General features: G+C 42.1%; 6 protein-coding genes, 6 long non-coding RNA genes and 2 pseudogenes across 49 annotated transcripts; 8 read left to right on the top strand and 6 right to left on the bottom strand.

Annotated features, from left to right (window-relative positions):
* Positions 1–1057: 1057 nt before the first annotated feature.
* On the bottom strand, positions 1058–180420 carry CNIH3 (cornichon family AMPA receptor auxiliary protein 3). 17 transcript variants are annotated; one of them, XM_086345154.1, is made up of 8 exons: positions 87486–87653; positions 85279–85676; positions 76067–76135; positions 68106–68153; positions 18666–18778; positions 11850–11993; positions 7539–7599; positions 1058–3005 (listed from the first exon to the last, which is right to left on the bottom strand). In XM_086345154.1, exons 2-8 carry the CDS (start codon positions 85450–85452, stop codon positions 2685–2687), a joined length of 930 nt encoding a protein of 309 aa, XP_086201280.1. In that variant the 5' UTR covers positions 85453–85676; positions 87486–87653; the 3' UTR covers positions 1058–2684. The 17 variants fall into 17 exon arrangements, 16 of the variants coding, with proteins under 16 accessions (XP_086201280.1, XP_086201284.1, XP_086201282.1 ...); XR_015143562.1 differs by having other exon boundaries at positions 1686–3005; positions 7539–7667; XM_086345158.1 differs by lacking the exons at positions 85279–85676; positions 87486–87653 and adding an exon at positions 180302–180420.
* On the top strand, positions 60273–62110 carry LOC147356844 (uncharacterized). The gene is made up of 2 exons (XR_015143573.1): positions 60273–60476; positions 61882–62110. It is a non-coding gene; the product is annotated as an uncharacterized LOC147356844 (long non-coding RNA).
* LOC147356845 (uncharacterized) lies at positions 116381–119595 on the bottom strand. Its single transcript, XR_015143575.1, has 2 exons — positions 119503–119595; positions 116381–117606 (listed from the first exon to the last, which is right to left on the bottom strand). It is a non-coding gene; the product is annotated as an uncharacterized LOC147356845 (long non-coding RNA).
* LOC147356846 (uncharacterized) lies at positions 134473–139619 on the top strand. The gene is made up of 2 exons (XR_015143574.1): positions 134473–135182; positions 139471–139619. It is a non-coding gene; the product is annotated as an uncharacterized LOC147356846 (long non-coding RNA).
* Positions 180421–201144: 20724 nt separating the features above from the next.
* LOC147356847 (palmitoyltransferase ZDHHC4 pseudogene) lies at positions 201145–202374 on the top strand (annotated as a pseudogene).
* An 11893-nt stretch (positions 202375–214267) lies between these two features.
* On the bottom strand, positions 214268–280621 carry LOC147356848 (uncharacterized). Of its 9 annotated transcripts, XR_015143566.1 has the most exons (5): positions 280478–280621; positions 255188–255414; positions 246475–246561; positions 239265–239446; positions 214268–215308 (listed from the first exon to the last, which is right to left on the bottom strand). It is a non-coding gene; the product is annotated as an uncharacterized LOC147356848 (long non-coding RNA). The 9 variants fall into 9 exon arrangements; XR_015143567.1 differs by lacking the exon at positions 239265–239446; XR_015143565.1 differs by lacking the exon at positions 255188–255414 and having other exon boundaries at positions 280478–280611.
* Positions 280622–280630: 9 nt separating this feature from the next.
* On the top strand, positions 280631–318306 carry WDR26 (WD repeat domain 26). 3 transcript variants are annotated; one of them, XM_086345150.1, is made up of 14 exons: positions 280631–281664; positions 283567–283666; positions 283767–283871; positions 289358–289494; positions 292230–292327; positions 293744–293900; positions 297582–297720; positions 303591–303731; positions 306845–306964; positions 308865–309010; positions 309296–309374; positions 309646–309775; positions 313279–313464; positions 316265–318306. In XM_086345150.1, exons 1-14 carry the CDS (start codon positions 281240–281242, stop codon positions 316288–316290), a joined length of 1989 nt encoding a protein of 662 aa, XP_086201276.1. In that variant the 5' UTR covers positions 280631–281239; the 3' UTR covers positions 316291–318306. The 3 variants fall into 3 exon arrangements, with proteins under 3 accessions (XP_086201276.1, XP_086201277.1, XP_086201278.1); XM_086345151.1 differs by having other exon boundaries at positions 283767–283823; XM_086345152.1 differs by lacking the exon at positions 280631–281664 and having other exon boundaries at positions 289293–289494.
* An 11481-nt stretch (positions 318307–329787) lies between these two features.
* CNIH4 (cornichon family member 4) lies at positions 329788–344032 on the bottom strand. Of its 5 annotated transcripts, none has more exons than XM_086345175.1 (6): positions 343878–344032; positions 340429–340497; positions 335186–335298; positions 333464–333528; positions 333045–333185; positions 329788–329985 (listed from the first exon to the last, which is right to left on the bottom strand). In XM_086345175.1, the coding sequence occupies exons 2-6, from the start codon at positions 340448–340450 to the stop codon at positions 329958–329960; spliced, it is 369 nt and encodes a 122-aa protein (XP_086201301.1). In that variant the 5' UTR covers positions 340451–340497; positions 343878–344032; the 3' UTR covers positions 329788–329957. The 5 variants fall into 5 exon arrangements, with proteins under 5 accessions (XP_086201301.1, XP_086201302.1, XP_086201297.1 ...); XM_086345176.1 differs by lacking the exon at positions 333464–333528 and adding an exon at positions 338302–338477; XM_086345171.1 differs by lacking the exon at positions 333464–333528.
* LOC147356851 (uncharacterized) lies at positions 343926–350498 on the top strand. The gene is made up of 2 exons (XR_015143572.1): positions 343926–344397; positions 347537–350498. It is a non-coding gene; the product is annotated as an uncharacterized LOC147356851 (long non-coding RNA).
* An 18531-nt stretch (positions 350499–369029) lies between these two features.
* Positions 369030–456444, top strand: NVL (nuclear VCP like). Of its 6 annotated transcripts, XM_086345181.1 has the most exons (24): positions 369030–369123; positions 375573–375646; positions 378150–378202; positions 378285–378384; positions 378465–378565; positions 381752–381806; positions 382365–382637; positions 385525–385657; positions 385878–385954; positions 386514–386648; positions 388104–388205; positions 390346–390463; positions 397023–397167; positions 401616–401880; positions 403131–403349; positions 406158–406262; positions 411359–411421; positions 414057–414176; positions 415774–415873; positions 427318–427424; positions 435193–435269; positions 438270–438358; positions 447202–447272; positions 456126–456444. In XM_086345181.1, the coding sequence occupies exons 5-24, from the start codon at positions 378537–378539 to the stop codon at positions 456168–456170; spliced, it is 2328 nt and encodes a 775-aa protein (XP_086201307.1). In that variant the 5' UTR covers positions 369030–369123; positions 375573–375646; positions 378150–378202; positions 378285–378384; positions 378465–378536; the 3' UTR covers positions 456171–456444. The 6 variants fall into 6 exon arrangements, with proteins under 6 accessions (XP_086201307.1, XP_086201305.1, XP_086201308.1 ...); XM_086345179.1 differs by lacking the exon at positions 378465–378565; XM_086345182.1 differs by lacking the exon at positions 375573–375646.
* An 11074-nt stretch (positions 456445–467518) lies between these two features.
* LOC147356853 (uncharacterized) lies at positions 467519–486493 on the top strand (annotated as a pseudogene).
* Positions 486494–492868: 6375 nt separating this feature from the next.
* On the bottom strand, positions 492869–503121 carry DEGS1 (delta 4-desaturase, sphingolipid 1). Its single transcript, XM_086345188.1, has 3 exons — positions 502937–503121; positions 496209–496951; positions 492869–493356 (listed from the first exon to the last, which is right to left on the bottom strand). The coding sequence occupies exons 1-3, from the start codon at positions 503016–503018 to the stop codon at positions 493210–493212; spliced, it is 972 nt and encodes a 323-aa protein (XP_086201314.1). The 5' UTR covers positions 503019–503121; the 3' UTR covers positions 492869–493209.
* A 38-nt stretch (positions 503122–503159) lies between these two features.
* Positions 503160–530403, top strand: LOC147356855 (uncharacterized). 2 transcript variants are annotated; one of them, XR_015143577.1, is made up of 2 exons: positions 503160–503441; positions 529724–530403. It is a non-coding gene; the product is annotated as an uncharacterized LOC147356855 (long non-coding RNA). The 2 variants fall into 2 exon arrangements; XR_015143576.1 differs by lacking the exon at positions 503160–503441 and adding an exon at positions 522959–523058.
* A 1217-nt stretch (positions 530404–531620) lies between these two features.
* FBXO28 (F-box protein 28) lies at positions 531621–559538 on the bottom strand. Of its 2 annotated transcripts, XM_086345185.1 has the most exons (5): positions 559238–559538; positions 548776–548885; positions 545459–545597; positions 537644–537839; positions 531621–536248 (listed from the first exon to the last, which is right to left on the bottom strand). In XM_086345185.1, the coding sequence occupies exons 1-5, from the start codon at positions 559502–559504 to the stop codon at positions 535854–535856; spliced, it is 1107 nt and encodes a 368-aa protein (XP_086201311.1). In that variant the 5' UTR covers positions 559505–559538; the 3' UTR covers positions 531621–535853. The 2 variants fall into 2 exon arrangements, with proteins under 2 accessions (XP_086201311.1, XP_086201313.1); XM_086345187.1 differs by lacking the exons at positions 531621–536248; positions 537644–537839 and adding an exon at positions 541405–543864.
* Positions 559539–576716: the final 17178 nt, after the last annotated feature.

The raw sequence follows: 576716 nt of genomic DNA on the forward strand, positions 1-576716 counted from the left end.
CTTCACCCTCCTTCCTCCTTTTGGTAATTTCTGTGGGATAAATGACAAGTGACAAAGATACTCAAGAAGGAAAAACTATGTGAGAAGAGGTAGACCTGGGCTTCAGTTCCAGCTGTAGCGATAGACACACCCCTTACTATTAAATAGCTCTGGGTCTCTGCAAGTGATTCATCTTCTGGACATTTTTCATCAATAAAGCAGAGATAATATCGACATCATGGTTTTCTCATGAGGATCAGACAGAAGCACATGAAACTTATAGAATAATGCCCAACTCCTCAATTACTAAGCTATTTCTATTATCTGGCCATTTATTTGTAGCCTTAAGCTCTAGTCCGGCTGTTCATCCAGGAAAGACTCATTTGCCCTGAGCCTCCCTGTTTTCCTGACCTGTAAACTGGGGGTTGAGAACATGCAACCTGCCATGTAGGATCACTGTGAGAGTTGGGAGAGGTCTTGCACAAAGCTCGGCACACAAAATGGCTCCACCAACTGTGTACTTTACTCTGATCTTATCATAATTCTCCCAGGAATTGAAAATTGGCTCAAACTCCCAACAACCACTGGCATTTCTTCCCAGTCACAACTCGTGGGGGAGAAATATTTGGATGTTTCTCTTTCATAAACATAAGAACTGCCCAAGAGACATTTGAAGTTTTTAAAAGCTTTTAGACAACCACCTTAGAGAAGAACTGCCCACAATAAAGCAAGTCTGAGGCTTGCCCATGAAAAAAAAGAAAATCAGGGGCTTCCTCTATAACTCTGTTTTAAGAATCTTCTCCTTCTCTCAGAAAGTTAATGTTAATCAAAACTTAATAGGATCCTAGCTACTTTCCCAGCTCTCAGGTGTGATGAAAAGAAAATGGGGTTTAAGGTCAGACAACCTGGGGGTCAAAGGCAGGTCTGGGACTGTTGTGTGACTACAGGTAAGACAGTTACCCTCTCTGAACCTCAGTCTCCTCACTTAGAAAACGGAAAAAAGAATCATATCAACGTCATAGGAATGTGAGGAAAGTCAAATGAGATGTAAAAACAGTCTGTAAAATGCAAAACACTATGAAAATGTGAATTGTTATTATTTACTGTTAAGAGAAATGATATCATATTTAACGCTCAATCCCAGTAAACAGAGTCCCTCAGGAAGCCCCGTATCTCTGTGTCCTCCTCCTTTTTAAGTTGGAAGTTGCTATTTACATTTTAACAGTCTTTTCACATTGGTATCTGCTATTATGTCATTTCAAATTGCTTTGGAAAGAGGCAAAGTATAAAAACAAACAACAGCTCCCGGACCATTTATCCTCTGCTCTCAGTTGCATTTGCAAGATGGCGGTAGGATCAGATCTGCTGTCTGCAGCCTGGAACCCAGGACTGGTTTCTCTGGTTGAAGGTAGCCGGTTATCTCAGGAATTGAATCAGAAATGATACTAACCAGCCCTAAAGGAAACTCCACCCCAACCACAGTTACTGAGCCAAGGGGAAGCCTGATCCCAAAAATATTGCCTTGAATCCTCTGGTTTCATACCTTCAACCTCAAAGCATAAATCTGCATTTTGTTTTCTGTAGAATTTTTAGAAGCAACGTGTCTTTTTGAAACTTTGCTTTCTCCACCTACCAGTTTACCATCTATATAGAGATGAAGCCAGCCTGTAACGGGTTTAAAATGAGACAGCCAGGTAGGCGAGACACTCAAGCAATCTCAGCGTTTTAAACACAGAATACATGTTACACAAACACCATTCATAAACCTGAGTCACAGACTTCAGATGGAAGCTGGTACATGTATAAATAGCCTGTGTATGTCAAACACAAGAAAAGAAGGGAAGTTGGGGGAATAAGGTCAAAATCATGGTGCCCAATTTAAACATAATAAAAATCTCAGCCTTGTCATTATTTACAACCCCGAGTACAACTCCTACCCAAGAAGGAGAGAATGTCGAATGGAAAATTCTAAATGAACTAATGTCCTCGTGTTGAACCAAACAGCACGAATGATGCAGCAGCATCAATGCAGCTATAGTTACGTTGTCTCACTTCTCAGCAGCCAGATGCCCACAGCACAGAACTGCCACACCAGCTCTTTCTGGCCTCGGGACTGTTTGGGAAGCCTTAAAAGTTAGTAGTTTTGACTAGTGTTGATTAATTGACTCGCCTCCAATGGCCCTGTGATCGTTTGGGATGACAACAAAACAGTACAGTTTGTGGTGGCGAAGAATTAACACTTTGAACATGTTATCAGTATTTTAAAAAATCATTTTTCCTACAATTTCCCCCCTTCCCACTTCCCAGCCCCTACTCCTGATTTTGGCCATAATTCTTTACCAACATACCGCCCCCAAACTCAGTTCCCAACATCACTGGGCTCTTACAAAGCAGAGCAGAAAAATAGACACCCTTGCAGACTCAAGGCTGGTTACAGCCCAAGGCAAGTCTGCACACCTTCCAGGCCCCGCCCATCGAAGTGAAGGGCGTGGCCAGGGCTTGGAAGAAACACAAGAGTCTCAGGTAAGTCCATGATATCCTTGAGATCTTCAATCTGTCCCACAGATGCAGCCTTGACTCTGGGTCACCCGGTTCCTCAGAGGGCACCCTCCAGCCTTCCAGCCATCACACCCACAGACCAGGAACGCAGCATGAACTTCAGGGAGCCTTTCAATAAAGAGGATTCAGGAAGCAGCAATTCTCATTCAGAAGAGGTTTCGTGTTTCATCACCCCACATGCCCCTGCTGCCCAGAAGGGATCTACAGGCCAAGTGTGGGGTGCGAACGCGGAAGACTGGTACACAGGGCGACCACACGTGTGACAGCGGGCTGGCTCGGGCGCTGGCTGCTGCCTGCTTCCGGCTCCCAATTCCGAGTATCTGCCCATCTCTGTCTGTCACATCCCCACACTGGTCCCTGCTCCTGTCACCAGCAGGATGGACTGCACAGCCTCGGGCCTCTCCCATCTCAGTCTCTGTGGATGTGCGTGGTCTTCGAGTTAAGAGCTCACTAAAGTGTAGATCATGCTGGATGCAAAAAGAAGAGGAAAAAAGACGGCATTAGTGGGAGCCTGCAAAGGACTTAGACGGCCCTTAAAAGAGGCACCTTCCAGAAGCCAGACCCCTGGCTTCTTTTTCATTCCTGTCACTAGAGCAACTTATCTGCTCCCCAAACTCTTCCCTCTTCTACTTCCCACCTCGTGTAACCATTGTTACGAGGCCACACTGTGCCCCTTGGATGAGAGATATGACTGCTCTGAGCGTCTCTCATTATTCTCAACAGGATAATGATTATGGCTGCTATTCCTCTTTTCTGCAATTGCAGGACAGGTCCCCAGGGGTCCGGGGTGCCGTGGATTCTTTATGCCACCAGCTGCCACATGCATATGTGATGGCCATGTCCAGGGGCTCCCAGATTATGCTGGTTAATATGTCAGTGCTGGGGAGAAGCTCACCATCATGACTGTAGGGACGTGTGTGTGAACACAGGCCCTCTGGGCTCACAAACTAAATGAATTCGTAGCTGGTTAATTCCCTGGCCCTCTTGTTTTTAACAAAGTCCAGGCATTAAGAGTATGTGTCTTACGGTGGTGTTCTAACACCACTGAGGAGGGGGTCACACATCCCTGTACTCTTAGAAAGGGCTGCAAGCTAATTCTGCAACAAGGAAGAAGGTTTTATACCAAAATATACACTCTATCTGGCAGAAAGAAAAACAACTCTTTTACAATATAGAGAGAAGAAAGGAAAATCTAAGAAACAAAACCAAAGACAATGAAACTGAAGAATTTTGCTTCTAACCTTCTCCAGCTGCAAAGCCCGAACAAGGCCCTTCTGAGAAGCTCAAGTTCTGCCTTTGAGAACGCAGTACGCCTCATGCTCACAGAGCCTCACCGGTCAGGTCTGGAGCTAGAGCGGTCTTATTTGACATGGGGAAATACAGGGGTCTCTGAAAAGTGGATCACTCAAGGTCACACAGCAAGGCGAGGAGCCACGTCCCAAAACCAAAACCAATGCTCCTTCCGTTATAACACTGAGCCTCATAGTATGTGTTCACTCACTTTCCTTCCCGAGTTCATTCAGTATTTATTGAGTGTCTCCTGAGTGCCAGTCCCTATTCTCAGTGCTGGGAAACAATGATGGAGTATGCAGCCCCATCCACTGCACCGAGGGAGGGTGTAGTTAAGCTGTAGCAACAATAAGGATTGAGCAAGCACCTACTATGTGCTGGGCACAACCAGGGCACTGCAGATACAGAGATGAATGAAACAGATGAAGTCTCTGCCATCAAGTACATCATAAATAACATAACCAGAGTGAGAGAAATGAACAGGAGGGGAGGCAGGCACAACCCAGAGCAACTGGTTAGGCGGGTGGTGCTCCTTAGGTATTAGTATCATTCTGGTTTACACCCTTAATTTTAAAAGGCCTTTATGCTGAACAGGCAGAATCCTCACTGGACTAACCAGTTTCTATTGGTTTTGATTTTAATATTAGCATTAGTATTAATATTCAATCAGTTCAGTTGCTCAGTTGTGTCCGACTCTTTGTGACCCCATGAATCGCAGCATGCCAGTCCTCCCTGTCCATTACCAACTCCTGGAGTTCAGCCAAACCCATGTCCATTGAGTCGGTGATGTCATCCAACCATCTCATGCTGTAGCGTCCCCTTCTCCTCCTGCCCTCAATCTTTCCCAGCAGCAGGGTCTTTTCAAATGAGTCAGCTCTTCGCATCAGGTGGTCAAAGTATTGCAGTTTCAGCTTCAGCATCAGTCCTTCCAATGAATATTCAGGACTGATCTCCTTTAGGATGGACTGGTTGGATCTCCTTGCAGTCCAAGGGACTCTCAAGAGTCTTCTCCAACACCACAGTTCAAAAGCATCAATTCTTCATCGCTCAGCTTTCTTTATAGTCCAACTCTCACATCCATACATGACCACTGGAAAAACCATAGCCTTGACTAGAGGGACCTTTGTTGGCAAAGTAGTGTCTCTGCTTTTTAATATGCTGTCTAGGTTGGTCATAACTTTCCTTCCAAGGAGTGCTGCTGCTGCTAAGTCGCTTTAGTCGTGTCCAACTCTGTGCGACCCCATGGACGGCAGCCCACCAGGCTCCCCTGTCCCTGGGATTCTCCAGGCAAGAACACTGGAGTGGATTGCCATTTCCTTCTCCAATGCATGAAAGTGAAAAGTGAAAGTGAAGTCGCTCAGTTGTGTCCGACTCCCAGCGACCCCATGGACTGCAGCCTACCAGGCTCCTCCAGCCATGGGATTTTCCAGGCAAGAGTACTGGAATGGGGTGCCATTGCCTTCTCCACTTCCAAGGAGTAAGTGTCTTTTAATTTCATGGCTGCAATCACTATCTGCAGTGATTTTGGAGCCCAGAATCTATAAGATCTTCTAGAACTAACACCCAAAAGAGATGTCCTTTTCATTATAGGGGACTGGAATGCAAAAGTAGGAAGTCAAGAAACACCTGGAGTAACAGGCAAATTTGGCCTTGGGGTACAGAATGAAGCAGGGAAAAAGCTAATAGAGTTCTGCCAAGAGAACACACTGGTCATAGCAAACACCCTCTTCCAACAACACAAAAGAAGACTCTACACATGGACATCACCAGATGATCGACACCAAAATCAGATTGATTATATGCTTTGCAGCCAAAGATGGAGAAGCTCTATACAGTCAGCAAAAACAAGATCAGGAGCTGACTGTGGCTCAGATCAAGAACTCCTTATTGCCAAATTCAGACTGAAATTGAAGAAAGTGGAGAAAACCACTAGACCATTCAGGTATGACCTAAATCAAATTCCTTACAGTGGAAGTGAGAAATAGATTTAAGGGACTAGATCTGATAGACAGAGTGCCTGATGCACTATGGATGGAGGTTCGTGACATTGTACAGGAGACAGGGATCAAGACCATCCCCAAGAAAAAGAAATGCAAAAAAGCAAAATGGCTGTCTGAGGAGGCTTTACATATAGCTGTGAAAAGAAGGGACGCAAAAAGCAAAGGAGAAAAAAAGTATTAATATTAAATAAGTAGCCCCTATCCGGGGGTTTCCTGGGTGGCACTAGTGGTAAGGAATCCACCTGCCAATGCAGGAGATGAAAGAGACTCTGGTTTGACCCCTGGGTTAGGAAGACCTCCTGGAGGAGGGCATGGCAACCCACTCCAGTATTCCTGCCTGGAGAATCCCATGGACAGAGGGGCCTGGTGGGTTACGGTCCATAGGCTTGCAAAGAATCAGACACGATGGAAGTGACTTAGCACACATGCACAACCCCCATCACATGTAACCTGCAAAGGTCTCCTGCTCCACAAGGCAACCTGAAGAGGGGGTGGCACTGGATGCTGGGGTGGTTCACGTGGCATAGGGGGCAGAGTCCAGGCTCCGGGGTCAACTGCTAACTGTCAGTTAGGACCTTCGACACATTTCTTAATCTCCATGATGTCATTAGGAACCCATCGGGAACCTCAAACTGTAAAATCCAAAGCCCCTCCTTTACAGGGTTCCCAGTGGCTGTCACTCAAGTCCATCATTGTGCTTGACTCAGAAGCAGCTCTCCGTGCACATGGGTCCCCTTCTGTCCCTGTGAGAATGGCCTGGGCTGACAGTCCTGTGCTCACCACAAGCCCTGGATCTAAGGAGCTGGGAGCCCCTGAGATATGAGAAACAGGGTCTGTAAGGAGCTCTGAAGAGCACCAAGAAGTCAGATTCAACAAAGAAGGCAGAACCCTGATTGCCACTCAGGGTCACAGTGAGGTGGGAGAAGCAGTTGTTTCCCCTTTTGTTTTGCAGACAAAGTCATTAACGAATGTACCATAAAGGCAGAGTCAAACTGAACTAAAGGACAGACAATCAGACAGAATGTCTGGAACATGGTCAGTTACAGGATGATCACAGCCATCTAACAGGCAGGAGCCCCAGCACTGCCCCACAGCTCAGCAGACAGACAGCAAAGTCATGAGGACTCCTATGCCTTCTTCCCTCCAGCACCTTACGTTCCAGCAGTTACTGCAACAAAACTGAAATGAGGGAGCTTGATCTGCCATCCAGACTAAAGCGGATCCCCAGTGAACAGGGCAGGACTGGGGGAAAGTTCTCTCCTTGTTCTGCTAGCTTTGAAGAGGGACAACACTGCCTCTGGGGCCAGGCCCCTCGCCTGTGATTCAGCAGCAGGGACTGCCCACAGCCCCACAAGGAAGCTGAGCACACTCCAGCGAGGAAACCTAACCTCTCTGTTAGCCCAAGGTGAGCAAATCGCTAAGCCCATGAAACCTTGAGTCACCTTCTGCAGGCTTCCCAAGATAAAAAGCAGTCTGAGCCAGCTTTCGTTAAGACACTTGGGCCAATCTGCTGGGCACCTTGAAAAGCTCCAGAGAGGCTTCAGAGACCCTTAGGCTCCTTTCAAATTGAAATAGGCAATGGACCAGGACATTCTATCCAGGAAGAGGACAGAAGTGTCACCCTGAGCCTGAACCAACCCTTGACTCCAACAAGACTGTGGTTAAAAAAAAAAAAAAAAAAAAAGAATGTGGTAGAATATTCTGAATCACCTCCAGGGCTGAGTTATTCCAGAAGGAGTTATAGATGCAGCGCTTCTGAGTCTTCTGGACCCTGCGGATGCAGAGACGAGAGGAGGTGGACCAAGCAGCATCTCCAGGATGATGTGTAGCCCTGCAATTCTGAATCAGCAGATCTGAGACCAAGAATCTGCTCTGTTAAAAAGCACACCCTCTTCACCCCCTGATCCTAAGGCAGAAGATCCAAAGACCACATTTCGATAAAGACTTCCTAAAGATTCCCCTAAAGGAAATCAACCCTGAATGTTCACTGGAAGGACTGATGCTAAAGCTCCAATGCTTTGGCCACCTGATGGGAAGAGCCAATTCATTGATAAAGACCCTAATGCTAGGAAAGATTGAGGGAAGGAGGAGAAAAGGGTGACAGAGGATGAGATGGTTGGATGGTATCATTGACTCAATGGACATGAGTATGAGCAAACTCCGGGAGATGGTGAAGGACAGGGAAGCCTGGTGTGCTGCAGTCCATGGGGTCGCAAAGAGTCAAACACAAATAAGCAACTAAACAACAACAAAGATTTTCTAAGAGCTACCAGTTAAGAGCTCAGTCTTTGGGACTGAACTTGAGAGGGACTTCCAGCTTTGTCACTACGAGCTGTGACTGTGGGAAAATGATCTAATGTCTCAGACTCAGTTTTCTCATTGTCAACATGAGGGCAATAATAACATTTAGCTCATACACTAGGCAATATACATCAAGCTCTTAGCTCAAAGCATGGCTTGGCTTTTTTAAAATTTTTAATTGGAGGATAATTGCTTTACAATGTTGTGTTAATTTCTGCCATATATCAACATGAATGAATCAGTCATAGGTATACATACATATGTCCTCTCCCTTTTGAACTCCCCTCCTACCCCATTCCACCTCTTGAGGTTGTCAGAGAGCACTGGGTTTGAGCTCCATGTGTCACATAGCAAATCCCCACTGGCTGTCTATTTTATATATGATAATGTACGTGTTTCCATTTTGCTCTTTCGTCTCTCCCTCTCCTTCCCCCATTGTGCCCACATGTCTAGTCTATGCCTGTGTCCCCACTGCCACCCTGCAAATGTGAACCATCTTTCTAAATTCCACATATATGCATTCATATACAATATTTGTTTTTCTCTTTCTGACCTACTTCACATAGTATAATAGGCTCCAGGTTCGTTCACCTCATCAGAGCTGACTCAAATGCATTCCTTTTCATGGCTGAGTAATATTCCATTGTATATATGTACCACAACTTCTTTATCCATTCATCTGTTGATGGGCATCTAGGTTGCTTCCATGTCCTAGCTACTGTAAATAGTGCTGCAATGAACATTGGGGTACATGAGCCTCTTTCAGTTATGGTTTCCTCAGGGTTCAGTTCAGTTCAGTCGCTCAGTCATGTCCGACTCTTTGCGACCCCATGAATCGCAGCATGCCAGGCCTCCCTCTCCATCACCAATTCCCGGAGTTCACTCAGACTCACGTCCGTCGATCAGTGATGCCATCCAGCCATCTCATCCTCTGTCATCCCCTTCTCCTCCTGCCCCCAATCCCTCACAGCATCAGAGTCTTTTCCAATGGGTCAACTCTTCGCATGAGGTGGCCAAAGTAGTGGAGTTTCAGCTTTAGCATCATTCCTTCCAAAGAAATCCCAGGGCTGATCTCCTTCAGAATGGACTGGTTGGATCTCCTTGCAGTCCAAGGGACTCTCAAGAGTCTTCTCCAACACCACAGTTCAAAAGCATCAATTCTTCGGCGCTCAGCCTTCTTCACAGTCCAACTCTCACATCCATACATGACCACAGGAAAACCCATAGCCTTGACTAGATGAACCTTTGTTGGCAAAGTAATGTCTCTGCTTTTGAATATGCTATCTAGGTTGGTCATAACTTTCCTTCCAAGGAGTAAGCGTCTTTTAACTTCATGGCTGCAGTCATCATCTGCAGTGATTTTGGAGCCAAAAAAAATAACGTCTGACACTGTTTCCACTGTTTCCCCATCTATTTCCCATGAAGTGATGGGACCAGATGCCATGATCTTCGTTTTCTGAATGTTGAGCTTTAAGCCAACTTTTTCACTCCCCACTTTCACTTTCATCAAGAGGCTTTTTAGTTCCTCTTCACTTTCTGCCATAAGGGTGGTATCATCTGGATATCTGAGGTTATTGATATTTCTCCCAGCAATCTTGATTCCAGCTTGTGTTTCTTCCAGTCCAGCGTTTCTCATGATGTACTCTGCATAGAAGTTAAATAAGCAGGGTGACAATATACAGCCCTGACATACTCCTTTTCCTATTTGGAACCAGTCTGTTGTTCTATGTCCAGTTCTAACTGTTGCTTCCTGACCTGCATACAAATTTCTCAAGAGGCAGATCAGGTGGTCTGGTATTCCCATCTCTTTCAGAATTTTCCACAGTTTATTGTGATCCACACAGTCAAAGGCTTTGGCATAGTCAATAAAGCAGAAATAGATGTTTTTCTGGAACTCTATTGCTTTTTCCATGATCCATCGGATGTTGTCAATTTGATCTCTGGTTCCTCTGCCTTTTCTAAAACCAGCTTGAACATCTGGAAGTTCACGGTTCACGTATTGCTGAAGCCTGGCTTGGAGAATTTTGAGCATTACTTTACTAGCGTATGAGATGAGTGCAATTGTGCGGTAGTTTGAGCATTCTTTAGCATTGCCTTTCTTTGGGATTGGAATGAAAACTGACCTTTTCCAGTCCTATGGCCACTGCTGAGTTTTCCAAATTTGCTGGCATATTGAGTGCAGCACTTTCACAGCATCATCTTTCAGGATTTGGAATGGCTCAACTGGAATTCCATCACCTCCACTAGCTTTGTTCATAGTGATGCTTTCTAAGGCCCACTTGACTTCACATTCCAGGATGTCTGGCTCTAGGTCAGTGATCACACCATCGTGATTATCTGGGTCGTGAAGATCTTATTTGTACAGTTCTTCTGTGTATTCTTGCCACCTCTTCTTAATATCTTCTGCTTCTGTTAGGTCCATACCATTTCTGTCCTTTATCGAGCCCATCTTTGCATGAAATGTTCCCTTGGTATCTCTAATTTTCTTGAAGAGATCTCTAGTCTTTCCCATTCTGTTGTTTTCCTCAGGGTATATATGTGCAATAGTGGGATTTTTGGGTCATTTGATAGTTTTATTGCTAGTTTTTTAAGGAATCTCCATGCTGTTCTCCATAGTGGCTATATCAATTTACATTCCCATCAACAATGCAAGAGGGTTCCCTTTTCTCCACACCTTCTCCAGAATTTATTGTTTGTAGATTTTCAATGATGACCATTCTGACCAGTGTGAGGTGACACCTCATCATAGTTTTGATTTGCATTTCTCTAATAATGAGTAATGCTGAGCATCTTTTCATGCGTTTATTAGCCATCTGTATGTTTTCTTTGGAGAAATGTCTGTTTGGGTCTTCTGCCCACTTTTTGTTTGGGTTGTTTAAATACTGGGTAAATGCAGCTGCTTTCTGCCTGCCCCAGCCTAACCCAAACTCCAAGGCAAGGCCCCTCTTCCTCGCCCAGCTACTGCCTACCAGACCACTTTGAGGATAGCTCTGGGTACCTGGAGATATTGTGGCCTGGTGCAGAGAGGGACAGGAGAGCAAAGTGACAGGTGAGACACCTCAGGGATGAGCCCAAAAGGAACAGGAAGGAGGAGAAGACATTTTCAGAAAAGGCACTTCCTGGGGTATCAAACCACAAGACAGTCTGTTTATAGCTATCCACTTCATTAGGATGTTCTACTCAGAAGTGAAGTGAAAAGAGGGGAGACTCTCGAAACAGAATTACAAAGTCAGCATGTTTTATTTAATTAGAGTGGTGTTACATAATATTGGGAGAATTGTGAGTATAAGCATTTAAGGACCCAAAATGCCCATTTGTGAAGCGTGACTGCCCCAGGGGGTCTCTGTTATGGTCCCCAAGAATGCTTTCACATGAAACTGGGGGTCAAGGGGCGATAAGGCTATGCATCCACGGCCACTGGTGAACTGACTGTCTGAGCTGTGGAGCTGCTGGGGGCAGGGAGCCCTATGGAGGAGTAACCAAGTGCACTTTACCAACAATCTCCTAAGAGGGGTTGGCAGAATGTGTTTTCACTGTGTAGCTCAAAGGCTGCACCTGTCAGCTGGCAAGGTAGGACCTTGTGCCCCTCCCTCGCCTTCATACAGAAACTGTTAGATGGCTCCAACCGTCCCTGACAGGCCAGGACTCCAATGCTCAAAGGCCTGATATCCCCTCCACTTGCTACAGGAGTCAAATCCATAAAGAAGAGCAGAAACTCACCAGTAAAGGTAGTAGAAGAAGGAGAGGAGATAGAAGGCCAGCTTACACCACGCCTCCTTCTGACAGTAACTCAAGGTGTCTGCGTTCATGACCACCGGTGGGTCATAGGCGAGCTCGGAGCTGTCTGCTGGACAGTGGAAATACCTGCAGGGAGAGCAGACAGACCGTCATCAGTTCTGAGACCTGGGAGGGACATGGGAAGTCACCCGGGCTGAGTCCTCCTGATGCCTGGCTTCCCTCTGAGGAGTCACTGCCAAGCAGTCATCTGCATTCTGCCAGAATCACTGCCCAAAATACAGCCCAGGAATCACTAACCAGTGGCTCAACCACTATCCTCCAGCAGGTGGTAACACCCGAGTATGCAGATCCACCAGCGTCACATTCGCCCCACAGGTGACAGAAGGAAACCATGTCACTTGGGAGGTACCAGGAAGAGCCTCCTTTCTCCAGGGATGTGGGTGGGTGAAGGGTGGTCTGTGTTGTGGGCAGGTGGGGGGGTGTCTGTTATGTGTACAGATCTGGGCATCACTAGGGGCACAGGTGTGTGTGGACGTCAGTTGCATCTCTGCCTCCCAGTGTTGCTGTACCATAATTTTACCATAAATATTCACTACTTCAGATTAAACATTAATTCCTTTTGGATTATCCTCCTCCCAGACCCTCTTTTAAAATCCCGGATACTCTGGAAGGGACATCACATTCCCACTTGAGTGCGGAGGAGTTTACAGGTAATTTTCTCCTTGAGAGAAGGACGAAAATTATAAAAAGAACATCGGCCATTGCAGGGAGAGAGCTGCTCCAGAGGGAAACGGGGTGAACCCAGAGAGCGCTGGGAGGAGGGGGCAAATGCAGACTTGGTGTCATCTTCAAAACATCGCCTTGGCGCAGCGTGAACCCGCTGTGCTCACAGGAGGGGAGAGACTCCAGCTGTGCTGGGTGAGACCTCGGGAAGTGGTCAGGAGGTGAGTCTTGCCCCTGAGGCTGTCCATCTGTCTGGCCCTTACAAAGACACTGCCCCCAGGGTCTCAGCCAGCACCTCATTCAAAGCCAGAGAACAAAGTGCAGCTGAAATCGCTCTGCAGCTGCTTTTCTGTCAGCCTGGTGAGGGAATCAGGAAGCCGGATGCAAATTAGTGGCTCCTGTGAGGCTCTGGGTCCCGCCGTGGTCCTCGAGGGAAATGGAGGACCAGGCGAGGGGTCTGATGGGCTTAATCACACCGGCTTTGAAGAGCATCCCCGTAACGCAGCAACTCCCGGAGCTGGTATTTCAGTTCCCTCTTCATCCCCTTCAGAGGACTGCGCTGACATTATCTGTCATCCACGCTGTGCCAAGAGGAAATCACAAGCCAGATTCAATGACATCTGCCAGCTCACAGCCCTCCAGGCCACTCACCGCTCCTCTTCCTTGGAGCAGATTTCAAAACCTATTTGCTTTTGCTGTGGCCTTGTTCCCAGGTGACATCATTAAGTGGAGGCAAGGGTGGCAGGGGGGCTGAGTGGCTCAGGGACTGAGCTTCTTCGGGTCAGCCATTAACCTCTCTGAACCCCAACTTTCACATCTGTAAAATGGGACTGAAACTGCTTACTCCAAAGGGCTGCTGTGAAAACTGTGTGAAGTGATGGGTCCAAATAATCTCAAAGAACAGATGCTGAACAAAATTCCTGCTGTTCTACTTGTAATTAAGCGAACTGAGAGCTAAGCAGAGGGGGCTTTAACTGCCCTAGAAACATCGCTGGGCTGGACCTTCGGAGAGGAGAGGTGGGCAGAAAGGAAAGAGAGGGGGGTTCAAGGACTCTGATTTGTAAAGGACACTTCCCTTCCTCAATCCTTTTTCTTTCATTTTCTGGGTACTTACAAACTGCCAGAACTATGCTAGATCTGTCAGGGATTCAAAAACATAAGGCTAACTTCCTACTGGCAAGAAGATTGCAGTCACTTCCTTATACACGGAAATGTTCCAGTGTAACGGCATGGCTGGCTCTCCCTCCCTTCCTTGTGGAGGGGTGAGAGCCCTAAGAATCAGTGCACTAACCAAACTTCGGCAAATAAATCACATTTTTGATACCCTGGATTAACAACGAAGTGTTTGAAGAACTTTGGGATAAATGACTTTTAGAGGGAGAAGAGCCAGCCGTCAGGTGACAAGGACATGACCTGTGTTCCCTACAGAAATGGACCTGCCATGTCCCAGCTGAGTAATGCTGGGTTGTGACTCAACCTTGGTAAGTCTTTGTGACCTGTGTGTACAACCCACCTTTTTGTTGTGGATATTGGAGGAGGCAGACATGAAAAGTCTCTGGGTGGGTACTCAATCCATTTCAACACCATAATGTTTCTATTTGACTTCTCTTTAAATTCAGATTTTAGTAGGTTCCGTTTAGTTCAGTTCAGTCGCTCAGTCGTGTCCGACTCTTTGCAACCCCACGAATCGCAGCACACCAGGCCTCCCTGTCCATCACCAACTCCTAGAGTTCACTGAGACTCACATCCATCGAGTCAGTGATGCCATCCAGCCATCTCATCCTCTGTCGTCCCCTTCTCCTCCTGCCCCCAATCCCTCCCAGCATCAGAGTCTTTTCCAATAAGTCAACTCTTCGCATGAGGTGGCCAAAGTACTGGAGTTTCAGCTTTAGCATCATTCCTTCCAAAGAAATCCCAGGGCTGATCTCCTTCAGAATGGACTGGTTGGATCTCCTTGCAGTCCAAGGGACTCTCAAGAGTCTTCTCCCAACACCACAGTTCAAAAGCATCAATTCTTCGGCGCTCAGCCTTCTTCACAGTCCAACTCTCACATCCATACATGACCACAGGAAAAACCATAGCCTTGACTAGATGAACCTTTGTTGGCAAAGTAATGTCTCTGCTTTTCAATATCCTATCTAGGTTGGTAATAACTTTTCTTCCAAGGAGTAAGCGTCTTTTAATTTCATGGCTGCAATCACCATCTGCAGTGATTTTGGAGCCCAGAAAAATAAAGTCTGACACTGTTTCCACTGTTTCCCCATCTATTTCCCATGAAGTAATGGGACCAGATGCTGTGATCTTCGTTTTCTGAATGTTGAGCTTTAAGCCAACTTTTTCACTCTCCACTTTCACTTTCATCAAGAGGCTTTTTAGTTCCTCTTCACTTTCTGCCATAAGGGTGGTGTCATCTGCATATCTGAGGTTATTGATATTTCTCCCGGCAATCTTGATTCCAGCTTGTGCTTCTTCCAGTCCAGCGTTTCTCATGATGTACTCTGCATAGAAGTTAAATAAGCAGGGTGATAATATATAGCCTTGACGTACTCCTTTTCCTGTTTGGAACCAGTCTGTTGTTCCATGTCCAGTTCTAACTGTTGCTTCCTGACCTGCATACAAATTTCTTAAGAGGCAGGTCAGGTGGTCTGGTATTCCCATCTCTTTCAGAATTTTCCACAGTTTATTGTGATCCACACAGTCAAAGGCTTTGGCATAGTCAATAAAGCAGAAATAGATGTTTTTCTGTAACTCTCTTGCTTTTTTGATGATCCAGCGGATGTTGGCAATTTGGTCTCTGGTTCCTCTGCCTTTTCTAAAACCAGCTTGAACATCTGGAAGTTCATGGTTCACTTATTGCTGAAGCCTGGCTTGGAGAATTTTGAGCATTACTTTACTAGCGTGTGAGACGACTGCAATCCCTGACCTTGGACGTGGGGTAGCTCCTCTTGGCTGCCTCCCCTTGGGCATGGGGTCCTCCCAGCTTCTGCCCCTGACCTCGGACATGGGGTAGCTTTTAGTAGGTTACCTTTACATAAAAGGACTTTCGTATGTAACTGAATCATCTTCATTCCTCCCTAAACCTGCATCCTGCTCTTGGTCACCTCCTAGCAACCCAGCCTTGACATGCCCCCTCTTCTTCACCTCCTGTTTCCAATTATTGGCCAAATTATGTCCAGTTTACCTCTCCAGACCTCTCCCCCTCTTCTCTCTTCATCCCAACTTCCATTACCTGGGACAAGCCTTCATTCTTTCCACCTGGAATTTCACCAGAACCTCCTAATTAGATTTCGTCCTTAAAATTTCACCCTCCTACCCAGCCTTCCCGCTGCTGTCAGGGTCACCATCCTAAAAATTGGATCCGGCAATGTCATTTTCCTCCTGGAAAACTCCTGAGAGAGAGCCATTCCCTACAGAAGAAACGTTTCCAACTTCCTGCCAAGTCATTTCAGACCCTCCACACCTGATCCCCAGCTGCCAACCCCATCTCTGCTCCCTTTCATCTCAGGACCACTCAGCCAACCACACTGAACAACCGCTGCTCCCCAGAACACCAGGAGCTCTCTTACCTCTGAGCCTTTGCACAGGCTAGTCCCCTAACCTCGAATGTGCTTTTCCAGATTTCCCAGTGCTGCCCCTCCATTCCTCTACATTCTATCCATGCTCCTCATACACCTGGTAAGAATATATTTCCCTCCACCACTAGGGTATATATTCCTTGAAGGTAATATTATATTTTACATTCATCTTGGAATCCCCCACAATGTCTGGCCCATAGTATGTCTTCCATATGTTTGCTAAATGAAGGAGTGAATGTTCCAGACGTGACTAAATACAGGCTATACTGTATGGTATGATGACAATGATTAAATGTTTGTGGGGGATCAAAAGTGTGGCTCATTTATCTGTACAACTGCATCTTTTACTACTTTGGTATATGCTTCCCCCACCCCCAACCCACCTTCTATACCCATATGGTGATTCTCTTTTACAAAAAGCCCAAATCATATGATCTGATGCATGGTCTTAGCAGGGAATAGAACATTTAAAATCAGAACTGTCCCAGAAAATGTAGCCCATCTGGTAGGTGGGTTATTTTTATTAAGATATAATTCATATGCCAAAAAATTCACCTTTTAAAAGTATACAATTCAGTGGTTTTTAACATACTCACAGCATTGTACAACATCACCAGTATCTAATTTCAGAACAGTTTCATCAATTTCAAAAGAAAATAGCGTACCCATCAGCAGTCACTCCTCACTCCCACTCCCTTCCAGCCCCTGGCAATCACCACTCCACTTTCCATCTCTATAGATCTGCCTATTTCGGACATTTCTTATAAATGGCTTTTTGTGATTGGCTTCTTTCCTTGTGGCTCAGCTGGTAAAGAATCCACCTGCAATGTGGAAGACCTGGGTTCAATCCCTGGGTTGGGAAGATCCCTTGGAGAAGGGAAAGGTTACCCACTCCAGTATTCTGGCCTGGAGAATTGCATGGGGTCGAAAAGAGTATTCTGGCCTGGAGAATTTCCATGGGGTCACAGAGAGTCAGACATGACTGAGCGACTTTCACTTCACTTCTTTCACTTGTAATATGTTCAGGCTTTGTCCATGGTGTTGCATGTATCAGCACTTTATTGGTTTTTATTGCTCAGTAACACTCCATTGTAAGGATATTTCACATTTCATTTGTTCATTCATCTTTTGATGGACATTTGGGTTGTGTCTTTGTTGTTGTTTTTTAGTCGCTGAGTTGTGTCTAACTCTTTGCGACCCCATGGACTGTAGCCAGCCAGACTCCTCTGTCCATGGGGTCTTCCAGGCAAGAAAACGAGTGGGTTGCCATTTCTTTCTCCAGGGGATCTTCCTGACCCAGGGATCAAACCCACATTTCTTATGTCTCCAGCATTGGCAGGCGGATTCTAGATTGCTGAGCCACCAGGGAAGCCTTGGTTTTGTCTACTTTGTGGCTACTGTGAATAATGCTATCAGATCAGATCAGATCAGTCGCTCAGTCGTGTCTGACTCTTTGCGACCCCATGAATCGCAGCACGCCAGGCCTCCCTGTCCATCACCAACTCCCGGAGTTCACTGAGACTCACGTCCATCGAGTCAGTGATGCCATCCAGCCATCTCATCCTCTGTCGTCCCCTTCTCCTCCTGCCCCCAATCCCTCCCAGCATCAGAGTCTTTTCCAATGAGTCAACTCTTCACATGAGGTGGCCAAAGTACTGGAGTTTCAGCTTTAGCATCATTCCTTCCAAAGAAATCCCAGGGCTGATCTCCTTCAGAATGGACTGGTTGGATCTCCTTGCAGTGCAAGGGACTCTCAAGAGTCTTCTCCAACACCATAGTTCAAAAGCATCAATTCTTCGGTGCTCAGCCTTCTTCACAGTCCAACTCTCACATCCATACATGACCATAGGAAAAACCATAGCCTTGATTAGACGGACCTCTGTTGGCAAAGTAATGTCTCTGCTTTTGAATATGCTATCTAGGTTGGTCATAACTTTCCTTCCAATGGCTGCAGTCACCATCTGCAGTGATTTGGGAGCCCAAAAAAATAGTCTGACACTGTTTCCACTGTTTCCCCATCTATTTCCCATGAAGTGATGGGACTAGATGCCATGATCTTCGTTTTCTGAATGGTGAGCTTTAAGCCAACTTTCTCACTCTCCACTTTCACTTTCATCAAGAGGCTTTTGAGTTCCTCTTCACTTTCTGCCATAAGGGTGGTATCATCTGCATATCTGAGGTTATTGATATTTCTCCCGGCAATCTTGATTCCAGCTTGTGTTTCTTCCAGTCCAGCGTTTCTCATGATGTACTCTGCATATAAGCCTTTAATGCTGATCTGTGAGGGTTGAGGCTGTGGTTAGTGGAATCTATAGGAAGAACCTTCCCTTACTGGACTGCTATCTGAGAGCAACTTGCAGAGAAGGCTTTGGGGTAAGGGTAACCTGGGAAGGGGTGAGAGGAAGGCACAGCTGGCTGGTCCATGTGGGGGATGTCATCTCTACATGGCAGGCTGCCTGAGCAGGAAAGGGAAGGATGGAGCAGTCCCAAGCAGACTTACCTCCAGAAGTGATAGAAGAGTAGAGGGACATTCAGCCCCAGGGTGAGCCACTCCTGAGCACACAGGAACATGATGCAGAAGAGGCTGTGGATGGAATATTCCGGCAGCACCAGCTGAAGAGGAAGCAGAGACACAGGCCTGAGTGAGAAGGAGGAGAAGTCCCACTCCGGCCTCCACAGCATCTGATGTCTGCCTGGATACTGCCTCCAACATGCTGATGACACACAGCCCCTACCCCCACACAGCATCACAGAGTCACTGCCCCCGGCCATTTCTGGTAAGTTCTCCTCTTTATGTGACCAGAGCCATGCTTTATACCTAGCCCTAAATGGACAGAGACCCTCAGCACCCTACATACCAGAACAGGGCACTTGCTTCAGAGGGTCACCCATGGATGACCCCCTGGGAGAAGCAGAAGAGGCCATCCAGCCCCTGTGATGTCTGACCCCGGGCAGGACCCACTGGAAGAACACTGATAGGGTTTTCAGTGATTCAACAACTGCCCTGCTCCTGTTTCACATATAGAGATTTACAAACCTAAAGCAAATATTAATATGTGTGCATGCGTCCTAAGTCACTTCAGTTGTATCCAACTATTTAGTTCAAATAAAGGAGACTTGGGGAAACGGCATTTTGCTTGATGGTGGATGGATCCAGAAGAACCTGAAAGGAACGACATGTAATGATAAAAGAGGGAAACTTTAGCCTCCAGAGGGAAAAGAGTCTGGTCCAGATCAAGAAGGATCAGACGGTAGAAGGTGACCAGCAGGAAGACTAAACCTCCCAACCCCAATCTACCCACACTGGTATAAATGGTAAAAAGAGCTCAACGACTGTGAACCACCCCCTCCTAAGGGTGGTTACATCTTAACAGAAAGTAAAGCTGAAACAGAAATCAAAGTGACTATAAAAGAGAAATCTGGTACCCAAGCAAGTAGCAAGGAAACCCTAAAACAGAGATATAAATGCACCATCTTTCTCACTCATAGAGGAATAAATATTTAATGAATGAGTATTTAATGAATGTATATATCTATGTCGGGACGGGGGGTGGTTAGTCTCTGGGCATTGTTTAGACCATGATGAATGCCTTGATCCAGCTAGCATAGTCTAACCATCCTTCAAGACCTGTCTCAAACACCACTTTCTAATGGAAGCTCTGCCCATCCCACCACACTGTCCCCTCCTCCCTAAAGGTCTCAGCCCCACAGGATGCTTTCTGACCCTCACCCAGGGGATTCTCCAGGTCCGTGATGGAGTCATGACGTTCCTCCCACCTCTCAACACACCTAGATCTCTTCCAGGATCTACTCCACAAGTCTATAAACTGTCCTGGCCAAACTCTATTTTCTATTCTTTTCTCATCTCCATTTGCACAGTGCTTTTTTGCACTTAGTAGAGACTTAGCAAGTATTTGACAAAATCAGTTGAACTGACCATGCGCACATGGCTGGAGCATGGCTGGGTGGCATCAGGTGTGCAGCCTGTGGCCACAAACCAAAATTCCTCTGGATGGGAAACAAACTGCCTCTAACTGTCCCATCTGGGGGAAAGCACACGACCTTGGTCTCTTTCATCTCTCACTTTAGTCAGATTAGCCAACTGCCCCAGATGACAGATATAGTGAGGGACACGCATTTGGAATAAATACATGCAGAGGCACATGTGGAAGAAATGCATTTTGTAAGTGGCATCTTCTTTCTTCTCAAGTCCAGAGAAGAATGAACTGCATTGACCCACATCTTATAATTCTCAGGCAGTAATCCTAGAATCAACTTACAAGAGCCAGCAGTGACCTCAGTGGGGGAACTGGGCACAGCCAGCCCCTGTGAGCCTGGACCATCTGGTAGGAGGGGGTATGTCCCATCATTTCTCCTCCCAGGACCTTGCAGCCATCTTTACCAACCCCATCTGTGCCCAGCCAAGGCTCCTCCTTACCTCCTCCTGCTTAAAGAGAAAACCCCCTCCTCCCTCCTCCAGTTCTCAGCCTGCCAGCTCCAGGGGGCAGTGGCTGTGACCTCTACTACTTACATCTCTTCATTTTTTAATCATCAATTTCAGACACTTATGCCGAGGTAATTAACATGTTAAGAGACAGCCACCACGGGCCTGGATCATCCCCGTCTGCAGCTCCAGTGACAAATCTCCGACTGATTACAGGCCCCCCTATTCATCACCATCACTGCTTCTCTCTTTGGAGCTTGATTTATAGTGGAAGCTGCAACCTTCTGAGCAGGGAGGATTCGTCACTGTCACCACACGGAGGAGAACTGCTTAATGGAGGCCACCTGGGTGCACAGGGGATAAAAGCTGAGAATCCGTGCTGCTCTTGGTGGCTTCTCCCTGCTGCCTCTGCCTAACACTGAGCAGCACCCTTGCAGGTGGGACAGCAAGGGTGCCCTTTATGTCCACGCACTGTTTTTCTCCTGCTTCCCCAGGAGGTCCCTGTTCTGTGGCGGGGACTGTTCCTCCTGGACCCACTGAACCTTGGCCAGGCCACGTGCTCCGGACCTGCACAGTGGGCGTTACTGCTGCCCCCTACCCCCCAACCCCACCCCGGCTCCCCTCCACTCCCACCCCCCTGCCCCCGCCCCTCACACTTCCTGCGTCTGCCCTTGGGATGTCACTGGGTGGGGCTGAAGGGCTGTGAGCAGAATCGGCTGGAGGATTTACCAGCCAAGACAAAGCACTCTGGGGTCTCTTTCTCTCCCCTATGACACAGCAAAACACACTTAGGGTGGGGGGTCCTCCATCATCCTGAAGCCATAAGTGAGGAGAGAGGTGCTGGGGCAGCCAGGGATGGACACCCAGCATGAACAAGAAAGAAATGCAGTTTGGAGGGTTTGGTTTGGTTTGTGTTTTTGTTGGGTGTTTGGTTGTGTTTTTTATGGTTGTTTGGTTTGTTTGTTTGGCCAAGTCATGCAGCATGCAGGATCTTAGTTCCCTGCAGTCTTCCACTGCATTCATTCCAATCCACCTGCAGTCTTAACCACTGCACTGCATTCTATGCTACTGAGATTTGGGAGCTGTTTCTTACCATAGCATCATTTAACCCATCTTGTCTGGTACAGAATGAGTAATCAGTGGGAAGAGCAAAGTGGTGACTCCTCCTGATGAGCAGCCCGCCCTTGCTTTCACCAGCACTGGGTACACTGAGGCAGGGGCTGAATGATCACCAAGTGGGCACAATGCTTATTTTCCGTGTGGGCTGTTTGGACTAGCTGCCCCATCCCAACCCTGCTTATCTCACTCTTCTACACAGACTGTCCCTGAACCTCCTGGGCCAACTACAGGAACACTGAGGGGAGCACTGACTGTCCCCCCACCATCCTGAGTCATCCCCTTCAATGGAAAATACTGTTTCCTTCATAAGACAAGCTGTTGAATGGTGCCAATCTCATTCTTTCATACAACAAACAGAGGAACTGCTTCACACAGGCCCCAGTCTATTGAATTCCTGTCTCATTACGCCTTGCTTTACAGAGTCATAAATACTAAATAAGTGGTCTCAATACAGGTATTGTGAGATTGCTGTAAAGACTGCAATTCACTCCAACCAGGGGGCTCAAGGAAGGTTTCGTCATCAAGGTGGAATCCAGGAAACTTGAAAGGATGAGTAAAACCTAACCACACGAGGAAGCTAGAAGTCAGCCCTCCAGGAACAGGAAATGATGGGACAAAAGAAAGAGGTGACAGTCACCACCTGGGCGGGTTCTTCACAAGCCCACCTAAAAGGCTACTTAGTCACCACTAAGTGGACTAAGGCCAGGCCTGATGCGAGCCAAGTTCCGGGTAAATGTTCATTTTATTCCCCCCCTGCTGGGACCCAGCTTTCTCATCCCCCAGGGCTGCAGCCTTTGTGTGTCGCCATCATAAACTGCAGCATATGGGCTGGTCATGAGAGTACAATGACAGCACAGCCTCCTGCCACTCCACCCTGCCCTGATGCTCGCAGAGGTCAAGTATCAGGTGAAGTTCTTGGAGCACACTAGCAAAGCTCAGACACTTGTCAGTGAAGACCTCAAAGGGTTCACCCCCCCCACCACCACCCCCAGCTTCTTCCATGGCCTCTAAGAGGATGGATAGATGAGGATCACCTATCCTGACTCCCTGCCCAGATTCTAGTCCTCAATTTCCAGTTCTTGGCAGATGCTTCCATCCAGATAGTTTGCAACCACCTGGTGCTGAAAGCTCAATCTCCTCCCAGCACCTGTAAACTTTATCTCCTAAACGTCCAATTTCTGCTAACAATAGCCATCTCTGGCTTCTCTGTCTTATCCATTTCTCACCCCACAGTTTCCAAATCTTGCCATTTCTTCTTCACAGCCACTTGGATTTGCTCTCCCTTTTTAAATTTCCCCTACTGGTCTACTTCCCCTACTGGAGAATGGGCCCCAGCACATTCTCCCAAGGCTGGTGCAAGAACTTTCTAGCAGGTTTCTGTCCCTGGACACTGCTCTGTGCAGCAGAGCAGCTACCTCTTCTTCCTATATGTGCCACACTCAGCTCAGCTCTAAACTTTCATCCACCACCTGTTTTCCCCAGGAATTTTATTTTCTTTCTACTTAAGCATCATCTCATTCATTCATGTATCCATTCATTAGCTGCTTTAGCCCACAGAGATTTCTTTGGAAGGAATGATGCTAAAGCTGTGGCCAGTACTTTGGCCACTTCATGCAAACAGTTGACTCATTGGAAAAGACTCTGATGCTGGGAGGGATTGGGGGCAGGAGGAGAAGGAGACGACAGAGGATGAGAAGGCTGGATGGCATCACTGACTCGATGGACGTGAGTCTGAGTGAACTCCGGGAGTTGGTGATGGAGAGGGAGGCCTGGCATGCTGCGATTCATGGGGTTGCAAAGAGTCGGACATGACTGAGCGACTGAACTGAACTGAATAACCTTTACTCATGATGGGAGAATACTATAATAATGTATCGATGTCTGTCTTATTTCATTGTGGTGGAGAAGGGCCTGGGGGCAGGAAGAGAAGTTCTTCTAACCCCTAAAGGGAGAGAAAAGAGAGAGGGAATGCTTGGAGTTGAAGCAAAGGAATGAAGCTCCCTAGGGAGAGAGTGGATTCCCTAAGACTGGGGAGGAGGAGATGGCGAAGGTGGAGAGGTGGTACGAAGCATCCCTAGCAGTAGGATGCACTCCTGGCTCCCACCAGCATCCCAGTGGGGCAGGATTTCTGAGGGGCTGGGATAAGCCTGGCTAGGGCCAAACACCCTAAGAGCCAAGACACAGAAGCCACGGGGAAGGTCCCAGGGCTGCGTGTAGCTTGAAGGGAGTGTCAGCTATGAGACCACCCATCTTTCAATGAACCCTGTTGACTCAGACAATAAGCTTTTCTGCTGTGATCACATTGAGCTAAAAATATTAGCCCACTATCTCAACGTGTTATATAAATTCTTACCAGTTACATAATGATCGACGGTATGATACTGAGAAAAGCTTATTTCCCTCATCTGTAAATGCCAACATGTGCAACCTACCGACAAAGTTGCTAGAAGGGACTCAGGGTGTCCTGTGACAGTGCTCTCAAGGCGGAAGAAACATCAAAGAAAGAAAGATGTCGTTGTGGAGATGAAAGTGATCATTATCTTTGTTAATGGTCACATGTGAGCTATTTGCCACGCTCAGGCAGGTAACGTGTCAAGTGAAATGTCCCAGAACCCAATTTAGTTTCTTGAGTCTCCATCCGATCTCCTCTGACCTTCCCCCGCTCTGATTAAACCAAGCTTCCAGCTTCACCAAATGGGAAGAAAAACCCACAGCTGTTTAGCAGCCTGCCCCAGTCCTCGCCTGTTTTCAACAACCCAGTTCCCTGTGTGTCTGTCCTGAGGTTTATCTTCCCCAGGAGCCAGTGACTATGAAGAAGAAGAAAAGATAATGTCTCTTTCATTTGATTGCCCAGCCCACACCAGACCGGCCCTAAAACAGAGATGCCCTTCTGGGATGAGCAGGGCGGAGGCAATCTTCTCATAATGTCCAGCATGGGGATCTGTTCTCCAATTGTCCCCATATGAACCATCGTGCACATAATTCACATGAGGAGGAGGAGACTGCAGGATAAGAGGCACAGGATGGCAGCTCAGGAACCTGGGATTTTGCTAAACTGGAAGACTATAAAAAAGCATCCAGGCACTGTCAGGAAACCTTATTCTGTCTTAGTCCCTTTACTCAAAGGAAGGCACTTTCTCTTTAGTTGCTCTGGGTAAAGCTCTCCTGGCATGCTGCAGTCCATGGGGTCACAAAGAGGCGGACAGACTTAGTGACTGAACAACAACAGCAAAGCTGTCCTGGAGAGGGTGCTCCCCCGCAGCAGGGAGGCAAGGGCCTGCACCAGACGGGCCGAGGAGGGCCGCCCAGACTCGCCAGTCAGCCTCCGCAGAGGCAAGGCTTCCCTGCAGCCTCTGCTCCCTCCGGTGGAGGGCTGGCATCCCAACCACAGATGGCACAATTAAGGAGGAACATCCCAACAGCTCGGACTTGGGTTGGGCCAACTGGAGTGTTGCCTATTTGATGATGCTGGCACGTCAAGCTGTTTGACCTCCTGGATTCTGCATCAATGTTTATCCAGGATTTTTATGGGGAAAGCAGATGACTCTGGTACATATGCAACTTGGCCAAATAAAAATGCAATTAGAATTGTAATTTAAAGTCACCATAAAATTGGGGGGTGGGGATGACAAATTAGGAGGTTGAGATTAACAGATATACACTACTATATATAAAATAAACAACAAGGACCGACTGGATAGCACAGGAAACTATATTCGATACCTTGTAATAACATACAATGGAAAAATAATCTGAAAAGAGTATATGTGTTTTATATACATATAACATATATATTACATATATACATCACACAAACACACACTGTGTAATTTGTGTGTGCTGTGCTAAGTCACTTCACTCATGTCTAACTCTTTGTGACTCCATGGACTGTAGTCTGCCAGGCTCCTCTGTCCATGGGATTCTCCAGGCAAGAACACTGGAGTGGGTTGCCATGCCCTCCTCCAGGGGATCTTTCCGACCCACGGATCGAACCTGCATCTCTCACATCTCCTGACTTGGCAGGCAGGTTCTTTACTACTAGCACCCCCTGGGAAACATATATATATTTATAAACTGAATCTATATATAAATATATATATATAGTACCCCTGTGCTATACAAAAAGGATCTTCATGACCCAGATAACCACAATGGTATGATCACTCATCTAGAGCCAGACATCCTGGAATGCAAAGTCAAGTGGGCCTTAGGAAGCATCACTATGAACAAAGACAGTGGAGGACATGGAATTCCAGTTGAGCTTTTTCAAATCCTAAAAGATGATCCTGTGAAAGTGCTACACTCAGTATGCCAGCAAATTTGGAAAACTCAGCAGTGGCCACAGGACTAGAAAAGGTGAGTTTTCAAGGTCACTTTTCATTCCAATACCAAAGAAAAGTAATGCCCCAAAATATTCAAACTACTGCACAATTGCACTCATCTCAAACACTAGCAAAGTAATGCTCAAAATTCTCCAAGCCAGGCTTCAACAATACATGAACCATGAATTTCCAGATGTTCAAGCTGGATTTAGAAAATCCAGAGGAACCAGAGATCAAATTGCCAACATCCATTGGATCATAGAAAAAGCAAGAGAATTCCAGAAAAACATCTACTTCTGCTTTATTGATTATGCCAAAGCCTTTGACTGTGTAGATCACAACAAACTGGAAAACTCTTCAAGAGATGGGAATACCAGACCACCTGACCTGCCTCCTGAGAAATCTGTATGCAGGTCACAAAGCAACAGTTAGAACCAGACATGGAACAACAGACTGGTTCCAACTTTGGAAAGGAGTACGTCAAGGCTGTATATTGTCACCCTGCATATTTAACTTCTATGCAGAGTACATCATGCAAAATGCTGGGCTGGATGAAGCACAAGCTGGAATCAAGATTGCTGGGAGAAATATCAATAACCTCAGATACACAGATGACACCACCCTTATGGCAGAAAGTGAAGAGGAACTAAAGAGCCTCTTGATGAAAGTGAAAGAGGAGACTGAAAAAGCTGGCTTAAAACTGAACATTCAGAAAACTAAGATCATGGCATCCGGTCTGATCAATTCATGCAAATAGATGGGGATACAATGGAAACAGTGAGAGATTTTATCTTCTTGGGCTCCAAAATCACTGCAGATGGTGACTGCAACCATGAAATAAAAAGACGCTTGCTCCTTGGAAGAAAAGCTATGACCAACCTAGACGGCATATTAGAAAGCAGAGACATTACTTTGCTGACAAAAGTCCATCTAGTCAAAGCTGTGGTTTTTCCAGTAGTCATGTAGAGATGTGAGAGTTGGACTATAAAGAAAAGCTGAGAGCTGAAGAATTGATGCTTTTGAACTGTGGTGTTGGAGAAGACTCTTGAGAGTCCCTTGGACTGCAAGGAGACCCAACCAGTCCATTCTAAAGGAGATCAGTCCTGAATATTCATTGGAAGGACTGATGCTGAAGCTGAAACTCCAATACTTTGGCCACCTGATGCAAAAAACTGACTCATTTGAAGACTCTCATGCTGGGAAAGACTGAAGGCAGGAGGAGAAGGGGATGACAGAGGATGAGATGGTTGGATGGCATCACTGATTCAATGGACTTGAGTTTGAACAAGCTCTGGAAGTTGGTGATGGACAGGGAGGCCTGGCATGCCGCAGTCCATGGGGTTGCAAAGAGTCGGACATGACTGAGCGACTGAACTGAACTGAAACTGAATCACTTTGCTGTACACCAAAAACTAATACAACACTGCAAAAAAAGAAAAAGAAAAAGTCACCATAAAATCAATCTGACAGATGCCAACTGTATGCACACCAGGAACTGCAGGCGTGGCTCTGTGCTCTTTGCTGCCAGCATGTCTCCCAAATGCCTGGGCCAAGTATTGCTTTGCCCTTGTCACAGTCAGGATCAGACCCTCACATCCAATCCCAGGAGACAGAGCCAGGCCTCAAGGGAACCAGGCACTGATCATTTCCCCCATGAGCCTGTTCTGCAGGAACACAGGGGAAATAAGGGGAGACAGTAAGATAAGGAGACTCTGCCTGAGTGACCCAGGGCCTGGACACAGCATTTTCCCTCTGGCCTGCAGAGGCCAGGAGGTGAGAGGGCACAGAGGTGGGGAGGGAGTCACAGAGCACTACCTTCTACCACGGCGGGGCTTCCTCTGCAGGGCTCCCACTTTCCAACCCCACAGGGCCCTCTGGCTTCCTCCCATCCTCTCCTTCACCCACCCTTCCTGAGCATCTGTAATCCATACTGGGGAAGTTTCTGCTGCTTTCTTAGCACCCAGGGGCCTTGCTCTGAATGAGGAGAAGGCCACAGAGAGAGGAAAATGCCCACGGAGAGAAGACAGCTCACACCCCACTGTCCCCTGCTCTTGGCCACCTGGAGGGAGAAGCCCCAGTTGACAGCTCGGCCCCGAGGCCTCTCCTGGGACACAGCCATGACAAACCCGTTCCCCCTGGTCACACGTGCTCTACACACCAGCCCTGCCCCTGCACACTGCTCTGGCTTCCCGCTCCCTGCCCTGATTCTTGGGAGCTGCCTGATCCTTTCAGTCCCGAGTGCTCCTGGGGGACCAAGTTCCACCCTGACTCCCATGGGCTCCGGGAAGCCCAGTCCCCCGGCAGTTCCCCACTAACTTTGCCCTGTGCTGGGGACGCAGGAGGAAAGTGGGCATGACCAACACCATGAGGAAGAGGCCACTGCTCTACCGACCCGACACTCCCACCAGCCCCCTCTCCAGCCCATGTCTTCAAGCTTCACCATTATCCAGCAGTGATTCCCAAATGGTATGGTACTTCTGAATCACCTGAGGGTTTTGCTAAAATGCAGATGGCTGAGCCCCACACCTAGCATTTCAGATTCAGTAGGTCTGGGTGAGGCTTAAGAATCTGCCTTTCTAACCAGCTCCCAGGTGAACCGCTGAGAACCTCAGGCCTCAGAGTGTGGTCATAGGACCATCATCAGCACCACCTGGGAGCTTGTTAGAAACACAGAATTTAGGCTGCATCCAGACCGCTGAATAAGAACTTGGTGAAGGCTAACAAGATCCCCAGGGGATCTGTATGCACAGTAAAGTTAGAGAAATGGCTGCTTACCACTAATTCCCAAAAGAGGGCCCTCCAGCCACCTGCAGCAGAACACCTGGGACGCTTGTTTAAAATGCAGATTTCTGAGTTTACACCCATCTACTTGCTAAGGTAAACTCTCCAGCCAAGAATCTGCAATTTTCAGAAGTATCCCAGGTGATGTTCTTAAACACTGGAGCTGAGATTCATAGCCAAGAGTTTGAAGAACACAAAAGGCAGAGGCTTCCATTTTCAAGACCCCGGGTTCCAGTCTCCCAGCAGGGCGGTGACAGTCCAGCGCTCACAGAGTAATGCTCACTAACTACTGCTCATGGACTGAGTCTGGGCAGGTAGTATATGCAGATAAGGGTGGTAGTGTCTGGCTCCCGGCTCTCCAAGCCACTGCCACGTGGGAGAATCCCCATGAGGCTCCCTGAGAAACCAAGGCCATGGTGTCCAACCTTGAAGGGTTAGCCTTGGCATCTTCCAGGGATGGAGGTCACCTCTCGAGCCTCCTCTCCCCTCCAGAACCTCGTGGCCTCTATTTCCCAGTATCTTCTCTCTGTCCCCAGCAGCTGACCCCCAGACCTCTAATGTCACACACAATCTCCTCCTGCCCATCTCTGGCCTTCCTTGTGTCTCAGTGGACTTTCTAGACCTGGGAGATGACTGGTTTGTTTTAGGAACAAACCTTTGGGGTTCCAGTCCTGCCCGGCCCACACCTCCCAGCCTGCCTTTATCACCATTTTCATGCAGCTTCAAGACACACTTGAATTTCAAAAGCCTCTCTTCCAGTTTCCTCACATGCTTGTTAAATTACTAAACTACCTATAAGCCCACTCAAGGAGGAGGTGAGAATAAAAGCACGCTCTCAAATAATGCCATATTTTTAAAGGGACAAAATTCTCCTACAACTAGCTGGCAATTCAAAGACATCTTAAGCTAACACTTGTAGCTACCCACTCCTTCCTTTCTTTCTCTAAGCCAGGGATGAGAAGAGTGGGAATTTTCGTGTTCAGAATACAGGGAGTGATTAGGCAAAAGTTCAGATTGTTTGAGAGGAGAGAGACAAACAGAAGGGAAAGTTCTAGAATGAAAAGGGCAGAGGGATAAGTGATTGACAAGCCTTCCAGAGCTGAAGAGCTCCACTTATGCACTCAGTCAGTAAATATTTATTATAAGCCCTTGGATGCATGGATGCTAAGTCACTTCAGTGGTGTCCAACTCTGTGATCCTATGGACTGTAGCCCATCCGGCTCTTCTGTCCATAGGATTCTCCAGGCAAGAATACTGGAGTGGGTTGCCAAGCCCTCCTCCAGGGGATCTTCCTAACCCAGGGATCAAACCTGCGTCTCTTATGTCTCCTGTACTGGCAGATGGGTTCTTTATGACTAGCGCCACCTGGGAAGCCCATAAGCCCTTACTAGGCAGTGAATGCAAAGCAGTCTCACTGGGGGAGACTGGCGTGTCTCCATGGATTCTCCAGCATGGAAACCACAGATTCTCCAGCACAACAAATGAGAGCTGAGGTATAGAGGCAGCATGAAAGCAGCACGAGGAAGGAAGAAAGGAAAGAAGAAACATCCACTCTGAATGAGGAGTTGAAGGAGGGCTCGTTGGAAGAGGATGGCCTCTGAGTTGAGATTTAGAAGATTAGCTGTATGAGGAAAAGCAGAATACTCAAGCTGGGAGCCAGCTGAGGTGTTAGATGATTAGATGAGAGAAGAGAGGAAAAGATTACTCTCAGAAATCTTCAACAGCTAGGTGATGAAATTTATTGAGATGAGTAGCATTGGAAGAGGAAATGTTTTGCAGGGGGTAAAATAAGGGCTCAGGACTGGCCAGTGTTTGAGAAGTCTGTAGGAGAGTTGAGTGTGGAGGATTGGTCCTCAGAAGAAGGAGTTGGAGATTATAGAAACACTGATGGTAAATGAAATTAGGATTGCCTGGTAGGAGAGTGCAGAGTGAGATGAGATCAAGAACAAAGACCAGGTTAAAGTCCTTAGGTTCACCAATATTCAAGGGGTGAGCAGGCCAAGGAGGCTAATAACAAAGGGCAACCAGACAGGGAGGAGGAGGACCAGAGGGCACAGGGTCGTAAAGCCAGGGGATCTTGGTGGTTGGAGATGGAAGGAGAAATGGGCAGCCAAACACTGCTGGGGGAGATGAACATCATGGGAGGGAAAGATGCCCACTGGATTCGGGGACAGGGAAGCCATTTCATTCACTGTGAAAAAGAGCCTGGTGAAGAGCAATAGCTAGGCGCATGGGGATAAGGGCTTTGTTTTTGTCTGTTTTCAGGAAGGCACATGAGATAAACAAAATTTCCTATGGATATGGACAAGTCCTACAGTAATAGTGATCCCATCCTTCACCATATAAGGTGACATGAATCTCTGGATTAGCCCAAAGACTGAACGGCAGGTGGAAAAGGGTTTGTTTTTTTAATCAAACAATCAACTTTCAGGTGAATTTCTGGAATGCAGACAATCCATTTAAAAGCTGGCGACAGCCCGTGCTTCTTCTGTAGCCCCTGCAGTTCTGAGGAATAATGTTGCCAGGGGTCCTAGAGTAGGTGTTTGATAATAACTCATCCATGAGTGGATGAATGGGGTGATCCTGAGGTCCCTCTAATCACTTCTCTATGGAATTTCAATTGTGGCCAGCTCATTCATTCCATCCACTCATTCAACAGACATTATTCAGGGGCTAGCCTGTATCAGAGCCTGGGCCAGCCAGAACTTATACCACTTCACACAGCGAACGTGCGGGAGGCACAAACAAGTCCTTCAAAACACATCCTGCTGCCACCTGAGAAGTGCAAAGCAGGCAGCTCTCCACACTCCTTGGAAAGTAAGGATCCCCAGCGTGTGTTTACTTCCATGCAAAGAGCAAAGGAAATGGGCCAGTACACGCCTCCTCTTGACTCGTCACTATCTTTCACATTTTCCCTGGTGCCTATAAGAAATCTGTCTTGATAAGATGATTCGCAGTGAGTTTAAGGAATGAGAGGGTCTTAAGAAAGTATATATTTTTGCGAAGCTGTGCTGATAGAGAACTCTGGAAATGTTTGACTAAAACATAAGGGCTGGTGTTATCCTGTCTGTGACTCCCAAGCTGATGTCTGGAGGCTGCTTTAATTTCAGGGAGCCCAGGCCCTGTAGAGACTGCTTAGAACAAACACAACATTAATGCTATGCGTTTCAGACTAACTAAAAATTACACTGAAATGGAAGGATCAAAAGTCAGACCAAAGCACTAAAAAGACAGATTTCATACTGGGTAGAAAATAGCACATACTTTTCTCCTTGCAATAAAGCCAGCTATAAGCATATATGCTGGTTGATATAATAATAACTAATGTTTATTCAACCCTAGGGCTTCCCTGGTAGCTCAGATGGTAAAAAATCTGCCTGCAATGCCGGAGACCCCAGTGCGATTCCTGGGTTGGAAAGTTCCCCTGAAGAAGGGATAGGCTACCCACTCCAGTATTCATGGGCTTCCCTGGTGGCTCAGACAGTAAGGAATCCACCTGCAGTGCAGGAGACCTGGGTTCGATCTCTGGGTTGGGAAGATCTCCTGGAGGAGGGCATGGCAACCCACTCCAGTATTCTTGCCTGGAGAATCCCCATGGACAGAAGAGCCTGGTGGGACAGTCCATGGGAACACTGAGTTGGACACAGCTAAGCAACTAAGCACAGCAAAGTACATTCAGCCCTAACCACTATGTTAAGTGTTTACTGCCTTATCCATTTATTCCTTGCAACAACCTCTGAAGGAGGAGCTCTTACAGAGCAGGAAATTAAAGCTCAGAGAAGTAACTTGATCAGGGCTATATGACCTTGGGCAAGTGGTCATATATGTGGACTGAATGTGGACTCACAGATGTAAATCCCTGGACACACACACATCACATATTGTGGATGAGGCACTAGAGGAGGTCATCAAAAGGACAGGACCACCAGGTGACCTTGAAGCCAGATCTGAGCACCTAAAGGCTTCTCAACCCCTCGCCTGTCCTTGCAAGATACACACAGCCTCCTGTTGCCATAGTGGCAGCTGCACCAAGGATGTAGCCTTGAGAGAGTAAGCTGCTGTTGAGACCATCTGGACTGTATATACGATTGAACCCCTACATAAACTTTAAGATTCCGGTGGGTCGGGTGCAGAGATCTACTCATTTTATAGCCACCTAAGACGAGCCTTATAAATAAATTTTTAAATTTATGTTTTGCTTATTAAACCTGCCATCTATCAATCTAGAGTGATATACCTCTTTCAATACTCTCCTTGCCCTCTGTATGAATACAAAGATTAATTTTCAAACCAAAAACTGGTGAGCCAGCCAGGAGACTAAAGAAATGGGCTTTAGGAAAGAGGCATCTGTGAAGGAAACCCCACACTGGCCATAAAATTCTAAGTGGGGAGGGGTGCCCTATATGTCAGATGATTGTGGACCCCTGCATGAGTATGAGTACACTCTGAAAATGCCACTGCTTTAATGCATCTGCTTGGAACACTATGCAGAGCACACTGTGGCAAAGAGAAGCGAATGGCTGCCCCAGTAAATGGCCGTTACTATGGGTAGGCCAGTGGCCATCGATGCCCAACTACAGGCTAAAGCCTAGGTTAGGGAGTTGAAAGAAGAGCAGAAATTAGAAAAAAAACAAAACAAAACATGCAACTGTCTACTATTTTGCTAGTTTGGGGGCTAGCAGATAAGGTGGGAGAAAAGATTAGTAAATTGGAGACTTTAGTACAAGATTTTGCAAAGCCAGGAGGGCACAAGATGCCACAGATTAATATCTGAGCACGTGTGACAAAGCCTGGTTAGATACTAGAGGTAGAATCCTTGGAGAAGCTGGGATAATGAAGGGGAGGATATTACAGTAATTGACAATAAAACAGACAGAGTGCCCCCACGTAATCCAACTCCTAATACAAAGGAAATTTTAAATAGCAATTACCCTAGACTTCTGATAACAGATAAATACACCCCAAAACTCCTAGGAGCAAACTTGCGCTCTTTCTCCATCCCTTGAAATTGTAAATCTTATCATGTCTTTGAAATGTAAACACCCCAAAGAACAACTAAGTCACTGCCTACAAAGACTGAAGGAAAAAAAGGAGGAGAAAGGTTTTTTAAAATATAGACTGCTGGGCTTTCTTGGCGGTCCAGTGGTAAAGAATTTGCCTTGCAGGACCGGAGACACCAGTTCAATTCCTGGTTGGGGAAGATCTCACAACTAAGAGCAACTAAGAGAGTAACCCCTGTTCCCTGCAACTATCAGCGCAGTCAAACATAAATAAATATTTCTAAAAATAGAGTGATATAGAAGCTCCCTTGCCCAAAATCTAGTTCACAGCCTCCTTGACAGTATTCAGTTCAGTTCAGTTCAGTTCAGTCACTCAGTCGTGTCTGACTCTTTGCAACCCCATGAATTGCAGCACACCAGGCCTCCCTGTCCATCACTAACTCCCAGAGTTCACCCAAACTCATGTGCATCGAGTCAGTGACGCCATCCAACTATTTCATCCTCTGTCGTCCCTTTCTCCTCCTGCCCCCAATCCCTCCCAGCATCAGAGTCTTTTCCAATAAGTCAACTCTTTGCATGAGGTGGCCAAAGTATTGGAGTTTCAGCTTCAGCATCAGTCCTTCCTTCACCCAGGACTGGTCTCCTTTAGGATGGACTGGTTGGATCTCCTTGCAGTCCAAGGGACTCTCAAGAGTCTTCTCCAACACCACAGTTCAAAAGCATCAATTCTTCAGCGCTCAGCCTTCTTCACAGTCCAACTCTCACATCCATACATGACCACTGGAAAAACCATAGCCTTGACTAGACGGACCTTTGTTGTATTACTCAAATATAAATCTTAAAAGTCTTCCTCACAAATATTGGATAAAAAGCTTTAACCATGTGAAGGAGAACTTAATTCATGGCTAAAGTTTTGGAATGAAAGCTATGGGGTCTCTGTATGTTTCGGTATCTGTGCATATATATGTTATGCACATGTGATGTTTTTCTATCTCTGGAAAGTATTATCAAAGTTATTTTATTAAAGAGCTCTATTTAATTGGCTTCAAGAAAAAAATAAGCTTTAATATCAATAATGGACTTATATAAAACTCAAACTCACTTTTTCTTTCATCTGCTAAAAGGAAGAAGGCTTTTTGGACTACTGGCCTGTTTGTGATATGATTAGAAATGCTTTTCTTTACCTTTTAAGTAATCTGCCTATAAAGCAAAGATTCTGTGTTTTATAAAAAATAATTTCCTGTTCTTTATCAGGTCTTGAGAAAGTGAAATCTTCTCTATTAAAAAAGCTAAGCTTATATATATATATATATATATATATATATATATATATATATATAAAACTATGTTACTCTGCATTTGCCTTTGATGTCTTAGTTGTCACTTTGGTTAAATGGATAACTAAGTGTTGTTTCAAAATGAACTCTGACCCTACTTAATCAAGCGTTTTAAACTTTTTGATATTTTTTACAAACTTAAATTTGGGCAAAATCTTTTAAATCCCAAAATCAAATTCTAAATTAAGTCTTATTGACTTCGAAATTACTTTGGGTTTATATTAGGCTTATTCGATATGCTAAGTTACATGGAAAACAATCAAATGAGAAATGACGCTAAACTTTCTTTAGGTTTTTTTATATAAATATGTGTCATTAATATAAATGTTCCTGAAAAGGTTCTTCAAGGAGATTCACAGAGAAACTAAGATCAATTTGCCTTCATACGGTAGAGACAGCAGTGGAGCTTTCAAGCACTCCCATGAGGCACAGCACCATAATACAGGGTTGGCCAAAAAGGCCACTGGGATTTTTCCCATAAGACATTACAGAAAAACCCAAATAATCTTTTTGGCCAACCCAATATACCCGGAATGGTAACCCGAGACCCGGCCTGTTTTTCTTCCCCACATCAGTAAAATGTGCCTATTAGTGCTGACGTAAGGTTAACATAAGAAGACTTGCCTCTGCTGCAGGCCATTCTGCAGGCTGTACTGGAACACCTGTGAGGGAGAAGATTAGAGGTAGACATGTGGAAAATTCAAGGTCCAGGCACTGCCCTAAAGGTTGGGGGAATCATTTGGTTAAAGAAGACGTTTATTGTCCCAGAAGTTGTGATTGATAAGATGCAAGCCTATTAAAACCCCTAAGAGCATGAAAAAGATGCAAGCCTTTGCAAGGATTTGGGATCTGGAGGACTTCTATTCTCCACCTGGCACAGCACTTCCACCCCTGATCTGCCTGGGAAAGAGAAGGCACATGTGGGATTGGGCATCACAGCAAGAAGCCACCTTGAGAAGGCAAAAATTCTAAAGCTCTGGACAACTCCCCAGCAGGGCTACCATTGAGTTAGATATATCTATGACTCTGGAAGGTATGTTTGGGCACTATGGCAGAGACCAGGGAAGGAGCGAGTACCCCAAGGATTTTGCCCCAGCTTTAAAAGGGGGCACAAACTTGATCCACTCCCATAGACCAACAGCTCCTAGCAATGTACATAATACTCCTCCAAGTAGAATGCCTCACATATCATGGTAATAACATCCCTTCCTATCAAGGGATAGATTGGAATATGTTCCACTGACCTACCTCTGCCATGGATCCCACTTTGACTCAATAGCATGCTTATTTGATGCAGCCCACTCTCTCTAAAAATGTAGGTGCTACTAAGCCCTGTAAAATATATATATCCTCCAAATGACCTCTATGCCTATAGCAGCCTCTATGGCCAACAGAGAATAGGTGAGTTTCCTGCTGATGCCTGGTATACAGATGCCTAGAAACAGGAATAAACCACACCACCAATAGGCTGAACTCAGAGCAGTTTGGCTGGTGATCACTCATGAGTCCAGGCTGTTAACAACCCAGGAAGCCAAGGGATGGATGATCATAAATAAACCCTTGTGGGGGCAGGATAACTGGAAAGACATTTGGGTTCATCTGCAAGAGCCTGAGGCATTTCTTAACTGCCCTCCACGCACCTGGCACTGACAGCCATAGCAACCAGGAAGTTGATGCCCTAGCTCGGGTATGAGCCCTAGCAACTGACTCTCCAGTTTATACAGCAGATTGGATACACAGAGAAGCTACCACAGCACACATTACCACACATTACCAAGGATGCAAGGCCACCCTTGAAATGACTAGTTTGATGCAGTAACAGCATGTCCTGTGTATTCAAAACTATGCCCAACTCAAGTGCCAAGGAAGTTGGGGTCATCCACAGAATTCCCAACCATCAAGGGACTAGCACACTGATTATACTGGCCACCCCACTCTGAGACAGCATTCTAAATATGCCTTGGTTTGTGTGGACACTGCATCTGCCTTAACCCAAGCTTTTCCCTATTGTCATGCAAATCAGGCTACCATCGCCAAGGAACTCAAGAAACAGTACCACGTACAGATACCCTCATGGAACAGTGATCAGAAGTCACAGTTCAAAGGTCATGATATGCAAGACTGGACAAAAGAACACAGCATTGAATGGAGGTTTCATCTCCCCTATAACCCACAAACAACGGGATTAACAGAAAGAAAATATAAAACATTAAAGCAGCAGCTAAAATTCCTAACAAGTAAAACTATCTTGGCTGAGTAGACTAAAGTGCTCTTCCAGGATTTAATAGATTTGAATGATCAACCAGTAGAGCCTGTCGCCCCATGTGCCAGACTGGGGACACCTACCAATGCACCCAATACTATAAAGGCATGGAAATTGTAGCAAACAGCCACTGCCCCGACTCTCACCATGGATCAACATGCTATGCTGCTGAGAACACCAAGCCTCATCACACCTAGGAAAGAAGTTACCTACTGGAATTTGCAATGAGATATCCCACTGGGATGGGTAAGGTACTTGGCACCCCCAGGTAAGGGATAACTCTAGTGGGATCCTGTTGTCCTACTGCAAGCTGGATCTGTGAAAACACACTACAGCTGGAACGGAACATGCACCATCGAAAGAGGAGAGAAACTGAGGGTTTTGGTCTGGCATATCCCATTCGTGTCCACCTCCTCACACCTGTCAGTTCTGCCTCCTTCAGCAGACATGTACGGTACATACAACCAGGTCAAGTCCTAAAACTGCCAATCTCTTTCTCCTCAAGGAGGGGACACACTCTGTTTTCCACTGGTATGATCATTTGGCCATCATCTTCGTCCCCTCTATCAGCCTAGAGGACAGTATAAAGTGTCTAGAAGCCTTACAAAATTCTCTGCTGCTGCTGCTAAGTCGCTTCAGTCGTGTCCGACTCTGTGTGATCCCATAGACAGCAACCCACCAGGCTCCACGGTCCCTGGGATTCTCCAGGCAAGAACACTGGAGTGGGTTGCCATTTCCTTCTCCAATGCTTGAAAGTGAAAAGTGAAAGTGAAGTCGCTCAGTCGTGTCCGACCGTCAGCGACCCCATGGACTGCAGCCTTCCAGGCTCCTCCGTCCATGGAATTTTCCAGGCAAGAGTACTGGAGTGGGGTGCCATTGCCTTCTCCGACAAAATTCTCTGAGCAAACCTCAAATGATCTAAGCCAACAAAGTGTTTAAGCCTTCAAATAATTTAAGCCTGCCCTTAAATGAACACTGAAATGTCTACAATGAGAAAAGCTGTCCTCCAAAATAGAATTGCCTTGGACATTATATCATAAGGAGGCACCCATGCCAATATCTAAACAGAAGGTAGTGTGTTCATACCTGATGAGTTCGCCAATACATCATCACTATTAAATCACATAAAGACACAAATGAATGCCCTGAGTGACCTGACCCCAAGCCTAGGAGACTTCATAAATTAGTGATTCAGATCATACAGCTATTGGTGAGGGGGAAATTTCCCTCTCTACCCTTCTCAAGTTCTTGTGGCTGGACTAAAAATTTATACAAGACAGATTAACAGGAGAAAAAGAAATTTTAACTCATGTGCACAGAGGTCTTATAGAAGTGGGATCTAAGACGTGGACAAAGCGGGTAGTTTTTACACTTTTTAGACCAAGAAACAGTAAGTGTGTATTAGTCACTCAGTCACGTCTGACTCTTTATGATCCCATGGACTGTATCTCGCCAGGCTCCTCCATCCACGGGATTCTCCAGGCAAGAATACTGGAGTGGGTTGCCATTTCCTTCTCCAGGGAATCCTCCCTAGAGAAACAATAAATGAGGGAGGAATTGACAGAACAAAGAAATTAAGCTTTGGGTGCTTAATTAGTGAAGAATCTAAATTGTGTGGGCTTGGGGTAGTAAGTGAAAGCAATAACGAGGCATGTTTACCAGGCTTCTCAGCCCTAAATTCCCAGTCTCTGGCGATAATGGTGTCCTTTCACACTCAGGTGCACAGAGCTCACCTCTGACATGAGAGAAATTTCCTGCTTTGCAGGGAAACAGAGAGGGGTGAAATTGTCCCTCTTGTATCAACCATTTCTTAAGTAACTTAATTTCAAAATAATCAATATGCCATTGAGGCATAGTCTGAGCTCCAAAACGGCTCTTGATAACACACACACACACACACACACACACAATGTTATTCAGTTTAGGAATCATTATCTTGATCTGTGTTTTCTCTTGCACTTGTCTAGACTGTGGCATCAGTTTTCAATGCAGCCAGACAGCCTCCCAACAAGCCCCTTCCATGCTGAGGAAAACTCTTGCTGACCACTCAGGGCACATTATGGAAAGGGGGACATACAAGATTGTAAGAGCCGGTTGTGAAGGAGGAAGTGATGGAGGAGATCAACTAGAGGGCGGGACCACCGGCTGACCCTTGAGCTGGCCCGGGGCATCAAGGCTCCTCACCCCCTCCCCTGTCCTCTGCCTGCTGCTCTTGTAGTGGGGCCTGTTCCAAGAGAGAGCAAGGTGTTACTGAGACCCTGTGGACTGAATACATGACTAACCCAGTTAAGGCCTCTATATAAACTTTTAAGATTCTCGGGGTAGGTGTGGAGATCCACTCACACCTTGTCTTCACACAGGACAGCCTTGTAAGTAAGCTCCCTGGCTTATTAGACTTGCCACCTACCAATCTGGAGTGGGCTGCCTTTTTCTTCGCTCCCTCCCTGCCCTCCATATACAGGGGCCAGTGTATGAACCAATGCATACTGAACAATCAACACAAGGCAAGAGCCGTGATGTCCACAAGACTCCTGAGAACTGTGCAGAGACTTTGTCGTGACAATCAAAACCACACATGCCTCTCAGCAGTGACTCTTTTTCCTCCCTTTGACTTTTCAGTAAAACCAGAGATGGGTCTGGAAACCACAGGTACAGTGATGATATTTTAAATAACTGCAGAGGAAGGTCTCCCAGGCAGTGTCTGTTTGACGCATGATTAACTCACTACTGAAGGTCGTATTTCCCTGAAGATCCAGGGTTTAACACCGCTACAGTCGAAAGAGGCATACAGGACAATACTGCTGAGAATGCTGGAAGAGGGGGAGGTGGAAGGAATTTTAGATTTAGCTAAATTAATTAAGGTTATTTAATGTTACTCTTTCAGTCAAAGCAACTGCTAAAAATCAATGTGGCGGCTGGAAAATCTGAGAAGTTTGGAAACTTAGGATAAAGCTTTCCAGAGTTTTCAAGGTGGTTGCCAGAGCAACCTTAGGGACCAGATACTGGAAGAGTTGAAACATTCTATTTTAAAAACAACCAGTTGTTCATCATAAAGCCAGAAATGATACAACCAAATAATAGGATACACACTGGAAAGTCTTATAAAGATGAGCATTTTCTCAAAACTGAAACTAACTCCATCTGTGAGCAATATTTTGACCCTGGAAGCAAAGAGATTTCGAAGTGACTCCTGAGAGTTTGGATGATCATCTGCTTTTTGCACAAAATATTGAAATTTAAAGCTCCTCTCTCCACTTGAACTTTCTTTCAACTCATGTCTGCATTTCAGGTTCCTCTTGCCCATCAAGTCCCATCTCACTGAAGAAGTCTCTCACATGTGCATGCATGCATTCAAACAACACTGGTTGAGCAATTTACTGAACTACTATGAGTGAGATATCCTGCCAGGTGATCCAAAGGTGAGATGACTCAGTGGCATGGTCCCGACTTTGGGGAGAGTCTAGAGGGGCAAGTCAGATAGATACATAAATACAACACAAGGCAGTGTAAGATCTGATCGTGCGACTGTAGGACCCCAAAAGTCAGTGGTTCCCAAAACTGTTGCACATCAGAATCCTATGGTAGAATGTCACAAAAATGCAGATTTCCAACCCCACTTCACAATCTGGATCTGGATATTTTTTATTTCTAAGAGGATTTTTTTAAAAAACTTTTTATTTTATATTGGAGTATAGCCAATTACCTGGCTAGCTCAGTTGGTAGAGTATGGGACTCTTAATCCCAGGGTCATGGGTTCAAGCCCCATGTTATTTTGGGGCTTCTAAGGTGGCTCAGCGGAGAAGGCAATGGCACCCCACTCCAGTACTCTTGCTTGTAAAATCCCATGGATGGAGAAGCCTGTTAGGCTGCAATCCATGGGGTCGCTAAGAGTCGGACATGACTGAGTGACTTCACTTTCACTTTTCACTTTTATGCATTGGAGAAGGAAATGGCAGCCCACTCCAGTGTTCTTGCCTGGAGAATCCCAGGGACGGGGGAGCCTGGTGGGCTGTCATCTATGGGGTCGCACAGAGTCGGACATGACTGAAGTGACTTAGCATAGCATAGCAAGGTGGCTCAGTGGTAAAGAATCAGCCTGCCAATTCAGGAGTTTTGGGTTCAATTCCTGGGTCAGAAAGATCCCCTAGAGAAGGAATCAGCAACCCACTCTAGTATTCTTGCCTGGAAAATCCCAGAGGAGCCTGGCAGGCTACAGTTCATGGGGCCAAAAAGAGTCAGACACAGCTGAGTAACTAAACAACATAACCGATTAACAATGTTCTGATAGTTCTAGGTGGACAGCAAAGGGGCCCAGTCATACATATACTGTATCTATTCTTCCCCAAACTCCCCTCCCATCTAGGCTGCCATATAATATTGAGCAGAGTTCCCTGTGCTATACAGTAGGTCCTTGTCGGTTATCCATTTTAAATATAGTAGTGTATACATGTTGTGGATCTGGGTTTTAAATGCTATGCATCTGACTCTGATGAGCAACCAGGTCTAGAAACAGCTGCTACTGGCGACAGGTGGAAGAATTTACCCTCAGCCAAAATGATAAAGATTTCACAGAAGTGGATGTGCCTTTAGAGTCTAGGGAAGATATGCATCTAAGAGGAGGGGGGTTACCTGGCTGGCCTGGGTTCAAGCTGGGGAGAAGTAGGACAACAGCCTAGAAAAGGCCCCTGAGAGGGCCAAGAAGACCAGGTGAAGGGGTCGGGACTGGAGGCAACAGGCAATGAGAAACAATCAAAGGCCTCCAAGGATGGGAGGGACACACATATGGCAATGTCAGCGGGAAAAATTTGGCTGTTATGACAGACAGATCAGTCAAAGTTGGCATCTGGTTTTAGAGAAATCTCTGATTATTAACAGTAAAGACATTAAAAAAAAAAAAAAACTAAGCTGGTTGCAGTAGGAATGAAAAGAGATGAAGAAACAGTATTTAATGTCAATGTGCTGCTTTATTTCAAAACAGACTTGTTTTTAATGAGTCACGACATATTCATCTCTATAAAGCTATATTTAGTAACACCTAGGATCATGCTTCATTTATTTGTGTTTTTAGACACTTTTCTCTGGGTTTGCTCTATTTCCTACTTTGGAGAAAATGGGATTTTATCAGCCCATCAATAGAGTGCCTCCTGTGTACCAGGACAGCATAGGACCACAGCCAACTCAAGGGTGAAGAAGACGTAGCACTGGCCCCCAGGAAGACTGCGACCAGGAAAGGAGTCAGATGTGTAAATAAGACATCATTATGTAGGAAGACCACTGAAAGAGCCAGTCAGACAGAGAAGGCAGACACTTCTTTAGTGGATTATTAAAGATTTCATGGAAGAGGCCACATTTGAGTTGAAACTGAAAGACAGCATTTTAGCCCACAGAGGACATCCAAGTGATGAAACAGTGTAAGACAAGGCACAAAGAAAGGAAGTCACAGTCTTATCTATCTATGGTACTCAGCACAACCCCCAGAACATAGTAGGTACTCAATAAATGGGGAACAGATAAGTGAAAAGAAGTAGATTTCAATAAGGTTAGAAGAGGGGGTAGGAAATCAAAGAGGGTCTTAAAAGAAATGCTAAGTATTGGTCATTCATTCTCTAAAGTTGGGACCCCAAGAAGACTTTGCTTCCCTGGTGGCTCAGTTGGTAAAGAATCAGCCTGCAATGCAAGAGACTTGGGTTCGATCCCTGGGTTGGGAAGATCCCCTGGAGGGTGGCATGGCAATCCACTCCAGTATTCTTTCCTGGAGAATTCCCAAAGACAGAGGAACTTGGCAGGCTACAGTCCATGGGGTCGCAAAGAGTTGGATATGACTAAACGAAAGCAAGAAGACTTTGGATAAAAAAGTCATATATGGTAAAGATTGGCTTAGATCACTCCAACGATTATGTGCAGAGTGAACTGAGGAGCAGGGCTAGGGAGCAGACCAAAGACCAGAGGGAAAAACCCACCTAGGAGGTTACTGCAATAGTCTAGCAAAAGGAAGGAGAGCCAGAGCTCTCGAGGAAGTGGCCTGGGGAAGGAGAGTTGCAATTCATGAAGCACTTCAGAAATAGAATCCACAGACCAGTAACAGACGTGGTAGTAAACCTGAGTGGCACGAAAGCTAATCTCCCAATTAACCAAGGTGATTAACCAAAAGAGTAGGCTGTAAATCTATAGTAAGCTTATCAATTCAGTCGCTCAGTCGTGTCCAACTCTTTGCGACCCCATAGACTGCAGCACGTTAGGCCCCCCTGTCCATCACCAACTCCCAGAGTTTACTCAAACTCATGTCCATTGAGTCGGTGATGCCATCCAACCACCTCATCCTCTGTTGTCCCCTTCTCCTCCTGCCTTCAATCTTTTCAAATGAGTCAGTTCTTCGAATCAGGTGGCCAAAGTATTGGAGTTTCAGTTTCAACATCAGTCCTTCCAATGAATATTCAGGACTGATTTCCTTTAGGATGGACTGGTTGGATCTCTTTGCAGTCCAGGGGACTCTCAAAAGTCTTCTCCAACACCACAGTTCAAAAGCATCAATTCAAAAAAAAAAAAAAGCATCAATTCTTTGGCGATCAGCTTTCTTTATAGTCCAACTCACACCCACACATGACTACTGGAAAAACCATAGCTTGGACTAGATGGATCATTGTTGGCAAAGTAATGTCTCTGCTTTTTAATATGCTGTCTAGATTGGTCATAACTTTTCTTCCAAGGAGCAAGCATCTTTTAATCTCATGGTGGCAGTCACCATCTGCAGTGATTTTGGAGCCCAAAAACATAAAGTCTGTCACTGTTTCCATTGTTTCCCCATCTATTTGCCATGAACTGATGGGACCAGATGTCATGATCTTAGTTTTCCAAATGTTGAGTTTTAAGCCAACTTTTTCACTCTCCTCTCACTTTCATCAAGAGGCTCTTAGTTTTTCTTTGCTTTCTGCCATAAGGGTGGTGTCATCTGCATATCTGAGGTTATCGATATTTCTCCCGGCAATCTTAATTCCAGCTTGTGCTTCTTCCAGCCAAGCGTTTCTCACGATGCACTCTGCATAGAAGTTAAATAAGCAAGGTGACAATATACAGCTTTGACGTACTCCTTTCTCTATTTGCAACCAGTCTGTTGTTCCATGTCCAGTCCTAACTATTGTTTCCTGACCTGTATACAGATTTCTCAGGAGGCAGGTCAGGTGGTCTGGTATTCTCATCTCTTTAAGAATTTCCCAGAGTTTGCTGTGGTCCACACAGTCAAAGGCTTTGGCATAGTCAATAAAGCAGAAGTAGATGTAAGTTTATGGACAGGTGACAAAAGGGAGAACTCTGAGCCTTTCAATTCCTTTCTCTGCCCCAACCCATAAAATAGGAATTCAACCAACAGTTTCCACATCTTAGGGAAGTATTAGGGAGGAAGCGTGTGGCCTGGCTTCTCTTGCTTTGGGGACTGCCTGTCCCTAAATTTCATTCATTCTTTTCCTCCACTCCTGCAAACTTGTGGTAGGTTTATGTGGCCAAGGTCTAAAGCCTGCTTAAGTGGCAACACAAGCCTTGAGCCCACCCCTCTTTGGTATTCATTACTGAAGGTGATGGAATGCTACCTTGACCATCCATGGAGCTGGATGGATAGGACACTATTTTCATCCTCATCTAGACTCATGTCTGTTCTCAATTGGTTCAACCCACAGAGGTGGACAAGTGTGATTCATTAGCACTCCTTGAGGTACAAGAAGTAGAACCAGGTAAAGATGCTCAATAGATGGCTTCAAATGCTTGCCTGGAATTCAAGAGGAAGACAGAGCAGGAGAAAAATGCACTTCCCATCTGAAGGCATCATCACTACCTCACTTCAGCTGATTGTTGCCTTAAGGGGTATGGTTCCAATACTGCCAGGTCCCTTGCAATTATTTTCCCAAAAGAAGCTGAAAATCCAGATTTTTGTATCAAATTTTCAGATTCTTAAAATATTAAAAGGGTCAACCAAAACAAATTGGCAGGCCATATATGACCCATAGACTGCTGACTGCAATTCCTAGTATAGAACAGGAAGAAAACAAGGTCAAAGGCAGAACATGAAAGAACGTCTGCATTTGGAGAGGGAAGAGGAGTCAAAAAGGAGTTAGAGATGAGTGGACACAAGACAGAAAGAAAATTAAGAGGGTCTTGTGTCAGGAAGTCAAAAAAAAGGAGTGTCTAGTAATGTCACACTATAGAAAAGTCAAGGGAATAGGAATGAAGAAGTCAATCTACTGGATTTGTGACATCATTGGTGACCTTCAGAAAATAAAGATCATGGCATCTGGTCCCATCACTTCATGGGAAATAGATGGGGAAACAGTGAAAACAGTGTCAGACTTTATTTTGGGGGGCTCCCAAATCTCTGCAGATGGTGACTGCAGCCATGAAATTAAAAGACGCTTACTCCTTGGAAGGAAAGTTATGTCCAACCTAGATAACATATTCAAAAGCGGAGACATTACTTTGCCAACAAAGGTCCGTCTAGTCAAGGCTATGGTTTTTCCTGTGGTCATGTATGGATGTGAGAGTTGGACTGTGAAGAAGGCTGAGCGCTGAAGAATTGATGCTTTTGAACCGTGGTGTTGGAGAAGACTCTTGAGAGTCCCTTGGACTGCAAGGAGATACAACCAGTCCATTCTGAAGGAGATCAGCTCTGGGATTTCTTTGGAAGGACTGATGCTAAAGCTTAAACTCCAATACTTTGGCCACCTCATGGGAAGAGTTGACTCATTGGAAAAGACTCTGATGCTGGGAGGGTTTGGGGGCGGGAGGAGAAGGGGACGACAGAGGATGAGATGGCTGGATGGCATCACTGACTCGATGGACATGAGTCTGAGTGAACTCCGGGAGTTGGTGATGGAGAGGGGGGCCTGGCGTGCTGCGATTAATGGGGTCGCAAAGAGTCTGACACGACTTAGCGACTGAACTGACTGACTGGTGACCTTCAAGATATCATTTTCAATTGAATGAAAGAAGCATCTGGCAAATTGCAAGGAATTCAGAGACAAGTAGGAATGAGGAAGTGCAAGCAGGGGTGTTGATGACTTCCCAGAATTTGGCAAGAATTGAAAGCAGAAATGTGTGGGCTGGCAATATGAAGGGTTACCAAGGTCAGTGAAATTGTTTAGAATAAGGCAGACTAGTTAAAGATGGAGGGAAAAAGAGCTGTGAGAGAGAAAGAAGGTACTCCGGAAAGAGGGAACTAGTTTGGATATGCTCCAGATTGAGTCAGAAGGAGACTGAGTCAAGGGAACCCATGGAAGCAGCAGAGAGGGGCCTGGAGGTAGAGAAGGCTCTGAGAGACAAAGATGGAAAGCAGAGCAGGAAAGAGACAGGAATCTGGCGCTGATGGGCTCCATCTACTCACGAGCGAAAGTGGTCACTGTTGAGAAACGGCAGAGCAGTTTGGACGCTGAAGGACAGTGGAGAAAGCCACTTGCACCCAATGAGGCAGTGGTGTAGGGATAAGTCAGGGGCCAGCTGCAAGCAGTGAGGACCCCCTGTAGGGAGAGGCCAGCTGGATAATGAGTCAGCAGAGGGGAACTGACGAGGTGGGACAGGCAAGTCTTTGGGGCAAGGTGTTCACGCCTGCTGCTCCTTCCTTCAGGGCTACATGGCAGGCGCTCAGAGAATACTGAAGAACAGTGTGGCCAGTCAGCTCTGTACCTGACAATCGGGGTCTCAGTTGTGCTGCTCAAAATAATGTGCATCCAGACCCCCTGGAGATCTTGTTAAAACCCAGACCAGGATCCTGTAGATCTGGGTGGGGCCTGGGAGTCTGAATGTACCACAGGCAGCTGTACCACAGCCAGCACTGCTGGACTCCCACTGCTGGTTGGCCAATTGCACAAGGAGAAAGGAGAAAAGAAAAACTGCGTCTGCGAACTTGATGGTGAACTGTCGCTTGTCCACGTCAGTAGAGGGGGTCCCTGTGATGTTCCAAAGAAGCACAGAGCCTTTATTCTAGATTGAGGAGTGGTTTTGTGATTGTTGGTTTTCATCCAACAAATCTACTCTTCTGAGTACATCTGGTTTATACTCGCATTGAAACGGACTTTTCTTTCCCAACGGACTTCTCTTTCCCATGGTCAGAAGGGAGAGATAGCCAACTGGAGTTTAGATACTGAGGTAGACAATAATATGAAGGATTATCCATCTGTGAATGATGGAAAGTCAACAGGACTTGGAAATATGAAGTGAATAAATAACCCAATGAAATAAAGGTGGGTGGAGGGGGAAAGGACTCAGGGTAAAGAGGGGACAGAGTTAGCTTTCACTCTGCCATTTTGGGGACACTGCATCTCTGTCTTTCCGCACTTTCATTTATCTTCAGGGAAGGAGCTGGACCGGAATTCACAAAGGCCCTTCCCAGCTCTAACATTCTAGGATTCTAACCCAGAAGTCTGTGACTACTGGAGTCTCAGAATTGGGTCCAACTTCCATTACCATTCACTCACTGAGCACTGACTCGGCACCCATACAGTGCAGGCACCATGCTGGGGTCTAGGGAGTTCGATCTACAACAGACTCCGTCCCTGTCCTTCAGCAGCTCATGGTCTAGTCGGGGAGAGGGACATGCAATGCTGCCTGGTAAGCCCTAGGGTAGACATCAGCCCAGGGGCTGTGGAACCCTGCAGAAGGGGCAAGACTCCAACAAAGGGAGGAAGCAAAAGGCTTCCCAGAAATGGTGACAAGAGCTGAATTTTAAAGAATGGGTAGGTTCAGCCAAAAAAAAAAAAAAAAAGGAAGAATAAGCAGGAAGAGGGAAAGTGAATGGAGCTTAGTTGGGTGTGGTTAGAGCAGGGAAGCAGGCAGCCTAAGAAGAACCACCCCCTCTGTAGAGACTTCTCCACCACCCGCTGCAGCTGCTGAAGGAGAAATCAGACACACCCCTGCCACACCCACTTCGGTGAGGCTGCATCAAGCAATTAGACCCTGAAAATCCAGCACACAAAACACAGAAAGGGCACAGGAGATGCTAGAAGAGAAAGGAAAGGAGGAGATGAGGATGCTGGGCAACCAGAGAAGGTAGTGATCACAGGGGCTGGTGACTCCAGATCAATTAAAAATAAACATCGTGGGGCAGGGCTGTGCTCTGTGCAGCAGGCTGTAAACAGCAAGCAGGGCAGCCGTCTCTGAGGACTGAGAAGCAGGAAGGGGCAGCCTCCACATAAACCTTCCTGTGGGGAAATCACCTCGCATAGTCCTCTGGTGCAAGGCTCCTCAACCCTCCTGCTGCCCATTGGAAATGTCCAGCGAACTTTAAAAAATTACCCATATTCATAGATGCTTCCAAAAAGTCAGTGTCATTAAAAAAAAAAATGGAGAGTCTCTTTCAGATTAAAGGAGAAAGTGGGAAATATGGCAACTAAATGCTGTGTGTGCTACCTGATTGGGTCCTGGATGTTTTTTAAAAACCATAAAGAACTTCTTGGGAAAAGAGAGGAAATGTGACTACAGACAACTGTTATTAATAGATAACATTATGATGACAATGGCCTTGGGTGTGATCACGGTAGTGTGGTTATGCTGGAGAGAGTATTCAGGGGTAAAATGTCATAACATGTGCAACTAAATGGTCCAGGAAAAAAAAAAAAAAAAGCTACATACCTAGGGGGCGGGGAGAACAGACACAGCAAACATGGTGAGTGATAACTTTTGGTGAAGACTACATTATAGGTATTCATTATACTACTCTTTTGGAGAAGGCAATGGCACCCCACTCCAGTACTCTCGGCTGGAAAATCCCATGGATGGAAGAGCCTGGTAGGCTGCAGTCCATGGGGTCGCTAGGAGTCGGGCACAACTGAGCGACTTCACTTTCACTTTCCACTTTCATGCATTGGAGAAGGAAATGGCAACCCACTCCAGTGTTCTTGCCTGGAGAATCCCAGGGACGGGGGGAGCCTGGTCGGCTGCCATCTATGGGGTCGCACAGAGTCGGACACGACTGAAACGACTTAGCAGCAGCAGCAGCATACTACTCTTTTAAAAAAAGTTTATTGGAGTATAGTTGCTTTACAGTGTTGCATTAGTTTCTACTGAACAGCAAAGTGAATCAGCTATACACATACCTATATCCTCTCCTTTTTGGATTTCCTTCCTGTCTAGGTCACCACAGAGCACTGAGTAGAGTTCCCTGTGCTCTACAGCAGGTCCTCATTAGTTATCTGTTCTACACATAGTATCAATAGTGTATATGTGCCAGTCCCCATCTCCCAATTCATCCCACTCCCCTTTTCCCCCTTACTACCCATATGTTTGTCCTTTACATCTGTCTCTATTTCTGCTTTGTAAATAAGACCATCTATATGAATTTTTCATTATTTTACTCTTGAAACGTTCCCTTCCATTTGACATTTCTCCCTCCCCCAAGAAAAAAAAATGTTTGTAAGTTCCTATGTAGCAAATCTCACCACTATATTGGAAACTCAGAGGGTGGGGCCAGGGCCTCAGCATTTTATGAAACGCTGTGGAGAGGGCCTTGGTTCAGGCAGGCATGAAAAGTGCTGCCCTGTTTCTTCTTGGAGCTGGAAACACCTCTGACCTCTAAAAGCCTACGCATCCCAGCAGCTGAAAGGCTTTGCCGACTGTTGGAGGTGCTAGGAGATTTGGGGGGAGCTAAGGACCAGGTAGGTGTCTGTGCACCCCACCCAGCCCTGCGCTAGGGAGGGGAGGTGCAGGGTCAAGGAGGAAGTCGGCCCCAAGACCCACTGGGCCACAGCAGCCAGGCCACACGGGGCACTTACATGCAGTAGTGAACCTGAATGCTGAACCCTGCCTGGCAAAGAGTCTCAAACTTGACTGCGTATTATAATCACCAGGTGGGGGGGAGATTTTAAAAATCCTGACTCCCAGGATTTATGCCAAACCAATTAAGTCAGAATCTCTGGAGACGGAACCCAGGCATCAAAATTTCTTAAAACTCCCCAAGGATTCCAGTGTGCAGCCAAGTTTGAAAAACAGAGTACTTCGCAAACATTAGATATCACGGTTAATAATTATGTGGGCCTGACAAAGGCGGTGGCCAGCTACAGGACTCTACCAGCCCCAGCATCGGCCATGGGCTGGGTCAGCACCCCGCGGGCATTTCAGCAGAACTAGGTAAGCACCAGGCACACCCACACCCCAGCCCCCTGCCAAACACACACACACCGCTTGTGTATAAAACACCCAAGTCACTGCTGCTCTGAAGCTCCCTACGGCAGCCCATGGGGCATTCTACCCATTCTGACTCAAGGTGAGCAGTGAATGGCAGTGAAGAGCTGTGTGCCAATCAGGCCACGAAAGGCTGAAGTTGGAGAGCCTTGGCTTTTGCCGGTGGTCGAGTGAGGCCTTGGGCTGCTGTTCTGGAGGCAGCCGTGTGGGTTGCGCCGGTACACATACTGCAGGGGATAAGGGGTGGGATGCAGGTGGAAGAACGGAAGGTCTTAGACTGCGGGATGAAAATGACATCACCTACGTAGCAGGAGGGCAGCACATCCTCGCTTTTCTGGCCCTGAAAGAGAAGTGATGCACAGCCCCTTCTCTCCCAGAGACAGCGTTCCAAATCGGCATGAGCTGGAAGGCTCTCAAAGGTCCTGAAGGCTCTCCAGAGGGGACATGCTGCAAGCGCTAACGTCAGCCCTTCCAACCAGTGTGTTTCTGTGGGACCAGGGCAGTGACTAGAAGGAGGCTGCTGGGGGAAGGATATTACCTGCAGCTTCTGGTGAAAACTCCCCTGACCTGTGAGGAGAGGGCCTTGAGGAGAGAGGAAGGGATGAGGGGAGAGACAGGGACGTGAGAGGGAAGAAAGGACCCTGGAGTCTGCAAGGATCGCTCTCAGAAGCCCTCCACCCTGGTGGAACATGAGAAGCCCCTGGGCAGCTCTGGCAAACACCACTGCCCGTGCCCCCTTGGCTAATTAAGTGAGACACTCTTATGGGTGGACCTGGAATTTAAAAGCTCTCCAGGAGACTTCAATGTGCTGCCCAGACTGAGAAGCTCAGGTCTGTGAGAACAACTTCCTGACCACAACCTTTTTGGGAAAGTAATCCAGCAAAATTTTAAGAGTACAAATTCATATCCTTTTTAACCTGATAATCTCACTCCTGCGATATAAACACACAAAGGTGTTTATTGCAGAGTTACTGATATAGGCCAAATCAACAAAACTGAAAAGAGACAGAACGTCCACAAATATGGACATGACTGAACAAACTGGGTGGACTGTGGTAAAGAATCCGCCTGCAATGCAGGAGATCCCAGTTAGATTCCTGGGTCGGGAAGATCCGCTGGAGAAGGGATAGGCTACCCCACGCCAGTATTCTTGGGCTTCCCTTGTGGCTCAGCTGGTAAAGAATCTGCCCACAATGCAGGAGACCTGGGTTCAATTCCTGGGTTGGGAAGATCCCCTGGAGAAGGGAAAGGCTATCCACTCCAGCTGGCCTGGAGAATTCCATGGACTGTATAGTCCATTGGGTTGCAAAGAGTCAGACATGACTAAGTGACTTGCACTTTCACTGTGGAATACTATGAGAGTTTGTGATTATTCTTAAAACAGTTAGATCTATAGACTCTACTGATCTAGAGAGTTGTCCATAATAAAATGGTATGTGGGGGAAAAAGTTACAGAAAAAATCTTTTTCAATTATTGGGGAAAAAAGGCAAAAGGCCAACTCTGAGTGAATGTACACATATGTGTGTGTGTGTGCTTATGTGCTTTTGTCTGTGTTTGTGCATGGACGTAGGAGCAGAGACCCAAGCTTTTAACATTAGTTATGTCAGAGAGTCAGGAATAGAGAGGAGTTGGGAGCTTATTAATATTTACTTCGAATTAACTGAGCATCATTTTCTAGTTAAAACAAGGAGATACGACATCTACAATTAAAATCATCAATGAAGAAAACCCACAGAGTATCTGACTCTTTCAGGATCCTGTAGCCCGCCAGACTCCTCTGTAAGTAAGGTAAGATTACTGGAGTGGGCTGCCATTTCCTTCTCCAGGGCATGTTCTCGACTCAGGGATTGAACTGGAGTCTCCTGCACTGGCAGGTGGATTCTTTACCACTGAGCCCAGGGGAAAGATGACCTAGATTCAAGTCCTGGCTTTGCATGTCCTAGCTTCAGTTCCTTAATCCCTCTGCCCTCAATATGCTCACTGGCAAAAGGGGACCAAAGTGATGCCTACATCAGAATGGCACCCACATCAGAGATGAGCATTAAGTGAGATGACCAGGCAAGCGCTTTGCACGACGACATCTGGCATATTCTAGGCCACATACAGTAATTTAATAAACATTGTTGTCATGGAAAACATTGTCCCTAAGTCACTAAAGACCAATCTTCAAAGTCTAGGTAAGCTCACCTCCTCCAGCAAAGAAAAAACCCAAGCCCCCTTGTCACTCTCTGCTTTGCTTCAACCTTCCCTAGAGCTGTGCATATAGTGACTTTTGTGTGCAGCCTGCACTACGGGTGGGCAGTGTTCTTTATGACTTCCTCCAGCTCTGGAACGGGTCACACTGTCCTGCTACCCAGTGACAGCCTCTGGGCAGGGAAGTGCCTGGGATCTCCTGGGAAAAGATGTCCTACAAACAAAAAATAGCTACAATAATTATAAAACTTCAGCCATCCTCAGTAACTGGCCCTTCTGTAAATGCTCACAGTGCATACATGGATTTGGTCCTGACCCTGGGCCCGCTGAGGAGAAAGGAGCCAAAGCTAATTAGAATGATGAACGACCCCAGCCTTGTCCAGCGTGTGCTGAGTCAACTCTCTACGCTTGGATGACTGGCTCCACACGCACCTCCCTGCAAGGGGTGTGACAGTTCGAAGAGGCCAGGCCCTGTTCTTTCTGTTTGGAGCATCTCTCCTGGACAATGATAGGAGCACTTCTTCACAGGCTTTGCTCAGAACAAGCTTGCTTTTTATTCTGATAAACACCCAATAAAATCCAACAGAAAGAATCAGTCTTGCCCTCTCTTTCCCTGGATAACACTTGTGCGTGATAAGAAAACGCTCCAGAAATCTAAACCCAGGGGCTTACCTTTCACTCTGCTATTTGTCAAGGAGCAGAATTCAAGGGAAGGCCAAACACTGCTCCTAACCAAGGGAATGTCGCTGCCATAAAAACTCTTTCCTGGTACCCATATGGATCCTGTGACAGGTTGAATTGTGTTTCCCCCCAAAATTCGTATGTTAAAGTCCTAACTCCCAGTAATCAGATCAGAATGTGACTGGATTTGGGGAGGTAAGTCTTTAAATCAATGGGTGTGTGTACGTGTGTGTGCTCAGTTGCTCAGTTGTGTCCAACTCTTTGGGATCGCATGGACTGTAGCCTGCCAGGTTCCTCTGTCCATGGAATTTCCCAGGCAAGAATACTGGGGCAGGTTGCCATTTCCTCCTCCAGGGGATCTTCCCTACTCAGGGATTGAACCCACATCTCCTATGTCTCCTGCATTGGAAAGTAGATTCGTTACTACTGAGCCATCCAGGAAGCCATAGTTAAGGTTAAATCAGGTCACAACAGTGGACCCTGTTCCAATATGATTGGTATCCTTACAAGAAGAAGGCATTAGGACATAGACACACAGAGCAATGACCAGGTGGGGACGCAAAAAGAAGTCAAGCCAAGGAGACAGGCCTCAGGAGAAGCCCACCCCGTTAACACCTTTGCCTCTTTCTTGTAGTCAGACTGGAGAAAGGCAGGGCACACACATGCTTGTGGCTGACAGGGGATCGCCTGAACGGATAAATGCCAGTGGTCAGAGGGCGGTATCCAAGTGTGCTCTGCAAATTCCATGCATGGAACTGTCCTGGGAAAGGCAGAGAAACATGCTTTTAATCCCTAGTGCATGGAGACATAAAAACTACTAGAAAGGGCAGGCGTTTGAAAGTAGAGCTGGATTTGAATCCAGACCCAGCACTCTCCACCTGAGTGATGTAAGCCCTCTGGCCTCAGGTCCCCATCGCCACCTCACAGAGTTGTTGAATAAATCCAAGAATAAACCCAAGACTGTGGGTAAAGTACAGAGCATATCCAGCCATTCTGCCAGCAAAGAATTACTGAAAAGGTGCTGTTTTCTAGGTCAGGTGTTAAGCAGGGAACAAGAAACAAGGGCCCCGCCCTCACCAACATTATAGTTGACTAAGGAAAACAAACATTTTACAAAGAATCGTCCTTCTGACTTTGCCCTCCCACACTGCATTCCTTTCACGTTCACAATATTGGGGCTCGAAGTATTTCGTCAATAACTGAATAACTTAAATGTCAAATACTCCAAAACAATCCAATGTCCCTCATTTTTGGTTTTTATTAACAGTTGGCATCAACACTATCAAAAGGCATTTGAAGTAGCACAGTTATACATTTGTGTGATGGTTAATACAAAGAGGATTATACAGACCCTCATAGGAGAGGCGTTGTTGGATATTTCATCAGTCCATCCTGCTGACGTCATCTGAACAGTGTATACATTCCCGAGAGCGGGGATCTTGCTTAAGTGGCCCCCTTATTCAGTCCCTACCAGGACACCAGTGATACCACTTTATGCTGATGCGCTGAGTGGTAAGGGCAGTGATGTCACCATGAGAAAGGCCACAATAGCAGAGCTGTTTTTGCCGTGTGTTGCCCGCCCACCTCCCTGTGCTATAATCGGGGACCACTGTCTTCCAGAATTTCATCACTGCTCGGACCATGTGGCAGACACAGAAAGGGAACACCATGGCTTTTCTGTCCCTTTGTAATAATGGCTCTTTGCATTTGTATAGCACATTTACCGTATTCAGTGCATCTTCTTGTCTATTGGCTGGTCTTATCCTAATGAAACAAAACCCCATGTGTTTTGTAATTGTCTGTGCCGTAGAGACAGCTTACGAATCAGTCAGTGAAATTGTGCTGGAGGAGGCCCGATGCCCCAAATCTCTTAAAGAATAACAAATCCCACAGAAGTTGCGAATGGAGCCAGCATGATAATGCAGCAATACAGCTATTCCGTGGGGAGCAGATGCATCTGGAGCATGGGAATCAATTCAGCACAAGCCGGGGAGCCCAGAGGAGTTCTCTTCTGAGTCTCAGGGCTCTCCCTGTGGGCCCTGCCTGGGCGGAGGCTGGTACCCGGTTCTAACTGTAGGGAGAGACAGAGACTGGACAGCAACCACAGGGAATCAGAGACCCTTAGGATTTGGTAACACTGGCACATTTTGTGGCCCAGAAATGTGACCCAGAAATGTTTATTGCTTTTTCAGCAGTTTGGAAAGGGCAAGAATGAGTATCTGGAAGGGTGAGCATTTCGGGGGCTGAAAACCAGAATTTTCACTTATCGCATTTTGCAAAAGGCAGCAGCTAGAAGCAAAGCTCACACGGAGAAATGCCTGTTACTTGCAAGGCATCTCCCACTGGGTTGAGCATCTCCCAGGAAGCAGGAAGTTAGGCCCTCACTCCTTTAGTCCACCTGGGCACCTGCTGGTAAATTATTGCTTTTACTCTGGTACCATTTAGAAAATTACGGCTCTCTAAATCATACTCTGGGGGACCAAGCAAGAGAAAATGCCTCCTCACCTGCATTGCTGAAGCCTGGTCTACCCTTCAACTCAGTGAGCTGCAGCCTTGCTACACATTAGAATCACCTAGGGAGCTTTTTCAACACCCCCTCCACCCCTGCCAATGCCCAGGCTGCATTCCAGAACACTGAAACAGAAACGCTGAGGGTGGGATCCAGGAACAGTACTTTTTAAGCTCCCCAGGTGATTCCAGCGTGCAGCCAAGGTTGAGAACCAGCCCGCTAATCATCAGGTTGGCCAATAAGTTCATTTGGGTTTCCTAGCCAATATAATGGAAAAACCTGAACAAACTTTTTGGCCAACCCAAAACATCCATTGTTGTGCTCAGTGGGATGCTCTGACAAGACAAAGCCTGTCACACCTGCCACAGACCTTCCTTTGGTCTCCTTCACTTGCCTTAATCCCGTGCTCAGCAGTGATAATTCTACTGCATACATTAAGAAAATAATAATCCAAGCCATTGTGTGGTTGCTGGGCTCATGCTCACTAATCCATTTAGCTAATTAACATGAATCAGACACCATGCTAGGCAACGCAGCAGACACAAAAATTAGGAGGACATGATCCCTGCCTTCAAGAATCAACCGTGGAAGACAAGGTGTATGAGTGACTGTAATGCGAGGCATTGTGAGATCAGAGGTTTCAGACTCAGGCAGGAAATCAGAGAAAAATTGAGCTGGACTGATGTCTTCACAAGCGACACATCTCACAGATACACACATGTACAAACACTCATCAGCACATAACACAGGACTCCGTACGCAGCAGGTCTAAATGAATTCCTTGAATGAATGAAGAAATTCAGATTGCTCTCACTGGCGCTCATCAAGGCCAATACCCAGGACTCCCTGGCTCCTTTCTCTACCCCCACCATGTCCAGGCTCCTCTAGGTACCACCAGACGTCACCTCAACCTCTAATGCTGAGTCTCTCTGCCCCCGTCCCCAGTCCCCACCTCACACTGCCCTTGGAGTTCCAGGGTGCCGGACACTGGCTGAGTGCCCTGCACTGGCCACTCTGCTGACTGAATTTCTCCCAGAGACCAAGGCAGCTATCCTCCAGCATCCGTTCCCCCTGCTCTCTGAAATAAAATCCCTGATCTGGAGCTAAGCATATAGCCCGCCCCCAACCTGTTAGAAAAGACCAGATACGGCCATTTGCCTGCGACCTGGCTGGTGAATTCAGTGGAAGTGATGTGCACAGCTTCCAGGTCATGCCCTTCTCTGAAGCGGCCCTTTTCCTGTTACCCACCCACACTGCTGCTTGAAATGACATCATGGTGTGATGCCCTCGTGAACCACATGGACAAGACAATGCCCTAGTGATGGCAGAGCTCCGAAGGCAGGAGGAGCCTGGGTCCCCAGACACCTCTGTGAGGCACGGTCCTCTCCCATCCCACCCTCAGCCCAGACGAGCTCCTCTCAGACAGAGCGGGCTCCCTTGTATCTTTTACTCACAGTCAGACCTGTAAACTGCTTACCTGCCTCCATCACATCCTAAAGTACCTGGAGTTTCTTTGTATATTAAACAAAGGAGAAGGTGTGGCAGAAAACCAAATGACCTCTATCAGTACGGTCAATGACTTGTGACTTCTCATAGCAGAACTACTGAGAATCCATAAGTCTGCTTAGGTCAGCCTTCGAGAATCTGCTTTGCGGATGAATTAAAGAAGTTGACTAACCTCTTTTTTCTGGTCTACGTGGCCCATGGAGACTACAGGGGAAACTAAGTGATGGTCATTCTTGGTGAGTGACTCATAGAGACTGATTCCTGGGGTCAACAGAAGCTCTGTAAAAGGTGAGCAAGGTTACCAGCTCCCATAGACCAAGACAGCAAAATGCAAAGGGAGTGGAACCATGGGCTCTGGAACCAGACCCGTGAGCTAGCTGACCTTGCCATCAATCTACCATATTTCTGAAGGGAAGGAATAAGATATCACTTTACCTGTTAGAATGACTAGCATCAAAAAAGATGAGATAGCAAATGTTAGAGGATGTGGAGAAAAGGGAACCCTTGTGCACTGTTGGTGGGATTGTCAACTGGCGCATCTACAATGAAAAACAGTCTGGAGGTTTCTCAAAAAGTTAAAAATGCAGCTATCACATAAATGAGCTCCAGCAATTCTACTTCTGGGTATGTATCCAAAAGGAAATAAAAACACTATGTTAAAGAGATACCTGCACCCCCATGTTCAGCATTTTTAACAATAGCCAAGACATGGAAACAACCAGAATGTCCACTGACAGATGAACAGATAAAGCACTTGCAGTATATATGTTTATATGTCTAGTCGCTCAGTCATGTCTGACTCTTTGCAACCCCATGGACTCTAGCCCACCAGGCTCCTCTGTCCATGCGGATTTTCCAGGCAAGAATATTGGAAAGGGATGCCATGCCCTCCTCCAGGATATATGTTTATAATGGAATATTCAGTTCAATTCAGTTCAGTCACTCACTCGTGTCTGATTCTTTGTGACCCCATGGACTGCAGCACACCAGGCCTCCCTGTCCATCACCAACTCCCAGAGTTTACCCAAACGTCTGTCCATTGAGTTGGTGATGCCATCCAGCCATCTCATCCTCTGTCATCCCCTTCTCCTTCTGCCCTCAATCTTTCCCAGCATCAGAGTCTTTTCAAATGAGTCAGCTCTTTGCATAAGGTGGCCAAAGTATTGGAGTTTCAGCTTCAACATCAGTCCTTCCAGTGAACACCCAGGACTGATCTCCTTTAGGATGCACTGGGTGGATCTCCTTGCAGTCCAAGAGACTCTCAAGAGTCTATTCCAACAACACATTTATTCAACCACAAAAAGAAGGAAATTCTGCCACTTGTGACAACATGATGGAACTTGAGGGCATTGTGCTAAGTGAAATAAGTCAAACAGAGAAAGATAAATACTGTATGATCTCATTTTCATGTGTAATCGAAAAACAAACAGTAAGAACAACAACAAAAAACTAATAAAAAGAGATCAGATTTTTGATTATCAGAAGAATGAGAGTGACTTTGATAAAAGTGATCAAAAAAGTATAAACTTCCAGTTTATAAGATAATTAAGTAGTAGGGATGTGATCGGAGAAGGCAATGGCACCCCACTCCAGTACTCTTGCCTGGAAAATTCCATGGACGGAGGAGCCTGGTAGGCTGCAGTCCATGGGGTCGCTAAGAGTCTGACACGACTGAGCGACTTCACTTTCACTTTTCACTTTCATGCATTGGAGAAGGAAATAGCAACCCACTCCAGTGTTCTTGCCTGGAGAATCCCAGGGATGAGAGAACCTGGTGGGCTGCTGTCTATGGGGTCACACAGAGTCGGACATGACTGAAGCGACTTAGCAGCAGCAGCAGCAAGGACGTGATGGCATTTATGGCACCATTTGGGCTTCCCTGGTGGCACAGACAGTAAAAAATCTGCCTGCAATGCGAGAGATCCAGTTCCACCCCTGAGTTGGTAAGATTCCCTGGAGGAGGGAATAGCTACCTACTCCAGTATTGGAGAATTCCATGGACAGAGGAGCCTGGTGAGCTACAGTCCATAAGGTTACAACGAGGTCAACATGATTGACTGACTAACACTTTTCACTGTCATGGTACCAATTAATGGCCTCCCTGGATCCACGCTCATTGCCTTGGAACTCTGTAGTCCCTTCCACTGTGACCCTGGGCTTGGACATGTGACTTGCTTTAGCCAATAATAAGACACTAGAAGATTTGATGCGGGCTTCCCAGGTGGCTCAGAGGTAAATAATCCACCTGCCAATGCAGGAGACACAGGAGACATGGGTTTGATTCCTGGGGTCAGGAAGATCCCTTGGAAAAGGAAATGGCAACCTGCTCTAGTGTTCTTGCCTGGAAAATCCCATGGGCAGAGGAGCCTAGCAGACTACAGTCCATGCAGTCAAAAGAGTTGAACACAACTGAGCACAGGATTTGATGAAAACCAAAGCTTGAAAAAACACTTGTGTGTTTCCACTTCTCTTGCTTCTCTATGACACCACAAGAATAAGTCTGGAATAGTCTCTGGAAAATGAGATGGGCCACCCCAGCTGAGGGCATCCTAGATTAGCTTACAGCCTGCTGACTGCAGGCAGATATATGAATGAGGCCCAGCCAAGACCAGAAGAATACCTTCTTCTCTCCACAAGCCCAGCCAAGATCAGTGGAACTACCAGATCACTCAAGGACTTACAAAAAATATAAATCATGGTTGACATGAGCAGCTATCATCGTGGCAATGGAGACCTAATAAGGACAGGGCCAACCAGCTCCCCCAGATTAAAGTGAGAAGCCAGGGCCCGTGTGGGAAGCCTGGTGTGCTGCAGTCCATGAGGTTGCAAAGAGGCAGACACAACTTAGCAACTGAACAACAACAAGAGTGTGTAAGGCAGCTGTCGTGAAGTCCTTGGTTTCTCCAGCTGCGGGCTTGGGAGTGGAGTGAAATGAGGACAGAGCTCTTCCTCCAGCTTCTGGTTCAGCAACCCTGTGACAGCACCATTATCTACACAGTGAGTAAAATGTCCCCCCTTTCCCTTTGACTAACAAGGAGTCTGCCACAGAAGGCATCTGAAAATAAATTATACATGAGACACAGTTTCTGAACTAGTTGCAAGTTCTGTTCCAGGATATTTTTACTTTTCTTCAAACATTCCCTCCAGGGGTGAACAATCCCACCAAGAAATTAAATAGAATTAGAAAAGAGCCTTAAAGAGATCCGCTTGGCCCCATCACGGTGAACTAAGCATATGATAGGGTCCCTGAGGCCCTCTGGAGCTTTGGTATTTGTATCTTCCCTTTAAAATAGCTGAGCAGTATTGCTGTAGTGGTGGTCCTTAAGGAGTGTGTTTCAAAGAGAACTGACAATTCCTCCTTCAGTGTGGAGACTGAAACTGTGGACTGTGTCCAAACAGACTTGCCTTCAAATCCCAGTTCTACCAACTTATGACCTAAAACACTCCAGGAAACATGTACTGAAACTCTCTGAGCCTGATTTTCTCACCTGTTAACTGGGGCTGTTAATCGTGGCTACTTCATAGAATTGTTGTGAGGATTAAGAGAGTCAATCCTTTTAAAGGCACACAGTAGTCATTCAAGAAAGGTAAGCAGTATTGTCACATCTTGGACATTCCCCAAGCCACAGAGAATTCTCATCTGGAAAACTTCTGAGCCAAGGATGGTCTCTCCAAGGCAATCCACTCAACTGCCTCTGAGTTTCTGCATCCCTTTTCTCAGTAGTATGTCTCTCCATGAAAATACACCATTCCCTCCAGAGCCCTGCAGGAAGAAATACATTAACAGCTAAAAAGACTGGAAATCAAGCGAATCCCTTTGGCAGGGAGTGCCAGTGATTACAGAAAAGGCATCACCTTTGCCCTTCTTCCACATAGTTAATGAATGACAAATTTTGTGCTCCAAAGTGACATGAGTCTTTCTCCAAGTTCTGGTATATAAACGCATTTAGTAGCCTCCTCTTAGGTCAAAGAAATTGGGACAGAGTTTGAAAGTGTCTATTTATAAATTTGTAGAGTCAGCAAATGGCTGATCTCTGCCACAGAATGAAATCTCTTAAAAAATAAAAAGATTCCCCACCACCACCTTATAAAAATGGGAGATGCTTATAGTAGTATCAGCTAGGTATTGTCATAATAATGCTGCATAACAAATCACTCCAAAATTCAGTGGCTTAAAACAACATTTATATTTGTTCATGTATCTAGAGGTTGACTGGGTGTCACGTCACCTAGTTGGTTTGGCTCTGGGCTACAGGTAGGCTCAGGGCTGTATCTCATGCCTCCCATGCTCCTTGCACCAGTGGGCTGGCCTTGGTGATGTCAGAAGTGCAAGAAAGGAAGAAGAAATGTCCAGTTACTCTTAATGTCTCAGTACACACTCACAAGTCCTCTCTCATTCCAGTGAACACATCCTGTCACATGGCTGAACCCCACATCAGCAGGGAGGGGAAATCTACTCTGCTTCCAGCAGGAAGAACTGCAAAATCATCTGCAAAGGACGCAGGCAGGGCCAGCTTCAGGACGTGCCACCCATGCAGATGCACCTGGGCCCTACCCTCAGGAGGGCCCCACCTTTGGCTGAACGCTCTGCTGTCAGCTGTGTAAGATTACTAATAAATTTTTGTCATGGATCCCTAAATTTTCATTTTTCCTGGGCCCTGCCAATTATAGAGCCAGACTTGAATATGGGGGAGGATAAAGAATTTGGAACAATAATGGAATCTTCCTACTTAACAAACTGACTTTGGACTACAGAAGTGTCATATTAATTTCCCAACTCCTCCAAGATCCTGCATTCAGCACCACGTGGAAGAATTTCTGCAGTGAACCCAGGTTCACACCATTCGGCTTCAGGTCACACCATGATGCCCTCCCTAAGACAGAGGTGTGGTTCTGACAAGCATGGAACAGGGAGGGGCCCAAGTGGTCATCAGTTGTTACACTTGGGGCCTTACCACCACTTGTTCTTTCCAGAATTAAACTTGGAGCACCTGGCCCCCTGCACCAGACTGGTTATACTTCCCCAGTGAACTGAACCGGAGAAGGCAATGGCACCCCACTCCAGTACTCTTGCCTGGAAAATCCCATGGACAGAGGAGCCTGGTAGGCTCCAGTCCATGGGGTCGCTAAGAGTCGGGCATGACTGAGCGACTTCACTTTCACTTTTCACTTTCATGCATTGGAGAAGGAAATGGCAACCCACTCTAGTATTCTTGCCTGGAATCCCAGGGACAGAGAAGCCTAGTGGGCTGCCGTCTATGGGGTCGCACAGAGTCAGACACGACTGAAGTGACTTAGCAGCAGCAGTAGCAGCAGTGAACTCAACACCCCCACCTACTCCCAACCCCCCTGCCCCACTTATCCTCTTTTTTCACATCCCACTGTGACTGCTCAATGGAAAGAGTAAAATTATCCATCTGTGAGAGCTTTTCACATCCACCACAGTCAGAAAACCTGCAGAGAGACTAGACACAGTCTTGGGGAAATCAGGGGTGTGAAACGGAGAATCAAAGGTTTGTCAAACCAAAGGGACATCCCAAAGCCTCTCAGGCAGGTTCAGTCTAACTCAAAACCATCCCAGACATCAGGCTAACTTCATCTGAGGGAGGTGAACATTTCTTAGTCCCTGAGATGAACAACCCCAAGGTTAGATGACAGCTGCTTATGAACGAAGTTTCTCTTCATTCTATGCCACTCTCAGGCTCTCATTTAAGTTCATTTCCTCTAACCAGTCCCTGAACTTGGAGATGCAACAGGAGGCCCCTAGTCAACCTCCCCCACACGAGAACCCTTCCTGAGAAGAGCCGTCTAACCAATCTCTGCTCTCCATATTCCACCCGGCTCTCTACACTTGACAGTGACCCTCAGAGGGACTACACGCCTGGTGGGGAGGGCAAGTGGCTCTTGGCACGAGAAGATGAATCATAAGCACAAATTGACACAAGAATCCTGCAGTTCAGACAATTACCCAAAGAACACAGTTTCTGATAATTATAGAGCTAAAAATGGATCCACTCTGAAAATTCCTTCCTTTCTCCCGAGAAAGCTGAGGAGGTGGTTTAACAACAATCAACTGCTGAGATACATCACAGTCCGGGGTACTTAAGAGACGAGTTCCAAGAAATTTCTTGGAAGGTACAGTTCCCAGAAGGTGGTGGTGCTAAAGAAACCCATTCACCCTCCCCACCTCCCCCAGCACGTCCTCACAGCTGGGGAATCTGAACTTGGAAGCCCATTCAGAATAGGAGGGAGGAGGCAGGCCTTCTTGCCCCGTGACTCCGCTTAAATGGCAAGTGACCCTCACCCCTACAAAATGTGAGGGGCTGTGGCCAGTCCCGGGTTACTTCAGCACCGTGGGTATGCTTGGGGATGTTATAAGAAGTTTTAGGCAGCAGCTAAGGGTCAGGATAATAAGAGTAACATTTAGTATGTGCTGAGTATTTATGAGCTAGACGCACATGTATCATCTCATTTAATTCTCACAACTCCATGAGGAGGGTGATGAACTTATCACCCCCACTTCAGAGTCACACTGGGGGTGACACAGAGAATCCAGGTACAGGCGGGAAGTATCAGAAGCCTGCACACTTTGCCACCGCCCTACATCATGTGCCCAGTGCCTGTCCAGAACAGGTAGAGAGAATTTATTTGTAAGGTTAAATATAGACTACAAAGAGGGGAGAGGACAGAAATACAGAGGAAAGGAAGGGGATAGAACTTGGAGCTTAGAGACCTTCTGTGTCAATAATGAATACAGTAAAGAGTTAAATTCGATTTTAAAATACAAACCTGATGTAAGTAGCAAATGTGGTAAGATTTAAGTTTTGTGCTCTGTCATGGACACTGCTGAAACGAAGAAATGAAAAGACTATTACAGGATCTAAACAAGCTTCAGAGCTTTTGCACAGCAAAGGAAACCAGCAACAAAATGAAAAGACGACCTATGGAATGGGAGGAAATATGGGCAAATGATATGAACTACAAGGGATTAATGTCCAGAATATACAAACAGCTCACACTACGCAGTAGCAAAAAAAAAAAGTTTAAAAATGGGCAGAAGACCGAAATAGGCATTCTTCCAAAGAAGACATACAGATAGCCAACAGGAACATGAAAAAGTGTTCAACATCACTAATTATTAGAGAAATGCAATCAAAGACACAATGAGATATCACCTTGCATCTGTCAGGTTAACCATCATCAAAAACAGAAATTTCCTACCCTGTTTGGTGGGAATGTAAATTGGTATAGTCACTATGGAGAACAGTAAGGAAGTTCCTTACAAAACTAAAAATAGAGTTACCATATGATCCAGCAATCCCACCCTTGGGCATATCTCTGGAGAAAACCATACTTTGAAAAGATACATGCACCCCAATGCTCTCTGCAGCACTATTTACAATGACCGAGACATGGAAGCAACCTAAACGCCCACTGACAGAGGAAAGGATATACAAAGAAGGGGTGTGTGTGTGTGTGTGTGTGTGTGTGTATATACACACCATGGAATATTACTCAGCCATAAAAAAGGATGAAATAATGTTATTTGCAGCACATGGATGGACCTAGAGATTATCATACTAAGTGAAGGAACTCAGAGAGATAAAGACAAATATCATATGATATAATTTATACGTGGAATCTAAAAAAATGATACAAATGAACTTTCTAAGTCTCAGAAAACAGATTTAGAAAACAAATTTATGGTTACCAAAGGGGAAAGGGGGAAGGAATAAATTAGGAGCTTGGGATTAACATATATATGCTACAGTATTTAAAATAGATAACCAACAAGGGCCTACTATATAGCACAGGGAACTCTACTCAATATTCCGTAATAATCTAAATGGGAAAATAGCTTGAAAAAGAATAGATACATGTATATTCAGTACATTCAGTTATATATATATATAACTGAATCACTCTGTTGTATACCAGAAACTAATACATTATAAATCAACTGTTTACTGAGCATGCCTGCTCAGTCGTGCCTGACTGTTTGTGACACTATGGACTGTAGCCCACCAGGCTCCTCTGTCCATGGGATTTCCCGGGCAAGAATACTGGAGTAGATTGCCATTTCCTCCTCCAGGGAATCTTTCCAACTCAAGGTCTGAACCCACGTCTCCTGCATCTTCTGCACTGGCAGGTGGATTCTTTACCACTGAGCTACCTGGGAAGCCCCCCAAATCAATTACATGCCAATATAAACTATTTTTAAATACAATTTCTCTAAAAGAAGCCACAATGAGTTATCACCGCATACCTGTTAGAAAAGTTATCATTAAAAAGTCTATAAGTAATAAATGCTGGAGATGGTAAAAGGAAGAAAAGGGAATCTTCCTACACTGTTGGTGGGAATATGTAAATTGGTGCAGCCACAATGGACAACAGTATGGAGGTTCCTTAAAAAACTAAAAATAGAGCTATCATGTGATCCAGCAACCCAACTCCTAGGTATATAACCAGGAAAAATGAAAACTCGAATTCAAAATGATACAGGTACCCTAATGTTCACAGCACTATTTATAATAGCCAAGACATGGAGGCAACCTAAGTGCCTATCGATAAACAACTGGCTTAGGAAGATATGGTGTATATACATGTATACAATGGAATATTAATTGGTCATAAAAAATGAAATATTGCCATTTGCAGCAACATGGATAGACCTAGAAAATATTATACTTTGGTTGAGTAAGTCAGACAGAGAAAGAAAAATACTGTATGATATGGCTTCTACATAGAATCTAAAAAATAAGACAAATGAACCTATATACAAAACAGAAACAGATTCACAAACATGGAAAACAAATGTATGGTTTCCCAAGGAGAGAGGAAGGAGGGGAAGGACAAATTAGGTGCATGGGATTAACAGATACAAACAACCAAGCATGAAATAGGTGAGTAACGGTTGGCTGTAGAGCACAGGGCCGGAAGATAGGACCTTGGCAGAGGCAGCCACAGGCTACTGCATGCTGTCTGGCTAGAGTCAACGGTCAAGCAACACAAAAAAGTGAGCAAGGCTCAAATGTGACTGATTGAGGTTACTGCTCTGCCAGAGAATTCAGGATGGTACATTTTAAAAGGGTGGGCGGGGGGGGGGGGACTTGGAGTTGAAAGACCTTGGGTATCAGCCTTAAAAAATAAACTGGAGACTATGGAAGTGACAGCTGGAGAGGATTATTGGTGTCTAAGACATTCTCTGTGAAAATAATCTACAAATTCATGAATCACCCTTAAAACCAAATGCATGCATGTGTGCTCAGTCGTGTCCAATTCTTTGGACCCTTTGGACTGTAGTCAGCCAGCCTCCTCTGTCCATGGGATTTTTTAGGCAAGAGTACTGGAGTGGGTTGCCATTTCCTCCTCCAGGGGATCTTCCCAAGCCAAGGATCAAATCCATATCTCCTGTGTCTCCTGCATTGACAGGTGGATTCTTTACCCTCTGAGCCATCGGGGAAGCCTCTTAACACCAAATGTCATATGTTATTTTCTTAATCATTCTTTATTCCTTGGATCACTAGTATTTTCATTATCTGAGCTTACTTCCCTGCTCTGTCATAGCAGATGCAGAACCCTGACATACTGAGTTTCTTGAAAAACAGTAAAGGACAAGTAATTAGCTAGAAAAATAACTGACTTCTTGATTAAGCTCTCTCTCCCAATGAAAGGCATCATTATTGAAATATAGGGAAAAAAATCAACAGCTTGCAAAATTGTTTCCCTTCCATCAATGTTGGCATGGCATTTGATTTCTCTCCTATTCACATAAAGCTCAAAAACTCCTTTTGGGTGGACGGGTGGCTTTCCTACAGCCTGTAGCCCATCCACTCTGAATAGAGATCAGGGATGTCCCTTGGCTCAAGGTAATGGACACTTAGTTTTACATGCAAGTTGCTATTCTCCACACTTTGCTACAAAAAGTACATGCTTTCCTTACTGGAGAGTGGTAGACTGATCTCTCTGTCACAGGGGTCTCCCAGCTACATCATAGAGCCCTGCTAAATACTAAGCTTAAGCTGTACATGCATACATGAATATGCGTGCACACGTGTGCTTTCTGAATGCGCTGAGGGCAGCTGTGACCTACTGACCATTCATTCAGAGAAACTCTCTGAATGTCTGGCTCCCCCTTTAATAATATCTCCCATCCCACCCCTCCAACACTCCTGATGATGCTGTCAATCAAACTGCAAAGCTGAGTGGCAGGTTGAAACCTCAAATGAAACCCAACAACCAGTTAAAAACTTGGCTGAGCCAGGCGGGAGCATCTCTGAGCCTAGCATCAGACAGGAACAAAGGCTGTGAAGCAGTTATCAGCTGTAAAGGCCATCCATCATCAAGCAAAGATAAAGAACCTCAAAATCCAACCAGAGGGCACTTGCAAATATCCAGTGCTGTCCTGACACTTTGATTGATGGCCACCCCTTTTAATTAGTGCCTCTTGTCTCTGGAGGTTTCCAAAGAACTCACTTGCTCCCATCTCCTTCTCCCCCACCATCATTTGCCTTCGTGGGGAGACAGGGACCGAAGCAGGCGTTCAGCCTCACCAGTCCCTTTCACTGTGTGACCACCCGTGACCATGTGATCATCCACCCTTTGGCATGGGGCACTTGCACTGACCTTTCGCAGAAGGAAGCATATTCGCTCAATGTTCCTCAGCCGTTCCCTCTATCAGGAGGCACAAGAAAGAAAAGAGAGGGGAGGTTAGGTCTTCTGCTGGAAAAACACGAGAAACCCCTCATTCAGCCCCTAGTGGAGGAGGCAGACTCCACTACAGACCCTTCCCAGCCGTGACCTTCAAGCTCCGACCTTTTGCTAAGAAGAATTTCAGCTCATATAATTCAAGAGCAAAAAAAAACAAAAACACACAAATAAACCAATTAAAAATGGGCAGAGGATCTGAACAGTTTTCCAAAGACATACAGATGGCCACCAGGCACATGAAAAGGTGCTCAATCTCACTAATCACCAGGAAAATCCAAATTAAAACCAAAATGAGATATCACCTCACATCCGTTAGAATGACTAGCATCAAAAAGACAAGTGATACCAAGTGCTGGTGAGGCTGTGAGGAAAAAAATGAACCCTCCTACACTGTTGGTGGGAGTGTAAATTGGTACAGTCACTATGGAAAACAGTATGGAGGTTCCTCAAAAAATTAAAAATAGAAGTACCACATGATCCAGCATTCCACTTCTGGATATATCCAAAGGAAACAAAATTACTATACTGAAGAAATATCTGCACCATTATGTTCATAACAGCTTTTTTAGAGTAGCCAAGACATAGAAATAACCTAAGTGTCCACTGACAGATGAATGGATAAATCAGTTGTATATACATAAATAATGGGATATTATTCGGCCATAAAAAGGAAACCTTGCCATTTGTGACAACATAGACAGACCTCAAGGGCACTATGCTAAATGAAATATCAGAGAAAGACAAATACTGTGTGGTCTCATTTATTTGTGTAATCCAAAAACAAAACAATAAGAACAAGACAAACTCACAGAAAAAGAGATCAGATTTGCAGTTACCAGAGGTAGAGAGGGAATTTGACGGTGATCAAAAGTTAAAATCTTCCAGTTATAAGGCAAATAATGGGATGTAATGTATAACATAACAAGTATAGCTAAGATGCTATGTGGCATATTTGAAAGTTGCTAAGTGAATAAATCCCCAAAATTTCATCACAAGGAAAATATTTTTCTTTCACGTCTATACGACATGATAGATGCTAACCATTTATTTTGCAATGTTAACCAATTATTTTGCAACATTTGCAAGTCAAGTCATTATGCCATACACCTGAAACTAAATATACTGCTATTGCCCATTATATCTTAATAAAACTGAAAGAAATAAGAGTTTCAAGCTTTTCTCTACTGATCTTGTCACAGTTATTTGCTCTTAACCCAACTTCCCCAGCAAACAGCATGGGGTTCAGCTTTCTTTTCAGCCCAGCACAGGTTTCTTTATTTTTTTTTCCTACAACCTCCATGTCCCTGTAAGACAATCAAACTAAAGAATAGGGACCACGTGCTCATGAATGTCCTGAAGCCTGGAGTCAGACCCCCTGGAGGGCTTCCCATTCAAGTCTCCAAGAGCATATGTGCCTGATTAGTGTATAAGATGGGGAAGCTCTCTGCCCTTGACTTTATTTTTCTAAAGTGACTGTATTTAGAGGAAGCAATCTTCCCACTCATTAGACACCAGCAGTGCCCCCGGGCTAAGAATTTTCAAGATGGCCGTCTCTAGAGTTTGGCTCACTGCCATGGAAAAATGCCCCAGGGGTGGGCAGGTGATGATGCTAGGCTCACACACTGAACGTTGCCTCCCCTTTCCTGCAGTGACTTTCGCGATCTCTGAAACCACCCTGAACACAGCTGTGGCATCTCCTGGTGCTTCATTACCAAGGCAATTTGGTTGCGGTAGACATGATGATAATGAGGCTCCTCCTGGATCTCGAGAAGACAGGTGGCTGGGCCACTTCAATTTCTCTAATTAAATCACAAATATAGCAATTCCTGTGCATCCTTTAAGCCCAGAGGAAAGAGCCCACATCAGGACAAATTAGCGTCCACAGGGCTAGGAAGACAGACCACATCCTCCTCAAAATACATGTGTGCTTGCTCGTGTACAAGCAAATGCACACACACACAGCTGGGCATCGAGGCTGCCTAAATGGAGAACATGTGAAAAGACGTGAGATCCCAAGGATGAAAGGGGTGGGTAGTTCAGGACACACGCGAGCTCTTTCTCCAGCAAGCCAGATCCTCTGAAGGACAACATTTCTCCTTACTTTACAGTGATATTAAATGTCCCGCTGATAAAAGGAAAGGGAAAGGGTTACCATGAGAAACTCAGAGTAGAAACAAAGCATTCCTCCTCTTCTCACTGGCTGGAAGCGGGGACTGGTGGTCAACCAAAGGGTCCCACAGTATTTAGAGCTTAAATCTAAAGAACCAGTGGACCTCATGTGTGTTCATTTAGAAATACTCCACACCAGTCAGCAGCTGTTTGCACAAATTTGTCCAGGACTACAGTTAGCAACCAGTGAAGCAGCTTTGTCAAGCCACCTGAGCCTGAGATGCTGCTGCAGAGGCTCTATGGGGGCCCAGAGAGCTTAAGGATGAGTTAAATTAGGCATCCAAAGTTTAAGTTCCTGCCAGGGAGTAACATCATAAAATCCAGGGGGAATGTGCCTAATACTCTTGCATTAGGGCTTTAAAAAGTATCAGACAGGAGTCCTTTACAAAGCTAAGGGCTTTAGTTTGTCTATAAGATGTCTGGCCTTTGAGACCCAGACTCCTTAATTAATTCATTGACTGATTAGATGTGTGGCTTTATTTTTTTAAACTTTTATTGGAGTATAGTTGATTTACAATGCTATGTCAGCTTCAGGTGTACAATAAAGGGAATCAGTTACATACATACATATATCCAGTCTTTTTAAGATTCTTTTCCCACATTACTACAAATATTGAGTCCCCTGTGCTATACAGTAGGTCCTAATAGTTATCTTTTATATATGAACGTGAAAGTCGCTCAGTCGTGTCCGACTCTTTGTGACCCCATGGACTATATAGTCCATGGAATTCTCCAGGCCAGAATATTGGAATGGGTAGCCTTTCCCTTTTCCAGGGGATCTTCCCAACCCAGGAATCGAACTGGGGTCTCCTGCATTGCAGGTGGATTCTTTACCAACTGAGCTATCAGGGAAGCCTATTTTATACACAGTAGTGTATATATGTTGATCCCAACCTCCTAATTTATCCCCCCTCTTTCCCACTCCTGGTAAGCATAAATTTGTTTTCTATATCTGTGAACAAGTGTGGCTTTCATCATAGGAATAAAAAGTTGAGGTTCAGCTTCTCTGCTATGCAACCTCACCCTTTAACAGTCATTCATTCTTTCAGCAACAAAGTTATTAAGCACCTACTGTGTGCAGGTTCTGTCCTTGCACTGACCTTGTGCAGAAGCTTCCCATTGGACATACACTGGTCCTAATTTTCTTTGTTCTGCCCGAACTAAGAAAACTGTCAAGGTAAGATGGAAACGGGCATCACGAACCTGTCTCCTGGTTTCATCAACCCTCTTGCACCTTGGTGTTGAATTCACATGATTGGATTTGAGGGGCAGGACACAAGGAACTCTGGGTATTCTAAGTGAGCCACTTTCTCATTTGAGCCCAAGCCACCAGAAGGAAGCAAAACAGGCTCTTGACTCCCTGACATTCCAAACAGAAGCACCCTCTCAGCCTAGAGCAGCTCTGTGCACCTGGTCGATATTGACAGGCCAGGTGTGCGATGCTGGTGCCAACCACAAAAACATCCAGAGTGAAAGGAGGCCCGAGGTGCAACCCTTTCAGGTCTGGAGGAGCCAAGTTACCCCTGGCGGGTGGTGAGGCTGGCAGATGGAAACAAAATGAATTTTAAATAATGACAAGTTTCACAAGACAGGTCAGTTTTAAAGTAGATCTTAGGGATTCTTCCAACTTGCCACAAAACTCTGCTTCACACGGTTGACTTAGAAAGGGTAGGCTCTGTTTCACAGACTCAAGGGATTATAAAAACAGGTGTTTAAAGAATCAGATCTATCTCTTTTTCTACAATATAGAGTAAGTGGTAAGAACACAAGCAGACCTGGGTTCCAATTCTGACTTCACTGCGCATGAACTTTGAGTCCTTGGATAAAAGTCTAAATTGGGCAAATGAGGCCTGTCTCACAGAGTTATGAGAATTTTAGGTTTTATGTGTGTGTGTGTGTGTGTGTGTGTGTGTGTCTATATGGGGCTTCCCTGGTGGCTCAGCAGTAAGGAATCTGCCTGCAATGTAGGAAACACAAGAATAATCCTTGGAGAAGGAAATGGCAACCTACTCCAGTATTCTTGCCTGGAGAATCCCATGGACAGAAGAGCCTGGTGGGCCCGAGTCCATGGGGTCACAAGAGTTGGACATGACTTAGCAACTAAATCACCACTGAATATATATATATGTATATATATATATAGTTTCTTCAGTTCGGTTCAGTTCAGTTGCTCAGTCATGTCAGAATCTGCGACCCCATGGACTGCAGCACACCAGGCCTCGCTGTGCATCACCAACTCCCGGAGTTTACTCAAACTCGTGTCCATTGAGTCAGTGATGCCATCCAACTATCTCATCTTCTGTCATCCCCTTCTCCTCTCGCCTTCAATCTTTCCCAGCATCAGGGTCTTTTCAGATGAGTCAGTTCTTTGCATCAGGTGGCCCAAGTATTGGAGTTTCAGCTTCAGCTTCAGCATGAGTCCTTCCAATGAATATTCAGGACTGATTTCCTTTAGGATGGACTGGTTGGATCTCCTTGCAGTCCAAGGGACTCTCAAGAATCTTCTCCAACACCACAGTTCAAAAGCATCAATTCCTCGGCGCTGAGCTTTCTTTATAGTCCAACTCTCACATCCATACATGACTACTGGAGAAACCATAACTTGGCCTAGATGGACCTTTGTTGGCAAATTAATGTCTCTGCTTTTTAATATACTGTCTAGGTTGGTCATAACTCTTCATCCAAAGAGCAAGCATGTTTTAATCATGGCTGCAGTCACCATCTGCAGTGATTTTGGAGCCCAAAAGGGGAAAGTCTGTCACTGTTTCCACTGTTTCCCCATCTATTTGCCATGAAATGATGGGACCAGATGCCATGATCTTAGTTTTCTGAATGTTGAGTTTTTTCCCCAGCTTTTTCACTCTCCTCTTTCACTTTCATCAAGAGGCTCTTTAGTTCTTCACTTTCTGCCGTAAGGGTGGTGTTATCTGCATATCTGAGGTTATTGATATTTCACCCTGCAATCTTGTGCTTGTGATCTGGAATCTTGTGATTTCAGCTTGTGCTTCATCTAGTCCAGTATTTCTCATGATGTACTCTGCATATAAGTTAAATAAGCAGGGTGACAATATACAGCCTTGACGTATTCCTTTCCCAATTTGGAACCAGTCTGTCGTTCCAAGTCCAGTTCTAACTGTTGCTTCTTGACCTGCATACAGATTTATCAGGAGGCAGGGAAGGTGGCCTGGTATTCCCATCTCTTGAAGAATTTTCCACAGTTTGTTGTGATCCACACAGTCAAAGGCTTTGGCGTAGTCAATAAAGCAGAAGTAGATGTTTTTCTGGAACTTTCTTGCTTTTCGAAGATCCCACTGATGTTGGCAATTTGATCTCTGGTTCCTCTGGATTTTCTAAATCCAGCTTGAACATCTGAAAGTTCATGGTTCACATACTGCTGAAGCCTGGCTTGGAGAATTTTGAGCATTATTTTGCTAGCGTGTGAGATGAATGCAATTGTGCAGTAGTTTGAACATTCTTTGGCATTGCCTTTCTTTGGGATTGGAATGAAAACTGACCTTTGCCAGTCCTATGGCTACTGCTGAGTTTTTCAAATTTGCTAGCCTATTGAGTGCAGCACTTTCACAGCATCATCTTTTAGGATTTGAAATAGCTCAACTGGAATTCCATCACCTCCACTAGCTTAGTTCATAGTGATGCTTCCTAAGGCCCACTTGACCTCACATTCCAGGATGTCTGGCTCTAGGTGAGCGATCACACCATTGTGATTATCTGGGTCACAAAGATCTTTTTTGTATAATTCATCTGTGTCTTCTTGCCACCTCTTCTTAATATCTTCTGCTTCTGTTAGGTTCACACATTTTCTGTCCTTTATTGTGCCTATCTTTGCATGAAATGTTCCCTTGGTATCTCTAATTTTCTTGAAGAGATCTCTAGTCTTTCCCATTCTATGGTTTTCCTCTATTTCTTTGCATGGATCACTGAGGAAGGCTTTCTTATCTCTCCTTGCTCTTCTTTGGAACTCTGCATTCAGATGGGTATATCTTTCCTTTTCTCCTTTGCCTTTTGCTTCTCTTCTTTTCAAAGCTATTTGTAAGACCTCCTCAGACAACTATTTTGCCTTTTTGCATTTCTTTTTCTTGGGGATGGTCTTAATCATTGCCTCCTGTACAATGTCACAAACCTCCATCCATAGTTCTTTAGGCACTCTGTCTATCAGGTTTAATCCCTTGAATCTATTTCTCACTTCCACTGTATAATCGTAAGGAATTTTATTTAGGTCATATCTGAATGGTCTAGTGGTTTTCCCTACTTTCTTCAATTTAAGTCTGAATTTGGCAATAAGGAGTTCATGATCTAAGCCACAGTCAGCTCCGGGTCTTGTTTCTGCTGACTGTATAGAGCTTCTCCATCATTGGCTGCAAAGAATATAATCAATCTGATTTCAGTATTGGCCATCTGGTGATGTCCATATGTAGAGTCTTCTCTTGTATTGTTGGAATGTAATAAAACCCACCCAAAATTTAACAGTAATAACTGTTAAATAATAATCCAATAATAACCCTGTACTTTACAAGTGGACACCAAAGCCTGTTCCCTTGGTCTTTTAGTACCTCCCGAAGAATACAACTCTCTTCAGGGGGCCCACAGCTAAGGAGAACAGACCTCTTTGTCCCTATCACTAGAGAATTATGTCACTAAATGATGCCACTAAAGCCTTCCAGGTTAATACTAATATTCACACAGATATATACTATATATGTGTGTGTGTGTGTGTGTGTGTATATGTATAGTCACACTAGTAAATCCTGGCATTCACTCTACAACTTTTAACTGAAACTATCAATAGAACTATTCAAACAAAAACTTGCCTTAGTCCTGGAAACCAGGGCCTGGAGGGAAGTTCAACACAATGCAGGCTCACTGAGCTTATTAGACTGAGAGACAGACCTGCATGAACTATGAGCTCCATCCTTTGAGTTCTGGTCCAGAAGAGTCTGGAAAAGGCTCTGTACAGGCCTGGCTGGTGCCTGGCTCTGGGACGTGGGCTGCACTGAGCCAAGGAGTGGATAGCCAGCATCCACCCGACTCTGCAGACACGAGGTCCTTTTCCTCTGCTCGTGTCGAGGCTTCTTCCTACATCCATTCCAGGCACGTGGAAGCAGTGGTCATGGCCTGACAAGCCAGACAGAGCAGCAGGACTCAGGGAGCAGCAGGGGCAGGGGGTTTCTCATATTCTGAACCGGGCCAGACAACTGGACTACATCAGGTTCCCAGGGGAAGGCGAACCGACCTCAAACCCAGACAGCCTCCCAAGATGAATGCTCCCTGGGTGATGGATACAGTGAAATGAGCTGTGCATGTTAACCCCCTGCAAGTTTCCCTCTGAGAAACCTGGCAAAGTACAGAGTGGGGATGACCACAGTGATGCTCCCACATCCACCAATGTGATGGACAGCCTGGAGCCGCTCTCCCTGCTCAAGACCCACTAACACGGGGCCACGAGGAATCCACAGCCACGGCACACAGAGCTTTCCCACCCAGGTACTGGGACTGCTATACTTGACTTTTCAGGATAAGTTGAGACCTCTGCAGCCTCAGGGATTACCACCCTGAACCAGACATGGAGGTGCAGCCAGGGCCAAGTATGTGCTTCACTCACCCTACTCATCAAAACCTTACCCTTCTTCACAGGCCCTGGGTGGCCTGGAGTGACACCACCCTTCCAGTCACCAGCACCCACTACTCACCGCGTGAAGAGGGTTGCACTGGTCGATGGGGCTCTTAAAATCCGTTCTTAACTCATCAAAGGCAATTATCTGAAATGGAAAACACAGAGTCAAGATGTTAGTGCAAAGATGAGTCAGTTCACCAAGTGGAAAGCTTCCTATAGATGTGGTCCAAAATAACTCAGGAGGCAAGAGAGGGGTGCCAGTGACACGACACTGGCCAGGAATCACTGTCAAAGCTGGTGAGGGGCACTTGGGGTTGACTGTACTCTCCTGTCTACATTGTATATGCCTGAAAATCCCCTACATGGGGAATGAGAAGGATGTTGTTTAAGGGTACATATTTAAAATAGCAGATAAATAAGTCCTGGAGACCTAATACACTGTACAGTGGTAACAGAAAACAAAACTGTATTATAAACATTATACTTGCTAAGAGACTAGATCTTAATTGTTTCAAGTACTAGAAAAAATGGTAACTGTGATGGGCTAGAGGTGTTAGTTAAGGTGAAAGGGGCAAGCATATTGTAACATAAATATACCAAATCTATACACTGTACACCTTAGATGTACTCAATGTTGTATGTCAACTATCTGAATTTTTTAAATCCCCCAAATAAAGGTTTTTTTAAGTTTCCTGTGCTTCATAAAAATGTAGAGAAAACTTTGTTACAGTGAGAGCAGGCTGGGCTTTGGATAAAGGTACACACACACACAAAGTTAAAACTTGAAACCAGCACTTTCCATTTTCTCCTGAAGGAAAAAGTTGTTTATTTTTTACTTTTGTTTATTCTGGCAGAGATGCTGATTAGAAGTTCAATGGATAGAAGTCAGGCAAAAGGGAGAAGAGAAAATTAAGAAAGCAGAGTTGACAATACTAGGAACAATTGAATCTTTAGTCATCAAAAGGCTGGACGATCAGCTCCTGGACAATCAAGGTGTCAAGCTTACTCCATTGGACTTGAGTTCTCAAGGTCATTCTGGACAGAAACTCAGAGGTCCCCAGAAAGCAATGGTTTCCCTATCTGTCTGAAGGGGAAAATATTAGAGGTGCCCTTCTCCAGTCACAGAATGAGGCATGACCCAGCCACAGAAAGAACTAGCTAGAAGTCCTAACCCCCACCACGTTGTCCCCCAGGTGTCGCCAGGGACTCAATAACAGAACAAAGGTGTGTACAGCCAGTAGGGTGTCCTCTCCTAGGGTGCGAAGGTCTCAGGATCTGTCCTGGGCTGCACACAAATGGACAAACCAACTCCCCCAGGAAGGCATATCCCAGGGGTCCCTGAACACTCGGGAGAATTGCTGAAACGATGAAGCTAGTAGTGCCCCTGTCCAAAACAGTCCCTGTTCCAGCAGCAGGGGTTGAGAGCAAGTACCGAGTGAGGGAAAATGACTTGTTTCCCTTAAAAAAGCAGGTATGATTTTAGCTCAGTCACATGTCACTCTGATTTTAATACTCCTACAGAATTAGGGGAGAATTCTAGTGTAAGTAATATTAGAGAGACACATTTCTGTATCATCCCTTGCCAGATAGTTCATTATCCAGCTGATACCTGAAGCTTTAGTAACAAGAAACTCACCAGTTACTGAAGATGTTCCTTCTATCCCTGGCTACCTCTAATTAATCATTATCTTCCTTAACTGAACTCACATATAACTCCCTAAGGTTTCCACCCGCATGCTAAGCCAGTGTGAGCAAACCACAGCCCACAGGTCAAATCTAGCTGGCCACTCATTTCTGCACAACCTGTGTGCTAAGAATGGTTTTTACATATTTAGAATAACAGAAAAAATTAAAAGAATAATATTTTGTGACACATTAAAATTAGATCATTTCAAATTTCAGTGTCCATCGATAACGTTTCATTGGAACATAGACACATGCATTCTTTTATACATGGTCTATTTTCTTGCACTACAGTGGCTGAGTTGAGTAGCTGCAACAGAAAACATATGGGCAGCAAAGCTCAAAATAGTTACTATCTTGCTCTTTAATGAAAAAAACTTGCTAACCTCTGTTCTATTTTTATTTCTCCTCTGAGCTGCATGTTGTCCAATATGGTAGCCACATTTGGCTATTTTAATTTTAATTAGTTAAAATTAAATTTAAAATTCAGTTCCCACATTCTAATTGCTTAAAATCACATCTTTCTAGTAGCTATTAAACAGCATAGATATAACACATTTCCATCATCACAGAAGGTTCTATTATAATGCACTGCTTTAGAGACACAGAGGATCACTGAATCCCTCTTCCACAAGGAATTCCTATCAGTATTGACAGCTATGGTGAACCCAGCAAATCCTTCTTCAGGCTAAATCTCTCCAACCATTATATATATATATATATTATATATATATATATATATATTTTTTTTTTTTTTTTTTTTTTTAAGTCGCTCAGTCATGTCTGATTCTTTGTGACCCCATGGGCTATACAGTCCATGGAATTCTTCAGGCTAGGATACTGGAGTGGGCAGCCGTTATATTAACTGGCACTAAATTATCTCACCCTTCTGATTGTCCTTCAGTCACATTACAGTTGTAAATGTCTTTACTAAAACATGACTGTCAGAACTAAACACCATACTCAAGGTGAGGTCAGTTGGCTCAGAGAGTAAAAGCACCACTCACCTCCTCTGTTCTGTAAACTGTACCTCTGTTAACGTGACCTGATAGCATTAGCCTTTTTGTAGACACATCATATGCCTGGTTTCATACTGAACTTGCGTTACATAACAGCCCAGGTCTTTTTTATGTGCTTCAGTTAAACTAAACCCATTTCATTCCACACACCCATTATTGGATTATTGGTCGCTAAAAGCGGTAACTGACATTTATCCCTTTTAACTCCTCCCTATTGGTCCAATGTGTTGAGATATGTCTCCAAACTACAAATGTTAATGAACATAATGTGCTCAACATCTACATCTATATCCCCAGATATAAATGCAAACTGAGCAGAACCAAGGGCAGAGCCTGAAGATCGCCCTCCTAGATCCCAGCAGGCTGACATAAGCAAGCATTCCACTCATTATGTACCTAATTATAAAGACAATTCATCAGATTTCATCTAGTCAACTAAAAATCTCTGGATGGCGTTAGAACCCCATTACTGTTGATACAACATATATAAGCTCCCCAAAGAGGCTGGTAGTCCATTCAGAAAAGGGATCAAGCCCCCCACATCACTGCTGTAACTGAAGACACAAACCCGCGTGATTCCCGCCTCCAGCCCGCTCCCTATCTAAGTAAAGGGATGTGAGTCTGGGCTGAAGGGAACAAAGGCAGCTGATGCTTGAAGCAGCTTGACAGGAGCCCCAGGGGGTTTCAAGCTGCTGAGTTGAGTCTGACAGCAGGCAACCACAGCCCATCTCAGGACCCGACTTGAAGGAAGGTGTGAAAAAAGGAAGGCCAGAGTGAAGCTTATGCCTTCAAGCTCCATGAGATAACAATTACTTCATGGGCTTTCTGATAATGGTGATGGTAATGGACAGAAAGGCTTTCAGTATCCCCTCCCTGGCATGCATGCATGCTAAGTCGCTTCAGTCGTGTCTGACTCTGTGCGACCCCATAGACAGCAGCCCACCAGGCTCCGCCGTCCCTGGGATTCTCCAGGCAAGAACAGTGGAGTGGGTTGCCATTTCCTTCTCCAATGCATGGAAGTGAAAAGTGAAAGTGAAGTCGCTCAGTCCTGTCCGATCCTCAGCGACCCCGTGGACTGCAGCCTTCCAGGCTCCTCTGTCCATGGGATTTTCCAGGCAAGAGTACTGGAGTGGGGTGCCATTGCCTTCCGCTAACTACTAACTAAACAATCCATCCATTCACTTGACATTCAGTGAGCACTTTTTACCCACAGGCACTGGGCTAGCCCCTGCAGGTACAAAAATCAACAAAATACAGCTCCTGTCCTCAACAAGTCTAGAAAAGAAGACAAGCATGTAAACAGATCATCATGCTATAATGTGATAAGTACTATTAACAAGACAACTATAATAATATCTACCATTTAGTGCATGCTTACATGTTGGGCTCTAGGCTTCACACTAAACATGCTTTTTATCATTTAAGTCTTCAGCCACCCCGTAAGATAAGTACTAGTTTTGTCCCTATTTCAGAAATTAAAAAACTGAGACCAGAAGCGATTAAATTACTTGTCCAAGATCACTGCTTTGGGGCCAGGATTTAAACCAAAGCCTCTCCGACACTAAAACCTATACAGTTACCATTAAGTCACCCTACCTCCAGTACACACAGAGAGAAGGAAACACAGTCCAAGGACAGGTGGGATGAGCACCTATCTCTGTGGAACAAAAACAAAGCTTCCCAGAAGCTGTGAGGTTTGGGTTACACTCTGGGGGGAGCCTGGTGGGCTGCCGTCTATGGGGTCGCACAGAGTTGGACACGACTGAAGCGACTTAGCAGCAGCAGCAGCAGCTTCTTAGCACTAGTTCCTAGTTTCCCACTCCCAGACTCCTGGCCAGTATCTGAGAACAGAACACTCAGTACAGGATAGTGGAGCCCTTTGGTGCCACAGATTTCTATCTGGAGCCATGCCATTAGCATCAGTGATGGACTGTGAGAAAAGCATGATGACGATGCCATGATCAAAGGATGACCGGTTTAATTCAGCTGTATCCAAAGGCCAGCTTATCTGAGCCTCTGCTCCCCCGTGCAACCTAGCTACATCATTAGCTTGCTCCTTTTTGTTGCTGAGTAGTATTCCACTAGAGATGACCAAAGTTTGTTTACTCATTCACCTGTTAAAGAACACGTGGTGGACTTCCCTGGTGGTACAATGGCTAAGACTCCAAACTCTCATACAGGGGGCTTGGGTTCGATCCCTGGTCAAGGAACTAGACCCCACGTGCCGCAACTAAGAACTGGAATGCCACAACCAAAGATCCCGAATGCCTCAACAAAGACTGAAGATCCCACGTGCTGCAACTAAGACCCACCACAGCCAAATAAATAACTTCTTTAAAAAAAAAAGAGAGAACATGTGGGTTTTTCCAGTTTTTTTACAGTTATGAATAAAGCTGCTAGAAACATCTGCGTAACAGTTTTCATGCAAATGTGTTTTCAATTTTCTTGAGTAAATAGGACATGTATTGCTGGTTCATGTGGTAACTAACTGTATGTTTATATAAGAAATGGAGAAACTGTTTTCCAAAGTGGCTGTACCATTTTGTATTCCCACTAGTAACATAAAAGAGTTCCAATCACTCTACATCCTCATCAAAACTTAGTATTGTCAGTTTGGGTTTCTTTTATTTTAGCCATGACAATAGAAGTGTAGAGATATCTCATATCTCCAATAATTAATGATGTTGAGCAATTTTTTGTGGGCTTAATGGTCATATGTATGTCTTTTTTGGTGATGTGTGAAGTGTGTTCAAATCACTTGCCCAACTTTTTAAAAATTGATCTCTTTGTTTTCTTATTGATGGTTTTTGAGAGTTCTCTGTATATTCTGGATACAAATCTTTGTCAGTTATGCAAATTGAAATTTTCAAAAAATTTTAATCGATGTGTAGTTGATTTACTCTTGCCTGGAGAATCCCATGGATGGAGGAGCCTGGTGGGCTGCAGTCCATGGGGTTGCAAAGAGTCGGACATGACTGAGCAACTTCACTTTCACTTTTCACTTTCGTGCATTGGAGAAGGAAATGGCAACCCACTCTAGTGTTCTTGCCTGGAGAATCCCAGGAACGGGGGAGCCTGGTGGGCTGCCATCTATGGGGTCGCACAGAGTCAGACAACTGAAGCGACTTAGCAGTAGCAACAGCAGTTGATTTACAATGTTGTTAGTTTCTGGTTTAAGTGATTCAGGTATACATATATAGATATATGCTTTTCCATATTTCTTTCCATTATGGTTTGTTACAAGATATTGAAAATAGTTCCCTATGCTTTACAGGTAGGACATTATTGTTTATCTATTTTATATATAGTAGTTTGCATCTGCTAATCCCAAATTGCTAATGTATCCTCTCCCCACTTCCCCTTTGGTAACCATAAATTTGTTTTCTATGAGTCTGTCTCTGTTTTGTAAATAAGTTCATTTGTATCATATGCAAATATTTTCTTCTTTTCTGTATCATGTCTTTTCATTCTTAACTGGATGTTTCTCAGAGCAAAAGTTTTTCATTTTAATATTTATCAGTTTATCCAATTTATCAGTTTTTCTTTTATTGATTGTATTTTTGGTGCTGGATCTGAGAACTCCTAAGGCCACAAAGATTTTCTCTTAGGTTTTTTCCTAAAATCTAGAGTTTTCATAAGGGAAAGTTTACACTAAAAATTCAGTTTCTTTAATAGATTTAGGACTATCAGGTTATTTCTTATTACATGAGCTTGGATAGTGTGTGACTTATAACTAGCCAGTTTCATCACAGTTGTCAAACTTATAGGTTGAATTAATATCAGAGCCACCTTCACTGCTTATTTCACTTTCTTGTATAGGGAATCTTCCTTCCTTGTTCTCTTGACAAATTTTTGAGATGGAGCTTTGAGTGAACACAGAAAAGACTAGACAAGGCAGCAGCAGGACAGTGGAGACACAGCAAGACAAGCAGCTCTTCCACCAGCTGCATGACAAACATTTTAGCCAATCAGGTTGCCTACAATCCTGCCTGGGACTGCGCTGTGCAGGGGACGCTGCTCAAGAGGGACAGAAAGTCAGATGCCAGCACCTAGCTGTGTGCAGAGTGGAGGCTCCAGGAGATGCAGGGCCAGGGGCCCAAGGAGTCCAGAAAGGGAGGGAGGTCCAAGCAGAGAAACACTCTGGATGTGAAGCTATCTCTGTGAACCTAGAGCTCTGTCCTTGCCACCACTAGGCTTAAGCTAACTCATTCCCAAAGGTCCTGACCCAAACCCTCTGGCTCTTCCCAGCACCATCAGGGCCCAGGATAATGACTCAACAATTCACAGACCTTTGGAAGAATTAATATTGTTAAAATGGCCATACTACCCAAAGCAATCTACTGATTTAATGTGATCCCTATCAAACAACCCATGACATTTTTCAGAGAACTACAACAAATAATCCTAAAATTTATGGAAGCACTAAAGACCCAGAATTGTCAAAGCAATCTTGAGGAAAAAGAACAAAGCTAGAAGCATAACTCACCCAGGCTTCAGATAATACTACAAAGCTACAGTCATCAAAACAGCATGGTACTGGCACAAAAACAGACACATGGGTCCATGGAACAGAATAGAGAGCTCAGAAATGAATCCTCACGCCTATGGTCAATCACATAAGACCTGCCACCATAAAATTCCCAGAAAAGAACATACACAAAACATTCTCTGAAATAAACCATAGCAATGTTTTCTTAGAATAGTCTCCTAAGGCAAAAGAAATTTTAAAGAAAGAGAGAGAGAGAGACCTAATCAAATCAAACTTAAAAGCTTTAGCACAGCAAAGGAAACCACCAACAAAATGAAAAGACAACCCACTGATTGAGAGAAAATATTTGCAAATGATGCAACCAGCAAGGGATTAATTTCCAAAATATACAAAGAGCTGATACAGCTCAACACAAAAAAAAAATCAAAAAATGGGCAGAAGACCCAAACAGACATTTCTCCAAAGAAGATATACAGATGGTGAACAGACACATGAAAAGATGCTCAACATCACTAATTACTAGGGAAATGCAAATAAAAATCATAACTCATACCAGTCAGAATGGCCATCATTAAAAAGTCTTTAACTGCTGGAGAGGATGTGAAGAAAAGGGAACCCTCCTACACTGTGGGTGTGAATGTAAATTGGTGCAGCCACTATGGAAAACAGTATGGAATTTCCTTCAAAAAGGAAAAATAGAACTACCATATGATCCTGCAATCCCACTACTGGACATATATCTGGGAAAGACAAAAACTCCCATTTGAAAAGATACATGAGCTCCAATGTTCATAGCAGCACTATTTATAGTAGCCAAGACAATAAAGCAACCTTAATGTCCATCAACAGATGAATGGATAAATAAAATGTAGCGTGTGTGTGTGTGTAAGAACTGATGATTTCAAGTTGCGGTGCAAGAGAAGACTCTTGAGAGTCCCTTGAGCAGCAAGGAGATCAAACCAGTCAATCTAAAAGGAAACCAACTCTAAATATTCACTGGAAGAACTGATGCTGAAGCTGGAGCTCCAATACTTTGGCCACCTGATGCAAAGAGCCAACCCTTTGGGAAAGACACTAAAGCTGGGAAAGATTGAGGGCAGAAGAGGGTGACAGAGGATGAGATGGTTGGATGGCATCACCAACTCAATGGACATGAGTTTGAGCAAAATCCAGGTGGTGGTGAAGAATAGGGAAGCCTGGCGTGCTGCAGTTCATGGGGTAGCAAACAGTTGGACACGACTGAGCTACTGAACAACAATAAAACTGAAATAGACTCACATAGAAACAAATTTATGGTTACTAAAGGGGAAGAGGGAGGATAAATTAGGAGTTTGGGATTAATATATATACACACTACTATATGTAAAATAGATAAAGAGCCTACTGTATAGCACAGAGAATTAAATTCAATATCTTTTAATAATCTATACTGGAAAATAATCTGAAAAAGTAAATATATATAAAATCACTTTGCTGCATACCAATACCAGAAACTAACATAACATTGTAAATCAACTATGCTTCAGAAAATTCAAAAGTTCACTCTGTGAGGGGCCTCACTATGGACTAGAGCCCCTCCTGTAGCCAGGCATGGGTTGGCCCTAACTCTAGATAGCCTCCATTCCATCAGTCCACATCCCCACGTGGGGTGAAGCCTGGCCCCACCTCAAGGGGCTGTTGTCATTGTTCAGTCACTAAGTCATGTCCAACTCTTCAGTGACCCTATGGACTGTAGCCCACCAGGCTCCTCTGTCCATGGAAATTTCCAGGCAAGAATACTGGAGTGGGTTGCCATGTCCTTCTCCAGGGGATCTTCCCAACCCAGGGATTGAACTCACAACTCCTGAATGGGCAGGCAGATTCTTTACTGCTGAGCCACCTGGGAAGCCACCTCAAGGGACAGGAAATTACAAAGTCCTCTACTAAGCCTCTCAGGAAGCCTTCTTTCTTTAGGCCCACAGCATTTATAATTAGGAGATTAAAAGTTACCTTGCTTGTCTGAAACAGTTATTTTGCTAAAAATAACTGTACTCTACTATGGCAGAAACCTTCCTGGAAGAGTAATAATGAGAGAAAATTCCACCCCCATTAGCTTACAAGTCCCCAGGGCTGCCCCGTCAGAGAGTTTCGCGTTTGGAGAAGCCTCTTTTCTATGGAACATTCTCTCCTCTGTGTTCCTTCCACGGTGTCCTCTGGCTTCTGAAAGATCTTCGCGGGCTGAAGCCTCACAGTCGCACATTTATGTCCCATTATTTCCCGGCACCATTTCATCTGCACAAAGACTCCATGCACTGGATGGGGATGTGCCCCTAGTGTAGAGTTGGGGAAACCAAGCCCCAGGCAGAGCGTCTGAATGAAGTGCTGGCCACAGCAGAGTGGGCTAGCCACAGCCCACACCAGGACCCAGTTTCTGAATCCTGATCAGCTGATGCTCCACGTAGCACCATGCAGTTGTCTACATACTCCATGTGGTTGTCTCTCTGTGACTTGAAATCCTAAAAAGAAAGTATTGAGTTACTGAAGATGCCCCAAAGACTCTTCACTAAGCACCCACGATGTCCCTGACACTGGTCTTGGCTCTAGGATATAGCAGTGAACCAGAAGACAAGGTCTCTGTCATTACAGACAAGGGCAGAAGACAGAATCAACAAATAAACAAACAAACAAACAAAAATCTGAAAATGCCAGGCTGTGTGAAGAAAGAACAAGGTGATATGGAGACATAAAACTGGGGGGGTGGGGGTGGTCAAGGAAGGCCTCTCGGAGGAGGTACCACCTCAGCTGAGAGACTGAGTGATCAGGAACCAGACACAGAAAGTTTCAAAAGAAGGAAGTTATTATGCTGCAGAGGCCCCAGGGGGGAACAAGGTCATCATGGGTGAGGGGCAGAAAGGCCACAGCAGGTAAAGCCCAGTGACTGAGAGAGACAGCGGGAGGGGATGGGGCCCAGAGCAGGACTGACCAAGAATCCTACCTGTGTGGGACTCAAATAACCCACTCCTCAAAGCAGACCTGAGAGGAGAGACCCCGTTCAGCCCAACTGCTCCTTTGGTGACGTGGCCTCTACGTGACTCTCAGAACTAAGTGCCTTGGCCGCTTGTGGTTCACAATCCAACGAAGGGGTGTGACCAAGAGGGACGATATGAGACAGGTCAGTGTGGGAAAGCAGTGCCGTGTGTGCACACTGGGGAGCAGGTGGCAAGCTGATGATCTTCTGGTCCTTCCTGCGAGGCCGTTAAATCACTCAAATGTAAAGTCAGTGCTCAGAGGCAGTATGAGGAAAGACCAGGAATCCTGGCTAGTCAGACCCAGAAAGCCAGAGGGTGACTTTGGGTTAACCCAACCCAGAGAATGACTGGACACGAGAAGAGCTGTTCAAAGTTTTCTAATGGGAGGGCACATGGCCTGAGACCCCCAGAAGTTCTGTCTACTGACCATCTATCAACAGGGACAGTTCTTTCACCCAGATATGTGTTCAGACTCTTGTCTGCAGTAGGGCCACCTGGGCAGACCTTCTTTTTTGATTTCTCCATGTTGTGGGCTGAACCTCAGAATGTGGCCTTATTTCGTTTTTGTTTGTGTTTTTTTAATTTTGGTCAGGCTGCGTCCCTGCTGTGGCCTGCGGGCTTCTGTAGCTGCAGCACATGGGCTCAGTAGTTGTGGCGTTCGGGCTTAGTTGCCCCGTGGCATGCGGGATCTTAGTTCCCCAACCAGGGATCGAACCCACGTTCCCTGCATTGGAAGACATTTTCTTAACCACTGGACCATCAGGGAAGTCCCCGTGGCCTTATTTGAAAATAGAATTGCTGCAGAAATAATCAGTTAAAATGAGGTCATACTAGATTAGAGGCCCTAAACCCAGTGACAGCATCCTTATAAGACACAGAAAAGGCCACACAGAAATGGCGGGTGGGGATGATGCAGCTACAAACCAAGGAGCACGAGGGATGATCAGGAGCCGGCAGAAGTTGGAAGTCACAGGGAAGGAGCTTGCCTAGAGCTGTCAGAGGGAGCAGGGACATGCCCTGACTTTAGACTTTCAGACTCCTGAACTGTGAAAAAATAAATTCCTACTGAGTCACCGGGTTTGTAGCAATTAGTTAAGGCAGCCCTGGGAAACCAATACACTCTACTTGCAAAATATCTGAAATTGTTGCTGCTGTGACCTAAGATGTTTACCAGAAGAGAAGGGCATGGGGTGCTATCAGTGAAAGTTGGTTAGTGTGAAAGAAGCCAACAGAAGCATTTCCAACCCAAAATATATACCTTCCCTGGGGAAACAGGCATTTACACTCACCACATACCTTGTAAGTTCCCTAAAGTCATGCTTAGAATATACTTCTAATTTAGAAAGAAGTCAGTTGTTTTTTTTTTTTTTTTTTAACTTCTTCTCCATGTCTTGTCCCAACAGGAGTAATTCCTTCAAACCACTGCCCAAGCCTTGGGGCCATTTTTGAGAGTCAGGAGTTCAACTGGATGGGAGAGAGAAGGGGGATGGGAACAGCTTTACTGGTTGTAACACAGATGGCTTCAGTTTAGTGTTGGTTTTATGTCTGACGCTGGAGCAGCTGAAGCATCCTAAAGGTTCTATTCACGGATTCTAAATGGCTATGGGCAACAGTTTGCTAAGCCACACCTGAACCCCCAGGAAGAAAGCAGCATCAGCTCCACACTCATGGGTACCACTTCTGCCGGCCCCACAGCCCCCTCTGCACCATCGCTAAGTGAGCCACCATCAACTCCACGCCTCCTGCTGTCTCTTTAGAGGCAAGAAGCCCACACCTGGAGGAGGGCTCGGTGGGGTCTTAACCCTGCAAAGACTAGCTGTGTGACCTTGGGAAAATCTCACTTCACTTCTCCAGACTGTGGTTTCCTTATTCAGAAAATGGAAATAATAACCATCCCTACCTCTACACGGCACCATGAGTGTGAAATGAGGTGCCACAGATCACAGCATCAGAGCAGGAGAGATAAAGATGGGGCTGGATGAGGAGTGAACTGCCGTTACAGAGAAGGCGCCACATGGTAGAATGGTTAAGCCTATGCCTGTGAGTCAGAAAGTCTCAGTTCAAATCGAAACTCCACCTCATCTATTTGTGAGACGGCAGGCAAACTGTTTAACCTTTCCAACCACAGTGTCCTCAAATATAAAGACGGGACAGTAATGGTTCCCACTTCCTATTGTGGCTGTGAGGACTAATGGAAATAATGTCCATAAAAGCACTGGGTACAATGCCTAGTGGCAAGAGTAAATATTGTTATTTTTATTACTGTAGTTATTACCAGCATGCAGATGCTAGGACTCCACTTCCCTGGCCTTGAGCACAGTTATTAACATCACAGTCTGGATCCAGAAAAACCCAGCCACTTTAGGGGAGGAGGATGTAGGTAGGTGTGGAACCATTCTGAGGCTACACATGGATGAGAAAGTGGCAGGGCCCATCCTGTCCCCGGTGGGAGACTGAGCACTGGTATACTGGGAAGGAGGCTGGGATCAGCACATCAGCTGCGAAAGCAGACATCAGCCCCCAGACCAACCCCTGGACCCAAATGACGAGTACACTTGGGGACACAAGGACACAGCCTATTTGCCACTGCCTGTGCCAGTGCAGACACAGTCAGTTTTGACATTGTTTCCCCGGTGCTCATCTAATTAACAAAAAACAAAGACGCCCCAGAGCCAGGTATGTCTGGCATGGGAGCCAAGAGAACAGGAGACCAGGCAGGCACAGCTTCAGCCAGGGGACATTCCAGAAGGGAGGAGGTCAGGAGAAGGCCCCCACGTTCTGCTAACTTGGGGTGGGCGAGGCAGCCCACACGCAGTGAGGGAAGGGTGGGAGTGGAACAGGGAAGAACAAATCCCACTCCATTCTGAATGTTTCTCTTACTTTAATCTCTGTATTCCACTCTGCTTTCACTACAAGAATGCCGCACGTAGCCTGGGATGTACAGGACAGCCCATCCTCAAGGCTCCGACCTTTAGAGGCATAACCCTTTTTCATTCACACAGAGATAAAAAGTTGCAGAACAGAGAATATCATTTGTCTTGTTGGAGGTTTACCGGAAAGTCATGATCTTTAAACACCTACAGGGACAGTTTCAAGAACAAAAGATTCTTACACAAAGAAGTCTGCAATAACCAGCCATACCCCGTCCTCCACTAGTATAAAAGAAAGCCTGGATTTTAACTTGGGTAAGATGATTCTTTGGGGGACTTCCCTGGTGGTCTATTGGTTAAGACTTCACCTTCGATGCAGGGGCTGTGGGTTCAATCCCTGGTTGGGGAGCTAAGATCCCATATGCCTTGTGGCCAGAAAAACCAAAACATAAAATGGAAACAATATTGTAATAAATTCAATAAAGACTTTTAAAATGGTCCACATCAAAAACAAATCTAAGGGAAAAAAAAGATGATTCTTTGGGACACTAGTCCAACATCTTCTCCGTCTGCTGGCTTTTCAAATAAAGTCGCTATCCCTTTTCCCAAAGACTTGTCTTTGAATTTACTGGCCTGTCACACAGCAAGCAGTACAAGCTCTTCGGTAACAGGAGGGCAGCAGCGGGCAGCATTCTGAGGTCTTCCTGGTCTCACTCAGGCAGGCCACAGGCCCCTGTTCCACTCAGCCCCTAACCCAGCCAGCACCCACAGTACCATAACCTGCTATGTGATGCAAGTTGGGAACCACAGAGTCTAAGTGACTGTTGGCAGCCTCAGGTTCCCCCTTTCTCCTACCACACTTGCACTTGCTCTGCCATCCTTGGTTCTCAAACTTGAGATTTCAGGAGCAATTTCTGGCTTGAAGGGTTTGGTGACCTTCCAGACACCTTTCTGGGTCTTGGCCATCAGCTTCCCACACAGCTCTTGGAATTGCTCCTCCCTTCTGGTTCCAATGTCCTCTGTTTCTTAGGGCAAGCAAGTGCCCCCTCCAGCCCCCAGGCCTGCAGTGCCCCACAGCCAGTGCGCCCAGTTCTGGGGGAGCACATGTCCAAGGGTAAGTGTGAACATGCATCAGGGAGGCTCTAACACCCCGGAGAATCTTCCAGGAAGATCCATCCTTATCACAGCTGTTGTTGTTTAGTAGCTAAATCGTATCCAACTCACTGCAACCCCATGGACTGCAGCCCACCAGGCTCCTCTGTCCATGGGATTCTCCAGGCAAGAATACTGGAGTGGGTTGCCACTTCCTTCTCCAGGGGATCTTCCCAACCCAAGGATGGAACCTGCATCTCCTGCATTGGCAGGCAGATTCTTCACCACCCAGCCCGCAGGGAATCCATCACTCTTCTTCCTTATAAATACTTACTAGGATCTACCATTTGCCAGGCACCATGGTAGGAGTTGGAGATGCCATAAAAGGGAAGGCAGACAAGGCACAGGGCTCTCCCAGTGACCAAGGTCACTTGACCAAGGTCTCCTGAGTCCTCTTCTCAGCCAGGCTTCAGTCCTGGGCTCTGCGTCTATCCTTACCAAGTCTAGTTTTGCTAAGTTGGTTGAGAGAATCCCTACTCTAGATATCTGATCACCCTGGCCTGTCTTCAGTAAGAATGCTAGTAAGTCAGTTTAGTAAACCTCTCCACCCACCCATAAGGTCTCATCTTAGTGATTTTTCATCACCAACCCCTTTACCATGCTTATTGGCTACAAATCCCCATTGTCAGGGATTTCCCTGATGGTCCAGGCCTTAAGAATTTGCCTTGCCTGATTCATGCTGACATTTGGCAGAAACCAACACAATGCTGTAAAGCAATTATCCTTCAATTAAAAATCAATGAATTTAATTAGTTTTTTAAAAAAGAATTCACCTTGCAAAACAGGGGATGTGGGTTCCACCCCTGCTCAGGGAACTAAGATCTCACCTGCCATGGGGTATCTAAGTCTGCACCACAACTACCAAGCCTGTGAGCCACAACTAGAGAGAAACTCACCCACCACAATAAAAGATCCCATGTGCCACAACTAAAGCCCAACACAGCCAAAACTAAAATAAATATTTTTAAAAATCTCTGTTGTCCTTGTATTCATAATTGAGCCCACTCTATCTCCCTTATTGCGAGAGCCCTGATTAAGCCTCCCTTACCACTTTAACAAGTGCCAGAATAATTTTCTCTTTAGCACTAAATTTATTCATTCTCATGTTAACTTCGAAAAAGCAACAGCCTCAGGGCACAACAGCCTATTAAGCAAAACATTGACTTTTCCAAATGTGAGTGTGAACTCTTTAATCAAATTAAAGGTGGGATATATATAAAGGGATGCAAGACCCCAAGCTATAGGACAGAACTTAAATTTTTCTAAGTTGGTGGTGGTGGGTTGCTTCTTTTGGCTTGAGATCCTCAGAAGCAGAGGGTGAATTAACCACACTCCTTGGTTCATAACACACTGTCATCATGGATCTGAGCAAGGCCCTCTCTTACTTTACTAATTTATCTATTCGTTTCCTTTTCTCCCATTAGCCTTTCCTTCCATTAGAGGTGGTTATCAGTTTATGTTTAATGGGTATCTTTCTCTTTGTTATATTCTTACAAAATGTGCATATGTTTGTGTACATGTGTGTGTGTGTGTTTGCATGTGTGCTGGGTCTTCACTGCTGCACAGGATTTTCTCTAGTTGTTGTGAGCTGGGTCTACTCTTCATTGTGATACAAGGGCTTCTCATTGCAGTGGCTTCTCTTGTGGAGCATGGGCTCTAGGCACTCGGGCTTCAGTAGTCACACTGGCTAAGTTGCTGCAATTTCCAGGCTCCAGAGCTTGGCTCAGTAGTTGTGGTGCATGGGCTTATTGCTTCACAGCACGTGGGATCTTCCTGGGCCAGAAATCGATCGAACCTACATCTCTTACAGTGGCACGAGACTCTCATCCACTGTGCCAACAGGGAAGTCCCCTGTGTGTGCACATTTTTAATGTACCTAACTGTATCGCATTCTCTTGCTTACCTCTTGCACTTAGCAAAGTAGCTACAGGGCTCCACAGGTATAGCCTCTACCATTTGTCTATCTGTGCTCCCAGGGAGAGACACAGACTAATGACCTTTGCACATCGAATAATGCTCCAAAATCCCCATGCATGTTCCCTTAGGGATTGGTCTGACATTTCCTCTAGCTTTATACCTAGGAATGGGACCTCTGGGCCATGAGGTTTATGGCTTTTTTTAATAGAACTAAGTACTAAGGGGCTGCAGTCCACAGGATCGCAAAAAGTCGCCCACCAATGAAGCAACTAAGCACGCACGCACTCCGCCACCACCCTCCTAAGGGGCTGCACCCCGCTGTGGGGTGCTAAGGACTCTTCATCCTACCTGCCTGCCAACACCTAGCAGCATCCAGCTTCCCCCCTTTTGAAGTCTAATAGGTTTTAAGTGATCTTTTTGTTGTTTTAACTTGCTTTCTCCAGATAGAGCCTCTCTCCATATAATGGAGACCTTTTATATTTCTTTTCTGTAAATTGCCTGCTTAGCTGCTAGGCCCATTTTTCTATGTGGTTGTTGCTATTTTTCTTTTTGATTCGAACTTGTTGCTACTGTGCTGTAGATGTGAATCTTCTTTCAGTTTTAGACATATTGAATACCTCCTCTCATCCATCACCTATTAACTGTAGTATCCTTCATTGAGTGGAAATCAAATTTTCCCTTTATGTTTTATATTTTTTGAAGCTTTTTAAAAAAGGAGTTCTTCCTTGTCCCCAAGACACACAGATAGACTCTTATGTTATTTTCCATTTTCTTTATGAGATTTTAGTTCTCTAGTTAGTCCTTTCCTGTCCTCCAACACCAGTGACTTCACTTGTTGTTAAGTCACATCTGACTCTTTGTGACCCTATGGACTGTAGCCTACCAGGCTCCTCTGTCCATGGGATTTCCCAGGCAAGAATACTGGAGCAGGTTGCCATTTCCATCTCCAGGGGATCTTCCCGACTCAGGGATCAAACCCACATCTCCTTCATTGTCAGGCGAATTCTTTACCACTGAGCTACCAGGAAAGCCCAGTGACTAGGCTATGGAGAGTCAACTAAAAGGGATCAGAGTTATTAATTCATTCACTGAATATTTAATGAGCCCCTACTCTGTGAGGCATTATGCTTGGAGCTGCAGACAGAAGAAAAAACATTGTCCCTGGAGCAGCAGATAGACAATAGGACATTGTCCTTGGACTCAATGACAGGAGTGGAATAGCAACTCCATGTGACATAATAGGAGATGAGAGAAATCCAGGAAGGGCAACCCTAACTTGAAGAGATTAAATTTCAACTTGCAAACTGCCTGGATGAGACTTGTCTCAGAAGGCATGTGTAAATCATATGCAAGTCAGATGAAAATGACTATGCAAATATTTGTATATCCCAAGAATAGCCCAGAGAGGAACATCCTTGGGACTTTAGAATTCCTTTCCCAGTCTAATGTAAATCAGTGCAGCCACCAATGGAGAACAGTATGGAGGTTCCTTAAAAAACTGAAAATAGAGCTATCATGTGATCCTGCAATCCCACTCCTGGGCATATATCCAGAGAAAACCATAATTTGAAAAGATACATGCATCCCATTGTTCACTGCAGCACTAACTACCATAGCCAAAATGTGGAATCAACCTAAATAAATGTCCATTGACTGATGAATAAAGATGTGGTATATAGATAGATAGATACACACACACATACATATGTATATATTAAGAAGGGCATGGTAACCCACTCCAGTATTCTTCCCTGTAGAATCCCACAGACAGGGGAGCCTGGTGGGCTGAAGTCCATGGGGATACAAAGAGATACAACTGAAGTGACTGAGCAGCCACAAATGCGCATGTGCGTGCACACACACACACATTATAATATATATATAAATAATACAGAATAGTACTCATCCATTAAAAAGAGAATGAAACAGTGTCATTTGTAGCAACATAGATGGACCTAGAAATTGTCCTACTAAGTAAAGTAAGCCAAAAACAAATACCATATGATATTGTTTATATACGGAATCTAAAAAAAAATACAAATGAATTTATACACAAAACATAAATAGACCCATAGACATAGAAAATAAACTTATGGTTACCAAAGAGGAAAGGAGGTGGGAGGGATAAAATTGGAGTTTGGGACTATCATATACACACTACTATGTATAAAATAGATAACCAACAAGGATCTACTGTGTAGCACAGGATACTTACACTCAGTATTTTGTAATAATCTATAAGGAAAAAGAATATATGTACTCTTTTATATATATACATAAAACTATATATATATATATATATATAACTGAATCACTTTGCTATACACCTGAAACTAACACAATATTGTAAGTCAGTGATACCTCAATAAAAAAAAACAAAGGCAGAATTCCTTCCCCAATCTAGAAGGATTTGTACCAGGACTAGAATGTTAGGCTTTAACAATCAAGTCTTCAAAACCAAACGTGGAATCAATCATGAAGAAAAAATTGATCAAATGCCCTCAACTCAGCCTCCGTAGTGCACCTAATGGGCAGACTCTTTCCTTGGAAAGCCTTTTTCTGGGAGTCATTTCCTCCATAACTACACACACCCATGAATGAGTTCAGCGAAGGAAGGCTTAGCCATAACTCTCTGTGGAAACCTCCAAGGGCTTGCAACAACACTTCAGGTAGCAAATGCCTGCTGGAATGATCTTCTCCTGCAGAGAGACTTCCCCACCAGAGGAATACCTAAACACTTTATTTATTAAGGCTTTCAAAGCAGCACCATCTGCCTTGAGAAGTCTTAAGAGCCAGGCACTATACATTTAATAATTGAAATAATTCAGTGGAAGAATAGCAACTACAGTATCAAGTGGGAATGAAACCAAAATGCCCAGGCCATGCCTCTGCTGGCAGTCCTTCCAGAGCAGGGGAGAAAGCGGGTGGATAACCTCACAGCAAGCGTGCATCAATAGCCCACCTCCCCACCCTCAGTACCTGCAGGCACATACAAGGTAAACAGCCCAAGCTCAGGGAAAGGGTATCTTCCTGTGTGGGACTCAGGAACTTGAGTTTGGGTCCGGGCTTTGCTCTTGACTATGATGTTGGGTAATCTCTTTGCCTGATCGTGCCTCAGTTTCCTTGTATGCCAAACCAGCACATGGGGGCAGATAGCATTTCTGAACACTGGATAGGAACAGTAAGCATGTCGGCTTTTTATAGGGACATTGTCAAAACACAAGCCCTGCCCTTGATCTGCCAAGTCAAAATGAGGATAGCATGGCCAGAACCACTTGAAAACTACCTTTCTCTCTGCTCTAATGTGCTATGTGAGACTTGGAAAATGTTATCACATCATGTACCTGCAGCATCCCTTGTACAAGAAAAGCCCAGCATATTAGCCTCCTCAGGAACTACAGACATAGTCCTCAACTTTATCACTGTCTTTAACTCTTACCTGTAGATACCATTCCATGGTGTTGAGAGAATGGGAAAAAACCTATAAATCTCTTTGTGAATGTGTGTGTGTGTGTGCTAAGTTGCTTCAGTCATGTCCAACTCTTTGCAACCCTATGGACTGTAGCCCGCCAGGCTCCTCTGGCCATGGGATTCTCCAGGCAAGAATACTGAAGTGGGCTGCCAAGCCCTTCTCCAGGGGATCTTCCCGACACAGGGATCAAACCCAGGTCTCCTATTTACAGGATCGAACCTGTGTCTCTCATGTCTCCTGCACTGGCAGGCAGATTCTTTACCACTAGCATCACTTAGGATGGGAAGCCCCTCTTTGTGGATACAAACAACCTTAACAAAGTTATTTATTTTTAATCTTGGTTTCTTTTAAATTTATTCTATGTTTTGGCCACACCAAGCGGCATGTGAGACCTTAGTTCCCCGACTAAGGATTGAACCCTAACCTCTTGTAAGGGAAGCACAAAGTCTTAATCACTGGACTGCCAGCGAAGTTACCTTTAACAGTAGTTTAGATCTATAAACCCTAATTTGAAGACATAGCTTTGATTTCAACAGTGAGCCTCCACACATCCCCCATACAGAAAGAATTCATGCAAAGAACCCCATTGGTTATGAGTGCCTCTGGGATTTCAGGATGAACTGCTCTGTGAGAAGAGATGCTGTTCTGTTCATCATTGCTGTGAGATAATAGAAAGTAAATATATTGGTCTCTGCCCCTGTTCCTGGCACAGAGCTCCTAAAACTCTTATAAATTCCAAAGTGACTGGGAGCAACTTTCATTCTATTGAGGAAATTCTGGGTTGTCTCCTGGATGGGGACTGGCCACCAGAAAGACCAGGTCATGATTAGAAGCTTGGAACTTTCAGCTTCTCATTCTGCAGAGAGGAGTGAGGGGCTGGGAATGAGTAAATGATTAATGATGCCTATGTGAGGAAGCTTCCATAAGATCCGAAGAGTACAGGGTTTGGAGAGCTCACAGATTAGTGAAGACATCCACACTGGGAAAGTGATGCACCCCAACTCCACACGGACAGAAGCACCTGTGCTCGGGGCCCTCCCAGAGCCTGACTTTTGTTATCTTTTTATCTGGCTGTTCATCTATATCCTTTATCATGTTCTTTAATAACCTGGTAAATAAAAGAAGTGTTTCCCTGAGTTCTGTGAGCCGCTGGGGCAAATTAATCAAACCTGAGGGGGACGGGGTCATGGGAACCTCCAGTTTGTAGCCAAGTAGGAGGTAATTTACATATAAACTGGGGACCACTACTTGCAGTTGGCATCTGAAATGGCAACCGTCTTGTGGGTTGTTGTTTGGTCGCTAAGTCACCGTGTCTGACTCTTTGCAACTCCATGGACTGTAGCCTGCCAGACTCCTCTGTCCATGGGATTTCTCAGGCAAGGATACTGGAGAGGGTTGCCATTTCCTTCTCCAGGGGATCTTCCCAACCCAGGGATCAAATCCACATCTCCTGCATCTCCTGCATTGGCAGGCAGATTCTTTACCATCTGAGCCACCAGGGAACCTCATCTTGAGGGACTGAGCCTTGAACCTGTGGAATCTGATACTATTCCAGGCAGTCAGTGCTAGAACTGAGTTAAACTGTAGGACACCCAGTTGATTTCTGCAGAGAATTACGTGGGATGTGTGTGGCAGGGGGCTTCCACACACTTGGTGACCAGAAATGAAGTTGTAAAGGAAACACAACAGAAGGAAAAATCTCAGTTTTTCCTTATACAGCTGCCTTCCCATCATTTGGATTAGGGCCAACACAATAGATGTTCAACAAATCTCTACCGAAAGGATAAATGAACAAGTTTACCCATCTTTGTATCCATGGCCCAGTGCTTGCAATAAATGTTAAATGAGCACATGGACAAATAGGAAGCATTTTAAACTTCTCAAGATACCTACATAAATACTTCATTAATTGAGCACAACCACCCCTGGTGGCTCAGATGGTAAAGCGTCTGCCTACAATGCAGGAGACCCGGGTTCAATCCCTGGGTCGGGAAGATCTCCTGGAGAAGGAAATGGCAACCCACTCCAGTATTCTTGCCTGGAAAACCCCACGGACTGAAGAGCCTGGTAGGCTACAGCCCATGGGGTCGCAAAGAGTCCGGACACAACTGAGCGACTTCACTTTCTTTCACTTTCACCCACCCAATGCTTCTTGCAGACAAAGTGAGGGACATCCTTCTCCTACCCTCACATACACTTAAGGAAATATTATCTCTGCACCAAAGATGGAGCCCTAGGGAACTCCAGCATTCAAGAGGTCAGTTTCCTGAGGGCAATCACATGTCCATCCATCATGAGGCAGGTCCCAGGATTCGGAACCTCCGTCTAGACCATTCTCCTCCAGACTCCCTAAGTGATTAACTGAATTTACCCATATTCAAAATGTGATAGAATACTCTACCTTATAGGAAGTTATTTCAGATAGCTTATCAGAACTACCTAAAATAGTTTTAAAAAATGAGAATAAAAGTTAGATCCAGGAAAAAATTCAAATCTGAATGAAAGGTAAAAGTTGAGAGAAGGAAACACACACACACATGTGCACGCACACACACAAACATACACAAACTCTAGGACCCAAAGGAAGCCAAATTAGGGGGCTTGAAAATTTGGATCTAGGCTTCCCCGAAATTAAGATAGGAAGAGAAATCAGCTACGCAGTTCTCAATGTCCAGAAAGAAAAAGGGTTCTTCAGGGGAACCAAACTATCCCCAAGACTCACACCTAAGTTATTTATCGCACATATTTTAAGTCACAGTAGAGGGCATACACAGCAATAGGTAGACTGGCATTAGAGCCACACTCAGTGATGGCTGAGAACTCAACATGAAGTGTGACTCAGTAAAAACAAGTCATACTGTCCAGATTTTGCATGTTCTGCAAATAGTCTTCCATGAATCTATCTCCCACTGAGGCATCTGAACAGATGGAGAACACATAAGAAGAGGCTGGTTTTCCCAGTAGGGACCCCCACTGCAGGTATCCTGTGGTTCTCCTACTACATGGAGCTCCAGTGGCCACCAGCAACACTGACAATGATTTGTGAAAACCAAGGATTCTAGCCAGGTTCCTCTCTCCTGCCCGGATGTCCATTTTCCTTCCACCTGAAGGTGAGCTGTGCTGAAAAGTCTCCATCTACCCCTCTAGATCCCACTCAGCTCTCCTCCACCCTATGCTCAGTCACTAAGAAATGTACCACCTGGCTCTCCTTGCCCTCTGGCTTCTTATTACTTCAGGCCAATAGGAGGCACTGGCAGGGTACTTATTCCCCGGGTCCCTTCCTGCTGGACCTGCGTTAGGCAGTGTTTCTGCCCCTCCACCTGAGGCCACAGGCCCCTCAGGAGGCACCCTCACCTCCACAATTCTCATGAAGTTCTGGCAACTGCACCCCACTTGCCCCTCCAGACTGGAAGTGGTAAGTTTCCCCTTCTGATTGACCCTGGTGCTTCACTATCCATGTTGGTTTCTTAACCCAACTCCTCTTCTGTAAATTTTAAACCATCCTTAATCACCTCCTCTGAATGTGTCATCTGTCTTCTACTGCAATCCTGACCAATATAGAGCCAACAAGAGACCTGAGGGTTAGGCCAGGTCTAACGTGGTAAAGAATCCGTCTGCAATGCAGGAGATGCAGAAGATTCAGATTGGATCTCTGAGCTGGGAAGATCCCCTGGAGAAGGAAATGGCAACCCACTCCAGTATTCTTGCCTCGAAAATTTCATGGACAGAGAAGCCTGGTGGGCTGCAGTCCATAGGGCTGCAAAGAGTCAAACATGGCTGAGCAACTAAATGCACACGCATACTTCTAAAAATGAAACAAGGAAACACTCTAGTACCAAAACATCTACTTAAACTCTTTCCTCAGTACCATTCCTTCAAATAAAGTAATTTGGCACCAAAACAAACAAATAAATATTCTAGATACATTCCAGCATGTGAATCGATGGTTAATCAAGTTCTCAACATTCTGTATGTCATACAGAATAGAATCATTTTGGCCTAGATAAATTTCAAAGCCAGTACTACTAGTTAACTAATTGCTCAGCAGAGGAATTTGTTTGTTTGCTTGTTTGTTTTTTAAATCTCAGTAACACGCCTGTGAAATAGCAGCCTTTGAATAAAACATCTTTCTAATGAATTCTCCAGGATGAGTTATTTGCAAAGTGTGCCCAAAGTAACTAAAGGAAGTGACCTGCTCTATGGCGCTATTGAATGTAACCAATTAAATTTTACAGGACATCTGCTGATGCTGGTTTTAGAACTAGGTTTCACACAATGACTAAAATAAGTGCCTATTGAGGCCACTGTTAGCTTATGACCAAAGTTAAAAAAAGAAAAAACTGTATCATCAGCATACAGAAAATCCTATTGAAAAAAAAAAAAAAAAGACAAGCTCCATACCAAGGAGACATGCACCTAGATTATCCAAAAGCAACTTCAAATCTTTGAGCTTAGGTTAAAAAGGAAGAGGGGCTGGAACACAGCTGCCTTACTCTGTTCAAAACAAATATATGACCTAGTAGAAGCCTCTGGGTTCACACTGACTTGCAATAGCGTTAAAAGACAACAGTAACTGAGAGTTTATGTTGAGTTCATACAATTTCACCATCCACAGAGCAAAAGCCTTAGACAGTTTATATTTTCTTTACCAGCTGCCTTCCTGAGAGAAGTGTTAAAAGTGATCAATAAAAAGATAGAAATATCTGAAACCCAGTTGCTCCCCATGTAAAATACTGGTTTAAGAAATGCAAACCCACAACTTAAGGAAGAAAAACATAAAATGTAAATGAAATGTCTAATAAACTCAGTCACTTCAAATGATGAGGTCTTCCCGGTTTGAAACATGATTAGCCAAAAAATGATTTTGAAGGGAAATGTAACCTAATTAATAATTTACTTTAGCTACAGAAATGTGGCCAGTCACTCAACTGGGTAGGCACGAAATGTTTTCCCTTCCTCATGTTCCTTTCCTCGCCATGAGCAAAGGAAATTTCCAGTGATTCCTGCTTCTGCGTCATTTCCATCACTTCTGTCCTCTCCACCCCTGCACAGCCAGAGCTGCTAAGACCTGCCCAGATAGGTTTGAGTGGAGAACAGAAGCTCAGGTCCTCCTAAGCAATCCTCACCAGGGTCATGAAGCACATCAGCAGCCCCAGCCACATCAGCTGCTGCAACCTGGACTAAGTTTTGCTTCCCTGGGTTTGGTTTCTAAAGGAAGTCCAGAGCTGACTGTGTGGTGCAGCTCTGATGTCTTTCCTGTTCTTTCTTTGGGGACATGGTGTGTACAACAAGGATCCTTCCTCAGCCACCCTGCCCAGTATAGGACTTGCTTGCTGTAACAGGAGCGTGCTTGCCAAGGCCCCAGCACTGCTTAGCCCTTGTCTCCCCCCTCCTAGGGGCTTTAATTCTGTTTCCTTACCCCACACCCTTTCCTCCTATACCAAGCAACTGGCTAGAGTCCAGCTGACTGCAAAAGGACTGATTACCTGGAATGGACACTTGCTCCAACCTCACTTTCAGCAACCTGCCTACAGCTGCTGAACTCATCAAACCTGTTGACTCTTGTGCAGCAGACCCTTGAGGACTGGAGCCACATTATTCCCGATCCCCTGATGTCGAGTCCAGTCCAGGCATTGACCCCAGTCTCCCTTGTTGATCTGCTTCAACACAGACATCATCTGCATGCTCCTATCTGATCAAGCCTCTTGATCAGGGAAGAAAGGTCTGGGTGAGGTCACACACCAGTTTTTCCCCAACCCTACAAAACCCGAAAATTAAAGGTCAAAATTCCATGCAATACTTCTTTGCAGAAATAGCCAACAGGGGCTTCCCTGGTCGTTCAGTGGTAAAAGAATCCACATGCAATGTGGGAGACACGGGTTCGATCTCTGATCTGGGAGGTTCCCACATGCCAGGGAGCAACTAAGCCTGTGCTCTAGAACCCATGATCGACAACAAGAGAAGTCACTTCAGTGAGAAGGCTGCACACCACAACTAGAGAAAAGCCCACGCAGCAACAAAGACCCAGGACAGCCAAAAATAAATAGATAAATTTTTTTTAATAAAAGCATTCATTAAAAAAAAATCAATACAATATTGTAATTAGCCTCTAATTAAAATAAATAAATTTAATTTTTTTAAAAATGAAGACGAAATAGCCGACAAGTCAATAGCATTAAAAAAGTTTTTCAACCTCACTGATAAGCAAAGGAATGCAAATGAAGGTAACAGTGAGATATTATTTGACCCCTATCAAACTGAAAAAGAAATTTAACTATGATAAGTAAACTGCTGTTGGGGAAGCAGAGAAAAAGGAACCCCCACCCACTACTGGTGAAAATGTGAACTGACACAGCCTTTGGAAAGCAATCTGATAACATCTACTGTTAATGAAAACAAACACCCCCTTCACCCAGCAATTCTCCTTCTGGGGCTCTAGCTTCTTGAAATCAAGGCACCACTAGGTAAGACTAGATGTCCAAGCACTGTCTGAGATGGCAAAAAAACTGGAAACACAGTGAATGCTTATCAGTAAGAGAATGGCTGCCTAAGCAGTGATGGGTCCAATTCATGGCTTTTGATGCCACCCCAAGCTGGAGCTACACAGATGAACTGAGAACGGCTTCCTTGAGCTGTTACTCAGCAGGAAAAGCAGGATGCAGAAAAACTTCAAACCAAATCCAAGACACTCCCTTAAGGAGTATTTGTGTTTGTATGTGATTACATGACCATGAAGAAATATATGGCAGATGCCCACCAGGCTGCCAACACCAGTGACCTTGAGTATGGGAGGTGACAGTGGTGGGAAGGGAAGGCAAGTGCCCACGGGTGGACAGAACAGTAGAACAAGAACAGAGGCGAAAAATAGAACTTTCTAAAGTGGAGATGAAAAAAATAGAATATATGATGTAATTTCATATAATTCCTTTTATGTAAAATTATGCTATGTGTGTCCATAAAAAGATACATGAAAGTATAGTCACCAGAACGCTAATACAGGTTATCACTGTGCGGTGGCCTTATACCATGCCTGCATCATCTGCATTTTTATTAAGTATGAATTATTCATATAGTCAGAAAAAATACCCTTCAAAGCTATTTTATGTTAATTTTTTTATTCCCCTGCTTTTCTAATTCTACCATCATGCCACACTCCCTACCTCCAACCAAGTAAACCACATCATAGAGGATCTGCATTGGATTCAATGTTGACCTGCATGTGTGAGAAGAGGGAGAAAGAGAAAGTGTTCTCTCTCTGACTTGGGCCAGAAGACCCCATCACGTTAGTGTCTACACTGAACACAGGCAGGTGGGTCCATATCTACCTAGTCACCTTTGCAGGAAAAGGGAGCCCAGATCTTAAACAAGGCTTGGGGGAGACTTGCCCGAATTCTAGCACCAACAAAGAGCCTCCTCTTCAATCACCATCCCAGGAGTGGGGTTCTAGCAAATCTCCTAACCTCTTACTTCCAAGAAGAGAGTTTATGAGGCCTCTGGGACTTCCCTGGTGGTCCAGTGGTTAAGAATCTGCCTGCCAATCCAGGGGACACAGGTTCAATCTCTGGTCCAGGAAGATCCCACATGCAGTGGGGCAACTTAGCCCCACTCAGTAGCACCACAACTACTGAGCCCAGGCTCTAGAACCCATGTTCTGCAACAAGAAGAGCCACCGCAACCAGAGAAAGCCCAAGTGCAGCAATGAAGTCCCAGCACAGCCTAAAATAAGTCAAATAAATAAGTGAAAATTCTAAGGCCTCTGGAACCTCATGTGAATAGAAAGTTTTTAGGAACAGCATGCCAAGGCTCTAAAAGAATTGTTTTTGTCGTGGCTGTGGGAACAGTCCTTCCCTCCACCACCCACATTTTGCCAACATTACAGTCTAGAGTCCCAGAGCCAAAAACAGGGCTACACACAGGGGCAGCAGGGTCAGGGGCCTCTGTCCAGAGCGAGGCGGCTGGGCCAGGTCATGTGGCTCTGGTGCTTATTTGCAAAAATTTACACGTGGATCTCAAGAGGCCTAATTCTAAGTTTTTAAAATCAAATTGCATAGTTTGTGCAACTTTTTGGAAGTGTGTGTTCAATGAACCGCCCTGCTTGGTCTGGATCCAGGGACACAGCAAGCCTGTTGAAAAGCACTACTTAAGCAGGGAGTGCCTCTTCTACACTCCAGAAAGTCCTCCGGGGGGAGGTTCTCCCACCCTTCCCAGCTCCCCACCTTATCCACCCAGATCCCCTACCCTGAGCCCAACCCAGAAGAGCTCCTTGGCCTCAGAAGCTGGTTGAGGGTGTGGACAGCATGGCCCCAGGCCCTGTGTTGGAGGCTTCACCTTTTTCAGGACACTTAGGTTCTGTGCAAAGCAGAACTTCAGCCGCCACCCAGACACAAGAGCACTTCTGTAGATCATTCCGAGCATCAGCTGCTGGCCTGTGTGAGCATCTTGAGTGCAGGAAGCACATCTGTTCAACAAGCCCTTACCCACTGCTCCTATCTCCTGAGCCAAATGCCCATCTGACTCCACTCACCGCTATACCTCGCTCACTAAATTCCTGCCAATTCCCAGACAACTAAGATTCTGTTAAGCACAACATTCGCGTGTAGCTATCACTCCACCTGGCTTTCTGAACTCATGGAAATCTCCTGGATTTGGATTTGCAGTGAAGAGGGTGTGGAAGCAGTGAAGGGCAAGACAGAGCCAAGGCAATTGAACAGCCCTCTCAGGACTGCTCCGCTGGGTGGCCCAGATTAGAGAACGGATCCAAGGGGATGACAGAGGATGAGATGGTTGGATGGCATCACCGACTCGATGGACATGAGTCTGAGCAAGCTCCAGGATTCAGTGATGGACAGGGAAGCATGGTGTGCTGCAGTTCAAGGGGTCCCAAAGAGTTGGACACAACTGAGCAACTGAACTGAACTGAACCTGGGGATTTCCTTGCTTGGGCAGTTTCCCCCAAGTCTCTACCCACCCAAATGAAGCAAATAGAATGGGGTGGGGGTGTGGAATGGAAACAGTGACAGACTTTATTTTCTTGAGCTCTAAAATCTCTGTGCATGGTGACTTCAGCCATGAAATTAAAAGACACTTGATTCTTAGAAGGAAAGCTATGACACACTTAGTGTATTAAAAAGCAGAGACATCATTCTGCCAACAAAGGTCGGTATAGTCAAAGCTATGGTTTTTCCAGTAGTTGTTGTACGGTTGTGAGAGCTGGACTGTAAAGAAGGCTGAGCACCAAAAAAAATGATACTTTCGAACTGTGGTGCTGGAGAAGGCTCTTGAGAGTCCCTTGGACTGCAAGGAGATCAAACCAGTCAGTCCTAAAGGGAATCAACCCTGAATACTCATTGGAAGAACTGATGTTGAAGCTGAAGTTCCAATCCTTTGGCCGTCTGATGTGAAGAGCTGACTCACTGGAAAAGACCCTGATGCTGGGAAAGATTGAGGGCAGGAGGAGAAGGGGACGACAGAGGATGAGACAGTTGATGTCATCACCGACTCAATGGACATGAGTTTGAGCAAGCTCGAGGAGATGGTGAAGGACAGGGAAGCCTGGCATGCTGCAGTCCACGGGGTCGTAAAGAGTCAGACACGACTGAGCAACTGAACTACAGCAGAACAATAGATTTGAGAAAACACCATTGAGAACCATAGCTTGGGGCTTAAAGTATTCATCCAATAAACTGAGCACCTATGTAGGTATATATTGGAAATTAGGTGCATGCTGGTATATTCATTTCCTATAGCTGCTGTATCAAATGACCACAAGTTTAGTGGCTTAAACAACAAATATGTATTATTTCACAGTCCTGAGGACTGGAATTCTAAAATGGGTCACAAAGAGGCTAAAATCAAGTGCTGAGAGTCCTGCAGGCTCTAGCGAAGAATCTGCTTCCTTCTCTCTCCCAGTGTCGAGCCGCCTGCAATCCCCAGCCGTGGGCTTCAGCCAGCCATGGCATCCCTCTGAACTCTGCTTCTCTCATCACTTCTCCTGTTCTGACTCTGGTCCTCCTGTCTCTTCTTAAAAGGGACCTTGTGATTACACTGGGCCCACCTGGACAGTCCCCTCATCTCTGCATCCTTAATTTAATCACATCTGTGGAAGTCCCTTCTGCTACGTGAGGTAACACAGTCACAGGTCACAGGGAGGGAGCATGGACATCTTTGGGGCCTCTTTCTACCACAATCTGTGAGCACAATAAATATGGAAAGCCCTACCACTTACACACTGGCTAAGAAGGTGAGAGATTCTGTCTGCCTGCCAGTGCAGGGGACACGGGTTTGATCCCTGGTCCGGGAAGATCCCACATGCTGCAGGGCAACTAAGCCTGTGTGCCACAACCACTGAAGCCAGAGCACCCTTGAGCCCATCAAGAGAAGGCACAACAATAAGAAGCCCATGCGCTGCAACCAGAGGCACCAGTGCAGCCCAAAATTAATTAATTTAAAAAAAGAAAAGGAAGACGTTCAGGGATTCTGAAAGGAAGAAACTCAAGAAACAACGAACAGTGGCTTGTTCACAACTCAGAACAAATCAGTTCTGAGCCTGTTACTTCCCACATTTCGTAGTGGTGGTTGGAGCTCACACTGTAGAACGGCTGAGGGCTTTCTTGCTCCTCCTGCCGAGGAAGGAACAATTACCAACTGACTGCAGAACGTGAGCAGGCCCTGCTTCCTGGCAGGCCAGGTCACTGGGCACTGAAAGCTCAACAAGCCCTCACAGGACGTTCCTCTCTCCGGAGCCGAACGCCCCGCTGTCTTACTCAGTTCTCCATCACACCCTGTGGGTGCGGACGCACACTGGTGATCAAAGTTGGATTTGAGCTAAGAGGAGGCAGAGATTCCCAATTCAGTGATAAACCGCGAGGTGTGGGCCCCCACACAGCTGTGCTGGAGCTCTCTGCACCGGGAGCCCTGAGCACAGGCCTGAGTCCTCATAAAGTGAATCCTCGTTCCCCGGTGCGCTTTACTGTTCCTCATATCCACATCCCAGGGAGAAGTGATGAAAAGTTCAGATACTCCCCCATCACTAGCTCCAACATCACCTCAATAAGGCAAATTTCTCCTCAAGCCCAAAAAGTGCTCTTAGCTTCTAGAGGACTCTGAAGAATGAGGATTGCCTATTACAATTCCTGGTGCTACACAAACATCCAGTGAATGAATAAAGGAACGGAAAACATCCTGTCTTCATGCTCTTTCCCTTTGGTGATCTCATCTCTTCCCACAAATTCCACTACCATTCTAGACTGATAACTCCTAGCTGGACATCTTCACTCTCTCCCCAGCTCCAGACTCAAAGTTTCCTTCCCAGGATCCTTCAAAACCTCAAACCTAACACGCCCAGAAAAGAACTCATCAGCACACCTCTCTGAAATCTCCTCCTACCTTTGAATTCATAGCCCTCAGAGGGGCTCCAAGACTTAAACTACTTCTAACTCTTCTCTATTTCACCTGCCACTGGTCCTTTAAGCCAGCCTGACCCACCCAGACCCTGTCTGTACCTGCTCATTACACTGGTCGTCTGACCATCTTCCAAGATGTTTCCTCCTCTCTCCATCACCCCACTTGGTTCCAAACTTCTTTCTTTGATCACTCTGCTACCAAGCCATAAACTTCTGGCTCTGGGGGAGTCTCACCCCATCCCAGCCTGTGTCTTCTCCAGAATTGAGGTTAACACATATTCCCCCAGATTGTTTAAGACTTTGTTGTTTAAGAATAGCTTAAGGTTCTTGGCAAAATTGAGTGGACAGCACAGAGGTTTCCCCGCTGTCCCTACATATGCACAGCTTCCGCCACTAATAACATCCCCCAGCAGAGTGGTCCACTTGACACATTATAAGCACCCAAAGTCCACAGTTACACTAAGGTGCATGCTTGGCGTTGTACGTTCTATGGGTTTGGACAAATGTACAATGGCATGGGTCCACATTAGAGTATCAAACAGAGAGTTTCTCTGCTCTAAAAACCCTCTGTGCTCTGCCTATTCATCCCTCCCCACCTGCAACCCCTGGCAACCAATGATGATTTTATGTCTCCATGGTTTTGCCTTTCCTGGAATGTCAGAGTTAGAATCGTACAGTATGTAGCCTTTTCGTATTGGCTTCTTCCACACAGTAATACGCATTAGTCTCCTTCAAGCCTTGAGACTTCCCTGGTGGTCCAGTGGTGAAGACTCCATGTTTCCAATGCTGGGGGCACAGGTTCATCCCTGGTCAGGGAAATATGATCCCACATGCTGCACAGTCTGGTCAAAAAAAAAAAAGTTTCCTTCAAGTGTTTACATGGCTTGATAGTGCATTTCGTATAGGGTCTCCCAAGTTTTTCAGCTTCACTTTCTTCTAGGGGTTCTGACCCAGCTCACCACTTTGGTTCTTGCCATTAGTTCAGTCTTAGGTGAGAACTTCCTGCCACAGGCTTGGCCACACAGAACCAAGTTTCTGCCAGCAAATGCTTAGCCAGTTTCTGCCTCTTCCAAATCCTCAGGCCCAGGCACTGCTGTTTCACCTCAGCGACTTTGCTTTGATCCCCAGCTGCCTTATCTTCGACTCCAAGATCCCTGAGGATGGGGCCTTAATCTTACATGTTATGTCTCCTGTAAGTTCAAACACAGTGACAGATACACAAGTGCTCAACATAACTATGAATAGAATTAAATAAAACTGGTTTCCCTAAAGGGTTGCCCAGCTCAGGGCTGAAAACATCCTGCACATTGCCAAGGGCAAGAGATTATCTGGTCCATGAATTAAACGCGGTCCATTCTTTCCTCACATCTCCCCCACTGCTTTCTGTTCACTGGTCTTTTCAGTCCTTATTAACTCCTTCAGGGAAGGATGACTGGGGGAAAAAAATAAATATACATGCGCTACAACATAAACGCTTCCATTTGGGGATAGGGGCAGTGGGGGGGGGGGGCGGGGTGGAAATAATTGAACTTCGGATGTTTGTTCATGGCTCAAAGTGGTGAGGCAGCCACTGCCACCCCCGTGGCTACTGCCCACACAAGTTCTCTAACATGTTCCCATTTCCCTTAGCTGCACAGAGACCTCAGCTACCGCCACACAGGGGCTATTGACACAGGAGCCCCCGCCGTCCCACTGCGCCTCCAGCTCAGATGTGTAGGCGTTTGGCTGCTTAAACATCTATTGCTCATTTGAGTTTTCAGAACTGGCCTTTGCCTTGTTGTTGTTGTTCAGCCGCTCAGTCGTGTCTGACTCTCCGTGACCCCATGGACTGCAGCACGCCAGGCTTCCCTGTCCTTCACCCAGAACTTGCTCAAACTCATGCGCATTGAATCAGTGATGCCATACATCTCATCCTCTGTCATCCCCGTCCCCTCCTGTCTTCTATCTTTCCCATCTTTCCCAACATCAGGGTCTTTGCCCACGGTCCAGATTTCCCAGTAGGCAAACCTTTGAACTGAAGGCTGCTCTGGAAAAACCTCAGCCCTCTAGTGGCAGTGGATAGGCATTACAGCATTTCAGAGAAAAAACATGGGTTTCAAATTGAAGGCAAGGCTGTTTTGAACAGTCAGGTGTCTTCAGGGTAAAGGATAGTCATCCACCTGCAGCAGCCAGGAGAAATTTAATGAAAAATGGATGAGAACAATGATAAGTGGGGAAGGGTTATGTGGATGCTTTTTTTCTTCCAGAAACTGTAGAATTTGTTTCAACAGACACATGCTGCTGTGTGCCAGGCAGCATGTTGGAGTCAAGAGGTCCCCTAGACATCATTTGGTCCAACCCCACTCTCTCTGATATGCTGTAATCCATCTCCATAGCTGCCACGCTGGATGTGAAATTATCCAGTAGAGATATTTATAGTCTCTTCTACACATTCAGTCACCAAGCACATGTTGAGAGCCTGCAAGGCAGAATCGGCCCCATATTCATGAAGAAAGTCCAGTCAAAGAGGCCCCCAGAGTCACTCAGCCTCTAACCCAGACCAAAGGCCCCAGCAGCATTCACCAGGGTTGCACCAGTACCCACCTTCCAGCTACAGAAACCCTGGAGCTGCTAATCTGGGCTGGATTCTCATCCCAGGTGCCCCCAACATTGGGGGTCACAGAAGGGAGGCCGCCTGGCCTCCTGCCTCACCTGGTCCTGCCTCCTGGACTCACTGTCCTGCCTGGATCACTCCTGGCAAGCTGATGGGCCTGCAGGGCCCAAGGCAGGCCCAGTGTGGTTATATTTAACATCTTTCTGCATCTTCTCCAGTTTCCTTAAGTGTGAATGAGCTCCATGTAGATGTGGCTGGAACCAGTGTCCCAGAGACACTGCAAATAAGATTCCCTGTGGAGGCAGCAACCAGCGCCCTGGAGTGCTACTGTTCCTATTATGTATGTCTTCTCCAAGAGACTGCTACCTCCTTCAGGGCAGGCTGTATTTTCTTCCTCCCTATATTCCTGAGGCCCAGGACCCTTGGTAGGTACTTGATGATTGTGGAAGGACTATATGCATTTAAGGAAAGGAATATAAAAGCTAAAACCAAAATGCACACTCTCCAAACGCCAGCCTTACAGCCACCAAGACCACAAAAGGCCTACAGACTGGTCCAAGCTGCCAGCTGGCAGCTGGCTGACACTGGCAAAAATAGGAACCCTTTGGGGGCCCTGCATCTTGACTTTTATGTCCAGCTGTATTGACAAGAGCTCTCGAGAGAGAGCGCAGAGTAGAATCTGCTCACACTGTCCTGACTACTCCTTCTGCCCACCTCTAACCTCATAGGCTCAGGCTTTTCTTTTCTTTTTTTAATTGGATTATAGTTGATTTACAATGTGTTAGTTTCAAGTGTACAACAAAGTAAATCAGCTACACATATGCATACACATCTACTTTTTTTAGATTCTCTTCCCACATAGGTCATTACAGAGTACTGAGTAGGGCTCAGGCTTTCTATCTCAAGACGGATAACCTAACCACCTCTGCATTTTCTTTCATCAGAGATACTCACACGTACATACAGTTCTAGGACTATGCTGTTGTTGTATAGTTGCTATGTCACGTCTGAGTCTTTTGCTAGAACAGGACATGTAGCCCACCAGGCTCCCCTGTCCATGAGATTTCCCAGGTAAAAATACTGGAGCAGGTTGCCATTTCCTTCTCCAGGGGATCTTCCTCAGAAATACCAATCATTTTCTTTTTTAAAAAAAAAAATCTCTCCCTACAGAACACAGAGAGTTTGGCATAGTTACCCAAAAGGTACAGCAGAGAGGTGGGGTAGCACATGAGAAGGAGCCATATTCCGGGGTCAGACTGCCTGGAATTCCTACTGGCTTGGCATATTACCTGTGTGACCACAGGCAAGGTTTTTGTGCCTCCATTTCCTCATCTAAAAATAGAACTAACAACAGGATCTGCACAAGAGGACCCTGTGGGGATTAAATGAGTCGCTACAGTTAGGATGCTGCCTGGTGGACTAAGTACTTAATCAATATTAGCTCATCATCACAGCGAATATCCTCCCATCCTCGCAGAGAACAGCAATCCAGGTAAAAGCTCATTTTCTAGCAAATCCTTATACCCAAACTGAGCATGATCAGTCCTCCCACCCAAACCAGAATCCCCAAAGGCAGGAATTAATCTGAACTTCATGAACATTTCCTGGTGACTCACATGCACACTCAAATTTGAGAATATAAGAATATGAGTAAGTCACCTACATATAAACAAGTTCTGTTTCGAGAACAGTCAGGTTTGTTCATAAGTCCAACAAAGCTAGCCTAGGTAGCCAACTAACACAATCAACTACATACTACTGTACTGTAACAGGTTTATAATACTTTTCACACAAACATCAAAAACAAACAAAAAATAAAACATTTTAATCTTACAGTACAGTACAGTACCTTGAAGTACCTTGAAGGCAGGAAGAGAAGGGGACGACAGAGGGTGAGACAGTTGGATGGCATCACTGACTCTATGGACATGAGTTTGAGCAGCTCCAGGAGTTGGTGATGGACAGGGAGGCCTGGCGTCCTGCAGCCCATGGGGTCACAAAGAGTCAGACACGACTGAGCGACTGAACTGAACAGTACCTCGAAAAGTCCAGTAGTACAGTACATTAGCTGGCATACAGGGGCTGACATCAAGTGAACAGGCAAAAAGAGTTACTGACTTGAGGAGGGAGAAGAGGTGGGAGCTGGTAGAGCTGAAGGATCGTCAGCAACAGGAGACCAAGGGCAAGCTGTTAATTTCACCCATGCCTGATGTTGATGGCACAGGTTCTGGTTCCTTCCTGGAACCAAATGCATGTTCACATCATTGAAAGTTTGCAACTTGAAGGTTCATATGTAAGGGACTTACTCTGCCTATAAGGGAGACCCCACATGGAATGACTACAAGATGCTGGAGAAATGGAACCTATAGCTTTCATCAGTTTTACAAAGACAACTCAGTGTTCCATTCTCATCAAGTAACCATCATCAGAGAAGGAGACAGAGCAGGGGAAAGAGAGCAGACTAGACCAGGGGGCTCACGGTCCTAATCTCAGGTGATGTGAAGGGGAGTTAGCTGTCACCATGAATCTCACGAATGCAATCCATTTATCTTCCATTAACTACTGGTGGGAAAGAAAAGTGGGGGCGTGGCAGCTTCGAATTTGGAGGTGGGACAGGCCAATACCCCCTCCTGTGAGAAAGATGCTGGAACATAAGAGAAGTGACAGAGGGAAAAGGAGACGTGCTTCGGGGAGAGCCCCATGGCCTCTGACAGCTGGCTGCCCTTCATCTGAGAAATGTGCCACTGCAGAGACCAGCCCAGAGGCCACGGCTGTGGAAACCGTGCTCTCAGCAACGTTCTACTCAGATGTCACGATGCTGATTAGTCACGGGGCTGGTGATCCAAACTGGGGTCCTGGGCTGGTGGCTGGAAGAGGAAGCAAAGGCTGGGAGGTATCGGAAGGGCTTGCTTCTCTGTACACAGGCTTGGGGGATGGAGAGGCAAGGAGGAGCTCTCCCAGCGTACCTGGGAAGAAGACAGCATCACTAAATAAAAGCAGGACTCCAGAGCCCAGCTGGGGACGATGGAGGGGGATTCCCCCTTGGATGGTACATGGTCGTGTTGGGCACAGCCCTGAGAAATGACTGGTGAGCAGGGAGGCATGCTCCCCGGGAAGGGAATCTTCTCTGTCTTCCTTTCAAAAGTGCTGCAGGCCTACCCTACAGGCGGGGCTAAACCACTTTCGATGTAGCAGGTACCAGGCAGCCTCTGGGTGGTACCTGGGTCTGCAGAAGAGGCTGAGCCCAGGCTGCCCCCTTCAGTGACTCTGCCACCACCACACTGTTCCCCCAAAGACTCTAATTGCAGCATCTTCATATCCCAACTGCACTGAAGGTAAGTCTCGGAGGCCCTAGGGAACTGCACTTGCCTGATCAAGGAAGCAAATATAGCACATGCAAAGTACAACAATTCAGTGTAATCTTCCCAGAATGTCAACTATTTCTTGGGAAACGTGACACCTCCAACTCCTCTTCACAATCGAGTGTTCCTTCTCCCTTCACCTTTGGATCTGCTGCTTAGGAAATAGCAAGCAGCAGCCTCCAGCCCACCCCTAACAGCCCTGCCCCTTAACGACCACTCAGGGTCCCTGAGCATCCCAGCAGATGGTGGAGGAGGTCCTCCATCGTCACCCAAACCTCCTGTCCCTGGGCCCAGTGCTGCCCCCACTCCACCAATTCATCCTCATTTCCCTGGCTCCTCCGGCCCCTGCCCGCTCAGGGCACAGACACTAATGAGCAGAGAAGAGCTGGAAAAGGCAGTGGGGATGCTAAGGGGTAAATAAATTATTCAGAGGATCACAGGAACCAAGAGACACAAAGGTTCTCCAGGAGTCTGAATCACCAGAGTGCACATGTGGCTTCCCCAGACAGACTTGACACCAACATCCTTTGCAAAGAAAGGCCTTTTCTAAGCAGCTCTCATCAATCGCTTCTGCAGGCACCTGTTGTTAAGGGCGCCGAACAGTGAGTGGGGCTCACTCTCTTAAGAGCTGAAAGGGGCTTCAGCTGTCATCGTGCCCACTGCCTCACTTTACTGATGGGAAAAACCACAGCCCAGAGAGGTGGGCTGAGGCTGGGGAGGTAGGTCACTGTCACAAAGCAGAGGTGTTCAGCCTGCACTCAACACACGTGGAGAGCGAAAAGAAACTGCAGGCCTCTCAGTGGATAAGAATCTGCGTGTCAATGCAGGAGACACGGGTTCCATCCCTGATCCCAGAAGATCCCACATGCCACAGAGCAACTAAGCCCGTGTGCCACAACTACTGAGCCCCACGCGATAGAGGCTAGGAGCCGCAACTACTGAGCTCATGTGCTGCAAGTACTGAAGCCTGAGCACCTGAGAGCCTGTGCTCCACGAGAGACGCCACTGTAACGAGAAGCCTGCACAGTGCAACGAAGAGGAGCCCCTACTCGGTGAAACCAGAGAAAAGTCCAAGCAGCAATGAAGACCCACCACAGCCAAAAATTAATAAATAAATTATTTTTTAAAAAAGGAGAAGAAACTGTAGGCCACAAAGCAGGCAGCCAATGTCACTCCTTTTCCTATTGAAGCCACTTGGGCCTGGGGCTACTGGGTAGGGGTGGGGACAGGTGGACCCCACCAATGTCTGACTCACAAAAGTGTCAGATAAGGGGGCTTGTTGTATTTGAAAGTCCACTTCAAGAAGAGAACAGAGCAGTGCTGTTAATGTCCCATAAAAGACAGAGGTCAAGGATCAATAGTGATGATCAGGCCCCTTGCCGAGAGGGGAGAACAGTCAGGAGTTCACTCTGTTACAGGGGAAAGAAAATTCACAGACCAAACAACTGAGAGAACACATCTCCTCATCAAAACAGTCAAGGCTGGGGCTTCCCTGGCAGCCCAGCGGTTAAGACTCTGCACTTTCAATGCAGGGAATCCCCAGTAGGAGAACTAAGGTCCCACCTGCCACACGGCACTGCTGAAAAATAAATAAACATACAAAAAACAACAACCCCAAAAAGTCATAAAAAATAAATAAGGGGCAGAAAATGCAAGTAGATCCTTAAACATAAAGCAAAAACAAAACAGAAAAAGCTGTTTTCTGTTGTGAAACAAGATACACCACCTGGAGGGCCTAGGGAGAACCTGAGTCAAAACAGAAACCAGCATGTAAGAAGCAAATTCTGGGAAACTTCCTGGAGAAGGGAAAAAATGGAGCTATAGAAAACATTAACAGAACTGCAAATAGAAAGATTACATGCTATGTGTAAAACAGATAGCTAATGGGAAGCTGGTACACAGCACAGTGAGCTCAGCTCAGTGCTCTGTGGTGACCTAGAGGAGTAGAATGGGGGTGTGGGGAGGGAGACGCAAGAGGCAGAATATATATGTATACACAGAGCTGATTCTCACTGCTGCACAGCAGAAACTAACACAATTTATAAAGCAATTATCCTCAAAAAACAAAAAAGATTACATGCTAGAAGTGTACATGTGGGACCAAACTGAGAATAAAGGAATGACAAGGTGATTAACTTTATTTAACACGGTGCTCTGGAAAGGAATCTTTCTAGAATAAGACTCAAAAGAGCCATGGGCCATCAGGGAGATCCCATCCAGTGCCTGCTGCAGCTTCCTAATGCTGCCTGAAAGTCCAAGTCACCTGGGAGCTTTCCGAGTCCTGGCCCCTCGCTGCTGAGAATAACACCCCAGGGTCAGGCATCTGTAGGCACCACTAACCCAGGCACCTCCTTTCACAGAGTCGGAAAGTGAGGCCCAGAGCAGTGAGACGAGGCTGGTGAAGTCAGGAAAGGCAAAGAGGAGGCAAGTTCTGAAGCCCAGATTCAGAAGGTCAGGCCTGACATGACACAGGGAAGAAGGGTCTGCAACAGGTGGAGGGAATCCCCCTGACTGTTGGGATGAGCACCCTGGTAGGCAGAGCACAGTTAGGGGTGGGGGGTGGAGCCTACCGGGTTTGCCACAGAAGGCTGACCCCTTCCTCCCTGTCCAGCCGGGAGGCAGGGGCCAGGTTGAAGCCCCGTCACCATCCTCTGCCCCTTCAGCATCTCCCTGCGCCTTTCAACTGTTCAATATCCTCTGCAGGCACCGCCCTTCCTCTTCCAGGTGGTTCAGCATCACCCAGACTGACTGTAAAGCCTCATGAAGCAGAGCCTACACTCATGAGTCCTGGGTCTAAGATGGAGATCAGGCCCTCCTCATCCATCATCATGTTGGCACCCCCTCCCCAGACATGGCTGCAAAGCAGTCTCCCCATCTCACTCTGAAAACAGGGTTTCTATCTTGGAGACACTATGAAGTGAAGTGAAAGTCACACAGTCATGTCTGATTCTTTGTGACCCCATGGACTGTAGCCCACCAGGCTCCTCTGTCATGGAAATCTCCAGGCAAGAATACTGGAGTGGGTTGCCATTCCCTTCTCCATGGGACCTTCCCAACCCAGGGATCAAACTCGGGACTCGCGCATTACAGGTGGATTCTTGTAGCTGATTGCAGGTAGCTGAGCTACCAGGGAAGCCCAGAGACATAACACTAAACAGGAAATACCACTTGCTTTGTATGTCCTTCTTATTCATCCATTTGAAAAGCACTGATAATCACAAGCAATCCAATTTGTCCTCTGAAAGGCAGGGGTCACACGTGCTGCTGACCAAAGGGATCAACTGAAAATCTAGGACAGCAAAGGGTCTCAGAGGGCCCACCCTCACCCCAAAACACACCACCACAGCGTTGTCCACACCCAGCTGGGAGGGTGGTGGTCACACAGTCACAGTGTGACCAGCAAGCCAGCCGTCACCGTGCTCAGGACTTTGTGTCCTTTAATACTGTCCTTTAATTTAATACTGACTCAGAGGAAGGGAGGAAGGGTGTGGCTTCACTGATGGTTTACAAAGACCTTCTCAAGGCAAGGGAGGGACGGGAGCTAAACAAAACCCTGAGAATGTATGACCAAGATGTCTTGCATGAAAGCTGGAGAAAAAGTGATCCCAACTCACGACACCACGAAGAAGAAAAGACTCCCCTGTGTGATGACTAAAGAGACTACAACGCAAAGAGAGATGAACTGACATGTCAGGTGGCTTGGGGAGAGGCACCAGGCACAGCACACATTATGAATCAGATGCTAAATCAGGATGACACGTGCGGCTGGGCCTTGTTCAGTTCAGTTCAGTTCAGTTCAGTCACTCAGTTGTGTCTGACTCATTGAGACCCCATGGACTGCAGCACACCAGGCTTCCCTGTCCACCATCAACTCCCGGAGCTTACTCAAACTCACTTCCACTGAGTCAGTGATTCCATCCAACCATCTCATCCTCTGTCATTCCTTTCTCCTGCCTTCAGTCTTTCCCAGCACCAGGGTCTTTTCCAATGAGTCAGCTTTTTGCATGAGGTGGCCAAAGTATTGGAGTTTCAGCTTCAGCATCAGTCCTTCCAATGAATATTCAGGACTGATTTCCTTTAGATTGGACTGATTGGATCTCCTTGCTGTCCAAGGGGCTCTCAAGAGTCTTCTCCAGCACCACCAACTGATGCTTCAAAAGCATCAATTCTTCAGTGCTCAGCTTTCTTTATAGTCCAACTCTCACACCCATACATGACTACTGGAAAAACCAAAGTTTTGACTAGACAGACCTTTGTTGGCAAAGTAATGTCTCTGCTTTTCAATATGCTGTCTAGGTTGGTCATAGCTTTTCCTCCAGGGAGCAAGTGTCTTTTAATTTCATGGCTGCAGTCACCATCTGCAGTGATTTTGGAGCCCAAAAATTAAAGTCTGTCACTGTTTCCATTGTTTCCCCATCTATTTGCCATGAAGTGATGGGACCAGATGCCATGATCTTAGTTTTCTGAATGTTGAATTTTAAACCAACTTTTTCACTCTTCTCTTTCACTTTCATCAAGAGGCTCTTTAGTTCTTCTTCGCTTCCTGCCACAAGGGTGGTGTCAACTGCATATCTTGTTATTGATGTTTCTCCTGTCAATCTTGATTCCAGCTTGTGCTTCATCCAGTCCAGCATTTCTCATGATGTACTCTGCATATAAGTTAAATAAACAGGATGACAATATATATGAGGCTGGGCCTCATAGACAGAAATAAGCCTCTGGCCACAAGGGGAAAAGACACCTCTTAACATAGTTTTTTAAATATTTTTTTAATTTTTATTTTATTTAAAAAATATGTCTGATTCTTCACAACCCCATGGACTATAGCTTCCAGGCTTCTCTGTCCATGGATTTCTCCAGGCAAGAAAACTGGAGTGGGTAGTCATTCCCTTCTCCAGGAGATCCTCCCGACCCAGGGATTGCAGGCAGATTCTTAACCATCTGAGTCACTGGGGAAGCCCCAGAGTATTTCATTTTCTTTCTTAATTATTTATTCACTTATTCATTTGCCTGTGTTGGGTCTTGGTTGTGCATGTGAGGTCGTCCATCTTTGCTGCAGAGCGTGAGATATTTTAGATGTGGGATCTAGTTCCCAGACCAGGGATGGAACCCCGGCTCCCTGCATTAGGAGCACAGAGTCTTAGCCACTGGACCACTTGGGAAGTCCCTAAAGTAATTTTAGTAAATTAAAAAATTTAAAACAACCCTCTAACTCACATCTTCCCAGAGCTACGCAATATCTTAAATATGGGGACTGACAAAATATCACATGTCCCTCTTTTCTTAATTCAGTTACCAGTGTTCTCTTTAGCCCACCTAGAAAACAACCAAACATCATAAAATCTGATAATGAGTTGTGGGGGAAGTATGAAGATTTAGTCTGCACAGCTGTGAAGGTCAAGGCTGCTGCTGCTAAGTCGCTTCAGTCGTGTCCAACTCTATGCGACCCCGTGGACTGCAGCCCACCAGGCTCCTCCGTCCATGGGATTTTACAGGGAAGAGTACTAGAGTGGGGTGCCACTGCCTTCTCTGGAAGGTCAAGGAGACACACTGTTATTCTCTATTTCAGTTGTGATAAAAACAGGACAGGTTTGCATGATCAAATCCCCCTGGACTGGAGGAAGAACTGGCTGGGGAACTGGGAAATCTAGAGGTATGCTTTGGGCTTGGCCATGACCTCACCTCTTCACATTAAAGCACCTCATTCCAAACGTACAGACAGACCAGATGATCTTAGGTGCCTTTAGGTGTGGGGATTCCAGGCCTGTCCGAGTATGTGGCTCCATCCCTTGTCATCAATGTAAGTCAAATAGAAAACAAACCAGCAAACTGTAAACGAAACCAAACCTACTCTGCCTCATTTCCAGACAAAGCAAGGTAGAGGGCAGCGAGGGCCAATGCATAGCAATTGACTCTTCCTAACAACTGGCTGCGGAGAAGGCAATGGCACCCCACTCCAGTACTCTTGCCTGGAAAATCCCATGGATGGAGGAGCCTGGTGGGCTGCAGTCCATGGGGTCGCTAAGAGTGGGACATGACTGAAGTGACTTAGCAGCAGCAGCAGCAGCAACAACTGGCTGAGCCTGGACTCCAGACTCTTTACTGGCTCAGGTTTCCACTTTTTTTTTTTTTCTTAAATAAGATATTCTCCTTGAGGGACGTCCCTGGCAGTCCAGTAGTTAAGACCTCACCTTCCAATGCAGCAGGGGTGGGTTAGATCCCCGACTGGGAAGCAAAGATTCCACATGCCTTGCAGCCAAAAAACCAAAACAGAAATGAGACTGTAACAAATTTACAAATGACTTTTAAAATGGTCCACATCGGAAAAAAAAATCTTCAAGAAAAGCATTTTAACAAAAAGATATTTCACTCGGAGTTTTGATATAACAAAGGAAAAACTGAAAAATTAAGGGAAAACATGGACTAAAAAGCAGCTCCAGCAATCAAATTCTCCGTGTGGTCCTGCCAGTGTCTCCTCTCCAAGGTCAATGTCCCCGCCCCAGGCCCAGCACTTCACTTGCCTCCCACAGCTCAGTGGGACTGACCTCTTGAAAACACCATGCTGGTCCTAGAATCATTTCTCCCTTGGCTTTAATAATCCTGCCACATCAAACTTCATCGGTTCCTTCACGACAACCCTGAAACAGCGGAGCAGCTAATTTTAACAGAGGTGCCAGCACACAACTCAGCTCTGAGCCATAATATCACCTCTCCCCTCGGGAGACAACTGATGCTGCCTCTCATTTACAGAGCAAAATAACTTACTCTGTAGAGTGGTGGAAGTTGCCAACTTTGCTAATTGTAAGGGAGGGACTCCTGGTAGGAATGCAGAGGGGGGCATATTAAGTGGTTCACACAGGGCTTGGGAGGGGGTCCTGTCCTGGCTCTGTATGGAGCAGGGAACGGTAATTGAACACATCTGCTCAGCCCAGTCTAGATAGGGGGCCGTGGGGGGCTTTCAGAAAGAGGAAGGCATTTGAGGGGAAGGGTTTGCTTTCCCAAGAGGAAAAGGAATAGCTGGGTTTCACTCTACCACGTATGCTCTAGAATTTGGGGCTAAACAGCCTGGAAGACACCAAACTGGCAAGACATCACTTTTGTTTTTATTTTTTTATTATTATGTTTCTGTTCGGCTGAGTTGGGTCTTAGTTGAGGCACTTGGGATCCTCATTGCAGAGTGCAGGCTTCTCTTCGGCCATGGCACGCAGGCTCCAGAGCTCATGGACTCTTTATTTTGCAGCATTTGGGCTCTCTAGCTAAGACACGAGGGCTTAGTTGCCCCGCAGCAAGTGGGACCTTGGTTCCCCAAGCAAGAATCGGCCCTGCGTCCCCTGCACTGGAAGGTGGATTCTCAACCACTGGACCACCAGGGAAGTCTTCCTTCACACAGTTGCTGTTCCTCCTTCTAGAGCATGTGCTTTGTTAAATGCCTGCTAAGTCCTCATCCAAATGGTCTCTGTGAAAGCTGCAGGCTCCATCACCTTGCCTCCAATGTTTTAACAGTGAGACAATGGAGACTTTATTAAGAGGCAGTGGGTGGTCATTACCCAAGTCAGGGAAACACACTCAGGACCACAAGTCTAGTAAGTCCATCCTCCTGGCCAGCGCACAGCAGCTCCTCATCAGGCTGGAATGAAGATAAATAAGATCTTTTTCAGCAGCTCACTTAGGATAACATATCACAGGGCCTATGGCAACAAGTTAACCCTTACTTTAGAGAAAATGTTGCTTTCTCTGATTACAGGGGAGGTGACAGTTAAACTGAAGGGCTCAAGTAGTGAACATCAGTCACTTCTTTGGTCACTCAACATTCATACCCCCTTTTCTACACCAGTCTGATTTCCTCTGGAGAATTACCTCTCTCTTTGATGCAGAGCCCTGATGGCTCAGAGGTAAAGAATCTGCATGCAATGTAGAAGACCCAGGTTTAATCCCTGGGTCAGGAAAACCCCTAGAGAAGGGAATGGCAACCCACTCCGGTATTCTTGCCTAGTAAATTCCATGGACAAAGGAACCTGTCGGGCTACAGTCCATGAGGTCACAAAGAGTTGGACATGACAGAGCGACTAAAACACACACACACCTTTTGCAGAGTCCAGGTGGGAGGGTAAACCCAGGTGCCTGTCCTTCTACTGGGGAGGCTGGGAGATCCCTGTGTTACTTCTACTCACCACTACAGCCCACAGGGGCACCGACCCAGACTCAGTCTATAACCCTCTCCATCCTTGGGAGTATCGGGGACAGAAAAAAGATGGGCAGTGATCAAAATCGAAGTTATCTTATTGCTTCAAATCTAGTTTTGAAGGCTTTCTGTCCATCCTACGAGAATTCCAATTCCATTTCCATAAATTATTTCTTTGATTAAGGGGGACTGCCCTGATATCTCAGAGAAGGCAATGGCAACCCACTCCAGTATTCTTGCCTGGAAAATCCCATGGACGGAGGAGCCTGGTGGGCTGCCCTCTATGGGGTCGCACAGAGTCGGACACGACTGAAGTGACTTAGCAGCAGCAGCAGCCCTGATATCTAAGAAGCTTAACTAATTATTCCCTCCATAGAAATCTGACACTGAATGCCCAGGAAGGCCACCGGAAAAGAAAAACCATGACAAGAGAAAAAGAAGAGAAATACAAGATGCACGTGGCAAGTATGTGCTTGCTCAGACGAGATGGGATGCATGAATCAGGCAATGGAAGAACCACAGAATTCTGGAGCTGGATAGGAGGCTAGACAGAGATCACTTTACTCAGCATCTTCATTTTACACACAGAAAAACAAGAGGCCTGGGGAGATGCGGGGACTTTTCTAAAGCCCAGAGCAGCTTGCTGAGAGCTCCACTCAGCAGCAGCTTCAGCCCCATTAGCCACCAGCCCCTTTCTAGGGCAGGCTTTACGGTTCTAAAACTGCCAACCAGTGAGAGAAAAGGATGTCAAGCCCAGACACATTTTTCTCCAGTCATTTTTCTCCAGTCAGCACATATGCTTGGTTGGCTTCAGTTCAATTTCCTCATCACTCTCCAGAACCTCCAAGAAAAATTATCCCAAAGAAGTCACGGTCTGCTAATGATGAAGTGGCTTTAGGTTCCTCGGCATCTGGCCCCGGTTCCCAACTCCAGACAGCAACTCCACGTGCAGTAAGAGGCCGGCCCTCCTCAGCCACCACCCCTCACACACTCCCACTCACTGACGGTTACAGATGCCCTCCCCCCACCCCTCATCCTCCAAGGTAGCCTTGACGCCACCACAGTTCAGAATGCCTCTCAAAGATCTCCAAGCCCCACCCGATGGCCTGCTTAGGATATCCGATAAGAATAAAACTTCCATAGAGATCTCAGGCCCAGGACTTCACTGGAGGTCCAGTGGTTAATTAAGACTCTGCCTTCAGATGCAGGGGTACAGCTTCAATCCTTGGTTGGGGAGCTAAGTTTCCATATCCTCAGGGGCAAGAAACCAAAACATAAACAACAGAAGCAATACTGGAACAGATTCAATAAATACTTATAAGAAAAAAATATTTCAGGCAGGCCTAGGGGATTCACTGGGCCTATGGAACAAGAGAAGCATCATTTGTGTATCCAGTCCACGTAGAATTTAGAGACAGTTGGAGCATACTTGTTCTCTTTGGCCCTGGTCTGCCTACAGCTGCTCTGAAGCCTCCCAGGTGGGAGGTGGACATAAATCCGGACGTGCAGCTCCAAGTCCACACACACATGATCAGATCGGATCCCTCTCCCCCGACAAACCCGAGGGTGGGCTACCTCAGGCCGACAGCCAGAGCAGTGCCATGCCCTCAAACCCATCTTCCCCCACTGAGTCTCCATATCTGAGCCTTCCACTTCCCAGTTCCCATTCCTTAATCTCTGCATTCTGGAAAACTAGAATCATTTGGCTAGTTTCATACCCACAATACCTGAATGCAGTTGCTGCTAATTCCTTTTCTCAGTAAGATTTGCAGAACACATTTCAATATATTTTTTTTATCCAGGATACAAATGCCTCTATTATATAGGGGACCATCTGGGCTGCTATTGCTAGCTGGCTATGTTGTTATCAACTCTTTTTTTAGGGTTCCTGAATCAGTTACCAATAAGGAAAAAAAAGAAAAGGAAGTCAGCTCCAAGACTCTGCTCTCCTCCCCTGCATTTTTCCCCAGCAGGAGAGCTATATCCCATCGTCAAAATGGACCATGTGAACACAAAAACAGAAAAGATACCTAAAGCTAATGTTCTGGAAATATCAGCCCACAGTTCTAGATGCCCTGGGGGAGGGAGGTGGTGTCAGCTAACATCCCAGCACTCAGGCCTTCCAGCTGAGCTAAGAAATACTGTGCGGGCTCTGGCAGAGTAAGATCTATGCAAAGGAAAAGGAATAGAAGGAAGCTGCAGAGAAAGGGAAGAAGGAAGGAGGGAGACAGAGCCATCAAGGCCTGGATCCCTAATGCCAGGGACTCGCCAACCACCACAGGCTCCAGCCAGCCCAGAGCAACCCGGGCAGTCGAGGGGCTGAGCTCCAAGTGCCAGGCCAGGGAGGGTGAAAGTGAAAGTGTCAGTCACTCAGTCACATCCAAGTCTTTGTGACCCCATGGACTATAGCCCACCAGGCTCCTTTGTCCATGGAATTCTCCAGGCAAGAATACTGGAGTGAGTTGCCATTCCCTTCACAGGGGATTCCAACCCAGGGATTGAATCCAGGTCTCCTGCACTGCAGGCAGATTCTTTACGGTCTGAACCACCAATATAAATGGGAAGCCAAAACCTGAAAAGGATGTGAATGGGGAAGCTGAGGAATGAGGGTGGGCGAGGGGTGAACCCTGGACTCATAGTTGCCTGGCCTGCAGTGTCTCCCTCTCCAGGAGGAAAGAAGGAAGGAAATGGAAGTCCAGAGGAAGGAAGTGGGTGTGTCATTCAGGTGGAAACATGTCCAGAGTACCTGTCTATGGTATTTACAGACACTGAAAAGGGCCAGAGGTCATGGCTCCAGCCAGCCAGATGGCATCACAGAAGTTGGACCTCACCCCACAGGCAGTCCCAGGTGCTGTACGTACTCAAGAGCAGACCATGCAAACAGGCATGGGGGCCTTTGATCCCGAGCCTCTGGGTGGTAAACAGCAGTCACCAGTTGTGTGTGGATGTGTGGTTAACAGCTCCCACTAAGGCATTCCACCCCAACTGTGGGGACTGCAAGTGGACACACAAGGATGCCCACCACCCGCAGCCACCCTTACCCCCAGAGAGACAGAGGAAAGCAAATTCCATCCTCCCCAAATTTATGGCCAAGAAAAGGTGGGATCTGCATTGCTGTGGAGAGTTTTTGTTGTGGTGGTAACTCTATGCACATGCGCACAAGTGGGTGTGTGTCTGTGTATTACATTTTTATAAGTCTGGTTTGCTTTTTAAAACCACTTCTGTGACCCAAGACAACTTAAAGAAACTAGGAAATTGAGTCATCCCCCAAACTGTCTTCCAGTGAGCTAAAACCTCTTCATTTCCATGACCCAGCAGTCCCCAGTTTAGGGGTAAAATTGAACTTGAGTCTTCGGCCCAGGTAAAGTTGCCTGGTTCCCCTCCCTGGCAGCCACCAAAAGAAGTGCTGGGCCTTTGGGCTTCCCATAGATTTATGAGCAGAAATGCAAAGGTTTAAATGAACAACAAAAAATTTTTGCACAAGATCCCTTTGTTCTCAACATCAGGTACATTTCTCAGTCCTCACACATCTAGGCTGAAAGTCTCAGAACACACTGCTAGCTCTTCCTGATGAAATCCTTTGGAAGAAATGGCTGTGGTCATGGGGCGACAGCAAAACCCAAGATCCGGTAAAATCTGTTTAAGGAGCATTTACGACTTCTCAATAAGGTTCAACTAGGACTCCATGCTAAGGCTTGAAGAAAGATTCTGCAACTATTTTATTCACCTAGAAGACTTGAGGATTCCAGAGTAATGTAGCAAAACAGACCAGATTTTTAAGCAAGCAAATAAACCCAGGATGTTTGGGGCACTGCTGTTGGTCCATCCTAGAGCAAGGAGGACAGCAGCAACAGACAGGGGCCAGAGAGTCAAGAAAAGGCAGAACTGGTGCCGAAAAGACTGAGGACCGGAAGTTCCTGGTTGAAAAAGTTCCTGCATTTCCTCTTGTGGGTTATTGTTCAGTCACCCAGTTGTGTCCAATTCTGCAACCCCATGGACTGCAGCATGCCAGGCCTCCCTGTCCCTCACCATCTCCCAGAGTTTGCCTAAGTTCGTGTCTATTGCATCAGTGATACCATCCAGCTGTTTCATCCTCTGACACCCTCTCCTCCTGCCTTCAATCTTTCCCAGCATCAGGGTCTTTTCCAATGAGTCAGCATTTCTCATCAGGTGACCAAAATACTGGAGCTTCAACTTCAGCATCAGTCCTTCCAAATGAATATTCAGGGTCGATTTCCTTTAAGATTGATTGGCTTGATCTCCTCGCTGTCGAAGGGACTCTCAGGAGTCTTCCCCAGCACCACAGTTTGAAGGCATCAATTCCTTGGCACTCTGCCTTCTTTACGGTCCAACTCTCACAACTGCATGTTGACCACTGGGAAGACCTTAACCTTGATTATATGGACCTCTGATCACAGAGTAATGTCTCTGCTTTTAAACACACTTGTGGGATCAGTTCAGTTCAGTCGCTCAGTCATGTCCAACTCTTTGCAACCCCATGAACCGCAGCACGCTAGGCCTCCCTGTCCATCACCAACTCCCTGAGTCCACCCAAACCCATGTCTATTGAGTCGGTGATGCCATCCAACCATTTTATCCTGTCATCCCCTTCTCCTCCTGCCCTCAATCTATCTTTCCCAGCATCAGGGTCTTTTCAAATGAGTCAGCTCTTTGCATTAGGTGGCCAAAGTACTGGAGTTTCAGCTTCAATATCAGTCCTTCCAATGAACACCCAGTGTCAGGAAGCATTTAACAGGAGGCTTCCTGTGTGCTGTTTTGGATCTGAATTGGATCTGAATATTTGGATCTGAATATTCAGGAATTAAGAGGAGAGGCAAGCCTCTCCCAGGACTGAGGAATCCAGGCATTTCCTTCGTTAGTTTTTCTATACAGTGATAAGTACCCTCTTCCTTTTTATGAACCATATGGTAAAAGTGGTTATTTACAACTCTCTCTTTCATATGGATGACCTCATGTTTTCTTGATAACTTGTAAGTTTTGATTTTATCTATTCTAAAAATAGCTATCTTGTAAGACAGTATAAATATCTACACAATGTTGAATAAAACACCTTTGCTCCATCAGAGCTCTGGTCCCTGTGTCTTTCTTTCTCTTTCTTTCTCTTTCTTTCTCTCTCTCTCTCTCTCAGGCTATTTCTTTGGAGCGCAGAGGCCCTCTGAGTTCACTTTCCTGCCCAGGCTTCTAAGACCCTCTTGAGAAGGCGCTCTGCACCTTTACCCCATTGAGAGGGCGCCGTGAACAGAGCAAGCCCCGTACCAGGGGCTTCATTGGCTTTCTGCATAAACCAAGGAATATCAGCCTCTTTCTCTCCTTTACTGTCTTATCGTTGACTCCAGACCACCAGGTTCCAGTCCATTAAAGGACCTCAACAACCCAGGACTGATCTCCTTTAGGATGGACTGGTTGGTTCTCCTTGCAGTCCAAGGGACTCTCATGAGTCTTCTCCAACACCACAGTTCAAAAGCATCAATTCTTCTACGCTCAGCTTTCTTCACAGTCCAACTCTCACATTAATACATGACCACTGAAAAAACCATAGCCTTGACTAGACAGACCTTTTTTGACAAAGTAATGTCTCTGCTTTTTAATATGCTGTCTAGGTTGGTCATAACTTTCCTTCCAGGGAGTAACCATATTTTAATTTCATGGCTACAATCACCATCTGCAGTGATTTTGGAGCCCAAAAAAATAAAGTCAGCCACTGTTTATACTGTTTCCCCATCTATTTGCCAGGAAATGATGGGACCAGATGCCATGATCTTCGTTTTCTGAATGTTGAGCTTTAAGCCAACTTTTTCACTTTCCTCCTTCATTTTCATCAAGAGGCTTTTTAGTTCTTCTTCACTTTCTGCCATAAGGGTGGTGTCATCCATATCTGAGGTTATTGATATTCTTCCTGGCAATCTTGATTTCAGCTTGTGCTTCCTCTAGCCCAGCATATCTCATGATGTACTCTGCATATAAGTTAAATAAGCAGGGTGACAATATACAGCCTTGATGTACTCCTTTTCCTATTTGGAACCAGTCTGTTGTTCCATGTCCAGTTCTAACTGTTGCTTCCTGACCTGCATACAGATTTCTCAAGAGGCAGGTCAGGTGGTCTGGTATTCCCATCTCTTTCAGAATTTTCCAGTTTATTGTGATCCACACAGTCAAAGGCTTTGGCATAGTCAATAAAGCATACACCAAAAATGAAAAACAGGGTATCAAAGAGATATTTGCACACCCATGTTCACAGCAACACTATTCACAATAACAGCCAAAAGGTGGAACCAACAGATGAATGTATATACAAAATGTGGTATACACATACACTGGAATATCTTCCACCTTAAAAAGTAATTAATTAAAAAAAAAAAAAGAATTAAAAAAAAAAAAAGTAATGAATTGCAGTCACCTTCTTCAACATGGATGAACATTGAGGATGTTACATTAAGTGAAATAAGCCGACACAGAAGGACAAATACTATGTGACTCCACTTATATAAGGTACATGTGCTAAGCCGCTTCAGTCAGAGCTGACTCTTTGCAACCCTATGGACCATATTCCACCAGGCTCCTCTGTCCATGGGATTATGCAGGCAAGAATACTGGGGTGGGTTGCCATGCCCTCCTCCAAGGGATCTTCCTGACGCAGGGATCAAACCCGCATCTCCTACATTACAGGCAGATTCTTTACTGTCTGAGCCATCAGGAAAGCCCCATATAAGGTGCATAGAATAGTCAAATTCCTAAAGACAGAAAGTGAAATGGTGGTTGTCAGGGGCTGAGGGGACGGGGGAATGGGAAGTTACTGTTTAACGGGTATGGAGTTTCAGTGTGGAATGATGGGAAATTCTGGAGATGGATAGTGGTGACAGTTGTACAATCACATGAAGAGACTTAATGCAACTGAACTGTAAACTTAAAAATGATTTTTAAATGGCCAATTTATCTTACCACAATAAAAAAATTTAATCAGTTTGAAAAATGAGAGGAGCCAGAGAGAGTCCAAAGTAGAAACTGCAGGGTTAGGTGTAATCCCGTTTTCTCTCTCAGGTAACCAGGGAAACACAGAGAAGACTGAGCAAAAGGTAGCAACAGGACAGAACTAGAGAAAACAGCTTGACCAGGCAGCCTGAGTCTAAAGCTGGGTTGGTATAACTAAATGATGGAGACTGGACAGAAATCTCCAATCCAATTCAACACACACTTAATCAGTGTCTACACAAGCTCAGGTAAGAGAGAAGATAGTCCCTGCCCTCTATCTGCCTGTGTGTAACTGAGGCCCTTACAAGCCCTGCAGCTAGAGTGATGGAATTGTTTATTTGTGACGATGGCCTCAGGGTCAGGTGGTGATGGTTCTGTTCTCAGCGCCCCAACACAGACAGGAGTGCCGAGCCTGCAGTAAGAGGCCAGCCCCTCAAGGATGAAGCCAACCTCTGTGACAGCGGTACCTGGCTGGTGCATCCCTTCCAGGTCAAGTCTCGGAGCAAATAGAAGGAGCAGCTGCCAGCTCACCAGCACTCACAGCACCCAGCCAGAGCACCACCCGGTTGTGGCCCAGGCCCTGCTCTCAAGGCCGGCCACCACAGTCACCAGAGCCACAGGCTTTCTCTTTTCTTCAAAGGGTAAGATCTTTTTTTTTAATTGGGGTACAGTTGCTTTATAATGTTGTGTTAGTTTCTGCTGTACAATAAAGTGAATCAGCCACACGTATATAAATATATATATCCCCTCCCTCCTGGACCTCCCTCCCACCTGCCATCCACCTAGGTCATCACAGAGGACCGTGCTAAGCTCCTTGTGCTATCACTACCTACCTATTTTACACGTGGTAGTGTATATATGTCAATCCCAATCTCCCAATTCATCCCCACCCCCCACCCTGTCCACACATCCATTCTCTACATCTGCATCTCTATTCCTGCCCTGCAAATAGGTTCATCTGTACCATTTTCCCACATATGAGTTAATACACGATATTCGTTTTCCTCTTTTTGACTTACTTCACTCTGTATGACAGTCTCTAGGTCCATCCATGTTTCTGCAAATGACCTGACTTCGTTCCTTTTTATGGTTGAGTAATATTCCATAATATATATGTACCACATCTCAAAGGGTGAACTCTTGAGTCAATGAGCCAAACGAGGCTACCAAAGAGGTGATTTTCATTCCTCCTTTCATGGCCAATCTGAAGATCACCCACTGCCAGCCACATGATCCCCATGTGGTCACCGTATCCTCCTAAGTTCTGTGAATGCATGACATGAACAGATAAGGACCCTCCCGACTAACAGTGCCTACTGTACTTAGAGAGTTCGGGACACACACGTGAAAGTGTCCTACACACACATGAGAAAGTGAGCTACATGAGCTTTCTTAGAAGCCTATGGTAGGCTGGAGTGAGTAGAGTTGACAAGGTGAGATTTGAACGAGACAGTGAAAAAATATGCAGAATTTAGACCTAAGAGGGTAGAAGTCTTTCCTTGTGGAAAGAGGAATAAAATGCACGTTTCTGGGAGGCAACAGAGTCTACCTGTGGAGTTGGGGCCATGAGATGGGAAGAGTCGGAGGCCAACTGCAGGCAGGCAGACACTACCATGCGGCAGGCCCCCAGCACCAAACTGCTGTGGACACTGTCCCAAGAGCTCTCCTGAGATCCCAGCCTCAGTCTGCAATCCCGTGCCCTGTAGCAGGGCATGTCCCAACCAAGATTCTCTAAGGCTCTCAATGCCTCTGACGCTGTGCACAGAAACACTGGTGGCTCCATTAGAGTCTAAGAGCTTAGTCTCAGTTTAGAGATCTTTTTTAGAGTTTTATAGTTTATATTTTGGCTGTATTTTAGTATATAACATCTTCAGGACTTCCCTGGCAGTCCACTGGTTGAATCTTCACACTTTCGTCACTAGGGGCACAGGTTCGGTCCCTGGTCCAGAACTAGGATCCCACACAGCCAAAACGTTTAAAAAAAAAAAAAAAAAAAGTCTTCTATTTGCCTTTCTACACCAAATTAAAAATATTTGCCAGCCTCATCATTAAGCTATATGAGGATTTACTGAGCCCCTTCTACATGGCAGGCACTGTTCCAGGCTCCAGAGAAACCATGATAAGCAGTAAGGGTCCCCTGCTCTTACGGAGCGTCGTCCTGTTAGCTGTGAGGCAGTGGAGGAAGAACACCGTGGGGGATGAGAGAGGAGGGGAGTGGGGGAAGAAGGATGTGCGAACATCACATCTACGAGTGACATACCGCAGGAGATGGGGATGCCTCAAACACTCCAGACAGTGGAGACCAGTAAGGCAGAGCGAAGAGGGCAGCACCCCCATCTGGACAGATCAAAGCAGGATCCTCAAGGGACAAGCCCAGGCATCCAACCATATCACGTAAACCCATTATTTTCATTTCCAGATGGATAATCTGAGAAACTGAGAGGTCTGCTCAGTTCCCTGTGACACAGGCTGGAACTGGCTGAAGGCTCAATCATAAAGATATTTCACCTAGAAAAACTGCCCCTCAGTCAGCATTATTTGTTATCCTCTGTTGGGGCCTGTTAAAACTCTCCAATGGCAAATGCTGCTGTGAATCCAAAGAAATATCATTGGAAATTAATTTTAGTTGTATGCCGCAAAACTCGGTTTTTAAAAGTGACTCTAGATATTTAAAAAACATTTTTTTTAACTAAAAATCTGAAATAACTGGTATGAATCTTCGATCTTTTCAAAGAATGGTTTCATCTGTGTTTATATAAATGAGACAGTCTGCAAACAGGCTCAACCAAGCTGGAGCTGAGAGGGCTCTTGCGAGTAACATTGTTCATTTTATATTGGCTGGAAACAGACATCACTTCGCATCTGAAACCCTTTAGAACACTTTTTCCCCTTCTAAACACCCAACTGCATTTTTAAAAATACACACACACAATGTTTGGAAGAAGAGACATCCAAACCTCTTCTGGATGATGACATTAGCAGTGATTTTGGTCCATGACTATGTACCTGTCCTTTCAAAATTCGGGGCAATGAACTTGTATAAACAGAAAAAATATATTTTTTTTTCAAAAAATGAAATAGAATTTTCTCTTTTTAAAAAGGATATACAGTATGTTTGGTGTCGTCTTCCTGTTGTTGTGACTCTAATCAGAAATTCCAACTCCAAATACTTCATCTATACATAAAAAGATAATTCTTTGGATAGGAATATTATTCACTATTATCAAAGCTAAACAATCCAAAGACAGTGACGAGAGTTAGAAAAGGGACATGGGCATAAGAGCCTGAGACTCAGCTAAACACTCTAATGCTCTAATGCATACCAGCTGTGCAACCTTAGGCAAGTTTCATAACCTCTTCATATAGTCTTTTCATCTGTAAAATGTCAGTTGCAAGGACAAAAAGGCTGCCTGGGCAATAAGGGACCATGTATCTGATGGTATGCAAAGCCACACAGACAAAAAAATCCTCAGTTTTATTCTGCATCTTCTAAATGTAACAAATATACTCAAAGACGGTGGCTCGTATAGCATAAATTAATCAGTAATGTGAAATCTTTCCATTTGAAAACAAATGCAGATAAATTTTCAAAGTAAAAAGCAAAACTTGAAAGTTTTAAAAATTCTGGCTTTAAAATTTTCTTTTAAAAATACCTAGAGTCACTTTTAAAAACTGAGTTGTGCTATGACTGGCCACATCCATCCTTGCTTCCAGACTTCCTGTCTGCAAGAGGAGACAGGTAAGCAATTGAAGATACACCTGAGGAGTCCTCTGTAAGTCCCTAAGACTGGCCTACAACAAACACTCAGCAAACAGCAACTACTCTTACTGTCCCTAAGTATGTACAATTAGGTAAGAAGAACCATCTTCTTTTCTTCAGCCCAGACATGGCAGGGGGACAGGTCTTTTAACTGCTGTAAATTGTTAAGTGCCCAAGTCATTATTTAGGATGTCAATATGTAGTAAGCAATCAATATGGCTTGTCAGATCAAGAAATGTATAAGGAACATAAGACGCTGGAAAAAAAGAAAACACAGTATAACACAGGCTAACTAAATTTTGGTTGAAATAATCATCACCATATAACCAACACCCCCACACACACAATGGGTACACAGATTGTGTAGATGTGTCTCAGATTTCCCCTTTCAGTGTTCAGGAACTAAAGCAATGCAGTTGTGGCTTTGGATTGTTTTCTTTGCAGAGAGGGTGACAGAAAAGACTAGGAAAGGAAAAGGGGCTGAGACTTGGGAGTTGTTACTGTAATTTGAATTCAAAGAGCACAAACTCTTTTCATCATCAGAAACTGGAATCTTGCCAGGTCAGGAAGGAGGTCCGGACCTGACCCAGACTTTGAACCTGACCATGTCCAGCTACCCCTCGACAGGGGGCTGAGCACTGGAAACCAGAAGAGTAGAGGCCAACATGGGATTGCAATAATGCTCGGTTTTGAGTCAAATGTCTATCAGTCAACCAGCTGCTTAGACCATCCATTTAATTAACCTACTCCTGAATTATTTATTATCTTCCCGAGTGAGAGAAAATTATTCTTTCTGGTTACCTGCTTTGCTTCAGGGGCTAATTCAAAGCTCTCTAAGCCTGATGAAGTTTGATGAAGCTCTCTGGTACCTGCCACCCCCTGGCCAAGGCAAAAATGTAAAGAAACAGCGAATGAAGTATTTCTTAAAAAGAGGGGTAGTTAGTCTTCTAGAATGCAAACAACTCCCTTGATCTCAAGAAGTACAGCAAGCTCCTTTAAAGCACATTAGGAAAGGTCTGTTGCATGTTTGAGCATGATCTGTTCTGCACCCCTTTTTAACCTAAGTTTTGTTTGCCCTTAATGAGTGCCAGCAACTTCAAGGCTCCATTCTGCACTGTATGATAGAGCCAGCCTTCCCCACAGAGGAAGAGATGATGCAAAATCCCATCACTTCTCACTCGCAGGATTTTTGATCAGCCCCGAAATTCCCACGTATGAATTTCTTCTCTCTCATCCCTAGATTAATAGGTCAACTGATGCACACACTTAAACCCTCTTAGACCTAAGGGGAAGCTTGGAGATCATCCAGGTCAACTTTCTCACTTTTGAGATGCCTTTCCTAAGCATCTTCCCTAGGATGACACAGTCAGAAGTCTTCCCCCTCCTGGGGTTCCTGCTCCTCCCTGTCAGAGAGCCTTGTAACAGAGGCTGCTCTAGCTACTTAGTTCTATTTTCAAAGAAATCCTCTCACTCTGGAAACCATTTGTACAAAACATCTTCATCCCACCCACCACGAAATTCTCTCCTGGTCTTCAATCCACCAGATGCATGTTCTCTGAGGCTCACGGGAACCATGCCTCCAAGAACTCATCTCAGCATCCTTCCCTGGCACCTGACTTGCTGGGCAGCACCGGGGTGTTCCTAAAATGTGTGACGTTAGCTATTCTTCCCAACAAGTCTCTGATGGTGAGGGCGGGGAGCTTAAACAACCTCAGAGAAGGAAGCTCTGAGAGTAACTAGCCATGTCCCATGTTGTGCATCTCTGTAAGAGAACCAGCGTTCCTCACTTCTCTCTCCCTCCTATTCAGAAGCACTCTGTCCCCTATTCCCAAGCCACACCTGCAGAGTCGGGACTCATTATGACTGCCCTCAACCTGATGCAGCCCCAGGAAGGGCAGCAGGCAAGTGTGTGCCCACTGGGGATGCCGGAGATCTCGCCAAAAGGAGGTGTGCCATCGCAAAGCCTTTCAGGAGTTGACTGGCTCAGACCCCAGGAGGGCGATGGAGGAAACTCTCCCCTCCACCTGTCTCTGCGAGACTTTCCTCCACAGCCTCATTCATGCGTGTCTTTCTCCGGTCTCCCTCCCTGGTCCTCGCTTTTCTCTCTCATCCTCACTGGCCCACCCCCTTCTTTGTCCACCTGCATCACCTGGTTTCCCTCCACTTCCCTTCCTGGCCCGGCCTCTCCCTACTTCCTCTTACAAGGCGCTCCCGTCGTGTTTCCACTTTGTCTCCAGTTATGCGGAAACGCAACCCACCACAGATGCTGACATTTTAAATGTTTAGTTGTTATAGTTACTTGACTAACTGCCGGGCCCATGGTGGCGCTTCTCCTTCGCCTCCCCGCGGGCAGGAGAGGAGGGGGCACGGGAAGTGGGGGGAAGGTTGCTCATCCCGGGGCCTGGGACACAAGGCCAAGCCCTGGCGAGGATGCCCTGCCCCGCGGCCCGGAGGTCCCTCCGCCTGCCGCCAGTAGGAGGGCACCGAAGGCGCGCCGGCCTCGGGATGCTCTGAACCATCTCCCGCCCGGGACAACCAGGCGGCGGCAGAGGGTCTAACCGCGGGTGCGCAGCGGCCGGCCGCCTCTCAGCCCACACTCGCGATGTGGAGAAAGTGAGGCGGCATTCCAGAGGACCTGGGGAAAGAGGCGGCCAGGGGCGCAAGAAAAGAGTTAGAAGCCGCTGCCGGTTACTCACGTGCCAGATGGCGAAGAAGATGAGGGCAGCGCACAGCACCAGCGAGAGCATGTAGCAGAAAGCAGCGAAAGTGAAGGCCATGGCCGGCCGGCGGGGGGCCGCGCGCACCCCAACACCAACACACCAAGCAGCGCCTAGGAGGCCGAAGTCCCTCTGGAGGACCGCACTCCCTCAAAAGGCGGGGGACAGCAAGGAGCCAGGTCTGCACCCTCCGCTCGAGGCCAGTGGCTAGGAAGGAGGCACGCCAGCGGAGAGCCGTGCGGGGCTGGGATAGGGGCAGAATTTCCGCAGGCTCCGGCGACCTGAGACGCCAGCTCCTCCGCGAAGACAGGTGCGTCGCGCGTCGTTGGCGGGAACTGTCCCCAAATCGAAGAAGAAACCAAATCAATAGCGAACTTCTGCAGTTAGTGCCAACCAGCCAGCTTTTCGAGACAACACGACGCGGGGGTGCGAGGACTCCTCGGAGGACCACGCGAGCCACGGAATCCCAGGGAAGAGCCCCCTCTGCTTCCCGCGTCTGAGCGGCACAGGAGAGCCGAGAGCGCCGCTCAGGACCCTGCCGCGCCACCTGGGCGCCAACCGAGAGCGTCCAGCGAGGTGCCCGGGAAGGGGGCGGGGGAGGGGGGCGACCCCGAGCTCCTCCCAAATCCCAGATCCAGCAGAGGCTCTTTCCCGGGGAAACAGGTCTTTAGGTAGCCGAGAAGAGCGAGGTTTCCTTGGCCCTGCGCCCCGGATGCGGTTTCCAGAGCTGCCGTGCGCTCCTAGGCGCGCCAGGCTCCGGCGGCCCCCGGGCCCACCAACCTTGGTAATCCAAGTTCCCCGGAAACTAGGGGTGGGACTCTAGTGTCTCCTGTGTCTAAGTGGCACAGGAGCCCGGCCACACAGGCTCCAGCCCAGCAGGCCCGCTGGAGTGGATCTCAGGCCAAGAGCTGCTCACCGCGAAGCTCGCTCCACCTGCTGCTGCTGCCTGTGCCGCTAAGAGCACTGAAGCTGCGCGGCCGGGGTCCCCTCCCTCTTGGGGCCCCACCCTCGGCTCCGGCTCCGCCGAGCACGCCCTCCCCGGCGGGCGGAGACTGCGGCGGCGACGGGGCCGGGGAAAGGTGGGCGGCCAAGCGCTGCTGGGCGCTCGGTCGCCGAGGCTGCCTCACTTGTGCGCGCCGGCCTCTCCGAGGAAACTTGAGGCCAGCAGCGCGGGGGGGGCGGGGCGGGACGGGACGGCCGTGCCGAGGTGGGGCGGGGTGGGGAGGAGCAGGGACTCTTTAAACACGTGCGTCTGGAGGAGGTGGGAAGCTGCGGAAGGGTATGTGTGTACCTCGCACCTAAAGGCTGCGGCTTCTCCCGGATCTCGCAGTTACTCTGGAGTGGGCATTGTAGGGGCTGAGGATGCTGATGTTGTGTTGGTTGGGGAGACAGGAAAATCTTTTGGACCCCAGGGTTGTCCAGTGGATTTTCCCAGCTATGGATTTCATAATGCTTCAGGTTGCGCTTGCAGCGCATCCCTGCAAATTCTCTGTGAGCATCTTTCCTTCGCATCCTTCACCCTCCCCCGCCGTCTGACCTTGGGATTGAGGAAGCTAGACTTTGAGGACTATTGTGGGCTGGAGATGCGGCAGCAATGGTTCGGTGTATATTGGCGTTGGTCTAGTGGATCTGTCAAAAGCTTGTGCTTTTGCAGTCAAACCCCATTCTAACTGCACCCTTCCTAGCCTCTGTAAATCTCGGTCTTCTTATCTGCTTAAGGGTCAACATTTAATTGCCTCTGGGTCTACATACTTTGCACTGCCAAGTGCAAAATGCAAATATGGGGCTTCTTATTTAAATATATATGGGGGATGGGGATCTTCCCTGGTAGCTCAGCTGGTAAAGAATCCGCGTGCAATGCAGGAGACCTGGATTCGATTCCTGGGTTGGGAAAAAACCCTGGACGAGGGCATGGCAATCCACTCCGGTGTTCTTGCCTGGAGAATCCCCATGTATAGAGGTGCCTGACGGGCTGCGGTCCATGGGGTCCCAAACAGTCGGACACGACTGAGAGACTAAGCACAGCACAGAGAGAGACTTTCAACATAGGAACAGCAGATTATTAAACCAAGGTTGAGGCCCGTCTGAGTACAGGACACCCTCCCCCAAGCCCTGCAACTGTAGAAGTTGCACACCTGTGACTTCAGCCCTGCCCTGTGTTATATTTTTTGCCACTTTATCTTTCACCTAAATATGTCTCTGAGTATAAAGTTTCTTTAAGAAAATTTGGAAATACAGAGATGGAAAAAAATGAAGCAAACGCTATTTGCCACTCTCAGACGCCACTAACACAAAAGTGGTGTATTTCTTTCTAGCTCTGTTTTTTGCTGTTTATTTTATATCAGTTATTTCTTTTCATTGTTGTGATTATGCTTCATAAATTTTTGCAACACCAGAACAATACAACAATCTCAAAGGGAAATTTGATCATTCAAATACTTCGAGACCCTTAAGGCTGATCTGGAGAAGGAAATGGCAACCCACTCCAGTGTTCTTGCCTGGAGAATCCCAGAGACAGGGCAGCCTGATGGGCTGCCGTCTATGGGGTCGCACAGAGTCGGACACGACTGAAGCGACTTAGTAGTAGTAGTAGTAGTAGTAGTAGTAAGGCTAATCTATTATCTTTTGTTTCTACTGGTTCCTTCTTATGGAATCCTAGCATCTCATCTCTCTAGTAATTTTATATTGTATGTCAAACTTTGTTTTGAGATGTTCTTTGTGGAAATTTGAGGTTTCTAAGATGATGTTATCCTTCTCCAACGAAAATTTTATACTTCTTTTGCCAAGTGTCTGGGGGAAATGAGCACTCTAAAATTACCTGGATCCAGTTTCAGAGACTGAGATTTTGTGGACCAACCTACTAACTATGGTCTGCGTGAAGGATGTCTTTATTTCTGGTTCAGTCTTATTCAAGTGGAGCAATCGCTTTAGATCCCAAGCCAAAGCAAGTGGGTTATCAAGTTTTAAACCATGGTGGTCCTTGGAATCTGACTTTTGCCCCTACCCTGGAAAGCACTAAAAGCACAACCCAGCCTGTCAGCCACCTCCTCTAGGTTAGCAAATGTCTCTAGAGAAAACTGGCCCAAGTGCTAGTCTGGCCTCTCTGGGTTCCCGACCACTCAGAACTTGGCCTCAGTAATTCCTTACTCCTTTGTTGAGTTTGGTGCTTTTAAAAATATATAAATATATATATATATACACATATTTCATTCAGCTTTTAAAATTGTGTTCAGTAGGAAGATTGGTCCGGAGAAGGCAATGGCACCCCACTCCAGTACTCTTGCCTGGAAAATCCCATGGACGGAGGAACCTTGTAGGCTGCAGTCCACGAGGTCGCTAGGAGTCAGACATGACTGAGCGATTTCACTTTCACTTTTCACTTTCATGCATTGGAGAAGGAAATGGCAACCCACTCCAGCGTTCTTGCCTGGAGAATCCCAGGGACGGGGAAGCCTGGTGGGCTACCGTCTATGGGGTCACACAGAGTCGGACATGACTGAAGCGACTTAGCAGCAGCAGCAGCAGGAAGATTGGTCTGAATTATCTAACCCAGCATTACCAGAATCAGAAGCCTGTACATGAAAGGAAAATTTAATTATCCTACCACTCTGACTTTCAAGTATCCATCCATATCACAGGCTCTATTTTTCTTGCCCATTCCTCAGCCGTGCTGTATCTCATTTTATCAGTTATAAAGTGGTATCTTAGTAAAGGTGACTACAGTGGTAGAATTTCAGAAAATAAGATCCCAGGCAGTTACTGTTATTCAACAACTATCTAGTCCCCATGTCTTGTGGGCATTCCTAAGGACCCATAAAGTTCCCAGGCTGATTGCTGAAGTAGTACATAACTCCTCCACAAGCCAATGTCTTTAAAAAAATAAAATAAATGTGCATGTGACACAGTACAGGAAGGCAAGGAATAAAGTGATTAGGAATGGGTGTTGAGTGACCAACTAAAGTGTTCTGTACCCAATTCCAATGTGAGGGGTCTTCCCATATCACCAAGCAATCCTCAGAAACCACCTGGGCATCCTACAATTCAACTCAAATCTTAATAGCATCAGATTCCACAAGTTAAGGGCTCAGTTTCACAAGCCAGTCTCCAGTTCAGATGCCAATCACACGATCACCTCTGCTTCTGCCAACTGGCAACTGATTGGAGGTTCCAATGATCCCTTCCTTGGATTTGATTAATTTGCTAGAGCAGTTCACAGTACTCAGGAATCCAGTTTACTTACTAGATTACCAGTTTATTACAAAGGATATTCAAGGATATGAATGAACAGCCAGATCAAGAGATATATAGAACAAGATCTGGAAGGCTCTTGAACTTAAGAGCATCTGTCACCATGGAGTTTGGGATGCACCACCCACAGTGATGTGTTCTGGTTTAGCAACCTGGAAGCTCTTGGCCATTTTTGACAAACTCAACCTCCATCCCCTCTCCCCTTGCCAGAAATCAGGGAGTAGGACCAATCCCACTGTCAGAAACTAATCATAGTTGATTCCCCACTCGACTAGCCCCCTTTCTTAGGAGTGTTCCAAAAGTCACATCATTAACATAAACCAGTTATTGTAGAAAGGAGCTTGTTATGGATAGCAAGACACCATTTCACCTTTCTAGCTCTGAAGTGAGTTCAGGAACTGAGGACAAGAGACCAAATATTATAACAAAAGATGCTCACACTGCTCTTATCTCTCAGGATATTTTAAGGGTTTTTGGAGCAGTGAGTCAGGACAGTGGACATTTGAATGACCAAATATATATATTTCTTATAAATCATAATATCCTGCCAACCTATATTGTTTCAGCTGCTGTAGATATTTGAAAAGCCAATTACTTGATTTTTTTTTTTCCCCAGCCTCTGTACAGGTAAGAGTGACCGTTGTGACGCAGCTTGAACCTCTAAGATATAGACTTCTTTTTGCCTGGAATGCAAACCTGATGCCTAGAAATACACCAGCAGTCTCATGATCATAAGAAGGAAATCATCTCATTAAGAATGGAAAAGCTAAAGAGACAGAGGAAGCAAGTACCATTGACAACATAGCTGGGCCTCCTGAAACAGAAGAAAGTGGGCAGGACACATCCTATAAATGAATGACATAGCCCTTGAGGATATGATATAAACTGGTTAGAACCAACTAGGTCCAAGATGGCAGAAGCTTTGACTTCCAATGGACCTTGAACCTCTTTATACAGGTTAGGTTAGCCTCCTAACCTCTTCCCAAGCTTATGTATATAGGTTAGTTTTGGTTTTCTTCCTTCTCTTATGAACAGTAACATTTCAGTTTCTCAAGAGTGAAGGCATATAACATGTCCCCACATGACTGAAGACTTGGTTCATCATGAAGCTTCTTCCAACCCTCAGCCCTATCCTGCTTCTTCCTCCCCTGACCCTCCCTCTCCACCTGACCCATAAGCATCAGTCAGAGAAGCAGTCAAAGTTTAAAGAAGTATGTCTTTGAATCCATGGGAAGCTCAGTTAAGTGGGCTGTGAGCCCCTTCTATCCCATTACCAACCCCATTCCACTCATAGGAAAATCTGACCAGACTTCATTTAGCACAGAATTCAAGAGTATATCCTGGGACTTCCCTAGTGGTGCAGTGACTAAGACTCGGTGCTCCCAATGCAGGGAGTCCAGATTCAATCCCTCGTCAGGGAATTAGATCCGACATGCCACAACTAAATATCCCTCAATAAAGGTCAAAGTTCCCCTGGGTCGCAACCAAGACCCAGCCCAGACAAACAAATAAAATTTTTTGAAAGTATCTCTTTACTGGGGCTTCCCAGGTAGCACCAGTGGTAAAGAATATGCCTGCCAGTGCAGCAGATATGAGACACAGTTTCAATCCCTGGGTCAGAAAGATCCCCAACGGGAAGGCATGGCAACCCACTCCCATATTCTTGCCTGGAGAATCCCATGGACAGAGGAGCCTGGCGGACTACAGTCCGTGGGGTCGCACAGAGTAGGACACAACTGAGTGACTCAGCACAGCACAGGACATGTCCTCACTGCTTCACATAAATGAACTCTGCACCTTTCAGGGCTGGTGTGGTTACTCCAGTTACTCCTTTGCTTCCCAGCCAAACTGTCAGAATCCCAGAAAGCTTTGCCCATCCTCCTTTGTAAACCCCACTCACCAGCTTTTCCCCCAGCCACTATGCAAATACTCCTCAAATCCCTACCAGACAGAGGATATGCCCACTTAATCCACCTCACCAAGACTCTCTGTTTCTCTCTCTTTGGTGAATTTGGTTATTGGAATGCCCTGAGAATTTGGATTTTTTAATGGCTTTTATTATATAATTTGGGGTTTCCCTGTTGGCTCAGTGGTAAAGAATCTGCCTGCCAATGCAGGAGACTCGGGTTCAATCCCTGGGTCAGGGGAAGGAAATAGCTATCCACTCTAGTATTCTTGCCTGGGAAATCCCGTGAACAGAGGAGCCTGGTGGGCTACAGTCCATGGGGTCACAAGAGTCAGACACGACTAAGCAACTAAACAACAGCAACAACAAATTACAAAATTTTCAAACATATAGAACAGCAAAGAAAAGAGAAGCTTGAATATTCAACTATGTATCACCTGGATTCAACAACTGTTAATGTCTTGCTGTATGTGCTTCTAATTGTCCCCAAATTGTATTTTATAGCTGGTTTGTTCAAACAGCGATCTAAAGATTTTCCCTTCACCCCTCATCTCTCAAAGCATTATAACCTTTTGCTTGCATATAGTTTATTCACCAATCCTTTTTTTTTTTTTTTAAGTTGAATGCCTGCTATTAACAGCTCTGGGCTGAGCATGGTGACTTTGTTCACTGGTTTCCAATGTTTGCTGCTCTGCATGCCCTCAAAAATCTAAGTTAGCATTATCTAGCCTAGGAATTTGTCTACTTAATTTGCTTGGCACACATTCACACATGTGGAGAAGCTGGCTATCAATTGTAGACTCGTGACTGGTAGATGAATCACTTCTTCGTTTTCCTTAAAATAATTTAAATCCAATTGGACTTCCTGTCTAGCTTGTAGGACTAGTAGGAAATTCACCATCAGCCTTCAGTGGGGTTCCCCCACGAGTTTGGATAGAGCTTCTTCGGGGCTTACGTAGCATCAAAGCACCGGGCTTTGGTCATCAGTCCAACTGGTTCCTGCTGAGACATCCTAACTGAACTGGTCATGGGTTCTTTCACCTCTGGCCTTCTGTTCTTCCTAGGTGGTGTGTCTGGGAGCTCCTCTGCTTGGCTTTTCCAGCCTCCCTGGGCACCACACTGCCATGTCTCTAAGGTCCCGCCGCTTCCGTGAGTTGCTGGCATGAGCACTGTGTGGGTCTCCTCTCCTCCAGAACACGCACTTCTGCCTCTTCACTGTCTGCAGGACATTGCTTCCTGCTTCCTTCTTGCTACTGCCAAAGCCGTTCTCTCTCCTCTCTCATCTTTTCTCCTCAGGGACATCTCGCAGAATCTCTCCCAAATCAGGAAGAACCCTTGACTTGACTTCAAAGACCTTCTACTTTCCACTTTGCAACTTATTCGGCCAATATTCACTGGTATAACTGTAGTGATTGTGATACTCTTGAAAGATTTCTGTTCCAGTTGGTAAGTACAATGACAGTTACTGCAGCAAACAGTAAAATTAATAAATAATTAAAGATTCTAAATTAAACTCATTCATTTGGGTCAATTGTCATAGGATGTCACAAGGACCACTGATAAACAGGACTCTCAGATGCTTATTTATCACAAAGCACACCATGCAGGTGACATCCCTGTTTATCACTATACTGGAATCATGTGGTTGCCACAGATTCTAATTAGTTGCTACTTCAGTCATATTTGTGCATAGTAATGTTTGTGTAAGTGGTAAATGTAGTGTTTCAATATTTATAAACTCAAGAATTTATCAATAAATATCTTTTAAAACTCTCAGAACAAAAAAGAGGACCAAGAATGGATACATTCATTAATGTTCCATTTAAATATCATACAACTCAATCTTCTGAGTCTGCAAAGAATAAACAATATTAATAAAGAAATGTAGCCTAGAATACCTACTGTGTAGATTTCAAAATGACCTGAACATTTTTATACTGTGCAAGAATTGGTACAAGTTCACATAATACTTTTTATTTCTTTAATGCAAAATAGATTGTTTCAAAATATGAGTGTCTCATCAGTGCTAGGAAAATAAATATAGGATGCAAATGGTGCTCTGAGTTGACTGTTAAAAGATTTAGATATTCAAAAGAGTGGCAATCACGTTTTGCCAAAGCTTGAGGTTCAATAAAAAGAATTGTAATTATCAATGAAATAATCAAAAGATCAGTTTCACGCTATAACATATTTGAAAGAACAGTATCTTCAAAATTAAAATATTGATTAAATGATTTAAAATATTCAGGAAGTACCTTTTAAAAGATTAACTAGGGACTTCCCTGGTGGTCCAGTGGTTAAGAATCTGCCTTGCAGTACAGGGGATAGGGGTCTAATCCCTGGTCAGGAAACTAAGATCCCACATGCCACGGAGGAGCTAAACCTGCACGCCGCAACTTCTGAGCCTCCACACTCTGGAGCCTGTGTGCCACAACTAGAGTCTGTGAGGCAACGAAAGATCCCACAGGACGCAGCCAAGTAAACACATAAATATACATATTTTAAAAAAAGATTAACACTAGCTAGCATGTGCTTGAGCATAATCAAGCATTTCCCAGCATGAAATATTCAACAGTCATTTTAAAAAGAACAGTATCTATATAAGAATACATTACATTCTAGATTTATGTTCCCACTTATTGGAAAACATATACCGACTGAAATGAGAAAACAGCTTATTTTAAAAGTTATAAATCAAAAAAGTAAAACATGCACTTTCTATGAACCTTCAACTGTTTCATATAAAAGCATATCAAAATTTATTTTAAAACAAGAAATTTTAAATTTTGTTGATCTTGTGGAGTTAGAATAATATTTAAAATAATAACCAAACTTTATTGCCGATGTTTAAGAAAAACAGTGTCAATAAGACATAGTTTCATGGAAACATTTTGTTCAGACAGTACTAGTGCCTGTAGGTTAGGGGAAAGTCCCTATTTTAGTCAAACTTTTAGAAATATTTCTAAATGTTTTTAATCTGACACTAAGTCATTGTATTCAATTACCCCTGGATGATGTAATGAAGGATGTAAAGTACTTAGTACTGATTTATCCTTACTACTTATTTATCTTATAAATGGAAGTTTGTACTTCTTGACCACCTAATCTCTATTTCATTTTTTTCCGTTCTGATCTTTATTATTTCCTTCTTTCTACTAACTGTGGGCTTTGTTTGATTACCTTTTTCTAGTTCCTTTAGGTATAGGGATAATTTTCTTGAGATTTTTTGTTTGTTTCCTAAGTTCGACCTGTACCACTATAACCTTACATCTTAGAACTGCTTTTGCTGCATCTCAGACTTTGGAACATTGTGTTGGAAAACTCTTCTATATGTAGTTGTAGTTTTGCTGTGTCCATGGGAGGAAACAAGCTTAGGATCTTTCTACTCTGCCATCTTGATCCCACCCCCACAGAATTTAAAATTTTTATATTCATTTGATGTATCTTGTAAAAGGAAAGTAAACATGTAGAAAAAATTAGAGAATTAGCCTTAATAAACCATATTCTAATAGTGATAGTCACACTTTCCATGACTTTATAAGAAATGTGTTTCTGTTAAATCGATTTTATTCTATAATTAATAAAAGTAATAAAGCCTATAAGGATAAATAAAGGAAGCTTTAGAGAAACAAAGAAATATCATATACCACTTGAAACAAAACAAATTATAAATTCTAAGAAGGCTGTTCAAACATCTAGGTAAATTATGTAAAGTGAGGGATGACAAGAGTCAGCAGTGTAATGAATTTTTAAGTTGTTTCTATTTATTAAATGCTGTCATTCTGCCAAATGATGTTTGCAAAGCTCCATGGATTGAAAGTAATAAAAAATCAATCTGAATTATTAAGTATATTATTTCATGGTAACAGAGAGGCCTAGCCAGTCCCCACTTCTCCCCATACTTTTGGGGAGGCCAACTTGACTCTTCCAACCCCAGACCTATGGGTTAACTGCATCCAGCACCACATACAGCAGAGACAACACCCAGCTGAGCCTAGCCCAGGGCTGAGCCATGAGCAAAGAAAGAGTGGTTATTGTTTTAAGTAACTAAGTTTGGGGGTTGTTTGTTTTGTAGTGATAGACCATTGCAAATGTCCCTTTATCCACTAAGTGGCCTTTTTAATTTGGTGTCCACTGTGGATAGAACTCATGGCTTCTAGAAAGAAGTGTGTAATGAAGCAAACTCCCTTATAGCTTAGGTAACATACACCTCCAGATCTTATACCTGCATTTGCTCTGATTCCCACAGCCACCCAAGCCCCATTCCACAAGCAGAGACACAAAGACTCTGAGGTCTGGGCCAGGCTTGGGCTCCAGGGGTCAGTTGTCCTCAGACATCAGAATACTTACCACCCTGTTTGTGTAAAGGATGTTGTTGTTTTTAAAACATATATAAGATCCACCACTTTAACCATCTTTCAGCATTTGGTTCTGTGATACTGAGTACATTCACATTGTATACAACCATCACCACTATTCATCTCCAGAAATTGTTTTAACTTCCCACACTGAAACTCCACCCCCAGTGAACAGTAAGACCCCATTCTCCTTGCCCCAGCCCTGACAACCACCATTCTACTTTCTGTCTCTATAAATCTGATTAGTCTAGATACTTCATATAAGTACAATTTGGAAAACTCAGCAGTGGCCACAGGACTGGAAAAGGTCAGTTCTCATTCCAATCCCAAAGAAAGGCAATGCCAAAGAATGTTCAAACTACAGCACAATTGCACTCATCTCACACGCTAGCAAAGTGATGCTCAAAATTCTCTAAGTCAGGCTTCAACAGTACATGAACCTTGAACTTCCAGACATTCAAGCTGGTTTTAGAAAAGGCAGAGGAACCAGAGATGAAATTGTCAACATCCGTTGGATCATAGAAAAAGCAAGAGGGTTCCAGAAAAACATCTACTTCTGCTTTATTGACTATGCCAAAGCCTTTGACTGTGTGGATCACAACAAACTGGAAAATTCTTCAAGAGATGGGAATACCAGACCACCTAACCCGCCTCCTGAGAAATCTGTATGCAGTTCAAGAAGCAACAGTTAGAACTGGACATGGAACAACAGACTGGTTCCAAATTGGGAAAGGAGTACGTCAAGGCTGTATATTGTCACCCTGCTTTTTTAACTTCTATGCAGCATACATCATGCAAAATGCTTGGCTGGATGAAGCACAAGCTGGAATCAAGATTGCTGGGAGAAATATCAATAACCACAGATATGCAGATGAAACCACACTTATGGCAGAAAGCAAAGAAGAACTAAATAGCCTCTTGATGAAAGTGAAAGAGGAGAATGAAAACGTAGGCTTAAAACTCAACATTCAGAAAACTAAGATCATGGCATCTGGTTCCATCACTTCATGGCAAATAGATGGAAAAATAATGGAAACAGTGATAGACTTTATTGGGCTCCAAAATCACTGCAGATGGTGACTGCAGCCATGAAATTAAAAGATGCTTGCTCCTTGGAAGAAAAGTTATGACCAACCTTGACAGCATATTAAAAAGCAGAGACATTACTTTGCCAACAAAGGTCCATCTAGTCAAAGCTATGGTTTTTCCAGTAGTCGTGTATGAATGTGAGAGTTGGACTATAAAGAAGGCTGAATGCATAAGAATTGATGCTTTTGAACCATGGTGTTAGAGAAGATGCTTGAGAGTCCCTTGGACAGCAAGGAGATCCAACTAGTCCATCCTAAAGGAAATCAGTGCCAAATATTCATTGGAAGGACTGATGCTGAAACTCCAATACTTTGGCCACCTGATGTGAAGAACTGACTCATTTGAAAAGACCCTGATGCTGGGAAAGATTGAAGGCAGGAGGAGAAGGGGATGACAGAGGATGAGATGGATGGATGGCATCACTGACTCAATGGACATGAGTTTGAGTAAACTCTGGAAGTTGGTGATGAGCAGGGAAGCCTGGCATGCTGCAGTCCATGGAGTCACAAACAGTCAGACATGACTGAGCAACTGAGCTGAACTGAACTGAACCACACTGTCTTATAATTCAATTTTTAAAATTTTATTTTATTGAAGTATAATTTATTGACAATGTCACATTAGTTTCTGCTGTACAGCAAAGGGATTGAGTTACATATATATTGTTATATAATAATATATATGAGTTATATATATATATGAGTTTTAGGGGCTTCTCTGGTGGCTCAGTGGTAAAGAATCGCCTGCAATGCAAGAGACCTGGGTTTGATCCAGGGTCAGGAAGATCCCCTGCAGAAGGGAATGGCAAACTACTCCAGTATTCTTGCCCAGAAAAGTCCATGGAGCCTCGTGGGCTACAGTCCATGGTGTCACAAAGAGTTGGACACAACTGAGTGACTAACACATACATATGAGTTATATATATATATATATATGTATATATATTGTTTAATTCAACTCTTTACATGTTGAATATCTATCTCCCTCTATAAACTGGGACATCTTTGCCATAAAGATTTTCTCTATGTCAAAGATTCACAGACTTTCTTCTTTGAATCACCATTATCCCTCCCAGTGTCTGGTGTATAATAGATGTCTAGTAAGGATTCAAGAAAGGGATGTGTATGTGTGTGGATGGATAGATGGGTGGATGGACTGATGCAAGTACCACTGTCACGAGTCGAGTAGTTGACTTAAGTCTGCCCACTGATGACATGCAGATGGATCGAGTCTATTTCCTACTTATTTACCTAAGAGCACTTACCAGTCCAATTGTCCCCCAAAACATTGCACAATCCATGCCCGTAAGAATCTAACAGAGACGAACAGAGCCATCTATGACTTTGATAAGAACCCTAACAGAGAACTGCAAATACTTATAGAGACACCTAGCACGAGGCTTCGGACATAGAACATGTTCAACAGGAGTATTTTTCACTGAGTTGAATCAGACAACAAACTAGCCAGGAAGCTTTGAGCTTCAATTTCCACTTTGAAGCTATGTGACTTTAGGCAATTAATTTATCTCATCACGCCCTGCAGATGTGTTTCAATTCTAACAAGAACGCCAGGTATAAGCCAGCTTCGCCTGTGCAGACAGGAGCCAGCCTTTCACAGAAGCCACATTTTCGCCAAAATGGTGGGGAGAAGGACAGAGGGGGACCAGGGAGGACCAGGGGGACTGGGAAACCACAGAACTGGTTCCAGAGAGTCCTTGGGTTAGGGAGGGAGAGGAATGGGAAGCAGCTTCCAGCTCATGTTCTGAACTCACCGAAATGTCATCTTCCTGCCAACGCGGCCTTCTGTGGAAATTGTGATTTTGCTATTATTAGCTCTGTTAAACAGGCACTGTAAACAGATTGCAAACAATGAGCCTTTGTCAGAAACACCCCATTCTGTTCTTGGCCCTGGCTCCTTTCACACCTGGAGATACAACATCTATTTTAACAATACTGCTTAAGAGGCAGCTGTGGTGTCAGGGGAAATTGTCTTACTCAGAAACTGAAGGCATTTCAGGAGGCGGTTAATGGTACATGCTGGAGTCTGCCTTTATCCTCATAAAGCACAAAAGTGGATGCCTCCAGACAGGGCCAGCGTTACTACTAACATGGAAACTATGTGTTGCCATTCCTGTTTTTCCATTTGCTAATTCAGATAGATTTGAGGGCCTGAGTGTTTCCGTCAGATGTGAAATATCTTCCCATGCTTCCCACCTGCTGTGAGCGGGTGTGCTGTCTTTAATAACAATTTCAGGCGTTCTGCAGAAAATCTGAGGCTACTAAGTTTAGCCCCACAGCTAATGAGTCTGTAACTCACAAGATTAATGTTAGACCTAATTTTATGAAGTCTGAATATCACTGTCATGATTTCCTTTCTTCAATGTGCTCTGAGAGTCCCGTCTCTTCTCCTTGAAACTTTCCACACCTCTGTGCTCTACTGGCACTTTCATTTTTATTGATTAAAGCTGTGAGTCACTTATTCCATTTTGTTGATTCCTATAAAGGATATCTGAAACCATTACAAAGATCAGAGTGTTTGTAAACATACATGCACACACCGTCATGCACATACTCAAAACAAGTCCTTGAAGTGTCATCTGAATGAGCACCACATGTGACAATGACCCCACCAGATAACAATAGCAACTGTTATGTGTTCTGTGAAAGTACTGATATTCTTTGAAAATATTCTGATATCTGATATTCTGTGAATGTATTGATAAATAGTGGTTATTAATAATCAATGCTGGAGGAGTGGGATGAATTGGGAGATGGGGATTGACATATATACACCAGTCCTGGGTGTTCTTTGGAAGGAATGATGCTAAAGCTGAAACTCCAGGACTTTGGCCACCTTATGCAAAGAGTTGACACATTGGAAAAGACTCTGATGCCGGGAGGGACTGGGGGCAGGAGGAGAAGGGGACGACAGAGGATGAGATGGCTGGATGGCATCACTGACTCAATGGACGTGAGTCTGAGTGAACTCCGGGAGATGGTGATGGACAGGGAGGCCTGGCGTGCTGCAATTCATGGGGTCACAACTGAGCGACTGAACTGAACTGAACTGATGCACAAAATAGATAACTAATGAGAACCTACTGTATAGTACAGGGAGCTCAGTGCTCTGTGGTGACTAAAAGGGAAGGAAATTCAAAAAAGAGGGGTGCCAGATCCTGAGCAAGTACTTGCCATGCACTCTCTCCTCTCATTCCCACACTCTGTGATGTGGGTATTTATCATCTCCATGTTATCAATGAGAAAACTGAGCCTCACAGAGGTCAGGCCCTTACCTAAGGTCACACAGCAGACAGCAGGGTCTGCTAGGATCCATGTCCAGCTCTGACTCTAAATCCCACTCACTAAGCCTCAGAGGTAGAGGCCGAGGGATGTGGACCTCCTGGATAGAGATTGAGGAAACCTGGCAGCTCAGCCTCTGAGAGTGAAAATGGGCTGTTGTACAGTTCAGGGCCAGGGAGCCTCACAAACAGAAGGGCTCCAGCTGGGACTGTGCCAACCTTCACGTCCTGGTGTGCAGGGCAGGGAGCAGATGCCAAGACAGTTAGACCTGATTAGCCTATGGTCTCTGCTGATCCTCTGGAACAGGCCTCGAAGAAACCCATCTGCCCCAGTGAGACCAATCTCCTCCCATATGCCATCTGGAAGGCCCAGAGGTACAGAGAAGTTAAGTAACTTTACTAACAACACGCAGCTAGTAAGTGGAGGAGCTGGGATTCAAACCCAGGCAACCTGAGCACAGAGCTGGTTTTCAAACCTTGCATTTCAAAAAAAGGCCTGGACTAACTGCCTCAGATTAGTGCAGGTCCTAAATGACTTCACAGCTCAGAGAGGGCGGTGGCTGGAGAGGGGAAGCTAGGTGGAGAGTTGATCCTTTAGCCACACCTGGAAGAGCAGGGAGGCGGGATTTATGGAGGTGATGGAGGGGAGGGTGCCAACCTGCGTGCTATTTCATCAGTCACTGAGCAGATCAGCTTGGCTGTGAGTTTATTAATAGAGGGTTTAGGGGGGAAGCCTAATTAGAAAAGTAGGTTTGGTGGCCTTGAGTGTCAAGCTGGATGAAATAAAAACAAGTTCAAGAGAAGTTAGAGTCTACCTTTTCCAAGTGCCTCCCACATCATGTTTCTGTACAAACAACTCTAGAAGAGGTGCTGTTTCTGCACAAGACCCCTGTAAATGTTACGGGGAAATGTAAGGCATAAATGAAGCCTCAGAAGTCCCCAGAGGCTCTGAAAACTGCCATCACAAATTCAGCCAGTACCTACCACCTGTGAGGAGAGATGGAAGGGAAGAGCCAAAGCCATGGAAAGGAAGACTCTGTGGCATAAGTACACCCTCACGTTGAAGATTAAAATGGACAGGACTCCCCTGATGGTCCAGTGGTTAAGACTTTGCACTTCCAATGCAGCGGGCAACAGGTTCAATCCCTAGTCAGACAACTAAGATCCTATATGCCATTTGGTGCAGCCAAAAGATAAAAAAAAATTTTTTTAATTGTTTAAAAGATGTAAGCAGTTACCTGGAGAGGGGAGGAAGTTATAGAGGTAAAACAACCCCAAAGAACAGGTAACCTCAAAATCTTTCAAATGGCCAATTGTAGTATTTAGGCTTTCATTATTTTCCCATTTGTTTAACAAACATTTATTCATGGTCTACCGTCTGCCAAGTACTGTGTTGGCATTTAAAAGCAAATATGCTGATATACTGGTAATTCTCAAACCTCCAAGCAAAAGAATAAGATTCCACTGGCAAGCCTCCATTTGGAGTTGCCTGAAACCACTCCTCAACTCCTGTCCACCCCCGTGCCACACTGAGGTGTGGAGGTGAGATGGGAAGAGACTCAAAGAAATACCCCATGGAGCTCCCTGCAGGGGTTAATAATCAGCCACCTGTTGCTTTGGCTAAGCCGTGAAAAAACACACCATGGGAAAAGAATAAAAGCAAAATACACCAATACAGTATAATCTAAACAAAAGTACATCGGGTTGATTAGTTGGGGTCATTGTGCCCTGCTAAGCTAAGGAAAAACAGTGTGGACCTTGGAATGCCGGATCAGCGCAAGTTCAGAAAGCTGCTTGTGCACACACCAAGATGTTTTCCCAAAGCATATGCGGGTCTATGACCTCTAACTGGGTGATACCCCTTGAGCAAGAAAATAACAATGATAGTTCAAAGTAACCAATAAAATGGGAGACATGACCAGGGACACAGGAGGCTGATTTTATCATAGCACAGCAGATGCACTTTCTGCATGCCAAGACACTAAGTAAAAGTCATGTGGCTCCGAGGAACAGGGCTCTTGATCCAAGAGGTCTTGAGTCGCCCGGTCCCATCTTTAAAACTTTAATTCTGTCTCTAGTTTCTTGTTCCCAAACTGTGTCTTGACCGCTTTCAATCCCTACCTGCTGCTCTGGCCTCAGCAGCTCTCTAACGCAGGCCAAGGAGTTCTTCCCTGGGGCTGGGCAGCTGTGTGTGTATTCTGGGTTAAAAATCTTCTCTCCTCCCTGAGATAACTTGAGTTAGGTGTAGAAATATCACTTTAAGCTATAGAGCAGCCATCAGAGATATGTGTCCAACTGTTGGCAAAAAAAAAAAAAAAATCCAAAAAGCAATCCTGGCCAAACCCTCCAAGAGTCAGCTTCGAAAAGGGGGCAGCTTGCAGTTTATGGGACAAAAATCACTTTTGCCTGCACATTGAAAGGTATATAACTCGTTTTCATTTAACCCCATCTCCTCTAAGGAGACTAAACCGTTATTTTGATTCAGAATGTAGACTTATAATAACGAGATCTGTTATACCTTCAAAGTGCTCCTGAACAAGATGTGAGCACAGAGATGCTAGGAATTCAGCGACCCTCTGTGGCAGAGCCTGTGGAGAGCAATGCACTGAGTTTCCGTCCCTGAGAATTATTCCATTGTTCTAATGTCCAGGCAAAGGTGAGGCAAAAGCAGATCCAAACTCAGAAAAGGAAGTTTGGGCATTTTCAAGGTTTCTGAACAGCAATGATTGTGCTCACTCAGCCACTTTGATCACCAGAGCTCAGCCTTTTTAATCAATTCTCACAGAGATCTGGAAAACTGATACACAGAATGATCCCATGTAAAATGCCCCCCCTCCCCACCGCGCAAAAAAAAAAAAAAAAGAATCAGGAAGAAGCTAGTGGCTTGGCCCAGGGCTTAATGCTAAACCAGCTTCAGAATCGAGAACAGAAGTTTCTAGAATCAGCCTTTACTCTCACAGTAAGTTCCACAACCTGAGAATCTGGCCAATAAAATTCAAAATCTTTCAACACTCAGAATCAGCAGCATCGAGTCAGAGCTAAGAAATAAGTAAGTGTTGCCTCGTGCTGCCAGCAAAATAAAGAATGTGTAAAAATCTAGTTAATTACTCAGGACATGTTGGCAGACACCTCTGCTTGTCAAATTCCTGGTTGTCTGTATGGTTGTTTACATCTGCATTAATTTGCACTTGTGGAAGTTTTAAATACTTCTTAAGTAGCAGCAAAGATATTACCAGAAACTGTGCTGTTTTAGAAAAATTCCTCTTCTCCATTCCTGATTTATTCACAGGTATAGGACACGTTGCCATAGAGCCATGACTCTTGAGCGTGGAGAGATCTTAAATGGATCTCACACTCAGACATCACAGCTAAAGCCACTGCCATCCTTCTGGCTCTGCCTGGACCATGAACTTGATCCCCAGACTTCTACGCTTGCAGTGCACAGTTCCAATGCAAAGGCTCTAAGAAAATCTAGACACTCATTAAACTTGAAAAAAAAAATGGGTGACGGTGATCAGGGGTTAAAGCTTACAGTCGTAAGACAAATCTGTTCTGGTGATGCAGTGTACAGCATGGTGACCATAATTAACAATACTGCATATACAAAATTTGCCAATATATACGTTAAAAGTTTTCATCATAATAAAAAACTGTATAACAATGTGAAGTGAAAGTGAAGTCACTCAGTCGTGTCCGACTCTTTGTGACCCCATGGACTGTAGCCCACCAAGCTCCTCCATCCGTGGGATTCTCCAGGCAAGAATACTGGAGTGGGTTGCCATTTCCTTCTCCAATAACAATGTGAGGTTGACTGATATTAACTAGATTTACTGTGGTGATCATTTCATAGCATATACAAATATCAAATCGTGATGGTATACATCTAGAACTAATACAATGTCAATTACATCTCCATAAAACTAGAAAAATAATTAAAAACTAAAACTGACAAAAACATATTGAGGAAAAAATTTTTTAAATATCATTTAATCATTTTGAATTTTTTCATTCATTCAACAAATGTTTCCTGAGGACATATTTTGTGTCATATTGTACCATTAGGTCTTGGGGACACGTATTCAAAGATTTATCACATCACCTCTGCCTACAAGGAGTTCACAGTTCAGGGAAGGAAACAAACACGGGGAGAAAAACACAGTGGAGTAGGTGTGTACGGTGGAGTGGGAGTGAAGTTGACATTTACACACTAAAACTCAAATATGCAGAAACTAGAAATATACTTTCTATAAGTAGTCTTAGCTTACGCTCAATTCCCGGTGACAATACACATACACAAATCTTAAATTTTTCAGGAAGAGATAACTCAGGCCCAGGGCTTCCCTGGTCGTCCAGGGTTAAGACTCCATGCTTCTGCTGCAGGGGCCTTGGGTTCAGTCCCTGGTTGGGGAATGAAGATCGCGCATGCTGCATAGTGCAATCAAAAAATAACAACAACAACAACAAAAAAAAACCTCAGGTTCTTCTAGGTTAAAAACATTACTTTCAGGTAAAGATTCACTCACTTTCCAAGTTCAAATTCCCTTTCAGTTCTCTTCCCCTTTAAAAAGGAGCTCTAGTTTAGCCACATACCCAATTCCTTCTCAATATGGCACCAGGTGCAGCAGGAAACTTCCTAACCTGTTGGTGTCCTCTACTGAGGTCTTTCTGGTCTCCTCTGGACACTTATTTCTTACCCCAGTGTCCACTGCTGTGACTGACCTCTCTTAGTGCTCTGGGTTGCAGTGCTCCCTGCTAGGGCTGAAGTCCTGAGTATCTGGCCCTCCTCTCCAGCCTCCTTTATCCCATCCCTGACTCTTCTCTATCTTTGGCTCCTTCAGCCTGTCTATATTCTCACTCAGGCCCATGTAAATGCCAAGTCTCACAAGCCACTCACCTTGGTTGCTCTCATAAGCCACACTGCTCCACAGCTCTACATGGTAGTCATTTTCTAGGACTGCCAGAAATCTGGAATCAAGGCCATGGCCCTTCGAAGTCCCTGCAGGAGGAGTCTTCCATGCCCCTTCCAGTTTCTAGTAGATCTCAGTGTCCCTTGGCTTTCAGCAGCAACACTCCAATCTCTGCCTTGACCTTCACATGGCCTTCTTCCCTGTGTTTTTCTCTGTTTTCTCTTCTTATAAAAACACCAGTTATCAGATACAGGGCTCCTAAGAGATTTGCAGTCTCCCAGGGAAGCAGACAGAGTGTTTGCTCTAATGTTCCCAGAGTCCCCAGATCACCTGGTAATTACTCAATTCCCTTTAGAGGTTTGAGGTCCAGATCTTGAGCCCACTTGGGAGAACCAGATCATTCCCATGTAAACTTCCCTCTCTGCCTACTGTTTTCATATACATTGTACACTATACTCTGAATGCTACTGCCGCTTCTGATCACCAAATGCAAGGTCAGGGATAGGGAGGGTGGGAGGATTTCCACATATTAAGCAGTTCTGCAGAATACTGCCAAATGCTTTTTCTGCAGCTGTTAAGATGATCGTTATGAGTTTTAAGCCTTCATTTCATTCTTCTGCAGACACTAGCTGGGTGTCCTATAATTCAAGTCAATTCTGACACTATTTACCTGAAGATAGTGTCAGATTCCACATGTTGAAGGCTCAGTCCCACAAGCCTTCCCCATTTCAGATGGGGAAGTCTAGATGCAAGTCTAAATTGTTACCTGTGCTTCTGATCAATAGGCTATAAATCGGAGGTTCCCATTACCCTCTCCTTGGGTTCAATTAATTGTCTAGAGAGAAGGCAATGGCACCCCACTCCAGTATTCTTGCCTGGAAAATCCCATGGCTGGAGGAGCCTGGTAGGCTGCAGTCCATGGGGTCGCTAGGAGTCAGACACGACTGAGTAGGACACGACTGAGTGACTTCACTTTCACTTTTCACTTTCCTGCATTGGAGAAGGAAATGGCAACCCACTCCAGTGTTCTTGCCTGGAGAATCCCAGGGACCGGGGAGCCTGGTGGGCTGCTGTCTATGGGGTCACACAGAGTCAGACACAACTGAAGCGACTTAGCAGAGTGGCTCACAGAACCCAGGAAGTCAGTTAACTTCCTAGATTACCGGTTTGCTACAAAGGATTCTAAAGGGTATGAATGAACAGATGAAGAGATACATAGAGTGAATCTGGAAGGATCCCAAACACAGGAGCTTCTGTCTCCACAGTGTGGGGTGCACGCAAATGTGTTCTGGTTCACCAACTTGGAAGTTTTCGATGTTTGTGGAGGCATAGTTCATAGGCATGGTTAATTAAATCAGTAGCCACTGATGATCAAAGTCAATCTCCAGCCTCTCTGCCCTCCCCAAGGTAGGTGGTGGGATTGGAAGTTCTAACCCTCTAATCACATGGTTAGCTCCCTGCCAACCAGCCCTTACCCCTAGATTACCAGAGGGCTTTCCAAAAGTCACCCTGTTAATCTAAACTCAGCTGTGGTTCAAAGGAGCTTGTAGAGACTCCCTGATGATCCGGTGGCTAAGACTCCACACTCTCAATGCGGGGGGCTGGGTTTCAATGCCTGGTCAGGGAACTAGATCCCACATGCTGCAATTAAAGATGTTCCATGCTGCAACCAAGACCCAGGGCAGCCAAATAAATAAATACTTTTTAAATAAATAAAGGAGCTTGTAATGAATAAAAAGACATTTATTTCATCCTTATATCTCTGAAGCCATTTCAGGAACTGAGGGCAAAATATGCATATATGTATGTGTGTATATATTGTAACATAAAATGTTCTCATTGCTTGTATTGCTTAGAAAATTTCAAGTGTTTGAGGAGCTATGAGCCAGAAAATGTGGACAAAGGCAAGATACATGTCTTTTATTATAAGTTATAATATCAGCTGCCCCATTTCTCCCCTCTCCCCCCTCCCCAGGCACTGGGGAGCAGGGTGGGGGAGAGGGGAGTTTCCTTTTTTCTATGAGGTGAGGATTTCCTTACCTCTTATCCTGAGCTCCATCTGTATTCATAGTAAAAAAGTCCACGATCTGCAGAGGTTCAGACTGGCTCCCTCCTATTAAGCAAGGGCCAAATGTGAGTCTTTAGCCCTTTCAGCAAAGTTTAGCCTTCAAGACTACTGCCTGGTTATAGATTCAAAAACTCTAATATGAAATTTAGAACTGAACCATGATCCTCTGTCATAGGCTATCCCCTTCCCACCCCCACCCCCACACCCCCCCACAGCCTCTCTTGAGATGTTGATTCAGTGTTTGTATAGCTACAGGACAGCTGTAGCTGCACAGAAACTGTACAGAAGCTCAGGATATTTAGTCATGAAAGAACTGCCTTTTAATTGAATATCATTCATATACTACCCAGCACATCTACTGTATGGGCTATGGCAGCACATATATGATCCCTTGAAGGAACTGTGTCTTATCCATCTTTGTTCACAACATCAGCATCATGCCTGCCACATGGTAGATGCTCATTATGTATGTGTTGAATGACTATGGGGATCTGGAAGGCTTCATGATAGAGGCAACACTGAGTCAGGCCTTGAAAAATAGCTGAGTAGGATTTTGACCAAGGGACATGGGCAGGAATGACATGACAAAGGGCAAAAGAACAGAGGCATAAAAGAGAGTGGATCTTCAGGAATGGTGAGGAGTCTGGCATGACTGGTGGGTGGTGGCAGGTGAGGCTGGAAAGCTCAGTTGAAGCAAATTCTAAAGGACTTGAGTGATATGCCACCCACTGAGTTGAGATTTTAGTGGGAAGGAAATGGTGTTGCAGACTGAGAGTAGAGGGTGCTGCAATATTGTTCGTGTGAATTGTCAACCGAAAAAATGTACAACGTGAGGGCCGTGAGTTAAGATTTATTTAAGGCCTAATGAAGACTATAGCCTGGGAGACAGACTGTCAGATGGCTCTAAGAAACTGCCCCAATGAGGTAGGAGGAGGTCAGTATATATGTGATTTTGGTGACGGGAGTTGCATGCAGTCAAGCACACATTTTGGCAGAAGGTTGATGCTAGCCACAAGGAGCAGATGTCTCCATTAATTGTTTTAGTGCTTTTCTAGATATGAGGAGATGCAAGAATTTGGGTCCATAAAATCTTCTCCTGAAAATATAACTATCTGGAGTCCTATTCTGCCAGTTTTTCGTAGAGCACAGACTGCCTCATTTCTGATCCACACTCTGAACTCCTTTCAGTGGGTGTTGAAGGTCAACAGCTGCAGTGCCTAGCGACTTCATTCTTGTGGAACCAGGTGGAGAGTTTGACAATTTTTTATCGGCAGAATTAATGCTTTGCTGGTCTGTGAAGAAGGCTGAGGGCCGAAGAATTGATGCTTTTGAACTGTGGTGTTGGAGAAGACTCTTGAGAGTCCCTTGGACTGCAAGGAGATCCAACCAGTCCATTCTGAAGGAGATGAGCCCTGGGATTTCTTTGGAAGGAATGATGCTAAAGCTGAAAGTCCAGTACTGTGGCCACCTCATGCGAAGAGTTGACTCATTGGAAAAGACCCCAATGCTGGGAGGGATTGGGGGCAGGAGGAGAAGGGGACGACAGAGGATGAGATGGCTGGATGGCATCACTGACTCGATGGACGTGAGTCTGAGTGAACTCTGGGAGTTGGTGATGGACAGGGAGGCCTGGCGTGCTGCAATTCATGGGGTCGCAAAGAGTCGGACATGACTGAGCGACTGAACTGACTGAACTGAACTGAACAGATTACAGGAGACGCCAGCAGGCCTGGGGGTTCTTCCCTGACCCACTGAGACTGATGTTAGCAGATGCAGCTGTGTTGTTCCCACTCCTAATTAAGTCCCATGGTCTTATCATCATAGACTTAGTGCTGGGTCAATCCACACTGACATTCTGAGGTTCCCATAAGGCTGAAGGAAACACCATGCCAGCAACTAGACCACAAACTAGAAATATTTCAAAGAAACACATTCAACCACAAAAGAATGCTTCGCTTTTTTCAAAAGAGTCAGTGCAAATCAAACTGCTGAATCATGTAGCCAGATATATACATATATATCTCAAATGATAGATACTATTCATCAAATTCAAGTGCTGCAGTCCTGTTGACTACAATGTGAATATTTTTACCAGTCTTTGTTCTATGACCAAAAGGATCAGCTTCCCAAAAAGGAAGGATCTACATCAGCACTTTTTCTCTGCCTTTTAATGAAACATTGTTTGCTCTGACATGAAGGATTTGTGATAAAAACCAGTGGTTTTTTCCTCTAGTCCCCAAACAAGACTTAAATTCAATTTGTTTAAGATCAAGAAGTACCTTACTATCTTAAATATCACCAGGCATAACATTATCTCTGAATTTCCCATTATTCTAAGGATGTCCAAGGACAAATAATCATACAGCATTTATGGGGATTGTGAGCCTCTATACAAAGTAAACTTGAGATTTTTTTTCCTTAATGTCTTTTCTCTGTATATTTTAACTCTTTTAAAGAAGACAATAGGACAAAAAAAGAAGCTGGAAATTATTATAATAAAATGTTTTTGAAACCTTGAGTGATGCAAGCAATAATAGTGTACAAAAAAAAAATCCTTTTTAAAAGTTGCCCACAAAGATCTCAAAGAACTAAGGATTCAGTGGATTTATTTCCCAAGAAAGGGTAATAAGTGAGGCTAAGGCACTTGCAAGTGATTTGGAAAAACTAACGTGTTCTAATTTGAAAAATATATAAATAAATAGTGATGTTGATGAAAAAAGTAACCTGTCAATCTAAGAAAGAAATGGAAAATTTGAAAACAAACTTATGGTTACCAGGGGGAAAGGGTAGCAGGGGATAAATTGGGAGGCTGAGATTGACATACACACACTGCTGCTGCTGCTGCTAAGTCGCTTCAGTCGTGTCTGACCCTGTGCAATCCCATAGACTGCAGCCCACCAGGCTCCCCCGTCCCTGGGATTCTCCAGGCAAGAACACTGGAGTGGGTTGCCATTTCCTTCTCCAATGCATAAAATAGATAACTACTAAGGATCTACTGCATAACACACAGAACTCTACTCAATACTCTGTAATGACCCGCAGGCAAAAAGAATCTTAAAAAGAGTGGATATATGTATATGTATAACTGAATCACTTTGCTGTACAGAAGAAAGTAACACAACATTGTAAATCAACTATACTCTAATTTTAAAAGATGTTTTTTAAAGTAGGGTATTGCAATTGTAGGGCTTCTCAGGTGGTGCAGTAGTAAAGAATCTGCCTGCCAATGCAGGAGACCTGAGTTCAGTCCCTGGGTTGGGAAGATCTCCTGGAGTAGGGAATGGGTGCCCACCCTAGTATTCTTGCCTGGAGAATGCCACGGACAGAGGAGCCTGACAGGCTAAGTCCATGGGGTTACAAAGAGTTAGACACAACTGAGCAACTTTCAGATTCAAACAATCTGATCTCTGAATTCACCCTCCACCTTTGCATAGCATCTCTCAGTTAACCTGTCTAGAGCATCTCTTTAATAATGTTCCAAATCTTTAGAAATTCCCAGTGGTGAACAGGAAAATTGATATTTACTTGGCTCCCATCCACTGATCTCATACTCAGTTCTGATCTTTTCTCTCACTCTTTCACAGTCTGGCCAAACTGGTCTACTCCCTGGCTGGCATTTCAACCATTGAGCTGGGAATACTGCCTCCCCTCACCTAGCATGTCCCCACCCACCCCAACACCCACTCACCAACTGTTCCCTAACAAACATTCCTAGTTATTTGAGACTCACCTCAAATTCTGCTTTGATAAAGACTTCTCTGGTCATGAAACTGAATGAGGCCCTGTGGAGCTCCCAGGCAAGGAGATCTTTTTATCTCCCCGTCTTCACCCCACCATTTCCTGTAGGCAAAACTCCAGCCTCCAGGACCTTCCTGAGTTCCAAAGCGCAAATTCAAGTTATTGTTAATCAAAGAAGGAGCAGCCAAGAAAGCACCTGAAGCAGGATCAAGGGGACCAGAGATTAAAGGAACCATTAAGATTACCTAAGGGACTTCTCTGGCCGGACCAGTGGTTAAGACTCTGTGCTCCCAGTGCCGGAGCATGGTTTGATCCCAGGTAGGGGAACTTAGCCAGAATAAAAAAAGCGTTACCTGCTACTACTAACACACACCCTAATCTTATCAGCAACCCCACCCTTGAACTGTTGCTATAAAGTGAAAGTCACTCAGTCCTGTCCTAGTCTTTGCAACCCCATGGACTGTTGCCTGCCAGGCTCTTCTGCCTATAGAATTCTCCAGGCAAGAATACTGGAGTGGGTAGCCATTTCCTTCTCCAGGGGATCTTCCCAACCCAGGGATCAAGCCTGGGTTGCCATAAAACCCCTCATCAAATCCTCTCAGGGTTGAGACACATAGTTTTTCAAGACAGAAGCCCACTGTGTCCCCCTTTGCCGGGCAATGCAGTAAAGCTATCCTTTCCTCAGTTCAGTTCAGTCACTCAGTCATGTCCGACTCTTTGTGACCCCAGGGACTGCAGCACGCCAGGCCCCCCCACCCCCGTCCATCACCAACTCCAGTTTACTCAGACTCATGTCCATTGAGTCAGTGATGCCATCCTATCATCTCATCCTCTGTCATTCCCTTCTCCTCCCACCTTCAATCTTTCCCAGCATCAGGGTCTTTTCAAATGAATCAGTTCTTCCCATCAGGTGGCCAAAGTATTGGAGCTTCAGCTTCATCATCAGTTCTTACAATGAATATTTAGGACTGATTCCTGATTGGATCTTCTTGCAGTCCAAGAGACTCTCAAGAGTCTTCTCCAACACCATGCTTCAAAAGCATCAATTCTTTGGTGCTCAGCTTTCTTTATAGTCCAACTCTCACATCCATACATGACTACTGAAAAACCATAGCTTTGACTAGATGGACCTTTGCTGGCAAAGTAATGTCTCTGCTTTTTAATATGCTGTCTAGATTGGTCATAACTTTTCTTCCAAGGAGCAAGCATCTTTTAATTTCATGGCTGCAGTCACCATCTGCAGTGATTTTGGAGCCCCCAAAAATAAAGTCAGCCACTGTTTCCACTGTTTCCCCATCTATTTACCATGGAGTGATGACATGGGACCAGATGCCATGATCTTACTTTATTGAATGTTGAGTTTTAAGCCAACTTTTTCACTCTCCTTTTTAACTTTCAATGGGCTCTTCAGTTCTTCTTCACTTTTCTGCCATAAGAGTGGTGTCATCTGCATATCTGAGGTTATTGATATTTCTCCCTGCAATCTTAATTCCAGCTTGTGCTTCATCCAGCCCAGAGTTCTCATGAGGTACTCTGCATATAAGTTAAACAAGCAGGGTGACAATCTATAGCCTTGATGTACTCCTTTTCCTGTTTGGAACCAGTCTGTTGTTCCATGTCCAGTTCTAACTGTTGCTTCCTGACCTGCATACAGGTTTCTCAGCAGGCAAGTCAGGTGGTCTGGTATTCCCATCTCAGAATTTTCCACAGTTTGTGGTGATCCACACAGTCAAAGGCTTTGGCATAGTCAATAAAGCAGAAATAGATGTTTTTCTGGAACTCTCTTGCTGTTTTGATGATCCAACAAATGTTGGCAATTTGATCTCTGGTTCCTCTGCCTTTTCTAAAACCAGCTTGAACATCTGGAAGTTCACAGTTCACGTACTGTTGAAGGCTGGCTAGGAGAATTTTGAGCATTATTTTACTAGCATGTGAGAGAGTGCAATTGTGCAGTAGTTTGAGCATTCTTTGGCATTGCCTTTCTTTGGGATTGGAATGAAAACTGACCTTTTCCAGTCCTGTGGCCACTGCTGAGTTTTCCACATTTGCTGGCATATTGAGTGCAACACTTTCATGGCATCATCTTTTAGGATTTGAAATAGCTCAACTGGAATTCCACCACCTCCACTAGCTTTGTTCTTAGTGATGCTTCCTAAGGCCCACTTGACTTTGCATTCCAGGATGTCTGGTTCTTGGTGAGTGATCACACCATCGTGATTATCTAGTTTGTGAAGATTTTTTTTGTATAGTTCTTCTGTGTATTCTTGCCACCTCTTCTCAATATCTTCTGCTTCTGTTAGGTCCATACCATTTCTGTCCTTTATTGAGCCCATCTTTGCATGAAATGTTCCCTTGGTATCTATCTCTAATTTTCTTGAAGAGAGCTCTAGTCTCTCCCATTCTATTGTTTTGCTCTATTTCTTCACACTAATTACTGAGGAAGGCTTTCTTATCTCTCCTTGCTATTCTTTGGAACTCTGCATTCAAACAGGTATACTTTCCTTTTCTCTTTTGCCTTTTGCTTCTCTTCTTTTCACAGCTATTTGGAAGGCCTCCACAGACAGCCATTTTGCTTTTTTGCATTTCTTTTTCTTGGGGATGGTCTTGATCCCTGTCTCCTGTACAATGTCACAAATCTCCATCCATAGTTCACCAGACACTCTGTGTATCAGATATAGTCCCTTAAATCTATTTCTCACTTCCACTGTATAATCGTAAGGGATTTGATTTAGGTCATACCTGAATGGTCTAGTGGATTTCCCTACTTTCTTCAATTTAAGTCTGATTTTGACAATAAGGAGTTCATGATCTGAGCTACAGTCAGCTCCCGGTCCTATTTTTGCTGATGGTATATATCTTCTCCATCTTTGGCTTCAAAGAATATAATCAGTCTGATTTCAGTGTTGACCATCTGGTGATGTCCATGTGTAGAATCTTCTCTTGTGTTGTTGGAAGAGGGTGTTTGCTATAACCAGTGCATTCTCTGGGCAGAACTCTATTAGCCTTTTCCCTGCTTCATTCTGTACTCCAAGGACAAATTTGCCTGTTACTCCAGGTGTTTCTTGACTTCCTTCTTTTGCATTCCAGTCCCCTATAATGAAAAGGACATCGTTTTGGGGTGTTAATTCTAGAAGGTTTTTTAGTTCTTCGTAGAACAGTTCAACTTCAGCTTCTTCAGCATTACTGGTCAGGGCACAGACTTGGATTACCTTGATAATGAATGGTTTGGCTTGGAAACAAACAGAGATCATTCTATCGTTTTTGAGATTGCATCCAAGTACTGCATTTTAGACTCTTATTGATTATGATGGCTACTCCATTTCTTCTAAGGGATTCTTGCCCACAGTAGTAGATATAATGGTCATCTGAGTTAAATTCACCCATTCCAGTACATTTTAGTTTGCTGATTCCTAGAATGTCAGTGTTCACTCTTGCCATCTCCTGTTTGACCACTTGCAATTTTCATGGACCTAACATTCCAAGTTTCTATGCAATATTGCTCTTTACAGCATTGGACCTTGCTTCTATCACCAGTCACATCCACAACTGGGTGATGTTTTTGCTTTGGCTCCATCTTTTCATTCTTTCTGGAGTTATTTCTCCACTGATCTCCAGTAGCATATTGGGCACCTACCGACCTGGGGAGTTCATCTTTCAGTGTCTTGTCTTTTTGCCTTTTCACACTGTTCATGGAGTTCTCAAGGCAAGAATACTGAAGTGGTTTGCCATTCCCTTCACCAGTGGACCACATATTGTCAGAACTCTCCACCATGACCCGTCCATCTTGGGTGGGCCTACATGGCATGGCTCATAGTTTCATTGAGTTAGACAAGGCTGTGGTCCATGTGATCAGATTGGTTAGTTTTCTGTGATGGTGGTTTTCAGTCTGTGTGTCCTCTGATGGAGAAGGACAAGAAGCTTATGGAAGCTTCCTGATGGGAAAGACTGACTGAGGGGGAAACTGGGTCTTGTTCTGATGGGCGGGGCCATGCTCAGTAAATCTTTAATCCCATTTCCTCTTTCCTACTTCACCTAAAACTCTGTCTCTGAGATTTGACTTGACCAGTGCAGAGAAGCTGAGCTTTTGGCATCAGTCACTCTGCAGTGTGTCCACTACCAGAAATGTTCTCTGTTCTCTGCATTCTCAGAGCACTTCGTGTGTGCTTAGGGAAGGTAAGTACCTAATGTGATGAAGGTGGAAGTGTCTAGGTGCCCAGACTCAAGGGACCCAGAGCAATTTCTTTAAAGTTTAATGTTTTTTAAAATGTATGTGAGTTTTGAATTCTCTGTAGTCTATTTATGGAGACCACCAATCTCTCAGGCAGATGTGCTACATTTTTTCTGAGGCCTCTGTTACACTGGGCACATGCTGTATACCCAGCAATACATGAGTTGAAGTCACACATCTGAGTTACAAAGAGAGGAAGGACTCAATAAAAAATGTCTGAATTAATAAACAGATAAATGAAAACTGTATTAAAGTCCAGTTTTTCTCCCTTCTATGGTTAAGAATAGCTCTTAATCTCTAACTTTCAGCTTGACCATCCCAATATTCAGAAAAAGAATGCCCTCTTATTAGCAGGACTCAGCCTCCTTAGAAAGCATTTGAAATATCTTTTGATTCCTGAAAGGCCATTTGGGGTCCACTACCCTGACCTCAACAGGCTTCTCAAAATATTTCTTCTAAAGACATATGCCTTCATACCAAAAGGAATTTGGGTGAATAAAGTTTCATTTCATTACATATATATGTAAGGAGAAAAGTTTGTGGTGATTCACTCAGGTCTGTTGCATAAAGGACATCACCCCAGATGTTTCAATACCCATCACCACTATTTCAGATTAAAACTAACCAGTTGCATGACTTCTCCATGGTCTAGTGGTTAAGACTCCATGCTTACACAGTAGGGGGCATGGGTTCAATTCCTGGTTGGGGAACTAAGATCCCACATGCTGCACATGGCAAAAAAAAAGTATATCAAGAGATTAGATTTTTTTTTTTTTTAAGTAGTTAGTAGCTACATCAGGGAGAAAAAAAATTATGTTTTTTTTTTCTATTTTTATGTAATATACTTAACACAGCCAAACCTATGAAAGAAAAGCCTGGCCACACCTATCTCTATCATAATAAGAAAATGCTTGCCTCTAAAACTTTATGTCAGTACATTAACACATTTTAAGACCTGTCCACCTGTGGCTATCTATCAACTATAAAAAGCAGTTAAATAAACTCAGGCACAGCTGGAGTAAGTGCAGAGAGAGGGTAAAGAAAACCCCAGAACCTCAGGATATCAGGATAACCAGATAGAAAGCTAACTTTATGAATGAAAATGCAAAGATCTTCTGAAGAAGAACCAGCTCCTCCCATCCTCCCACATCTCTTTGCCCAATTCACCTTAATCAATTTTCATTCCCTTTTTATATACGCCTACCCTATCTTCTGTATGGATAAATGTTTAATGTTACATCCTGGCAAGTTTCATCTGATTCCAGAGATGTGAAAAGGCATCTAGGACATGCAGCTCCAGTTCCCTCCTCTCGAGGCTTCCCAGAGTCCTTGTTATCCCATTGTGATTTGGATATGAACAGTCTGTCTCAAACTCCAGGCTTAGAATGACTCAAATGTTATCCCTAAAGATCCTTAGCAAAGTAGATTAGCTAAATATGACCTTAAATCATCCTTCAAGAAAAGAAAAATGATGCATGTCACCTTTAAAAAGCCATCTATTCAATAACAAACTAGTGGGTTCGTAAGAGTGATAATTATGTTTCCCCATGATGCAAACCCTATACAGTAGCACGGCCTCAAAAGAGAAGTATGATTTACTTCTCTTCCATCCCCACATTAGGAGGTAATCAAATGCTCTGGGTTCTTCATATCATGGTCTCAAGAGCAATGAGTAATTTATGTGTCTCATTATTATTTGTACCAGTCAATTAGTCAAAATCTATAGTCAGATTAACTAGCAGATGGTAGAGACCTATGAAAGTGGGACACAAAAGTAAAAGTTTATTTTTTATTTTTTATTTGGCTTTGCCACATCTTAGTTGCTGCATGTTGAGCCTAGTTTTCCAACCAGGAATCAATTCCCAGGCCCCCTGCTTTGGGAGCACAAAGTCCTAGCCACTGAGCCACTCAAGAAATCCCAGTTAAAGGCTTTTAAGTAAGAGATAGTATGGAGTACCTTAATGTCCCTTTCACTTTTCACTTTCATGCATTGGAGAAGGAAATGGCAACCCACTCCAGTGTTCTTGCCTGGAGAATCCCAGGGACGGGGAAGCCTGGTGGGCTTCCGTCTATGGGGTCGCACAGAGTCGGACACGACTAAAGTGACTTAGCAGCAGCAGCAGCAGTATGGAGTAAAAGAACTGGAGCAATGATTTACATTTTACCCTATGATCATGTCTTTTTTATTTCAAGAAATTTTAGGATCCTGGTTAAGACAGCAGACACAAAAGAAAGACAAAGGAAATTTCTGAGATGATGGTGAAAAAAGTCATCAAGATAGTGGCTGTTCAGTACACATAGGGCATAAGTAATCTAGTCTAGAGAAGGCCAGAGGCTCTAGAATCATCAAAAAGAGGAAACTGAAAAAGTTACCTCATGTAGTTACATGGTAAGAGTAGCTTCATACACTGGGAGCAAGTAGGGAGAATGAATTAATGTTAAGTACAAAGAATGTTAACCAGCCCAACAAGGCAAAAAGTTTTACAGCAAAGAAAAAGTAATCATAGCATACTACATGGCTCAGTTGTGAATTGTCGTTGTTTTTTAGTCCATAAGTTGTGTCCAACTCTTTTGTGACCCCATGGACTGTACACCATGAGCCTCCTCTATTCATGGGATTTCCCAGGCAAAAATACCAGAGTGGGTTGCCATTTCCTTCTCCATGGGATCTTCCCGACCCAGGGATCAAACCCATGTACCTGCATTGACAGGTGGATTCTTTACCACTGAGCCACCAGGTTAGGGTTATGGAATACTTAGACACACACACACAGGAATACTATTCAGTCACAAAAAAGAATGAAATTATCTGATATACTATTTTGAAAATGCTCATTTATTCACTGAAATAGTCACAGCAGGATTTCTATTTGCAATAACTTGCAAATACTTTCTAATTATTTCACTAAAAAAAGAAGAAGAAAATTTTTCCATTTGCAACATGGATGGGTTTGGACTTGGAGGGTATTATGCTTGATGCAAAAAGTCAGAAAAAGAAAGACAAATACTGTATGTTATCACTTATATGTGGAATCTAAAAAGAAACAGATTCACAAAGAGAACAAACTAGTGGTTGCCAGAAGGGAGAGGTAAGTGGGGAGGGGCAAAATAGGGGCAGGGGATTAGGAGATACAAGCTACTGTGTACGAAATAAATAAACTACAAAGACATACTGTACAACTCAGGGGAAATAGCTGATATTTTAAATAACTATAAACAGAATATAACCTTAAAAATTGTGAATCACTATGTTATATGCCCGAAACTTACATACTATTGTAAATCAACTATAGTTCAACTTTAAAAAAAAAATCAATTCCAGATAAACTGAAGACTTTAACATGAAAGGCCAAACTATGAAACATTTAGAAGATAATACAGCCCATATGTTCATAACCTCAACTGAACAGAAATGGCACCAAAAGCTAAACCATATAAGGGAAAGTTTGGTAAATGTACTAAGCTAAAATTATGATGCCTGTTCACCAAAAAACATGTAAAGAGAGTGAAAAGAGAAGCTACTTGTTGCAACATATAGTTGGGCTATTGTCTCACTCCATTCAGGCTGTGTGACAAAATACCACAGTTTGAATGGTTTACGAACAACAGAAATTAATTTCTCACCATTTTTGAGACTGTGAAGTCCAAGAGTGAAGTGGCTATAGACTCTGCCTGGTCAGAACTCACTTCCTAGTCCTAGTCAGTCATGCTCTCCCTGCGTCCTCACACGATGGAAGGGACCAGGGCTCTCTCCTGGATATCTTTTTCATCCCATTCAGGAGGGTTCCATCTTCATGACCTAATCACCTCCCAAAAGCCCTACCTCAATCATCATCACACTGTGGATTAGGCTTCAACATCTGAATTTTAAAGGGACACAAATATTCAATCTGGGTTTCTCAGGTGACTCAGCGGTAAAGAATCCACTGGCCAAAGCAGGAGAGATGGGTTCGATTCCTGGGTCAGGAAGATCCCCTGAAGTAGGAAATGGCAACCCACTCCAGTATTCTTGCCTGGGAAATCCCATGGACAGAGGAGCCTGGCGAGCTACAGTACAAAAGGTCCCAAAGAGTTGGACACGACTGAGTGACTGAGCATGAGCAAACACTCAGTCTATAGCCCGTAGTATCTAAAATACACAAAGAATTCCCACAAATCTATTACAAAAAGATACAGATCCCAATAGAAAAAGATTGGCAAAAGACCTGCTCTTTGCAGAAAAAGAAATACAAATAGCCATAGCCAAAGGAAAATGTGCTCACGTCATTCATAATGAGGGAAAAGAAAAATTAAAACCACAACAGGATACCATCTCACACCTCCCAGACTGGCAGAAGCTGAAAGAAAAATGACTACATCTGAAGAAGCAGGATGCTGCCAGGGGAGGCACACAGGGGATTTCAAAAGTAAAGCTGAACACAGGTGTCCACTATTATAGTTCTCTACACATCACATATATTTTATGAATACTCTTTGAAGCTCAGTTCAGTCGCTCAGTCATGTCCAACTCTTTGCGACCCCATGAATTGCAGCACGCCAGGCCTCCCTGTCCATCACCAACTCCTGGAGTTCACTCAGACTCACGTCCATCGAGTCAGTGATGCCATCCAGCCATCTCATCCTCTGTCGTCCCCTTCTCCTCTTGCCCCCAATCCCTCCCAGCATCAGAGTCTTTTCCAATGAGTCAACTCTTCTCATGAGGTGGCCACAGTACTGGACTTTCAGCTTTAGCATCATTCCTTCCAAAGAAATCCCAGGGCTGATCTCCTTCAGAATGGACTGGTTGGATCTCCTTGCAGTCCAAGAGACTCTCAAGAGTCTTCTCCAACACCACAGTTCAAAAGCATCAATTCTTCCCTGCTTATTTAACTTATATGCAGAGTACATCATGAGAAACGCTGGACTGGAAGAAACACAAGCTGGAATCAAGATTGCCGGGAGAAATATCAATAACCTCAGATATGCAAATGACACCACCCTTATGGCAGAAAGTGAAGAGGAACTCAAAAGCCTCTTGATGAAAGTGAAAGTGGAGAGTGAAAAAGTTGGCTTAAAGTTCAACATTCGGAAAACAAAGATCATGGCATCCAGTCCCATCACTTCATGGGAAATAGATGGGGAAACAGTGGAAACAATGTCAGACTTTATTTTTTTGGGCTCCAAAATCACTGCAGATGGTGACTGCAGCCATGAAATTAAAAGACACTTACTCCTTGGAAGGAAAGTTATGACCAACCTAGATAGCATATTCAAAAGCAGAGACACTTTGCCAACTCTTTGAAGCTACTCAATATTTAATCAAAACAATTAAATGAGATGATGACCCAGTAAAATACACAGCACAGTGGTTGGCAGATGCTAGGTGCCCATTCTTCTTCTACTTCTTGTTTCACTATAAATATTTTAGAAAAAAATTGAGCAAAACTAAATAGTGGCTCTCTCGTAACTCCAATACTACTTGGTAGATGGAAGACTATAGGATCAGATTCCAGATCTATTCAAAGACAGAGACAAACAAGTCTTTTCGCTCCCAGTCCCCAATCTTACAATCTAGTTATTTATGCCAATTTTACTAAAAATAAGTATCCAGAAGTGTTTCATTCTCTCTCGTATCTTGATTTCTACCTCTTTAGTTCTCTTTTCAACTGGAAAATGGTACTTTGGTGAAACCATTATGAGAGAAGCCACAGCTGAATGGTGAAAGGAATAAAAATCAAGGCTCAAGGGATGCCTGCAAGCCAGCACACTGTCTCAGCCTGGTCCTCCACAGCATTACACGGTACACAACAGGCAAGAAAGGAGGAAAGCCAATGGCTTGCTCCATGCCTGCTCTTGGATTGTACTGTGGCCCACATGCTGCTGCTGCTGCCGCCGCTGCTGTGTCCCTTCAGTCGTGTCCGACTCTGTGGGACCCCACAGACGGCAGCCCACCAGGCTCCCCCGTCCCTGGGATTCTCCAGGCAAGAACACTGGAGTGGGTTGCCATTGCCTTCTCCAATGCATGAAAGTGGAAAGTGAAAGTGAAGTCGCTCAGTCGTATCCAACTCTTAGCGACCCCATGGACTGGCAGCCCACCAGGCTCCTCCGTCCATGGGATTTCCCAGGCAAGAGTACTGGAATGGGGTGCCATTGCCCACATGCTAGAAGTCCCTAAATCAGTTTGAAAACATCTGTCATATGAAGAGCCCCAGACAAGATACAAGGGAGGGAGGAAGGAGAGGATGGGACAAATTGAGAGAATAGCATTGACATATCTGCACTGTCATGTGTAAAACGGGGCTTCCCTGGTGGCTCAGATGATAAAGACTCTGCCTGCCATGCGGGAGACCCGAGTTTGATCCCTGGGTCGGGAAGACCCCATGGAGAAGGGAATGGCAACCCACTCGGTCCTCTTGCCTGGAGAATCCCATGGACAGAGAAGCCTGGTGAGCTCAGTCCAGGGGATCACAGAGAGGTGGACACAACTGAGCACCTGGGCACACAAAGAGGAGAAGCAGGGCGGCCATGAGAGCACAGGCCCCAGGCCGGCTGACTCAGCCTTCCTAGAGGGTTCAATACTAACCTCCGGTTCTAATGAGGAGTAGGAGTTAACCCGATGTGGTGGCATCATTGCAGGAAGGGGGATCCCTTCCAGGGTCCCAAATTGGGCTTTGTCTAACACTCAGAAGTGAATTGTCTGAAGGGACACATATGTTGACAAAGCAAGAGGTTTTAATGGGAAAGGGGCACCCAGGCAGAGAGCAGGAGGGTAAGGGAAGCCAGGAGAACTGCTCTGCCACGTGGCTCAAAGTTTCGGGTTTTATGGCGATGGTGTTAGTTTCCAGGCTGTTTCTGGCCAATCATTCTGACTGAGTCCTTCCTAGTGGCGCACACATTGCTCAGCCAAGACAGATGTCAGCGAGAAGGATTCTGGGAGGTAGTCAAACAGTGGTGTCGCCTTTTGACCTTTCCCAAACTCTTCTGGTTGGTGGTGGCATATTAGTTCCATGTTCCTTACGAGGACCTCCTGTCATAAAATAACTCACGCAAATGGTCACCAAGGTGCCTGGCCAAGGTAGGTGGTTTCAGTCAGTGTGCTTCCCCTAACCGAGTGGGTATAAGAAGCAAGGAGAGAAAGCCCCAAGTTGGGGAATTGCAGGTGTGGAGGCTCTGGAGCGAGCCAAGTTTCCTTCTGGATACTAGATGGATCGGAGGGCCTGGAGCAAAGAATGCAAGAAGGGTGGAGCTGCGTTCATGCTCTCCTTAGGATCATGCCTACCAGACAAGCCCAGAAAATGTCCAGCCTTAGTCCTGGAGAGCAGAGGGCATAATCCATCCACCGCCCTCTCCTGCGCTTGGCTGCAAGGATGATGCCAGCTGGGAGGTCTGGTTGGGACCTGACAGTGATTCAAGGAATGCAGCTGGACAGTACAAACTGAAATTACAAGTAAAGACTGGTTTAAAATTTTTGCAAGAGAAAAACTATTGCAGCGTGGCCCCTCCCATACACTCAGGTCTTCAACTCCTAGAAACTCCCCTGCTGTACAGAGAGAGGTGCTTGCCTTGTGGCTCAGTGGGTAAAGAATCCTCCAGCAATGCTGGAGACACAGGAGTCACAGGTTCAATCCCTGGGTTGGGAAGATCCCATAGAGGAGGGCATGGCAATCCACTCCAGTATTCTTGCCTGGAGAATCCCATGGACAGAAGAGTCTGGCGGGCTATAGTCCACAGGGTCACAAAGAGTTGGACACGACTGAAGCGACTGAGCATGCACACACGTATATGAAGAGGAGTCTCCAGCATTGCAAAGAATATATCCGGGAATGGTCACCAGCTTGACAGCCTGACTATTGGTGATGAGAATACCTCTTTTGAGAGCTACCCTGGTAGCTCAGCTGGTAACAAATCCGCCTGCAATGCGGGAGACCTGGGTTTGATCCCTGGGTTGGGAAGATCCCCCGGAGGAGGGAGGGCATGGAAACCCACTCCAGTATTCTTGCCTGGGGAATCCATGGACAGAGGAGCCTGGCGAACTACAATCTGTGGGGTCAAAAAGAATCAAGACATGACTCAGCAACAAAGCACAGCACAGCATACCTCTACTGAATGGAAGAAATTACTTTTTTCATTTCCAGACCTGCCCACACACAGACTTAGGGGCATCTGTAAGAGGAGACAAAAGAGTCTACCCATCACGTGCTTAGTCCTACACTATCCTACCCACTCACCCCTCTGCTCCCCACTTGCTCTTCTAGAACTGCAACTGCTTCAGGCTCTCTTAGCCAGAGACCTGTCAGGAGTCAATTGAGCTGTATCCATCCAGGTATTGCCATGCATTTGTTTCAACTATAATTATTCCTCCCAGCAGATAAAGGCATCCTGGTGTGAGACACAGCAGGCCAGCACCATGCAGGCACATGGGCCAGGCAGCAGGCAGAGTGCAGTGAGGTGGCTCTGCCATCTGGTGCTTAGAAGGACGGGCTTGAGACTCACGTCTCCACCCCCAGCCCCCAAACTCCAGACTTCCCCCAGCAAACCACGTGGTAACAGCTCCGTTCAATTCTTTTCAGCATCTCTGGCCCCATGGGCCCATTTTGTAACTTCTCATGGACAGAGGAGCCTGGCGGGTTACAGTCCATGGGGTCGTAAAGAATCAGTCATGACTGAAGCAATTAAGCATCCATGCATCCTCTTCTAGTTAGCCCTTGAATTCATTTTGACCTGCTCTCACCAGGTCCAAAATGCTGGGTTGTCAAGGCCAGGGTATGGAAAGCAGAGAAAGTTAACTGCGTAATTAACATTAAGTTCTCTACAAAGGTTCGTCTAGTCAAGGCTATGGTTTTTCCTGTGGTCATGTATGGATGTGAGAGTTGGACTGTGAAGAAGGCTGAGCGCCGAAGAATTGATGCTTTTGAACTGTGGTGTTGGAGAAGACTCTTGAGAGTCCCTTGGACTGCAAGGAGATCCAACCAGTCCATTCTGAAGGAGATCAGCCCTGGGATTTCTTTGGAAGGAATGATGCTGAAGCTGAAACTCCAGTACTTTGGCCACCTCATGTGAAGAGTTGACTCATTGGAAAAGACTCTGATGCTGGGAGGGATTGGGGGCAAGAGGAGAAGGGGACGACAGAGGATGAGATGGCTGGATGGCATCACTGACTCGATGGACGTGAGTCTGAGTGAACTCCAGGAGTTGGTGATGGACAAGGAGGCCTGGCGTGCTGTGATTCATGGGGTCGCAAAGAGTCGGACATGACAGAGCGACTGATTTGATCTGATCTGATCTGATCTCTACAAGCCCCCTTGATGGCTCCCCAGGTGGCACAGTGGTAAAGAATCTGCCTGCCAATGCAGGAAATATTGGGAAGATTCCCTGGAGAAGGCAATGGCAACCCACTGCAGCATTCTTCCCTGGAAAATTCTATGGACAGAGGAGCCTGGTGGGCTACAGCCCATGGGATTGCAAAGAGTCAGACACGACGAAGCAACTTTCACTTTCATCTCTACAAGCCCTGGTGACAACTTTACCTCTTCTATCCAGATGTGGTACTGATGGAGATAATAATGAATTCTTTTCCTGAAAATAATTATTGTTACGGTCAAAGCTAAATTGTTCTCTAGTTTTGTCATCTTTTCTAACAAATGATATGGTACAATCTGGTGTGACATTGTACATATGGTACAATGGTGTACAATCTCTGATGGGACTCTTCTGCCTCTTTGTGCCACCACTGCCTTGCTCATAGCAGGCACTTATAAATGTTTATTGATGCTAGATGATGAATAATTAGCACCAAGCCTGCATAGGCATGAACTCCCCATACAGGGCACACTTCAACATGTGACTGCTCAAGGGAGCCCACTCTATCAAATCAATATCAATGTGATTCATGTCACATGGATCCTTTCAACATGGAGACCTATTCCTCCCCAGGATTCCACCTATGGATCCCCTAGTGGAAAAATATACATTCACCTTCCAGATTTTATTGGAGATTCTGTCCTCTCTCTGGGAAGATATTTGGAGACACCACTCAGCAGGAGAGATTTTGGAGGGACCAGATGGCTGGTAAATGAGAGGCTATTCTCAATCCAGGGCCAACAGGAAAGCAGAAAGCCAGAGCTCAAATTTAGACTGAAACCTGGTACCCAACTGTATAAACTTAGAAACTCCCTTGAACCATATGGCTCTTTTAAATAAATACCTGTCTGTCCAATCCTAGAATGGAAAGGAACTTCAAAGTCTAGCTTTCTTCCCAGACACAGCATCTGTAGAGCCTAGCAGCTACGGGAGATGCTTGAGATGGACCAGCTGACTGAGCCTACATTAATGGCTGTCAGTCTCAAGGATCTTAAAGTTCGTTGGAATCTTTCTAATTCCAAACATCTTTCACACTTCTCTTCTCTCCATCTAATTCTTTTTTTCATTACCGTACCCGAGGTTAGAATATATGTATACACACACACATGCATACTCCATGCAACCCTGTTTAAACATTTTAATACATTACTGTCCCTCTGCTGGCCCACTTATAATGGTCTTTCCCTCTCATTGACACTTTCCACTTTCCTTCATGTCTCTCTCCATTTCTTGACAATGACCCCTAAAAATCAGCATTTTAGCTCCCCGTGTGAAGTCACCATCCCTAAGTATTCTGAAATATGGTGTCTTCCAACCAAATCAACATAGATCCCAGACCCTCCTCCCCTCTCCAACCATCACATTGTCTTAAGACCTCTCCCACCATACACAGGCTTGCCATGAGCTAACACTACCTTGACCAAAAGGTAGCGACTACACTACCTTGACTAGAAATGGCCTTACCTGATCAATTCCTTCAATTGAATCTTCAGCCCTTGGAAAAAGAAGTGAGAGGGGTGGCAGTAAAGACCACACGAAAAGAAAGACAAATAGGACCTCCCTTACATGTTTCCCCCTCCTCCCCTATTGTTAAAAAGGGAGATAAAGTACAAAGGCACTCAGTAAACTGTTAGATCCAATACAAATGTAATTTAACATTGCTATTAATTTTTTATCACAAAATAATCCCTTAATTAGCATAGAACTAGTGTCATTGAGTGAAAGCAAAGGTCACTCAGTCGTGTCTGACTCTTTGAGATCCCATGGATTATACAATCTCCAGGCCAGAATACTGGAGTGGGTAGCCTTTTCCTTCTCCAGGGGATCTTCCCGACCCAGGGACCAAACCCAGGTCTCCCGCATTGCAGGAAGATTTTTTACCAGCTGAGCTATGAGGGAAGTGTCATTGATGGTTCTCTGGAATGAGCTCCACCTCCATGAGGCAATGAGCCCAAGAATACGGGAGTGGGTAGCCTATCCCTTCTCCAGTGTATCTTCCCGATCCAGGAATCGAACTGGGGTCTCCTGCATTGCAGACAGATTCCTTATCAACTGAGCTATGAGGGAAGTGTCGTTGCTGGTTCCCTGGAATGAGCTCCACCTCCATGACGCAATGATTTAGTATCAGTCTTAGTCACCTTCAACTCCACCCCCTCCCTTGCCCTTCACATTGTCAAGCACAGTTTCCATTCACTCTATTTTCAGAAAGTCCTTCAATTCATTCTCCTCATCCAGTCTCTTTTGCCCTGAACTCAGCCCAGTTTTTTGTCATCTTGACACTGAATTATGACTGTCTCTTACTCGAAGATCTTCCCACTCTGTATCAGTTCAGGTCCTCCAAGGAACCAAGCCAAGATGGGATTAGATTTGCAAGATGTTGACTGGGGTGGGGGGAGGGCAATGGTAGGGAGAGGGACAGCATATGAAGGATAAAGAGAGAAGGAGGGAGTGGCAGAAGGTGGAGAGAGCCTCTGGACCCCCTGTAGGTCTGACACCTGTGAGGGGTGGAAGGAAGCCTGGGTACGAAGAGCCTCTGACCACAGTGGAGTCCTGAGAAAGTCTCAGTAGGCCGATGAGTAGTCTCCAAGCAAATACCCCCATTAGAGGTATCCCACATGGACAGAAATGAGGCTTTAGTACCCTTTGTGCTCAGGCGCTGATAGGCAATAGCCTGGGAGAACTGTGACCTCAGCATAAATATCAGAGTTATGGGGGAAAGACAGTCTTCTCAATAAAGGGACTAGATCAATTGGACATAAAGGAAAAAAAAAAACTTTATTTCCTCTCATACCATTCACTAAGATTAGTTCTGGGTGAACTGTAGATCTAAATATGAAAAGAAAAAGGCAAAAAAGTTTAAACTTTTAAAAATAATACAAGAGGGGACTTCCCTGGTGGTCCAGAGGTTGGGAATCTGCCTGCCAATGTAGGGGACATGGGTTCAACCCCTGGTCCGAGAAGATTCCACACACCCTGGGCAACAAGCCCTTAAGCCACATCTACTGAGTCCATATGTTGCAACAACTAAAGCCCATGCACCTAGAGCCTGTGATCAGCAACAAGAGAAGCCCACTCACACAACTAGAGGAAGTAAGTAGAGGAAGCCCACGTGCAGCAACAAAGACCCAATGCCGCCAAAAATAAATTTATTTTTAAAAATAACAATAATAATATAAGAGAATCCATTTACAACCAAGAAAGGAAACCTACAAACTACACAAGAAAAGAAGGATTCATTGGAATACATTGCAATTAAGAACTTCTATTTATCAAAATTCAGAACTTCTGTTTTGGAAGGCAGAAGAGAGTGAAAAGACAAACCAGGGTGAGAGAAGGTAGCTTCAATACATTTGACTGATAAAGGGATCATAACCAGACTATAAATAAAACTACTAAAAGTCAATTAAAAATTTAAAAAAAAACAACAAAGAACTGAGTAGAAAAAAAGGGCAAAAGACTTGAAAAGATGTTCCACCAAAGAGGATTCCCTAGTGGCCAATAAACTTATGAAAAGGTGCCTAATATCATTAATCAAGACAGGAATATACACTAAAGTCACAACAAGATATCACTAAGCTCTCACTTGGATGGTTAAATCTAAAAAAATCTGGTAACACCAAGTGCTGGAGAAAACATGGAACAACAGAAGGTCCCTGATGTTACTGAAGAGTGTGCAAAATGGTTCAGTCACTTTGGAAAACCGTTTGCAATCTTGACTACTAATAGGCTCAGCCTGTAACCCAAAAATTTCGTCGTAGGTTTGGAATTACCTAGAAATAGAATCACATATGCATAAGATGCACACCAAAAGACACGTACAAGAAAGAATGTTCACAGCAGCATCATTGTCATGAGGCAAATGTCCACCAAGAGTAAAAATGGATAAATAAATTGTGGTTGAGTTCTTCCATGATGTACCATAGTAAAAATTAATACATCAATGCTACACCTGACAATATGGATGAATTTTGCAAGTACAGTGCTGAGTGAAACCTACTCCAGGATTATACAAAGTTCAAAAACAAGTGGAACTAAAATTTGGTGTTTAGGGATTCACACTTAAGTGGCAAAACTACTGGGGAAAAATAAGCAAAGACATGATAACCATCAAAGTCAAGATGATGGTTACATTCAGGGAGATAGAAAATTAGAAAGAGATAAGCATGAGGTTTCGATATGCTAGCAACAGTCTACTTTTGACCTGAGTATTTGCCATATAATAACTTTTTAAATCTTCTTTTAACTTTCATGCATTTTTCTTAATTGTGTTATATTTCACAGCTTTTAAAATGTTTCTTTAAAATAAAAAATGAGAAAATCTTATAAAAGAGGAGCAATCTAGATAGACCTAATTCCTGCTCCTGAGAGCCTACACTTGATTATCTAATAGGGACTGTGTGAAAACCCTGGCAAAATGTAAAGAATAGAAGACCAAGCACAGAGAAGTTAATTTCATGATATGACAAAGCATTGCCATCTCTTTTTCAACTTTTCTTTCTCTTATTTATTTATTTTTGGCTATGATGGGCCTTCATCAGGCTTCCCTGGTGTCTCAGTCAATAAAGAATCCTCCTGTAATGCAGGACACTTCCTGCAATGCAGGAGACCTGGGTTTGATCCCTGCATCGGGAAGATCCTAGGAGAAGGAAATGGCAACCCACTCCAGTATTCTTGCCTTGGAAATCTCCTGGACAGAGGAGGGTCTTTGTTTCCGCATGTGGGCTTTTTTCTAGCTGTGGTACACAGGCTTCTTGCAGTGGCTTCTCTTGTTGCAGAGCACAGGCTCTACAGCACGGGCTCAGCAGTTGTGGTACACAGGCTTAATTGCCCCACGGTATGTGGGATTTTCCGAAACCAGGGATCAAACCTGCGTCCCCTGCATTGGCAGGCAGATTCTTAAGCACTGGACCACCAGGGAAGACCCTATCACTTCCTTTTATGATAAAAAAGTAGAAATCAGAAGGTATTATTAACAGAAACATCCATGGAAGTAAAACTGCATAGAGCCCCAATTGTCTGCTACCACCCCAACTATATAGAGAATTGAGATGACTGTTCTCCTCTTATCAGGGTTAGCACCCCCTCTCATAACCTGGCTGGCAGTTTGAACTCCAAAGAAAGACATCACTGTGACTCATACAAGCAAAAAGTGATTGACAGCTCATTTTCCCAGGGTACTTTGGGAACCACCTTGCAAAGGGTACTTTCAGTACTCTGGTAATTAATGTATAAGCTGGCAGGCACTTTTTCATTTAAAGACATTTATTTCTTAATTAAAATGACATGCAAATGTTAACATTTATTAATTATTTTACTAGCTCACAGCAGTGTAATTAGCTGACTTGAAAAGCTGAAAATGATACCTCCATCTTTCAGAAATTGCAGCACAGGGTTGAAATGATAATATGAAGTAAGAAAAGTGGTTCCTGGGTGCTCCTCATCTCCTTTCACAGTCTCCACCCCACATTCTACCTCTGCGACCGTTCACCAAGTGGGCTGTGAGGATTAGGATGTCTGATTTCCAAAGCCACCTTGCAACCACTGTGCTGTTCCAGATGACCTGGCAGAGGACACAGTAAAGCAGAGAGGAGCCATTACAAAGACAAGGGTGAGCGATGCAAAAAGACTGGAAAACCCAGCGACAGGTGGGGCAGTTTCTCCTTGGCGTGATTCACGGAAAGAAAGCGAATGCCTCAAGACTGCAGGCAATGGATTGGAAGAACTGAATGAGGGAGCACATCGTGATAAAATCAACACGCTGGGTCTGCTGTAAGTTATAGCCACTCTTCCTCATCAGTCGTAGCTGAGTCCCTGTAAAACTTCACCAGCTGCCAGTGAGCAACACATCTGGAGTAGGAGGGGCCTTACAGAGAGTCACCTGGGGTGGAGGGGCAGTTATTCTGCCTACTTATGATCAGCTGCGAGGAGCAAGCAGACATGGAGTATGGCCAGGAACATGAATGATTCAAAATATTCATTAGGTCTCACAGCCACAGTGTTGGGTCTACAAGTCCATTCAAGGGCAAGAGAAAAGTTTAGGATTATTTTTTAAAAGTGTATGTATGTGTATATACACACATATATATATATATATATATATATAAACTATGAAAAGAATACTACAACACCACAATCAATAAATACTTAACTACATGCCTACAAAATGTAATATTATGTCAGCCTCATTTGTTAAATTAATATTCATAAAATTTTCATTATGCTTAGAAACAATCTGCAGTTTAGGCTTTCTTTCTTCACAAAAATTCCAAGTGTAAATGAGAAACTACAACCAATAGTGAATTAAGTAAATTGTTCATAGCTTGATTGCTTTGAAAGCAAAATTATTTCTTACAGGTCTTCCAAGTGTTTACAGCCAAAAAAATTACATTTCCTGTAACATTTTATTTTTTTAAATGATGTAGGATGGAGCCTCCAAAGGAAGTGTTCCTAGATCTTTAAAACAGCACTGGCCAGCTTTGTCCTGAATCTGCAAAAAAGGACCATTAAAGGCCTTACCGAATCCAAGTTCTTCCCACAGTGACTGAAATGTTGTCTTCATTAAACTGTAATTACATCTGGAGGCAACACTTTCCACACTATGAGCACAGGATCTGGAGTCAGACTGCTCATGTTCAGATCTTTTCTCCATAATTCACTGTGCATCCTGAGGGAAGTGGCTCAACCTCTCTGAGCCTCATTTTCCTCATCTGTAAAATAAGGAGCATGATAGAATCCACTGTAAAAGGTTGGGAGGATTAACTGAGTTAATACATGTAAAGCATTTATAACTATGCCTGGCACAGAGTAAATATTGAATAAATGTTATTCATTCACAGAAACGTGGATCTGCCCTAAGAACCCTATCCAACTGTTTGATCATTTTTACATCTTTCCAAGGTGAATGTGCACAAAGGCAGGCAGAGACGCTTCTTCAGTCAGGTTTCGCCCAGGCAAGGTCAGGCCGTGCTTCCAGGCAGAACAGTAGAGGGTGTTCAGGGCCAGGGAACAGATAGGAATTGAGCAGAGAACAAGAAATCCAGGGCATAAACAGCATGTTCACAACGGAGACTCTTGCCCTTTGGTCTCTGAAATGCTTTTCTACCCCTCCCCCCAAGGTGGATTATTTGTGCCTATGGAGAGAAAAGAGAGAAACTTTGGAAAACTACACGGTTAATTAATCCTCAACAAACTGCATAGTTGACCTGCAGCAAATGGATGCTTCCTACAGAGGTGACAATTATTTGAATGCAAATTAAGTAGTTTATATGCCCTTAGCAGAGGGAGATAATTCCTTATAAACATCCATTTTGTTAGGAGGGAAAGGAAGGGAGAGAGAGAGGAAGGAAGGAGGGGAGAGAGGGAAGGAAGGAGGGGAGAGAGGGAAGGAAATAAGTGGAGGAAGAAAGGAAATAAAAGAAGGAAGAAAGACCCTAGAACCAAAGAATCTGTAGTATGACCTCATTTGTAAAAAGAAGAAAAAACAGAATTTGAACTCCACTTTTGATGTTCCATGTGTAAATGCATAGAAAAAAGACTGAAAGAATATACACCCAATTTTAGGGAGCACTACCTCGGAGAGGAGCACAGATTTTTAGTAGGGGGCGCTATGGTAGGAGAACAGTGGGAGTGGAGAGATGCCCGCAGTCTAAAGAGAGCAAATCCTGGTGAATGAGCTGGGTCCCCCAAACCTCAAACTAACTCACAACATGGCCACCCCCCACTGGAGGCCTCCCAGCCAGATCTGGGTATGGGAGTGAAACAGCAAGGAATTCTTGCCAGGGGAGAAGAAAACCAATCTGCATCTTACAGGCTAAGCAGCACCACTAGGCAAAGATGGCAGGAAACAAGCCAACTGGTGAGAAGTCCACGTGTCCAGAAGAGCCAAATAAGCTCCTGAGAGCCCCCGTAAAGCAAGCACACTTTCACATCTCTCTCCAACCGAGTATCTACGATGGTAAAAATCCCAGGGTAGTCTGCATTCAACTTACCTGTGCCTAGAGTTCCAGATGTGTAATATTTGTAGGCTGGAGAAAGCCTTAGCATCTCTGTCATCAAGGATGTGCCTGTCCTATAACAGCCAGGTGAGCGAGCATCTCAAAGTCACCCCATCTTCCTGTAATCCTCATGGTCTTCCTACAGGTACATCTTGAACACTCATCACCACCACAGTGTGCTAAGCATTTGTACAGTCAGGCCAATCAAGATGGCAGTTCTCAGGGCTTCCCTGGTGACTCAGTGGTAAAGAAACCACCTGCCAATGCAGGAGACACAGGTTTGATCCCTGATCCCAGAAGCTTCTACATGCCTCGGAGCAACTAAGTCCATGCATCACAACCTTGCTGTAGAGCCCAAGAGCCACAACTACTGAGCCCACGTGCCACAACTACTGAAGCCTGTGTGCCCTAGAGCCAGTGCTCCGCAGCAAGAGAAGCCACAGCAATCAGAAGTCCAAACACTGCAACTGCAGAGTAGCCCCACTTGCTACAATGAGAGAAAGCTCACACAGCACACAGCAATAAAGACCCAACACAGCCATAAATAAATAAGTTGGTGGCTCTCTTGCTCTCTGTGCATCCCCTTCCCAACCAGTCTCTGCTTCACCTGCACCCTAGTCAAACGACTGACCTTCCCTCCTAATCAGTACCTGCCTGCATACTTGCCCTCTGGCCCCAGCCACGGGTTGTCCTCATCAATCACTGTTCAGATCAGAACAGCGCCACTACGATAGTTTATCAAAGGGAAAACATTGGCCCAGGTGATTAACCGGAGGGGCTATGAGGGATGTGCCGCTCTGCTGGTTTCCCTGATAACTGGTGAGCCAACCTGATGTCAGTTCCCACTATAGACTCCTTCTCCTCCACCAGAGCAGCAAAGACTGCTGCTGTGTCCTGTCTGCTGTCTGCCTTACACGGTCACCCCAGGACCTTGCTTCAGAAGTTTAAACATTCCCTATCCAATAGATCACTGAGGTCTCAGTTGCCATCTCTAGGCTCTTCCTTTGGTTGTGTGGCTGGGCAGTGACAAGGGTTTCAGGCCTGTGGGGTGCAGCCCAACAGCATTTTATTCAGAGATGAAGAAGACACAGTCCTACCCCTGAGAGAGACAATGAAGTAAATGGGCAGTTACGGTTCAGTGGTTTTAGGGCTACAGTCTCAGGAAGCACGGGGTAGTATGGAAACATAGCGTGGTGTGGGAATGTACAACAAGTACACCTACCCCAGCACACCTGGAGTGGAAGACGTGGGTCAGGAGGTGATTGACCCTGGGCAGAGCCTTGGAAAGGGGGGAACAAGGGGAAGGCCAGAGCTGATGTGAATGAATGGGGATGCATGTCCACGTTCCTACATCCCCTTCTGCCAGCTTTCCTGACCTCACTGATGGCCAGTGAAACTGCAGTCTCTTTGCCACACACAGTGGGCATTACCTTACTATTCATTGTCACTGAAACCCATTGAGTTTCATCTGAACACAGTTTCATACAGGAACGTGGGCAGAACTGATTAGCCCCTATTAGAAGCCTGTCACTTCACTCCACCTCTAAACTGTAGCTGAAATAATTGGGTTCTGTTGTCAGGGAGGCTGCTTTTAGGGTGGGCAAGACTAAGTAATGCTGCTCTGATAGACTCTGAACCATCGATATAATGACTTTATTTGAAAAACTTAAACTTTTATGCTCAATATAGTAATACCTGTCTTGGCATTTTCATTTGTATTTTCCTTCTTGAACTAGTAGTTCCCTTCCTTCCCATTCACCCACGTCTGCCTTCTCCTATGACTTGAGTCACTCATGCCTTATAACATTGCTTTTTGCTGTTTTAGTTGCTAAGCCATGTCCAACTCTTTGTAACCCCATGGACTGTAGCCCACCAGGCTCCTCTGTCCATGGATTTCCCAGGCAAGAATATTGGAGCGTGTTGCCATTTTCTCCTCCAGGGGATCTTCTAGACCCAGGGATCGAACCCGTGTCTCCTGCATTGGCAGGCAGATTCTTTGCCTCTGAGCCATCCAGGAAACCCACCTTGTAATATCAAGTGGACTCAAATAGGTTTCCAAATCTCCTTTTTAAAAAACACATAGGGCATCAGTCTACATCTGGGCATTAAGATGGCAAAGAACAGAAGGAGATCAAGAAATCTATCTTTTTATTCCAATTGACAAATACCTATTAAATACTTTCTCTGTATAAGATGCTGTACTAAATATTAAGCAGAATGCAAATACATATAGGACATGTCTCAAGATCCTGACAGTTGGGAACAATAAGACCATTATTTAAAAAGAAACAAGCAGAATAAGGTGGGAACAAGTCGCAAATAACAGGTAGGCATTCCAAGAAAGGAGATCATTGTCTGAGAGGCAACTGCAAAGTTCCCCCAAAACTGAAAGTGTAAAACTAACACTCAAGTCTTAATGAGATTCAGCATGTTTTAAAAAATACCTTAAAGATAAAATATTGCTAGGAACAAACACTGGATAAATAAGGAAATTCTTTCAGTATTGTTACAGATCCAAAGTTGAAGCAATTAAATTGGTATATACATGGAAGGCATTAAATTAGCAATGAAACAGACTAAACAAATGTCAGAGGCAACTGTGGGGACCTACCCAAGATACGCAGGAAAGCAGACACCTTGGCCCACAGATTCTGGGTGCACATAGTGGGGACATCTCTCCAGTAGAGACTGGTGCTCTGAACCTGATATCCTTAACTATTTTAAAAGTGCAGCTCACCCCCACAACTACTTTGCTGTGATTACAGAATAACCTAGAAGCTTTGGAAAAAATTTGACCTTCTGAGTATACTTTCCTATTGAGACACAACACACTGACCAGAGAATGTACCTTGGTCCCAAAAGGACTTAAATTTTTCATTATAAATGAACAAAATATCATACTAGATTCCTTTTGAATCGCTCATGAAATTGGTCAATATGAGTCTATCCAGAGAGACGGATCCATTCTAGGTGTGCTTAGCCTAAAAGCTAATAATAGAAACCAATGCAAATTCACTGATGTAAATGGCACAAGCTGCCTTCAACAGTGGATTTTGCAATCAAAATAATGAACTTATGCAGGAAGAAGCCAAAGTAGCTTTTTTTCCTAAATAAAAAACTAGGATGATCTGAATTCAGTTAAACATAGAAATGAATCTTAACTGGTAACTAGAGTTACAACACATTATGAGATCATTATAAATATCTTGGAAGAAGAGTTACACAGTTTTAAAATAATAAGCTTTTGATGATAATACATTAGAGGAAAAATTTCAGAATGTGCCAAAAACAGGAGATCCAAGGGGGAGGTACTATCAGAGTGCAAATGTTTTTGAATTTCTTAGGAAGAGTTAAGACACTGATTCATTTTTGGAGTTGATAGACTAGGAAATGTAAATCTAAATATACTACTTAAAGATAAAAAGATAACTGTAGACTATTTGACTTCCAGTTGCAGCTAAAATGGAGTAAAGGGGACCAGATTTATCTGCTGCATGAACCTACCAAGAAAGCTAGACAAAATCTATAAAACAAAGGCTTTCCTTGTAGCCCAGTGGTTAAGAATTCACCTGCCAATGCAGGAAACATGGGTCCGAACCCTAGTCCAGGAAGATCCCACATGCCGAGAGGCAAGTAAGCCCATAAACCACAGCTACTGAAGCCCTCAGGCCTAGCACCTGTGCTCCACAGCAAGAGAAACCACCTCAGTGAGACAGCCGTGCACCACAACTAAAGAGTAAGCCCTGGTGCCACAACTAGAGGAAGCTTGCACCCAGCACTGAAGACCCAGTGCAGTCAAAAGTAAAATAAATATTAAAATATATATGGTGCGTGGTGGTTTAGTCACTACATCGTATCCGATTCTTGCAACCTCATGGACTGTAGCCCACTAGGCTCCACTGTTGATGCTGGGAGGGATTGGGGGCAGGAGGAGAAGGGGACGACAGAGGATGAGATGGCTGGATGGCATCACCGACTCGATGGATGTGAGTTTGAGTGAACTCCGGGAGTTGGTGATGGACAGGGAGGCCTGGCGTGCTGCAATTCATGGGGTAGCAAAGAGTCTGAACTGAGGCTCCACTGTCCATGGGATTTCCCAGACAAGAATACTGGAGTGAGTTGGCATTCCCTTCTCCAAAGGATCTTCCCAACCTGGGGATCAAACCTGGGTCTCCTGAATTCCAGGCACATTCTTTACCATCTAAGTTATGAGGGAAGCTCCATTAAAAAAAAAAGTATGTGTGGTGTGTGTATATATATATATATATACACACACATATAAGTTCAGTTCAGTTCAGTCACACAGTCATGTCTGACTCTTTGTGTAAGGTCACTCCTCCTCATTTCCCTGACCCAGCTCTGGTTCAGCCATCATCCCCCAGAATGGTCTTTCATGCAGTCTCTCTCAAGTTCATGCTCACTGACAGCAGCTGAGAGGTGTGCCGGAGGGACGGGGTATAGCGTTTTACTGTGTCCTATTGCAAACCACTTCAGTTCTCCCTGAAGCCCTCTGGAAACTGGCAACATGGGAGATACAGGTTAGTATATTGTGATTCCAGTTTGAGAAAAACTTCCATAATAGAGATAAACAAATATGCAAGAAGGAAGCCAAGTTTGCAGTGTTATAGGCTGAATCATTGCAGAAGGCAATGGCACCCAACTCCAGTACTCTTGCCTGGAAAATCCCATGGACGGAGGAGCCTGGTAGGCTGCAGTCCATGGGGTCGCTAAGAGTCGAACACAACTGAGCGACTTCACTTTGACTTTTCACTTTTATGCATTGGAAGAGGAAACGGCAACCCACTCCATTGTTCTTGCCTGGAGAATCCCATGGACAGAGGAGCCTGGTGGGCTGCAGTCCATGGGGTCGCACAGAGTCGGACACGACTGAAGCGACTTAGCAGCAGCAGCAGCAGGCTGAATCATGCCCCTCAAATTCACATGTTGAAATCCTAACCTCCAGTACTTCAGAATGTGACCGAATCTGGAGGGAGTGTCTTTACAGAGGTAATTAAGTTAAAGTGAGGTCATACAAGTGAACTATAATCCAGTGTGACTGCTGTCCTTATCAGAAGAGGAAATCTGGACAGAGATATATGCACACACGGACCAAGGGGCATCCATGAGGGGACACAGTGAAAAGGGGCTGCAAGCCAAGAACAGAGGCCTCAGAAGAAACCAACCCTGCTGACACCTTGATCTTTGACTTCAGCCTCTAGAATAGTAAGAAAATAAATTTCTATTGTTTAAGCCACTCAGTCTATGGTACTTTATTATGGCAGACTTCACAGACTCATATATGTTGTGAAAGTGAAAGTTGCCCAGTCGTGTCCAGCTCTTTGGGACCCCATGTACTATAGGCCGTAATACTGGAGTGGGTAGCCTTTCCCTTCTCCAGGGGATCTTCCCAACCTAGGGATTGAACCCAGGTCTCCCGCACTGCAGGTGGATTCTTTACCAGCTGAGCCACAAGGGAAGCCAAATACATGTTGCAGAAGCCAAATATTAGCCTCGTGTGCTGCTAAGTCTCTTCAGTCATGCCCAGCTCTTTGCAACCCTATGGAAGATAGCCCGCCAGGCTCCTCTGTCCATGGATTCTCCAGGCAAGAATACTGGAGTGGATTGTGCTCTCCTCCAGAAGATCTTCCCAACTCTGGGATCGAATCCACGTCTCTTATGTCTCCTGCATTGTCAAGCAGGTTCTTTACCACTAGCACCACCTGGGAAGCCCAATATTAGCTTTACAGAGACCCTATGTTCAAGCTGACTCAGATGAAATTGCTTCCTGCCTCCCTCCTTCCTTCAATGCCAGAGGGCCCTTTGACTCCTCTGTGCTCCTCACTCCTCAGCCTGGCACTTTCTGATGTTTGTTCTTACATCTATTTTTGTTATGCCCTTCTTGAAAGCACCTTGTTGCCCAGTCAGGCCCCTAAACTTAAAACCACATGAGATCTTCGAGGCCCGATGCTGGAACTTCCAACACAAACTTGAAAGTTATCCTGAGTGGCAGGGAATCTGGAGGGGCTGAAATGCTCTGGGGTTTCACACTGTTGTTGAATGTGCACGTTTTTTAAAAGGTGATAAGAACCTTTCTAAACAACAAACTTTCTTACTAAAAGTCTCACAGTTCTTTGTGGGATTTGAAATATTATGATAGATGGAACTGAATTAAGACTAAAGGAGAGAAAATGATGAAGCATGAGCAGTAAGGTGTGGGTGTTTGGAGCTCTTCACTTATTCCACAAACGTTTATGAGTGTCTATTACATGTAGGCACTGCAGACCCTGGAAAGCAAAATCTGTATAGGCCCTGCCTTCCAGAAGCATCTAGCAGGGAAAACATAAACTGACACAAATGTATAAATATATGAAATATGCATATACATCTACGTACATGTGTAATATAATATACAATAACAATCCATACAAAGTTCTGTGAGGACTAAGTCCAGGGAGGTTTTTATGTTTTTTTTTTTATTACGGTAAAAGTTCCATAATGTACAACATACTATTTTAACCATGAAGTGAAGTGAAGTGAAAGTTGCTCAGTCGTGTCCGACTCTTTATGACCCCATGGACTACACAGTCCATGGAATTCTCCAGACCAGAATACTGGAGTATGTAGCCTTTTCCTTCTCCAAGGGATCTTCCCAACCCAGGGATCAAACCCAGGTCTCCCACGTTGCAGGAGGATTCTCTGACAGCTGAGTCACAAGGGAAGCCCAAGAATACTGCAGTGGGTAGCCTATTCCTTCTACAGTTGATCTTCCTGACCCAGAAATAGAACCAGCATTTCCTACATTGCAGGCAGATTCTTTTCCAGCTGAGCTACCAGGGAAGCCCATTTTAACCAGAGCTAACTGAACTGAGTTCAGTGGCACTAAGTACACTCACACTATTGTGCAAATCTCTCCATCATCTACCTTCCGAATTTTTCATCTTCCTAAACTGAAATTCTATTCATATTAAACACTAAGTCCTCATTCCCCCTCCTCAACCCCCATTCCAGGCCCCTGGGATCTACCAAAGTACTTTCTGACTCTATGAATTTGACTATTCCAGGTTATCTCGTATAAATGGAATTAAACAATACTTGTCTGCAGTTAATGCATATTGGAAAGAAAGTGAAAATGTTAGTCATTCAGTCATATCCGACTCTTTGAAAACCCAATGGACTGTAGCCCGCCAGGCTCCTTTGTCAATGGAATGCTCCAGGCAAGAATACTGGAGTGGGTAGCCATTCCTCTCCAGGGGATCTTCCCAACCAAGGGATCGAACCCGGGTCTCCTGCATTGCAGGCAGATTCTTTATCATCTGAGCTATCAGAGAAGCCCCAATGTATATTCAAATGTGTTTTTAAGGTTATCTTGATATATGTCCTACAAACAAGTTGCACCTTCTTCCCCCTCCCCACACGGTGCTATACTGTAGGTTCTCGTTAGTTATATATTTTACACATAGTAATGTATAGTTTTGAGAGTGAGCATAGCTTGTCTGCTCTAGTCTGGGTGGGCAAGGAAGGTTTGCCTGGGAGTGACCTTTGAGCTCATGCCATGTAGAAGCTGTGGCCTCTCAGCTAACACTCCCCCTACTTCACTTCCTCTCCAGCACCAGGACCGGAAGCCTGAGGCTGCATTTTGCACACTCCCTGCCAGTGGGAGGCACTGGGAGGAGACTGAAAAGTGGATGAAAGGGAGAAGTGATCCTTTTTCCTGATTCCGGTGGCAGCGTCGGCAAGAGCAACAGAGGCAGTGACGAAAGCAGCAGTGGCGGTAGCGGTGGTGGTGGCGGCAGCAGCAGGAGCAAGGGAGGGCTCGGGGTTCCTGCTCCGGAGGCCGGGTCAGCACAGCCGCACAGCGGTGCACTCTGGTAAGGCATGTTCACTTTGTGCAGCCTCCTTAGAGGTGGATGGCCAGCGGCCTCCTCAAACGATCAGTTTTTGCTGTTCCACTGTCCCGAGACCTTCGTTACCAATTTCCTGGGTTAAATTCCCTCTGTTTAAAAAACCAAGAGTAGTTTTTGTTTCTCCAACCAAACTCATGCTCAGCTTCTAAAACAGCCCCAGGAAACTGACTCAAAAATAGGTATCTGGATTGGTCATCTGAGCGATCTTGGATTGAATGCAGTGATTACCTCAATGCCAGTGAGAAATTGGGATGCTGGTTTCCATGGTACACAGCAGCAAATGGTGACTTAAATTTTCACCGTTGGCCGCTTGGGAGGAAGTGCTTATGGGAGGTGAGGCTTGAGGAGACCAAGTGGTGGCTGTAAGTCACCATTTCGGTAGGAACAATGATTAGAAAGGCTCTGGATGAGCTGACTGCTTTCTGAACACACTGGTGAGTTAGATTGAAAAAAAAAAAAAGACCAGTTCAGGGCTTTACTATCTTAGCTAATGTCAGGATTGAAAAGTGAAAGTGTTAACCACTCAGTCATGTCCAGCTCTTTGCGGACCCTATGGACTGTAACCTACCAGGCTCCTCTATCCAGTATTCTCCAGGCAAGAATACTGGAGTGGGTAACCATCCCCTTCCTTCTCCAGGGGATCTTTCTGACCCAGGGATCAAACCTGGGTCTCCTGCATTGCAGGAGGATTCTTTACCATCTGAGCTAACAAGGAAGCCCTAATGTCAGGGTTAGAGAACCATAAAGTTTCTATTACAGCAAAAGAGAACCTTTTGTCTTATAGCCATGGAGCCAATCGAGCTAAAACATCAGAGCTCAAATTCAATCCTGTCGGCTGCAGAATTACAATGAATAGATTCACCACGTCTCTAGTGTGACCTCTGAGTCTATAATCAACCAATAAAGCCATGGCTCTAGGTCTTGGATACAGAGGTGAACAAGACCAACAGCACTTTCACCCTCAGAGAAGTCTGGGCAAAGATCTGGAGGAAAGGCCTTCTAGGGAGATGGAACAGCAAGTGCAAGGACCTGAAATGAAGCCAGCTTGGTTTGTACGAGAGACAGAAAAAAAGGCCATCGTGGCTGGAGTGAAGTGAATGTGGAGGGAAAGTAGTGGGAGAGGCAACAGGGGTCAGGTCTGGCAAGGCCATGGTGAAGATTTGTGTTATTCTGGTTTAATAAAAGTTAATGGAAGTTCAAGGAGGTGGAATATGGCAATACAATTTTGATACCAAGCCCCTGGGTCAGCAGAGATCCCACAGCCCCCAAGAAGACAGTCATTACTTCATATGTCAGCTGCAAGTTCAAGGGTTCTGAGGCCACCCACACTTCTGAACAACTGGCTAAAAATTCAGGAGGTTCTATGACTCCCTCGGGTTCAATTTTACCAGAGCAACTGACAGAACTCAGGCAAGCGCTAGACCTACACTTGCAGTTTTATTATAAAAGATACAAATCAGGACCAGTCAAATGAAGAGACACATAGGGTGTGGACTAGGAGCATCCCAAGGAATCAGGATGAGTCACCCTCCCAGCACATGGATGTGCTTACCAACCACTGATGCTCATCTAAGCCTCGGGGTCCAGAGCTTCCAGGTCCAATGACTCCCATCCAGAGCATTAGCATAAATGATCAAGACCCACCATGAATAACAATAGCATTTTTATCACCTGGGAAATTCTAAGGTGTTTTAGAAGCACCAAGCCAGGAACCTGGGACAAAGACCAAAGAAATTCTTTCTTATCCAACCACAGGAGAGTGGCATAATCTGAGTTAAATTTTAGAAGGAGCATTGCAGCTGCTATATGGTCCTATACAAGTCAACACAAGACATGGAGCTTACAGTGACCTTCTAACCAGATAGTCTCTGGTCAGACACCTTGGCTGTCCCTGACTGCCTAGTCTCCCTTGGTCCCTGTCCATTTTCCAAACCTGGCTTTCCAGCTTCCCCATTGATTCTAAGAGCTACGTAAGACCTTGAAATACATAGTCTGCTTAAACAAACCAGAGTTGGTTTCTGTTATTTTCTACCGAGCACCCTAAGCACTGCATGCTCTCTTTCTATCATTAGGTTTCCATAGTCTCTTCCACAAAGGAAAATGTGGTTGATCCTCAGCTCCTAAGTTCACATGTTCCACATCTGAACACTCAGACTGCTTTCAGTTTCATTTCCAAGTTCCTGGGAAAAGAGTCTGATTGTTTCATTTGGGTCAGATATACTCTCTTAGTCCAATCATACGTAGCTTAAAAGGCTGGGTTATGTAGCACAAACATCACCAGGGGGTGGCTAAAATTATTACAAATAGACTAGATCTCCAAACATTGTTTCCTACATATAGGTGGAATTTAGATAGCTGGGGAGAAAAAGTATGAATTGCAAGGAGAACATGAGCTGACGATGCATAGAAGCTGGAATGGTTGTGGCATTTTCAAAGAACAGGAAAGATTCTGGCCAAATCACAGAAGAGGGATCTGATGAGACGTGGAGGAGGCATGGGCTTGGCTATGAAGGGGGAGGTCCTATTATGGAGAATCTAGACACTTGGCAGAAAAGTTTCTACTTGTGAAGAAAATGGGAAGCCACGCAGGTTTTCTTGGCTGAAGAAAGGTCTTATAAAAGTATTACCTCAATAGTAGCAGCAAGTTGGATGGGAGATGATGGTGATAGAGATACAAGTTTTTAAAAAACAGAATACACTCATTTACTCCATATGGAAAAATGAGAGAAATAAATCACAATTATAAAATCCAAAGTTGTTAATGAGAGAGAGCAGTAAATCTCAAACTTAGAAACAACTGATAGATGAATGCCCCATAAAAAAGAACAGCCAGTGGCACTGTGTGTGCTTTCTGCGCTTGATCCTGTGATGGTCCCTGCCTCTCAGGAGGTAATAGCATGACAGAGAACCACCAAATCTAATGACCAGCTCCTTTCTTTTTTAAAAGGCGGGGTGGGGTGGGGGCGGGGGTGGAATCTTGCATTTTTGCTGACTCAGCTCCATTCACCACTAGGGGAAATTTATTCTTCATATGCACACAGAGCCTTGTTAAGAGCCTCTTCTCCCTCTTTCCTCTCATGTAATTTTTGTTCAGTTACCTCAGGAAAAGGTCTCTTGTGTCCCCTTTTTTTCTATTTGTGAGTCAAAGAAAAATGACCGTAATCATGAATGATAAGTTTAAAGCAGTACTAGTGATATATCCATGTGAGGAAAAAGGAAGGCCCTGCATTTGGGAGTGAAATGTAATGTCATCAAGAACCAATAGTAGCAAATTAGAAGGCCTGGGAAAGAGCCCAAATTTCCCTTCAGACTCTCCACTATAGTACCAATCTATATTTTCATTCTCCTTTAATGAAATCTATTTTTCCACAGGCATTATCATTTAGTAAGAATGAAAGCCTTTCTTCATCAATTTTAAGGATGAGAGATTAAATTACTTACATAAATGTTAATATTGCAGTGCAAACATTTTTTTAAACTCATTTTCCTTGCAAATATATGATATGGCATCAATGTTATAAGCGTAAATGGCATTACTGGGCCAGCCCGGGTACCTAGTTGCATTTATAATGACATTTTAGGAGAAAAATACATTATATCTTAAAACAAACAGGCTCTCTTTGATTTCTGGAAATCTAAATTTTGAAAGTTTAACACTGTTTAACTCAACAAAAGATTCTAACGGGAAATACAAAGTTATACAATTATTTTATGTAGAGTAATGGAGAATTCCAACATGCATGTTTGATGCACGTGACTTTCCTTTCTCACCACTTTATGTTTTGGTATTTGTTGTTTATTTGTTTATTGTCTTTATTTGTTGTTCTGAAGTTGTCATGATGAGTTCAGCTAGCTCACAGAGTGAAAAAAAAAAGATGAGCTGGAGGTATGAGTTTTGTTGCATGAGTTTTCTAAATATATTTATTGGTACTCCTTAAATTAGGCTCGAAGCTGGTTGTCTCTCAATTTAGAGCATCTTCCCACTTGCTTTAGCACCATCACGATCTCACTTTTATTGTCTGTATAACCAGATGCAGCTGCATTTATTTACATTTTTTAAATGAATGAAACTCTTAACTTGTTGACATATTGGAGAGTCTAAAAATGTCCCATTTAAAGTCATCCTCAACTACATCCGCATGGATGGCAGTTGAATTAGCCCCACTTTGTAGCAGAGTTGATTTTCAAGAGAAATGTTTACATGGAAATAAAGGATTTCGAAAGCCTTATTATTGGATGACACAGAAGAAACTATTTTTGTTGCATTTCAAGTTTCCAACTGAAATTTCAAGTCAAGGCCATGAGACAAAATCTACAGGAACAAAATGAAATGGGAGTACAGCTGCGCTCCTGTTTCAGACTTCCCATAGGCTACTTCTCCACCAACTAAATCACCTCCTTTTGAACTTCTGGCTCTGGTGAAAAAAGATCAAGAATTCTTTTTTTCTTTTTAGCTGTGTTGGGTCTTAGTTGCAACATGTAGAGTCTAGTTCCCTGACCAGGAATCAAACCTGGACCCCCTGCATTGGGGGTGCAGAGTCTTAGCTGCTAGACCACCAGGAAAGTTCTAGATCAGGAATTCTGAAGCTATAATATATACTTCAACACCAGCCTCTCAGTGATCCACACTGTAGGATTTGCTTAGTATTCATTCATTTGCTAATATTTGCAGAGAACCCACTATGTATAGTCAACACTATGGTTTTTCCAGTAGTCAGGTATGGAGAGTTGGACCATAAACAAGGCTGAGCACCGAAGAATTGATGCTTTAGAACTGTGGTGTTGGAGAAGACTCTTGAGAGTCCTTTGGACTACAATGAGATCAAACCAGTGAATCCTAAAGGAAATCGATCCTGAATATTCATTGGAAGGACTGATGCTGAAGTTGAAGCTCCAATACTTTGGCCACCTGATGGGAAGAACTGACTCACTGGAAAAGACCCTGATGCTGGGAATGATTGAAGGCAGGAGAAGGGGATGACAGAGGATGAGATGGTTGCATGGCATCACCGACTTGATGGACATGAGTTTGGGAGTTGGGAGTTGGTGGGAGGGAGAGGGAAGCTCTGGGAGTTGGTGATGGATGGGGAAGCCTAGCATACTGCAGTCCATAGGGTTGCAAAGAGTCGGACATGACTGAACTAACTGACTAACACTATGTATGAAGGTGGCTCAGTGGTAAAGAATCCCCCTGCCAATTCAGGAGATGGAGGAGACTGTGGGTCCCATTCTGGGGTTCTATCCCTGGAGGAGGAAATGGCAACCCAGTCCAGTGTTCTTGCCTGGGAAATCCCATGGATAGAGGAGCCTGGCAGGTTACAGTCCACAGAGTTTCGAGAGTCAAACACGACTTAGTGACTGAGCATGTACACACACTACATGTGAAGCTCTAAGGGATGGACACAGAAAGGAATAAGATTCAATGGCTGCCCTTGAGAAGCATACAATCTGGACAGAAGGCAACTAGCTATAATATAAAGCAATGTAAAAATAAGAACTATAGGAGAGGAGTAAGAAAAATACTATGGAAAGATGAAGTCAGGAATAATTGATTCCAATTAGGTGGCCCAAGAAAGGCTATATGGAGATCTAGATTTGAATGGAAGCTAGGAAGATTCTACAGACAGTATAAAAACAGAGATTTTCATGACTCCTCTGGTGGTCTGGTAGTTAAGCTTCCATGCTCCTAAGGCAGGGGGCATGGGTTCAATCCCTGGGTGGGGAACTAAGATCCCACATGCCTTATGGTGTGGTCAAAAGAAAAAGCATAGAGGTTTGAATGGCAAATTCAGGGAAGGGTGAGGAGTGCAGTGTGACATGTGCAGGGCCAGAGATGGGCATAGTGGGTGAGGAAGCTCAAAAGACAGATAAGGGCTCAATCCTGGAGGGCCTTAAAGCTACAGATAGGAACTGAGCCAGATACTTTGGCCAAGAAAGAGCCACTGAAGATATTGAGGGGGTAGAACTGTCTGACCTGTTTATAGGAAAATAACTCATCTGACAATTAAGAAAATGGACTGGAAATTTAATATGTCAAAAACCTACTGAAATAATTCAGAGAAGAGTTAAGTACTTAAATTAGAGCAGAACCAAGGTAATGGAGAATTCCAAGGTAATGGAGAATTCCAACATTGAGTTGGCATCACCAACTCAATGTCCATGAGTTTGAGTAAACTCTGGGATTTGGTGATGGACAGGGAGGCCTGGCATGCTGAGGTCTGTGGGGTCACAAAGCATCAGACACGATTGAGCGACTGGACTGAAGGTAATGGGTGGATGAATCACAAGCTAAAATTAAGATTGTGGGAAGAAATATCAACAACCTCGAGATATACAGATGATACCACCCTGATGGCAGAAAGCAAAGAGGAACTAAAGAGTCTCTTAATGATGGTGCAAGAGGAGAGTGAAAAAGTTGGCTTATAACTCAACATTCAGAAAACTAAGATCATGGCATCCAGTCCCATCACTTCACAACAAATAGATTGGGAAACAATGGAAACAGTGACAGATTTTATTTTCTTGGGCTCCAAAATCACTGCAGTCGGTGACTGCAGCCATGAAATTAAAAGATGCTTTCTCCCTGGAAGAAAAGATATGACCAACTTAGATACTATATTAAAAAGCAAAGACATTACTTTGCTGACAAAGGTCCATCTAGTCAAAGCTATAGTTTTTCCAGTAGTCATGTATGGATGTGAGAGTTAGACCACAAAGAAAGCTGAGCCAAAGAATTGATACGTTTGAACTGTGGTGTTGGAGAAGACTGTTGAGAGTCCCTTGGACTTCAAGGAGATCAAACCAGTCAATCCTAAAAGAAATCGATCCTGAATATTCATTGGAAGGACTGATGCTGTAGCTGAAGCTCCAATACTTTGGCCACCTGATGGGAAAAGCTGACTCATTAGAAAAGACCCTAATGCTAGGAAGGATTGAAGGCAGGAGGAGAAGGCGATGACAGAGGATGAGATGGTTGGATGGCATCACCAACTCAATGGACATAAATTTGACCAAGCTCGGGGAGATAGTGAAGGACAGGGAAGCCTGGTATACTGTAGTCTATAGGGTCGCAAAGAGTCAAACACAACTGAGCAACTAAACAGCAACACAGATACAGATATGAGCGTTGGACCATAAAGAAGGCTGAGAGCCAACGATTTGATGCTCTCGAATTGTGGTGCTGGAGAAGACTCTTGAGAATCCCTTGGATTGCAAGGAGATCATACCAGTCAATCCTAAAGAAAATCAACCCAAATATTCATTGGAAGGACTGATGCTGAAACTGAAACTCCAATACTTCAGCCACCTGATGCAAAAAACTAACTATTGGATAAGACCCTGATGCTTGGAAAGACTGAAGGCAGGAGGGGAAGGGGATGACAAAGGATGAGATGGCTGGATGGCATCACTGACTCAATGGACATGAGTTTGAGCAAATTCCGGGAGATGGTAAGGAACATGGAGGCCTCGCGTGCTACAGTCCATGGGGTTACAAAGTGCTGAACATGACTTAGTGGTTGAACAACAACAACAATCAAAAGTTCTTAGAGATTCCTACTTACTGTTATTACGACCACATCAAAAAAACTGAACATCGTCTCCCCTTAGTAATGGAAGTATGGTCCTAGCTTTCCTCCATACACTTGCTCAGAAGAAATTCAGAAACATCTACTGGCCAGTCAGTTAGGTACTGAAACCTACCAAGTCCTTGAGACTTTCATGGGGTGAATTAAGAAGGGAACAAATGCAGGAGTTTGGCAAAGCAGAAGTTTCAGACTTTTCCCTCTCAATTATCTGACTTCTGTTCTTAGATCTACCCTACTTTAGTTGATGAAATGAAGTCCCTATTGCTTATCGTGGGTGAAAATGATGACTAGCCATACACAATCCATCAGGGTAGCTGAAATTGCTCAGGCATCTCCTTGTACCCCCAACTAGATGGCTGTTATATAGTGACTGCTGTTATACACTTTTAATGTATACAGTGCTTCATAGCTAAGGAGCACTCTTCCTTACACTGACTCATCTCCTTCTCACCACATTCTGGTAAGAAAGATACAATTTCATTCTCCCTGATTCTCACAGACAGAAATCTCTTGAAGATTTCTCTCAGGATTGCATTCGGGTCATCTTTTCATGTCCTTCTCTAGCTCATTTTCTCTATTAACTGGAATCTAGCTCACCTTCTTCCCCTTAGCACAGGATTTTTTTTTTTTTTTCCTTTCTAACCTCATCCCTGGTCAGTATTCTCCTTCTGGCAATCCTTTCCTCCGAGCTAACAATCCACCATTATCTGTCCCATTTTTGTTAGGTTTCTCTCCCTCTGCCTCTGCCCCCATCGCCCTTGAGCTTTAAAAGCAACTGCATTAGAACTTAGCATTCAGAGACAGCTATTTCTCACATAAAAATAGGTGCCACCAAAATGCAAATAGGATCAAAATGGGGACTTTTATACCAGGCATATCCTTGGACAAGCAAATCGAAGCTGAGGGAAGGGTAGGCTCCTGAGAACTGACTCCCTGCCCCCATCTGGCATGATCTCTGCACAGTCTCAGCCCCCATCTCTTCTTGAGAACCCACTCTCTAAACTGCTTCATGCTTCTTTGTAGCCCAGGAAAGCTGACCTTTATAGGCTCCATGCCAGCTGCCCTCCAGCTTCTGGTTGGGTGAAGCAAACAGGTATCAGAGGATGGAAGAGGAGAATGAGCAGATGTGTATCCCCTGGTTCCCTCCCTGCGATGCAGATCCTCTTAGACATTCACCTCCTATAGCCACAGCTACTGCCGTCCCTGGCTCCGGGGAGTGTCCCTCCCTGACTCATTTAGGTTAAGGGGTGGTAATGGCACCTTCCATTACGAACTGCAGTTGGTAGGAGTCATCCTTCATCATCCTTGTTAGTTTCCTTGCCCCTGTCCACCTTTGTGTTTCCCTTCATTAAAGTCTCCCTAGTCAGCACATCTGAGGGTGACCTGCCACACAGGGTCCCTTCACAGAGCACATGGTGCTCAGCAACTCCCCACGCACCCCCCACAATGATAGCAACAACTGCAAATACCTTAGCAATAAACAATTAGCTAAGTTAACCCAACAGGGTGCAATGACCTAGAGAAATGTATCTTAAGGCAGATAAACACTGGGGAAAGAAAAAATGTTTTCATTTCCTAGGGCTGCCATGACAAAGGACTACAAACTAGGTAGTTTAAACCAATAGCAATTCATTCTCTCACAGTTCTGGAAGCTAGAAGTCCGAAATCAAGGTGTCAGCAGGGCCATGCTTCCTTAAAAGGAAGGGGAGAACCCTTCCTTGCCTCTTCCAGGTTCAGGAATTGTTGAGGATCCTTGGTTTTCCTTGGCTTGAGCTGGAGCCCTTCAGTTTCTGCATCTGTTATCACATGACCTGCTCCCTGTATGTCTCCACCTTCATGTGGCCTTTTCCTCATTTAGTCCCGGTCCAAATTCCCCTCTTCCATAAGGACATCAGTCAAGTTGAACTATGGCCCACCATAATGGCTTCATTTTAACTTGATTACATCTACAAAGATCTGATATCCAAATAAGGTCCCATTCTGAGGTCCTAGGGGTTAAGATTTCAACATGTCTTTTTAGGGGACACAATTCAACCCATAGAAGATGGGTTCAGAAGTATAGGCTGCTAGATGTCTGTGACTGCTTCACGTTTCTAAAGAGACCAAAGCGGCAAGGCATGCTGTCTACAGCTGATTAGTACCTGCCAACACAGCACCTGTGCCTGCCTACAGGGCTCAGCGTGGGGGATTTAAGAAGACACCAGCCGCCTGGACTTGTTCGCTGCAAATTCAGTACGACTTGTGAGCCAAAATATCAGCTCCTCTAATGAAGCTGTGAAAAGGTGAGAAATGTAATAGGTCGTGTTTGTGAAAGACTTGAGGAAGCTCCGGGGGAATCCGCTGTCTATGGTGATGACCTATAATCATAGGGGCTATATTTAGACTCTTCCGTTACAGAAAATGATACCACGTTTGCACTGGTCTTAACATGTTTATTTTCCTCAACATGTTTTTGAGTCCATTACTGCTTCTTTCAAAGACACGAACTCGAGAAAAAGAATCTCTGTTCTGAGTCCACAGACTTGCTACTTGGGTGTTCCAAGCTGGCAACTGGTATTTTTAACAGGTTTTTTTTTTTTTTTAATAGAATCAAGGGACAAAAGTCTGGTGATATCTTTAGATAGACTGAAAATCTAGAATTCTTAAATCCCAAGCTATAAGCTACAATTCTCCCTTGCTTGACCCTATAAAATCAACTCAGTGTTTCTCAACAAGCTTTACCACCCTAGAGCATTGCCCGAACTCCTCTACCCAGCGTTTCAGATCCACAGTAGTCTCAAAAAACCACATGCACATCTTATATCCAATCATGTCATTCCTTTTACTTATTTCGTCAGCAAATACTTTAGTCACCTACTGTTTGCTTAGCAGGCATTGCAAACAGCAGGTTCAACTGTGTCTCCCAAAAAGATACACTGAAGTTCCAACTGAACCAGGACCTGTAAGGGAACCATGCTGTTTAGTCGCTCAGTCGTGTCTGACTCTTTTAGGGACTCCATGGACTGTAGCCCTCCAGGCTCCTTTGTCCATGGGATTTCCCAGGCAAGAATACTAGAGCAGGGGGCCATTTCTTTCTCCTGGGGATCTTTCTGACCCAAGGATCAAACACAGATCTCTTGCATTGGCAGACGGATTCTTTACCACTGAGCCACCTGAGAAGCCCAAAGGGAACTGTACCCAGTACCTGAAAATGTGATCTTATTAGGAAATAGGATCTTTGCAGGTACAATAGAGCTAAGATGACGTCATACTCTCACATACATCAAAAATAAACATATGGTTACCAAAGGGGAAGGTGGGAGGAGGGATAAATTGGAAATTTGGAATTAACAGATACACAGTACTATATATAAAATAAACAACAAGGACCTACTGTACAGCACAGGGAACTATATTCAATATCTTGTAATAACCTATAATGGAAAAAAATCTGAAAAAGAATATGTGATTCACTTTGCTATATACCTCAAACATTGTAAATCAACTTTGTTCAGTCGCTCAGTTGTGTCCGACTCTTTGCGACCCCATGGACTGCAGCCTACCAGGCACCTATGTCCATGGAACTTTCCAGGCAAGAGTACTGGATTGAGTTGCCATTTCCTTCTCCAGGGGATCTTCCCGACCCAGGGGTCAAACTCAGGTCTCCCACATTAGAGGCAGACGCTTTACCATCTGAGCCACCAGGGAAGCCCAGTTATATATGAGGGAGGGAGTAAATGGGTGAAAGTCACTCAGTCGTGTCCGATTCTTTGTGATCCCATGCACTGTAGCCCACCAGTCTCCTCTGTCCATAGAATTCTCCAGGCAAGAATACTGGAGTGGGTCTGGGGACATGCCCTGGAGGTGCCGGCCCGAGGCAGCTGGTTGTTGACAGATCCCGGCGCCAGATCCAGCCCCCTAGGGGAACCATGTCTCCTGTAGCTTTGGGTGCTACCAGTTGTGCCAGGCGCACGGCGCTGTGCAAGAGGAGACGCCGTTTGAGTTCTCTGTGAACGTTTGGAGGAGGAATGCCAGAGCTGCTGGCTGAAAGCTATCCAGACAAAAGAAATATCCCCAGGATGGACTCTCTGGTTCTCTTCTTGCTCTACCTGGCTTTGGTGCTGGTTGGTTTTGTGATGATCTGCATCGGCTCAAAAACCCATTACTTGCAAGGCCTAATCAGCAGAGGAGCACAGATATCTTCATATATAATTCCCAAATGTCTTCAGAGAGCCATGCTAAGAGTGCTTCATCACCTCTTCCATACAAGAAACTACACCTTCGTTATCCTGCATCTCACCTTGCAAGGGATGGTTTATACCAAATATACCTGGGAGATATTCGGCCTCTGTCAAGAGCTGGAGTTTTTGTATTACATTTTTCTGCCTTATCTACTGCTGATTGTAAACCTGTTTTGTTTTTTTTTTTGCCCTTAGTTGTGTAACCAACCCTGGTACCATAACAAAAGCAAACAAATTACTGTTCCTTTAAGTTTATGCATTCGATGAAATGATGTTCCCAAAGAACAGGAGGTGCCCTACTTGTGATTTAAGGAAACCAGCGCAGTCCAAGCACCAAGTGTGTAACTTGTGTGTGTACCAGTTTGACCATCACTGTGTGTGAGTGAAAAACTGCATCGGGGCCTGGAACGCCTGGTATTTCCTCTCCTACCTCTTGATGCTGACAGTCTCAGCCACCACCATGGCCGTGGTGAGCACCATGTTCCTCGTCCAGCCGGTGGTGATGTCAGACTTGTACCTAGAGACTTACACTGATGACCTCGGACACTTGTAGGTTGTTGACCCTGTCTTCCTTATTCAGTACCTGTTCCTGACCTTCCCAAGGATCCTCTTCCTGGTAGGCTTTGTCGTGGTGCTGAGCTTCCTCTTGGGGGGCTACCTATGCTTCTGTCTGTACCTGGCTGCCACCAACCAGACCACTAACAAGCGGTACAAAGACGACCGAGCCTGGTGCCAGCACTGCCGCCATATGGCCAGGCCCCCATCAGCAGAGTCCCAGGCTTACCAGCACATCCACTCCCATGGGCACTGCAGCAACCTGCGAGAGATCTTTCTACCTGCCGCTGCACATTATGAGAGAAAGAAGAAATAGGGATGGGAAGAGTGGTGCTGGCTTTTAAATACAGTATACATTTATTTATACATATGGATACTTTCTAAAAAAAAAGAATACTGGAGTGGGTAGCCATTCCCTTCTCCAGGGGATCTCTTTACTGTCTGAGCCACTATATATATATATATATATATGTATGTGTATATATATACACACATTCTTTTTCAGATTCTTTTCCCTTACAAGTTATTACAAAATATTGAGTATAGTTCCTGTGCTAAACACTAGGACCTTGTTGGATCTATGTGTGTGTGTGTGTGTATTTTAATTCATCCTAATTTATTCCTCCCCTGCTTTCCCCTTTGGTAACCATAAGTTTGTTTTCTATGTCTGTGGGTCTATTTCTATTTTGTAAATAAGCTTATTTAAAGATATGAAATTCTTTTTTTTCTTAAGTTTAAACCTTTCAATTTGTATCAGGACAGAGGAGCCTGGTAGGCTGCAGTCCATGGGTTGCTAAGAGTCAGATATGACTGAGCAACTTCACTTTTACTTTTCACTTTCATGCATTGGATAAGGAAATGGCAACCCACTCCAGTGTTCTTGCCTGGAGAATCCCAGGGACGGGGGAGCCTGGTGGGCTGCCCGTCTATGGGGTCACACAGAGTCGGACACGACTGAAGTGACTTAGCATAGCATAGCCTGAAGAAACAAAATTCTTAATAGAAAATGCAGGAGAGGTAACTGTCAAATGAATCTGCTGTGCCTCCCCTCGGACCTCTGACAGTAGCCCTGAGCAACACGAACGCCATCCCCTGGGACATGGCCAGCCTGCCCAGTGTCTCCTCGGAGAAGCCCTCCCTCCTGTCTTTTCAGTCTTGCTGGCTCCTGACTCTTGTTCTCTGCTTCCCGGCTCCTAATTCTGATACCTCTTCTACTTGGCCTTTGGCTCCTTCCACTCACTGCCCTGGGAGCCCTCATTCCTTAGTCTCACTGTTTATCCCTTGTGCATTAGCCCACAGATCCCTAACCTTGAGCGTTAGTCTTGCCATGTCTCATGTCATCCTAGGTTTCATGGTCATGGCTGGCAAACCTACACCCCCAACCCCCCCAACATGTGTGGAACACGCTGCTGTCACACATGCATGTGTGGGGCAGAACATGCCACCATCACTGTGACAAGCATGCCCCGATGGACTGTCTCAGCTGAAGTTCAGGATGGGGACCTGGACTGTGGGGGGCCGGATGTCATTCACCTGGGAGGAGGGGAGAAGGGCGGTTCATAGTACCAAGCAGTATGCCAGTGACACGCTGACATGAAAGTCCTCTCAGGCCTTGGATGCCAAACCAAAGAAACAGAGGAACATATTCAACTAGGTCTTCCCTTTACTGCATTAATTCCTGAAAGATAGTTGTTTCAGTTAAAGTCACTCTCCTCCCTTTCAGTTAACAAAGGGTGCAGAGCACCAAACAAACCCAAAGCACACCCCACTCCAGTACTCTTGCCTGGAAAATCCCATGGACAGAGGAGCCTGGTAGGCTGCAGTCCATGGGGTCGCTAAGAATCAGACACGACTGAGCGACTTCACTTTCTCTTTTCACTTTCATGCATTGGAGAAGGAAATGGCAACCTACTCCAGTGTTCTTGCCTGGACAATCCCAGGAACGGGGAAGCCTGGTGGGCTGCCGTCTATGGGGTCACACAGAGTCAGACACGACTGAAGTGACTTAGCATAGCATAGCATATGCATTTCCCATAGCTGATTGTAACTACAGGATTTTCAGTTGCAAGTTTCAGAAACTGAATCACACGGTCGCAGGCAAAGTATCTCATATTTGTGGCTCATACAGTGAAAAAGTACAGGAGAGTAACTGTCATCAGAGCTTGATTGAGGACATCAAACTTGGCCTCTCTCCATCTCCTGCCCTGGTTTCATCTCTACTGGCTACATTTAGGCAGACACTCCTCATGCAATGCAGAACAGTCCTCCGATGGCTCCAAGCTCACATCCTATCACTGTAACACCACCAGTGCAAAGGAAGCTTCTTTCTCCCAGGAGATTCTCAAAAGTTCAGAAATTGAATCTCATGGCTGGGCCCTGACCTCAGTCATGGGGCTATCTCTGAATCAACCACTGTGGTCAAGAGAAAAGGATAAACCACATAGTCTGAGAACTGAGAAGAGGGCAGTTCTTCAAAAGAAAATCAGCGCGCTATTACCTAGGAAGAGGAAATTGATTCCTAGGAAGGCAAAAATAACAAATGTATTCTACAATGCATCCCTACCCTCTTATTATTCCTATACAACCTTCTTTCCATTTGTACAATTTCTATAATCCATTTTCTATATAATATAATCTATATCCCTAACATAGTATAACCAAACCACACGCATCTAAAAATTAAATCACACCCTCTCCAGTCATAAACAATCCAAATTATGCCATTTTTATACCCAGGTCCAAGACCAGGCTCTCTTAAGTTATGTGGGTTCCTCTGAATGAGGTCTGGATATAGCACGTAGAGTTTGACATCCTTCAGACTAAATGACAGACATAAATACTCCCAACGTATACAGCAGTGTTCTTGTAAACAACAGTGAAAAGAAAATAGGATAATACAATAAATGTCTCATTTGGAAATGAGAAGGGGAAACAGGCCCTGATAAGCAGCCTTTACTGTGTTCTGCTGGACAAAAACAGTAAGGACTCGTGGGCTAGCAGTGAGTGGGGTCCTTGCCAGACCATCTGACAACCCCGGTTCTGCTCTGAGAGAATCCCCTCTGCCCGTTGTCCCCCATTCCCATCTGAGGAGAGACACTGGGGAGGACTCACTTCCAGATGGCGCAGGTTGCAGAATTTGGGCTTGCCTCAGGGCTGAGCAATCACAAGCCCCCTTGGCCATGCTGAGATTTCTCCAGCAAAATAAATCCCTCAGAAGCTCACTACTTACTACTCTTTCAATTTGCATTTGGTCATTTCATGGAATATTAACCAAAGCAAGAGATATTGTCCTTAATCTAAACTCTGGCTTGGGAGTTTGGTTTCTTAGCAGCAGCTTGAGGGCTCTTCCCTCCTTCTCAGCTTAATGGCCTCCACTTTCTCATCTGCATCAGTAAAATTCCAAACCGGAGCCTGGAAAGGGAAGATTCAGCGAAGCTGCCTCTCAACCGCAGCCAGGGGATAATTATTATTTTAATGAATCATTGATTTGTACTCTCACAACCATCTCTCTTCTTCCATAGCCTATGATTAGAAGATTTTTTTTTAATGTTATTGACAGAGAAATGCTGAAATCACACATGAATGATCACAAAGTGAGCACACCAGTGTAACCAGTGCCAGGTCAAGAAATAGGACATCAGGGCTCTCAGAAGCCCCTTGTGTGCCATCCCAATCAGACCTCCTCCCATTTTCCCAGGGTCTCCATTCGCCTCATTTCTAACGCCGTAGGTTGTTTTTGCTTATTTCAAAGCTTACATAAATGGAACCCTACAGGATGTGTTATGTCAAGCTTCTTCACTCAAAATTATATCTACCAGATTTAGTCCTCCTGGTGACGCTGGCAATAGTGTGATCGTGTTCATTGGACTATAGAGTTCATTGCAATTATTTACCCATTCGCTGTTGATAGGCGTTGAAAGTTTTCCACTTTGGGACTGTTACAAACAATGCTGCTAAGAATATTGTTGCACCTTTTGGTATATATGCACTCATATATCTAGGAGTGGAACTGTTTGGTAATAGGATACGCACACATTCAATTCTAATGGATAATACCATGTTTTTCCAAACCACCTATTTACATTCCTACCAGAAGTGTCTGTGGGCTCCAACAGTTCCTCAACAACATGGGTATGATCTGTCTTCTTTATTGTAGCTGTTCCGGCAGAACCTATAGTGGGATCTCCTATTTGTTTTCATTGCATTTCTCTCATGACAGATGAGGTTGAGCATTTTCTCATGTTTATTTGGATAGTCCCTTTTGTGAAGGCCTGTTGATCAGTCCTGCCCACTTTTCTATTGGTTTGTCTCTTATTTGCTTATTTGCTCCAGATATGGGCTCTTTGTCAGTTATATATGCTGTAGTATCTTCTCCCACCCCGTGGCTCGTATTTTCACTCCACCATGATGTCTTTTGATGACCATGAGGATGAGCTGCAATCAAGCTCAGGCTGCTTCCTGGTTTTAGTCTTCTGTTCTGTTCTGTTTCTAGTCTTCCTGCTTTTGCTGGGACAAACTTCATCATAAGGCAGAGAACTCACCTCTTCCACCCTTACAAGGTATAACTTCACCTGGCTCTCAGTTATGAAAGGCAGAAAAGACCTTTTTTATCGACATTTTTTTCCTCTTTTTCTACTTCTAGATGGACCAACTTTGAAAGAAGCTTGTCTCTTTCTCATAAAAAACTCACTGAGCACTTTAAGAAGCAGCCAACACATTCCACAGGCTAAGACGTTCTACAAGGACTTTAATGATTCCAGTCTCAAATGGCACACGCTCTGTGTTCCAAGAAAGAATGGGCAGCAATTTAACTAGATGCCTTGTTAGAGCATAACAAAGATAGCTAACTTCTCAGCTAGGGGTAGTCAGATCCCGCCTGACCTTCCATTCTACCTTAGATGGTACTAATTTTAAAGTCTATCACTTGGGCACTTCCCTGGCAGTCCAGCGGTTAAGACTTAGCTTTTCAAAGTGAGTGGTACACGTTCAATCCCTGGTGAGGAAACTAAGATCCCACATGCCTGACAGCTAAAAACTCAAAACATAAAAACAAATAAATAATAAAGTCTATCACTTGTAACACTTCATGGCTAGAGACTGACACCTAGCTGGAATCTTTCACAATTCAAATTAGCTCCTGTGAAAAAAATGACCGGGGGAGTGGCAGCGGGGGTGGGGGGGCGGGGGTAGGTGACAGATTTATTAGGTCACATAACTGAGTAGTCTCAGTATAAATCAGTCATAACTGCATGCTGCCACTGCTACTACTAAGTCGCTTCAGTCGTGTCCGACTCTGTGCGACTGCATACAGGGGCTCAATTCCATTTGGACCAAGCTTCTCACTGTCTTTCCATTTTTCTTTCCTCTGTGTTAGCACTGTGTGCCATTCATGGGAATCTTCTGGCAGTCCAATAGTTAGGACACTATACTTTCACTACTAAGGGTGTGGGTCCAGCCCCGGTCAGGGAACTAAGATCCCGCAAGTCATGCACTGCAATCAAAAAAAAAAAAAGTAGTCAAGTGGCATTCATTGTGTTAGCACGTGTATCATTCATGCATTCAGGCAGGCAGGCAAATTCACCACCAACAGTTTTAACTGGCATGCTATCTTCTCAGACTCCAGGGTAAGTAGAACATGTCTTTTCCTAACAGTTCAAACAGAAGTCCTGAAATTTATCCTCAGATCATGTTCCCACTTGCAGAATTTTGGGAAAGGGTCCCTTCCCCCTCCCTCCACAGCCGGAGGAAAACCAGTGAGTGCCACTGAAGGAGGCCCAGTGGATATCCAGCAGGTGAAAATAAAAGATGTTCTCAACAGTCATTTACCAACGGAAAGCATCTTGATAACTTGGAGGAAACAGTATGACTTATCCACCCATGGTCCATTTTCTCTATTCCTTCTTCCTGGCTGACGGAGTCTCAATTTAGCTTGCTTGGAAATACGCCCAGTTTCAGGCCATGAATCATAACTGGTTTAAACTAAGATTAATAAACACACTTCCCTTTTCCAGATTATTTAATGAGTGGATTCATAACAAACTCTGGTGGCTAAGACGAAGAGAAAATCTGCTGGGGAGGTGTATTTCTGGGAAAGATTTTGCTCCCTGAAGGGAAAAGAGGTCCAGGCAGAGAGTTCACTCGCTGTCCTGCCCACCCCTGAGCCCACTCTCGGTTCCTGCCTTTGGACATCATTTCACAGGGATGTGATGCCTGGAGCTGCTGCAGCCATCCAGTAAACCGGAAGGAGAAGGCCAGCAGAATAAGCAGAGACTCCAGCTCAGAGCCCTTGAGGTCATGGAACTGCTCATCCAGCTCTAGAGCTACCACATCCAGGCTGCTTGTTAGGAAAACAGTATCTATGAAGCTGGGTTTTCTGTTTCTTACCACTAATACATTCTAACTCTTCCATGACTATTCACTACGAACACACATAAGCCTCTCTTTATGCAGCAGCAGCAGGCAAGGAAGAAGCAGGCTTTCAGCCAACCACCCATTGCCAAGTTAAAACTACCTGTATTATCGCCAACCCATAACGAAAAAAGGAACACAAGCCACAGATGCCCATTCTGCCCTTGACTCTCCACCACTCTTTCCCTTGACTTAGGTTGAACCCCATGAAATTGATATTTAGCCCTTTCTGACCTACAAGAAAAAAAAGCTATTTCATATGGTTCAATCTAATATAATCTCTTTACCAGTAGGGATGTTCTTTTATACCCCTATACAAGGCTGTCTCTATGTTAACAAGTATTGTTGTTGCTGTTCAGTTGCTAACTCGTGTCCAACTCTTTGCGACCCCATGGCACTGCAGCATGCCAGGCTTCCCTGTCCTTCACTGTCTCCCGGAGTTTACTCAAACCCATGTCCATTGATTCAGTGATGCCATCCAACCATCTTATTCTCGGATGCCCCCTATTCCTCCTGCCTTCAATCTTTCCAACTATAGAACCTGAGAAATCATTTCCCAGCCATAGTGAATCTTTGAGCAACATTTGGAAAAAATAATAATAGTAAACAGTGCTAGAGGAGATGTGACAGGGGCAGCTGTTGTTGAGTCACCCTAGGGAATAGGCTTCCTGCTCATCGACTGGGTTCCCAACCGTGGTCTCTGGACACTCTAGACTAGCACTAGCCAACAGAACTTTCTACAGTAAAGGAAACATTCTGCTCTGTGCTGTCCAATACGGTAGTCACTAGCCACATATGGCTGCTCAGGTCACTTGAGCATGTGAGATGGGGCCTAGTATGACTGAGAAACTGAATTTTAGTGGCATTTAATTTGCATTAATTTCAACTTCAATAACCACATGCTGGCTGGTGCTGACCACACTGGACAGTGTAGCTCTAGATTCTTAATGACTGTTTCCAAGGCCTCGTTTCAATGGCAGAGACTGACCTTGGTCCTGCTCCATCATTTCCAGTAAAGTTAACTCTTATGGTAAATATGACCTAAACAGCAGATTGCAGAAAAAGCAATAACCAGCCTGAATCCTGAGCTAAGTCTGGTTGGAGAAGGTCAAGGCTGTGTGCTGTGCCCCAGTCACTCGATAGGACGGATGCTCGCTGCAGAGCAGGATATAATACACAAAGGCTGAAAAACCAGCAAGTGTTCTGGTTCACTTCTCCCCAGAAATTAAGCCTGAGGAAACCTCAGGCACTAATATCATCTCTTCAGTTTGGGTCTTTATTTAAGGGTGGTGAGGAATGTTGGTGACAGTTCAGTATTGTCCACAAGTTTCTCAGTCTCAATTGGGGTAAAACCAAACCTGTCGCAAGAAATGAAAGTGTCTGTGAATGTCTATGGTCCTCTTTCCCAACTCAGAATTCTGCTTGTTGCAGCAGGGGTCTAAAACCAAGCTAAAAGAACTTCATCTCCATTCATTTATCTATCAGTTTAGTATACAGAATGTCTCCTATGGGCCAAGAATCTCTGTATGGTCTGAAGATACAGAGATGAGCAGAACAAAGCCCCTGTATGCAAGTAGTTTACTTTCAAGTGGCTCATTCTAAAAAGGCTTTTTGAAAATTATACCTGGAATGATCCTGCAGACAACACATATTCTTAAACAAGGTACCCTAGCAGTTTTCCTATTGAAAATGAGGTTCCTTTGGAGAAGAGCTTAGTATCCTAAGCAATTTGCAAACATTCTACTCATTTGCACCCCTTTCAATGTCAGAATCTCTCCCAGGCTATGAGAGCAGGCTTCTAGTTTGGGGTTTCAAAGAAATTTTGAGACGTGTTGCATATATCATGGTAAGGAAGGTGATGACTGCCTTAACACATGTTCCATGCAGGACCTAGGAACAGCTTGATTCCTCAGAACAACCAAGGAAGTGAATAAATACCTCAAAGGCTCTGTGTGGTGAGCAGCTCAAGACATCAGCATTCTCTTCTGATCTCTCCAGAGTTTTAAACAACCTAATATTTTTAAACTCTGATTAGAAGATTCCAGGACTAGATATCTCTACAACATATTGAAGCCTGCGGGCTCATCCTGAGAATAGTCCAAAAAAAAAAAGACACCATCAGTATAGATCTAAGGGTACAACTGTAGGAAAACTTAGCTTGCAAATTGACTGCAGTGACTTCTTGGTCGATCTATGTGTAGTTTTGTTACCAAATTGGCCAACTGGACCTGTGTAGAGGTCCTAGCCTGGCCAGAGAGGGAGGCTGTTTTTCCAATAGGATTCAAGTAGCCAATAACAAAACAGATGCTGAGACTGGAACAGCACAAGCTTTATTCAATGGCCAAAAAAATGGAGAAGTGGGAACTTTGTTCACAAATCAACTTCTCAACCCAGTTCGTATGGAGACATCACATATGTAGGAGGATTGAAGTAAAAGGAAAGGATTTGTGGGAGGAATAGTCATGAGTTATCCAAGAACAGGGGTGTGGTTTGGACCCGGAATTGATGCAACTCTCCTTTTCAGTCCTTGTATGGGCTTTTCCAGTTGTTGTCATGGCAACTGTCAATGAGCATGGTGCTGGTGGGTGTGTCATAACATGCTAACGTATTACAATGAGCATATAATAAGGCTCAAGTGGAAGTCAAATCTTCCACCATCTTGGACCCAGTTGGCTCTAACCAGTTCTTGTTTTTTTTCTCTTTGCAGCTTCCTCCTAAAACTTAGATAAGAGTAACTGGTTTCTGTTCAAGGGAGGGGCAGGAGTGTGATTCTGGGGCAAGCCTCGATAACAGTTTCATTCATTCACTCACTGAACAAATATTGATTTCATGCAGACATGCCCAGAAATGTAATAAGTGCAGGAATCTCAAAGATTTAAAAATATATGGTATCTGATCTGAGGAAATTATAAATAAATTTAACTAATTTATTTATTAAATAAACTATAATAGAAGGGAGATAAGTACCAAGAACAAGACACACAGAGAGATTCGGTACCTCTGAGAGCAGAGAGGAAAAGCTCTGAGCTGAGGTTTGTGAGGAGCGGGTGTCAGAAAAAGCTTCTCAGGGGAAGCCAGACTGAGCTGAGTCTTGGAGAATTATCTGAAAATGATTATGATTAGAAGTGATTCTTAACTGTCACAGTGCATCAGAACCAGCTGGGAAAGAATCAAAGCCTGAGCCCATTCCAGGCCAATTAAATAAGCATTTTTGGAGGGAAGGCCCAGGCACAGGTGTTGTCCAAAGCTCTCAGGTGATTTTCATGTGCTGCTAGGGTTGAAAACCACTAATCTTGGAACTAGAGTGATAAGCAAGGGACGCTTCCTCTCTGTTGACCTTCTCGGGTCAGAAAAGTATTAAGTAGTCAGTGTAGGGTTAAGGCCTCGCTTTCTTCTTTTAAAAATACCATTCAAATTTCCACCTATTTTCTTACACAAGCGTCTCACTTCATTAAACTATAACCATACTCGTTGTTCCAGTTTTCCTGGCATTCAGAGGAATGCCTCCCTGGCCTGGAGGCCATACAACACTCAAACCCAAGACAAGACAATCAGTAACTGCTGTCCAACTCATCAAGAAAGAAAACACTAGGTGAGCCATCAACACTAAGATATGCATCTGGTCCTTAAACAATGGCCTGAGGTCACAGAAAAGGTCGGGGGATGGAGACTCAATGTCTTAGGAAAACTCAAGGACTGAGAGATCAAAAAAGGCCACAAAATTGACAAACTATGCATGATGACTTTTAAACCCACCGGTCAGGGATTGCATACATCCGGACCCCTAAACCAACCAAAAATGAACAGGTCAGTGTTGGCAAAGATATAAACTGTTGTGATTCTCACTGTTTTGGGACAATTTTCCCCCTCTCAGTCTCCATGCTGAGAGCTTTGTACCTTTACTCTCTGAAATAAAACTTTGCCTGTGCAAGTGTCTGCATGTCCATGGATTCTATTCTTTGGTTTAGTGAACAAGAGCTTGGATTCACGTTTCAGGGTTAGCGTGGAACCAACACAGGATTAAAACTAGACAAAACTCTACTTCATCATCATTGCAATGAACTAGCACAGCAGAAACAAATGACTGCTTCACACCCCACAACAGGCACTTGCATTAGCAAGACCAAGACATGAGAACAATTCAGCAATGGATGGTTTATGCGGAGAAAAATATGGCTGAAATTAAATGGTTCCAGAAAAATTTGAACCCTTAGTCTGGAGCAAATGTTTTATGGCTTAAATATACTTCCAACTTAACCTTGATTTAAGCCTTAAAATTAAAGCAGCACAAAACCGGGGAAAGAAACAGAAGTCCTGGCCTATTTATATACACCCCAAGCCCCACATCCTCTGTCCCCATGAGAAAAATTACACATAAATACGACTAAGCTAAACACCTAGAGTTGGAAAGAAGGAACATAGCGGGTAAAATGAAAAGAAGGATATAAAGTACAATAAGAGGTTCGATTTTTTCTAAAAGATTTTGCATGTAACTCAGCATATCCCTCTTTCTAGTTTGTATCACGTACCTTTATAAAAATAGAATTTACCAGCAGGGATCAATCAGCCCATGTATTATGTTGATTGAAATCATGGTTCCTGCAGCAAGGGCCCAAGGTGAGAGGCCAAAAAAATAAGAGACAATTCGATGGGGATGAGCTGTGCAGGCAGCAGGAAGAGCTAGTCCCTCCCTGACCCCCTGGCCAAGCAGGTAACCAATGCCCTGCTCTTTCCCAGGCAGGGCGTCAGTCATCCCCTTGGTCAATCCCCATATAAAGGTGCTAATGGGTTTCCTCACATTCCTTGGGTCTGTTTAAAGTACAGCTTTATGGCACTTCTCTGGCAGTCCAGTGGTTAAAATTTCACCTTCCAATGCAGGGGGTGTGGGTTCAGTCTCCAGTTGGGGAACTAAGATCCCACATGCCTCAAGGCCCCAAAAAAACAGAACCTAAAAAAACAACAGAAGCAATATGGTAACAAACTCAATAAAGATCTTAAAAATGGTCCACATCAGGTTCCTGTTGATGTATGGCAGAAACCAACACAATATTGTAAAGCACTTGAACATGAAAGTCGCTCAGTTCTGTCTGACTCTTTGCGGCGCCATGGACTATACAGTCCATGGAATTCTCCAGGCCAGAATACTGGAGTGGGTAGCCTTTCCCTTCTCCAGGGGATCTTCCCAACCCAGGGATCGAACCCAGGTCTCCCACATTGCAGGCAGATTCTTTACCAGCTGAGCCACAAGGGAAGCCCAAGAATACTGGAGTGGGTAGCCTATCCTTTCTCCAGGGGATCTTCCCGACCCAGGGATTGAACCAGGGCCTCCGGCATTGCAGGTGTATTCTTTACCAACTGAGCTACCAGGGAAACCCAGAATTTGAGTTCTTTGCCAAGAGGAGGTGATCAGTCTCCAATCCTCATCTCAGGCTGAGGCCCTTTGACCTGATTCCTGCGTCCAGAACTAGGGGATTAGGAAAAAAGGGGAAGGTTAGGAAGTGTTAAGGAGAGGAAAGAGAGAGGGAAGGGGAGAGAGGTCAAAAAAAGTCTCTTGTTCCTTACCCAGTTGGGGCACTCTGGCCAGTTGTCCATGTCAGGAGGAGACCATAGACAAAAGGGTCCCAGTTGCAGCCACTGGGTCTGGTCCATTGGCAGGCAAGCTGGCCCCTGAGTACCCCGAGTGGTCAGGATGTCAGTCGCAGCAAAGAAGAGTCCCCGCCAGAGTCGCCATTTGTTGCAGGAAGGGGGACCCCTTCCAGGGCCCAACACTGGGCTCTTGTCTAACACTCGGAAATGAATTGTTCGAGACAACACATGTGCTGAAAAAGCAAGAGATTTTATTGGAAAAGGGCACCCAGGTGGAGAGCAGTAGGGTAAGGGAACCCACTTGTCCTTCAATTAAAAATAAAATTTTTTAAATGTCTTAAATAAAGTATGCTGCTGCTGCTAAGTCACTTCAGTCGTGTCTGATTCTGTGCAACCCCACAGATGGCAGCCCACCAGGCTCCCCCGTCCCTGGGATTCTCCAGGCAAGAATACTGGAGTGGGTTGCCATTTCCTTCTCCAATGCATGAAAGTGAAAAGTCAAAGTGAAGTCGCTCAGTTGTGTCCGACTCTTAGCGACCTCATGGACTGCAGCCTACCAGGCTCCTCCATCCATGGGATTTTCCAGGAAAGAGTACTGGAGTGGAGTGCCATTGCCTTCTCCGTAAATAAAGTATAGCCTTAATATTTACACCATGATTTTCTTTCTGTATCTGCCTCAAAATCACTACAGTCAATTAAGAATACCTGTCTTCAGGATGTTAATTTGATAACTTGCCTTCTTTGTGAGAATCCTTGGTTATTAAGAACATGTTTCCCTATTGTAAATCCTGCACTAGGGCTCCTCAATGTTTTTGTTGTTAACTTTACCTTCCTAGGGTTTATCATCTGCCTCACAAGGTTCTTTCCCCAAGACAGGAGTAAAGAGAGGCCCACTTCCTACCAGAGTATAAAGATGACTGACAGAAAAAATGTCACATGAGTGACAGAAGTTCAGAATCAAAGACCCCTGAACAAAAACATTAGATAAAGCTAATCTGGTCCTTATGAACTTCAGTGTTCTTCTCCCTGAGAGGTACAGGTGATACTTGGTGATGGTTTAGTTGCTAAGTAGGGTCCAATTCTCTGTGACCCCATGGACTGTAGCCCACCAGGCTCCTCTGATCCTGGGATTTCCCAGGCAAGAATACTGGGGTGGGTTTCCATTTGCTTCTTCAGGGGATCTTTGCAACCCAGAGATGGAATCCAGGGGTCCTGCGTTGGCAAGTAGATTCTTTACCACTGTGACACCAGGGAAGCCCACGGGTGATACCTAGGGAAAGTGTAATAAGAATAATAACACCAATTAGTAGTAGTAGTAAAGCTGTTATCATCATTGTCATAATCAGGAATAACACTAATACTAATTAGAAGGCTGCTTTGCTTCCCTCACATAAATCGCAGTCAACAAAGAAAGTCATCAACTTTAGTAAACAGGCACATCCTGTGAGTTTTGAAGGGTTTCAGTGACGTGGGTGTTGAATGCTGGACAATTGTTTGATGGTACAGTATAGTCTCCTGGGCTCACCCCTAGTATCTCCAAACCCAGAGTCAGCCAAGTCTCACAATAATAATCATAGTAATATGCTGTGTGCTTAGTCGTTCAGTTGTGTCTGACTCTGCGACCCCATGGACTGTAGTCCGCCAGGCTCCTCTAACCATGGAATTCTCCAGGCCAGAATACTGGAGAGGGTCGCCATTCCATTCTCCAGGGGATCTTCCCAACCCAGGGATGGAACCCAGGTCTCCTGCACTGCAGGCAGATTCTTTACTATCTGAGCCACCAGGGAAGCCCAATCATAGTAATAACTGCTACTTATTAAGTGCTTACTATATTCAAATGTTGAGCTGAACGGTTACAAACCTTATCTCATTGGCAAAATAACCCAAGGGGGTAGGTATTACTATTAACTCCTTTTATAAATGATGGAACTGAGGCTGAAAGGGTTAAAATAACTGACCATCACACATGACCCAGCGATTCGACCCTGATCTGCCATGCATGGATCTCGAGAGACACGGATGTGAAAAGCGTAGGTTGGACTGAATTTTGACCCTGAAGGCTAGCTTCTAGCCCTGCCCAGGCTGCTTTGTATCTCCAAACCTCAGTTTCCTTGTGGTAAAATGAGGCCAGGCCTCCCGCCCGGCCTGTGTCACAGTTACTGTAGTGACCGAATGAAAAAGGTGATACCTGAGGGCAGGTATCACCTCTGTCTTGCATCTCTGGCGTTTTGCATTCAATAAATGTTTACGGAAGTAACAACGCATCCAAAGGTGCTTGGGAAGCTGTAGGATATCATCAAGTCCAAACTCATGAGACTCCTAAAGCGCTAGAGTCCGCAGCCCGCTTTGGTGAGGGCTCGCTCTGCTCCCCAGAGTGCTTGTGGATTCATGGCCCAACCTCAGGCCTCCAAACCTGGCGGTCCAGTGGTTAGGACTCCGTGCTTTCCCTGCCGAGGGTCAGTTCAATCCCTGGTTGGGGAACTAAGATCTTGAAAGCCTTGGGGTACATCCAGAAAAGAACACATTTCTCCTCAAAGAGAATCACTCTAGAAGCTGAGGTATCAATGCCTATTCAGGGAAGTACTTCAGCCCTCCTAAGGCTGAGATAAGCCCGGCCCCGAACCTGACAAAAACAGTGAGAGTTTACGCATCTTGGTTTATGGGATAAATCAGCTAAATATGTTCCTGGCCTGCCATTTCTGCACACTTCACAGGCTAATGCCCTGAGGACAAGGCTCCCTCTGAGGTCTGTTCAGCATCATGGGAACTCAAGTCGGCAGGGTTCATAGGGGTCACCTTCACCCCACCAGCCCCCATCATTACAGGAAAACTGAGAGGGTCAGGGGGACACACAAGAGATGAAGTAGCACACAAAATCCAAAGATATCCCATTGCCAGAACACTCATATTTGCCCACTACAACACATGGGGTGCCCCAGCTCCAGGATCCAGGTAAAATTCTGCCCCTACTTCCACTCTTAAAATAGCTTATCACTTCCCAGGCCCTGAAACAGAAGCTGGGTTGGGAGAGTGGGTGGAGCCATCTGGCTTTCTACCTCAGTCTCCTAAAATACCCCAGGAGGCCCAGAAAGGCCTCAAAGGGGAGAGGGTGTCACCATAGCGCTGCCTGGGGACAGATCATCTAGTAGGGATGATGCCAGGAAGGCAGAGGCTAAGAAAATATGCTGCAAGGTCTGCAGGCTGCCCCCTCTGTTCAGCGCTGTTCTGTCCACAGGCACCAAATGGCCCATCAGCTCCTGCCAGGCCAGCCAGAGCCAGGGCCCAGGCTCCTGGAGCAGTCTATGGAGACCTCTCCCAGGAGAACCAGGCCCCACAGTCTGGGGTGTGCAAAGGGTTCTTGCAGGCCCAGCCCAAAAGGCCAGAAGCCCACGACCCTTCATGATAGCATTTTTGCTTTGAAAACCAAGAATCTGCTGTCTGTGGCCTGTGGCATGAGCTGTGCTTTGAAAATACAAGGATGACTAGGACTCCCACCATCAAAGTTCACATTCTCGTGGAAAAGCCACAGATGGGGCCAAATAGTACAGTTGTCACTGCATATGAACTGAGGCCGCACCATGACGGGCTTCGTGTGCCATGCTGGAGCATATGGATTATATGTCTGCACTTGCGATCTCTAGATTTTGTGGGCTGCAAAAGATGACCCAGAGGGTGAAGGAAGAAAATATTAAATCATCCACCTATTTATTTTTATATAAATAAACACAAAAATAAGATCTATTAATATTCATATAAGCAACGACTTTCACACCTTCACCAGGTCCGCTCATTAGTGATGATTACACATCACTGAGGGTCTCCAGGGATCCTGGGAGCATGTAGACATTGGTGGGACAGTGGCAATTTCATTTGTGGCAGCACCACGTGACCTACTCCATACAAACCTAAGTCAGTGGAATTACACAACAGATCTAATTTTTAACTAACCACCCCAAAAAGGGGATAGTGAAAGTTGCTCAGTCGTGTCCGACTCTTTGTAACAGTGAAAGTTGCTCAGTCGTGTCCGACTCTTTGTAACCCCATACTATACAGTCCATGGAATTCTTCTGGCTAGAATACTGGAGTGGGTAGCCTGTCCCTTCTCCAGGGGATCTTCCCAACCCGGGGATCGAACCCAGGTCTCCTGCATTGCAGGCGGATTCTTTACCAGCTGAGCCATGAGGGAAGCCATTTTTTTTAATCTAAAAAGAAAATATGGGTTGATGTAATAATGCAAGACCAAGAATATGAATACCAAGAAAAAGGCAACCCTGACACATTGTTAGCAACAACAATATAATCAGATCTCACACATCAGCCAGAAAGTTTTTAAATTACCCAGAAGACAATTTGAAATGTAGCTTTACATTTACTGTTGGTAATGAACCTAATCATAAGCGTAAATGGTGCCTGAGATATTAGCGAATGATAGTAGAGAAACCATAGCAATTAACAAAGCATTTTAAAATATTGCTTGCATTATCTTTAATATGTCTTTTCTGAATTTTTATGCATGATGTGTTGGTACTGTAATGCACGTACAAAATTACAAATAAATGAGTGTGCATCTGCTGGGAGTGCACACGCAACACATTTCACTGCCAACAGTGGGCATTCAAAACGCCTTGGAAGTGACTGCCTTAAAAGATGCCATCCAGAGATAGCCTACACCCCCATCCCAACCCCGCTCCTTCCCGAGGCCTTCTTTGGCTTTTGCACTTGGCAACAGAAGGAAAAGTGTTAAGAAGCAAAGCTAGGCATTGCCATGTTCACAACTTTGTCAAAGACCGTCCCAAAGCATAAGACCTCCCGCTTTAACCAGACTGTTCCTTTCCGCCATGGCCACGTGCCAGAGAGGAAACAGATCCAGCTAAATTCAGCTCTGCCACTCGTAGAGATTTAGGGCAATTCACAACACTTCCACGCATGCAAAGTAAAGTTGCTGTACTAGGTGCTTTTATTTTTATGCTAATTTTTTTTTTTTTAATGTGGACCATTTTTTAAAGTCTTTATTGAATTTGTTACAATGTTTCTTCTGTTTCATGTTTCAGTTTTTTGGCTGTGAGGCATGTGGGATTTTAGCTCCCCACCAGGGATTGAAACTGTACCCCCTGCATGGGAAGGCAAAGTCTTAACCACTGGGCCACCAGGGAACTCCCTTGCTGTTCTTTATCTTAATATGTACTTGAGGAATATTAATTTTCCTTTTATGGCCACGGTTTTCTTATAAAAATCAATTCATGCTTATATGAGTGTTTATATGACTGCTAAAATATTAAGCAAGTCATTTAGCTGAAGTGCAGACTCATATGTCAAAAATTAGAGAGATGGAATGGATGGACGAGGAAACACCAGACTAGATAACCTCTATACGGTACCCAGGTCTGAAACTCAAATATGGTAAAGCTCTTACAGCAAATAATAGGACCTAGATAAGCATGTTTCAGTTTAGATTTCCCCATGTCTTAATTCATTCAGGCTACTATAACAAAAGTAGCACAGACTGAGTGGCTTAAACAACAAACATTTATTTCTCAGTTTTGGAGGCTGGGACCTCCAGGATCAAGGTGAAGGTTTTCAGGTTCTTCTGGCTGAGTCTTCACTTGGTGGAAGGGGCTGGAGCCTCTTTCATATGGGCACTAATTCCATTCATGAGGGCTCCACCCTCATGATCTAATCACCTCCCAAAAGCCCCATCTCCTAAAACCACACTGGGGATTGCAGTTCAACATACAGATTTCAGGGACACAAACATTCATTCCATCGCACTTGGACACAAAGGACTCTGGCTCTTGATTAAGATGAACAAATGCAAACCGAAGGATGATGACTGACACGGCCTCTGTGGTGAGAGCTTCTTTGAGGCAGGGACCCTGATCTCTGAGCCCAAGACCTTCACAGGACCCTCTGGGAAATCCTAGTATCTCTGGGCAGCTTTTTGTTTCTTTTTCCAGAAAAACGGAACAGGCAATTTGGTTGTTCTTTGAACAAAGAACAGTCTCTGCTATTCTGCTGTGAAATCTCTTATGGGAAGAAGTGACCAAATCCCAGGAAAGAAGACAGCAAACAGACTAATAAAAATGTGAGCTGGAGGCCCTGCCACTCATCCAGGCGCCATCTCCCAGCAGAACCGTGCGGGTTTGGTGCCCCCTACTGTCCCCTTCCTGCCTGTGTCTGTGTCTCGCGTTCTCTGGGTTCTGTGTCCCGTGTCCGGCGTCCTGTGTATCCCATGTTCTGCCAGAGACAGACATCCCCAACTGTGGTGGGCGGGAAGAGTCACTGCAAAATGAGCATGTAACAGTGGAATGAGGGCACAGTCTTGTAAAACTGCATCTGAAACATCAATGATAAAATCCATGACTGTTAAGAAAATCAAGGGCAGGGATGGTCCAGTAATTAAGACTCCTTGTCTCAATGCAGGGGGGCTTGGGTTTGATCCCTGGTCAGGGAACGAGATCTCACATATTACCACTGGCAGAGCCAAATAAAGAATTAATTAGTTAATAAATTTTAAAAGATCAAGTGCAGTGAAGTGGCTCTGCATCCCTGTCCCTCACCACTATAGTGAACTGCTGTGTGATCTGAGATGACAGCAGAACCTGCTAAGTGTCCTCAGCTAGACTGTCCCAGTGTCACCTGGATACACTGAGAACACAATTCCTGTATGCCAGCCCCTGTGTGCCTCTGAACTGAGGCTGGGAGCAGGCCTGAGGCAGTTCCAAGATTTCTTCAAGAAATTAATAAACTTCTATACTGAGTTAGGAGGCGCTGGAAATAATCCAAAAGGTATTTAGTATAGACTAGGAGCAGGGGCCCTGCTTTCAAAGGTTTTCCATCCAGGGGGAAAAAAAAGAGATAAAAACATAAATGGCTAAATAATACTAATCACCATTTATTGCCAGCCATTTATCATTATGCCCCATGTCAACAATACTGTGAACAGATCATCACCAGGTTACAGATGGGAAAAAGGGTTCAAAAAGGCCAAAGGACACCAGCCAGATGTGGTAGAGGCAGGTCTCAATCCCTGGTCTGCCTGGTCTGACTCCAAACTCCATGCTCTGCACCCCACATCCTCTATGCCTTGATCCTGTCACTCATGGGGGGAGCCGCAGCCACCCACGCTGGAGCAACTGGGCACACACTCGTGGACAGGATGGGTGCATATCCACCACAGGGTCCCCTCAAGGGTCAGAGGAAGGTCAATGGGTAGGATGGGAGATATACAAACATTTATTTCTTTTCTTTTAAAAAACAAACATGGTTTAAAACCATGACACAGTGTATCATTGGAGAAAAATAGCTTTAAATGCTAATAAAACTGTTAATTGTAAAAAATGTTTATTTGGTTAGTGGGTACAGGGCTACTCATGATATCTGTACAGTTCTATATTTTTAAAGAATTTTCCTAGATAATAGTTTTCAAGAAGAAGGAAAGACACTAGAAGCGAGTATGAATCCTCCAAGAATCAGAATATGAAATCATGAAAATCAGCAATCACATCTCAGAGAAGGCAACGGCACCCCACTCCAGTACTCTTGCCTGGAAAATCCCATGGACGGAGGAGCCTGGTAGGCTGCAGTCCATGGGGTCGCTAAGAGTCGGACACGACTGAGCATCTTCACTTTCACTTTTCACTTTCATGCACTGGAGAAGGAAATGGCAACCCACTCCAGTGTTCTTGCCTGGAGAATCCCAGGGACGGGGGAGCCTGGTGGGCTGCCGTCTATGGGGTTGCACAGAATCGGACACGACTGAAGTGACTTAGCAGCAGCAGCAGCAATCACATCTGAGCTTGACCGTGAAACCACAGGTTCCATCCTGGTGGAGAAAGTTCTCTCTATTTCACAGCAGCTTCCATCTGGGGGCCTCTGAGCACTTCCCAAACACAAATTAATTGCATCTCCTGTCACTTTTGAAAAGATGGAAGAATATTTTACAGATAGTTAAAGAGAGTCTATGGGAAATGAAGTGCCTTGTCTAACATCACACCATGAGATGTACACTGCACTGAGACTAGAGACTTGGAAATTTGACAGGCAGCCCTCTGGCCTCACCACAACTGTGATGGGTCTCCCCGATAAAGATGAACAGGCCACCGCGTCGGCGGCTCCCTCAGAACTGACATAGCGTAATGCACCATGCTTTGAAGGAACAGCCCTGACAGAGAGGTCAGCCTCCCTTTATTCACATGAAGCCTCATCTGAAAATATCCTTCCACACATAAATAGACATCTTTTTCAGGGACAACCCAAACCACATCCTCAGGCTTTTATTTTACATGTCCAGCCCAGCTTTTTTAAGTGCAGGGCCTCTGGTGGAATGAGGCAGCTCACCTCCTGTCCCGTGACCCCTTCTCTCGGCAGGCAGGACGTGGCAGGAACAGGGAAGGCCATTGGCCTCGGGCGTCCACCACCAGAAGAGGCCTCGTCCGAGCAGACCCAGTACGGAGACCACTGGCTCCGGAATCCCCTGTGGAGTCATAGGAAACATCTCTGATGGCTGATCCTGGAACTCATCTCCTCTTATGGCTCTTCTTCCCTGCCTACCTGATCCCCACAGCATCAAGGGCAAGCGATTGGCCGGGACACTGATAAGGTTCTGGTCCCTACCATCTCAATTGCCTCAATTCTTAGCCTCCTAACTGGCCTCTGTGGCTCCAGACCACTGAATGCAATAGTCCTGAAGCACAAATCTGACCATGTTGGGCCCCCACTGAAAACGTAAGGCCTCCCCACCTGTGGAGGATGGAATCTACACTCCTTCGCACGGGGCAGGGAGTGCCTGGCTCCCACCGAGGCCTCCAGCCTCACCTGCCTCTGCCCCCCCTTCCCAGAAGCAGAGCCACCCTGGAGAAATTCCCCATAGAGCATCCAGACATGCCATCCATGGGTCAGTGAGGAAGGATGAGTCCAGGGTTCAGGGATCAAGCTTAAGCTAAGCAGGATGAAGAGGGTGGGCCAGCAGCAAAAAGCCAAGAAAGTGCCAAGCTGCGACACCACCACTTTTCTCAGGTCTCCTGCCCCACGGCTCCAGGGAGACACTGACCCAGTCCACTGAAGCTCTGAGGGTGCAACGAGGCCTCAGGACACTCTTTAGCTCTAGTTGCCACCCCGACAGGCCAGACTTAGGCATTGCCGTGACTCCAGCACTCACACTCCTGGGTGAGGGAAACACAGAGGCACCCAGAGCCTGAGCACCTGTCTCATTACCTGGGCACCTCACACCACAGCTTTGGAATCACCTGATGGCCAAGGAGCCACAGAGGAGTCTCTCCTGGGGCGGTGACACGATCAGATTGGGGGTATGCAGAAAGACCACTCTGACAGTTGTATGGAGGTGGGGAGACAACTTGGGAGATGGTGACAAGAGTCTGGGGGGAGATGGCAAGAGCCTGAACTGTGCAGGGGCCCTGGACTCAGGGAGAAGGGTGCCGAGTCTCCAGGGCGGGGTGGTGATATCCGAGGTGGGGGAAGCATGGAGCCAGAACAGACAGAGGGAACCAAGAAGAATACTCATGGCCAATATACCAGCAGTGAAGGGGGTTTTACTTACCCTGATCTTCGCCCAGGAGCAGACACTAAGAGCTACTCTTCCTTTTAGTATCTGACACATTTTACCTCCAGTTTTTGCTCAAATGCCTAGTTCCACTACTAAACTGTAAGTTGGCTGGGTGCTCGGTCGCTCAGTCATGTCCAACTCTCTGCAACACCACGGACTGTAACCCGCCAGGCTCCTCTGTCCATGGGATTTTCCAGGCAAGAATACTGGATCAGGTTGCCATTTCCTCCTCTAGGGAATCTTCCCAGCCCAGGGATCAAAACCATGTGTCCTGCACTTCCTGCATTGGCAGGCTCACTCTTTACCACTGAGCCACCTGGGAAGCCCCAAACTATAAGTTACTTTATGATAAAAAAAAATCTAATTGTCGGGGATTCTCTGGTGGTCCAGTGGTTAGGTCTTGGTGCTTTCATTGCTAGGAGGCTAGGTTTCAATCCCTGGTCGGGGAACTAAGCTTCCAAAAGCCACATAGTGCAGCCAAAATAAAATAACTTCTATTTTTAAAAAAATCTTACTGTATTTATCTTTGAACCCCAGAGTCTAACACTGTACGTCACATAGAATAAATGTTTAATAAATAAAGTCAATAAGGTTTCACCAGCATGCAGATTCTTTACCATTTGAGCCACCAGGGAAGCACCAAAAGTGTTTGTCACTCAGTCATGTCTTCCCCCATAAGCCTTCCCCCATAAGGCTCTTCTGTCCATGGAATCTTCCAAGTAAGTGGGTAGCCATTCCCTTCTCCAGGGGATCTTCTTGACCCAGGGATCAAACCCAAGTCTCCCACATTGCAGGCAGATTCTTTACCATCTGAGCCACCAGGGAAGATCATGAGAACATATACATACAGAATTAGTGGGAGAAGTTGGAAGGTAGAGCTAAGCCATATTTCTAAGGATGCTGAATTAAGTGGATAGTTGTCTATTTGATACTGTAAGTAATGGGGAGTCATAGAAGTTTTATGAGAAGGACAGTAATTTGATCAGAGCTATGAAAATCCCATGAACAGAAGAGCCAGCTGGCTATAGTCCATAGGGTCACAAAGAGTCAGACATGACTGAGTGACTAACACAATGCTTAGGAAAACCAAACAGGCCAAGATATGTTTAAGAGATTAGAGCAGGGAAGAACTAGAAGTAAGATCAGTCAGAAAGCTGTAGCAATATTTTAGCATGAAGAACTCCCGCCGAGAGTTTCACTCATGGCCTATGGCCCCATTCTATAGAATGCGAGCTAACTCACTGCTCATTAAATTGGAAATTGCATCCCAGGAATTCCAATTAAGACAGAAGCAAATACAGTATGGAGTCCAACTGTGTTAGTTCGCATATTTGTCTTTGTTGGGAAAGCCCACTCCTTCAAATGCCAAAGGCATTTACAACTCTTCCAAGTTTCAGCCTGTACCATCTTGGGAGTCTGAAGAGGCCCACATCTGGCTTTAATGACCACTGTCAAAAAAGAAACATGGCTAGAGAGTTAGAAAGGAGGGAAAAGCTTGCATCTGGGGGTAAATGGGGAGGGATAGGTTTTATCTCAAACCATCTAGCTTCTCTTTTTTAAGAGAAGCTTCCCCATCACCAAAAGCACACAGGCCTGGATTCTCACAACGCTTACAAATAACAGAAAATAGGGGCTAAATTGGAAACCTGTCTCATTTGTTACTTGGCTATGGCAGATGGCCTGCTCCTGACATTCAAGGAAATGGACTTTGCTTTCAGAGAGAAGAGCCTATAAACAATGAAGAGCTGTCCAGGATGGGCAGAAATGCTTACCCCTTAGGCACAGATGTCAAACGTGTAAGTGAACTATAAACAACATTCATGGTCTAGTCGGGACCAAGCCTCCATGTACAGGCAGATAGCAGACACTTTCAAATGTGACTGTATATATAACCAGTTGAAGGAGCAGTCTTGACACAAGGTATAAACTTAAACTGGTCCCTCGCACTGATAAGCCTATGAGGTTTCTGCATTCAGTAAGACTCTGATTGGGAAGCAAGATGCCAGGTACCTGCTTTTTGCAGACACCTTTGATAAAAGAGCAAGGATGGGGTTAATTTGGGGTTCAGGCTGTGTTATAGTCAAAGCCAGGGGTCCCCAAACTCTGGGCCACAGACCAGTACCAATCTATGGCCTGTTAGGAACCAGGCCGCATAGTAGGAGGTGAGCAGCAGGCAAGCGAGTGAAGTTTCATCCATATTGACAGCCGCTTCCCACTGTCCTCCCATTGCCCGCAGATGGGACCGTCTAGTTGCACGAAAACAAGCTCAGGCCTCCCACTGATGCTACATTATGGTGAGTTATGTAATTATTTCATTACATATTACAATGTAATAATAATAGAAAAGGTTTCCCAGGTGGCTCAGTGGTAAAGAATACGACTGACAATGCAGGAAATGCAGGAGACAGGGGTTCAATCCCTGGGTTAGGAAGATCCTCTGGAGGAGGAAATGGCAACCCACTCCAGTATTCTTGCCTGGAGAATCCCACAGATGAGGAGTCTGGCAGGCTGCAGTTCATGGGGTCACAAAGAGTCTGACACAACTGAGAGACTGAGCACACACACACAATAATAATAAAGTATAAGTAAGTGTAATATGCTTGAATCATCCCCTAACCATCTCCCCACCACCAGTACATGGAAAAACTGTCTTCCAGGAAACTGGTCTCTGGTACCAAAATGGTTGGGGACCGATGCTCAAAACCTTTTGATTTAACCGTGGACCCTAGTTAACAAATCAGGCTGCAGTCTCTAACATCATGGAGGTCTGAGATATATCAAATATACATGTATTTCTCTAACATCATGGGGGTCTGAGATATACCAAATATACATGTATTTGACAAACACTTATACAGACTTTATTATATGCCCAGCATTATTTTTAATCACTTTAAAAATATTCCTTTAATTTAATGCTCATAATAAACCCAGAAGACAGGCACTGTTATTACCTTCATTTACTGATGAGAAAACTGAGACACAGAGCGGATACTAAGCCTGCCCGGGTGCCAGTGCTACTAGGTGACAGAGTCAAGATTTGAAACCAAATTCTGTGTCTTAACGCTAACTCCTGGTCTTGTACACACCTCTTTTCTGGGTTGATTAAAACATGATCATTTCCTCTCTAGTCCAATTTTGGGCATAGTCTGATGGCTAAATACATGTAAAATTCCACTACAGAAAAGGGTCTAATGTAAAAACAACTAATTCCATTTCTCAAGGATGGCTGAAGGCAGGAAAGATTGAAGGCAGGAGAAGTGGATGACAGAAGATGAGATGGTTGGATGGCATCACCGACTCGATGGACGTGAGTTTGAGCAAACTCCAGGAGATGGTGAAGGACAGGGAAGCCTGGCGTGCTTCAGTCTATGGTGTCGCAAAGAGTCAGACACGACTGAGCGATTGAACAACAAAGGATGGCTGCTGGACATGGTGACTTATTGCTCCCCTTCTGATCTCACACTGTTCCCCTAAAAGGGCTAGGTCAGGTTTACTGTCAGGGAAGGCCTCAGAGGTAGGGATGAGACAAACCCCATTCTGACTCATCCTCTGCCATGCAAATGCCCCCAGGAGTAACTAACACACACACTAAAACTCAGTCCACTGAGCAGTGGAGTCCGTGACTGCCAGCAGATCTGTTACTACTAGGGCTGGGAGGAGGCAGGAGGGTGTTACAGAGCAGAGCACCGATGCCTGGCAAAACACAGGCCAAGCCTGAAGGGAAGGAGCAGAGACAGTCGAGACGGAATGTGCTCGCTTCAGAACTTTGCCCGCAGTGTTTCACATTCCTCGGTTGTGTGTGCAGAGGATGAGAATGCAGCCCCTGTCCTGGTGACTCACACCGACACCACTTCGCTGTGGAGTTGTTTGTGTTTAACACCCAGCTGCCTTTGTCACAAAGGAATTCCTTCCCAAGAGATTCACTTGTCCCAAAAGATTCATTCCCAAAGAATCATTATAAGTCAAAATTCTATGATCCAAGATTCCTAAAAATAAAGAAGCTTCCCTCCTTGGGCACCAAAATCTTTCTGACTGGGGGCTGGAGAGACAGTGCATTTTCAAAGTGGCAAACAATATTAAGCTTAATTTAAGCCAATCACTTCAAGAGAAATAACCAAACTTTTAGTGCCATAAGTCACAGGGATTAAAGTACTACTTCCAGTTAAGGCTTCAACCTGTTCAAGGCACTTTGCATCTGCAGATTTTTTTGGTCATCGATTGAGAGTTCAATTTCGCCCAACACCAAGAGTTGGTATGGTGTCAGTATAAGCAGTAAATGAAATTAAAGTTCAGAATATGTTCTGCAAAGACAGTGTGACTAAAAGGCACAAACAGTAAGATAAAACGAAATAAGACCTTAAAGTCAAACGGACCTGCACTGGATTCTCAATCCTGGCAGCTGTGTAATCTTGGTCAACTGAATTTCCTTGAGCCTGTGTTCCACAAAAAAAGAAGCCACTGCAATGAGAAGCCCACACACTACAAGGAAGAGTAGCCCCCATTGGCTGCAATCAGAGAAAGCCCACACACAGGAATAGAGACCCAGGGCAACCCAAAATAAATAAATAAATAATCAGCCTTCTGGCTTATTTTTTAAATGGGAGGAAAATGTATCCAAGGTATTTATTGATTATCCAACACATGTACACCACAATTCATGATATGATGGGAAAACAGAAGATATGCCTGCTTTTAAAGAGCTTAAACTCAAGACAAGTTTACAAAAATGTTGACATTAGGCAATTAGCAACATAAAAGTCATAATGAACCTCAACTGAGCACTTACAATGTGGTGAACACATGCAGACTTCAGGAACAGGGTCTCCCCTGATCCACTTAACAACCCAATGAAGTCGTTACCCATTCACCATTTTCCAGATGAGGAAACTGGGGCTTGGCAAGATTTAGTTACTTACCCAAGGCCACAGAGCTCAAATACCAGCTTTGAATTCCAGCAATCTAAATCTACAGACATGACTTAGATACAACTGAGTCTTGTAAATTAAGGGGGAGTTAGACTAGTGACTCAGCAGTGGCCACAGGACTGGAAAAGGTCAGTTTTCTTTCCAATCCCAAAGAAGGGCAATGCCAAAGAATGTTCAAACTACAGCACAATTCACTCATCTTCCACGCTAGCAAATTCTCCAAGCCAGGCTTCAACAATACGTGAATTGTGAACTTCCAGATGTTCAAGCTGGTTTTAGAAAAGGCAGAGGAACCAGAGATCATATTGCCAAAATCCACCAGATCATCGAAAAAGCAAAAGAGTTCCAGAAAAACATCTCCTTCTGCTTTATTGATTATTCCAAAGCCTTTGACTGTGTGGATCACAACAAACTGTGAAAAATTCTTCAAGAGATGGGAATACCAGACCACCTGACCTGCCTCTGGAGAAACCTATATGCAGGTCAGGAAGCAACAGTTAGAACCGGACATGGAACAACAGACTGGTTCCAAATTGGGAAAGAAGTACGCAATGCTGTATACTGTCACCCTGCTTATTTAACTTATATGCAGAGTACATCATGGAGAAGGCAATGGCACCCCACTCCAGTGTTCTTGCCTGGAGAATCCCAGGGACAGGGGAGCCTGGTGGGCTGCCATCTATGGGGTCGCACAGAGTAGGACACGACTGAAGCGACTTAGCAGCAGCAGCAGAGCACATCATGAGAAATGCTGGGCTGCATGAAGCACAAGCTGGAATCAAGATTGCTGGGAGAAATATCAATAACCTCAGATATGCAGATGACACCACCCTTATGGCAGAAAGCGAAGAAGAACTAAAGAGCCTCTTGATGAAAGAGAAAGAGGAGAGTGAAAAACCTGGCTTAAAACTCAACATTCAAAACACTAAGATCATCCAGTCCCATCACTCCATGGCAAATAGATGGAGAAACAATGGAAACAGTGACAGATTTTCTTGGGCTCCAAAATCACTGCAGATGGTGACCGCAGCCATGAAATTAAAAGATGCTTGCTCCTTGGAAGAAAAGCTATGACCAACCTAGACAGCATACGAAAAAACAGACACATAACTTTGCCAACAAAGGTCCATCTAGTCAAAGCTATGGTTTTTCCAGTAGTCATGTATGGATGTGAGAGTTGGACTATAAAGAAAGCTCAGGGCCGAGGAATTGATGCTTTTGAACTGTGGTGTTGGAGAAGACTCTTGAGAGTCCCTTGGACTGCAAGGAGATCAAACCAGTCAATCCTAAAGGAAATCAGTCCTGAATATTCATTGGAAGGACTGATGTTGAAGCTGAAACTCCAATACTTTGGCCACCTGATATGAAGAACTGACTCATTTGAAAAGACTCTGATGCTGGGAAAGATAGAAGGCAGGAGGAGAAGGGGATGACAGAGGATGAGATGGTTGAAGAGCATCACCAACTGGATCGACATAAGTTTGAGCAAGCTCTGGGAGTTGGTGATGGACAAGGAAGTCTGGTGTGCTACAGTCCATGAGGTCACAAAGAGTTGGACACAACTGAGCGACTGAACTGAAGACTGAAGATTAGTGACTCAAGACTTCTTGGAGGAGGTGAGTTGGGCCCCAGAGGAGAGTGGGATTTGGACCAGCAGAAGACGCAGAGTGAGCAAATCACAGGAAAAGCCTCCCACTGAAGACTCCAAAGGACCACAGAAAGAAAGGGGAAACTTTCTTAAGGGGAAAAGAAACCAGAAAGAGAATTCCTTTACAAAATACTGCTTAGAACCCAGAATTTCAGCTGGCCTCACATGTAAGAATAATGTCCCACATTTTAAACAATGCACCAGAGTTTACAAAATGCTTACACAAAATCTTTGCATTTGATGATGACAAGAGGCAACATTTATTGAGCAACTTACAATAAACTATGGCTTCCCTGGTGGCTCAGATGGTAAAGAATACACCTGCAATGTGGGAGACCAGGGTGTAGTCCCTGAGTTGGGAAGATCCCCTGGAGAAGGGAATGGCTACCCATTCCAGTATTCTTGCCTGGAGAATTCCATGGATAGAGGAGCATGGTGGGCTATATAGTCCATGGGGTCACAAAGAGTCTGAGATGACTGAGTGAGTAACAGTACAGTTTTATAATAAACCAAGCACTGTACTAAGCTCATTCCAGCCTCACCAGCCCAAATGAGGCAGGTTCTATTACTGTCCTTCCCAGATGAGAAAATAGATGTTTAGGTCAGTTAACACATGGCAACAGTAGGGTATGAGCCCAGATCTTAACTCTGGAAGACATCATTCAACCACGTGATTCTCAGAACAGCCCATTTAGTAAGCAGGGCAAGTATTGTTGTCATCTTTCAGAGGAAGAAAGTGAGTCTCAAAGAGAGCAAGTAACTTGAGTGAGCTTACTCCATTAGAACGAAACCAGGTTGGCAGCACCTACCCCTTGCTTACCCCTCCACCACCCAGGACAGGCCTCCCCAGTCCCCTTCCTCCGACCAGGTGTAAGATGGGACTCCCTTAAAGAAGGGAGCGCCTGTTTGCCTTCCCGGGACTGAGGGGTCTCCAGCTCCCGCCCTCCTGGAAACCGGTTGCCTGGCTACCGCCAGGACCGCATGTTTGCGCCTCTGGGCTGGGCCTGTTATTTCACAGGAGCTGGCACTCCCGCCGAGGCCTCTGCCAGAGGGCTGGGTCGGCTTTCCTGTCTATCTCCTCTGCAACAGCTGTGTTTTCAATAGGGAGAGTCTCCTGCTCGCCTCTCCTCGTGGGAGGACCGCACTCCAACTCCCCTTATTAAATACCAGGCTCCCGTGCGCGGTCGCGGCAGGGTTGTGCGAGGATAAGATTAGGAGGGGGCCCCGCCCCTGTGCCGTGGGTGGGCACCGACGAGGCGCCGGACTTGGCTGGGCCTGGACAACCTCGGACACAGGCCTTCCCTGGGCCACCGCCTGTGAGGCCCTGGGGGTTGGGAGGCCCGGGACGTCAATTTCAGCACCCGGAGCCCCCGGAAGGCATCGCCTTCCCTCAGCAGGGAACCCCGGGGTTTTGCCCATGCCAGGAGGAAGGAAATGAAGAGGGGGAGCAAGACAGAGACAAAGCTAATGAAGAAAAGCCAGGGAGGAGAAGACAGGAATTACGGGCCAGAAGACTAACACTGGAGAAAGAGGCTACTACGTGTGCTGCCAGCCTAGCTTTCAATCAAGCCTGAGGCCGGTGTCTCAGACTCTGCTTAACAAATAGAAATTTTAACTGAACAAAGTTAAGTTTTACCCCAAATTTACTAAGTTGTGGACTAAACTGCAGACTGGCCCTTAATACAAAATAAAGACCATCCTCCTTCACAGCCTCCTCCCAAAAGGATGGTGACTTCATCCTTGCGGAAGTCTCCCAGGCTTCCCAGGCGGGGTTCTCTCCCCCAGAGGGCCATGTGCTTTAGAACAGACTCCTCCCGAGGCTGGCACCGCCTTCCTGCCCTCTTCCCCTCTCTCCCTCCCTAGGACCTATCCCCCCACCTTTGCCCTCCTCCACTCTACCCCGTCAGCTCACACATTTTCATCATCTGTCTCACCCTCCCCTCCACCTTTTCTGTCTCTCTGGCTCTGTTCCTTGCAATTCATATGGTTTTTAAATCCACCGCTTCCTTTCAGTGGTTACAGAAGGGATAAAAGCTTTCCTTTATGTTTGCCAGTGTTTAAATTGCTTTTGAAAACACCCAGTGGTAAAGCCTATGAAAAGGGGACAGTCTTTTTCAACTGATTGTTTATGAAGAACTTAGCAGGAAAAACAGGCAGGGGGGTGCTCAGTAATTGCTAGGCTCCATCCACCTGGCCCCCATCCTGTGGGGGGCCCTAACTCTTCTTGGAGGAATAGCAAATCACCTCCCCAGGACTGGCTAGTGCAAGGCCACCTCCAGAGGGGCAAAGGCTTTGCCCTGTGCTCTCCCAAGCCAGGGGGCCCTGGAGCAGGCAATGTGGGCTCAGTTATGAAGGAAGGAGTGAGCCTCCAGATGACAGGTTTTCAGCTCCTGCTGCACTGCTGCCACCTTTCAGGAGACCTGGGCTTTCTGCTCCCAGAGAGGTCCCTCGTCTCCTCCCTCAAAGTCATCAGCATGGAGTTTCTACAGGGAGAAGCCCTCTGCTGCCCGGGTGCTTTCTCACAGGTAATATCTGGACACAGTCTCACCACTTCTTTTTTTTTTTTTTTAATTAATTTACTTGATTGCACCTGGTCTTAATTGCAGCACGTGGGATCTAGTTCCCTGCACAGGGACGGAACCCAGGCCCCCTGCGTTGGGAGCGTGGAGTCTTAGCCACTGGCCCACCAGTGAAGTTTCACCACTTCTTTTATCTTAGCAGTCACTTGGGTTTCTCATTTCCAGTTCATCAAGCCAGTCAAATGATTTGATTCCCTCATTTGTGAGGACTCCAAGCAAACAGGAGTCTAGGTCAGGGTACCATACTCAGCAGCACTTCCGATTCTGCCTATTAGCGGTACCAGAAAGGAAGACTCTTCTCTGGCAAACCATCCTGAACAAAGCCCATAACTTCCTCTACTCGCCTGATCCCTACCCCACACTCCTCCATACCATCCCTTCAGTTTCTCAGGGAGCCTCAACCTCCTTGCCCTCCTCTACCTTCTCCACTCAGAGTCACCTCTACAGGGACTTATCTTCTAGGAAAGTATCTCTTTGCAAATTTCTGCATAAACATGATAAACGCTTAAGAACATGAACTCTGGAGTAGGAGAAATCTATGTTCAAGTCTCTACTGCTGCTGACTGTGTTGCCAACACTAAATGAGACTAAATAAAATTCTCTGGGAAGCGTTTTTTAAAAAGTGACTTTTGCACAGAAAGCTCTCAGTGATGATATTATTATTACTCATGACCATTCAACACTACAATGAGCTGAGTAGGACTCCCCCTACTTCAAGGGTCTTCCTGTTAACTGGAGGAGTCAGACAAATTAACAATCAGATATAATGCTATAAAGTAGTAAGATATAGATAGGTGTCCCTGTCTCTGGTTTCTCATATCTAGTCTTTGACCTTCATTCCTGACACAAGAGCTCCTAAAACCCTTGGAACTTTCTAGGAGCATCTTTTGTTCTAAGGACATGAATCTTGGTGGGCTCCTGGATGGGGAGTTGGTCATCAGAAAGACTAAGCCATGATTAGAAGCTTGGAACTTTCAGCCCTACCTGGGTAGGGAAAAGGAACAGCAAAAAGAGTTCCCAACCGATCATACCTATGTGATGAAGCCTCCACAAAAAGCCTTGAAGTACAGAATTCTGAGAGCTTCCAGGCTGGTAAACGCATCCATGTGCCAGGAGGATGGTGTACCCCATCTCCACAGGGACAGAAGCTCCTGAACACTCAGCATCCTTCCAGACCTCGCCCCATGTACCTATTCATATGACTGTTCATCTGTATCCTCTGTCGTATCCTTTATAATGAGCTAGTAAACACAAATGTTTTCTTGAATTCTGTGAGTCATTTTAGCATATTATCCAACCTAAATAGGAGGTCATGGGAACCACAACTGATAGCCAGTTGATCAGAAGTACAAGTGACAGCCTGGGACTAGCAATTAGCATCTGAAGTGGGACAGTCTGTGGGACTGAGCCCTTAAATTTATAGGCAGAAAATAGTGTCAGAACTGAATTGAACTCTAGGACACCCAGCTGGTGTCAGAGAATGGGTTGGTGTGGGCAAAAACCACACATCTGGCCTCAAAAGTCCTGAGTGTGAGGGTACAGGAAAACAGCATATTTTGCCCCAGACAAATGCCAAAGAGAATTACATATGAGCTAGAATAAATGCATTTACATATGAGCTACAAGTATGGTGTATCCTGGGGGAGGTGGGGGAGAGAAGGATTAATTTTACCAGGAGAACAGAAGAGACATAGCAGTGGCACTTGAGCAAGGTTTTAAAGCATGTATAGGACTGGCGTGCTGCGATTCATGGGGTCGCAAAGAGTCGGACACGACTGAGCGACTGAACTGAACTGATAGGACTGTGATCAGTGGAAGCCAATGGAAGCATCGGGGGAGGTACAGAAATGAGAAGGTGCAGAGTGTATGGAGTGAACAACGCTGGATGCTTCCTTAGGTTCTAGCCTGTCTTCCTTCTTCCCAACAGTTCCCAATGTCCATTTAAGGGTCCATTCAGTTCTGGGAAAAAGTTCTGATGTAAGGAGGAACTTTGTAGCTGCATCTCACATTGACCGCTGGGTTTGGAGCAGGAGTAAAAAGATGGCATAAACAAAGTCTAAGCAGACTGGGCTTCCCTGGTGGCCCGATGGTAAAGAATCTGCCTGCCAATGCAGGAGTCACATGAGACACAGATTCCATCCCTGGGTTGGGAAGATCCCTTGGAGGAAGAAACAGCAACCCACTCCAGTATTCTTGCCAGGATAATCCCATGGATAGAAAAGCCTGGCTGGCTACAGTTCAGGAGGTCACAAAAAGTCTGAAGAGACTAAGCAACAATCAGATTGAAGATGGATTAGGAATGCTGGGGCAAAGACATTCTGTTTTTCTTTAGAGACATGAACAAAGAAGCACAAAGCCCAAGAGTTGCTGGCAATCATCTTGAGACCATGAGAATCAGTTGAAAATGAATTGAGTCCTTGGGGAAATTGTTGAGCTGCTGGATCAAGCCCTGCCTGCAGCTCAGACAGATAATGTCCTTTTTTTTTAAAACCCAGAAGCAAATAAATCCCTGGATTGTATAAGCCAAGATTTTCATGTCTTGATGTTCAAGAGATGACCTCAAAAGTATGTATAGCAAGAATTTGGGGGGTGGTGGGGGAACATGGAGGACTGTAAAAGACATTGACACTTGAAAGGAATTAGAGGGTTAAATCATGAGGGGCTTTCCTTGACCCACACTAAGGTATTGGACTTCACCTGTAGGCAGTGGGGAGACCCACGCTGAAAACTGTTGAGGAAGGGAGGTGACACAATACACTGGCTTAAGGAAACTAACTCTGATGGCAGGACGAGTGATAGACTGCAGGGAAGAGCGATTAGAAGCCAGAAAATGTGATTAGTAATGAGTCTGGAAATTTTATCAAGTACCCCCCAGAGGTCAACACTGCCTGGAGTGGGGAGCGGTAAGCAAGCAAAAATACTCCTGTGGTTACCCCTCTTATCAGTACCAAAGGCCTTCCCTTTGCCCTCAGAGGCATCCAGTATACAGCTGAGAACCCAAATCCTAGTAGTGTGATACCTTAGCAGGCTATCTAGTTGTCTTAGAAGTTTCAAATAACAGGAATTTAAAAAATTTTTTAATCTAAAACAAAGTGCATTTCAATTGACTTAAACGTTTGAACTAACAATACTTTTAAAAGGTAGGAAAAAGAATACACCCCAGAACAACAAGCCAAAACAAAATGTCTCCATTCCCCAAGTGTGTGAATCACTGATAAATCATGGTGCTGCCAGCTCCCTTCCTGATGGGAGCATACACTACAGCTTGGGTTCCCAGCCCCCTTGGCAGCTCTCAGTTTGTTAGGGCCTTCTAGAACCTGTGCACAGAAGGGGCCTCCAGCACTCATGTGGCTCCATCCTTTATATCCACGAGAACATAGAACTCTCTCCTGGAGAGATGTAAGCATCTTCATTTTCTCACACTGCACGTAGACAGCCCTTGCTCCCTGCTGCCCTGGGCTGCCCCACCGTTCCAGCAGTGCCTTGGGCTGACAACGCCAGGGGAGTGATGGACCAAACCCCCACCTCTTGCCGCCCTGCCTCGTAGCTTCCTCGCCAGTGCCCTAACAGCACTTGATAACCTGGCTGCTCCCATCTGGCCTCATTCTCCAGTCTTCCCCACAGGCAGACTGCCACCTGCATTCCGCAGCAACTGTTTGATTTACATAATTCCAATAGCACTCATTGCCAGCTTCCTGTTTTTGTAAACTCCTGGACAATTTTTTCGTTTCATAAGAAACAAAAGCCTGGACTCACAATCAACCTTCTACCAACCCAGTCCCTCCGCATCAAAGGAGACAGGGAAGCTTCTCTCTGATGGCTTCCCTTCTTATTTTAGAAAAGAAGCTTAAAAAGCACCCCGTGGTTTCCAATCCAGAGTTTCATACAAGCTTTTGACTTCACTGGTTACTGGCTTCCTGTTAACAGAAAGAAGTTTCAAGCTGAGTCAGAGAAGAGAGCCAGGCCCAGCCGTGATTCATTAGTGTTGTAATGACACCCTGCCACCACCAACAACCGCCATCAACCCTGCTTCTGCCCAAGCTGCTGTGGCCCATAGCCTGACCCTAGGAGAGCAAGAAACTGAAGCAGTTTTCCTGATCCTCTCTTCCAGATGGCGGAGCAGTGGCAGTAGTCAGCACAGGCCAAGCAAGGCTGGCCTTGGGATAAGGAGACCAGGTGGGCCCTGAAGCAGGTGACTTCAGGGATGCCCAGGAAGGCACCACAGCTTCAAAATAACTTCTGCTTCTCCTACCCTGCCTTTTCTGCAGGGCCTGATGATTCCTCCCTCTGAGCTTTATTGGTCTTCTTTTAAGATACAAAGACAACTTAAACAGGCCACTCACACCCTAATATGATTAATATGATGAGCTCACTTTGGAAAACATGAATCACTTGAGAAAGCACATGGAAGAGACGCAGAAATGATAACCCAAAAGACAACCAGGCCGGGAAAGTGACACAGATGTCGATTACTTCACAGTGTTGCCCAGGACCAGGCTTGGCTGCAGGGTTGGCAGTTGGGAAAACACTCACTCCTTTGCCATGACTCTAGTTTGGGGATTTCTCTGGATTCCAAGGTCGTCTCAAAGAGGCTCAGCAGAGAGCAGTTCACTTAGAAGCTGCTTTATAAATGCAGGAATAAAATGAGGGGGGTTCTACTCCTACACTGTTGGTGAGAATGTACGTTGGTACAGCCACTAGGGAGAACAGTTTGGAGTGTCTTTTAAAAACTAAAAATAAGATTGCCGTATGATCCAGTAATCCCACTGCCGGGCATACCTCTGAAGAAAACTATAATTTGAAAAGATGCATGCATCCCTATGTTCATAGCAGCACTGTTTACAACAGCCAGGACATGGAAGCAAGGTAAAAAAAGCCCATCAACAGATGAATGGATAAAGAAGATGTGGTAGATATATATAATGCGATAAAGAAGATGTGGTAGATATATATAATGCAATACTGTTTAGCCACAAAAAAAGAATGAAATAATGCCACTTGCAGCAACATGAATGGACCTAGAGATTATCATACTAAGTCAGAAAGAGACAAATATCATATAATATCACTTATATGTGGAATTTAAACTATGACCCAAATGAACTTATCTATGAAACAGAAACAGACTCACAGACATAGAGAACAGACTTGTGGTTGCCAAGGGGGACAAGGGGTGGAGAAAGAAGGATTCAGAGTTTGGGATTAGCAGATGCAAACTATTAGATACAGGATGGATAAACAACAAGGTCCTGCTGTATAGCACAGGGAAATACATTCAATGTATAGTCAATATCCTGTGATAAACCATAATGGGGAAGGATACAAAAAGGATATTCTGCTACTGCTATTCAATTGCTTCAGTTGTGTCCCACTTTTTGCGATCCCATGGACTGGAGCCTGCCAGGCTCCTCTGTCCATGGAATTTTCCAGACAAGAATACTGGAATGGGTTGCCATTTCCTCCTCCAGGGGATCTGACCCAGGGATCAAACCTGTGGCTGCTGCATCTCCTGCATTGCAGGGGGATTCTCTACCGATGAGCCTGAAAAGGATATACAGATGAAAGGTTGTTGCTGAACCACACAAAGACGCCGGGATTCTTGGCCTCTGGAGGAGAAGAATTCAATCCGGGGCCAGAGACGAGGCTTGATCGTTCAGAGCTTTTGTGTAATAAAGTCTTATTAAAGTATAAAGGAGATAGAGAAAGCTTCTGACATAGACATCAGAAGGGGGTAGAAAGAGTATTCGCTTGCTTAGTGTTAGCAATGGAGTTATATACTCTCCAATGAATCCAAAGAATGTCTGGAGGTTGTAAAGACCTCACCAGACCTACTCCCATAATTTAGATTTTAAGATAACAGGACTAGCCAGAAGGTTTAATCCAGAGACTGTCCTCAGGCAGGATACATTACTGTTATATAATCCTAAAGATTGTAGAGGGAAAAAAAGTTTGTCCTTTCTTCCTCCTTGAGAATTCCAGACCACTCTCCCCTTGGGGACCCTTAGACTTCTTATCAACCTGCCTAGGAAATGACTCTCTCATATATATGTATGTAACTGAATTACTTTGCTATACAGAAGAAATCAACACAACATTGCAAATAAACTATATTTCAATTAAATAAATAAAGGGGTTCCAAATCATGCCATAACCATAATAATAAAGAACGCTCCCAGGTCTTTTACAGATAGCCAAGTCTATCGCAAGCATTATCCTGTCTAATATTCATAGCCATCTAGGAAATATAGCTTCTCCTGATTCTAGAAGTGGAGGGTAAGGATGACTCCACAAGAAAATCTGACCCAGGTTTTCTGACTCAAAGCATCACAATACATGACAGTATAATTGATCAATTCCTACATTTATTACAAATCAAGTTAAAATTCACACACCATTTGAAAGTATACCACTGGGTGGGGCTTTGTAGATTCACTGCTGCATGACCACCACCACTGACTCATTCCATGTGCTAGCAGATGGGAGATGTGAAAGTCCTTCCCCAGACCCACCTGTGGCCACATGGGCCAGTCAGCTCTTCTTCTTCAGGCGGATGGCAGTCGGCAGACTCCAGAAGACACAAGAGAGAAACAACAGCAGACATCCCGAGGAAGCACAAGTTAGGTACCCAGGAGAAGGGAAGGGCGTTGCTGGGTAACCACGGTGTCACTGCAGACCAGAGATGAACAAACTCCTGCAGCCAGAAGGACGAGGGCTGACTCTCTGGAATTACATGAGCTCTCCAGTAATTTTTCATCTCCCAGATGATGTCCACTCCACATGAAAAGAGCACATCCTACTGCTTAGCTGGTCTCTCTCTCCCCATGGATATCTCATAAACAACTTCAACTTAACTAAACACAAATTCTCCATGTTTCTCCTCAAAGTCGGCTCCCTTCCTCCACCCCCTCCCACTCCACTCTTGTCCTCCAGACTCGCTGGCCTCCTTTCATCTCCTTTGCCTCACCTGGTTCCTCTTGCACCACAGAATCTGCAAGGAGGCTCCCTCAGAGCAGTAGTGTCTCTTCTAGGCTCCCTAGAGCACAGCTGCTCTAGACACAGCTTCTTTGTGACAGTACACGCAGACTGTGATGACTTCACTCATGTCTACGGCCAGCTGAACTAAAAACTCCACTAGAGCAGAGACCCTCTCTATTAGCCTCAGCTCTGTACCCCAGCACATAGCACAAAGCCTGACACTCATCAGGGCAATAAATATTTGCTGAACAAATGAATTCAATTGGAGGAGGGAGGTACTATCTATCTATTTCAGTTGGGTTCAGTCACTCAGTCGTGTCCGACTCTTTGCAACCCCATGAATCGCAGCATTCCAGGCCTCCCTGTCCATCACCAACTCCTGGAGTTCACCCAAACATTGTCCACCAAGTCGGTGATGCCATCCAGCCATCTCATCCTCTGTCGTCCCCTTCTCCTCCTGCCCCCAATCCCTCCCAGCATCAGAGTCTTTTCCAATGAGTCAACTCTTCACATGAGGTGGCCAAAGTATCGGAGTTTCAGCTTTAGCATCAGTCCTTCCAAAGAACACCCAGGACTGATCTCCTTTAGAATGGACTAGTTGGATCTCCTTGCAGTCCAAGGGACTCTCAAGAGTCTTCTGCAACACCACAGTTCAAAAGCATCAATTCTTCGGTGCTCAGTTTTCTTCACAGTCCAAATTTCACATCCATACATGACTACTGGAAAAACCATAGCCTTGACTAGACGGACCTTTGTTGGCAAAGTAATGTCTCTGCTTTTCAATATGCTATCTAGGTTGGTCATAACTTTCCTTCCAAGGAGTAAGGGCCTTTTAATTTCATGGCTGCAGTCACCATCTGCGGTGATTTTGGAGCCCCAAACAATAAAGTCTGACAGTTTCCCCATCTATTTCCCATGAAGTGATGGGACCGGATGCCATGATCTTCGTTTTCTGAATGTTGAGCTTTAAGCCAACTTTTTGACTCTCCTCTTTCACTTTCCTCAACAGGCTTTTTAGTTCCTCTTCACTTTCTGCCATAAGGGTGGTGTCATCTGCATATCTGAGGTTATTAATATTTCTCCCGGCAATCTTGATTCCAGCTTGTGCTTCTTCCAGCCCAGCATATCTCATGATGTATTCTGCATGTAAGTTAAATAAACAGGGTGACAATATACAGCCTTGACATATTCCTTTTCCTATTTGGAATCAGTCTGTTGTTCCATGTCCAGTTCTAACTGTTGCTTCCTGACCTGCATATAGGTTTCTCAAGAGGCAGGTCAGGTGGTCTGGTATTCCCATCTCTTTCAGAATTTTCCAGTTTATTGTGATCCACACAGTCAAAGTCTTGGGCATAGTCAATAAAGCAGAAATAGATGTTTTTCTGGAACTCTCTTGCTTTTTCGATGATCCAGCGGATGTTAGCAATTTGATCTCTGGTTCCTCTGCCTTTTCTAAAACCAGCTTGAACTTCCTGGAAGTTCATGGTTCATGTATTGCTGAAGCCTGGCTTGGAGAATTTTGAGCATTACTTTACTAGAGTGTGAGATGAGTGCAATTGTGTGGTAGTTTGAGCATTCTTTGGCATTGCCTTTCTTTGGGATTGGAATGAAAACTGACCTTTTCCAGTCCTGTGGCCACTGCTGCGTTTTCCAGATTTGCTGGCATATTGAGTGCAGCACTTTCACAGCATCATCTTCCAGGATTTGAAATAGCTCGACTGGAATTCCATCACCTCCACTAGCTTTGTTCGTAGTGATGCTTTCTAAGGCCCACTTGACTTCACATTCCAGGATGTCTGGCTCTAGGTCAGTGATCACACCATCGTGATTATCTGGGTCATGAAGATCTTTTTTGTACAGTTCTTCTGTGTATTCTTGCCACCTCTTCTTAATATTTACTGAGGTATAATTGGCATTTAACATTATGTTAGTTTCACGTGTACAACATAATGATTCGATTACGATCACCACCGTAAGTCCAGTTAACCTGTGTCATCATTTGTTGTTCAGTCGCTCAGTTGTGTCTGACTCTTCGAAATCCCAAGGACTATAGCTGCCAGGCTCCTCTGTCCATGGGATTCTTCAGGCAAGAGTCCTGGAGTAGGTTGCCATTCCCTTCTCCAGGGGCTCTTCCCGACCCAGGGATTGAACCCAGGTCTCCTGAAATTGCAGCTGGATTCTTTACTGTCTGAGCCACCAGAGAAGCCTGGAAAGATGGCTGCTAGATGGCAGGTGTTCTTCTCCTTCCTGAGTTCCCTCAGGGCTCACTGGCTCACATCTGTTGCTGTTGTTCAGCCACTCAGTCGTGTCTGACTCTTTGCCTGTGGACTGCAGCACGCCAGGCTTCCCTGTCCTTCACTATTTCCCAGTGTTTGCTCAAACTTATGTCTGTTGAGTCAATGACGACATTCAACCATCTCATCCTCTGTCCCCCTCCTTCTCCTCCTGCCCTCATTGTTTCCCAGCATCATCTTTTCCCGTGAGTTGGCTCTTCACATCAGGTAGCTAAAGCATTGAAGCTTCAACTTTCAGCATCAATCCTTCCAAGGAATATTCAGGGTTAATTTCCTTTACAATTGACTGGTTTGATCTCCCTGTTAACAAAAAAAATAAGGTTTCTTCTCCTGTGATGATTAGGACTGAAACCCTAATAGCTCTCTAGAAGACAGTAGCTGCAAAAAGAACCTCAAAAGAGCCATAGGAGTTAAGCTATCAAGTCATCAAGCTAGTGAGTGCATTGCTTGAACCCATTCCTATGGGTTTAAGAAAAAGGATTGTCGGGCAGTGTGTTGATCAGCGACTGCTTTCTGCTTTCAAAATGTAGGTTGAAGGAGGATCTGAATATGTGACACTGGCTACTCTCAGACTTATATTCTCTCAGCCTAGTGGTCTGAGAGCACTGGAAGGACACAGGGATAAATTAGGAGGACTTAGAGTGCTAAGGAAATATGTGTTGAATTCATTCATTCTAATCACTCGAACTACATAGCATGTCAAGGGGCTTGGTGATTTTTGAAATTCGGTATGAAAATGACATGAGATCTAATTTTTCAAGTCCTTTTAGTCAATTTTATCAATAAAAGATGTGAAATACCAATTCTGCTGGTAAAATAGAAATTACATGACCACGGCTTTCGAATCAACATCTGTGGTAAGACATCCAAAAATCGACCCTGGTGACTTCTAAGACTAAAATCTGAAGGGCACAGTTACTGGTTTTACATTGTCCTTTCTCATTCAATGTGTTCAAATTTATTGTCTATTAAAATACTGCAGTAACAACAGATAATTTACATGGCATTTTGTTTCTGGGGTAGTGACAAGCACAAAGTAGAGTTACTGAAGGAATTCTGACCTGTCCTTTGCAGAATGGAGAGGAAGTATATGAGACTCCATAACTCGGGGGGCCAGAGGAGAAAGGAACTGCATTCTGTCCTTCCTCCCTCTCCTGGTCTCCAACCCCCACATACAGCTTTAGTCCTACTGAGCTCCCAAAACTACTGGGGAGGGCCAGGAGTGAGAGTGACCTGAATTAACTCCCATGCATGATGAAAGCAAATCATTCACAAATTATACTATAACATTAACAATCACTTGTGATACACCTTGTAACTCATCTGGACACCTGGTTGAGAAACTTAATATGGAGTTGACTGCCTTCCTGAGGGGAAAAAAGAAAAAAAGATACACTGGCTTACCAGTCCACATTTACACATTACCACTCCCTGCTAACAAAGGGAGTAATTTAGCTTCCTTTCAACCTCTTTGTAGTTCTATCTCACTTAACACAATAACTATGTTCCTGGAAACCTGTGTGCATTTCTTGTCTTGTAAATGGTACGGCACTTGAAAGGCACTAAGGGAGCTTCCTATTTAAAGGGATTCCAGGGACTTTCCTGGTGGCTCGGTGGCTAAGACTCTGAGTTCCCAAAGCAGGGGGCCCAGGTCCAATCCCTGGTCAGGGAACCAGATCCCACATGCTGCAACTAGGGATCCCGAGTGCCACAACTAAGACCTGGTGCAGCCAAATTAGTTAATTAATTAATTAACAAAAAAATTAAAGGAATTCCACATTAAGAAAATACCAGAACTAGGGCTACCAAGACTTTGTGGCAACATGAAGAATGCTTATGACCCAGTGTTGAGAGGAAAAAAGTAATCAAAATTGTGTGCATACTATGACTGCAATTTTTAAATAACATAGATGTACATATGATAAAATTTTGGAATGAAACTTACCAAAAATGATAATAGTTACATTAGGAGATGGAATATGAGTTATTTGTGTCTCATTCTGCTTTCCAAACTTTCTGGAGTGATGTTTTTAAAACTACAAGTGTAAAGTAAAAGAAATATATGCTGAATCTTATTGATAGAGTTGAATAATTATTCAGTCATGCTCTCTATCTGGATCTTTCTATGGCGAACTTCACTTAAGTTCAGGAAAATCTGTATTTCAAACGTTTTAAAACCATTAATATTTCCCATTAAAATAAATCTTAGGGCTTTCTAGGTAGCTCAGTGGTAAAGAATCCTCCTGCCAAGCAGGAGACATGGGTTCAATCCCTGGGTAGGGAAGATCCCCTGGAGAAGGAAAGGGCAACCCACTCCAGTATTCTTGCCTGAGAAATCCCATGGACCGAGGAGACTGGCAGGTTACAGTCCATGGGGTCACAAAGAGTTGGACACAATTTAGTGACTAAACAACAGCAACAACAACAACCACATTAACTGACAACAAAAGTAATTTAACAAAATCCAATATCCATTTAACCAGCAAGTTAGGAATTGAGAGGAGCTACCTCAACCTGATAGAACATCTGCAAAAAAAAGGAATTTTAAATTTAACAATTAGAACAACCCTAAAGTCAATCAAAACTAAGGTGTGAAGAAGAAAATTATTGGTAAACTAGAAGAGGACTGTTTCTCAATGTGCAACTCCTTAAGCAGTTTTAGTGCACAGACAGGCAAAAACAGGACTCTCTCATCTTTGTGCTTTGTTCTATATGGGGAACCATCTGCTCCCCTCTCCACCTCCTACCCCAGTGTTTACTTTTCATTATTTTTGCTAATAGCAGTCATATCCCTTCATTGAGCCCTTGGGGCACACTGAAACTACATTCAGAGAAGCGTCCCAGTTCTGTCCAGCCACCACCAAATATGTGCATAAACATACACACACACTCTCAATGTCAAACCTCAGGTAGGTTTGCTAAGGACAATTTTAAGAACCATAAAGTGGCTTGTAAACTGTGGGGTCACGCGGAGTCGGACACGACTGAAGTGACTTAGCATAGCACACTTCCTTTATGCTCTAGAAATATAAAATTTCCACATGTCTATTACATAAATCAGCCACCTACCCAACAACCTCTTTATTACCCACCATATTAAGTTGATATACATAAATTAACCAAATAACTTTCAACAAATTAATCCCTTTAAACAAAATAAATAAATAGAAGAAAGATTTTACTAGTAGGCTTAAGATGCTCTTGTCAACTAGTAACAAACAAAACACATTTTGTAGGTTGAATTAAAGGCCCTTGGATGAATGCCCTCACTATCCACAGAAATCATTGACTAAATCCTTGTAAACTGATTAGACGGCTCACTCTCCTCCATTCTGATATTATTCGATGTTATAATAAAACAGTCTAAGTCATTCAGGCTTGTCATAAACAAGATGGTCTCTGCCTTTCCCTCATATCTGCCTAAAGGCCTCTGCCATAAACTCAGAAGAAAAATTGAAGTTTTTGATAGTAACCTCAAAAACAGATTCAATAAAAACTGCAGCAGGTACTTTATTGATAGTACAATAAACAGACTCAAAAGTGCAGGCTTGCCCCCTGGAGCTGACATCCACAGAAACATGCCCTGTCTGTATCAAGGATTTCTTGCTTTCTAGCTTGGAAAAAGATGATCCCGTGAAAGTAGCCTACTTATCCTGAGATTGTGTAAAAAAAAAAAGAAGAAGAATTTTCTGGGATTAAGTGAACTGATTTAACTGTAGTTAATGTTCTATTTTTGAGTAGATATATGAGAAAAAAATCCTTTTCTTTCTCTTTTATCTCTATCAGTTTAAGGTAGAGATACTTACATACTGCTGCTGCTGCTGCTGCTAAGTTGCTTCAGTCGTGTCTGACTGTGCAACCCCATAGACGGCAGCCCACCAGGCTCCGCCATCCCTGGGATTCTCCAGGCAAGAACACTGGAGTGGGTTGCCCTTTCCTTCTCCAATGCGTGAAAGTGAAAAGTGAAAGTGAAGTCGCTCAGTCATTACATACTACATACTTTCATAAACTGGAAGGAAACATTCTTTAAGTGGTGTATTATTCCAACATCCCTCAGAATTCATGGGAAAAAATTTTTTATGAAAATTCTCAGTATATATTTTCAACGTAAAAAAACCTAGAGAAACTTAAAAAGAGCTTCTATAGACTATATTAATAGGCCTTATCAATAGTACCCAAAACAACAGTAACAATGGTTGGATATTATTCAAAATGCTTTTACCAAATTCCTCTATTTTTTTATAATCATGTAGTTATTTACTCAGGCTTAGTAAAAATTCATTCTCTTTCCTATAAGGTTTGACTGGATAAATCAAATTTGCAACAGTAAGACTCAAATGTCATTTAATTACATAGGACAAGCTACCAGGACCAAGGACTGCACTTTACAGGTTGAAGGCAAATGCATGCAAACAGTAACATGCTAGTAAATATTTAACATCCAGCTCACCAAAGGGAAAAAAAAGCATTTGCCGGTGTCTGTGGTGTAAACACTTCCATCATGGCCAATTTTAACACGACATCACTAAACACGGACCTGGGAAGAGACATGCAATAACATACCATTATATAGTATTTTAACCACAGATGAATGGAAAAAGAAGTTGTGGTACATGTTCAATATCTTATAATAAACTATAATGGAAAAGAATATGAAAAAGATTATACATATATCACTATGTTTGTATAACTGAATCACTTTTCTGTATACCAGAAACTAACAGAACATTACAAATCAACTATATTTCAATTTTTAAAAATAGCTTTTAAAAAGGTCATACAATAATTAGGAAGTGATAAGTTTTGAGTATTTATTATCACTGATTTAAATACAACCCATTTAATTATAAGTTACAAAGTTTAATGTCTGATAATGGCCATGTTTAATAAGCAGCTCCCAAAATTCCTATAAATTTAGCAATGAGCTCTCATGAGCCAGTATGAATCAATTCCAGTATACCACTCTCAGGAAACTGTCCTGGAACTGATTCTATGGTTTAAAGAATATGAGCTTTTTAGGTAATAAAGAATTTCCTAGCAGGTCAGGAATTTGACAAACCCGAGTGTTGCAGACAGACAGAGACGCTTACAGGCTACTAAATAGGTAAACCTCATAGAAACAAATTGGAAGGTCCTTATTCCTTAGCTCAATAGACGAGCTGATAAAGGCAATAAAATAATTCTGATACCTAAAAGTAAATTATATCTGTAGAGGAGTGACAAGTTAATTCTTAAACCAGAACTGCTCCAGTTTTATTAATATATAACAAGGATGTCTTTGTATATTAACATCTCTTATACACTACATAAATAAACCCAGTTAAATAAAACAAATCAAATGAGTTACACTGAATCAGATAATCTCGAAAAAATTTATGAGGTCAAATCTGTATGTGAGTGAGACTTGACCATAAAGAATCCCAGAAACAAAATACACACACACACACACACACACACACACACACACAAACACACATACACACACACACACACAAAACATGGTCACTGTATACACTTCTAGTCCTCAAAATATGAAATCTTGAATATTTCCTATGGGTTACTGCCTACCTAACAAAAATGTCTCTATACCTAACTTTTCTAATATCAATCTGAAGATATTTCTTATCCTTTGTAAATATTAAAGTCATGCAAGAAAACTACTATTTTTCTACCATAAACACACTGACAGTAAACTCTGTGATTTGGTAATTTTTTTCCCTTTAAACATCTGCTATATATTTTTTTTTTGCTTGATAGACCTATTTTTCTAAAGCCTAGTGTGCTCATTTGTTCAGCTGTGTCCAACTCTTTGTGACCCCATGAACTATAGCCCACCAGGCTCCTCTGCCCATGGATTTTCCAGGCAAAAATACTGGAGCGAGTTGCCATTTTCTTCTCCAAGGGATCTTCCAGACCCAGAGATCAAACCTGCATCTCTTGCGTCTCCTACATCAGCAGGTGAATTCTTTACCACTGTGCCACCTGGGAAGCCCCTCTAAAGCTTAGAGTCCCTTGCAAACCTCTTCTTAAGTAAAGTTCTTTTCTTTCCTAAATGCTTTTGTCTCTGAGTCTTTGTTTGACAATAACTTGCTTATTTGTCCCTATGTTTTTTGGTCCTACATGTCTATCTAGTCACGGCCATGTGGCTCCTATCAGACCAAACTTCTCATGGAAAACAAATATAAACTCTGAGCTAAATATACAAGCAACTATCTGAAGATATTGAAGAGCAACTAAGAACATGTAGATACTGAAAGGGAGTCAACATTTGGATGAAGAGAAAAGCACTGATGAGTTTCCATTTTTTGTGATTTTTTCCCTGAGAGAAGGCCTCAAATTGCACTATGCAATGCAGCTATTAGAAATAAAAGAAAAACTCAAAATCTTACTAGCTTGTAAAACCAGAGTCTGAGGGAAACACAGCTGCTGGAAAGCAAAGGGAGAAATCCTAAAAAGTAGCAAGCCAGGAAAGAGGAGACCTGAATCATGTGTATAAACTCTAGCCAGATCTCTGGCTGAGGTTGAAACTGTACATGTGTCAGGCCAATTTCAAGCAGAAGACTGAAAGAACCGAGCAGAAATTTGAGCCACCATTCACAGCAAGGAAGATAAAGTTTACAGTTTGAATTCAGCCAAGTTAACTGATTACTATTAAAAAAAGAAAAAATACTCTTCAGGGGGACATAGCAGAATTCAGAATCTCTATAACATATCATTCACAACATCCAGGACACAGTTCAGAATTACTTAACAGTCAGAGAAAATAGGAAGACATTACCTATTCTCAGGAAAAAAGCAGAATCAATGAAAGTCAATCCTGAAATGATTCACGTATTGAAATTAGCAGATAAGAGTTATAAAACAATTATCATATCTTAAGTTCAAGGACACAGAGGAAAATATGCTCGTAATGAAAGAAAAACTAAGAAGTATCAACAGGTTACTGGAAGCCATAAAAAAGGACTAATTAGAAATGCTAGAATTTAAAAATATACATTTGAAATGTTAAAAAATTACCCATTGGTGGAGAAGGAAATGGCAATTTCCCAGTATTCTTGCCTGGGAAATCTCATGGACAGAGAAGCCTGGTGGACTATAGTCCTTGGAGTTGCAAAAGAGTCGGACATGACTTAGCAACTAAATAACAATAATAATAACATATCATACTTACAAGTAAATGCCAGATGGATTGAAAATTTTAATGTAAAAAGTAAAGGTATAATATCAGACTAAACTAAAAAATTACTGAATGGGCTTAACAGCAGAATAAAAATAACAATAAAGAGCCAGTGAACTTGAAGAAAGATTAATAGATTAACTATCTATTAATAATCTGATGCATAGAAGAAAAAAATAATTGAAATAATTAAAAGAACTTCAGGAATCTGTGGGACATTATCAAAAGATTTGTCATATACAACTAGAGTCCCATAAGGAGAAGAATAAAATAAAGCAGACAAAATACTAGAGGAAATAATAACCAAACATTTCCCATAATTGTTATATCCCCAGCTAGACCATAAGCTCAATGAAAGCAAGGAATTCTGAGTTGTACCTCTTTATTAATCCACATAGCACTAACAAAGGCTGCATAGTGGGTTCTCAGTTAATACATATTTATACTTTCAGCATCAAGAATGATTATTTATTGAGTGCCTGCCGTGTGTAAAGCACCATGAAAGGTGCTACAGACACAAAGATGCTTTAGTTACAGCCCCTGTGCTTAATGAAGACAATTTTGAAAAAGATAAAAGAGAGAAGCCTCAATTGTTTTGAAGAAGGAAAGCATTTCCAATGGCTCTTGTTTTTCATTTTTCCCTAGGCAATTCATTATGATTTTATCTAACTTGCTTACTGTAATCCCTGCTAAAAGGAGAATCAGTTCAGTTCAGTCGCTCAGTCCTGTCCAACTCTTTGCAACCCCATGAATCACAGCATTCCAGGCCTCCCTGTCCATCACCAACTCCCGGAGTTCACTCAGACTCATGTCCATCAAGTCGGTGATGCCATCCAGCCATCTCATCCTCTGTCGTCCCCTTCTCCTTCTGCCCCCAATCCCTCCCAGCATCAGAGTCTTTTCCAATGAGTCAACTTTTCGCATGAGGTGGCCAAAGTACCGGAGTTTCAGCTTCAGCATCAGTCCTTCCAATGAACACCCAGGACTGATCTCCTGGAGATCAAAAGGAGAATATAACAGTGTAAATCCAGAGTGAGAGGGGTTCTTGCATCAGAGGCCATGGTTATAGGTATTACATTCCAGAGCCTGTTCAAACAGTCCTATTCTCCCCAACTTGGTTCAATTAGGACAAACAGGGGAGACACTTCTGAACAATTTTCACTATTTTTTTTTTTACATTTGCCTCTAGCTTTCAGACAGAACTTATGTCCTCTAGACACTTGATCAGTAAGGACGTATTTTTATACCTCAGCAAAATATGGGAGGAAACAGCTGAGAAAGAAAATTTCTACACTTTGGGAAGAATACACAGAAATGTGCATACCTCTCCAGAACCTGGAGTGTGTAAGATCAAAAGAATTATGTGTGTATATGTGTGTGAGAGAGAGAGAGAAACAGAGACAGAGAGATAGTGAAACAGAGAGAGAGAGAGACAGAACACTGAGAGAGACAAAGCAGGACTCAACATTCCTTTCTCTGTGTGAAAGCTTGAAGCACTTCACTCAGTTTGTTTAAAAACTATCCACTAACAGTCTGTGATTCTGAGAGCCAGTCTGTCCACAAATAAACTCCGCAAAACACCACAACAGAGATGGACTGGTCTGATATGCTCATTTCAAGTATGACCATGTATGTAAGGACATGGTTTGGGGCACAAAGCCCAAACCTAGATGCCTGGAACCGTGAATTTAGTAAATCCCCTTGAAATGAGCTGCTGGAAATGTCTTGTTTCTGTTAAAAAATAGAACTCACTCATAAAGATATAAGCAGAAATTAGATTTTGGTATGTTTGCAGGAGCCTCTGAGTCCAGGAAGTGGCATTTATGACTTTGGTTATGAATCTGTCTGTGACTTTAGTCAGTATTTTAGTCTCTCTGGTGCCTCTTTAGTCAGTCGATTGGGGATAATACTCTTTGCTATCCATTTCACAGCACTGCTACATCTGTCATGATCATAATAGCTGTCATTTGTCGAGTTACTACTATGCATCAGACACTGGGATAAGCACTCTGCTTGCGTTATTTGCAATCCTGACAGTAATCCTGAAGATGGGTGTTATTCAATTTACAGATGATGATGCTGACTCTCCAAGAGGTTTAGCAACTTTGGAAAAGTCATACCAACTGGTAAGTAGTGGCATCAGGATTCTCTCAGATACCTTTCACTACCTTACACTTGTTTGCTTTTATTCCTTAAGCATAGTTGAAATATAAAGAACACTCGAGGTATACATATATACATATGGGGGAAAAAGGGAAGAAACTTAGGAAATGTATTCCAGGAGTGTAAACCTAGACTGAATATAAGACATGGCCTAAATCAACCAGAGGTTAGAAACAAATCACAGAGCAAAGGCTACAGGCTGAGCTTAAGGACTGTGCATAGAACATAAAGGAAAAGGGTAACTGAGATGCTTGCGGTTATCGCCTGGAACTCACTGGAGGCTCTTAGTTTTCATGTTGCATGCATCCTAACTGGGATAAAAACCAAGAGTCCTACACACACACACACACACACACCCCCCACAAGACAAAACGGGTTATGCGTCTCCCTACTACATGATATCTAATGTAACTTGAAAATAAGTCTCTAATGTTTGTAAATCAGAAGCATTAGAAAAATTAAGTTTCTACATCAACTATACCCCAATTTTAGTAAGAAAAAAAAACTTTTTTTTTTTTAAAGAAAAATACAATTTCACAAGTTAATGATTGTCGATTGGTATGTGGAAATACCCATTGTATCAGTCTCGCTGTATTTTTGCAGGCTTAAAGTTTTCCATAATTAAAGTTTTAAAAGAAAGAAAGGTGGGAAATGAAGGGAAAGGAAGAAAAGAGGAAAAGAAAGAATAGCCATCTTCTTGAGATGGAAGAAGAGTGATGTGTGAAAACCAAGAAACTCTGATTTAAAAATGACTTAAGAAAGAACTTCTTTCCCCCAGTTCAACAATAGTTCTAGGATTTCAAGAGGACAAAACTCAGGAAAGAAAGGAAAAGATCCTCCTGTTAAAACCTGAGAGTGTTTTTACAAAAAATGTAGGACTCTAAATCACCAAGAAAAGCCAGTATCTTGGAAAATACACCAGAGTGACCCAATACAGAGGAGCTGAGGAGGAATACACAAGGAGTTCATGAGAAAAGGGCAAGTTTTGAACAGAGAACTGTTCCCAATGAACATAGGCATCTAAGAACAAAGTCCAAAATATTAAAATATATTAATATATTTGTATATATATCAAAAATATATCTATAGTGATGTCTCAGGGAACCAGTCTGTTTAAGCCCTTATCAGGGCTTCTACATAGTCATTCATTTTGCCTTGGTTGATCCTGTTGTTTGCTGCATTGGCATGAGACGGTCAACTGTGGCTGTTACCTCCTTTCATCCAATCCTAGCTTATAAACCAGTGATTCCCAAACTTCAAGTTAAGACAGATTGTTTATTCGATTTGGTGGAACTTCTTCTTTTTTTCTCCCTAAAGTAAAAAAGCTGTATGATGTTTAAAAAAAAAAAAAAAAACTAAGCCAAAATAACCGTTCTGATAATTATTTAAAATATCTTTCAATATTAATAAGAATACAAAAATACTCAGCACTCAAAATGGTGAAACTAACAATGTCTAGCATTCAGTCAAAGATTACCAGACACAGAAAGAAACAGAAAAAACTTACTCTTAAAGAGAATGATAAGTCAAAATAAGCTGAACCAGAACTGACCCAGAGGTTTTGTGTCCAAAGATGTAAAAATAATGATGATGGTTGTATTATACATGTTCAGAATTTTAGTTAACACATAAAAGATATTTTTAAAGACTCTTAGCTAACTTCTAGACACCCATAAATCAATGGAACAGAATAAACAGCCTAGAAATAAAACCATGCATATTTCATCAATTAATTTATGACAAAAGAGCAAAAATGCAAAATGGAGGGAGAATAGTCTCTTCAGTAAGTGGTAATGAGAAAACTGGGTAGCTACACAAAAAGAATGACTGGACCACTGTCTTACATCATACACAAAAATCAACTCAAAATGAATTGAAGACGTAAATGTAAGACCTGAAACCATAAAATTTCTGGAAGAAAACATGGGACGTAAGCTCTTTGACATCACTCTTGGCAATGACCTTTTGGATTTGGTGCCAAAAGCAAAAGCAAAAGTAAAAATGGAACTACATCAAACTAAAAAGTTCCTACACAGGAAAAGAAACAATCAACAAAAGTAAAAGGTAACCTACAGAATGGGAGAAAGTAACAGCATAAAATATACATGACTCCTCGTGCACTGTCAGTGGGAATGTAAATTGGTGCACCCATTATGGGACACAGTATGGAAACTCCATAAAACTTAAAAATAAATTTTAAATTTTTAAAAATAGAAAAAATTAAAAATAGAACTACTATGCTCTATCAATTCCACTCTGGGTATATGTTGTTGTTGTTGTTCAGTTGCTAAGTCCTATCCAATTCTTTGTGACCCCATCGACTACAGCAGGCCAGGCTCCCCTGTCCTTTACTATCTCCCGGAGTTTGCTCAGATTCATGACCAATGAGTCGGTGATGCTATCTAACATCTCATCCTCTGCTGCCCCCTTCTCTTTTTGCCTTCAATCTTTCCCAGCATCAGGGTCTTTTCCAATGAATCGGTTCTTCACATCAGGTGGCCAAAGTATTGGATCTTCAGCTTCAGCATCAGCTTATTCAAGGTTGACTTCCCTTAGGATTGACTAGTTTGATCTTCTTGCTGTCCAAGAGACTCTCTAGAGTCTTCTCCAGCACCACGGTTCAAAAGCATCAATTCTTCACTGCTCAACCTTCTTTATGATCCAACTTTTACATCTGTACATGACTACTGGAAAAACCATAGCTTTGACTATACGGACTTTTATGTGTCCAAGTGGCCCTAGTGAAAAAGAACCCACCTGCCAATGCAGAAGACTTAAGAGATGTGGGTTTGATCCCTAGGTTGGGAAGATCCCCTGGAGGAGGAAATGGCAACCAGCTCCAGTATTCTTGCCTGGAGAATCCCATGGACAGAGGAGCCTGGTGGGCTACAGTCCATTGGGTTGCAAAGAGTTGGACATGACTGAGGCGACTTAGCAGGCAAGCATACAGACATTTGTTGGCAAAGTGATATGCTTTTTGATATGCTGTCTAGGTTTGTCATAGTTTTTCTGATAAAATAGATAACTAATGAGGACCTATTGTATAGCACAGAGAACTCCACTCAATGCTCAATGGTGACCTAAAAAAAGAGGGGATATATCTATATATATAGCTGATTCGTTTCGCCGTACAGCAGAAATGAACACAACATTGTACATCAACTATACTCCCAAAAAATCAATAAAAAAATAGATGTAGTTTATTGTATGTCAATTATACCTTGATAAACTGACTTTTAAGATGACTCAGAGATCAAAAAATACATGGTTCATTTGATACTAACAAGCTCACCATGCTGGTGGGCAGGGGAACTGAACCAAGGGCCTCAACCCAGCTTTCTCTGAGCTCAGTACCAGGGCTTTTCACGAGCTCCAAATGTGTTTTGGTTTTGTTTGTTTTGTTGCCACGCTGGGTAGCTTGCAGGACGTTAGGTCTCTGACCACGGACTGAACCCAGGCCACAGCAGTGAAAGTGTCAGGTCCTAGACACTGAACCACCAGGGAATTCCCCATTCATCCATTTTACAAAGGCAATGCCTGGTTTTCCCCTCTGTGTCCTTAGGAGCCTCCCTCACCACTATCCACATATTTAAACTGAAGCTAAGGCAACCAAATACATGCTTCTGAAACTCCACTCCACTGTGAGGAACACTTAAAATCAGTAATTTAAGAATAACAGCCCAACCAGATCTCTATTACTATGTGCACAGAGTCCTACCAGAGGAACAACCCCTAACCCCAGAGATTCAATCTGTGTTATTTCTATTCTTTATTAAGAACTATTTGTCCCATGCCATAGTATAGATGAGAAACAAGGAAACACCTGGTTATCACAGAGGGTCGCTATTATCTGTTCCCATGAAGTTTGGCTTCACATATGAAAGTCCAGTCGTTCACACAGGTGGGTTTCTTTTCTCACTTTATTGAGAGTAAAGCAGTCAAACTGTTTTGGCAGCTCCATGAAGTCACCGGGTCTCAGCCTTCTTCTGTGTCCCCAAGCATGTGTTTTCCACCCTCAAGGTCACATGGTGTTGGCTGGAGAGCTTTGATCTGAGCAGGAGGAGGAAGGAAGGAGGAAATGAGAGGTACCTTGGTTTTCCAGGAAGGTAGAAGCGGGGACTACCTGGAGGAAGGAGAGGTGGATCACCAAGAGTGATCCAGGAATGCCTGACTTTGGAAGTCAAAAGATGGTGGACACTGGGGCCAATCCTGAGAAGGCACTTGTGCTGTCTTGCACCTTAAGGGACTCCCAAAAGAGTTCATCACTAGACCATCCACTGCTTAAGATTCAAGCTCCCAATGCAGGGGACATGGATTCGATCCCTGATGAGGAAACTAAGATCCTGCATGCCACACGGTGGGGCAAAAAAAAAAAAGAGTTAATCACTGGAGCTGAAACATGTTCTCTGGGTATAAAGACCAATAATCGAGTGCAGTGCTGAGATTTTCTTTCCCTGAAGAGCTGCTTTGAAAGAACTCCACTCCTGTGTCCTGGTCCTGATTCCACCCTCAGGGACCACATGACAAGTGCAGGCAGGAACTCTCTCCTCCCTGGAGATCAGACCTGGCCCTGGGAGACTTCCCTGGGGCTGTGCCCTGAACACCTTGCATCTTCCTCTGTGGTCACTCAGTCACCCAGTGTTTCTGGGCTGCTGGCTGGTGAGCTGGGTGAATGGGCACAGTCATGCGAGAGGAGTGTTTGCTGTCCAGAGCACAGACTTGGAAAGTGGCTACGTGCAACACACACACACTCATAAAGGCACGTTATCATGAGGGGGAGTAGTGGGAAAGCGGTGGGAGGTGTGTTCAAGAGTAGAAGACAATGCTGGTGTTGCACAGTAAGAGGCACAGAGAAGCTAGTCAAAGGGTGACGGCTTTTGTCAGACCGGGCACGCCTGCCAGCCAGCCCCAGGCCACATCTGCCCCCAGCCCACTTCTCTGGGGTTAAAATCTGGGGAGCTTTTGCCCCGCACCTCAAGGGGCCTTACCTCACACACCTTGTGAAACTTGGCTCCGGGCGCCTCACACCTGTGAGGCGTCAGAAACTCAAATGAGTGGCTGACTCTCCAACCAGAGCCCCACTGCTGAGCACGACCTCGGGAAGTGGGCAGCCCACACCTGACAGGATGGCTGCTTCCTTCACTACTGTGACCACCAACGCGCGTGCCTCCTCAGTCACTTCAGTCATGTTGGACTCTTTGTGACCCTATGGACTGTACCCCACCAGGTTCCTCCGTCCATGCGATTTTCCAAGCAAGAATACTGGAGTGGGTTGCTGAGTCCTCCTCCAAGGAACCTTCCCGACCCAGGGATCAAACACGCATCTCTTATGTCACCTGCCTTGGCGGGCAGGTTCTTTACCACTTGCGCCACCTGGGAAGCCCATGACCGTCAAGGGAGAGGGGAATTTTTCCCAGCTTCAGCACTCCGGCCATTCGGCTCCCCAGGACCAGCCTCTACTCAGCTGCTGGGCTCCTCCACCACCATCAGTGAACAAGATCAGAGGGAGACCAGCCATCCTCCACGCCCTCCACACACATGAAAGCACTACAGGTCCCTGGACACAAAACCAGGAGAGGGTAGGCGCCTTGAGGGGAATAGCCTGGACTTCTGGGCCTCCTGCCCAAGTGTCCTCCAGCCACACTCAAAGTAACACTTCCTTCCTGTTTAAAATCTATTTCAGACATAACTAGTGGGTGTAAAGTAAATAAGTTCCCCCTCCCCTCCAAACCTAGCTTCACTCCAAGGACTGTAACATGCAGTTTGGGGTATGTCTTTACAGAAATGTTTTATACAAGTGTATGGCAACCCACTCCAGTGTTCTTGCCTGGAGAATCCCAGGGACGAGGGAGCCTGCTGGGCTGCCGTCTATGGGGTCGCACAGAGTCGGACACGACTGAAGCGACTTAGCAGCAGCAGCAGCAGCATTCTGTTAAATGCATTCTCAAGAATTTTACTTATAAATAATTCAATTAGTAAGAATAACTAAGGTATAAAGTATATCTTATTTACATTGAAATTGGAACCGGAAAAACAAAAACTTAAAAGTGATCAGAGGACTGTCCATCCTCCCAGAGTGCAGTTTTTGAAGTGACCACCAGGTGTCAGAGTTATCAATAATATTCCCCGAATTACAACTGGAAAGTTACAGGATGGGGAAAGTGCCTGGCTGGAAAATGAGATGGTGAGATTCCCCAAACAAGATTATTTGGCCCTTTAGCCCAATATTTTGTCTATTTAGGGTTCCGTAGGGAGAGAGTAAAGGGAGCTGCAGGAAAGAAATCTTACGTTCTCTCCCGACAGACTGCCACTCAGTTGGGCACGCTTGGATCTTCAGAGCTCTGACTGGTGGTGAATTTCACATGGGAAATGTGAAAATGGCTGGGCGGAGTTGGGCCTCCTACCTTTGCAAGGCTACTTTTGGAATCCAGAGCCATCTCCCCTCTCCTCAGTAGGAGACCAGAGGATGGTGATCACCAGAGGAGGACACACGCGAGGCCACATCAGCTGTGGCCATCTTCATTTTAAAAGGGAAAACCCACTTCTGTGTCAGGAGCTCTTCCTATCTAACCTTGAACATCATGGTCTCTTACTCACTTCCAGTTTGGCCTCCTCACATATATTTCCTTTACCAGAACTGATGGCAGAGCCTGTTGGCTGTTGTCTAGAGCTGCTAGACATGTGTACCCGCCCATGCTTGAGCGCACAGGGCGGGGCATCTACCACCAAAGTCTTCAGGCTATTGCCCAGGGTTAGTTACACGCTTCCTCTAGGGGCCCAGCCACCTCGCTGGCACCACCCAGCCGGCTCTAGTGGAGCCAACATCCTGTGGAGGACTCCAGGTGATGCTCATGGCAAGCTTTACCCTTCTCGGATTCACCAACATCCAACTCAGCCAAAAGGGGATGCTGAGGCAGTTACAACACAGACTTGTAGGAGGAGGGGATGATGGCCAAGGCTCCTCTTCCCTGGGAGACCACAGCTGAAGAGTGTCAGAAAGCAAGGAGAGCCCTTGCCACGTGGCCCTGTTGGCGCTCGTCTAGGTTGTTCCCTGGACCACATCCCATTTCTGGCCGTGGATCCAGGCAAGGGTTCAGACCCACTACACACTGGGGCTTGTCATGGGTGGAACTTTACTGTGAACAGCGATGCCAAGCTTGTGGGAGGGGTAGGAGGTGGTGTAAGGAGAGGGGAGAAGGTAAGAAGGTGTCAGCATTTCATGGACAATGTTATTGGTATGTAAATACTTCTCCAGACTTATGATTTCTATGAATTCAGACAGGCAGATTAAGGGGACTATTTTTGGGGTGGGCGGAGGGGTACCAGCACATGCAGGATCCTAGTTCCCGAACCAGGGACTGAATCCAGTCCCCTGCAGTGAGAGCGCAGAGTTAGCCACTGGACCACCAGCGAATTCTAAGGGGACTTTTCATGTGATTTGAATGACATCATCTGCTAAATTGGTACATCCTATGTAGGCCACATGAAGCAACAGTAATTATATAAGTCACTATACACCTTAAATGCTATATACATAATTTAAAATGATACACCTGTGGTGCCACAGACATAATAAAAATGCCAGTTATTATTAAAACATAGGTAGTATCCATATTCAAATATGACCATGCATTATGTTTGATGTTTCAAACAGAATATACAAGCCAAATGCTTCTTTTAAAAACAAAAAGGGATAAAGCAGTGTTTATATTGGGATTCATGTTAATTTGCCATGACAAGTATATTAACTGTTGCTTTGATGTGGCAACATTGGGATGGCAATTGAAGGTTTTTTTTTTCCCCCCATTATCCTATTACATATGCTATAAGAGGGATGGAACAAAAAGAATCTCTCATAATGCTAACCACAGCCTGACTGTTTCAAAGGCAAGACTCTCCAGACTAAGCCAAGGGAAGGGACCACGGAGCTCCACCCTAATCTGCTCAGGGTTTATCAACCTCAGGAGGCCCCACTCACTGTGGCTCCTGGACCCACTACATTCCCGTAAGTCAAAGAGCCTCCCCTAGCTGTGAAAAGTCTGGCTATCCATCACATGTTCTACTTGTGACGGATACTTGAGCGACAAGGCTGTCACAAGCCCAGAAGAGACTGCACAGTCAAGGCATATCTTGAGATCCCCAGACTTCAAGGTTCTCTGGAAAAGGCACAACCAATGGTGCCCCCTCAACTAGGAAAAAAAAGGACTCAGGCCCTTGCCTCTCCAATGCCTGCTCACCACCTGCCCGCTCCAGGGTAATCATGCTTTGTGTAGGTAGTCAGAGAGGAGGTGGGCGGTCGTGTGTGGATATTCTGATGACAGTGACTCCTCCCTTGACTTAATCCCTCTTCCAAGCCCTGCAACTCAGCCAGGCAAGAGGCCTGATTCAGAATCTCCTCACCAGTAGGCAAGGCTGTTTCCCTTCGATAAACCGAGCAAGGAAATCGTTGATGTGGACACACAAAAATAGACTTCCTGAATCAGATGTGAATTTGGGTGCAGAGTAAGGCCAAGCTAAAGGCTCAAACTCACTGACCATAATTATCCCTCCCATAGGGCAGCAGCCTTCCTTACCTGCAGCCAAGCAGCTTCTGAGGCAGTGACGAACAGCCAAACCTGTCGAAACCTCAGAGGAAACATTCCTCACCAGGCCTCCCAGCCCAAACTTCAGAGGACAGGGCACCAGAAAAGTAAACAGACTAAGCCAATAGCAACAAGAGAGAACTGGTTCTCCTGCTCTCAAGATGGTTCATGACACTTCAATTAAGTTCAACACAATATAGTTGAATTATTTTTAACCTTTTATGGAGCCTCTTGGCTTCACAAACAAAATGTTTGTTGGTAAAGTTGAAGGATAGCTAGAAGCAGAGACCAGAAAAAAAGAAAGAAATCACAAGAAGAAATGAGCCTTTTATTTAAGAAATCATAAGTGTGGTACACTTTGGGTGTTGCTTATTTGTCATTTATTTCTCAGAATAATATAGCACATTTCCTTTAAGCAATTTCACGGTTATTCCAGCAAATGGGAAAGGAACCCTCGGTTCTGACTTTCTCAGTATCTCTGTTGCCTTGATAATCAGCTCACAGCTGAACAGTTCAAGATATTCCTGCCTAAAGTTAATATGAAGAGTTCTTAATGCACAGCCTTTTGGACAACTTGACTCACTCACTGTCTAAGCAGACTAATCTCACATTTAATAGCTCTGCTATGGGGCAAAGGGAGAGAAGGGTCCCTTTTCCTTTCTCTGTTCTGCTTTTCTTCTTGGCTCCATGCTACAAAAATCTCTTTTCAAAACTTGTCAAGGGTATACTGTAACCTCACTGAAAAAATGTATCCAAAGTTTTTCTGATATGCTATCAGAGTTTAGCACAAGAATTGCAACTTCCAATGCCTTATAGGTGCCAAACAGATTTGTTTCATAACATCTTGAGCTGTATTCTTTGGCCTTGAAACACTTTGCTTTTTAAAATATCCATTCTGGAACTTCCCTGGCGGTCCAGTGGTTAAGACTTTGCTTGCCAATGCAGGGTGTGATTCCTGGTTTGGGAATGAGGGTCCCACATGCTATGGGGTGTGGCAAAAAAAAAATTTTTTTAATCCATTCTTCTTGAAATATGGCCCACTTTTAATAGATAGGTGGGCATGAGAAATAGCTCTCTTTCCTCTTAACTCTACTATCAGAAATACAGCAGTTCACAGTTGACCATAAATGGCAGCTGACAGTCAATTTCAGTGTTTGAGAGATAATAAGGACACGTGCAGACTGTAGTAAACTGCAGAGCACATGACCTGTGTAAAGGAAGAAGCCACTGTTGCTACCAACAGCCAGTCCTGCAGGAAGATGAACTCAAGTCTTTCTAGAGAAACCAGAAATCCAGATTCTGATGTGTAATCTCCCCGTTTTTAAATATGAACTGCCAGTTTAAAAACACTCTTCAGTTCACCAGTTTGCTATCTCCCTTCAGTGATTAAAGGCAGTATGACTGGGAACAGAAAAGCCACCATGGAAGCCAGGAACCCAAGATTGTCAGACCTAGTTCTGATACCAACCCACCGTCTATCCCTGGGCAAGACACCTAACACCTCAGTGACCTTGTCTGAAAGGTTTAGAGGTCCAAGAATCCTTTTTTTTTTTTTAATATTTATTTATTTCTTCATTTGACTGTACCAGGTCTTAGTTGCAGCATGTGGGATCTAGTTCCCAGACCAGGGATTGAACTTGGGGCCCCTGAATTGGGAGCCTGGAGTCTTAGCCACTGGACCACCAGGAAAGTCCCACAAGAATCCTTTTAATCCTAAATTATTACACTGTATATTTAAGTAAGTTTTCTAGATGGTCAATTCCACAAAGAACAACCAGAAACATAATTAAAGGGGGGGGGGGGACATACACACACACACACACACACAAAAACAGATCATTGTGCCATGGCAGGGTCTATTACGCTGTCTAGACATGGCCTTGATGTGGCCAAGCCACTTGGTTAATAAAACCACGAAGAATGTGAACACTTCTATCAGGCCTGATCTCCTCTATCATAGCCACCCACCCACTGGGAAGATGAAAATTGTGTATCACCATTTCTGTGGCAGGGAGCACCTGTCCATAAAACAGAACTCTCTTGGCCCTTTTGAACCCAAACCCAGGGTTTTCAAGGGACATTTTGAGCTGGAAAATAAAGCTGGCCAGCAGGCTGCCCTGAGCCACGACTCCTGATTTTCAAGTTCATGCTCAGCCTACCTGCGATGAAATCTGGAGTTGCCACATCAGGGCTTTCGGCATGAGCCAACTGTACTCAGAACAGCTCTTGTTATATAACCTTCGGCCACGGCCCACATGTGTACATGAGCACATGCTCACCCTGTACAAAAGCACACAGATCTTCAGATACAGCTTTTTTTGTTTCAGTTACAGGAAGGGAGTAACAAACATTAAGCTGGAAAATAATGAGGGATGGGTAAAGGAAAAGCCCTTTCCCACTGGAAAGATTAAAAAATAAGCACATTTCAGAGCAGATAGAAGTCCACATTCTTGTGGCTATATTAACTGTGTGGCTTAGGCAAACCGAAGGCTCAAAGAAAAGAAAGCCAAGTGGATTACAACTGGGCAGTTTCTTCACACAGGCCATCTTGACATAGATAGCTTGGCTTCCAATGAAGTGGACAGGCACCTACATTCCTAAGTGCTTCTGTGCATCAGGTGTGAACAGCAGGGCCTTTTTATTTTGCTATTTGTAGCTGCCAATAAGTATCTAGTATGATTTAAAGAACCTTTGACTCCTAAACCAGCTATGACCTATGGCTTCAGTTCTGCCTGCTGCAGACACTTTCCTCACTGTGCCCTGATGTTGCCCTGGCTTTAGGTAACCAGTGTTTGTTCTAAGTCAGCTTGTTCTTACCCTAAGGCCTTTGTATTATCGGTTCCCTCTTCTTGGAATGCTCTTTACCCTCATATCCACAAGGTAGTTCATTCAGGCCTCAGCCTCCAGGCTGTCACTCGGAGAGGACCTCTCTGGCCATCCACAGAATCCACCCATGCATTCTGTGTCATGTGACCCTACTTTACTTCTCTGCCTACACTTCCTACCATCTGATTCAGTTCCTGTTTCTTTCTTTATTGCCTGTCTTCTCTCACTGGTATATAAACTCCATGGAAATAAGGATTTTGTGTCTTTTTCACCATGTGTTTCCAGCAGCTAGAGTGCTTTGCATATGGCAATTGCTCAATAAATATTAGTCGAAAGAACAATGGACAGTTGGATGAATGGAAGAAAGCATCCAGCAAATATCAGTGAAGCATCTATGGTAACCTGGGAAGAGACGAAGAATGAAATCCTCTTTCAAGGACTCCACGATCTACCAGGGATGACAGACATTTAAGCGGAACAACATGGTGAGGGAACTGCTTATAGAAGAATACCATGGGGCTTCCCTGGTGGTCCAGGGGCTAAGACTCCCAAAGCAGGGGTCCTAGGTTCGGTTGTTGGTCGGGGAACTAGATCCCACATGCTGCAACTAAAGATCAAAGATCCTGCGTGCTGTAACTAAAACCTGGTACAACCAAATTAATAATAAATAAATAAACATTTTCTAAAAAGAAGACGCGTACCATGCCTTCCACCCAAGGTGAGTAGGAGGACAATCTCTAAGGAAAGTTAAGAGTTGGCCAAAAGGGCAAAGATGAGAAGAAGGGTGGCAGGGAAGGCAGCCTGTTGAGAAACACTCCAAGAAAGGCATGATATGTGAAAGCAAACTATGGGTTCCAGAAGCCCCAGGATGACTGGGATGGTTGGTCCCCCAAGTGACAAAATGAGAGACATGGGGCCTCAAAAAGAGAGACCAGGGCTAGTTTTTAAGGAGCCTCACAGACCAGCCTCTGGATGTAAAGATTTTCATTCTGTGATCTGTGGGAGGCACTGAGATGTTTTTAAGCAGGGAAGTGATATGATGGTTTTATGTTTTATAAAGATAATGCTGATGGCAGTGAAGGAACTAGTTAGAGGAAAAAAAGCATTCAGGAGGTTATTGTCCAATCCAGGTGAACAAATGTCAAGGATCCCAATTAGTGGCAGCAGAAAAGGAAAAGAGCAGACAGATATGAAAGCTATTTAAAGGGTATAATCAATAGAGCTTAGTGATACATGAAATGCGGGAGGTAAAAGAAAGGATGGGGTTAAAGAAAATCCCAGGCTGTGGTTAGTGTCATCAAAATGAATGGTGCTCCTGCTTCAGGAGGAGCCTAGACTCAGAGCCTAGATTCACTCTGTTTGTGATGTGGCTGAATCTGAGTCTGCTCACTAACGTGAGCTCATGGACCCTTGCCCAGGTGGCTCTCTGTGATCCTAGCACAAAGGTTCCTTTCTCTGCTTATCAAGTAAATTTCTATAGACGTCCCTCTGAAGTGTGTGCATCAAATCTACAACGTCGATGATTTATCAGTTCACAAAGACACACAGCATTATTTCGATGCTCGGCCATTTTTGGAGGCACACACTGATCCATCACCACAGGACCATGACTATTGGTCTAAATATAGATGTGCCTGTCACCTCAGAGAAAGAACAGACCAGAAGTCATGATTCCATTTACTCCAAGGAAATTTTAAGGTGATAAAATTGTAAAACAAATCGATATCACGTTTCTTAAGTCTATAAATCTGATCTAAAGAGAAAATTATGATTACCTCACTTGTGTTTCACATTCTCTTGATATTAATTGCTAATTTAGCCCTCAGATCCCTCTAAAGCAGCCCTCATCCCAACCCCAAGATACTGCTTCCAGTCCTCATGGGCTAGCTACCCAACGGGTGACAAAAAGCAAGCAGAGTGGGCTCTCTGGCCAGAGGCCCTTCAGGGATCCCCGGCTTATTCCTTTTCTCCTACTTTAGCCCCATCTGCTGCTGCCACCCGAGAGCCTATATATTGTTAAGAGATAGGGGGCACTGGTGCTTGAAACCTGGCTTTACCATTTATAAGCTGTGTGATCTCAGGCAAGTTATCTAGCCTCTCTGTGCCTCAGTTTCCACCCTTGTAAAATAAGGACACTTTTATCTAATTTACTTCATGGGGTAGCTGTGATTATTAAATAAGTTAATAAAGTACTTAAAACAGTACCTAGCACAGTAACAAGTAACAAGCACTCAATAAATGTAAGCTACTGGGGGCTTCCCTGGCGGTCCGGCGGTTAAGACACTGCCTTCCAGTGCAGGGGTACGGGTTTGATTCCGGGCGGAGGAGCTAAGATTCCACATGCTCCACAGTCAAAGAACCAGAACATAAACAACAGAAGCGATATTGTAACGAATTCAACAAAAGACTTTTTAAATAGTCCACATCTAAATAAATAAATAAATGGAAGCTCTTAATACTACTTCTACTACCACTGCTCTTAATGGCACTGGGGGAGCCTCTGGTAGGTTCTGAAAGACAGCACCAAAGCAAAAGGAGTTCTAAGGTGAGGGACAACGTCCTGCTTTTGCAGCATATCAAAGGGGCCACAAAGCGGTACGGTGCATGCTCAATGTTTTCTAAAATTACCAGTAAAAGAGTTCTTTGCATTTTTCAGGGGCAGCCCTCCCTCCCCACACCAAGGACTGAGACATGAGTCCACGGGGACCACGGCTGGAAGACACATGAGTGGCAGACAGCACACAGTCTCCCTCCATCGGGGCAGGGCTCCATCACAGGGCCAAGTGGGTCCAGCCTGGCTCCTACTCCCTTAGGACGAGTTCTTCCCCAGAGAATCGCTCATTCCTCACCTAAATAGCCTCCTGGAGCCACCCACTTCTCAATCCCTCCAAAGGAAGCATTTAAATCTGATACTTTACAAGGGTAAAAGACCCACTATATCGTTAAATTATTTGTAAGTAGAAAGTAAATATAAATTGCAAAAACAAACTGAATTCAAGACTAAAGGCTAGTTCTGATACGGACTTTTAATTTATCTGTAATGACAAACTACCTGTCAATAGTCTTAACATTAGCACAGGCAGAGGAAAATTAAATGTTAAACACGATACCACTTATATTAGCATAAAAAAATTCAATACACAGAACAGAATTGAAAGCCCAGAAATAAACCCACACATATAAGAACAATTAGTAATTTACAATAAAGTAGCAAAGAACGTACAACAGAGCTGGAAATAAATATAATTGGGAAATCTGGATGGCCACATGCAAAAGAATGAAACCAGACCATTATACCATACACAAGAATTAACTCAAAATGCTTTAACACTTCAATGTAAGACCTGATACCAGTGGCTCAGCAGTAAAGAATTCGCCTGCAATACAGGAGATGCAGGTTCGATCCTTAGATTGGGAAGATCCCCTAGAGGTGGAAATGACAACCCACTCCCATATTCTGGCCTTGGAAATCCCATGGACAGAGGAGCCTGGACCCCTACAGTCTGTGGGGTCACAGAGTCGAACACAACTTAGCGACTGAACAACAACAACATGCTCTTTGATGTCAGCCCTAGCCCCTAGCAGTGTTTATTTGGATCTGTCTCCTCAAACAAGGACAACAAAAACAAAAATTAACAAATTGGAGCTAATCAAACTAAAAAAAAAACACACAAAAAAAGAAAGAAAAGGCAACCTACTAAATAGAAGAAAATATTTACAAATGATATGTCCAACATGTGGTTAACATCCAAAATATATAAAGAATTCACAGAACTCAACAGCAAAAATAAACCATCCAATTAAAAATGAGCAGACAGGGACTTCCCTGGTGGTCCAGCGGTTAAGAATCCTCCTGCCATCGCTTCTCGGCCTTTTGGCTAAGATCAAGTGTAAGAATCCTCCTGCCAGCACAGGGGACACAGGTCCAATCCCTGGTCTGAGAGGATCCCACGTGCCTCAGAGCAACTAAGCCCGCGTGACACAACTGCTGGGGCCCAGGCACTCGAGCCTGTGCCCCCCAACAAGAGGAGCCACTGGAATGAGAAGCCTGGGTACCACAAGCAAGAGTCGCTCCCGCTTGCCGCACCTAGAGAAAGCCAGCGCACAGCAATGAACACCCAGTGCAACCAAAAACAGGTAAGTACATAAATTTTTAGAAAAACTTTAAATGGGCAAACTATTTACAGTAGCCAAGATATGGAACCAACCTAAATGTCTATTGACAGATGAATGGATAATGAAGATGCGGTGTATATATAATATATACAATAGACTACTACTCAGCTGTAAAAAAAGAATGAAATGATGTTATTTGCACCAACATGGATGGACCCAGAGATTATCATATTAAGTGAAGTAAGTCAGACAGAAAAAGACAAATATTATATGATATCACTTATATGTGGAACCAAAAAAAATTATATAAATGAACTTATTTCTAAAACAGAAATAGACTCATATAAAAAATGAACTTATGGTTACCAAAGGGGAAAGCGGGTGGGGAGGGCTGAATTAGGAGTTTGGGATTAGCAGATACAAGCTACTATATATAAAACAGACAAGGGAATTCCCTGCCAGCCCAGTGGTGGAGTTCAAGAACCAAAATCCCACAAGCTCCACTGCGTGGCCAAAAAGAAAAAATAGACAGGCAACAAGGTCCTATTGTATAGCACAGGAGCCATATTTGATATCCTGTAATAAACCATAATGGAAAAGAATATGAGAAGAATATATATATAATATGCATGTATAACTGAATCACTTTTCTGTGTACCAGAAACTAATATAATATTGTAAATCAATTATACTTCAACTAAAAAAATGAGCAGACACTGAATTGATCTTTTTCCAAAGAAGATATATACATGGCCAACAGACACATGAAAAGATGCTCACATCACTAATCATCGGAGAGATGCAAATCAAAACCACAGTGAGATATCAGCTCACATCTGTAAGAATGGCTGTTATCAAAAAGACAAGTAACAGGTGCTGGCAAGACTCTGGAGAAAAGGGAACCCTTGCGCACTCTTGGTGGGAATGTAAATTGGTGCAGCCACCATGGAGGATAGGATGGAGGTTCCTCAAAAAACTAAAAATAGAATACCGTGTGACCCAGCAATTTCACTTCTGGGTACATATCTGAAGAGAACAAAAACACTAATTTGAAAAGATACATGTACCCCAATGTTCATATCAGCATTGTTTATAATAGCCCAAGTATGAAAGCAACCTAAGTGTCCATCAACAGATGCCCCATTCCGACTACAGAAAAATCTGAGCAGCCAGCTAGTTCCCCTCTTGTTCGCCCTCCCTCAATTTTGTTTTCATGTAAAAGACAAATAAATGACTTGACTCCCCCCCCAAAAAAAAATGTATAAATAAAATATACGTGTATGTGTGTGTGTGTTAGTCAGTCGTTAGTCAGTTAGTCAGTCGTATCCGACTCTTTGCAACCCTGTGGACTGCACCTCACCAGGCTCTTCTGTCCATGGAATTCTCCAGGCAAGAATACTGGAGTGGGTTGCCATTCCGTTCTCCAGTGGATCTTCCTGACCCAGAGATCGAACCTGGATCTCCTGCATTGCAGGCAGATTCTTTACCATCAAATATTGGCTATATTCCCTTGTAGCTTATTTATTTTATACATAGTAGTTTGTACCTCTTAATCCCTTACCTCTCTTTTACCCCTCCCCTCTTTCCCTTTCCTCACTGGTAGCCACTAGTTTGTTCTGCATATATATGAGTCTGTTTCTTTTCTGTGATATTCCCTAATTTATTTTATTTTTTAGATTCCACATGTAAGTGGTAACATAAGTATTTGTCTTTCTCTATGTGACTTATGGGCTTCCCAGATGGCATTAGTGGTAAAGAACCCACTGCCAATGCAGGAGACATAAGAGATACCTACAGTCCATGGGATTGCAAAGAGTCAAACACGACTGAAGTGACTTAGAACACACGTGTGACTTATTTCAACAGGCATAATACCCTTGCAAATGGTAAAATTTCATTTTTTTATGGCTGAGTAGCTTCCCAGGTGGTGCTAGTGGTAAAGAACCTGCCTGCAGATGCAGAGACGTAAGAGACGCGGGTTCCATCCCTGGGTTGGGAAGATCCCTGGAGACAGGCGTGTCAACCCACTCCAGTATTCTTGCCTGGGGAATCCCACTGACAGAGGAGCCTTGCAGGCTACAGTCCATGGGGTCCAAAGAGTTGGACAAAACTGAGCACACAGGAAGGCAGGCAGTATTCCATTGTGTGTGTGTGTATATACGTGTGTGTGTATACATGTGTATATATGTATATACAGATGTATATCTATAAATATACACACACATGTATACATGTGTGTGTATATATGATCAGATCAGATCAGATCAGTCGCTCAGTCGTGTCTGACTCTTTGCGACCCCATGAATCACAGCACGCCAGGCCCCCCTGTCCATCACCAACTCCAGGAGTTCACTCAGACTCATGTCCATCGAGTCAGTGATGCCATCCAGCCATCTCATCCTCTGTCGTCCCCTTCTCCTCCTGCCCCCAATCCCTCCCAGCATCAGAGTCTTTTCCAATGAGTCAACCCTTCGCATGAGGTGGCCAAAGTACTGGAGTTTCAGCTTTAGCATCATTCCTTCCAAAGAAATCCCAGGGCTGATCTCCTTCAGAATGGACTGGTTGGATCTCCTTGCAGTCCAAGGGACTCTCAAGAGTCTTCTCCAACACCACAGTTCAAAAGCATCAATTCTTCGGCACTCAGCCTTCTTCACAGTCCAACTCTCACATCCATACATGACCACAGGAAAAACCATAGCCTTGACTAGACAGACCTTTGTAGGCAAAGTAATGTCTCTGCTTTTGAATATGCTATCTAGGTTGGTCATAACTTTCCTTCCAAGGAGTAAGCATCTTTTAATTTCATGGCTGCAGTCACCATCTGCAGTGACTTTGGAGCCCAGAAAAATAAAGTCTGACATACACACACAATTTTGTCTATAATGTGAATAGCCGACTCATTGGAAAAGACCCTGATGCTGGGAAAGATTGAAGGCAGAAGAAGAGAGTGACAAAGGATGAAATGGTTGGATGGCATCACCGATACAATGGACATGAACTTGGGCAAACTCCGGGAGATGGTGAGGGACGGGGAAGGCTGGCGTGCTGTAGTCCATGGGTTCACAGAGTCGGACATGACTTGGTGACTGAACAACAATGTGTGTGTGTGTGTGTGTGTATATAGGTATAGATATGTGCATACACACACACACACACACACATAATGGAATACTACTCAGCCATAAAAGATGAAATCTTGCCATATTATAAAGATATTTGTTCTCACAAATCAATGTACAGATTTTATTTAATTCCAGTCAAAATCTCGGCAGTTATTTTGTGTAAATTGACAAGATGATTCTATTTTCCTATGGCATGTAAAGGGCCAAGAACAGCCAAGAAAATCTTGAAGAAGAAAAACAGCTGATAGATTTACATAACCACATGGAAAAACTTATTATAAAATGATAGCAATTGAGTCAGCATGGTATTAGCACAAACTTTTGTCAACTGAAACACACCAAACAAACAGACCAATAGAACAGACAGGGCTGAGGAACAGACCCGCCCAGGTACAGTCCTCTAATGTAGGATACTGATACCACTACAGGACAGAGGGGGAAGGATGGTCTTTTCAAAACGGTGTTAGGTCAGGAATTTCCTGCTGTCTAGTGATTAGGACTCTGTGCTCTCACTGCCAAGGGCCTGGGTTCAATCCCCGGTCAGGGAACTAAGAACCCACATGCTACATGGTGAGGCCAAATAAACAAACAAGTAAACAACAAAAATGGTATCAGATATCTGGATGTTCACGTGGAAAAACAAGTTAATGTTGACCCCTGTCTCATACCTGTCACAAAACTAAATACTAGGAGTGTAGACAATTTTAAAAAACAAAACGCTGAAACTTCCAGAGGGTAACTTAGGCGAACATCATCATGCCCTTGAGGCCAAGGATTGAATTCTAAAGTAGGACAAGAAAAGCACAAACCATAAAGGGAAGAATTGATGAATTGAACTTCATTAAGAAATTCTGCTCATTAAGATACCATTAAGAGAGTGAGGGCAAGCCACACAGTGGGAGAAGACATTTGCAGCACATACATTCAACAAAGGCCTCGTATTCAGAATATATAAAGAATTCCACAAATCAATAAGGAGGAAACACACTTTTAAAAGGGAGAGACAAGAGCACAAGAACTTTTCTAGGCACTTCATAGAAGAGAATATAGAAATGGCTCCAAAAAATATATTTTAAAATGACTTAACAGCATCAGTCATCAGAGAAATGCAAATTAAAACTACAATAAGGTACTATGGGATCCTGGTAAAGCTCTATTTCATGACACATGGGTGGTGGTTTCATGGAAAAATATTCACTGAGTTGTACACCAGGAGGTGTGCACTCCTCTCTAGATATTACACTTAAATAAAAATGCTTCCTTAAACAGTGAGACTTTAGAAATATATCAACCAAAAGCAATGTGTGGATCTTATGTGGATCTTGCTTCACACAAGCCAACTATTTAAAAAGAATATGTATGTGAGACAGTTGGGGGAATTTGAACACTAACTGCATATTTGACGGTAATTAAGGGATTATTCAGCTTTTTCGGTATGATGATAGCTTTGTGGCAATGTTTTCAAAAAGGGTTGTTATTTTAGACCTACATACTGAAATACAAATACATATATTATAAAATATCTTGGATTTACTTCAAAATAAGCAGAAGAGGGAGAATGGATGAATTGATGGCTACTGTAACTGGACAGAGGGCACATGGGAGTCTCTGGACTATTCTACCTTTGTGTATGCTTAAAATCTTGCATAAGTCTTAAAAAAAAAAAAAAAAAAACCTATGGCATAGCCAAAGTTTTATGCTTTGGGGCTATTTAAGATTCCTTTCTTCTAACCCCACAACCCAATCAAGTAATACTATGTAGTGGCAACAGAAACCAGATACACTGAACCCTTAGGCTATAGGGACCTCAAGAAGTCACCTAGGGCATGATCTTATTTGCAAAAGAGAGAGAGAGACACAGACACAGAGAACAAATGTATGGACACTAAGGTGGGAAAGGGGAGGTGGGATGAATTGGGAGATTGAGATTGACATATATATACACATATACTGACATATTTGGGCTTTCCTGGTGACTCAGAGGGTAAAGAATCCGCCTGCAATGTGGGAGACCTGGGTTTGATCCCTGGGTTAGGAAAATCCCCTGGAGAAGGGAACAGCTAGCCACTCCAGTATTCTGGCCTGGAGAATTCCACGGACAGAGGAGCCTGGCAGGCTACAGTCCATGGGATCGCAAAGACTTGGACACGACTGAGCAGCGACTTTCACTATTGACATATTTATATATGTCTAAAATAGGTAACTAATGAGAACCTACTGTATAGCCCAGGGAATTCTACCCAGTGCTCTGTGGTGACCTAAATGGGAAGGAAAACCAAAAAAGAGGGGTTATACGTATACGTATAGCTGATTCACTTTGCTATACGATAGAAATACAACATTGTAAAGCAACTATATGCCAACAAAAATTAATTTAAAAAAAAACAAAATTAAAAAATAACAATAAAAAAAGAAGTCATCTAGGCCACTTTCTTGTTATCAAGTAGAGTATCTGAAAGAGAAGAGAACCTACACCCCAACTACTCAATGATGGGCACAGGAGACATAGTGTGCTTACCCTCAGAGAAGCCGCTAAAAGAGAAACTTGACTAGGGCACCTGCATAAGACAGAGCAATCATTTACCCACATTTTTCGGGGCACATGCCATTGTAAGGGCTCTAAGCAGCCTGGCTGCCCTCCCTCGCAGTAGACTCTCAACAGAAGCTCCTGTAGTCTCCCTGAGCTGGCCCTTCCTGTCCTGCCCCTGGATACTAAGCATCTGCTGTCTGGCCTCATCTTAGTTAGACATCTATCTTCCTTTGCCAGTTGACCTGGCTGGAGCCACTAATGGAGTAAAGCAATCAAGTACGAATTCTTGTATAAATCAAGGCTGGTTCTTTCTTTTCCCAGGATCCTAGACAAGTACAGGCTTACACGGTTGAGAAACTCGCACTAGAGAGAGACACAAGCAGTTGCAAAACAACCCGGCTGAGGCCTCCTGACTTAATGTGTCTCTCAAGAAGCCCTCTAGGTTTGGAGCTCTCCCAGTTCGAAAGGAAATTAAGTTCATTCATTCCTTCTGGCCCTCCTTCACTATTTTAAGATGAAGTTCACTAAATGGATAAACAAATCTCCAGGTTATACCTAGCCTAGTGTGCTATCTATCCCTTCTAGGCAAGACGCTGCATTTCAACCAGGACTTTTTTGAAGAAATGAACTGTATGTTTGACGAGGAGCTTTCGGGCACTCCCCCAGGTAGCTTCCGGAAGAAAGAAAACCTTTTACTAGCGCTCACAAAGTCATTTATCTACCACTAAATGGGCCGATGAAAGGGAAAGCCTCTTGATGAAAGTGAAAGAGGAGAGTGAGAAAGTTGGCTTAGAGCTCAACATTCAGAAAATGAAGATCATGGCATCTGGTCCCATCACTTCATGGGAAATAGATGGGGAAACAGTGGAAACGGTGTCAGACTTTATTTTTTGGGGCTCCAAAATCACTGCAGATGGTGACTGCAGCCATGAAATTAAAAGATGCTTACTCCTTGGAAGGAAAATTATGACCAACCTAGATAGCATATTCGAAAGCAGAGACATTACTTTGCCTACAAAGGTCTGTCTAGTCAAGGCTATGGTTTTTCCAGTGGTCACATATGGATGTGAGAGTTGGACTATAACGAAAGCTGAGAGCCGAAGAATTGATGCTTTTGAACTGTGGTGTTGGAGAAGACTCTTGAGAGTCCCTTGGACTGCAAGGAGATCCAACCAGTCCATTCTGAAGGAGATCAGCCCTGGGATTTCTTTGGAAGGAATGATGCTAAAGCTGAAACTCCAGTACTTTGGCCACCTCATGCGAAGGGTTGACTCATTGGAAAAGACTCTGATGCTGGGAGGGATTGGGGGCAGGAGGAGAAGGGGACACAGAGGATGAGATGGCTGGATGGCATTACCGACTCGACGGATGTGAGTCTGAGTGAACTCCGGGAGTTGGTGATGGACAGGGAGGCCTGGAGTGCTGCAATTCATGGGGTCGCAAAGAGTCAGAACCGACTGAGCGACTGAACTGAACTGAAATGGGCTGACGCAGAGAGTCGGACAAGACTGAGCGACTTGACTTTCACTTTCAAATGGGCCGATGAGACAACAGGGGTTTCAAAGGTGAGGGACCAAAATTTTATGTGCACCAAAAGGGCAAAGTCAAAAAATTAATTCAGGGACCTCCTTGGCAGTCAGTGTTTAGGACTTTGCTTTCCAATGCTGGGGACACAGGTTTGATCCCTGGGCAGGGAGCTAAGACCCCACACACCAAAAAACCAAAAATAAAAATGTAAGCAATACTGTAACAAATTAAATTCTTTAAAAGCGGTCCACGTTAAAAAAAAAATTCTTTAAAAGAATTAACTTATAGGACTTGCTCTATTTCTTCTTTTTGGCCCCTTTAAACAATGAGTACTTTTCCGAGTCATACCAGCCATCTCTGAAAAGCAGTGGAGTGCAGAGCACACAGTTGTGAAGCCTGTGCATCCGGCTCTCCCACACACCAGCTACGTGACCTCAAGTTTTCTGTGCGTCAGTTTATCACCCATAAAATGGGGGTAATATTGATAATACTGTATACCATCAATAATATTACATAGCTCATAAGGTTGATGGGAAGGTTAAAATAGTACAGTGAATGTAAAGACTTAAAACAAGGCGTGGTAGGTATTAGCTCTTCCTATTTTTTTATTATTACTGTAAACCTGGCATTGGACATGTCCCATCATAGGAAAGAAAGGATAAGAATGGGAAGGATGGACACTGGGAAACAAAAGGAAAAGACCAGTGTTGTTGAAACTCTTGACTGAACCTTACAAACACACCTATTTCTATTTTCATAATATTTGTCAATAATTTAGGGATAGAGAAAAAGCTACTCTGAGAAAGGCTCAGAGGTATAGTTACAAAGTGGACATTCTTGTATTTCACAGATGTACACAGAAAGGTCACTCTTATGAAAAGACACAAACCCCATCGGTATTAAAGGACCAGCAAGTCCTAAAACCCTCCCGGTCCTGACTTAGCCAAAGACTGCTCCACAAGCCATTAAAAAAAAAAGAAAGCTAGCTAAGAACTACTGTTTTGCACTTTTGTTGTTAATGACTGGCATTCATTAATTCCTTCAGCTTTTTAAATTTAGGCTACCATCCTGTGCCACATTAGCCTACACATTTAGTATTATTAAGTAAACAGCACATTTTTGAGATAAAATTAAAGGAAGAAATGCAGGGACTCTTTCAACAGTTTTTTTAAACTTCACGAATAATCACCTACTAAAACCTTTAAAATGTTTAGGCATTAGACCATTACTTCTATCTGGGCTGTGTATAATCTAATCAGAAAACATATTTTCTCATCCTAATTAGAATTTGTTGGTTACCAATAATTGTGTTTTTCCACTGATTATTATTTACAGTTATCACAGTGCCAGAGAGATGAACCACATACAGGAACCTGAGAAGAAGAAAGATTGCCCAAAGGGCCTGCTGTCCAGTGTCCATGGACTCCAGGGGCTATTAATTATTTATCTACTTTTCAAAGTTAATAAATAGGAATGTCTTTTTGCCCTTTATTCCCCAGATGAATTTAACCAAATGAGAGATGGGTGTGTGTGTGTGTGTGTGTGTGTGCAGAGTCAGCAGTCTGAGAACATGGGAAGTGGAGGTAATGGGAAAGAAAGAGACGTTTACAAAGCAAATATATTTAATGTCATCAATTATACACAACACTGCTTCATCTGGCATCTTTTATTATGATTAATGATCATGAATATTTTGATTGGTTTTGAGTGTGCTTTTAAAACTGTGAAAAAATTTTTAAAATTAAAATAAAAATAGAAACTTGAGTACTTTAAAAACATGGCACTTATTAATACACAAAAAAGCAAAATCCAAATAACCTCTATTGACACTTTAAAAAAATACTTATATTTAGTTAGAAAATGCAAACACTGCAGAAAAGTATCAAATGGAAAAATCGGACCCTCCCTCCTCAACCACCCCAGTCCTTCCACTCAAAGATAAATCACTGCTTTATGCTCTTCTATCCTACTAGAAAAAAATAATGCATACATATCTATTCATTTATTTATTAGGTGAGTCATATTAGGCACACTGTTTTGTTACAGGCATTTTTTACTCAATATATCTTGGTCCTATTTCCATATCAGCACAAGGTGATGACCCCACTCTTTTTGCTCCTACCAACGATGCTTCAGTGCATATCTCTGCACACACATCTTCGTGTTACATGCATTTTGTGACAGAGCAGCAAGAACCAGCTACTCCAAGCAGTCTAACCCAGCTGTGTGGTGGGAAAAGAACAATCTAGTTTTCTTGGCAAAAAGGACAGTATTCAGCTGAGAGGAAAAAGAATACTTCCACATGTTCCCTTCTAAGTATAAGGCTCCTGTCTTTGCACTTGGATCCACCCAGCGTGCCACCCCTTCCCCCCCTTAGAGGAGGATACTGGATGCTGGTGGCAAGAGTGGAATGTTGGTAGGAGGGGAGGACAAGCAAGTGCTGGAGAGACACGCACAGAGCAGTAACTGCCGGGTTACCGTGCCCTTCACTCTACAACACAGGTACTGGAAACTCCCCGTTCATGGAAGACCAATTGGAAGCACAGTATTGAGAGCTGTCAGGCTAGGGGTGCACAGGAACCCAGTGGAGCGGCAGTGTTGGGATTAACAAATGACTACAGAGTCCACAGCTCAAAAACACGAGCAGTTATTAAATTCTACCTTTGAACTTCATTGCCTCAAATCTTTTTTAAAATGATGGAAGACTTAAGTTATGTTTTAAAACCTTTCAAGATAGTCTTTTTCCAACTATCTGTTATACTTGATATCTTCTTTGACCCCCAGATCAAGTCTCTGAGGCAGGTAGGCCGGTGCCATTATCCACACTCCATTTGTGAAATGAGGGCAGGGCAGAGAAGTCAAACTACTTGCCGAAAGTCAACTGGCTGATCAAATGTGCTCTCACTCCAAGAACAGTGCTCTTTCCTGAATTCTCCCAAGTCCAACAAGTCCAGCTTGCCAATATTAGAACCCTGAACAAAGAAAAGCTAGGAATGATACAGGCAGATTCTTTACCATCTGAGTCATCAGAGAAGCCCCAGAAATGATGCTAGAAATGTAAATACAAATATATCCCTCTCCAAGGACACCTGAGAACTACCTTTTCCAGTAGAAATTTAATAAACTGAATAATAGTAATGTTGCTAACACTAAATTTAAAACTTCACAGAAGAGTAAACAGTCTCTTCTAGTTTTTTTTTTTAGAAAGTCTTTTATGAAAATTTGGTTTTATGTTTTATTATGAACACCCATACTATCTAAGTAGCTTTTAATTTTTTAATCTAGTAGCTTTTAATTTTTATGGCTAAGACACTGCTCTGGACAGAACTTGTCTAACACTGATTTCCTGAGTTGCCTTTTGTCAGTCTAGACCGTCCGAGATGAGTGTTTTGCAAACTTTTATGAGAATGGCCTACAGAAGAAATGCATTTTGCTTTGTAAAGCTGAGAGATATGTCTGTCATTAAAGCAGAACTTTAACAAAATAATAATGACCTTTCCTACTAGTGACTGACTTGGATGTTTTCTACTCTTTTCCATTTTTCCATTTCATTTTTAAAAATTGTAATCACAACCAATACACTGATTTTATGACTCACAGGTCAGGGTCCAAAATCTGAAAAACATTGGCTTAAACGAACAATACACAGATCCTACCTCAAAGAATTTATACACTAGTTAAGAGACACATTATGTACATAACTCATAGACATTTTGTAGTTGGAAAGTCCTCACACATAAATTAGCTCAACTATCTTTTACATCCCTGTAAGTCTTTGCTTCAGTATCTCTAGGATAAAAGTTGCCTCTTATTTGGAACCTGGCACAGGGTTGGTCATATAAAGATCTGTTAAAATAGCACAGGAAATGAAAATAAATGAATCAAATACCTGAATATACAATTTTTTTTTTCCTAAAAGACATCTTGGACCTTTACTCATAAATCTATCTCAGTCTTTTCCAGGAGGAGGGTGACAAGGGGAAGAATCAGGGGGACTGAATCAGTCCTCTCTGAAGACTTGAAGAAGGGATTTTAGTTAAATATTGCAAGCAGGAGGGTAAGCAGGCTGGAAGTCAGGAAAAACTCCCCCAAGGAGGTGAGAAAGGAGCCAAGTCTTGAATCAGAAGGGTAGAGAAAAAGGTGGGAGGGAGCATGTGATCAGACTCAGAAGATGAGGCCAGCACATTTGGGGGAGTGAAGGGTTCATAAAGGGAGCAGTAAATAACAAAGTCAAAGAGAAACTGGAGAACAATCTGTGGAGAGCAAGATAAACTCTGGATTGCATCCTGCAGGTAATATGTTGTTACTGAAGATTTCTAAGTGTGTACAGAGTGGTATTTCAGAATTATTCATCTGTACATGGGCTTGAAACCTGGCTCTAAAAACATTCAAAGTTCAGACAACAGGGTCTCCAGCTGTATTTTAGTTTAGAGAAAAATGTGTGCCCACATGGACTTCATAAATTCAAAATTCTAGTAATTCACCTTAGTCACATGAAACATACAAAAACTGGGGTATATATATGAGTTTAGACACCAACTGGGACCAGTTTCTTTTGCCTTTCATCCTTTACTTTTGTTCATGAAGTGTAAGCCTTGTCTGTGGCTACCACTAAGTAATTGTTTCCTTCAGGAAAGCTACAGACTTTATTCAGAAGCTTGTCCTCGGTACTGCTATGGGCCTCATAAATTATTATAAATGACTTTGCAAAATTTAATTTTGTATAAACAATAACAACACTTTTAATAATAAGGCTGTCTAAAGTTAGCATACAACCAGGACTCTCTGAAGTGTTAACTGTCTAGTAATTCAGGCTCTGCTGGATACAGTGGCAGTGCCCTGTGAACCTCAGGTAGAACTCAGGTCTGTCTCAGGTGAGTAAGAATACTGAATGTGAGTCATCTTGAAATTACACCGCCACCTGGAAGCATATTTAAGAGATGAGACTAAAAGCTAAATCTTTGTCAGATCTTGCATTGGTCTTCTTCCTGCCTTAAGTTTGAGGATCAACAGAGCTCAGGATTCTTTAATACTTTCTCTAAGAATTATTTTTTGTGGTGGTTTAGTCGCACAGAGTCGGACACGACTCTTATGACACCATGGACTGTAGCCCACCAGGCCTCTCTGTCCATGGGATTCTCCAGGCAAGAATACTGGAGTGGGTTGCCATTTCCTGCTCCAGGGGATCTTCCCAGCCCAGGAATCGAATCCGGGTCTCTTGCATTGCAGGTAGATTCTTTACCAACTGAGCAACGAATTCTTCTAACTTTAGAAACCTAACCAAAAGTCTCAAAGTTATTTTGCGCTATAAACTTTTGAGATTTCTGAGCTGTAATATACTCTATTGTTGAGTGTGTTTTTCCACATGGAAACTACTTCAGAATAAGATTGTTAAATGTCTGAGAAAATCTCTGTACATGTCAGGTGTATATGCTATCGACCACATATACGTAAATAATCGGGGTAATAGAGAGAGACTATTCACCAATGATCAAGACTCAGCCTAGCTCTTGGTTTCTACAGCCACATAAATGGGTTAAGTTACGGCATCGCTGAAGCCTCGCAGTTCACCTAAACATTTAAGCCTGGATCTCAAATTGAGTCTGAATTCTCCCTGAGATGCATGTTTTGGATGAAGCTGTTTGGTCTCCACTACTGCTGCCTAAAGTGGGCAGTGACTCAAGAGGCAACTGGAAGGGAGAAGGAGATACTGGGCAAAAGCTAAGTGAAAGCCCCTCAGCAAAGTCCCTCCCCGCCTCTCTATACCCACAGCCTTTTTCTGACTCCTTGTCCCCATCAGATATTGCTCTTCACCGTCTTATTCCATCTTCCCCGGGTGGCACACAGAGTCTCCCAGGCTCATCATCTCAAACCTCCAGGGATGGCCCAGGCACGACAACTGTGTGTGGCACCTGGCTGTGGAAATTCGAATTTTCCACACTCAAACCAAGAGCTGGCCAGTCCTGGTTACCATTGAGCGAGTCGACAGGGCCTACCACAGCCCTGTGCCTGTTCTTTCTCGTGACAAAAACCTCGCCACCTGCTCGACCCCGTCCTCGGCCAGGGATGGAGAAATCTGCAGTCCCTCCGCACCCCTGGCGTTTTTAGGTCACCCCGGGGTCCACACGCACACTTCTCGCGCACACGATCGAGATCGCCGCCCTCCTGTGCACGCCCAGCCTCAGAGGGCGGTTACAAACTTACTCCTCGCCGAGGCAGCCCTGCCAGGGGCGCTGGGGGCGAGGCCCAGCCGGCCAGGCCCAGGCTCCGGGGCGGATCTGGTCGGGTCGGGTCGGGTCGGGGTCGGGGTCGGGGTCGGCCCCCCGCCGGCCCGCCGGCCTTCCTCCCCGCCCGCCCGGCCGGCCCCCGGCGCACGTGCCGGGTGACAGGCCCCCCTATAGGTTCCATACCTGCCACCGGAAGTGAGTGAGGAGGGCAGTATAGGCATTTCCTGTGACGCGAGCGCCTGGACTCCATTAGGCAGCAGCTGGGGGAAGAATCAACACACCAGGGAGCAGAGCGGAGCGGACCCGAGGACAGAGGCGGCAGCTGCCTCCGCTGCCGCCCGCCGCCGCCGCCGCCACCACCGCCGGGGCTTAGCCCAGCGGCGGGCCCCGAGCCCCCCGCAGCCGCCCCGCGGCGCCCCCCCCGGCCCGACCCCCGGGCCGCGCACCCCGAGCTGCCTCCGGGAGGGGGGGGGGGAAAGGGCCCGGATCCTCCTTCTCCCCCTCCTCCTCTCCCTCCTCCTCCCCCTCCTCTCACCCCTTACCCTGACCCCCCTCCCCGCCTCCCCAGCCCCCCCTCACCCCGACCCTGTCCCCGGCCCCTGCCTCCCCTCCCCCGCCTCGCCCCACCGGCTTCCCACCACGGCCTCTCTCGGCGAGGAAACTCTGGCCTCCGCTTCCTCCTCCTCCGACTCGGACACCGGCGGAGCCTCCCCGCCCCCGCGGAAGAAACCCCGAGCCTCGGCGGCGGAGGGAGCAGGAGAGCCCGGGGCTTCGGCAGGCAGAGCAGGCCTCTCCCCTCCGTCCTCGTCGTCGTCGTCGTCGTCCTCCTCCTCCTCCTCCGTGGTGGTAGTGGTGGGACTCCCCCCGGCTGCTGCCCCTTCCGCCGCCGCCGCCGCTGCCGTCCCCCACCGAAGTAGCGGCCACAGCCTGGTCAGCGGCAGCATCATGCAGGCCAACGGGGCAGGAGGAGGAGGAGGCGGCGGCGGCGGCGGCGGCGGAGGAGGAGGAGGGGGCGGCGGGGGCCAGGGACAGACCCAGGAACTCGCCTGCCTGTCGGCCCAGAACGGGGAGTCGTCCCCCTCGTCCTCGTCGTCCGCGGGGGACCTGGCCCACGCCAATGGGCTCCTGCCTTCCGCCCCTTCCGCCGCCAGCAACAATAGCAACAGCCTGAATGTCAATAACGGGGTCCCCGGCGGGGCCGCCGCCGCTGCCTCCGCCACCGTCGCCGCTGCCTCTGCCACCACCGCCGCCTCTTCTTCCTTGGCCACCCCCGAACTGGGCAGCAGCCTCAAGAAGAAGAAGCGGCTCTCCCAGTCAGATGAGGATGTCATTAGGCTAATAGGACAGCACTTGAATGGCTTAGGGCTCAAGTAAGTATCCCTTACAGGCAAGCTGGTGTGGACGGACCGAGGGGACCGAAGCTGGCGGGGAGGCGAGGGGAGCGGGGCGCGCTGGAAAGAGCTCAGAGAATTACTGCTGGGCCCAGGACACGGGAGGACGCGGCCCAGACAGGCTGACCAGGGAGGAGGAGCTGACCTGAAGGGAAATAAGGGAAAATCAATCTGTCGGACAAATTGTGAGAGGAGACAGGCGGTTGGGAGGGTAGGCGGAGAGGGGGCGTAGGAGCCCAAAGATTCACCCCTCTCTACACACCTTCAGAGCTTAATTGTCTGTCAATAAAGACAGATGCGGGAGTGTGTCTCTGTATGTGTTGGGGGAGGGGTGGATTAGAGCTGGTGGAAATAATGAACCTTGGAGGATTTGTTTTTCAAGTGTATCTCAGAGGCATCTTTGTGGGACACCTCCCCACCCCCAACCATGACAGACGACCCAGGCAAACTACCAATCAGGAAAGACAATCAGTTACAAGTGTTTATGGGAACTGAGGGGCTGGGATCATTCGGAAGGAGGCTGCTAAATAAATCTGATGGGAATAATGAAGTAAGATACCATGTTGATGTCATGTAAAGGCCCTTGTGTGTGTGCAAGAGGCCTACCAGTAACTTATCTGAAATCCCAATGTAATACCAAGAAAGCGGTTGCCTCTGAAAAAGGGACATCGGATCTGGTGAATCATTTATTTTCAGATACAATTTAGATGGCCTTGTGTACCTAAAGTAGGGTGAAGGTAGACGACCTTGGCCCCAACCCCCCCCACCCCCGTTTTGTATACACACAAAGAAAAAAAGCGGGGTGGGGGTGGGGGTGGATGGTAGGATTGGTGGGAGTACCGAGGAGCCTGATGGAGGAACCAGACAGAATAAGACTAGGAAACAACATGCAACAGTCAGTTTCCAGCTTCAAAGCATAGATTAAATAAAATAAGTTCTTAGACCTAGCCTACACTTAGTATTTTCGGATTTATAGATTTGTTCTGGGTAGAAGGTGAAAGAGCATTTTTAAGAATGACATAAGTATTCTGATTCTCAGGCAGATTATTGCACTGTTTTTGCTGAAAAATGGAGCTGAATAAGAAAGCATTGAAACATAAGTATGTAAGATGGATAAAGATTCTTAGAGATATCAAAATATCTGATGGAAGAAACCACATGTGGTGAATCCTTTAAGCTCTGAAAGAAATGTATCGAAGGAAGATTTCACTTTGTTCCCTAAGGAAAAGGATTAGTGTGAAAACAGATTTTTGTAAATGCTAACAGAACCTATTACTGAGACAAGAAGCAAGCTGACAGCAGCAGGAGGAAATAACTCGTGACTGTTTGGAACCTACACCATAGTAAATTTGCTATTTTTAGTATAGAGAGAAAGGGAATGATTTTTTGATGCTGGATTTATTTTAATTTTAGAGATTGACTTGTTAGAATTTCTTTGCAGACATAATACCTGGATGTAAGGCTCTTACCTAATACAGGTCATTTCCATCACCTTGTATGGAACTAACTTTTTTTTTTTTAATCTTTCAAACTGTAGTAATGTGGCTAGTATGTAAATTATGGTTTTTCATGTTTCTTAACCGGTTGGTTACAACACATTTTTAGAAATTTTATACTTCATTAAAGGCATAAAATGGAAAAGAAGAAAGAATTTTATTTTGATTCTGGTTTCAAGAAGGTTTTTGACTTTAGATGAAAACATAGATGGCAGTTTAAAAATCAAGTTTGTTTAGCCAAGCACATCAAAGCTGTTTATTTCTTTTTCCTTCATCATGAGGTTAGCTTAAGAACTTTTGAAACTGTTTTCATAGAGAGTAGTTTATTTGGAAGAGTAAACCCTAAAGTTGGTCAGGTCTTTTTTACACTGTATCTCTCCTGCAGCCAGACTGTTGATCTCCTCATGCAAGAGTCAGGATGTCGTTTAGAACATCCTTCTGCTACCAAATTCCGAAATCATGTCATGGAAGGAGACTGGGATAAGGTAAAGTAGGGCATATAGAGCTGTGTAACTGCTGCTAAAATTATATATTTGATGTGCATTTTGTGACATTTCTGTTTTTCTCTTATACCAATTTTTGCAGGCAGAAAATGACCTGAATGAACTAAAGCCTTTAGTGCATTCTCCTCATGCTATTGTGGTAAGAGGCGCACTTGAAATCTCTCAAACGTTGTTGGGAATAATTGTGGTAAATACACTTTTGTTCTTAGTTTCACATTTATGCTTATGTTAGTAGGTTATTGATAAGTCTAGGCTTCTGCCTCTTATAAAAGATAAGGCCGTAATTTTCGTATCATTACATTTGTAAACTAAGATGAATGTTGATGGTGTTTTTAAAGTTTGAGCTTTATATTTTTAAAATCGTATTTAATAAATATGTCCTTTGAACCTAGTTTATAAATTTTCTACTAAGTTATATTGAAAGATCTTTACACTCTCAATACTATTAATAGGAGTTTTATATTTATAGGATCAAGGATAAATTATCCTTTTATTCTTTAAAATACTGAATGTGCTGGTAAAGAAAACATTTTGGGATGTATGTATATCTGTATAACCTTAAGTAGCTGACCACATTAAGTATCTTTAAAAAAAAAAATCTTTGGGAATTATAATTAATTCAAACCAGCTCCGTTGGTGTGCTCACCATTTTCCATTCCTGCATTCCAGTTGTGTGAATTGACAGTGTCAAAGTTTGTATGATATAAATCACTCTGGTGGAGGACTCAGACGCAAATTTGACCATTGGGCTCTGCTTATTGCCCTTATTTCCCGACAAGATCAGTGTCGAAATTTAACCTGTTAGCCTCTTTCATAAATCTTAATGAATCTTTTATACTAATAGGCTTTAATTCTTCAGTAGATGTTGGTGAGGGAAAGGAGGGGATCAGTTTTTTTTCCTAAGTCCTTGTGATTGGAAACCATGAAGAATCAGCTGCTGGCTTTTTAACTTCTAGCTGATTCATTTGTTGTCAAAAGCAGTTTCCTGTCTGGTGGGGGAGGGAAAGAAGGCGAATAGGAAGTGAAGTAGGGAAACCAGCTGTTTGTTGACTGTCACATTTTGATTTTTTTTAATTGGGTCAAACATTAATCTTTCTACCTTTGTCTATAAACCTAATAGACCCTCCTGTTCTGTTTTCTGGGTTTTTTTTTTTTTTTTTTTAAGAAAATCTTAATTACGAGGGTTTTCAAATTCTTGATCTTTTATAAAAATACAATCCTAGAGCATGGACTTCAGGTGAAATAAAAGAGGAGCCATATGAACAAATATGGATTCATTTAAATTGATCTAGTGTTTTGTGGGGTTTTTCCCCATAAACACTTAAAATACTAAAATATTTAAGTTACTATTGAATCAGATGCCTGATAATAAATTAACTCATGGAATAATCAACTCTGTGGTAAATTTTTAAAATGGAAACACAGAAGTTCAACATCTATATTCAGAAAGATTGTAGATTTTCTAGCAAGTAAATTTTCCCCAATCAGTATGTTTGGGGGTTGCTTTTTTTTAAGTGATACCTAAATAAATTTTGATTGGGGAGTTTTTTAATAAATTGTTAGCCGTAACAGAATGGAGGTGACCCTAATATAAAGACAATTAAAAGGCCAAAATAAGAGTTGGGGTTCCTTTCCCTTTGGACATTAGCACTACTTGTATGGTGACAGTAGAGAACTTGCCCATGGACTATTTTAAAATAAATGTGTGATTTCTTGGAGGATTGTTTTCCTTTTTTAAGCTTCATCCAAATTGTATCTGTAACTTCGTAGTAAAAATTATTAATAGGCTCACTTCTTTTTTTCTTATTTATTTGTAGTAGTTTGAGACTTCTGTATTGGATTTTGATTATAAATATCTCATTAGAAATCTGCATTAGAAGCAACATGTAAACTGATGAGAGGTAGTTGTAGATAATAAGGAGGAATCCTTTCTTTTTACAGCCTGTTCAGTCTATAGAACATTCTAGGATCTAATAAGAGATGAAGATAAAATCTCTGGCTGAGCCTCACACCATCAAACTGTTTAGGTATTTATAAAAGAAAGGGGTTCCAACTGTATCTCACTTTAAACATTAATGAATCAATTGCTTTTAAAGATTTAGGTCAGCATTTTTTCACCTAATTATGTTTAGATATACTCCTTTCCTCCACTCCATCGCTAAAAGATAATCTAATGTAAGCATAAATTTGTAATAATACCTTAGAAGACAACTATTTGGGTTTTTTTAAAAAACATAATTATTTTAATTGTATACCCAGACACATTTGATGACTTAGTCTAGACTAAAATTGTATTTTCTTTTTAAACCTGAATGTTTCTGTTGACCCAGTCCACTCTCCCTCTCAGCCCCCATATTTTTAAATTGTTCCTAGTCAAGTGATTCTATGAACAGCAGAATTTTTTTCTGGAGTTACTGGAAGCTGAGCCTGTGAATCAACATATTTTAGTTTGGGTTCAGATATGCTTAGCCGTATCTAGATAATTTCAGTAAATATTTGAGATCAGTAACAGAAAACTTTATATGTCTAGAAATGTTTGATTCTTAATATAATAGAAACATGCTTAACAAAAGTGTTCAAATATTAACTTGATGTACAAAAATTTACTAGTGTAGTCATATAGGAGACATTTTGAAAGCCATGGTTTAAATATAATTCATTTCCCCTGTCTCTGAGTCATGATTTAATTGATAAAACTTGGTTATAACCTTGATTCAGAGTTAGTCAGAATCACTACTAAGTTAGCTAGGAGTCTGCCCTTAATAACCAGACTTTCTGTATATCATAAGTTCTGAGTTTCAGAACTTCACATTGAGTTCAGTTTATTGGAGAAAATGATAAATCCAAACAATGGATGGGGGGGGTGGGGGCGGACAACCTAAATCCTTAAGATTTACCACATACACTGTATTTCAAACTATCCTACCTAGTCACTTACCGATTTCAAGTTTTTATTAGATAATAAAAGAGAAAGAATTACTGCTAGGACCGAAGATGCTGAAAAATTATTAAGAATAATCTCTTACAGAGGTCTAGTTAGGAGGTGGGGAAAGATACAAGCAGAGTTTATTTTCTCAACCTGTTTCCTTTTTTCCTTCATTTAAGAAGCATGTGATCTTTTAAAACAACATAGTAAAACCATATCCCTACCTCAGCAAGGTTTAATTTTGCCTAATTCTTTAAATTTTTTCAGTAAATAGTTAACATCTTTTGTGAAAGACATTCATTTTCTTGAAATTGTATTTATACTTTTGTGCTGTAAATTTTGGAAAGTAAAATAATGGCTTACTTTCTCTCTTTATCATATGTGTCAAATACTGAAATTGATTCTTAGCAGAATAAACAGTTTCTCAACCAAAACTCTAGCAGTTCTTGGCCAGTAACATTAGTTGCCATGCACACTACCAGAAATCGGTATCTGTTTGAGGATATTCTGTGTCTTAATCTGGATAAAATGACTCATAGAGAAATGTTCTTGCACTGCTTTTATAGCATTCCCTGTACATGCAGAAATGTGTGTTTATATTGGCTTCTCTCAAAGTTTTACTCTGCCTTTCTCTTCTCTCCTGCCCTGCCTCTGCCCTTTAGACAGAGAGGAACATGTAGTAGGATATTGATGGGAAAGTAAGGGGGAAATAGGAAATAGCTCTTGGGGCACTGTCCCTACACAGATTGGAATGGGCAAGGAGGCGTACATAGGACCTAAATGATTTATACCCCACAAATTAAGATGTGCCCTTTGAATTAAAACAAAATTTTCCCCCAAATTCTCAATTACTAAGAAAATTTAGTCAAATTAAATACACATGCCACCAATGTCATTTAAATGAAAAAATTCTGCAAGTAAAAAATATTCGAATTTGATTGAAAAACACTGTAAAATTAAACTCTTTAACAGTTTGTTGATAAATGGAAATATATGAATGCTTCATTTTCATAAAGAGTTGATGTTCTTTCCAGAAGATAAAATGGTGAGAATACCCATAATAACTTTAAAATCTTTTGATTTTTAGATTTTTTTATTTAGACTTTTGGTTTTTGTCACCGGGTGGACTTTACATATTTTATTTGCCATCTAGAGATTAACATTAGGTTATATATTTCAAGACATCTTGGTAACCTATTTCTGAAACATTCATTAGTCTATCTAGGTTTATGTGTAAAATTTGGTAAATGTAATTTTTCTAGAGTTACAGGAGCTTATCTCATAGTTTAAAATTTTTTCTGTTCTTTAACTCTCAGTTTAAGAGTAGATTATTATCAAATATAAGCAATGTATATTGTAAAAGATGTATTTAAATGTATGCCTAAGTTACATGGGAGGGTATGTTTTGTTTAGTTTCTCTAGAAACCATTTTTATAAACTTTTAGGTTAAGCTTTCCTTTCTAAATACTCCCTAAAAGAAAATCCTATAGAGCATTTCATTATACTGTTAATTTTTAAGTAAAAGATAATTTCTCCACACCCTTTGACAGCAGTACCTTATTTTTTAAAGTAAGCGTCTTATTGAAGAAGAAAAGTCATTTGGGGTTTTCTTTTAAATGGATTTGAGATCTTTACTGCTATATTCCTTGGCATCTCTGAGTATGACTAACATTTCCTGTCAACTTTTCTATCTGCATCATTTGGCTTGCTTAAGCACCACAAGCAGCAAATACGATAGATGAAACCCTAACCCTCCAAGCAGTGGTCTTTAATTAGGTTTAAGGTTTATAAGAAATTCTAAACTTAATGTTAGTAAAAACTTTTGTCTGGCAGAAAGCTGCTAAATGAGTGATTATCACTTTCAAGTTAAAAGTAAAGTAACAGAGTAAAGGAACATTAAAAGTATTAAACATGTATCAGAAAAAAACTAAATGTGAAAGGGCTTCACCATAAGCTGGAAATGGTTTGTCTTTTGTGGGGAAGAAAGTGTTGATAGTAGTGCTTCATAGTGAAATGCATCAGGATGAGATGTTACCAACACACAAAGACCTTCAAGATTAACCTTCAGTTGTAGGCATCCCTTTATTGCCACCTGGAAAGAGTGAGTCCATCAAGCTCGTGCTTGTCCACTTTACTCATAAGAAACCCAGTACTTTGCACGCCAACCTCTAGTCCAGTTGCTGATTGACTCCTCTTACCTTTGATAAGCCAAAATCTGACACTTTGTAGCTTCGACCCAGTGGCTCCAGTTCTGCTTTTGGTCTACTTAGTCCTTCTTTCACATTGTGGGTTTTGAATAATTCCTTCATTTAACTGGTTTTTCTGCCATCTTTTTTAAACTTGTTGCATGAAACCCCCCAATACCCATTAGAGAAGTCAGGCTTATTTAAAAGCAAATTTAGAATATTTGAAATAGTTCTAAATTTTCACAGAAGTAAAATTCTAGGTGAATGTTTTGAGGACAGAATAAGTTTTCTCCAACATTGATGCCTTGGTCACCAATGATCTTTTCTAATTTGAGATTATTTGTTCAAAGAGTTTTATTAAGATGTGAAATTGAGCAATAGAGTCACATTTCATCTGTTGTGACCCTATTAAATAAAGATATTTTGAGTCATTTTAAAGCTTTATAAAAATTATTTTCAAAGGGCATAGTAGAATGGTTTCTACTGTTCTGTTTAGGCACAAACATTTTCTGAAACCTCCATCAACTTTTTTCCCCTGACTGCTGCTTTCTGTCATGTCAGAGGATGAAGTTTTTGCTGCTGCAGCAGAAGTACCTGGAATACCTGGAGGATGGCAAGGTCCTGGAGGCACTTCAAGTTCTACGCTGTGAATTGACGCCACTGAAATACAATACAGAGCGCATTCATGTTCTTAGTGGGTAAGGAAGCTCAGTTCTAGACTTCAGGTTGAGGAAGAAGCTATTTTTTTTAGGTTACCATTCCAGAGTTGCATTTCTTTTAACATTTTCCCAAGATCTGAGTATTGCTAAATTCTTGGGTAATACTTGTTGGGTAGTTTCACTTATGTGTGTTCAAACTATTTTTGTCATCCTAGGAAGTTTTCCATATTAGAATAGAGGTATTTAAGTGAATGAAAAGGAGAAATATGTATCTACAGTGAAATACCATTTCACGATCTTCTGTAAAAGTCCTATGGCATAATGTTCTATAGATAAAATAAGCAGTGACGTTTTCTAGTGTTGTTGCATACATTTTTTTTAAAACATATACTTGTCATGTACCAGGTCCTTGCTAAGCATTTTATATACATAGTCTCATTTTATCCTCACATCAGTGCCCAAAACCTTGGTTCTGGACCTCCCTCTGTTCTGTCTACACACACTTCGTAGGTGATCTCCTACGCCATGGCTTCACATACCATCTATATGCCAGTAGCTCATAAAATTACCCTCATCTGAACTCCCAATGTATATATCGAATAGCCTGCTTGATAGTGTCCATGTGTAATAGGTATCGCAAAGTTACGTGTTCAGAATAAAAATTCTTGATTCCCGTGATCCCTCCACCTACCCCCACAAACCTGTTCTTCCTCTAGTTCTCCTCATCTCAGTAAATGGTAATATCTTCTACCCACTTCTTCCAACAAAAAACTTAAACTTCATCCTTGGATTTTAATCTTTTAACTGTATTGTTCGTATAAGGAAATAGCTCATAGAAGGCAGGTATCAAATTTGACATGTTTTTTTCTCTTATTTCAGTGTCCTTTGAGTTATATACTATGTGACCCCCATAAACAGACACGCATTTGAAACGTTAAAGTATAATGTATATTTTCAAAAGGAAGCAGAAGTAATCATGGATAACTTGGAAATTTTTTTAAAGAAAACAGTTTTTCATAAAATTGTTAATAAATTTTCCTCCAAAAAAGTTATTTTAGAAACCAAATTTTTGTAGTGTCCAACTTCTTTCATAGGGTTTTTTGAGTCTAATTACTTACACTATTAAAAAATAAATTCTCATCAGCTAAGGCATGTGTGCATGCTAAATCGCTTCAGTCATGTTTGACTCGTTGCGACCCTATGGACTATAGCTCGCCAGGCTCTTCTGTCCATGGGGATTCTCTAGGCAATAATACTGGAGTGGGTTGCCATACTCGGCTCCAGGGGATCTTCCCCACCCAGGAATCGAACCCACATCAAGTCCCCTGCATTGGCAGGCAGGTTCTTTACCACTAGCGCCACCTGGGAAGCTCCAGTCAAGGCATATTATATAGCAAATAGCAGGAGAACAAGTAGTCCTGCTATTGGGTAAGAGGCTATTAAATTCTTTAACTGCTAAATGCAATTTGCCAAATGCAGTATGCAGTTTAAGAAAAGAAGGTGATGATACGTGTCATGTAAACTGATATATTTCTGTATACCAGATAGTAGACCAAGTACTTCATGTATTCCATCTTATTTAATTCTCACTACTTCTCTTCTTAATATCCTTTTTACAAATAAGAACAGACTGGTCTGAGACCAGAGTATGAGGCACAATAGGAGGAGAGTTACTTGCCAGGTCTAATCTCCATGTTTGATTAATGCCTTCACTTCTTTTACTTGTAAAGCCAGTTCTTCTGAGAAGAGGCAGAACCAGGTTAGAGTCACACTTCCAGCAGGGGGCCCTCATGTATTCTCCAGAATCCATGAATTTAGCACTTATACCTCCTTTGGCATATATAGTGAGTAATAAAATAGTACCCAAATGTTCTTCTTTGGGATCCCATAACTTTGATAAGATCACACAAGGATGATTATCCAGTTATACCATTTCTTGAGTGGCATTTATGATAAACTCTTGAAGATATGTTGTTTTTGTTTATTTAACTTAGTATGAATATCTTTGAAAGTTTTTTGTTGGGGGTTTTTTGTTTTGTTTTGTCTTAACTATTGAGGAGCAATTAAGTTAGCATAGTGATTAAGAGCAAGTTCTACAGCTACAATGCGTGGATTTATTTTCCTACTTTGCCTCTCCTAAGCCAGTTCCTTAAGCTTTCTGTGCCTTAGTTTCCTCATTTATAAAAATAGAATAATAGTGTTTACTTCATAGAGGATCGTTATGAACATAAAATGAACCAATATATGTTGAGTGCTTAGTGAAGAATAGATCCTGGCACACCATAAGAGCTACATATGTATAATGATATGTAATAGTAAACCTAAGGATGGTGGTGGTTGTTTAGTCACTAAGTCGTGTCCGACTCTTGTGAGCCCATGGAGTATAGCCCACCAGGCCCCTCTGTCCATGGAATTCTCCAGGCAAGAATACTGGAGTGGGTTGCCATTTCCTGCTCCAGGGGATCTTCCCAACCCAGGAATTGAACCCAGGTCTCCTTCATTGCAGTCAAATTCTTTACCAGCTGAGCTATGAGGAAAGTACCAAATCTAAGGATACATTCTATTATTGATAGCAAATGATAATGTCTGTTATGCTGTAACTCTTAATTCAGGTGCCAGATTGTATTAATGAATTGGGTCCACTGTAGAAATTTCTTCTTGATATATATTTCTTATAAGAACTAGATCTCCGGAGTATAATCAGTATTTATCAATTATGTTTAATCCAAAGAAAAGGGTTTGATATTTGGTGCTCTCTTTGTCATATTTTTTAGGTATCTGATGTGTAGCCATGCAGAAGACCTACGTGCAAAAGCAGAATGGGAAGGCAAAGGAACAGCTTCCCGATCCAAACTGCTGGACAAACTTCAGAGTAAGCATCTTCATTTTTGATGTTTCTGTATGTTCTCTTAGAAAGGATACTATGAATCCGTTAGGAAGACTTATATCTAGACATACTCTTATCAAGTGGTTATATAGGAGGCATGAGCGGGGAGATCCATTAGGACGCCCTTTAAACCAGAGGCTTCAAAATCCACCCTGGAGTCAAAGAATCTAAACCTCAGGAGTCAGTGAGTAGGATGCTGGTCCCAGAGCATGTCTCCTTCCATTTCTTTTATGTAGTGATGCTCCCCTTAAGATTTTGTTTGGGGGAGAAGTACTGTGGTTAGAGAAAAAACATGGAAACCACAGCTTTAAGCCACAAGTGTTTTAGATAGAAGCAGACCTCATTGTGCTTCACAGATACTACATTTTTTTATAGATTGAAGGTTTGTGGCAACATTGAGTTGTCAAATTATGGTTAGCAGTTTTAGTAATAAAGTTTTTTAATTAAAGCTTGTACAGTTTTTTAGACATAATGCTGTTGCACACTTAATACACTACAGTGTAGTATAACCACAACTTTTATATGCCCTGGGAAACCAAAAAAGTTTCTGTAGCTCACTTTATCGTGATGTGTGCTTTATTTCAGTGATCTAGAACCGAACCCTCAGTACCTCTGAGGTGTACCTATTTTTATGTTGATTTCAAGCGTAAAGCACCAATTTCCTTTGGTAAATTGTTTTACCCTCCGTCTAGATATTTTTATATAACTTCCAAGTTACAGTAGACATTTCCTTTTTGCCACACCTTTATAATAAAAGACTGTCTTTCCCTCTTTAGTTAAACCATATCCTATGTTTTCATACTGAAGTGAGAGTGGAGATACTTCAGAATCAGAAAACCATGTTGTGGAGGGCTAAGGCATTAAAGGATTGAAATAAATTGGTATCGATAATAAAAACACCAGTTATTCCCTGCATTTTCACAGTGCCTTGGCATTAGACACAATTTGATGAAAACTGGAACTTGATTTCTTCCTACATTTTGGTTTGCTCCTTGTCAGTAGAGATTTTTCTTACACTTTTAGTGATGCTTCATCTACCTATGGGACACAAATATCTTTAGATTTTATTTTCATCATCACTACCTTTTCATTTTCTATCGAATTCTTGTTTTTGTTAGGTTTTTGTTGTTGTTTTAGGAAATTCACTTGCAAATTAAAACTCTCCTACCCAAATATATTCATTCTAGTGACAGCATAGCTGTAGTTGCTGACAAATACTCATAAAGCTTACATGTTACATCATTTCACCCAGAACTGCTCTATTTAAAGGTCAGGACATCACTCAGGTAGGGGCAAGTGCAAGAGAAGATGAGTTGAATGTCCTAAATAAAAGTGAACTGTTCTGTTTTGGTTTTTAATTTTAATTTTTGTTTCTCTTTTTAAAAATATCTTCTATTAAAGCCTATTTACCACCATCAGTGATGCTTCCCCCACGGCGTTTACAGACTCTTCTGCGGCAAGCGGTGGAACTCCAAAGGGATCGGTGCCTCTATCACAACACCAAACTTGATAGTAATCTAGACTCTGTGTCTCTGCTTATAGATCATGTTTGTAGTAGGTAAGAGGAAAATATTTTCTATTTTAAAGTGGGCTAACATTTTACAAGCTCACTTATGAAATGTATTAAAATGTTAGGATTTTGTTTTAGACTTTTATCCTGTCACCATAAAGCAATTCATGTTTGCTTTAGCATTTACAAATACAGCTAGAACCACTGAAGTTGATGCGAGAAATTTGTGTATGTTTGTATAGGAAATTACTCCTTGAGAACTGAAGCTGGTTAGCCTGTTTGTTCCTTTACTTGTCTGTGGGTTTGGTTGGTCATTTCTGTATCTGGCCGCTTTTTTTTTTTTTTTTTTAAGAAATTATAAGTGATCCTGTGTGAGAATGCCAGTGATCCAAGCCTGTGTTGTCTTTGGATGCCATAGACCACTTAGTTATTCCCCTCCCCAATCCCCACCCCCACCCCCCCACATGCCCCAGCCCCATCCACCCCCTCCCAGACATTATGACTACTTTAACTGTGGCCCAAATTATTTTCTGCTCATGAAGATCATGGAAGTACTTTTCATAATGGAAGCTCTGCTTTTTAGTTGAAGCTAACCTTTTGACTAGAAATACTTACAATAACAGGTATTAATTTTCTGGTTTGGGTTTTGTTGTCATAACCAATGCATCTGCATAGTTTAACTTACAAGAATTCAGGCTTCACTTTTGATGTTAGAAGTATTTTGAGTATAAAAATCCCTACCATTTTAATAATTATCTCCAAAATTTCAACAGAGCTTTCATTTTTAAGATACTGAAAAACAAAATGTGAAATCTTTCAAACTCCAGAAGAAAATTATTTGGGTCTGGTGAACCAAACATGACAGCTGCAATGCATATGCTCTATTTCTTTTGTCAAAGATCCTTGGAGAACTATTGAAAATAACATGAATAGGAAGAATAAGAGTGTATATGTGTGAGCGCTTCAAGAAAATGAGGAATTTCTGATAACCATAAAACATATATATGTGTGCCCATATACGCTATGATTTAAGATAATCTTTATTTGCGCATAAACCACTTTCACGTATAGTTGAATTCTCACTTCACCCTCCCCCATTGAAATTTAAAAAATAGTAATAATTGAACTATTGTAAAGTATTGGATAATTACTTGGTGCACTTAAAGAAAGTGATTAGAGATCCTTTTCATTTATCCCTTATTACTCCTTAACATTGCTTTTTTATTTGCTTATGAGAATTTTTAAGTCTTTTCATTTAAGTTGAACAGAGGTAGGAGGAGAAAATAGATTAAAAGATTATATGGTTTTGTATTTTATAGCTCCTTTGAAAATTTGAGATCAGTGTGAAAATTAAGGCAGTTGTGAACCCAGGTTTTTTTTTGGTTTGTGAATTTATTGCTGGTGGTATACATTGAAAGGTATAATATATGGTAGACTTCATGATTCAAGAGGTATCAGTAAGTTTAGAGCTTGCCTTCCTGTTTGGAAACAGATGTATGAGAACATGACCTCCATTTTTCTTAAGTTCTTTCATTTCTATGTCAGTATCTGTGAGAGTAAATGATGGACAATATTTATTTACTCTGACTTTTCCCAACCCTCAGATCAGGGATCAGGCTCCTCCAAACCTGCATAGAAAGCACCCTATTTACATAGGAATGAAAGAGTTCTTGCTCCTCAGAAATAACCTTTGATGATTGGAGGTCTTCCTAGTTACGACTCCCCCCCGCCCCGCTACCCCAGTCCCCGTCCCCCTCCACAGTACCTCCACTTTAAAGCCAGCTTCTTAAAGTAGTTACCTACTATACATTTCACAGTATCTTCCTTACCACTTCTTCACTCTTCACATTTCTGTAGTAATAGGATTTATGCAGTCAGCACAACACCAGAATTTCTTTCCTCCTCATCTGCACTGAAGAGATTTTATTAGATTATATATATTATTTATATTTTTTGCAATTAGTGCATATATATATTTTTCATTAAATTTGATCAGTAAAGGATGGGATTTTTTTTTTTTTAATCTGTAGAAGTTTTTTTCTTTTTTTGTGGTTTTTTCCCCCCACCAACAATCAGTGGAAGGATGTTTCCACAGATAGCTTTTTATTTTTATAAGTATTAGTTTTTAGTAAAGGTTCATAAAATATTTATAGAATGTTAAGATTTATAAAATGTTAAGGTGTTTAGCTTAATTAAAATGCTACTTTTTTCAGTTTGAAGGAAGGCCCTTATATTTTTAACAAATTTTACATTTATTTGAAATCAAAGATAGACTATCATTTTACTACCCTAAAGTTAGCCTTTTAATAAACTAAGGGCTTAATTACTAGTCTTTTTAGAAGATTACTTAAGTAATAATAAAATAGTGACTATTTGAGTGCCACTCTGGTGTTCCCATACAAGGGGGGCTTTCCTGGTGGCTTAGTGATGAAGAATCCACCTGCCAGTGCAGGAGATGGAAGTTCAATCCCTGGGTCAGGAAGATCTCCTGCAGAAAAAAATGGCAACCTATGCCAGTATTCTTGCTTGGGAAATCCCATGGACAGAAGAGCCTGGCAGGCTACAATCCATGGGGTCATAAGAGAGTCAGACAGGAGTTAGCAACATAAAACAACATTTTTAAAAATAGACTTAAGAGTTTACCCATTAATGTTTAAGTAACTTTTACAATACAGATCTGTATTGTCCCAACAGTAGCCACTGATTACATGTAACCATTTAAATTTAAATGAAAACTAATTCAAGTTAAATGAAAAAATCTAAGTTCTGCAAGTATGCTAGCCACTTTCAAGTGCTCAGTAAACACACAGAGCTAGGGTATCAGATTGCACAGTGCAGGTATATAAGGTTGGAATTATCACAGGACGCTCTATTGAATGGTCCTGATAAACTGGAAAAGGATAGAATGGTTTTTAAAAGTGAATACTTAATGAGAATAGTCAGTCTTAGCTTTTTCCTCTTTAACTTAAAGGTAATCATAGAATTCTTTGTCTTTAATATATAATAACTGCAACTTTATAAAGTACTAGCTAAACATCAGAGCCAGTCTAAATGCTTTACATTCATTGTCTCATCCTTTTTATTTCATCCTTATATAAGGAATTCTATAAAGTACTCTTGTCTTTAGGTTATGGTTGGATATATTGAGATTTAGAGAGATTAGGCTTCTCAGAATCACAGCTGGTAAGTAGCCAGGATATGAACCTGAGTCTCTCAGATTCTACTGCCCCCATTCTTAAGACTTTACTTTTGACCACTACGGCCTCTACCATATATTGCACTTCTCTTGTGCTGTCCCCAAAGTAATACTAGCAGTCCACTTTTGAATGGCTGTTGCATTCCAGGAATTTTAGATGTATTTCTCATCCTTACAGGAACCCTAAGAACCTTGGTAGATTCATCTCGTTTTATAGATGAGAGAGCTGAGACTCAGGAGTTAAATGGTTTGGCAAAGATACTAAAGCTTGTAACCCCAAATTCTCTACAGTGCCTATTCTGTTTGTCACACCAAGTTGCTTTTATATCAGTGAACATGTACATTATTTCTTCTAGAACAACCTGATCCCAGCCACTTGACACAGACAAACATGAAGACCTGGTTAATTGTTATTTATATGAATTGACTTAATCCGAGCAAAAAATGTTTCATCTTTTTTTTTTTAACATTTTTCATTATTATTACTCTTAATCGATTTTAAGAGTAATTATTTGTGGATTTATTTGTTTTAGGAGGCAGTTCCCATGTTATACTCAGCAGATACTTACGGAGCATTGTAATGAAGTATGGTTCTGTAAATTCTCTAACGATGGCACTAAATTAGCAACAGGATCAAAAGATACGACAGTTATCATATGGCAAGTTGATCCGGTATGTACTCTAAATATGAATGTTTAGATTACAAAAAAAGGTAATTTTTCATCTAATTAAGTACATAATTTTAAAGTATTCGTATATAAATAGCATTCTTTTCCAAGAGCATTTTTTGTCATCTTTGTCATGTCTTACCTCTTTCTGTGTTGTTTAAATAATACATAGAGATTAATATGATCAGAATTGTTGAGTGTTACATGCTAGGATTGTGCTTAGTCTGTGTATATTTTGTAATTTCATCCTTTGATTAACTCTCTTGAGATACTAATATCTCCTGTTTTCAGATGAGGAAACCAAGGTAAAAGTTGAACACCTAGGCTCTCACAGCTTGTAAATGGCAGAGTTAGACTTAAATCCAGGGATATTTTTACTCTGGACCTACTGCTCTTCAATATCTCTGCCAATCAGCTATCTTTGTTAGTATTTGATTTACAGATTAATGCAGTAACCATTCTGACACACGTTAGAAAAGACTCATTTACCATTTTGCCTTCCCAAACCCTTCATTATCTTCTGTAATTTGTGGAACTTCTGTTAAACATTCCCCCACACACACATTTCTTTCCCCCCAGTGATACATATGAAAAGTATTGTATTCTGGATTTAAAATTTTCAGTGCAGTTCAGTCGCTCAGTCGTATCCAAGTCTTTGTGACCCCATGAACTGCAGCACGCCAGGCCTCCCTGTCCATCATCAACTCCCGGAGTTTGGATTTCACCCAAACCCATGTCCATCGAGTCGGTGATGCTATCCAACCAGATCATCCTCTGTCATCCCTTTCTCCTCCTGCCCTCAATCTTTCCCAGCATCAAGGTCTTTTCAAATGAGTCAGCTCTTTGTATCAGGTGGCCAAAGTATTGGACTTTCAGCTTCAACATCAGTCCTTCCAGTGAACACCCAGGATTGATCTCATTTAGGATGGACTAGTTGGATCTCCTTGCAGTCCAAGGGACTCTCAAGGGTCTTCTCCAAAACCACAGTTCAGAAGCATCAATTCTTCAGTGCTCAGCTTTCTTTATAGTCCAACTCTCACATCCACACGTGACCACTGGAAAAACCATAGCCTTGACTAGACGGACTTTTGTTGGCAATGTGATGTCTCTGCTTTTTAATATGCTGTCTAGGTTGGTCATAACTTTCCTTAAAATCACCATCTGCAGTGATTTTGGAGCCCAGAAAAATAAAGTCAGCCACTGTTTCCCCAACTATTTGCCATGAAGTGATGGGACTGGATGCCATGATCTTAGTTTTCTGAATGTTGAGCTTTAAGCCAACTTTTACACACTCCTCTTTCACTTTCATCAAGAGGCTCTTTAGTTCTTCTTCACTTTCTGCCAAAAGGGTGGTGTCATCTGCATATCTGTCTGAGGTTATTGATATTTCTCCCGGCAATCTTGATTCCAGCTTGTGCTTCCTCCAGCCCAGCGTTTCTCATGATGTACTCTGCATAGAAGTTAAATAAACAGGGTGACAATATACAGCCTTGACATACTTCTTTTCCTATTTGGAACCAGTCTGTTGTTCGATGTCCAGTTCTAACTGTTGCTTCCTGACCTGCATACAGGTTTCTCAAGGGCAGGTCGGGTGGTCTGGTATTCCCATCTCTTTCAGAATTTTTCACAGTTTATTGTGATCCACACAGTCAAAGGCTTTGGCATAGTCAATAAAGCATAAGTAGATGTTTTTCTGGAACTCTCTTGCTTTTTCGATGATCCAACAGATGTTGGCAATTTGATGTCTGGTTCCCCTGCCTTTTCTAAAACCAGCTTGAACATCTTAAAGTTCACAGTTCATGTATTGCTGAATCCTGGCTTGGAGAATTTTAAGCATTACTTTACTAGCATGTGAGATGAGTGCAATTGTGTGGTAGTTTGAGCATTCTTTGGCATTAAGTTCCCTCAAAAATCAAAATTGTCTTTCTTTATAACCAGGTAACCTACAGATTTGTAGAGAGGAGTATTTCCATTTCTTTCAGCCAAGCAATTAAGGAAGTACATGACTCCAAATAGGTTAAGATGTATTTGGTTTAGGAGTCATTCACCTAAAATCAGAAAGTATAAATAATCTTATTGAGAAAGGGGGCCATGGAAGGAAATATTTTAAAAAGAGTAGAGTCCGTTTGAGAGCATACATCAGTTCTTGTGTACCTGCAATATGCTATGAATGAAGAAAGATGAACAAGATCTACTCTGCCTTAAAGCAGGCATTTTTTTCCTTTTATTGTACCATGTATTCCTCTGGCAGTCTGAACCCTATGGAACCCCTCCTCAGAATAATGTTTTTAAACGCATAATCCAAAGCACTTAGGAAGCCCAAGTATATATCATAAAGGTAAACCCAATTATACTGAAATATAATTATCAAAACAGTACAAAAACAGATACAGTATAGTAATATGCCACTTTTTTATAAGCTTAGTAACAGATTCTAGTAGCAGATCCGATAACTTCAAGAATTTTGAAGTAGTGACAAGCATAAAATTTTGAGATATCCAAAGCTATAATATGTGAAAATAGTTGAAATTTCCATTATTAATAGTCACCTAATACCACCCAATGCTGCCTTGTTAATTGCCTGTATTCAGGATTGAAGGAAATATGAATATCAGTGTGTGGTTAGTGAAAATAAAGAAGTGCATTTTCAAGTATAAGAACTGCTATTTAGTAAGCGAATAGGATGAGTAAGGCAAAGCATGGGAAATGTGACTAGAAAAAGAGGTTGGGATCCATCATAACCTTATCATTGGAAGGACTGATGTTGAAGCTGAAACTCCAATATTTTGGCCACCTGATGCGAAGAGCTGACTCATTTGAAAAGACCCTAATGTTGGGAAAGATTGAAGGCAGGAGGAGAAGGGGATGACAAAGGATGAGATGGTTAGATGGCATCACCGACTCGATGGACATGAGTTTTGGTAAACTCCGGGAGTTGGTGATGGACAGGGAGGCCTGGCGTGCTGCGGGTCATGGAGTCAGAAAGAGTCAGACATGACTGAGTGACTGAACTGAACTATTATAAGAAGTATTTTCATTCAGTAGTTATTTATAACATGTCCGAAAAGAAAGCAACCATATCAAAACTTCTTTATTATATATTTTCTTCTAGCAGCAGTGTATGAGTCCCTTTTGTTTAGTAAGTATTTATTGAGCACCTGCTGTGTGCTTGACCTTTTGATAGAAGTCAGACTGGGCTCCTGATATACATGTAATTATTCTTTAGTGAATGCTACAGGAACTCAAAAAAGAGATCCTACTGGAATTGGAAAGCAAGGAAAAGTATGAGAGTGAGATGAAGGAGAAGTAAATTAGGCAAAACGTTACAGCTGGCCCTCAGGTGAGAGAGAACGTGACTGGGCAGTTTGGGTGAAGACTGTAGAGTAGGAGATGAGGTTCATGAAGTCAGTAGCACCCAGATCAAGGAGGATCTTCTATACTTTGCTAAAGAGTTCAGGCTTTTATGCCAGTGTTTCCCAAAGTGTTTTTACGAGAATACTGGTTATGTAAAATGTTAACAGTGGTTCCATGTAAAGGGCTTTTGTGTCCAGATTAGCTTGGGAAATGCAGAATCAGTGCTTACATTTAAATCTGAGATACAGTGGGTTTTAGAGTTTGATATCATGATATTTTTCTATGTCAAATACTATTTGAAAAACTTGTTAAGAAAATCAGTTCTGTTTTTGAATGTGTATTTTTAGTGGATAGAAAGAATATAGAGAGAGAACCTTAATATTTGAAGATGTTATCCAGTGGTTAGTTTCCTTTAACAGGTTTTTTTTACCTTTTTTCCCAATAAAGAACTTTACCCATTCCCCTCCTCAGAATCCAAGCAGAATTAAGTGGATTGCATGAATGTGATAAGACCATTTGGAATAGGTTACTCTTTATAAAGGCATTGTACTTCTGAAGATACAATATTAGTATTCTCATTTGTTTTCAACTTTTCCTTTCACGGCTATTTTTTAATTGCATGAAACTATTAGTTTTTTAGTTAAATATTTCTGTAGTAGCTTGTCATTAGTTTAGAAGCACATCTTTGTGTAAATTTAAAACACCACTATGAATGAAAATTTGTTCCTAGAAGATACTGGGCTAGTCCAAAAGACTTGACATGCTTATTAAATTATGCAAGCTACTTTGACCTAATGATACTATGATCTAATAGCCCAGGCCTATTATCATCTTCCCAAAGAAGAATCAGAAGTAATGGCATTGTAAACTATTGAATTTTCAAAACAAATTCCCAATCTAGTTTTATCAGACTAGTTCCAGACCCATTTCTAACTGCTATAGGTCATCAGCATTGGAATTAGCCAAAACTGGTCCCCATTAGTCTAGTCTTCCCAAATTCTGCTTCCTTCACACCATTTACGTTCATCCTTATTCCCTAAAACAGAAATTTAGAGATAGTCTTTGAACATTTTTTGTCTCATTCTGTCATGTCAGTTTTATGTTCCACAACCTATTTCAGTCCTGACCATGTTAGTTTAAGGCCCATTTCTTGTCTTAACTACGTGACTGTTGTGCTGGCTCATTAGGAGTGTCCTTATTCTGCATCTCTCTCTGTTCTGATTCTTCTTCCACCCTGTTAATCAGTTCTCTTCCTAAAGCCAAGTATGTTATATATTCCCAAGCTTAAAAATCGTTCTTCACTTACAGGATAAAAATTTAACCCTTTAGTCTAAAATAAAGATGTCAATTTTCCAGTCTTTCATTTGCCACTCATGTTTGCAGTTTATATATTTCATCCTATATAGCTTTAGAGTCACGCACCTCAGGTTCAAATCCCTGGTAATACTATCAATAAAGGCAAGTTGTTTCTAACCTTTCTCAGTCTTCATGTCCTTTCCTATAATATGGGGGAGGAAAATAATTCTTAACCTTTTAGATTTATGAGGTTTAAATGAGATTGATTGTGAATAGTGCTAATACTGATTAGCACTAAATAAGTGGTAGCTCTCCTGGTGGGAGTGTAAAATGGTTTAAACACTTACGAAACAGTTTGGCAGCTCCTCACATTGTTAAGCGCAGAATTGGCATATGACCAGCAATTCTACTCCCACACATACACCCAAGAGAAATAAAGACATGGGTCTGCACAAAAACTCTTACATAGTTGTAGCAGCATTATTCATAATAGCCAAAAAGTGGAAACAATCCAGATGTTGCTTAATATGGTATAGGCATAAAATGGAATACTATTCAACAATTAAAAGGAATAAAATACTGATATATTCCACAACAGGGATGAACTGGGAAAACATTATGCTAAGTGAAAGAAGCCAGTTACAAAAAACTGGACATGTTGTATAATTTCATTTATAGGAAATGTCCATAACAGACAAATACATGGAGAAAGTAGCAGTTGCCAGTGCTGGAGAAAGGGAGAATAGGGGATAACTGCCACTTAGTATGGAGATTCTTTTTGGGGTGATGAAAATGTTCTCAGTAATGGTTGCACAATCTCTGAATATACTAAAAGCCACTGAATCAAATACTTTAAAAGGGATGAATTTTATGCTAAGATACATCTCATTAAAACTTTTTAAGAGGAGGGGGTAGCTTTTATTATACTTGTTTTAAGTTTCCTTGAAAGTCTCGTAAGTACAAAGTCTGTGTCATCTTTATTTCCATCTAGCATTCAGTGCCCTTGTGTGTAGTTGATGCTTAACGGATGTTGCAGCATGAATGAGTCTTCATGAAGCAAGTTAGAGGTTCTCTTAGGGGCAGGGAATTGGCAAAATCTGTGAAAATGTCCTCATATTAAACTATATTATCAAAGTGCATCTCTGTAGCTATTTAAGTTCTTACGCCCAAAAAACAGTGACTTTAGAAATGAGAGTTAACTAAGTTGTGTATTTTCCCTCCTAGGATACACACCTGCTAAAACTGCTTAAAACATTAGAAGGACATGCTTACGGCGTTTCTTATATTGCATGGAGTCCTGACGACAACTATCTTGTTGCTTGTGGCCCAGATGACTGCTCTGAGCTTTGGCTTTGGAATGTACAAGTGAGCAAATTTTATCCTTGGTTTAGTCTTTATAATCATACTGCACATCTTCATTATAACTTTATTCATGATCTGTAGAACCAAATCATTCAACCTAAATTCCCATGATATATTTCTTATAAAAGATAATTAATTCATCAAATGGAACCCAGGTGTCCAGATTTATAAATTTAAATATTTTGTTGAGCATAATAGCATTTTTGAAAGAATGATCAGTAGGTATTTTTAGGGATGTGGTACTTTATAGTGTGTAATATGTTCTATTTTACTGTGATACTTTGTACCTCAGTAAAGATTTCACAGTTGTTTTGAGGTTCCACAGTTCTATATAAAACTTACTTTTCAAGTGTGGAAACATGGACATGACACCACATTTTCCATTCCAGTGGCAATTGCACCATTTCCTTACCTATATTTAATGTTACAGTCTCGTTTAGTAGATTTAAATGATGTTTACAGTACTTACTATCAAGAGTTTTATTGTAGTTTCTAAATGAACTTAACACTTTATCTAGGGTTCCATTTTAGAAGAACTCAGCACTGAGTTCACCCTGTCATCTATTGGCTCTATTAAGTTCTTCCATAAGCTGACTGGTTAAATGATTTTTTTTTTTAACTTCTTGGCAGGGGTATAGTTCAGGCTACAGTTTGGGTGTAAAAGTATAAGCTGATGGGATATGGTTTTGAGTTTGGGGACCCATGTGTAAGTTGATTTTTATCAAGAGTAAAGATAAAAGCTCCATAGAAATGACTCAATAAGACAGTATAGAAGACAGATAAATACTAAAATGTACCTGTGCCATAAATCTAATTCTACAGTAAGATTTATATTTCACCCCAGTTTTTTATTAAGAAAATTTTGAAATACTGAGAAAGGTTGAAATATGAATATAGTGATGACCTGTATCCGTGCCACCGTAGATTCAGCAGATGTTATTAACATTTTGTTACATTTTGTGTGTATATACCCACATGCATACAAACATACATATTTATATATCCATACCTAAAACATCTGGAAGTAAATTAAGATAATATTTTACCACTATTTAAACATGTATTTCCTTAACAGTAATATTCTCCTACATACTCAAATGCCATTATCTTACCTATAATTCTCTAATATTTGTTTCATAATTTAAAAATCCCCAGTTGTTCTCAAAATCAGACTAGTGTTGAATCAGTGTTGTATTTGTGATTGGGCTCAAGGTGGCCAAGCACAGAGTAGATCACATGGCTTCTCAAACAAGCTTAAGATGAATCTGACCTAAAAGACAATTTCTGCCCCCTCAAAGAGAGGAGGCGGAAATTGTCTTTTATATGGTCATAGTCCCACAACAGACAGTCAGCCTGTGTAGTCTTCTTTAAATTCAATTTTGAATTTCTGGACAGTTAGACTGTTATAGCTTAACTGTTTTACTGTGTCTTATGTTACAGACTTGTTCTAAAAGGGTGGTCCTTTTAAGTCAGTTTTCAAAATTGCTCCTTTGAGATTTTATGTAGATTACTAATTACAGGTTTCCCCTGCTATCTGAAAGTAATTATTCCTGTGAAATTTTTCATAAGCTAAAATGGCATAAAGAAGCAGTTACCTTAGGACACATCTTACTAAAGGATGCACAAAATAAATCAAGATAAAGCACAGGTGCTCACATAGCTCAACGCCATGGCAGCTTGATGCCGAGATGCTGAGTGTAGTTCCTGGGAAGGAGCCCTCTCACTCTTCAGAGTGTATGCTGCCTCTGTAACAACTCCCTGCGAAACACTGTTTTCACTTTCCACAGACATTTTTCGTAAAAGCAAAAATCCTCTTCAGATGTCTTTTGCTTGGCAAAAACAAGTGCTAATGTAGATCTTTGTAAAAGCCAAGTGGTACAAAGCAAACTTTAAAAATTCTGGGGATACCTGTAATGTCCTCATACTCAAACAGTCCTGAGCATAACAGAGGAAAAGACCATTTCTGCCTTCAGAACTTACTGTAAATAGAAAATGCTGAAGATTCAGCTGTTGCATATGTATTTGTGTTTCTAAATTTTTTTTTTACCCATTTATATTGCACAATCTCAAAAGACCGTGACTTGAGAATAGTTAACAATATGGGGGAAGGGTTTAAGATTGCTGAATTTTTTTTTCTTTTTCAGTGTAAGGAAGACATTCTGGTTTTTGTGCCCTCTTTGCTTTTATTACTTGGCCCCATTTCATGATCATGCACCCTTTTTTTTTTTCTTTTTTTTTTTTTAATTTGATTACCCATTTCTCACAGGAAAATTATGCCCATGTACTTTTTATTATCCCAAGGGCAGCTCTTATCTCTCAGATCCTGTTTCTAATCCATGAACAAAATGGAATCAAGACTAGATTAAATGGTATGTGTCTACCTTCTAAGTTGAATAACTTAGAAAAAATAACAGGAGGATATCTGAGGGTTGTAACCAACTAAATAGTCTTACTTAGTTGGAAATGCTTTAAAATGACTATGCTAAACAGTACCAATGTCCTTCACTCTTTTCTGTTACTTTTAATTGAAATAAAGTTGTATATCAGAAAAATAATTTTTATTTTCCCATTCTCCCTTCTACATTTTGAGCATATTGGATATGAAATTAATGTAATTTAGACTGCCTACACTCTTGGCCTAGAGTAAGGGCATAGTTTTTCTGCCTATTAATCATGTTCTTAAGGAGTTGCTAATTGCATGAACTACAATTTTAGAATAAAATAAAGAACTGTGAACTAAGGAGAAGTGAGAACTCAGAAGCAATAGGTATGTTGTGCTGGGCTTTTCATCATTGTACTTGGGGAAAATTACTTGTTTTAATTTATGCATGTAATTGATTTAAGACAAGAGTTCTGTTTGAAGTTTATCTCATAGCTATTCTTTGAATCACCTATGCCAGGCTTTGTTTGACTCCTGAGTTTTTTTCAAGTATTTAATTTCTCTTCTGAATGCTATAGTCTTGTTCTATAAGGCCAATTTAAACAGTTTACTTTACTAATTAGGAATGTTAAACTAACCAGATATCCCAGTTACTATCCTTTTTCTGTTTTTTCTTTATACGTTCCCTTTAGAGGAATATCTTGAAGATCTCATCCACAGTTTTATTTCCTTGTAGACGGGAGAGCTAAGGACAAAAATGAGCCAATCTCATGAAGACAGTTTAACAAGTGTGGCTTGGAATCCAGATGGGAAACGCTTTGTGACTGGAGGTCAGCGTGGGCAGTTCTATCAGTGTGTGAGTATTTAGTGCCCTATTTCAGATGCCTACAAATTTACTTAAAAGCAAATTCAGTTTTGTAAAAATAAAGAATTCACTTGACTTGATAACTTTTATAAAATATATGAAAACCCACTTGACTGTCTAAGATAAACACTGTCCAATAGAACTTTGTGTGGAATCTTTTTCTTTTTTAAAAACACATTTCAAGTGCTTATACAAAGTATAGGCTTTGAATTTAGTGAAACATTAAAAAAAAGATTGTCCTACTAAACATTTTGTTCTTATAAATAAATAAGTTTCTTATGTATAGGGACAAAAAGTTTTAGTATTTAATTCTTTGGTGGGGAGGTCTTTGGCCCTTTGGATTTTTTGTATCTCTCTCGGCTTCCCTCCCCTCACCTGCCCCCCTCCCCGAAAAATGCTGTATTTCATGAGGAGACTGACTTTTAAATATTTGAGGAATAAAAGTGATGATGAATGTTGCCAGGAAACTTTCCAGTCTTTATTTGAGGTGTCTTCTGATCATTACCTGCCCTATTAATCTTGGAGTGTTGGGATAATAAAAGTAAGTAATAGGTAAAACATCTTATGACAAAGTAGATGATGATACAAATGCCATGTCATTACTCTCTATTATCTAGATTTCATGTCTCATATCACTGCCTACCATGGTTCCAGTAGATCCTTCTAGATTTATTTATTTAAGACTAAAGTTAAATATCATAACCCCATCAAATCATTCAGTGTGGGTCATTTATCATAAAAACTTTTATGTCGCCATTACAAATTAGCAGTTTCATTAAGCTGACTGCAAGACTCATGGAATCTAGTGTGCTATTATCTCAGCATGGTTGTAAGTCATTTAATTTTTCCTCAGTTGTCCCAATACAGTTTATTGATACACCCCTGATTTTCTTTTAAGTGGTCAGTACCATTATAATATACTAATTTAAGCATTTTATGTCTGGACTTTCTCTCCATGGGCTAATGCTGTACTTTCATTGATTGATTGATATAATTGACATATATTGTTACATTAGTTTCAGATGTATGACATAATACGATCCAGTATTTGTATGCATTACAGAATGAGTTCCACAATAAATCTTGTTAACAAACATCACCATACATAGTTACAAAATTTTTTTCTTATGATGAGGATTTTTAAGATTTACTTTATTAGCAACTTTCACATATGCAATACAATATTATTAACTATAGTCACCATTTTGGCATTTAAGCCATTAGTTCTTAATTCCCTGGATTCAAGGTGGCCTTGTGTGTTTCTGCTGACTTTGCCGTCCCTTACAGTGCTTAAGCCTTCAGGGTACATGACTTGGTAGTTCCCTAACCTGTAAAAATAGGATTGGCACTCAGAGCTTTGAATGTTCAGGAAGATAATGATCCTAAGAGCTTTGCTCAGTAGAGCATGTTACAAACTTCATGACTTTTTTTAAAACATCATAACAGATTCCTTAGTTCTGTACAGCTATAATTCATGTTAGTTATCTTTTTCCATATCACAACTTCTGAATATTATAGTACAAATCCCAGTATAGTGTATTTTAAAGGGATGTTTAAATTATTTTCCAAAAGTTGTGAGCCCTTGAAACTTAAGGAGTCTTTTCTTTCTTTGTATTTATTGTATTTATTTATGCTTGATAGAAGGGAAGATAGATTTGCTAAGATTCTCCCCCTCCTCTTAGGTATTGTAATGAAATTTGACTTATATAAATTTTGATAATTGAAAACACTTAAGGAACAACTAGGTTGCGATCAGTCTCAGGAAAAGATAGATATTACAAAAAGATATATTAAGAGATTCTTTTGGGGGGAAAAAAAAAGATTCTTTTGGTTCTTTGTTTGCTTTCTGAGTGCTGTTCTGTAATGAAGTTAATAGTAATTTTCTCCTCAGGATTTAGATGGTAATCTCCTTGACTCTTGGGAAGGAGTGAGAGTGCAATGTCTTTGGTGCTTGAGTGACGGGAAGACTGTTCTGGCATCAGATACACACCAGCGAATTCGGGGATATAACTTCGAGGACCTTACAGATAGAAACATGTAAATATACTTTATATCCATTAAACAACAGTTATCTGATTTGTATTAAAAGTGTAGTAGAACTTGCTTCTTCAAAAGAAGAGTTGTTATTTTTATTATGTTTTTGGTTTGATTGGTAATTTGGGTGGATAGTCTAGTGGTGCTTAGTAATTATTAACTCAGATTCTTTTTCTTGATTGAAATATAGTATGTAATAGTGATTACAGACTTATGTGTTGTATTTAAATAATTTGAATGTCTTGATTCTTCGTATGTTGGTTTTGACAAATTGTTTTTTGGTTACAGAGTACAAGAAGATCATCCCATTATGTCTTTTACTATTTCAAAGAATGGCCGATTAGCTTTGTTAAATGTAGCAACTCAGGTAAGTTTATTAACATAATTCTCAGGAAAATTTAGCTTAGTTAAAATTTGTGGGTTTTAGTATATATAAACAAATATTTTTATGAATTCTTAAATTTTAATTTGTGTGTTTGATCCATAAGTTTATAGAGTCAGTTGGAAATTTTTCAGGACATTGGCATTTTGCATAAACAGAAAATGGAAATGTTCATCAGGCAAATACATAGTCACAGATTACTCTTTAAAATTCTTTTATGTTAAGAATAAATACCTATATTCTCCTTTGCTTACAGGGAGTTCATTTATGGGACTTGCAAGACAGAGTTTTAGTAAGAAAGTATCAAGGTGTTACACAAGGGTTTTATACAATTCATTCATGTTTTGGAGGCCATAATGAAGACTTCATCGCAAGTGGCAGTGAAGGTAAATTGTGTCTCTGTTGATTCACAGATATATATAGATGGACTGAAAGTTCTATAATTCTCTGAATTTGTAAAGGTAGTTACGTCTCCAAACAAATTCAAGATGTTAAATCAGAAATCGTGTGAGTCATTTATCCAGTACACTGTTGATTCCCCTTTTCCTGAACTGATTTGAGTCCCTCCCTACTGCCACAGATCCACAGTGCCTGTTGTGGCTGTGTGGAAGTGTGTTTGGTGCATGTGTCAAATCAAGATTCAGTTAAATCATTACTCTTTTGTAGGTATTTTTCTTTTCGTGAGATTTAACGGTTTTCAGATGTTAATAGTATCTTAAAAATCAAGGTTAATTATGTTTTACTTGATCTTGGACAAAATTGACTGTAATTAGATCTTCAGTGGTTCTTTAATGACCGAAGAAAATAATTTAGATTTTCTTTGAGACCATGGGATTCTTATCATCTCAGAAAAGCTCAAATTATGGAATTAACTACTACCTTTTTTAATGACTTACTCTGGTCTAATAACATCAGTATATCAGGCAGGCACGTGCCTCAAGTAGTCTAATTTAAAACATTGTTTAAAATATGCGAGCACAAATAAGTGAGGCAATATTAAAAGTTGCTGTACATTTTAAGTAATAGAAACAAATAATGGCAGATTATTGAAAATTTTCTTTCAACACATTTTCTCGAGTACCCACTTCGCTGTTCTAGTACTGTAGCAGCAAATTACTTAAGTCATTTTTTAAAAACTGAATCTAGTTTTCCAAGATAGACCAAGGAACTGGATTATGTTGGTGAACACTTGGTGATGTTCGGTTACTGTGTGAGATGTTTCTATTTTCCCTTTCTTGAAAAAAAAAAACTGATCTCAGTAGAGAAGAGGATCACAAGGTGACACATGAGTTTTTCCTTTGTGTATAAGGTGTATTTAAGGATTGGGACAAAGAGACATTTAGAGATTTAGATTTTTCACATGAAGCATATGACTTCATTCTTTCTTTCCCCTAAAAATGTCATTCAGATAAGATTAAGAAAAGAGAAGAGTGGCTTGCTAGGTAACAATTGGGAGTTCATTTCTTTCCCATCAAAAAATCTTTTTTATCTGTTAATGTTATTTTCTTCTAGATTTTCCATTGGTTTCTATTTGATATGATTTAAATATCTTAAGCCTTCTATATGCTTTTTAGCTCCTCCTACTCGAAGATCCTTCCCCATGCTCTATTTAATCCTTCTCCTGATGGGGTTTTTTACCCCTCTTAATTATGCCTCACAATCGTGTGTGTGTGTGTGTCCAACTCTTTGTGACCCCATGGACCATAGCATAGGTTGCCATTTCCTCCTCCAGAGGATCTTCCTGGCTCAGGGATAGAACCCACATCTATTATGTCTCCTGAATTGGCAGGTGGATTCTTTACCAACTGTGACAATCCCCTATACTCTTTCTAAAAATAATACATAGCCTTGAAGTACTTTTAAAAAACATGTATTGCCACTATTATCCCTAGTGATGTCAATCTTTTTTTTTTCCGGCCCAAACTAACTTTAGAACTAAGCCTGATGAATAATGTAATTAAGCCACATTATATTCCATTTAGGGCTAAAAATGAAACATAACTGTGAAGGAAAGAGATTAGGATTCTCATGACTCAGGTGGTTTAGAATGGCTCTAAAAATGTTTTCAACACCAAGTGGTTATAGCAAATATGCTATCTCCCAAGATGTCCACAGTAATCCATTCGTTGTTTATTTGTAAGAAATACATTCCAAGAACCTTCCAAACCCCCCAAATCATGAATGTCAATATAAGATAGAGCAATAGGAAGCATTTCCCCCTAAAAGTTACGCCATTACTCCAGCCTTTTCATTGTGCTGATAATAAAGAGAAAAACTTATTTTTTCCTCTGCATTGGCACTGGATTCCTTAAACTGATAAAAGTAAGCAGAACTTGATCACAAGGCCTGTCATTGTGACCTTGACTGCTCAGATCTTTCTTAATTTTTGCTGCATATTCAATAAATATCCTCCTTGGATATGTGTTCACAAAAGCATTTTTCATCCAGATTTCAGTAGGCAGATTTCGGTTGGATTCTCACTTTTCAGGAAAGCCTGTAGTCTTTCTTTGTGGACTTGCTCTGTCCAAGGGGAAGCATAGCTAGTCTGGGCATTTTTTTTTTACTTTTGTTAGTTTTATTTTATTCAAGGAAAATTATTTTTAAAAATGACTGAACAACGAATACCTTCTAGGAAAGATAAATTCAGTACTTCAGTGAGTTCCTTTTAGCTTTCGCTTTCCATACACAAAAAAATGTTCAACAGTGGTTCCAACTTTTTATCTTTGTAAGTTTTGAAACCAGGGTATGTTCTTTTACCACAAGTTGATTACCTGTTCACCACTCTCTGGCAGCACATCTGCTGAAAGTTCCCACATTGATCATGTATGTAACTGAGTGACAGCTCTTCAGATGCGACACTTTTCTAACTCACCCTGGGGTTCTGCCCTCTGTTCAAGAACCATCACTTACATTTAGTTAACTCTTTATGGTAATACATGGTGTTCACTGTGTATTGGACTCTGTTCAAAACATTTCTTCATATACAGACTTACTTTATCCTCATAATATGATGAGGTAAGTATGACTCCCCATTTAAAGAAGAAAAGTTGCAGGGGGTGGGAAATGTGCCCAGAGTTACACAGCTGGTCAGGAACACAGGGAGGATGTGGACCAAGTAGTCTGACTCTACAGCCCTTACTCTGAACCACTACTCTGTACTAGACAGTTGTTTCATTTTGTTTTTGAAGATTAGTTTATCCAAAGAAACAAAGTTGTTGGGGTTTTTGGTTTTTATGGGCACTTAATGAGAGTGTAAATAGACTACACACAGTCATATCATGATACAGCTGTAGGACAGCCGGCTAGCCTCTCAAGTAAACACGTGAGCAGGACGTCCCGGATTTCAATCCCAGGTTCACCGTTTACCAGCTGTTAACCATGAGGAGATTGCTTACACTTGCAGTTCATCAGTCACCATCCATAAAAGGGATAAGCACCACCTCCTGATGGTGGTGAAAATTAAATAATATAGTTATTTAGCACCTAAAACATTGTAAGCACTCAATATTTAGCTGTCATCTTAATTGCCATATTTGAATTTGGATACATTGCTTCTCTGTCACTTCTCATTTCCATAGAATTTATCTTCATCCTAGATTTCTTTATATTCAAAGGTCTTGACTGTGATTATACATTATGTATTACAGAATATTGCAGATTCTATGATGACTTGCAAGCTGGTTTGTCATTTTTAACGGGGAAAATGTGTATTTTATTAAAATTTAAATGGATTTTTCAAAAAATAATATGTTAAATTATTCACATTGTTTTTGTTGTCCTTTCAAGTCTGATACGTTAAATGTTCTGTAATGAGCAGTAAACTTAAAATCAGTCAATTTTGTTAATCTATTATACTTTCCCAACTTTTTTCTGAATTACTGTTATTCAGATCACAAGGTTTACATCTGGCACAAACGTAGTGAACTGCCAATTGCGGAGCTGACAGGGCACACACGTACAGTCAACTGCGTGAGCTGGAACCCACAGATTCCATCCATGATGGCCAGCGCCTCAGATGACGGCACTGTTAGGATATGGGGACCAGCACCTTTTATAGACCACCAGAATATTGAAGGTAACCGTCATACAGTATTGTGTTTTTTTCCAAATGAAACCTTGCCTTAATTTATCATTAAGTTGTAGCACTTTTGGGCGGTACTTTAAAGTGTAGGATATAATAGATTTTCTCCCTCATTTAAAGATTGTACACTATATCTCACTGCACAGGAGTTTAATTAATCTAATATGCAACAGTATTTTTTTGTTTGTTTTAATGATGACAGTGGTGAGAATACGCAGGAATATGCCACCTCATTTACAGGCAAGTTAGTATTGCCACTTTCAAAATCTTCGTAAAAATCTTCCTTCATTGACAAGAAGTATTTTATACTTCTGTGCTCGTGAAAACTAGCTAGTATATGAAATTTGAACAACTGAGAATGATCTTGCTTATGGTTTTATCCTTACAGATGAGTATCTGTTAATACCATGTAGCACACTAGCATGAACTGTGCATGATGGACAGAGAAAGAGAATGGAACTAGAATTCATCATGTACCTATGTGCCTAGTAACCTGCTAGGCCCTTTATAGACACTGTCTTGCAGAACATCTTTATAGCCCTGTAAGAGAAATGGAGAAGTGTGTTTGTCCTCATTTCTGGAGTGTGAAAACTGAAGCGTGGCAAGACTAGTTAACTTGTAGAGTGCTACCAGGTCTTCAAATCTTAAGTCTGAAAGGTGTTTTCCATTACTTTCAGATACCAGAAAAAAGCCCAAAGCCAGAAAGCTAACAGTTAAGGACATAGCTTAATTGAGCAAGATATGCTAGAAAGAAGAGATAATGAGAAATTTTATGTAAATGACTTACCTGTTCTTTTTTTAGAGCAAAAATATTTAGTTTGCTTAAAAGGGAATAATTTACCTAGAAACAGATAAACAGATTTTTTTGTTCACAGTGTGTCCCACCTAAGTGTTTTTAGTAAGAAAGATGACCAGCTGCTCTCAGTTATGCTCAGAGGAGGAGGGTTGTCAGGGTAGCACGAATGGCTTAAAAGCATGTTTTCTGTGCTTTTATCTGTATGGTACGAACTGTACCAGATCTCACTGGTAGGTGAGGATGTACAGCCAAAGACAAGGGTAAAAAGCATGTAGAGTACACAGCTCAAGAAGTTGGAAAACTACTCTTGAGTTATTCAGAAGCTTCTAGGGCATTTTTGTATTTGTAGATCACTACATGACATGATTTCACTAACATACCTCTGAAATTAGCTAAAAACAAAAATCTTGTATTGATTTCCTATTGTGTGTGTGTGTTGTCCCTTTTTAGGTTTCAAGGCCTACTCATAGATACTTTAGAGATCTATAACTGAGATTATATGTGATTTTCAAATTTAATTAGTCATTTTGGAAATTATTTCTTCAAATAAACATTTGATACAAAGAACTAGGAAAAATACTAGGTATATAGTAACAGATTTACCTTGTAAGTAGATTTATTTTAGACGTAGCTTTAAGGATATGTTTGTGCCTCCACTACAGTGGAATAAGAGTTGCAGTGCTATTTGTAATTTAATTATTGTGGATACTCATGGTGGATGAGACAAACTTAGTCCAGTTGTAAGAACTGGGTCAAATTAAGCAATTTTCAGTTGTGCTTTGCAAATAGGTATAGCACTAAAAGATTTTCATTTATACCTACAATGGGAAGACAACTGCTTTGTAACCAGATACTTGGTTCCATGCTTTTTATTAAGGTATCCTCTGAGTTCTTTTTCCCCTGCTCGAAAACATGTTTTCTAATTAATATCTGTTTGGAATAGACATTTGGGAAAAATGTAGATGAAGCTAAGGAAATGGCATTCCAAAACCATATGTATCCTAAGATACTATAAGTCATTTAACTAAAAATACTTAAGTTCCAAAAAAAAGAATCACTGACCTTTTATTATAAGTAGCAATCCATACTACATTTTTTTTTTTTGAGGACTGTATAAAATGGAATAGAATCAAGTACTCATACATGCTACAACATGGATGAACTTTAAAAACAATATGCTATGAAAGAAGCCAGACAAAAAAGAGTACCTACTAGGTTCCATTTATATGAAAGTGTCCCAAATAGGCTAATCTATAGAGAAAGCAGACTAGTAATTGCTTAGGATTGTTGATCGACTTCTAATGGTGATGAAAATGTTTTAAAATTGATTGCCTTGATGGTTGTACAATCCTATGTGAATATGCTAATAAATACTGAATTGTCCAGTTTAAATGGGTGCATTGTAGAGTATGTGAATTATATCAGTAGAGCTGTTAACACATTGTCCTTCCCCCCTCCCCCCGCCACACACACACACACAGAGTAGGGTAATATTGCAAAGTTTCAAACTGAACCACTAAAAGAATTCAATATTGGATTGGACAAAAAAGTTTATTTGGATTTTTCTGTAAAATTGGGAAACTGAACAAACTTTTTGGCCAACCCAGTACATAGTTACAATGCAGTTCTACCTTGGACTGCCAGATGTTCTTTCTTCTCTTCTATTGAAAACTACCATAAAAATGTTTCCACTCTGAGTAACTATTTCAAGATTTCTTTTTAAAGTATAAGATTCCAATATGATTATTCACTTGGGTTCTCCAGTATTCAAAATAATCATGGGTTTAGACTGTAATATGTAGCCTAAGATGTGATAACACAGTTTTAATGATCATGATGAAAATACCAAGAATTTGCCTTGATGTGATTGTTTTTTAATGTTAAGATATTTTGTGATGTCTTGATGCTAATTTCAAAACTTTCTAACTGATAACTTTTTTCTCCCCCTCCCCTCTTCTTCTTTTCCCCCAATACACATTTCATCTTGTCTTCATTCAGAGGAATGCAGTAGCATGGATAGTTGATGGCGAATTTGGAGCAGACGACTTCTGTTTAACTTAAAATTAGTCGTATTTTAATGGCTTGGGATTTGGTGCAAACAAACATGATTGATAGCTGGACTGACATGCTCGTCATGAAAAAAGAACCATTTCTGAAGCCCGATTGGGGCCAAACATTTACACCTTGCTTCATAGTAACCAGTTGAGATGAAGCACGTCGTTAGAACGTTGTTGGACACCATGTTGAATTATCCCCCCATCGGTTGTGAAGAACTGTGCTACATTCAGGCTTACCCATTGAACTCAGTATATATATTTTTTTCCCTCCTGCCTTTTGTCTGGCAGGATACCATTCTTGTTGCTCTTCTGTGTAATGAAGTTTAAATGCTTGTTTGGAAAACTTTATTTAACAGTTTAGAAGGCTTGATAGAAAGAGTGCATTAGTCTGAAGAGTATACATTGGATAGGAAAGAATTTCCTTCTTTTGTTTCTCCAAATCTTTCCGCCTTATTTAGCTTGAGATCTTTGCAGCTTGGTTCATGGATTCTAGCCTTGCCCGTTGCGCAGTATATACTGATCCAGATGATAAACCAGTGAACTATGTCAAAAGCACTCTCAATATTACATTTGACAAAAAGTTTTGTACTTTTCACATAGCTTGTTGCCCCGTAAAAGGGTTAACAGCACAATTTTTTAAAAATAAATTAAGAAGTATTTATAGGATTAAAGTGACTTCATTTGTATACATTTGGAATCTAAACCAGCTAAAAAAGAGTTTCCTTTATGACTTAGATATGCAGTATAACTGATGCTCTTCTGGAATACCACATGAGACATGGTCAGAAACAGTACTTGGAAGGACATTATACAGAAAATTCAGAGTAGTGCTTTGAAGATTTTCCCCCTTTTGTTTTATTCCCGAAGGAACATCAGTACCTGATCTTGAAGAAATTTAAGATTCAAAAAGAGAATTTTTAATTTGTACCAATATGAGAGATCAGTAGTCCGTATAAGTTTTCAACAAAGCTTGTTCCAAGTTGTTCTCAATTTGGGGAATCATTTTGGTGTCATCTAGCAAGAGAGTAGAAATCAGCAGATATAACCACTTGGAAGTTTATAGTATAACTGAGCTTGTTAGAAGAATTCAGCAGGTTACAAACATACTTAAACTGGGTTTAAAACCTCATAATCATTTCTCTAATTGCCCTTAATATTTTGACATAGGGATACATAAATTTAAAGACTATTTCTCCTTAGTTTTTCAGATATTGCCATACTGAACCTCATTCTAAACTGGTGCTGTGGGTAGTGTCCCTCTCCCCTCCCTGTTTAGTTTAAGGAAAGGTTTCCTTCATGGAAAAGCACTTTTGAGAATTTCACATTTAAAATACGCCAAAAGCCTGATGTTCACATTGTGCTTTTAAAATCCCGTAACAGCTGAGTACAACATACTTAGTCTCCTTTGAAATTCCCTCCCCTTTTCAGTAGAGGATGAATGTGGTGACCATAGCTGTTACATTGAGAAGAGTGGGAATATCTCCAAAATAAGATTCTGGTGAAGAAAAAGTCTTAACGCTGTTTGCTTTTGACCCAGCCAAATCTATATTATTTACCATGAGCAGACTTCTTCAGGATCCACAGAGAAGAGAAGAAAGGCTTGGATGTCAGGAGTTCTTCCTTGGTGGGTGGGATGGGGGTGGGGGGCCTTTAACAGGAGGGTAGCAGGGAGAAATGGTCAAGTCAGGGAAGGGGAGAAGAAAGAATAACACAAATTGGCCTTAAAATAGCTCGGATTCTCCCAGAAGCTCATAGTAAGAGGAGATGACAGATCGTGGTCAGCAGATTATTTTATCAAATTGGTAATGTAAAAGATTTCTTTAAGCTCCATTTTGCAGAGACCACCACTTAGAGAATCAAGAATTCCTGTTTTGATATTTCTAAGTTAAAATAACTATGTTACAGTTTATCTGGTACTTCATTTTTCCTAACTAAAATTACTTTTTACTTTAAGCTTGAATAAAATCTTCATTGGTAACTGTATATAATTAAGTGGCAACTTCTGTTTACCTCAGTACAGTTAAATCCATTCATATTTTAAGTGATTCGTGTATACCCTGAAGCCATTAATTACCCCAATCTCTATGGTAACATCACTAACAAAATGTGGGCATAGAAACTCCACAGCTGTTTACAAATTGCATTACAGTGTGCCATGGTACCTTTGTAACATTCACTGGGATTTGTGCCCGTTCAGGGGCAATTTGGCACTCAGAGTCTACTGTCCTTCACCCAACCACCCCTAGATCTGAGTTTTCAGAGTGCTTCTGAAATACAGTTTAAGAACACTTTAAAAAAGTGGAGGCAAAGTGAGGCACATTTTACAAGAACATAACTCCAATAAAACGGAGTAACAACTATGCAAAGGTTTCTGTAGCAGCTAGGTGAGTTTGTGTTCCAAGTCTGTCTTAATTGGCAGCTTCCTACATATACTGGTACTTGGTGGTGCCAACTTGCTGTAAACGTCTATTTCATGCATGTGCCGTGCAGTGACTGCTAGAAAGGTGAAATAAATGAAGAAACCTAAGACTTTGTGGTACAAAGAACCTGATGACAGGATGGTCCAACTCATAGCTGTCAAGTGAAACCTCTGACTGTGCTGTAGTCTCTCTAGGCTTGAGGTGAGAGTATTTTCAAGCCAGCTGCAAGATACTAACAAATGTATAAACTGAAAAGTACCAATACTTTTTGCACATAGATCAAAATAGAGTGGAGAATTTTGGCTCCAAAAATCAGGTTAGTAGGCTCATTTCCATGTGCTTGAAAATGTTTTTGTTGTTAACCGTTAATCAAGGGCTAGAGCATGTATGAAATTAAATGTCTTTTTCCTCCAAATAACTGGTTATTAATAGTACAGTGTTGGATTTGGGGTTCCTAAAATGGGTGTGTGGGTGGTGAATTAAGAGTAGGGAATTAGCTGGGAGGGAAGACGCCCTCAGTTTTTATTTCTGTATTTTATTAGTGTTCATGCTAGCTACACTTCTGTTACTGGCCAGGTAAATGTTCTATTTAACCAGGTAAGTAGTTTAAACAGAGGAAATTGTGTTTGCAAATGCCCCTACTAATTGGCCCATTTTAGTGGGTGGGAGAACAAAAAGGGATTACCTAACTTTTAACTAAAATAACTTGTCAATATGTTATGAATCTGAAATCACCCTAGCAGTAATTTGGTGATTTTTATTATTAGGAGTGTTGTCCCTGTAGAGTGGCGTTCCATGACATTAATAGAAAACCCTTTTTCCCCACCCCTCCCCATCTTGAAATTCTCTTTTTTAGGTTCCTGCACACAAGAACTGACCCTAACACCTCTGCTCACACTGGTAAATATATCTTAACATCTCTTGAAAGGGAAATATCCATATCAGTTTCTTTCACAGCAGAAGAATGACTACTTTTGAATGGGGAGGAAAGAAGACATTTTTCTTAATATCCTTTTTGTCCCATATCTAAAATGTTTATCTTGATTTTGTTTTACTTTCTCATTTAAATTTTAGCAACGTTTTTGGGGTTGTTCCCGAAAACATTACTTCCATTTCAAAAACCATACCTGATTTAATATAAACTGCTAATTTTAAGAGAAGAGGTGAATTTGCATTTACACTTAGACACTTTCTAAAAACAGGGTGAACTTAATTGAAAATTTTCAGTGTTGTTAAGCTATTGTTATAGTAGCTGCCCTATAGTTGCAAAAACAAAACCCATCACATCCTTTATCTGCTTAATCCAGATAGCCTGGATTTAATGAAACTAATAATATAAAAATGTGTGTGTGTGTGTTGTATCTGTATGAAAGAGAGAGAGTACTTAATAAGTCCTAGAAGCAGCTGTTCTGGGTTCTTAGCAATTTTACTGAAAGTCTCGTGCACATGTGAAGTGCCCTCTCTGAATTAAGGTTTGGTTAATATTGGTATATTTTTATAAGACTGAAATTGTGTCCCCATCTTTAACTTAAAACCTTTTCATCATCAGGGTCAATGTGCTAAAACTGAATCGGAACATTTTTAGGCACAGGTGGAAAAAATTTTATTGGCTCCTTGAAAATGTGTGTGTGTGGCGAGGGGAATAGATCCACAAAAGCATGTGTGTATTTATAAACCAAGCTGTAGAGATCAAGAAGAGAACTTAAGTGTTGATCTCAAGATTTCCTAAATTGTCAAGATTTACATGGCATTGTGGTGGAACTAGTTAACACTTAGAGCTTTTGGTATGTAATAATTATTTGCTATGGACTGATTAAATGTTTCAAAGGATTGTGTTCTTAAATTTGGGGGGGTTGTTTTTTGTTTTTAACTGCCTCTCAGATTATATTTAGTAGTTTAAATTTTTTTGCTTTATTATTTCATTAAAGCGTAAAAAACTTCAGGTCTCTGGTATATTTATTTTCACTTGTTCTACTAATTATTTACAAAACACCCTTTGTTAACTTTTATTTTATAAATGTGTAGTATATTAAATGTCTTTAAATTTTTGTTCAACTGAAATATGTTAACTTTGATTTGCTTTCCTGGGTTTTTTTTTTAAAAATACACCTTTTCCATGTCAGTGCATAGCACTTAACCAATTGTTTGTACTCCCTTTTAATTCAATAAACAGAATGAATAATTAAGTAATTGTAGCTGTGTTAAATCAAATAGCCACTAATCTGAGTGTTTAAATAGTACTTTTTACCTAGAACAATCAGTTTGCTGAATTTGACATCCATAGATTCACCTGGAGTTTTTTAAGTGTCTAACAAAGCCCTCTTAGCCAGTTATCTTTTAAAAGAGCTATTGTATGTAACTATGGATTAATTTAGAAAATCTACAGGAACATTTGCATTTTAAAGGAATCATATGCCATATGTTCAAAAATGTTGTTCAGTCACCCAGTCGTGTCCGACTCTCTGCACCCCATGGACTCCAGTGCGCCAGGCCTCCCTGTCACTCATCATCTCCTGAAGTTTGTCCAAGCTCATGTCCATTGCATCAGTGATACCAACCAGCTAACTCATCCTCTGATGCCCTCTTCTCCTTCTGCTCTTAATCTTTCCCAGCATCAGGGACTTTTCCAATAATTCGGCTGTTCACAGCAGATAACCAAAATATTGGAGCTTCCGCTTGCATCAGTCCTTCCAGTGAGTATTCAGGGTTGATTTTCCTTAAGATTGAATGGTTTGATCTCCTTGCTGTCCAAGGGACATTGAGGATTCTTCTCTAGCACCACACTTAAAAGGTATCAATTCTTTGGCAGTCTGCCTTGACCTGGGTTCGATCCCTGGGTTGGGAAGATCCCCTGGAAAAGGGAAAGGCTGCCCACTCCAGTATTCTGGCCTGGAGAATTCCATGGACTGTATGAATTCCATGGACTGTATATAATCCATGGGGTCACAGAGTTGGACACGACTGAGCGACTTTGACTTCATTTCACTTCTTTACAGTCCAGCTCTTGCAGTGAGGGTAACAAATAGATTCAAGAGATTAGATCAAGTTTACCTGAAGAACTACGGGCGGAGGTCCATAATATTATACAGGAGGCAGCGAATAAAACCATCCCAAAGGAAAAGGCAAGAAGGCAAAGTGGTTATCTGAGGAGGCTTTACAAAGAGCTGAACAAAGAAGAGACGCAAAAACAAGGGAAAAAGGGAAAGGTATATCCAACTAAACACAGGTTTCCAAAGAACAGCACAGAGACAGGAAGGCCTTCTTCAATGAACAGTGTCTAAAACTAGAAGAAAACAACAGAAAGGGGTAGAGATCTCTTCAGGAAAATTGGGAGATACCAATGGAACATTTCACTCAAAGAGGGGCACAATAAAGGACAGAAATGGTGGAGACCTAGTGGATGCTGAAGAGCTGGAAAGAACACACAGAAGAACTGTACCAAAAAGATCTTAATGAACTGGATTGCTACGATGGTGTGGTCAGTCACACAGTCAGACATTTTGTGCAGCGAAGTCAAGTGGGCCTTAGGAAGCACTGCTGTTAATAAAGCTAGTGGATGCGATGGAGTCCCTAAAGGATGATGCCATCAAGGTGTTGCATTCAATATGTCCACAAATCTGGAAGACCCAGCAGTAGCCACAGGACTGGAAGAGTTTCAAAAATACTACTACATCTGAAATTATGCAGTTAGGCAGTGGAAATGCTGACAAGGGGTGAAAATACATTTCCAATTTGAAATTAAAATTTATTTCGTAACAGATATATAGTTCTTTAAAGATCTCCTTGGAGAACACGTTCAATATATACAAACCTATGCAGTACACTTGTATTTATGAAAATGAAAACAAAGTGCCCATCAGTGAATTACTACAGAAGTAGGCTTTATGATTTTTACTGCTAAGAATGACGTTCTGCACAGTAGAAGGAAGTTCAAATGTGGAAAATCTGTATTTGGCAGGCAGTGAGTGGAGAGTCAGCTTAGGATAGCAGACCCACTGGTGAGGCAGAGAGAGTAGTGCTTCCACACGCTGCTCCCCTCTTCAAAGGTATGGTTGCCACTTGCTCTGATCAACAGGCAAGAGGAACTTTTTCTACTTGAGTCTTTAAATATACAGCTACACTTGGTGGATTTAGCTTAGTCAGATTATTCCTCTTTATTTTTTTTTATTTATATATATTTTTATCTCTCTTTAAAGCTTCATGCCAGATCCCAGCAGGTATAGAAAACTTCCCAACCTTAATAAATCTGACAGTAGAGTTGTATTTTAAAAACACAATTCTCTTCCACTTAAGCAAGAGAAAAGTTGGTCTTTAGTTACATCATTTCATGACTTGACATTTTTTCCAGAAAGACTTAAACCTGTAAACATTCAACAAAATCACCCCGTCATCCTGTCAACTCAGGCTCATGCTGAGTCATATTTGGCTCTTTTGCAACTCCATGGACTGCAAGCCCACCAGGTTCCTCTGTCCATGGGATTTCCTGAGCAAGAATACTCGAGTAGTCAATCAGTACTTCCAACAATTCTAGGTGCCTACCACTGGTTTTACGGCAGTGGGCTCTTCTCCCTCAAACTTGATGAATGTGCTTACCATGAGCATTTCCTTTTCTGATGTGAAGATGAGTGGCTTCTTTGGTCACTGTATTAAATGGATGTAATGAGTCCAAGCCTTTTTTCTTTTATAGCCTCAGGGAAAACATCTTATTTAAGATATAATTAGCCATGGTGATAGACTATCTACAATTCAAATAAATATATTAATGTTCTTCATGTAAGTCCTGTGCGGCTTCCTTTTTAATATAATACTAAAATGCAGCTACATATTGAATTGAGAATTGTGTACCAAATAGTTTCCAAATACTAACCTTCCCTCATCCCCCAAATGGAAAAATACCAGTCTGCAGCCTGTGAATTCAGAAAAGGGGTCTTGATTTTATTATCAATGAAAAATTTGTTCTAAAAGTTCTTTCACGCTATGTTTAAACATGAAGACCTTTTCAGTAAGATTTTGTTTCCTTGTCCAGAAAGAACTGATTGATAAATCAACTGGTTTGGTTTTAATTTCCTTTTCCTTTGTATAGTTTCTCCTAATGTTTGTGTATATAATTGGGAGTTCTTATTGGATACCAGGTACTTTATATACATTATTTAAAGTTCTATCTCTGTAAGCAAGTATTGCTCACTTTTTTTTCAGTGATAAACTCAGGCTTAAGAAACTAATACAGTTAATAGGCGGTAGCATTGGGATTTGCAAACTCATTTTGATTCCAAAGCCTGTGGTTTTAACTCCTAAATCCAGGTGCACGTGGGACTCACCTGAAGGCGTTTTTAACTTTTAGATTTCTAAGCCATCTTCAGATCATGAGTCAGATTTGGTAACACATGAGGTAACTTGTCAGCTGGCACTTACTGGTGGTTTTTGAAAACTGGGACTGTGCTACATTACTTTAGCAGTGAGACCAAGAATTAAAAGTAGGAGCAAGAATGGTATTGACAGGGGCCAACCACAGCACTTAAGCTTCCCTGGTAGCTCATCCACCTGCAATGCAGGAGACCCCCTCAGCTCCTGGGTTGCAGAAGGGAACAGCTACCCACTCCAGTAGAATTGCCTGGAGAATTCCATAGACTATAGATAGAGTCCATGGGGTTGCAAAGAGTCAGACAATGGCTCAACCACAAAGCTATACACTAGTTGGTTAAGTAACACGATTACAGAACAGGTATTCCTTTGGGCTAATGTATTTGGTGCTTACTTTAGGCCAGTCACTGTGGATGAGCCACTCATTTCATTCTCATTTCATTCTTCTTCTCAAGGTAGCCTCATGGGGCAAATACTAATTTCCATTTTACAAATGAGGGAAGTAGGTTTAAATAACTGGTATGAAGGAACTGGGATTCAAAGCCAGGTGCCCCTGAGCTTATGCTTTTAGCCACTATGTCATACAAACCTTACTTGGTCTGTAGATGGCCACTTAACCCTGGATTAAAAATTGACTTAAAACTTGTCAAAGATAGGCAACATTTAAGGGCACACGACTGATTCTAATTAACTGTGTAGTTCATAGAAGAATATGACACCTTTGAAATTCTAGATATTTCTCCATATAATAAAACAGGCTCATGAAGTTTTATAGAAGAAAACCTCCACAGTAAATATGAATATCTCAATTACTTTATAAAGTAGTGGTTAGAAGTAGTGGTTTTGGAATCATCAGACTTGAATACAAATCCTGTAACTTGCATGTCGCTTTAGGCAAGTACTTAAGTTAGTTCCCTTACCTAACTTAGAAAGGATCTAACAGTATCTTATCAGACAGCATTGTGATGGGTGAGAATGTACACAGTAAAATCACAAACTTTTTTTTTAAGAGTTTATGGCAGAGGATGCAGTCAGCAAAAGCCAGAATACTACAAGTTCTACACAACAAATGACTTGATTGCTATGTCAAATGAAACCATTTCTTCAATAAATTGCAAAGGAAAAAAGAGGGAATTTAGTAGATTAAGAGTCTTAAAAGAGACTACTCAAGTGAATGTACAGATCTTTGGTGGATCCTGATGTGAACAAATTGTAAAACTTGAGCCAGTGGGGCAAATCAGAGCACCATTTGGCTATTTAGTACTAAGTAGTTACCAATTTATGTATGATATTGGGACTGTGTGTGTGTTTTAAGAACCTTATCTTATAGAAATATTACATATGTAATGTGTAGTACTGGCTTCAAAATAGGTGAGGGAGGGAAGGTAGTAGGTTGTGGATAAAACAAGAATGCCCTTATGTTTGATTACTGTAGCTGGTAAAATAGAAAATTACCAATTAACATGGACTAGTCCTATTACTGTCTTCCCAAAAGTTAGTATTTTATATAGACTTACACCAGAAGACTAGCCTTGCCCTGCAGGTCTCTTAGAGATTAGATGCAGTGGCAGCCAAACTTGCTTTTAATTGGGCTGTTGAGTTCAGCCCTCACCTGGTTTGCATCCAGTCTGTGAAACAGGCTGCTGATCAGATCAAATGATAAGATCAGACTCTAGAACTTGATTTCCTGTTATATCCTCTCCTTCAGAGTTATCCATTTGAATGAACTGAGCTGTGAAAACACATGAAGGATGCAAGCTCCTTCCTTGTTCAAGTGCCAGTCTCTTACCTAAGAGTATATGGTACTTAAAATATCATATTTAAGATTAACTATGTCCCCTGGGTCAGTAACAAAGTGGGGACTGATAAAACACAGCGTGTTTAAAAGTGAACCAAGAACACAAGAGATGGCTGGAGAGGATGATGTAGTAGGGTGTAGCTTGGCACCTTCCTAGTCCTCTCAACCTCTATACACAAGGTGCTCTGCTGGAGAACAGCAAATTCAGTTTTTGTTAAGCTGACTCACTTTTTGACTAGGCACTAATGTTGAATGGGAACTAATACAGATGAAACCAAGATTGCTCCGTAAATGGAAGCAGCAAACCAAATACACAGCAGGGAAGCCACAGTCAAACCTCTGAACTCTGAGCTAGCTGATCTGGACTGCCCACCCACTCACTCTTCCTCACCCAGCTTCAGAGGGAAGCAATTGAAAGCAAAAACAGCTTTTATCAAAGAATTTATTCTGAAGAGAATTTGAGCTCAGTACCAACTTAGTGATCAATCCCTTTAACATCTATGTCCTAAAGGTAATTACTGTGGTTACTGAAGTTCACAATGCTAACCCCTAAGGCTTTGAATGCCCCTCAGTCCTCAGACTATATTTAGAGCAAAACAGTTTGGCTACTATCTTAGAATTTTCATGGTAAATATGGCTTAAAACCAAAAGGCTTCACTGACAAGTTCTCACAAAGGCATAACAGCCCATTCTCTGAATGGCCTTATTCACTGTAGTGTCACTACACCAAGAATATCTCAAGCTTTGTTACACTACATTGCAAAATGGTAAATCTGGCCTAAAGTACATACATTCAGGTGGCACCAATCTAGATAATAAGCATAGAATTTCAGATTTCCTCTGTCTTGCTGCCTGTTCCATATATTAGAACAATTTTACTTACATTTGAGAATAATTATACCTAGTACATAATAACTCTTACCACAATTACTGACAAAATATTACTTGTGAGTAAAGTTCACAAGTCTCAAGTGCACCAAATACAGCTGTTTCCTTTCCTAACCTAGCATGTCTTAGAACATTCCATAATGTGACTGCCTCGAAAACAGACGGTAGACTGATTATGTTGCTCCATTACTTCTGACTTCTCTGACGTAAAGGACATCAGTTAAGACTTCAAGCTGAAAGAGCAATAGAACAACACAATCAGATTTACTTTTTTTTTTCCTATTAGTATCATCTTTAATTTGCACATGAGGAAACTTGAGGCTTGAGAAGGTTAATAACTTTAACTGGAAGATGCAGGGCTTGAAAATCTGAACCCAGAACTGTCTACTTCCTAAGTCCATCCCCCTTCTTCTATGTCAGATTTATTCATTCATTCAACAATCATTTATTGTTTCTGTGTGCAAGGCACTGTATTAGGTGCCAGGAGCAACAGGAAGAAGATACAAACATGAATAAGAATATACTCTGCCCTCCAGGAGTGTACAGTCTAGTAGGAGAGATGAATTGCATACAAATGACCATAATACCAGATAGAAAGTGGTGAGAGCACAGGAGAAAAAGTTCCATTGGGGAGCTTTCTTATCTCTCAAAGTTCAGGTATGGGGAAGCAGATTTGGACAGTATTACTCCTTTGTCATCTGTGTGGCATGAAAAGGTGGCTGTCAGGCTTTGAAAAACCAAGCTGTACCTTAGATCTTTCTTCTTCAGCTCTCTTAGCTGAGAGTCCCATGATCAGTAAGGGCACCTGCTACCACTGAAGGGAGGGAAGGAAAAGGATAGAACACACAGATAAAAGTATTTTGCACCCAGGAGCACGCCATTGCAGCCTTCACTGGCTGGGCGCTGGGTACTGTCTTCACAGACAGGGAAGAGGAATGACAGGAGAGAGAGAACACTAACCTAACCATCAGGATTCCAGATGCAGTCCCCGGGGCTCTGCTCTCTACCGCTAAGATGAACTTAGACCAAAGGATTTCTAAAGGCCTCTGCAACTCTCCAGTCACATAAAAGCATAGAAAAGTAATCTTTAGCATCTTAACCACAGCTCTTTAAAGTCACTGCTCTTTTCCTCTTTTCATCATTTGTAGAAGAGCCCCTAAAACAAAGAACTAGAGTCACCCCCTTTCCTGGCTTTGATACAGACAAGCAATAGAAGAAAGGTGGTTTTGCTTTTAACCACAGTTAATGTTTCAGAAGTAAAGAGCTCCTGTCTTACTGTAAACAAGGCAACTTTCTGATCTGCTCAGCCTCTGCTCTGTGCCCGACGACATGCAAACTGACAGCCAGATGCTCTCAACTACATGGAGTTTCTATTTTGGTTACTGGGAATACTTGATATATTCAATACCTTGTAATAAACTATAATGGAATAAAATAAAAATGGAATCACTGCTATAGATATGAAACTAACAACATTGTGAATATTGGCATTTTTTAAAAAAGAATATTTGAATGAGAAGGTAAAACATTTTGTTCAACAGTCCTCCACTACCTTTGAGCTTCCTGAAGTAGCTTATTTATCTCTCAGTTCTAAAATTTTCCAACACCTTCACTGCTTTAAAAGCTTGAGCAGAACATTTAGAGGCACTGGAAGTTAGGGATACAGCCAGTTAAGTGACAGTTTTTTTTAAACAGGAAGGTGCCTAAGAAAGAAAAGGTAAGAGGGATGCAAACAAACTAACTTCTGTGTTACAGCTCCTTGGCTCTTTGCCTGGAAGAAATACAAGATAACCCCAACGAGCAAATTCTGAGACTTGAAGACCAAAAGAACCAAGTTTACTTTGCTACCATTCACCCTTCCTTTCACGTGTGGACAGGGCATACCACCATCCTCAAAATGTGGGTCTGTCCATAAAGAGAGTTTTGCTTAGTGGCTCTCTGGCTTCTGCCAAGCCTAGTCCAAGGCTGGAAAGACATGCAACATTTGATATTTGGTGACCATACAACTTATCTGGCTAACCAATTCTGCCTCCACAGACTGAAGAATCTCTTTGGACTCTGTTGTAAAACACAGCTATGTTTCGCCTAAATACCAGCGCCTAAGAGACATTAAAACACAAAGAACTGAGAATAAAATGCAAGGTTCACTTCACCTGGCAAACAGAACCTAAGAGGTTAACTTCTCTCAACAACTGCAAGAATTGACAAATACTCCAAGGAACCGAGTTTGGTTAGATATTGCTATGTCATGACATGGACAAAGCGGTCAGTGCAGCAGGACAGAAGTATCAGTCAGGCACCAAGCAGACTGGCGACAGGATCAATTTCACTGACAGTGAATGACCAGCTACTCCTGCATCTAACCTGATGAGCATCTTCTACCAAATCACCTCTCCAAACCCATTAAAAGACATATCAGAGAGATCAAATATAATTAGATCAATTAGAATACAAAACCAAGATCCAGCAAGAGCCAGTGAGAGTGTATGTGTTCGAGGGTGATTGTGGAGGCAGTGGCTTTTAAATGAAAGCTCTTGATAAAATTTGTTTTGGCTTATTTTCCTTTCTATAGGCAGGAATTACATTGTACCTGTAATGGCTTATAAGGCTTCACAAATTCAGCAAAGAAATATATTTTTTTGAAATGTCATTTTTAACATTCTTATGAAAAGATATTTGGCTTACAGTCTCATAAATCTGTAAACCATGTGAAATACAGGAAGCTGCCACAATATAGGCAAAAGGGTAGTTTAGTTTCTTTCCTCCTTTGCCCAGACTAACAACAGTATGGTTTTGCACTCTTGACCTGAAGAGCCACCTTGCTCATCTATTACACTTTCCGTTTACAGCATGTCCTTTACTCCTTGGCATGCAAGGCTGGAATGAGTCCTCTTCCTGCATACAAATAACTGTCTTCTATATACAGATGATGAAACACACCTTCACATGTTGGGGGTTCAGGCTAAAGTTGAGAACCAGAAAGCTACAAAAACTCAATTCATGTTTTTTAAATACTTTATATGGTAAAAATACAGCAAAAATATTTTTTGTTCAAAGAGGAAAAAATATACTGCTATGGTCACGGTTCTAAGGATGATTTAAGTAGTCTCTGGCTCCTCAACTGTGCACTGTAGTGTAGGCTGACTTCAACCACGGCTGCTCCAGCTTCAGTCATTTATCAAAGCTAAAATCATACTGTGGAGAGAAGAAAGTCATGTTACTAACGTTTCCTTAGGAATGTTCCTACAGAGTCTGTTCTGTACAGACCTGCAGCCCTAAGGCTCACCAGGTGACACTCATTTGGGCAAAAAGCAATACCTAAAGGGAAGAAGATCTATTTTGGGGCACCAAGAGGCTCTTATGTTTCAAGAAAGAAGGAAGGAAAGAAAGAAACCTGGGGTAGAGGCGAGGGTGGGGAGTATAACCTAAAACCAACGTTGGACTATAGTTGAGGAAAAACAGGCTATATCCAGGGAACAAACTTCAATTCTCTATGGAGGTCTCTGCACATGTTGTTCCTACTCCTGGGACCCCTCCTCTCACACCCTACATTACTCTCAGGCTTCATGACCCCCAGCTTTGGCACCTCCTCTGAGAAGCCGGCCTCTCAGCCCCCAGCAGTGGCCAGGCCTCCTTCCAGAGCTCTATCGCCTCTGCATGCCTCAGCTCCTGTCCACTTTCATCTTCCAGGTGACACCCACATACTGCCATCAGCAGGGTCCCAACTCCAACACAGGGATTCTGTGCTGCTCCTTTGTATCAAATGCAGTGTCTGACATGTGGTGATCACTCAATAAATACTCCATTAAAACCATCACATTTAACAAGAGTAACAAGACTATCATTTTTAACAGGAATCAGCCTTGCTCTGAGATCAAATGACTAAAAAACACAGAAATACCCTTACATTACTACTGCTAAAAGTGATTAGTTGTCCAAATTTAACAAAACTAAGAGTAAGCACTGCATAGCACAAATTAATGGTAATAACTAATATTTTTTAATGTGTTTTTTAGAGTTTACTAGAGATCAGCAAAAACCAAAGTGCTTTATATGCATTATCTCATTTAATCTGTATCATAATCCCATGAGGCAGATACTATTATTATCTCATTTTCAGATGAAGAAACTGAGGCACAGAGAGGGTAAGAAACTTGCCCTGGGTCACACCATGAGGAAGTAGTAGCTTCCACCAGATTAGTACCCAACAAACTCCAAAGGCATAGATTCCGCCAATCTCTATAGAAGATGGGCATTTTTTCCCTTTAATTCTATCTAACAAACCCCAAGTGTCCACAAGGTGCCCTGGTGCAACGCACCATGCAAGTGGTGGCAGGTGATCCAGAAGGAGCAGCATAAATCCCTACATTAGAAATTGGTGATTCAGAATTATACACACTTTTTAAAGACAACAACCAAAAGCTAAGAGAAAATTACTCTTCCATCCTGAATCCCTGGGCTACAGGGAAATGCCAAGGAATAAGGCAATAGCACCATGGCTAAAAATGATAAGCTAAGAAGGGAAGGGGAAAGGAAGGGGAAAGAAAGAAAAAGGACGCATTCACTGAAGAATGCAGCTCCTCAGTCAAACCAGTTTTATAGGTTGCCTATCTTTTATTTCATTGTAAAGGACCCTTCCTTAAACCTGCCCTCAACTGCTTTCTGATTCTTCCAATCCCCAGTCTTCAGTACATCTTCCCATCTCTTTAAATTCAATAGCTAAGAACTAAGAAAGTCTTGTCAATTTTAAAATCCTAAGACTTTTCTACTAAGCAAGATACTGTTCCCTAATCCTGTTTACACCCGGAAGTGTAACTACACTGGCTGTGCCCCTAGATGTCTCCAGAAGCTCATGTTATCAAGACTCAGGAGGCATCCACTCTAGTTTACTCTCCAAAAACATAAAACCTGGAGGGGAGAGGAGGATGAAGAAAGGATAACCACCTTGCTTTTTGCCTCTGACAAACAGAAGGGAACATATATGATAGTAATGATACCTTCATATGGTTTGACTTTAATAAAAATGAGAATAGATGTATCATTGTATTCTTAGTATTAAACTTCTTTGCTCTTTATGCTTTATGCTAGGATCTTTGCATCTTTAATGCTAGGATTAAAAATTAAACACATGAGCAATAAGTTAGGGTATGAGAACCAGAAACTGATACTACTGTGCTTTTTTGGTCCTATTTTTTAAAATATAGGAAAGCAAATAAAATAGTAAAAAGGAAACCATCTGAACTCTAATTTCAACCTAATTTATGCTAGTGGGTGGAATCAGCACAGCAAAAGAATTTTAGGAAGCCTGCTTTTTCAGGCAGAGGCTAAAATGGCTCTGACTTCTAAGCTATTTCAGAAAATAGCAATTTTTAGAAATTCTTATCTATGTACAATTTCTAATTATTAGGACTCTCTTGAGTGACAGTTTAATTCAGTACAAGTTTTTTCCCACTAGTCTTATACCCATGTGAAAATTAAAATTTACCTCAGGAAAACAAATATGATATAATTATGCTTGGATACAAAAGTTAAGCCTTGACTTCTAGCCTCTTAAAGGCTTAACCAAATCATACACACACATGACAATTTTTTTTTCTATTCTTTGGTCTATCCTATGGATCTATAATGGGTAAGGAAAGAAGTGGCATATTATCTCTAAAACTTTAGGTAATAAATTTAATTTTAAAACAGGATAGCATAAGGCTTGCAGTGTCTGACAGCTAATCCTTCATATTAATTCTTACTTCCAATCTAACTGGAAGACTGATGCTATCTTACCAGAACAGATCACTTGCATCTTGGAGAGAAGGCCATCACATCTAAATTCCCGAACACCAAGAAAGATCAGCCCAGTATGGATAAAAGTTGTTGAGAACTGCTGTCAGTGGTCTGACTCCCAGAAGACCCATGAGTGGGAAAGTCTCTGGGAGTACATTTAGAAATGCTTAAAACAGGCAGTAAGACCTCATAACTGGACACTAGGGCAGGGAAAGAAGAGCAAAGACAGTTTTAAGCCTGTGGACAGCCTCCACAGCTAAGGAGTAACTAATAACATGGAGTAACTCTACTGCAGGTCAGACAGAATGCTGATTCAATGACATGACATATAAAAAAAATCTACCTAAGTCACAAGAAACTCACATAACTCCCAAAAGTTTTGCAATGTCCAAATAAAATCTCACAGAATAGTAATATCTCACCCATCAAAAGCAGGCATGGCATCCGGGGAAATGCCAAGAGGACTGTAAACTCACCTGTAGAGATACATGAAGAAACAGAGCAGGTGGAAGCCAAGTTTGATCATGGCTTCTTTCATGTGTGACTTCAGCTGCCCTCGGTTGTGTATTTCTGTTGGATCAAATACTCCCATGTTACCACTTGGCACCATAATGTACCTGATAAATTAAAGGACGTACATACATTAGAAAGAAAATCAAACCATCAGCATATACACTGAAAAATAAGTAACCAGTAATAATCAAACTTTAAAAATGAATCAGTCATATTCAGACCATATACTGACAGGGTATTACAATGATATCACAGGTCATGACTTAAGTTTTCCTTTGAAAGATACAATACTATTAATTTTTGGTATAATTTCTGCTCTCTGAAACAAATCCACTAATATTCTAGAGAAGGATATTTTATGTACTAAGACCCTTTTACTCACTTTTTGTAGAAAACTACTGAATCAGTAATATCTATAGCCATCTTCCTTGAGACAAGTGAAAGGAGCTGCAAAGACCAAACCAACTTGATCAAGTTCTTAGCAACTTCTTCATCTACAAAGTTCTAAATTAATTAATGCAATTCCCTTCACCTTCACAACGTGTTTATAAGAAGAGTAGTGTCAAACATTATTCCCATTTCACAGATGACACTAAAGAGAGATTCTACATCCAGAACGTATGCTAAGCCACTTCAGTCATGACCAACTCTTTGTGACCCTATGGACTAGCCCACCAGGCTCCTCTATCCATGGGATTCTCCAGGTAAGAATACTACAGTGGGTTGCCATTTCCTATTCCAGGGAATCTTTCTGACCCAGGGATAGAACCCACATCTCTTACATCTCCTGCACAGGCAGATTCTTTACCACTAATGCAACCTGGGAAACCCAGAATAGAACACTCATATTTGATGCTCCTGCTGATCAATAGATGTGTCCCAATCTGAAAGGTAAATAAACAATACTTACCATAAAAGACCAATTTCAAGAAGACATAATTATTTAGAATAAATGCTACTGTGGTAAAATAAAACTCTTCTTCAGTGAAGACTATAAATGGATAGTTCAGACACAAACGGAGTACCTAACATTACATGACTCAAAAAAAGATTAGATTTAATTAAAATATAAATTTTATTTAGATTTAATTTACATCTAAATATTAAATTAAATACTGTTTTGACAAATAAGAACTGTACTTTTTATAGTGATGGAGGTATGACCACAGTGGGGGGAGAATAGGGCTACAAAGTCGGTACAGAAGATAAAGGCCATGGAAAGCATACACCTAGTCCCCAAACCAGACCAATTCAATTCAGTGTTCCCACAGACCCAGACTCAAAACATCTTGAAGACACTGCATTTAACATACTGTGAAGTCTATGGGGCTCCTGATAACATATAACACTTCGTATTTATGGAATACCGCTATGTACACAGTATTACAAATGATAATCTTCCTCAATGATTCCTTTTACAAGTAAGAAAACTGGGTAATTTTGAGAGCATCAGTGAGTTTAAGCATCTGAGCTTCAGCATTCACACTGTACCATCTGCACAACATGCATGTCCTAACCTAGTACCGTTCATGACCTCTTCCTTCTCTCATGTCCAAGCCTCTTCTAGTCCAACCTTGGGTTTCTCACCATTAGGTTTCTCAATTATGGCTTCTGAGAAATGCAAATGGCTCTCTGAGGTCCACAAATCTTAAATTCTCCCTCAAATCCTAGTAGCCCAAGTGAATATCTGGATAACATTTTTACATTATTTAGCATGCAAGATTTAAAATGAAATTTTCTTCAGAGCATGTCATGTACACTATAATTAAAAACTGCAGATATAAATAATAAAGACCTTATATTCTCAGGTTTTTCATTATTCATAAAGAAAAAAGGTAGATAAGGAAAAAACAACTCACAAGTCTTTAGACATTGCAACATTAAATATTTTTTTAACTTACACATGTAAATTTGTGTTTTTACTACAAGACTGAGCCATGCAAATTGCTACTTGCCCAATATACCAAAGTGAATAAAAATGTATGCTGATTTAATGACGTGTTCTGCTCTCATTTATGAGTAGCATATGTTTTATTGGAGAAAAGAAAGCTGTCAAATCTTAAATTTTTTTCTCTAAACAAAACAATAAACAGAACGTACTCACCGATATATATTCCAGGCAGCAACAGGCAAGTTGAGAAGGAAGATGAACCAGTGCAATGAGATGAGCATTAGTACAGTGACAAGAGTATGGCCAACCAATTCTGGAATCACCCACTGCAAGGGAAGAACATAGTTATCACATCTCATGCTGTGTTCTTCCTAAATGTACATGTTGCTGCTGCTGCTGCTAAGGCGCTTCAGTCGTGTCCGACTCTGTGCGACCCCATAGACGGCAGCCCACCAGGCTCCCCCGTCCCTGAGATTCTCCAGGCAAGAGTACTGGAGTGGGTTGCCATTTCCTTCTCCAATGCATGAAAGTGAAAAGAGAAAGTGAAGTCGCTCAGTCGTGTCCGACTCTTAGTGACCCCGTGGACTGCAGCCTACCAGGCTCCTCCGTCCATGGGATTTTCCAGGCAAGAGTACTGGAGTGGGGTGCCATTGCCTTCTCCGAATGTACATGTTACTTGAAGCTAAATCAAAGGAGTACATCTTCCAAGCTAGTATTTCAAGATTATTTTTAGACTCAGATGTCCCAGATTTGCATACTGCTATCACTGCTTACCTCTTGCAAATATATCAGGACACAGCTTAAAAATAATGCACTTAAACTTTAATTACATTTTATCCTAAGCATAGGTTCAGATTCATTCACTAAGCAGGTATGAATGACAACTAGAGAAAAAACAGAATATTATTTACTCTCTTTTCCAATATCTGTGCTAAAATCTCTAATTTGGGATGGTTTATATCCACATTCATGCTGCCTTTCAAGTCAGAGTATCTATCTATACATTTCCAAGCTCCAGAACCCTGGGGAAAATAATCTCACATTTACCAAAAAAAAAAAGTACTTTAACAGCTTACAATATCAGTTCAAAGTTGAACAAATATGATAAAGGACCAGGATAAAAGAATCCCAGACTATTGCTTCTATAGCACCCAATGCCCTTATCCATGCTCTTTATTGTGTAATATTCTAGTTCTCATGTATCAAGAGCTACTGTGGCAGGCTCTCAATTCACCAATAGTCTTCCCCTCCTATGAGTAGAAAATGTTTCTTCTTTTCTTTTGTTTTTTTTTAAAGACTTTTCTTTTCATGGAAGTTAACACCTAGTATTTATGGAGCCAGAAACTGGCACTCCCAACTTGCAGAAAGGAGGAAAATAAAGCTCAAGAGAGATGAGGTAACTTGCCCAAGGTCACACAGCTACACAGTGGCAGGCACTGATGTAACAGAGGCTCAGGCTCACTGGCCCCAGGTCTCCGGCATTTAGATTTCAGATGCATTTGGGGGTGGGGGTTGGGGGCCACTGCTGGGAGGGTTGTGGAATCTTAGTTGTACAACCAGGGATTAAACTCTCACCTTCGCAGTGAAAAGTGCAGAGTCCTAACCACTGGACCACCAGGGAATTTATTCCCTCAGATAGTATTTTTTGGCTACTTTTTTTTTTTTTTAATAAACAAGAAGGGATTTTCTGGGCCTTAAACCTAATTTGCAATCAACAAGGAAATTTAATATGTAAATTATTTTTAAAGTGTAACCAATTTAACATAATGCTATAATGGCAACCAACTCCAGTGTTCTTACCTGCAGAATTCCATGGACAGAAGAGCCTGGAGAACTACAGTCCATGGGTCTCAAAGAGTGGAACAAGACTGAGCTACTAACACATACACACAGTATGTGTAACCTGCAAAGTCAAATAAACCTGGAGCAAAACCCATGCTCTATCCTATTAGCTGTGCAACCTTAAGAAGCTACCTACCCTCTCTAAATCATGATTTCCTCATCTGTAAAATGGAGATAATAATACTTACATCTCAAGAGGTTGTTATTGAGAATTAGACCAAATAACATACATAAGCCACATGCAAAGCAAGCACTCAATAAATGTTAGCTGATGGTACTATTCCTCCCCTCCATGTTATCAGACCCACGCAGCAGTAGCTTTCAAACTGAACTTCTTACTATGGGCTGCACTTTGTTTTACATAAACACAAACCTAAAACAAAAGTTTCAGGAAGTGACACTTGACCTTATTATACTGGTATATTGGTTTACTGACTTTCAGCCAAGTCCTGTGTTCTCTTCCCTCATTAACAATGTGTTCTTCCCCTAACTTGTTCTCAGAATGCTAGCTCAAGGTTTGTTATCACCCAGGCAAGAGTTTGGAGGATCCTTCTCTGGAGTGCCTTAATGGCACAATAGAAAACACCTAAAAAAATTGCCATTTCAGGTACCCCCAAAAAAGGCAGAAACCAATCACCCTCAGTGAAGTCCACCTATCAGTCAATAGCCTGGACCACCCAATGAGCTTCCAATGAGTATTTTAGCATTTTATGATAAAGTATGACCAGAAAGCCACATATCAGAAACTGAGGAAAGCCCTCAGTATGAAATAAGGGGGAAAAAGAAAGAGAAAGGAACTTGGAAAAAACAGATATAATGTAGGAAGTAGAAGGAAATTTCAAAAACTACTATAATCAATATCCCAGAGAGATAAAGAGTCAAGTATGAACCAAGAGAACAAAAAGCTCTTAGAAATTAAAAGTTCAACATAAACTGTATACACACTAGAAAATTCAGAAGATAAAACAGCAAATCTTACAAGAAGGTAGAAAAAAAACTACAGGGACAAGAATAAGAAAAAAGAATTGGCAGATCAACCCAGCAGAAAAACATCCAGCAAATCCAAGTTGCTGAAAGAGAAGAGAGAAAATAGAGAGGGACGACATTATCAGAGAAAGAAGAAAATTTACCAGACTAAAGGAACCTCTCAGAAGCCTGCAAAATTCCCAAACACTGAGGATTACCATAAATAAATAAATAAAAAACACCAAGGGTAAAGAAAAGATTCTAAAGCTTCTGGAAAGGATGGAGGTGGGGGTGGGGGGAAAGGGGAGAGAAAGATCCCATCCAAAGGACAAGAAATCAAAATGCACCAGATTTCCCAACTTCATCAACACTGGAAGTTAAAAGACATTGATCAAGCAAACTCTGAAAAAAAAGAAGTCTTTTCTAACCTAGAATTCTATACTCAGAGAAACTGTCAATCAAGGGAAACGATTAGACATTTTCAAACATGCAAGGTCTCAAAAAATTTAATTCCCATGTACCGAATCTCAAGAAGCTACTCCAGCAAAATGAGGTAGTAAGCCAAGAGAAAAGAAGACATGATTTCCAAGAATCGGGAGATCCAACCAGGAGTCCCAAGATGGAAGCTGTGAAAAGGTCTAAGAGCAACTGCTCCAGACTATAGCAAGAGGATGGAGGTCTTGAGGAGAAATGTCACCTGGAAAAAAACAACTGATAGGTTATTTTATGTTTGAGCCATGTAGAAAATAGTACTGAAAGACTTTAAAGATGTTATCTGAAAAGACAAGCTATCCAAAAAAAAAAAAAATTAGAAAGAAAAATATGATCACTGTCTGCCATAAGGCTCAGCAATAAAAAACATAATAGTACATCATGATATAAACATTAAATATGAACTTACCTGCAAACAAAAATAGAAAAACAGGAGTGATGTTTAGAAGTTGGTACCTAAGAACAAAATCTACCATATTGACTCAGAAATCGATAGATAATGTGTAAAATTGATAAATCAAGAAGTAGTGGGAGTTCCCTGGCAGCCTAGTGGTTAGGATTCTGGGCTTTCACTGCCTGAGTTCAGTTCCTGGTAGGGGAAGTGAGATTCTGCAACCCATGCAGTAGAGTAAAAAAAAGAAAGAAAGAAAGAAATAGCATTGTATGCACATAGAGAAATATGAATGTAAATATCAGAAAAAAATTAACAGTTCAAGTGTTGAAATCAGTTGCCCCTCAAAGGCAAAACAGATATGATTTTAAAGGGTCAGGTAGGGTCTGCTGTTTTCACTGTGAGCTTTCTAATACTCTAACTTTAGTTGTGTGCAAGTATAACTTTCACAAAAACAAACATTAAAAAAAAAAAACTACTTCAAATTGAAGGACTTACTGTCTCAATAGAAGAACACAGGTAATCTTTTCTTTGTATTTAAATTTTTATTTTTGTAAAAGAAAGCCCACAAAATATCCACTGAAAATACTGAGTAAGCAAGAAATATGAAACACACATACACATATACATATATGAGATGGATTTATCTCTCAGTAAAAAATTATTCTTCTAAAGATGAGAAGGCCTATTCAACCATACTTCAATTTTTTAAAAAGGGGGAAGACCCTGCCTGGCACACAGGAGGACTTTAATTTTTTTTAATTAATTAATTTAAATTTAAATTCTAAAAAAATTAAAAATAAAGATGAGGAGGACTGAAACTAATGAATGTTATATTTCAATTATATCTTGAGGAAAAACAAGAACTCTGAAAGCATACCAGATAAACAATCTTTTATTTAAATCTATCATTGTATTAAACCATATTCTGGAAAATTGGAAGGAAAGAAGGAAGGGAAGGACAGGAGAGGAGGAATATAGTTTGCCAGAAATTGTAACTTTTCAAGTATAACTCTATTTCCCTCATGGGTCAGAGAAACTAAGTAGGCTAAAGATGTGAAAAGACCCAAGAGAATTTTTAGGTCAAGCCAAAACGTGTTTCTCAATATTGTATTTTTTTTCAGCACTGTATTTTTATATACAATAAAAGTATTTTATTGAATATATAAATATTTTATGAAGTTTTTCTTTGGCCGCACTGCACAGCACAGTTTTAACCACTGGACCGCCAGGGAAATCCCCTTTACATGAACTTTTATACCCAAAAAACTTTTGCCTACTCATCTCATAAAATGAATCAGGACCAACTGGTTTCCTCATACTTAGAGAAGCTGGAAAATTCAAAGTTTTATTGCCAATATAAAATTTTGATTATATACTAAAGATAAAACAGTCTGAAAACAAATCAACTAATTCAATTTCTCATCCAGCCACAAAAAGGTCATCTTTCATTTAAAAAAAGATAGACTGAGCTCTTTCCCATGAGTAGGAAGGAGAGGGTTTCCACACAGAAGGCAAAAACAATTACCTGATAACGAACCTTTACTAGTCTGAGTAATGGACAAAGGGACAAGGAAAAAGAGTAAAGAAACAAAATTTCAAGTTAAGTATGCTTTCATGATCTAAAAATATTCCAAAGCACAGGAGCTCCACCAACATCTCGGTGTATACCAAAGACACACATGCTGACTATATATAATAATCTCTAGCACAGAAAATGGAGAACTGTCTTCAAGGTCAAAAAACGAGGAAAGACATGTCTTACCTTGTTTAATTTTGAGCAACATGATCTAGCATTAATGTAATCACATTCTAAATCAGACAATGTAATTATCTGACGATCAAGATAAGGAATTATTAGGTTTCTTTTATAATAACTATGTAAGTTTCAGAAAGCAACCCCAGTTGCAAGGCAGATTTGGATTTGACTTGAAAAGATTAAGTTCTTTCCTTAAAGCTCATTTATTAGACACCTAAATTTTCTCATTTATGTTCTTTCAACAAGTTATTTTTCACAAAATAATCCTCTTATTATGTGCAATTCTAATGTGATCCATATCAGAACATTCCACCAGGATTCCTCAAGTGTCGAACAGTGGCTACAAGAAATGGAAAATATGACCCATATAAACAGTTTAAATGTTATAAACCTTAATTCCCAACAGTAGAAAAAGTGTTTATTTATGATATATCCATAAAATATCTGAAAACTAAGATATGAAAAAAATAGGACACAAAACTATAAATTCAGCATGGTCGTAAGTCAGCAGTGTTTATGCTTTGAAAGCTGGATTACAGATAGTTTGTTTTCCCAGTACTTTTCCCTATCACCAAACTTTCCACAGTAAACATATATAAGTCCACTGGACTTACAGAAAAAATGGGTCTTAACACAAAATATAGACACACAAATAAAAATCTGAGGGACAGAAAGACAAAAAAGGAAAAGTCTTCCACTGAATGTGTATTTACTTTAAAATGCTCCCACAGCCTCCTCACAACAGTTGGGAGAAAAATGAGAAAGAAATCGCAAAATGTTGAAAAATCACTGAAATAACAGAAACATGGGATCTATTACACGACTTTTATGTTTGAAAGTGTCCAATAAAATAGGTAAAAAGAAATGCTCTCAAGTAAATTCTACACATTTCCATATGGATAGTCCCCCCTATTACCTCAACACAGCTAAAATCAAAATCATCACTTTCTCCCCAAACTGTTCCACCTCCAATTTGTTTTATTTCTCTCAATGACGTAAGCATTATTTGTCCAGGCTCAAAATATGGAAAGCTGTTTCTGGACTGTTTCATTATCTCAGAATCAACTGCTACCAGGTTCTGTCAATCATTTCTTTATAATGCCACTCACATTAATCCCTCCTTTCACCTGCCCACAATTAGCCCACAATTAGCACCCCACTCAGATCCAAATGAACCTGTTCTCCAGTGGTTTCTTACCTTCCAGTCTTTCCTGTTTCCAACCTACTCTGCAGACTTATCTTCATAACACACCACTTTGTTTACGTCAAAAAATTGTCAATGGCTCACTATTGCCTAGAGGATAAAAGTGAAAGCCTTTCTCCTTAACAGTCAAACCCTCCCAAACTGAATCTAATCCAGCCTTTCCAAACCGGACCTTCGGCTGCCACCAAAAATCAACCTTTTGCTCCAGATGGCCTATTCCTCCATCACCCAGAAATGCCATGAACACATCTGTCTCTGCACCTTTGCTCTCGACTGTCTAATTTTGAATATCCACCCCTTTCCTTCTCTGCATGTTTTCTTCTAGGTTCAAAGTCCAGGAAAACTCTCATTCCTACAAAATGTATACTCTGGTGATTTTCTACCTCTCGGCTCTACTATTAAGCTTGTACAACTATTCAAAAATACAATATGCTGAATTTCATCAAAACACATCCTGAATATACCTTAATGTTTAAGTCTAAAACTCCACCTAATATGTTTCTATATACATAAATTTGTGTAAGCCAAGGCTTTTTTTTTTTTTTTTGGTTATGCTGCCTGGCTTGCAGGATCAGGGCTAGAACCCAGGTCCCCAGCAGTGAGAGCACTAAGTTCTAACCACTGAACTGCCAGGGAATTCCCTAGACAAGGTTATTTTAAATTATTAAGACTAGTTTTCCAAACTGCAAAAAAAGAAATCCAAGTTTCATTTCTCTGAACTTAAGCTCCAGTTTCTTATGCCACGGGAGAGGTAGATCACCAAAAACTTCCTAAGGGATGCTGCACTTTCAAGTTCCCCAAGCCTAATAAAAAGTCAGGGTTCTCCTCATCAGAAACCATCAGTTAAAGCAAAAACTGCTGTTCAGTGAGAGGTGAGGCGGGAAGGCAGAGCAACATTTACTAAGCATTGGCTATCGGGCACGCATTGTGCTGCTAGACGCCTAGCACACCTCTACCGTGCACACATCTATCTCTCTAGAAAGTAAACATTTCCCATTAAAAAAAACAACTACTGAGGCTTAGAGAGGTGAAACAATGTGCATAGCAAATAACTAGCTAAGCAAGGAGTCTTGATTCCAAGTTTTGTCTCATCCCACTTTGACAGGTTGCCAGTCCATAATAAATTATAAAGCCACACTGAAAAATACTCTGTACAACCGTCCTAATGCCAGAATGCTCTGGCAAACAGTTTAATTCTGCCAGAAAGAGACGCATATAATTTCCAAGGGGAAAAAATAAAATGAAGAGTTTCTCATGCTTTTTCTTAGTTTACATTTAATTACTTAAAATTTGATTGTGCATTACATCACTGGGTGACAACTAAGACTAGAAGCTTCCTCAAGAGCAAAGTGGTAGCCCTACACGCTTTCTAGAGTTCAACGACCATTTATTAGCCTGGAAAATACAGTTTGAATACTATAGCGCGAACGGCTATACAAAATACGGAAGTTTTAAACACGCACCGACAGAGAAAACTTAAAGTTGAGAAACGAGGAGAATTAAATCACGTGTATAGATACTGAAATTTACAGATATGCAACCAACAAGGGCAACGAAATAATCAGCTGTAGCTGGTTTTTTAAAACAAACCGTTCCCAGCACTCCCTACAAAACCGCATCGTGAAAGAAACACTTCACTCGCTTTTGAAATGAGTCAACTTGGGGATGTGAAAGGTTCCCTACAAGTTCTAAAACCCGCGAGAACAAAGGGGCAGGCAGCGGGGGAGTTGCCCAAAGAATGACAAGAGGCGCCAAATCGTCTCCGCCTAGCTCAGCGCGGGACCGTCCACGAGAGACCGCCCCCGGGACGTGGGCCCTCGCTCTCCGGACCCCGGACATCAGGCGAAGGGCCCGGGCACAGGGCAGCTGCAAGACAAACCGTGATCCTTCTCTCTCGAGGGCCAAAAAAGAAGTAAACCGCGACCCTCTCCCCCGAGGGCCATAAGGAAAAGCCAAGTGCCAGTGTTGGCGCATGGCAGAGCGGGTCTGGGCGTCGCGGGGAGCAGAAGCGGCGGGCAGGCCGGGCCCGGGCGCTTCGAGAATAAGGCCCGCTCGGACCCCCAGGTGAGGGGCGGAGTTGGGCCACCGAGCTCGCCTCCAGCAGTGCCAGCACCCAGGGTACCCGCGCCCGACGCCGGCCACCTCCCTCGTTCCCTCGACCCTGCCCTGGCCCCTACACGGGCCCAACCCCAGCCCGGTCCCTCGGACGGAGGGCCCCAGGCCGGCCTCCGCCCGTCTCAGGCAAGGATACGAAGTACACCGAAAGGAAGATGAGCGCGCAACAGTCGAGGAGAGAGAAGACAAACACCACCGCCTCCATCCTCCTCCGCCGCCGCCGCCGCCGCCGCCGCCGCCGCAGCCACCGCTGCCGCGCCGCTTCTTCCGTCAAACCGGCTCAAGAGACCCGACCAGCCCCGCCCCGCCCCGCCTCCGGATAGTCTTTGCCCTGGCTTGTCGGGTCGTGTAGTCCGCTCCGCCAGGCCGCGGCATGCCGGGAGTTGTAGTCCATTTAAAAAAACTTTACCTCCCTAAGTCTGATGCATGCTGGGAAATGTGATTCAGAAGTACGAATACCTATCAAAACGGTGGACCAAGTCTCTGTCCTAAATCTGATTATTTCCAGAGATGTGACGAGCAATTAGTCAACAAGTGTTTACTGATCGCTTGTAATCTTCTGGATATCCAGTAGAACTTCTTTGCCATGTGCTAAATTCTTTAGATTCTGCACTGGACCCACAGGACCCCCTCACTTGGGAATGGACTTGGGAATGGTAAGAGAATTTAATCTTAAAGTACATATCTAACCTCAGTACTCCTGGCTTGATGGTTGAGACTTGCCCTTCCTGATCTCAGTTTCTCCGGAGATTTCACAGTCTCTTGCTTATTCTTCGTTACAGCCATGTTTCTCTCCACTCTAGATTTTAAGATCTTTGAAAATTGAATATACTGCTTATCCATTCATTTACAACAGACTTACCAACTCCACTTCTCTATATGCCAAGAACTTCTGTAGACTCCAGAGATACAGAAATGAGTTAAGGCAGACAAGATGCTGCCCTTACCAGGGTGTGTGGGAGGAACCCACAATAAATAAGCAGCTAACCAAGAAAAAGATAACTTCAAAGGGTTATAGGATCTAGGAACATACCTTATGAAAGTCATACATTCATTCAACCAGTATTTTATGAGTAGCTAGCATATGCCAATACTGGACCTTAAAGATACAGAATGAATAAAAGAGAAAAATATCCCCTGTATTTTTTACACTTGTAAAAAATGGTTTACAATTTTTTAAATTATTATTAGGCAATGGCACCCCACTCCAGTACTCTTGCCTGGAAAATCCCATGGATGCAGGAGCCTGGTAGGCTGCAGTCCATGGGGTCGCTAAGAGTCAGACACAACCCAGCGACTTCACTTTCACTTTTCACTTTCATGCACTGGAGAAGGAAATGGCAACCCACTCCAGTGTTCTTGCCTGGAGAATCCCAGGGACGGTGGAGCCTAGTGGGCTGCCGTCTATGGGATTGCACAGAGTCGGACAAGACTGAAGCGACTTAGCAGCAGCAGCAGCATAATATTATTTTTATATTTTTAAAATATAAGAACATCCTTTATATTTTAAGCTATATATTTTTTATATAGCTTACTTTACAGTCGGGGAGACAGACACATCCATACATGCACACATACATATATAAGTAAATATCCATGACAAGCAGTTTTCAGATTGGAGACTAACTAGTCAGAGACGGCCAAGCTGAGAAACTGACATATAAGTTGGAATCTGAACAATAGCTATGTAAAGATTTGCGGGCAAAGTTTCAGACACTGAGAAGAGAGATCCCAGAGGCCTAATTGCTCATACGAACTTCCTATGTTTAAAGATCAGGGGAAAAAAGCTAGTGTAGCTGAAGTACAATGAATAAGGGTGAGAAAGTTTTGAGAAAGGATGTCAGAGGCGGGTAGGGCAAGGTCACCTGGGCCTTGTAGACCCCTAGCAAAGAGTTTTTAACTTTTATTCTCTTAAGATGATAAGCTGTTGGAGAGTTTTAAGTATAAAAGTACCTTGATCTGGTTTACATTTTTTACTCTGATTTACATTTTAAAAATATCCTTCTTGTTGGTACACTGAATGTATGAAAAGGTGATAAGTTTGTCTGCAAGGTAACCACTTAGGAGAAAAGAGGATGAATAGGAAAATTAGTATGAAAGCAAAACCAGTTGGATTTGCCTGACACAGCCTAGGTTCATAGGATCATAAAGGGTTCATAGGCTAAAGCTAGATGAACTGCTAAAAGATTATTTATAAACCAGCTATCATTACACTCCTACTGCACCTTGAACGTACCTGTATCAGAGCATTTATTACATTAACTGTCTTCCTTACATGCCTCGCCCACCATGCCTTAAATTTACAATGAAAGTAACATATTGTATTAGTTTTTGTACCACCAGTATCTTCTATCCTGCAAATAACTGGTGTTTGATAAGTGTTTGCCAAATGAATGATCCATACTGATTATATAGAAGAGATATTATTAAAATTAGTCCAGATTTTATTTAAAACATAAACTTCATCTCCCATCTATTTTCCTCCAGTTCAAACAGAAAACACAGTCTATCTTATGTTCTCTATCAGCTGTTTTATCTTGAGTTAATTTTTAAAAAGGTGGCGCCATAATCCAGGATTAGAAATATCAGTTCTAATTAAGATACTTTGTCTAATCTATGTGAAAAGTTAAAACATGGTTGCAATATCAAAACTATGGGGAATGCAAAATTTTAAAGGGGAAATAATCAGGATTAAAAAGCAATAAGTAGGGTGTGTGTATGTGTGTGTTGTGAGAGAGTTATCAGGACTTATGGTTTAAAATACATGCTATAGTGGGAATTCCCTGGCAGTCCAGAGGTTAGGACTCTCAGCTTTCACTGCCAAGGGCCCAGGGTGTGTGTGTGTGTGCGTGTGTGTGTGTGTATTAAAATGCATGTTATATGTTTAAAGTACAAATTGAATTGTTTTAGTTTCCAGTCTGACACATGAGGAGCTTAGAAGTTATCAGTAGGTCCTAACATCAAATAAAAAGCCAAAGAAACTGAAAAATCAAGTCTTCTTAGGTCTGTCAGAGAAGTGAGGCGGATAGAATCACAATTTGCCAGAGCAGGAAAAAAATAAAACAAAACCTCTAGTAGAAACCTCCGTGGAACCAGTACTGGAATAGGAAAACATGAACTGTACCTGAGGAGAGTATGGAGGCTTAGCATGGACAGGCCTGAATATAAAAACTCGGTGCAGGGAAGGAAGAAGGAAGGTAGGGGCTTACTTTTGTGAGTCTTATGCCCTATAGTTCTGCCAGATTTTCTTAGTGAAGATCAAAAAAATCTTCTGTCATGTCTGACTCTGCAACCTCATGGATTATAACCCGCCAGGCTCCTCTGTCCATTAGATTCTTCAGGCAATAATACTGGAGTGAGTTGCCATGCCCTTCTCCAGGGGATCTTCCCCACCGAGGGACTGAAGCCCCGTCTCTTGTGTCTCCTGCATTGGCAGGCAGTTCTTTACCACTAGCGCCACCAGGGAGGCCTGGTGATTCCTATGGGAGAAGGCAAAAAGAGGCCACTCAAAAAATACCAGAGCATTCTGCTCTTAACAAGTCCTGCCCTCAGGAGAAACTATATTACATGAGCCTAATCTACTGGGGTTTTATCAGAGTCCAAATGACCTGAGAGAAGGGAAGTACTCAACTCCAGTCCCTTTAAGTCATCAGTAGCCACTTAAGGAGATAGTGGGGGGAGCATTGAGAGGCACTTGTGAAGTTTACAGCTCAGGGGTAAAGAGTCACTAAAAAACTAAGACTTAGTTATAGGACTATATTTTTTGTTTCTAAACATTTTCTTTTTATCTTCCAGCTGTGCTGTGTGGAATGTGGATCTTATTCCCTGATCAGGGATCAAATACGTACTCCTAAGTCTGGAAGCAAGTAGAGTCTTCACTACTGGACCATCAGAGAAGTCCCCTAGTCATGTGACTGTGCTATCTATCCGTCCATATCTTACTACTCTGTCACTAAAGGTGCCTTATGTATTGGAGTTTCTTTCATCCAATATATTTTGTCCAGCTTTCAACAACAACAACAAAATTACAAGCTATAATAAAAGGCAAAAAAAAAAAAAAAGAGAGAGACACAGTCACTTGAAGAGACAGCAAGCATGCGATTCAGACTCATGTGCCAGGGATCTTAGAATTATCGGACCATGCATTTAAAATGACTGTGATTAATATGCTAAGGGCACTACGGAAAAAGTAGGTAATGTGCAAGAACGGATGGATAATGTAACCAAAATATAGACATTCTAAGAAAGACTCACATAGAAATGCTAGAGATCAGAAACATTGCAACAGAAATGAAGAATGTCTCTCATAAGTTCATTAGTAGACTGGACATCACTAAGGAAAGACTGTCTGAGCTTGAGAATATGTCCATAGAAATGTCCAACAGTGAAAAGCAAAGGAAAAAAAAGACTGGAAAATGACAAAATATTCAAAATTATGGGGCAATTAGAAAAGATATAACATGCTATATGGGAATACCAGAAGGAAAAGAAAGAGAGAAACACACAGAAGAAATATTTGAAAAAGTCATGACTGAGAATTTCTTCCAAATAAATATTAGACAAAACACAAATCCAGGAAACTTGGAGAATATAAAGCAGGATAAATGCCAAAAAACTAGGTATGTCATATTCAAATTTCAGAAAATCAAAGGTAAGTTTTAGAAATTGTTGAAAGAAGCCAGAAGAAAACAACAACTTACCTACAGAGAAGCAAAAATAAAAATTACATCCAACTTCTTCTCAGAAGAAGAGAGTGAAATGAAATAGTATGGAGAGAAAAATACCACCAACTTGGAATTCTGTATCCCGTAAAATTATCCTTCAAAAGTGAAGGAGAAAGAAACATTTTCTTAGACAAAAAGAAACAGAGAATTTGTTGTCAGTTGACCTGCCTTGCAAGAAATTTTAAAATAAGTTCTTTAAAGAGAAGGAAACTGGTTTAAGTCAGAAATTCAGATCTAAATAAAGATCTTTACAGAAGGAATAAGTGAAAATAAATAAAAACTTTTATTTTTCTTATTCTTGATTGATCTAACATAAAAATTTGTTCAAAATAATAATAGCAGCAATATATTCAAATATATACATATATATATACATGCGTGCTTAGTATAAGTGAAATGAATAACAGGAATGATACAACTGAAGAGAGAAATTGTTTAATCACTAAGCCATGTCTGACTCTTTTGTGACCCTAAGGACTGTAGCCCTCCAGGCTCCTCTGTCCATGGAATTTCCAAGCAAAAGTACTAAATTGGGTTGCCATTTCCTTCTCCAGGGGATCTTCCTGATCCAGGGATCTAACCCATGTCTCCTGCACTGCAAGCAGATTGTTTTACCACTGAGCCACCTGGTAAGCCCCAAGGAATATTTTATTATAAGGTACTTGCATTATCCACAAAATGGTATAGTGTTATTTAAAAGTGGAGTTGGATTAATTGTAAATGTATATTGCAAACCCTAAGGCAACCACTAAAAAAAAAAGTTAAAACTAAAAAAAAAGTTAAAAACAAAATAAAACTGACACGCTAAGAAAGAAGAGAAAATGGAATTATTTAAAATACTCAATTAAAACCCCAAATGGAAGGAAAAGAGTGGAAGACAAAAATAGCAACAAAGGAGAAGGCAACAAATGAAAACAGTAACAAACATGAATCCAATATCGTATTGGTCCAGCGGTATATATCAATACATCACTTTTTATTTATTTATATTTTTGGCTGTGCTGCACAGTTGGCAGGATTCTAGTTCCCTGACCAGGGGTTGAACCCATGCCTGAAGCAATGGAAATGCAGGGTCCAAACCACTCTGCCAGGGGATGTCTAAGAAATACAACCTAACTCTATATTGTCTACAAGAAACCCACTTTAAATATAAAAACACATAAAGATTGAAAGTAAAGGGATGGTTGCTATGACATTAGAGCTTTAATGTTTTCACTGTAATAACAAAATGGTAATTATGTGAAGCAAAGGACATGTTCACTAACTTTATTGTGGTAAATATTTTGTAGCAGTATATGTGCATCAATCTGTAAACCTAAAATTTACAGAATGTTATAAAGAAAGCTGAGCACCGAAGAATTGATACTTTTGAACTGTGGTGCTGGAGAAGACTCTTGAGAGTCCCTTGGACTGCAAGGAAATCAAACCAGTCAATCCTAAAAGAAATCAATCCTGAATATTCATTGGAAGGACTGATGCAAAAGCTGAAGCTTCAGTACTTTGGCCACCTGATGCAAAGAACTGACTCACTGGAAAAGACCCTGATGCTGGCAAAGATTGAAGGCAGGAGGAGAAGGGAATGACAGAGGATGAGATGGTTGGATGGCATCACCGACTCGATGGACATGAGTTTGAGCAAGCTCCAGGAGTTGGTGATGGACAGAGAAGCCTGGCATGCTGCAGTCCATGGGGTCGCAGAGTCAGACACGAGTGAGCCACTGAACTGACTGAAAATGACTTATGTCTCATAAAATTGGAGGAAGAAGTAGCAAGGGGCTAGGGATGGAGAAAGATGTACTATGCTAACACTAATCAAAAGAAAGCAGGAGAAGCTATATTAATTTCAGACAGAGCCGTCTTCAGAACAAGAAAAGTTATCAGAGATAAGGGAGAGCACCACCTGGTGATAAAAGTTCAATTCTCCAGGAAGACACAACCATCTTTAATGTGTATGCACCTAGCAACAGAGCATCAAAATACGTGAGTCAAAGTTGACAGAAATGCAAGGAGAAATAAATGAATTTACTATTATAGTTGGTGTACTCAGTCGCATTCTCCTCTTTGCGATTCCGTGAACAATAGCCCACCAGACTCCTCTGCCTGTGGAATCTTCCTGGCAAGAATACTGGAGTGGGTTGACATGCCCTCCTCCGGGTGATCTTCCTGACCCAGGGATCGAACCCATGTTTCCTGCATCTCCTGCACTGCAGGCAGATTCTTTACACTGAGCTGCCAAAGACCTCAACAACTCTCTAACAGAAATAGCTTCAGCAGGCAGAAAATCAGTAAGGACATAGCTGCGTTCAACAATACCATCAACCAAGTATATGTAATTGATATCTAAGGTGATTTCATCTGAGAGCAGAAGACACATTTTCTTCTCAAATTGAACTGTTCCCTTACTTTCAGGGGGCTTCCCTGATAGCTCAGTTGGTAAAGAATCTGCCTGCAATGCAGGAGATACCAGTTGGATACCTGGGTCAGGAAGATCCACTGGAGAAGGGATAGGCTACCCACTCCAGTATTCTTGGGCTTCTCTTGTGGCTCAGCTGGTAAAGAATACGTCTGCAATGTGGGAGAACTGGGTTTGATCCTTGGGTTGGGAAGATCCCATGGAGAAGGGAAGCGCTACCTGTTGTAGAAACCAGTACTCCAGAAACCAAGCACCACACTCAGAGAGCTGGAGAACTCAGGTTTATTATGCCAGCGGGCCCAGAGGAGTTAACACTCCAAGCTCTGAGCCCCAAACAAAGGGGTTACAGAGTTTTTATACATGGACAGGCGTGATTAAGTGGGTTTGCGGGTTTGTAGGGGCTAGGGCGGTTGCACAGAGCAGGACAAGGGTGAGTGATATAAGCTCCAGTTCCTAGTGTTATGAGTCCCCACTTTCTGAGACCTACGTGATCCAGACTTTGCAAGGAACAGGCTGAGTTACAGAGGCAGAAGGAGCAGGAGGTTATGTAAAAAATTTAACTTTTCCTCTTCACTCCCCACTCTTGATGCTTCTATCACTCATTGTAGAAAGCATCATCTCATGTTTTGGTAAGACATTCAGAGATCCCCTCAATATAGGGGGCTATATTGAGCTATTACCATTTGTAACTTTACGGACTCAATTTGAGAGGTTATGAACTGGGTGATAGCTTTGAGAATACAAGGGCCAGACGAGTGCTGCAAAGAACATGAAGAGAGGATCAGTTAAAGGGAGAAGCCACAATGCCCAGCTCCAGATATTGTTCCAATTACCCCAGGAATTTGCTAGTTCTTCTCTCCTCTTCATGATTCATTCCCTTAGCTGTTGGGCCATGTCCCTGACTAATTCTGATTGGTTTACATAAAAGCAGTATTCTTCATTTAAGAAGAGGCAGAGTCCTCCCTTTTCAGCTGGCAGTAGGTCTGCTGCTGCTGCTAAGTCACTTCAGTCGTGTCCGACTCTGTGTGACCCCATAGACTGCAGCCCACCAGGCTCCCCCATCCCTGGGATTCTCCAGGCAAGAACACTGTAGTGGGTTGCCATTTCCTTCTCCAATGCATGAAAGTGAAAAGTGAAAGTGAAGTCGCTCAGTCATGTCTGACCCTTAGCAACCTCATGGACTGCAGCCTACCAGGCTCCTCCGTCCATGGGATTTTCCAGGCAAAAGTACAGGAGTGGGGTGCCATTGTCTTCTCCGAGAATCGATCATAAGAAACATCTAATAAGAATGAGGCTTCCCCACTACAGTGAGGTAACAGACAGCTAACCGGGGCTCAGTGTCTTTTGTGGGCGAAGACCATTGTTTTTGGAACCAGACCTTGAGGGGATTTTCAGGTTCCTGAACTGTTTTCCAGTTGTCCTCATTACAGGAGGCCACTGCCTTCTTGACTCTGGTGTGGTGGATCCAAGGGATGACGCCTGTAACTGTAACAGCAGTAGAGGTTGTCAGGACGACTGTGAGAAGGCCTGTCCAAACTGGCTGAAGTGGTTCTTTTTTCCAATGTTTTAACTCATACCTCATCTCCTGGCTTATAGGGATGAACCCAATTTCCCAAAGGAATGGGTGTCCTTTTTAAGGTTTCTCGGGACAAATGGTGGAAAACTTTTCCCAGGGCCTGGAGATGTTGAGATATCTCCAGGTCAGCTAGTTGTTGGTGGTCTCCCTTGAGCTTTTCTATCACTGGGAGTGGTCTCCCGTATAAGATCTCAAAGGGAGACTAGCCTGAGGACCTCGGGGTGCCTTTACGGAGGGCGGTAAGAGTCCACAGAATGATAAGGCAGCTTGTTCTAGCGCTGTCTGGGTGTTGGCCGGGGGGTATTCTTGTCGTACAACTACTTGGAGAAACAAATTTAACAAGAAAGTTAAAGATACATGGCCCAAAGATGAATAGAAGTAGGAAAGCTGCTGAGGGGCTAGCCAGGAGAACCAGATCCAGACATTGATTTGTGACATTGGTGTTTCTCTAGGTTTGGAAGATGCAAGAATTTGGACTCACAAAAATCTTCACCTGAAAACATCTGACAATCTGAAGGCCTGTTTGTTTGTTTTTTTTTCCAGAGCACTGAGTGCCTTATTTTTTGTCTCCATCCTGAACTCCTTTCAAGGGGGTGTTGAAGGTCAGCATCTTGTATTGGTCATGATTTAGTCTTTGTAGAGGCAGCTGGCAAGGGCAAACTTCCAGTCGGCAGGGCCCCTTCATAGCCACATATGTGACTGTGTCTTGTGGGTTTTCATGGTCATTGTGTCCCGTGGTGCTGGGAGGGCTCATTTCCGGTCTAACAAAGATTCTATTGATAGGCCACTCAAATGTGTTGTCACTAGGCCAGGCCTTGTAGGTAGCAAAAATCTCTGGACCATACCTGTCTTACTAGCCTCTTGGTCCAGGAAAATATTTCCTCTTGTTGCTTCTTCCCCTGTCTAGAGTTACATTATTACAATTATTGATCTCATATGGAACTGCATATCAGCATTTTATCACAGGCTCATCACACATTTGGTAACATAAGAAATAATCTTTTGAAACAATCTACATAGAAAATAATATAGCTAGCAGTTATTAGTAAAGTCATAAGCAAGAATTTAAGTCAAAAACTCTCATTGGATATAGCCTGGTATTCCCCAGGTCAATTGACTCAGTTAAATGATTATGCTGCTGCTACTGCTTGCTAAGTCACTTCAGTTGTGTCTGACTCTGTGCAACCCCATAGACAGCAGCCTACTAGGCTCCTCTGTCCCTGGGATTCTCCAGGCAAGAACACTGGAGTGGGTTGCCATTTCCTTCTCCAATGCATGAAAGTGAAAAATGAAAGTGAAGTCGCTCAGTCGTGCCCAACTCTTAGCGACCCCATGGACTGCAGCCTACCAGGCTCCTCTGTCCATGGGATTTTCCAGGCAAGAGTACTGGAGTGGGTTGCCATTGCTTTCTCCGTAAATGATTACAGCTAAGTGTTAATCTCCTGGTTGTATATCATGGAGCATCTGACCTTTATCCAAAGACTGGTTACTGACATAAGCTTTAGAAATAATCTTAGAGTGTCCTTTTTAATAACTTAATTAAACCTTTTAGCAATATAATATAACAAGGAACTATTTCAGAAGTGCCTTAGTAAGCACAGACCTTAATTAGCAAAACTAGAACTTAATATTCAATGAAACATAATTTTTTCTTTTCTTTTTTTTTGAAGAACTCATTGTAAAGGCATTAACACTGTAGCCAGGGAAGGCTTTAACCCATCAAATAAAAATGAGGTCTGTCAGGGAGCCAGAAAAAGCCAAGCTACTGTCTTGGATTTCCCATAGCCCTGGCTCTTTGATTTTTAGCTGTTGTTTATCCATTTTTAATTTCCTGATTTAGGAGCAGACTATTACCATGTTTTAAGAACATCAAGATAGCAAAAGTCCAACCGTGAGGGATTATTTTTTTATAGAAGCAGAATGAGCTTTGTCTACATGTACCATAATCTTAAATAATGTTTATTTACTTTACCAAAGTAACAAAAAGATTTTAAAAACAAATAAAATCACTTAAAGGCAAAGAAATTCATAATCTGTTATCAAAAGCTGCATTCTAAGAAAACTTCATTCTCTAAACAGAAAGAAGACCAAATTCCAGTCTGGTACCAGCTTACTGTTAATAACAAAATTTGTTTATCTGCTTAATCTTAGAAAGTCTTTTCATATATTTTGAAAAACTAGTAGTATTCTTCTAAAGGCATGAGAGTAAAACCATAGGAGGCATGTTTAAAATCTGGTTCTATTGCAACTGATAAAGAAACCTGGTCATAACACTTTAATATGATAACTAGAATTATATTTGTATTTTATCATGGCATATCAGATCTATATGAATTTCACATAATTTTAGGGTATCTATATTGTAACATCAACCATACAGTATAACCTGAAAAGATTTATCACCCCTTCAACAGTACTTCTCATGTAATTTAACATGTCCAATGAACCCAGGTAGCTTAATAGCTCTTTGGGATGTTTCAGGGGCCCTCTGGAAGCATCCCAAAGCTAGCTGGAAGTCAAGTTATTTGGAAGTTTTGTTGATAAATATCAAAAGAGTTTATAACACTTAGTCAGGTAGGATCATATAAGTTACTGTGAAATAATAGTTATTCACTTAGCCAAAGTTAACAAAAGATTTCAAAGGTAAATATAGAACAGATCAATTAAGAGGTAAAGAAACTTAAATCTATTATTAAAAGCAGTTCAGCATCTGAAGAAAGTATGTCCTCTTAACAGAGAGAAAGGCCAAATTCAAGTTTTTGTGCCAGCTTACTTTAAACTCATTTAGGTAAACTTAATTAAATTTATTTTAAACTCAGTCCTAACCATGCGTAAAACTTTTTTTCAGGGTCCACTTTCCACAAACCTTTTAATTACTTTCTGTAACAGCTACCTGTAAGTCAGACCTACTTTATTTTCCCTTTATAAAATGTAATTTTATTCTTATATCTTCTTTAGCAAAAGCATACATCCTACTTCCTTATTAGATTAACAAACAAACATTAATACTAGATATTTAATATTGAATATTTCCAAGTTTATGTGAATCTGAAATTTATTTAGGTTAATTTTTCTTGTATTTAGAATTGTTTGATTTGTAAGTACTTACTTTTCTTTAGGCCAATTAAATTAGAACCCATTTACAACGTAAACAATATTATCAGAAAAAAACAAAAGACATACACTGAGACATACATAAATCCAGACAGACAGACTGACAGAGATCTTATAGTTTTTTTGTTTGAGATTTAAAATATCTCTTTGACCCCTTTTTTTCTTTGCTTGAAGTTCTAATTTGCCCAAGGCTGAGGTTTCAGGCAAAGTTGGCTGTGTATTTCAAGGACATGGAAAGGGTTAACTTCAAGCTTTTTCCTAGGCAGGCCTTTTAACAAGCTGCTGCTGCTGCTGCTGCTAAGTCGATTCAGTAGTGTCCGACTCTGTGCGACCCCATAGACAGCAGCCCATCGTTGTTTTTAATTGCATATGCAAAAAGAATTGGTTTTGCAGTTTCCAAGAAGAAAAATTTCTCTCACTCTGTTCAATCAGCAATCACACACTCACAATCATTCAGAGGCTATCACAATGCCTCCTTTCTCCCGAGTCTTCAGGTTTCCTTAACTGTTGCTCCCTTCCTGGGAGCTCCAGGGAGGTTATTAGTCACAATACCTCTCTTCTCCCGGGTCCCCAGTTCTCGCTATCTGATGTTCCCTTCCTGGGAGCCCAAGGAGGTGATCAGTCTCCTCTTTTGCCCGTTGGGGTAGGTCCTCACTGGGGACTGGCCCCGGAGCTTTACCTTATCCTGTGGCCATTCCTGGTGAGTTGGTCCATCCCTCCAGTGAGTCCATTCGGGGCTTGGCCATCCGGAGAGTCGGAACACGGGTCCAAAAGAGAACCCGGAATACCGTCAGGTGGTGTGCCTCCTCCTTCTTCTCAGGGTTCCTTCACTCCAGCCCGGCTGAGCCACCAGTCCAGTGACTCAAGGGGCCGGCGTGGTTGGAATCTTGCTGGGGCCTCCAGAAATGTTGTAGAAACCAAGCATCACACTCAGAGAGTTGGAGAACTCAGATTTACTATGCTGGCGGGCCCAGAGGAGTTAACACTCCAAGCTCTGAGCCCCAGACAAAGGGGTTACAGAGTTTTTATACACGGACAGGCATGATTAAGCGGGTTTGCGGTTTTGTAGGGGCTAGGGCAATTGCAAAGAGCAGGACAAGGGTAAGTGAGATAAGCTCCAGTTCCTAGTATTGTGAGTCCCCACTTTCTGAGACCTACGTGATTCAGACTTTGCAAGGAGCAAGCTGAGTTACAGAGACATAAGGGGCAGGAGGTTATGTAAAAATTTTAACTTTTCCTCTTCATACCCCTCCAGTATTCTGGCCTGGAGAATTCCATGGACAGTCCATGGGGTCACAAAGAGTCAGACACAACTGAGCAACTTTCACTTCGCTTTCTCACTTGCTGGATGGCTCCCTTCAGTAGATTCCAGCGTAAGGATGTGCGTGCACTCTAAGTTGCTTCAGTCGTGTCCGACTCTTTGCAACCCTATGGACTGCAGCCCACCAGGCAACTCTGTCTGTGGGATTCTCCAGGAAAAATTACTGGAGTGGGTTGCCATTTCCTATTCCAGGGGATCTTCCCAACCCAGGGATCAAATCCACGTCTCTTGTGTCTCCTGCATTGGCAGGCAGGTTCTTTACTACTAGTGCTATCTGGGAAGCCCCCAGAGAAAGGATATATGAATGTAAGGCTACATGGAAACTTAGTATATCTAGCTTTTTACTAACTATAGCTATTAAGACTAGCGTTTTACTCCTACCTTGATTGATACTTTGAATTAGTACAGAATTATAGGTTGAAATTATTTTCCAGAATAATTTTGACAGCACTGTATTACTGCACACATTGAAAATTTTCTGCCATTCTAAAATTTTTGACACTCTGGATGCATCTTGTCTGTTCTCCCTGAAAGATGTAGGATCTTCTCTTAGCCTAGACGTTCTGAAATGTCATAATAACATGCCTTCTTCATTGTTCAAGGCATTCAGTAGGCTCATTGAATTTAAATACCCATGCCTTCCAGTTCTGATCATTTTAAGGGTTGCTTCTTTGATTATTACTTTTTACTTCTGCTTTCTCCCTTCTAGGTTCATAAAACTCCTTTTAGTTATACACTGGGACCTCCTAGATTGAGGAATATTTCCTCTCCTCTCTTCATCCCTGTGTATTTTTTGTTTTACTTTCTATAAGAATTTCTCCACTTTACGTTATAAACATTCTAATGAAGTCTATAATATTATATTTTTACTTATGAGATTCTTTTTGTCCTCCGATTGCTCTGTTTTATAGCACCCTCTTCTTATTTCAGTGATACAGTATCTTCCCCTTTCTGTGTGCATGCCAAGTCACTTCAGTCGTGCCCAACTCTTTGCGACCCCATGGACTGTAGCCCACCAGGCTCCTCTGACCATGGGATTCTCCAGGCAAGAACACTGGAGTGGGTTGCCATGCCCTCCTCCAGGGGATCTTCCCGACCCAGGGATTGAGCCCGTGTCACCTGCAGCTCCTGCATTGCAGGCAGATTCTTTACCTGCAGTGACCACTAGGGAAGCCCCTTCCCATTTTTACAAGAGTATAAGTTTTGATGTACTTCAAATACTTCGCTCTGTGCTTTGCCTTTGTTTCCTCTATTCTTTTCACCATTACTTTGTTTTGATCTGTAATTCACAGTGCAAGCAAGCTTTGATTCTTGACAGTCTTTTCATATGTTAAATTAAAAAAAAATAAACAATAAAAGGTAGTTGGAGAAATTCCCTGGCTCTTCAACGGTTGGAAGTCTACATTTTCACTGCCGATGGCCCAGATTCGATCCCTGGTCAGGGAACTAAGATCCCACAAGCCACACAGTATGGCCAAAAAAACAAAACAAAAGAAAAAAGAAGGTAGTGGGAAGCTCAGTGTGGATGAGCAGGACTGGTTGGTTAATGGTTTCATTGTGTGTTGCTCAGTGGTGACCCAGTTGATCAGTAGTTGACCCTCACCTCCTCAAATATGGATCTTTTCCAGAAGGCCCTTCAGTTACTCCAGAAAAAAGCCCAAGTTCTTACCTACGGGAGTACAAGCCAGGCTGCCAGTGTTCTGAAAAACAAATGGGGAAATGGAACTGTGGTTTCGTATTCAAAGACTTTCTCTTAATCTTGTTTTCAGTGTTGGCCCTTCTGTTCTCTGCTATGACTAGTCAGTACAAGAAGGGAAGAAAAAATACTTATGGGCTAAAAAGGAGGGTATTGATTTTGTCTATATCAATTGTCTTATTAACAAGATTGGAAGACACAAAGTCAATACACAAGAACCAATTGCATTTTTATATACTACTGGGGCTTCCCAGGTGGCACTAGTGGTAAAGAATCTGGCTGCCAATGCAGACGACAAAAAAGACGTTAAGATCCCTGGGTCAAGAAGATCCCCTGGAACATGGAAGCAACCTGGATGTCCATCAGCAGACGAATGGATAAGAAAGCTGTGATATATATACACAATGGACTATTACTCAGCCATTAAAAAGAATACATTTGAATCAGTTCTAATGAGGTGGATGAAACTGGGGCCTATTATACAGAGTGAAGTAAGCCAGAAAGAAAAACACCAATACAGTATACTAACGCATATATATGGAATTTAGAAAGATGGTAACGATAACCCTGTATGTGAGACAGCAAAAGAGACACTGATGTATAGAACAGTCTTTTGGATTCTGTGGGAGAGGGAGAGAGTGGGGTGATTTGGGAGAATGGCATTGAAGCATATATAATATCATATATGAAATGAATCGCCAGTCTAATTTCGATGCAGGATACAGGATGCTTGGGTCTGGTGCACTGGGATGACCCAGAGGGATGGTATGGGGAGGGAAGTGGACTGGGGGGTTCAGGATGGGGAACACGTGTACACCTGTGGCAGATTCATGTTGTATGGCAAAACCAATACAATATTGTAAAGTAAAGAAAATAAATCCTAAAAAAAGAAAAGAAGATCCCCTGGAATCAGAATTGGCAACCATTTCATTATTCTTGCCTGGAAAACTCCATGGACAGAGGAGTCTAGTGGGCTATAGTCCATGGGACTGGAAAGAATTCGACACAATTAAGCACATACTACCAATTAACAGTTAGAAATGAAAATTTTAAAACAGTACCACTTACACTATCACCAAAAATGTGTGAGATATTAGGGATAAAGCTACTAAGTTATCTTCAGGACCTTTTTTTCAAAAAGATCATGAAATACGTCAAACACTTAAATGAATAGAGAGAGAAACAATGTGGATGGATCAGAACATTCAAAATGCTTAAAATGTCAGTTCCTCCAAAAATGATCTATAGGTTCAATGCAATTCTAATCAAAACCATAGTAGGATTTCTTTTATAGAAATATCAAGCTTATTCTAAAATTTATGTAAAAAGGCAAAGGAAATATAATACTTTATATTATAATATAAATATCATTTCAAGATGATTTTGAAAAACAGAAACAAAGTTGAAGGATTCACATCAGCTGATTTCAAGATATACTAAATCTACAGCCATCAAGACATTGTGATATTAATGAGAGTTGAGACACAGTCAGCTTCCCAGGGGGCACAGTGGTAAAGAATCCACCTGTCAATGCAGGAGACTTGGGTTCGATCCTTGGGTTGGGATGATTCCCTGGAAGAGGAAATGGCAGCCCACTTCAGTGTTCTTGCCTGAAAAATTCCATGGACCAAGGGGCATGACAGGCTATACTCTACGGGGTTGCAAAGAGTCAATCATGACTGAGCTACTGAGTGTGCGCGCGCGCGCACACACACACACACACACAGGTAAGTGGAACAAAATAGAACATTCATAAGAAGACACATATTTATATGGTCAATATATGAGGCTATGGAGAAACTGGAACCATTTTGTACTGATAATGAGAATGTAAAATTGTGCAACCACTATAAAAAAGTAGGATGGAAGTGTCTTTAAAATTTCAGAATAGAATTACCATATGATCCAGCAATCTCATTTCTGGGTATATATATACAAAAGAATTGAAAGCAAAATCTTAAAGAGAGATTTGCACACCCATGTTTATTGCAGTATTATTGAAAATAGCAAAGAGGTCCAAACAACCCAAATGTTCCTTGACAGATCAATGGATAAAGAAAATGTGATATATAAATGCAACAGAATATTATTCAGCCTTTCATGAATAATATTCATGTGACATGCTATGATGTGGATAAACCTTTAGGATATTATGCTACATTGAAATAAGCCAGCCACAAAAAGACAAATATTGAATGATTCCATTTATATAAGATACCCTAGTAGTAAATCTCACAGAAACAAAGCGTAGAATGGTGGTTTCCAGGGGCTGAGTTGAGGAGGAAATGTGGACTTTTTAGTCAATGCATACAGGGTTTCAGTTCTTCAAAATGAAAAAGTTGTGGAGATCTGTTGCCCAACAACGTTAATGTGGTTGACACTACTGAAATATACACTTAGAAATGGTTAAGATGGTGAACTGTTACATATTTTTGAAAATTTGCTTACATATTTTAAAATGTTTTTTTAGCTTTTTTGTGTGTGTTGGGGTATAGCCGTTTAACAATGTTGTGATAGTTTCAGGTGAACAGTGAAGGGACTCGGTCATACATAAACAAATATCCATTCTCCCCCCAACTCCCCTCCCCATCCAACCTGCCACAGAACATTGATCAGAGTTCCATGTGCTATACAGTAGGTCCTTGTTGGTTACCCACTTTAAATATAGCACTGTATCCATGTCCATCCCAAACTCCCTAATTATCCCTTTCCCATACTTTCCCCTCTAAAATGTTTTTAAATGAAGGAGAAATGAAAACATTCTCAGGTAAACAAAGACAGAGACCCACTACTAAAAAGATAAAGAGTATCAGTCCTCATGCGAAGAGTTGACTCATTGGAAAAGACTGATGCTGGGAGGGATTGGGGGCAGGAGGAGAAAGGGACGACAGAGGATGAGATGGCTGGATGGCATCACTGACTCGATGGACATGAGTCTCAGTGAACTCCGGCAGTTGGTGATGGACAGGGAGGCCTGGCGTGCTGCGATTCATGGGGTCACAAAGAGTAGGACACGACTGAGCGACTGATCTGATCTGATCTGATCTGATCAGTCCTTTAGGCTGAAATAAAGGACACTAATTTGAAACCATGTGAGGAAATAAAGAATTCTGGTAAAAGTAACAACTTAAGTAAATATAAAAGTTAATGTTAATTTAATTTTGGTTTGTAATTCTTTCTTTCCTATATGATTTAAAATACAATTACATAAAACTATAATTACAAATCTACTGATGGGCACACAATGTATAAATATGTAATGAGAATGACAAAGCTATATATATATATATATATGTGTGTGTGTGTGTGTGTGTGTGTGTGTGTGTGTGTGTGTGTATGCCAATATGCCAGCTTTTTCACTCTCCTCTTTCACTTCCATCAAGAGGTTCTTTAACTCCTCTTCACTTTCTGCCATAAGGGTGGTGTCATCTGCATATCTGAGGTCACTGTATTTATCCCAGCAATCTTGATTTCAGCTAGTGCTTTATCCAGCCCGGCATTTCACATGATGTACTCTGCATAGAAGTTAAAAAAGCAGGGTGATAATATACAGCCTTGACCTACTCCTTTCCCAATTTGGAACCAGTCCATTGTTCCATGTCTGGTTCTGTTGCTTCTTGACCTGCATACCAGTTTCTCAGGAGGCAGGCAAATGAGTGAGTGAAAGTTGCTCAGTCATGTCTGACTCTTTGCAACCCCATGTATTATACAGTCCATGAATTCTCCAGGCCAGAATACTGGAGTGAGTAGCCTTTCCCTTCTCCAGGAGACCTTCCCGACCCAGGGATCAAACCCAGGTCTCCTGCACTGCAGGCAGATTCTTTACCAGCTAAGCCACAAGGAAAGCCCGGAGGCAGGTAAAGTGGTCTGGTATTCCCATCTCTGGAAGAATTTTCCAGTTTATTGTGATTCATAAGTCAAAGGCTATGGCGTAGTCAGTAAAGCAGAAGTAGGTGTTTTTCTGGAACTCTGTTGCTTTTTCTATGATCCAACAGATGTTGGCAATTTGATCTCTGGTTCCTCTGCCTTTTCTAAATCCAGCTTGAACATCTGGAAGTTCTTGGCTCACATACTGTTGAAGCCTGGCTTGGAGAATTTTGAGCGTTACTTTGCTATATATATGTGTGTATATATATATATATATATGTATGTATATATATAGTAGTAGCAAAGTTTTCATATGCTGTTGAAATATATTAATTCAAAATAGATTGTTATAAATTAAGGTATTTAATTGTACATCCCAGGGCAACCATTAAGAAATAAACTTTAGGGAAATGCAAATCAAAAACAATGGGATATCATTTCACACCTATTAGGATAACTGAAATTAAAAAACAAAATGACAGAAAATAAGTCTTGGAGAGGATATGGAGAAATTGGAACCTTCATACGCTGCTGGTGGGAAGGTAAAATACTGCAGCTGCTGTGGACAGTGGTTTGGTTGTTCTTCAAAAAGATAAATATTGAATTCCCACATGACCTAGCAATCCCAATCTTAGCTGTATACCCAAGAGAACTGAAACCATGTATTCATAGAACAATTTGTATACAAATGTTCAAAGCAGCATTATTCTTATAAGCTGAAAAGATGAAATAATCCTAATGTCAAACAACTATGAACTGATAAGTAAAATGTGACATATCTATACAATGGAACACAACCACAAAATGAATGAAATGCCAATACATGCTACAACCTGGATAAATCTTGGAAACAAACTATGCTCAGTGAAAGAAGCCAGACACAAAAAGTCACATATTGTATGGTTTCATGCATATGAAATGTCCATAATAGGCAAATCCAAAGAGATAGACAGTAGAGAATCCACCTGCAATGCAGGAAACATGGATTCGATCCTTGGGTTGGGAAGATCCCCCTGCAGAAGGGAATGGCTAGCACTCCAGTATTCTTGCCTGGAGAATCCCATGGACAGAGGAGCCTGGAGGGCTATAGTCCACGAGGTTGCAAAGAGTGTGAAATGACTAAGTGACTAACACTTTCAGTTTCACTTTCATAGATCCAAAAAGTGGCTTAGAATGCTTTCCAGGGGCTGAGGAAAGGGAGGAATTGGGAGTGATTGCTTAAAGGGCACGGGCTTTCTTTTGGAACTGATGAAAATATTCTTGAACTACGTATTCATGACACTGGCCCAACACTGTAAATATACTAAAAGTCACAAAATATCATCTGTATTATATTTAAAATGGTGAATTTTATGTTAATTTTACCTCAATTAAAATATTGAATTATACACTTAAGATGAATACATTTTATTATAGATACAAGATACATCAATAAAGTTTTTTAAAAAAGAGTATTGATATTTAAATTCTCATTCAACAATCTTTTGCTCTTCTTGGCCATTTGTTCTTTCACATTAATCTTAGGCTCAACTTTTGAAATTTGTCATTATTGCAATTATATGTTTGTTTATGTATTTATTTTGGCTGCATCAGGTCTTAGTTGCAGCATGCATGGCATGTGGGATCTTAGTTCTCCAATCAGGGATCAAACCCATGTCTCCTGCACTGCAAGGTGGATTCGTAACCACTGGACCACCAGGGAAGTTCCATGTGTTTATTATTTAGCCAGCCCACTGTTTGACCCTCTCACTAGAATATAAGTTCCAAGACCATATCTGTGATCATCACTGTGTCCTCTGACTTTAGCATAGCAACTGCCATATAGTAGACAATAAACATTTGTAGATATAATGAAAAAATGACAGCTCAGAATATTACTTGTATTCTCTTAGGATTAGGGACGTGAATACGGCATTCATTTCAAAGGAGGACAAACTTGATTAGAAATCAGAATTATTGGCCTTCACAAAATAAACCAAATCAAAGGTTTTTTTCCTCATCTCAGAAAACATGGATACAGCCTCAGCCTCAAGCTCACAGCAAGCAGGCAACCTCCCTTTTGAACCTTGGTAAGGAATCTCAGCTATGCACACTCTCACAGTTTTTCTCCATATTCCTATCATACATTGATGACTATATAATTCATTGTCTAAACTGGAACCCTTATGAGACATAAAGGTGAGAAACTGGGTATTCAAATGAACAATGGCCAGACGCTGTAAAACAAAACAGAAAAACTATGCTCTGATTTATAATCTGCAGCAACCAGCCCAGGAAACCAACCTGCTATCTACAAGTTAGACTTATAGGAAGTGAGAACAATATCTCTAGCAAACAGTCCCAGAAGCCAAACCATAAACCCTGTAGCATTGGTCCTGAATGTCTAGGACTCCACTGACAGGACTCACCAGAAAAATCAAATATGCTCCCCTAAGTAGTCACCTGGGCTTCCCAGGTGGCACAGTGGTAAAGAATCCGCCTGCCAATGCAGGAGACACAAGAGATGCAGATTAGATTTCTGGATCAGGAAGATCCCCGGGAGTAGGAAATGGCAACCCTTCTAGTATTATGGTGGGCTATAGTCTATGGGGTCACAAAGAGTCAAACACAACCGAGGGACTGAGCACACACAACTAGTCACAGAGATGCCCTGCTCTTTAGTTAGCCCTTCCACAGCTTCTCCATGCCAACAGCCTTTAGTCAGCACACATCTGAAACCTTCCCTTCTCTCAGCTATGGCGCTTTCCCAGTCCTTTACCTGCCTTTGAGTCTCTGCCAAAATGCACGTGATTTTTGCAATCTTTGAATAGTCCTTGCCTATTCTCATTTGGGTGACTTTCACTCATTTCCATGAAAGGAATACTCTTAATAACTGTGCCAAGGACTTCCCTGGCAGTCCAGTGGTTAAGATGTCATCTTCCAGTGCAGGGGGTGCAAGTTTGATCCATATTTGGGGAACTAAAATCCCACATGCCACAGAGTGTGGCCAAAAACTAAAATAAAATAACTTGTGCTGGGACTTCCCTGGTGGTCCAGTGTTTAAGACTCCATGCTCCCATTGCAGGGGACAGGGGTCCAATCCCTGGTCAGGGACGATCCCACATGCTGCAAGGCATGGACAAAATAATGATTGTGATGGGTCAAGAGGCAAAAATTGGGACTATTTTGAGTAAATCAGAACACATATCACCTTAATTAAGAAGCACAATTAGACAAGAGGCTATTTACTAGTGAGGTACAAGGTTTGGGAGGGCAAAGATGTGAAAAATAGATAGTAAAATGTGTGACTACCACTAGGTGGGATTGTGCCATCAAAGAATGGAGGACAATTAACTTATAGGAAGTTCTTGAGATGTACATGCACTCAGGTTACTGTTCAGCAATCTTTTTGGTTTATCTGTATGGTACTGTAAAATCTGAATACTGGAATTGATGTAAAATTATCTTCAGGGCAATAATTAATGGAAATAACTCCAAAGGAAAATGTTATAGCATACCATTATTGATGCTGAGCATTAACTTACTTTGAATTATTGCCTACTGCACCTGATGCAATAAATGGGTGAAAAATACTCCTTGCCCTTAACAGGTTTGCATTCTAGAGTACTTAAGGTCCAAATAAGTTATATAATTTTCAGGGCCCTGTACAAAATTAAAATAAGGGGCCTCTTGTTCAAACTGTATTAAGAATTTCAGGATAGCAATTGTGGAGCATTAACCCGGTGTTGAGCCCTTTCTGAGCACAAAGCTCTTTGCAACTGCACAGGTCACACACCCATGAAGCTCACCCCAAATATAGGGTAGTACTCTCAAACAAATTATGGTCTAATCAACTATGCTGCTTGGTATATGTTGTAATGCTGCTGGGCCTGTTTTATTCTATGTAGTACATTTGGTACTCAGTCCCTCAGTTGAGTCCGACTCTTTGTGACCCATAGACCGTAGCCCGACAAGCTCCTCTGTCCATGGGATTTCCCAGGCAAGAATAATGAAGTGGGTTGCCATTTCCCCAGTTCATGGGTCTCAAAGAGTCTGACTTGACTGAGTGACTAACACTTAGTGGGCTTCCCAAGTGGCGATAGTGGTAAGAATCTGCCTGCTGATGCAGGAGACATAAAAGACATGGGTTCAATTCCTGGATCAAGTGGAGGATCTCCTCAAGCAGGAAATTGCAGCCTGCTCTAGTAGTCCTCTCAGGGTGCACCATTAGGGGCAGGATATGGCTGATGGCATTATGGCCACAACATTCTTTGTTTACTAAAATGGCAGGCAACATTCTTTATCCACACTGTCAACATTTCACCACCTTCTCTTAATTCCATCTCCTCTCCACACCTCAATGCACTACTTCAGTTCAGTTCAGTTCACTTGCTCCGTCTTTTCTGACGCTTTGCGACCCCATGAACTGCAGCACTCCAGGCCTCCCTGTCCATCACCAACCCCCTGAGCCTACCCAAATTCATGTCCATTGAGTCGGTGATGCCATCCAACCGTCTCATCCTCTGTCGTCCCCTTCTCCACCTGCCTTCAATCTTTCCCAGAATCAGGGTCTTTTCAAATAAGTCAGTTCTTTGCATCTGGTGGCCAAAGTATTGGAGTTTCAGCTTCAACATCAGTCCTTCCAATGAATACCCAGGACTCATCTCCTTTAGGATGGATTGGTTGGATCTCCTTGCAGTCCAAGGGACTCTCAAGAGTCTTCTCCAACACCACAATTCAAAAGCATCAATTCTTCAGTGCTCAGCTTTCTTTATAGTCCAACTCTCACATCCATACATGACTATTGGAAAAACCATAGCCTTGACTAGATGGACCTTTGTTGGCAAAGTAATGTCTCTGCTTTTTAATGTGCTGTCTAGGCTGGTCATAACTTTCCTTCCAAGGAGTAAGTGTCTTTTAATTTCACGGCTGCAGTCACCATCTGCAGTGATTTTGGAGCCCCCCAAAATAAAGTCAGCCACTGTTGCCACTGTTTCCCCATCTATTTGCCATGAAGTGATGGGACCAGATGCCATGATCTTAGTTTTTCTGAATGTTGAGCTTTAAGCCAATTTTTTCACTCTCCTTTTCCATTTTCATCAAGAGGCTCTTTAGTTCTTCTTCACTTTCTGCCATAAGGGTGGTGTCATCTGCATATCTGAGGTTATTGATATTTCTCCCAGAAAACTTGATTACAGCCTGTGCTTCATCCAGCCCACCGTTTCTCATGATGTACTCATGATGTTTCTCATATAAATTAAATAAGCAGGATGACAATATACAGCCTTGAGGTACTCCTTTTCCTATTTGGAACCAGTCTGTTGTTCCATGTCCAGTTCTAACTGTTGCTTCCTGACCTGCATATAGGTTTCTCAAGAGGCAGCTCAGGTGGTCTGGTATTCCCATCTCTTTCAGAATTTTCCAGTTTATTGTGATCCACACAGTCAAAGGCTTTGGCATAGTCAGTAAAGCAGAAGTAGATGTTTTTCTGGAACTCTCTTGCTTTTTTGATGATCCAGTGGATGTTGGCAATTTGATCTCTGGTTCCTCTGCCTTTTCTAAAACCAGCTTGAACATCTGGAAGTTTACAGTTCATGTATTGCTGAAGCCTGGCTTGGAGAATTTTGAGCATTACTTTACTAGCATGTGAGATGAGTGCAATTGTGCGGTAGTTTGAGCATTTTTTGGCATTGCCTTTCTTTGGGATTGGAACGAAAACTGACCTTTTCCAGTCCTGTGGCCACTGCTGAGATTTCCAAATTTTCTGACATATAGGCTGCACTTAATAGTCTCATAAGCCAAGTAAGACCTCAAATAAGAATATTGAGAACACAATTGAAACAAACAAACAGGTAGAAACTAAAGACAGTAAATTTTTTGAAAATTGATTCTTTATTTGTATCTTCTGAGATGCAAGATAAACTTCTTTGCGGGCAAATACATAGTTAAGAAAATCCCGGGCAGTTTCTAGCCCAAGATGGAGTCTGCCAGTGGATGTGCTCAAGGAATTATCTGCCGAAAATACCGTAAGACCAAGCGATTCCCAAATGTAACAGATGGTTTAGTTTTCTGGTTAAGCTAATTTTTTTTTTTTTTGGACACCAAGCCCCTTTGTCGGGACTCACTAACGTGGGTCACTGTGTGCGAAAATAAGCAGGAGGGTGGCGGTGTGTTTTTACCCTGATCTAATCATCACAATTACCCAGCTTCGGTTTTAAGATTCCGGGTCAAGATTAACTAAATTCGCAAACTGTGCGCCTCGACAGGCTAGAAACCTGTTACAGAGGTGGGTGGCCACGCCCCCGCAGGAACCTCCCAGCTCCCGCCGCTGCGCGTGTCCGCAGAGTCGGGAACAATAAAGTTGAGCGTGTTCAAATGGGTCCTTGTATTCCAGGGCCTCTTGGACAAGCCTGTAAAATAAGACTCTGAAAAACTCCCTTCTCTCAAATCTTCATCTTGTTCTTGGTGATTTTTTCCCCGTTTACTCGCGGTACAAAAGTCTTGAAGGGAACGGCGTGGGCTAGGGCGGGTGGGGCGCATTTCCTTGGGCAGCTGGCTCGGCAATCGCCGTGGACAGCCTCGGGGAGGCCCCCGGTTCACGTGAAGTCCGTGCAGCAACAGTAGAGGCAGCTGCGATGAAGCCCAGGCCCGCGAGGTTCGTGGATAATAAACTGAAGCAGCGCGTTATCCAGGTGTGTATCCTGCACGGCCAGCTCTCAGAGTGGTCCGCGTTCGCTGCTCAGGAGCCCCAGAGGCCCTTTCTCGCCGCAGCTGGGAGAAGGGGGGAGGTTTCTAGATCGGACTGACTTGCCGCCAGCGCCAGTCTGGATTCCAGCGTGGGGCTGTTGACGACTCCACTTCTTCGCGGGTGGTTCAAGCCCCTTCCTCCTCATTTTGCGGCCGAGTTTCAAGGCGCAGCCCGAGACCCTGAGAGGCAGCAGCTTGATGAGGGCCTGCCCGGATCTGCCTGACCTCTGTGCAGATCCGTAAAGAGAGTGGAGATGGCGTTTGAGTTTAAAACTTCCTGTCTTGTGTAGTTGGGAAGGAAATGTTCCTCGAAACCTTGTAGGGAAGAATTGCTTTCGGGGTCATAAAGAATACGTTAACTTCCTTTCTTAGGAAACTTGGAGTCAGGTTCGGACACCAGTAAAGACAAGTACTCTGAATCTTACTTCATAACGGGCACTTTACCTGCCTTTTTTTTTTTTTTTGTATTCATAATCGTCAGTGGAATGCATTGTGTGGTAAATGCCTTGGACATTTAGATTACTAAGCACTCAGTTAGAAGGAGGGAGGGACACTTTAAGAGCTATATTCTCACCTTGTTTTTCTTTTACCCTTCCAGCTCCTGTATCGTCAGTTTTTTGAATCTGTTTCTTCCTTTCACCTTTAAATGTTGGAAGTGCCTTGAGCACCTGTGCTCTTACCTTCTCTTTATATTCTATCTATCTGTGCATACTTCTAGGTGATCTCATCCAGTCTAGTACCTTTAAATATTATACATCCATTCATGACTTCAAAATTTATATTATAATCCAGTGCTGATTTTATCTTGAGTTCCAGATTGATATATCCAGCTGCATACTCAACATCTTCTCATGAGTATCTTATAGGATTTCAGCTTAGAGTATTGATCTCCAAACTGTTCTTTTCTTTGTGTTGTTTTATTTCAGTAAATGACATCGCACCATCTATCCATTTGTTAAGGCCCAGAACCTTAAGAATCATTCTGACTCTTGACTTCCTGTAACCAATTAATCAGTGACCTATTTGGCTTTACCTTCGAAATATACTTCAAACCTAATCACTTGGGCTTCCCTGATAACTCAGTTGGTAAAGAATCCAACTGCAATGCAGGAGACCCCGGTTTGATTCCTGGGTCGGGGAGATCCCCTGGAGAAGGGAGAGGCTACCCACTTCAGTATTCTGGCCTGGAGAATTCCGTGGACTACAGTCCATGGGATCGCAAAGAGTTGGACAGGACTTAGAGACTGTCACTTTCTTTCTAACATCCTAGTTCAAACCACACTCCCTTTAGACCGTTGAAATACCTCCTAACTGATCTCACTGTTACTGGTTTTACTTAGTCTGTTCTACACTAAGAGCACCCAGGGAGATCATTTTAAAGGGAAGATTGGAGTGTGCCAGGGTCCTACTCAAAACCCTTCTGTGGACTTTCAGACATCAAGAGTAATCCATCCTAAATAGCCCTTTGTATTTTGGCCCCATCTACCTTTTTGTCCATTGCTTTTTTCCCCCTTTTGTAATCTCCCTTGATTGCACGGTCCTATCCACATGGACCTTCTTAAACTTCTTGGGCACAGGACTTCTGTTTTTGCAGTTTACTCACTTTATTGCTCTTTCTCTGAATGTTCGCACAATTTGCTGCTTCAGTTTATTCAGATCTCTGAGCAGTAACTCCTAATGGCTAAATCCAGTGGCCTCTTCTCAGTTTTTGCCACACTTGACTGCTCTGCAGCGTTTGACATTAGCAGTTTTCCTCTCTTTTTACTTTGGTTCATTATAAAAGTAATAGGGGGACTTCCCTGGTGGTCTGGTGGTTGAGACTCCATGCTCCCAATGCAGAAAACCTGGGTTTGAACACTGGTCAGGGAGCTGGAACCCACATGCCGCATCGAAAACCAGGAATACTGTATGTCACAACTAAGACCTGGCACAGTCAAATAAATAGTAATTTAAAAAATAAGAGTAATAGGTTCTTATGGTTTAAAATAAAGGGAAAGAAAGTGAAGTTGCTTAGTCATGTCCGACTCTTTGCGACCCCGTGGACTGTAGCCCTCCAGGCTCCTCTGTCCCTGGGATTCTCCAGGCAAGAATACTGGCATGGGTTGCCATTTTCTTCTCCAAAAAAAGGGAACTGGAGGGTATAAAATGAGAAGAAAGAATTCTTTTCATCTCCACTCCACTTCTGCATGAGTAATCATGGAGAGTTTCTGTTGTACTTGTCTTAAAATTTTGTATGCATATATGCACTTATAGATTTTTTTTTTTAAATCACACAGGCTCATCTGCATTTCTTCTGCTGCTTGTTTGTTTCATGTAGCAATACGTTTTAGACATCTTTCAAGCAGTACACTTGCCTCCTTTTAACTAGCACATTAATCTATTGCTATATAACAGATTACTCTAAAACTTAGCAGGTTAAAGTGGTTGTAGTCCTGTTGTTTTTTGATTTGAAGTGGGTTTGAGATATATATGTGCAATTCAAGATTGACTGTGGTAAATGACAGCAATCTATAGGAGTCCAGAAAAGGGGACAATTAACTGAAACTGCAGCTTTGGACACCTAGTCTCTTGCCATTGGGGGCATTTATGCAGAGGCAGTTCTCATGTATTAGGGATCCTTGAGAAGAAATTGCTGTATAAAGTGGGGAACCTAAACTAGATAATTAGCAAACATTGAAACTTGTGAGTTGATCACTAAACATTCTAGGTTTGAAATCTGGCCCTGTAACCTACGGGCTGGTAAGCAAGTAAGTGATGCTTTCTAAGGCCCACTTGACTTCACATTCCAGAATGTCTGGCTCTAGGTCAGTGATCACACCATCGTGATTATCTGGGTCGTGAAGATCTTTTTTGTACAGTTCTTCTGTGTATTCTTGCCATCTCTTCTTAATATCTTCTGCTTCTGTTAAGTCCATACCATTTCTGTCCTTTATCGAGCCCATCTTTGCATGAAATGTTCCTTTGGTATCTCTGATTTTTTTGAAGAGATCTCTAGTCTTTCCCATTCTGTTGTTTTCCTCTATCTCTTTGCACTGATGGCTAAAGAAGGCTTTCTTATCTCTTCTTGCTATTCTTTGGAACTCTGCATTCAGATGTTTATATCTTTCCTTTTCTCCTTTGCTTTTCGCTTCTCTTCTTTTCACAGCTGTTTGTAAGGCCTCCCCAGACAGCCATTTTGCTTTTTTGCATTTCTTTTTCATGGGGATGGTCTTGATCCCTGTCTCCTGTACAATGTCACGAACCTCATTCCATAGTTCATCAGGCACTCTATCAGATCTAGGCCCTTAAATCTATTTCTCACTTCCACTGTATAATCGTAAAGCATCACTGTGAACAAAGCTAGTGGAGGTGATAGAATTCCAGTTGAGCTATTCCAAATCCTGAAAGATAATGCTGTGAAAGTGCTGCACTCAATATGCCAGAAAATTTGGAAAACTCAGCAGTGGCCACCGGACTGGGAAAGGTCAGTTTTCATTCCAATCCCAAAGAAAGGCAGTGCCAAAGAATGTTCAAACTACCGCACAATTGCACTCATCTCACACGCTAGTAAAGTAATGCTCAAAATTCTCCAAGCCAGGCTTCAGCAATATGTGAACCGTGAACTGCCTGATGTTCAAGCTGGTTTTAGAAAAGGCAGAGGAACCAGAGATCAAATTGCCAACATCCGCTGGATCATGGAAAAAAGCAAGAGAGTTCCAGAAAAACATCTATTTCTGCTTTATTGACTATAAAAAAATATTTGCTCTATTGACCAAAGCCTTGGACTTTGGTCAGTGTCACAGTCACAATCACAATCACAATCAACTGTGGAAAAATCTGAAAGAGATGGGAATACCAGACCACCTGATCTGCCTCTGGAGAAACCTGTCTGCAGGTCAGGAAGCAACAGTTAGAACTGGACATGGAACAACAGACTGGTTCCAAATAGGAAAAGGAGTATGTCAAGGCTGTATATTGTCACCCTGTTTATTTAACTTATATGCAGAGTACATCATGAGAAACGCTGGGCTGGAAGAAGCACAAGCTGGAATCAAGATTGCCGGGAGAAATATCAATAACCTCAGATATGCAGATGACACCACCCTTATGGCAGAAAGTGAAGAGGAACTCAAAAGCCTCTTGATGAAAGTGAAAGTGGAGAGTGAAAAAGTTGGCTTAAAGCTCAGCATTCAGAAAACGAAGATCATGGCATCCGGTCCCATCACTTCATGGGAAATAGATGGGGAAACAGTGTCAGACTTTATTTTTCTGGGCTCCAAAATCACTGCAGATGGTGACTGCAGCCATGAAATTAAAAGACGCTTACTCCTTGGAAGGAAAGTTATGACCAACCTAGAAAAGGTTGAAAAATTGAAATATTGAAATATCAATATTGAAAAGCAGAGACATTACTTTGCCAACAAAGGTTTTTCTCGTCAAGGCTATGGTTTTTCCTGTGGTCATGTATGGATATGAGAGTTGGACTGTGGAGAAGGCTGAGCACCGAAGAATTGATGCTTTTGAACTGTGGTATTGGAGAAGACTCTTGAGAGTCCCTTGGACTGCAAGGGGATCTAACCAGTCCATTCTAAAGGAGATCAGCCCTGGGATTTCTTTGGAAGGATGATGCTAAAGCTGAAACTCCAGTACTTTGGCCACCTCATGCGAAGAGGTGGCTCATTGGAAAAGTCTCTGATGCTGGGAGGGATTGGGGGCAGGAGGAGAAGGGGACGACAGAGGATGAGATGGCTGGATGGCATCACTGACTCAATGGACGTGAGTCTGGGTGAACTCCGGGAGTTGGTGATGGACAGGGAGGCCTGGCGTGCTGTGATTCATGGGGTTGCAAAGAGTCGGACACGACTGAGCGAATGATCTGATCTGATCTGTTCTGAAGCAAGTAAGTAAGCTTTTAAAGCTTCAAATCAGAGCAGAGTGCTTCCCTTGTTACTCACTGGTAAAGAATCTGCCTGCCAATACAGGAGACATGGTTCCATCCCTGATCCTGGAAGAGCCTACATGCCCCAGAATAACTAAGCCCACGTACCACAACTACTGAGGCTGTGCTCTAGAGCCTGGAGCTGCGCATACTGAAGATTTTGCATCCTATAGCCCCTGTTCTGCAGCAAGAGAAGCCACTGCAGTGAGAAGCCTGTGCAGCAACGAAGACCTAGCACAGCCAATAAATAAATAATTTTTAAAAAATAAATAAAATAGGGGGAGAGTAACATCTACCTCATAGCATTGTGAGCACTAAAAGAGAATGTGTAAAAGGCCCCTAGAACAGCTTTACCAGGCAGCTTTACCAGGCTCTTGTTTCTAGGTCCCAAAGTCAGTCAGTGAAAGTCACTCAGTCGTGTCCGACTCTTTATGACCCTGTGGACTATACAGTCCATGAAATTCTCCAGGCCAGAATACTGGAGTGGGTAGCCTTTTCCTTCTCCAGGGGGTCTTCTCAACCCAGGGATCAAACCCAGGTCTCCCACATTGCAGGTGAATTCTTTTACCAGCTGAACCACCGGGGAAGCCCAGGCCCCAGTATGTTTGTATTGGGTTGGCCAAAAAGTCCATTCAGGTTTTTTACTTTGGCTGACCCAATATTTCATTCTTAAATAACCACAGTTATTTACTGGTGAAATTTGTATGCCTTTTGGGCACTGCACAACTTCTCATACTTTGAGATCAGATTGACACTGCTATTCATTTCCTGTTCCACCTTGATTTTTATTACAAGAAACGCTGGAAACCCAGTTTTGCAAAGATGTGACATCGTCAGAAGGTGCTTTAATATTGAAACCATGAATTGTCTCAGGCTAGTACAATTGACCCTTGAACAATATGAGGGTTGGGATGCCAACATCCCCTTCTCCCCCCAGCCCCATTCATTTGAAAATCTGTGTATAGCTACAGTTGGCTTTTTATATTTGTGGTTCTATATTGGCATATTCAACCAGCCCTGGATCATGTAGTACTGTAAAATGTACTTATCGAAAAAATCTGCTGTAAGTGGACTAGTGCAGTTCAAACCCATGTTGTTTGAGGGTCATATGTAGTTCCTGCAGATGGACAGATCAAATACTGTGTTCCTTCAAATTTAAAATATCCCTTAGTGCTCTTCCGAGTTCAGTGCTTTGTTGTGGTATGTCTGGGAATCTGGGATATAATAAGCTCTCACCTACTGCCTTATAGCCATTCTGGTTATTTTTATTGCATTTCATAGTGATTAATAATGTTAATTAAATTCTTTTATTCTGACTTGGCAATTGTCTGGTGATTTTTGTTTATGTTTCTAGCATGCTTTATTAATGAGTTTGCATTAAAGTATAACATGTTCGAATAGCTCAGTTGCTTAGTCGTTGATTACAGTCACTGAGTGTGAACTACTGTGCTGTATTTGTCATGTTTTCTGTTTCAGTACCTCACCAGTAACAGATGTGGCAAATATGTGGACACTGGAATCTTAGCATGTGATTTACAAAGAATGTACAGGTAAAGAAATGTAGTCTCCAAATTTTTGCTTTTCTTTCCTACCTTTCTTTAAAAACAGATTTATTTGTTTATTTATTTGTGTGACTGTGCTGGGTCTTCGTGCTGCGAGGGCTTTCCTCTAGTGGCCATCAGGAACTACTCTCCAGTTATGGTACTTGGGCTTCTCGTTGTGGAGGCTCCTCTTGTTGCAGAGCATATGCTGAAGAGCATTTGGGCTCAGTATTTGTGGCTCCTGGGCTCTAGAGCACAGGCTCAGCAGTTGAGGCGCATGGGCTTAGTTGTCCTGCAGCGTGTGGGATCTTCCTGGGCCAGGGTTCAAACCCATGTCACCTGCATTGGCAGGGGATTCTTTACCACTGCGCCACCATGGAAGTCCCTTTCCAACCATTTTTTAAATCTCCATCCTACCTAAATTTCCAGTTGGTATTTATAGCTGCATTTCCAGTTGATATTTATAGCTGCTAGCTTTAGTTCACCAATCCACAGGTTTAGAACTCAGTTCATTTATATAAGCATTTATCAAGCACCAGTTATATGGAAGGAGCTGCCCTTGTTATTAATGAAAATGGCTACTTCTTAGATTTCAGCATCTTACTCACTCGTCAGTGGTAGTATTCTCTTCACTAAAAAATGAAAACCATCAGGCATGATCTCCTTCAGCTTCCTGACTATCTAAAAATGTGTCATTCCTGCAGTCTTTGCACTACAAATTAAATCCTTCTTTTGTGCCTCGGTTCCAGGTCTTCTGATATCTTTCCTCATTAATTATCCCTGCTTTGTGTATTGGTGTCTCTGTTTTTTTCTCTCCCTTTGTCTGTATATTAATTTGCTAAGGCTGCCATCAAAAAGCATCATAGACTAGGTGGCTTAAACAACAGAAATTGTATTCCTTAATGTGGAGGCTACAGCTTCACGATCTAGGAGTTGTCAGGATTGCTTTCTTTTTGAGGTTTCTTCCTGACTTGCAGATGGCTACCTTCTCCCTGTGTCTCTACTTGCTCTTCCTTCTGTGTGCATCTGTATCCTGATCTCTTATTCTTAAGAAGACACTGGTCATATTAGATTAGGGCCCACCCATATGACTTCATTTTACCTTAGTTACCTCTTTTTATATTTTGGCCAATACTGCGTGCCATGTGGCATCTTATTCCCTGACCAGGGATCGAACCTATGCCCCCGGCATTGGCAGTGCAGGGTCTTAACCACTGGACCTCCAGGGAAGTCCCTTTAGTTACATCTTTTTTTTTTTAATGTGTCTATTTATTTAAATTAATTTTAATTGGAGGATAATTAGTTTACAATATTGTGATGGTTTTTTGCCATACATCAGCATGAATCCACCACAGGTATGCATGTATCCCTCCCATCCTGAACGCCTCTCCTCCCTCCCTCCCTTTAGTTGCCTCTTTAAAGCCATATCTCCAAAAACAGGTATATCCTGAGATACTGAGGATTAGGACTTAAACATTATGAATTTTAGAGGGACACAGTTAAGCTCCTAACACTGCCCTTTTGCCCCCCCAATTCATGCCTTCATTGTTTGCAAATATACTCTGTCCATCCCAGCCACCCCAGAAGTTCTTAACCAATTTCAGCATCAACTCTGAATCCAAAATCTCATCTGAATATCATTTAACTCAAGTACAAGTGTGACTTGGAGAAGGAGATGGCAACTCACTCCAGTATTCTTGCCTGGAGAATTCCATGGACAGAGGAACCTGGTGGGTTACAGTCCATGGGGTCACAAAGAGTTGGACATGACTGAGTGACTAACATGCATGCATGAGTGTGACCAGAGGTATAGTTCCTCCTGAGGTAGAATTCCTGTCCGGCTGTGAACTTGTGAAGTCAGACAACAACTTAACCTGTTTCCTAAATATGATGGGATAGGCATAGGATAAACATTCTCATTCCAAAAGGAGAAATTGGGAAGAGGAAAGGTGTCCTGGTCTTAAGCAAGTCCAAAACCTGGCAAGGCAGATTCACTAGACTTTAAGAGTAATTGTTTTTGGCTCAGTGCTCTGTCCTCTGGACTCAATAGAATGACTGCCCTGCTCTTTGGGACCAAGCGAGAGACAGTGCCTCTGTCTGGGCCTGTGCGCCCTGGGTGCATGGTGTGAGTGGCAGCCCTGCCAACTTGGAGCTTCCCTTGGAGCTGCCTTTCCTTTTTTTGAAAGGTAACATATGTTCACAGCTGCATTGTTCTTTTGGCTTGTCTTGTGGGATCCAAGAAATCCAGTAGCCTGCCTTCATTTCATCCCTCCTCTGTCTTCTTCAGTACAAGGTGGCAACTTTGCTGCGGCTATAACCCTATTTCTAGTCAAGGAAAATTAGAGTAGTAAAAATATAAACATAGAATTTGTTTGAAAATGGGCTTATGGTTAATGTAAGTATAGTGACATAATTATATATACATGTAAGGTTAAGTTCTCAATTTAGATTGAGCTTAATGGGAAAATATTGGTGGAGACCCTGGTACTAAAGTTCTTGTTATGTTTTTCAGTATAGACTATGGTCGAAGGAAAAGAAATGCCTTTAGGATTCAGGTGGAAAAAGGTAAGTCTTTTAGTGTTAGAGCCGAATTATTAATGAAGTCATAGAATTGTTTCAGCTCATGGCATTTTTCTTTTTGTTTCAGTTTTTAGCATAATTAGTAGTGAGAAAGAACATAAGGATCTAGCAGAATTAGAAGATGAACATCTGGCCAAAAGAGCAAGACACGGTGAAGAGGATAATGAGTAAGGATTATGGAGTGGAGGGTTTTTCTAAAACATTAACCTGATCATGTTACATTCCTACTTGTAAAACTTCCAAACAGGATAACTTGGCTCTTCATTGCCGATAAGTTCCTGCAGAATACTTACCTAACCTCTCCAGACTTACTTCAGACATGCGGAATACTCGCTGTTTCTCAGAGAGGTTAGATTCTTTCTTTGTGCCTTTGTGTGGGTGGTTTTCTGTAGCTGGAGTGTTCATTTCCCCTTCATGAACTTTCACTCAGCCTTCAAGAGTCAGCCTTCAAAAGGTTATTTTCTTGCCTTTCAAGCCTTTTTGGACTCCTTTCTCAGCTTTTCCTTAACTCAAAGGTAATTTAGTATAGTGTTTCTGTCATCTGGTATATGAGATTATTTGTGTTACTTACAGAACTTTCTCGTTAGCTTTGTTTTTCTCTGTCCTAATACAATGCCAGGTATGTAAAAAGGTGTCAATTAATTTTTTGTTTAAGAAGTAATATTGTTGACACTTTTATGACTGTATTGCAGTATAATTGACGTACAATTAGTAGTACATTTTTTTAAATGTACAGTGTATTGATTTTTGACATATCTATATACTCATTAAACCATTACCCTAAGCAAGATACGAAGCATATCCATCAACTTCACAAATTTTCCTGCACCCATTTGCAGTTTATTTTTCCTTCCATTCCTATTCTGAGGTAGCCTTTGATTTACTTTCTGTCACTATATATTTATATTTTCTAGAATTTTGTATATATGGAATTGCAGAGTATGCATTAATACTTTAAAAATTTAGATTCTTTCATTCAGGATAATAAGTTTGAGATTTATCAGTGTTGTGTGTATCAAAATTCCATTGCTTTTTATTGCCCTGTATGTATGTATGTATGTATGTATATACCACTATTTTTTTTAATCTGCTTACATATTAGTTTTGGATTGTTTTCGTTTTTTGGTTTTTACAAATAAAGCTACTATGATCACTTATGTACTGGCATTTTTGTGGAGAGTGTTTTCATTTCTTAATACTGGAACCGGAATAGCTGAGTCATATGGTAACTGCATATTTAACTTTATAAGAGACTGCCAGACTCTTTTTCAGAATGTTTGTATCATTTTACCTTTGCATCAGCAGTATGTGAGACTTCCTCTGTTACCATGTGAGAGTTCTACATATTACCAACATTTGGTATGATCAGGCTTTAACTTTAGATAGCCTGTAAAGGAAATGGCAACCCACTCCAGTATTGTTGCCTGGGGAATCCCAAGGACAGAGGAGCCTGGTGGGCTACTGTCCACCGAGTCGCAAAGAGTTGAACACGACTTTGTGACTAAGTAACAAAATGTATGTTAGCTGTAGGTTTTTTTAAAAGGTGTTCTTTATCAGATTGAGAAAGCTTCCTAATATTCCTAGTTTGCTGAAAGTTTTCATCGTGAATAGGTATAACATTCGTCAAATGCTTTTTATGTGGATATTTAAGGGTTTTATTATTGGCTTTTTCCCTTTATTCTATGAATCTGGTGAATTTTATTGATTTTTGAGTGGTAAACCAATCTTGCATTCCTGCCACAAACCCTACTTGGTCCTAAAACATTATCTTTGTAATATATTTTAAAACTCTATTTGCTAATCTTTTTCTGGAGATGTTTACATCTGTTTTCACACTGATCTGAATTTTTTCTTTCTTTTTTTCCTCTTTGTCAGGTTTTGGTATGAGTTCTAGCAGAATACTTATCTAACCTCTTCAGACTTTTGTTATAGTGGTCTTATAATATTAGTTGGAAAGCGTGTGGGTTTTTTGGTCTCTAGTTTATGTTTGTATAATGTTACTGTTATTTTGTTCTGGAAAATTTCATAGAATTCATCCAGGATTCATCTGGGCCTGGAGTCTTTTTTGTGGCTAGGAGTTTGATAACATTTAATTTTGGTAGACATAGGTCTCGTCCCCCTTTTTTTCCCTTACATCAACATTGGTAAATTGTACTTTTAAAAAAATTTGTTCATTTCACCTATTTTGGCATTTTGGCATTGAAAATTTGTGGCATTTATTGGCATAAAACTTTTCCAGATACTCTTTTGTTTTCCTTTTAATAACTGTAGGATCTATGGATGATAACTCCTTTTTGTTCTTTATAGCTGCTCTTTTTTTATTTGGCTTTACCATAGTTCTTATAATTAGTTTCACATTTGGGGGCTTATAATTGTTACCATTTTTGCACTATTGTATATGTAATAAATAATCCTTTAGTATATATATCTTTGTACAGATTTCTTTTTTATGTTGAAGTCCTGAAGCGGTATTTCTAGGATCAAAAAGATTTATATTTTTGAAATTTCTGGTACATATGCAGTTGCCATCCAAAAAAGTTGCCTTTGGTTTATATTCCCAACAGTTTTGTATAAAGAGTGCATTTCTCAACATGCTTGCAGTTCTAGTTATATTTGTTATTTAATCTTTGCCAGTTTTATAGGCAAAAAGTTGATTGTGTTATTTTCACTCGTAATATTTTGATAACTAATTTTGTGTTTCCTTTGTGAATTGCTTATTTATGGATTTTGTTTTTCATTTGAGATCTATTTGGACTTTCCTTATTGTCAGAGCTCTTTGTGTAAAATAATATCTCTTTTTATATGTGTTACAAATGCTTGTCACAGTTTGCCGTTTGCATTTTATTTTTGTTTATAGTGACTTTTAATTGAAAAATTATACGTCTTTACCTAGTCATATCTTTCAATCTGTTCTTTTATGATTTATGCTAATACACTTAGACCTCTGTCACAAGAGTATGTAGAATAATTACCTATACTTTTTTCTTATATCTGTGGTATTTCATTTAACTCTTGATAATTTTGTAGAGCATGAATTGTAGGGCAAAACAATTTTTTTAAAGCTTTTATTTAATCCTCTGATAAGCCAGTGTGTGCGTGCTCAGTCATGTCTGACTCTTTGCAACCCCATGGACTGTAGCCCGCCAGGCTCCTCTGTCCATGGGATTTCCCAGGCAAGAATACTGGAATGGGTTGCCATGCCCTCCTCCAGGGGATCTTCCCAAGCCAGGAGTCAAACCTGTGTCTCTTGTACGTCCTGCATTGGCAGGCAGATTCTTTACCACTGTGCCATCTGGAAATACGATAAGCCAGTGAGATAGATAAGGAAGCTGAGGCTCAGGTTACAAAGCTAGTATCTGGTGAAGATGAATTTTTTTTTTAAGCTGTATTTTGAATCCACACTTCTCTGATTCCAAAGCCTGGATTCTTTACCACCATAGTATTTTGCCTCAGTTTATTTTCTTGTTTTGAGTAGTATTTTTTTTTAGGATGTGGGAGAAAATCATTTACATTTCTTTTCTTCTTTTTACTGAGGTATACTGAAAGCTATTCTGATGATTCAAGTATGGAAGATTACCCAGACCCACAGGTAAGCCAGATATTTAATGAACCAACTTTGATTTTTAGAAAATCATTTTGAATCCTCCTCAGAAAAGACCAGTAAGGAATAGAGTTAGAGACTTTGAACATCTTCATTAGTAAATAATTGAATATTTCTGTGTGGAGCATTGAACTCATGGATTGGCCATCCTTCCAGTATTTGTGTGTATAGCCTGTTACACAGGGAAAAAGAAGGGAAGAGAATGGCCAGAAAAGTCATGATGATATTGTTATATTTGATCTAGTTGAATTGATAGGATAATAATTGCCTACCAGCTCATTTTCATACTTCGATGTTTTAGAAACAACCTTTCTTATTTGGTTTTATTTGCCAAGTATAAATTTGTACATTAACCTGGAATGGAGGGGGTACATCTTTTTGAATAGTAAATGTTTGTGAAGTATTGTATTGTGAGCACATGTATTTTCTGACTGTAATTGTTTTGGGAAAAGGTATTGAGAAGAAAATATAGAAAACTTAATACATGTAATCAAATTTTCATGAGTGCCTATTGAGTAATTTATGCTAAAATCATGTTTCCACCAGTCAGCAAATCATATGAACAGTTCGCTGCTCTCCTTGTATCGGAAAGGAAATCCGGATTCTGTTTCAAGTACTCCTGAGATGGAACAAAAAGAATCCATTACTTCACCACCACGGATAACTTCCAGAACAGGCTCCATTCCTTCAAAGGCCCCTGCTGAAGGTTCTGAAGGAGGATGGTTTATTGACAAAACCCCGGGTAGAAAGAAGGACAGTTTTTTCTCGGATCTATCAGATGAGAAGTGTAATGATAAGAAGCCGATCTCTGAGACAGAGGTATTTTTTATGCTGGCATTTTAGCCTCTTGTAGTTGGAATACATTACACCCTTTTCATTGAATGTAACACCATGTAGATTCTTGTGTTTTATAAAAGGCTTACAAACTTGAGATAGAATTTGCTCACTTCCCACTATGGTCATCATTTTCATCTTGGTCCAAGCTTCTACTCTTTCTTCCCTTAACTTTTGAAATAACCTTCAATTGCTTCTGTGTTTGATCCCCTAGTTTATTCTACGCACAGAGATCATTTTTTTACGAGTTAAGTCTGATGATTGTCCTTTTATTAAAAACCCTCCAGTGGCTTCATTCAGTCTTCAGTCAGAGATCTTGCAGTTGGCAGCCCTGCCTGACTTGGCTCCATGCTGTCTGTTTAATCTTATCTCCTGCTCCCCTCCTCTCCCACCTCCCAAGTTTGGCCTCAGCCACAACTGGGCTTCTTGCTGTTTCTGAATATGCTGACCCTTCTCTCATTTGGGACAGTCACACTTGTACTTTCTGTTTGGAACATCTTTCCCGAGATTCCTGTGGCTTACTCTCTCATTTCTTCTTTTAATTTTTATATTGATTCTTATTCTTGGCTGCACCGTGCAGCATGTGGGATCTTAGTTCCCCCACCAGGGATCAATCAAACTGTGCCCCTTTGTTGGGAGTTCGGACTCTTCACTACTGGACCACCAGGGAAGTCCCACCATCATTTCTTCACATCTTGTTTCACTTGTGATCTTCCCGGAGGCCTTCCCAGACATGTAAAATAGCGCATCGTTGGATATTCTGTTTCCTAACCCTACTTTTTTCAAGTAATTAAAAAAATCACTATATTTTAAGTATTTAAAATGACTGTTTGTATAATTGTTTTGGGGTTGTTGTATAAGAATGGCAACTCCAAGAGAGGAGGGGCTTTGTTTAATAATGTGTCCCTGGCTAAAATATGTCTAGCGTGAAGTTGTTAGTTTGTGAATTAGTGCCTGATAAACTTCCCGAGTTGTTTTTATTAGTGAAAGTTAAGGAGTAACTACCTCTGGTGTGCATCACAGAAAATTGATGATTGTAGACAGAAGGGAGGGTAGCTGCTAAAATATCTGTGTGGTTTATTTTCAGTTTAGGATGATACTTTGAGGGATCCAACATAAATAGATATACTATGAAAATGGATAAAATAAATAGATACTTAAAATAATTTTCTTTTAATTAATTAAAAAAATATTTATTTAGCTGCTCTGGGTCTTAGTTGCAGCATGCAAATTCTTAGTTGTGGCATGTGGGATCTAGTTTTCTGATCAGGGATCAAACCCAAGCCTCCTTTGTTGGGAGCAAGGAGTCTCAGCCACTGAATGACCACGGAAGTCCCTTTTTTTAATCTTTTTAAATTGGAATATACCATATATAAAAAAAGTAAAGCTTGATGGACTGTTACAGAGTGAGCACATCGGACATCATTCTTACTTGATTCTTTTAATGCCTGGCAGAGAGGGGGTTTCAGGTAATCTGTCTCCCAGTAGAGTGGCTGCTTGGGCTCTGGGTCTTGCTGTCTGGTATGGGAAATGTTAGCTGCCTGTGTCTGTTGAGCTGTTGAAATGGAGCTAGTGCTAATGAGGAATTGAATTTTTAATTTAAATGTAAAAACTATCAGTCAGTTTAGTTATTAGGAAACTTCTGCGTATATTTTAAATAACTTGGGTATGTGAATATACTTTTTCAGCTGTAGATTTTATAAAATATAAACACATCAAGTATTTCTCGTGAAAATTTTTTGTCTGAATTAAGATGTGCAGTAGATATAAAGTATCCACTGGACTTTGACAGCTTATTGTAAAAACAATGTAAAACATTTTATTAATAATTCTTAAACTGACTATATGTTGATACTGTTTTGAATATATTTGGTTAAATAAAATAGATTATTATTTTCTTAAAAAATACTTCCACTTATTTTTTCCCTTTTTAAATGTGGCTGCTAGAATATTTGGGCTTCCCTGGTGGTGCAGTGGTTAAGAATATGTCTTCCAGTTCAGGGGACATGTGTTCAGTCCCTTGGTCGGGAAGATCCCCTGGAGTAGGAAATGACAACACACTCCAGTATTCTTGCCTAGGAAATCCCACGGACAGAGGAGCCTGGTGGGCTATAGCCCACAGGGTCGTAAAAGAGTCAGACATGACTTAGCAACTAAACAATGACAACTAGAATATTTAAAATCTCATGTGTAGGTGGTATTATGTTCTCTCGGGTGATGCCATTCTAAGTGGTTTTCAAGCACCAAGCTCTTTGATTTGGCGAAGCCTCTCCCCTCTGCTTTTGAATTATTAATAGGCCTTTTCCACATCTATTTACTTTGTCTTTAAAGAACATTATTATTGTTGGCAAGGTCAAGGACAAAGCTCGACTTTTATGTTAAATTATATGGCTGTCAGAGCAGCTTTCTCGTCATATTTAATTTAGTGATTGATTAGACATCAGGTGAGTACCAACTACGTAAAAGGCTCAGTGAGGAATAAAAGATGAATGCTGTTATCTGAACTCCAGAAGCACACAACTCAGTGAGGAAGAAATAACATAGACAGGTGAGCCACTCATTTACAAGCAGATTGTATAGGCTCTGCCACAGTTGCAAATTCAGTGTTCTGAGAGTGTGAAGAAGAGATTAATTCTATCTAGAAGATTCTGGAAAGGTTTTTCAGGTTTTAGGAAGTAAACTGAGCATTAAGGTTGTGGAAAAGGACATCCCCAGCAGAGGTCACCCTTAAGCTAAAATGTTGGGAATAGCTAATGGGTGAAAGTACCAGGGTTGAAATGTATTTTTATTTATTTATTTTTTAGTAATTGCCCCCCCCCCCCTTTTAAATGGCCTAGTTCCAAGCATGACACGTTTAATTTTTTTTCCGCAGAATTCAAAAAATTCTTCTCTTCTGGAGAGTAACAAAAAAAGAAAAGGCAAGCTAAACAGCAAAGGAGGCAAAAAGAAGAAAGAAGATCTTCAGAAAGTAGATGGGGAAATAGAAGCTGTCCTGCAGAAGAGAGGTGAGATGGAAGTCTTGTGGGTGGCGGCGGCTGTGTTTGCTTTGAGCGAGACATTGTGATTCCAAGCTCTTTGGCCTGGGGAACCTCCTACGTGTGGAGACATTTACTAGAAAATATTTCAGTGTCTAATGGACCTTTGTTTATGTAAAGATTATTCAGTATAGTTCTGAGTCGCTACTGAATCACTAATCTTTTCACCTCCTCCTTTTTTGTTTACCAGCTAAAGCCAAGGGGCTAGAATTACAGATCTCCAGTGTGAAGTTCGAAGACGTCGGTGGCAATGATACAACATTAAAAGTTAGTTCAGATTCAGAATTTCTACCTCAAATGGGTATATTGCCAATCAAATAAGGCCTTCAAATAAGGTATTCAATAAGGTATTCAAATAACGCCTTCCTCTTTGTATCTAATAGGAACTGAGTCTAGAAAAGGAGGCCAGGAAAGTGAGAAGGGCAAGCCTGACTTGTCCCCTTCAGGGTCATGCGGGATACAAGAAACATATCTTCGGTTTTTTCACCATTTTAGCTACAGTGTGCATAAGATACTTGCTTTATCAGGAGTAGCACTTTAACAGTTGTAATGGTTAGTGTTTTTTTGTGTTTACTCTGTTTCAGTTACTATGCTAGTTACTATTCATTCTTTCTGCAAGGTAGGTATTATTACCCTTTGGAAATGGAAGCTCACAGAGGGGTTATTGCTAATGCCTCATGACAGTTACCAGAACAGGATTCAAACTCAGGTGTAAGTCTAAAACCTGTCTACTGCATGTTGCTGCTCCAAAGAACAGGTCCTTTCATTCCACATTGGTTCATTCCCTTTGGGGCTGTGAAGGACATGGTTCTGTTTATTCCTACAGGAGGTCTGCAAGATGCTCATACACATGCGTCACCCAGAGGTGTACCACCACCTGGGCGTCATACCCCCACGTGGAGTTCTTCTTCATGGACCACCAGGCTGTGGGAAGACATTACTTGCACACGCGATTGCTGGGGTGAGGTTTACTGACGTTTGTTTGCTTTTGTTCTTTTGTTGTTATTTGTTTCTATTTTTTCTCATTGGTCAACTTGAGCCAGACTTGGCGTATTTTCAGGAGGACTGATCCCTTCATTCTTTTCATGCTGCTCTTTGTGAGATGTTTGTTTTTTTTTTTGTTGTTGTTAATGTATCCAATTATATGGCAAGGGTCGGGTGGGAAGCCAAATAATATACTTATAAACAACCCATTTTTTTAACCCATAGTTCTTGTTTTAGTTTTAGTTCTTACCCGTTGTTTTAGTTCTTGTTTTTAGTCACTGTTCTTTCCATTTAAGCTAGTGGTTTTCAAGAGCAATAAAATTAAACTGGAGGATCATATTTTACATAGAACCAAATTTATTCAGAATTTGCATCCAGAGTCATGTTTTTATCCTTTTTAGTGTAAAAATGTCCTTTCTTAAATGGTGATAATAGATACTCAGTTGGCAAAATAAAAAGTTAGCAATTTTCATTTTAGCCCCATCAGGTTTCTTGGAAACTGTAAAATGCAAAATGTCCAAGTAAGTTTAGTTTGAAGAGGAGCACACTGTCAGTCGTTAATAGATAGTGTGCTTTGAAAGAAAATTGTTTTTCTAGGAGAAATTGATAGATTTGCCTCATTTATTCATTTGTTAAATAAATCTTTTGTGTGACTATTGCGTGCCAGACATTGAGATATAGTGATAAGTACAAGAAACTCAGTTTTTATCCAAAAGGGGTTTTTTGATCTAATACACGAGACGCGTTAAACTGTCTTTCACACAAATAAATGTTGCTTCATGGTTACAATTACACTGAGTGGGAGACAGAAGCAGTGCAGAATGCCATGTGGTGTGTTGTTGGTATGCTGCCTTTACCCACGTTAAGAATTAGGGTTAAAGAGAATATCATTGAGGAAGTGAAATTTAAAGATAGTCAGAAGAATAGTAGGGTTTAGGATGGGTTGTTGCCAGTTATATTGGTGGGACAGTGGTAGTTTCTCTTCCTTTAAGAATCTGCCTCCTCAGACTTGTTACTGGCTATTTCTCTGGGTTTCTTTGGTGGAGAAATGCCAGTAGGGTGTGTGGGAAATGACTGTGTCACAACTCCCTGCTGTTTCATATCCAGCAGATAAATAACAGATTTGTTTTGGCTCAGCTCTAAGTAAGGCAAATATATTTCTTAAGATTCAAGACCCTTTATTCAGAAGAGATAATAACAGTTTTATGATATCTGTAAAGTAAAAATAAGTCGAAAGTATCCAGTCAATGTGTTTGGATAAAATTTCAGATTTTTAAGTAATGTTTTTCATTGGAACAGTACAAAAAGATACGACGTTCCTCAGAAAATTGGTCATTTAAAAAATGTAATTTTGAGAGAGGGACTGAGTAAAGAAAAAGTAGGTAAGTGAAACTTTGAAAATTTAGTCATTTTTTAATATGTTTGTGCATAGGAACTTGATCTTCCAATTCTCAAAGTAGCTGCTACAGAGATTGTATCTGGAGTGTCTGGAGAATCCGAACAGAAGCTAAGAGAACTATTTGAACAAGCTGTGGTGAGTCAGCTAATGACTGTAATGTCAGGTTGTCAGATTGTATAAGGCTATATGGAAGTTCTTGTTTTCTTTAAGGTTGGTATTTGTTAACATGTTCACTGGCTATTCTTTTCTAAACGTAGTAATTTGTTCCTCATGATGGCTAAATGTTTAAAGTAGATTAATTGATAGATTGTTGGGTAAAATAATCTGTTGAATCTGAAAATAACATAATTGGTGAGAAGTTCTGACTGTCATACCTGATAGCGATATGCTAAAAATAGATTATCCTTGTGATATTTTTTTTTTATTCTGATTATAACTCATTAAAATTTGGCTGCTTAAGAACTTCTGAGGAAGATGACATTTGTATTCCATTGAAGTTTTATTTTCAGTATAGTGTTATGGTTAAATGTACTTTCAAGTTAGAAACAGAGGTTCAAGTCCTTAGGCCACTGCATACTAATTGTGTAATCTTGGGCAAGAGATTTAACCACTCTTAACCCTGAGTTTCCTTACTAGCAAATAATACTGATCAAATCTCATGGGTTGTTGATTGTATTAAAGGGTTTATGTAAATTTTTAATGTAGTGTCTAACACATAGCAAAAGCCATGTAAATACTGGCTATGACATCATGCTCCTTTGACCAGTCACTAGTCATCACTGTGGTTAAGAAGTTAAAAATACTGATAAGTTTAATTTTACATTGTCATCATATGCGTCCCAAATACATTGGGACTGGTGAATATGGCCAGTGCGTCTGAAATGCAAAGCTGAGAAGATAAAGTATATTTTACCAGTACTTGAAAATGTTTTTTTAAATAGTAAGAAAGTAGCAAAATTTGTTACCTAGTCCAAGCTCTGTATTGCTTGCTGTGGCAGGTCAATAAATTAACAAGTAGTTGGGGCTGCTGCTGCTGCTGCTGCTAAGTCGCTTCAGTCGGTCCGACTCTGTGCGACCCCATAGACAGCAGCCTACCAGGCTCCCCGTTCCTGGGATTCTCCAGACAAGAACACTGGAGTGGGTTGCCATTTCCTTCTCCAATGCATGAAAGTGAAAAGTGAGAGTGAAGTCACTCAGTCGTGTCTGACTCTTTATCGACCCCATGGACTTCAGCCCACCAGGCTCCTCTGTCCATGGGATTTTCCAGGCAAGAGTACTGGAGTGGGGTGCCATTGCCTTCTCCAGAAGATAGACTGCTGCTGCTGCTGCTAAGTCGCTTCAGTCATGTCCGACTCTGTGTGACCCCATAGACAGCAACCCACCAGGCTCCCCCGTCCCTGAGATTCTCCAGGCAAGAACACTGGAGTGGGTTACCATTTCCTTCTCCAGTGCATGAAAGTGAAAAGTTAAAGTGAAGTCGCTCAGTTGTGTCCGACTCCTAGCGACCCCATGGACTACAGCCCACCAGGCTCCTCCGTCCATGGGATTTTCCAGGCAAGAGTACTAGAGTGAGGTGCCATTGCCTTCTCCGGAAAATAGACTAGTGTCCCCCACACCATCCTCCCTGGGTTAGAATATAGGTTTTTTTAATTCCAAAAAGGAGAAGGGCTAAAGTCCTTGTTCCAGTCAGACTCCAGAGGGAATGTGTTCATTTCTTCCTTCCTGTAGTCATTCACAGGTGGGCCTGGTCAGGATGTTTCCTGTGAGCCAAACATAGACTGGCATTAGAAAAGCTGTGGGCATGTACAGAAGGTGCAGTGGAGGGTGGGAAGGATACTATGCAGAGCACAGCTACATTCTTTAAGGCGTTACCTGTTTTCCAAAATGAGCTTGATTTGTTTGTTAACTGGCGTACAACAGAAAGACAGGTAACCACATATGTGTTTATGGTGAAGACAATGATGAATGAGGATACAAGTGACAAAGGGAAAAATTAGTTATTAGTTCTGTGCTTATCTAGCTCTGAACCAGTGCTATGCTGGTACGATGCCTAACAGCCGGTACTTAATAAACATATGGTCTAGTACCCCTCTTTTCCAGTCTCCCCATTTCCTGGTGAAAGTCGGTACAGTAAGACATGTGTAAACTGCTTTCTTTAGGGTAGTTCTTTTGGTGAATGGTCTCTGAACTTTAAGATTGAAAAAAACATATATACTTAACCACACCAGTATAGGGGATACATTTACATTTATGATTTTTTTTCTTATTTCTCTAGTCAAGTGCACCATGTATCCTCTTTATTGATGAAATTGATGCTATTACCCCCAAAAGAGAAATTGCTTCAAAAGATATGGAGCGAAGAATTGTAGCCCAGCTCCTAACCTGCATGGACGGTGAGTTTGAAACAGTGAATTCACTTTAAGATAATGTTTTTTTTTTTTAAATATTGTAAGATGTGAAGATATGAAATATTTAAGTAGCATAAAACTTAGAGTACAAAGCAGAAATCTTTTTCTTTTCATAAAAAATTATATCATTAATTTTTGGAGTATGTCTTATTATTTATTTTTAACACATTTACACACATATATAAATACACTAAAATCTTGTGTTGCTTTTTCCAATACTGTGTACCACACACACTGTTCTATACTCTTTGTATCTTAATAATATCTTGGAAATGTTGCCATTTAAAAAAAAAATTCATTTTTAATTGATGATTGGTTTACAACATTGGTTTGATTTCTGTCATACATCATCATGAATTAACCATAGGTGTACATATGTCCCCTCCTTCCTACCTTCTGCCCAAATGTTGCCATTTTAATCCATTTATATCTAACCTCTTTTTAATTGCTGCTTGGTATCCTTTAGAATAAATTCATTATATTGTACTTAAATATTTCCATTTTGATGGATATTCAAGTTGTTTTGATTTTTGCTTTACAGTGAACTGTAAGGGATATCCTTAAATGGGCCTTTTTGGTACACATAAATTTTTCTAAGATGAAGTAATGGTTAAAGATTACACATTTAAAATTGTTATAAGAAATGGCAAATTGCTTTCCAAAAAGACTTTTCCATTTACGTCTTTACCAGTACTATTCGAGAGTCACCCTTCCTCCAGATTTTTCCCAACACTAAATTGTTTTAGTTTATGACACTCTGAGGGATGAAAAGTGGCATGTTTGTTGTTATTTGCATTTCCGTGATTACTGTTGATGTAGATCATCTTGCCATAGTTTTTGGCTTTTCATATTCTTTCCAAAATCCCTTTTTTTATCTTTTTCCCATTGATTGAATTTTTAAAAATTTGAGTGAATACTATATTTTAATATATTATAGAAACAAATCCTTTGTTAAATGTAGTACAATTCCTTCCTATCTGTAGCTTGTTTTTCAGTTTTGTTTAATGGTTTTTGGATACAAATTTGGAAGAAAGAAATCAGCACAAGTAGAACTTCTGGAACTAGATCTTACCTGCTGGAAAATAGCATATGTTTTGTGTACATAAGAAAATTTGAAATAATATGTAATTTGCATTTCTTGTGATAGTAGGTTGTAGGTTGTTTATTCTGCTGTTTTATTCTTATGTAAAATTTTCTTGGAATGTCTTAAGGCCTATGTTCTGAATTACCATCTATTTAAATTTATTTTTTAATTGAAGGATAATTGCTTTACGGAATTTTGTTGTTTTCTGTCAGACCTCAATGAATTACCATAGTTCATTGAAGCTAATATGTTATCATAAGATGCACCATCATTTTATGTACATCTGAGAAGGAAAAAGACATAACACCAATCAGAATATGACATAAAGCTTATTACATTGATAGCATAAGCATTCTGATTTCAGAGATATTAAAATGTGGAAAAATGACTAAGTATAGGGATTAAGCAGACTGCTTATTACTAGAACATTACTGAAAGCTCTGTTAGTTGAGGTTTTTGGTGTGTCTCTGTGTGTGTGTTAAGGTTTCCTTTTTTAAAACAGAATAGGGAAAACAGTAAACAATTCCATTTACATAGTCAGCCTGTTACTGAACTGAACTTGGATCCAGTTGCATGATGCCCAGCAAAGCCAATTTACTGATGCTGGGTTGTGGTGAAAGAAAGTACGGTGTTTATTGCACGGTACCAGGCAAGAGGAGTAGGTAGCGAATGCTTGAAAGACCCAAATGCCTGATGCTATCAGGCAAGGGTTTTTAAAGGCAGCGTTAGAGGTGAGGGTTTCAGGGTGCGTGAAATCAGCTCTTGGGACATTTTTCTGATTGGTTGGTGGCATGGTGATGTTTCGGGAATCTTAATCATCAGCCAGTCTGGGGTCTCTCTGCTTGTGGTCGGCATGTAGTCACTGTGCTCCACTGGGTAGAGGGTCTTACTTTCTATAGAACAACTCAAAGATCCCTACAGATTGTTATCTATATATCCCTTCCTGTGACTCCCTTGTTCTAATTATTAGCTGCTTGAGTTCACTTTTTAGAACTCTGGGAGGACCAGACAAGAAGCAGAGGACATGGAGGGGCTTGTACCCAGGAAAGCCCAGCAGGATCTTGCTTGGTTTCAGCCCTGCCTTTTCTTTGATACTTCTCAGTGCTGAGGGGGAACAAGAGTGAGACAAAACAGGAAATAAAGTGTTGGATAGAGGTGTCAATCATAAATTCTGCAGAGGAACTTGATTTTGGGGGGCTTGTTTCTTTCTCCCCAAATAACCTGTGACTTGTAGTCATTTTTCTTCCTACAGTTTGAGAATTTTGTAAAAACATTATTAATTCAGAGTTTATAAATCTGAAATTGTAGTAAGTTAAAACTCTTAAGTAAGTTAATATGTAACAAGATAATTAAGACCACTTTAAAAAAAATTCTAATTTTAATAACGAAACTCAGATGTAATTCTAATTACTAAGACATGTGAAGGATGTTAAAAATACCATTTGTTTATGAGAAAACTGATACACAGCTGAAGGCCAGATGCAAACTGAGTCATTGGCAAAGTATCAGCTAGAATCCGGATATTTATTTACACATACAATTAATGACCTACTCACGAATGCTTTATTTATGAGAGCTGTTACCCAAGAAACGTGTTAACTAGTTTTTTTTATTAACTCTGTAAAAAGAACTGAAGCTTCATTTTTTTAAATACTCAGAAATTCATTCTTTTGGCTAATGTAACTTCAGTTTAAAAGATCAAGTCCTCTAGAAGAGGGAGAAAAGGAATGAAGTTTGTCTTATAGTGGATGGCCAATCCTAGCTGAGGTCTGATTTTTATCTTTCTAGAAGCTTTTGAAGCAACCTTTATGTTGCTAAGTATTGATTTCCTGGGGAAGGATTTTTTTCATTACTGAAGATTTAACAGATTTCCATGATTGTTCTTTTTGAATTCTGTTACTAACCCTTGCTGTGTTCAGAACTCATCACCAAGACTATATTGTCTGAGCAACATGAACTAGGAAAAGGAAGCTGACTGCTACCCTTGGTCATTGTTTCTAGCTCTGAGAATGAAAGCACCCCTGAATTAGCAGGGGAATAGCTTTGGCTCTGTGCCAGCATTAGTGCAGGAAGGGTTCAGTTATGAGAACATCTTGCTGTGACTGCAAGTTTGTAACTCATGGTGCTACCTCAATTAAGGGGTGTCACCTTGTTACCTTTGAAATATAGGTCTCTTTGTTCACGGATCTCCTTTTGTAGCATATGAGTCTCTTTTTTTTAGCTGATTCCCTTTCTTCAGTTTTCAAAAAGTGTTAAAGAGCTTTCCTGTCTCACTTAAAGACACACCTTATGCATATTTTCTTTATTCAAAGAGTAATTACTTCTTTATTCAAAGAGTAATTACTGCCAACTAAATGCTTCTAATTTGGTTCTGTTTTGTAACCCCACCCATGTAATTGTCTCTCTGCCTCTGCCATTCACTGAAACTAATCCCAGAAAGGTCATTGACAATTACCACTGGCCACATCTTTGGGCGTGCTTTTAGCCCTCACCCCTCTGAACCCACCTCTTAAAGTTAACTGGTGGAAGGGACTCTACCGAGTAGTGCTGGCCCAGGGCAAGCACCCAGTGAGTGTTAGCAGTGGGTCTGGGAGCATCTGATACTGTTGTTACCTTGTCCTTACAGGTGTCAGCACACTTGACTTGAGTAACACACTGTCCTTCTCCTGTTCTCTGATAGCTCTCTAACACTTTCTCTTACTTGCCTCCTTTTCCCCATCCTTTAAAGAAAGATATTCCATACGGTTTCACACTTGATCTTCTTTTCTTCTTGCCCTCTCCCTACTTCCAGCTATCTCCTGTTCAGCTCATCTTTGGAAAACTTTGAAATTACATCTCTAACCTTCATTTCTGATAAACTTCCAACCCATGTTCACCGCTGCCTGCTAGATACTTGCAGGTAAGTGTCCCACGTCCCCTCATACTCAGTGGGTCCACTGGCTTCGCCTGTGGCCCTTCCTGCTGTCTGACCCGCCTTCTGTATTCCATATTTAAGGTAACAGCTTCCAGACTGAGTTGTCTTTGTCTCTTCCTTCTCCTCCTCCTCCACATTGAATCATTTGTGTAGTGCTTTTGATGTCATCTACAACTTGGACCTTGAATTGGGGTTTTCTTTTTTATTTCCTTTGTGCCTGCCTTCACTCATCTGTTACCTGATTATTGTATTCAAATCACAGCAAACTCTTGTATTTATTCCTTTTTATTCCATTCAAAATTATTATCAGAGTTATCTTTCCAAAACACACATCTTAACAGAAAAACATTTCGTGGCTTCTGTTGGCAAAAGAATGTTCTATAAACTTCCCATGACTTGACTGTTAGAGGACTTCGTTAGCCATTACCTGTGTGTGGGGCAGGGGGCGGCGTGGTTGGTGTGTAAACCTCAGTCTCTCCGCTAGTCCACTCTGGTTCAGTTGTGAGAAATAATGCTTGTGGAAGGCACACTTTAGACCCTGTATTCTGTCCATGAATAAAAATCTGTGACTAGATTAGTTGCCAGAGCAACTGGAGGCTATGTTGTATTCCCCCGTCTCAGTGCCACGAGTGTGTTTGAGATACTTACTACTGTGTCTTGCCCAGACTTCCTGATGGTGGACCACTCTCCCTGTCTAAACATGGTACAGCTGTTTGTACCTCTGTGCTTTCACTCATTCTCTTTCTTCCATGTACGATTTCATTAGCCTATGTCTCCTTGTTAATAGCCTATCCACCCTTTAAGCCTTTTTGGAATGTTACCTGCTCCCTAAGTTCTTCCTGATTCCTCAGTCTGAATTCATAATATCTTCCATTGTATCACTGCAGTGCTTTGTTTATACTTCAGTTCAGTTCAGTCGCTCAGTTGTGTCCAACTCTTTGCAACCCCGTGAATCACAGCACGCCAGGCCTGCCTGTCCATCACCAACTCCCGGAGTTCACTCAAACTCAGGTCCATCGAGTCAGTGATGCCATGCAGCCATGTCATCCTCTGTCATCCCCTTCATCTCCTGCCCCCAGTCCCTCCCAGCATCAGGGTCTTTTCCAATGAGTCAACTCTGCACATGAGGTGGCCAAAGTATTAGAGTTTCAGCTTCAGCATCAGTCCTTCCAATGAACACCCAGGACTGATCTCCTTTAGGATGGACTGGTTTGATCTCCTTGCAGTCCAAGGGACTCTCAAGAGTCTTCTCCAACACCACAGTTCAAAAGCATCAATTCTTCAGCACTCAGCTTTCTTTATAGTCCAACTCTCACATCCATACATGACCACTGGAAAAACCATTAAGTGAAGTGAAGTCACTTAGTCGTGTCCGACTCTTTGCGACCTCATGGACTGTAGCCTATCAGGCTCTTCCGTCCGTGGGATTTTCCAGGCAAGAGTACTGGAGTGGATTGCCATTTCCTTCTTCAAGAAAAACCATAGCCTTGACTAAGTGGACCTTGGTTGGCAAAGTAATATCTCTGCTTTTCAATATACTATCTAGGTTGGTCATAACTTTCCTTCCAAGGTGTAAGCGTCTTTTAATTTCATTGCTGCAATCACCATCTGCAGTGATTTTGGAGCCTCAAAAAATAGTCTGACACTGTTTCCACCGTTTCCCCATCTATTTCCCAGGAAGTGATGGGACCGGATGCCATGATCTTCGTTTTCTGAACATTGAGCTTTAAGCCCACTTTTTCACTCTCCTCTTTCACTTTCATCAAGAGGCTTTTTAGTTCCTCTTCACTTTCTGCCATAAGGGTGGTGTCATCTGCATATCTGAGGTTATTGATGTTTCTCCCAGCAGTCTTGATTCCAGCTTGTGCTTCTTCCAGCCCAGCGTTTCTCATGATGTACTCTGCATAGAAGTTAAACAAGCAGGGTGACAATATACAGCCTTGACGTACTCCTTTTCCTATTTGGAACCAGTCTGTTGTTCCATGTCCAGTTCTAACTGTTGATTCCTGACCTGCATGTATACTTACTGTGCTTCAAATAGATTGAGTTGCTTGAGGACAAAGTTTGTATTTTCCTCACATCTTTCACGTATTGCTGCTGCTGCTGCTAAGTTGCTTCAGTCGTGTCCGACTCTGTGGAACCCCATAGACGGCAGCCCACCAGGCTCCCCCGTCCCTGGGATTCTCCAGGCAAGAACACTGGAGTGGGTTGCCATTTCCTTCTCCAATGCATGAAAGTGAAAAGTGAAAGTGAAGTTGCTCAGTCGTGTCCAACTCTTAGTGACCCCATGGACTGCAGCCCACCAGGCTCCTCCATGCATGGGATTTTCCAGGCAAGAGTACTGGAGTGGGGTGCCATTGCCTTCTCCGTTTCACATATTAGGCATTTAATAAATGTTAAATGTTAAATGTTATGTTTTATATTTGTATATATAATATATAATTGTCATTGTGTAATACTTTAACCACTTAATAACTTGGATAACATTAGTACCCTTAGTGTCAAGTGTCTTGTTCACCACTCATCCTCTGTCTGGTTCTTACTAGATCTGAATAATGTGGCTGCTACAGCTCGGGTCCTAGTCATTGGAGCTACCAACCGACCAGACTCCTTAGACCCTGCTTTGAGACGTGCAGGAAGGTTTGACCGAGAAATATGCCTAGGTATCCCAGATGAAGCGTCCAGAGAAAGGTATACTCTTAGAGAATGAAATTTGTATGCCACTATGTCATCTGAACTGCGTGTTTTGAAAATGAGGGGTGAGAAATGCCATGAAGCCTTCTTTCTCTCTTATCTCTTTCTTTATGTGCCAATGAAATTGATTTGGAAAGGAAGAAGCCCACGTTAAATTAATGCTTAAGAAAACAATTTACTCACTAATACGGCAGTGGTTTCAGGCTGCTTTTCCAGTAGTGATAATGGACTTCTGTCCACACTCATTTGTCTGATCTTATTAACAATGTCTTTTGTTTTTTAGGTGGCTGTCAGCCTAGGGAGAGTGTTTAGAGCTATGGAGTAGTGCTCATTGGTTCACATGTGGGTTAAATCTGAGTACCGTATTTTAACCTGTTGCACTAATCTGCCTAAAACTATAAGCTCCCTGACAGATAATTAAGGGGCAGCCAGAGAGTTGGGAACTGTCTGTCTGCTGTAAGACCACCCTTTCCTAGTGATTGGGTTTGAATGTCCACAGAGCAGAGAGGTGTCCACCAGCATCTCAATAACAAAAATATCTGGGGAGGCACTGTTCAGGCAGTGGAGTAAAGGAAATCTAGTAAAGAAGTGTTCTGAAATACTGTATTTATAATGACTTTCAGCTTAAGTTCATGACACTAAATTGCTGCACACGCTTACTAGCAGCTTTTAGGGAAAGTGGTATATAGTGAAAGGATAGGCATGGGGACAGGGAAGACGGGTAGAGATGAACAGGAGACTTCATGAGTGCTGAACACAAAACTGACCAGAAGACACTGGGCAGGAGAAAGTATTAGGAAGAAGAGGTCATCCTTCCCTTCTTGCTAATACTTAATGTGGCTTCAGCTTTTGACTGATTGGCAGTTGCTTCCTCAGCTGTTGTATTCAGCGTCATCTATAGGTATGCTCATTGTGTTCTCACGTGTATTAATATAACCTTTAAACGGTTACTCAACTATTCAAGTTAAGTTGTTTGTATTTACTTAGGAAACGTGTATTAAGCATATAGTATATGTATACTAGTGGGATAGGTAATGTAAGGAATATAAAGAATTCTAAACCCTTGCTTTTAGGATGTTTACGGTACTGAAAGAAAAATAAGTCCTGTATCCTTTATCAAATCTTTTTTTTGGTTAAGTGTCAAACTTCATCATAATAGAGACATAGACACAGTAAAGCCCACCATCCCTACTAGATAAAATTGTTCCTTGATCCACTCACTATTCCATCATCAGTCGAGTCCTTAAAGGGCTTTCCTAGGTAGTCATATTTTGAAAATATTTAAGCCTACAGAAAAGTTGAAAGAATAATACAATAAATATATGTATGTTTAGCTGAATTTACCACTTGTTAACATTTTGCTATGTTTGATTTCCCTCTTTATGTAAAAACATCATGTGTGTATGGGTGTGCGCATGTGTATATATCTTTATTTTTTGCCAGCCCACATGAAGGATAGTTGAAGAAATTATGATACTTTAGCTGTAAATACTTCTGTGTAACTATACCATTTTCCACAGTAAATAAACTTAACACTGATAATAATATTACTCAGTACAATCTATTCTGATTTTCCCAGTTGCCCCCAAATGTCCATTGTTCTTTTAATCTTTCATTTTTTTTAAAACCTAGAATAAAGGAACAAACCTGCCATGTAGTTGGCATGTCCCTTTAATCTCCTTTAAAAAGTCTTTAGTCATTAGATACGGACATATTTATAGTTGACATGACATAATGCCTGGGATTTGCATTAAAACACTCCAGAGGGAAAAAAAAGTAGGGGATAAATAAGACTGTGAAAATGTTGATAATTATTGAAACTGAGTGATTAAAAACATGAGGGTTCATTATTGTGACAGTTTTAAAGCATATATTTGTAAATTCTCGGTCCTCCTCTTAGTGGGAGGTGGGTCTGTGTCTCCTCTTCTTGAATCTGGGCTGAGTGACCCATCAGTCAATACAGAATAGGGGAACTGATGCTACGGGACTTTTCTTCCAGGGCTAGCTGATATGCTGTAGACAGTGTAGAGCTCAGTTTCTGAGTCCAGGCCACCTGCTCCAGCCTCTTTACTCAATTGTCTTAAAACTGGAAATCTCTTAATGGTAGTTTTCTCCTCCTTTGGAGTTTCCATGTCAGTGTTAGTCTCTCAGTTGTGTCTGACTCTTTGCGACGCCATGGACTATAGCCCACGAAGCTCCTCTGTCAGTGGGGATTCTCCAGGCAAGAATACTGGTGTGGATTGCCATTCCCATCTCCAGGGGATCTTCCCAACCCAGGGATTGAACCCTGGTCTCCTGCAAGCAGATTCTTTACCATCTGAGGAGTTTCCATAGTATGATGACCAAAGTTAACATTTTTTTAGGAGTAGACTGTTAATGAAAAAAGGATGATATTTATTTTATGTTAGCTATTTTTTCTTTAACATTCTAAATTTCTTAGTATTCTTATGCATAGTAGCAAATCAGATCTGTGTTTTGAGGAAGTAGTTCTTTTTTTTAAAATTTATTTATTTTTGGCTGTGCTGGGCTTCGTTGCTGCTCAGGCTTTTCTCTACTTGTGGTGTGCAGGCTTCTCGTTGCTGTGGACTTTTTTGTTGTGGAGCAGGGGCTCTAGGTTGTGGGCTTCAGTAGTTGCAGCCCATGTGCTGAGTAATTGCAGCTCCTGGGCTCTAGAGCACAGGCTCAGTGTTTTTGGCACATGAGCTTAGTTGCTCCACAGCATGTGGAATCTTCCCAGATCAGGGATCCAACCTGTGTCTCCTGCATTGGCAAGCAGATTCTTTACCACCAAGCCACCAGGGAACCCCAGGAAGTAGTAGTTTTTTTTTTTTTTTTTTTTTAGGAAGTAGTTCTATAATGAACTTTTTCTTCACTCCTACTATTTACAGTATCTAAGTGAAAATTTTCATTTATAAGTAATGTTCATCTGCTTCTCTTCTGTTCACTTACATGATCCCAAAGGGTGTTTCTATAACTTATTGTCCAGTAGCTTGACATATTAAACTATTTGTTTCTCTTACACATTTGGAAATTTCACAACATGTTATTTTGTCCAGGTTAATGTATAATATCACAATATCTAAATAATAATAATCAACATTTATTGGGAACTTACTATGCATCAGCCAGTGTTCTGGCACCTTTGCATATATTCACCTAACATCCCATGATTAAGTGCTATTATAATTATACTTAACAGATGAGAAAACTAAAGCACAGAAATGAAGTAACACAGAGTGGCAGAGCTGACTTCAAACTGAGGTGGTCTGGTATCAGACCTTTTGTCCAGAATATCTTTGCTATTTTTAAATTTTATTCAGTATTGCCAGAAATTATTTTAAGTATTCCTTTAGTGGTAATAGACTTCCCTGCTGGCTTAGACGGTAAAGCATCTGTGTGCAATGTGGGAGACCCAGGTTTGATCCCTGGGTCTGGAAGATCCCCTGGAGAAGGAAATGGCACCCCACTCCAGTACTCTTGCCTGGAAAATTCCATGGACTGAGGAGCCTGGTAGACTACAGTCCATGGGGTCACAAAGAGTCGGACACGACTGAGTGACTTCACTTTTTCACTTTTAGTGATAATAATTATCCAGAAGTCCACATTTCATTGACACATACCATGTTGCCAGTTGAGTTCAGCAAAGTTTCTCACACATGAAATACAGGGGATCAGCAGTAAATAAAGATGAAATTGGAGAAATAACTGTCCTAATATAGGATTGGGTATTAAAGTTTGTATCAGCATAACTTTTCGTGATGAATAAAGCTAATGGTTTGAGTTTAGAGGCTTTTTTTATTTTTGGCAGATGTCTGTTTAATTTACTCTAAAAGAATTTACCTTACATTCTTATAAATCATTTATCTTATTTCTTCTGTAATACTGTCAAACTCTTATAGGCAGAATATTTTTTAAAAACCTATTTTTTTATTCTATTGTCTAATACAGCAGAAATTTATAACTTAATCCCTAATAGAATAAGGTGGGATATATATTAGAGAGTTAGCATTTGTTAAATAAGTGAACTATTTGATCTTACATTATGTCTGTTAAGTGAACTGTTTGATCTTAAGTTGTGTCCGTTATAATACCATTGACAGAGAAGAAAGACTTCCATAAACATATATAGTTTTTAATATTTGGCTGTGTCGAGTCCTAGTTGCAGCACTCAGTATCTTCGTTGTGTCACATGAGATCTTTATTGTTTTGGTGCGTGGACTCTCTCTAGTTGTGGCCAGGGGCTCAGTAGTCACGGCGTGGGGACTTAGTTGCTCCGTGGCATGTGGGATGTTCGTTCCCCGACCAGGGATCAAATCCATGTCCCTTGCATTGCGAGGCAGATTTTACCGTCTGAACCACCAGGGGAGTCCCCATAAATATATTTGGTGACTTATTTTTACTAGTAGGTTAGGAATCTCAATTTCTTTTCCTTGTCTTTTCCACAGAATACTTCAAACTTTGTGCAGAAAACTAAGACTTCCTGAAACTTTTCATTTTCGTCACTTAGCACACCTCACGCCGGGCTTCGTTGGTGCTGACCTGATGGCACTCTGCCGAGAGGCAGCCATGTGTGCAGTCAACAGGGTCTTAATGGAGCTGCAGGGGCAGTACAAGAAAAATCCTGAGATTGAAGCTTCGCCCTCTGAAGGAGACCAGGAAGAAAGGACTGGGGCTGAACCCACTTCTAAAACACAGGTGCTTCCTATCCAGGTACCTTAAATGACCTTAAACTTTCCATTTGAATGTTTCTAATTTGTGTTAACCTTAAAAGCAGGCAGGTGTCAGTGTAGTTGAAGTTTGCGATTTTCTGTTTCCCTGGAACTGTGTCTTTAAAATAATTGTTATACCCAGTATATGTAAAATTTCCGAAGTACAAGTTTTACTTTTTTCAGTTGATTCCAAATAAATTCCCTTTGTAATAATGATTATGAGGTCTAGAGCAGGAGTTGATACACTGTGGCACGCTGTGGCCCACCTGCTTACCTCCTGTTTTTGTAAATTAAAATTCTGTTGAAGCATAGGCGTGCTCATTTATTGATGTAGACTCTTGTTCTGTTTTCGTACATGACAGCAGGATTCTCATAGGTGTCTGTACAGCAGAGAGTGCACGACTCACAAAGTCTCTGGTGTTTACTCTCTCTTTCCAGAAAATTTGTCAACTCCTGTGATAACATTGACATTTGGTTATAATTCCAGGTTATCTTTTGTTAGGCAGACTAAAATAGTCTGCTGACATAACCATATCCTTGGCCCTACTTCAACTAGGGGACAGTGCTGGGAATGTGAGGGGGATGTTTATCATCTAAGATCTGTTAAAATTTTGAGTCTTGTGAGTCATGAAAACTCAATATAACATTTATATAGCATTTTATAGCTTGAACAGGGGGATTTTATATAATTTGATCCATATAACTTTATCAAATAAATACCATTCCTGTCCCCATTTTATAGTCAAAGAAATGAAGCTTAAGAGATGGTGACTTGCCTGAGGCCACGTGGCCTCTAATTTCCAGAGCAGGGGCTTAGATCCAGGTCTTTGGTTTTCAAATCATTTGTTTCTTTCTTACTCGTTTGGAACCAAAAGGATATCTGTCAATAATAATAATAGACTTATTCCTTTTATAATAGTGCATGTAAGCTAGGATTTTTATCAAAATTCACCTGTTTCTTGAATATGTAAAAAGTGAAAATTGGAAATATGTGGTTGTTGAAATGAATATTTACCAATTGCTCATGCCTTAGTATAGTATATAAAGATTATTTTTCTTATCTTTGTTAATAGTTGATATATCTTTTCTTGACTAAATCAGAGCAAAAGAAATGACCTATATCAATGAGGAAAATTATTAAAATGTATAGAGGTTTATATACCTTACAGAAATGTTACACTAAGTGTAAACAGTAACTTTTTCAACAAGCTTTGTGGTTTTTCAGTTTTTCCCTCATTTGTTTCCTTTAAGGAAGAATTACAAAGGCTGCTGGGGTTGCTAAGGAACCAAGATCCCCTCTCAGAGGAGCAGCTTAAAGGACTGTGCATTGAGTTGAATGATTTCATTGTTGCTCTGTCGTCTGTCCAACCCTCTGCCAAAAGGGAGGGCTTTGCCACTGTCCCTAATGTGACATGGGCAGATATTGGTGCCCTGGAAGACATTAGAGAAGAGCTCACCATGGCGATATTGGTAGGTGTTTCTGCCACTAAATGTTGTCGGTGTGTGTGATGCCTAAACAGCCATGCATGTGTACTGGGTTATATATCTAAATTGGCATGATGATATACTTTCTGTGATAGGTTCTCTTGTAATATTATTATTACATAATAATATATCAATTATAATAATATAATTATTATTGTATGATAATACGATAATAATCATTATTGTATAACAACACAATGGTATTATTGTGACACCCCAATGATGGCTTTTCATTCTTCTGAGATTTGTTTTATATTTACTCTTTTGGTTGTGTTTGAATTCTATGGCACTGAGGTTTAAAGAGAAAAAGATTTAGGATTCAATGAAGAATAAATTGTTTGAGAAATACTTTCTGAGCTCAGTCACACTCATTGGGATCAACAGTTTTAGTGCCCATGAAACTTTCGGTTAATTTTCATTTACTCTTTTCCACTTTCATGCTCCTTCATGGTTCCTTAATGATTTCCAATCCATTTCAGTTCAGTTCAGTCGCTCAGTCGTGTCCGACACTTTGCAACCCCATGGACTGCAGCATGCCAGGGCTCCCTGTCTATCACCAACTCCCAGTTTGCTCAAACTCATGTGCATTGAGCCAGTGATGCTATCCAACCATCTCATCCTCTGTCATCCCCTTCTCCTTTTGCCTTCAGTCTTTCCCAGCTCAGGTGGCCAAAGTATTGGAGTTTCAGCTTCAGCAACAGTCCTTCCAATGAATATTCAGAACTGATTTCCTTTAGGATGAACTGGTTGGATCTCCTTGCAGTCCACGGGACGCTCAAGAGTTTTCTCCAACACCACAGGGCAAAAGCATAGATTTTTCAGTGCTCATCTTTCTTTATAGTCCAAGCTCACATCCATGCATGACTACTGGAAAAACCATAGCTTTGACTAGACGGACCTTTGTTGGCAAAGTAATGTCTCTGCTTTTTAATATGCTGTCTAACTTTTCTTCCAGAGAGCAAGCATCTTTTAATTTCATGGCTGCACTCACCATCTGCAGTGATTTTGGAGCCCCCAAAATAAAATCTGTCACTGTTTCCATTGTTTCCCCATCTATTTGCCATGAAGTGATGGGACTAGATGCCATGATCTTCGTTTTCTGAATTTTGAGTTTCATGCCAGCTTTTTCACTCTCCTCTTTCACTTTCATCAAGAGGCTCTTTAGTTCTTCTTCACTTTCTGCCGTAACGGTGGTGTCATCTGTATATCTGAGGTTATTGATATTTTTCCTGACAATCTTGGTTCCAGCTTGTGTTTCATCCAGTCCAGCGTTTCTCATGATGTACTCTGCATTTAAGTTAAATAAGCAGGGTGACAATATATAGCCTTGACATACTCCTTTCCCAATTTGGACCAGTCTGTTTTTCCATGTCCAGTTCTAACTGTTGCTTCTTTACCTGCATACAGATTTCTCAGGAGGCAGGTCAGGTGGTTTGGTATGCCCATCTCTTTCAGAATTCTCCACAGTTTGTTGTGATCCACACAGTCAAAGGCTTTGGCATAGTCAATAAAGCAGACGTTTTTCTGGAACCTCTTGCTTTTTTGATGATCCACCAGATGTTGGCAATATGATCTCTGGTTCCTCTGCCTTTTCTGAATACAGTTTGAACATTTGGAAGTTCATGGTTCACGTACTTTTGAAGCCTGGCTTGGAGAATTTTGAGTATTACTTTGCTAGTGTGTGAGATGAGTGCAATTGGGCGGTAGTTTGAGCATTCTTTGGCATTTCCTTTCTTTGGGATTGGAATGAAAACTGACCTTTCCCAGTCCTGTGGCCACTGCTGAGTTTTCCAAATTGGTGGCATATTGAGTGCAGCATTTCCACAGCATCATCTTTTAGGATTTGAAATAGCTCCACTGGAATTCTATCACCTCTGCTTTGGAGAAGACAATGGCACTCCACTCCAGTACTCTTGCGGGGAAAATCCCATGGACGGAGGAGCCTGGTAGGCTGCAGTCCATGGGGTCGCTAAGAGTCGGACACAACTGAGCAACTACCCTTTCACTTTTCACTTTCACTCATTGGAGAAGGAAATGGCACCCACTCCAGCGTTCTTGTCTGGAGAATCCCAGGGACGGGGGAGCCTGGTGGCCTTCCATCTGTGGGGTCGCACAGAGTCGGACACGACTGAAGTGACTTAGCAGCAGCAGCAGCTTTGTTTGTAGTGATGATTCTTAAGGCCCACTTGACTTTGCATTCAGGATGTCTTGCTCTAGGTGAGTAATCATACCACCGTGATTATCTGGGTTGTGAAGATCTTTTTTGTATATTTCTTCTGTGTATTCTTGCCGCCTCCTCTTAATCGCTTCTGCTTCTGTTAGGTCCGTACCATTTCTGTCCTTTATTGTGCCCGTCTTTGCATGAACTTTTCCCTTAGAGGTGTGTAAATATTAAAAGAAAATACATGGAGATGATAGTGAACAGGTATCTCCTGCTGTTGACTACATGGAGTACTTCTGCTTCTGATTTCTTAAAGGGGAGCAGTGCCTAAAATTTTTATAGCCTAGAAATCTAGAGACATTTTCTAAAAATTTCCGAGTTTAAAATGTTGAAATATTGTATCTAAAATGTTCCCAGAACTTACATTTAAGTATAAATTTTTTAAGAGCAAAGATTTTAAATTTATCACCCTTTACCTCATGCTGGGAACAGAGGGAAGCACTCTATGCTAAGCCCTGTTCTTATCTTCAGGCCTCACAATCAGTGTTGAAAATAGGCATCTAGAGATAATTTGAATATGCAGTATAGAGTGGACATTTGTAACAGGTCGATGTTGGGATTGTGTTTTCCAGGCACCAGTACGTAACCCAGATCAGTTCAGAGCTCTTGGCTTGGTGACTCCAGCTGGAGTCCTCCTGGCTGGTCCTCCTGGCTGTGGGAAAACTCTGCTCGCAAAGGTATGGCATAAATCAGTGGCATGTGTTTTGTTTCTTACTATCAGGGTAATATGAATTCAACTTTAAATGTTACAGTGGGATAATTTTGCATAGTTTCTATTAGAAGTTCATTTTGGAAAGACTAGCAAATTTTCTTCATGAAAGTTTCCCACTTTTATTTGAATTACAAAAGATAATATCATTGAAAATTTAGAAAAGAAAAATTTTAATACATCAAAACCCCATCGATTTTAACAGAAATTGTATATTCTATGTATTATATTGATTTTAATGAGCATTATCACATAGTTGTAGTTTGTAGCTAAGATTGTTTCCTGCCTTGGTATAGTTATTTATAAGTGAAGTATTTTTTTCTGCATTCCTTATTGCAGTTGTTATTTTGAAAACTTCGTTTTTTACCGTATTAACAGAAAAAATAGATAAGCAAAAGGGGAAAGCATTACTTATAATCCCCTCTTTCTTCCCTGCTAATAATTTCATTTTGTTGTTAGTCCTTCCAGATGTTATTCTCCACTTACATATCAAGATAACATACATAACTTTTACACATATATGTACAACTCTAAGATTTTTAAACATGGATTTCTCACTCAGCGATACTTCTTGAACATCTTCCCATGTCAGTATACATAGATAAACATTAGTGTTCTTAATACCTGCAGAGTATTCTGCTATAAAGATGCTCTATAGTTCATGAAATGATCCCCTGTTTAAACAACACTGCATGAAACAGTCCTGTGCTGACATTTTTGTACTTTGATGGGTAATTTTAGTAGAGTGCACTCCTGAATATTTCTTTAGTGAAAAGAATGCATGCATTCAAAGGTTTTGATCCATTACCACTCCATCAAAATACTTTGTTACCCAGGTGCATTGGATCCTTTACCAAAGTGTCTCCTAAGAAGTTTGTGCCAGTTTCTCCCCTTTCAGTAGAATATGAGTATCTGTTTCCCCAGCACCCTGAATTAGCAGTAGCCGTTGACACTGTTTTTAATATTTGACAGTCTTATAGGTAAACATGGTTATCTTCCAGGTTTTAAGTTATGTTTTAAAAATATGGCACCCCACTCCAGTACTCTTGCCTGGAAAATCCCATGGACGGAGGAACCTGGTGGGCTGCAGTCCATGGGGTCGCTGAGAGTCGGACACGACCGAGCGACTTCACTTTCACTTATCACTTTCATGCACTGGAAAAGGAAATGGCAACCCACTCCAGTGTTCTTGCCTGGAGAATCCCAGGGATGGCGGAGCCTGGTGGGCTGCTGTCTATGGGGTCGAATAGAGTCGGACAGGACTGAAGCGACTTAGCAGCAGCAGCAGCAGTGTGTTTTTAAAAATAATGTGTTTTATTGGCTTTTTTCTTGATGAATTGTTTGTTCATATCCTTTGTTTTCCTACTGACATGCATGTGATTTTCTTTTAATCACTCTTCATATAGTAAGATCTGTTATATTTGTAGTTTATCAGTATTTTGGGCCTTCTTATTTTGTTAATCATATTTTTGACACTTTTTAAGTTTTGTGGCTTTCCCTCCTGCCCCCAGTAATCATCTGGGCAGTTTTCTCAGTCTTTTGTGATTCCTACCTTCCCTTTGGAATCAAGCTTACTAGAGTCATTTTTGTTATTTGTAACTTACATTAGTCATGGTTTTTAGTGTCTGTATAATATTCCATCTATAATGTACTTAATCCTTATCACCTTTTAAAGACATTTGGATTACTTGTAAACAAATTAAAATTGATGCCAAAAATAAATTAATTGATTAAAAATAAAATTATAGAATCAAAAAGTAAAACCAATGGCATTTTTAGTAAGTTTCACAGCAGCCAAATAATTTGTGGCTCCTCAGTAAATACCAAATATCCACAGTGCCATTTGCTCATGTGTGTGTGTATACATGTAAAATTTTTTAAACTTATTTTTACTTATGTCATTAAATTTTCTTGCTTAATGCTTCTAGTACTCTTATACAGCATTGCTGTAAAGGAGTTTGGGAGCGGATGAGAATAAAGGAGGGGGTTGTTGGTCTGCATTTTTTCACAACAGTTTTAGAAAACTTTAGCCAGAAGGAAGGTCCTGCAAGCTAATATGTGGATTCACTGGGTTGATGCAGTTCCCTGGTCTGGGTGCCTTGTCATGTTTGTTTGTTTTTGAATTGGTTATATTTGCACCTCAGGTTCTTATTAGTTACCCATTTTATGTATGATACTGTGTGCATGTCAGTTGCAATCTCCCAGTTTATCCCTCCCCTCTTATTTACATTTTTAAGAATTCTTGACAGTTAAGTGGAAAATGGACTGGAGGAAGACAAGAGGGAAAGGAAGGTAGTCAGGGTTTTGGGGGTTTGATTTGATCTGGGTTTTTTGCCTGTTCAGACAATAGGACATGATATGGATGAAGGTGATGGTATAGTGGACAAATAGGAAGTGACAGACTCACCTACGTTTTAGCATTAGAGCCAGTAGAACTTCCATATGGGTTCACTGATCTAACAGGAGATCAAGCGGAGACACTGTGGCTTTGGCTTAGAAAATATATTTACTGGGATGAGGAGGAAAAGAGTTTGGGGTGTGGGGTTTGGAGTGTTAGGGGAGATTCAGGAGTCCTGCTTTGGAAATGACAGACTTGAAATTCCTATAAGATCCAAATGGAAAAGTTCCAAGTGGAGATGCTGAGGAGTGTGTTGAACACAGATCTTGAACTCAGATATCAAGTTTTAAACATAGAAAGGAGCTTTATTCCTTGATCGTTTTGAAGTTTTGAGTGATTTTATTTAGATTTCATCTCTGCATTCACAGTATAGTTTTTGGATTCTTCTAAATGTATCACCATATATTTCTCCTTATTTGCTGTCAGTGGCTTTAAACCATACAGCTTAATCTTTATTAAAAAAATAATCTGTAAGTACCATAAAGGACAGAAAAGGTATGGACCTAACAGAAGCAGAAGAGATTAAGAAGAGGTGGCAAGAATACACAGAAGAACTATACAAAAAAGATCATGATCTAGATAATCACGATGGTGTGATCACTCACCTAGAGCAAGACATCCTGGAATGTAAAGTCAAGTGGACCTTAGGAAGCATCACCATGAACAAAGCTAGTGGAGGTGATGGAATTCCAGTGGAGCTATTTCAAATCCTAAAAGATGATGTTGTGAAAGTGCTACACTCAATATGCCAGCAAATTTGGAAGACTCAGCAGTGGCCACAGGACTGGAAAAGGTCAGTTTGCATTCCAGTCCCAAAGAAAGGCAATGCCAAAGAATGCTCAAAGTACCACACAATTGCACTCATCTCACACACTAGCAAAGTAATGCTTTAAATTCTCCAAACCAGGCTTCAACAGTACGTGAACCATGAACTTCCAGATGTTCAAGCTGGATTTAGAAAAGGCAGAGGAACCAGAGATCATATTGCCAACATCCGTTGGATCATCGAAAAAGCAAGAGAGTTCCAGAAAAACATCTGCTTTATTGACTGTGTCAAAGCTTTTGCAGAGAAGGCAATGGCACCCCACTCCAGTACTCTTGGCTGGAAAATCCCGTGGACGGAGGAGCCTGGAAGGCTGTGGTCCATGGGGTCACTGAGGGTTGGACACGACTGAAGTGACTTGGCAGCAGCAGTAGCAAAGCCTTTGACTGTGTGGATCACAACAAACTATGGAAAATTCTTCAAGAGATGGGAATACAGGCCACCTGACCTGCCTCCTGAGAAATCTGTATGCAGGTCAAGAAGCAACAGATAGAACTGGACATGGAACAACAGACTGGTTCCAAATTGGGAAAGGAGTATATCAAGGCTGTATATTGTCACCCTGCTTATTTAACTTATATGCAGAGTACATCATGAGAAATGCTGGGCTGGATGAAGCACAAGCTGGAATCAAGATTGCCAGGAGAAATATCAGTAACCTCAGATATGCAGATGACACCACCCTTATGGCAGAAGGCAAAGAAGAACTAAAGATCCTCTTGATGAGAGTGAAAGAGGAGAGTGAAAAAGTTGGCTTAAAAGTCAGAATTCAGAAAACAAAGATCATGGCATCTGGTCCCATCACTTCATGGCAAATAGATGGGAAAACAGTGAGAGACTTTGTTTTCTTGGGCTCCAAAATCACTGCAGGTGGTGAGTGCAGCCATGAAATTAAAAGACGCTTGCTCCTTGGAAGAAAAGTTATGACTAACCTAGACAGCATATTAAAAAGCAGGGACATTAATTTGCCAACAAAGGTCCATCTGGTTAAAGCTATGGTTTTTCCAGTAGTCATGTATGGATGTGAGAGTTGGACTATAAAGAAAGCTGAGCGCCGAAGAATTGATGCTTTTGAATTGTGTTGGAGAAGGCTCTTGAGCATCCCATGGACTGCAAGGAAATGCAACCAGTCCATCCTAAACGAAATCAGTCCTGAGTATTCATTGGAGGGACTAATTTGAACTCCAATACTTGGGCCACCTGTTGCAAAGAACTGAGTCATTGGAAAAGAGCCTGATGCTGGGAAAGATTGATGGTAGGAGGAGAAGTGGGCGACAAAGGATGAGATGGTTGGATGGCATCACCGACTCAATGGACATGAGTTTGAGTAAACTCCGGGAGTTGGTGATGGACAGGGATGCCTGGCGTGCTGCAGTCCATGGGGTCGCAAAGAGTAGGACACAACTGAGCAACTGAACTGACTAAAGTACCATAAAGACTAATATTGATGCTTTTGAATTTTGGATTATAGATGAATGAATGACTGATTGCTTTCATTGGGCAGGGCATTTGTGCCCAGTGAGATTATGATTTTACTAGGATTCTAAACTCAGGCTTCAAATATGCTTACATATACCACATTTATGCAAACAAAAGATTTACATAAATGTTTCTGGTCATTTTCATCTAAGTTTTGTCTGAGTAATTTGTGAAAAGTATTGAGTTTCTTTTTATTCCCATTTGTCTATTGTCCTTCTAATGAGAAAGAGGCAGCTATGAAAAGGGGGAAATAGAGATAAACAGCAAAAATTCCTTGTATTAAAAAAAAAATTCCTTGTATTATCACACATTTTTAGTATTTTATTGTATCCTTGTCTTATTTATGTCTTTTTTCTCTTACTAGGCTGTTGCAAATGAGTCGGGGTTAAATTTTATATCTGTCAAGGGCCCTGAATTACTAAACATGGTAAGTTGCTGTGGCATTAGCTATTATTTTTTATTAGGAAAAGTAATGGTCAGAGTACAGGGTCCTCAGATTGTTGAAATAGTCATGGTATTTTGGTAAAATCACTGCATTAGGAGTGAAGAGATTGAGCTTTGCTTTGCTATACTGTTCACTGTGTATAAATGCTTTCTTAATTAAGTCTGTTAACATCTGAGCCTAAATTTTTTCACCAGCAAAATGGAAATAATCAAAATAGTCAACATTTTAAAGTGTTAACTCTGAATTTGTCAAGCACTTTACATGTATTATTCTTCAACAACCCTGTGAGGTACATATTATTGTTGCCCTGATTCACAGATGAGGAAACTTAAGTTTTGAGGAGTTGTATAACTTGGCCAGTGCCCAATAGCTTGGAGTTAGTGGAGCTGACATTTGAATCTTTGTCGTCAGACTCCTAACCTGCTTTCCTTCAGATGAGCTAAGGATTAATAAATAAAAATACTTAGAGGGAAAGAAATCAAAGTATTTACTATATAATAACTTCTTTCTGCATTTAAGCAATTTGTATCTCAAGTTTGAGACTTTGAATTTCTTATTTCCTGTTTATGCCTATGAAAAGTAAAAATGCCATTCTATAATATTCAAAGAAAGAAGAAATGAAAATGGTATCATTTGTTTAAAAAGCCTTTTTCAATTCATTCAGTGCACTTTTTACATTTACTATATATTTTATATTTATCCCTATATTAAGAAAATAACTTTTAAGTGTGGTAGTCATGTAGTTAATGTTAAAACTACTATCTTTTAGGGGTAGTAAAATATTTATAAATAAAGTTATGATGTCTGGGCTTTCCATCAAAATAACAAGAAGAAAGAAAGTGGACAGGGTTTAGATGAAATAAAACTGATCATGAATTGTGTTGATAATTATGAAGCTGGGTGATGGAGGTATTTGGGATTCATTACATTATTATGTCTACTTTCATTATATGTTTGGAACTATAAAAACAAAGCCACTTTTTATAAATGTTATGTGTTCTTTTATAACTTGATTTTGTTATTTTTGTTAAACATTATAATATTTTCCTTGTTGATATATTGCCTCTAGTTATTAGTTTTATGTGTAGTAGTCTATTGAATGACTTATAACCACAGTTTTAAAAACTTTGTTACAACCTAGAGGGATGCATGGATTGGGAGATAGGAGGAAGGTTCAAGAGGGAGGGGAAATATGTATACCTATGGCTGATTCATGTTGATGTATGGCAGAAACCAACATAGTATTGTAAAGCAATTATTATCCTTCAATTAGAAATTTGAAAAAAATAAAAACTCAGTTTTTTTTCTGGATAGATGTTTAAGTTGAGCATTATATACAAGTCAAAGTGCAGCAACAAAGACCCAGTGCAGCCAAAATCAATTAGTTTAAAATGATAATAATTTTAAAATACCTACTGAATGTTTCAGTTCAGCATTCCAAATTTAATTTTTGTTAATTTAGATTTTTTCAGGAAACTAAATTGGTCTGCTGTATTTGTACACTGTGCAGGATGTTATGGTCACAGAAAAATTAGAAATGGTCATGGCTTCTGCTTTCCAAGGACTTATGTTGTAATATGGTGAAGGTATTGTAGAATAGCTCAGAAATTACAACAGTAGGAGGTGCTATAAGAGATGAGAGAGCGATGGGAAGAAAGATCAATGATCGTTTAGACTGCAAGAACTGTGTTGAGGTAGGTTGGAAAAGCAGGTCCTGTGAGAGAAGCAGAGTAAGGCAAAGTACAATGAAAGCTATAGGACAGATCTGAAGAAAAGGAGATCTCCTCAGATAGAAAACAGAAGTGCTTTAATCGCTGTCATCTCTGATGTCTTCTGTGCCTTACTTTCATATGGCCATGTAGTCATACAGTAATATAAAAGATACTTTAGATATAATTGGTGTTGTAAAGATGTTTTCAGATTCTGTCTTATTTAGCAATATTAGAAAAAAAGCTTTTCTTAGTTAACTAGGTTGAAATTTTACACAAATAATTTTTTGTGCCTAGCTAAAAGTGAAACTATTTTACATATAACTTTTTATTTTAGTTAGTTCTAATGTTATAGCTGCCTGTGAATTGCTTTGTATTTTGATTTTACCATACAGTATGCATTTATGAAACCTGGTAGATATCTAGCTGGCTTGATTTGCCTCCTCTGATGCTATATTATGATCATGAGTTCTTCCTTTAGCAAGATGACCTATATAGAAACAACAGTAGGACAGTAAGTTGTCCTCTTTGCATTTAAAATACTGTTGAATTAATGAAAATATATGCTGGGTGTTTTATATGCATAAAGCTTTGATCAGTTCTAAAATGCCATAGAATTGTGGAATTTTTCTTGACCTAGAAGAGACCTTATATTCTATTTAGTCTTCGTTTTATAAATGAGGAAATTTATAATAAGTTTAAATAAGACTTAATTTTACGAAGTCGAACCAAATAAAACTATTTTTGTAGGTCAAAATGGTTAAATGTCAGCTGTTGTCTGTGGTTTGACCTAATGCTTTTTGAACTCTGATATATACATGTCATTTAAAACTAGTATTACTATAATTTGGCCCAAACTCCAAAGTTGAATTGTTTCTACATTTTATTTCCATTCTGTGTATGGTCAGTATGTTGGTGAGAGTGAGCGTGCTGTGCGACAGGTTTTTCAACGAGCCAAGAACTCAGCACCCTGTGTGATATTCTTTGATGAAGTGGATGCCTTATGCCCTCGAAGATCAGCCCGGGAGGTAGGTATCATAGTTTAGTGATTACAGATTTTTTTGAAGCACCAAACCTTTTTTAACTTCTTGTAAAGTTATGTAGAGTTCAAATAGTTGTTTTATAAAGTCATTCCTTGAGAACGCTGAGACTGTTTAAGTGAAGAAAGCTAGTAATTTGAAAACGGCCTAAGGATAACAGTTTTATTTTTATTAGTCTCTGTATTCATTTTGTTTTCCTGTGTATTATTTTGGTTTGTCATACCTGTTTGACACAAGTGTGTTGTTGGGAATGGAATGTTAGTTCTGGATAGCTTACCTTGTAATCTGATTATTCTTTTCAAGGTTCCTGAAACAGTAGAAAATATAATTTCAGACATCATGTGCTCTAAGTAGGGTCAGATAATACGCTTTAAGATTCAGCACCATTTCTATCTGGGGAAGATATGAATTGATCTGCATTAAATACCACTTGCATTACTACTGTGAGTCACGGTTCTTAGAAATTTCAGTACAATGAGTGCTCAGAAATAGGTCTCAGGAATACTGTTATAAAGAGCTGGAAGAGTAGTGAAGCATAGTATAAAAAAACACATAACCTTTCTCTTGGATGTTGCCCTGAGCTTTGTATTACATGCTTCACGGAAAAGAGAAAAGGCCTCAGCGTCCCAGCTGATAGCTCTGGATATCCAGTGTCCTGGGGAGTCTGATCTGGCATCCAAACACTGAGTCTTGGGACTTCCCTGGCAGTCCAGTGGTTAAAACTTCACATACCAATACAAGGGGTGCACGCTTCATCCTTGGTCAGGGATCTAAGCTCCCACATGCCTTGTAGCCAAGAAACCAAACCTAAAACAAAAAATATTGTAATAAATTCAATAAAAACTTTAAAGATGGTCCACATCAAAAAAATCTTTAAATACCTTAAAAACGAGAGCTGAGTCTAGATTTGCCTAAAGGGAAATTCACTGTAGCTGTTAGATCTTTTTAAAAAATTTATTTTATTGATGTATAATTGATTTACAGTGTTGTATTAATTTGTATTAAAGCTAACTGATGGTATTAATTATACTAATATTGATATTTAGTGCATTAATATTTATGTTATTTGTTATATTAATATTTAATATTAATGCAATTAATATATATATAATATTAATTGTATTAAAGCAAATTGATTCAGTTATACACATGTACATTTCTTTTCATATTCTTTTCCATTATGGTTTATCACAGGATTTTGAATTCTCAGCTGTTCACAGGATTTTGAATTCTCAGCTGTTGCTTCTTCAACTGACTCAGAAGCGTAAAACTTTGGGACTAGCTGAGCCTGAGACTGAATTTCATTTCTATCTTTATCTAGCTTTGAGACCTTGGACGAAGAGCCTCTCTCAGCCTTGGTTTCCTCATCTGAATTGTGGATAGTAGCAGGATTGCGGGGGAAGCACTCTGACAAGAACATGTTTTGCACAGTGATCAGATACAGTGACTTCTGGAAATGATATTATATCTTTTGACAGAAACTTTCATTCAAGTTAGCAATTACAATGTTTTGTATGAAAAAAAAATAGCAGTGTGTTGTTCTTTTTATTAGGAACTGATGGAGCTATATTTATTAATGTTTTAGACAGGGGCAAGTGTCCGAGTGGTGAATCAGCTGCTTACAGAGATGGATGGTCTGGAAACACGTCAGCAAGTTTTTATTATGGCAGCCACTAACAGACCAGGTAAGAAAGAAGATTATAAAACAGCTTAGTTGTAAAACGGACAACTGAGCGTAGTCGTCTACTGAGCTTAGCCAGTGAATGGAGGCTGAATCATCACGTGGCCCCTGTGTTTTGTTCTTTCCAGCATCCTTGAGTATTGTCTTCCTCTCTACTGTACCTCACCCATCACTTCCTCCCGATTACATTGAGGAGCCACATAAACTTAAAAACAGATGTTCTGGGTCTCTCTGCTTGTATTGATGCTTGTTTAGCAGTTCTGTCCCATTGTATTCTATCCTGTGACATTCTGTGTGGTTGTTTATAACTTCTTTCCTGGTTAGCTTTAAGAAATCCGCTCTTGCCTAATGTACTGGTCAGCTATTGCTGCGTGACAAACTGCTACCATACTTAGTGTCTTAAAATCACCATTTTTGCATTGTTCCTCATTTTGTAGGTCAGGAATTCAGGGAGGGCTTGTCCAGGGGGTTCATCTGTGATCCACATGCCACCAGCAGGCATGGCTGGGCCAGAGAATCCCTTCCGAGGTGACTTCTCTACTCGTGTCTGGTGCCTTGGTGCTCCTTGGCATTATGCCTCCCCTTTCCCTCAGCAGTTGTCCTCTTCCAAGGCCTCGCCATGTGGCTTGACTTCTGTTAGCATGGCTCTCTGAGTACTCCCCTTCTTAGACAACAGCTGGATTCCAAAGAGATAAAGGCAGAAGTTGCCATTCCTCTTTAAGGTAAGGCCCAGGTTAGACAAATTCTCTTTGTCAGGACAGTGACAGGAAGAGCCAGATTCAAAGGGGGAGAATTCGGAATGTAAAAACATGTAGTTATCTTTAATCCTTGTTATGTAAATTTTTCTCTCATCATATTCTTTGTGTTATGGTGCAAGTTATACATTCAGCCTTACGGTTTGGTGTTGTATATGGATCAGTTATATCAGTATAGTTTTCTTTAATCTCAGAAGATTTACTTTTTCACTCATTTCTACAGAATTTTTATTATATGCCTGGTCCTACTGAGCTTTGGGAATTCAAAGGTTAACAATTCAGAAAAACTTATTTGCCTGCATATGTTCTGATTTGGGGCTGAACAGGGAATAAGTAATAGGCAGTCCAATAAAACAGGGTAAGAGGATGGAGAATGTCTATTTTGGGGAAAGGAATGCTAACTTAGATATGATGGTCCAGGAAGCCTTCTTCAGAAGAAGTGACATATGAGCAGGAAACCAAATAATGTGAAGAATTGAGCCATACAATAATGTGAGAGAAGGCGTTCCAGGTAGGAAACAGTAAGTGTAAAGGCCCTGAGGTGAGAACAAGTTTGGAGAACCAGCTCGGCTAGTGTGTCTCAAGTGAGAAGACCTGCGGGGGGCGGGGGAGTCAGTAATGGAGAGGAGCAAGGGGCCTTTCAGGCCACAGTATGGGGTCTGGGTTTTATTCTGCCGTGAAGATTTTTTGAATGGGAATGATGTGATCTAGTTTTCTTTTTATAAAATACATGACTTTTTTTATTAATAACTTTGTATTTTGAAACATTTATAAACTCACAGGAAATCATAAAAAATAATGCATAGACATTCCATTTACCCAGTTGTTACATTTTACATAACTATGGTACAAAATCAAAACCAGGAAATAGACATTTGTGTAATTTTGTCTATTTCTGTGCTGTTTTAGCACATGTGTAGATTCATGTAATCCAATTGCAGTCAACACAAGAACTGTTCCATCACCACACAGACCTCCTTCCTGCTGTCCCTTTATGGAAATAACCACCTCTCTCCCCCCATCTCTAACTCAGGGCAACTGCTAGTCTGGTCTCCATTTCTATAACTGTATCACTTTAAGAATTTTGTATGAAAGTAATCATACAAATTGTGACCTGTAGGTTGACTTTATTCACCTATTCTAATGCCCATGTTGTTCAGTTGCTAAGTCGTGTCTGACTCTTTGCAGCCCAGTGGACTGCAGCACACCAGGCTTCCCTGTCCTTCACCATCTCCCAGAATTTGCTCAAACTCATGTCCATTGAGTCGGTGATGCCATCCAACCATCTCATCTTCTGTGTTCCTCTTTTCTTCCTGCCTTCGATCTTTCCCAGCATTAGAATTCTTTTCCAATGAGTCAACTCTTCACATCAGGTGGCAAAATATGAGACTGATTGAAATTCTTGTATGTATCAATAGGCTGTTCCTTTTCAGTACTGAGTAATATTCTATGGTGTGGAGGTAGGTCCTGGTTTGCTTAACCATTCTCTTCTTGGGGGCATTATGTTCATTTCCAATTTTTGAGTGCTTCATGTAAAGCTGCCCTGAACACCTACATACAGGTTCTTGTGTGGACATAATTTGTTTCTTTGAAATAGATGCCTGGGAGCATGGTTGCTGGGTCATATGATAAATATATGTTCATTTTTAAAGAGGTTGTCAGACTTTGCTTGAGTAACTGTGATTTCTATCAATAAGGCTAAGAGAGATTCAGTTTTTCTTGCATCTTTGTCCCAGTCTATAGCTTGTCTTTTCATCATCTTATTTCCTTTTATACATTACTTTCTGAGGACCATGTCTAAAATCTGTTTTTCAAAACTATGTTGCAAAGATTGTCTCCAGTGTTTTCTTTCAAAGTGTTGTGGTTATGTTTCACACTTAAACTGTGATCTGTTGTTAGGTCACTTATGTGAGGCACAAAGTTTAGGTCAAAGGTTTTTTTTTCCCCCTGTGGTATCTAGTTGTTCTACCATCATTCATTGAAAAGACTCCTTCCTCCACTGAGTCACTTTTACACCTTTTTCAAAAATAAGTTGGTCAGTGCTGGCAATGAATAATTGGAGTTTGAAATTGAAAATACAATACCATTTACATCAGCACCAAAAAGAAAGAAAAACAGGGACTTAGGTATAAGTTAATAAAATATGTACAAGATCTGTATGAAGCAAACTATGAAACTCTGATGGAAAAAAGTCAAAGATCTGAATAAATAGATATCTCTTGTGTCTGATAGGAAGACTCAGTGCTGTCAAGATGTTGGTCTTCCCAGTTTGGTCTATAGATTCAAAACAATCCTAGCAAGTTTTTTTTAAAGAACATTTGTTTCTAAAGTTGATATTGAAGGGCAAAGTTTATATTCTAAAGTTTATATGGAAGTGCAAGTTTATTCTAAAGTTTATATGGAAAGGCTAAAGTTTATTTGGAAACGCAAAAGACTCAGAAGAGCAAGCACAGTATTAAAGGAGAGAACAGGGACTTCCCTGATGGTCCACTGGTTAAGAATTCACTTGCCAGGGCAGGGGATTCGGGTTCAATCCCTGGTCCAGGAAGATTCCACAGGCCTCTGGCATTGAGGCCCGTGAACCACAACTGCTGAAACCTGCATGCTATAGAGCCTGTGCTCTGAAACAGGAGAGGTCATGGCAGTTGAGAAGCCTGTGCACCACCATTGGAGGGTAGCCCCTGCTTACCACAACTAAAAGCCTGTGTTCAGCAACAAAGACCCAGCGCAGCCAAAATATAAAAAGTAAATAAAAATTTAAATAAACAAAAAAGAATAAAATTGGAGGACTGGCACTACCCAGCTTCAATATTTATTATAAAGCTGTGATAATCAAGACAGTGTAGTACTGACGAAAGGATAAGATAAATCAATGGAACCGAACAGAAGCCAGAAATAGACCCACACAGATATAGGCGACTGATCTTTGACAAAGGAACAAAGACAGTATCCTAACAGAAAGGATAGTCTTTTCAACAAATGGTGCTGTAACAGGTGTACACTCACATGCAAAAAAAAAAAAAAAAACTAGACGTAGATCTTACGCCTTTCACAAAAATTAACTTAAAATGATATTCTTAACCTTGGGGATCTGTAGCTAGAATTTAAGGGATCTAGACTTCACTTTCACTTCTCACTTTCATGCATTGGAGAAGGAAGTGGCAACCCACTCCATTGTTTTTGCCTGGAGAATCCCAGGGACTGGGGAGCCTGGTGGGCTGCCGTCTGTGGGGTCGCACAGAGTCGGACACGACTGAAGCTACTTAGCAGCAGCAGGACCCTACATGGGGCTTCCCAGGTGGTGCTAGTGGTAAAGAACCCATCTGCCAGGAGATGCAGGTTCAGTCCCTGGGTGGAAAGATCCCTGGAGGAGGGCATGGCAGCCCACTCCAGTATTCTTACTTGGAGAATCCCATGGACAGAGGAGCCTGGCTAGCCACAGTCCATAGAGTCACAAAGAGTCAGACACGACTGCGTGACTTAGCACGCATGCACACGCATGCAGACATGAGCCTAAATGTGACAAACTTTTAATTTCACCAACGTCTAACTGAATTTTAGCATTTCCCTAAATTATGAACGTTGGTGACAAGACAGAGTATACCTGGAACTGTGAACTTGTAGCTATTTCTCTGTCACCTTACAGTCTTTGCAGATATCACACAATACTGTTAATATCTATACTACTCCACAATTAGTTTAATCAGACTTGCTGTTTAAGATATTATTAAGGAAGTACATGTATTATTAGAAACTTCCCTGGTGGCTCAGACGGTAAAGCGTCTGCCTACAATGTGGGAGACCCAGGTTCGATCCCTGGATTGGGAAGATCCCTTGGAGAAGGAAATGGCAACCCACTCCAATACTCTTGCCTAGAAAATCCTATGGACGGAGGAGCTTGTTAGGCTACCGTCCACAGGGTCGCAAAGAGTCAGACACGACTGAGCGACTTCACTTCATATGTGTTATTCAAAATTTTGTTTTCCTAACAGTTTGATAACTTTTAATACCATTGATTTCTTTGTAATCCTGTGCATTTTGCATTATGCATTAAAGCAAGTTTTTGACAAGGAGTCCATACATTTCACTGTAGTCCCAAAGGAGTTCTTAACATAGAGGAGCATCTGAGTTAGAAGATCCATGGTCCAGGGCAGAATTGGTGTGAGTGTGGTGGGAGAATTAAGAAGTGATCAGTGGGAGCTGATCCCACTTTGGGATATATTTTGAAGGTTAAACCAATAGAAAGTACTGTAATTAGATGTGGATGTGAGACAGAGAATAAACAAAGGTTACTATTAGATTTTTTTACCTAAAAGCTAGGTAAAAAGTTTGCTACTTGTTGAAATGGAGAGCACTTGGAGAGAAGTAAGTAGGTTTCTATTTTATATCAGTTTCTTTTGCTATTATCATACCTAAGCAATCATTGCCTATCCTGAGGTCACAGAGATTAACTCCTACGTTTTCTCTTAAGAGTTTTATACTTTTAGTGCTCATATTTAGGTCTTTGATCCATTTTGAGTTAATTTTTCCTGTTGTGAGAAAGGTGTTCATCCTTTTTCAGGCTATTCATGTGTCTCAGGATCCTTTGTTGCAAAGACTAATCTTTTCCCCATAGAATTGTCTTGGCAGCATTGTTGAAAATTGAAGGTCCATCGGTAACAAGTTATTTTCTGTAAGTTGAAAGTTGCTACTGTTAGCTCTTAAATTTTAGCTTTTTTTGAGTACTTAATAGGATAGCTAAAAAGCCTCTTGATGAAAGTGAAAGTGGAGAGTAAAAAAGTTGGCTTAAAGCTCAACATTCAGAAAATGAAGATCATGGCATGTGGTCCCATCACTTCATGGGAAGTAGATGGGGAATCAGTGGAAACAATGTCAGACTTTGTTTTGGGGGACTCCAAAATCACTGCAGATGGTGACTGCAGCCATGAAATTAAAAGACGCTTACTCCTTGGAAGAAAAGTTATGACTAACCTAGATAGCACATTGAGAAGCAGAGACATTACTTTGCCAACAAAGGTCCGTCTAGTCAAGGCTATGTTTTTCCTGTGGTCATGTATGGATGTGAGAGTTGGACTGTGAAGAAAGCTGAGCGCCACAGAATTGATGCTTTTGAACTGTGGTGTTGGAGAAGACTCTTGAGAGGCCCTTGGACTGCAAGGAGATCCAACCAGTCCATTCTGAAGGAGATCAGCCCTGGGATTTCTTTGGAAGGAATGATGCTAAAGCTGAAACTCCAGTACTTTGGCAAGACTCTGATGCTGGGAGGGATCAGGGGCAGGAGGAGAAGGGGACGACAGAGGATGAGATGGCTGGATGGCATCACTGACTCGATGGACGTGAGTCTCAGTGAACTCCGGGAGTTGGTGATGGACAGGGAGGCCTGGCGTGCTGTGATTCATGGGGTCGCAAAGAGTCAGACACGCCTGAGTGACTGAACTGAACTGAACTGTATAGGATAGCAGTTGCTTTTTGATCAATAGCTGAGGAAGAGTTTCTCCTGTTCTGCATCTGTCTGATTTGTAAGCGAATGGATTTTGTCCTTAAATCTTTAGAATTGTTGATGACTTCTTCATTGCAAAGATAAGAATTGTTCTGTTAGAAACCGAAGAGGGTAAGAATTATTATCTTGAGTCTTCAACTTAAAGTTCTGACACAATTAGGTAAGGAACCATTTAGGAAACTGTAAAAATAATCCAAGTAGAAGATGATAGTTTGAATCAGGTAATATCTGGGGGTAGAAAGAATCTGAATATGTTGTATCATAGAGTTGACAGGATTTGCTAATGGCTTGAATATAGATGTGGAAGAATGGAATCCAGTATGACTCCCAAATTTCAGGCCTGAAAAACTGGAAGGATCTGTTGGCCTTAACCAGGGTGGGAACTGATGGAGAAAGATCGGAATCTCAGTCATCATTAAGATGCCTGTAGTGAAACAGAATTGTTGAGTATGAACCAGCTTTTCTTTGAGAAATGATGTAATACATGAAAATTTATAAGAGCTTTTGTTGGAGCATTGTTCAAGTCATCTAACCCCCCCCCCACCCACCCTAGCATGCACACTTTATGGCATGTAAGGTTCTCAGGATGCTTTTTACTGTAAATAAAGTAAGTAAATAATTTCTTAAAATAATAAACTCTAAAATACTAAATGTGATGTTTGTCAGTAAGAGAGTTTAAATTATTATTAAAGTCCTAAACTAAGAATCCTTTCTAAATACAATAGGGATTGTTTATATCAAGCTTTATTTTGAGACATGCCGATCTGGCTTTAAGACCTACATTTGTGGACTTCCCTGGTGGTCCAGAGCTGTGCTCCCAGTGCATGAGGCGCAGGTTCAGGCCCTGGTCAGGGAACTAGAACCCACCTGCCTCAACTGAGAGTTTACATGCCATAACAGACCTGGTGCAGCCAGATAAATAAAACTAAATAAATAAAAATTTAAAAAAAAAATCTGCATTTTTATGTTTAAAATAAAAGATGTTTTCACAGCATGGTATTGGCATAGACATAGACATATAGATCATTGGATTATAGAATCAAAACAATGTTTCTACAAATATGTGGACAGTTGACTTTTTTTTTTTAATAAAGCACAAAGGCACTGGTGGGAAAAGGATGACCTTTTCAGTAGTGATGGGACAATTGAATATCCATATGCAAGAAGAGTAAACTTTGATCCATACCTTTTATGATGTGTAAAAATGAACTCAAATGATCAAAGACCAATGAAAATCCAAAGCTACAAGACTGCTAGAAGAAAACATAGGGTAAAATTTTTTCTACCTTGGATCAAGCAAAAGATCTCATAGATGTGATATCAAAAGTGCAGTCTTTCAAGCAAGTGGTTTAATTGAAATGGTCTTCAGAGGATGCCACTAAGAGAATAAAAAGACCACAGACTGAGAGAAAATTTGCAAAGCATGTTATTTGATAAAGGATATTTCATCAACTCAACAACATAACTAAAAACTCAACAGCAACAAAAGGTATTAAAAATAGGCAAAAGATTTGTCTATAATCCAATAATCCAATGATTATTATATCCATCTATATAATCCATCTATAATCCAATGATCTATATGTCTATGTCTATGCCAATACCATGCTGTGAAAACATCTTTTATTTTAAACATAAAAATGTACAGACACCTCATCACAGAAAGTATACAGGTGACAGATGAAAAGGTGCTCAGTGTCATTAGTCATCAAGGAAACGCAGATTAAAGCTGCAGTGAGATATCACTGCCAACCTTAGGATGACTAAAATGAAAGAGACTAATTATAGGGCCTTTCATGGATGCCGAGTCTGTGAGAGTATACGTGAGTGCCAGGCGGGAGGGCACCAGGAAGACCCAGCTGAAGGTGTACGGATTTGAGCCTCGATATTTCTAAGCCAGGATTTAGAAATGCATTGTGATTCCTGTCCATTAGACTGTGAAGTTATGTAGGTAATCTTGGAAACTATGATGACGGCTGAATTGGAATGACCTTTAGGCTATTTTGGACCACTCCAAAGAATGTGGGTTGCCAGAAACCCTCCCAGCTTTGCTTTTGTTGAATTGGAAGATCCCTGAGATGCAGGGCTAGATGGGAGAACACTATGTGGGCATCTAGATGAGAGGTTTGAGAGTTCCACCGTTGGTGTTCGCACTGGACAAGAGGTTTTCCAGTTGGTGTGGAATCCTAGAAATTTCAAAAAAGTTAGTTTGCCTTTGCTTTGGGTCAGAAGTTCTGTATGTGATTTCCTGGTGGTGGGCTTCCCTATTGGCTCAGAGGGTTAAAGCATTTGCCTGCAATGCGGGAGACCTGGGCTTAATCCCTGAGTCAGGAAGATCCCCTGGAGAAGGAAGTGGCACCCCACTCCAGTATTCTTGCCTGGAAAATGCCATGGACGGAGGAGCCTGGTAAGTTACAGTCCATGGGGTTGCAAAGAGTTGGACGTGACTGAGCAACTTCACTTCATCAGTATCTCATGACTTCCTACTTTTGCATTCCAGTCCCCTATAATGCAAAGGACATCTTTTAGGGTGTTAGTTCTAGAAGATCTTGTAGGTCTTCATGGAACCGTTCAGTTTTAGCTTCTTAAGCATTACTGGTTGGGGCATAGACTTGGATTACTGTGATATTGAATGGTTTGCCTTGGAAATGAGCAGAGATGATTCTGTTGTTTTTGAAATTTCGCCCAAGTACTGCATTTTGGACTCTTGTTGACTCTGATGGCTACTCCATTTCTTCTAAGGGATTCTTGCCCACAGTAGTAGATATAATGGTCATCTGAGTTAAATTCCCCCGTTCCCATCCATTTTAGTTCCTGATTCCTAAAATGTTGATATTCACTCTTTGCATCTCCTGTTTGAATCAGTTTGTCCTGATTCATGGACCTAACCCAACAGTCCAGGTTCCTGTGCAATGTTAATGTTGTTCTTTACAGCACGGGACCTCACTCCCATCACCAGTCACATCCACAGTTGGGTGTTCTTTTCACTTTGGCTCCGTCTCTTCATTCTTTCTGGTGGTATTTCTCCACTCTTTCCAAGTAGCATATTGAGCACCTACCGATCTGGGGAGTTCATCTTTCAGTGTCATGTCTTTTGCCTTTTCATACTGTTCATGGGGTTCTAAAGGCGAGAATACTGGAGTGGTTTGCCATGCCTCCTCCAGTGGACCATGTTTTGTCAGAATTTTTCACCATGATGCATCTGTCTCGGGTGGCCTTACACGGCATGGTTCATAGTTTCACTGAGTTAAGGTAAGTTGGTTCGTAGTTTCACTGAGTTATGTATATGAATACATAGCTCTTTGTAACATTCTTTATTTGGAAATTTGAGACTATTCAAGATAACTGTGGCCTCCAGTTTAAGGGTACATTATAGAGCTGAACTTTGAGATACTGTGTAAGAATTTTTTTCCATACTGTCATTTGTCATATATTTTGTGAGAATTCTTGGGATTAAAGTTTTGGTTACAAATTGTTGTTTTAACCTGAAAGCCTGTTTTTTCCTTAAAGAACTAAAATATTGTGTAATAGTTTAATCCACTATTACCATAGTACTTGTCCCATAGAAGGCAGTTGATTACACAAATCTTATTTTGTAAAGAAACACAATTGAGGGTTTTGAATTGAAGGAAGACTTTGGTTGTCTTACCTTAGTGATGGTACACTTTTAGGAGTAGAAACCAGTTCAAAGTTCATGATACTCAGTGACCAACATTTTAAAATACAGTTACATGATACATTAAAATTCAGTTTCCCTAAAAAAAGAAAAACTTTTATCATTAGTACGAAAACTTCCCACAAAGCTTTAAAAATTGCTTCCATTTTATGTAATTTGAGATATTACGTGGTAATTCTACATTGATCCATCATGACGTAAAACGCACTTTATGACTCAGAGGTAACTGCAGAATTGAATATGGAGGCACACATATCCTTCCACTTAGAAATGGAGAGGAGTTGTAATTTCAAGGTTTTGTACAATTAGATTAAATCATAATGCAACAACAACAAAAGATTAACTGTACTAAGAACTGACAAGGATACAGAGTATATGAATGTATTACTGTTGGCAGTGTAAGATGGTACAGCTTGTATGGAAAGCAGCTTGTTGATTTTTAAAAGTTAAATGTACACCTGCAGTGTGTTATTGCCATACTGCTTTGCATCCCATACACAGGTATTTACTGAAGAGAAACAAAAGCATATACAAAGACTAGTACTTGAGTGGTCACAGCATCTCTGTTTATAGTAGTCCAAAACTGGAAATGAACCAAATGTTTGTCAACAGAAGAATTAAAAAACAAATGTGATATAGCCACACAATGGAATGCCGCTCAGCAATAAAAAACAGTTAAGTACTGATACATATGACAACTTAGGTGAATCTCGAAATAATTATGTTGAGTAAAAGAAAGCAGACAGTATATGCTGTATGATTCCACTTACATAAAATTCAAGAAAATGCAAACTAATCCATCGTGATAAAACGGATCAGTGGCTGCCTAGGATAAGGGAATTTAGGGAAGGACAAGAGAGAGAGGAAATCATCAGTAAAGTGGAATCATCAGTAGAAAGGAATCATCAGTAAAAAGGAATCATCAGTAAAGTGTACTCCATTTTTAAAGTGCAGTGGTTTCCTAAGACCACAATGTTTACGAACCTTTGCCCTGTAGAGTCAGGTAACCCCTAGGCTTGTCAGACACGTGGTGGTGAAAGTGTCAGGCTTCATTCTGCAGGGTGGAGCTGGATTTGAGAGAACTGAATATGTATTTTAGGAAGATAACTCTGGCAGCATTGTAAGGGGTCCCAGGGAGGGGAAATTTAGAAAAGAACCAGTTAAGGGGACATTACATTTGGCCTTGACTGAGGTTCGAGGTAATTGGAAGCAGACTTGATAAAATTGATAGAATGTGTCACCAATTAGAAGGAAGGGAGAAACCTGCCTGGTATTTGGGGGACAGGCAGGGGTCATCATATAAGTTTGAGAATCCTGAAGGAAAACAGGTTTGGGGCAGGAGGTGGATAGATAGACTTCACTTTTTTAAGGACAAGGAGAATCTTTTATTTCTAAAACTACTGTAATTTATCAGTTTTTTTCTCTTAAAAATGTACTCTTCCTGTCTCTCATGTTAATTATATTTTGTAAAAGATTTTATTTTATTTATTTAAGGCTTTTCCTCCCTTTGTCTCTAGATATCATTGACCCTGCAATCCTGCGCCCAGGCCGCCTGGACAAAACACTCTTTGTGGGTTTACCACCCCCAGCAGATCGTCTCGCCATCTTAAAAACTATCACAAAAGTGAGTAAAGGAAATGGTATATTTTTGTATATGTTTCTGACATTTTAAATATAGATAGGTTTAAATATTGCCCAACCTATATCTCCCAAGGGAGAAGGTGAACTATTATTTATAATTTTTTAATTAATTTTTATTGGATTGTAGTTGCTTTACAGTGTTGTGTTTCTACTGTACAGAAAAGTGAATCAGCTATATGTATACATATATCCCCTCTTTTGGGGATTTCCTTCCCATTTAGGTCGACACAGCACTGGAGTTCCCTGTGCTATATAATAGGTTCTCCTTAGTTACCTATTTTATACATATATGTTACCTAGTGTATACATACATGTCAGTCCCAGTCTCCCATTTCCTCCCACCACCCCTCTTTCCTCCTTGGCACCCATACATGTGTTCTCTACTACTTTTGCTTTGCAAATAAGATCATCTTTACCATTTTTCTAGATTCCACATATATGCATTAATATACAATATTTGTTTTTCTCTGACTTACTTCACTCTGTATGGCAGTTTTTAGGTTCATCCATTTCTCTACAAATGACCCAATTTCATTCCTTTTTATGGCTGAGGAATATCCCATTGTATGTATGTATGTCCACATCTTCTTTATCCGTTTCTCTATTGATGGACATTTAGGTCATTTCCGTGTCCTGGCTTGTGTAAATAGTGCTGCAGTGAATACGGGGGTGCTTGTGTGTTCTTGAATTATGGTTTTCTCCAGATATATGCGCAGTAATAAGGTTGCTGGGTCATTTGGTAGCTTTGAGAAACCTCATACTGTTCTGCATAGTGGCTATTATCAGTTTACATTCCCACCAGTGGTACACGAGGGTCACATGTCTTCATACCCTCTCCAGCATTGATTGTAGACTTTGATGATGGCCATTCTGACTGGTATGAGGTGATACCTCATAGTTTTGATTTGCATTTCTCTTGTAAAAGTGGCAAGAATACACAGAACTATATTTAAAAAGTCTTAATGACCCAGATAACCACAATGGTGTGGTCACTCACCTAGAGCCAGACATCCAGGAGTGTAAAGTCAGGTGGGCCTGAGGAAGCATTACTATGAACAAAGCTAGTGGAGGTAATGGAATTCCAGCTGAGCTATTTCAGATCGTGAAAGACGTGCTGTTAAAATGCTACACTCAATATGTCTGCAGTTTTTGAAAACTCAGCAGTGGCCACAGGACTGGAAAAGGTCAGTTTTCATTCCAATCCCAAAGAAGGGCGATGCCAAAGAATGTTCAAACTACATACAGTTGCACTTGTTTCACAAGCTAATAAGGTTATGCTCAAAATCCTTCAAGCTAAGCTTCAGCAGTATGTGAACTGAGAAATTCCAGATGTATGAGCTGGTTTTAAAAAAGGCAGAGGAACCAGAGATCAAATTGCCAACATCCGTTGGATCATAAAGAAGGCAAGAGAATTCCAGAAAAATATCTACTCTGCTTCATTGACTATGCTAAAGCCTTTTACTGTGTGGATCACAACAAACTGTGGAAAATTCTTAAAGAGATGGGAATACCAGACCACCTTACCTGTTGTCTCCTGAGAAACCTGTATGTACGTCAAGAAGCAGCACTTAGAACTGGACATGGAACAACAGACTGGTTCAGAATTGGAAAAGGAGTACGACAAAGCTATATATTGTCACCTGGCTTATTTAACTTATGTGCAGAATGCGAAATGCTGGACTGGATGAAGCATAAGCTGGAATCAAGATTACCAGATGAAATATCAGCAACCTTAGAAATGAAGATGATATCACTAAGGGCAGAAAATGAAGAGGAACTAAAGAGTTTCTTGATGAAGGTAAAAGAAGAGAGTAAAAAAGCTGACTTGAAACTCAACATTCAAAAAACTAAGATCATGGCTTCTGGTCCCATTACTTCATGGCAAATAGAAGGGGAAGAAGTAGAACCTGTGACAGATTTCATTTTCTTGGGCTCTAAAATCACTGCAGATGGTGGCTGCAGCTATGAAATTAAAAGACACTTGCTCCTTGGAAGAAAAGCTATGACCAGCCTAGACAGCATATTAAAAAGCAGAGACCTCACTTTGCTGACAAAGGTCTGTGTAGTCAAAGCTATGATTTTCCAGGAATCATGTATGATGTGAGAGTTTGACCACAAAGAAGACTGAGCACCGAAGAGTTGATGCTTTTGAACTGTGGTGCTGAAGAAGACTCTTGAGAGTCCCTTGGACTCCAAAGAGATAAAACTAGTCAATCCTAAAAGAAATCAACCCTGAATATTCATTGGAAGGACTGATGCTGAATCTGAAGCTCCAGTACTTCGGCCACTTGATACAGAGAACTGACTCACTAGAATAGACCATGATGCTGGGAAAGATTGAAGGCAAAAGGAAAAGATGGAAGCAGAGGATGAGATGGTTGGATAGCATCACTAGACTCAGTGGACGTGAATGAGCAAACTCCAGGGGATAGTGAAAGACGAGAGCCTGCTGAAGAGTTGGACACGACTTAGTGACTGAACAGCACCACAGTGAGGCCCCAGAAGGCTCCCTCCCTGCTTTCATCGTTTGATATTATAGCAAAAGGAAAGTCTGTGAACCAGAAAGTGGCCTTCACCAGACACCAAACCTACTGGCATGGCTTAGAGTCGGACAAAGAGTCGGACATGACTTAGTGACTGAAAAACAACAGACGTGATTATCCAGGAATCTTGTTTTTCTGTCGATCCATCCTGGTCAGGAATGGGCTTGTTTGATGTTGATGTTCTATAAAAAAAAAAGTGTTTATGTTCAACAGAAGAGCACCACTGCCTAGCTGTGAGCCCAGTCAACTCATAGCAATGCCATGGGCCACTTGCTGGATGTCAGGGCCTGCTTTTCTCTGTCTTGGTGGCTTTATATTTCCAGATTTTTCTATCATGAACATATAGCTGTATATTAGGGGGAGGGGTATGGAGAATTTTTTCCCAAACAAAAACATAAATGTTGAGGTTAAAAGGGAAGGGCCTAGAATTAGCTAGAAAGGCTTTTTGGGCAGCTTCCCTGCACAAAGTTGTGACTGTTGAAAGAAAAGAAAAAGCAAAAGACTGATAAAAATCTGTACAGCTTCGAAAGGAACTTTTGTGGGCTTGTGGTTTAGACCGTTAAATTGTCAGTTCTCAACATCTGTCTATGCTAAAGGCTAAGGAGGGCTCTGGGCCACTTTTTCTTTGACTTTGTTTTTGTAGCAGTTTCGAGTGTGTCGTGTTCTCAGACCCATTCCACAGGAAGGGACCCGCTCGGGCCTGGGCAGCCAGGCACATTTTGTTGCCCTCTGAGGAGAGCTCCTTGCACTGCATTTCACGTCCTTACCTCACTTTTCCCCTCCAGAGGCCTGAAATGTTTAAACATCTTTGTCGATGGCTAAAGCTGAAGCAGGGTAGAGGGAGGGGAAGCAGAATCTCTAACTTCAGGGCAGAGTCCACAAGGCAGACCTCCTGCCCACAGGTTGTCTTTGTAAAGACTCAGCCAAAAGTGAGGAAAATTGGCATTTTTAATGTTTAGTAAGCCCTTGTATTTCAAAGTTTGCTAGCTTTTTACTTAATGTCCCCAGATGGTTTTTATACTCTTTCCTCTTTTTCCAATTAATACTTGGAATATTATGGGGAGATTAGAATAAAATTCTTTAGTCTTGGTCTGAAAAGTATAGGTCAGAGCAACTTTTCAGTATCTCTTGGAGCCTAAGTTTCTTAAGAGAACAGTGAGCAATGACATACTGTTTATACTTTGTATTTGGTGATTCTGGTAATCATGTGATAATGAGAGGCTTATCACTAAAAACCCCCTTGGACAAGTGGAATTTTTTTCTTTCGTAATTTCCATTTCTTTCCTATAAGTGTTATTAAAACTTACCCTTTTCTCAGAAAGCCAGAAAGGTTGTTTGATGTCTGCCAATGCTTTGAGATAATAATATGCAATCTTTAAAATGGTGATAAAAATCCTACTGAAAGACCCAAGATTCTCAGTGTTTATAAAATGTGCTCCAGAAGACTAAAATGTATAAAACATCTCACCTAGAAGTATAACTGTTAAGTTTTCATGAGCTAAGATAAAAACATCTGATAGAATGATAAGTGATACTTATTAAACACTCTGTTCTAGGTACTTTGCATATATGAATATGCTTAATCCTTGCAACTGCTTTTTGAACTCTAATATTTAAATATTCACATGAATATTATTTCCATTTTACTGATGAACTAACTCTCTCAACAACAAGATACAGAGATGTGTGTTTCTTTTTATTTTTTATTTTATTGAAGCATAGTTGAAGAGTCCATCTCCAAAACTCTTCATTTTGCAGCCTAAAAATCTATCCCCATTAAACTCCCCATTCCACCCTCCTCCCACCCCTTGGCAACCACCTACTTTCTGTCTCTATGAATTTGAATACTCTTTCAGCTTCTCTGGTGGCTCAGGTCACCTGCAATGCAGGAGACCAAAGTTCATTCCCTGGGTTGGGAAGATCCCCTGGAGAAGGAGATGGCAACCCACTCCAGTATGCTTGGAGAACCCCATGGACAGAGGAGCCTAGGGGTACAGTCCATGGGGTCGCAAAAGTCAGATTCTTAAGAGACTATTTTTCTCTAACAGTTCCTTTGACTCAGCTTTCTCTAGTCATGAAATTATTGAGACTTCCATTAGAGTTTTATTAAGAGGGGCTTCCCTGGTAGCTCATATGGTAAAGGAATTTGCCTGCAATGCAGGAGACCTGGATTTGACCCTTGGGTTGGGAGGAGAAGGGAATGGCAACCCACTCAAGAGTACTTGGGAAATCCCATGGACAGAGGAGCCTGGTAGACTTTAGAGTCCATGAGGTTGCAGAGTCGGACACGACTGAGCATCTAGCACTTTGGCACTTTCAAGAGGTGATAAATCAGTAGTGAAGAAGACCAGTATAAAAAGTTTTAAATATTTTCAAACACATGTAAGTATCATTTTAATAAATGAGTCTCTATAGTATTTACATATTTGGTTTTATAAGCTTACTAATATTCCACTTAAACTTGTTCTAATTGCTCCCACTTGACAGTAAATAGAATTGACCTTTCATTTTACTTCTTACTGAAGGTCAGAAACATTTCCACATTTCAGTTAGGAATAATTAGATTTTAATGATCCCAAGATTCCTTAGCCCACATTTCTACACATTGGAAAGTAATGTTGTTACTGAAACTTTTGTAAGTATCTTATGTTGACCACACCACTGCTGCTACTGCTGCTAAGTCGCTTCAGTCGTGTCTGACTCTGTGCAACCCCATAGACAGCAGCCCACCATGCTCCCCCGTCCCTGGGATTCTCCAGGCAAGAACACTGAAGTGGGTTGCCATTTCCTTCTCCAGTGCATGAAAGTGAAAAGTCAAAGTGAAGTCGCTCAGTGGTGTCCGACTCTTAGCGACCCCATGGACTGCAGCCTACCGGGCTCCTCCATCCATGGGATTTTTCCAGTGCCTTCTCCATGACCACACCACACACACCCCCAAAAAAGGACAATTTGTTACTTTTTTCCAATTGATAATATATTGGGAGTTAATTTTTCTAAAATATTGCTCTTAGATAAGCATTTGTTTATTGTGTTCCTTTATATATTGAGCTTTCTCAAAATATTTAAAAGAGTGCCCTGAATATAGGAAGTTGGCGATTGCTCCCAGTATGTAGTTGTGAGAAAAGTTTCTCCTCTAGGGTGTCATAAAGAAAGCACTCAGATGTGATAGATGTTTTTGATAATATTCCTGTCAAATAATAGCACAATAATAACACAATAAACACAATATAAGCTTTTCAGTACTGAAGCTGGTGGTTGTCCTGGTGTAAGTTGAGGACATAACTAAAAACCGGCTCATTAAAAACAACTTGATGAAAGGTCAAAGACATGCATTCGGAGATGTGTGGGCCTCTGTGAAAGTCCAGCTTGACCCAAGAATAGAATTTAGATATTGAGAAATATAAAAGAAGTATCCTCAGGTATTCCTCCATGAATTGATTTCTTATGATTGAGTTTTTGATCAAAACAGACAATAGATAGTTTGAAGTAAAATTCTCTAGCAGCGCAGGGAACGTCCATATACTGGGTGACAGTCAGGGTAAGGTTGATAGTTTCTCAGGAACATTAAAGAGACTCATAAGGGCTCAGGCCTAATGAGGAAGCCTCTCGTCCCACCCCGTGCCTCCTCCTACAGTGGACTGGGACTCAACAAGGCAGTATTCTCAGCCTTTCCCACTGCAGACGTAGCTTGGAAAGTCCAAACATTTTTCTCCATCATAATAAGTCCTTATTACATGTTCATCATCACTATTTAAACAAGACTTCCCCTCCCTCTCTTAAATATAGCACCAAATTATCTCTATTTATCTGGTAATAAGATCTTGGGTTTTTGGAGGGGATTCCCTGGTGACCCAGTGGTAAGAACTTGGTAAGAACTTGGTGCTACCATGGACTTGGGGCCAGTCCCTCATCTGGGAACCTAGATCCTGCCTCCTTGAATCCCTGCCCACCTCTGCCCCCTGACAAAATTGAAAACATTGATATTAAAAGGAACCATAGGGGTCACTTAGTCTGTCTAGTTTTATATACAACCGGAGAGAGAAAGGAAAAAAGCACCAAAATTGTCTGCTGAGGTCACCCAGAGAGTTTACTTTCCCATGTTTATTTCACAGGTCAGAGTGGATTGAATGGGAAACATAACTTTCTTGAATTTGTGATAGATGAACATTTGCATTTTATCATATAATAGCAGCTAGCATATGTACAGTTTGTGAAATTGTTAAACATGCCCAGCTGCAGGGACACCTGCTGAGCATGTGCTAGAGGAAGGTGATGGCTCAAGTGCCAGGTCGTCTGACCCTCTGCTGAGAGCACCTGCTGAGCTAATATTTACACTTGAGGCTTAATGACATATGTTTATTTGCTGTTTTCCTATATATATATTTCTTCTTAAACTGTGTCCATGTAATATCTGCTACAAAGGAAAGACAGTATGCAGTGTAGATATAAGTTATGAATCAGAATAATAAAGCACATATAAGCCTACCATCTAACATCGTAAACTTTGTCACTAAAATCTGTTTTATTTGCCTCTGCAGTGTAAGTCGCTAAAAATGTTATTAAATATGTACTGTATGCATGCAAAGTACCATGTTAAGTGTTGTTGAAATTTTGAGACTGTTCTGATACTTGTCCTTTCTAGCATCTCTTGGTATGAGCTGGAGGGGAGTTGGCATCAGAGTGAGGGTTAAGTTTTAGATAAAGGGTTGGAAAAGAAGACATTGAGCACAGAGGGCTTTAGGCTTTTGTTGTAGAGCTGTTTGCTGATTGTTCTTTCCTGGCCACGGTCAGTGTTATTTCTCCCTTCCGAGCCAACCTCACACTAAAACTAAGCTAACATATACACATCAAAACTAATTACTGCTTGTGTATTTGCCATATTGAATCAGGCAAAGGAAATGTGAGTCTTCACCTTGGAAAGATGGAGGGTGTGGGTTTCGTTCTCGGTGTTTTGTTTTTGGCTGTGGTGCTTGCACGTTTGTCATACTTCACCAGCATGAACTGTTTGCCTTTGGCTTTCCCAAGTTTGGGATCTGCTTCTTAACCTTGTTTCTCAAAACTGAAATTTGTAAAAATCTGTAACACTAGTCTGGGAGTCAGTTACATTCATTCAGTCAAGCAGCCGTTACTGTCTGTTTAGAACCTATTATGTGGGGAAATACTGGTCTTTAAAGTCTCGACTAAAGTGGATGTTTCTCTCTCACTTAGAATGGTACAAAACCCCCACTGGACGCAGATGTAAACTTGGAAGCAATTGCTGGTGACCTTCGCTGTGATTGTTACACGTAAGTATGTCGGTCTCAGATCACTTAACTCTCTGAGGTCCCATTTCCTCATGTGTAAAATAAAGGAGAGTGATAGCAAAAGGATTAAGTTAGGAGTCCTGTAAAGCACTAGGGTCTGGCTCTTCCTCCTTCTTAGAGACAGGACCACCCATTTTGAGGCCCTGAGGAGTTCTCAGGAATAGGCGAGTCCTCTCGTGTGTCAGCTGCTGGTGTTCAGCCATCCTGACCGCCATCACTGCCCTTCACAGCTTGTCTCTCTGTCCTTCCAGAATATTGCAGGAGACATCTCATTACCAGCTGCCAAATTATCTAGGTGCTTCAGCATTTAAAAGAAAATAATCTACAAGCTTTTCAAGCCTCAGAATGCATTTTTCATAGCACACCTATTAATATCCACACAATCTATGAAAACAGGAGGTCAGATATTTCTACTTCATAGTTTATGGTTGTTACGAGTTTTTGTTGTTTTCTTCATTATCATAAAACTTCATTATAGTAACTTTCCCAATTTTGGGTCACAGGGAAGAAAATGAAATTCACATTTAACAGGGCACATCTCTCCCTCCGTTTGGGGTTTTTTTTTTTTTTTTAATGAGGTGGTGAATCTCAAAGCATGTGGGATCTTACTTCCCCAAGCAGGGATTGAACCCATGCTCCCTGCCATCGAAACATGGAGTTTTAACCACTAGACCACCAGGGAGTTCTCCTCTGGCTTATCCCTGTTGATTGTCCACAATATACTTGGTGTTCATGATATTCCTATAGCTGAAAGCCAAATAAATGTGCTTTCTGAAGCTAAGTCAGTCAAGGAAGGTAGTGTTTTAATCTTCGAGGTCTTCTAGAGTCTGTTGTTCACAGTGTAAATTTATATCCGAAGAACATAACTACCGGTACTGATACAGGCACCCAGTTCTTTCCAGTTCTGGTTGAAGATTTTCACAAAACTGTCTCATGAGATGATTACACTTGAAACCATGCTACTCACTTTTAGGGAGTGTGGCCAGGATCCAGGGTCTAATTTCCAGTTTTTTCATACATAAACATCTTAGGGATCTGAGTCTTGATCTTTGTTCTGCTACCGCTCCCCTAGTGCTCCTGAGAGATTTGCTGCACTCCAGTTGGGACTCTTGTCTCACTTAAAAAAGCGGTGACTGTCTCAGTGGAGGGGAAATGGTCAGTCCCAGGCCATGGTGTTGAAGGGCCTGTGTAAAAGCCCTGCATTACCTTTAAGGAGAATGTACCTTTTTCCCTCGTTGGGAATCAAATGCGTGCCAGTCTGTAGTTAACGAACTTACTGCTAAAGAAAATAGGACTTAAGTGAGTAGTTTATGTATTTGAGTGCTAAAATCTGAAAAGATTTTCAGTTGATAATAGAGGCAGTTTTGATGCAGAACTGACCCTGGGCCAATCTTTTGGATTATACCACATAGGAGGTCATTTATTAAATGGGTCAGGGTTAAACTTGAATGGTATATGTTTTGGGTTTTAATACCACTGTCATCACAGGGACTGTATAAGACTGCAGCCTTCAGCTACTTGTTACATTAGTTAATGGTGTCTCTGCACCAGTGTTGATTTAACATTTGGGGTTTCCCCCATGTCTCAGACAGTAAAGAATCTCTGTGAATGCAAGAGACCTGGGTTTGAGCCCTGGATCGGAAAGATGCCCTGGAGAAGGGAATGGCAACCCACTCTGGTATTCTTGTCTGAAGAATTTTATGGGCAGAGGAGCCTGGTGGGCTACAATCCATGGTGTCACATAGAGTTGGACATGACTGAGTGACTAACACTTTCACGCTTTTCACAAAGAAATGAATACCCTGGCATGTATGTACCCACTCCAGTGTTCTTGCCTGGAGGATCCCAGGGACGGGGAAGCCTGGTGGGCTGCCGTCTATGGGGTCGCACAGAGTCAGACACGACTGAAGCGGCTTAGCAGCAGCAGCAGCAAGAGCATATGTATGATTGTTAAATAATATTACAAACCTAACACCTAACCAGCAGAAACATTGAGTTCAGTTAATAATTTAAACTAAATTTAATAATCTTAGGTATGTGGATTATCAGCATTATATATTAAATTAGTTTGTCTAGAGATGAGGATTTTAATTTTAAAGATGAGGTTTTTATCTCCCAGTTGAAACTCTTTCTCAAAGAATCCTGTTAAAGATGTAATGTATTGAAACACCAGTCAACCCCAACATCTTTCATTGAACGCAAGAACCATGCTGATTCAGCATGTTATTACACAGACCAATTAAATGAAGGCTTGTTAGTTCTTGTCATATTTTAAGTAATTTATGATGTGTCAATTCAGCTTGAGCTTGAATCAAATGCATCAAACTCTTTAGCCTTTGTATTTTCCTTTTTTGAACTAGGGGTCCTAAATGACTTTTTATATAAGCTTAGTTTAGACTTTAGGTAATATATTAATGGTATATACTTGTAATGGGCCAGTTTGTACTTTAGCATGAGCCTTGTGAATAAAATTTTACAGTAAATAATGTGTAGGTTGCTTTCTTCTGACTGTTTGAGACTTTTTATATTAACATTACTATCTATAGTGATTAGCGTGAGAATATTTGACTCACTGCATGTTTCCTTCATAATTTCCTTTCTTCTAAAACTTAGAAGTATTTTGAGTAAAAACTAAAAGCTCTTTCCTAGTGACCATGATTGGTTTATCCCACCTTTATTGGTCAGTTTCTTTCCTAAACGTTTAATATGTGACTTAAAAGAAAATTACAGGACTTCCCTGGTGATCCAGTCCAGACTTTGCCTTCCAATGCAGGGCACACAGATTCGATCCCTGATCGAGCAGCCAAGATCCCACATGCTTCTTGGCCAAAAAACCAAAACATAAAACAAGCAATATTATCACAAATTCACTGCTTTCAAAAAATACATTTAAAGAAAAAAGGAAATTGCTTTCAGACTTTTTTCTGGGCTTTTGCACAGTGTCTAAGAATAAATGAGTTAAGAGCTCTTCTCTTATTTCAGGGGTGCAGATCTCTCTGCTTTGGTACGGGAGGCTTCTATCTGTGCCTTGAAGCAGGAAATGGCAAGACAGAAGAGTGGAAGTGAAAAAGGTACAGTTCTCGCCAGAATCTCTCAGTCCTAGTTAATTATCACTCTGGGTACATAATGCCACTGTTAACCTGGAAAATGACCATTTCCTAGCATTTATCATCTGTGATATTAAAACTGACACTTTTCTGATGAGACCTTTAGCAGCTGTTCTGGAATATTATATAACCTCTGTAGCTGACAACTATAATAATAGCAGTTACTTGGTGCCTTATACAATGTATTCTGTCTTTGCTTATCATCATACATATACTGTTTGCATCATGAGTTTGGTCTGTTTATCAGTCCTGGAAAACCTCCTCATTCTTTTTGTTAGGGCAGTGCTGCTGCTGCTAAGTCACTTCAGTGGTGTCCGACTCTGTGTGACCCCAAAGATGGCAGCCCACCAGGCTCCGCCACCCCTGGGATTCTCCAGGCAAGAACACTGGAGTGGGTTGCCATTTCCTCCTCCAATGCATGAAAGTGAAAAGTGAAAGTGAAGTCGCTCAGTCGTGTCTGACTCTCAGCGACCCCATGGACTGCAGCCTACCAGGCTCCTCCGTCCATGGGATTTTCCAGGCAAGAGTACTGGAGTGGGGTGCCATTGCCTTCTCCGTGTTAGGGCAATACCTATGGTTAAAATGTAACCTAACCTGTAGAACTTAGAAAACACATAAGAAATGAAAATTGAAATGACTTTCCATATACCTACACTTTCTTTTGGGACATCTCAACAGCTTTACCCTGTTCTTCATATTTGACAGTGTGTTTGAGAATACCATTTGGGTGTGTAGTACTCTTGCCTGGAAAATTCCATGGACGGAGGAGCCTAGTGGGCTGCAGTCTATGGGGTCGCAAAGAGTCAGACACTACTGAAGCGACCTAGCAGCAGTGTGTAGATGAAAATGCTTTATTTGTGACCTGCAGTCTGACTGTCAAGTAGAGAAATAGCCTCTGCTTTGCTTGGTTTCTGGGAGGATTGTTTGATCGGTTGCAGTATGTGGCCGTCTTTGAACATATACATTTAGTACTGTCGAATACTTTCTTCAGAAAGACCTACCTTTTCCTCAAAACCTGTACTTTGATCTCAAGTTCAAACCTGTATTGATCTCCTTTTATTCATTAGATTTCCCAGAAGATGTTTCTTTATTTGTGTTTATTTCATTTATTCTTTTCCCTTTTTTCTTTGGCTACCAGGAATCTTGGAGCTAACTTTTGTTTACAGTTACAGCAGCATATGCTTAGCTTAGATTTATCAACACACATATCTCCTTTTTTTTTTTTAATTATTTAGGCTTTACTTTTTAAAAATTGATTTATTTTTAATTGAAGGATAATTGCTTTATAATATTGTGTTGATTTCTAGCATACATCATCATGAATCAGCCATCAGTATACATATATCCCTTCTCTCTTGAACCTTCTTCTTACCTCCTAACTCATCCCACCCCTCCAGGTTGTCACAGAGCCTTGGTTTGAGTTCCCTCAGTCATACAGCAAATTCCCACTGGCTACCTATTTTACATATGGTAGTATATATGTTTCTATGTTACTCTTTCCATTTGTCCCATCCTCTCCTTCCCCCACCCCCTTTTTTTATGTTTAACAAACATTTATAAGGGGGGAAAATGCTCCAGACTAAGAAGTGAACCACTGTTATGTATACAAACATTTATTAAGGCAAAATGTACCCTATAGGACCAGGAAAATCTAACCTGCCATAGAAATCAGACAGATGAAATACAGTATAATAGAAACAAAGATGTTATCTTTTCTATAAAACCAAGTTGAGGGATGCTGCTGCTGCTGCTGCTAAGTCGCTTCAGTCGTGTACGACTCTGCGCGACCCCATAGACAGCAGCCCACCAGGCTCCACCGTCCTTGGGATTCTCCAGGCAAGAACACTGGAGTGGGTTGCCATTTCCTTCTCCAATGCATGAAAGTGAAAAGTGAAAGTGAAGTCTCTCAGTCATGTCCGACTCTTCGTGACCCCATGGACTGCAGCATACCAGGCTCCTCTGTCCATGGAATTTTCCAGGCAAAGAGTACTGGAGTGGGTTGCCAGTAAACTTACATGCATATATAGAGGCTCCCAAACCAATCTGCTGTCTAAATGCCTTCCAAAGTACCATTTCAGAGACAAGAAGGAGGGATTTAGAGGGGACAGTCTTTGAATCACCATTTTGCCTTCAATTCTTTGCTCCACTGACATCTGAGAGTTTGGCATATTGGGGGTCTTCAAATTTAAAAGAAATGCCAAAGCTTGACTAATGCAATCTAAGAAAAATGGTATAAACTCCAAATGCCTGTGCAGTTTTCTATAATTTCCAACATTATGCCTTGAAAATTTATCAGATTTAAAACTTAAGCCACTTCCCGTAGATGGTATAATTTTAGGAAAAAGCATTATCCAAAAATTAAGGTAACACTAAAATTGTATACCCCAAATTCAAGTCTAATGCCATTTTGTTGTTCTGGGTTACTTAGTGTATAGGAGGATGTATGCAGATATTAACTTTGTTTTTGAAAAAACTTGAAAATTTTGCAGTGATTCTGTCTTACAGTTTCCTCAGTATATGTTCAGGAATCTCCCTCTTTGAGGTTGAATTCTACTGACCACCAACATGGTCCTCTTAAAAATAGGTCTCCGTCCATCATCCCCGTCCACCATGGTCTAAAACATGTTCCATCTTCCATAGTTTGGGGCCTGATACAGCCAGAGCTGAAAATAAGTATACTTCACCTTTGCTGATTTCCATATTTCAGCTTAATACAAATAGGAGTCATGGCATTGACTGACCTCTTCTCTGTACAGCACTACTTTTGCAGTTATTCTGCTGTATTACTTTTGTAGTTATTCCACTACTATTCTTTTTTCCTCAGAAATAATAAGATTTATGTGCTTAAATATCTGAATGCTATGCATAAGAGCAAGACTTTCAGTAAGAAGTATTAAGTTGGAAAAAAAAATAAACCTGAAAAACAAGATGTTATCTTGTTTTTAAAGAAAGAGGGCTGAATTCCCTGGTTTCAGAATTAAAATTTGACTCTAGTTTAAAAGGTAAAAAGAAGGACCATTGATGTACTTCTTTGTGTCAAATTTCACTTAAACTTTAAAGTATCAGTGCAGAATAGAAAGAACTGGAAAGAAAGGATAGAAACATAAGCCGCCAGTTATTATTTAAGAGTAGATATGACTTCAACCAAAATCAAAAGTATATCAGGAATTGGCCTCTTTTAGGGAGTCTTTTAAAAAAAAAAATCTGTCATTTGGTATAGCCACTGCACATCAACTTTGAGATTTCTTTAAATAAGTTAGTATTCTTGTCTAGCTATGTGAAATTTTTCAGAGTAATTTTACTAGGAGGTAATTGGATGTCATTTGGTACCTTCACATATGACACTGACATGGAATAAAAAGTTGACAGGTGGGAAAGGGGAGGAAGGAAGATCCACAAAGTATAAAGTGAATTATAATGTGTAAAAACTTTTTAAAAAGTAGGGCTGAAGAATTTGAAACCATAAGAACAAGCTATGTGTATACATACATATCTAAAAAACAGTTTTATATCTTTAAAATTAGAATGTTATTTTACTTTAAATGTACGGCATGCAAAATGCTTTGTAGGAGTAGAATGTGTACAACAATATAAAGTTAAGTTTCTAGACACTGACCTAGGTCCTTAAGCACTCACTTACCCAGCAAAGAGATTATTCACCCAGCCATCACTCTTGCTTGGACAATGCTTACTTGTACCTGGACAATTTAAAGTGTATATGAATTGTTTTCATCAGTGAAGACACAGCTGTTCAGTTCAGTTCAGTCACTCAGTCGTGTCCAACTCTTTGCGACCCCATGAATCCCAGCACGCCAGGCCTCCCTGTCCATCACCAACTCCCGGAGTTCACTCAGACTCAAACGTCCATCGAGTCAGTGATGCCATCCAGCCATCTCATCCTCTGTCGTCCCCTTCTCCTCCTGCCCCCAATCCCTCCCAGCATCAGAGTCTTCTCCAGTGAGTCAACTTTTCTCATGAGGTGGCCAAAGTATTGGAATTTCAGCTTTAGCATCGCACTTTCAATTGCTGAATTACATGTTTTTTCACTTTGATACCTTATGATCATTAGAAAGCTGCTTATATAATGTTATAATCACACAGTATGCTAACTGCCTATTTGTAACTACAAGAAACTTGTTAAAGACACACTGTTGACTATGATACTTTACAGAATCATGGCCACAAGTTTCTGCAAATGAGGTTTACTTCTCTCAAATCAAAAAATATCCCACAGTTCAGATTTTCATAAGTAGTGCTTCTTTTAAAATAAAAGCAAACATGTTGTCCTGTCTGTAAAATTATATTTCTAGTCCACTTTACAGAATATTAAAATGCTTATAAATGCATTGTATGCTGTGTGCTCAGTCACTCAGTTGTGCCAGATTCTTTGTAACCCCGTGGATCTGTCCATGGAATTTTCCAGTCAAGAATACAGGAGTGGGTTGCCATTTCCTCTTCCAAGGGCTCTTTCCAACCCAGAGATTGAACCTGCATCCCTTGCATCCCCTGCATTGGCAGGCGGATTCTTTTTATCTCCTAGTGAAAAACAAAACCAGTCATCACACTGGCCCATGGAGCCATCTAGGGCTATTTTATATTTCCTACCATTAGAAAAATTGAACTAAATAAGGAAAAAAAGCAAAGGAGAGAAAAGAAATTTTACAAAATGGCAACTAGCATGACCTAAAAAAAGAGTGTACTGAAATATCTTCCTTCAGTTCAGTAACCAGGCCCTTTCTGTAATGAACATTTATGGGTAACTAGGTTAGCAGAGTGTTCCTCTTAGTGCTCAGGACAAAAATACAAGGTATGTTGAAATAACTTCTATCTTTGTGTAAGGAAAGACAGACTTTGAAACAGAGTGACTTTTAAAAACCACAAACCTATATTTAGCCAGAATGTTCAAGATTGACAGGTTTGATGGAAGGAAATCTTCATTGGCAACAAAATTAAAAATCATAATCTTATGGATGCCAATTGTTTTTACCAATGTGAAGATTGTTTGAACTTGTAACATGTGTCTTAGAAGTAAAAAGGTTGCTTTAGTTCTGTGGACTGTTGAATTGCCCTTTAAATAAATATTGCCTCCATCTTAAAAAAAAAAAAAAGAAACAGCTTCTGAATAGCATGGACTTCTTCACTGTGGGAAAATAGCCTTGGCAAACTTGTTTCAGAGACTCCCTCCAAGGAGATTGATTCATCCATCAAGTCTATAGTTATCTTAAGATCTGCACAAGACTGATTTCATCCCATCAAGTCTATAGTATCTCCAGATCTGCACCTCAGACTTCAGAAGTCTGTCTACTTCAGCTCCTAACATTTTCTCCATGCTTAAGCATAAAAGTCTAGTTCTGTCGGAGTCTTCATGTTTTGAATTTCTCATAGCATTTATTCAAAATCTGGTTTTTCCAAATATCTTGTTAACAGCTCATCCATTGAGCTCTACTCCTTCCTTAAAGCTTACTTTCCCTAATCCCGTCCTTTACTGATGAGTTGTTCTCCAGGAGGTCAGTAAGCTGCTGCACTTGCCCTGGCTGGCTGCATTGCCCTGAGAGTGCTTCTGTGTTAGTGTAGATGAGGAATGCTGCTGCTGCTTAGTCGCTGTTGTATCCAACTCTTTGCGAGCCTGTGGACTGTAGCCCGCCAGGATCCTTTCTCCATGGGGATTCTCCAGGCAAGAATACTGGAGTGGGTTGCCTTGCCCTCCTCCAGGGGATCTTCCCAGCTCAGGTATTGAACCTAGGTCTCCCACATTTCAGGAGGATTCTTCACTGTCTGAGCCACCTGGGAAGCCCAAGGAATGCTGAGACCATGTCTGATAAGATGCCGTCACACAAGAACGTAGGTTGTCATACAGTGGATAGCCTGCTGTAGAAGTAAGGCCATACAAGTGGCTGCTCTTGTCACTCCTGACGCTGCTGCAGTATCCTCCAGTAGTTTTTGTTACATAGATTGTATACTGTCCAATATTGAGGCCTGCGCCGCTGCAGACAGCCTCAGCAAACCCAGAAAATCAACACTCGTATCTTAATCATGAAGTCCCTGAGCTTTTGGTTGTTTAATTTGAAGATTCAGTTATCTGAACTTCTTTTATGTAAGCTGTTTTAAGTTTGTTTTGAAAGTGGGTGGGATATAATTCACAAAATCAGAATGTCATGTAAAAAATCCTTATGTGGTACTATGCTGCCTGAGAGCTGATTATGATAACTATATTTGGATTTGTTTGTCACTAAAAATTAGCAGGCCTCTGTATGTGTATTGACTGCTCCTAATAACTCTAATGGGATGTCTTCTTATAAATATGTGTAACAGATTCTGACATCCCTGCTTTGCTGCAGTTTTCATTTCCAGCTGCCTGTCCTTGAGGGACTTTGCATTGATATCTTACTGAACCTGAAATCAGTAATGCCATTCAACTTCCATTTGACATGTTCAGCTACACATTGTATTTTACTTTTAGGTAAATACACTTTCTTAATTTATATATTAGTACTATTTTAAGTATGAATTGTCATCTCGTAAGTTGTCATATGATTGTAAGCGAAGCCTTTCTTAAGTAACATTTAGGTACTGGATTTCTCTTACGTGTGTTGGCATAACCTTACAAGGAATCAAAGCGCCCTTCCAGTCCAGTGTTGCCATATGACCTGTATGTATTATGTGTTATGATGTAACTCCATTCATCTCATTATGTGTATGTACCCTTAAGTAATATGGAATTCTGTTTTCCATTCTTAGTTAAATTAATTTGAATTATCTTGAAAGAGAAGAATTCTGATGCTTTGTCCTGAACATTGCCATTAAGTTAAACAATACAAAGATAACGGGGTTATCTGTTAATGAGTGATAGTTCTCTTACTACATTAAACTATGATGAGCCAGAGAGTGGGAAAAATGGGGAGGTATTGATCAGAGGGTACAAATTTCCTGCTATATGATGAATAAATTCTGAGGATCCTGTGTACTAATTATCAGTAGTGTGTTATATACAGTTAACCTGGGTTTGAACTGTGCAGTTCCACTTATACATGTGGATTTTCTTCAGTAAATATGTAGTACAGGACTACACGATCCATGCTTGGTTGAATCTACAGAAAAAGAACTACAGATTCAGAGAGTCAGCTATAAAGTTATACATAGATTTTTGACTGAGGGCCACCACTCCTAACCTTCACATTGTTCAAGGGTCAGCTGAACTTGAAAGCTGTTCAGAGGGTAGATCATAATAAGTATCACCACAAAAATAAATAAAAAGGTGATCATGAGGGGCTGGAGGTGTTAACTAACCTTACTGTGGTAACCATTTTGCAGTAGATCATCGTGTCACACTGTACTTCTTAAAGTTAACTTATATTTATTATGTACCAACAGTATCTTAGTAGAGCTGAGGGGAACACAAAGTAACAGAATATATGAACCATTTATCTTTTTTAAGGATAAGAATCTCCTTTCTAATTAAATATGGACAAAATACTTTTTAATATAATTTGTCCCATAATAAACTGTTTTGATTGCTGGGGGGAAAAAAAGACTATGCTTTTAAAATCTATGACATAACTTATGGAAAATTAAATATGGTTCAGTTCAGTTCAGTTCAGTTGCTCAGTCGTGTCTGACTCTTTGCGACCCCATGAATCGCAGCGTGCCAGGCTTCCCTGTCCATCACCAACTCCCGGAGTTCACTCAGACTCACGTCCATCGAGTCAGTGATGCCATCCAGCCATCTCATCCTCTGTCGTCCCCTTCTCCTCCTGCCCTCAATCCCTCCCAGCATAGGGAGTTTCCAATGAGTCAACTCTTCACATGAGGTGGCCAAAGTACTGGAGTTTCAGCTTTAGCATCATTCCTTCCAAAGAAATCCCAGGGCTGATCTCCTTCAGAATGGACTGGTTGGATCTCCTTGCAGTCCAAGGGACTCTCAAGAGTCTTCTCCAACACCACAGTTCAAAAGCATCAATTCTTCTTTACTCAGCCTTCTTCACAGTCCACCTCTCACATCCATACATGACCACAGGAAAAACCATAGCCTTGACTAGACAAATCTTTGTTGGCAAAGTAATGTCTCTGCTTTTGAATATGCTATCTAGGTTGGTCATAACTTTCCTTCCAAGGAGTAAGCGTCTTTTAATTTCATGGTTGCAGTCATCATCTGCAGTGATTTTGGAGCCCAAAAAATAGTCTGACACTGTTTCCACTGTTTCCCCATCTATTTCCCATGAAGTGATGGGACCAGGTGCCATGATTAGTTTTCTGAATGTTGAGCTTTAAGCCAACTTTTTCACTCTCCTCTTTCACTTTCATCAAGAGGCTTTTGAGTTCCTCTTCACTTTCTGCCATAAGGGTGGTGTCATCTGCATATCTGAGGTTATTGATATTTCTCTTGGCAATCTTGATTCCAGCTTGTGTTTCTTCCAGTCCAGCATTTCTCATGATGTACTCCACATAAAAGTTAAATAAGCAGGGTGACAATATACAGCCTTGACGTACTCCTTTTCCTATTTGGAACCAGTCTGTTGTTCCATGTCCAGTTCTAACTGTTGCTTCCTGACCTGCATACACATTTCTCAAGAGGCAGGTCAGGTGGTCTGGTATATGTAAATTAAATGAAAATGAAAAACTGTCTATAACTTTGATGAGCAGAATATATCTGGCTTGAATATTGCTCTGAAAAAGAATAGAGCCAGTGTCGTTAATTGCCTCAGTGTTTGCCTTGAATGCTTGTAAGTCTCTCAAGAAAAATTTAGTTATAAATCACAGTTAGCTTACCATACCCAAAAATTATGTATGTTCATGCATTTGCTCCACAGGTGAACTGAAGATTAGTCAGAAGCACTTTGAAGAAGCTTTCAAGAAAGTAAAATCATCTATATCAAAAGAGGTAAGCAATGCTCTTAAAGGTAGAAGAGCAATTAGAATTGAGAGTAGTAAGTATGAATTTATGAGAAAAAGCAAAATGGTTGCCTCTGAGAGAGTGTTCTTGAGAGACTGTAATTTTTAATGTTTCTGGAGACTAAACACAGAGAGAAAATGACCTCGTGTATGTTTTCATAATCTCAGAATTTTTAATCATTCAAGTGTTACTTGACCTGTATCACCCTTTACACTTACCCATAGTTTCAGGAAAGTAAAAATACCTTCACTGTAAGGTCAGAGAAGAGTTAAAAATCACTCAGACTTGTCCTTACAAAAAATGCTGAATTTTACTGTATTTCTTACTGTGTTGAGGTATTCTGTCTGTAATAAGTTAAAATGTTTGCTGTTAAGTGAAGTGAGGTTACTGTGACACAAAAGAGTTGAACCCAACCCAAAGTAATGTCTGAATTGAACACTGGATATCTTAGGGCTTCCTCATAGCTCAGTTGGTAAATCATCTACCTGCAATGCAGGAGACCCAAGTTCTATTCCTGAGTCAGAAAGATCCCCTGGAGAAGGAGATGGCAACCCATTCCAGTATTTTTGCCTGGAGAATCCCATGGACAGAGGAGCGTGGCAGGCTATAGTCCATGGGATCATAAGAGTTGGACATGACTTAGCGACTAAACCACCTATATTGGATGGATATCTTTGTTTCTGGACTTCCAGAAGTCTAATTTGCCTTAGCCAAGTGATTCTGTTTATTGACTATACTTAAAATTCCTCTAAGTCATTATCCATTTATTACCCCTGGCTCAGTATTTCTTAAGATTATTGATGGAAAACACTCAAGTCCAAGTTCAAACAGTTACATGAGATGGGTTGCTGTGTTCCAGTACCTCCAGTCCTGGTGTAAATACTCTTATTTGACCATCTTACCACTTTTAACTAAAGTAATCAGTTAAGGAGTTTGGGCTGGTGATGGTGTCTTTTAAGTATATAGTTTACTTCTTTTTCAACTAAAGTCTGGTCTGCTGAACCTGGCCTGGGTCTTTTACTATATATGGAGAAATGAAAGTCTGTTTTGACCTCCCAGGCATTTTGTACACTAGAGGAAATGTTTTTATTTCATTGTCTGTCTTTGAATGAGATAGTCTTATTAATTAAAATCAAACAGTTTTACAGTTAATCTTACTAGCACTTTTCATTCTGATCAACAGGAAAGTAGTGATATAAGTGTCCCCCCTCCCCAAAGATTTAGTCATTAAAAAACAAATCTTCCTTATGTTTATTACCTGTAATCAGAGTTCTGATTTGAGGCTTTTCAAGAATCAGGACATACTGGCATAGCTCCACATTTGTCACTCTCATCCTGTAACCTTACTTTTTTAAAATTGAAATTTTATTTACGTTTGTAGTGCACAAATACAGTTCTGTGCGTGTGCGTGTTAACTTGCTTCAGTCGTATCCGACTCTGTACAACCCCATGGACTGTAGCCCACCAGGCTCCTCTGTCCATGGGGATTCTGCAGGCAAGAATAGTGGAGTGGGTTGCCATGCCCTCCTCCAGGGAATCTTCCCGACCCAGGGATTGAACCCATGTCTCTTATGTCTCCTGCATTGGCAGATAGGTTCTTTACCACTAGCGCCGTTTGGGAAGTCCTACAGTTCTGTAAGTTTTGGCACGCTTAACTGGTACTTCAGTCAATATAGAGAACATTTTCATCACTTCAGAAAGTTCCTGTGTTCCTTTGTAGTTGTCAGTCCCTTTACAAATGCTGTACCAGGTAACCCCTAATCTGACTTCTGTCATCATGCTCTAACTTCACCTGTTTGGGAACTTTATGTAAATAGAATCATATCGATATACTCATTTGTCTGGCTTCTTTTGCTCAATGTAATGTTGCAGAGACTCATCCACATTGCTAGTTTTCACTAGTTTGATCCATTCTCTTGCTAAGTAGTTTTCCATTAAATGAATATACTGCAGTTTGTGTATCCTTTCCCCTGCTGGTGGGCACTTGGGTTTTCTCCAGTTTTTGGCTTCCTCAGATAATAGTGTGTCAGAGAGAGAGAACGAGAACATGTGTTTTTATTTCTCTTGAGTAAATAACTAGGAGAGGAATTGCTGGAACTGCGGCAAGTGTATGTTTAACTTTATAGGAAACCGCCAACCTTCTTTCCAAGTGACTGTAATACCGTTTTGCATTTTGTGAGCTTTCCAGTTGGCCCACACTCTTAACAACACTTGAGTATTTTCAGTCTTTTAATTTTAGCCGTTCTACTGGGTGTGAAATAGTATCCTGTTGTGATCTAAATTTGTTTTCCTAATGACTAAAATGTTGAGCATTTTTTCATATGCTTATTGATCATTTGGATATCTTATTTTGTATCCTCACCTTTTGCTCTTAAAACATTGAGTTGTTTTCTTATTATTAAGTTATGCAGATTCTTAGTTTATCTTGGCTTGAAGCCTTTTATGAGATACACATTTTTTTCTGAAATATCTGTAGGATTTATTTTGGAGTATAGTTAAAATGTGTTTCAAGATTTATACAACAAAGTGAATCAGTTATGTATATATATCTCCACTCTTTTTTTTTTTTAATTTTTTTTTCCTCATATAAGTCATTACAGAACACTGAGTATAGAGTTCTCTGTGCTGTGCAGTAGGTCCTTATTAGTGATCTATTTTGTATATAGTAGCATGTGTTATGTCAGTCCCAATCTCCAAATTTATCCATCCCAGCCTCTTCCCCCCCTTGGTAGCCATAAGTTTGTTTTCTATATCTGTGACTGTGTTTCTGTTTTATAAATAGAAGTTCATTCGTACCTTTTTTTTTATTTTTAGGTTCCACATATAAGCAGTATCATATTTGTCCTTCTTTTTCTAACCTACTTTACCTACTATAATAATCTCTAGGTTCATCCATGTTGCTGCAAATGATGTTATTTTGTTCTTTTTTATGGCTGAGTAATACAGATGTGTATATTGAGGATATTTTGTCCTAATTTGGTTTTTGGTTTTTGGTTTTGTTTTTTCAATTTTCTAAAGGCATCTTTTGAAGAACAGGAGTTTTTAATTTGTATGAAATCCATTTTTTTTTAAATGATTTGTGTTTTTCTGTCATAAGAAATCTTGATTATCCTAAGTTTATGAAAATTTTCTCCTTTGCTTTTCTCTAGTAGTTTTATAATTTTATGTTTTACATTTAGAACTATGATCCATTACAAACTAATTTTTTTAAATTTAAAGTTAGATAGAAAAGTCATGATTATTTTTTTCCATGCATCTGTCTAGTTACTGTGGTCTTGTTGGTTGAAAATACTTTACTTTCATTGAATTATTGTGCACTCTTTTTGAAAACCAATTGATCATATATGCATGAATTTATTTATTCACTCTTTTTTCTGTTCCACTGATCTTTATATCCATTTTGTGTCATGTATATGTTTTGCCACTCTGTTGATTGTTTTACATCAATTTTTAATTTTTATTTATTTTCTGGCCACAGAATGTGGGATCTTAGCTCCCCAACCAGGGATCAAACCTGTGCTCCCTGCAGTGGAAATTTAGGTTCTTAATCACTTTTGGGGAAGTCCCCTTGATTATTACAGATTAGATATGTTAATCTTGAAGACAGCTAGTGTAAGTCATTCAGATTTGTTCTTTTTTCCCCCAAAAATTGTTTTATCTATCTTAGTCTCTTTGCTTTCCCATATAAAATTTGCAGTCAGTGTATCAATTTCTGCAAAACAAACTTTCTGGGATTTTGAATGGATTTGCATTGAATCTGTAGATCAGTTGGGAGAGTATTAAAAATACTGAGTTTTTCAATCAGTGAACTTAGTATATCTGTTCATTAATTTAGGTCATTTTATTTCTTTTATATAAATTTATTCATTTTTTAAAAATTCACTTATTAGAGCCATTTGATCTCTCCCAGTAACGTTGTGCATTTTCAGGATGCAGATTTTTCAGGATGTACATTTTTCATCAAATTGATTAATTTATGGTTTTTTATTTTTATAATGTTTTTTAAAATATTGTTCTCTAATTGCTACTAGTATATAGAGGTTCATTTGATCTTTATATATTGACCTGGGATTGCTCCTAATATATGGAGGTTCACTTGGTCTTTGTGTATTGACCTGGGGTTGCTCCTAGTATATGGAGGTTCACTTGGTCTTTGTGTATTGACCTGGGATAGCTCTTCATTTGTCACTCTTTTACCTTCTTTACCTCTAAAAAAATTACTTCGGTTTTCTAGACTAAAAAAATGAAACCATCTTGTTTGTATTTGCCTGCTCTAATTTTGAAAAGCTTCCATGTTTAATGTTTTTACATTTAAGAGTTACATTTATATTTTGCAGTTACAATTAAGTAATTGTATTAGAGTTGGCTATAAAAATGTCATGCAGGGTTTGAAAATTGCTTGCTTGACCTATCCTTAAATTGGGCCACATTTTCATCCTTGCATTTGTGATAATTAAGGAGTAAATCTTTATTTTGTTACCTGTTCTGAAACTCTGCTGGTAGATTTGAAACCAGTGGATGTTACGTTTGGTGGGGGGCGGGCACTCAGTCTCTGCTTTCTGATTCTCATCCTTCACAGTCCACAGCTGTGCCAGAGAACATCTTCCTTCCTTAAATTGTTCTTAGTTGAAGTATAGTTGATTTACAATGTTGTGTTAGTTTCTGGTGTACAGCAAAGTTGAATCAGATATATATTTATGTATATTGTATATGTGTGTGTACATATATACTTTTCATATTTTCATTATTATTTTAAGATATTAAATATACTTACCTGTTGCTATTTAGTAGGGTCTTCTTTATCTACTTTGCTTATTTATTCTGGCCGAGCTATGACGCTTGCAGGATCTTAGTTCCCCAGCCAGGAATTGAACCCCAGGCCCCTGGCAGTGAAAGCATGGAGCCCTATCTATTGGACCTCTGTGGAATTTGCTATCTCTTTTATATATAGTAGTTTGTATCTGCTAATCATGAACTCCTAATTTGTCTCTTCCCCAGCCCCTTTCCCCTTTGGTAGCCATAAGTTTGTTTTATTTGTCTGTGAGTCTGTTTTGTAAATAAATTCGTTTGTGTCCTGTTTAGATTCTACGTATAAGTAATTTCATGTGGTATTTTTCTCTTTGTCTGACTTAATTCACTTAGTATGATAATCTCAGTCTGTGCATGTTGCTGCAAATGGACGTTATCTCATTCTTCCAGAAGGGTGCCCAGGAGTGGGATTGCTGGATCGTATGACCACTCTATTTTTGAGAAGCCTTCTTCTGATTTAGGAGAATTCAGTTGAAATTAGAGGAGTTGGATAGTCAAACAGAATCCATTTGAAAAATCAAACCAAAAGACAGGTGTGGCATTTGTTGATACAATTCTGAACGTAGGATTGAGTGGCTCATTTGTAACCCACCTCTTTCTACTTTTAATATTAGGGTTCCTTTAGTTGTAAATGACAGAAACCCAACTCTCTAAGTGGGAATAAAGAGGAATCCATTCCACATATAAGGAAGTTGAGAGTACTGCTGGCTTCAGGCATGCTGGATCCAAAAACTTCATTGCTTTGTTTCTTGGGGGAAAAGGCTGCCTGCAGGCCCAGACATACAGGCTACTTGTTTATTAACCCCCATAGCAAGAGAATTTCCTGATAGCTCCAACAGGAGAGTTTCAGGGAACCTGTGATTGGTCCAGCTCAGGTTAGAGCCCATGGCAAAACTAATCACTATGATTAGCTCAAAAGTTAGATACTCTGGCAAGGTGGAATGTAAGCGGTAGCATAGTTTTCTAAAGATCATGACTTCAGGCCCTAGGATAAAAAGCTATAGATAAGGCGAACTTACGTCTTTCACACTAAAAGAAAATCTACTAGGCTTGTTAAACACAAAAGGAACATTTAATTACATTTTACATTTTAACCTTTCAGACATACTTACAGAGATAGCAGTTGCTTTGAAGTGAGTTAACATTAAATAAATGATTGGGAGATGTCGAAAAAGGAAAAATAAAAATGAAAGAACGGTGTGCACATTCTGTGCCAAGGTCCACAGAGCTGGTCCGTATAGTTCAGAAATGTCCAGCCTGTTCTCAGGCTAGGTAAATCTGCCCTGCTAGCTGGTGCCTTCTCTTTCCTTGAGGCAGTCGGCTCCCTGGTGCCACATGGTTTTTAGTTTGAGGTTGGAAAACAACAGTGTGTGAAGTGGATTTGGTGTCCAGCAATTGGCAACATGATAGTAGGGTCTGGTTTAGAGGCCAGATGCAGAAACTTGTCATCTGACCGAATGAATCCTCATAACCAGCTGAGGGTGAGAGGGGAACACAGTTTGCAAACATTCCTTCTGAGACTCCGCCTGTATTCCTCATTCATTCCTACTTCATTGCTACCAAACTTTCAGGCTCCATCTGAAGATCCCTGCCCAGTCCTAGTTTCTCATGAGAGGCCACGTCCTATTGTGATCCTAAGAAGACTGAATAGATGGGCAATTCATTACGCCAGATACCCCAACTTAGACGATTGTACTCTTTTTGCCAGTTTCTTCTTAGTCATCTGTTACTTTCTTCCCTGAATGAAACTATTGTCCAATATGTGTCACTTCACAGACTTATAAAGCATAACTTACTTTGTTGGTTTGGTTTTTTTCAGAAATAACTGCTCACCAGAAACCTGAGCCTGGGTTAACATCAGTAAATGTTGAGACCTTGAAATTGTTTTCCCATCTATGTATTATCTCAAATGTAGGCTTTTCCCTCTGCCTACAATGACATTGTTCAACTGTCAGGAAGGAAACCTCACTCAAACATAAATTAGGTATTTTTTTCCTTCCTCCTCTATTAAAACCATACCATAGAAACCCTCCTGTTTTATTAATTCATTGGTGTAGTGTTTTTCACACCCACTGGCTGTCACACTTGATTCTCTTCTTCACACTCAGGATTATATCATTCATCCATTTGCTTGATCAAGTCTGTCACATTGAGAGAGAAAAACTTCCCAAGTAGAGTTGCTCTTGCCTCTAGCTGTGTATTGAGTTGCCTAGGAGCCCATCCTTTCATCCATCCAGAAACATACATGTATCATGTACCTGCCATACACATGCCAGGCTTTGTGCTAGACTCACAAGGTATAAAATTGCATAAGACCTGAGTTAGGAACCATTTTGAGCAATTAAAGAGTTGTAAACACTACCATAGATGTGTACATAGAATACGTATTAACCTGATCACTCAAATTCCTTCAGTGTTAGAAAATAGTTTGCAAGTAACTTTTGCTTAGAAGGTATCAGCACAGTGTGACAATGGCAATGTGACTGATTTTATTACTCACATATCTGAACCAGTGGTTCCACACACTGTATAATTTTCTTTATCCTCTGAAGAACATCCGCAGGAAGGCTAGGTGTGTGTCCCAGTGATACTACTTGATTCCAGTATATTCTCTTTAATACTTGTGATGGTCATAAACCTTAAAACTTTGAAATATTTAATTTCTGAAAACTACCCTAGTGAATCATAAGCTATCACTTCTCTTTTGGAGATAGGCATAGTATGAATTTTGAATAAATAATAAATAAATGACCAAGCTGATTATTACTTTGTGAGATCTTTTAAAAAATTAAGGCACAACAGTTAAGGTAGAGAGACAGCTTTCCTTGTTTGGCATCATAACTGGCCCTTATGAAACTAATGATGGTTGTGGGGAGAGAAACTGGGTGACTGGAGGACAGAAGTTTGAAAATGAACCTTTCATCTTATTTGAATTTTGAACCATGTAAATGTATTACCTAATTTAAAAACTTAAATACTAAAAAAATAATAATTTAAAAGACCTTGAGGACCAAAGTAGTAGTGATAGTTATTTCTGAAAATTAAGGATTACTTTTTAATTTTTTCTGCTGATCTGTACTTTCTAATATTTCTACAATGAATGTTTTATAATTTAAAACATTATTATTAAAAAGGGAATCACTTTAATCTGGCTATAAACACAGCATGCTTAAAATGTTTGTTGTTGTTGTTCAGCCCTGTTTGACTCTTTGTGACCCCATAGACTGTAGCACGCCAGGCCTCCCTGACCCTCACCACCTTCCAAAGTTTGCCCAAGTTCATGTTCATTGCATTGGTGATGCTGTCTAGCCATCTCATCCTCTGATGCCCTCTACTCCTTCTGCCCTCAATCTTACCCAACATCAGGGACTTTTCCAGCGAGTTGTTTGGAATTCCAGCATCAGTCCTTCCAGTGAATATTCAGGGTTGATCTCCCTTAAGATTGAATGTCTTTACTACACCTTTATTATTTAGCAGTGAATTGAAATACCAAGGCCCTCTTATCCTACTTCAGAGTTAATTCAGCATTTCACTAATATCTGTTTTACATTCACTGTTGACACTGTTTGAGAGCTACTTGCCAGGAGTTGGTCCAAGGGTTACAAAATGATGTTTTCACTGCCATGGGCCCAGGTTCAGTCCCCGGACAGGAAACTTAAGATCCGGCAAGTTGCATAATGCGACCAAAAAAAAAGAAGAGAGAGGTACTTGAAAAAAATCACTGAAATAAATATATAGAATTTTTAAAATTAATCTTTACGTGGTCTTCTGTGCCTTAGTCTTCACATAGTCTTCCCTCTGTGCATGTCTGTGTCTTACTCCTCCTCTTACGAGGACACCAGATCATAGTGGGTAACTAAAGCCCACCCTAATGACTTCATTTTAACTTAAATCGCTTTAAGACCCTCATTTCCAAATCCAGTCACACTCTGAGGTACTGGAGGTGAGGACTTCAACATCTGAATTTTGGGGAACACAGTTCAGCTCATTTCAGTGTCTAGCTCCATACTCTGTCCTCTCCTCTCCTCTCAGGATCGAGCAATGTACGAGGCTCTCCAGTGGTCCCTCAGCCGGTGACTTCTCCAGCAGCGAGCCTTCCGAGAGTCCAGTGTCTCGAGATGCCGGAGATGCCCACGTGCTCTGAGCTGCCCACTTTCAACCTGACACATGTGGTCTCACATAAGCGTTTTATCCTCAAATTAATGAGGCCAAGTCAAAGCTGAAGATTCTTCCCATCTGGACAACCTCATATGGAAACACCCTACCTCCTATTTAAGGGGAAAAAAAAATTAATTGTCAAAGTAAAGTAACAGATAACCTTTTTAAAATAAAAATGTTTATTTTGAAACAACCTCGACTGTACTACAGAAAAGTTGTAATTACAGTAAAAAGAACTTCCCCCCCAAAACCATCTGGGGGTGCTTCCCAACCTGATGCCTGATTACCCGTAAATACTTTATATTTCCTGCACAGCAGGATAGTCCCCTACATAACCAGCCATCCACATCAGATCAGCCATGTCAGCTGTGATACTTCCCTGCCAAATCCTCAGGCTGCATTCAGGTTTCTCCAGTTGTCCCAATAAAGTCCTTTATAACAAAGGAATCTAGTTTGGAATTAGCTGTTGCAACTCCTTGCTTTTCTTTTGGGGGCGGGGGGTGCGCTGGGTCTTCGTTGCTGCACGCAGGCTTTCTCCAGCTGTGGCAAGTAGGGGCTACTCTTCCCTGTTGTGTGGGCTTCTCGTGGCAGCCGCTTCTCTTGTTGCAGAGCACAGGCTCTAGTTGCCCTGCCGCGTGTGGGATCTTCCCCGAATCATGTGGGATCTTCCCCAAAGGGGATCAAACCTGTGTCTCCCACATTGGCAGGCAGATTCTTAACCACTGAACCACCAGAGAAATCCTGCTATTTTCCTTAAAGTCCAGAACAGCTTCTGTCTTAACTTTTGATACTTTTGAAGGTTATTAGCCAGTTACTTTGTAAAATGCCTTCAATGTGAGTTTGTCTGATATTTCCCCATAATTAAATGCAGCTTGTACATCTTTGGCAGGAATAAATATCATGAAGTGATGGTCTTCCCACTGCATCCTGTCAGGTAGGTGCAGTCTTGGTTTGTTCCATTACTAGTGATGTTCACTTTGATCACTTAAGAGGGTTCTGCCAAGCTTCTTACACTATAAAGTTACTCTCATCACACTGAGGTATTGCTATTGTTTTAGTGTGTTCTCTTTTATGTTGTTGGAATCGTCCCAGATTCAGTCAGTCGGGAGCCCCTTCACATTTGCCTCTGTGCACTCTTGGCAAGTCTCTAGCTGATAATTTCAGAAGGGTTTGTGTCCTCTTGTATCTCATTGCTGATTTACAGCGCTGCTCACAGTGTCTTCTGAGACTGTGTAGATGGCTTTGGTTACCCACTTTCTCCCCTTCCAAATTTTCTATTCCACCTGACTCTACAAAAGTGTTTATGCTACTTTTAAAAATGTGATTGATAAAATGAAGAAAATAGTAATAGATCAAAGCAAGTCAGGTAAGTAAGGCACAGTCCTTTTTTTTCGAGTTCATAACTGAATATAGGCTTCTAACCAGAGTATCACAATACCCAAGGGAGGGGCATGAAAAGGAGGGTGCTGTAGGACCCCAGAGGAAGAACACCAAAAGAAAAAGCAAATCAGGGTCATGTCTTCAGCATAGATGATTAAGAATGAAAGCTAAAAAGTGTAGGCCACAAGGTCTTAAAGAGTTATGTAATTTGAGTAACAGATTTGATTGGGCTTGGTATCAGCCAAATCAAGAGAGAAACGCAGTCTGGTATGTCGTATATATAATATAAGAGATAGTGAAGATTGTCTTGACAATTGAATTTTCTTGACAATTTCTAGACAAGTCTAAAGTACCAAACTTTCTGGTTGTTTAGCTTATCCTAAATGCCAAGTGTTGACTGCATCACAGGTTAGGCTGCGTTTGTCTGTCAGCTTTGCAAATCAGCTGTGATGTACGTTGGACAGCAGGGAGTTATTGGGCAGGAGGTTAACCAACTAATGTCACAGAGAATATTGCCAACACTCTCCATAAGGAAGGAAAGATAACATGTTCTAAGCACCATCTGTGTGCTGGACAGTGTTGTATTGTTTTAATTCTCCCAACTCTTACTCCCCATACCATAGGGATCGAATAGCATCTTCATTTTACTAAAAAGAAGAGCTTCTTCACAGTCACCTGCTGTATATACATGCGTGTATATGGAACAGCTGAATTCTGGTCCACAGCTGTCCATCTGGCTTTTCTTTCTCTTGAGAAAAAGTTCCAGCCCTGTGTTAGGAAACATCTGGAGTTGTATCCTCTGTTCTAGCATTGTGAAAGATTCAGCAACCTCATTAAATGCTTTGTGCTGCGCACTGATAACATACTGGTAAACTCGGAACTTACTGCCTAATTTGATATGTATAGCGGAAATAGCCAATTGTCCCATAATATACATTCTTCCCTTCTTCCTTTTAGTAGGAAGAGTTCTTGCTGCCAGGAGAGTGACTGTGTTCTGTCTAGTGTAATATTAACACTGGTGATAACCTCAGTTCTGGTCACACCCTTAAAAAGAAGACACTTGAACTGCAAACCTATCATTAAATGGGGGCAATCTGCCTTGAACTCAATGCATCTTAGCCCATAAGCAGACTCTGGAAAATGTCCTCAGAAACCACACCTGGTTTAAAAAAGAAAACACTGTTTGCCCATTTAATTCTAGTTCTCCCTTCCCTAGGCTGGAATGATGAAGTGAAGACTGGCTTTGACCATATAAATAGTGACATTCTAGGAGGTGACAGAACCATAAGACATAAGAAACTTAAGGTCCCTAAGCACTTGTTGGGCAGTTTTCTCACCACTCAAGGCTCATTTAGCCTGAACTTTTATGTATGACCTTTATCTTGCTTAAGCCAGTTAAATTTTTGTCTCTTAGAGCAGCCAGTCTAATATCCTAGTTAATGGCGTGTTGAGACAAGGAGGAAGTTGGAAAACCGCGCGCAAATGGCTGTGAAGGGATGAGAGTAGATGCTGTTAGGAGGAGCCCAGAGGAAAGGCAGCTGGTTCATCACGGGGTCAGGGAGAGTTCTCCAAAGAAAATGATGCCTCACCTCAGCTGAGTCCTGAAGGCTGGAGAGGGAAATGCAGGAAGAGAATAAATGATCTGACAGATGGTAGAAACCTCAAGATGTGAGAGGGACTGATGTCTGGGAAACTAATTCTCCTGTTCATCCATCAAAGTTGTGTTTACAAGAGGGTCTTACTTCCAAAAGCTGAAATAGTGAGAAAGCAAATTAGTTATGTGTTAGGCACAATCTTCAGTCATTGTTTATCTCTCACTGTTGAACTCAGAACTGAATGGATTTGGATATATTTTTGCACCACTCAGTTCCAAAGCCTAGGGGCCAGGTACATTTGGGATAAAACGGAATCCCACATCATTCAGATGCTATCCTTAACTCCATTGCTTTAGTTCCATGAGACCTATGCTTGTGCTGGCATCAGCATTTTTAATTTTCAACTTATTTTTTATAAAATAAGGACAACAAATTCAATTAAATATGCAGGTGTTATAGTTGACTGACTGACTTTGGGTCTCCTGCTAAGTTTCATGAGGGGAGGGATCCTGTCAGGCTTGTTTCCTTAGCATCCAGCCCAGTGCCTGGATCACAGGAAGCATTTAATAATAAATATTAAATGTTCTTAGGCAACAGGACTGCCAAAATTAGACACTGTGCCCAGCGTCTCCCTCTGTGGGAGAACTGTAAGTGTTGATTCATTGGGTAATAGAAACCTCACTGTGTCATATGAAAAAAGATAAAGGAACAAGTGAATAACCTATAACCAACAGTTTCACTCTAACACATATATCCAAAATAGAAAAGCATACACAAAGGCAGCAAAATTCATAATTGACCAGAAATGGAAACCAAAGTATCCATCAATAGTAGAGCAGGTAAACGTGGTATCTTCATGCACTAGAATACTACACAGTGATGATGAACTATACGCAACACACGGATGATTCTCACAGATACTGAGTGGAAGAAGCCTGTCCTGAAATCATCTTGGGCAATTCTACGTATTAATAAATAAAATTCAAAAAGGCAGCTGGTCAATGCCATTAGAAGTCAGATCAGATCAGATCAGTTGCTCAGTCGTGTCCGACTCTTTGCGACCCCATGAATCGCAGCACACCAGGCCTCCCTGTCCATCACCAACTCCCAGAGTTCACTGAGACTCACGTCCATCGAGTCAGTGATGCCGTCCAGCCATCTCATCCTCCGTTGTCCCCTTCTCCTCCTGCCCCCAATCCCTCCCAGCATCAGTGTTTTCCAGTGAGTCAACTCTTCACATGAGGTGGCCAAAGTACTGGAGTTTCAGCTTTAGCATCATTCCTTCCAAAGAAATCCCAGGGCTGATCTCCTTCAGAATGGACTGGTTGGATCTCCTTGCAGTCCAAGGGACTCTCAAGAGTCTTCTCCAACACCACAGTTCAAAAGCATCAATTCTTCGGCGCTCAGCCTTCTTCACAGTCCACCTCTCGCATCCATACATGGCCACAGGAAAAACCATAGCCTTGACTAGACAAATCTTTGTTGGCAAAGTAATGTCTCTGCTTTTGAATATGCTATCTAGGTTGGTCATAACTTTCCTTCCAAGGAGTAAGTGTCTTGTAATTTCATGGCTGCAGTCACCATCTGCAGTGATTTTGGAGCCCAGAAAAATAAAGCCTGACACTGTTTCCACTGTTTCCCCATCTATTTGCCATGAAGTGATGGGACCAGATGCCATGATCTTCGTTTTCTGAATGTTGAGCTTTAAGCCAACTTTTTCACTCTCCACTCTCACTTTCATCAAGAGGCTTTTGAGTTTCTCTTCACTTTCTGCCATAAGGGTGGTGTCATCTGCATATCTGAGGTTATTGATATTTCTCCCGGCAATCTTGATTCCAGCTTGTGTTTCTTCCAGTCCAGCGTTTCTCATGATGTACTCTGAATATAAGTTAGAAGTCAGGCTTACGGTTAATATTAGAGGGCAGTGCCTGGAAGAAGCACCAAGTGGCGTGGCCTCTAGGTTGCTGGCCATACCCTCCTGGATCTGATAACAGTTTCCTGTGTGTGTTAGTGATGACTCATTGCTCCATATGCTTATCATAGCTCTTTTCTGTAAGTATGTTCACATCAGTTAAAAAGGCTTTTTTTTTAAACTTATGAAGATTTATCTATAATTTATGATTTCATCTGATTTTATTTATAATAAACATTTCAAAAATTTAAAAGGATAGGAGTAGCAGTATTAAAAATGTAGGTCATTTAAAGGTAAAGAACCACACAGAACCCAGTATACTTGAAGAAAAGCCAGCCACATGTTTCTTTTCCCCCTAAAACACCAGGCATGTTGCTCATACTGTCCTTTCAGCTGGTTAGAGTTAAGAAAGGTTAAAAAGGTGAGTGGGGTGGAATTTGGTTGTTTAAATTACCCCAGTTCTAATGTCTCTCTCTCCACTTGGGAGAATGTGAGCTTCAAGGATGTCTGTAGCCATCAAGGTTGTCTGGAATGTTTCTTTAGAGGGCATGTTGGCCATGCAGTCTGGTCCCACTTCCAGGCAAGCTTTGCCCCTAAGAGGAGAGCAGGAGGAACTTGGCAAAGTTTGTTCCAAAGACCTCTTTCCTAGGTGTGCAGGTGAACAGTCCACATTACATCATAGACAAGGATGTTCTATTTTCCAAGACTGCAGTAAGCCTCAAGATGGAGAAACTCAACAGTTCCTTCCTTTGCTTTTGTGCCCTACCTCTGCACTGAAACACTTTCTCTGCCTCCCACAGTCCTCACCACCCAAGCCAGAAGGGTGAAAGTCATCTTAAGTACTACTTATCAGTGATCAGTCATTCATTATTTATTCTCACAGACACTGACCTAGTTCAAGCTGTAATCAGCCTTCATATGTTTACTTTGACCTAATTAATGTCCTATTCCAAACTCTTACTAAAACCAGGATTGCCGTCAGAAGATACTTATTCATTATGTCACTTTTCAGGCCTCCTGTGGCCTAAACTCATTGGTCTAGTTATGCATGGACCTTTGCAGGCAGTACACCTCTGACACCCATCCAACCTCCTCTCCCCTGATTGGATTCATTGCCATTCCAGTAGAACACCGTATTGTTTCACATCTCAGCCTTGGCTCACGAGGTTCCCATTACCTGGCAAATCCACCTAAACACAGGACCCTCTTCCAGGCTTGAAACACTCCTATTGAGAAGTCTTGCCCAATCCCTCACTCTGCTTTTTGCTCACTGTTCTGACCTAGACTATATGCTTTAAGTACTAGATTCTCAGTGGCAGAGTCCTTAGTTTATTTTTGCATTACAGCACTTGACACATAATAAGAACAAAGTAGCTTTTTAACAACACAATTCAATCACTTGCTCAGTGGCACAAAGCACTGTCAACAGTGGGGGGATTTGGTGCAGATTTTATGTTGTTTTCACCTGAGGAGTCTACCAGACTGGAACTTCATGGCTCATGGCTCTCTGAAGAGAAATCAGCAAAGTTCTGGAGGTGTGGCCTCTGCTGCTAAGTCGCTTCAGTCGTGTCCGACTCTGTGCGACCCCATAGACGGCAGCCCATCAGGCTCCCCTGTCCCTGGGATTCTCCAGGCAAGAACACTGGAGTGGGTTGCCATTTCCTTCTCCAACGCATGAAAGTGAAAAGTGAAAGTGAAGTCGCTCAGTTCTGTCCGACTCTTTGCGACCCCATGGACTGCAGCCTACCAGGCTCCTCCGTCCATGGGAGTTTCCAGGCAAGAACACTGGAGTGGGTTGCATTTCCTTCTCCAGTGGCCTCCTCTAGCACTTACTTATTGCTTGTCAGAAGTCCTTTTAGTAATACTCCTCCATGGCTAAGAAACCCCTCTAGGTGTGCTCAAGGCATTCAAAAGAAACTATTTCTAAGAGCTTGCTCTACATAAGTATTCTCTCTCTAAAGCAGAAAGCTTTAAAAAGAGATTATATATATTTATTACAACTGCTGTTTATTACAAATGCTAATTACCTTCTTTACACAGACAGGAAAATCTGCTCTCCTACTCTGTGACTGAGTGAGCCTGATAAATGAACAATGGGTCTTCTTTACAGACTCCAGGAAGTTTTTCTAGCTTGAACTTTCTCAAAACTAATATTACAGAAAGCTAAATGAGTTTCACAGAAACTGAGGCTGTTAAAAGTGGAAATACCAGGTGGCAGAAGTAGCTTAATTCAGGGACCTGGAGAATCGCTGTTTTGCAGTATATGTATAAGAAAGTCTGGGTTCTCTGGGTGGGTCAGTGGTAAAAAATCCACCTGCCAAGCAGGAGATGTGAGTTTGATCCCTAGCTTGGGAAGATCCCCTGGAGAAGGAGATGCAACCCACTCCGGTCATTTTGCCTGGGAAATGCTATGGATGGGTGAGCCTGGTGGGTTACAGTCCATGGGGTCACAAAAGAGTCAGACTTGGCAACTAAACAACAAGCAAATTAATTAATTCAACACTTTTGGAACATCTATTTCATATCTGCTTTTGCTTTTTTATTCATTTGCCTCCATTATTCTCAGCTCACTTAGAACTTGGATGTTGGAGCAACAGATTCTCTGACACTTTATTGTCAAACTCAGTTTGTAGTCCAACGTAGAGTCACTTATTAAAAATGAAATTATTTGTGCCACTTTAATTTTGTACCTTGCATGGCAGAGGTTTGGAGCATTTGTGCTTTGATAAACAAAATATCATGGGCTTTGTTGTTATTGCCAGCGGCATGGGATGAGGAAAGAAGAGGAAGGTGGACTTACAGACTGTTTCTTTACTGACACATTAAAACTGAGACAAATAGTATCTTCATTTTATATTTGAGAAAACTGAGGCTCAGAGAGGCTTCCCAGGCGACACTAGTGATAACCCTCCTGCCAATGCAGGAGACATAAGAGACATGGATTTGATCCCTGGGTTGGGAAGATCCCTGGAGAAGGGCACAGCAACTCACTCCAGTATTCTTGCCTGGAGAATCCCATGGACAGAGGAGCCTGGCGGGCTACGGTCCATAGGGTCACAAAAAATCAAACACAACTGCAGCAAATTAGCACGAGGCTCAGAGAGGTTGAACAACTTATCTTGGTTCTCAGCTAATAAATTATTATCTGGAAAAATCAAACTCGAGAGTGTCTTACCTTTAAAGTCTTTGCCCTTCTCCTACATCTTACTGGCTTTGGGGGGCAGAAAATGGACTTCTGTGTCATTAACTAGTGTGAGTTGTAATAATAATATTCTTTATTAAATAGTGAATAACTTTTTTTTTCCTTTGAACTCAAGCAACTAATATCAGAAACTGTACACTTTTGCCACCCAGAAAACTCATAAGATTGTAGCAGACAAGCTTTGAAGTGACCATTTGTTGTTCAGTTGCTATGTCATGTCTGACTCTTTGTGACTCCATGAACTGCAGCATGCCATTCTTCCTTGTCCTCTGCAATCTCCCTGAGTGTGCTCATATTCATGTCCACTGCATCAGTGATGCCATCCAACCATCTCATCCTCTGTCACCCCCTTCTCCTCTTGCCCTCAGTCTTTCCCAGCATCAGGGTCTTTTCTAGTGAGTCAGCTCTTCACATGAAGTGGCCAAAGCATTGGAGCTGCAGCTTCAGCCTCAGTCCTTCCAATGAATACTCAGGGTAGAATTTCTTTAGGATTGACTGGGTTGATCTCTGCAGTCCAAGTGACTTTCAAGCGTCTTCTCCACCATCACAGTTCAAAGGCATCAGTTCTTTGGTGCTCAACCATCCTTATGATCCAATTCTCACATCCATACATGACTACTGGAAAAACCATAGCTGTGACTATATGGACCTTTGTTGGCAAAGTAATGGCTCTGCTTTTTAATACGCTGTCTAGGTTGGTCATAGCTTTTCTTCCAAGGAGCAAACGTCTTTCAATTTCATGGCTCTAGTCACAATCTGCAGTGACTTTGAAACCCCAAAAAATGAAACCTGTCACTGTTCCACTTTTTCCCCATCTATTTGCCATGAAGTGATGGGACTGGATGCCATGATCTTAGTTTTCTGAATGTTGAGTTTTATGCCAGCTTTTTCACTTTTCTCTTTCACCTTCATCAAGAGGCTCTTTAGTTCCTTTTCACCTTCTGCCATTAAAGTGGCATCATCTGCATATTTGAGGTTGTTGATATTTCTCGCAGTAATCTTGATTCTAGCTTGTGATTCATGCAGCCCAGCATTGGCATTTTGCATGATGGACTCTGCATAGAAGTTGAATAAGCAGAGTGACAATATACAGCCTTGACGTACTGCTTTCCCAATTTGGAACCAGTCGGTTGTTCTATGTCTTGTTTTAACTGTTGCTTTTTGTCCTGCATACAGGTTTCTCAGGAGACAGGTAAGGTGATCTGGTATTCCCATCTTTTAAAGAATTTTCCATAGTTTGTTGTGATCCACAGAGTTAAAGGCTTTAGCATAGTCAGTGAAACAGAAGTAGATGTTTTTTGGAATTCCCTTGCTTTTTCTATGATCCAACAGATGTTGGCAATTTGATCTCTGGTTCCTCTGCCTTTTCTAAAACCAGCTTGGACATCTGGAACTTCTCAGTTCACATACTGCTGAAACCTAGCTTGAAGGGTTTTGAGCATAATCTCGCTAGCATGTGAAATGAGTGCAGTCATACGGTAATTTGGACATTCTTTGGCATTGCCTTTCTTTGGGACTGGAATGAAAACACCTTTTCCAGTCCTGTGGCCACTGTTGAGTTTTCCAAATTTGCTGGCATATTGAGTGCAGCACTTTCACAGCATCATCTTGTAGATTTGAATTAGCTCAGCTGGAATTCCATCACCTCCACTAGCTTTGTTCGTAGTGATGCTTCCTAAGGCTCACTTGACTTCTCACTCAAGAATATTTGGTTCTAGGTGAGTGACCACACCATCATGGTTATCTGGGTCATTAAAGGACTTTTTTGTACAGTTCTTCTGTGTGTTCTTGCCACCTTTCTTAATCTCTTCTGCTTCTGTTAGGTCCTTGCTGTTTCTGTCCTTTATTGTGCCGATCTTTGCGTGAAATATACCCTTGGTATCTCTGAGTTTCTTGAAGAGATCTCTAGTCTTTCCCAGTTTGTTGTTTTCCTCTGTTTCTTTGCATTGTTCAGTTAAGAGGATCTCTTCTTGCTATTCTCTGGAACTCTGCATTCAGATGGGTATATCTTTCCCTTCCTCCTTTGCCTCTCTTCTCTTCTTTTCTCAGCTATTTTTAGGGCCTCCTCAGGCAACCACTTTGCCTTCTTGCATTTCTTTTTCTTGGGGATGGTTTTAGTCACCACCTCCTGTACAATGGTACGAACCTCCATCCATAGTTCTTCAGATACTCTGTCTGTATAGTGACTGTATAGGGTCCTTTTTGGAGAAGGCAATGGCACCCCACTCCAGTACTCTGGCCTGGAAAACCCCATGGATGGAGGAGCCTGGTAGGCTGCAGTCCATGGGGTCGCTAGGAGTCAGACACGACTGAGTGACTTCACTTTCACTTTTCACTTTCATGCATTGGAGAGGGAAATGGCAACCCACTCCAGTGTTCTTGCCTGGAGAATCCTAGAGACAGGGGAGCCTGGTGGGCTGCTGTGTATGGGGTCGCACAGAGTCAAACACAACTGAAGTGACTTAGCAGCAGCAGCAGGGTCCTTTTCAGGAGTTAACTATTGGTCAAGCTCTAAACTGCAAAATGTAAGCACAAAGGTAAAAACGAGAGGAATGAGGATATAGCTGAGTGTGTGATTTCACTGTTCACCATGGAAATATTCAAATACATGTATAAAAAAATCATTAAGTTATACCAAATGAAATGGTCATTTTTATAAGTTAAAAGGATCAAATTTACCAATGCCACATGGTTCAACTAAATAGAATGATTCCCATGTGCCTCATCACCCAGCTTCACCAGTGATCACCTCATGCTTAATCTTTTCATCTGTTCTTTCCCTTGCTACTCCCCACCCTGAATAATTGTGACGGAAGTCTGAGACAACCTATCATTTAATTCATATATATACATAAATGCCACGTGTTAGTTTTATATAATGCATACATACATTTATTTTTGGCTGTGCCACGTGCCATGCAGGATCTTAATTCCCCAATCAGAGCTGGAACCTGTGGACCAGGAGTTGGTCCCACACTGCCTGCAGTAGAAGCTTTGTAGACTTAACCACTGGACCACCAGGGAGATACTGCCTGTGTGTATTTTAAATAGTGATTTTTAAATGGGTAGGCTGGAGGCAGAAAAGTCATTGGAAAAGTCCCTGATGCTGGGAAAGATTGAGGGCAGAAGGAGAAGAGGGCATCAGAGGATGAGATGGCTGGGTGGCATCATTGACGCAATGTACATGAACGTGGGCAAACTTTGGGAGATGGTGAGGGACAGGGAGGCCTGGCGTGCTGCAGTCCATGGGGTCGCAAAGAGTCGGACAGGACTGGGTGACAACAACAACAGGCTGTAGGCAGAGAAATAGCTATCTTACTCTCCAGCCTTGGGAGTGAAAGGTGTAAGAAAATGGACAAATGTTTAAGTCTGGGGACATTAGACAATGCTCAAGTCCCTCCTTAGGCATCATCGGAAACCATTGTTTGCATTGTGCTTTTCAAATCCCATTGAATTCTGGAGAACAATGGTCATTTCTCCACATCCAGGGATCTCAGGTCATCTAGCAGCATTACCATTTGAGTTTTATCTTGCAGATCATTACCTCCAGTTTACTTACAGCCTCCTTCTCAAGACTATTGAATTGTCATGCTACAAGAGGCCTTTGAATCCTCTGTCGGTGTTTCTCAATTCTGGATGACAGAAAAATCAACTGAGGCTTTTAAAAAATACCTTATCTGCCTGCCTCCCAAGTCAATACAAATAAAAGCAAAAATAAACAAATGGGACCTATCAAACTTATAAGCTGTTGCACAGCAAAGGAAACCACTAAAATAAAAGCCTACAGATTGGGAGAAAATATTTGCAAATGATGCCACGGATAAGGAACTTAATTTCCAAAATATACAAGCAACTCATACAATTCAAAACAACAACAAAAAAACCCCCAAACGATCTAACCAAAAAATGGGCGGAAGACCTAAACAGACACTTCTCCAAAGAAGACATACAGCTGGCCAATAGGCACATGAAAAGATGCTCGTCGGTAATTATTAGGTGCAAATCAAACTACAATGATGTAACACCTCACACCAGACACGGTGGCCATCATTAAAAAATCTACAGGGCCCTGGCCGTCCAGTGGTTAAGACTTCAGCTTGCATTGGAGGATTTGATCCCTGGTCAGGGAGTTAGGATCACAGGTGCATCTTGGCCAGAAAGAATACAAAGCGGGAACAATATGGTAACAAATAAAATACAATTCTCTTTAAAAATAGTCTACATCAGAAAAAAATCTACAAATAATAAATGCTGCAGAGAATGTGAAGAAAGGGGACCCCTCTTATGTTGCTGGAAATATAAAGGGTACAACCACTATGGCAAACAGAATGGAGGTTCCTCAAGAAACTAACAATGGAGTTGCCGTATGATCTTGCAGTCCCACTCCTAGGCGTATATCCAGACAAAACTGTGATTTGAAAAGATACGTGCACCCTAATGTTCATAGCAACCCTATTTACAATGGCCCAGCCGTGGAAGCAACCTAAATGTGCATTGACAGATGAATGGACAAAGAAGATGTGGTACATGTACACAGTGGAATAGTACTCAGCGATCAGAAAGGATGAAATGCCACTCGCAGCCACACAGATGGGCCTAGAAATTATCATACTAAGTGAAGTAAGTCAGAAAGAGAGAGACAAACATGCTGTCACTTACATGTGGTATCCAACATACAACATAGATGGACATATCTACGAAACAGAAATCAGCTCACACACGTAGAGCACAGAGTTGTGGTTGCCAAGGTGGAGGGGAGGGAAGGACTGAAAGTTTGGGACCAGCAGATACAAACTATTATATGTAGGATGGATACCCAACAAGGTCCGACTGTATTGCACAGGCAACCACATTCAGTATCCTGTGACAGACCACAATGGAGAAGAATACAAAAAAGAATATATATAACTGAATCACTTTGTAATACAACAGACATTAACACAACTTTGTGAGTCAACTTTACTTCAATAAATGTTTTTTAAAAAATGCAACCTGGGCCTCACTGCAGTCCTACTGAGTCAGAGTCCCTGGGTGGGGCTTGGGGAGCTGCAACTTGGATCTCCCTAGGTGATTTTTTTTTTCACTTGGAATATAGTTGACATACAATAATATATTAGTTTCAGGTATAGAATATAGTACATTAACATTTATATTCATTATGAATTAGTCACCACAATGTCTAGCCAGCATCTATCACCATACAAAATTTTTGTAATATTATTGACTGCTTCTATATTGTATGCTTCCCTGGTGGTTCAGAGGTAAAGAACTCGCCTACCAATGCAGGAGACACAGGTTCAATCCCTGGGTCAGGAAGATCCCCTCGAGAAGGAGATGGCAACCCACTCCAGTATTATTGCTTGGAAAGTCCTATGGACAGAGGAGCCTGGCGGGCCACAGTCCATAAGGTTACAAAAGTTAGACATGACTGAGCAACTAAACAACATCAACACATGACCAGGTAAAGCCTCAGTCATGTTGAAAACAAAAGAGAAAGCGAAAGTGGGTTCTGCCAACCTTGGCTTTCTGCTGACCTTGACCAAGCAAACAAGCCAGCCTTGGTGAGCAAATAAGTGCCATCCAGACGTGCTCGCCACCCTCCTTCTCAAGGTGAAGTCTGGAGAGTTACCAACCCAGGGATGGCTTTGGTGCCACAGTTTCCACCTCCTGTTTCTTTCTTTCACCTTTAGCCTAATCCTTGCAGCTAGCTGTGGGGTGAGCTGACACATGACAAAATTTGCCCCAGTGGAAGTTCACGTGTTCCTCTCTTACAGTGCAAGAGAGCAGGAGAGGCGTTTCAGATCAAGAGGGTGTGCTGGGCAGGGAGTAGCGTGATTGGCAGCAAAGGAGCTGAGGGACAGATTAGGAGCCCTCTTTCCTGCTGCTCAGCATGTGGCAAAGCTGGAAAAGGGGGAAGACTTTCAGATTTACATGAGGTCTCAAATCTTGAAGAATCCTAAATTTGTTCGCATTCGGGAACCCGTAACAGTTTCTGTTGCTAGATGAAACTCAAGTTCATTTAAGGTGAATCTAATGATTGAATTTTCATTGGCATCAGGGCACAGTAGCTATAGTAGTTTGCAGTCCATAGTCCACTCGTAACTTGAAATCAGAAACTGAAAGGCAGTCACGTAAGTGGGAGGAGAGATTTCATTAATTTGTTCAACAAATATTTCTTGACTGACGACCGAGAGCAGGTTTGCTGCTAGTTGTGAACAGTACAGCTCAACCTGGAGCAAAACCCAAGTCATTCCTCTGAGAGGTGTGGGGAGGTAAAAAGGCAGTTGATAAGTCCAGGTGTTGTTCAGTCACTCAGTCGTGTCTGACTCTGCGATCCCTTGGACTGCAGTACCCCAGGCTTCCCTGTCCATCACCATCTCCCGGAGCTTGCTCAGACTCATGTCCGTTGAGTCAGTGATGTCATCCAACCATCCCATCCTCCGTCGACCCCTTCTCCTCCTGCCTTCAATCTTTCCCAGCAGCAGGGTCTTTTGCAATGAGTCAGCTCTTTACATCAGGTGGCCAAAGTATTGGAGTTTCAGCTTCAACATTAGTCCTTCCAATGAATATTCAGGACTGATTTCCTTTAGGATGGACTGGTTTGATCTCCTCGCAGTCCAAGGGACTCTCAAGAGTCTTCTCCAACACCACAGTTCAAAAGCATCAATTCTTCAGTGCTCAGCCTTCTGTATAGTCTCACATCCATAGATGACTACTGGAAAAAACTCACATCCCTAGATGACTACTGGAAAAACAGTAGCTTTGACTATATGGACCTTTGTTGGTAAAGTAATGTCTCTGCTTTTTAATATGCTATCGGTCATAGCTTATCTTCCAAGAAGCAAGCGTCTTTTAATTTCATAGCCGCAGTCACTGTCCACAGTGATTTTGGGCCCCAAGAAAATGAAATCTGTCACTCTTGTTTCCCATCTGTTCACCATGAAGTGACGGGACGGCATGCCATGCTCTTAGTTTTTTGAATGTTGAGTTTAAGCCAACTTTTTCACTCTTCTCTTTCACCTTCATCAAGAGGCTCTTTAACTCCTCTTCACTTAGTGCCATAAGGGTGGTGCCATCTGCATATCTGAGGTTATTGGTATTTCTCCCAGCAATCTTGATTCTGGCTTGTGGTTCATCCACCCTGGCATTTCGCATGATGTACCCTGCATAGAAGTTAAACAAGCAGGGTGACAATATACAGCCTTGACATACTCCTTTCCCAATTTGGAACCAGTCCTTTGTTCTATGTCCAATTCTAACTGTTGCTTCTTGACCTGGATAGATGTTTCTCAGGAGGCAGGTTAAGTGATCTGGTATTTCCATCTCTTTAAGAATTTTCCACAGTTTGTTGTGATCCACCCACACAGTCAAAGGCTTTATAGCATAGTCAATGAAGAGAAGTAGATGTTTTATGGAATTCTCTTGCTTTTTCTATGATCCAACCAACAGATGTTGGCAATTTGATCTCTGGTTCCTCTGCCTTTTCTAAATCCAGCTTGAACATCTGGAAGTTCTTGGTCACATACTGTTGAAGACTAGCTTGAAGGATTTTGAGCATTACTTTGCTAGTGTGTGAAATGAGTGCAGTTGTGCAGTAGTTTGAGCATTCTTTGGCATTGCCTTTCTTTGGGATTGGAATGAAAACTGACCTTTTCCAGTCCTGTGGCCACTGCTGAGTTTTCCAAATTTGCTGGCATGTTGAGTGCAGCACTTTCACAGCATCATCTTTTAGGATTTGAAATAGCTCAACTGGAATTCCATCACCTCCACTAGCTTTGCTCATAGTGATGCTTCCTAAGCGCACTTGACTTCGCACTCCAGGATGTCCAGCTCTAGGTGAGTGACCACACCATCGTGGTTATCTGGGTCATAAAGATCATTTTTGTATAGTTCTTTTGTGTATTCTTGCCACCTCTTCTTAATATCTTCTGCTTCTGTTAGGTCCATACTGTTTCTGTCCTTTATTATGCCCATCTTTGCATGAAATGTTCCCTTGGTATCCTTAATTTTCTTGAAGAGATCTCTAGTCTCTCCCATTCTATTGTTTTCATCTTTCTTTGCATTGATCACAGAGGAAGGCTTTCTTATCTCTCCTTGCTATTCTTTGGAACTCTGCATTGAAATGGTTTATCTTTCCTTTGCTCCTTTGCCTTACCCTTCTTTTCTTTTCTCAGCTATGGCCTCCTCAAGCAACCATTTTGCCTTTTTGCATTTCTTTTCCTTGGGGATGGTTTTGATCACCACCTCCTGTATAGTATTATGAACTTCTGTTCATAATTCTTCAGGTACGCTATCTATCAGATCTAATCCCTTGACTCTATTTGTTACTTTCACTATATAATCATAAGGGATTTTATTTAGGTCATACCTGAATGGCCTAGTGATTTTCTGTACTTTTTCAATTTAAGTCTGAATTTTACAATAGGAGTTCGTGATCTGAGCCACAGTCAGCTCCTGGTCTTGATTTTGCTGACTGTATAGAGCTTCTCCATCTTTGGCTGCAAAGAATATACTCAGTCTGATTTTGGTGTTGATCATCTGGTGATGTCCATGTGTAGAGTACCAAGTACATGTATGCTTATGCACAGGCACATCAAATAGAACGAGAGGTAAGTGCTGCTAAGAAAAAGGAGGGAAGGGGCAGAGCCAAGTTTGTGGGTCTGTGGGTCAATGGTTGTTTTACGTAGATGAGTGGGAACAGGAAGCAAGAGAGAGGCAGGCAGCCTTTGGGGTTAAGGGTGCTGGACCACTCTGCCATTCGTCAGGAGCTCCTTATTCTTCCCCATGAGGCCTCGGAACCTAAACTTCCATCAGTCGAAGGCATTTACTCCCCACTGGGCCATTGTGCCTTCACTTTCTACCTACATCTTCATTAGACCTACACACAACATAGTACCCCTGGGCAGCCTCTTCCTGCTGGATGTGCGGCTCCTCAGATACTTTCTAGCCTCCTAACAGGCCAGGCTGGTGGTCTGGTCTTGTCTCTGTCCTCCTCACTCTCCAGGGTAGGGCACGACTGCATTGCGGCTGTCTCAAGCTCCATCTGTGGCATCAATGACCCCTAACCTCTGCAGGGAAGGAGAAGTGCAGAGCTGTCACACCTGGATTCCTGTGGCCTCAAGGGTCATTACCTTGAGGCTGAGGGGCAGTGAGCTGGCTGCCTTCCCAGATTTTAGCTCTTTCACTTCTCCCTGTAGCCCTGGGAGGATGGTGTGTCTATTATCCTCAGTTTGCAGATGAAGGAAATCACCCACGGCTAGAGGCAGAGTCGGCCAAGTCTTATCCATAAAGAAAATCCCTTTCTTTAGGGAAACAAAGCACAATTATAGAAAGTTCAAAGGTCTAGGGTTTAAATAACGCCAAGTTTAGTCACAAGGCAAAAAATGGTGACTTAGGAAAGGAGAGAGGACTTAAGTAGTCTTAAATAGTGCCTGCGGGTTGGCACAAAAAAAGGTTGTTTGTGAGGAGCCTAGATAGAATGACCAATTTAGGTATGGGAGAGCCATTTAATACACCTGTGGATAGCTTTGTTCATATATCTTTTTGTTGCTAAAGGAATTTGTAAAAAAAATTACAGAGAGTTATAAAAAGTCATCCAGAATCAGAAGAATATCCACAAACTGACCACACATCCCACAACTCCCCTCCCTCACCCTCTTTATAAACCTTTCTCTTAAAAAAAAAAAACCTTTCCCTGAAAGCCTTCGAGGAGTTCATTCCCTTTGAGCACTCGCCACCTGGACTTCTTGCTTGCCACCTGCAATAAATGCTGCACTTTTCCTTCCCCACAGCCTGGTGTCCGTAAATCGGCTTTTTTGGGTGAGTGGTCCTGAATTTGGTTCGGTAACAGTGCCATGCTCCATGTATCCCAAATGTCCTTGAAAGCCAGTTAAAAATAAGAGAGAATAGGTCCAACCAGTCAATTTACATACTTATTGTTCAAGGAAAGTTTAGTGAGCCCTGCCAGGCTCTGTTAGAGAGTTGGGGACGTGGTGGCAAATACGGCCCTTTCTCTCCCAGAGCCCACGTGATGGTTCATAACTGAAGCAAGTACATATCTGGATGGGACACCTGTGGTAGCAATGCATACCTGGAAGGAAATAAGTTGGGAATGGGCAGGGGCAGATCCCAATTGTGGATTGTTCTGGATTTTTTTTTAAAGATATATTTATTTACGGGCTGTGGTGGGTCTCCATTGCTGAACGAGGGCTTTGTCTAGTTATGGTGAGGGGGCTACTCTTTGCTGTGGTCCACGGGCTTCTCAATGCAGCGGCTTCTCTTGTTGCAGAGCATGGCTTCTAGGATGTCTGGAGTTGAGGAGTTGAGGCACATGGGTTCAGTCGTTGTGGCTCCCGGGCTTGGTTGGTCCTCGGCATGTGGGATCTTCCGGGACCAGGGATCGACCCGGTGTCCCTTGCATTGCAAGGCAGATTCTTAACTACTGGGCCACCAGGGAAGCCCCAGATCCCAGTTTTGTGGAGGCGGAAGCTTATCTGAGGGCCATCTTTTAGAAAAAGAATACATGAGCTGTTAATTTTCCAGGGCTGTCATGATGAAGTATCACAAACTGGAGGCTTCAACAATAATTATCTCAGTTCTGGAGGCTAGAAATCCAAGGTAGGGTTGGTTCCTTCTGAGGACTCTGAGGGCAGGTCTGTTCTAGCCCTCCGTGGCCCATCCTTGGCTTGTAGATGACACACCACTCCATCCTCCACCTTCCCATGGCGTTGTTCCTGCACTGACATCTTCCTCTAAGTCTTGTTGGATTAGGAGCATGACTTTGCCTTTTGTTTTTAATTTTATATTGGAGTATAGTTAATTAATGTTGTGTTAGTTTCAATTGTACAGCAAAGTGATTCTGTTATACATATGCATGTATCTATTCTTTTTCAAATTCTTTTCCCATTTAGGGTATTATAGAATATTGAGCACATTTCCCTGAACTATACAGTAGGTCCTTGTTGGCTATCTATTTTATACATAGTAGGGTGTACAGGAAAGCCCAAACTCCCTTTTTAATTGTGCATACCCACCCCACCTCCACCAGCATCAACTCATTTTAACTAATCACGTCCAGTGACCCTACATCCCATAAGATCCTGTTCTGAAATAGGCAGCCTTCAGCATGTCTTCTGTGGGGGACAAAATTCAACCCCAACACAAGGCTAGGGCTCTTCCCAGGGCTTATAGGGCCTTGTGCCAGCGAGGGGCTCTGAGGCATAGCTTCTTCAGCGTGGCAGCAGCTGTCCCCGTGGGATGCAGGTGAGCAATGGTGTGACGGGAGGGGACGCACCATCCCTGGGGTGGAGGGGACACGGCAGACCCATCACTGCCCCTCCTGTCTTCTCCACCCTCCTTGGAGGTCCCAGTCCCTCTTTTGCAGAAACCCTCCCTGGGTTTCTCAAGGGCTTCCTCTGTCTCCACCCTCAGCAGCCTAGAAGTGGCCCCAAGAGAAACCATCAAGCAAAGAGGGTCAGGAGTTGGTGAACATACCCCTCAGCCTCCTCCTCCCTCAGAGGGACTTTTTAAAGAATCTTTTATTGTGAGTGCAGATGCAGAAGTCGAGGGCTTCATGGCTTACTCTAAGGCAGACACCCCATGACCACTGGGGGACTGTTCTCAGGTGCAACCCGTCCAGTCTCAGGAGGCACCGCGGCGAGACTTTTCTGACTCACTTCTCCATTGCCTCATTGTGTTCCTGGCACCACGTTCCAAAGAAGTGGCTTGCACCAGATTCTTGTCTCTGGATCAGTTTTTGGTGAAACGCAAAGCAGGCTGTTGGTAAGGAAAGGCTTCTTTAGAGAAATGGCATCTGTGGTGGGACCTGAGTGTTGAAAGGACATTGGCCATGCAGGAATGTGGCCAGGTGTTTCAGATAGCGGGGGGGGGGTGTCCATGGAGGCCCCAGGAGAATGGGCCCAGGTGCCCAGGCAACAGAAAGAAGCCTGCTATGTGGCTGCGACACAGGCACAGGAGAGGCAGCAGAAGCCTGGAGATCCTGTGTGTGTGTCTGTGTGCGTATGTATGTATTTGAGTTGTGTGGGTGGTGGGGCAAGGGCCCTGTGGGGAGAGGCCCTGCCTCCTTCCCTACCCACCTCCCCCCCAATCCAACCTGACCGTCCACAAGTGCACACACTCACCAGAAGCAGAGCTTTGAAAACCCAATTCCATGTGCCCATTTGCAAGTATTTATGCAAATCAGGTCATTTGAAACCAAATCATCTCCCCATGAGCCACACTAAGTGTGGAGATACCTGAATCACCAGGATGCCACCTCAACTGTGATGTTCTGGCTAATGATGGAGATACGACTGTGCTTGCCCAACTGCAGCCCTGGAGCTGAGATGCCCCTTCCTGGGGGCAAGTCTCTCCAGCAAAGGGGAGTGAGTCAGTGTATGGAGAGCTGCCTCGACCTGAGGCTGGGGTGGGTGTGGCTCCCCCTCTAATGAATACCTGTCTTTGTTACTCTACTGTGAAACAGGCCTGCCATGGAGTGCTTGTCGTGTGGATTGACATGCACAGTGAAAGGTTTTGCTGGAAAAAAAAACAAACCACTCAAGTCAAACTCAGAGACAGAAAGTAGAATGACAGATGCTAGTGGCTGAGGGAGGGAGACTTGTTCTGTGGGTACAGACTTTCAGTTTTGTAAGGTGAAACAGTTGTGGAGACTGGTTATACAGCGTTGTGAATGTTGTTGTTTTTCTTCAGTCTTCAAGTCACGTCTGACTCTTTCTGACCTCATAGACCGCACCTTGCCAGGTCTCCCTATTCCTTACCATCTCTCAGAGTTTGCCCAAGTTCATGTCCACTGAATCCGTGATGCCATCCAACCATCTAATCTGTCACCCTCTTCTCCTTGTGCCTTCAATCTTTCCCAGCATCAGAGTCTTTCCCAATGAGTGGGCTGTTCGCATCAGGTGGCCAAAATATTGGAGCTTCAGCTTCAGCATCAGTCCTTCCAATGAATATTCAGGGTTGATTTCCTTTAGGATTAGCTGATTTGATCGCCTTGCTGTCCAAGGGACTCTCAAGAGTCTCCAACACCACAGTTCAAAAGCATCAGTTTTTCAGCACTCTGCCTTCTTTATGGTCCAGCTTTCACATCGATACATGACTACTGAAAAGACCGTAGCCTTGACTACACGGGCCTTCATCTGCAAAGTCCTGTTTAGGTTTGTCATACCTTTTGTTCCAAGAAGCGATCATCTTCTAATTTCATGGCTGCAGTCACCATCGTGGTGATTTTAGAGACCAAGAAGAGGAAGTCTGTACAGCTTCCACCTTTTCTCTTTCTATTTGCCATGAAGTAATGGGGCTGGATGTCATGATCTTAGGTTTTATAATACTGAATTTTAAGCCACTCTTTCCACTCTCTTCTTTCACCCTCATTAAGAGGCTCACAGTGATGTGAATGTACTTAATAATATTTAAGGATGGTTAATTTGGGGGCCTCTCGCCTTCTGAGATGGCTCACACTCTGTGGAGTGTATGTCTCTCTAAGTAAATCCACCTCTTACCTATCAAAAAAAAAGACTGATTAATATGGGTAAATTTTGTTATGTGTATTTTACCACAATTAAAAAAAAAAATCCTAGGACTTCCCTGGTGGTACAGTGGATAGGAATCCACCTGCCAATGCAGGGCACAAGTTCAATCCCTGGTCCGGGAAGATCCCACGGAGATGCCACGGAGCAACTTAGCCTGTGTGCCACGACTACTGAGGCTGTGCTCTGGAGCTTGGAAGCCATGCCTACTGAGCCCACGTGCCCCAAGTACTGAAGCCAGCACACCCTAGAGCCCGTGCTCCGCAACAAGAGAAGCCGCCGCAGTGAGAAACCCACACACTACAACTGTGAGTGGCCCCTGCTCGCCACAACTAGAGAAAGCCTGCCCATAGCAACAAGGACCCGGTGCAACCAAAAGATAAACAAATAAAAAATATTTTTCTAAAAATTCTCGGGACCTCCCTGGTGATTGAGTGGCTAAGACTCCACGCTCCCCATTCAGGGGGCCCAGGTTCCATCCCTGGTCAGAGAACTAGATCCTACGTACCCCAACTAAAAGATTCCATGTGCTGCAACTAAGACCCAGCACGGCCAAATAAATAAAAATAAATATATTTTTTTTAATTCCTGAAAAAGCCCAGATATCAGACCATAGTTTAGGCAGCGGTTCTTAATTGCTCTGGGTTGGAACTTTTTTGGTTTCTGGCACTGTTCCAGGTGGCCCATTCCAGCACCTTGATGTTCCAGTAGTCATCATTCCTAGTGACAGTGCCTTACATATTTAATCTCCACAATCCAGCCCAACAGCCCAAGAGGTAGATAGAAAGATAAAGAAACCAGCTCTGAGAGGTTAGTGAACTGACTCCAGGCACATGAAGGTCCTGTTTTCTTCCTCACTGCTGTGACTTTCCTCCAAAAGCCACAGAACATTGGTGACCCAGTCAAGATCCCTTTCCAGATTTCCCCCTCACAGGCCCGTGCTCTGTCCTGGGCCCTGGCAACTAGGGTTTACAGCTGAGGCTTATTAAGTAGCTGACAATTGTCCTCCTGTCAGGAAAAGGAGTCACCATTTTAAGGAGCTCACAGCGCCCAGCTGTCCACCTTCCTTTCTTGTTGGCAAATCAGGCCCAGGTTTTGCCTGCTTTTGCTGGAGCATCTAATCTGGGCTTTGTAGGACTGATTATTTAGAAAATCATAACTGCTGAGAAAGCTCTTAAAAATGTGTGGTTATGTGTGAGCTCCAGGCCACAGGCTCCTGTTCTGACTTTTGCTTAAGTACCCTGTGACCTAGGACATGTTGAAATAGCTTGAGCAGTTTACAGGCCAAGCCTTCCCCGCCTTCCTCATGGCACCCTGTCACTGAGCCTGCTGCCCAAATTCCTGGGAGGGTCGAAATTGATAATATCTTTAAAAAAAAAAAAAAAACTTCACATGTTACACTAATTAGGACAGGGCTCTGAATTCACCAGTAATGTTCACTGTAAAGTCCAAATGCAAAAGTCATGAACTTTGATTTTTAATTTTCATTTTTTGGCCATGCTGATTGGCATGTGGGAACTTCCTTGATCAGGGATCAAATTCCCACTTTCTGGGCCTTAACCACTGAACCATCAGGGAAGTCCCAGAAGTCATGGACTTTCAATTTAGACACTGGATTCAGGCTGACTGTGGCTTTAGACAAGTTACTTATTCTTTCCTATTCATTCATTTCTTGACTGAGAAATGAGACTGATGCCAGCGTAAAGCAGAAAATATTAAGAAGCGGTGGCAAGAATACACAGAAGAACTATACAAAAGAGATCTTAATGACCCAGATAACCACGATGGTGTGATCACTCACCTAGAGGCAGACATCCTGGACTGCGATGTCAAGTGGGCCTTAGGAAATATCACTAAAGCTAGTGGAGGTGATGTAATTTCAGCTGAGCTATTTCAAATCTTAAAAGATGATGCTGTTAAAGTACTGCACTCAATATGCCAGCAAATTTGGAAAATTCAGCAGTGGCCACAAGACTGGAAAAGGTCAATATTCATTCCAGTCCCAAAGAAAGGCAATGCCAAAGAATGCTCAAACTACCGCACAATTGCACTCATCTCACACACTAGCAAAGTAATGCTCAAAATCCTTCAAGCTAGTCTTCAACAATATGTGAACCAAGAACTTCCGGATGTACAAACTGGATTTAGAAAAGGCAGAGGAACCAGAGATCAAATTGCCAACATCTGTTGGAGCATAGAAAAAGCAAGAGAATTCCAGAAAAACATCTACTTCTGCTTTATTGACCATGCCAAAGCCTTTGACTGTGTGGATCACAACAAACTGTGGAAAATTCTTCAAGAGATGGGAATACCAGACCACCTTACCTGCCTCCTGAGAAACCAGTATGCAAGTCAAGAAGCAACAGTTAGAACCAGACAAGGAAAAACAGACTGGTTCCAAATTGGTAAAGGAGTATGTCAAGGCTGTATATTGTCACCCTGCTTATTTAACTTCTATGCAGAGTACATCATGTAAAATGCTGGGCTGAATGAAGCACAAGCTTGAATCAAGAATGCCAGGAGAAATATCAGTAACCTCAGATATGCAGATATGCAGCACCACCCTTATGGCACAAAATGAAGTAGAATTAAAGAGCCTCTTAATGAAGGTGAAAGGGGAGAGTGAAAAAGTTGGCTTAAAACTCAGCATTCAAAAACTAAGATGATGGCATCCAATCCCATAAGTTCATGGCAAATAAATGGGGAAACAATGTAAACAGTGAGAGACTTTATTTTCTTGGGCTCCAAAATCACTGCAGATAGTGACTGCAGCCATGAAATTAAAAGCCGCTTACTCCTTGGAAGAAAAGCTATGACCAATCTAGACAGGATATTAAAAAGCAGAGACATTACTTTGCCAACAAAGGTTCACCTAGTCAAAGCTATGGATTTTCTAGTAGTCATATGTGGATGTGAGAGCTGGACCATAAAGAAGGCTGAGCACCAAAGAACTGATGCTTTTGAACTGTGGTGTTGGACAAGACTCTTGAGAGTCCTTTGAACAGCAAATAAATCAAACCAGTCCATCCTAAAGGAAATCAGTCCCGAGTATTCATTGGAAGGACTGAGGCTGAGGCTGAAGCTCCAAGCTTTGACCACCTGATGTGAAGAGCTGACTCATTGGAAAAGACCCTGATGCTGGGAAAAATTGAGGGCAGGAGGAGAAGGGGACGACAGAAGATGAGATGGTTGGATGGCATCACCTACTCAATGGACATGAGTTTGAGCAAGCTCTGGAAGATGGTGAAGGACAGGGAAGCCTGACATGCTACAGTACATGGGGTCACAAAGAGTTGGATACAACTAAGCAACTGATCAACACAGCAACAACCAACATAAAGATTAATAGTGCATGAACAGACTGGTCCAGTGCCTGGCACGTGGCAGGAGCCCCATCAGTACTGTCAGCCCCCGAGTTAGGATTCTCTGGGAGCATGTATGCTTATGGCCCTTATATCCTTAGAAACAGTTTGGCTTCTTACCATGTAATTCTGTGAAGAGGATTAAGGTTCTTCCTACACGCTTGCTTACATAGTTAGTTTTCTCAGCAAACTTTTACGGGCCGGCCAGATCCAAATGCGTCTGGAGCAATGTCACTTTTCCCCTAGAAGGGCAACCATGGGCCTGAGTTGGTAGCAGAGACAGCTGGTGATATTGTTAGCTGTTTCTCCCTGGAATTTGGGGAGGGGATTGGGGCATGGGTGGGTTTCAGCCCTCTGTGGTGGAACATTCAGAAACTCTAGGATTCCAAACTGGATGGCACTATACCCCAACACCTTTGCTTCAAGTGGGAACAAACAGAGATTCTTCAGAGAGAAGTTAGTAACTGAAGGGAGGTGTCCACCTGTGCTGGCAAGGGCTTGGACTGGGAGTAAGCTCAATAACATCCGGATTGTGGGAGATCAAGCTGGCCAACCCAACCTGAAGCAAGTTACTTAACTTCTTTGATTCTCAGTTTCCTTCTCCTGTAAATGCAAATAAGATTAGGGACTGTAATCAAGTGATTTAAAAAGAGATAATGATGCTAAATGGAAATAAGACAGTGACTATCCTAATCCGACAAAGGTCTGTCTAGTCAACGCTATGATTTTTCCAGTATCTTGTATGGGTGTGAGAGTTGAACCATAAAGAAAGCTGAGCACTAAAGAATGGATGCTTTTGAACTGTGGTGTTGAAGAAGACTCTTGAGAGTCCCTTGGACTGCAAGGAGATCCAACCAGTCCATCCTAAAGGAAATCAGTCCTGAATATTCATTGAAAGGATTGATGCTGAAGCTGGAGCTCCAATACTTTGGCCACCTGATGTGAAGAACAGACTCACTGGAAAAGACCCTGATGCTGGGAAAGATTAAAGGCAGGAGGTGAAGGGGACCACAGAGGATGAGATGGTTGGAGGGCATCACCGACTCAATGGACATGAGTTTGAGCAGGCTCCAGGAGTTGGTGATGGACAGGGAAGCCTGGTGTGCTGCAGTCCATGGGGTCGCAAAGAGTTGGACACAACTGAGCGACTGAACTGAACTATCCTAATACATGATTACTCTTGTCTCTGATCCTTTAAGAAAGGAAATAACAAAGCTATCAAACAGATGAGTGAGACCATCAGAGCGCACTTGGGGTGGTGCCCCCACTACTTCCCAGGGAGCCTGGCCTGTGAGCTCAGGGGTGGCAGAATCCCACATGTACTTGGAGAAATCTCCTGACTCTACAGAGGAAGAGACTCTAGATCAGTCAGCTAAATGCCAACTCAGTTCCCAAAGGACTATGGAGATTTTCAAAATCTGTCTTTTCCTCTGGTCAAGCCCCTCCTTCTGATGGAAACAAACAGCTCTGGTCAAACTACTTTAAGATCCAGCTAGTTTGATGGCCCCAGGGACTCAGGCCCCAGAGGGAGTCAGGTACTCAGAAAGGAAAGAAAGAAATTTTCAGAAATTTGACGACGCTGTCATTCAGACTTGATTTTTGGTGAATTCTCATGCTTTCACTTACCTGTTTTTGAGAAGGTAGCAGGAGATGAAAAGATTGCTTTCATGAAATTTAGGGATGGCAGAATTTCAACTGGAAACTGCAATTGTTTTCAATTCTAAAAGTCCTCAGAGTGGGGGCATAGTGGGTGAGCTACCAGGCTTATTTATGCATCTGTGGAGAGAAAGCAGCCACACCAGCCAGGGAGCACTTAGAGGATGGGGTCTGTGCCAAACAATGGGACACACAGGGTTTAGAAGCCCGGCTTGCTAGGCTAGCACTTTTTTGGTCAACGCTAAACCAAAAAGCAAGGAAAAGTGACATGAAAGTACTTTCACTCAAGGCTACAACAGAAAAGAATTACTTTCTCACACGTTTAAGGCCCAGCCTGGAGGGGAAACCAACTGTCATGATGTGTGTTTACTAAGTCAACTATACTCCAATAAAAATTTTAAAAATAAAATTTGCTTGCAAAATTGTGATGAAAAAAAGCTGTGTGATTATTATGGCTTATGGCTTAGATCAGACTGCCATTCGGGGGGGTTGGAACCCCAACCTAACCCCCACAAACTTCCAAAAAAAAAAACTCAACTACTAATTGGAAGGGAAATTTGAGGCTTAAACCACAACCAAACCAATGAATGCACCCCCCAACCCCGGCCTTTTTTTTGAATAATAAAGGGTTACTCTTGTTCTGAGGGTCTGTTCCTGCAGTCCTGGATCATAACCTCACAGGGAAGGGATATTAGTGGCCCTCCTTGGATTAGCAACTTGCTGACCTATGAGGATTTAGAACCCAACATCGAGCGCAGCTCCATTCCTCAATGCAACTATTCTGTGCCTTTGCTGAGGATTGCAAATACAGGAATGTGTGCCTAGTAACACGGAATCCACTCTTAATTCTACAAATGCTGCTTGGGTTTCTTCGGGTTCTGCTTTTCAAAGAAAGTTCTAGGTGTGTGCCCTGGATCACAGAAGGGGTCCATTACAAAGAACCCCCTCAAACCCACTCTTTTTGATCTGTGTGTGCCAATTCACACACACTTGTTACAGCAGTCACCTTCTGAGCGGCAGGGATACATTCTTTGTCCACATCTGAAAGCTTCCCTCTTGCTGGGTCCAGTTATTGGCCTCAGGAGCCATATGCCAATCTGGATTAAATTTAACAAAAACAAAACTCCAGTTTCAGATGACGCTCCGCATTCTTCTTCTTCATCTAACATGTCATTCATTTTCCAACCAAAAAGTAGCTGCATGTCCCTCTGTTGTCAAATCTTACTCCTTTCCCCACTCTTTGGGTTGTCACCACACCCCTTTCTGCTAATCCCCACTGCAGACCTCACCCACAGCCCAGTGGGGATCTCTTACTTTGATGTCTTTAGGCCTCAGTTGCCCCTTCTCCTCCACTCTGAGACCCCCCTTGCAGGTGCTACCCCTGTCCTTATCCTGTTTCAGAATCAGATACACGAAGAGGGTCTCAGGGTTTTTGTGCTTTTGGGTTTTTGCGGGTACAATTTTTTTAGGACCTTCCCAGCCCAAGGATCAAACTATCCTTGCTTCATTCCAAATGACTAAGGCTTCTGGAAGGTTTCCCTAAGAAAACACTTTTTTTTTTTTTTCCTTATCCAAACAGATCTTCCAAGTCAGCTGGCGAGTGGAACAGCAGCAACAGCCCTGGCTTGGACAGCTCACAGTGCTGACCTCAGGCTAATCTCTTGGAACCTCCCTGTCTTCATGGGAATTTACAAGGGATGATATTTGCCTCCCCAGGCCAATATGGATGAAAACAATAGCCTGCAGGGATGGTCTGGCAGAGTTTAGACACCTGATACTGTTGTGCACACCAGCCACATCGTGACTGTCCTATTTTTTTTTTAATATTTATTTTTATTTATTTATGGATTTGGCTGTGCCCGGACTTCACTGTGGCACGGGGCCCTCTCATCTTCATTGCAGCATTTGGGATCTTTGATCTTCCATGTGGCGTTCGAGATCATTAGTTATGGTGTGCAGGATCAGGTTCCCCAACCAGGGACTGAACTCGTGCCCCCTGCATTGGGAGCACAGAGTCTTAGCCACAGCACCACCACAGAAGTCCCATGACTCTCCTAGTTAAGGCATTGAGTTCTTTATTACTGAATTCTTTTCTTTTTTCAACTTTGATTGGAGTATAGTTGATTCACAATTTTGTTAGTTTCAGGTGTGTATAGCAAGGTGAATCAGTCATGTATATATGGATATGGATATATATATACTCATTCTCTTTCAGATTCTTTTCCTGTATAGATTATTACAGAATACTGAATAAAGTTCCCTGTGCTATACAGTAGGTCCTTGTTAGCAACCTATTGTACATATGTTTATGTGTGTGCTCAGTCATGTCCGAGTCTTTGTGGCCCCATGGACTGTAGCCCACCAGGCTCCTCTCTGTCCATAGAATTTTCCAAGTGAGAATACTGGAGTGGGTTGCCATTTCCTACTCCAGGGAATCTTCCTGTCACAGGGATTGAACCCAAATCTCTTGTGTCTCCTGCTTTGGCAGGCAGATTCTTTACCACTGTTCCATCTGGGAAGCCCCTATTTTATAATGTGTAATAGTGTGTATGTATTAATCCCAATCTAATTTATTATTTCCTCCTACATTTCCCCTTTGGTAACCATAGGTTTGATTTTGACATCTGTGAGTTTGTTTCTGTTTTGTAATAAAGTTCATTTGTATTTTTTTATTAGCTTTCACATATAAGTGATATCATATGATGCTGGTCTTTCTCAGACTTACGTAAGTATGATAGTTTCTAGATCTATCCCTGTTGCTGCAGATGCCTCTATTACTGAATTCTGATTCATTTGCATATCCCAGCACTAGGGCATCAGCTCCTTAACTTCGGATATTTTGTCTTTGCGTCTTCTCTGCCTAATGTAGTGCCTAGCCAAGTACCCATAGAATGAATGTGCTTAGTCAATCAGTTGTGTCCGACTCTTGGCGACCCACCAGGCTCCTCTGTCTATGGGATTCTCGAATACTGGAGTGGGTTGCCATGCCCTCCTCCAGGGGATCTTTCCAACCCAGGGATCAAACCCAGGTCTCTGGCACTTCAGGTAGGTTCTTTACCATCTGAGCCACTAGGGAAGCCCCTAGAATGAATAAGTAAGTTCATTTTTACTTAGGATTTAAACCAGTGTTTCATATAAGAATTTAGTTGGGTTCTTTGCTCAGCTTCTGTGAAAATGCTCAGTCCTACCAAGGAAGCTAAGGCAGTGTTAGAGTGAGGCCCTCGTTTCTGGTGCTCAATGCACCTGGCAGTCGTCCACTTGGCACTCGCCCCTCCACGGTCTCCACCTCTGAGCTCACCTGCATCTACCCAACCCTCATCCTGTGCAAGGATGAGGTGCCACTCACGTAGAGTATGGTCAACACCCTCATTAGCAGCAGCCAATGTGAATGTCAAGCCTTTCTGGCCAGGTTTGTTTGCAAAGGCCCTGGCCAATGTCAACATCTAGACTCTTATCTACAACACAGGGCTGGTGGCCCTGCCCCAACAGGAGGTTCTGCCCCTACAGAGGACAAAGTGGGAGCAGAGAAAGAAGACTGAGGAGTCTGAAGATGACATAGGGTTTGGTCTTTTGATTAAATCTCTGGTGTAATATTTCTATTTTGTAATGTTCAATCCAAAGCTGACCTCTTAGAAAAAAATAAAAAAGAATTTTTGATTGTCAAAAGTCAAACCCCCTCCCAGAAATATAGCCCAAACTGCTGGCACACAGGAAGGGGTCCACCAGGCAGTGGAATGAACACACATTTGATAACACATGGGAACATGTGTTCCTTCATGCTCCCGCTGCAGGACTAGGCTCATTAGATAAGCCCCGTGAAGCTCGGTAGAGTCTGGGTTCTCCAGTCACTGTCTCAATCTCACATCCTGTCTCCAAGTGTGACCTTGTGCCAGTTACTTAATCTCTCTGAGGCTCAGTCTTCTCATCTATAAAATGAAGATACTAATAATGCTAACTGCTTCCCTGGTGGCTCAGATGGTAAAGAGTCTGCCTGCAATGCAGGAGACCAGGTTCGATCCCTTGGTCGGGAAGATCTCCTGGAGAAGGGAATGCCAACCTACTCCAGTATTCTTGCCTGGAGAATTTCATGGACAGAGGAGCCTGGTGGGCTACAGTCCATGAGGTTGCAAAGAGTCAGACCCAGCTAACATTTTCAACTTTTTTTCTTTCCTACATCACAGCCATGTTGAGAATAGAATAAGATAATTAATTAAAAACCTTAGTTCAGGGCTAGTGAATAATAGAATTCTCAATAAATGTCCACTGTGTTCAGTATACCACATTCAAAGGTTATCCATATGCCCTCTATCTTGAACTTTGCCTCTGTTTTCAATGAAAAGCTTCTGAAGTTTTAATAACCTCTATTGGTCTCCATTCATCAAGCACTTCAAGCCAAGCACTGACCCTGCTAGGCTTGGGCAACAGAGAAATAAAAGATCATCCCAGCCCTTAAGTTACAGCATCAGGGGGAAAACAAACTGTGTATTTAAATAGTACATGGTAAGCACAAATGTTGGAAGAGGGTGTTTGCTATGAGCAGTGCATTCTCTTGGCAGAACTCTATTAAGCCTTTGCCCTGCTTCATTCTATACTCCAAGGAGAAATTTGCCTGTTACTGTTATTCCAGGTGTTTCTTGGAGAAGGCAATGGCACCCCACTCTAGTACTCTTGCCTGGAAAATTCCCATGGGTGGAGGAGCCTAGTAGGCTGCAGTCCGTGGGGTTGCGAAGAGTCGGACACAACTGAGCAACTTCACTTTCACTTTTCACTTTCCTGCATTGGAGAAGGAAATGGCAACCCATTCCAGTGTTCTTGCCTGGAGAATCCCAGGGACGGGGGAGCCTGGTGGGCTGCTGCCTATGGGGTCGCACAGAGTCGGACACCACTGAAGTGACTTAGCAGCAGCCAGGTGTTTCTTGACTTCCTACTTTTGCATTCCAGTCCCCTATAATGAAAAGGACATCTTTTTTGGGTGTTAATTCTAGAAGGCCTTATAGGTCTTCATAGAACTGTTCAATGTCAGCTTCTTCAGCGTCACTGGTCGGGGCATAGACTTGGATTATTGTGATACTGAATGGTGTGCCTTCGAAACGAACAGAGATCATTCTGTCATTTTTGAGACTGCATCCAAGTACTGCATTTTGGACTCTTGTTGACTGTGATGGCTACTCCATTTCTTCTAAGGGATTCTTGCCCACAGTAGTAGATATAATGGTCATCTGAGTTAAATTCACCCATTCCAGTCCATTTTAGTTTGCTGATTCCTAGAATGTTGACGTTCACTCTTGCCATCTCCTGTTTGACCACTTCCAATTTGCCTTGATTCATGGACCTAACATTCCAGGTTCCTATGCAATATTGCTCTTTACAGCATTGAACCTTGCTTCCATCACCAGTTACATCCACAACTGGGTGTTGTTTTTGCTTTGGCTCCGTCTCTTCATTCTCTCCGGAGTTATTTCTCCACTGATCTCTAGTAGCATATTTGGCACCTACCGACCTGGGGACTTCTTTCAGTGTCCTATCTTTTTGCCTGTTCATGTGGTTCTCAAGGCAGGAATACTGAAGTGGTCTGCCATTCCCTTCTCCAGTGGACCACGTTTTGTCAGAACTCTCCACCATGACCCGTCCGTCTTGGGTGGCCCTACATGGCATAGCTCATAGTTTCATTGAGTTAGACAAGGCTGTGGTCCATGTGATCAGATTGGTTAGTTTTTGTGATTGTGGTTTTCAGTCTGTCTGCCCTCTGATGGAGAAGGACAAGAGGCTTAAGGAAGCTTCCTGATGGGAGATACTGACTGAGGGGGATCCTGGGTCTTGTTCTGATGGGCAGGGCCATGCTCAGTAAATCTTTAATCCAATTTTCTGTTGATGGGTGGAGCTATTCCCTCTCTGCTATTTACCTGGGGCCAAACTATGGTGGAGGTAATGAATGGTGACCTCCCTCAAAAGATCCCATGCATATACTGCTACAATCCATGCCCCCAACCCTGCAGCGGGCCACCTCTGACCCACGCCTTCACTGGAGGCTCCTGGACACCCACAGGCAAGTCCGGGACAGTCTCCTGTGGGGTCACTGTTCCTTTCTCCTGGGTCCTGGTGAACAAGGTTCTGTTGTGCCCTCCAAGAGTCTATTTCCCAGTCCTGTGTAAGTTCTGGCAGCTCTATGGTGGGGTTAATGGTGACTTCCTCCAAGAGGACTTATGCCATACCCACACCCAGAGCCCCTGTCCCTGCAGCAGACCACTGCCGACCCGTAGCTCCACAGGAGATGCTCAAACACAGTTCAGTCTCAGCCTTTGTGGCGTCTCTGGGTCCTGGTGTGTGCAAGGTTTGTTTGAGCCCTCTGAGCATCTATGGCGGGAAAGGGGTTTGATTCTAAACACGAATTCACCCCTCCTACCATCTTGCTGGGGCTTCTCCTTTGGCCTTGGATGTAGGGTATCTCCTCACAGCCACACCAGTGCCTACCATCTGTCATAGCAAACACCCTCTTAAGGGAAGACTCTACACATGGACATCACCAGATGGTAAACACTGAAATTGGATTGATTATATTCTTTGCAGCCAAAGATGGAGAAGCTCTATACAGTCAGCAAAAACAAGACCAGGAGCTGACTGTGGCTCAGATCATGAACTCTTTATTGCCAAATTCAGACTTGAATTGAAAAAAGTATGGAAAACCACTAGACCATTCAGGTATGACCTAAATCAAATCCCTAAATGTTATACAGTGGAAGTGAGAAATAGATTCAAGGGATTAGATCTGATAGACAAAGTGCCTGATGTACTATGGACAGAGATTCATGACATTGTACAGGAGACAGGAATCAAGACCATCCCCAAGAAAAAGAAATGCAAAAAAGCAAAATGGCTGTCTGAGGAGGCCTTACACATAGCTGTGAAAAGAAGAGAAGCAAAATGCAAAGGAGAAAAGGAAAGATATACCCATTTGAATGCAGAGTTCCAAAGAATAGCAAGGAGAGATAAGAAAGCCTTCCTAAGTGAACAAAGCAAAGAAATCAAGGAAACCAATAGAATGGGAAAGACTAGAGATCTCTTCAAGAGAATTAGAGATATCAAGGGAACATTTCATGCAAAGATGGGCTCAATAAAGGACAGAAATGGTATGGACCAAACAGAAGCAGAAGATATTAAGAAGAGGTGGCAAGAATACACAGAAAAACTGTACAAAAAAAAATCTTCACGACCCAGATAGTCATGATGGTGTGATCATTCACCTAGAGCCAGACATCCTGGAATGTGAAGTTAAGGGGGTCTTAGGAAGCATCACTACGAACAAAGCTAGTGGAGGTGATGGAATTCCAGTGGAGCTATGTCAAATCCTCTAAGATGATGCTGTGAAAGTGATGCACTCAATATGCCAGCAAATGTGGAAAACTCAGCAGTGGCCACAGGACTGGAAAAAGTCAGTTTTCATTCCAATCCCTAAGAAAGGCAATGCCAAAGAATGCTCAAACTACCACACAATTGCACTCATCTCACACGCTAGCAAAGTAATGCTCAAAATTCTCCAAGCCAGGCTTCAATAATACATGAATCGTGAACTTCCAGATATTCAAGCTGCTTTTAGAAAAGGCAGAGGAACCAGAGATCAAATTGCCAACATCCGCTGGATCATCGAAAAGCATGAGAGTTCCAGAAAAACATCTATTTCTGCTTTACTGTGCCAAAGCCTTTGACTGTGTGGATCACAATAAACTGTGGAAAATTCTTCAAGAGATGGGAATACCAGACCACCTGACCTGACTCTTGAGAAACCTGTATGCAGGTCAGGAAGCAAGAATTAGAACTGGTCATGGAACAACAGACTGGTTCCAAATAGGAAAAGGAGTACGTCAAGGCTGTATATTGTCACCGTGCTTATTTAACTTCTATGCAGAATACATCGTGAGAAATGCTGGGCTGGATGAAGCACAAGCTGGAATCAAGATTGCTGGGAGAAATATCAATAACCTCAGATATGCAGATGACACCACCCTTATGGCAGAAAATGAAGAAAAACTACAGAGCCTCTTGATGAAAGTGAAATTGGAGAGTGAAAAAGTTGGCTTAAAGCTCAACATTCAGAAAACTAAGATCATGGCATCTGGTCCTATCACTTCATGGCAAATGGAGAAACAGTGGAAACCGTGGCAGACTTTATTTTGGGGGGCTCCAAAATCACTGCAGATGGTGACTGCAGCCATGAAATAAAAAGACGCTTACTCCCTGGAAGAAAATTTATGAGCAACCTGCTAAGTCACTTTAGTCATGTTAGACTCTGCATGACCCCGTAGACGGCAGCCCACTAGGCTCCCCCATCCCTGGGATTCTCCAGGCAAGAACACTGGAGTGGGTTGCCACTTCCTTCTCCAATATGACCAACCTAGACAGCATATTAAAAAGCAAAGATATTACTTTGCCAACAAAGGTCCATCTAGTCAAGGCTATGGTTTTTCCAGTAGTCATATATGAATGTGAGAGCTGGACTATAAAGAAAGCTGAGTGCTGAAGAACTGATGCTTTTGAACTGTGGTGTTGGATAAGACTCTTGACAGTCCCCTGGACTGCAAGGAGATCCAAGCAGTCCATCCTAAAGGAAATCAGTCTTGAATGTTCATTGGAAGGACTAATGTTGAAGCTGAAACTCCAATACTTTGGGCACCTGATGTGAAGAGCTGACTCATTTGAAAAGTCCCTGATGCCGGGAAAGACTGAAGGTGAGAGAAGGGGACGACAGAGGATGAGATGGTTGGATGGCATCATCAATTCAATGGACATGAGTTTGGGTGAACTCCAGGAGTTGGTGATGGACAGGGAGGCCTGGCGTGCTGTGGTTCACGGGGTCGCAAAGAGTCAGACAAGCCTGAGTGACTGAAGCACAAATGATTAGGTAAGCATTGGTTGGAGAGTCCAAAAGTGACACCTGACCTGATGGGATCCTTGTCTCAGGACCTGTCCTTGTGCCTTCAAGGCTCTGCAGCCCAGCCTTCCTATGCCCTCTCCCTACCCCCGACTCCTCCTTCTCCCTTTGGAAAAGTCACTGCCAGTGACACAAAGAATGGCCATAGTTTGCAGATGGGAGCCAGACAGGCCCAGAGATGCTAGGAGGCCAAAACCTCCACCAAGCAAGAGGTACAAGCAGAACCAACAGGTTTGGGGAAGGACAACGAGGCACCCCCTCTCCAGACCCAGCAGAAAATGGAACCGAGAGAGGGCTGACCCGGCAGGAGATCTAGGGGCTTTCAGCATTGGTCTGGCAGCTGCAGCCAGAGTTGTACAGGCGAGGGGAGTGGAGGGTTCAGTGAGAACGTAGGGCCCACTTAGCATCAAACCTGTCGGTAGGTTTTACCAGATACTTTTACTTGACTCAGCGTGTACATCTGAATCGTAAAGTTGCTTCTGTTATGACTCTAAACGTGTACTTTGTCCCCCAAAATTAGATCTGTGAGAAACCAATACTTTTGAGCGTGAGTATTGTGCTATTCACCACCAGTAGGCAAAAGTGTAATACAGCTGAGAATTACACAAGTAGGAATTTTATAGTATCTCATCTTCAGTACACCGGAGGGTTGGTGTTGTGTACAAATCGTAGACTATTTGACTTCTTTGATACTGAAGATTACTTTTAAAATAGTTCACTGTATTACAATAAATATACCTGAGTGACATGTTTCAGGTCACCAGGAATACCAGCCTAACAACCCCCAATACTGGCTACTTGACACCAGCCATCTACCATCAGACCCAACCAGTTTCTGCTGAAATGAAATGACATAAAATTATCAGTAAAGCTACTTCTAATCTGAGAGTCCACGCAGAAAAGGAAGTTGAGTTGTTGGACATGACTGAATTCAATAATGTCCTTATTTATGAGTAAGCTTGTGCTGGACTCGGTAAGCTCACCCCAGTCTGTGATTATAAAGATAGTCAATTAAAAAAAAAAGTGATAAACACTATGTATTGTGATTAATAGCTCAGTTTATTAGCGATTTTAATAAAGTAAATCCTTATAGTGAAAACAACATACTAGAAATAGCTTTTTAAAAGCTTTTTTTATGATATGCTTACAAAGGGTCAGACCTAAGTGAAAACATCCACCACAGTGGTAATATAATGAGTAAAGCTGAACACTGCGCAGATGGACTCTTTAAAGCCAGATTAGCTTCTTGACACTATGAAGATCACACTCTGAATTTGTATGAGGGCAGCTTCTAAACATAGTTGGTCTTAATAATTCAAAAATTCCACTTTGTCAGTTATGATCAAGTTTCAGAGAGGAGTTCCTTTGGTCTTAATGACATTTACTCCTGAACCTCGTTGCCTTTCAGATGCCTCTTCATTCTCGAATAGGGACTTATTGTATCATCCGTCACAAAATCATATAGCACTTTTATCCAGGAATTGTAGTGGGGGAGGTTGTCATAGTACTCAGCAGCTATTTTCCTCACCTAGAAGGGAAAAAATACAGCAAGATGAATAATGAGTGTTAACAGAGTCCTATTAAAGATGACAGATGGATGTCTGACATGCACACTCAGAAAAGAAACCATGAAACTTTCTCCTACCTCCCTCTTAAATAAATAAGTAACAGCAGCAGCTTTGGGAATTCTAAACAGAAAGCAGTTTACATTTTTGGAATAAACCATCTTTGACCCTCTAGGATTACTGACTCTTTTCAACAAGCTCTGAGGGATTAGTTTACTTGTAAATTTACTTGTAGTTTATTAGCTTACTTGTAAATGTGGCACTTGCCATCTTTTAATAACAAATACTTGCAATCCAATCAACTTGATGTTTCTTAAATGTCATACTGAATGACTGGCATTGCAGGGTTTAAAGGCACCACTTGACGCTGCCATTAAGGAACCTGCCTGCAAATACCTATGAATTATTGTGGCATGCCAGTTAGAAATTAATCACTTATCAAACGTACAATTCAGCCACCTCACGTTAAGGATGTCTTTTTTAAAAAAATGACTATGGCCAGTGTGATTAGCAAGCAAGACTAGTTAGTGCGGAGTAAAACACTGATTTCAACAAAATGTGATTGCAGTGATGTTTGTAAGGCTCTGAACAATCTAAAAACCACTGAATTTGCACATTGTAAGTGTATGAATTGTATCTATGAGTTACCTTTCAATAGAGATGTTGAAAGAAACCTTGTTATGCATATCTATTAACTAACCATGTGATCGTTACATGCAACATAATTACTGCAACACAACTATTGCAGAACAAGGTACTTCTTGGCATACACAATAGAACAGGCAGGAAAGGAAGACCAGAGAACTTTGAGAATGTCTATTAGTTCAGCTATGTGTGGAATGGAGTGGGAAATAAATTCTCACTGATGAACCATGAGCAGGTAATGTTTAAGCTGACCTAAGTTTTCAGCTTACAGACTGCTCAAGAAAATTACAAGTCAAAATATGTGGCTTATGTTGGAAAAGGTGAATTATTTTGTTCAAAGGTGACCAGCTTTCTCCTTAAACCATGTCATGTCCAACTCTTTTTGCGAGCCCATGGACTGTAGCCCACCAGGCTTCTCCATCCATGGGGTTTTCCAGGCAAGAATACTAGAGTGGGTTGACATTTCCTTCTCCAGGGGATCTTCCTGACCCAGGGATCGAAACTGTGTCTCCTGCATTGCAGGCAGATTCTTTACCAGTGAGCCGCCTAAGAAGCCCTAATCTCTTAAAAATACAAAAATGTACTTTCCTAGGCAGGGAAGAGGTGAGCAAAGGTGGGCACACTCTCCAACCAAAATGACACTAAGTAGCCACACGGGCACATCACACCACGTTCAAAACTGTTTTCAGCCAGCTGTGTGGTGATTTCCCCCATTTTATTTTGAAAACACAAAACCGACAGAAAAGTTGAAAGAACAACAAAACCATCAGCCATATGCTCTTCATTTAGGTCCACCAATTAACACTATGCCACAGCTACTTTCTCTCTCTCTCTCCATATATGATATAAATCACATACTTTGCTCTTTGCTGGAAGAGAAGTTGCAGATGTTATGTGCAAACTTACTCTGAATATTTCACCCTAAATATTCAATACATATCTCCTAAGAAAAAGTTATGTCATCAGTCGTGTCTGAGTCTTTGCAACCCCATGGACTGGTGCCTGCCAGGCTCCTCTGTCCATAGGATTTTCCCAGCAAGAATACTGGGATGGGTTGCCATTTTCTCCTCCAGGGGATCTTCCCAACCCAGGGATCGAACCTGCATCTCCTGCACTTGCAAGCGGATTCTTTGCCACTTAGCCACCTGGGAAGCCCAAGAACAAGGACATTTCCCGACAAAACCATAATAGCATTCCACACCCAAGAAACTTAACACTGACACAGTATTACTATTATGTGGTTCATATTCAAAACTTCCCACTAACTCAATGTCCTTTCTAGATTTTTCTTTCCTCAACTAGTAATCCAATCAATAATCAAATGTTATATTTAGTTGTCATGCTGTATGCAAGTTTGTAAACAGTCAACAGTTAAAAACTTAAGATGAAATCTATAAAATTTGGGTGAGTAGATATGCTAGCATAAAATATCTGGTTATGGTTTCCTTAATATCACAGCTAAAAAAATAAAAAATCATGAAAAATTGATACTACATCTCCTACAACTTCCCCTTTTTAGAATTACAGAAACATTTTTTGGTAATGGAACTGTAAAAGCTATCCATTCTGAGGATGGAAAGTCTAATAAGTGAATTCATCAGAAATATAACTGAAGTTTGGAGAGGATTATCCTTTGAGGAAGGATGAAAGTCAATATGCTGCCTTTCATTTACTCCACAAGCAGTAAGATAAAAGTCTACTGTGACGGGAAACGGATGGTCCCTGCCTGTGGGATGTCTGCACCACTGGAAACTGACATTCACTTATTCTGCAGAGCAATTATGCAGAGTATCTGTATTTCACAATAAACCAACACAAACTTTAGCTAAGTGTATTTAGTTTAACAGTGATAAAGGTTATGTAAATTTTTGCTGCCTCCACAGAGGGAATTTCATTTTCCATTTCTGAATTACTTTACATGTCAGTTGATTATACAGACCCCCCGAACACTCTAAACTTTATGTGTCACCACAAGGCTTAGGGATCCAGGACAGTGAGGTCTGTAAAATTAGGCTGCCCAACTCATGACTTTTAAGACTCTTGCTGTTTTCTTTGATGAACTGCCTAGATGGACAAAATATACTACATTTCATTTTAAATGAGCAAGTCAAGACTAATTGTGATCACAGAACCATCAGAAATTAGAACATGTATAAAATCCTTTACTTACCAGGGGAAGGCTTTTTCCGGGAATGTTGGGAAAGTCGTGGTGTTCATTATGGTAACCCACATTGAAGGTGAGTAAATTCAGAGGCCCATAATATGAATAAGTTTCATGTCCCTTTAAGAACATATAATGTTCAGCTATAAAATGTCCAGAAATCGGGTGCAAACCTAGGCCAAATAAGGAGGCTGCCAACATGTAGACTAAAGATTTAACTCCCAAAACATAGTAAACCACGATGTCAAAAGTGATCTGGATCACAGTATTGATTATTTCCAGATAGGAGATTGGTTTGGGGTTGATGAACAGAGGTCGAAAAGCATAAAAGAGAGGCTGAAGGATGACCCATATAAACTTTCTAAAAGTAGTACAGAAGAACCAGCCTTCAAAGTCGGTTGGAATATCCACATCGATGCCGTCACCTCCGAGGTATCGATGATGATCCATGTGATATCTCTTAAAGGAAACTGAATATGGGACACCGATAGGGAGATTGGCAAATATTCCAAACCAACGATTCCACATAGCTTTGTAATGGCCAAAGGCGCTGTTGTGGGAAACTTCATGAATAGCCAGAGTCATTGAATGATTAACGCAGCTGCCAAAGGCATATGCCCAAAACAGGACCCATTTCCAGTCTAAGTCCTTTACTAAGTAAAATGCAACAAACTGAGTGAGAACCATCATAATTACAATCCATATCAAGTTGGAATCAGGCTTCATTAAGGATTTTATCTCTGGATACTTTGCTGTAAGGAAAAAAAACAAACAAAAAAATCAAAGCCTGAGAAAAGTGCATAACAGTTCTGCAATTAAACTAATATCAATTTACACATCAATTAAATTTTTCCAAATCATATGCTCTCTTTGAGACTATCAAATGTTCATCTACTACAGGGAAGGGGTATATGCTTTTTTAAAAATAGGTATATTTTGATGTGGACTATTTTTAATGTCTATTGAATTTGTTATCATACCACTTCTGTTTCATCTTAGCTCTCTAACTAGGGATGGAACCAACACCCCCTGCATTGGAAGTCTTTTTTTTTCTTTAAATAGAGTATGCATGGGTTCTAAGTCCCTTCTGACTCTTTGCAACTCTGGACTGTAGCCTGCCAGGTTCCTCTGTCCAGGGCCCAGGCAAGGATACTGGAGTGGGTTGCCATGCCCTCCTTCAGGGTGGAAGGCGAAATCTTAACCACTAGACTGCCAGGGAAGTCCTGGGAAGAAGTATATTCTAACAGTAAAGTTACTAAATATCATGTCACAACAAATTTGAGAATTTTTGTAGGAAAAAATGAGCCTCAAAATCTAGACCCTCATACATTAACAGAAAGATAGTCACAACATGAATAAATGTTATCTAGTTCCCTTTTCTGGAGAAGGCGATGGCACCCCACTCCAGTACTCTTACCTAGAAAATCCCATGGATGGAGGAGCCTGGTAGGCTGCAGTCCATGGGGTTGCAAAGAGTCGGACACGACTGAGCAACTTCACTTTCACTTTTCACTTTCATGCATTGGAGAAGGAAATGGCAACCCACTCCAGTGTTCTTGCCTGGAGAATCCCAGGGACTGGGGAGCCTGGTGGGCTGCCGCCTATGGGGTCGCACAGAGTCGGACACGACTGAAATGACTTAGCAGCAGCAGCAGTTCCCTTTTCACTCTTAAAAATTTTTGTATGTTACCCCTTTCCCAGGGGGGGACGCGCGGGGCCGGGGGGGCCGGCGGCGCGCTCGTGTCCCTTCCCTCTGCCCCGGGCGGTGGGGGGAGGGAGGAGGGCACGCGGGCGTCGGTGTGGCCCTTGCACTCAAAAAAAAAAAAAAGAAAGAAAAAAAAAAAAATTTTTGTATGTTAAATTTGTAAGTTTTACAAAGTGGCAATCATAGTCTGATAAACTGATGTATCTGATTTAGGTTTTATAATTTCCTTATACTGACCAAGTCACTTCTACTTGCCAGTTTGTTGTAACTTCTAGCCATTTCTGTATTTTCAAATGTTTAGATGTATAAATTTCTGCCAATGTAGACTTCTAGTTATCTCAAATTAGTGTAGATTCTAAAGAACTTTTATCGATTCACAATGCCTCTTTCTTTCCTTTCCTTCTGCATTAGGACTGAACAATGCTAATTTGTGTTAGATTATTATTTGTTGACTTCACACACAAATATCTAACCAAGTATTATGGAATATGCTAGTAATTCAGGGAAGTATTGCCTAGAGGCAAATGCAGATTCTTCTCCGTATCCTGCCACTCCAGGTAATGGAAGCCCAGATACACACTTTGGTTTTGTGGGTTGGCAAGTATGTTTAACCCAGCACAACAAAAAGAAGAGGAGCAGCTTCACCTTCTTTTCTCTAAAAGTGAAATGAAGAATTCTAGCTTAAAATGCAGGACAGGAAGGTAAGTCCAGTTTCACATATATAAGGGTCGGGTTAATTCAAGGTAATTCTTCTTGTTCCTTTCCTTTCCCCTCTCCTATCCCTAACTTCTCATCTTTCTTGCTGTTAGTCCATTTCATCAGTGTTAACAATTTTGTAGGCAATGGGTCAAAAAAAGTAATCTTATGGGTTTTGAGTCTAAAACTAATTATCCTGGGATAAATTAAGAGCTCAAGTAAGTATTTCATTTAAATATGGGTACGTCCAACAGTTGTTCAAACATAAAATAACAAAGTATTCAGTTCATTGGTGAATAAGTAGTAATTCTTTTGTATTAAAATGTTATTTCTATTTAGAGCTCCAGCATTTTTAGTTTAAATAAAATTTGATTAAATGGACATATCTGACAAAAGATAGAAGATAACACACGTTTTGCAGGTGTGCTGCTGCTGCTGCTGCTAAGTCACGTCAGTTGTGTCCGACTCTAGTATATAAAAAATCAACACTAGGATGCCAATATAATTAAACAGGACAAAGAATAGTCTTTTCAACAAATGGTGCTGGAACAACTGGTCATCCACATGTAAAAGAATAAAACTGGACCTCTCTCTTACACCATACACAAAAATTGAGTGAGTGAGTGAAGTTGCTCAGTCGTGTCTGTGGACACATGGACTCGTGGACTGTAGCCCACCAGGCTCCTCCGTCCATGGGATTCTCCAGGCAGGAATACTGGAGTGGGGTGCCATTTCCTTCTCCAGGGGATCTTCCCAACCCAGGGATCGAACCCAGGTCTCCCACATTGCAGGCAGACACTTTAACCTCTGAGCCACCAGGGAAGTCACAAAAATTACTTGGCTACAAAGAGGAATGGAGTACTGATACATGCTGCAACATGCGTGAACCTTGAAAACATCGTGCTAAGTGAGAGAAGTCAGTCACGAAAGACCAAGTATTATGACCTCATTCATAAGAAATGTCCAGAACAGTAAAATCCACAGAAACAAAGATTAGTGTTTGCCCAGGACTGGGCAGTGTGAGTGAAGGATATATTCAATGCTAATGAATATAGGGTTTCTTCTTGGGGTGACAAGAACTTTCTAAAAATTAGATTGCAGTACCGACTTGATGGATGTGAGTTCGGGTGATCTCCAGGAGTTGGTGATGGACAAGGAGGCCTGGCGTACTGCAATTCATGGGGTTGCAAAGAGTTGGACACGACTGAGCGACTGAACTGAACTGAACTGAATGGTTTAATACTGTGAATATATACATTAAAAAAAAAAAAAAAAAAAAACACCCCACTGAATTGTACACTTTAAATAGGTGAGCTTTTGGGATTTCCCTGGTGATCTAGTGGTTAAGACTCTGTACTTCCAATGAAGGGGGCTCAGCTTCCATTTCTGGTCAGAAAACTAAGATCCCACATGCTGTGCAGCAAGGGCAAAAACAAAAAAGGGGAGGGGGAGGGGGAACTTTACAGTTTGTGAATTATATCTTAATAAGACAGTTAAAAAAAAAAAGTTTCCCAGCAGAAGTACAGCAGTAAAGGGAACATTTCTTGCAATTATATGACCTACTAATAATCATCCTTTCCCTGATAGCTCAGATGGTAAAGAATCTGCCTGCAATGCAGGAGATCCCAGTTCGATTCCTGGGTTTGGGAAGATCTGCTGGAGAAGGGATAAGCTACCCACTCCAGTATTCTTGGGCTTCCCTTGTGGCTCAGCTGGTTAAAAATCCGCCTGCAATGTGGGACATCTGGGTTCGATCCCTGGGTTGGGAAGATCCCCTGGAGAAGGGAAAAGCTACCCACTCCAGTATTCTGGCCTGGAGAATTCCATAGACTGTACAGCCCATGAGGTCGCAAAGAGTCAGACACTACTGAGACTTTTACTTTCACTTCACTTTCACTTTCTGATGGCTCAGTGGTAAAGAATCTGCCTGTCAATGCAGGAAATGCAGGTTCAATCCCTGGGTGGGGAAGATGCCCTGAAGAAGGAAATGGCAAACCACTCCAGTAAGCTTGCCTGGGAAATCCTATGCACAGAGGAGCCTGGTGGGCTACACAGTCCACAGGATTGCAGAGAGTGGGACATGACTGAGCGACTAAACAACAATAGTACTGGTCCAACTAAACAACAATAAATGGCCCAATCAATAGCTTTCATTAGTTTTGTACATAAATTTTGTAAATTTAGTGTATGGATGTTGGCTGTTATCATATCCATGTTCTCTTGTGCCTCTCACCCTGTCAAAACCTGACACATTTCAAAAATATCTCATCATTTAAGTATAATTTAAACAAATCTCCAGATTCTTATCTTTTCTGAGGTTATTCCATCTCCACCGCTGATATGGAACACTGAGCAGTATTTACACCTGCAGAGAAAATGATTAGCATCTTCATCGGGAAATACTGTAGTCCTTTTACTTTCCAAGTGAAATGGTCCAGTGATAATAAGTTTGTGGAAAAAAGGTTCATGTTGAGATAAGCATGGACAAACACCTTTTCACTTCCTTGATTGTCTGAATATTAAACAGATAGCTACATTTTGGTATTCAGGTGTTTGTTTTTACAGAGTTGAGACCAGATTATTCTTATGCATGTATTGATTAGGCATAGATTAAAATGTACTATATGCCATCTCTTACGTGTGATTTGCAAAATACACATTTTGATTAAAAATAGTAAAGAAAGCATCCAAGAACCAAAGTCTCTTAAAGGGGTAGCGTTAATAGCAACTATAAATGTTCACGCTCCCAGCTTATTGATTCGATTTTTAAAAATCCATTTCAATAGGATCTACTAATGCTTTTTTTTTTTTTTACAATTTATAAATTTATTTAACAGAGTCCCTAGTGTCAGAAGGATATGGGTTTAAATCTAGATTCACCCATGTATTAGTTATATGATCACGTATTACCCAACTCAGGTTCCATTGTTTGCTAATACTTGAGAGACAAGTATTGGTTGGAAAGGAACAGTTGCTTTATCCAGGACGCCGGCAATTTGGAGAAGGCGAACTGCTGTTCAATAGCCAACTTTGAAGAGTCTGCTAGACTGTGGAAGTTTTTAAAGGTCTAATTCCTTTCCTTTTGTGAAAATATGACATTTCTACCTTACTCCAGCAAAGAGCAGGGACTTGCCTTTTCTTTTCACTTGGCGAATGGATGCTGACAAGAACAACTAGGCGGATACTCTGTATGAGAAATAATTCCTCCTATTCAACTTGTCACCCATTAGTTTCCAGATTTTCAAAACAAGAGCAAACGTTGTGGTAGAATCTAACCCAAATCAGAATGCCCCTCTAACAGTTATTCACTCCTACCACATCTTTAAAATAGGGGTAACATCGACCTAGTCACTGGGAAGATTAAATTGGTTAATGTTTGTAAAGTACTCAACACAGTACCTAACACAACCCTGGGAGAGATGAGAGAATTCTCTATATAATATAGAAGCTGCAAACAGCTGAGCGCCTGACACCTCCAGAGAGTTGTTAGGGCCTAGTTTAACCTGATGTAAAAGCCCTAAATTAGCAGTCAGGGAACCAGAAGGCTAATCTTGGCAAGTCTTCCACACACAGCCTTTTCGTCCAAAAAAAACTGTGATGGATGAAAAATAAACATGAATCTGCCCCTCTCGCAGCCTTATTTGTGAGAATTCACGAGATCAGCGTGAGCACCCCAGGACCCAGGCCCTGGAAAGGTTACCCTTCCGGTCTGAAAGGCCCCTGGGGGCAAACGGGTCGGATACCACCAGCCCCCTCCCTGGGCCCAGGCTGCAGCCGCCGGCGCCGGGATCGCTAGCGGGCGTCGGCCAGCGTCCGCGCGCCCCGCGTGTGGGCCTCTAGATGCTCCGGGACCACGCCCTGCCTCGCACACGCTCGCAGCCTGGCTTCGCCCGGGGCCGCCGGGCAGAGGAAGAAGGGAGAGGAAGAGAAAGAGGCGGGGGAGGGGTGAGACGGGGAAGGGGGGAAGGCGGAAGGGAGAAGGGAGAGGAGATCACTGCGCCCACCGGCAGCACGAGTATCTCTGGGCGAGAGGATCTACTCGAGCGCGGTCTGGCCGAGGGAACCCGGCTGAAGAAAACCCTGTCCCCGAACGGACGCCCGCGCTCGAGGGCGCGCCTGTGCCTCCCCCGCCGAAGGTTCGGGTCTGCGCGGCCAGGCGGGGGCGCGCGGGGGAATCCCTCCCTCACGAGCCGGGCCGGGGCCCGGGCGGCGGCGGGACGCGGCCGGGAGCGGGCTCTTAACGGGCCTCGGGCGCGCAGGGGCCGCCGCGGGGAAGGCGCGTCCAGGTGGCGGGAGGCCGCGCACGCACATAACGGGGCGCGGGCCCGAGCCTCACCCAGGATCTCCTGGCGCCGAGTGGCGTGCGGCTGATCGGTGTAGACCCACTCGAAGTCTTCCCGTGAAACGCGATTCCCCATGGCGGCGGCTCACGGGCCAGCGGCGGGCTCTCGCTCCTATCCACTCTCCTCCTGGGCGGCGGCGAAAGCGAAGACTGCCGCTCCGCAACTCGTGTCAGCCGGCGGCGGAGGGGCGGGAGAGGAGACGCAGGCCGGGGCGGAGTCCCGAGGCCCCGCCCCCCGGCCTGGAGCTGGGGTGGGCGGGCGCCCCCTCCGCGGGGCGGGATTCAGTTGCTCCGCGGCGCTCGTTTCTGCTTTTTATGTGACTCGGCGACAAGCCGGGATGCCGAGTTCCTGCAAGTCCCAGCTCCCTGAGGCCTGTTCTGCGCGGTGCTGGTGCTGGTCCCCGGGAAAAGGTGAAAAAGGCAGGAAAGGTCTCAAGTGAAATGAGACTGCGCTTTAGCGCCTCGCGGGGAGGCTGGAGCTTGAGCCCAAGAATCCTTGGTCAGTAATCAGTGGCAACTTGCCCAAGTTTTGTTTAATTTTGAAAAGCAAATTATTTACTGAGCTGTTTTTGGCTGCCTCCTCGAAATAATACCTCAGGAAAAAATGCGGAGCGTGTGGTGATTAAGAGCTAATTAAGAAAAAGGAAATCACTCTCGTTGAGAGTGAAAAATCATGAGGAATTTGTTGTTCTGCCTGAATTATTCTAGTGTGACCATTTCTCTTGTAAGTTCATTGCTCAACCTTACATCTATCACAGGTCATTTGAACCACCGCCTCTTCTGAGAGGACATTTTGTCTCAAAATTAAGTTACCCCTTCTCCAATAAAAAAGAAACTGACTAAGATTACAAAAAGGAAGATAACCAACAGGATATTCTCAGTAAAACACCACATCCACACATGCACACTACAGCCAAGTGTGATCAAATACCTAGAACCAAATGCTAATGTATAGAAAATAGAACAGAGGAGCATGTTAAACTACACCACAGACATAGAATCAGCAAGATCTTGACTGTGGGAAATTCTGTAGGGCAACATCCTGAGTTCTTTAATAAATAAAATGCAAGAGAAACAAAAGAGGGAAAACCGACAGATTAAAAGGGCTGCAAAAAACGTCAATCAACTGCAATTTATTGATTTTGTATTTTAAGTCGTTTACAAACTGTATTTACAGCATTTTAGTTTGTGTGTGTGTGTGTGCGCGCGGCTGTTCTGGGTCTTCCTTACTTTGCAGGCTCTTCTCTAGTTGCTGTGAGCAGGCTTCTCATTATGGTGGCTTCTCTTGTTTCAGAGAACAGGCCCTAGGGCCCCCGAGACTTCAGTAATTGCCACTCCTCAGCTGTAGAACACAGGCTCAATACTTCTGACAAGGGCTTAGTTGCCCGAGGCATGTGGGATCTTCCTGGGTCAGAGATGGAACCTATGTCTCCTGCCTTGGCAGGTGGATTCTTTACCACTGAGCTGCCAGGGAAGCCCACAGCTTATTCATCTTATTTAGATTGTGATTCAAATTGTGAAAAGTTTTAAAAATTGACACGTGATCATTTCATTCAGATACTGATTAGATATGTGGTGATATTGAGGAGTTGTTAATTTAACTGTGATAATAGTGCTATATTATGGTTACAGTTTTATTTTGTTTTTTTTTTTTAAGACCATATCTGTTAGTGTTTCATACCAGAGGTAAAAACCTCAAACAAACTAAAACAAATAATGGTGCATGCAGTTAACCATACAATGTTATACTATGCCTCACTAAAAATAAATGAGGAAGGTCTTTGTGTGTTAATATGAATTAATCTTCAAAATACACCATTAAATGCAAAACATTGAGCAGGAGCGGGGAGTGTATGCATAATGCATATATAATATGTTTTTCCTTGGATATGCACAAAATAGGTTTAGAAAGACATTCAAGAAATGATTATATTTTAGGAGAGTAAGTAGAAATCTGAGGGAAAGGGTTGGGAGGGAATATTTTCACTTAGTTCTTTTCACCTTTTATATTTGAATTGAATGTGGATTTTGACATTCTAGAGAAAAGGAGAAGAACTCAGTTACAGGCTTTTTGTGGGGATTAACAATATTTTAATTACACATAGGCATGCACACGCACTCAGCAATGGCCACAGGACTGGAAAAGGTCAGTTTTCATTCCAGTCCCAAAGAAAGGCAATGCCAAAGAATGTCCAAACTACCGCACAATTGCACTCATCTCACACGCTAGCAAAGTAGTGCTCAAAATCCTTCAAGCTAGGCTGCAACAGTATGTGACCAAGAACTTCCAGTTGTACAAGCTGGATTTAGAAAAAGCAGAGGAACCAGAGATCAAATTGCCGACATCCATTGGATCATTGAAAAGGCAAGGGAGTTCCGGAAAAACATCTACTTCTGCTTTATTGACTACGCCATAGTCTGTGACTGTGGATCACAACAAACTGTGGAAAATTCTGAAAGAGATGGGAATACCAGACCACCTGACTTGACTCTTGAGAAATCTGTATTCAGGTCAGGAAGCAACAGTTAGAACTGGACATGGAACAACAGACTGGTTCCAAATAGGGAAAGGAGTACGTCAAGGCTGTATATTGTCACCCTGCTTATTTAACTTATATGCAGAGTACATTATGCAAAATGCTGGACTGGATGAGGGACAAGCTGGAATCAAGACTGCTGGGAGAAATATTAATAACCTCAGATGTGCAGATGATACCACCCTTATGGAAGAAAGCAAAGAAGAACTAAAGAGCCTCTTGATGAAAGTGAAAGAGGAGAGTGAAAAAGTTGGCTTAAAACTCAACATTCAGAAAACTAAGATTATGGCATCCAGTCCCATCAGTTCATGGCAAATAGATGGAGAAACAATGGAAACAGTGAGAGACTATATTTTCTTGGGCTCCAAAATCACTGCAGATGGTGACTTCAGCCATGAAATTAAAAGACGCTTGCTTCTTGGAAGAAAAGCTATGATCAACCTGCTGCTGCTGCTAAGTCGCTTCAGTTGTGCCCAACTCTGTGCGACCTCTGAGACAGCAGTCCACCAGGCTCCCCCGTCCCTGGGATTCTCCAGGCAAGAATACTGGAGTGGGTTGCCATTTCCTTCTCCAATGCAGGAAAGTGAAAGTGAAGTCACTCAGTCGTGTCCGACTCTGAGCAACCCCATAGAGTGTAGCCTATCAGGCTCTTCCATCCATGGGATTTTCCAGGCAAGAGTACTGGAGTGGGGTGCCATTGCCTTCTCCGATGACCAACCTAGACGCATATTAAAAAGCAGAGACATTACTTAGCTAACAAAGGTCCATCTAGTCAAAGCTATGGTTTTTCCAGTAGTCATGTATGGATGTGAGAGCTGGACTATAAAGAAAGCTGAGTGCTGGGGAATGGATGCTTTTGAACTGCAATGTTGGAGAAGACTCTTGAGAGTCTCTTGGACAGCAAGGAGATCCAACCAGTCCATCCTGAAGGAAATCAGTCCTGAGTATTCGTTGGAAGGACTGATGCTGAAGCTGAAACTCCAATACTTTGGCCACCTGATGTGGAGAACTGACTCATTGGAAAAGACCCTGATGCTGGGAAAGATTGAAGGCAGGAGGAGAAGAGGATGACAGAGGATGAGATGGTTGGATGGCATCATCGACTCGATGGACATGAGTTTGAGTAAGCTCTGGGAGTTGGTGATGGACAGGGAAGTCTGGTGTGCTGCAGTCTGTGGGGTCACAAAGAGTCGAAAAGGACTGAGGGACTGAACTGAACTGATGCACATACATACATGTTTCTTTAGTTTGGGCTTTTAAAAGATCTTATTGTGTTGTCTTACTTTCATATCTTTTTCTTAAAAAAAATTCTGAATGTCTTTTTCTGTGGGTCGTATATTGTACACTCTTTAAAAGATTTATTTATTTTTGACCGAGAGCAACACTGGATCTCAGTTGCTGCACACAGGCTTTCTCTAGTTGCAGCAAGTGGGAGCTGCTCTCTGGTTGCAGTGCTCAGGCTTCTCATTGCGGTGGTTTCTCTTGTGGTGCATGAGCTCTAGACCACAAGCGCTTCAGTAGTTGCCACTCCCAGCCTCACAACTGGCTCAACAATTGTGTCTCTCAGGCTTCGTTGCTTTGTGGCAAGTGGAATCTTCCTAGACCAGGGATTGAACTGTTGTCCCCTGCATTGCAAGGTGGATTCTTAACCACTGGACCACCAGGGAAGCCCTCATTTTCTTACTCTTGACAGGGAGTTTGTCTTAAAACAATCATACCAGACATTCTAGAAAGGCAGTACTATCCAGTCTGCTCTCAGAAGTTGTGGGTAAATCCCAATAGCTCCTGATGATAACTGGGAAATGTCAGACAATGTAGTTTCAGAAGACAATAATCATATTTTTGAAATCAACCTGTTCTTCCATTTGAATTTTTCATTTTCCATTTAAAAAAAAATTTTAATGAGAATTCATTTTTAAACATTGAAGCATAATTGATTTACAATATTGTTAGTATATTTCAGTTTACAATATTGTTTTGTTATACAACAAAATGATTCAGCTATATATATTTATCAGACTATTTTCCCTTATAAGTTATGACAAGATATTGAATGTAGTTCCCTATGTACATTCTTTTTCTAAAAATATTTATTTATTTATTTGGCTATCCTGGGTCTTAGTTGCGGCACGAAGAATCTTTGATCTTCATTGCAACGTGCAAATTCTTCATTTCGGCAAGTGGGATCTAATTCCCTGACAAGGAAACCTGCATTGGGAGAATGGAGTCTTAGCCACTGGACCACTAGGGAAATCCCCCTTGTGTAAATTGTTGTTGAGTATCTGTTTTATATATAGTAGTATGTGTTAGGAGAAGGCAATGGCACCCCTCTCCAGTGCTCTTGCCTGGAAAATCCCATGGACAGAGGAGCCTGGTAGGCTGCAGTCCATGGGGTCGCTAAGAGTCGGACACGACTGAGCGACTTCACTTTCACTTTTCACTTTCATGCATTGAAGAAGGAAATGGCAACCCACTCCAGTGTTCTTGCCTGGAGAATCCCAGGGACGGGGGAGCCTGCTGGGCTGCCATCCATGGGGTCGCACAGAGTCGGACACGACTGAAGTGATTTAGCAGCAGCAGCAGTATGTGTTAATCCCATACTCCTAATTTATCCTCCCTCCACTTTACCCTTTGGTAACCACAAATTTGTTTTCTATGCTACAAGTCTGTTTCTGTTTTGTTAATAGATTCATTTGTACTATTTTTTAGAATCCACATGTAAGTGATATAATATTACTCTTTCTCTTTCTGACTTACTTAGCATGATAATCTCTAGGTCCATCATGTTGCAAATGCAATATTTCATTCTTTTTTTTTTTTTGGCTGAGTTATATCCCATTGCATATCAATACCACACCTTGTTTATCCATTTATCTGTTGATGGATAATTTGCTTCCATGTCTTGGCTATTGTACATAGTGCTGCTGTGAACTTTGGAGTACATGTATCCTTTTGAATTAGAGCTTTCATCTTTTATGGATATATGTTCAGGAGTGGGCTTGTTGGATCAAATGGTAGCTTTATTTTTAATTTTTTTTAAGGAACCTCCACATTGTTATCCATTGTGACTGTAAAAATTTGCATTCTCACCAACAGTATAGAAAGATTCCCTTTTCTCTACACCCTCTCCAACATTTATTATTTGTAGACTTATTGATGATAGCCATTCTGACTGGTGTGAGGTTATACTTCATTGTAGTTTTGATTTGCAATTCTCTAATAATTAGCAACGTTGAGCATTTTTTCACGTGCCTGTAAAGTCATCTGTATGTCTTCTTTGGAGAAATACCTATTTAGGTCTTCTGCCCATTTTTTTTATTGTGCGTGGTTTGTTTTTTTTAATATTGAGTTGTATGAGCTATTTGTATATTTTGGAAATTAACCACTTGTTGGTCGTATTATTTGCAAATATTTTCTCTCATTCCGTAAGTTGTCTTTTTGTTTTTTTGATGGTTTCCTTTGCTTTTAAGTTTGATTAGGTTTCATTTCTTAATTTTTGTTTTTGTTTATTTGCCTTGGGAGACTGATCTAAGAAAATATTGCTATGATCTGTGTCAGAGGATATTTTGCCTGTGTTCTCTCTAGGAGTTTTATGGTCTTATATTTAGGTCTTTAAACTATTTTTTGGCCACCTCATGCGAAGAGTTGACTCATTGGAAAAGACTCTGATGCTGGGAGGGATTGGGGGCAGGAGGAGAAGGGGACGACAGAGGATGAGATGGCTGGATGGCATCACTGACTCAATGGACGTGAGTCTGAGTGAACTCCGGGAGTTGGTGATGGACAGGGAGGCCTGGTGTGCTGTGATTAATGGGGTCGCCAAGAGTTGGACACGACTGAGCGACTGAACTGAACTGAACTATAGTCACCATGCTGTACATTATATTCCCGTGACATTTCTTTTATAACTGGAAGCCTGTACCTTTTGACTCCCTTCAAATCTTTTGTGTTTTTATAAACAGTAACAACCAGTTAAATAATGCAGTCAAATAGAAAGATACATTTATAACATAAAAAAGGACCTAAAAAGCAAAAAAAGGACCTAAAAGCAAATCTAACAAGAGATGTATAAGATCTTTAAAAGAAAATATTAACATTTTATTGAAAGACATTAAAGACAAATGGTGAAATAGGCTCATAGATTGAAAGACTAAATACAACAAAGATGTCAGTTATTCCCACTCCTACAATTGATCTACAAATTCAATGTAGTTTTATTCAAAATTAGGTTTTGGTGGAACTTGATAAATTTGTATTAAATTTATGTAGAAGAGTAAAAGCGGAGAAGGCAATGGTACCCCACTCCAGTACTCTTGCCTGGAAAATCCTATGGATGGAGGAGCCTGGTAGGCTGCAGTCCATGGGATCGCTAAGAGTCGGATATGACTGATCGACTTCACTTTCACTTTTCACTTTCATGCATTGGAGAAGGAAATGGCAACCCACTCCAGTGTTCTTGCCTGGAGAATCCCAGGGACGGGGGAGCCTGGTGGGCTGCCATCTATGGGGTCGCACAGAGTCAGACACGACTGAAGTGACTTAGCAGCAGCAGCAGAAGAGTAAAAGGGTCAAGAATAGCCAAAACATATATCTATAAAAGAACAGGTAAGAGAACTTAGTTCACCAGCTGAAAAATTCTTATAAAGCTTTAATATATAGTTTGAAGATAGCATATTAATAATATAGTGTAGTATAATAGATAGCATAGTAATAATTCAGGGATAAATAATATAATAATGAGACAGAATAGAGGGTACAGAAATAAGTTCTATCAGTATATATAATTATAAGATCAGTGAGGAAAAGGAAAGATTTTCAGTAAAAATAGTGCTGGGATAATTGGTTATCAATATGAGAAAACATGAGATTGAACTTATATTTTATACTAAAATTAGTTCAGTGTATCTTATAGACTTAAAAGTGGAAGATTAAGAAGATTTTGAATAGAAGATATTTAGGGAGGTTTAGGAAGTGATTTCTTAAAAGAAGATGCAAAAAGTACAAATCATCAAGAAAACAAATTTTAAAAGTAGACTACTTCATTAACTCTAGAAACTTCATCAGAAGTCATCATGAAGGGCTTCCATGGTGGCTCAGTGGTGAAGAGTCTGCCTGCCAATGCAGGCGATGGGGCTTTGGTTCCTGATCTTTGAAGATCCCACATACCGAGGAGTAGCTAAGCCCACGCCCCACAATTCCTGAGCCTTGTATTCTAAAGCCTGGGAGCTGAAACTACAAAGCCCATGTGCTGCAACCACTGAAGTCCGCATGCCTTAGAGCCCACAACAAGAGAGGCTACTGCAGTGAGAAGCCCGTGCACCACAATTATATAGGAGCCCCTGCAAATCCCATGGACGGAGGAGCCTGGTGGGCTGCAGTCCATGGGGTCGCTAAGAGTCGGACACGACTGAGCGACTTCACTTTCACTTTTCACTTTCATGTATTGGAGAAGGAAATGGCATCCCACTCCAGTGTTCTTGCTTGGAGAATCCCAGGGACAGGGGAAGCCTGGTGGGCTGCCGTCTATGGGGTCGCACAGAGTCGGACACAATTGAAGCGACTTAGCAGCAGCAGCAGCAGCAGCAGCTCACCGCAACTACAGAAAAGCCTGAACAGCAACGAAGACCCAGTACAGCCGAAAATAAATAATAAACAAAACTATTTTAGAAAAGTCATCGTGAAGAGTGAAAAGACAAACCATAAACTGAGAGATTTCCAACACATACAAATAATAAAGGACTAGTATAAAATATATACTTTAATATATATAAAGAACTCTTAAGAATTAAAAAGAAAAAAAGGAGGGGAGACTATAAGATAAAAAAGTAAAAACTAAGACTTTAACAGAAAAGGAAGCCTTAGTGTTGTCTCAGAGTCTAATCTGGCATGCAGATACCATGTCAAGTATTTACAGCAGAGGGAATTTAACATAGGGCATGAGTTATACCAGTGATGGAGGAGTTGGGAGGCAGAGGGAATAGCGAGGACAATGTGGGAAACTATTCCCATTCCCTCAGCTGGAAGGAGACAGAGGTAGGAGAAAGTGTTCTAGGGCCCCAGAAGGTAATACTGCCCAGTGGAAGCTGAAATTGCAGTGAGCATGTCTGGGAGGAGCTCAAGCCACAGTCGCAGCAGGCAAAGCCCAGGGTAGAGAAGGGAGGGGAGAACTCCTTGGCTTCACCCTTCTGCCTTCAAGTGTCCTCCCCTCAGTGTTTCCTATTAACCAAACTCAGCCAGAATCCAGTTGACATGGGAGCCCATGGAGTGAGCCCCTCTACAGTGCACTGCAGGAGAACATGAGGAATGGATCTGAGGGTAGACGGGCATAAACTAACACAAATGACCCAGGATGAAGTGAAAAATGTTCAACCTTATTATATCAATGACATGCAATTAAACTCTACAGGAAGACACCATTTTAGAAGTTCTCACTCCCAGCCAAACAACTACAACTGGTGGATGTTTTAGAGAACAGCAGCTATTTAAAGTCTGTGGAAATTGTCCTAAGGACATACAGCAAATAAAATATTTATTCAAAGGATCTACTAAATTTCAGCAAAAACAGCAAATGTCTACAGCACTTGAATGATGACCTGCTTTTACTCCCGTCAACCCAATCTCAATATAACAGATGCACCTCTCCAGGCAGCTGTGGCCAAGAAGATAAGGTTCCCTATTCCCCAGCTCCCAGTAAAGGGCTATGGTGTCTTCCTAGGAGGGACAGGTTGCCAGCATTTCTCATGCTTCCACCTCAACTGCCTCACCACAGTTCCATGTTGCAAAGGGTAAATTCCAAGAGAAATGAAGCAGGAAGTCAAGAGTATTCATCCACTTGCCATCTCATGGAGTGGGAGCTCTACAAAAGCTGAGGCAGACTGAGAATACTGGGCTCTCAATCATCCTCACATCAACTTGTTTGTATCCCTGGAAAGGGCCTCACATTTAACTGAATCAGATTGTGGAGCAACTTATGCTCGAGGACATTGTCAATAATAACAGAGTTATCAGCCAGCAATTAGAGAAACCTACCAGCTGGGTGTTATACCAAAAGAAGCAGCCAACACATCAGGGAAAGGTATAATCAAAAAGTGCCCTGATGACATCCCTGGTGGAAGAGTGGATAAGAATTCACTCGCCAATGCAGGAAACATGGGTTCGGTCCCTGGTTCGGGAAGATCCCACATGCCGTGGAGCAACGAAGCCCATGCGCCACAATTACTGAGCCTATGCTCTAGAGCCCATGCTCTGAAACAAGAGAAACCACAGCAATGCGAAGCCTGTATACCACTACAAGGAGTAGCCCCTGCTCGCTGCAACTGGAGAAAGCCAACACACAGCAATGAAGGCCCAGTGCAGCCAAAAGTGAAAAAAAAATTTTTTTTTTTAAATACCTTGCTAATCACATTCTGAAGGAGATCAGCCCTAGGATTTCTTTGGAAGGAATGATGCTAAAGCTGAAACTCCAGTACTTTGGCCACCTCATGCGAAGAGTTGACTCATTGGAAAAGACTCTGATGCTGGGAGGGATTGGGGGCAGGAGGAGAAGGGGATGACAGAAGATGAGATGGCTGGATGGCATCACTGACTCGATGGACGTGAGTCTGAGTGAACTCTGGGAATTGGTGATGGACAGGGAGGCCTGGCGTGCTGCAATTCATGGGGTTGCAAAGAGTCGGACACGACTGAGCGATTGAACTGAACTGAATCATTGAGTGACTGCAGAACTTCAGGGCAATGCCCCATGGTGAGCAACATTAAGGCCTTCACAATGATAGAGAAATAGGATTTACTAAAATAGTCCAGCCAAGGGACTTCCCTGCATTCCCAATGTAGGGGACCTGAGTTCCATCCCATCAGGGAATTAGGTCCCACATGCTGTAACTAAGAGTTCGAATGCCACAACTGCAACTAAAATATCCCAAGTGCTGCAGCCAAGACCTGGTGCAGCCAAATAAAAAAAGAAAAAGTCCAACGAATTCACTTAACAAACAGCTACCACAACAAACTCTGAGGGATAGGGGGAGGAGAAATCAGTATTGAGAGCTCCTACAATTATATTACCCAAGCTGTCCGTTTTTCAGGGTTAAAAAAAAGAGAGAAGAAGACATGCAAAGAAACAGGAAAGTGAGTATCATCCACACAAGGGGAAAAAACAAATGACAGAAATTGTCTGTGAGAGGGCCCAGACTGAACAACACTTCACAGCTGTGACAATAAATATGCTTAAACAACTAAAGAAAACTGTGCTTAGAGAGGTAAAGGAAGGTGTGATGAAAATATCTCATCACACAGAGAATATAAATGAAGAGATAGAAATTATAAAAAAGAACTAAAGGGAAAGTCTGAAGTTGAAAAGTTTAAGACCTAAAATGAAAACTGCACTAAAGAGGCTCAACAGTAGATTTCAACTGACAGGAGAAAAATCTGTTGAATTTATAGATAGAGATGATATGACCTGAAGAATAGAGGGGGTTTTTTTGTTTTTAAATGAAGAAAAATGAGCAGAAACAGGGCAAATGCCATGTGAATGTGAAGATAGACATCTACAAGCTGAAGATAGAGTTCTAGAGCAAATCCTTCCATCAGAGCAAAAGGAATCAGCCTTGCCAACAGCTTGATCTCATGGTGTTAGCCTATAGAACTGTGAGATAGTAAATTTCTGTTAAGTTTCCCAGTCAATAAGTTTGCAGTAGAAACTAATACAGGCACCAATCTGTCATCTGCTGCTAATCTCTCCAAAGTGAGTCTGAAAAATGTTTTAGCATAAACTTTGATTCCGCAATACAAGTGAGCTTTCAGTTAAGAAAAGTGTAAAACCTGTACAGGTTGGTCTTTTTCTTTTAATTTGTCTGTGCTGAGTCTTTGTCTTTAGTTGAGCCGGTGGGACCAGGCTCTGACCAGGGATTGAACCTGGGTCCCCTGCATTGCAAGCATGGAGTCCAAACCACCAGATCACCAGGGAGGTCCCTCAGGTTGGTCTTTGAAGTCATGTCTCCATAAGCAAAAATGCTGACCTACGAGGGGTTCATGCACAGAACATACAGAACAGAGTTGCTTGCATCTTCTTTCACCTATGACACTATTTGGAAAATAGGTAAAGTCATACTTTTCTGTAGCAAAACACTTCAGAAGAAGCTACTCTTGTGGCAAAATTGCTGAAGGAGTAGACTGGGGAAAAAATTATTGTATTTCCCAAATGTATTTCTTTCTGTCAACCCTAGAGGTATTGAAGAGACACAGACTGTAAATTATAGTAAAACATCAGCGTGTCAGGAGGCAATCTATGGGAAAGCCCTGCAAGCATGACTCTTCCTCGCACGCAAGTAGACTTTCACTTGCTTCTGCTGAAGTTGCCAGATGCCTTCACTCCTTGATAGTCTGGTGCCAAGAAAAATACACATGTGTTTTCAGTGTAAGCAGAAATCTGTGTGAAGTCTCTGCTCATCTGCAGACATGGTATCAGAGAGAGGAATTCAAACTTGTGGAACGTGTGATCGATTTTGTGAGAGCCTTCTCAGGCAACAAGTTTAAAAGCATAATCCTAAGTATATTAATGTTGGATACAAATTTGACTTTTCCTTTTGTTTAGGTGTTTTATCAGAGGCTTCAAAGCTGTGAATGGGAGGGGGTCAGGTGCTCCATGTCAGTCATGCTCAAAGATGATGCAAACTGCAAAGACTAGAAAGAAATGTCCTGGACTTCAGACTTCTGATAAGAGATACGTCATATGCTCCCCACGTTGTTATATATGAGGAAACTAATGCCTGCTGAGGGTAAATTTTGTTATTATTAGCTTATCACCCCCCACCCAAGTGTCTGTAAGAAGAAGCAAAGAGAATAATCAAGAAAGGTAATAGAGAGGATTCCTTGGGTGGTTCTGTGGTCCAATGCAGGGGCCCAGGTTCAATCCCTGGTCGGGGTAGATTCCACATGCTGCAACTAAAAGACCCTGAGTGATACAACTATGACCCAGCTTAATCCAGTAAATAAATTTTTTAAAAAGTAATAGAAGTTCTTAAATTTCTTTTGAGTGAGTTAGTGGTGGTGGGCTGGGCTTCTCTTCTCTGGTACACGAACCAACCACATGCTCTGCTGAAAAAAAGCATTGTCACTTTGTAAATCCTGGCCAAGTGAGGCGGGTTTCATGAAACCATCCCTAGAGCTTGACGTTTGTGTCTGGGGACACACAAGGGCTAGTCCCTGCCTCGGGACTGACAGTACCTAAAGGTTAGAGGTGCTTAGGAGCTGTCTGTGGACAGAAGGTCTCTGCAGGTAGTGGCTTTGCCAGCAGGGAAATCAGGTGAAATGGGTCAGAGTATAACATTTGACAAGGGCGGGATCTGCACCTTCATGGTTGCTGGCATGGCAGAAGAAAACTACCAGTAGTGTGGGACTCTGTCCTTTTAAAAAAACCTGCCTATCACCCCCTCGCCTTCTCCCACCTTCCTCACCCTCCTCTCCTCCAGGTTGCTGCTACTGCTGCTAAGTCGCTTCAGTCATGTCCAACTCTGTGCGACCCCAGAGACGGCAGCCCACCAGGTTCCTCCATCCCTGGGATTCTCTAGGCAAGAATACTGGAGTGGGTTGCCATTTCTTTCTCCAGTGCATGAAAGTGAAAAGTCAAAGTGAAGTCACTCAGTCGTGTCCAACTCTTAGCGACCCCATGGACTGCAGCCTACCAGGCTCCTCTGTCCATGGGATTTTCCAGGCAAGAGTACTGGAGTGGGGTGCCATTGCCTTCCCCCAGGTTAGATGCCAAGAGTCCTGCAAGAGGAGATAGAGGAAAAGCCAGGAAGAAATATCCTCCTCCCTGCCTTTCTCCTCTGTAAACATCTAAGCCTAAATCAGGCCTGACCAGTAGAAAGAGGAAAGAAGCTTTTAGTCTAGTGAAACAATATCATGTTTACCTGGATCAGACTGGAGTTTTAAATACCCAAATAAAGGGAATTAATTTATTAGTGACCAAGAGAAACTGAAAGACTCTGGGCTCTGCCTGAGTCTTCATCTGAGTCAGAATTCAGCAGAACAGTATAAAGGGCAGCTAAGAAGGAAAACATACTATCTACTCCTGTCAGCACTCTTCCACGTCCAGCTCCTCTGAAAGCAGTTGCGCTCTGATGACTCTTGTATCCTCCAGTGTCTCTGGTTGATGAGAAATGAACATCATGACTCAGAATAGGGGCAAAGGGCAAAGACTAGAAAGAAACGTCCCAGACTTCAGATCCCCTGATGCGAGATATGTCACACGTTCCCCATGTTGTTTTATATGAGGAAGCCAATGCCCGGGAAGAGTAAGTGGTGTGTCTTAGCTCACACAGCTTACAAAATGTCAGTAGCTCAGCTGGTAAAGAATCTGCCTGCAACACAGGAGACCCTGGTTCGACTCCTGGAGGATCTACTCCCTTTGATTCCTGGAAGATCTGTTAGGAAGATCTGCTGGAGAAGGGATAGGCTACCCACTCCAGTATTCTTGGTCTTCCCTGGTGGCTCAGCTGGTAAAGAATCCACCTGCAGTGTGGGAGACCTGGGTTCGACCCCTGGGTTGGGAAGATCCCCTGGAGAAGGGAACGGCTACCCACTCCAGTATTCTGGCCTAGAGAATTCCATGGACTGTATAGTCCATGGGGTCGCAAAGAGTCGGACACGACTGAGTGACTTTCACTTTCACTTTCAAGAAGGAACCAAGGCTCTCTGGCTCCAAATCCCTAATGGAAAAGGGAATGATCTGGAAGGGACTTGCACTGTGAGGAAGGTGGGGCTCAGGACCCTGTCAACACCATGAACCTGTGACAGAACAGTTCACAGGGTGAAGTAGTTGCCAACCATACCCATGAGTGGAGGAAATGGTGTGTAGCTTTTATTCTTTCCGAGTCTGGATTTTGCAGACTGAGTGACTGTTTTGTATATTTGTAATAAATATACAGGGGACTTAGAGCTTTTCAATGCTTTGAATTTTCTAGAAAACAGAGGCTGTTTTCTAGGCTTTTATTGATATAAGGCATGTCCAAAATAAAACCATAAAAGGCTCATGCCTTCCTAAAAATACTATGTTTCTGGTCTGCTGATGCCTGGAGAAGCATTAGAATTGGTACAGACCATTTCAGGGGGGAAAAAAATAGGAAGAAAGAAAAAGAGGAAAGAGTTTTTACATTATTGCCCATAAAATGTAGAGAGCCTGAACATGAACATACAGAAATTATTTCTTCTGGCAGATGTGTAAAGGAGTGTCTTTACTGTTTTTAGCCACAGCACTTCTGACACCAAATGAGAGGCTTTTTTTTTTTTTTTTTTTTCTCCTGACATGAAAGAGGTGGTGTCTTTTCCATCATTTCTTCTTCAACTTGCTGACATGACCTACCGAGAATTAGCATCAGGTTCCACAGATTTAAAGGTTCAGTCCCCTCAGTGGTCCTCCACTTCAGATGTCAATCACAAGTCCTGGGCCTCATGAATGTTTGACCAAGCCCAGCTGTAAGTTGGGGGTTCCATAGCCCCTCCTCAGGTTTGATAATTTGCTAGAATAACTCACAGAACTCAGGAAAGTGCTTTACTTTTCTCTTTTTTTTGGCTGGGTCTTCGTTGTGGCTTGTGGGGGTTTCTTCTGTTGCCGAGCATACGCTCTAGAGTACTCAAGCTCTTTCACTGAGATGCTTTCAGCTTAGTTGCTCTGTGGCATGTGGGATCTTAGTTCTCTGACCAGGGATTAAGGCTGAAAATTCTAACTCTCTAATCATGCCCTGGCCTTTCTGGTGACAAGGCCCATCCTGAAGCCATCTAGAGCCCTGCCAAGAAACACTTCATTAGAAAAAAAAAATACACAGGATGACTCAAGGAATTCCAAGCCATTAGGAGCTCTAAGTCAGGAACCAAGAATAAAGATTGAGTTTCAGTTCAGTTCAGTTCAGTTCAGTCGCTCAGTCGTGTCCGACTCTTTGCGACCCCATGAACTGCAGCACACTAGGCCTCCCTGTCTATCACCAACTCCCGGAGTTCACCCAAACCCATGTCTATTGAGTCGGTGATGCCATCCAACCATTTTATCCTCTGTCGTCCCCTTCTCCTCCTGCCCTCAATCTTTCCCAGCGTCAGGATCTCTTCAAATGAATCAGCTCTTCACATCAGGTGGCCAAATATTGGAGTTTCAGCTTCAACATTAGTCCTTCCAGTGAACACCCAGGGCTGATCTCCTTTAGAATGGACTGATTGGATCTCCTTGCAGTCCAAGGGACTCTCAAGAGTCTTCTCCAACACCACAGTTCAAAAGCATCAGTTCTTCAGCACTCAGCTTTCTTCACAGTCCAACTCTCACATCCATACATGACCACTGGAAAAACCATAGCCTTGACTAGATGGACTTTTGTTGGCAAAGTAATGTCTCTGCTTTTTAATATACTGTCTAGGTTGGTCATAACTTTCCTTCCAAGGAGTAAGCGTCTTTTAATTTCATGGCTGCAATCACCATCTGCAGTGATTTTGAAGCCCAGAAAAATAAATAGGTTAGGGTTAGCTGCTCTTGCTAAAAAAAGATTCTCCACATCAAACACTTAGAGGGACATATACCCTCCCTCAGTCCTCAAAAGGATGCTATTTACCCATACCTATCAGGCTCAGGAGGTAAAAGTGCTCTGATAATTTTTAAAAAACTTTTTAATATAGCCCTCCTGCCCCAGATTATTTTACGTATGTATGTATGTATTTGGCTGCATTGGGTCTTAATTGTGGCATGCAGGATCTTTATTGCATCATGCAAGATCTTTTCTGCATTTACAATGGAGAAAAGACAATCTCTTTAACAAGTGGTGCTGGGAAAACTGGTAAACTACCTGGAAAAGAATGAAGCTAGAACACTTTCTAATACCATACACAAAAATAAACTCAAATGGATTAAAGATCTAAATGTAAGACCAGAAACTATAAAACTCCTAGAGAAAAACATAGGCAGAACACTCTCTGACATAAATCACAGCAAGATCCTTTATGACCCACCTTCCAGAGTAATGGAAATAAAAGCAAAAATAAACAAATGGGACCTAATTAAACTTAAAAGCTTTTGCACAATGAAAGAAACTATAAGCAAGGTGAAAAGACAGCCTTCAGAATGGAAGAAAATAATAGCAAATGAAGCAACTGACAAAGAATTAATTTCCAAAATATACAAGCAGCTCATACAGCTCAATACCAGAAAAATAAATGACCCAATCAAAAAATGGGCCAAAGAACTAAACAGACATTTCTCCAAAGAAGACATACAGATGGCTAACAAACACATGAAAAGATGCTCAACATCACTCATTGTCAGAGAAATGCAAATCAAAACCACAATGAGGTACCATCTCACACTAGTCAGAAAGGCTGCTATCAAAAAGTCTACAAACAATAAATGCTGGAGAGGATGTGGAGAAAAGGGAACCCTCTTACACTTTTGGTGGAAATGCAAACTAGTACAGCCACTATGGAGAACAGTGAGGAGATTCCTTAAAACACTGGAAATAGAACTGCCATGTGACCCAGCAATCGCACTGCTGGGCATACACACCAAGGAAACCAGAATTAAAAGAGACATGTGTACCCCAATGTTCATCGCAGCAGTGTTTACAATAGCCAGGACATGGAAGCAACCTAGATGTCTATCAGCAGACAAATGGATAGGAAAGTTGTGGTACATACACACAATGGACTATTACTTAGCTATTAAAAAGAACGCATTTGAGTTCTAATGAGGTGGATGAAACTGGAGCCTATTATACAGAGTGAAGTAAGTCAGAAAGAAAAACACCAACACAGTATATTAACGCATATATATGGAATTTAGAAAGATGGTAACGATGACCCTATGTGCAAGACAGCAAAAGAGACATGGGAACAAAGAACAGACTTTTGGACTCTGGGGGAGAAGGCAAGGGCAGGATGATTTGAGAGAATAGCATTGAAACATGTATATTATCATATGTGAAATAGATGACCAGTCTAAGTTTGATGCATGAAACAGGTGCACTGGGACAGCACAGAGGGATGGGGTGGGGGTTTGGGATGGGGGGACACATCTACACCTGTGGCTGATTCATGTCAACGTATGGCAAAAACCACCACAATATTGTAAACTAATTAGCCTCCAATTAAATTAATTTACAAAACCTTTTTAAATAGCCCTCCTGCCCCAGATTATTTATGTGTGTATGTATATAAGTGTGTATCCTGCCCCAGATTATTTTATGTGTGTATGTATATAAGTGCGTATCCTGCCCCAGATTATTTATGTGTGTATGTATATAAGTACGTATGTGTTTGGCTGCGTTGGGTCTTCGCTGTGGCATGCAGGATCTTTATTCCATCATGCAGGATCTTTCATTGTGGCATGGGTGCTCTGTAAGTTGTGGCTCTTTGACTTAGTTGCTCTTCGGCATCAAACCCAAAGGCCCCTGTATTAGAGAGTGGATTCTTAGCTACCAGACCACCAGCGAAGTCCCTGCTCTAATAATTTTTGAATGCATTTACTGGTGACATGTTTTGAAATGACTTTGATTATAATAGGAGCTACTCTTCATAGTCAACCAACCTGTTATTTGAAAAACATGTTAAGTCTTGTGCAAAAAACTCTTTCATCATATCATCTTACAGAAAACAATTGATATAAGCAGTAATTCCTTAAAACCACAAACTTTGAGGTTCATAATCTTTGGGAACAGGAGCAGACAATGTACTCAGGCACCATTCCTTTCCCTGGGCTTGCCCTTGAAACTGGTCATCTATGCTGTGTGATCAGATAAGGCGATCAACTAACTTTATATAACCTTTGCTAATTTAAGCTGAGATTTGTCCTACTGATAAACAAAGATATTCTGGAGTGCCTGGTGAGATGAGTCACCACCATTCCCAGCGGCCACTGGCTTATATTTGTCTGGTTTTTTTTTTTTTTCCTAGGCAGTTATTTTGTTAAATTATATATTTAAGCCAAAGAATTTCCCCTCCTTCCCTATGTGAACGTCTGACTAAAAAGGGAGCTGCTGTGATTAAAGTTTAAAAGTTGACCAGATGTAGAGACATAAAAAATAATAGAAGTTAACAGAGGCAAGGGAAGAGAAGAATGGGGAGTTATTTTTTAATGAGTACAGGGTTTCTGTCTGGACTGATAAGTGGATAGCAGTGATGGTTGTATAACATTGTGTATATACACAATGCCACTAAATTGTACAGTTAAAGATGGCTAGAATGGTAAATTTTATGTATATTTTATGACAACAAAAGAAATGAATAGGGCCTCAGAGAAATATGGGACACCATAAGCTCATCAACATACATGTACTGGAAATACCAGAAAGGGAGGAGAAGTAGGAAAAAAAATTTTTTTAAAGCGGAAAACTACCCAAATTTAATGAAAGACAAAGAAATCTAAGCTCAATGGACTCCAAGCAGAATGAACACAAAGCAAAGAGATCCTGATCCAGGCACATCACAGTAAAAATGCTAAAAGACAAAGAGAAAACTTTGAAAGAGCAAGAGAAAAATCACACAAAAGGAGACCCCAAAGGATTAACAATTGACTCCTCATCAGAAACAATGGGGACCGGAAGGCAGTGGGATAGCATATTCCAAGTGCTGGCTGGGCAAAACACTGTTAAGCGAGAACTAGATCCCAGGGACTTACTTCCCTGGTGGTCCAGTGGTTGAGAATTTGCCCTGCAATGTGAGGGACGTGGTTTTGGTCCCCGGTCAAGGAGTTAAGATCCCACATTGCTGTTGGTCAACTATGCCTGGTGCTGCAACCACTGAGCCCATGCATCACAACTAGAGAGTTCACGCACTGAAATGGAAGGTCCTGAGTGGCGCAACTAACATCCCACGCAGCCAAATACATACCTAAAGAAATGAATCAATATTAAATAAAAAAGAAGGTCCCATGCACCACACTAAGGGAACCTGTGGGTCACAGCAAAGATCAAAGACCTTTGCAACTAACACCTGGCCCAGCCAAATAAATAAATATTTAAAAAAAAAACAAAACACCAACAAACCGGATCCCACATGCAGCAGCTAAAAGTTTGCATGCCACAACTAAAAAGATTATGAATGCCACAACTAAGACCTGGCACAGCCAAATAACAAAAAGTAAATAATATTTTTAAAAAAACTATCTTTCAAAAGTGAAGACATAATGTAGAGGTTTTCAGGTAAACAAAAACTGAGAGAATTGCTGCTCAAAAAGCCACTTGCTAAGAAGTATGGAAAGAAGTGCTTTAGGCTAAGAGCAAACGATCTCAGAATGTAACTGAAGTCCACATGGAAAGATAAATAGCCCCAGTATACGTCAAATAATGATGAAAGACAGCATAAATGCTTATTTGTTTTCCTTGCTCCTCTTAACTAATTTTAAAAGCAATTGTGTGTGTTTGTGTGTGTGTGTGTATATATACATATTATATATATATGTAAATTGTATTATTGGGCCTATAACATATAAAAATGTAAAATATTTGACAACAGCACAGAAGATATAATGGGAGCAAAGCTGCCTTGGATTAAGGACATGACACCAGATGATAACTCAACTCCACAGAAGCAAAGGAAGAGAACTAGAAATGGTAAATAAGGAGGCTAGTATAGCAAACTTTATATGTACTTTCCTCAGTTTCTTTATAAGGCATAGAATTATATAAAGTAACAATTATAACAGTGTATTTTTGTAATGTATATAGATGTAACATGTTTAACAATAATATTAGGTTGGTGCAAACATAATTGCAGTTTTGGACCATGAATTTTAAATCACTATAACTAGGCTCATTATAACACATCTTTATTACTCAAAATAGGAATCATTACAATCAACACATTTTTGCCAATGAGAAATAAGTTTGTTTACTCCTGTGGCATAAAAATCCATGCATTTTCTTCATCCCAGGGGTTGTGGAAGCATTTTCCTTGCAAAAAGTTGTCAATATGCTTGAAGAAGTAGTAGTTGGTTGGCAAGAGGGCAGGTGAATATGGCAGATGAGGCAAAACTTTGTAGCGCTATTGGTTCAACTTCTGAAGCGTTGATTGTTGTGATGTGAGGTCAGATTTATTGTGGAGAAGAATTTGGCCCTTTCTGTTGACCAATGCCAGCTGCAGGTGTTGCAGTTTTCAGTATATCTCATTGATTTGTTGAGCATACTTCTCAGATGTAATGGTTTCATTGGGATTCAGAAAGCTGTAGTGGATCAGACCAGCAGCAGACCACCAAACAGTGACCATTCCCTTTTTTTAGTGCAAGTTTGGCTTTGGGAAATGCTTTGGAGTTTCTTCTCAGTCCAGCCACTTAGCTGGTCATTGCTGGTTGTCGTATAAATTCACTTTTTGTTGCATGTCACAATTTGATTGAGAAATGGTTTGTTGTGGTTGTGTAGAATAACAGAAGATGACACCTCAAAATGACAATGTTTTTAATTTGTGCTCAGCCACGAGGTACCTATTTATCAAGCTTTCTCACCTTTCTAATTTGCTTCAACTGCCAAACAACCCATTGAATGGTCAACTTTGAGTTCTTTGGCAACTTCTGGTGTAGTTTCAAGAGAATCAGCTTCAGTGATGGCTCTCAATTGGTCATTGTCAACTTCTGATGGCCAGCCACTCTGCTCCTCCTCTTCAAGGCTCTGCACTGTACGTTTGTTAGCAGTTCTTGGGCCAAATGCGTTATTGAAGTTGCAAGTTGTCTCTACTGCTTTATGACCCATTTTGAATTCAAATAAGAAAATGCCTTGAATTTTCTTTTTGTCTAATATAATTTCCATGGTTTAAAATAAATATAAAATAAACAGCAAGTAATAAATCATTGGCAAAAAAGAGAGACGCACATTAAAATGATGTATAACATAACCACATTTATTTAAGAATGTATTCCAATGTCAAAGGGCAAAGTTCAACAGTGCAGGAACTGCAATTACTTTTGCACCAACTTATCAGCATGAAATGGAGGAAAAAGAAATAGCTATATATTTCTACATCTTACTGGAATTAAATTAGAATAAATTTAAAATATTCTAATTAGTTAAGATGTATATGTTAAGTTCTAGTGCATCTACAAGGAACATAACAAAAACACAGGAAAAACTTAATGGTATTAAAATTTTACATAAGAAAATATTCATTTAATGCAAAAAGCAGCAATAAAAGAGGAATAGTGTGAAAAAAGAGATGGAACATACAGAAAACAAAAATTAAAAAGCAAACATAAATCCAAGCATACCAATAATAATATTAAATGTGAATGGATTAAACAATCCAATCAAAAGGTAGAGACTGACAGATTAGATTTAAAAAAAAAAAAAGATCCAATTACATGGTGACCACAGGAGACACACTTCAGATTTAGAGATACAAATAATGAAAATAAAAGAGTGAAAAAAGATATGTGTGCAAACGGCAATCATAAGAAAGCTGGACACAATAGACTTAAAAAAATTGTTACTAGAGTTAAAAAGGGACTTTTTTTTATGGGACATATTATAAGGATTGAAAGGTTAATCCATTAGGATATCCATCTAAGAACAGAGCCCCAAAATACATGACGCAAAACTGATAAAATTGAAGGGACAAATAGAAACTCAATAATAATAGCTGATTGAGATGACAATACCCCACTTCCAATAATGGATAGAACAACTACACATATGTTCCACAAGGTAATAGAAGAACTAAAACTTCAAACCCACTTTAAACCTCAAAATCCATAGAACACTCCATGAAAAAACAATAGAATACACATTCTTCTCAAGTGCACAAGAAACATCCTTTAAGATATACCACATTTTAGGCCATAAAGCAAGCCTCAAAATGTTTGTAAGGATTGCAACATGCTAAGTAAGTTTTCTGACCACAATCAAATGAATTAAAGTCAAAAGTAGAAATTTGGGGAATTCACATGTGTTCTGGATATTAATTCCTTATCAGATATATGCTTTGCAAGTATTTATTCCCATTCTGTGGGCTGACTTTTTAAAAAATATTTATTTCTTTGGCTGCGTCTGGTCTCAGTTGTGGCACGCGCAGTCTTCATTGTGTCTTGTGGGATCTTTTGTTGTGGTGCAAAGACTCTCTAGTTGTGGCACGTGGGCTCTGGAGTGTGAGGGCTCAGTAGCTGCGGAGCTCGGGCTTAATTACCCAAGGTATGTGGGATCTTAGTTCCCTGACCAGGGGTCGAACCGGAGTCCCTGGCATTGCAAGGCAGATTGTTAATTACTGGACCACCAGGGAAGTCCCCAATACTAGCATTTAGACTGATAATTTTTTTTTAATTTTTATTTTATATTGGGGTTTAGTTTTACAATGTTATGTTAGTTTCGGGTGTCCAGCAAAGTGATTCAGTTATCTATCTATTTATATGTATATCCATACATATATCCATTCTTTTTCATATTCTTTTCCCATATAGATTAATTCAGAATACTGAGTAGAGTTTCTGTGCTATAGAGTAGGTCCTTGTTGATTGTTATATATGGTAGTGTGTACACATTAATCCCAAATCTTTTTTTAAATTTTTATTTTTATTTTTTTAACACCAGAAACATTTTGTCTTGGGTATGAATGGATACATGTATATGGCTGAGTCCCTTTGCTATTCACCTGAGACTATTGTTAATTGGCCATACCCCAATCCCAAACTCTCAATTTATTCCTCCACCTTTCCCTTTTGGTAACCATAAGTTTGTTTGTGAAGTCTGTGATAGACTAGTTCTTTTTTTTTTTTTTAATTTTAAAAAGTTTATTTATATTAAAAATAATTATGGATTTTTGGCTGCACTGGGTCTTTGCTGCTTTGTGTGGACTTCTCATTGTGAAGGCTTCTCTTACTGTGCAGCACAAGCCCTGGGCACGAGGGCTTCGGAAGTCGCAGCTCATGAGCTCAGTAGCTGTGGAGTTTTGTTGCTCTGCAGCACGTAGAACCTTCCCGGACCAGGGATTGAACCCATGTCCCCCGCATTAGGCAGGCAGATTCTTATCCACTGCACCACCAGGGAAATCCCTTTGAGCCTCTCTAAAAAAGTTATTTTAAAATGTCTGTCTAGTATATCTGCCTTTACGCCTTTTTAAGTTCTGTTGATTTATATTTTCCTCTTTAATGGGCTGTAAGTATAAGCTTACACTTATAAGTATACTTATATCCTGTTTCTTTGTATGCCTTGTGGGCTTTTGTTGTTGCTGAAAACTAGACATTTGAATCTAATAATGCAGTGACCCTGGGAATCAATTTTTTTATATGTTTATTTTGATTGTGGTAGGCTCTCTCTGTGCTGAGGCTCTGGCTGAGGTGTAAACTTAACGTCCTTTCAGTTCTTTATTTGAGCCTTTCCCTCAGCATACCTCGTCACTTTCTAATTTTCTCTGTACATATCGAGGTTGTTAAATCTTAGTCTTTAAAGTGTGGCTTTTAGACAGTAACAGAGAGAAAGACGAAGGAGTGTTGGGGAAAGGAGTGCTGGCTTTTTAAATCTCAGGGCTTCCCTTGTGACTCAGATAGTAAGACTCTGCCTGCAATGCGGGAGACTGGGTTTGATTCCTGGGTTAGGAAGATGCCCTGGAGAAGGAAAATAGCTACCCACTCATACCACTATTCTTGCCTGGAGAATTCCATGGACAGAGGAGCCTGGCGGGCTACAGTCTGCTGCTGCTGCTGCTAAGTCACTTCAGTCGTGTCCGACTCTGTGCGACCCCAGAGATGGCAGCCCACCAGGCTCTCCGGTCCCTGGGATTCTCCAGGCAAGAACACTGGAGTGGAGTGGGTTGCCATTTCCTTCTCCAGTGCATGAAAGTGAAAAGTAAAAGTGAAGTCGCTCAGTCATGTCTGACCCTCAGTGACCCTATGGACTGCAGCCTTCCAGACTCCTCTGTCCATGGGATTTTCCAGGCAAGAGAACTGGAGCGGGGTGCCATTGCCTTCTCCGGGGCTACAGTCTATGGGGCCACAAAGAGTCGGACAAGACTGAGTGACTAACACTTTCGCTTATACTTCAGAAGGCACTTCAGCTGGTTGGGGAGAGGCTTGCAACAATGGAGGGAGGTACCACAGTGGCTTCCCACCATCTTTATCTGCACTCCTGTGATTAGAAGCAGCAATCAGTGATCAGAGCACAGATCTCGACTACGGCAGGGGGGACAGGGCTCCTTTTTGCTCAGCATAGGACCCAGTCTATTGCCCAAATCAATAGATCTCCAGGGTTCTAAAATAATTACATCAGACAGGTTCTGCCAGTGTAATTTTCCTCTAGGTGGGGAGGCAGATTCTTGGTTTCTCCTACTCCTACTCCACTCTTCCCAGAGTCCTTTGGATTTCTGTACTGACTCTCTCAGGTAGAAAGTATTTTACAGATGATGAAACTGAGCTTCAGAGGTACTAACTACCCAAGCTGGTATTACATAACTCATAACAGGTCTGGCTGGGAATAGGGGCCCACTAATTCTGGTTCCACAGCGTGTATGCTTGACTCTAAGTTGTGTCTTAAGGTGAAGGAAGTTCTGAAGAGGCTCCTCTCTTTATTCTACCAGGTACAGCTCAAGGTCCTCCTTCCTTTTCAGGTCCATCAGCCCAAGGTGGAGAAGGATGAGGGCTGCCAGACTGGTTTCTGTCCCATGGCTCTCAAGGAAGTACTGTTGTTGTTCAGTCACTCAGCTGTGTTTGACTCATTTTGACTTCATGGACTGCAGGACGCCAGGCTTCCCTGTCCTTCACTATCTCCTGGAGTTTGCTCAGATTCATGTCCATAGAGTCAATGATGCCATCCAACCATCTCATCCTCTGTCATCCCCTTCTCCTGCCCTCAGTCTTTCCCAACATCAGGGTTTTTTTCCCCAATGAGTCAGCTCTTCGCATCAGGTGGCCAAAGTATTGAAGCTTCAGCCTAAGTCCTTCCAATGAATATTCAGGATTGGTTTCTTTTGGATTGACTGGTTTGATCGCCTTTCTGTCTGTCCAAGAGACTCTTGAGAGTCTTCTCCAGCACCACAATTCAAAAGCATCAATTCTTTGGCACTCAGTCTTCTTTATGGTACAACTCTCACATCAGTACATGACTACTGGAAAATCCACAGCTTTGACTATGTGGATCTATGTTGGCAAAGTGATGGCACTGTGGGGCAGTGCAAAAAGTCCTGTGAAATATTAAAAATATCAAAAGCAAAAGTTTTAAAATATTAAAAATAAACTTCTCCAGGAGGCTAGAAAGGCTGTAATAGCAAATTGTCTTCTGTGGTTAAAAAATATATATATACATGCTTAAAGTAGGACTTAGAGGAAATACATGTAACCAATGCAATGTATATTCTATACTTCTATTTCCTTAGTCATATCTATTGCTCTATATAAACCACTATTTATTATTAATTACCTGCTTATTATGTGCTGAGCACTGTTAACTCCTTGACATTCATTGCTTTATTATCCTCTTATAAATAAGACACGGGCTTCACTGGTAGCTCAGCTGGTAAAAGAATCCACTTGCAATGCAGGACACCCTGGTTTAATTCCTGGGTGGGGAAGATGCCCTGGAGAAGGGATAAGCTACCTATTCCAGTGTTCTGACTCAGACAGTAAAGAATCCGCCTGCAATGTGGGAAACCTGGATTGGGAAGATCCCCTGGAGGAGGGCGTGGCAACCCACTCCAGTACTCTTGCCTGGAGAATCCCCATGGACAGAGAAGCCTGGCGGGCTACAGAGTCAGACACGACTGAGCAACTAAGCACAGCAGAAGGGAGGCACAAACTGCATTTGCTTTGGGAATGAAAGGCCACTGTTGTGGCAGCACCTAGGGTATAGAACCTGGATATCTAAAGAGTTAAGGCGCTTTCTTGAAAGCTTGCTGCAATCCTTCAAAGGAAGAACAAGCATTTGAGGTCCCCTTCCCTTCTTCCCTCACTCCGTCTTCTGTTTAGCCTTGAAGTTTTAGCAGAAGTTTTCCCTGTGTCTTAAGACCAAGAGACACACCTTAGGTCATCCCAGGAGCCAGTATTACTCTTTACACTGCTGCTTCAGATTCCAAGTAGAAACTGACTTTTGTTCAATGCAAAGAACCCAGGGAAAAAGAATCGAAGGAAATGTAAGAGTTGAGGAAATTGAAAGCTCTTTGGTTGAATATTTTTCTATGAACAAAACTGACTGAATTTGGGGGAAGTTCATCCTTGATTTGTACTCCTTTTCCAGTCGTAATTTGGACTTTGTGCTCAAACATCCACATTGTTTTTTCTCCTTACAATTTCCTATAATTTTGCTTTCAGGAAATGACTCACCAATACCAGAGCAACACAAGCAAGTTAAAATATTTTCTGGATGAAAGAATCACCTTTAATGGATCCTGTAAGTGTTGTTTCAGGAATTAACATGAGAAAGGTCATAAATAGAGACATCCTTTTATTTTTAAAGCAACAATACTGGTGAAGTTCTTGGTTTCCCAAAATGTGCTTTCTACACAACTGAACCACCTGAGTACAAAGAATTCCATCCTGATCCGCCCTCCAAAGATGGGGAGATACACAAGTTGTCTTTATTTTTCTAGGTTTCTATGATAGCTTGATGACTAGAATGCAGTGATGGTGCTGGAGTAACTGGTAACACTGCTGTCATCCTCATCTTTCAACTTAAATTCATCTGTGATCTCTTTTCTGAACATCTAAGTTATGAACAAAGTAGGTAAAGTGTGTCTCAAAGAGTGTTTCCAGTCATTTCGTTTTGTTTCTAGTAATTCCTTATCGGTTACATCTTTGTGAAACAGAGGTGAAATTGATTTGCATGGTTTTATTTCATTGAAATTTTGAATATTTAGTTTTGGAGCTGGAAGGAATTTTGAAAAGAGAACTAGTCTTCTTCCCCAGCAGGGCAAGAGAATTGGTATCACTTCTTTCGTATTGATCGGTAGCCAACTTTGTAATAAAGTGACTGTGTTAGTGGCCTCTGACTACATCTATTGCCAGGACTGCCTTATTTAAGATTACGGGTTCTCATAAGTTGGACACGACTGAGCGACTAAGCACACACACACACACACACACACACACACAGAAGCCTTAAAAATATTTTTTACCCATATGCCTAATGTAAATGCATTACCAAAAAACTTCAGGACAAAAGTTGCCTCCTTAGAGCCTAGTCTTTCCATGATTTTAAGCCTTGTATATTACTCTTAACATTAGTGATTCTGGCACAGACTGCTTCTGGTTGATGTATGAAATCTATATATTTATTGAATTTGAAGAATTAATGTAATCTAGAGTCCCACAGCTCCCAGACATTTTAGAATGTAGCAGAGTGTAGCAGCGGAGAAGGCAATGGCACCCCACTCCAGTACTCTTGCCTGGAAAATCCCATGGACGGAGGAGCCTAGTGGGCTGCAGTCCATGGGGTCGCTAAGAGTCGGACACGACTGAGCAACTTCACTTTCACTTTTCACTTTCATGCATTGGAGAAGGAAATGCCAACCCACTCCAGTGTTCTTGCCTGGAGAATCCCAGGGACGGGGGAGCCTGGTGGGCTGCAGTCTCTAGGGTTGCACAGAGTCGGACACGACTGAAGTGACTTAGCAGCAGCAGAGTGTAGCAGGAATACATAAGCTTAGGAGGCACGGTTCAAATCACACTTAGGTGACATTGTGGCTTTGTTGCTTAACCTGAGTTTAACTTCCTTATAGACAGTAAAACCTGCTTTATAAGGCAGCTGCTGTTTTGTGCTTACCCGCTCAGTCATGTTCAACTCTTTGTGACCCTGTGGACTATAGCCCGCCAGGCTCCTCTGTCCCTGGGAATTCTCCAGGCAAGAATACTAAAGTGGGTTGCCATGCTCTTCTCCAGGATATCTTCCCAACCCAGGGATTGAATCCAGATCTCCCACATCGCAGGCAGATTCTTTACCATCTGAGCCACCAGGGAAGACCAAGAATATTGGAGTGGGTAGCCTATTCCTTCTCCAGGGGATGGATCTTCCCTACCCGGGAATCGAACTGGGGTCTCCTGCACTGCAGGTAGATTCTTTTACCAGCTGAGCTACCAGGGAAGCAGTTACAAAGCAGCTGTGAGGATTAAATTAACAAAATTAACTGCTTTTAAGAGGTGGTAGCTATTAAGGTGGCATTTAGGATGGCTCCGTCATCTTCTGTGTATGAAATACAAAGAAAACAGGTAGCACTGGTAACAACACATTTATTTATGCACCCTGCTGTGTGACCGGGAGGTGTTTTTCACTTTCCAGTAATTAAATTAGGTTTTAACAATTAAAATTCCAGATAAACTACTGTAATTTATTGTTGCTCATGACCATAAGTAAACAGACATGGCACAACATAAAGGAATTTTAAACGCATCTAACTTTAGGTATAGCTTTGAATACGGAACAGTATCTACTTTGGCAATGGACCTAATGGATTACCAATATGCTTCTAAATCTCATGGTTTTCTTCAGACACAACAGGAAAAATTTCAGTTTTTGACGTTTGAATTTCAGAAATTTAACAAAGATTCTTAGGAAGCTGGAAAAGGCCATTACTTAAGCCTATTATATTTATCACAAATATAAATGTATTGCTATTAAAAATAAACTTATGGTAGGCAGCAGTCAACTAATTGCTAATCTCATTTTGTAGATTATATAGTATTTCTTGAAAATAATTCACCTCAAGATGGCAGGCTACAGAGCTTTTTGAAGTAGTTCTTGCTAACCTTTTAAGACTAGTGAAAGAAATTCAGATCCCAAGCCAAATCACTGCATGTATTGGATTTTACATTAGGAACAGCCATTTTTCAAGAGACTGCATCGTACAAGGCAGAATGCCTTTATTCCTGGTTTCAAATTTTACAACGTATGATTATTCTGAAGGAGGTTTGGTAAGTGTTAACAAATGGGTACTCATTGCTAGAGCAGTATATTAAGAATGTGCTGATCACCAAGTATGAGATTTTAAATTAAAATTATATACTGTTGAAAATAAGACAAGATAGGGAGTTCCTAGATCCTAGAAAATATTATGGCTAAGGAAATAGAGAACTCAAAAGAGGAATCTACCTCCAAGAAACTACTTCGGTATAGTAAAATAGAATTAAGTGCCCTGTCTCAGGAAACAGTTATTAATAAGGAACAACTGGGACATCACACATCATTTCTTTGGAGATTAAAGTGCAGGCTATGAAATGGCATATAAAATAATGCATAAAATAGTGCAATCTTAAGGTGCCATTATTTTTATTACACATAGCCTATGTTCATATGTCCATTTTCTCTCAAAAATCCAGCTGTAGTGACACCTTTTAGCTTATTTATTTAGGCATTACTTATACTCTGTCTTACCCACCTTAGGGGCTACATAGAATATTTTAACAAGTAGAATAATAGCGCATATATCTTGAAACTACTAAATAGAGATTAAGGCAAGCCCCTGTAAAGTTCAGTACTCCAAAAACATGTTACACCAAAAAAAAAAAAATTTGCTTCCAAAACCAGTGGCTTTAGACCTGATGGCACCCCAAGTTTTTAAAACAGTATAATTACTGATTACTCTGATTACATCTATGTTTGCCCTTATTTCCAGGCTCTGTACATCAAAAGAGGAGCTTAAAAAACAACAGGTTCTATATCCTCATGTTCTGAAATAATACACAGTTCAGAATACATGAAAACCAAGTCAAGTCCACGTGGGAAACAAGCAGAGACTCCTGTGGGGCGCGAGGGGGCAGCAGTCCTTTCCATTTTTCATCCGCCCTTCCACATTTCATCTGTCTGTAGTGTTGTGATCAGTTTGCAAATGGGACAACTTTAAGTATCCTCTGAAAGACTAATCAAGGAAGATGATGGGAATACTCTATGAAATGTCCTAACATTTAACATATTAACATACAGTATTTAAATTACTGACCTACAATCCAGAGCAGGATAGTTCTCTCTCGGGTTGCTAACTTACAATTTTCCTGTAACATATGTCAGTTTTAGGTGATGGAAATATTTTGTGATTTGTTGACACTTAAAAATCATTATACTACCCAAATGCAAGTATAACAGCTATCAAACTGGCCAAGGCAATATCCTAACATATTTTAGCTAGTTAAGATTTAAAACAACTGTAGTGCTTTATTTCCTACTGTTATGCCACATTCACCCATTAACAAGTGCAACTCATTAAATTTATGGGCAGATGATTACAAGTATATATGGTAGAAATTTGGATTTTGAAACAGAAAATCTATCTTTTAATAGTGTGAATGTTTATTATGGAAGCCAAATATTCATGTTAACTAAGACTGTAGATACATTTAGGGTTATCTAGCTGGAGTTTAAAAAGAAACCCAGGAAACTTTAAATAATTCATTAACATTATTAAAAAAGATCATCTGAGGTCATATCCCTTTGATGCATAAAGATCATACTTTATAAACCTGTAAACATGTACTTTGTTACTTAAAAACATCTTCGTATTACCAGGAAAGCAGACTATTAAAGGCCGTGAGTAAGTATTCCAGTAGGCCTCCTCCAAAGTTGTGATAATATGGCTAAATCCTATGACTAAACAAATGAGACCTGCTGAGAAAATGAGTTCCAGACAGGGACTTTTATGGATGATCTTGGCTGACAAATGTTTTTTGGAAATTGTTTATTTTAAAATTACCTTCCCAACAAACCATGAAAACACTTGGACGTTATTTTATGGTTTTTTCATTGAAAACATAACTACATTGTGAATGGAGTTTTAATGTTAGACAAAGAACTGATCAAAATCTAAGGACACTATTATGTAAGGACAATATTAAAAATGGATAAGAAGTTTCATTTGGTGAAGTTAATCTCAAGGATGCATAACCATATCATGTTGGACGGATTAAAAAAAGGTAGTGACCTTGTGCTTTTCTTCAACTAAGGTACTTACCAAAACCTTAGGTTTTATACAGATGTCAAACTCCCACCTGGAAAGGGATAGTATTCTATATTACACCTAAGTTTACCTTAAATAACTGAAGCCCAAGGCAACAGTTGTTTAACTTAACAGTCAAATAATGACTACATAATTTAGTACATTAAAATAAAACTAGACAGTAATAGTTGACTGTTCCAAAAAATACACAACTGGGGAGAATAATCACTGTACAGGTGTTAAAGTGACCACTCAGAAGGTTGACAGTGCAAGACATGCTTTTCCAGTTACAAGCTCAAAACAGGAGTGCAAACGAAATTAAAGCTTTTGTTCAAAGTTGAAGGATAAGGAAAGCCTGAAATTAATGTTAAAAAGCTTCCCTCAGGTCACCCCCCAGAAATGAAACAATCAAAATGCTTTTTCATAGTACAATTTTCTTCAATGAACTGTTTTTCAATGGCAAAACAACTGCATCCCATAAGTTGGGTTCCCTACTCACACCACTGGTCATGGCCACAATGGATCAATGAGCATACACAGTGGCGAGTCAGGAATAGTAATAGTTACCAGAGGTCTGATATCAACATAAAGAATTTGGGGTTCTGTCTTAGCCAGTGTACCTGAACCCTACAGAGAACAGCTAAAGCAGCGGGCTTTAATACTCTCTTATCCTGTAAAACCGGAGGACAAATGGACATACAAATACCACTCCCCCTCACCCACCAAAGCAAGCTGTTACGGTGGAAGATGTTAAGTGCTTAAATGAACTAAGACACTGCTCTAAAAAGTGGAGAAGTATAGAGGTTCAAGATCAATACCAGTGCAAGAGCTTTTGTAAGTGAATTGACTAGGCAATGCATGCATGCATCCATGCAAATGTAGGTCATGGCCCCAAAAGAGAACTGAAAACATGTATATAACAACTGGGTAAGTCCCTTGCCAGTAGTTTATAAAAATATATAGTCAATACTGTAGAGGCCCCTTCTACAGTCAATACTATGGAAGTCCGTTTTAGTTACCCATTACTTCAATACCAAAAAGCATTTACTACTTTTCAGACATTCCAGACAAAGGTCACTTATAACAAAAAGTCAACTTTTTTTTTTTTAAAAACAAGATACTGTCCATTTAAAAAGTAGGTCTTCTCTTTCAAGTGAACAGGACATTTTCTGTATTAAACTTAGTTTCTAGTCTGTCAAGACTGGTTTAAGATCCTTATGTAATGTGCATATATGCAGAAACTAATTTGCTTTAAACATTATCTGCACACAAAAAAAGGTTAACTTCTCAAAACATGATAGAATAGGTCTGGTTAGTACAAATCTATTGCAAAGTAAAAAGATTCTGTGCATCAGTTCAACGAGGAGAAGCAGGAAAAAAAAAAGTCCCAACCATGAGAGTTCAAGTTGTGTTCTGAAAGCCTAGAGCTGAGGGACACCGTGTCGCGCGGTGTCCAGATACGCAGAACTGGTCAAGCTACAAAGCCAGGTCTTCCTCTGGCGCTAGAAGCACGTTCCGATTTACTTTCTATTCCGGAGACGTTTAGATTTCCTAAGAGAGTCTATGGCTTCTGCGGCCTTTTTTCGTTTCCGAGGAGACTCTTCGCTCTGCCCAGACCCTGAGGAGTTTCCCACTGCACTCTCCATTACTTCTCGCAATTTGCGCTCCAGCTCTGCCAACCGTGCGTTCTGTTCACCTATGATCTGGGTCTGCTCTAGCAGTTTCTGGTCCTGGTCTTGAAGTTGTTTCTGCTGTTCTTGCACTTTGGTGCGAAGCTCAGAAATTTCACGCCTGAGAACAGTCACTCCAGCACCATTTGTCTTAACCTGCTGCTGGAGTTTGGTAACCTCTTGTCTTGAAGGGTTTTGCTTGGAGAAGAGTTGCATTGTAGTCAAGGCTGCAGACGGTCCTGGAACTATGGAGAAATGGTTTAAAATGGTCAATCATTTCAATGGCTCACCACCAGTAATAATTAATGAGACTTCTTAATGTCCTCAGTAATATCACCTCTGCAGATTTCTTCTTTGCAATCTACTTGGTCTAATGAATTAATCAAATACTTTGTCTTAACTATAAATGAGTCTGAATTCTGATTCTCATGTTCATGTGGCAATATGTGGATTGCCAGCAAAAGCAAAGAGTGTCCAGGGGTGTTAACTTGGATTTAAAAATATTATAACACTTTTTTAGAACCTAGTTAAGAAAATATAAATGTAAAACTAGAGTAGAATTACTTTCTATCTTATCACACACAAGGAAACATAAATATCTGAGTCAGACATACAGACCTATTAGGTTCATAAGTCAAATAACTGGGATACCACCAAAAAGGGTTACATCACACTCGATGACCAGGAAGAACTTCTGACATGATGTAGGAAGGCTTTGGAACTATTCTGTTTTAGGAATAACAATGTACCATGGGCATAAAAATCACTATTTTAAACTAATAACCTTCTTTTTTTTTAAACCCTATCTCTGAAGCTTTTCTAAAAGAACCATATGGATCCATCTGCACCCTAATGCTAATTTTCTCCTCATACATTTAAATAACCAGAATATTTTCCTTGACTGATACATTGTTCTTTCTCAGCTTACCTTTAGCCAACTAACAAGGCTCAGATCAGTTCTCACCTCTTGTGAAGTCTCAATCAGACCAGCCAACAATGATCTTATCTTCCTTAAGATTTTCTCTCTACTCATTTGGCATGTAAATGGACACTCCTTTAAACTATTCTCTTGCCTGCAATAATTTGAGTCATGATTATGTCTTACCCTATGAAATAATAAGATTCTTGAGAGCAGATATCATGTATTACAATTCTTTTTAGTCTTCATAGGACACAGTATAGTGCTGTCCACATAATAGTACTCAATAAGTAATAGATATATTAATGCTGAGATGTCATAAGCTTTATTATTAAATTACAGACACCCACTCACTCTACTGAGTACTCCAGGGAGCTAACTAATCTGAATGAAACAAATGTTTTACTAAAAATTGCTCTAACAAATTTATGCCCAGTTAAAAATTGTGGGTATGTATAAAGATTCAGCCTTAAGATTGTTCTTCAGTGTGGTTCAAATACTGAAAAACCTGGAGACAAATGTGCATAACAACAGGGGATGAACTACGTAAGATATGGTCTGTAATCTAATCTGTCATTAGGCTACAAAAATGATGCTGCAGATACACAGTTACAGACTCAGAAAAGTTCAAGATACACAGTTAAGTGGGAGAAAAAAAGGCAAGTTACAAACCTGTGTATGAACATGATTATAAACTGAAAGTATTATAAACAAAAGATACCTGGAGGAGAGCCCATGAGTCTTCCAGATACATCTGATCCTGGCAATTTCCTCTTTAGAATTGGAACAATCTTTTCATCAAAGTATTCCATTGCCATGGAGGAAATATCCCTTAACTCTTGAAGTACTTCATGAGCTCGCTGAGGGGCTCTGGTAGAATTGACATATCTCAACACACGATAAATCTCATCAATCACCTAAAATAATGAGCTCTCATTAGCACTTTATCTTTTTTAAAGAATATAGGTAAACAGGGAGTAAGGTAACTGCTTGTTTTGCAAATTCTACAGAGATCTACAGGCTGACTTAACTGATACACTGACCAATGGTAACATTACCACCTGTAACACCTGGCTTTGGGCTTGTTATAATACTATATGTTTCATATTTATATTTATTAAGCATCTTTACTGTTCTGGGGCTAAAAAAAATTACCTAATATTTATATATAACTACAAAATGGTCAATTACAAAATATACACTTATATACGTTAGCAGTAGTCCTTCATGTTACTAGTCTGTCACATTCTACTACAAAGAATCTGCTAGTGATAGGATATCAACCGATCCATAGTAGTGCTACATGTGTGTTGTAAGTAAGCAAAGTGCTGCAACACTCCAGTATTATTTGATGTCGTCCTAGGTGCTAGTACATTCCACCTACAGGTGCAAAGTAACCCTCAGCTCTCTGACCTAAAGCAGACCCTCTCTCTCTCTGTTGCTCAAGGTTTTGCACATTATGATCTCTTTTCTGTCATGTTCTCCCTGCATATCTCCCCTACCTTCTCCAGCCCCAAATTTCTAATTCACACTTGAGGTCTCAATAACACTTTCTCAGAGTAAGTAGTCTTTTCTGAACCCTTTTTAAGTATGTTAACACCTTCATCAAATCTTTTATTTTTTCTTCAGAATACACATTACAAGGTTTAAGTACTACCTTTTTCTGTTAATTCCTTCTTCCCATAACACAGTAAGCTCAATGAGAGAAGAGACCATACCTAGTTTCCACTGTCAGATCCCCACAGCCTAGCAGTATCTGGCATATAGCAGACACCCTAATCAACGTTCGTTAAATGAGTGATAAAGATGGTCAAATAACATAAACTGCCTAATACTGACACATCTAAATAAAACTGGTTAGGGACAAGCCACAAGGTTAAAGTCAATACAAGAATATGATTTTAAGAGGCTAGATTTTGTTTTGAATACAATGGTCATTGTTAACAGAATTTTTACTGAGAGGATAAATGGACCTAATAAGTTTATATACATAAATACTGGTAGACAGAAGAATATTTACAGTATGTTTGACCTAGACTAGAAATGACTGCTACAATGACTCAAGCATGAATAAGACCTACATCTTAACCTGTGCAAGATGACTTAGTGAAAGACCCATACACAGCAAAGACTAGTTCAAACTGAGTAAGTTCAATGTACAAGCAAAGCGTTGTGTGAAAAAGGAAGCAGACAGGGATAAGATTTGTTTGAGGATTGAGTAGGCCTAATGAAGGACTTGGCAATGAGAAATAAGCAGAATTTCAACGAGAAGAGAAGTCTGAGCAGAAGGAGGGTGTACATGACTGAAGGAGGAGTGCTGCAGTGAGGATGTGGCTAGGGAATCAAAATGTATGTAGTGTTATTAGTACCACGGGCTTCCCTGGTAGCTCAGTCGGTAAAGAATTTGCCCAAAATGCGAGAGACTGGGGTTCGATCCCTGGGCTGGGAAGATTCCCTGGAGAAGGAAATAACAAACCACTCTATTATTCTTGCCAGGAGAATCCCATGCACAGAGGAGCCTGGCAGGCTACAGTCCATGGGGTCGCAAAGAGTGAGACACGACTGAGCAACTAACACTTTATTACATACCATGCATTTATTCTAGGTTTTTAAAATAAATTTATTATGTAGTGAATCCTCTTCCATAACCCTGATTCTTCAGAATTAATTTCATATCAAAATATTGCATAGGGATTACTAATACTAAATGACATCTGTAAGGCAAAATGTGAAAAATTCTTATCTACCGTATTCAGCCTTCTAAATACAGTGTGAAAACAAGGTGTATCTCTTTCCCTTTGCCCAAGTGTTCTATTAGGAAATTTAATGTTTTTAAATCTTACTACATAGAGGTTATTTTAATTAAGGGGACTCATCCAATCCATGTTTTCAATAAAATTAAAAACATTTTCTTTCCTATGTCCAAAAGTTATAAGCAAAGAACAAGGTGAAGAAAAAGACAGCATGTTAGAACCAAACCACTTCTGGCATTCAGAGTCATCAGTGGCTGAAATGGTTGTAGAGATACATGTTAAGAAAAGCACAGTATTTACCTGATTTTTAAAATATTTCATTTTCTCAATAGGTTTAATCACTTTCTGAAAATTACTTTAGCAACCAGAATGTAATGGTTTGAGTCTTGTATCCAGTGTAAAGACCACAGGTCTTAGGCAGGTCACTGAAACTCTTTAATGGCTCTTTATACACTTTTCAAGTAATATGCCACTGCTAAATACTAGAGATAATTAATACTTATGAAAAATATTTTTAAGTTTTAAGAAAGAATGGTAAGAAACCAAATGTGAACAACTATCACATTCCCAGCACATATAGTTTACTCTATCATGCTTATGTTTAAATTGGCAGAGTAATAAATGACATACTATGAACATCATTTAAGGCTTTCAACTATTATAGATGAGAGAATTTCTATCTTATTTTAATCTCCTGTTTAGCAAACAAAGTACTGCAAGTGAGTGAAAGTCGCTCAGTTGTGTCCAACTCTTTGGGACTCCATGGACTATATAAAGTCCATGGAATTCTCTAGGTCAGAATACTGGAGTGAGTAGCTTCATGGGATCTTCCCATCCCAGGGACTGAACCCAGGTCTCCCGCGTTGCAGGAAGATTCTTTAGCAGCTGAGCCACCAGGGAAGCCCAAGAATACTGGAGTGGGTAGCCTATCCTTTCTCTAGCAGGTCTTCCCGACACAGGAATCAAACCGGGGTCTCCTGCATTGCAGGCAGATTCTTTACCAGCTGAGCTACCACAGATGCCCTTAGCAAACAAAGCTCCCATTAGAATATTGAACCTTGTATGTTCTCATTTTCTGTTTCTTTTTGTTCCACTTGCTGATGTGCTCAGCCATGGCTGATTCTTTGTGACCCCATGAACTATAGCCCATCAGGTTCCTCTGTCCATGGAATTTTCCAGGCAAGAATACTGGAGTGGTTGCCATTTCCTTCTCTTTGCTCCACTTGAGATTTCCTTAATTTTCCTCTCATTTATTTTTTCTTCCATATTTGTGAGTAATTCTTTATATGGCATGTGTTTGTCTTTATTTTTCTGATTAATATTTCTCTTAGACCTTTAGTCACAGTTTGTTCAAGTTTTATATCCTTGTATTGCTTTCTCAAAGGTCTTTCGTTCTCCATTTGTTTTACTTTGCGTTTCTTATTAGCCTGGTGATTCTCTACTCCTTGCTTATATTTAAAAATGCAGCACATAAAAAGCTGATCAGATCTAGTTAGCCAAACTGGTGGTAAAGGTGGAGTTTAGGGGTGTAAGAACAGGGACCTAAAAAATTCAATGAAAATAGATTAATTTTTTTTCATTTTAAAGGTTCAATGACTGCATGTATTTCCTTGAGGACCAGCAAAATGAAAGGAGGAAATGCTTCTAAGCCAGAATTATTTTTAAGAATGTCTTCACTCTAAAACCAATTTTAAAAGAAACAAAAATACAACATTCTGGAAACATTAGATAAACTGAAGGATATTTATTCCTCAAAATAACTTCAAAAACTTGAAGCCCAAGAAACACAAAGTGTAGGGAATTATTCCACATTAAAGAGAACTAACAAATTCATGTGTGATCCTAGATTGGATTCTGGACTCAGAAATAAGAAGAGCTAGGAAAACTATTATTGGGATAAGAAATGAAATTTGAATAGGACTGCTGATCAGTGTATTGGATCAATGTTAAATTCCCTGAGCTTGTTATCTGTACTGTGGTTAAGCAAGAAAATGTCCTAGTTCTTAGGGAATACACTGAAATATTTCAGAATAACGGTCACAGTATCTCCAACTTTTCTTCAAACGGTTCAGAAAAATAAAACACATATGCAGAGAGAGAACAAAAGCAAATGAGACAAAAGGTAAATAACTGCTGATCTGGATAAAAGAAATATGGGAATTCCTTGTCATATTTTTTGCAATTTTTGTGTAAATATGAAATTGCATCAAAAGAAAGCTACCCCTCAAAAAAAGAATAAAGAATGACCATCACCAGTTCCCTCCCCCCACCGAAAACAGTATTAAAAACAAACCAGCAATACAAAATCTACAGATTTTTAAGTTCCTTCAGGGAAATCTAGCTTCATGACAATCATTTATACCATGAAAGCACTGACTTTTGGAGACCACTGTATTTCAATAAGCACAAAAGATTTACTGGGGTTGTTAGTAACAATGAAGTAAAGAAATTATTCATGTCTTTTTTCATTATTGTATCTCCTAGAATGGTTAGTTGGCCTCTGCTCCATGTGGTTTTCAGTTTGTGTGAACTGCTAATAATGATCAAGAACTTAGTGTAAAAATTTGACTTCTGTATGTCAGTCAGAAGATTTGAGAAATATATATAGGAATAAGCCAAGAATCTATACTTGATTCTGAGAAAAGATGAATGGAACATCAATATAGTGGCCAGAGTCTGCAACTATGGCCCTAACTGACCTGTGCCTATTTCTGTAAATAAGGTTTTTATTAGAACATGAGCACACCCATTCATTTACCACATGTAGAATCATGGCTGTTTCTCAGTTGAGAAACAGACCATGACATGACACAGACCACACGGTCCACAAAGTCAAAAATATTTATTATCTGGCCCTTTACAGAAAAGTTTGCTGATTCTTCCCAGAGCTCATAGTGGCAAACTCCCAACCAGTCCGAATTCTTTAGACAGACCTTTAAATGCCTTTGTTGTTAGTACTGTATCCTTGTCAAGAGACTCCATTTTAAACGCCTCCCATGAATAAGCCTTAGATTTTCACTGGGTACAAGGGCAATGATTTAGCTTGTTTGGAGTTGGAGAGGGGACCTACAGATTTAAATCATTCCTAAATACAGATTCTCAACCAACCTTTTTGTTTTAGCCCCATTTTCAGAAGTGTTTTCAACTCTAGAATTTTTTAGAGGTTCAGCTGTGCATACTACATTGACTCCCAGCTTCCCCCACTGACAGGTTAGGAATTAACTTCCTCAGTTCTTCTAAGTCAGTTATCATTTGTTCATCTACTGTCCAACTTCTAAAATTCTGCTGCTACTGTCTACTCTCTTGACCTCCTTTTCATGGGGCTTTATCTTTTCTTCCTTTTAAAAATTACATCATTTACTTTACTGAGTCAAGTATGGGGAGGAGTTAAGAGGTAAACATACATTTAATCTTCTATCTTCATCCTACCATTTAATTTTACAAACGAATTTGATTGTTCTTTCAGAGAATAATTAAAAAAAAAATTTTTCCCCCATCTGTTAGTTTAAAAGTCCAAAATTCTGGTATATATCAGGCAATCTAATTTAAATGAATGTTGCTATTACCCAGATTCACGTAAGTAACTTGTAAAAACTAATTTGTGAAATGAACCCAGGAGCAAGATGCTGGGGAAACCAAGAATAAACTACTATAGAAATCATATACCAAATCAAGATTATACACTAAACTGAAAGAAAAGTATTTCATAGAATATCTTCATTTACAGATGTGAAATTTAATGCCATATCCTTATGTTCTGAAGACAGAATATGAAAGTTTAAGGATGAGAAAGTTCAAAAAAGAACAATGATAAAACAACTCAAATATTGCAAACTATGTTAAGTTAGCAGTTTAGACTTAGCCTAAGTAAGCTAAAAAGTACCAGCTACATAAAAATAAAAAGTATTAATCTAAGTATACAGTGTTTAGGCAAAATATAAGCTATGAAGATGGCAGAATAAACCAAAGTGATAATCAAAACAAAAATTATTTGTTTTTCCAGTTCAGACTTGTAGGAGAAAAATAAATTAGAATAAGATCTTGTGAAGAAGTGGGTAATATTAAGGAAAAATGGAAGACTTTTCCACTGCAGGTAAGGTAAAGGTCTCAGGAAAGGAGCAAACGCCCAAGGGATACACATACGCTTCAAAACTGCAAACGTCCTCCGCTGCTACCACCTCCGTTAGTACTGGAGTTAAAAGAGAAAACAAGTGGTTTCCAAAAAATAGCAAGACTCAGCTGAATTTAACCTCATTTGTTTAAACAGTAAATAGCATCATTTCAATCACATGATCTTGATCAACTAGAACAACAGACAGACAACTTCTGTAAAGGCTGGTACTAAAATATCTTTGGCTTTGCAGGCCATATGGACTTTGCTGCCAACTATTCAGCTCTCATTAACAATAACTGGTTGAACTGTCTCTTGAGGTTATGAAACATAGAGAGGTGTCTTAAATATTCATAATCTTAACATTTTGAGATACGCAATAAAAACTATGAGGCTAACTACAGGAGACAACCTATTTTAGTTCAGTGAACATCACTGAATTAAGACCTATGAATTAGACCTGGATAAAATCTGGCCTAAGAATTAGAATCTAAAGTTTCTAACTGGTCACCTTTTTATAGAAAAGCATCAGTAGCTAATATGAGGAAAGTGAGCCATACCAAAGAATACTTTAAATAAGAATACTTTAAATAAGAAACAGGACTCCTCTGCCTCCCAACAAACATTATAGAATATTGAAAATGAAGAAAATAATAAAACATTGCCAATGTTAATTATCAATGGAAATAACAAAAAGAGAGCATTCAAATTTTACTAAGTATTAATTAGTTCCAACCATGTTAAGGGAACCTTTTGCCAGTAGCAGCTAAGTAGCAAAATGATCTTTAATTCTATCTCCATCTCTTCCACATAAAAAGATACTGAAGTTATTTCATTCTGAATTTACACTCAATTCAAGAAGCAAGGTATCAGTGAAGGTATGAGCAGCATGTTGAATTCTGGGTCCTTTATTAACTTAGTCACAGTAAATACACCACAATAAACTTATTTCTGTGTAAAACAGCACTATTACTTAGCCCAGAGTATACTGCTATACAGTAATTATCTATTCTTGTCGAATCTGGAAGTTTGTAAGTTGTTTTCATGAAACATTTCTCAAACAAAACAAAACCAGCTTGTCTCTCCCAACTCCCCTCCCTAAAATGGTAACAATCTTGAAGGCAGAGACAATACCTATTCTTGCTCATTGCTGTATCTCTGGCATCTTCACAAAAAGTAAAAGCTTAAAAATTTTTCTTTGCGTATGAACCCTTAAAAAACTTTCCTGAAGAATTGTAGGGCTTTTATAGCAGATTTCATAATCATAAGTTTAAGTATATAGATCACATAAATGATATATATTTATATAAGTTATTGCACAGAAGCTAAACAAATCCATTCCAAGAAACCCACTCAAAGTAGCAGCAATGGGACTTCCCTAGCAATTAAGGAAGACTGCACTCCCATAGCAGGGGGCATGGGCTCGGTCCCTGCTCAGGGAACTAAGATCCCACGTGCCTCATGTGCTGGCCAAAATTAAAAAAAAAAAAAAAGTCAAAAGCCCACAATTATCTATACAACTTACCCTTTAATATTGTGACTACTGAATTCACAGATGACCAAAGAAGTAGGAGTGATTCTGTCATTTAAAAAAATCACTCTGTAACTTCATAGTAATTTAAAGTTTAAACAGTCCAATCCAGCTGTTACTAAGTAAGCAATTCTATTTTACCTTTCCTGGTATGAAGCAACAGAGATTGGAGTCCACATACTTCATGAAAGTCATATTTAATAATGACAGCCTTGTTTCAACAGCAGCGAGGATGTCTGCATGCCGAGCTAATGAATGGTTTCTCCTTTCTGACTCTCTCCTACCAAAAAAAAAAAAAAAAGCAACCATTAAAAGAAGTACTGTGGACTAAAATGCTAACCAAACAAAATACCTTAATGTAAGCCTAACATTTACAGGTTAATTTAGAAATCTACAACTGGGTCATAATTTAACACAATGATAAATGAATCACTATGTTTAGAAATCCTTGCTAAGGATCAATCAAATATTTATTGATAAAACATTTGAAAAAAATTTTTTGTGTTTTGCCCTTTGACTATATGGATTCCTTAGTGGCTCAGTTGGTAAAGAATCTGCCTGCAATGCAGGACACTTGGGTTCGATACCTGGGTTGGGAAAATTCCCTGGAGAAGGAAATGGCAACCCACTCCAGTACTCTTGCCTGGAGAACTCCATGGAGAAGCTGGGCAGGCTGCAGTCCACGGGACTGCAAAGAGTTGGACACTACTGTGCAACTAACTTTTACTTTCACTTGGGTATATCAAGCTCAAGCCTAATGGCTATTAGAATCAGAAATGAGATAAATGAAAGAAGTATACATGGACATAAGGACAAGAGACCATGTATTTTTGCTCCAAGATCAGCTCATTTTAACTTTTCAAAAGTTTTGAGACATAATTCACATATAATTCACTTTTCAAGGGTACCATTTAGTCATTTTTAGTATATTCACACTTGTGTACCCATCACTACCATCTCATTGCAGAACATTTTCATCATCATAAAAAGAAAGCCTGTAACCATTATTAACTACTCTCATTATCCAGCCCTTGGCAACAACTAATGTACCATTTCTATTGATTTGCCTATTCGGGACACTTCAGATAACTGGAATCATAACAGTACGTGTTTTGGGTCTATCTTCTTTCACTTGGCATGTTTTCAAGGTTTATCCATGTAGAAGGATGCCTCAGAGTTCTTTATTCCTTTTTATTGCTGAATATTATTCTATGGACATTCCATAATTGTGATTATCCATTCATCTGTTGCTGGACTCCTGGGTTGTTTCCCCTTTCTGGCTATGATGAATAATGCTGCTGTGAGTATCCGTGTACTTTGTGTAGACATAGCTTCATTTCTCCTGAGTATATACAGCAGTGAAGTGCAGTATACAGCAGTATATGCATATAAGCAGCATATGCCTGCTGCATCATTTGGTAACTCTGTATTTCATTTTTTGAGAAAGTGTTTTGTAAAGTGGCTGCAACATTTCATTATCCCACCAGTAATATGTCAAAGTTCCAATTTGTCCATCTCCCTCCCAACTTTTGTCCTTTTAAATTTTAGCCATCCATCCTGGTGGGTATTCACTGGTATCCCATAGTATTTTGATTTGCAATGCCCTGATGACTAATGATGTTTGGCCTTTAGTACATCTTCTTTGGAGAAATTTCTGTCAAATTCTTTGCCCATTTTCAAATTGGGGTTATTTACCTTTTTATTGTTTATGCCTTAAAAAAAATATTTTGGTTACACCAGGAAAATGTGGGATCTTAATTCCTGGACCAGGGGTGGAACCTGTGCCCCTTGTATTCGAAGTGTGGAATCTTAACCACTGGCCACCAGGGAAGTCCCCCTTTTTATTGTTGAGTAGTAAGAGTTCCTACTATAATCTGGATACAAGTCCCGTAACAGATACACGGGCTGCAGATGTCTTGTCCCATTCTGTGGCTGTCTTTTTATTTTCTGGATGGTGTCCTTGGAGGCACAGACATTTTAAATTTTGATGAATTCTAGTTTGTCTACCTTTTTCTTTTGTTACTTGTCCTTTTAGTGTTGTATCTAAAGAACCTAATCCAAGTTAATAAAGGTTTATGACTGTTTTCTTCTCAAGGTTTTATAATATAGCACTGACATTCACACTTAAGTCTGTGGTTAATTTTCAGCTAATTTTTGTATATGGTTTGAGGAACGTCTTCAACTTCATTCTTTTGTCCCAGCATCATTTGTTGAAAACACTATTCCTTCCTCATTGAATTTTCCTGGCATTTTTGTTGAAAATCAATTGACAAAAAATGTAAAGGTCGACTTTCCGGACTCTTTTCCATTGATCTGTATGTCTATTTTTATGTTAGCACCAGACTGATTATTGTGGCTAAAGCTTTGAAACTGGGAAATGGTAGTTTTCCAACTTTGTTCTTTTTCAAGATTGTTTTGATTATTCTGAGTTTTTTGCATTTCCATAGGAATTACAGGATCAGTCTGTCAATTTCTATAAAAAGACAGCTAGGATTCTGATAGGGGTTTCTCTGTGTGCTAAGCTGCTTCAGTCACATCTGGCTCTTTGCAACCCCACTGTAGCCTGCCAAGCTCCTCTGTCCATGGGACTCTCCAGGCAAGAATACTGGAGTGGGTTGCCATGCCCTTCTCCAGGTGACCTTCCCAAACCAGGGATCACACCTGTATCTCTTATGTCTCCTGTATTGGTATCCAGGTTCTTTACCACTAGTGCCACCTGGGAAGCCCAGGGGTTGCACTGAATATATATATATATATCAATTTGGGGAATAGTGCCATTTTAATGGGCTTCCCAGATGACTCGGTGGGTAAAAAATTTGCAATGAAGGAGACACAGGAGATGCAGATTCAATCCCTGGCCATCTTAAAATGAAATCTTCCAATCCATGATCACAGAATGCCTTTCCGTTTATTTAAGTCTTTAATGTCTTTTAACAGTGCTTTCTGGTTTTTAATAAACAAGTTTTGTACTTCTTTTGTTATATATATATATTACTATCAATGCTACTGTAAATGGAATTGTCTCCATTTTTGGATTGTTTATCGCTAGTGCATAGCATTATACAATTGATTTTTGTATACTAGTCTTTTATCTAGTATCCTTGCTGAACTTGTTTTTAGCTCTGATAACTAATCAGTGTATTTTATATATAATATCATGTGTATACAAGATGATGTTATCTGTGAATAGAATTTTATTTCTTCCTTTCAATCTGGATGCCTTTAATTTCATTTTCTTGCCTAAATGCCCTGGCTCAAACTAAAATGTTGAACAGATATGGCCAGTGTGAACAAACCATAGTAAAATCATTTATTGTGATCTGTGTATACTTTGCTACAAAAACTTGGAAAACATTTAACATGTAAACCCTTACTTAGATTAAAACATAATAATAATAATCAAGAAACAAATAAAATCCCCAGTTGTAGAATTACTGCCACTGCTAACCATAACATACCTTGGGAGTTGTGCTTTAACTTGTTTCTGACATAGATTATGGTACCTTTCCACCTTTAGAAATCCCTGATTCAACATTCTCTGGCAGACCAAGTCCATTCTTTTACAAACCTATGGGAAGACAGAATGAGAAAGAATTTTAAAAGTAAAAACTTCAGAAAATGTCTGTGGTAACCTAAATATAGAGGAAATCTAAAAAGGGGATATATACGTATATATACAACTAATTCACTTTGCTGTGCAGCAGAAACTAATACAACATTGTTAAGCAACTATACTCCAATAAAAATTAATAAAGGGACTTCCCTGGTAATCCAGTTGTTAAGACTCCATCCATGCTTCCAATGTAAGGTGTGTGGGTACAACCCTTGGTCAAGGAACTAAGATCTCAGATGCTGTATGGTGCAGCCAAAAAAGTACATAAAAATTAATTAAAAACAAATTGATAACAATTAACTTAGACTCATTAACTGATGGTTCAAAGTTCTCTGTGCTAGAATCGTTCTCCAGTTTGCTATCTGAATCTTTAAATCGGTATATGTGAATTCCTCACTGTAACCTGCAATACTACATTTAAAAACTAATATTGTATGTAAGCAAGGAATAACTTACTCTTTTTTAAAAAAGAGAATATATATGTTTCCTTGTTTATTTATATATTTGACTTTTTCTTGGTTGTGCGACATGGCTTGCAGGATCTTAGTTCCCTGACCAGGGATCAAACGCGTGGCTCATGCAGTGGAAGCTCAGAGCCCCACTTGATTCTGCACTTTAGGTATCTGTTGAAATGTTCTGAATGTATCCCCACTATTATGGTCAAAGTCTATAATTCTGAAGATCATTAAAACAAAATATTTGAAGGCTTTTAATGGTTTGAAACAAGAAAATTCTTCTCTGGCCAAAAATACATATTCAAACTTGAGTCTAACCCCTCACAAAGTTTTTATCATTACCAGAATGAAAGTTTTAAATCATTTCTTCTAGTGGCTTGGATGAAGTATGACAGTTTATAATGGCCAAAGCCTCTACTAGATGCTGTCATATCCTTCAAAATATTTTAACATGTATAGCAGACACTTAACTTTAAAAATGGTATCTTTATACAATAAAAGCATAGGATCTGAAGTCAGAACACCTAAATTTGAGTCCAGCCATTTTATGTCCTTGGGCAAGTCAGTTTCTTTTTGAAAGCCTGAATCAGACATCTGTAAAATATGGATAGTACCTCATACACAGGGATATCATTAGGATTAAAAGAAATAGACATTAAATTACGGTAAACTATAAATTGCTATATAAAAATTGTTTAAACAATTTTGTTAACAATTTTAACTTTACCACTAATTTGAAAACTTTGCTTTATATACTTAGCTCTTATATTTCTGAAATATCCCAGTATCTTTCTTATCTTAATGAAACCTACTACACAAAATACGTTTGTTGTTTGTTTCCTGAGTATTTTGCATTGACTCAGAGGTATCAACCTGGACCTCAATTCTCACTATATAGGTGTGGATGTTGAAAGCACAATGCTGAGATAAAATTGAGATAAATCTATATCAAGGCTAAGTCAATTAGGCAAGGGCTGTCTTAACGCTTCTATCTCTCACAGAACCCAAATACAAATGTTTGAAAAATACTTGCTAAAACCAAATACTGATGAAACTCAAAAGTAGCTTTCTCCCGAGATTATACAGACAAAAATTCCGGTAAACTGGGCTGAGCTGATAAAGGTTTTGATACCCTAATACTAAATACTAGCCATTCCCTACATAATAGTACGCCAGATGAAAGGTATGAAGGTAAACAGTTCTTTTCAATTTCAAAGTAGATGAAAACATAATAAAGTACTGATACTTTACTGATAAATCATATTTTAAAATACAGTGGAATCTATTTCTAGCTGAATAAGTTATAAACATTTGTTCAGTGTCTATATTGAAAAAATAATAAACCCAATATGTACTGATATAAATGTTTCTAAAACAAAATATTTAATGAGTACATCTACAAATCTCTTTAATTTAGTTTAGGTCTAGTAGTTTAATAGAAATAAGTGAATTTTCATATCTGCTTCTTTTGCATTAATCTACTGAGGTATTCTTACCTAAGAAAATTCTAGAAAACACAATATACAAGTGCACATTTCATTAGCTGTATGATGGTACCATCACATATCACAGAACTACTGGAAAACTCCACTGGACCTTTGTGAAAGAATGAGAGTAAAAAATGCAAACAATACCTTAGTACAGTAATGAAAGTATTTTAGATTATATAGACTCCCTGAGTCTTGGGAATCCTTCTGGTAAACCTGGTCTGCATTTGAGAACCACATTGCCATAAACAATGGTACTGAACTTTGTGTGAGGAAAAAAGAAACTTTTATCATGTTATTGGAGGAAGAAAAAGAAAGTATGTCTTTGTGTGTGTGATGGGGGGATATAAAGCTGGCTAAATTCTAATCTGTCATAGGAGAAAGTCAGTTCAGTCACTCAGTTGTGTCTGAAAGTCAACAGACATTATCAAGTAGGAAAAAAAAAAAAACCCCACCCAAAGACTTCAAAATGAACTCTGAGGAATAAAAATTGGGGATTTCATTGTTGTTAAAACTATTTAATGTGAGGCATCCCCTAACACGACTTTGTAGAAAAATACTCTTTTGTTCTGTGGACTCTATAACCTCTCTGATAATTTCTGAGTTCAATAATGGAGCTAAATCCACTGTGGTAATGATTTCCTAATTTTTTTTAAGTCAAATCATTATTCCGTACATCTTAAACTTATACAGTGCCATCTCTATAAAACTGAAAAAAAATGTTTATTTACAAAGTAAAAAATTAAGTCAGGAGGCTCAATCATAAAGAATCCGCTTGCAATGCATCAGGCACATGAGCAGCAGGTTCAATCCCTGGGTTGGGAAGATTTCCTGGAGGAGGGCATGACAACCCACTCTAGTATTCTTGTTTGGAGGATCCCATGGACAGCGGAGCCTGGAAGGCTACAGTCCATAGTGCTGCACAGAGTAGGACATGACTGAAGTGACTTAGCACACAACACACTGCTGTAATAACTTCCAAGGTACTTTCTAAATTATTTCATTATTCTAAAACTTTGCTGCACTAAATCTAGCTAAATACTCAATTTAGAAATCTTTTAATGATCTAGAAATGCAATGGAATGAGTACTGACTCGTATGAGCATACAATTGGCTGAGTAATTTGTGATAAATAACCAGGTAAGGTCAACCAAGGAAGACTTAACGTGATCCTAGGCTTTAAAAGAAGAAAGGACAGGACTGCTAAGTTAATGCTGATGGGACAAAGGCACAAAGCCTGGAATGAATAAACCATTAGCAAACTACTTCCGAAGACAGATCAGATACGCAAGCAAGGCTGAGAAAAATAAAAGCTCCCATGTTTTGATCAGGAAAATCAGACAGTAATGAGAAATAAATTGAAAAGGAAAAAGAGCATCTATTTTGGGAGAGACCTGGTATTGGGACAGTTGACTGGTCATTTTCCATAAGCAACTGTACTGTTACAACTAAAGATAAGGTTCTGGAGATCTCACACAAAGATAGCTGAAACCACCGCAGATGAATCCCAAATAAAGAGGTAAAAGACAAGAAAAAAGATTTATCTTTTTAGAGTCTTAACTGATCATTCTAATTAAAAGCTGGCAAAAAGATCAGAAAATATACATCTGAAACAAATACTGTAAATCAACCATACTTCAACTAAAAAAAATTAGAAAATAGGAGGTAACAAAAGCAAACTAGAATAGCACCACAAAAACCAAAAAGATCTGAAGCATTAGTTGATATTATAAGAACAGTATTTAATGTAATATTCTTCCTTTCATAAATGTTTTATAAGCACTGACTGACCAATAAAATAAAAACAAAGACACCATAGAGCATATGAATTCAGAAGAAAGCAAAGTGACCTCTGAAAAAACAGAAATATATTAATTGTCCCCAAGGTGAGCAGTATAATTATAACTGCTATCAATGCATATTAACTTGCAAAACAAAATTACCTTATTTAAGTGTAGCTCGAAATTTGGGGTTATTTTAATTATTTCCCAAGATTACAGAAAAGAAATATCATTTCCCCAATTAAAACAAAACAAAAATCCTAGCAGTTCGGCAATTTACTCAGGACAGAAAAATTCTAGAATCTAACATACAAAGATGATGACTATGTCAAAAACGACCAATGTATTTAGAGATTAGGAAAATACATACTATATAAACAAAAGGTAACTAATGGAATAAGTATACAATAGAGACATTTAACTTGCCCCTCTGTTATTTGCTGTTCTAGTATGAAGAACAGATTTGTTTTGTTAATTATTTCAAGATTTAAAATGCCATGTTTATTTTTTTCTCAAATGAACTGAACAGTCAATGCATGCGTGCTAAGTCGCTTCAGTCGTGTCCGACTCTTTGTGACCCCACGGACTGCAGCCCACCAGGCTCCTCTGTCCATGGGATTCTCCAGGCAAGAGTATTGGAGTGGGTTTGCCACGCCCTCCTCCAGCGGATCTTCCTGCCCAGGAATCAAAGCTGCGTCTCTTATGTCTCCTGCATTGGCGTGAGGGTTCTTCACCACCAGTGCCACCGGGAAAGCCAATAGTTTCCCCCAATTAATGAGGAAGCTATTATCAAAGATTAGGCTGCTTAGACCCTTGACCTGAAAGGGACAGACGACACCAGAATCTACCCTTTCTTTTTACAATGAGAAAACTGAGGCCTTAGGAACTTATATAACTTATTCAAGGTCATCCAATCATTAAGGGCAAAAAGTGAAATTAAGAATTTGGGTCTTCCAGCAAATAGTGATTCACACACACACACACACGTATCATTCTAATATGGACTTTAATATGGTTTACTCTCAGTTTCCTCATTTTTTCATACTGGCTACACATTTCAAGGGTTAGCAAAGTGCCTAGGATGGCACCTCAATAAAAACCGAGCTATGTTGGGGGCGGGGAGGGGAGGGAACAATCCAGGTCTTTTGATCTGTGTATTCCCTCCCCTAATTTTGTTTATTTATTTTTGGCTGTGCTAGGTTGCACCAGCTTTTCTCCAGTTGCAGCAAGCAGGGCTACTCTCTTGCTGGGGAGCATGGGCTTCAGGGTGCTTGGACTTCAGTAGGTGCAGTTCCTGGGCTCTAGAGCACAGGCTCAGTCGTTGTGGTGCAAGGGCTTAGCTGCTCCGAGGCATGTGGGATCTTTCTGGACTAGGGGTTGAACCTGTGTCTCCTGCACTAGCGGGCGGATTCTCTACCACTGAGCCACCAAGGAAGCCCTGATTTGCGTCTTGTTAAATTTAGTGATCAGTAGCTATGTAGACTGAAATGTTTATCCTAATTATTCTCAATGGATTAGGGTCTCTAACACTCTACTGCTATAGAAACTGTTGGCACGAGTCTAGAAAGCAGGACTTCAGTGGGTGGGGTGTTTTCGCCACACCACTAAAGTTTTGCGATGGAGCTAAACCAAGATCTTCCTATAATCCTCTTAATCAGACAAATCTTCTGTGCAGAATATTTGACAGCCATATGGGCTGGATTCTTTAGAAAGTCATGAAAGAATGAAAACAGTGAAAAGGTGGGAGAAATGTTCCAGATTAAAGAGACTAATGCTTTATTAGATTTAAGAACCTTAACTACCTCCCCAACCCCTCTCCAAGCTATCAAAACACATTTTGGTGACAACTGAGAAACCTGAATATAAAATGTAATATTAAATACCTCGGAAGTGATGATATTGTGATTATATAGAAGTATTTTAGGGGTAAAATGTCATTGTATTTGCACCTTACTTTCCTATGGTGAATGAGCGTACAAGATAAAGTAAATGTGGCAAAAAGTTAATGACGGGTACATGCATGCTCAGCCATGTCCAACTCTATGTGATCCCATGGACAGAGGTGATAAAATCATTTAAAAAATGAACAATGAATGAGCCAGTCCTATACAACTTCCCATCTCTTTCACAAGAACACTTTAATCTTTTATGAGAAAAAATTCTATCTTCTTGGTATTGACCATTTAAGATATAATACTATATACAGAGACAGAGAGTTAATTCTCAATTGTCTGTTGGTAAAATTACAACAAATTAAAAATTCCCTGTGTGTCCCTCCTAAATATGCACTTGGAAAGAAAATATAAGTTTAATGTTAGCCTGAATAAAACAATTAGGATAATTACATATCTTTTTTTTCTTCCTACTGGGAATGTTCTTCCATTTTTACTGACTGGATAAAAATTCATGACACTGAGGAAGCCTCTGCTGATTAACCTCAACACTCTTGTATTTCCTACTCTGCATTTGTTATCCTGATTCTTTGTAAATGTGCTCAAGGAAGGCGTGTACATTCTGTCTCAGTGATGATTTTGTAGACAGGGTTACTGATCAGACACCTTTGAGAATCTGCCGGAGTGAAGTATTCCCAAAATATAATTTCTTACCTATACTTAAGAACTTGTTAATAAAATAAATAACCTGATGATGACATGGTAGGGGAGAAAACCCCCAGCAGTATAGACAGTGTATTTTCTATAATACAGCGATACAAGCAATGGTTCTCCAACTGTGGTTGAAGGACCCTTGGGGTTCCCAAGATCCTTTCAAGAGTTTCTGAAGCTAAATCATTTTCATAAAACCAAGATATTATTTGCCATTTTCATGCTATTCTCTCACAAGACACAGCAGAACGTGTGTGGCAACATGACATGTGATGACAGCTAATGGAATTATGCACTGTGCATTCTTGTGTATTTTAGAATTTTCAAAGGTAAGCAAATTGGGTCCTCAACAACTTTTAAGAATGTAAAGGTGTCCTGAGACAAAATTGAGAACTACTGATATAGAGAAAGAGATATAAGGAAGACATCTTGCCTACTTAAAAAAAAAAAAAGGTAATACTTTCCCATTTTCCTTCATATTTTCTACCAGTCAACTCTCTCTACAACTGAACTTTTCAAACACATTTGAAGAAAAGATGTGAAAGGAACTCTAAATGAGTAATAGACTTAACCAGCTAGAGTGCACCAGAGAAATATCCTGGGACAAAAACATAGATTTACATATTTTGCTGTCAAATGGAAAATTTCATTCCAGATAATAAGCATGACACTTGAATTGAACTTTTAATCAAATCTGTCCTGAACCACTAATAGGATTCCATTAAATTTACAGGAGCTCCACTAGAACCACAGAGGAAAAATCTATAGGATCTCTTTATAAAAGTGGCAGTCCACTGGGCTGCCAGGGAATTCCCTAAGACAACTTTTAAAAAGCCTTGCACACTTTTTTTTTTCAGTGAGAATTCTGTACTCATAAGTCAACGTTATATGTTCCAACTTGGCTGTGATGTGCTCTGCAACTAGGTGCAGGACCTTCCTTAACCTTTGCCACTTGTTTCAAAAACTCTCCTACCTGTGAAGGGGGCCTTATGTGACAGACTAATGCTGCATCAGCACAAATTTATGTGATTTACTGCAAAACAACTCAAAGTACACATTTTGTCATTTCAAAAAGTATCTTCATCCAAATAATTTTAAATATATTAGAGAAGTTAAATATTTAAAGAACTATTTTTATGTAACCAGGATTTCCAAGTTCCAGGTACATTTTGGGAGCAGTAGTCAACGGCAGAAAAAAAATAAAACAAAATCCAGTTCAATAAGGGATCTGGACATTCCTTTGGAAATAACCAGACTGGAGAGTCAAATTTCAATTATTCATGGCGAGAGGAAGCAAAGATAATTGGAAAATGTTATTTTAGCAACTTGGGACGAACTGTATAAAGAAAATATAGAGCAGTAAGTACATGGACCCTGCACCTGTCCTCTAATTTAGGTGTGAACAATAGTTATGACTGAGGCCCTAATGTGTGTGCTAAGTCGTGTCCGACTCTTTGCTACCCTTTAGACTGTAGCCCGCCAGGCTCTTCTGTCCATGGGATTTTTTGGGCAAGAACACTGGAGTGGTTGCTATTTCCTCCTCCAGGAGATGGTCCATGACCCAGGGATTGAACCTGAGTCTCTTGTGTCTCCTGCATTGCAGGTGGATTCTGTACCACTGAGCCATCTGGGAAGCCCAAGGTTCCAACAGGGCAAGTAAGCTGAAGGAAGAAAAAAAGAAGCACCTGACAAATACATAAACCAGCTCATTAACTACTGAATGGTTGACATTTCGCTTTATGGAAACTAATTCTGTTCTTAATTAATATCACTCTTTTCTAAGTACACCCAACCTTAACTCTACTCAAAAATACACTTGACAATAAAAAAAAACTATGTAATTTATATGCCAGTTAGCAGCATACACTCGGGTATTGATTTTCTCGCAAACAGTCTGTTAGGTACAAACGGTCACTTACATTAGGAAAGGCTTTACATACTACGCACTACCGCTAGACTGCCAATCTCATTAATGACCATAATTAAATTAATGCTGACACCTAGTGGCAAGAATCTTTCATGTTACTTGAATTGCACCTTATGACATATGAACCAAAGAATTTAAAACCAAAGACACTTCCAAATCACCACAAAAGGTTACCCACTTAAATCTAAGAATTATCCATTAATCTCAAGTAAAGAAAGGACTAAGAAATAGTTCCTCATTACTAAAACAGAGAAAAAAACCATCTTTAAGAAGTAAAACTGGGAGCTGAATCTTTTTAGGGGGGTGGTAAGGGACTCCTTATGATAAAAATCTCTGAAACTACAAATTTGTATCTTTAAAATACTAGAATAGATAACTGCTTAAAAATAAGAATGCAGCTGAGTATTTCACTTGAAAGAGATGTCATTTACTAATAAACTGTGGGATGTGTTTTTAACTCTGTCCCCTAGGATAGGCTGGTTTTCTCCCCTTTAAGAATGTTTTTAATTTTTAAAGAAGTAAATTGACCAACAAATGAACACCACCCCACCCCACCCCCACACACAGTTTTTCTCAATACTTATAAAGAAGAAGGTGAACATTCCAAGCTTTACAAAGGCATTGTCTGGCTGAAAGGCTCAATTCAAATGTCATGTCCAATTTCCAGGCAACAGGAATGTATACCATGAATTCTGATCAAGTATCATTCTTTATCAAAAATCGAAGGAATAGTTAGGATTCTACAAGAAATTCTAGGATAACATGTTTTGGAAATTCAATCATTTAAGGGACAATCATTTTTAAATATTACTTTTCAAATGAATTTTTCTATCCTGCAGACTGGCATGGTTGATTGTGCTGTGTTGACAAGAAAATAAACGGTTCACCAGCTTGAATATTTAAGAGCCTCCTTTAAAAAATATGCTTGCATCTCAAAAATACAATTATAATCAATTTTAAATTGAAGGTGTAAATCTAAAATAGGGTTTATTGATTATTAAGAAAACGCTATACACAGCACATTCAGATATGTCTTTGTCCTCTTAAAAAACAACCCCGACCACATATTTAGCTTCTACACAGAAACGGTTTGTAATCATTTCAAAATGTCCACCTCCTTCAATTTCCTTCCCACTTAAAGATAAATTCACTGAGGAAGCAAAATAACTGACTGACTGAACTAAGACAGTCATTGAACCTTCAGTGAAGCCTCTGGGATGAAGAAAATCCCAAAGGCAAATTCATTTATTTTCATTAATCATGGACAGAATAACTGTGATTTTAAGGTATAAAACGTCTCCTAAAGCTGGCGGGTGGGCGTAAATCACTAGTTAGAAAATGAAATGCAGGAGAGGAAAAAACGTTCTCAAGGGGCAAGGTGCTTCACGATGGGGTGGCAAGTGTCAGGGGTGAGGGAAAGCCCGATATAGTCACTTCTCAGGATTGCCTTCATTGGTCAACCAAGGCGCTGGGGTTGAGGTTACCAAAACGACTTTGAATTCCTCCAAACCTCTACTGGCTTTTGGGAGGACTGACCGATCCTACTTTATCTTTTGCAACAAGGAAACTTGGGTGGTAGGGGGAACAATACGTTATTCTTACAGACAAACCAAACCTAGCCGGGATAATCTCGCCTACTTCGGAGTGCTCGCCTCCAACTCCAGCCTGGGGTTGGAAGGTGATACACAAAAGGCAGGTGGTGAGACCCCTCCGGCGTCCACGCTCAGGCCGGACAGAGGTTGGAAGCCCAGCTCTTGCTGCCCCCGCCCGTGGCCCCGCTTCCGGATCGGGGGCACAGAGCCCCCGAGCCCCACAGACTCTCCAAGCCAAGTTTCTGAAAGCAGTCGCCCCCACTCTCCAAGCAAGGGCGGAATCTGGACAAGCCCCGCGGGCCAGCCCCAAGAGAGACTTTGGGGCGGGAGGGGTGCGCTTGGTGCTTTAGCTGCAGCTGCAGCTCGCCAGGGGCTCCCTCCCCGGGGAACGCTCTTCCCTTTCGGGCCCTCCCCAGACCTCGGCTCTCGGAGAGGGCGGCAAGGGTCCCCAGGGGGCCTCACCAGACGGAGCTGGCTAATTTCGTCGTAGGACATAAAGCTGAGGATGTTCTCGATGGCTACGATGGGCAGCGCCACCAGCGTGTTGTTTTGAGGCAGCTGGTCCGGAGCCAGCGCCGGGGCTGGGGGCGCCTGGGACCCCGGCTGCGGGGGCTGGGGCGGGGGCGGTGGGGGCAGTCGCTGGGTAGAGGCGATGGCCGAAGGGGAGCCGCCGTCGCCGTGACCACCGCCTCCTTCCTCAGCCATCCGCTCCTCCGACGCTGCCGCCATCTTGGGGGTTTGATTCCTTCCCCCCTCTGCAAGTGGAACAGGGACACTTCCGGTGCGTCACTTCCTTCTCTTGAGCTGCCGGGAGGGGCACCTGGAGGAGGGGGAGGAGCCTTTGGGGTGACAGGCAGAGAGAGACACTTTGATGCTAGTTCAAGTGAGAAGGAGAGAGGATCACGTAAACTCCTGGAAAGGTGGTCACTGTAAGACCTTTCATCTAAGATTGGAAACGACTTGAGGGCAGAGGAACCGTGTCTGAAATTGACTTCACAGTGCAATTTTTCCTAAAGTGCTTCCCTGATAAAGGGAGATAAAAATAATGTTAACTAGTAAGTAAAGTAAGATCATGGCACCTGGTCCCATCACTTCATGGCAAATACATGGGGAGACAATGGAAACAGTGACAGACTTTATTTTCTTGGGCTCCAAAATCACTGAGGGCAGTGACTGCAACCATGAAATTAAAAGACACTTGCTCCTTGGAAGAATCAGTTCAGTTCAGTTGCTCAGTCGTGTCTGACTCTTTGTGACCCCATGAATCGCAGCACGCCAGGCCTCCATGTCCATCACCAACTCCCGGAGTTCACTCAGACTCACGTCCATCGAGTCAGTGATGCCATCCAGCCATCTCATCCTCTGTCGTCCCCTTCTCCTCCTGCCCCCAATCCCTCCCAGCATCAGTCTTTTCCAGTGAGTCAACTCTTCACATGAGGTGGCCAAAGTACTGGAGTTTCAGCTTTAGCATCATTCCTTCCAAAGAAATCCCAGGGACTCCTTCAGAATGGACTGGTTGGATCTCCTTGCAGTCCAAGGGACTCTCAAGAGTCTTCTCCAACACCACAGTTCAAAATCCTCAATTCTTCGGCGCTCAGCCTTCTTCACAGTCCAACTCTCACATCCATACATGACCACAGGAAAAACCATAGCCTTGACGGACCTTTGTTGGCAAAGTAATGTCTCTGCTTTTGAATATGCTATCTAGGTTGGTCATAACTTTCTTTCCAAGGAGTAAGCATCTTTTAATTTCATGGCTGCAGTCACCATCTGCAGTGATTTTGGAGCCCAGAAAAATAAAGTCTGACACTGTTTCCACTGTTTCCCCATCTATTTCCCATGAAGTGATGGGACCGGATGTCATGATCTTAGTTTTCTGAATGTTGAGTTTTAAGCCAACTTTTTCACTCTCCACTTTCACTTTCATCAAGAGGCTTTTTAGTTCCTCTAAAGTGAAGACTTTCTGCCATAAGGGTGGTGTCATCTGCATATCTGAGGTTATTGATATTTCTCCTGGCAATCTTGATTCCAGCTTGTATTTCTTCCAGCCCAGCGTTTCTCATGACGTACTCTGCATAGAAGTTAAATAAGCAGGGTGACAATATACAGCCTTGACGTACTCCTTTTCCTATTTGGAACCAGTCTGTTGTTCTATGTCCAGTTCTAACTGTTGCTTCCTGACCTGCATACAGATTTCTCAAGAGGCAGGTCAGGTGGTCTGGTATTCCCATCTCTTTCAGAATTTTCCACAGTTTATTGTGATCCACACAGTCAAAGGCTTTGGCATAGTCAATAAAGTAGAAATAGATGTTTTTCTGGAACTCTCTTGCTTTTTCCATGATCCAGCGGATGTTGGCAATTTGATCTCTGGTTCCTCTGCCTTTTCTAAAACCAGCCTGAACATCAGGAAGTTCACAGTTTATGTATTGCTGAAGCCTGGCTTGGAGATTTTTGAGCATTACTAGCATGTGAGATGAGTGCAATTGTGCGGTAGTTTGAACATTCTTTGGCATTGCCTTTCTTTGGGATTGGAATGCAAACTGACCTTTTCCAGTCCTGTGGCCACTGCTGAGTTTTCCAAATTTGCTGGCATATTGAGTGCAGCATTTTCACAGCATCATCTTCACCTTGGAAGAATAGGTGTGACAAAACTAGATAGTGTGTTAAAAAGCAGAGTCAGACTTTGCTGACAAAGGTCCGTATAGTCAAAGCTGTAGTTTTTGTGGTAGTCTTGTAGGGATGTGAGAGTTGGACCATAAAGAAGGCTGAGTGCTGAAGAATTGATGCTTTTGAACTGTGATGTTGGAGAAGACTCTTGAGAGTCCCTTGCACTGCAAGGAATCAAACCAGTCAATTATAAAGGAAATCAACCCCAGATATTCAGTGGAAGGACTGATGCTGAAGCTGAAGTTCCAATACTTTGGCCACCTGATGTGAAGACCTGACTCATTAGAAAAGACCCTGATGCTGGGAAAGATTGAAGGCAGGAGGAGAAGGAGGAGACAGAGGACAAGATGGTTGGATGGCATCATGGACTTAGTGAACATGAATTTGAGCAAACTCAGGGAGTTAGTGAAGGACAGGGAAGCCTAGTGTGCTTCAGTCCATTGGGTCGCAAAGAGTTGGACATGACTGATCGACTGAACAACAACAGTAGTAAGTGTAGATGAAACAATGTAAAATATCATCATTTTTCAAGAACCATACTAATGATTGATTTAGGCAAAAAGGAATGTAGGATTGATTAAAACTGCCATATGAATGAGCCTTAAAAATGTTTTCAATTAAAGAAGCAAGACCCAAAGGACCACATATTGTATGAATCCATTGATATGAGATGCCTGAAATAGCCAAAACAATAAAGACAGAAAGTAGATTACTGGTTCTGAGAGGCTGAAAACAGCAGAGGAAAGGGGAACGACTGCTAAGGGGTATAGGGTTTTTTTCTGGGGCAATGAAAATGTTATGGAATTAGACAATGGTGATGGGTACACCTCTGAATCCTACACTTTAAAATAGTGAATTTTGGGACTTCCTTGGTGGACAAGTGGTTAAGAATCCACCTTCCAATGCAGACGATTCGGGTTCCATCCCTGGTCAGAGAACTAAGATCCTACACGCTTGGGCAACTCAGCCTGTGTGTGGCAATTATGGAGCTTGTGCACTCTGAAGCTGCGTGCCACAACTGAAGCTGCGTGCCACAACTAAAGCCCAGGGCCACAGTGAAAGAGCTTGTGTTCTAACAACCCAGCCAAATAAAGGAAAAAATAAATATTTTTTAAAATAGTGAACTTTATAGTATGTGAATTATATCTCCATAAAAAATTGATTTAGGCAAGAATCATCAAAAGATGCTAAAATGAGAAAGTAAGAGTGTGATCTGGAAAATAATATTTACATAGATTCAAAATAACCCCCACAAATTAATTATCAATTACAAGATAAAAAAAAGTTTGCAATAGAGAGATTTGGTGGACACCACCATAACCAAATGATCAAAATTAACTTCACGAGTTATGAGTGGAATTGACATCATGTAGCTCCTGATATGATAGCTTGAAAAGGACATAGCATAATGTGGTATTCCTACCAAAAATGCATAACCTGTATTTGAGGTAGACAAATCTAGGTAACTACCCCATAATTTTTTAAAATTTTTATTTATTTATTTTTATTTTTGGCTGTGCTGGGTCTTTGTTGCTGCTCACGGGATTTCTCTAGTTGTGACGGACGGGGACTACTCTTTAGTTGAGGTGTGAGGGCTTCTCATTGAGTTGGCTTTTATTGCAGAACACAGACTCTAAAGCTCGAGGCTTCAGTAGTTGCCCCATCATGGAATGTGGAATCTTCCCGGACCAAAGATCACGACCATGTCCTCTGCATTGGCAGGCGGATTCTTAACCACCAGACTACCAGGTAAGTTCCCCCATAATCTAAAAAATTATTACTGTCATGAAAGACAAAGACTATGAATTTGTACCAGATTAGAAGAGACTAAAGCAACAAGACAACTAAATGCAAGGATAATCCTGGACTGGATCATGGATTAGGAAGAATAGTAGTGAGAACACTACTGTGAGAATTAGCAAAATTTGTAATTTTTAATTGTATTTAAATTTAAATTATCATATTGTGTTTAAATTGTAATTATATTAAGTTTCATATTACTTTGAAACTTAATGTAATCATATTAAGTTTCTTGATTTGGATCATTTTATTGTGGTCTTGTGGAGAAGGCGATGGCACCCCACTCCAGTACTCTTGCCTGGAGGATCCCATGGATGGAGGAGCCTGGAAGGCTGCAGTCCATGGGGTCACTGAGGGTTGGACACGACTGAGCGACTTCACTTTCACTTTTCACTTTCATGCATTGGAGAAGAAAATGGCAACCCACTCCAGTGTTCTTGCCTGGAGAATCCCAGGGACGGGGGAGCCTGGTAGGCTGCAGTCCATTGGGTCGCACAGAGTCGGACACGACTGAAGCGACTTGGCGGCAGCAGCAGCATTGTGGTCTTGTAAGAGAATGTCCTTCTTCTTAGGAAATACACATTGAAATATTTAGGGTCATAAATGGGTCATGATGTCTCTGTTTGCTCTTCAGTGGTTCAATATGTAGATAGAGAATGAGATAAGTAAAGCAAATATGATAAACGTTAACACTTGGTGAATCCGGATGAAGAGCATTCGAGAGTTTGTACTATCTTTTTTTTACCTTCCAATTTTCTGGAGATATAGTTGTCATACATCACTGTATAAGTTTAATATGTACAGCGTAATGACTTGACTTACATACATCATGAAATGATAATCACAATAAATTTAGTGAACATCCATCATCTCATGTAGGTACAAAATGAAAGAAACATAAAAATTTTTTCCTGTGATGAGAACTCTTAGGATTTACTCTCCTAACAACTTTCATATATAACCTACATGCCTGCTCAATTGCTTCAGTCGTGTCTGGCTCTTTGTGACCCAATGGACTGTAGCCCGGCAGGCTCCTCTGTCCAAGGGATTGTCTGTGAGTGAAAGTCACTCAGTCGTGTCCGACTCTTTGTGACCCCATGGACTATACAGTCCGTGGAATTCTCCAGGCCAGAATACTGGAGTGGGTAGTCTTTCCCTTCTCCAGGGGATCTTCCCAACCCAGGGATTGAACCCAGGTCTCCCACATTGCAGGTAGATTCTTTACCAGCTGAGCCGTGAGGGAAGCCCAAGAGTACTGGAGTGGGTAGCCTATCCCTCCTCCAGGGGATCTTCCTGACCCAGGGATCGAACCCCTGTCTCCTACATTAGCAGGCAGATTCTTTACTACTAAGCCACCTTGGAAGCCCATCCTTGTAATAGCCTATGACAAAGATAAAGGTGCAAATATCACTGAATTTTGAAGCTTTCTCTTTTTTTGGGGGGGGGAGGGTCTTAATTTTAAAATCTCCAATATATCTTTTGTTTTTCAGCTTTGGTTTGGAATCTAATTGTTGCGTGGTAGAAACTGCAGAGAAAGCCAGGCATGACTAAGGGCTGAGGAAAAGCAGGTAACAACTAAAGCAAGGAAGTGAACTGGAAGTGCTGTGGGTAGCTTATTAGAGTTGGCATCTTTTCCTCACTCATGGGTCTGTAAACTGTTGGTAATTTTACCTATCATTGTTTCACATCATAAAATTCTTTGAAGTTATTGAACCCAGGTTTCCCGCCTTGCAGGTAGATTCTTTACCAGCTGAACCACCAGGGAAGCTATATCTTCATAGAACCTGTTTCAATTTGATCTGAAATGAATTCACTTTTTACCTTGTTTTATTGGAGTTAGATACTTTCTTGGTAGATTGGATTGAAATTGAACTTCTGTAAATGGAATCATGCTTTTTCATTATAAAGGAAACCCATAGAAAATCTTTTAAAAAGTGAATCATCACTGCCTTCGTCTATTCGGTGAATCCACTAGTTATGTGCAGTTTTGTTTGGCTTGAAATGGACATGGGGAAAGCCTTCCTGCTCCCTTATCTCTCCACATGTGGTCAACTAGTTAACATCTAGGGCAGGCTGACCCCTGAGCTAAACAGCAAAATAAAACTTTGGAAACAATTTAAACCACTTCCTGCCAGTAAGCCCACTTAAATTATCCTCTGTTTATGTATATTGGATCTGTGCCCCTATATTTCTTACACATCTTTTTTTTTTAAGTGAAAATTTCAAAATAAATGATTGCTTTGTTTCAATTATTGAAACAAATGCTTGTCTTGGAGACATTTCCTGATCAAAACAAATACTTGTAACTAAAACAAATATTTGAACTTTTAGTAGTTCTGAGTTGTAAATGTGGTTTTACACCATCAGCAGGATTTTTACACCGTTGCAGGATGATGATCTCAAGTACAGGATGGACCTATGCATTTTTAGATCTCTGTGTTTCTAGTTTCGTTATTTATACCTTCCTTCTTTATCTCACAAAGTTAATCTGAGGCTGACTGGAGACAGCAAATGGGTGAGCTTTAGATTCCCTAGATTAACAACATTCAAGTCAATTTAACATGAGACAGTTACTGGATAGACAGCATATTAAAAAGCAGAGACATTACTTTGTCAACCAAGGTCCACCTAGTCGAGGCTATGGTTTCCCCAGTAGTCATGTATAGGTGTGAGAGTTGGACTATAAAGAAAGCTGAGCGCCGAAGAATTGATGCTTCTGAACTGTGGTGTTAGAGAAGACTTTTGAAAGTCCCTTGGACTGCAAGGAGATCCAACCACCTAAAGGAAATCAGTGCTGAATATTCATTGGAAGGACTGATGTTGAAGCTGAAACTCCAATACTTTGGCCACCTGATGCGAAGAGATGACTCATTTGAAAAGACCCTGATGCTGGGAAAGATAAGGGCAGGAGGAGAAGGGGACAAGAGAGGATGAGATGGTTGGACGGCATCACTGAGTTTGGGTGATTACTCTGAGTCATGAGTTTGGGTAGACTCTGGGAGTTGGTGATGGACAGGGAGGCCTGGCGTGCTGCGGTTCATGAGGTCGCAAAGAGTTGGACACGACTGAGCGACTGAACTGAACTGAACTGATCCTGGCCCCCGTTATCCATCTGCCCTCCTGGTTAGGGTGTGTGTTGGGGGGATAGGATTGGGTTGGGTGCAGTGAAGTAAGGTAGGGGCTAAGCTATTTAATGGTACCTTCACAAGATGGACTTTACAATGAAAAGAGTAAATTAAACCCAGACATTGTATTTACTATCTGTTAGCAGATTTGCAACTTATAAAATAGACTAAATAAAAAGAGGTTTGAGAGTTTCAATGGATTCTGATTAGCCATATATACTTTTTCCTTTTTATGCAGAAAAAAACATATAACACAAAACTTAGCACCTTCAGTTCAGTTCAGTTGCTCAGTAGTATCCGACTCTTTGTGACCCCATGAATCGCAGCACACCAGGCCTCCCTGTCCATCACCAACTCCCGGAGTTCACTCAGACTCACGTCCATCGAGTCAGTGATGCCATCCAGCCATCTCATCCTCTGTCGTCCCCTTCTCCTCCTGCCCCCAATCCCTCCCAGCATCAGAGTCTTTTCCAATGAGTCAATTCTTCGCATGAGGTGGCCAAAGTACTGGAGTTTCAGCTTTAGCATCATTCCTTCCAAAGAAATCCCAGGGCTGATCTCCTTCAGAATGGACTGGTTGGATCTCCTTGCAGTCCAAGGGACTCTCACGAGTCTTCTCCAACACCACAGTTCAAAAGCATCAATTCTTCGGCGCTCAGCCTTCTTCACAGTCCAACTCTCACATCCATACATGACCACAGGAAAAACCATAGCCTTGACTAGACGAACCTTTGTTGGCAAAGTAATGTCTCTGCTTTTGAATATGCTATCTAGGTTGATCATAACTTTCCTTCCAAGGAGTAAACATCTTTCAATTTCATGGCTGCAGTCAGCATCTGCAGTGACTTTGGAGCCCAGAAAAATAAAGTCTGAACACTGTTTCTACTGTTTCCCCATCTATTTCCCATGAAGTGATGGGACCAGATGCCATGATCTTCGTTTTCTGAACGTTGAGCTTTAAGCCAACTCTTTCACTCTCCTCTTTCACTTTCATCAAGAGGCTTTTTAGTTCCTCTTCACTTTCTGCCATAAGGGTGGTGTCATCTGCATATCTGAGGTTATTGATATTTCTCCTGGCAATCTTGATTCCAGCTTGTGCTTCTTCCAGTCCAGCGTTTCTCATGATGTACTCTGCATAGAAGTTAAATAAGCAGGGTGACAATATACAGCCTTGACGTACTCCTTTTCCTATTTGGAACCAGTCTGTTGTTCTATGTCCAGTTCTAACTGTTGCTTCCTGACCTGCATACAGATTTCTCAAGAGGCAGGTCAGGTGGTCTGGTATTCCCATCTCTTTCAGAATTTTCCACAGTTTATTGTGATCCACTCAGTCAAAGGCTTTGGCATAGTCAATAAAGCAGAAATAGATGTTTTTCTGGAACTCTCTTGCTTTTTCCATGATCCAGCGGATGTTGGCAATTTGATCTCTGGTTCCTCTGCCTTTTATAAAACCAGCTTGAACATCAGGAAGTTCACGGTTCATGTATTGCTGAAGCCTGGCTTGGAGAATTTTGAGCATTACTTTACTAGCGTGTGAGATGAGTGCAATTGTGCAGTAGTTTGAGCATTCTTTGGCATTGCCTTTCTTTGGGATTGGAATGCAAACTGACCTTTTCCAGTCCTGTGGCCACTGCTGAGTTTTCCAAATTTGCTGGCATATTGAGTGCAGCACTTTCACAGCATCATCTTTCAGGATTTGGAATAGCTCAACTGGAATTCCATCACCTCCACTAGCTTTGTTCCTAGTGATGCTTCCTAAGGCCCACTTGACTTCACATTCTCTAAAAGTATAGTTCAGTAATGTTAAGTATAGTAACATTGCTGTGCAATCGAATTCTGGAAAGTTTTCATCCTGCAAAACTGAAACCCTGTGCTCATTAAACACCAACTACTCATTCCTCCCTGCCCTCAGCCCTTCACAGCCTCCATGCTGCTTTCTATTTCAATGAATTTGACTACTTATATAAATGGAGTTATTCCATTTATCTTTTTGTGACTAGTTTATCTCACTTAAGATAATGTCCTCAAGTTTCATCCATGTTGTAGCATGTGTCAGAATTTCTTTCCTTTTAAGACTGTATAATATTCTATCATATGCATGTACTCAATTTTGTTTATCCATCAGTGGACACTTCACTTGCTTCTACTTCTTGGCTATTGTGAATAATGTGGCTATAAACAGGGGTGTGCAAATATTTCTTCATGATCCTGCTCCCAGTTCTTCTTGATATATGCTCAGAGATGGGATTGCTGGATTATATGGTATTTTCATTTTTAATTTTTTGAGAAACTACCATACTGTTTTCCATAGCAGCAACACTATTTTGCATCACCAACAACAGTGCACAGGGGTTTCAATTTCTCCACACTTTTGCCAACACTTGTAATTTTCTGTTCTTTTGATAGTAGCCACCCTAATGAGTGTGAGGTGATACCTCCTCAGGATTTTATTTTTCATTTCCCTAATTATTACTCATATCAAGCATATGCTTGTTGACTATTTGTAGATCATTCCTGGAGAAATGTCTATTCAAGTCGTTGCTCAGTTTTTTTAATTGTTTTTGTTGCTGAGTTGTTGGAGTTCTTTTTATTCTGGATATTAGCAACATGCAAATAGTTTCTCCCATTCTATTGGTTGTCTTTTCACTATGTAGATTGTGTCCTTAGATGCCCAAAGGTTTTTAAGTTTGATGCAGTCCCCTTTATTTTTTTCTTTTGTTGCCTGTGTTTTTAGTGTCATATACAAGAAATGATTGCCAGCCAAATCCAGTGTCATGAAGCTATTGTCTATGTTGTTTTTTTTAAAGGAGAGATACAATTTTAGAACTTACATTTAGGTCTATGATCTATTCAGAGTTAATTTGAACTTCTCTCGTGGCTCAATCCATAAAGAGTTGGCCTGCAATTCAAGAGACCCCGGTTCGATGCCTGGGTCAGGAAGATTTCCTGGAGAAGGAAATTGCTACCCTCTCCGTGGGAAATTCCATGGACAGAGGAAATTGACTGGCTGTAGTCCATGGGGTCATAAGAGTCGGACATAACTTTAGCAACTAACCCACCAGAAAGTAAGGGTCAACCTTCTCTGCATAGATCCTTTGCCTAGATACCTAGTTTCCCTAGTATCATTTTTGAAGAGCCTGTCCTTTCTCCATTAAACGATCTTGGCATTCTTGTCATAGATTGTTTGATCACATATAATAAGTGGGCTTATTTCTGGACTGTCTAGTCTATTCCTTTGGTCTATATACCTGCCTTTATGCTAGTAACACCCAGTTTTGATTACTATAATTTTATAATAAATTTTGAAATCAAAAAGTGTAATACCTCCAACATTACTCTTCTTTAACTATGTCTTTTAAGACACATTTTAAGACTAGATGAGCAGTTTCCTGTCACCACTCGTGTCTGAAATTCTATCATTAGAGGTATGCTTTAAATATAAAACTTTGAGTGTAGGGAAAGATAGCTCACTAAACTTTCAGTTCAGCAAGTGTTTATTGGTTGCTAGATGGACAAGGCACTAGGGAGACACTAAGATAAATGTTTCACATCCTTGAGAGAATGTGAATCTGACTGCAATATTGGTTACCACATAGATCTGCTGAACTGATTCCATTGGCCTGGCTGACTGGACCAGTGTCTCTTTATTTCATCATATATAGTCTTTCTAAAGTTATCTAGGTCTTCCCAGGTGGCACTAGTGGTAAAGAACCAACCTTCCAATGCAGAAGATGTAAGAGATGCAGATTCAGTCCCTGGGTGGGGAAGATCCCTGGAAGGAGGGCATGGCAACCCACTCCAGTATTCTTGCCTGGAGAATCTGGTTGACAGAGGAGCCTGGCAGGCTACGGTTCATAGGAAAGCAAAGAGTCAGACACAGCTGAAGTGATTTAGCACAAAGTTGTATATTTGGAAAGAAAAGGTAGATTTCATGGAATATTTTTCATACAAAGTGATTCAGCTAACTGTGTTCTCTCCTGCCATTAGAAAAGTATATAAACAAAAATTATGGGAACATGTAGGTAGTAGTTGCTGCTGCTACTGCTGCTAAGTCACTTCAGTTGTGTCCGACTCTGTGCGACCCCATAGACCGCAGCCCACCAGGCTCCCCCGTCCCTGGGATTCTCCAGGGAAGAACACTGGAGTGGGTTGCCACTTCCTTCTCCAGTGCATGAAAGTGAAAAGTGAAAGTGAAGTCCCTCAGTTGTGTCCGACTCTTAGCGACCCCATGGATTGCATGCAGCCCACCAGGCTCCTCCATCCATGGGATTTTCCAGGCAAGAGTACTGGAGTAGGGTGCCATTGCCTTCTCCAAAGTAGTAGTTAATCCAACTTAAAGAATCAAGGGAAGCTTCACAAAGGTTACATTTCACCTTTGCCTAGAAAGATGGGGGTATTGGGATACTTGTGGAAGCTTTCTAAATTAAAAAGTGAAGAAAGTTATGTTGTTGTTGTTGTTTAGTTGCTAAGTCGTGTCGAACTCTTTGCAACCCCATGGACTACAGTACGCCAGGCTCCCTTCTCCATCACTATCTCCCAGAGGTTGCTCAAATTCATGTCCATGGAGTTGGTGATGTTATCTATCTCATCCTCTGCTGCCCCCTTCTCCTTTTGCCTTCAGTCTTTCCCATCAGGGTCTTTTCCAGGTTCTTCACATCAGGTGGCCAAAGTAGTGGAGCTTCAGCTTCAGCATCATTCCCTCCAATGAATATTCAGGGTTGATCTCCTTTAGGATTGACTGGTTTGATCTCCTTGCAGTCAGTCCAAGGGACTCTCAAGAGTCTTCTCCAGCACCACAGTTTTAAAGCATCAGTTCTTCAGCACTCAGTCTATTTTATGGTCCAACTCTCATATCCGTACATGACTACTGGAAAAACCAAAGCTTTGACTATACAGACCTTTGTCAGCAAAGTGATATGTGCTTTTTAATATACTGTCTAGGTTTGTTATTGGTTTCCTTCCAAGGAAAGGAGCAAATGTCTTTTAATTTCATGGCTGCAGTCACCATCCACACTGATTTTGGAGCCCGAGAAAATAAAATCTGAACATGCATGTTCAGTGAGTTTGACTCTTTGTGAACCCACGGACTGTAGCCCATCAGGCTCCTCTGCTCACGGGATTTCCCAGACAAGAATACTGGAGTGGATTGCCATTTCCTTCTCTGGGGGATCTTCCTGACCCAGGGATTGAACCCACATCTCCTGAGTCTCCTGCATTGGCAGGTGAATTCTTTACCACTTGAGTCACCTGGGAAGGTGAAGAACAGCACGAGGACATTTCAAACAAGAGGAACAGTAAGAGCAAATAAATGAACTATGTAAACACCCAGAAGATCGGGAAAATGCAGGTGGGTACAGGATTTTGAACTTTAATTCTGTAGACAGTGGGGATTCTTTTTGTTCTTCTTTTAAAATTCTTGTGTCAGTTATCAATTTATTGCCTCTGAGCTCTAAATTCACTCTTTTTGCCTGCCCTGTGAATATGTTTTCCTTCCTGGAGAGATGTTGCAGCAGAAAAGGGTTTTTTTGCTTGTTCCTGTGAGCTTGCTTGACAGGCTCCTACAGTGAGCATGTGGGTGGCTTCTCCTTCACCAGCTCCTAAACGGTGTTAGGAGCAGCACCCTGTGATCAGCAGCTCTCCCTGGCACCTCCTCCTCCCTTGGTGGTTTTGTATTAAAGTGCCTCTGGTCTCCCTCCTGGAGAACAGTTTTCTCTTTCAGTAAGTTCTAGAGGGTGGGTTATTTCCAGCAACTTTTGTCAGCACAGCACGACACAACAGCAACTTTCCTGCTATCCTATGAACCACAGCTCTGCCCTCCCACAAAGTCAGGGTCTCAGCCTTGAGGAGCCTCTTCCTTCAATGTTGTATCTTAGTTCAAAGAATATGGCTGCTCCTTATATTTGCCATCTCTGTATTCTTTAGAGTTCTCTTCATTGCTTACTAGCCAACCTCTCAATGTTCCAATCTGCTACTATATTCAATCCTGATATTAAAGTCTTCTTGTTCAAATTACTATTTGGTTTCTCTCTCTTAATTGGACCCAGACTGATAAAGTAGTGAAATTGATTTTTTACGATGGATGTCTTTCAAGACTCCTAATACAGAGAACAGATAAAAGCAGATCTTTTTTAATTGAAGCCAAGTGGGAAGATCCAAGACTCATCTCATTCAATCTTTCTTTTGTTCCCTGAGGAAATTTATCAAAATCTACTACTCTACAAATACTTGAAAACTATTGCTGTGGGCAATTGGGAGCCATCTTGAGTTGGAGAAATAACTTGATCAGTGGTGTGTTTCAGGAAAATGATTCTAGTAATAATAGAGAGACTACATTGGAAGGCAGAGAGTTGGTAGGTATGATGCCTATTAGGAGGATAGAGTGGTAGTTACAGAAAAATAAGATTTGGGGACTGAAATAGAGCAGAGACTTTTAGGATGGAAAAGAGAAATGCACAGAAACTGTAAAATTGCCAAAAATGAAAAAAAAAAAAAAACTGACACTACTTAATGACTGGATGTTGGAAATCAGGTACTGGAAAAAGAGTTAAAAGGTGACACTGTTACACAAACTCACCAATGGGGTGACTGGATGGGCCGTCAATGAACATTAGGACCATCAGAAAGGCTCAGGTTGGGGGTGGGAGGAGAGAAAATGAGTTTGATTTGGGGCCTAGTGAGATTAAATGCCTATGAGGCACCCAGAAAATGATAACAGCTCTAATTCTTTGAATACTTCCCTTGTGCCAATGACTCTTGCAGGTGTTCTCATTTTCTTTATGCTCTATTTTTAAATGTATCCAGGATTTTGTTTTCATCAGGTATAATGTAAGATGACAAGACTCAAAGACAACTACTTTGAAAGGAGAGTTTATCACTTACAATTCCCAAGAGGAAGAGGCACGCCACACACACACAGTCCTCTCTCCCCCACTCCACGTGAAGTCACGTGGGGAAGAACCACGGTCAGCTACGAGATGCAAGGAACAGAGAGGAAGGTATGGCCGCAGCCTTTATTGTGTCTTTTATAGGACAGAATGGGTGAAGCAAGGGAGGCAAGTTGACCAAGTTTAGGATTGGATAGCTTGAATAATTTCAGCAGACTCTGGGCTCCTGGGTTATCTCTGGTTCCACTGTACTTTTCTCTGGCATGGTTTACGGCAAGGGTTTAGTGTTCCAAACTACCAGAGGCTGATAAAAGGAGTTGGTTGGACTCTGAATTGGTCAGTGTGCATATCAAAGGCATGTTGTTTTCTGGGGGAGAATGGATACGTGTATACGTCTGGCTGAGTCCCTTCGCGGTTCACCTGAAACTATCACAACATTGTTAATTGACTATACCCCAATACAAAATAAAAAGCTTAAAGTTTGGAGAAAAAAAAAAAAAAGACAAGTTGTTTGCTATCTCAGGGAATATGCTAACCCTGGGAGGCCCAGTCCTTCCCCAGGTTGAAATGCCCCAAGATGTCAAAGCATTGTAAGATACAGAAAATAAAAAACATGATCAATTCGTTCTCCCTCATCTCTCTTCTTCTCCCAGTGATCTTATCTTCCATTCTATCACAGCTACTTACTCTCATAGTCATGTAGTAGACCATGTCATTATCAGTGACTGCAATTTTTTCTGCCCGTTTCAAACATCCCAATCTCTGGCCATCTCTTCCTGTCTTTGCAGCTCACTGCCTCTAATACCTTATTGTTAAGAATCCTCTGAACCCACTGAGACCTCCCTCCATTGATCACACTAGTTTTTTCCTGTTCCTCATCCTTCTCATAACATCTCTTCCTGCCTAACTCTGCTAAAATTCCACTGATAGTCATGATCTTTACTCCCTTGTAGAAATCCTCTACTCGCTCGCCCTTTCTTGCTTTATTATGGGTGCTTGTGCATGCTCAGTCACTTCAGTCATGTCTGACTCTTTGAGACCTTATGGACTGTAGACCCGCCAGACTTCTCTGTCCATGGTATTCTCTAGGCAAGAATACTGAAGTAGATTGCCATGCCCTCTTCCAGTGCTTTATCATACTTCTGGATAAACTATGGTTTCAGTTCAGTTCAATCGCTCAGTCATGTCTGACTCTTTATGACCCCATGGACTGCAGCATGTGAGTCCTCCCTGTCTATTTCCAACCCCCAGAGTTTACCCAAACTCATGTCCATTGAGTTTCTCGTCCTCTGTCATCCCCTTCTCCTCTCGCCTTCAATCTTTCCCAGCATCAGGCTCTTTTCAAATGAGTCAGTTCTTCGCATCAAGTGGCCAAAGTATTGGAGCTTTAGCTTCAGCATCAGTCCTTCCAATGAATATTCAGGACTGATCTCCTTTAGGATGGACTGGTTGGATCTCCTTGCAGTCCAAGGGACTCTCAAGAGTCTTCTCCAACACCACAGTTCAAAAGCATCAATTCTTTGGTGCTCAGCTTTCTTTATAGTCCAACTCTCACATCCATACAGGACTACTGGAAAAACCAAAGCCTTGACTAGACGGACCTTTGTTGGCAAAGTAATGTCTCTGCTTTTTAATATGTTGTCTAGGTTGGTCATAACTTTCCTTCCAAGGAGTAAGCATCTTTTAATTTCTTGGCTGCAGTCACCATCTGCAGTGATTTTGGAGCCCCCCAAAATAAAGTCTGCCACTGTTTCTACTGTTTCCCCATCTATTAGCCATGAAGTGAAGGGACCAGATGCCATGATCTTAGTTTTCTGAATGTTGAGCTTTAAGACATCTTTTTCACTCTCCTCTTTCACTTTCATTAAGAAGCTCTTTAGTTCTTCATCACTTTCTGCCATAAGGGTGCTGTCATCTGCATATCTGAGGTTATTGATATTTCTCCCGGCAATCTTGAATCCAGCTTGTGCTTCATCCAGCCCAGCATTTCTCATGATATATGGTATCTGCATATAAGGTAAATAAGTAGGGTGACAGTTCATAATATGGTTAAAGTATGATTAGGTGCAGTTCTCTACTTACTCCTGCCTGTATTAGAGAACTGAATGTGACTGCCAAAAACAAAAACAAAACCCCCAAAAAACGAAACCATGCTGATTGTTCTTACTTTAAATTCATGATCACGACTCTCAAATGTACCTTACTGCTGCTCTGCAATCACTGTACACTTTCCAAGTTCATTTCCTCTACTGTTTTTCTAATGATTATTTCACACCATCTCCTCTCTTCTCTAACTTTAAATATTTTTCCACCTCCCCATCTACATTCAGTTACTGATCTGACTTCTAATTGCTTCAGTGACAAAGAGGACGCAATCAGAAGAGGACTTCTACAAGCTCCTCATTTCACATGTACTCACTGACCTGTACCTACCCATGAACTCTGACTTTCTTTTGTTACTTTGGATGAATTTTCTGTCTTTTTATTTTTTTATTATTTAGCCACGCTGCATGGCATGTGAAATCTTAGTTCCCTGGCCAGGAACCAAACCCGTGCCCCCTACATTGGAAGCAGGGAGTCTTAACCACTGGACAACCAGGGCAGTTCCTGGATGAATTTTCTAGTTCCCAGCGAGGGCTAACCTTTCTGCATGTGCAGTAGATCCCTCCATCCCTCCTCTATTCAAGGAATCACTCCAGCAATTTCTCTTTCCATTAAAAGTTCTCTCTTTTCTTGGTATTTCTCCTCACCATACATAAATGCCATTAGTTTTCCCATCTTAAGGAAAAAACAAACAAAAACTCTTGACCTCACATTAACTTGAGGTAACTTGACCTTCCAGTTACTACTCCATCTCTCCCCTTCCTTTCACAGTAAAACTTCCCTAAAGATTTGGCTCCATTTGCTACCTCTAATTTCTCTTCTCTTATTCTGTCTTGATTCCCCTGTAATCAGGCTTTTACCCTGGCCACATCTTCAATATTGCTCTTAATAAGGTCTCTGGGAGCTGCTCATTGCTAAATCTAATGGCCAGTTGTTAGTTCCCATCTTATTTGACTTGTCAGGGACATTTGTGACAGTTAGTCATTCTACCCTTTTAAAAATACTTTCTGCATCTGGCTCTCAGCTTGTATGTCATCCTGATTTTTCTTCTACCCAACCAGTCTCTTCTTTTGTTCTTTCTTCATTTCCCTGATCTCCTAACATTGTGATGCCCTAGGGCTCAGCCCTTGACCATCTCTTTATTCTTATATTCACTCCCTAGGTAGTCTCAGCTAATGCCTTTTTTAAAAAAAGTATGTATTTGGCTGCGCTGGTCTTATTTTTATTTGTTTGGCTTGCAGCATGTGAACTCTTAATTGTGGCTTGTGGGGTCTAATTCCCTGATCAGGGATCAAACTTGGGCCCCCTGCCTTGGGAACATGGAGTCTTAGCCACTGGACCACCGGGGAAGCCCCTGGATGT

Source organism: Bos grunniens, chromosome 16 (assembly GCF_055505025.1).
Source record: "Bos grunniens cultivar Pamir isolate PY7600 chromosome 16, Bosgru_T2T1.0, whole genome shotgun sequence".
NCBI classification, from domain to species: domain Eukaryota; kingdom Metazoa; phylum Chordata; class Mammalia; order Artiodactyla; family Bovidae; genus Bos; species Bos grunniens.

Bases quoted from the DNA above. Each gene is read 5' to 3' on its own strand.
- CNIH3 (XM_086345154.1), bottom strand. From the start codon at position 85,452: ATGAAATGGTGCCGGGAAATAATGGGACATAAATGTGCGACTGTGAGG. The intron at 18,779-68,105 runs GTCAGTGCAAGT...CTTCCTCTTCAG, and splicing joins TATGCTTCCTTCTGCGAAAG to CTGGTGCTGCCGGAATATTC. The intron at 7,600-11,849 runs GTGAGTTTCTGC...CTGCATCCGCAG, and splicing joins TTCTTCTACTACCTTTACTG to GGTCCAGAAGACTCAGAAGC.
- WDR26 (XM_086345150.1), top strand. From the start codon at position 281,240: ATGCAGGCCAACGGGGCAGGAGGAGGAGGAGGCGGCGGCGGCGGCGGC. The intron at 281,665-283,566 runs GTAAGTATCCCT...TCTCTCCTGCAG, and splicing joins TTGAATGGCTTAGGGCTCAA to CCAGACTGTTGATCTCCTCA. The intron at 293,901-297,581 runs GTAAGAGGAAAA...TATTTGTTTTAG, and splicing joins ATAGATCATGTTTGTAGTAG to GAGGCAGTTCCCATGTTATA.
- CNIH4 (XM_086345171.1), bottom strand. From the start codon at position 343,946: ATGGAGGCGGTGGTGTTTGTCTTCTCTCTCCTCGACTGTTGCGCGCTC. The intron at 340,498-343,877 runs GTATCCTTGCCT...CTTGATCGTCAG, and splicing joins TCTTCCTTTCGGTGTACTTC to ATAATTACATTGTCTGATTT. The intron at 335,299-340,428 runs GTAAGACATGTC...CTTCCCTTGCAG, and splicing joins GTTGCTCAAAATTAAACAAG to TGGGTGATTCCAGAATTGGT.
- NVL (XM_086345179.1), top strand. From the start codon at position 369,067: ATGAAGCCCAGGCCCGCGAGGTTCGTGGATAATAAACTGAAGCAGCGC. The intron at 375,647-378,149 runs GTAAAGAAATGT...TATGTTTTTCAG, and splicing joins GATTTACAAAGAATGTACAG to TATAGACTATGGTCGAAGGA. The intron at 397,168-401,615 runs GTATACTCTTAG...TCTTTTCCACAG, and splicing joins GATGAAGCGTCCAGAGAAAG to AATACTTCAAACTTTGTGCA.
- DEGS1 (XM_086345188.1), bottom strand. From the start codon at position 503,018: ATGGGGAATCGCGTTTCACGGGAAGACTTCGAGTGGGTCTACACCGAT. The intron at 496,952-502,936 runs GTGAGGCTCGGG...TTTTCCTTACAG, and splicing joins TCGGCGCCAGGAGATCCTGG to CAAAGTATCCAGAGATAAAA. The intron at 493,357-496,208 runs GTAAGTAAAGGA...TTTCCCTTCTAG, and splicing joins CCGGAAAAAGCCTTCCCCTG to GTGAGGAAAATAGCTGCTGA.
- FBXO28 (XM_086345185.1), bottom strand. From the start codon at position 559,504: ATGGCGGCAGCGTCGGAGGAGCGGATGGCTGAGGAAGGAGGCGGTGGT. The intron at 537,840-545,458 runs GTAAAATAGAAT...TCATTATTTTAG, and splicing joins GTTGCTTCATACCAGGAAAG to GTGATTGATGAGATTTATCG. The intron at 536,249-537,643 runs GTATCTTTTGTT...ATTTCTCCATAG, and splicing joins ACTCATGGGCTCTCCTCCAG to TTCCAGGACCGTCTGCAGCC.